Below are 526,992 nucleotides of genomic sequence, written 5' to 3'. Positions count from 1 at the left end.
CTATATACAGATCATTATTTCTGACAGTGGCAAACCCACAGCTGTGTGACAAGACACCTGAAACTTCCCACTAAGATTGAGAATGTCACCACCAGAAGATTGTAGTAGCTAGAGAAGAACCACCACCATCTAGGGGCCAAAAAAGGTTGCAGGACAAGCAAATATTAAGTGAAAACTAGCACAGCAATGACCCCATTCTGTTCCAAAACCAGAAGGATTTTTTCAAACTCAGCTTTGGCTATTCCAACAAATTCTTACATATTTTCTTTTGTATCTTGGCTGTCTCTTGGTTTAATATTTTCTCTAATGTCTTATTTTGAGAATGTCAAACACAGAAAAGTTAAAAAAAATTATGTGATACCTATACCCACTACCTTGATTCAACAATTATCATTTGCTATACTTTCTTTATCACATGCCTATCTATGTATGCCTCTATTTATCCATCAATCAATCTTATTTTTTTGGTGCATTCCAAAGTAGCTGAAGACATCAGGACATTCCATTCTTAAACAATTAAGCATGCACATCATTAAATAGAACTTAATATTTGTTGACGGTTCTTTTCTTTTTCCTTTTAAGGTAATACACAGAACAAAAGCCCAGATCTTGAGTGTACAGTCTGATCATCCCAGAAAGTCCCCTCATGCCTCTTCCCAGTCAACCCCTGATCTTACCCCCTAGAGACAACCAATGTTCTGACTTTTTCTCACACTGACTAGGTTTTTCCTGTTCTAGAACTTCAATCACACAATATGGTCTCTTTTGTGCCAGACTTCTTTCACTCAGCTTGTTTTAAAGAATCATCCCAGTTGTTGCATGTATCAGTAGTTTGTGCCTTTTTATTACTACGTAGTACTCTATTTTATGAATGTTTAATTTTTAAAAGCCTTTTGTTTCTTTATATAGGTAGAAATTCTCTAGAGTCTGATTTTCTTTTTTACCAAATTATTGGAATGGCAAATGCTATTGGGCTAAGTGGCTTCCTCTCTCATAAAATGCAGACAAATAACTATCATTTTGAAGTATCTGAATCTCTCTTGTATGTACAAATGTGCTCTTTGAAATAAAAAGCATCATGACTATAGTGAGGAAAAGGACTTTTTGGGGGCACGTTCTAGATTAATAACAAGGAGCGATTTCTCATGTAGTGCTGGGAGAAATCAGATGTATATTTGGGAAATCAAAAGGAATTAGCCAAATAACATTTGATTTTTATTAATAGTAAGATGGGCAAATATAGGAGCACCATACAAAAGTCGGTATATTTTCTTCTGATTCTAATAGTTAAAAAATATAATGGGTCACCCAGCACCACTGTAGTCAAAAAACTTAGAATACCTTTGAACAAATGTGGGGAGAGAGAGTCAAAATCTCTACAAATCATTGAAAGATACAAAAAGATTTACACCAATGAAAAAAAGATACAAAGATTCTAGATGAGATGAGTAAACATTTTAGCATCCATTCTCATTCAAGGTAAATTACAGATTCAACTCAATTCCAGCCAAAAATCATGTAAGATTTTTGGTGGGGATTAAATAGCTCCAAAATTCAATTACAAAAATAAAAGGAGTAAAATGCCCCAAAGGCACTTTTAGAGAATATCAGGAGAGATGTTTCTGGCCCCTTCAGCCAAATAATAGAAAGCTTAACAGCTCTTAAAGCACAATTTCTTAAGCAATTCTCGAGCTCTTAAAATAATTTATTATTTGACATCTATCATGAAAAATACCAGCCCCAAAGTTAGAAAACCCAAATCCTCAAAGGAGAAGACACATTGAAAGCACACTACTATTCACACCAAACACACAGCTATCTGCATTTAGGCATTTAGCCAAAAAGAGAGCAACAGAGAAATAACTGAGGGAGTGGGAGACCCTGCTTGCTGTTTTCTGACATAGCAAATGGCCTAGCAGGGAGAGGGGATGCTGCCATGCCCTGTCATACACAAGGAAGACTCCCACCCTCGTCCCTCTCCTAGCGTGAGCATCCTGCTGGGCTGACGCTGACCTGGGTCATCTGGACCCTGCTTTCCATGCCAGCTGTAAGGGCAGACCTCACACAAGTCCCAATCAGCATATCTACTCTTCCTCAAACACTTTTCTCTAAAGGCTAAAAATGCACATTGTCCAAAGAGGGCTCAGCCAGCCTCCTGGCTCACTGACCTTCTCAGCCATGGCATCCATGTAGTCCTGGCGCTGGTATTCTCTCCGGCGCAGATGCCTGTACACATGGAACTCTCCACTGCCAGCCCCAGCACTTGAACCTACAGCCAGAACAGTCCAGAGTTCTAGATGAAATCCAGTCACCAACACAGGCTACCCTTAAATGAAAGGAAGAAACTGGAAGTAATGGAAGAGACCAGGCCTTTCTCCCCACCGCACCTTAGGGCCCAGCTTATTGCAGGCATCATTATTTGTTGCAGCAATGCTGAATGTGAAGTCACTAAAAATCCCACTTTAATGTAGTATAAGAGGAGGAGCAGACCATGGTTCAGTGACCTCCTCCCTTTCCATGATTTCACATTTGACATGCTGGATTTCTAGTAAGTCGAAACCATACTCATGTTATATTAAATGAAGTGAGCTACAAAATAGTATAATTAGAAAATCACATTTTTGTAAAAGTGTTGCTTTAGTGGGGATGTTTGGCCCCCCAACTTCATGTTAAATTTGATCCCCAGTGTTGGAGGTGGGGACAAATGGGAGGTGTTTGGGTCATGGGGGTGGATCCCTCATGAATGGCTTAGAACTGTCCTCCAAATGAGTGAGTTCTTGCTTTGTTAGTTCCCATGAGAGCTGGTTGTTAAAAAAAAAAAAAAGCCTGGTACCTCCCTTCCCTCTCTCTTGCTTTCTTTCTCACCATGTGATCTCTACACATGCCAGTTTCCCTTCCCCTTCTGCAACAAATGGAAGCAGTTTAAGGCCCTCACAGATGCAGGCACATGCTTCTGGTATAGCTTGTAGAACTGTAAGCCAAATAAGCCTCTTTTCTTCATAAATTACCCAGCCTCAGGTACTCCTTTATAGCAACACTAAAAGAACCAAGACAAGCATTTTCTTTTTTTTGAGACAGGGTTTCACTCTGTCACCCAGGCTGGAGTGCAGGGGTGCAATCACAGCTCACTGTAACCTAGAACTCCTGGGCTTAAGCAATCCTCCTGCCTCAGCCTTCAGAGTAGCTAGGACTACACGTGCGTGCCCCCATGCCTGGCTAATTTTTAAAATTTTTTGTAGAGGCAGGGTCTCACTATGTTGCTCACAATGTTGCTAGCTACAAACTTCTCTCCTATGGCTTTCTCACCTCTCTCAGCCTTTATAGAACTGAAAAGAGGGCCTTGCTTTGGATTAAGATTTGGCTTAAAGAAATATTGTGGCTGGTTTGATCTTCTATCCAGATCGCTAAAACTTTCTCCACATCAGCAATAAGGGTGTTTCATTTTCTTATCATTTGTATGTTTACTGGAGTATCACTTTTGATCTCCTTCAAGAACTCTTCCTTTGCATTCACAACTTGGGTAACTGTTAGTTCAAGAGGCCTAGGTTTTGGCCTGTTGCTTTTCATATGCCTTCCTCATTAAGCTTAATCATTTCTAGCTTTCAATTTAAAGTGAGAGACTTGTGATTATTCCTTTCACTTGAATTCTTAGAGGCCTTTGTAGGGTTGTTAATTGGCCTAATTTCAATATTGTTGTGTCTCAGGGAATACAGAGGCCTAAGAGGAAAGAGACAGATAAGAGAACAGTGGTTGGTGGTGCAGTCAGAACATGTATAACATTTATTGATTCAGTCTTATATGTATGCAGTTCACGGCACCCCTAAACAGTTACAATAGTAACATCAAAGATCACTGATCACAGATCACCATAACAGATATAATAATGAAAAAGTTAAAAATATTGTGAGAGAATTACCAAAATGTGACACAGAGACATGAAGTGAACACATGCTGTTGGAAAAATGGCACCAATAGACTTCCTCAATTCAGGGTTGCCACTGACCTTCAGTTTGTAAAACACAATGCAATAAAATGAGGTATGCCTGTAACTGTAAATAAAAAATAATAAATAGAGGTATAAAAAGTTATAACCACCTGTCACTCCATCGTTCCACTTGTAACATTCTGATATAGCCTTCCAAACCTCTTTATAGTCAAAGCTGCTCATTTAAGAAAAAGTGGGTCAGATATGGTGGCTTGAGTTTGTAACTCCAGCATTTTGGTAGGCTGAGGCAGGAGGATTGCTTGAGGCCAGGAGGAGTTCGAGACTAGCCTGGGAAACATCAAGACCCTATCTCTATAAAAAACAAACAAAAAAACTAGCCGGGTATGTGGCGCACACCTGTAGCCCTAGCTACTCAGGAAGCTGAGCTGCAAGGATCACTTGAGCGTAAGAGTTTAAGGTTGACCTATGATTGCAACACTGCGCTCCAGCCTGGGCAACAGAGTGAGGTCCTGCCTCAAAAAAAAAAAAAAAAGCAAAGTGAAGCAGTAAGTGTGAAATAGAAGCTGCAGCAAGTTATCCAGAAGATCTACTTAAGATCATTAATGAAGGTGGGTAAACTAAACAACAGATTTTCAATGTAAAATGAAATAGCCTTATATTGGAAGATGCCATCTAAGACTTTCATAGCTAGAGAGAGATCAATGCCTGGCTTCAAAGGACAGACTGACTCCTTTGTTAAGGGCTAATGCAGCTGAAGACTTTAATTTGAAGGCAATGGTCATTTACCATTCAGAAAATCCTAGAGTCCTTAAGAATTATGCTAAATTTACTCTGCCTGTGCTCTATAAATAGAACAAAGCCTGGACGACAGCACATCTGTTTGGTTTACTGAATATTTTAAGCCCACCATTGAGACCTACTGCTCAGAAAAATATTCCTTTCAAAATATTACTGCTCATTGACAATGCCACTTGGTCACTCCAGAGCACTGATGGAGATGTACAAGGAGATAAATGCACAGGCATGTTGTTTTCATGCCTGTGAACATAACATCTATTCTGCAGCCCGTGGATCAAGAAGTAGTTTTGACTTTTAAGTCTTACACTTTAAGAAATAGATTTTGGGTCTATTTCTTTTTTTTTTTTTTGAGAGAGTCTCACTTTGTTGCCCAGGCTAGAGTGAGTGCCGTGGCGTCAGCCTAGCTCACAGCAACCTCAAACTTCTGGGCTCAAGCGATCCTGTTGCCTCAGCCTCCTTGAGTAGCTGGGACTACAGGCATGCACTACCATGCCCAGCTAATTTTTCTATATATATTAGTTGGCCAATTAATTTCTTTCTATTTATAGTAGAGACGGGGTCTCACTCTTGCTCAGGCTGGTTCAAACTCCTGACCTGGAGCAATCCGCCCGCTTTGGCCTCCCAGAGTGCTAGGATTACGGGTGTGAGCCGCCGCGCCCGGTCTCGGGTCTATTTCTTATGGTGGCTTAACCCTATAATCCCAGTGCTTTGGGAAGTGAGGCAGGAGGATCACTTGAGTACAAGACCAACCTGGGCAACATAGGGGGACCCCATATCTACAAAATAAGTTTTTTTAAATAAATAGATTTTGTAATAGCTGCCATAGACAATAATTCCTCTAATGGAATGGAAATGGAAAACCATCTAAAAAGGACCCACCATTCTAGATGCCATTAACAACATTTGTGATTCATGGGAGGAGGTCAAAATATCTGTATTAACAGGAGTTTGTAAGAAGTTGATTCCAACCTCATGGATGACTGTGAGAGATTCAAGACTTCAGTGGAGAAAAGAATCACAGATGTGGTGGAAATAGCGAGAGAACTAGAATTAGAAGCAGAATCTGAAGATGTGACTGAATTACCACAATCTCATGACCACACTTGAACACATGAAGACCTGCTTCTTATAGATGAGCAAAGAAATTGGTTTCTTGAGAGGAAATCTACTCCTGGTAAAGATGCCATGAACATTATTGAAACAACAACAAAGGATTTAGAATATCCCATAAACTTAGTTGATAAAGCAGTGGCAAAGTGTGAGAGGACTGACTCCAGATCTGAAATTTCTTCTGTGGGTAAAATGCTATCAAACAGCATCACATACTACAGGGAAATTTTTTGTGAAAGGAAGAGTCAATTGATACATCAAACTTCACTGTTGTCTTATTGTAAGAAATTGCCACAGCCACCCTAACCTTCAGTAATCACCACCCTGATCAGTCAGCAGCCATCAAAACTCAGGCAAGGCCCTCTACCAGCAAAAACATCACGACTTGCTTAAGGTTTAGGTGATCATTAGCATTTTTTAGCAATAAAGTATTTTTAAATTACGGTACACATACTGTTTTTCAAGCATAATGCTACTGCATACTTAACAGACTTCAGTATAGTGTAAACATAACTTTTATATGCACTGGAAAACCAAAAAATTTGTGTGACTCACTTTATTGGGGTGGTTGGGAACCCAACACATACATCTCTGAGGTATGCCTGTAGTATATGCTAATTTGTAATTCAAAAAAATAATAGAACTATTTCCATTTAGAAAAAAATATAGTGCATTAAGAATAATGCAGAAGAAAATTCTCTAGTGCCAAACCATAAGCAACTATACCCCTTCAGTGTAAAAGCAAACTATTGGAGCAGTGAACATTTTTTTTCCTATCAGAGATCTAATTAACAAATACTAACTTCAGGGTTTTTATATCCACCTTTAAAAATTATATTCACACACACACACAAATGACATTACCCATTACATCTCGGACAAATTCTGGGGGCGGTCGAGGTGCCCATTCACTCATTTTTTCTGGAATTGGAACTGCTTTGTCCTGAAACATTTAAACATGAAAGCATTTGTAAGTATAAACTTGTTGACAAAGTTACACCTCTTACGACCAAAGATTTTTATTCGATTAGTTAAGGAGGGCTGCTCTGCTCCTTGGACCCAGAGCTGATTTTATCTTCTTTCCTCTGTCTTGCCTTTACTTCATCCTGTACGCTCTGGGATATAACAGCCCACACCTTCCCACAGCAGAACTCAGAAACCTAAGCCACCGTTCATGGCTAGAAATCTCCAACTTTAACACTAAAGGAGAAAAGTCAAGCTTTCCTTTCCAGTGAAAGGTATAAGAGACCCTCTCACCAAACTGTTTTTATGATTGAGGGGACAGAGGCCCGGAAGGGAGGGGGAAGGAGTGACTTGCTCCAAGTGTCTCGGCCAGTCTCTCCCATAGTCAGTGCTGTTTGGAAGAAATAAACTCTTTTGTTAACTCACACATTCTATCTTTTTAGCCTAACGCTTTAGTTTACAGAAAGTTAAACTAGAAAGGGTCACAGAGCACAGGAAGCCACTCCATAGCGCCTTCATCCAGGCTGGGCTCTAACACAAGACAGACAGGAAGCTCACTATCTCCAGAGCAACCTACTCCTTCCCAAGAACTGCTTTGGGGAGCCGAATACTGAGTTTCTGAGTTTGGAGGCAGGAAGGTGGTGGGCCTTGGATGGGCTGTGGATCCCAGGCCTTGTCTCACCGGGCTCTTCATGAGCCGCTCCAGCTTGAGCCTCTGCTCCTCTGCCGCATTCTTGGGGATGACAAGCGCCTGAGGCTCTTTCTTCGGCCTCGGAGGTCGCACCGAGGAGGCTGCTGAGCTCGCCATTACAGCTTTCCTACTTTCCCCTGCGAGCCACAGTGGCGGCGCGCATGTGTGACGACAGAGCCGCGCGCCGGTGACGCACGCGCAGTCATCGAGCAGGGAGGAGGGGCTAGGGCAGACTTACACGCCGGAAGCAGCCTGCTGAATATTCATGAGTCCCCGGCAGGCTTGGGTTGTTTTGATAAAAGCTGTTTGGCTTCATTTCCTGTTTCTGAACAAATCAGTGCACCTCAAAGCTCTCTTCCCCTGTAGAGTGGTGGCCCTCGGTGCCTGAGATGGCCGGCCGCTGCCGACCTCTCCAGTCCCTGTGGGCGACATCGCGCCACTGCATGAGGCTGTCAGCACCTCCTCCTGCTCGGCTCTCCTAGCCTCTGGGCTTTGTCTTGGCGATTCCTTGGGTCTGGTGCCCTACTCCGTTTCAGACAATCTCCTGTTTATATTAACCCAAACATGTCAATGAGCTCCCCGCAGACTGGGGCCTATCTCCTTTTTCCGCCCTCCCTGGATACGTACCTGGCCCCCAGCAAACACACCTCTGCCGAGAGAATGAGCCTTTCTTAGGAGAAAGAGAAAAGCCGCTCTTTCACAGCTAGGCCTTGGTATTCTGCTGAACGTAAATAATTTATCAGGACACCAACATCACTTAAGGCCATTCTGTGACCATGGTGGAGCAAGACATAGATCTCTGCGATCATGTTTAAACTCATAATTCATATGAAAACAAATTGTTCGTACTAGAAAAAAAATCATCTCGCTATTCTGGCTAATATGAATGCTGCTTCTTTATAGCGTTAGACTCCACTCATTTCTCTCACGTTAAATATTGTGGAGGTTAATTTTATGTGTCAATTTGCTGGGCCATGGAGTGCGCAAATACTTGGTCAAACACTATTCGGGGTGTATCTGGGAGGGTGTTTCCGGATGAGATTAACATTTAAATTGGTCAACTAAGTAGATTCCTGGCCACATCAATGGTCCGCCACATCAATGGTCCTTGTGCAATCAGTTGAAGGCCTGAATAATTCAGAACAAAAAAGCTGACCCTCCTCCAAGAGAGAATTCTTACTGTCTTATGGCTTCAGAACTATCCTAGTGGTGGAACTGAAACATCTGCTCTTCATAGGTCTCGACCCTGCAAGCCTTCAGATTGCGGCACTGGCTCTCCTGGTTCCCAGAACTTCCGACTTGAACTGGAGTTACACCATTGGCTCTCCACTTTCCCAAATTACCCTGCAGATCTTGGGACTTGTCAGCTTCTATAATTGCACAAGCCAAGTCCTTTTTAAATACATCCTGTTGGTTCTGTTTTTCTGGAGAACCCTAATACAAATATTTGTTAAGATGTCTAATTATAGAATTGTCCTCACTTCCTGACAGCGTCTAATCCAGAGCAAAAGAGCACTTACTTGAATCCTCCCTCAAATCGCCTAACAAAAGCCCAAATCCTATAATGAGCCCTTTCCAGCACCCTCTAACTGAGGTAAGTGTACTCTTCCTTTTAGCAACAAGCAATAAACCCAATTTGCTCAAATAAGGGTGTGTTCCTGGAAGTCTGGTTTTCTTGTTTGTCATTTGCCATCCCCTAGATGTCTTGTTCACTGCTGTATCCCAGTGCCTGGGGCAAGGCCTGGCCCACAGCAAGGGATTCAGTAGACATTTGCTGGGTGAACATGGGATCTTGGGGGGTAGGCACCTCAGATGCCGCTGCTGCTTGCTCAGCCCTGGACAGCACTCCCACTGAGTCCCCAGGGGGATGAACAGGTAGACAAGTGGATGGTACCCAAGGGCACTGTTAGTTCTCTAAAGGCTACTCCTGGCTGCCTAATAGTAGGTGGTTTTCTAGGGCCCAAGGGTGAGTAATTAGGAGAAGTTCTTGAGTGGCCCAGGTCTGCCATCGAAACCTGGGGAGGGCTTGGCCTGGGTGGGAGCATGCACACAAACGCACCCTATATCACACAACCTAGCAGGCTGGTACTTCACCTTTATCCAAGCACTCTACAAAACAAAGAATGTACCTGGAGTGTCTTTTCCTCCCTAGAGAACTCCCACACAACTTTTTTTTTTTTTTAGTTTTTTTCCCGGATTCTCAGCATCTAAGCACACAGCTTTCTTAACTTGGCTTAAATGCTGCCTCCTCCATGAAGCCTTCTCTGATTTACCATCACCACCTCCCACCTCTAGACAATAAGTTGCTCCCTTCTTGGTGCTGCCCCTGCTCTGGGTCCCAGCGGCTGGTGTGGTGGTTACCAGAGCACCCTCACCATCTGCCTCCTCACAGGCCTTGGGGGAGGGTTGGACCAGAATCCCAGCACATAACCCTGGCCTGACATACATTGGGTGCTTCCAGAATGCTTACAAACAGAGAAATAAAAGAATAAATGAAGAGTGAATGAATATGTCAATGAGATGACCAAGTGATGGATGAATAAATGAATAAGGAAGTTAACTGAGTGTAAGAAAGAATGAATGAACACTGAGTAAATAAATGGACACTCAATGAGTGAACGAACACACAAGTCAGTGGAACAGCAGAGAGTTACAGAGCCAGGAATGCAGGGCAGAGTCTGTCCGGTTGGCAGGGGTCTCCCTGGCACCCCCAGCTCAGGGTCTGGCACAGAGCTGGTGTATGGCAGATAGCTCTGGATGGAGATTAAGTAATGAATGAAGTGAATGGATGCACAAAGGTGGGGAAGAGTTAAGGCATCTGAGTGTGAAGGAGCTGGTATGTTTAAGTCTGGTCTAAGTTGTTGACATGTTTATCATCCCGATTTTAAGAAAAGGAACTGAGGCCTAGAGGAGAAAGTGACTGGCTCAGGGACACACAGGCTGAAACCCAGTGGTCTGGCCAAGAGTTCATGAGGGCCTGACTGATTGTGTGACTCATGAGCGAATGGGACAAGGCCCCCAGTGGACCCTAGTGGAGGCTGTTCCTGTGGTACCTCCCAGGGCTAAGGCCAGACTTGAGGTCCTCCTCCCTGAGATGAAGCGTGCCTCTCCCAACCACTGGATGCCCCATGAAAGGGGATTCTGACCCAGAGTGCCACCCTATCTGCCACCAGAGGGCAGCAAAGCCCCACCAGCCACTGGGTGCCTTAAATCCACCTTCCCTGAGACCCAGAACTAGGCACCCAGGGAGCAAGGTCTACCCTCCAGAAGACACCAGAGCTTTGGAGACTGGCAGGCCTGGTGCCAAAGTTTGGCTTCACCCACCCTGGGCTTGGCCAAGCAACTTAACCTCTCTAAGGCTGTTTGCTTATGCACAAAATGAGCACAAGCAAACCTACCTTTGACACTGTCCTGTGGATAAAATGACGTGTGGATGTACACAGCACAGCATCTGACACTCAAGAGTAAGGTCACCACCTATTCCAGTTTGGTCTCAGGACTGAGGGGTTTCCCAGGACATGAGACTTTCAGTGCTAAAACTAGGAGAGTCTCAGGCAAGCCAGGACAGTTGGTCACCCTAGAGGAGCGGACACTTCTACCTCAATCCTTTGAGTGGCAGTTGATAAGGTACTGAAATAGCTTTTCACAAATATCCCATAATCTGAGTTTCTCACTAAATAGTGATGACAAGAGAATAGATCCACCAAAGGGATAAAAACAAAGATGAAATACACCCACTTTGGAAGAGTTTGTCACTTTCTTATAAAGAAGAGCATACATTTACCATGCAATCCAGCAATCTCACTCCTAGGCATGTACCCGAGAGAAGTGAAAATACCTGTCCACTGAAAGACCTGTGCATGAATACATAAAGCAGCTTTATTCATAATTGCCAAACACTGGAAAAAACTCATATGGCCATCAACTAGTGTTCTGTCCATGCAGTGAAAGGAAGAAACTGTTGATATTTGTGACAACATGGATGAATCTCAAAAGCTTTTGAGTGAAGTTAGATCTAAAAGGCTACATACAACCTAGCCAGGCGCAGTGGTTTACATCTGTAATCCCAGCACCTTGGGAGGCTGAGGCAGCAGGATCACTTGAGGCCAGTAGTTTGGGGCCAGCCTGGGCAAAAAAGCAAGACCCCCATCTCTACAAAAAAAATTTTTTCTTTTTTTGAGACAGAGTCTCGCTTTGTTGTCCAGGCTAGAGTGAGTGCCGTGGTGTCAGCCTAGCTCACAGCAACCTTGAACTCCTGGGCTCCAGCGATCCTTCTGCCTCAGCCTCCTGAGTAGCTGGGACTACAGGCATGTGCCACCATGCCCGGCTAATTTTTTCTATATATATTAGTTGGCCAATTAATTTCTTTGTATTTATAGTAGAGACGGGGTCTCGCTCTTGCTCAGGCTGGTTTCGAACTCCTGACCTCGAGCAATCCGCCCACCTCGGCCTCCCAGAGTGCTAGGATTACAGGCGTGAGCCACCGCGCCCGGCCTCTACAAAAATGTTTTAAAAAATTTGCCAGGTGTAGTGATGTGCACCTATAATTCCAGCTACTTGGGAGGCTGAGCCAGAAGGATCACTTGAGCCCAGGAGGTGATGAGGTTTCAGTGAGCTATGATGATGCCAATGTGCTCTAGCCTGGGCAACAGAGCAAGGCCTTGTCTCAAAATAAAAATAAAAAATAAAAGGCTACAACCTGAATGATGCCACTTACTTGACATTCTGGAAAAGCCAAAATGATAGGGACAGAAAACAGTTCAGCAGTTGCCAGGGGCCAAGGGTAGGAGGTGGGGATTGACTTCGAAGGGCCCAAGGGAACTTACTTAGGTGACAGGAATGTTCTAGATCTGAATGGTGGTGGTGGTTATGTGACCATATATGTTTGTCAAACTCATTAAACCATATAATTTGAAAGGGTGAATTTAATTGTATGAAAATTGTACCTCAATAAACTTGACCTAATAAAGAACGGTTAACTTGCCAGGTTGCCAGGAAGCCAAACTTCCATTGTCTGGGTGGCTTTGGGGAGCAGCCAAGCCTTTAGCCCACTGTGTCCACCCAGGACAGCTCAGGCCCTGAATCTGCCCTGCCCAGCGTGGGGCCAAGGGGTGGGGCAATAAGCTTTCCAAAGCCCAGAGGCCAATGTGGATGAAGGCGCCACACTTCAACCTCTGGGCCCCACACACCCATGGAGCAGAGTCCCAGTTGCTCTTGCTGAGGCTGCTGACACCCATTAGGAAGGCCCCCTTTGAGTCAGGCCACTCCAAGTGATGGCAGGAGGTGCTTGGAGCTGCAGTTGGCATGATCGCCACCATGTAGAGCTCCCAGTCTGAATCTTGGAAACACCTCCCTATCTCTGAACTTGGACCCTCAAGTGTGGGGTACCCTGTGGTCTGCCGCTTGAAGGGTCTGACAGGAGAGATGCATCACCCTGCCGGGGCTGACTCATGCCTGTGCTGGTTCCTTCACCTCTTTCAGCCCCTGACGCTGCCCGTCCCACCTGTGCCCCCAGGTGACCCATGAATATGTGGATCACACACAAATCCTCTGCTGAACTCCACACACCTGAGCAGACCACGCTTAAAATGCCCCAATCCAATGAGAATCAGAACTGCTAACCTTGTGGTGTGTGGCTTTTCGTAAACTGGGTCCTCATGATCTCACTGAATTTTCACTAGAACCTTTTGAGATAGATACTATATTTAACTTTTATATTGTGAAATAAAACATACACACAGAAAAATATACAAAAAGAAAACATATAGCTCAGTGAATGATCACAAAGCAAATACCCACATGATACCAAGTAGCACGTGGCCCGTACCCAGTGCCCCACCCAAACCTTCTGAATCACACCTGTGTTCTCTTCTCCCAAAGGAAACTGTTCTCCTGACTTTAATAGAAATTGCTCTCTTGCTTTTTCTTGTATTTTTATGTTTACCACCTAAGCATCATCTTTAAAACCCTAGTTTAATTTTTCCTGTTTTTGGAATTCTTCATACTTGGAATCAATCAATGTATTTTAAATATCTTCTGTGCCTCACCTGTTTTATTAATATTTTGTCAAAAAGAAGCTTTTCATTCTACCTAGTCAAATTTATAATTATTTCCTTTGTTGAAGGATTTTCGTGTCCTGTTTTTTAATTTTTATTTTAATTTTTTTCTTCCCGTAAGATTGTAAAGAAACTCTCCTATATTATCTTTCAGATGCTTCATTGCCTTGCCTTTCATGTATTGATCTACAATTCACTTAAAATTGCTTATTGGATTTGGTGTATAGGCCTAATTTCATTTTTTCCATATCGATGTTGAATTTTCCCAGAACCATTTATTGAAGAAACTGCCTTTTTTCAGGGCTCTAGTTGCTTCACCCCAAATCTTCTCAGCACAAATTTTACTGTGGCCATTGCGGTTGACGAGCAGCTTAGCTCAGGTGTGCCCTGATGGTGCCTGGCCTCAGGTGCTTTGTGTAACCCTTGTTTTACACCCCCGGGGACCCCCTTGGTCACTCACATGTGTGAAGATCTGAAATTGCGAGGGAGTTAACATTACACGGGCAGTGCCTAACCAACGCCGTGCAGCAGTTGGTGGATAATTGTGTCTCTTTTCCTTCTCCTCTGTTTTAATCTTCCTGGTGTCCTACTCTCCAGCCCTTTAGGGTCATTGCCCCAAAATAAACTACTCACACTTGCAGAGGGAACCTGGGCACAGGACGTTGGTACTGGAAGTAGCTGGAGCAAGCAGCCCCTCAGGATGGTACTGTGGAATTGGATGGTGCACTGGTCAGGCTGCGGTAAGGACGCTGGGCTGGTGGTGAGTGGAAAGTTGCTATCCCTGGCGTGGGCTAGCAACGTGATTCATAGTACTCGCGCTTGTGATAGATTGAATTGAGATGTGGCTAGAAGGTGAAGCATCCTTGGCTTATGTGCCAACTGGTGACACTTACAAGGCATGGGAGCAAAGGAAAGTGTAGAGACCGTTCTGCTGGTTGCGTTCTGTTAACTGCTTTAGAAGCCTTGAAAGGAGAAAGAAAATGCAGGCCCAGGTTCACCCACTACCAACTCAAGGCAGGCTGTGAAAGTCTGAAGGCCTCCAAGGTGGTGGTCGCTGCAGAGGAAGCATTGAACACCAGGGAGACAAGACCACTTCTGTGTGGAGGTCGTCCAGTTTCTGTCCTAAGCCACACAGTGACTGTGTGATTGGTCCCTGAACGGAGTAACCACGTGCAGGGCCGAAGGCTGTGCCCGGGCACTACCGCAGGGGCTCCCGCTCACCAAGGCTGATATATTGATATTTACTGTTGCTGTGAATGTCCACACTGAATGACCCTTGATTGTAGCACTACCCTTTGAGGAGCCCAGCCAACCTCTTGGTGACTAGAGTGTTACATTGGCCACCTTTCATCCTGGAGGTGGCATTGATTTGTTTTCCTGTAACTGATATTGTACCGGATATGGGTTTGCCTTTCCTACCTGCAGTATCTCTGCCAGCACCATCACTCAAGAGCTTGCAAAATGCATCCGATTTGCTGGCAAGGGATTCTGCACATCATCTCTATAGACCAAGGGATCATTTTAGGGCAGAGAAGATGCAACGTCATGAGAGGAATATATACCATGATACCTGAAAGTAGCTGACCCAATTGAGCATGGAGTGGACTATTAAGGACAGCACCCTGAGAGTTTGGAGTAATGTTCTCCAGGATGCAAGGTGTGCATGGAACCTGCGACTGATGTATGGCGCTGCATTTCCTGTAGTTGGAATTTACAGGTTAGGGAACCAAAGGGTAGAAGTAGGAGTGGCCCCTGTTGCTACCAGTCCAACGACTCCCTTGGGGAACTTACACTTCTCTTTAGACTCAGGCTCAGTGGGATGAGAAATTCTGATTTCTGGGTGTGGAAGAAACACTGGGGAACAAGTGAGGGTCCCAGGGATTTAAAGTTGTGATTGTCACCTGCTCCTTTGGGGTTTCTCATCCCAGTGAAGCAGCAGCCAAAGGAAGGGGTGGGAATATTGACGTTGTTTTGCAGGAGGCGCTAGCTTGCTGCTACACCATGAGGTTACAGAGGAGGACGTCTAGTACGTGAGGGAGTGGTTGGGGACCATTTCTTGAGGCTTCCACACCCAGGGATAACTGGAAATGGATAAATGACAAGGGCAAAGCAGCTTAGGGACCTGACTTCTCAGGAACGGGAGTCTGGGTGACTCCAGCCCGTCAAGGTTCTGGCCGTGGGTGAGGGAAATCTAGAATGGAGGGTGGAGCGGGGAGGTGATGCATCTCAGCTGTGGCTCCACGGCCAGATAGAGCAGTGAGGACAACAGGCTGTCTCATCACCCCTCCTCGAGAAGGTCTTCTGTAGGGATTGTGGCCAGGCATCATCTGAAGGCTCTGTGACAGAGAGGAATAAAGGGGGGAGACATGATTGGGTTTGAGAGCTGGAAGGGTTGGATGATACCGGAAGCACCTGTGCCCACTGCATATCTTCAGACCCCAATCAGCTTCATAGAGGCTTAACCCGGGACATCTTGTCTTAGCCTAATTGCATATCTCTTGCTTTCTGCCTTGGGGCTTGCTTGGCACTCAAGCATTTACAAACCTGGAAGTGCAAGGGAACAGCCCATGAGGCAATTCTTGAGTAGTTGGGGACAAGAAATGATGGAAAACTACTCCCTTCTTCTATTTCTGGGCAGACAATTCTTTATTTTATTTTATTTTTGAGACAGAATCTCACTGTGTTGCCCGCGCTAGAGTACCATGGCATCAGCCTAGCTCACAGCAACCTCAAACTCCTGGGCTCAAGCAATCCTTCTGCCTCAGCCTCCCGAGTAGCTGGGACTACAGGCATGTGCCACCGTGCCCGGGTAATGTTTTATATATATATATTTTTTTTAGTTGTCCAGCGAATTTTTTTCTATTTTTTTGTTAGAGACGGGGTGGGGGGGGTCTCACTCTTGTTCAGGCTGGTCTCGAACTCCTGAGCTCAAATGATCCGTCCGCCTCAACCTCCCTAAGTGCTAGGATTACAGGTGTGAGCCATCATGCCCACCTGGGCAGACAATTCTGAGGCACATTCTACACAGCTCCTCAGAGCTCCATCCCAGTGGGATCAAACCCAGTGACTCACAATGATGTCTAGCTTTATATATTAGCTTTCCCTCCTTCCTTCTTTCAATCTTCTCAGTCATGTACTCCTGTTTCCTGGGACCACCCTCAGGATGAAATACCTGAATGCAAGTCCTTGTCTCAGCTCTGCTTCCTGTGGAACACAGGCTTAGGTAATTTAGAGGTGCATTTTTACACTTCCTCATGTATGGGGATTTCCTAGTTGTCTTTTTTGTGATTGACTTCTAGCTTATTTGAATTGTGGTCAGAGAACATGCTCTGATGACTTCAATCCTTTGAAATGTGTTAAGACTACTTTATGGCCCAGTATGTAATTTGTGAATGTTTCGTGTATACTGGAAAAGAACTTGCAATGTGCAATTAGTTTTCCATGTGCAGGGATCTGCCCATAAATATTTAACAACTGGCTTCCTGGGGGAAGGGAATAAAACTCTGATTTGTAGCACTTGTCTACCATTCTATAAATACTCCCATTATGGTCAACTTCAAGCTACCAATGCGATAGCAACTGAATTGCAAAGGTCTTGAAAATTTAAAAATTGGTTCTCACAAGAGGCTACAAGCCAGTTCCAGGACATCCCTGTGACTATATATTTCCATACGTTTAAGTTATTCAAATTTTCTATATCCTTCCTTTCTTTTCTTTTTTTTTTTGATGTGCAAAGGTTTAATTAAATATGCTTTGTTTAGTCATTCATTTAATTCTTTTTCTTTCTTTTTTCTTTTTCTCCTTTTATTTTATCATATTATGGGGGTACAAATATTATTGGGGTTACATATATTGCCCCTGACACCGCTCCCCCACTCTGTGCCAGAGCTTCAAGTGTGCCCAACCCCCAGTTGGTGCACACCACTGCCATTATGTAAGTATACCCCCTTCCCCTCTTCCCCCCTCCCCCCTGCCCACCACTCGATAAAAGTTTTTTTTTTACATTTGGTTACTTTATCTTTGCCTCTCCCTAAGAAGGGTTAGAGGTATTCCCTTCACCTCCACAAGCTCGCCACATCCTAAGATGTGCCCCCCTACCCCGAATCCCTGGTGAACACTACCACCATTTGAGCACCATAGTTTTAGCCAGTCAGTAACAGTTTGATGGCGAGTAGATGTGGAGCCCATTTTCCAGATCTTGTGTCACCTCACTTTGGATAACGGGCTTAAGCTTAATCCAGGATAGCATAAATGGTGCAAGCTCACTGTCGTTCCTTAGAATTGAGTAATATTCCATTGTAAGCATATACCAAATTTTAATTATCCATTGGTGAATTGATGGGCACTTGGGTTGTTTCCATGACTGTGCAATCATGAACTGTGCTGCCATAAACATTCAGGTGCAGTTGTCTTTGTAATAGAATGTCTTATGCTCTTTTGGGTAGATGCCCAGTAATGCTATTGCTGGGTTGAATGGTATTTCTATTTCTAGCTGTTTGAGATATCTCCAAATTCTTTTCCACAGAGGTTGCACTAATTTGCAGTCCCATCAGCAGTGTAAGAGTGTGCCTGTCTCTCCACATCCTCACCAGCATTTATTGTTTTGGGTTTTCTTGATACAGGCCATTCTCACTGGAGTTAGGTGGTATCTCATTGTGGTTTTGATTTGCATTTCTCTGATGATTAGAGATGTTGAGCATTTGTTAATATGTTTGCTGGCCATTATTCTGTCTTCTTTTATATCCTTTCTAATTATTCTATCAGTTTCTGTTGAAAAGTATGTTAAAATCTACTTCTGGGGATTTTGCTATTTATCCTGGCAGATCTGTTAATTTTTGCTTTATTCATTTTAAGACAATATTAGTAGGGCCGGGCAGAGTGGCTCATGCCTATAATCCTAGCACTCTGGGAGGCCAAGGCGGGCGGATTGCTCGAGGTCAGGAGTTCGAAACCAGCCTGAGCAAGAGCAAGACCCCTTCTCTACTATAAATAGAAAGAAATTAATTGGCCAACTACTATATATAGAAAAAATTAGCCGGGCATGGTGGCGCATGCCTGTAGTCCCAGCTACTCAGGAGCCTGGGGCAGAAGGATTGCTTGAGCCCAGGAGTTTGAGGTTGCCATGAGCTAGGCTGACTCCACGGCACTCACTCTAGCCTGGGCAACAAAGCGAGACTCTGTCTCAAAAAAAAAAAAAAAGAAAAGACAATATTAGTAGATATAGACAAATGTAGAATTATTATATTTTCCTGGTGAATTTAACTTTTTATTATAGAGAAGAATTACTCTTTATCATGAGGAATGATTTCACCTTAAAGTTCTCTTTTTCTGATACTATCTCTGTATCTTACTTTTCGTTGTTTGTGTCCTTTTGCCAACTTTTTACTTTTAACCTTTCTGTATTATAATGCTTTATATTTGTCTCATACAAACACCAGATTGTTAGATTTAAAATATATATATAAATAATAGCAATCTTTGTCTTCTAATTAGAAATTTTAGTCAATGTATATTTAATACAAATTTATAGATTTAAATATATATGTTACTATGTGATTTTATTTGTCCTTATAGTTCTTCATCTGTATATAAATTTGTTATGAAACCTGTCCATTAAACTCTTAGGTTATTGTATTTTTTTAGTTCTAAAATTTCTGTTCCTTTTAAAATCTGCTGTGTCCTTTTTATATTTTCTAGTTCTCTGCTAAAGTTCTCAATCTTGTCTTTTATTTTCTTGAGCATAGTAAGCATATTAATTTTTTTTTTTGCTGATAACTCCAATATTTGAAGGCCTTGTATATCTGTTTCTATTATCTGTTGTTTCTGCTGGATTTCCTCCATGATATCCAGTCTCTTAGTGTGCTTGTTTATTTTAATTTTTAATGGGTAGTGTTAACTACCTCCAGAGAGGATTTAAATTTGCTTCTGCCAGGATATACATTGCTAGTGTTTGAGGGTTCTAGCAATCTGTGATTGGCTTCATTCAATTTCAGGAATTGAGATGATTAGAAGCTGGCCTTCATTCCATGTGAGGGCTGGTCTATTTCTGGTTCACGCTGACTCCTAGGATGCAGCCTTTTGTGGTTTTCACTCCAAAGCACAGAGACTTTAATAGGGCCCCCCAGCCTTGGCAGGTCTTGTGTTCAAATAATTGTTCACTAGCCCAACAAGGCTGTCAAAAGGCTGCTCAGTCTTTTAGACATTCAGCACCTCTTCCAAATTGGCAGGCAACTCCAGAAAAAGTCGTTTGAAATGCTGGGCTCACCTCTCTGGATTTCTGTCTGTTCCCAGACCTTAGCCTTATAATTCTTCGCTGCCTTAACATTCCAATGCCTTTTAGCAGATTTAAAAAAAATATTCTGACCAGCTTTCTAACTTACTCAGGGAGTGAGTGAGTTGGAGATACTTTAATGTGCCATTACTGGGAATGAAAGTCTTAGAAGAAACTATTTTTTTAATCTCCATTTTTTTTTTTTTTTTTTTTTACATAAGGAAACTTGACTCAGAGAGGTTAAGTAATCTGCCTAAAGTCACATAGCAGTAAATGATGGGACTGGTTCAAATATAATGTCTTACTCCAAAGCCTCTGTGGTTAATTATTATGCTATTAATATAATGCCACTAGGCTACCCATCTGCTTGGCTTAAAGTTCCTTATGCATTGGGCTCTGCTTTCTCCCTGCAGCTGGCCTCACCTCCCCCTTCTCTGTTCCTCAGGGACCCCATAGAACCCATCCACACCTCTGTGGCCTCTCATTTAGCCTCATTCAGCATCATGCAGGTCTCTCCCTAGGGACAGGGCAGAGCTGTGCAGAAAACAGAAGTTCAGGTGCGATGGGGGCACAGTGAGGTAGGGGCAGGATTAGACATTGCCTCCTTTTACTGGGGCTTTGGGTAGCAGTTGAGTTTGCATGTTCTTTATTTGGAAACCCTTCACCCCTTGCTGACTCATATGCAGCTTGAGTCAACTCACACTCTCAGGATTTGCACCTTTATCTCCTGAGGCTGCTACAGAATAGGAGGGGCCACATGAAGCACCTGACAATTCTCTCTGCTGAATTTCCTTCTGTGAGGACATCTCTGTCTCACCAGCCGGCCAGATGATCTTGGACTGGGAATGTGACCAGCTCCTCAGAGCCCCCTGTGTGAGCAGACCCAGTGTGAGCAGCAGGGTCTGCACCCTTGGCCTTAAGGGCTTCCTACACTTTCCCTCTTTTTACAGGGAAAATAGGCCATCAGTCATAAAGGCTTCGCCTGAAAAATAAAAAAAAGAGATGGAAATAACCTAAATGTCCCTTGATGGATGAATTGATAAATAAAATCTGATATATATTAATATATGTTAAATATATTGCATTATATATACCATGGAATATTATTCAGCCTTAAAAAATGAAATGCTGCCAAGTGTTAACATGGGTGAACCTAGAGGGCATCATGCTAAGTGGAATAAACCAGACAGAAAAAGATAATTGCTGCAGGATCTCACTCATACATGGGATCTAGAATAGTCAACCTCAGGAAGCAGACAATAGGATGGAGGTTGCCAGGGGATGGTAAGAGGCGGATATGGGGCAAGGTTGTTCAAAGAGTACAAAGTTTCAGTTATGCAAGATGAAATAATTCTAGAGATCTAATGGTGACTATCATTAATAACACTTTATTGTACACTTAAAATTTTCTAAGAGGATGGATCTTAAATTTTCTCACCACACACACAAACACACACACATAAATGGTAACTGTATGAGGTGTTGGATATGTTAATTAGCTGCATTGTGATCATTTCAAAACATCAAGTTGTACACCTTAGATATACACAATTTTTTTTTTGAGACAGGGTCTCACTCTGTTGCTCAGTGAGGAGTGCCGTGATGCAATCATAGCTCACTGTAACCTCAAACTGCTGGGTTCAAGAGATCCTCCTGCCTCAGCCTCCTGAGTAGTTGTGACTATAGGTGTATGCCCCATTCCCAGCTAATTTTTTAAATTTTTTGTAGAGATAAGGTCTTGCTATGTTGCCCAGGCTATTCCTAAACTCCTGGCCTCAAGTGATCTTCCCACCTTGGCCTCCCAAAGCCCTGGGATTACAGGTGTGAGCCAACTGTGGTCAGCCTAGATGTATACAATTTTTATATGTCAGTGATACCGCAAAGCTGTTAAATAACAGCCAAGCACAGTAGCATGCACCTGTAGTCCCAGCCACTCCGGAGGCTGAGGCAGGAGCATCACTTGAGCCCAGGAGTTCAAAGCCAGCCTCAGCAACATAGTAAGATCCCATTTCTTGAAACCAAATAACAGTATATACTGGGATATCTAACATATGTAGAAATAAACTATATTACAACAAAAATGGCAGAGGGAAGGAGATGTAAATGAAATTATACTGTTGTAAAGTTCTTACATTTTTCTCAAAGTGGTAAAAACACTAATTCAAGATACATTTATTGTAATAAAGTAAAATATGTATTTTAATCCCCAGATTAAGGATTAGAAAAAAAATAAAAAGGTATAAAGGATATAAAACAGAATAAAAATTACATTCAATTCATCCAAAAGATTAAAGGAAAGGAAAACCAGATGGGCTGAATAGAAATCAGATAGCAAGATGATAGACAATCATTAAATGTAGCATCTTAAACTCTCCAATGGAAAGGCAGAGACTGTCAGAATGGATTAATAAAAAAACAACAACAAAGCAATCATACACTTTTTTTACAAGCAATACACTTTAAGTATAAACACAGACACATTGAAAATAAAAGCTTGCAGAAAGATGTACCCTGCACACACCAACTATGAGAAAGCTGGTGTGGCTACATTATTAACCAAGCAGGCTATAATACCAAGATCACTACCAGAGATAAAGAGGGACATTTCTCAATAATAAAAAGGTCAATTCATCAAAAAGACGTAACAATCCTAAGTGTGTATGGGTCTAACTAATAACAGAACTGAACATACAAGGAGAACAAAAACCTGACAGAGAACTAAAAGGAGAAGTAAGCAAACCCACAGTCATGTTTGGAAATTTTAACACTGCTCCCTCAGCAATTGATCTTCTAAAAAGAAGACAAAGGATATAGAAAGGATATAGAAGAATTGAGCAATACTCTCAACCATCTTGACCTAATTGAAATATATAGAACATTTCACCCTACGGCAGCGGAATACACATTTTCTTCAAGAGTGCATGGAGCAGTCACCAAGGTAGATCATGTTCTTGGGCCATAAAACAAATCTCAATTTATTTCAAAAGGTTGAAATCATACAGAGTGTATTTTCTGACCACAATGGGCAGGTCCTCCTATTAGCCTGTTGTTCAGAGCCCTCTCTGCACGAGATGCATTCTGTTGGGGACATTCTGTTCTGATGTGACCATCCAGGACACCACATTACATTTCATTGTCATGTCTCCTTAGGCTCCTCTTGGCTGTGTGAGTTTCTCAGACTTTCCTTGTTTTTGATGACTCTGGCAGTTCTGAGAAATACTGGTCAGGTATTTTGTGAGACGTTCCTCTGTTGGGATCTGTCTGATATTTTTTCTTGATTAGACCGGGATTACATTTGTGCTTCAATTCATTGCTGTCATCATTCTTTTTTGAGGCTCAGATTGTTGCATTTTGGGCTGGTAGGAGCCTCTTCAATTTGACTGCTGTGTCTTTTTAGAAAGACCTTGGTCATCTTTAATTTCTTCGATTTCTGGCATGACTAGATTTTGTAGGCTCTTTCTCTGCATTTCTTGCCGCAAACCTGGGATCAGCCATTTCTCCAGGGAGCCCTAATTCCTTTTAGAGAGAAAGATTTAAAGACCATAGTCAGGCACGAGGGATGGTCTTGCTGCTGGGTTGTTGCTATTGTTTCTGAACCTTTTTGGTGGACACATCTGGAAAAGAAATATTATAGAAAATAAAAAAAAAATTATGTGTACATGCCAATATTTCCCCCTTAAATTAAAAATTGTAAGGTTTTAACGTCTTTGATTTAACATTTGTGTCTCTTTTTCTTCATCTTGGGTGCTAATAATGTGAACACTGTTAGGTATTTGCTTTCCATTCCATATATAAAATAAATTGAAAATAGTAATCCCAGTGCTCTTGCTAACAATACAAGTACTGAGTGCTGTTTAAGATTTCTTTGTAGTTCTTTTTGTCCTGAGGGTATATTCCCCTAGGAATGCGCTGTCAAACTGCTGTGTTTAATTGCGCCTCCGACTTGGCACACACTTGGGGTATTTGTTTCATGTTGGCACCCATTGTTAGGAATTGCTTTGTGGTGTTTTCTTTCTCATGGCTTGCCAAGAGAAGGGAAAACAGACTCCGACTGGTAGCCCTGGGTGCTTGCTCAAAGGAAGCCTTTTTAGTCTCAGTTCACAAAGGAAAAATTCTCGAATCAATGTTGATCAAACTTCCACTGTGCCCTCACCCAAGACCCGAACTTCTGGACACAGGGTTCCCTCTGAGGTGGGAAGTCAGGGCAGTTGATGGCGTTCCAGGGAAGAGGCTGGTGTCAGCCAACAGTTCAGCACAGTTTTGAACAAAATCACTGTGTAAAACAAAACAGAATTACTGCACTTCGTAGTAGATACACTTTCTGAAACATTTACTATCATTTTCTTCTTTCAAGGAAAAAATGTAGTAGATTTGCTAGCAAGGAGTTGAAAGATAAAAATTTATTCAGTAGATAATCTCCTCCCACCACAGGATAAAATCTTAGGCAGGTGCCACTGTCCTTAGTCCTAAAGGGACATAAGGTCACTTTATGTCACAAAACACAGTCCCAACTCAGAGCCAGTTATGAGTCCATCTTAAATTCACCCAGGAGTGTCAACAAGGCCAACAGATTTGGCTGTTAAAGAAACAACGAACTCTTTTTAGAGTCAGGCCGTTTATTATGCCCCAGTCCAGAGCTTTCTCCTCTTCTCTCGGGGCACTTTCTCCTAGCCTTCAGAGGATCTGACACTGCGTCTCTTTGATCCACAGCAAGTACTCACATCTGCCCTTCCCAGATAAACTCTAGGGGTGCAGCCTCCTCCCAAGGCCACAGGCTGCTTTAGCTTTTCCAGACAAGAGATGGAGAACAGTTCATTCTTTTTAAGAAATTTCAATAGATTTAGGGGGTACAAATAGTTTTTTGTTACATGGATAAATTGTACAGTGATGAAGTCAGGGCTTTTAGTGTACCCATCACCTGAATAGTGTTACTTTGTACCCAATAGGTAATTTTTCATCCCCCCCCTTACCTGTAGTCTCCGATGTCCGTTATGTCACTGTCCATGGCCACACATACCCATCACTTAGCTCTCGTGTATAAGTGAGAACACGTGGTATTTGTTTTCTGTGCCTGACATACTTCACTTAGGATAATAGTCTCCAGTTCCATCCAGGTTGCTGTAAAAGACATTATTTCATTCTTTTTGATGGCTGAGTAGTACTCCATGGTGTGTTTGTCTGTGCCTTTGTGTACTTATCAGCTGATGGGCACTTAGGTTGACTTCCTACCTTTGCAATTGTGAATTGTGCTGCAATAAACCTGTGAGTATAGCTGTCTTTTGGATATAATGACTTCTTTTCCTTGGGGTAGCTACCCAGTAGTGGGATTGCCGGATTGAATAGTAGGTCTACTTCTAGTTCTTCGAGGAATCTCCTCCGTTCTGTTTTTCATAGAGGTTGTACTAATTTACATTCCTACCAACAGTGCATAAGTGTTCCCTTTTCACTGCATCTGAGCCAACATCTATTGTTTTTTGACTTTTCATAATGGCCCTTCTGACAGGGGTAAGGTGGTGTCTCATTGTGGTTTTAATTTGCATTTCCCTGATGATTAATGATGTTGAGCATTTTTTCATATGTTTATTGGCCATTTGCATATCTTCTTTTGAAAACTGGCTGTTCATATCTTTTGCCCATAGAATAGTTCACTGTTGCTTGACTGCAGGGAGTGTGCCTGGCTCTCCAGAGGGTCTGAGAGCTCTTGCCCACCATCCTGCCTCCCTGGGAGAGACTCGGTTTCCCCTCCCTTTTCTCCCAAAACTTTTATACTTGAAGTAGGTGAGTGGATTCAGGAGACACAGAATCAGCCGTGACTATCTCCTTTGTAAATTTTGCATTTGATGATCTAGCTCTGGCAGTTCACATCTTTTGCAATTTTGAGTTTCAGTGGAAAATCTTAACACCACGTTATTCACATTCTAAAATATTTGTCCCTTTCAAGTATCATAGACTTATGGTCTTTCACAAACTTAGCTACTCCATTGGTCATAACTTTATTCTTGTTTTTATTTTCAAATTTTATCATATTTTAGTAGAGACGGGGTCTCGCTCTTGCTCAGGCTGGTCTCAAACTCCTGAGTGCAAGCAATCCTCCCACCTCGGCCTCCCAGAGTGCTAGGATTACAGGTGTGAGCCACCAAGCCCGAGTGGTAATTTGTTTTTGTTCTGTCCTCCCACAATGCCCTCAGTACTCTTGTGAAACCATAAAAATCTGTATTCCTATGGCCAAGATTTTGGTCTGTAAAGGATGTTTGAATAGTACAGGGCTGAGGCTCCTTGGAAAGAGTAGCAGATTCCATGTTTGAGGCAGAGAACCTTAAAATGGGCCTAGCACATCTTGTTGTCAAAAAGCAAGGGTGAGCCGGGCGCGGTGGCTCACGCCTGTAATCCTAGCACTCTGGGAGGCTGAGGCGGGCGGATTGCTCGAGGTCAGGAGTTCGAAACCAGCCTGAGCAAGAGCGAGACCCCGTCTCTACTATAAATAGAAATAAATTAATTGGCCAACTAATATATATATAAAATTAGCTGGGCATGGTGGCGCATGCCTGTAGTCCCAGCTACTTGGGAGGCTGAGGCAGCAGGATTGCTTGAGCCAGGAGTTTGAGGTTGCTGTGAGCTAGGCTGACGCCATGGCACTCACTCTAGCCTGGGCAACAAGCGAGACTCTGTCTCAAAAAAAAAAAAAAAAAAAAAAAAAAAAAAAAGCAAGGGTGCTTTTAAATGCTAATTGGAGATATATCACTACAAAAAACAAAGAGGCAGCTTAACAGGACATCCACTGGCCAAAGAGTGGCAATTTGAACATCAAAAATAAGAATATGCTGGGCACAGTGGCTTGCACCTCTAATACCAGCACTTTGGGAGGCCAAAGCAGGAGGATTGCTTGAGGCCAGTTCAAAGTTGCAGTGAGCTATGATGGTGCCACTGAACTCCAGCCTGGGCAACACAGTAAGACTCTGTCTCTTAAAAATTAGCCAGGCTTTGTGGCCCATGCCTGTAGTCCCAGCTACTCAGGAGGCTGAGGCAGGAGGATCGGTTAAGCCCAGGAGTTTGAGGTTGCTGTGAGCTAGGCTGACACCACAGCACTCTTCCAGGGTGACAGAGGGAGGCTCTGTCTCAAAAACAAACAAAAAAATTACCTTTTATTTTAAAACAAAGCTCATGAATTTTGCAGATATTTTAAACTTAATTATAATTTACTAAGTCTTTTCTTATAATAATATAAAAGTCTTTTATTTTCTCTTCTGAGGTAGAAAAAAGTTGGATCTTATCCAAGAATATTATAAAAGAATACCCATACTTCCTTAGTTATTTTACTATTTCATTGTCTTTTTTTTCTTTTTCTTTGAGACAGAGCCTCACTCTGTCGCCCTGGGTAGAGTGTAGTTGTGTCGTCATAGCTCACTGCAACCTCCAACTCCTGGCCCAATGTCAGATCATGTTAAATCCCTTCCTCTTGCCTATTTCTGCCACACCCTCCCACCCCTGTCCCCAGGGAACCACTGATCTGCTTTCTGCTGGTATAGATTGCATTTTCCAGAAGTTTGTATAAATGGCATCATACGGAATGTACTCTTTTTGTCTTGTTACTTCCACTCAATAATAATTTTGAGAATCATCCAAGTTGTTATGTATATCAATAGTCCATTCCTTTTTATTGATGGGTAGTAGCAAGGACATAGCACAATTTATTTATCTGCTTACCTGTTGATATGTATTGTTTCCAAGTTTCAGTTATTACAAATAAGACCACTGAGAACATTCATGTGCAAGTCATTGTGTGGACATATGATTTCATTTATCTTAGTTAAATACCTAGGAGTGGAATGGCTGAATTTTATGGTATTTATATTTTTCACTTTTTAAGAAGCCACTGCACTGTTTTCCAAATTGTTTTAAACATTTTACATTGTCACCAGGGGAAGGTGAGAATTATTCTAGTTGTTCTACATCCTAACAATTGGGATGGTCAGTCTTCCCAGTCTTAGAAGTTATAATAATAGGTATGTGTTGGTATCTCATGATTCAATTTGCATTTCTCTAATGACTAATGAGCATGTCCTTATTGCCATCCATACATCTTTTTTTGGGGTAAGTGTCATTATATGTTTGGTAGAATTCACCAGTGAAACCATCTGGGCCTGGAGTTTTCTTTGCGGGAAGAGTTTTAAACTTTTTAAGTTCTTTAATAAATATAGGAGTATTGAAATTATGTATTTTTTTGCTAGAATGAGCTTTGGTAATTAACGCTCTCCAAAGAATTTGTCTGTTTTTTCTAAGTTGTTAAGTTTATTGTCATAAGTTGTTCATAACATCCCCTTATTTATACATCTGTGGCGTCTACAGTGACATTGTCTCTTTCATTTCTGATATTCATTATTTGTGTCATTTCTCTCTTGTTCTGATTAGTCTGACTAAAGGTTTATCGAGTTTGTTGACCTCCAAGAACCCACGTTTTTAGGCTGGGTATGGTGGCTCACACCTGTAATCCTAGCACTCAGGGAGGCCGAGGCAGCAGGATCGCTTGAAGTCAGAAGTTTGAGACCAGCCTTAGCAAGAATGAGACCCCATCTCTACTAAAACTAGAAAGAAATTAGCTGGGCAACTAACACAGAAAAATTAGTTAGGTGTGGTGGTACCTGCCTGTAGCCCCAGCTACTAGGGAGGCTGAGGTAGGAGGATCACTTGAGCCCAGGAGTTTGAGGTTGCTGTGAGCTAGGCTGATGCCATCACACTCTACCCCAGGCAACAGAGTGAGACTCTATCTCCAAAAAAAAAAAAAAAAAAAACCCCAAAAAACTGAAAAACAAAAAAAAACTTGAGGTCAAGAGTTCGAGACCAAGAACCTACTTTTGGTTTCATTGATTTTTATCTGTTGATTTACCCACTGATCTTTAGTATTTACATTCTTCTACTTGCTTGGGGGTTTATTAGCTCTTCTTTTCCTAATTTCTTAAACCTGAAGCTAAGATAATCGATTTGAGAGCTTTGTTGTTTTCTAGTATAGCATTTTGTGCTATAAATTTCTTCCTAAATACTGTTTTAGCAGCATCCCACACCTTCTGATACACTGTGCTTTATTTTATTTTATTTTATTTTATTTTATTTTATTTTATAGACAAAGTCTTGCTCTGTCACCCAGGCTAGAGTGCAGTGATGTCATCATAGCTCATTTCAACCTCAAATTTCTGAACTCCAGCGATGATCCTCCTGCCTTAGCCTCCTGAGTAGGTGGGGCTACAGGCGAGAACCACCACACCTGGGTAATTTTTCTATTTTTTGTAGAGATGGGGTCTCACTCTTGCTCAGGCTGGTCTTGAACTCCCAGCCTCAAGCAATCCTAACACCTTGTACTCCCAAAATGCTAGGATTATAGGTGTGAGCCACCTCACCTGGCCTCTAATTTCCTTTTTAGTTTATTCTGTGATCCATTGAGAAGTTCATTATTTAATTTTCAAATATTTAGGGGCATTTTCTAAGGTTCTTTCTGTTATTGGTTTCTAATTTAATTCCATGTGGTCATTTTGTATGAGTTGAATTCTTTTGAATTTATTTAGACTTGTTTCATGGCCCAGAATATGGTCTGTCTTAATAATGTTCAGTGTGCACTCAGTAAAATTATTTATTGCAATCACCTCTTAATGGTCCCACCTCTTTTTTTTTTTTTTTTTTTTGAGACAGAGTCTCACTTTGTTGCCCAGGCTAGAGTGAGTGCCATGGCATCAGCCTGGCTCACAACAACCTCAAACTCCTGGGCTCAAGCAATCCTGCTGCCTCAGCCTCCCGAGTAGCTGGGAGACTACAGGCATGTGCCACCATACCCAGCTAATTTTTTCTATGTATATTAGTTGACCAATTAATTTCTTTCTATTTATAGTAGAGACGGGGTCTCGCACTTGCTCAGGCTGGTTTCGAACTCCTGACCTCGAGCAATCCACCGACCTCTGCCTTCCAGAGTGTTAGGATTACAGGCGTGAGCCACCGCGCCTGGCCAGGTCCCACCTCGTAATACCATGCCAATGGCAATTAAATTTCATCATGAGTTTTGGAGGGCACATTCAAACCATAGCAATTGGCGAACAAATATCTGTTCAAATTTCTGCTTTCAATTCTTTTGGATACATATTAACAGGAGTGACATTGTTGGCTTATGTGGTAGTTCTATGTTTGTGTTTTTGAAAAACTGACAAAATGTTTTTTGCACAGTGGCTGCACCATTTTACATTTCCACCAGCAAATACAAAAGAGTTCCAATTTCTCCACATTCTCATCAACATTTGTCATTTTCCTTTTTTACAAAAATTATAGCCATCCTAATAGATGTGAAGTAGTATCTCATTGTGGTTTTGATTTGGATTTCCCTGATTATTAATAATATTGAGCATCTTTTCACATTCTTATTTGCTATTTGTTTATCTTCTTTGGAGAAATGTCTGTTCAAGTCCTTTGCCCATTTGCAAATTGGATCATTTGTTTTTTACAGTTGAGTTGTGAGTGTTCTTTTTTTTTTTTTGAGATAGAGTCTCACTCTATTGCCCAGGCTAGAGTGCTGTGGCATCAGCCTAGCTCACAGCAACCTCAAATTCCTGGGCTGAAACAATCCTCCTGCCTCAGCCTCCTGAGTAGCTGGGACTATAGGCATGTGCCACAATGCCCAACTAATTTTTTCTATATTTAGTAGTGATTGGATCTTACTCTGGCTCAGGCTGGTCTCAAACTCCTGACCTCGAGCGATCCACCCTCCTCGGCCTCCCAGAGTGCTAGGATTACAGGCATGAGCCACTGCACCTGGCCTGTGAGTGTTCTTTATATATTCTGGATATTAAGCCCTTGTTAGAAATATAATTTGCAAACATTTTATCCCATCCTATAGATTGTCCTTTTGCTTTTTGATAGTGTCCTTTGATGAACAAAAGTTCTTAATTTTGATGAACTCTAATTTATTTATTTATTTATTGCCTGTGCTTTTAGTGTCATAACCATTAAATTGTTGCCAAATTCAATGTCATGATGATTTTTCACAATGTTTTCTTCAAAAGTTTTATTATTTTAGCTCTTAAGTTTAGGTCTTTGATCCATTTGGAGTTAATTTTTATATGTGGTATAAGGTAAGGATGCAACCTTATTTTAATTTTAGTTATTTATGTGTTCTTTTTTCTTTGCCATCTAGCTAAAAGTTTGTCAATTTTGTTGATATTTTCAAAGACCACAATTTTTGTGTATTTAATTTTTTATATATTTTGATCCATTTTTTTTCAAAATATTGCTGGATATAGAATTTCAGGTTTACAATTTTAAAGATATTGCTCTACCATCTTCAATATTTCTGATGAGAAAACTATTGTCATCCTTATTTTTGTTCCCATATACTTAATGTGTCTTTTTTCTTTGGCCAATTTGAAGATTTTTCTCTTTATCACTGATTTTAAGCAATTCGATTATGATGTGTCTTGATGTACTTTTTTTCATGCTGTGTGTACTTAGGACTTGTTGAGTTTCTTGGAACTGTAGGTTTACAGTTTGCATCCAATTTGCAAAAGTTTTAGCTGTTATTTCTTCCATGTTTTGGTCTCTTTTTCTCTCTCCTCTCCCCACCTTTGGGGACTCCAGGTGCACATATACTGGTTGCTTAGGGTTGTTCCACAGTTCACTGATGCTCTGTTCATTTTTTAATTTTATTTATTTTCCCATATTTTAAAAATTATTTCAGCATATTATGGAGGTTCTGTTCCTTTTTTTAAACAGCTTATCTTATGTAATTAATATTGTGGTAAAATATATATAAGATAAAATTTGACATTATAACCATTTTTAAGTATATAGCTTGATGGCATTAATTACATTTACAATGGTATGCAATCATCACTGCTCTCCATTTCCAAAACATTTCATCACCCCAAATAGGAACTCAGTAGCCATGAAGCAACAATTCTCGATTCCTTCCTCCATGCAGTCCCTGATAACCTCCAATCTACTTTCTGTCTTTGTGCATTTGCCTGTTCTAGATAGTTTATATAAGTGGAATCACACAATGTTTGCTCTTTTGTGTCTGGTCTGTTCACTTTTATTCAGTCTTTTTCCTCTGTGTTTCATTTTGGATAGTTTCTATTGCTATGCCTTCAAGTTCACTAATCTTTTCTTCTGCAGTGGCTAATCTGCCATTAGTCCCATCTTGTGTATTTTTCTTCTCAGTCACTGTGGTTTTCATCTCTAGAAGTTTGATTTGGGCCTTTGTTATATCATCCACATTTCTACTTAACAAATTCAATCCTTTATCTAGGTTCCTGAACATATGGAATATAGTTATAACAGGTATTTTAATATCCTTGCCTACCAAGTCTATCATCAGTGTCATTTCTGGGTCAGTTTAAGTTGATTAATTTTTCTTCTCATTATGAGTTGTGTTTTCCTCTTTCTTCTCATACCTGGTAATTTTAAATTGGATGCCAGACCTTGTGACTTGTACCTTGTTGGATGCTGGATATTTTTGTACTCGTATGAATATTTTTGAGTTCTGTTTTGGGATTCAGTTAAGTTATTGAAAACAGTTTGTTCTTTTTAGGTCTTGCTTTCAAACTTTGTTAAGTGGAACCAGAGCTGTTTTGTCTAAGGTTAATTCTCCCTCCTACTAAGGAATGACCTCCTTCATACTTTAACCAATGTGCTTTGAATTTGGAGGTTTTCCACTCTGGCTATTGAATGCATGCACTTTTTTTTTTTTTTTTTTTTGAGACAGAGTCTCACTTTGTTGCCCAGGCTAGAGTGAGTGCCATGGTGTAAGCCTAGCTCACAGCAACCTCAAACTCCTGGGCTCAAGTAATCCTGCTGCCTCAGCCTCCCGAGTAGCTGGGACTACAGGCATGAGCCACCATGCCCCGCTAATTTTTTCTATATATATTAGTTGGCCAATTAATTTCTTTGTATTTATAGTAGAGACAGGGTCTCGCTCTTGCTCAGGCTGGTTTCGAACTCCTGACCTCAAGCAATCCGCCCGCCTCGGCTTCCCAGAGTGCTAGGATTACAGGTGTGAGCCACCGCGCCCGGCTGAATGCATGCACTTTTGTTGGCCAGTGTGGCAATGGGCACCATACTCTCAAATCCTTCTAGGTGGTTCTCTCCCTGGCCTCGGGGAGTTTCTTCATATGCATGTGCTGATTAATACATTACTCAACTGAATGCTCAGGGAGGGTTCTCTACAAGTCTCCAGAATTCCCTCAAGGTGCAGCTCTCTCCTTTTTGGTACTTGCCTTGTGAACTCTAGCTTTTTTTTTTTTTTTTTTTTTTTTTGAGACAGAGTCTCGCTTTGTTGCCCAGGCTAGAGTGAGTGCCGTGGCGTCAGCCTAGCTCACAGCAACCTCAAACTCCTGGCTCAAGCAATCCTGCTGCCTCAGCCTCCCGAGTAGCTGGGAGTACAGGCATGCGCCACCATGACCGCTAATTTTTTCTGTATATATTAGCTGACCAATTAATTTCTTTCTATTTATAGTAGAGACAGGGTCTCGCTCTTGCTCAGGCTGGTTTTGAACTCCTGACCTCGAGCAATCCACCCACCTCTGCCTCCCAGAGTGCTAGGATTACAGGCGTGAGCCACCGCGCCTGGCCTCTAGCCATTTTTGACTTTCTGGACTTCTGGTCCTGACTATTCAACCTGGAGAGGTTGCTGGGCTCTTTATTGGTCTCCATTCTCTATGTTACAGCCTGAAAACTTCCTCCAGTCAGTGAGCTGGGGCAATTGCAGGGCTCACATCATTCATTTCCTGTCTTTCTGTGGTCACTGTTCTTGAGTGTCTTGAGTGCTGATGTTTCAGGACAGAGGGTAATTGTGTCCTGTGATACCAGTTTTTTTTTTTGTTTTTTTTTTTTTTTTTTTGAGACAGACTCTCACCTCTGTTGGCTATGCTAGAGTGCCATGGCATCAGCCTAGCTCACAGCAACCTCAAACTTCTTTGAGGGCTCAAAGAAGGGACTCAAGTGATCCTCCTGCTTCAGCCTCCCAAGTAGCTGGGACTATAGCTATATGCCACCGTGCCCGGCTAACTTTTCTATTTTTAGTAGAGAAGAGGTCTCACTCTTGCTCAGGCTGGAAAATGGTCACTTTTATATTATGTATATCTTACTACATGCACAAAAAACTATATCAAGAAAGTTTAAGTGGGCCGGGTGTGGTGGCTCACGCCTGTAATCCTAGCACTCTGGGAGGCCAAGGCGGGAGGATTGCTCGAAGTCAGGAGTTCGAAACCAGCCTGAGCAAGAGCGAGACCCCTGTCTCTACTATAAATACAAGGAAATGAATTGGCCAACTAAAAATATATAGAACAAATTAGCCGGTCATGGTGGCATATGCCTGTAGTCCCAGCTACTCGGGAGGCTGAGGCAGGAGGATTGCTTGAGCCCAGGAGTTCGAGGTTGCTGTGAGCTAGGCTGATAACATGGCACTCTAGCCCAGGCAATAGAGTGAGACTCTGTCTCAAAAGTGAAACAATTTATGTAGGTACATAGAATGTTTTTACTCTTAGTTCCTCAGGAGTCAATTCATAATGATACCACCAGCATACTTGGATTATAATACATTTTAGTTGCCAACCCATGTTTGTATTTTACTTATATACTCTCTAATGTCAATTTGGTTTGTGGTATACTTTAGAGATTAAAAAAATAGCATTCATATTTCAGCCCAGGCAACATAGTGACATGGTCTCTAGGAAAAAAAAAGGCAGAGAAAAGTGAGATGGTTACAGCCATGGGCACTGTGGCAGATGCTATCTTCCAAAGATGAATATCTATGAGAATAGCTACAAGAATCTCTTCCATCCATCGCATGCTCTTTTAGAACCTTACCACTTCCTCATAAAGAGATGGAGTCTGGTTCCCTTCCCCCTGAGTTCTGGGGAGGCTGCAACCAACTGTGCAGAAGTCACACCATGTGATTTTCAATATTAGATCATAACATACAATCTGGTTTCTTTCTGGCTGGAATACTTAAATCTTACCCTTTTATTTTTTGTTTTGTTTGGGACAGGGTCTTGCTCTGTCTCCCAGGCTGGAGTGCAGTGGCGTCATCATAGCTCACTGCAGCCTCAAATTCCTGGCCTCAAGTGATCCTCCTCCTTTGGCCTCCTGAGTAGCTGGGACTATAGTACAGGCAGGTGCCACCATGCCTGGCTAATTTTTTAAAATTTTTTTAGCTTTATTTTTATTTATTTATTTATTTGAGATAGCGTCTCACTCTGTTGCCCAGGCTAGAGTGCTGTGGCATCAGCCTAGCTCACAGCAACCTCAAACTCCCAGGCTCAGGTGATCCTTCTGTCTCAGCCTCCCGAGTAGCTGGGACTACAGGTGTGTACCACCATGCCTGGCTAATTTTTTGTTATTTTTTAAACTTTATTTTTATTTATTTATTTGAGATAGTGTCTCACTCTGTTGCCCAAGCTAGAGTGCTGTGGCATCAGCCTAGCTCACAGCAACCTCAAATGTCAATTTGGTTTGTGGTATACTTTAGAACTTAAAAAAATAGCATTCACCTCAGGCTCAGGTGATCCTCCTGCCTCAGCCTCCAGAGTAGCTAGGACTACAGGTGTGTGCCACCATGCCTGGCTAATTTTTTCTATTTTTGGTTGTCCAGCTAATTTCTTTCTATTGTTAGTAGAGATGGGGTCTCACTCTTGCTGAGGCTGGTCTTAAACTCCTGAGCTCAAGTGATCCTCTTGCCTCGGCCTCCCAGAGTGCTAGGATTACTGGCTAATTTTTTATTTTTTGTAGAGACAAGGTCTTGTAATGTTGCCCAGGCTTGTCTCCAACTCCTGGGCTCAAGCAGTCCTCCCAAAGTGCTGGGAGTATGGGTGTGAGCCACAGCACCCAGTGGAAACTTTTTCTTGAGGAATTCTGCCACAGCGTAAACAGATCAATAGCTGTGAGGTCACCATGTTGTAAGGAAGCGCAAACTAGTCCAGATTGAAAGACCCCGAGGCTATTTGGAGAGTGAAGCTCTACTCCAGCTGTCATGTGTTGGAATAAGATCCTTGAGCCAGAACTACCCAGCAGACCCTTTCCTGAATTCTGACCCACATAACTAAGAGAGAGAACAAAATGATTGTTTTTGCTGTACGTTAATAAATTTTGAGCTGATTTATTTAGCAGTAATAACCAGAACAGATATATAACTAGAACAGATACTGTACACTATCTTAACTTTGGTGCAAACGTCAAAATCTTTTCATGAATGAAATATGTCATGCTGCACTCCTCATGTTGCATACGTAGTAACTGTACCATCACAGGCTGGGCACAGTGGCTCACTTCTGTAGTCCTAGCACTCTGGGAGGCCGAGGCAGGAGGATCGCTTGAGGTCAGGAGTTCGAGACTAGCCTCAGCAAGAGTGATACCTTATCTCTACTAAAAATAGAAAAAATTAGCCAAGTGTGGTGGTGCTTGCCTGTAGTCCCAGCTACTTGGGAAGCTGAGGCAGGAGAATTGCTTGAGCTCAGGAGTTTGAGGTTGCCGTGAGCTAGGGTGAGGCCACGGCACTCTAGCCTGGGCAACAGAGTGAGACTGTGTCTCAAAAATAAATAAATAAATAAAAATAAAAATAGTAACAAAAAGTAACTGCACCATTACCTCAGAGAGGAAATAAAAATTACATTTACTACAGATAAGTGAGTCATTAATAAATACATAAAAATATTCAGCTCACATAAGGAGGTCTTTAGCCTGTTCTATTATAGCATATATTTATTAATTATCTTTTATAACCAAACAACACTCTTAAAAGTCATGTTTTCTTATAAAATTTTGGGCCTTGATCTTGCTACCTTGGAGGCTCATGGCTACAGCCATGACTTCCAGGTAAGATTTTAAAGCAACCCAAAAAGATGCCCTCCTCCCAATCTGATCTCAGCCTTAGAGGAGAACTTGCTGATAAACCACTGTTTTGGGGATCTTGCCCCCTTCTATTTTATCTCAATTTAGCTCAACTCCAGTAAGATTATGTTTTTCCATAAATATCATTATTAAAACATTAAAATTAGCAATTTATAAATCAGCCTAATGTATAATTATACTTTATTGGGGTCTTGCAAAGCCATTTCAATTTTAAATATTGGGATCCATGGATTATCCTAGAAATGGTAAAAGTTTTTTAGCCCGGAGTGGTGGTACGTGCCTGTTGTGTTAGCTACTCATGAGGCTGAGGTGGGAGAATCACTTGAGCCCAGGAGTTTGAGGTTACAGTGAGGTATGATTGTGTCACTGCACTCCAGCCTGGGTGACAGAGTCAGAACCTATCTCTAAAATAAATTAAAAACCCCAAAACACCCGAACTCCCCTAGCCCCGATAGAATCAGGAGGTTAGCTTATGCTGTAAGCTGTCAGGTTGGGGACCAGCTGAGCACTTTTTTGATGGTGGGCGGTGAATTCCTCATCACACTGTTGTCCCTCTGCCATTTCTGAATGCTTGATTTCAAATATTGCATGTGTCTCCACTCTTTAGAGCAGGGCTGTTGACCTGAGGCCCTGGGATGATTCACAGATAAAATTCAAGACGTTCATAAACTTGAATGAGAATAAGATTACGCCTGTATTTTAATTAACCTCTAACTGAAAAATTACATTTCTTTCATGTAAGGAGAAACCGCGGCAGTGTTAGTGGCAGCTGTCACGTTGCCACCAGTAGAAATCAGGGATCTTTTCACAGCACATCTAGGTTGCTGCAGAAACTCTGAAGTATCATTTATACTCATCATACTTCGAAATTATAGTAGTTATGAGAGTGGCTGTTAGGGCGTGCTATTTAAAGTGTTAATAAAGCATGCATGTACATTACCGTATCACAAATGTAAAAAAAATATTTTGATTGCTTTTGGATTGTATTTAATATTTGGGCTGAATTTCAGTATAATTGGTTTCCTTTGCAAGTCTACGCATTTTATTTCATGCATTTTAAACATTATTCTGAGCAGGGCATTAGAGACTTCCCCAGAGTGCTGGGGAGCCTGAGGCACAAAAGAGATTAGAAACCCCCAACCTAGAGCTTTCTGGGGAGAGTGGGCAGTGCAGAAAGCCTCCTACCCGCAGGACGGCAGATGCATCTTTTAAAATTTATTCTTTTTATTTATTCATTCATTTTTGAGACAGAGTCTTGCTCTGTCTCCCTGGGCTAGAGTGCCATCATCATAGCTCACAGCAACCTCCAACTCCTGTCAAGTGATCTTCCTGCCTCAGCCTCCTGAGTAGCTGGGACTACAGGCGTGCCAGTATGACTGGCTAATTTTTTCTATATATTTTTAGTTGTCCAGCTAATTTATTTCTATTTTTAGTACAGAGGGTGTCTCGCTTTTGCTCAGGCTGGTCTTGAACTCTTAAGCTCAAGAGATCCTCCCGCCTTGGCCTCCCAGAGTGCTAGGAGTACAGGCGTGAGCTACCTTGCCCAGCCTTTTTTCCTTTTTAAAGGATTTTGGGAGAATGATTGAAATTAATTACTCAAAATTTGCATTGATGCATCGCTTTCTGTCACTTGGTAGTAGGCATAGAAGAGCCCCACTAGGTCTGAGAAAATTTATTTCTTCTATCCCAGAGGGGCTCGAACTTGCCTCAGTTAGAAGTGCCCACCAGAGGCTAAGGTCAGCTCAGGGAGGACAGAAACCTCCCGTGGAGCAGACAGGCAAAACCTTTCTTGAACTTGGTTTTCAGTAAGAATACAGGCTGTGAAAGTGGAGCCTCATAATACTAAAAAAACAAAAAAGAAAAAGAAGTATAAAAGTGCCCACAGTGGGAACTGTTTATTTCAATCATCCCTGATATGCCAATTCCATTTCTGAAGGAAATTGCTAACTTCGGGCCAGAAAATGGCCGATTCCGTTTTGATGGGGCAGGGACAGGTATGGCCCTCTCCCCTCCTCCAGCAGGTGTACCTTGATCCTTGGGAATGAACTACTTGGAGCAAGCTTAGCCTCACGTCGGAAGGCAGGGCATACACATTTTTCCCACTTATTGCTTTGGCTGGAGGACCACCAAGGCAGGACCCATGCCGTTAGGCCTGGGCGCCTTCCCAGAGAGACCCTGCACCCTTGGTTCAACTTGGAGCCCTCTGAGTCTAGTGCACCCTCAGTCAAACTCAGTGGGCCCACCACAACCTCAGAGTGGACCTGCCTGTGGGCCCAGCACCCAGCTTCCCGCCCAGGAAAGTATAGCAATGGTAGTGCCTGAGCTCTTCACCTTGGAGACTTAAGTAGCCAAAATTACCCTTCTGTGGCTCATGTAGGGAGATGCCTAACCCCATCTCTTACCTGGGGGAGAAGCTGGGACCTCTGACAGCCAGGTGTTGCACAGCTGTGATGCTGGGCTAGAAAGAGGATGCCAGACCCTGGGAGTCCCTTGTTGGAGACAGCAGGATCTCTCCCCCTCTTCTAGGCACAGTGATTAGATTCCATGTTCTCTGCAGCCCCTCTTGGTGGAGCTATCCAAGTGGGTCCCACAGGGACAGCCTCTCCACCAAGCGACATCCCCTGAGCCATCCTTCCCCACCCCACCCCCAGCCTTTCTACCCATGAGCTTTCCTCAATCACTGTTCTCCTCTTCTTCCTCCTCCTCTTCTGCCTCCTCCTCTTCCTCTGCCACCCCAGCCCAGCCCTCGCCCCTTGCCCAGACTTACTGCAGCCCCTGGCCCTCTGGCACCCCTCCAATCCATCCTCGTCCCCACCCTCTGGCCCCAGGGTGATCCTAGGTCCCGCTTCTGTCACTGGCTTCTTGGCGCCTTCCATTTCAAACCAAACCACCTGGCCTGGCACTCAAGGCTATTACCATCCTGCTGCCCCTTGTACCTGCATATCTCCCCCCACCCCCAGCGCCATCGCAGTTAGCAAGGACACCTGTAGTCCCAGCCCTCGGCCCATCCCTCTGTCACTGGGTGTGCTTGGCTGCCCATCCAGTTACCCCATGGGCCTGGCCTGGCACAGAGTGGGCATCTGAAATGCTTATTGAGGAGCAAATGAAACCGCCCTGAAAATGCCACTGCCATTTGTGCTATTGCTGTGGTTTCACCAGTGCCCCACTACGTCTGGGCTTTTTGGAAGTGCCATGTTGAGTGACAGGCCTAAGACTCTGACCCTGGTGGCCACACTGTGGGGAGAGCTCCCTTTTCACTGACCTGCTGCTGTGGGGCCTTCCTGCCATTTCCCTAGGGAGAACCCAGGGAGTCACCTTGTCATCATCTCCCACCATTCTCCCCTGAATTCACTGTAACCTGGGAACATTGCAGGTACAGTGCCTGACCGCTGCCCCTAGGGTGGGCACAGACTCACTCCCAACGTCTCGTACTCTTGGCCCCCCACTCAGTGAGGGCAACAGCCATCTGTCCCTTTTGTCTACTTCTATGCCCAGATTCCGTTTTGACACTCAGCATGTAGTGTCCTCCAAAGCGGCCGACTGTATCAGAAGGGACGGACAAAAGGGCCTGAAGGTTAGCACACTGTGTTCAAATCATAAGTCCACCCTGGAGGCCACCTCTGAGCCCTTCCACAGGGCACATCCCCTTAGGGGCAAGGATGAAGTGTCAGGCTTGGAGGTGGTGCCATCTGAACCCACGCAGCAAAACAAAGCTCCGGTCCTCTGCCCAGCCCACACTTCACCCCAGAGGCCCCTCTGTTCCTGCTGGAGTGGGATGGGGGCTTGCAGTTGGCCTGGCATAGACCCCAAACCACAGGGCAAGGGGCAGAGGGGCTCCTGCGACAACTGAATGGAGATGCTGGAAGCCAAGGAAGCAGGATGTTCTCTTGAGCAGCAGGAGGCGCTGCTCCATCACTTCCTGGTAAGTTTGTATGTGGGGACAGTAGCTGGAGCAGCAAAGCCCTGGGAGGCACCTCAGGGTGCTAGTGTCCCTTTTATGGGGAAGGGGTTATGGGTGCCTCCATTGTAGCCCCAGGGGTTTAGCTGTCTGGGAGTCTGAAACATACATCATTGGACCAAGCCCTAAGGGGGCCAATCCTGGGCAGGGGGAGGGTGGGTCTGTGGCCCCAGGTTGGGGGGTGGAGTTGGACTGGGGGAGGGGAGGTGGGCTTTGGCTCAGCAGGAACAAGATCTTTCTCAGAGGGAGTACCGCCTGAAGTCTGGAGAGCTGGGAAGGTGAGCAGGACGTGTTGCCAGGGCCTGGGGACATGGGAGCCACAGCTGGACTCTTGTCTGTAGGCAGCGAGTGCGGGTGGGGGGGTGTCTATGTCAGAGCTGGGAACTGCAGCCTTTCCCATTACCCAATCCCCCCAGGGGCTCATGTGGAGACATCCTGCCCGCCTCCCTGTCTGCACTGCCAGACTTCACTGACTTAACCAAGGACACCCTAACTCTCCCAGCCAGGGCCCAACTACTCATCCTGGCATTAAAGGTCCTGTGACTTGGGCTCTCTTCCCAGTCTGACCCCTGGGCAGACAGCCCGTGCTGCTGGGTCCTCATTCAGGTGTTGCCCGACGCCCAGCAGGCAGCCTCCCCCCAAGTAGGAGCTGGGTAGGGGCCGGGCAGACGCCAGGCCACGCTGGGCTCGAGGGGGCCAAGCGCGTGGCTCCCCTGCAGGCCCTGAACGGGAGGACCTGCCTTCCCCGGGGTGCCCGAGGCCAGAGTGGGAGGAAGGACGACAGGAGGGCCAGGTGCAGTCCCTAAAACAGGCTCTTTAATAACATTATGTCTTCACTGAAGAGCTTGGCGTCTCCCCCCCAGCGCGGCGGGCGCTAGTAGAAGGAGTACTGGTTCTCGACGGCGCGCGTGCGGCCCCCGGCCGCCTCCGGGGGCTCATCCGCACCACCGGCCGTGGCCTCCAGCAGGCGCTCGGCGCTGTCGCTGCGGCTGCGTGCCATGAGCGGGCCGTCTGCGGGGCGCGGGGGTGCGGAGCCCGACGCGGCGGAGGACGACGAGGCGGACGATGAGGAGGCTGCGGCGGCGTCGGAGGGTGAGGCTGGCGGGCAGGGGGCGGCGAGGCTGGCGAAGTAGTGCTGGCTGGCTGGCTCGCTCCAGCAGGCGGCGGGTGCGGTGCTGGGTGCAGGGCCTGGCTCTGCAACGGAGGCGATGGGACACTGACACGGGGCGCAGGAAGGCCCGAGGGGGCGCAGAGCCCAGGGTCCCACCAGGGCCGGAGGCTAGGGTTCCCCATTGTAGCCCACCACCTTGGGTGACTAATGAGGCGGCCACCTGCACTTACTTGCATAGCTGTCCCCTTGCTGGACAGCCTCACGCACCTGCCCATGCGGCCTTTCCCCACAGCTCTGCACTGAGCCCCGCTATTCAACAGCGCCCCCCTCCCCGAGCCAGGAACCACTGGCTGTGGGCCCTACTTCGGCCCCCATTCCTGATGCCCTGACTACAGGGCTGGGGAAGGGGAGGGCACGCCTGACCATGGGCCAGGTGATCTGGTGCCCACCCCACTCGGCTAGCCCTGCTGGATGGCACCCGCCTGTCTTCTTGGGCAGTCACACCTGCCAGAGGGGGGCGTCTTACCAGGTGGGGGGCCCTGGGCCCGCACATAGCTGCGTAGGGTGATGTCAGCAGAGCCCCCTGACTCCAGCGGGATGGGGTGCGTGTGGAAGTGGCGGAGCATGTCAAGCACGGACTGGAACCACAGGTGCTGTACGTGGCACTGGCCGTGGCCGTTCAGGGACAGGCGCAGGTGCTGTGGACACAGGTGGGCATGGTCAGTGGTGGGGTCCTTTGGGATGACTGAATCTCATAGAGGCCACAGGGGGCTGAGTCAGATCTGGGCCCCTTACGTGTGAAACCCCATCTTGGGGGGGAACAGAGCCATGACAGAAGGGAGCAGACATTTGCCCCGACACTGGGAACACTCACACTATGGGCCTATGGGCCTATTTGCACCTGTCTTTAGCCCCCCGACACCCCGGAAGGTAGGAATTACTGTCCCCATATTCGAGATGGGGAAACCAAGGCTCAGGGAGGGAGAGTGACTTTCTTATCAGCACAGAGCTGGGAAGAGAACTCCTATTGTGTGATTCCCCCAGCAGGGGAGACCAGGGGGTCTGCCCTCTGGCCCTGCAGAGCCAAAGCCCAGAGGGGTGGGAAGCACCCAGAGACAGGTGGGGGGGAGGAATGACTGCACGTGCTCCTTACCTGTGCGGCTATGGAGCATGCGCCTCCCTAGGGCTCCAGGGCCCGCATGAGGCACCTGCCGTAGGGCAAGAGGCCACAGGCCTGTGGTCTCTAGTGGCAAGCCACTGGCTCAGCCATGTTTTGCTCAACAGGCATCCCACAAGAAGAAAGCTGACTATCTCAGGTGTGTGTGGCAATAGGGAAGGTAGTGGGAGGGGTTTGAGGATATGCACATGGCCTAAAGCATAGGGGGAGCTGGCCTCGCTGCCTACCACATAAAGGACAGAGGATCCCTGGGGCAGGGGCGGTGGTCCCAGCGTGAGTTCTGCCACCCAGCAGGGCGAGAAGCCACCAGGAACACTGAGAGCAGTGCTGTGGGCATCACATGTGGCCCAGAACGGGGACTTAGCCTGAGAAGAGCAGCCTAGTGGGGTCCTACCACAGCCTCATATGTATCTGGGCCCAGGGGTGTGTGGAAACAAGGCCAGTACATCCCAGTCTTCTGGAAAACCTCCCAGTCTGAAAGTGAAAAGAGTTGCTTCTGGGAAGGTAGTGATCTTCCTTCCCAGGTGTGTAAGGAGGCGGCTGAGGTTCCTGCTCTACCCTACCACTAACTTATTGGGCCTTGGGCAGTCACCTCCATGCTGGGAGAATAGGGGCCAGGCTGAGAGGTGAAGTTCAAGGCTGGGTCTTGTCCCAGGAAGGAGGGGGGCCTCCCCCTGCACACTATGGTGGGCTGGCTGGGCACGAGTCGGATCCAGGCCCTCCGGAGAGGCTGCCTGGGGCGGTGCTGGCCAAGGAGTAAAGTGTGAGCCACCAGGGATGGCGTTAAGTGCCTGGTTGTTGGAAGAACTGGTAAGGGTGGCTGCTTGCCAAGGAGGTGTCCCAGGGGAGGTGCTACCCGCTCCACAGTGGGGCAGTGCTGCCAAGGAGAGACGCCCAGAGAGCCACTGGAGGGCCTGTGCTGCACCAGCTGGGGGTTAGGGGAGCCCACAGACACTGCCCACCAGCTGCGGGTCCGGAGCGGGAATCCTGGGGTGCCCCCCCCCTAAGCCTAGGCTGACGGGAAAGCGCATCCTGGAAGGAGCCTGGGCTGGGTCTGTTTCCTTATGGGAAACATGGCATGGGGGGGGGCACTGAGGTTCCTGCCCTCTCTGGCCACACTGTCCCCATGTAATTGTTTGACTTTTCTGTCATATTTTCCTTTGCACTTTAGGTCGTTACAGCACGCAATTCCCTTCCTTGAGAGTTGGCGGTCTGGGCAAACCGTCATACCTCTGCTCAGGCTGGGTCCTGTCTGGATGACAGGACCTTCCCTCCTGTCTTCAACAGGTCCTCCCCTGCACATCAGATTAGTGTCCCTCTCCATCACTGACCCCCCAGGCCTGTCCACCTGTGTGTGCTTCCCATCCGTGTCCCTGTCTGAGCACAGAGGGTTTGGTGGCCTGGCCTTAGCAGGGAAGAAGAGGGGTTCCTGGGGGTTGGTAGGGCTCTGAGGGCCTCAGCTGAGCTCAGCCTGGCACTGACGTGGTTCTGGGTGGAAACCCTCAGAAGGCCCAGAGCTATGGGACCCCTGAGGCCTAAGGGCCAAAGGGACTTGCAAAGTCAGGTCAGTAGAAGGGCACAGTCTCCTGTGGGCTTAACTGCCAGCAGGTGGCTTCCTGCAGCCCCTCAGAGGTGGGGGAGGGACGCAGGTCATTCAAGGAGTATGGCCTGGGTGGGCCAGGCCTAGGGGGAAGTTGTGTCAAACCTGTGCATGTACAACCTGCCCGGGCACAGCCTCAGGCCAGGGCCACCTCAGCCCCTGTCCCCAGGGCTAGCTGCTCCAACCCCGTGGCCCCCCATGCATCCTTGCCTTGGCCTTGCCCTGGAAGTTGAAGGTCAGCACGTACTCCCCAGGCCGAGTCTCGCTTTGGCGGATCACGAAGAGGCCATGGCTCCGGGGCCCGCCCGCCAGCACCAGCTGCGCTGCCTTGACCCGTGACAGCGTCCCGTGGAACCAGGGGTAGTCGGAGAGCTCCGGCTCGGCCTCGACCTCAGGATCTGGCTCTGTTCCCTCCTCCCCTGGGAGGATGACAATGTGAGAGGGACAAATAAGCAAACGAGAGAAGAGAAGCAACATCTTGTTGGTATTTTATGTGGCAAACGCTGTTTGAATACTTGCATAACTAGGCAGGGTGCTGACCCAACCCACTAGTTAAGCATATGAGGTAAAGTGAGGCACAGACAGGGGATGGACTATCCTGGGGTCACTCTGTAAGTCAGCTATAACTCCAGTCACCTGGTCCTGACCCTGGCTTCACCCCCTTCTGGGAGCATTTTCTACTGAAACCAGGTCCAGTGGGAAGGGCCGGGTTCCCAGCTGGCCTACGAAATCCAGAACTGTGGAGTCCAGTGAAGGACCTGGTTGGTTGGATGCGACGTCACAGCTTCTAAGGCTCAGCAAGGACTTTGTAGGGAGGCCAGGAGAGGACAGGGGGAACAGGCTGCCCCCACCGGCACCTGTGTTATTGCTGTCACTGCCGCTGCCACCCGGGGATTCCAGGGTCTGTAGGAAGGTCTCTAGCGGGATGTGGATCAGGGACTCTCCGACCGTATCTCGAGCTCGGCTGTGCGGGGCTGTCACCACGGCACCCATGGCTGCTGTTGTCTCTGGGGGCCGGGGCACATCTGCTGCTGGGGAAGTGACAGGTAAGAAGCACGTTCCCGTATCTGTCCGCCACCTCCAGCCCTGTCCCCCACTGCTCTGGCCAGCTCTGCCGCCACCTACCATCTGTCAGCAGCTCACAGCTGCAGGAGGCCACACGGCTGGCTAGACAGCCTCCCCGGGCACAGGAGAGTTCGGCGTCTTCCTCACTGTCACTGTGGAGGTGAGAAGGCACAACCATGTTCTGACATGGGGACTTGGACCTGGACCACAGGCAGCTTATGGAGCCAGGCGGTGGCTGGTGGTCTCACAACCAGCATCAGCCCTATCCTGCCCTCTGCTCACCTGGGGTCTCTTTGGCTCCATGCTGCTGTGGGTACAGTTCCCCTGGAAGCCATATGACCCCTGCTCACTAACCCCGAGGGGCTGGCCTCCTCCTGGGATCCCATGGAGACCTTCAAATGGAGGGAAGGTGTGGTCGGGGGCCAGGCCTGGGCAGCTTCCTTCCCTGCCTGGGGCCTTTGTCTCCCCATCTGTGACACAAGGTGTCTGGGACCTTGCCAGCTCTAAAATTCTGCAAAGTGAGGTTCACCTTCACAGGGGCCGGGGAAAGCATTTGCAGAGCAGATGGTTGGGAGGGTGGCAGAGGAGGGATTACAGCCACTTTGGGGATCAGGGCCTGGGAGGCGCTTGGGATCTTAATTGTGCTTCCTTAAATGAAGCTGTTAATTAGGAAGCAGTGGCCCCTCCCCCCGGGCTTGGCTCACCCCATTAGCCAGAAGAGCTGCTGCCAAATGCTCAGCCTGCTGGCCATCCTGTTCCTGCAACTCCCAGCCTGGGATCGCTCCTGGACCATGGCGCCAGCCTCCCTGCTGCTCTTCCTGTACACTGCTGACCGTAACTGCCCTCTGCTTATTACCAGCCATGGCTCCCATGGCCCGACCTACCAGCTTCCTGGGCTCTCATTAAAATCCCTCCTTACCAGCCACCCCGAAGGCCTTCATGTTCCCTGCAAGTCCAGGCCCTTGTACACTTCCACACCATTTGCTAAGCTGTTCTCTCTGCCCTCCCCACCCCCTCTGCCTGGCTCAGCTCCACTCTTTATATTTAAGTCTCGGGTTAGGTGAGCACTGCTACCAGCAGGCCTTCCCTGAGCCCAGCCTTGGGTTAGGGGCCTGTCCCCAGCCCCTTGGATTCATGCCCATCTCCTAGTGGTCTGAGGTTCCCCTGGGGTGAGGACAACACTTGGGTCAACTTCTTTCCAGGTGCCCTGGCCCTGGGCCTGGAGAGCAGACCTTAGAGAGCCTGCTGGGGATAAGGGTGTAGGTGACCCTGGCTGGCACCAACCTGGCTTGGACTGCAATGAGAAAAGCCCGTTTCTCAAGGTCAGCACCTGCCCTGCTAGTGAGGCTGGACCAAGGGTACAGCCAGCCTGTCCACCCATCCTAAGGCCACCTGGGTACTCACCCAGGGTCCACGCAGCCCTGGATGTCAGCTACCCACGAGTGCTTCTGCAGTGAGTCAATGGTCTCCAGGATGTACTCGGCCCCGTTCTCCACCTGGGGAGGAGGGTGGCAGGGTGTTCAGATCACAGTTGGCCCTCCAACCTCCCCCTCCACGCTAGGCAGGGGGGCTCCAGCCCCCAGAGCAAATAGCCAGAATGGCTCATCCTAGCCCTCTCCCACCAGGGCTTGCAGGCATGAGCAATGGGAAGACAGGTGGGTCATCGTTAGGCATCATTCCAAACTCAGGCCAGGGGCATAGCCTGCAGCTCAGCTCACATCCTCAGCAGCCCCTCCCTCCTGGACCCCCCCAGGGGTGACGTCCAGCCCACTGACCTCAGGTCCTCAGGCCCTGGAGAACACCCTTAACCACTCTGAATGGATGGGAAAACTGAGGGTGGGGTTGGCAGCTGGGCCCCTCTGCCTCAAGGCTCCCAAGCATAATGCACAGCTCAGTGGCCACCCAGGAGGTGAAGGCCAGGTGGCTGGGGACTGTGTCCTCAGCCCCCAGTCTGGGCTGACTCAGGGTATGGAGCTGGCAAATGTTTGCTAAATGAATAAGTGAGCTCGTGACTAAACAAATAGGATAAAAACGCAAACCCAGCTGGGAGCCTGGAAAAGAGGGTGGGGGCCTCACACAGCTTCGAGTGGGGACTGCCACACACACTCTCTCTGATCCTTTGAGGAAGCACGAGCACCACAGCCCTAGCAGCCTGGAGCCCTGTCCTCAGTAAGCCCAGCAGGCCACCCCAGTGAGTGGGGCCTGGGAAAAGGACAGGCTGCCCCCAGACCCACCAGGGTGCCTCCCTGCCCACCCTCCGTGCCTTTGTGCCCTCCATGGGACTGGGCTGGTTCCCACACTCCAGTGCCCTGCAATGACGGGAACATTTGCATAACTGCTGCAGGCTGGCCACCAGTGGGATGGGCGTGTGCTGGCTCCAGAAGGGGAGGGTGGAAGTGAAACTCCGATGAGCTTCACCCAGGCCCAGGAGGAGGGAACAAGGGGTCCAGATGTTGGGCAACAGCCAGGGCACCGGGGTCTGGAGCCCAGACCTAGCTGCGTGCTAGACATCTGTCTAGGGGCCCAGGACATCATCAGGGCACCCTCTCCTTGGCCTGCTCCTGGCCAGGCTCTGGGGCCTGACATTAGCCCCCTTACCCTCACTGCCCCTGTGGTGACCTCAAGTTGTACCACCTACGAGGGAGGTGGCCTGGGGTAGCCAGAGGCTCCTCAGGGCTGGGTGGGGCCTCACCTTGAGCACGAATGTGTTGTCTTTCTCTGGCATCTCCAGGGGCATGGTGGTACGGACCTCGATGATGGCTGAGAGGGGGATGCTGACCTTGGGCCTGGAAGCCTGGAAGGACAGTGAGACAGTGGCCCCACAGCCTTCCGACACCCCTGCTAATCCCCTTCTCACTCCCAGGGGTCAGAGCGGCCCTCAGCTTGACTGCTGTGGCCGCCCTGGCACAGAGGTTTCCAATCCCATTTCACAGACTGAAGTTGACTGAGGAGTTCCTGGAAAACAGAGGGATCTCCTCCTACAGTCACACAGCAAGTCAGGGACAGAACTGGGATTGACATGAATCTCCTTCCAAGCCCAAGGGGTGACGCCCTCCTCCCCCCAGCCTGGGCTGCCCTCTGCCCAGTACGCCAACCGGATCTGTGGTTTTCACACTTTTGTCCTTGACCCGTAGTAAGAAATATATTTGACATTGTGGCCCAGGACACACATGTATAGGTAAAAATAACCTTTGAAACAAATGTCTCACCAGACAATATTTACCCTTCCTGTGTGTGATGGAGTGTGATATTTTCTATTCTATTCTAGTTCATTAAAAAAAAAAAAAAATGCTGGTCTCTTACTTCAGACTAGACTTTCCAGAGCAGGGCTCTGAGCCCCTGTCTCAGAACAGGGCTTATTGTTCCCAGGTGCGGGTAAAAGGGACAAGGCTGTGGGGTTAGGCTAAGGCGAGCTGGCAGGGCTCCACAGCCACTCTGTGCCTGGCCCTACTTGTTCTGCCCCAAAGCTCCTGGCCATGGCCTGGAGGCCCCTGGGGCTAGCCTGAGACTCGGATTCCCGGCAGGGCTCGGGCTCTGGGACAGGGACTTTCTTAGGAGGAAAGGGAAATGGCCACACATTTGGTGGGCAGGAGGAAGGGAATTCCTGGCAGCACTGGCCAGCGGGTGCACGGCTGAGCTCAGAGCAGTGACTGAGGGGTCTGACCCCTTGTGAGGCCACCACACCAGCCAGGGAGCTTGGGGGCAGGGCAGACAGAGGTCTGCAGGGAAGGCCTGCACTGGGGGTGCTGTGGCTCCTCAGCCTGGTGTCCGAGGCCTGTCTGTGCTGGTCCAGCTGCCTCCCTGCTGCTCCGGCTACAAGTCACTCACTGTACCCCCTTCCCTGAGTGCTCAGCAAATTTCACAACTCTAGGCTTTGCTCACTCAGCTTGCGCCTCCAGAGGGACCTGCCCTGGGGCCCCTGCCACCTGGAGAGCACTTAGGCAGCCCAAGCTTTGCCTGCTTGGAGCCCCAGAACACCCAGTGCCCCCCCCCATTAAGTGGTCCTGCAAATACTGGTCTCCTGGTGGCTCCTCAAAGGTAGGGGCCAGCGTCTTCACTCCTGGGGTCCCCCAGGGTTGGTATGGCATAGGGATATGAGGGGAGCTGGGGTTCAGAGACTCTTCCTAAAGAGGTGAGGGGGCAGGGACCCAGGGACCTGACTCATGGCTGCGACATCAGGGACTGTGTGATAAGGAAGTCTAAGGGTCTGGAAAATGGCCCCTGAGCCAGTAGATCCCAAGCTCCTGGCTGCTCCAAAGGTGTAGCTGGGCCTCCCAGGGTGAGAGGAGATCTGGACTGTGGGTGGGTAACAGCAGGGGATGCCAGCAAGGCTGCCCTGTGGGGCTCACCCGAGATGGGCTTCCCAGGACCAGATACATTTGGGAAACAATTGCAGCTCTTACCGTGGAATGATCCACCCTCCCACCGGGAGATCTCCTGAATACCCCAAAATACCCCCAATTTGCATGAACAAAAGGAGAAGGGCCCAGTGACCCCTCAAGAACCCTGCCCTCTGCCAGTGGTGATGGTGACAGGCTCTGTAGGGAGGAAGGGAGAGGGCACCAGCTGCTGCCTCCCCTCCCCCTCGGGCAGCAGGGTGGCTATTTACAGACAGGCAGCTGTGACTGCCACTCGGGCTGTGGCAGTGAAGCCCTGGGCCTGGGCCTCTGCCTCTGCCTCTGCCCCTGCCCTTTGGGTGACCCCAAGCAAGCCCCACCCCCTGCTGGGCCTCGGTCTCCCTGACAAGGAGCGGGGTTGGGCTTGCTGGTCTGTGATCTCCTGCAGGGACCTAAACGGGGGCCCTGGGCAGGCAAAAATACCTTGGAGAGTCTAGGGGTCCTGGCAATTGGGGAGAAAGCTCTTCAGAGAGTAAATGTGTTCCTGGGAAGTCCCCTCTCCAGGGCCCAGGTGGCTCATGGGCACCCCACCTTGGGGAGCCCACACTCCTGCACCTGCAGGAAAGGAGGCAGGGAAGGGCACCCAGAGTCATCCACAGACAGAGATGAGAGCGAGCCAAGGGCTTAAGAGTGACTAAGAGGTCACCTGGGGACAGAGTGGGCTCTGAAGAGGGCAGGTGCCTGGGTGGTCCCAGGGGTGCTGCCAGTGGCTGCACTAGCACAACCCCCAGTGCCCAAGGAGCCCCCACCTCCATGCTCCTTCCATTCGCAGGACCCCAGGGTGGTGGGTGTAATTAGCCCAGCTCTGCCACCCACTAGCTGTGTGACTTTGGACAGGCCATATCCCCCGTTTGTACTCTGTGACCTGGGGACCATGTGCTCACCTTGCCAGGGTAGCGGGAGGGTGAGGGCTGGATACAGGTGGGCTCTCAGAAAGCAGGCCCAATTGTTAACAGTCATTCCCACCTTCCAAACGGGGCAGCTGTGCCAACCCAGACAGACCCTCTGGGGCTGCCCTCAAGAGGGGGAGGGGCTGGTGCACCCAGGTGAGCAGCAACTCTGGTGACAGCCAGAAAGAAGGCAACCTTTCCCCTGGCCAGAACAGGGTGTCCCTCCCACGTAGGGGCTGGGCTGGAGCCTGACAGCGGAGCTGGGGATGTGCAGATCCCCTCGGAGTCACGGACACGGACATCCCCAGGAGTCCTCTCTGGGTGTGCCGTCATTCCCTGCCCTGGTCCCTGCAGGCCTCAAACTCTGGGAGGTGCTAGCTGTCCTGGGGCTGCAAGTGAGGAGCAAAGGCAGGCAGGCGCCCGGCTTTTCAACACCACTGGCAACAGTGCCCCAGGACCCCTCCGTGTAGCCAGAGGGCCTTTCTTCCACTCACAGAGGAAGAATCAGGCCTGAAGGGGCGACTTGTCCAAGAGGCAGCACTGGGCCCACGTCCCAGGCTCCTGCACCAAATACTGCATTCTGTCAACTGGACGGGGCCATGGGGTCCCTGGTGCTCTCAGCTGCTGCCCACGCGTCTCCTCGGTCCCCCTGGGGGTGGGGTACTCACCTTGGGTGGCACGAAGAACTCGAGACGGAAGCGTTCCCCGGCGACGGCCCTACGCAGGAGCAGGCGGCACTTCTGCCACTGGGCGGCGCCCCCCGGGCCCGCGGCTGCGTCGTCGGCCACCATGAAACGCAGCGCGCCCTCGCGCTGGATGTCTACGAGCTCCACCTTGGCCGCCAGCGTCCGCGACAGTCGCAAGCGCCGCGTCCACTTGTCACGCGGCTCGGCTGGGGGCTCGGCGGCCCGCGGGGCAGCGCCAGCGTCGGGCTCGGGCGAGGCGCGCCGGTGCCACATGTCGCGCACGCCGTCCACCACGCACAGGCTCATGTTGCGCAGAGAGAAGCCCTTGCGGACGCGGGCCTTGGTCGCTGCGTGCGTCGACACGTCCTCCGAGCTCCGCGAGTGGCCGTAGGCCGCCGCCTTGAGGGCCGGCGTCTCCGCCGGCTCGGGCTCCATGGCGTCGGCGCGCCCGGCCACCAGCACGCGGCGCACCTCCTCGCCGAACACGTCCAGGAAGTTGGTGGCAAAGTGGCGGGAGAAGGAGGCCCCGGCGTCGGGCGTGTCGTAGGCCGGGTTGTCCCGCAGGAAGCGGCAGAACTTGTGCGCGAAGTCCACGGCGGCCGCCTGCGCGTGCAGCTCGCAGAACTGCCGCCAGTCCGGGACCGGCACCGGCACCGGGGCAGCTGCGGCGGGGCCGGGGGCGGCACCATTCATGGCTCCCGTCCCATCGCAGCCACCTGCGGCTGCGGGCGAGAAAAGCGCCCAGTGACTTTCAGGTCTCTGACCAGCGCGCCCACCTGTCCTCTCCTTCTGGCTCCCCTGCCCGCAAGGACGCCCTGGGGCTGCGTGCGCGCATGTGTTGAGGGCAACAGCACGCAGCCTCCAAGCCACGTGGATGCGTGGAGAGACAAGATACACCTGGGGAGGCCGGAGGTAGTGTTTGCAGGTGCAGAGCCCCTGCACTCACTCGCTCCCCCTACAGCAGTCTCAGGGAACTTCAGGGTCATTTCTGGGGCTGGCAGAGGAGGCTGGGATGACAGATGCCTTCAAGTCGGGTCCCCATGAGCCTCCAGTGAACTCACTTCCCTCAATAACCTCTTCTGGGAGTCCCCAAAGCTGAGTGGACAGGAAAAAGTCACATGCAATCCTGTTGCATCTACCTCTGAAATATGCCAAGAGCCCAGTTCCTCCTCCTCCTTCCCCATCCAGGCTGCTGTCCTGGCCTCCCCATAACCCTTCTCTTGCCTGCAGTACTTCACCTATTTCTTTACTGGCCCCCCGGATCTTGACCTCATCCCCCTAAAGTCTGTTCTCCACCCAGGAGTTCAGTCATTATTTCTAAAACACAAGACAGGTCAAGCCCCTCCTCTGCTCAAAATCCATTATGCTCAGAGTAAAAGCCAAAGCCCTACCCATGGCCCCCAAGGCCTGACATAATCTGCCTCCATTTGCCTCTCCAGGCGAATCTCCTACCACTCTCTCCTGGCTGCACTGCCTCCTTGCCATTCCAGGCACATGCTAGCTACCACCTCAGGGCCTTTGCACATGCCCGGAATGTTCTTTCTCCCATGCTTCTTCCCCTCCTTCAGGTTTCTGTTCAAGTGTCTTATCCACTAGCCTTCCCTGACCACTCTTTTGAGAATAGTGGATGCCCCTGCTCCTTCTGGCACTCTCCGTGCCCTCTGCCTGCTTGTTTCTCCATTGTGCTTATTGCCATCTGACATATCGTATATTTATTAATAGTTTTGCTTGGTCGAGTGTCCTCCTCTGCCCCCACCTTCCCCTGAGAATGCCACTTTCACAAGGCAGGGCTTTTGATAGTCCTATAAACGGCTGTGTCTCCAGTGCTGGACATATGGCAGACACTCAGGAAACACTGACTGCATGAATGAACAAGTGAATGTGTTCAGTACACCAGGCATGTCACAACTGTCATTGCCTAAGCCCCCATACCAGGCCTGAGGACACTCAGCTTGTTAGTGACAGGACAGGTTCAGGATTCTTACCCAGGTCTGCATCACTGTGGGACTCAGGGGTCACCTCCCAGTGTGGATCAAATATAGTAGTCCCCCCTTATCCAAGGGGGATACTTGAAACTGTAGATGGTATGGAACCCTACATACACTAGAATGTGGGGTTTTTTGACACAGGGTCTTGCTCTGCTGCCCAGGGTGGAGTGCAGGCACAATCGTGGCTCACTGCAGCCTTGAACTCCTGGATTCAAGCAGTCCTGCTTCAGCCTTTCTAAAAGTAGTTAGGACTACAAGCATGTGACACCATGCCGGTTAATTTCTTTGTTTTGCTATGTATTGTAGAAACTACAACTTGTTATGTTGCCCAGGCTGGTCTTGAACTCCTGGCCTCAAGCGATCCTCCTGCCTTGCCCTCCCAAAGTGCTAGGATTACAGGCACAGCACGAGCCACCACACCCGTCCCACTATGAATTTTTGATCTAATAACCGAGACAGCTCCTAAGTGACTAATGGGCAGGTGGCACACACAGCGTGGATACACTGGACAAAGGGATGATTCATATCCCAGGCACGAAGGAGTGGGATGGTGTAAGATTTCATCTCACTACTCAGAACGGTGTGCAATTTAAAACTTATGAATGTTTACTTCTGGAATTTTCTATTTAATATTTTGAGGCCTCAGTTTTCCACAGGTAACTGAAACCTCAGAAAGCAAAGCCTCAGATAAGGAGGGGTTACTGTGTGGCCATGTTTTTTCTTGCCTTTAGGGACCTGGTGTCTACAACAAGCATGGCCAATTTTTTTGTGCCAGCTTTGTTTGAAGGCCCTGCCACCTCAAGACTTCTTACTTCTTTCCACCATAGTGGCCTGCACGCTTCTACTGGCATTCTCGAATTCCGGAATCCTGTTCCCTTCAGAGTTCCTGTCCAAGTCCAACCTTGAAGAGGCCGTGATCCAGGAACCCCAGCTGTCTACTCACCCCAGCTTCCTCCTCCTTGTTCCAGGCCTTTCTATCCTTCACCACCCTGGAGCACTAAACTATGGGGTGTGGGTCCAGTCAATTGCCTGGGGGCCTTGCTTGCTTGTTCACCAATGTGGCCATCAGCCCTAGGGGCACAGGCCCAGCCCACAGTGCACATTCACCCCTCTGTCCAGGCCATAGTGAACATTACCAAGGCAAATAAGTGGGGTGATGTGGCCCTGCCCTGGGGAGTCCCTGTCTGAGGGGGCCAGCCTAGTGTTAGGGATAAGGGACTGCCCTTTCGAGGAACTGCGATGGAGGGTCATGCCCTCACCTGCCCTCCCAGGATCCTCAGTTCCCGGCATGCCCCTCCCTGGCAGCTGCCGGGAGCACCATCTCGTCTCTCCTCTGGGATCGAAACCCTGTAATTAAATGCCAGGTAAAAATAGCTGCCCTACTTCTATGAGATCATTTTCAGGGCCTCTGGGCCATAGGGCACTGTGGGAATTCCCTCTCTCCTTGGGGCAGCCTTGGCCATCGACCTGCAGTCGATAACCACAGGACAGCCCCAGGGAGGAAGCAGGGCCTCCTGACGGAGCCACTTAGCACCTGGACAGGTTTCCAAACTAGTGGTCTCCTGGGAGCCTCCTGCCTTGGTACTGGGGGGAGGGGAGCAGGGAGTTAGGAAGGTTTCCTTCAAGAGGTGGGGCCTGCATTGGGCTTCATGCCTGCAAAGAGGGCGAGGAGGGCACTGCAGGCCTTTTGAGCAGAGACTTGGAGGCAGGACTTATCAGAACATTGGGAGTGGGGTGGTGGTGGTGTTCAGAGTCCATGATGGTTGGGGTAGACTGGGGGCTGAGGCTCATACCTGGTCTTTTTCCTGCCCTGTTTTTCCTTTTTCATCTGGCTAACTCCTAATCATCCTTCAATAACTAATCCAGAAGTCACCTCCTCCAGGAAGCCTTCCCTGACACTACCACCCCTGTCCCCCCAACCCAGGCTGGCACAAGTGTCTCCTCTGAGCTCCTACAGTCCCCTCCAGTATGTCCTTTTAGCACTGTGCCAGCTGTAGGGTGCTCCAAGTGTCTGTTTCCATGTCTCTCTCCCCATCTGGCATAGGCAGTCCTCAGGGACAGAAGGCAGGCCTGAGTCATATCCCAGGCTCCTGGTACTTGCTCCATCCCCTGGGAAGGCAGGAATGCACCTGCCACCACTACCACGGCCTCCAGGGATGGTAGTGAGCCCAGGCTGAGGCCTTGGTCTGACCCTTGGGGGTGGCATTTCCTGTGGTGGGGGTGGGGCTGCAGCTGAGCCCAGGAGGCCCTGTTCCTGCGCCCATCCATTTATCCAGCAGGCCAGTGCTCCCCAGGGCCATCTCTTTCCTGTACTACTGGGACCAACGGGGGTGGGGGTGGCAGAGCAGGTGACATGGTAGCCTGGGAAGGCTAGATGTGCCTATTTGAGATAATTATGGCCCATGTGGGGTGGGCAGGAAGTCAGCCCCAGTTCAGGGTTCTCAGGCATCAATCTCTGTCTCTCCCAGCTCTTCCCACCGGCTGGCAAAACCCTTGGCAGGGGGAAGCCACAGAGTTGGGGGACAAGGCCCTGGGGCAGGCTTGTGAGGTGGGTTCCAACTAGCCCTCACTGGAAGTGGGGGTAGAACTCAGAGAGGAATCTGCCAAGGGTATGGGAGATGTATGTGGCCACGTGCTAGGCAGGGACTGGCTTGGGAGGCAGTAGGAGGTTAGGCTGCCCTGCTCTGCCCTGCCCTGAAGGCTGGCTAGGAGCCTGTGGGCCGATGCCTGGCACAGCAGCCCTGTGTCCCCTGGGACCAATCCAGGCTACACAGAAGCAGGAGGGGTTGACTAGCCAGAGGCCAAAGTCACCAAGCAGCAGGGCCAGCAGGGAGAGGAAGCCCAGACATGGCTCTCTGCAGAGGGGAGGCTGCAAGCCACAAGGAAGAGTGCCTCACTATGGCAGGGGCAGGGATGTGCCATCACTAACTGCCCTTGAGACCGTAACTGGGGAGGAGACCAGGTACAGGGACCTCAGCTGACTTGGGCTCAAGGCTTGACCCCACTGTTCCCTGAGTGACACTGACCACACCCCTAGCCTCACTTTGCTCACTTTAATGGAAAAGAGAGGCTGCCCTTCCCTGTAAGGATGGCACAGGCAGTGGTCCCTGCAATGCTATAATCCATGTGCAGTCATGGGCAGGGCTGGGGCTTCCCTAACCTCTGGGTGGGGCCAGGAGGTGTTTCCAGCCCTCTCTAGGGACCAGGCAGTGTGACATTCAATCAATCAGACAGAGCCCTCTGTCATTGTGCAAGTGACCTCAGATCCAGATGGAAGAAAAGTAGGGCCTGAGGGGGAGGGGAACCCAGAGGCCTGAAGCTGGGTGGCCCACCTCGCCCCTCCCCCCACTGCCCAGGCAGCCCTGGGCTCTCCCGTCTCCTTGGGAGTTCCCACATCCCAACCTCTCCGGACCACTCTTCTGCCTGCACTGCCTTACTCCGTCCTCCTCGGCCTTTAGACTGTGTAAAACTCTCTCTTCTTCCAGGAGCCTTCCCCTGCACCGCCCCCCATCTTCCTAAGCTCCTATTGTCTCTGCACCCCTTGACTCCCTTGTTTCTGTGGTCAGGGTCCCATTTCTGTCCCTATGGTCCCAGGGTGCCAGCAAAGACCAACTGAGTCAGTGTGGGGTAGTGCTGGACTGGGCACTGGGAGATCTATCTTGGCCCCTGTGTCTCCTGGGGCCTCAGCTTCCCCATCAGGGAAAGGGGGTGCTGGAGCAGTGGCCCCCTATTTTGATGCTGTAGTGATGGCCCATGGACACTGAAGCTGGGGACTCTGCTGTCACCCCACTGGGATCAGGGCCAGGTAAGGGGTTGTTTCACACCTCCCTAGACTTTTCTTGAGGACTGGGGTTGGAGACAAAGGGAGCCCAGCTGGGTCCCCTATGCTGCTGGCCCCCCATGGGGCACTGGGTGGGCAGACCACCGTCCCCCAATTCATCAGCCCCTGGTTTTTCTAGGCTCAGCTGGGCAACTGGCTTCTCCTGAAAAATGTTTTTGTTCTCATCTCAGATTGGATGGGGCTTCAGATGGTCGGTGCAGGGGATGGAGGGAGGGCAGGGCAAGCCTAGTCAAGTCCCTGCTCATCTCCTTTCCAAGCTATGGCCTCCCTTTACCCCATGGCCAGGAACCCAGGCGGGAGACCCCCGCCCCCAACCCAGCTAGACGTGGTCCAGCTGATGCAGGCTCGGCAGGGGGAGGGGGCAGCCGGCTTTCCGGTGGTAAAAATAGCACTGACAATTGGAGATGGCAAAAAACCGGCAGGTCTCCAGCCCTCACCAGCGCACAGTTCCGGACCCCATAGCCAGGTCATTCCTTAAAATATTGATGAGTTCGTCTCGCCGCCTCTGGCTAATGGGCCAACGACCAATCGATGCGCCCCGCAGTGGGCAGCGGCCCTGGGGGCGGAGCGACGATCGAGCCCCGCCCACAGCCAGCCGGGCACCCCCTGCACCCTCCTCACCACAGGAGGCTGCGGAGCCCCTGGGAGAGAAAGGACTGTCTGTGGGTCTCGCAGCGCAGACAAGCGACCCAGCACCCTGAAAGGCTGCCCAGGCAGAGCGCAGGCAGCAGCCATCCCCCGAGCCAAGATGCCCCCTTCCTCCTGCACCCTCCCTCAGCTCCATCCTCAGAGCAGCACCCAGACAGCCAAGCGAGAGCAGGGGCGATGATCACAACTAAGGGTCCTCTGTTCTGGGCTGGGGTGGCCAGCATGGCCCACCGCTAGTGAACCATTCACAATGGAGAAACTGAGGCACTTGCATTAGGGCCCCAGAACAAAAGATGCGGAGACAAAGCCTCCCTCCGGTCTCCTCCACCCTCTGGCAAGCAGGCCCAACCATGGCTGCTCATGTCCTCTACCCTCCTGGCTCCTCAGGCCCCTAGCAGCACTGGCCTGGCGTGGCCCACCAGCCTCACACTTTACAACAAAGTCTCCTCCCATCCTACACTCCCTCCAGCTGCCCCCCTGGTCTTTGTGGGGAAGTCCTTTCCACCCCTCCCTATACAGGACAAAGACAACCTTTGGGCAGGCCATCCCTCCAGCCTGGAGTGACTTCCTCTGGCTGACTGGGTACTACTCTTCCTCTCCCCTGAGGATGAAGGGACAGAACACACAGGGCACATTCTGTTTCACTGCTGGGTATGTGGGCGTTGTTCTCAGGTCCGCCCTGCTCCCCACCTCCCTGGAGACCAAGTCCCCACAAGGCAGGCTCTGAACCAGGGCCTCCTGCCAGAGCGAGGATGTGGCTGGAATTTCCCAGCCCTTCCCACCCAGAATATCTGTCCTCACCCCACGACCCTGACAGAAGGCAGAAGTGCGCATGATTTCTGGTCTTAACACCTTTGCATCTACTGGGACTTTGCTGCAGAGTGGCGGTGGGGGGACTCTGACTGGTGACAGGGACAGTGTGGATTAAGAGCCTTTGGGACCTATGCCCCTGTATGGGTGGGAGGGTGGGACACTCAGTTTTCTTGGCTTTTCTGAGCATCAGTTTCCATGGCTGTTGTTCCATACAGGACATCCTTGTGCCTCTCACATAACTCTCAGCCATTGCCACCACGGGAGGGTGGGAGCCCTGCTGCTTAGCCCCTCGCTTTTACTGACACCCCAACCTTGACAAGAAGCCCTTCTGGCTCTGGGGCCTGCAGAACCTCAGTCCCAGGGGCCCCCCAAGCTGCAGCTGACAGTTGCTCCCCATCACAGGGGACTCCACTGCCTTGGCATCTTCCTACGTCCACATCTGGTCATTTCACACGATGGGACAGTGGAGTGGTTAAAAACCTGAGATCTGGAGCCAGAATGTCTGGGTTTGAATCCCAGCTCCCCTGCTTCCTAGCTGTGTGACCTCTTGGCCTCCTGAAGCCTCAGTTTCCCTATCTGGTTAGAGCAGCATCAACCTCACAGAGCTGTCATGAAGACTAAATAAGTAGTTTGCTGAAAAATTAAAGCTCCTCTGCTTCTATTTCCTAAGTATCTTGTGTCCATTCCCTCTTTTCCTCTGACTGCTCTGGGCAGACGGCTGCAGAACCCCTCCTTCCCCCCAGCACACGAACCCAGGCTCCACAGTATGGCCAAGGTCAGCTTTCTGGAACCCACATCTAACTGGGTCATGCCCCTGTTTAAAACCTCTCTCCCTTCACATCTTTCCCGTAAGGAAGAGAGGATTCTCTGCCATACAGATGAAGAAGTGGGGTTCTGGCAAGGGAGGCAACTAGCCCATCATCCACTGGATTTGCACTGGCGCCCACACTGCATCAGGCCCCTTGTGACCCCTTGTGACCATCAGGTCCAGGGCAGCAGAACCTGGACCCACCTGCAGCCATGTTCCAGATCTGTCCCTTTCTGAAGCATATGCCACTCCCAGCGGGGACCTGTTCTTGGGGAGCTTCCCCTCCAAGGGTACAGTGGGGGGACCCAGTCCCTGCTTCAGGAAAGGAGGTGCCCACCTTTAGAGGGGGGGCACTCTGAGGGACTGGGGGGGGCAGGGGAACCCAGAGCTGGGCTCTGCAGGAAGTAGGGGTCAGATGAGCAGGGAGTGGGGGTCAGGGCAACCAGCTAAGCCAGGGCCTGGGGGCTCAGGAGGTAGGCCCATCCTCCTTCAGGAGCAGCCAGTGCTGGACAGTTCCTGGATGGGCTCTGTAGGTGGAGAGCAGGCTGGGCTGGCTCCAGCGACATTGGTTCTGCTTTCTCCCACCCTACCCTGCCCTCCTGGGGTTGCAGAATAGAGGGGCCCCCTCACCAGCCTTGGTCTGAGCCTCTTTGCCTCTTCTATCCCAATGTCATGGACCTCACTTGGGTCTGGCCCAGGCCCCCAAAACTGCAGGATGTGCCCCCCTTGATCCCTACCACTTAGCTTACCAGTCTGCCTTCCAGCTTCTTCATGACACACATAGCAGTGACTTCTTACTGAGAACTCCGATGGCTGCCTTCATCTCTGAGCATCCCAGAACTCTGGGGACTGCAGGCACATAAGGGTCCCTGGGCCTTTCTTTGAGCTCCTCAACTCCCAGCCTGGCTGATCTCCAGCTACCTCACTTACCACATCCAAGTTCTAATACATCCTCTTCCTCCAACCCCTGCTTGTCCTCTGCTCAGAGTCCCAGCATCTAGCCCAGCATTGCCCCACCCATTGCCACTCCTCTGCTTCAATAGCTGGCAGGCCCCAAGCCTGTGGAGGCCTTGGAAATGCCCCTTCTTTATCCTGTCCCCACCTCCGCCCTTGCCCCCTGCCCCTCCACTATACCACATGGCTATGGCCTGTCACCAGACTGTGAGCCTCTGGCTGGCTCCCCTGTCCTCAGAGGGTTGGAAATGTCTGGAGAATGGAACACAAACCCCGCTTCACCTAGAGGAACCAAAAGATGCTGTGCTCCCACACAGCGATGCCTAGCCTGCTCTGCCCAAACAGTGTGGGCTGTGGCCGACTGTTGAGGAGTCACACCTGCTATCCCCTGGGACACCACAAAAACAGACCCAACCAGGTGAGCGAGGAAGAGAAACCACCCCAGGCCCCTCTGGCCCCACATGGACGGTGTGAATCAACAGGCTGCAAGACTGAACCATAACCCCATGGGGACAGCAGCCAGGAGGCCAGAGGCACCTAACCCCCTAATTCCCTACAACCCAGGCTGGGCAGACAGTACAAGGAGTAAGACCCAGGCTCTTGCCAGAGAGAAATGGTTTAGAGCCCTGGCTCGTTGGCTGAGGGACACTGGGCAAGTCATTTCACATGCCTATATTTGTTTCCTCCTCTATAAAATGGGGTAATAATAGTGCCAAATCCACAGGGTTGTTGTGAAGATCACATGGCAAACGACACTGATGGCTGTTGCCTGGCACGAGTCAAGTTGAAACTGAATGCTCACCCCTGGGAGGCCTAGGCTCCACCAGGGTGGTGGCCCCACTTCCAACACCCTGAAGGGAAGCCCATGGGTGGTGGTGGTGGTGGTGGTGGTGTTCAGGAGTTCTCCCTAGGAGACCCACGTTATGTAGGGAGGAGGAGTTTAGAAAGTGTAGGCAGGTTTTCCACAACAAGGATAAGAATTAAAGCATGTGCATTAACCTTCCATGACCTAGAAACTTTCAACTAAGCAGCATAAGAAGCACCTGCATTCACACCCTCCAGGTGGTGGCGGTACTCCTGGACATTGGTGGGACAGAATTCTAGGGAGAAGAGTAGAAGGAAGCAGCTGGTGGGAAATTCTGCCTCAGAGATCTCCATAAATGTGATTGAAGGTAGCCTAAAAGTATTGCCACAGTGGCTGCCAGACCTCTTCCAAACAAAGTTCCTGGAGTTTTGAAAAGTTCTGGGTCACTCCCCAAATTAGTGGCTTCCTGCATGAAGCAGGGGGGCAGGAGGGAAGAGATTTGTTCAAGGTGGGGCAGAGGAGGGGGGCTTCATTCAGATCAAGAAACAGCCGAAGTCTCTAGGGGAAACCACGCCCCTCCGCCCTCCCTGCCCCGCCCGCCCAGAGGAGTTCACGCACTCCGGCTCCGGGACCCGAGTTGGAGGGAGGCAACTCTTGCCAGTCCCCCAGCTAAGAGGCAGGCAGCACCAGCCCGACTTTACAGGGTAGATAATGTCTCAAAGAGCATTGGTAGGAATCAACCCAGGTCTGACAGCCACCCTGAGGCTCTGCCCAGCACCGACTCGATGTGAACGTAGATCAGGGGTTATTCATGTTCACGGTCTCGCCTGAGGCTGCCGGGTCTGCCTTGCTTGGCTCCTGAGAGCCCCAGACACTGCAGACTTCTCTTCCTGAAGGCCCCACTTCGGGGATGTGGGGCGCCGGTGGGTCCCCTGACTCTGCCTAGTTTCAGCCCCCTGGGCTGGCGCGGTTCCGGCCTCGCTACGTTCATCAATGCCCGCAGGTTCATCAATGGCGAGGCCGAAGGGCCTGAATGGAGGGCACGAACCGCCTCTTCTTAAAGGCGCCGGCCTCTCGGGCACCCACAGCGATCCTCCCCACTATCTGAGGCTGCAGGGGAGCTCCCCGGGTGGGCGGGTCGAGAAAGGGGGCCTGGGCCAAACGGAGGGCGTGCCAGCCCAGGGTCTGTGGCCCGAATGGGGTCCTTCCCGCCCCGCCCCCCGCGGTGGCCCTCACTCTCATTCTACGTTGACCAACCCAGCCTAGGGAAGAGACGTGGGCGACCCCTCCCCAAGCCAGAGACCCCTTCTCCAGGGGGCCCGCGGCGCTCGCCCCACGGTGCGGGAGTGCAGCTGCTACGGAGGCAGCTTGGCCCCTCCAGCCACTCCCCGCCCCTCCAGAGAGGGGGCCCGGGAGCCGATCCCAGCCAGGGAAGCATCCCGTCTCTCGCTCACTCTCCTCCCTCCCACCCGCGCACACAAAGACGACACGCGCGGACCGGGGCGCGTGCGGCCGCTCTCCCCGGGGCAGCGGTGCGCGCACACACGCATGTCCTCTGGGACGGACCGGGTCTGGCGTGAGGGACCGGGGGACGGAGAACTGAGGACGAGCAGGCCATACCTACAGGCGCGCAGCTGCGGCCGCGCGGGCCGGGGCGCCGGAGGAGCGCTGCCCCGACCGCGGCCGGGTTCCCGGGGCCCGGCGGCTCATGGCCCGCGGCTGGCTGAGCTTCCTCCAGTCGGGAGCCGGCGGCGGCGGCGACTGCTCCCTCGCGCGTCCACAACCCCCGAGGCTCGTGCCCTCCTCGCGGTCCTGGCGCGGCCCCCGCGCGGCTCTCCTGCCGCGGAGCCCCGCGCGCTCCGAGCCCAGCCCCGCACGGCGCGCGCCCCGCCTCTCCCCCTCCCGACCCCCGCCCGCGCCGCGCGCGCCTCCGGCCCCGCCCCCGCCGCGAGCCCCGCCCCCGCTCGCCTCGCGCCGCGCCGGCCCCGCCCCCGCCGCGCCCCCAGCCCTCCGCGGAGCCCGAGCAGCGTCTGCGGCCGAAGCTCGCCTTCTCTCGGCGACTGTGGGGCCGAGACTGGCCCTGGGGTCCAGAGGCGTTAGGAACGGGCCCTGAGCCGCCCATCTGGGGTGGGGGTCCGCGTGTCGCGGAGCCAGCTCCAGGCCAGGCGCTGGAATCCCCTCGGCGCGGGGGCGACCCCCGGAACCCGGGGTAGTGGCTGCGGGGATGTGGCGGGTGGGGCCAGGTGGGTGTACTGCGTGGTGGGGTGTACAGGACTTGGACGCCCTCGGGACGCCCCTCGGTGACGGGCACTCTGCGGGGGCCATCGCCAGACCCTCCGTTGCGGGACAATGGGAGCCTCGAGGAGGCCTAGATGTCGCAACGGGAAAGTCGGCTCTTATTCTCATAAATCCCGAGGACAAGCACCACGCCCCCTCCCTCCGGCCCTCCTGATGCGGGAAATCGCGGGGGACACTGGGCGGGGCAGACCTCAGGAACACGGCGCACCCACCACCCAACTTTCACAATGTTGGGGATACTGGTGCCACCCGGAGAGGTGTCAGAGGTCACAGTGGGGTGGGATGAAGGGGGACCACAGCCCTGGCCGCCTCACCCCTGCTTGGATCCAGAACCCCGCCTAAGTTAAGGCAGAGATGAATCGGGCTAAGAGTCCTGTTGGGCTCTGCAGGCACTTGTGGTCTGACCCCTGTGCTGGGTTGGGGGCGGAGTTCCAGGAGGCTTCCCCAAAGAAAAGGAGGGGCTGTAGAAGGCCTGGAAGGGGTCCAAGATGGGGGAGGGAGGGCATCAGTGTGGACAGGGCCACTTAGGGAAAGGGCCACTTAGGGAAAGACCAATTCCTGGGGAGAGCTGGGGAAGGCCCCTGAGTGCCTTCTCCCATCCTCTCCTTGCCCTCTGCCCCCACAGGGGGTTCAGCCAGCTTCTCCTTGCCCCCACCTCCAGCAGTTCTGTGGTCTGCCACGGTCTCCCTGCTAGCTGGGACTTCCTCCATCTGTTGTCCTCCCTGATCCATACTGACCTTTGACCTTTGTAGAGAGCCCTTTAGCCTTTCCTCCATTTCACATCTCTCATTTCCCAGGAAGCAGGGCCGCCAGGGTTTTTATCCCCTTCTTATGGATGGAAAAGGTGGGGTCTCGGGGGTTGAAGGTGGAGACTGGCCCAGAGCCCTCACCTGCTGCCCCAAGCGCTGCCTGCTGCCTCCCACCGGGCACTGAAACACGGCCAGCCCTGTCCCTGCCACACACATCCCCACTGAGGACCTGGCAAGCAAACTTAATGAAAGCTTAGGCAGTGGTCCAGCCTTCGATCTGAGCTGCACACAGGCCTGGATGCCTGGCTGGGAACCAGGACACCTATGAATGAAGCTGGGAAGGGCTGGGGGGGGGGTGAGGGATTGACTGCTCACAGTGGGAGAGAGGAAGGCTCCACTCCCTGGGCCACCTGGCTGTGGCCCCCCAACCTCCCTGGAGAGGGGAGAGCCTAGGGCACAGTGGACTAACCTGGTTCCCAGTGGTGGGCTGAGCTCCACGGGTGGACTGTCAGTGGCCAGAGAAGGTCCTCAGATGGGAAGCCTTGGGCAGGACAGTAGCTCTGATCCATACTCAGGGAGGAGGAAGTGAGGAGGGGATGGCTTCAGAGTGACTTGGACCCACAATGAGGAACTGATGGGAGATGTGGAAGTGGCAGTGGGGGTAGAAGGGGCGTGGTTGGCCAAGAACAGCTGTCATAGGGGACAGGAATAAGGGTCAGGGAAGAAAGATTCATCCTGGGTCCCTGAAGGCAGGAGGCTTTAGGGTCTTGGAGGAAGTTCTGACCAGATGATGATGGGTGCTGGGGGTGGGATCCCAAAGAGGGACCCCTGGGTGTACAAGCTCTAGATTGTTCAGGACAAAAACTGAGATAAAGCTAGCACAGGGGCCCCTGGCCTGGTGGGCTGCAGGGTAGGAACTGGGTTTGAAGCCAGCCTTGTGGGCCACGCGGAGGGTGGGCTAATGCCAACCAATACAGACCAAGAGGAAGCGCTCCTCCATCTGGGGCTGAGGGGACCTACACGAGTGGGGCTGGGCTGGGCGTGAGGCTGCCTGTGCAAGGCTGGTGCTCAGGGGGCTTGGTGGGCATGGGCTCCGCAGCGCCTAGCAAGCAGGGGCCCAAGGGAAAGGGGCACACTTCAGACACAGCTCCAGGGCACCCAGTAGGGAAGTAGGGATTCCCTAGGAACTGACGTGGGTCCCCCAAGACACGTCATACGCCCAACCACAGCATGACGGGTGGCTTTTGAGAAAAGCAATGGATTTCCCTTTTTGACGGGGCTGCTTGCTTGTTCAGGAAAACTCAGACACTGTGGGTTTGGGTTTCAGCAAAGCTCTGGACCCACTCATGGAATTCCTGGGAACAGGAAGCAGGGGAGAGACGTCCTGTGTGCCAGGGCCATGCCCCACACCAGCAGACCAGCTGCGAGGTCAGCTCCTGCTCCAACGCTGGGGGGCGCTGCAGGTGCCTACCAGCCGCCCCCTCCGTACCCCCAGCATTACAGAGCTCCAGGGCCACAGAGCACAGGGCACCAATGTGGCTGCAACAAGGGTTTATTCCGAATGTGCCAAGCTGAGCATGCAAGCGCAAATCTAACTTAGGAAGACCTGCCAGTGGCCCTGAGAGGTGGCCATGCTAGGGTGGCCCACAGCCAGTTCTGACTGGCCCAGAAGTGCTCTGGCAACCTCAGTCCAGTCCTTGGGGCTGAAGAGCCTGGGGCATAGGGGGCGCTCACTGGAGACTCTCCCTCACCTAGAAACCAGCATATCTTGCTAAAGAAAAAAACAGAAATCATGGGCTGGGGGCAGGGAGGGGTAACAGAAACTGTGCTACCTGCTGGGGCTCCTCCTCTTGGGGTAGGGGCAGTGAGCAGACTAGGTCTTGTCAAACCTTATGTCCTCTGGGGGGTATGGCCGATGACAAAGGCAGGCCAGGGGACTCAAAGCCTGCTGGCCTAGAAGGCAGGGCGTTCCACCTCTTGGGGGAGGTGGCCAGGATCCTAGCCCCAGGGGACTTGAGAGTCCTGCTGCAGACAGGCCCAGGGAATTCAAACTGGATTAACCACTGCCAGAGTCAGTGGTAACTTGATCAGCGTCACAGCTGGGGGGTCTCTGCCACCAGGGCTAGAGGTCAGGCTGTGGGCAGAGCCCAGGCTGGTTACCAGCCTGAGGTGGGGCCTGAGGGGGCCCCTTTGGCTTGGCTTGGGGGCTGCCTGGAACTAGGGGCCCTGATGTGGTTGACACATTCTTTCAGGGGGCCCAAGGGGACCTGGGACTTCTGGCAGCTGTTGGGAGAGGACAAGAGCAGTTTCTGTGGGGGGTCTTCAGGGGAGTCTAAGTCATTAGAAGCAGCTGAGCAAGCAGGGGAGGGGCATGCAGCCGTCACTGTCGTGGGGGAGGCCAGGGGGTCACTGCCACAAGTCACCAGCTGCCGCCCCGTTGTCATTCTCATGGAACTTGTGCAGGTGGTCGGCGAACCTGGGGGGCACAGAAACCTTTGCTGACGGCGAGTGTAAAAAGGAAAGAAATGTGTATGGGGGACAGACGTGCACTGTGTGACGGGGTGGGGTTGGGGAGGGGGCGTGGTAAGGGGAGGGGGAGGACCAGAATGGGAGGTGTGGTGGGGGGCTGAGGAGCAGGGGACATGATGAAGGGGCTCAGGGGTGCTATAGGGTGGCGCTGAGGGGCTTGGTGTAGGTGGGCCCAGGTGGTGTCCTCACTTCTTGGCACAGAAGGTGGCGCAGTCCCTCTCCATGCTCTCGCTCCACGCCAGCTTGTAGAGCACCTGGGTAGGCAGAGACACTGTGAGCTGTCCATCCTGCCTCTCGGCCACTCCTGCGGCCCACCTATCAGCCCTGGGCCTGGCCTCTGGGGACGTAAATGTTCTCGTGGCCCAGTCCCCAGGGCTAGTGGGCCTTACAGATGTTTCACAGATGGTCAGCCAGGCCCAGACAATGACATAACATCCCTAACACTGTGGGCGGACCCTTGGCAGGGTGAGGACCCACTGGGCCTTGGGGTCAGAGCTGGAGCCCAGGCTAGCCCTGCTTGGCTGGGGATGGGGTCCCTGAGGCTGGAGGCTTCCACAGACACAGCCCTCCCCTCCCCTCCCCTCCCCACACTTGGCAGACATGGAGGCATCACCAGGCCTCTGCGTGTTCTCTGCCCCCTAAACTTAACATGTCCCCCTGCAGTGAAGGTGCCCCTCTTCTGTGCAGCCAACCTGGCTGTGCCTTGGTGGAGTTCGTTACCCTGCTCCCACCTGCCTCATGGGCTCCCACAAGTGACTCTTCTTTCCACCAAGCCCTCCAGGACCAGGTCCTGGGTGTGGCCAGCCAGGCCTCTTGCACACAGCGCAGGGCCAGTGCCCTCATCCCCAGGGTGGGCAGAGGCTCTTGAAGGGGAGAGAGTGGCCCAGGGCTGGGGGTTTTGGCTTGGGGCAGGCCCAGGGGTCAGGCCACAGCAACAGGGTTCCTGCTGCCCTGGAGGTCAGGGGTCGGTGGCTGCAGTCCTGGCCCACCACCTGGACACTCACCAGGAAGACCAAGCAGTGCAGGAACAGCGTGTAGAAGAAGCCGATGGTGCGGGCCATCTTGTTGGAGAGAACCAGGCGCCCCTGGGGAGCAGCAAGGGGTGGGTGGGAAGGGCTGGCCTCACCTACTTCCAAAGGGCTGCCATGGCCTCACCCACCCCAAAGGGCTCCCTGAGAGAGCCCCAGGGCGGCCAGGGGCAGGCAGCCCACTTCCCCCTTACAGGCCGGGAACTCTGGCTACAAGAATGGCGCTATTCTGAGGAATGGCACCCCCTACAGCACAATTCCAGAACCTACTGTGAGTCCTGCTGCCGGAGTTGCTGTCCGGGAGTGGGAGAGACTCTGTCCTGGGTCACATAGCCACCCTTGGCAGGGCCTGTGAAGGGACTGGAGTCCCTGAAGCTTCTCCAGCCTGGGCTAGAGGGCAGGTGACAAGGTGCCCAGAGACAGAGGCTCAGGCCTGTCCCAGGTGGCACAGGGAGGGACTCACCATGCTGAGTGTGGCCTTGTCCCAGGGGCTCAGGCTCAGGTACTTCCTCTGGCGCTCCTGAAGGGGGAGGGACAATGAGGAAAGGACCCCAAAGGATCCCTGGGGCTCCGGCTGGGTGCAGAGAGGGGTGCTGCCCACCCACGGGCTGCCCTGCTTCGCTGTTCCCGCAGAACCCTGGGGCTGCCGGGCCTCGCTGGGTGCCCAGTCCCACATAGCATGACATTCTTGGCTCCCCTGACACCTGTGTGAGCCCCTCCTCCCCTCTGCCAAGGCCCATTCTGCCTTTGGGAAAGTTCTTCTGCAGGGGAGGGGTGGTGGGGATCCCACCACCCATCCCTTGACACTGGGAGCTGAAACCAGGTCTTTGCCTGCCTGCTCCCCCAAATGCGCCCCAGGTTAACCCGTTCACTGCTGTACACCCTTGGGTAGCTGTGAGCAGGTGCTCCTGGATGGAAGCCATGAGTGAACAGGTGAGGGCAGGTGGAGCGGAGAACAGGGGAGGCCAGATGCCAAGTGTCAGAGGCCAGGTGAGAGCAGGGGTCTCACGGGCTTCCCTGGGCCGGCCCACCCCTCGCCAGGCCGGGCTCACAGACCCGCTTGCTGAAGGAGGAGAAGGGGTCCAGGCGCTCCTCGTACTGGGACGAGTACCGCAGCTCGGTGTCATCGCTGCCACCACCCTGCACAGAGAGGGAAGGAGAGAGACCCAGTCGGTCACCTGGGGCCCAGCAGAAGGCCCAGCACGTGGGGGAAGGCAGGCTGATGGAATCACGGCACAGCCTCACTTTCCTCATCTGCAAAAGGGAGCTGGGGGGAGGTGGGATCCCGGAGCTGGGAGAGGGTGCCAGGGTGACGGTGTGAATGCGGCTGGTGCCTAGTGTCACAGGGGCATCAAGTTCTCCCACCAGGGTTGGGGCCACAGTGCCCCTGGGCACATACAGGAAACTAAGGCCCTAGGGGCTGGAAGGTACAAGAAAGACAGGGCTGGGCACGAGTGCCAGCGGCTATGAGGGGGGACAGGCACTGGGGACAGGAGCGACAACCCCCAGCCAGCTACAGGGAGCAGCACCAGTTGCAGAGTCTGGGCGCCCTCTGGTGGCCCAGGCACAGCACTGAAGGGTGGGGAAAGGGCTCGTGGCCAGGTGGCTCTGCCCTGGAGGCCCTGCCAGGAGAGTGGGCTCCCTGCCCTCCTGCTGCCCACCCTGTCTCCCTTCAGTCCCAGAAAGGGTATCCCTGGGGGCTGAGAGAAGCTGAAGGCAGGCCTTCCTGGCCCAGAACACAGTGAGTAAATTTCTGCTCCATTCTCTTGACTGGTTTTGGGGGCATTAGACAAAATTGTTTTTTTATAATTTTTTGGCTACCGATTCCCCAGAGTCTGTGCTGCACGTTCAACACTCAGATCCTAGGATCAGCTAGTGGGTCACCCCCATTTCATAGAGGGGTTGCTCCCGCTCGTGGGCCTGGAGGTCTATGTCTCGTGCTGTACCTTGCACCTCCTGGCTGGTTCTGGCTTCACTCTGGCGGCTTCTCCCAGCTCAGGGAGGACAACTGGGGGTGGGGGTCAGAGACCCCCAGGTGACGACTGGGGAACTGGATGGGCCTGTGGGGGTCCGGTGCTACTCAGCAGGTCATGGCCCCCAACGCTCCTGCCTTGAGTGCCCTGACCAGCCTCTCCTCTCCTCTCCTGGTGCACCCGGGGCTGACGCTCACCCGGCCGGGGTAGCTCTGCAGGAACTTGATCTTCTCAAAGAGCTTGATGTTGTCAGCTCGCAGGCTATCCAGCTCGCTCTGCAGGGCCTGGAGGGTGTGCTGGGCCAGGCGGTTCTCCTGTGGGGGGCCGGCAGAGGGCAGGGGTTGGGGAGAGGCCTCCACGCTGGCACCGGTGCCGCTCCGTCTGCCTGGAGCCCCTCTTGTGCCCATGGCCTCCTCCTTGCCCAGCCAGACTCTGCTCACAGCTGCCCCCTCTGGGAAGTCCCCCTTTCCCTCCTGTGGCCCCACCCCAGGCAGAAGTCACAGTTCTTGGTTCAGGCTTCTTCATATTTTGTTTGTTTTGGTATTGTCAACCTTTTAAAAAATTATTATTGAGACATAACCCTTATAACATAAACATCACCATTTTAAAGTGTACAATTCAGTCATTTTTAGTATTGTCACAATGTTATGCAACCATCCCCACAACCTAATTCCAGAACATTTTTATCACCCCAATATGAAACCCCAAACCCGCCAGCAGTCACTCCCCATTCCCCGGCAACAATGAGTCTACCTTCTGTCTCCATGGATTTGCCTATTCTGGACATTTCACATACATGGAATCACGCACTATGTGGTTTTAATGTTTACCAATCTTGGGGCAAGGTGAAAAGCGATCTCATTTTGCAATTGATTCAAATGCTTGAATAGGAGTTTCCTTCACGCTATTCAAAATTCAAGCAGTACAGAAAAAGTGCATGGGAGTATGGCAGTTTACGCCCCAGTTTGGGGGGGGGAGTTTGAGACAGAGTCTCACTCTGTTGCCCAGGCCGGAGTGTCATGGCGTCAGCCTAGCTCACAGCAACCTCAAACTCCTGCACTCAAGCGATCCTCCTGCCTCAGCCTCCCGAGTAGCTGGAACCACAGGCGCGCACCACCACACCTGGCTAATTTTTTCTATATATTTTTAGTTGTCTAGCTAATTTCTTTCTACTTTTAGTAGAGACAGGGTCTTGTTCTTGCTCAGGCTGGTCTCAAACTCCTGAGCTCAGAGGATCCTCCTGCCTTGGCCTCCCAGAGTGCTAGTACTGGTATTACAGGTGTGAGCCACCATGCCTGGCCCTATTTTACCACAATTTTAAAACAAGTACTTGGTAAAAAAATCTAGATTTTTTTTTTTTTTTTGAGACAGAGTCTCACTCTGTTGCCCAGGCTAGAGTGAGTGCCGTGGTGTCAGCCTAGCTCACAGCAACCTCAATCTCCTGGGCTCAGCGATCCCACTGCCTCAGCCTCCCGAGTAGCTGAGACTACAGGCATGCACCACCATGCCCGGCTAATTTTTTGTATATATATTTTTAGTTGGTCAATTAATTTATTTCTATTTTTGGTAGAGACGGGGTCTCGCTCAGGCTGGTTTCGAACTCCTGACCTTGAGCGATCCGCCCGCCTCGGCCTCCCAAAGTGCTAGGATTACAGGCGTGAGCCACCGCGCCCGGCCAAAAATCTAGATTTTTAAAGAAGAAAAGAAAACTTTCCTCCCCTACTTAATCTATCTTGAAGGGTTTCTTTTAAGGGATGCATAGTATTCCACAATGTGGCTATCCCCAAGGGGGTGTTCCCTGTCCACTGCCCACACAGGCAGCCCTGAGGGGAACAGTCCTATTGGTCCCTCTTGCTCCAGAGCCCAGATCACAGAGGGTCCCACTGGATCTGACCCACCCTTGTCACTGCACCAGTCCTGGGCCTGGCCTGTGACTCTTTGAAAAGTGAAACCTCCCTGGCTCTGTTCCCATTGGGACAGCAGCAGATGGCAGGGGCCTGGGCTGGCTCTGAATGATTGTGGCAGGGGTGGTCTGCAGAGTCCCCAAGGGCAGAATGGAGCCACCTCCAGGTGCTCCCGTGGTCTGTTACCCAGGTGCTCTATACTTCAGGATCCAGCATCCACGCCCTTTGAGGACGGCCTGGCTTTGGCCTTGGCGTCCCCGACACCCCTTACTGCTGCTCCTTTTGCTCTCTGCCCCTGACCCTCTAGCTTCCGTCACCTGTTGCATCCTCTTCTGGGGACCACATCCGTCATGCTGGCGCTGCAGCTGCCATCCATGTGTCAACAGCGCCCACATGGCGGCACCCCCTCTGCGGTCTACGGGTGCCTCACTAGTATCGAACGTCAAGGGAACCGGTCATCTGCAAAGATCGGCCCCTTCTTCATGGTGCCCCTCTAGCGAGGCCACCAGCAGGCGCCCAGCAGCCAGCAGGCTCTATGTGCTCCTCCCTTTTCCTGACCGCGTGGAGCTCTCCTGATATCCTTGCGCTGTACATCTTTCTAGGGCTTCACAGACTGTCCTTTCTCCGGTACCCCCCAACCCTGCTTTTTCAATCTGCCACCTGATTTAGGTGTTCCTGCCTGGACGATGGTAACCACACCCTAGTCCTCTTCCTGGGCTAGCCTTCTCTCTTGAGCTGGCTGCCCAAGTGACCCTTCCTACCCTGCATTCTTGCAGTGTCACTGCCCTGCTTAAATCCTTTGTTTTTAAGGATTTAAAAACAAACCCCTGCCTGCAGAGGGAAGGCCACACACTCCAGCCTGGCGGGATGGCACAGGATGGCACTCGCCTGGAGACTCTGAGTCTTATTTTCTACGAGTCCTTCTTGCAGCCCTGGAATGAACTGTGCTCCCTTCTGGCTCATCGGCCTCTGTCTCCTCTACCTTGAGTGTCTGGTTCTTCTTTCAAAGCCCAGCATGGCACAATCTCCTCCAGGAAGCCCTCCATGACTGCACAGAACAAATCTCATCCCACGGCGGCGTATGGTTTACACATATCTTTGTCCATCAAGCCTGTGTCTTTCCCCATTGTGTCCTCAGGTCCAAGAGGCTTCAGGGAGACAAGTGCATGACTTACAGCCTCCAGCTCCTGGTTCCGGGCACGGAAGCGCTCCCTCTGGCTGGAGATGATGGAAAGCAGCGAATCCACCTGGCCCTCTGGGAGGGCGCCACTGGCTGGGGCCGCGGGTCCTAGCAGGTAGAGGAAAGTGGTTTGAAGTGGCAGGAGGTGCAGCCCAGTAGGGGCCCTTGGGTTGGGTGGCCCTAGCCAAATGCCATGGGGTAGAGGCCATGTGGTATCTGACCACCTGGTGCTGAGCAGCTAAGGGAAGAGGAGGGGACAGTCGGGGTGACCTGGGAGGAGTGAGGATGGGATGGATGGGCTGACCTGACCCAACAACTGGGGCCTAGGGAGGGCCCAGCTCACCCATCTGCACTATCATAGGGCCAGGCCCAGAGCTCACCTCCCCATCCCTCTGTCCTCAGATCTGTGGCCTTGCAGCTGTCAGCCTGGGCCCCTGGCCCCTGGGGAAGCAGAGGGACACAGAGGGAACTGGGAGCCATGGGCACACCCCCCACTCCATATCCTGGCCTTAATCCCTGAGGAGGCAACCTCCCCTGCAGCCCTGTATAACAGTCTGGTTGCACTTCCATACTAGGCCTCAGCTCTCCACCTCCCAGTAGCCTTTTTAAAAACTTTATTTTATTTTAATTAATTCAATTAATTTTTAAATTAAATTTATTTACAGGCAAGACCTCTATCACCCAGGCTGGAGTGCAGTGACTATTCACAGGCATGATCATGGCATACTGCAGCCTTGAACTCATGGGCTCAAGTGAGCCTCCCCTCTTAGCCTCCTGAGTAGCTGGGACTACAGGTATGCTCCATCATGCTCAGCTAATTTTTAAAAATTCTTCTTAGAGATGACAGGGTCTCACTTTGTTGCCCAGGCTGTTCTTGAACTCCTGACCTCAAGTGATCTTCCTGTCTCAGCTTCCCAAGTTGCTGGGTAGCCTGGCTACCACTTGCTAGTCACTGGCAGGACCCAGGGTTCAGAGACCCAAGGTGGGGGGGTGTCAGGCTACTCACCCACCTTTTGAAGGCTGCTACTACATTGCTGTGGTGGGGGGCCTGGCCTTCTCTGAGGGAGGGGGTGCTCTTTGGGGATCTGGGCTCTTGGGCTGCACCACCTGTTTCCTCTTCCCCTCCCGACCCTGCCCCTCACCATAGAACAGGGCGGTGGCCTCTTTGATGGGCTCCGGGATCTTCTCCAGGCCATGCTCGGCAGCACCCTGCAGATGAGAGGAAGCAAAGGGGGCTGATGGCTCCACTCAGTGGGCATGGAATACACCCTTTCAGGGAGGCCATGCAGAATGGCAGGGCGAGGTGGGTGGTAGGAGCAGGTGGGGCTGTCTGGCCGTGGGGCCTGGATCTGATGCCTGAGTGGTCTACCAGGAGGGAAGGTTGGGTCTCAGTCACTCCTGAGGCCAGAGCTCAGCAGCAGGGCTGTCCTTTGCCACTGCACCCTGACAGGCATCAGATGCCTGAGAGACCCAGACCTGCAGCCAGCCTGCTGAGTGATCTGGGGACCCCGCTTCTGTCTCTGAGCCCAGTTCCTCATCTACAGAATGAGAAGTGGGTGAGGTGATGCTCCTCAGGGCCCATTAGCCATGGCCTGGGTGTGGAATCCTGGCCTTGCACTTGTCCAGAGCTCTCCGGGCAGAGGTCCCAGTCTGGACCTGGACACAGGCTGCTTTGTGCCAGTTTGAGGAAGCTCTGTGGCCTATGCCCTGTGGCCCTGGCACCGGCCTGCATAGAGTGAGCAGGCAAAACCCAGTGGTTGTAGGTGACAGCCCTTCTGGGTCTTGGCGAGGGGCAAGCTGACCCCAGCTGCCTGAGATGTGCCGGCTTACCTGGTAAGTCCGGGTTTGCTGAGGCTGAAAGGGCACTGGGCAGGTGGCGGGGCCCAAGGGGGTGGGGTGGGCTCACCTCGGCGTCGGGTCGCTGGATGGACTGGATGGTGCTGAGGTCCTGCTCTAAGCGGGCGATTAGCTCCCTCTGCTCAGCCGCTGTGGCCACAGCCTCGGTGACATGGACCTGCAGCTCCGCACAGCGCCCTGTGGCCAGAGGAAGATGTGGTTGTCAGAGGGAGCCTGGTGGGAACTTTGGTGCCTTCCCCCTTTGCCTCTTGGACCCACGGTCTGGAAGCAGGACTGCCGGGGTGCCGTGGGAGTATTGGCTGTTCCCTCCCCACGTGCCACTGTCTGGAAGACCCTATTAGACCCCGTCGTCATGGTCTCAGAGGCACTCCTGGCCCAGGCACTCTCTGCATTCGGGAAATCTCCTGGGTTGGGGAAGGAGCTCAGGGTGGGGATTGGGAGAGACATGTGCTCTGTCCGTCACCAGCCCCTTGCCCTCTCCAGGTCTCCCTTTGCCTCCGTCATGCAAGGCAAGGAGCCCCACGCTTCTGCCAGGGCTGATGCCCTGGGACAGTGTCCGGAGGGAGGCCGGGGACAGGAAAGGCAGAGAAAGGCATGGGAGGTGCAGTGGGCCACCTCCGGGCTGGCAGCAGAACTGCTTGGTCCAGTCACAAAAGTGGAGACTGTGGCAGGGTTGGGGTGGGGTGGCTCCCAGGAGTCCCCTGACCCACAGCTCTGTCCCCCATCCAAGTGCCCAGGTCGTCTTTACAACAAGGCAAATACAAATGGATTCTGTCTGGAGACTTCTCTGCCCTGTAGGGGGGTGGGAGGTGTGGGGGGTGTTCTCCAGGCCCAGGCCTTTGGGTGCCTTCCGCAGCCATCGCCAGGGAGAATAGCAGCAGCCTGGGAGCTGGGCAGCACCAAGGGTGAGGTCTGGCTCGACTTCTGGTGGGCTGTGTGGCTCTGGGTAGGTTGAGCACCCTGCTAGCCAGCATTTGTAAAATGGTGACAAAAAGCCTTGCTCAGGGTGAGCTGTTGGGGCTGCAGAAAAGACAACCAAGGCCCCGGCAAGGCAGACTACACAGCCACCAGGGGGCACTGTGGCCTCAGAAATGCCCAGAGGCTCTAGTCTGTGGGCAGCACCAGGGACATGGCTGTTGCATCCTCCTTAGTGGACTTGCCCCTCATCCCATAGCCTGCTGGCCAGTGCCCACCTGGCCCTAGGTGGGCTTGGCACGCTGAGCCAGGGTCAGGCAGCCCAGCTCACCCTCACCTGCTCCATCTCCTGGGTGCCTGCTGCACACCAAGCCCTTAGCTCACAGAGGATGATCCCATTTTATAGACCCAATTTATAGGATGATCGGAGAACTGAGGCTTCCCGACCCAGGACCAAACCCAAGGGTGTCCAGCCCCAGCTACATCTAAGCCCATCCCCACACAAGAGTCTTTCCTTCTCCCCGAATGGATTTCTTCCTTTGGATGTTCACTGAGCCATGCTACACCCTGGCAGGTCGGTGGCGTTGTGGGAGTGAGGTGGTTAGTGGGGGAGGCGCTGGCCCTCAGGGCAGGGCCCGAACATGGAGGAAGGATTGCAGAGCCAGGGCTGAGGTCTGGCCCCGGGTCACCTACTGGGAAGACTTTGCTGGGGAGAGGCCCAGAGAGACCACAATGCCACGACTCACTGGTCTGGGCGTGGGGTCCCTGGGCCGAAGCTTGCAGGACAGGACGGCAGAGCTGGCCACACATGCTTTGGAGGGGAGCTGGACAGAAGCTGCGGTGAGATGTAGGGAGAGGAAACCACCAGAAAGCTAACGGGACCTTGGGTGACATTAGTGGAGGCAAAGGAGGGATTTGCCTGGACTGAAGGAGGGCACAGGTGTCCACAGGAACAGCCACAAACAGGAGCACATCCAAGAACAGTGCCAGGACTGATCCCACGGGGTGGGGATGGACCTCTGGGACAAGTAGAGGTGCTGGGCCCAGAGAAGGCTCAGGTAAGCAGAACCCACATCAGGGATGAGGACCCAGGGGACAGAGGGACAGGGCTGAGGCGGGAACCTGTGGAGAGGTGGCTGCTGCCCAGCCAGAGTGAGCCTTGGCGCTGAGGTGTGCACGTGGCATGAGGGTCAGATAAAATGCCGGTGAGGTGATCCCTTGGACTGTTTCCTCTGCCATGAGCCTGTGGCCTCCCAGCATGGTCTTGGCCAGAGCCGCCCATGGGCATAGGGAAGATGACAGTGTGCCTGGGCCTGCTGCTGTGGGGGTGGGCACACGGTCTCATGTGCACACATGTGACACTCCATGCAGGTGCCAGGGCCCTGGGAACAGACCGTCCATCCCTAGGCTGCCCCAGCCTGGCTGGTGCCCAGCCACTCTGGCCAGGGCCAGTGTGCGAAGCTTGCCTGGGGGGCCAGCCACTGCCACTGCTGCAAATGTTCCTGGCCACTGGGTCAGCTACTGAGGAAGTCTCAGGGTGCAGGGCTGCATGGCTGGGGGAAGCCATCCCTGAAGAGGTAGCTTGGGATGACACTAAGGGCTGGCAGGTTGTGTGGGCAGAAGTGGGGGACAGCTGCCTGTGTGACACAGAGCAGAGGCTGGGCAAGGCGAGCAGTGGAGGCCCCAGAATGAGGCTGAAGTGAAGGCCCTGGGTGGGGAGGATGGAGAACCTGAGTCTGCAGTGGCAGGGCCTGGACACTGTCCTGGAGCCCAGGAGACTGGCTGTGTGGGCTTCTGGGAGGGAGGGGCCTCAGTTACAGATCCTACTGAGAAGACATGGACCACACCTGCATGGGAGGGTCCCCTGGCCACCACCCCTGCCTCCCTCTGCCTCATCTGCTGGAATTCAAAACACGCAGACCAAGAAGTTGGGGTCACATCTCTGGGTGGCCATTTGGTGTCAAAGTCTGGAATCTTCTAGAACTGGGCTTAAATTCTGGCCTTGCCTTAGGAATTTCATGACCTTGGGCAAGGTCTTCAACTTGTGTAGCACAGGGCCCTGGGGCAAGGCGGTAGAAGGTACTGGTGAGAGTCACGGACCCCATGACCACACAGAACCCAGAGGGAGGCCTGGGCTGGATCTGGCCTCTGAATGGGCAAGGGGCGGGCGGCAGCGTGGAGTGGCTCTGCTGAGTGTGAGGTAGGACAGCTAAGGGGACTTCGGGTGTGCTGGGGCTGGACCTGTGGGCCTGGGCCTTGAGGTGCAGGCCAGGGAGACCCGGGCCCAGGGGTGGTGGCAACGGATAGGGAAGTCCAGGGAGACTGCCGCTGTGAGTGGCCAGAACCGCCTGTGAGGACACCCAAGGGAGTCTGCAAGGGGTCTTGCAAGGGAGTCTGAGAAGAGGTGGCAGGAAGCAGAGGAGAAACCAGGAGGACACGTGTTAACGGTGCCAGGGCCCCTGAGCAGGCCTGGAGCACGTGCTCAAGGGCGGGGACCATGAGAACTGGAGCACGTGGACTGGAGCACGTGGACTGGAGCACGTGGACTGGAGCAGTGCCTCTGGGAAAAAGTTAGTAAAGGGGAAATGGTGGCATCTAGAGGGTGATGGGGGCATGCACAGAAAGGTGGCCAAGCGAGGAGGGCCCAAGACTGGCCTGGCCCCTTAGGGAAGTCTGTGGGAGCTTCTGGGAGAATCTGGAGAGGCTCCCCAGAGCACACACTGCTGGAGGGGGGGAGGCGAAATCAAGGTGCTAACATGTCAGGACTTCCAGGCTGGGCTGCACCACTCCAAGTCCAGGCATGATTTCTGACTGCGGGTGGATTAAATTGCAACTGGAACCGGACGGCAAGGCCTGGGGGCGTTGCACCTGCAGTTTTCCCAGAGGCAGGGCCTGTCTTATTAACTCAGTTACCTATAGGCCAGGTGGGAGCAGGGGGCCGTCAGCACCACCATTTCTCTGCTTGGAGGGTGCTGACGGGAGCCAGGCTGCTTCCACACCTACCCCTCCCTGCCTCTGCACCTGTGTGTCCCCACAGATCGCCAGAGGTGACCCTGAGCCCTCCCCCTGCCTGGCGGGGCCAGCCCCTCACTCCTACACAAGGGTGTCCCAGACAATCGCCACACTCCGTGGCAGCACCAGCTCTTGTTCCTCCTTTGCACAGCATGCAGGCGTGTTGTTCCCCCAGCAGAAACACGTGCACATGTGCGTATGCGCGTGCGCACACACACACACACACACACACCCCTTCTCCTGACTACACCGCCCCCTCCAGCAAAACTCCTTGGAGTTGCCTGTTGTCAATTGTCCAATTCCTCTCCTCCAACTCCTTCAGCCCTTCCCATCAGACCCTGACACCCCCCATACCAACTGTCCTTGCCCAGGTCCCCCGACGGCCTCCACACATTATCACGTCCTCATTTCTTAGCTCTCATCTCGGCTGCCGCGTCCGCAGCTGGTTTCCAGGTCACTGACCCTCTGGGCCTCCTCCCCGCCGGCCACTCCTTCTGCGATTCCTCCTCTGGTTCCTCCCCCTCTTTGCCCCGCCAGCCCTGCCAAGCTCTGGCCACTGCTGCATGGGCTGTCCTGCAATGCCTTCATCTTTCCTCTCACCCACTCTGGCCACCTTGAACGCCACTGATAACTCTCCAGTGTGGATCTCCGGTCCACACCGCTCCTGGGACCCTTCCTCTGCTTGATGTCTAACTAGCATTTCAACCGTAGCAGGTCCAAATTAAAGCCTGGCTGCCTCCTCCCCAAGTCTGCCTCCCCCAGGCATGATCCCCTGCTGCCCAGCCCCAGGAGGGGCGTCCTTGGGGCTGTGATGAGTGCAGTTTGTGGCCTGACCTGCCTTTCTGGGGAAGCCCAGCTAACCTTCGGGGGCTTAGACCAAACCCTGGGGGGCAGCCTCACTCTTCTCTCTCACGCCTTGCACCAAATCTGTCTTAAGTCCCATTTTGGCTCTCCCTTCAAAGCACACCCAGAATCCAATCCCTTTTCACCACTGCCAGCTGCCTCTCACCTCCATGATGGCAGCAGCCTCCTCGCTGGCCTCCCTCCTTCACCTGTAGTCTAGTCACCAAGCAGCAGCCAGAGAGAGCCTTTTAAAGAGCGACCTTGTGGGGCCTCGTGTGCAGTGGCTGTAAACAGCAGCCTCCTCGGTAGTGCACACGGTCTGGTTTTTGTCCGGGTTGCCCTAAGGGACCTTAGAGACAACCTTTTCCAATGGACATTCATGTCTCTGACCTCGTGCTGTCCTCAGTCTAGGCTCCAGGGCACCACGGCCAGGGTTTACGCTGGGCAAATTGTCATGTCTACCTGCACCAAGCTGCAAAATGAGAAGCATGTGATTGAGGCCCTATGCAAGGCCAAGTTCAAGATCTCTGGCACCAGAAGGTCCACATCTCAAAGCAGGGGGGCTTTACCACGTTTCATATGGATGAATATGAAGACATGGCGGCTGAGAGGTGGCACATCCCAGATGGTTGTAGGGTCAAATGCATCCCCACTTATGGCCCCCTGGACAAGTAGCAGGCCTCATAGGGGGCTCATGAGGGCTTCCACTGTGCAGCCCCCCCTTACTCATGCCCCCCCAATAAATCCTACTTCTTGTCTAAAAAAAAAAGTGGGACCAGACCACCCTCTGTTCACATCCTCCAATGACTCACACATTGCTCAGAGTGGAAGCCAAAGCCCCATGGTGGCCCAAGAGGCACACATGCTCCACTTCCCCCTCCCCCTCGTCTCCTTGACCTCATTGCTTCCCACTCCTTCCTGTGGTCACGGTGCTGCAGCCATGCTGGCTTCCAGGCACATTTGCACCACAAGACCTTTGCACCTGCTGTCCCGGCTGCCCAGAATGTTCTTCCCGCAGACATCTGCATGCCTCATTCCCTCACCTCTATCAGGACTGTTCAGGTGTTAGCTTCTTAGGGACGCCTACCCTGACCACTCAATTTAAAACTCAGACCCCTCCATTTGCTCTTCCAATCCTGCTTACCTTATTTTTCTTCCATAACATTTATCACCTTCTAAACGACTATCTGAGTCACTTATTTATTATGTCTCCTGTCTGGTTCGTCCCACTAGCAGGTAAGCTCCTAGTCTGTCCTGTTTATAACCCGAGTACTAAGGCAGCAGCAGGTGGGCAGCCCTCAGGATGTATTAGCTGACGGCTCAGTGGATTCTACCTAGCAGGGAAGCATCTGTCTCCTGCAGGTGGAAGGTTGTGCAGGGATCCCCATGGCTGCAGGGTCTCCCAGGTTGGGGCACAGCTGGCTGGGCACAGGCAGCAAGAGCCTGGCAGGCCCCACTGGTCCTCTATGGGTCCTGCCATCTATAACTGCTTAGGCCTCACTGGGACCCCTTCAGGCTCTGCCCTGGCATTGGGGCTGCAGCCCAAGGGTGGCCCTACACCTGCACGCACGACTATGTATTTGTTGGAGGGGCGTGCGGGGCACTTTTCCCCTGGCTGGGACCCCCCTTACCCCAAGTATGGTTGCAGACATTCTCAAGGATACTGGAGTCCCAGATGTCCAGATATCAAGCCTCACCTGGAGCAGCTGCCCTCCACTCTCCAGACCTGGCTTTGTTCTTATCAACAACGTGGTGGAGTTGGCATGAGAGGGCACTGCCTGCTCCCACCTGCACTGTCCTTCCCCAGCACAGCTGAAGTGGCTCCACACTGCTTCCTTGCCCCTACGCACACTGCCCTGATGTGACTTGTGTCACCTGCCTGGCAAATGCCTCTCCCTCTTTCAAGGCCACTGCCCCACGGGGTTCTCCAGGCCTTCTCCAAGTCGGTGCTCAGTGACTCCTCCACCAATACAAATGGCAGGACCTGGGCCTGGGTGTTCTGCTTGTGAGCAACTCAAGGTCACTGGACAATCAGCCTGGAGCAGGTCCCCAGCACAGAGTAGTGAAGAAGCTCCAAGAGGGAGGTGGCCTTAGTGAGCTGGGCATCACTGCTGAGTGTGCCCTGTCCCCACCCTAGACCTCAACTCTGCTGACACTTGGGGCCAGGTCATTCTTTGCTTTAGGCCCTGTCCCATGCTGATAGGAAATTTAGCAGCAAACCTGGCCTCTACTCTCTAGGTGCCAGTAGCACCTTCTAGTTGTGACAACCAAAAAATGTCTCCAGACATTGCCAAGGGTCCTGAGAGGCAAAGTCACCCCCAGCTGCCCCAGAGACTCTCTTGGGCTCTAGTCTCCTTGTAATAGGGGAGGGATGAGCCCCAACACATGCTAAATCAGTTGGATCTCAAAGAGGAAACCGGCTACAATGGCAGGCACAACTTCCTGCCCACCAAAGTGAGGAGCAGAGAGGGTCCTCTCCTCAGCTGGTGGCTGAGTCCAGGGGCGGCAGCCACAGCCATGAAGGAACCAGAAACATGAGTTTCCTGATCTGAGCCAGGGTCCAGGGTCGTGACCCAGAGCCTGCAGGGGCCTGAAGAGAGAGCTGTAGGTGAGGACTCTGCTGCCCCATCTGAGTGCGCATCAGTCCCCTGTGCGTCTGGCAGCTGCCCGTCCTCTAGGTGACCCGAGGAGCAGGCTGAGTCAGAGACTGGCCAGGAGCTGGGGACTCCTCCTGCTCTAGCACAAGGTACAAACGACTTTGACAGAAGGCAGCAGACAATGGAAATCACGCTCTCGCAGACAACCTCAACTCACATGTACTTAGGCGCTGTGGGAACACTCAGTCCTCCCAGCAGCCCTGTGAGGCTGACATTTTATACCCCCTTCACAGAGATGGAAACAGAAGCATAAGGAAGTTAAATCCGTTCACTCTTTCAGAGCGATTTCCTGAGTGTCAACTAGGACTTGACCAAGGTCACTAGCCGGTGAGACAGTGCTGGGTCCCTGGTGCTGCACCATCTGACCACAGAGACGCCCAGTGCCTCCAGGAGCAATGAGGGGTGTCATCAAACAAGACTCCCTGGAGGTCCCACCACTGCCCCAAACAAGGCAGCTCTGCTACTACTTGTCCACAAACGATTTTGCTTGGGGTAAAAAAAAGGCTTTTCCTACTGACATTCTGAGAGTCTGAGCTTGGAAAAGGCAGGAACTTTGGAAATTACTGCCTAAGCCTGGGCCCAGTTTGCATCTCCCACTTCTATTGAGGTAGGTCACCCCATTCTGAGTGAGTCAGAAGCGGATTGATAGCCTGCCCGCTGGCCAGGGGCCCTGCCAACATTACAACAGTTTTCAGGAGCCCTCCGAGTCCCCAGTTTGGCTCCCCACATGTAGGCCCAGGCCTCTGCCGCCTTCTGGGGACTAGTGATGAGCTGGAGCAGAGACCAGCAAGCTGCGTCCCCCCGAAAGCTGGCATGCCAGAGCCGTGGGGGACGTGCAACACCCCCAGGGCAGCCGCTCAGAGGGCCTTTGAAACAGACAGGATATATTTTAAAGTCACCTAGCATCGCCCCGTACACGTGCAACTGTATTTCCTAAGGCCATCGACTAGGGCACACAATTTTGTTCAGACCCACTGACCCTCGGGGAAGGGAGAAAAGCCAGGCAAGGGGAGGCTGGCAGGTTGCCTGGTGTGGGGGCATCACCCAGCTGCAGGCAGAGCATAAGATCTTGCTCCCTTTTTCTGCTCCAGAGCTGGCTCTGCAAAACCATGTGCAACTGCACTTTTGCGTAATTAAATCTCACTTTAAAGGCACCTGAGGAGACTTTTGGGGTCAAAAGACTTTGTGCTAAGTGAGTTTTTTTTTTCTTTTACATTTTATATTTTAATTTGGTTAATTGATCTTTAAAAAGTGGGGGCATACCTAAACTCGCCAACAGAAAAGTTAGCTGAGTTAGAGTAAGTTTGTCACACGCCCAACTGGCAGAGCTCTTACGATTTTATGTGAATTTCTCCCATCTGAGGGGGCTGGCGTTTGGGGGCAACTGTCGCAACACCATGTCCCCGAGGGACTCAGTGAGACTCAGGCTTGCTGGGAGGCTGCAGGAGCACTTGGCACCAGTGGGCATCTCCACAACAGGCTCTGGGGTGTCCGCTGGAGGGAGGATCAAAGGTGGATTAACTCAGAGAGGGGCTCACACTTCTGTAGTACATGCGGGAGCTTCCCATTCAGAAATCTCCAGATCAATGCGCAACCAATACTGCCCCCCCCCCCAACTAGTCACACATCGGAGGACGACATTTCTTTTCCAACCTGGTAGATCTCACGAGAAACACCCTGAGTCACAAGCACGCGCAGCAGCCAGCCCCGCAGAGCGCTCCCCCTCCAGCGAACGCTGTCTAGAGAGGCCCCTTTTCAGCAGCCCTGTCATTCCAGAGACCCACAAGCCACTGTCCCCTCTGGTGGTTCACTGGTGCCCCCACTCATCCTTCACCTCAGGAGTTGGGGTCAGAGTGAGATTCCCACAAAGAAGGCAGAGGCCAGACCCTGGCCACATGCAGGCCACTCGCAGAGGTACCTGGCCGTGGTCCTGGTTGCCCAAGTGCCACTTACTAGGCTGCTACCACCAGCCTGGTGCAGCACCCAGCACCATCGGCCACCACTCCTGGCCCTCACGACAAGCCTGTGACACAGGTGACGGTGTCTCCATTTTACAAACAAGGAAGCAGATGCCAGGGCGGGTAAGTGCTTGGCTCAAGGGTACATGAACAGTGAGGGTGACAACGGCAGGTGGGAACGCAGGCCCCGATGGAGCATTTACTGTGCTCACCAAGTGGAGAACAGAGAGTGGCACCTGTGCCTCCTACCCCAGGCTTCTGCCCGGAAGCCACGTGCTGGAGAAAACTCAGGAAGGTGGAGGGACAGGTACCTCGGGGAGTGACAATTCTCGAGGTGCCCTTTGGACCCCACATGACAGTGTTTGCTGCTTTTCCTCAGGCCAGAGCCCTTTAAATAAACACAACCCACACATTCTTGTGTTTGTATAAAAGATATTTACTTCAATTATCACACCTAGGGTGCTAGTGAATAATAATAATACATGGTGTGAGTTTCATACAGTGATATTGCTTCTCCATATCATATAGGGACCGTTGTACAGTGCTGAGAACAAACATCGTATGGCTAACCAAAGACAGAAGGGACAGCGCCGAGCGGCCGACGGGTGCCTCCCCCACCCCCACGCCAGCCAGATCAACTTTGACTCTTAATGTTGAAAACAAATAGCAAGAAATAAAATGTTATTAGAGATGAGTCACAGCAACACAACAGAGGCTTCTCAAAAGCTATTTGTACAAAAATGACGCCTTTTTTCTTTTTTTTTCTTTTTGGTCAATTGGGGGGTCTCTGTGAGGATTTTAAAAAAAATCTGTGATTGTGAGTATTAACAAACGAGCTCTAAAAACATCTAAGACTTAGTGCGTTACAGAAAATATAAAATACTGCTAAAATGTAAGACACCACAATCCACTGGGGGGAGCTGAGCTTATTAAGAGCTGTCCGGAAGATTCGGCCACCCTGTGCGCGCGTCTTGTGCTGTTAGTAGTCTGGACAGGAGCGCGGCGCTACCCGCCCTCACGGCAAGTAGTTATTGCACAAACGCAAAGAGCTAGGTCTCTTACTCAATGGAAAGGGACGTGGGGAAAACCGCCTTTTTTTCCCTCCATTTTCATTTTATAATAAGCTATTCTCAAATGCTTTAAGAATTTTGAATGAATTCTCACGTCTCCAAAATGCACAGCATTTTCTGAGGGGTCTCAGATGGGGGGGACATGAGACGCCCATTTTCTCAAGGAAAGAGGTGGAAAATGGTTTGAGAGAGAGAGAGAGAGAAATGCATAGACTAATTAGAGAAAAATGAAAACCCTTTGGCGGGTTAGGGGCAGGTGTTTTGTTGGAGGGCTTTCTTTCAAAGAAGAGAACAAAATCAGGACCCCCCCAACAACGTCAGGGAAGGGGAGAAGTCATGGCCTGGAAGGAGGTGCTCTGCCGAGTGATTCAGGGGTCCGGTGGGTCCTTGGCCAGTGGAGCCAGCTGTCGGGCCCCACCTTGGGGTGTGCAGGGCCCCTGCCTTGGCCTGGGGGAGCTTCCTTCTGCTGGGCCCGTGGGCTCAAGGCAGCCCCACCTCATCCTTACACTTGGTTAGCAAGCAACTGGATGTCTCACTGGCCATGCCACTAGACACAGAAAGCTTTCTCCACATCCAACCTTCTTCCACATTTAACCACATTAAAAGGAAAAGGGGCTCCCCGCCCATGACCTCCCAGGTGAGTCCTCAAGCCACAGCCGGTACTAAGAAACACTGTTGCTTCAAAGATGGTTTTGACCAACTTGGTATGCAAGGAAAACAACAACAACAACAACAACAACAAAAACCAACCAAAACATATCAACCCATGTGAACCTTGCAAGAAACATTCTCTCACTTGGACGTGACTGTCTGCACCAGGCCGCTGTGCCCTCTCTGACCAGGGCTCGCCACAACTTCATGAACCCAGAAGTCTTACCGGAGGCTCTAGGAGGCTTTGGGGAACTGAACTTGGCTTTTCTAAGTTTCCTCTGCAGCTCCTCACGAGAGTGGCCTTGAACCCGGCACTCCCTTCCATTGGCAGATTTTTGTTCATAAACTCTCTCGTGTAAAAAGTTAGACACATAGAGACCACCAGTTTTTGAGTGGCTACTCTGGAGACAGGTGTTTGACTCTGCTGGAGAAACCCCCTCTGCCCGCCAGACAAGTCCCCAGACGCTTCGGGTCTCTCGGGGAGGCGGGAGGGGAGGAGGCAGAGGACAGTAACCACTGGAGTGATAGCAAAAAGCATTTATAATAACAACAACACAAAACAATAATACACTCCTGATAAGTACTTAAATGATTAACCTAATAATAAATAGAAGAGGATAGAAATAATTTTTTTTTTTTCTCAAGGAAACATCCTTTTATAATTATCCTCATGCACGCTGGCAGGTCAGTAGCAGTTAGTCCATCTCAACAAGACAAGGTTAAGTGCTGGAAGGGATGGCTGTGGTCTCAGACACTCAGGAAGGGTCTCAGCTGTGGAATCACAAACACCCGCCACCCTGCCTCACTGGGCCAGCGCTTCCGGCCACAGCCCGGGGACGCCGCACGCCCAGCTCCGTGGTCAGTGACAGGCAGGCTGGGAGGCTGAGGGGGTTGGGCGTGGCCTGTTTTCCCTTCGGTTCATGAACAAACGGAACTACAGTGAACATACTCATCCACAACCTGAATCGTCCTGGTCTAAAGCTTACTTTGAGTTCATTTGGTGTGCAATACGTTATCTTTTAAAAATGAAGAAAAATGATTTCTATTGCACAGAGCTTTTACACATAAGTCATCCATTTAAGTGCTTTCTGTTTAAAGCAAACTACACACACACACACATAAAAAAAAAAAAAGACGAAAAAGGGGGAAAAAGGAATTATAAAACAAAAGCAGCTCCGCGCCACTTCAATGCGTCTTGCTGAATGGTGTCTTGTTTCACCGACGGAAGTCCCGAGGCTTCCGTACATACACACTGTGCTTCTGATTATTTCCATAGGGATGTAGCTGTGACATTGGGGTATAAGGCACCTTTCCTTTCTGATCACAGAAAGCTTGATACATAGCATACAGCATATTTTGTGGTAGAAATTAAAGCCTAAACACTACAGAAATTACAGTAACGCAGACTACACTTCTTAACAATTATTGAATAAACTAAAATGATCCATGAAAAATAACTCAAAGGCATTTTAAAAGTTTAATAACAGGGGAATGGGGAAGTGCACATTTATGCATAGCCTCATGTCTTTCTCTCACCAGCCTCTTTTTTTCAGGATTTTTTCGCCTACAATGCCCAACTTTTAAAGTTAGCATTTTGGAGTAGACTAGGCGCTTTGGAAATGTCTTGTTAAAGCTAAATGTCACTTCATCCAAAAATGAAAACTCGAAATGATGCCACTGATGGCATGGACATGGTCGGTATCTTTGGAGGGGAGGTAGCGGTGGGTGAGGCCAGGGCAGGAGGGGCAGTTCCTGGGAGTGGGGTGCACAGGACAAAGTCGCATTTTCTTCTACCCCCCTGGCCAGGAATGAGGTGCACAGGCCATCAGGGCTTCTGGGGTCAGGAAGACTCCGGGCTGGGGCTCAGTTAACATTTGGCTTCCTGCACCCGTCATCCCCTTTCTCTTCTGTCCTGACGGACCCCGAGGGTCCTGGCCTTAGCTTCTAGCCCATCTCTAAGGATTTCACAGCCTGGATCTTTTATTAACTTTATTGGGAACTCGTGTTCCCTTTCCCAGTAGTTTTCATCTACAAAAAAAGCAAAACTTGAAGGGAATGGAAATAGTATTGTCAAACTGGACCTCACATGCTCTCTTAGCACGCAAGTGTGCCGGCCAAATCGGCACTGAATGCACTGCGAGATGAAACCATGTCACTTTAGAGTCCCAGGCCACTACCTTACCACTTAGGGCACGAGCTCTGCTCTGGTGGTCACAAAGGCTTCCTTAATGTTGTCAAGACCCAAATGAAACTGCAGAAGAGCTGGCAGGGATTTCTAAATGCGAGCTTTTCCTGGTAGATGCCCAAGTACATGATGACAGCACAAATCCTCAGGATGCCACTTCCAAATTCTCTCCCTCAGGCGAACACTTTGGCCACCAGAGTGGGTGGAGTTATCAAACCAGCAGCCTGGGAGCGAGTTTTCTGCAGAACTGGATGGAAACTGGCAATATTCTTCGGGGGAGAAAGGGTCATGTGACTGCAGGCTGCAGAGAGCCAGCTACCCTTTTCTGTCCTTGCGATATTTGATGTCTGCAAAGGTGAACTTCCAGCAAAGCTGAACCAATGATCCCCAGTGCCAAATACAATTGACACTGGATAGCTACAGCGTACCCCAGTGCCAGGTAGGATCATGGGGAGGCATCCTCATGTGGCCATGCAGGGACAGCCCAGGGCAAGCAAAAGGGCTGTGGATGGATCTTAACAGCTGAGCAGGAAAGCAAAGGCAGACCAAAGACAAGGCCCTCTGAGGCCTGAGATGGCCCCTCCCTGTTTGCAAAGGAAACAGCTGCTGGAGCTTTAGGAACAGGTGGAAGTCAAGAGAAAAATCCATGTGCCTCGCAGAGCACAGCTGTCTGTCCATGTTGTGCTCACAGAAGAGACAAAAAGCCTGCTCACCAGGCCAAGAGACGCTAACATGCGGTAGCTCTCCCACCCAGCCCCGAGCCCACATGCCTCACAGCGCTGTGGGGTGTGGTTCTGACTGACGTCACATGGCGAGCAGGCTAGTGAGGTAGAAGGGGATGATGAGGAGTGTGAAGATGAGGGAGGGCAACCAAGGAGGGATGGGGCCCCCCGAGGCGTGGTGGGAGCCAAGCCTCCAGCCTCAAGTACCGTAGCTAACAGCTCTCCCTGCACAACTGGCCTGGAGGCCCCAGAAAGCTGGGCCTTGGAAGGACTGAGGGCATACTTCAGATTTTACTGGCCTGCCGAGAAACACACGTCATAGTGCATTTAAGGCAAAGGCCATTGTCCCTCAGCCCAACAAGATCCAGTAAGTCACTATCACCACTTTGCTTTGTGCTAATCCCAGAGGGATGTGGGTATATTTCCCCAGGCTCTGCTGCTATTCTTCAGTGAGACCTGTTTTTCTAAAATCAGAGGAATGAGAAACATTGCATAGAATGTCAACAGAGTTCATCAATCACCCCTGTATAAAAGGACATGAGTTCAGGAGAAACAAAGAAATCCAGTCCAACTTTAGTCAGCAAGGCACCTGCCTGTGACTGAGCTCATCTGGTGACTCCTGTTCCCATCTCTCTTTAGGCACAACCATGGCACATGGTCTTAGGATCGTTAGCCACTTCTCTGGATTACAGCACGACCTGCTTCCTGCTCAGTTTTCTCCTGAGCTGCATGCCTGACCTTAGCATTAGCCAAGAAGGCAGACGGGGTGTGTGAGAGCTTGCCATCTGGTCCTGGGGGGTGTCCACAGAGGAACACTCAGCCCAGAGTTCTGTTGCACCAACCAGCAGATCTGCCCGGCCATGTCAGACAGGATGGTTTCTAAGTGCAAAGGAAACAAAGACGCCGACAGGAAGGAAACTGGGCAGGGAAGCACTTGTGCTTTGGAAGGACAAGGGAACTGTTATCTTTCTCTCAATTACTTTCATAGACAGACAGCAGCGTGGTTTGATAGCCATCCTATGAGTCATGATCCTGGCATTTCTCAGAGATTTCTCCCAAGCCTGCATCCTGCTCTGATCCTGCCCCTGCAGACTCTTCCCTGGAGATGACCAAAGCCATCTCATGAGGTCATGCACCTCAGGCAGGGTGGCAAGGAGAACAGGGTTGAGCTACGCGGCCTTGATGAGCCTTTCTAAAGAAGAGAGATCTGGTGAACAGAAACCACAGATATCTTGACGGATCCAGAAATTCAAGAGGGGAGGTTGGAGGTTACCTGGGAGCTAGGTGGGGACAGAAGACTCTCTTTTTTGGGGTGAAGTAAGCCACAGGTCTAGGACAGAACCCACACACCTGCCACCTTGGATACCACAAAGGAACGTAGGCAGGAACCAAGGGCCAAGAGGCTAAAAGTGAACACTGATTTTATGCTGAGCTTCCACTTAGCCCGCTAAGTAATGGCAAAAACCTTATGTTATGAACACTGCCTCCAATTAACAAAAAGAAGCCATTTCAAATGGTATAATGGAGCTTGTAATTAAGTGTTAGTGTTTTATATGGAACCGTTTCCCCCAGGGGAGAGGTACAAATCAGCTTTTTAAACTGATAGAGCGTAAAGAGGAGGAGGGTCGGCTGCCTGCTACTGCTTGGAACGCCAGCCAGCGGAAGGGAGACCACACCAAGAGGACACTGTTCAAGGCACTTGAATATTGCTTATCAAGATGAAAGATTAACCCTTAGACTCAGACTGAGGGGCCCAAAGAGGAGGGGGTGCGTCCCACTCCACAGGTTGCTGTGTTATTTAGTGGCAGCTCTTAGAAGTATTACAGACAGTGCTAGCTTAACACAAAAGATCGTAAGGTTTGAACTCAATTAAAAGAAAAATAAATAATAGGGGAAAAAATACAATCACAGAACTGCAAGCAAAATTTAACCAACTGATTGTGTCGAGCACCCAGATGTAAGTCTGGCAAAAAAAGACAGAATGGAAATCAACAATAACCTAGTTAAAAATTAAAATTAAAAAAAAATAACAAAAAATAACAAAAATGATTAAATTGCTTGGAAGGGCCAAAGTGGCTGTTTTAGACTGTTATTATTTGGCCACTAGAATGGAGAAATTTATATTTTTTCAATTTCCTCAGATTTAACACCTTTGTAAATAACAGTCATGCCTTTAAAACTAAAACACTAGCCTACTATTTCCCGTTAACTCCCTGCTTTTCATTCTAACGAATATTAGATGATACTTAGAGATTCATCACACATGATGACAAAAGTCCCTCGAGGTTTTCGTGGAGAGGACACCACAGTTCTGTCGGCGGCTCTGCTTCTCACTGTCCTAAGGGTCACTGATGCAAACTCACTCTTCTGAATGCACCTGAATCGAGCCAGATGTGGATCCATTTCCCCTTAAGCTCCTCCATTTTGAATTCTCTCCTCACTGAACCAGATTTCAAGTTCAGAAATGATGCAACCATCAAAAGACAAACAAACGGCCTGCCTCCCAGCCTCCTAGAGCCTTCTGAAAACTTCTCATTCATGAAAAGGCATTGTCTTTAGTGTAGTGACTCTTAAATTTGTGAAAACTTGAACTAAGTGCTGCAGTTGCAGGTTAAAAGACTGTAAATGAAATACATAATCTCTAAAACATCATGCAAGAAATGTGGTTGCACATCTTACAGTCAAAGTCCTACAAGTTAATTAATAACAAGCACACTGAGGTGTAATAGCGGGAGCATACCTTTAAAATTATAACTCCCTCCCACCCCCCCAAATCAAAAAAAGTAATATTAATTAAACTTAAGAAATAATGAATGCACCATTAAAATGTCATCCAAAGATGTTGACCTAAGACAAAGGTTTCAATGATACACAATACGGTCAAAAAGTTTTCAATCAGTAATATACAGTATGACAACTACATCTTGTAAATTATACCCAATACTGCCGGCAGTCTATCCCTCTAAAGAATATTTGCCCCTTTCATCCCTTCCTAACAATCAGATAATAAAATACAGCACCTATAAATAAGCAAAAAAAAAATATATATATATATATACCGAAATCATCTATTGTTAGTTTAAAGATATGGCAATAAAGGAGTCTAAATTAGCAAACTTGTAGAAGCCATAACTGATAAAACAGCTTATTGAAAAAAGGTGGCAGTAATGCACTCTATGTGTGCACAGGTACTTAAGAAAATACACAGACGTATAAAATTGCACACACACACGCACGCATACACTCATCCACCTCTATTTTCACGCATATACACATAGACAACAGGAGGAATCAGAGACAAGTTAGACTTCTGATTTGTACTTAGACTGCCTTAAACTGTGCATAAAAGAACTTTCTAAGAGGTGAACTGAATGCAGGGCAAATGGTCTGGCATGGAAGCGAAGAGCATCAACGATTTGGTGTGAGTTTGGGCCATCTCTATAGGGGTGGGAGGGGAGCTCAGACTGTCAACTTCTCTCTTCTGCAGGGAAGGAAGCTTCCCACAAATTCAACAGAGTCATCAGTGCTTGTGGTGGGAAGAAAGGGGAAGAGAGAGTGCGCAAGAGCCCTGCCCAGGCCCAGGGAGCATCTTCCCCTGGGAGGGCTTAGTCCATCAGGTGCCCAGAAGAGTGGTGTGAGGTGGGGTGCCTTCTGTGCCAAGGAAAGACTTGTGGACTGCTGTCTACACAGAACTGCCCGCTGTGACCTTGCTGGCCTACTCTTTCCTCCTTGCTTTCAATGCTCACACCTGTGCAGACGCATGGACACAGATAGACACCATAAATTAAACAAAATGAACAGATACGTGCTACAGTTCTAACTTGTCTCCTAAACCTCCGAGATATGAGGTCTGATCAGCGTGCTCTGCGGTTAGAGGTTAAAAAGCAGATTATAAAATACCTAGATTCGGATCTTTTCTTTTTGTCCTGATTTGGCCTAGAATGGAGTGTATTAAACAAACTCTGGTCAGCAAAAGCCCAGAGTCAGTTAAAGCTATGGATCAATGTGCACTACATGTCAGGATTCTATTCACGTACAAGAAAACACTACATCAGCTACCACAAAATCAGATATTTTCCTGATGTGACTTTTCTTTTTGTTAAAAAATATGTGGAGTAAATGTGTTTTATTTTAATTCAAAGTTTCAAACGAGAAGATTCTTTTCTTGAAAATATTTAGGAATCCAAACTAGTGTGTTTAGAGTCGGTTTGACTGTGCAATCTCTTAGTGGCAACTGAACAGCTACAAAAACTTTCTTTTTTAATTTTTCTGAAAAATCCCCCCCCCTTTTTTTCCTGGTTTAAGAAGATAATAGTGTATTATCGCTCTGAAGCCATTAGATGGCAGATAAAAAGCCCCCTTTTAATATGTGGGTTTGACTTTTTTTTTTAAAGCCCACACGAAAGAGGAGGGCGCAAGGCAAAGCTGTAAGAGTTATTCCAGAACCTGTGGAAATCACTTAGGGCAATAAAAAAAACACTTCAGGGTACAAAAAAGCTCGACTACACATTTCCGTTTTCTTCCTTGAAAACACGACATAGATTGGGCTTAATGCTCCTTTGTTTTCTATATGCACCTTGGCCTATGGCGATTTTGCCCTGTGGCCCGCAGGGCGTAAGTGCGCAACACGGTCCCGGCCGTGGAGTCGGCGCCCGCCCCGGCCCGGCTCGGCCTGACTCGGCCCGGCTCGGCCCAACTCGGCCAGGCTCGGCCCGGCTCGGCCAGATTCGGCTCGGCTCGGCCCGGCTGGCGGGGCTGGCGGCGCCTCTCAGAACTCCCATTCGATGGGTTCCTCCCGGCTGGCGGCCTTCTCCAGGCGGTGGATTATGCTGTTCAAGTTCGCGGCCTTCTTCTTCCTCAGGGGGTTGTCTCGCGAGTCCCTGGCGCCCGCCGCCTCGGGCAGGCCGAAGAGGCTCTGCAGCGAGCTGGGCCTGCGGGCGGCCGCGGGCGCGCTGGTGCTTGGCAAGGTGGAACTCCTCGGGGCGCCGTCCCGGGCCACGCCGGGGCCCTCCCCAGACGGGGCGGCTGAGGTAGCGGCGTCCTCTCCGGCCGCGAGTGCGGCGGGGTTTGGCAGGGGCCCCGGGCCGTCGGCGGGGCCCTCGGGCGGCGGCCGGGGCCGGCCCTCTTCGTCCGCGTCGTCGGGACCCGCGGTCCCCGAGGACGGCGGCTCGGCCTTCTCCGCGGGCCGCGGCGCCTCCTCCCGCTGCGCCTCGGCCGGTCCTCCCTGAGACTTGGTGGCGGCTGCGGGGCCGCCCGGCTCCTCAGCGTCTGGGGCACCCGGGCCGTCGGCGGCTTCCACGCCGGCCTCCACGCCGTCGCAGCTGTCGCCCTCTGAGCTGGGCGCTGCCCGGCCGCTCCGGGCCGACGGTGAGTCGCTGGCGCCGGCCTGGCCCTGGCTCCCGGCCTGAATTTCTTCAATGAACAGTTCTCTGCGGATCCGAGACCTACGAGACAGAAGCGGCGAAAGCCCGTGAGGTGGCCGCTGCGCAAGGGCCGGCAAGAGGCCCCTTCCCTCCGTCGCGCTGCAAGCTCGTGCTCTCACTCCCGCCCCAGCCTGGCTGCCCCTCTGCAGGCCCCTAGACCGACCCTGCAGCTGCAGGGGGCTCCCGCTGTGGCCAGACCCTGTGCACTTGTGTAAGCTGTTCCTTGCTTGGAAGGCCATTCCCCTCTTCTCCACTAGGACAAAGCGCCAGCCGCACTCATTGAATGGCACGCTTTCTCCATCCCATCCCATTTCGCCTCCAGCTAGACTGTGAAAGGCCAGCTCCCATTTAGTTTTTGTACACCGGGCCTAGCATGGTGCCTGGTATACAGCAATAAATGCTAGCTGAATTCATAAATAGCTGCTTGATAACCACTGTGTCCTCCTCAGGACTTCGGAGAGAGAACTGATTATTGAACAGTGGCCAAAGTGAAAATCTTCAGCTTCCAGCTCTGAGCCACAGAAGTCAGGGGCTTGTGGTTCAGGCTGGGGTGGGATTCCACCAGATTGTGTATTTCCAAGCAGTTCCCTCCTCTGAAGGGAGAAGACCAGGGAAAGGTCACTTGATCAAGCAGGTAGGAGACCAAGTATGTGCTTTGACACATCAAGTGAGTTTTAATGCAGCTGAGTTCGGCCTACAGTGGAAAATGTGCTTCTAGTACTTTGCTGGGACACTGTACTCAGTATGGCATCCCCCATTGTGAAGCCATTAGTGTCACCATGAAAGGGCTCTTGTTAAATCTGTTCCCAAGTTTCTCCTCCCATCATGCGAAGAGTACTAAGGCTCAATCCCACCTCTCTCTGTTTCTTCCTAAGGGCTGAAAAAGCCCCTGAGAATGTGCAGACCATTAGTGGAAAAGCATCTTCAGGTGAATTAGCACCAGCGCCAGGCCCAGTGTCTTGCAGAAACTGGGCCTGCAGAAAGCCTGGGGTAAGCAAACCATTTTCTGTAGTATATATAACTCAAAAGTTTTCTGAGCGCCTACTCTATGCCAGGTCCTGTGCTGGCTGTGGGGACTCCGTGGGGAGAATTCTGCTGCAGTTTAGTCTATGACCTACAGTAGGTTATCAGAACCCTGGGGGTGGTGGTTAATCTGTTGCATAGTTATTTGCTTCCTGCATAGAGTGAGTTCTGGACCTTGTCCTGAAGATTTTTGAGCTCTAGTTCAGAAAGGTGAGGTGCTGAGAAGGCCCCCAGAAATTCCCAGGGGAACACAAGACTTTCCTTCTTCTCTGGGGCTTTGGGAGACTGGGAAATGGCAGCTCTCATGAACAGCTTCCTGGGCACTATGGCTTTCATGCCCTTTGGCAGTGAGAACGCCAGTTGGGGTGAACCCATTACTGCCCATCCCGGTTGGGGAGGTGGGAGACTAAACAGGTAGTTAAGGTTTGGTCCTAGTCAGGCCCAGAACAGAGTACAGGCTTTTTGGAACCAGCCAAACCTGGGTTGGAAACCTGGCTTTGTCACTTATTAGCTGTGCAACTTGGACAAGTTAACCTTTTTGAGCTTCAGTTTTCTTATCTGAAGAATGTAGAGAACAGGATCTTCCTTGCTGAGACGTTATTACGATTAAACAAAATGTTAAATGTATAATATAGGGTACAAAGTGACATGCCCTAAAAGGGTCACTATCCTTCCTATCTTGCTGCCTTGTGTGTGGTGTGGTAAGCCCTAAGGCTGAGGAAAAGGGCTAGGTTGGGAAGGGACGCCTTTAGGCCTGGGACATGGGTTTCCATACTTGCCAGTGTGGTTGATGTGAGCAGCAATTGTCTGTAAAATGGGGCCATCAGTGCTGCACTCAGGTGCAGATTGGAGGATTTTATAAGATGATACATTTATAAAATTCTTGGCTCAGTGCCTGGCAATACTATGTGCTCAATAGATATGAGACATCATCCCTCTTAGCCTACATTTGCCTCCATGTTCAAAAGGAATGCTATCTTCTGGTTTAGAAAGATGAGATAAAGTCTACGGCCACACCACCCTGAACGCGCCCGATCTCGTCTGAGATATTAGGAGCAGTTCTGGCTTTTAGGCAAGTCACCCAAGGCTCACAGAATGCCATGGCTTTTAGGGCTCAGAAGTTTCTGCTGGGTGAACCAGTTTTTCCAGGAGACCAGTGTCCTATGGCGTGATGTTCTGGCACTCCTGGCTGCATTCCTGAGCAAATGGTCAGCTTGAGATACTTCTCATTCCCTTAAGGTGAAAGCATAAGAGGAAGAAAAGCTTTATTTTTTTGATGGGAGCAAAAATTGACCCCAGGTGTTATTCCCTGAGGGTTCCAGTGGGGCAAGAGAAAATAAAATCAACTTTTCCTGTTTAACCTCAGAGGAAAGAATGTAAAAAACTGCCTTCTTTGATAGGAATTTAACAAATCCAGTGCATGGGTGCTGAATGGTGAGTGTTAGTCCATGTAGGAAGCTCTGTCTGGTATCAAGGAGAGTTGGTTTGTTCTAAGCATTTAATGGAAGAACTAAAACCAAGGAGAGAGTGCTCAGTTTGAATCTCCACTCAGCACTTGACTTGCTGGGTGACCTTGTGCAAGTGACTTAAATTCTCTGAGCTTTATGCCAATTCTAAGTGGCTCGATGCTGACTTCTCCTTTAACTTGTTTTGTGCCTTATAAGATTCTTCTCTAGTTCAATCTTTCCTTTAAGTGCCTGCTCATTTCCTACCTCTTCCATATTTTTCTAGATGTCTGCAGCTGACATTAATCTCTGTCCTTGGTTTTCCTGTTAGCCTAGCCTGCTTTGTTGTGGAGTTATATTTGAAAGAAAGCCTTTATTGAGCATCTACTCTGGACCCAGACTTGTGCTCATTTAGTAAGTTTTGAGGTCCTATTGCTATTCTTCCTTTCTTCCCCTGCCCTGCTATCTTTGCCAGGGGTGAATTTTGCTTGGGCTACATGCACCAAAGTCATCTCTATAGTGATCAGTGCACTACCATGTGATAAGCATTACCATGGCTGTCAGGAAACCAGCAAGATAAGTAACAGTAGCTAAGAAGCCCCAGGGAGTGTGTTCCAGCCAGGAGACAGTGATTGCCACTCAACTGAGGCGGGGTGGGGGTGCCTGGGGAAAAAGGTGGACCCAGGAGGACCAGGGGAAATGGTTTTGGAGACGTTTTGTGTAACTGGTAGCACCGATGCTCAGATACCCAATAATCTAGAGCTACACATGCTTCTGTGTTATAGTAAGTTATACTCACATTAAAATGGACATAACTTTCAGGAGACTTGAAAGTGCACATTTTAATGCACTTTTGTGTCTAGAAAGTGAAAATGGGTTTGCATAACTCCTGGCAAGGAGAAACTCCAGTAAACCTCTGCCCACGTTTCCACCATTCATTCTCCTTCATTTCACTTATTACTCTTGAAGTTTCCTTCCATGTACAGGGAGCTCCATTATTCTAACTGCTGGCCTCCCTCTGCCTCTGATTTTATCAGATTGGTAGATCTGGGATGAATAAGCCAGTTGTGCTCAGATCCTGGACTTTCTCTGTCCCTGTGGGAGTCAACAAATGGGGAGGCCTGCCTGGGGCCAGTCTGCCATCATGAGAAGTGCCTGGGTCTGGGGTTTAAGTAGCAGGTACACTCAAGCTCTCTCACACTAAACTGCATCTCCTAACTTTGCCTTCACTGGCAATAAAGGTATGATTTTAGCTCCCTTCTAATATTTTAAAATTTTCTAATTTATTCAGAACCTGGGTGATTTATTGGGTCCCTTCAGAAACTCCAGTAAAACTTATGGATGAGGGAGGGCCCAGTCAGAGATACAGCTCCCCTCTCCATGGGCTACACAAGTGTACTGTCACCTTGGTTTAACCAGAAGGACCTACCTCAGTTTCACTAAGCCCTAAAGAAAATGATGTTCTGATGAGAAGCAGCAACTGAGCCATTAATTTGGGAATTTCCATTAGGCTACTGGGATTCTTGGTTTCTGACAGTTGGGGGTATGGTTATAGCTATGACCAACAATTCATTATCCTTCAGAGGATTTCCATTATCTACTCCAGATGTTTCTTCCCAGTCAACTTTGTTCTACCAGAATGGCACCGGGCCTTTACCTGCTTAGGCAAGTTATTCCCTCTGAGTTTTATATTTTCCATGTGTAGAATGAATATAATAGTGTATCCCTTCTACAGTTGTGAGGAGCAAGTGATGTAACATTGTTTAAAACACTTGAGATCTAAGTGATACTCAAGAAATCTTCATTAACTCATGAACTTTCCCAAAATAAAGGGTCTTAAATGATTTATCAATTACAAAACTAATCATTACTAATTTGGAAGGTGATACTGTAAAAGACCCCAAGAAACAAAAAAATCACTAGGAAATCAGTGTTCATTACTGGGAACCACAGATGCCTATACTCTCCCTTATTAAATGGTACAACCAAAAGGTGACTTTTTTTCCTGGTCCTGGTGGATGTGGATTGTCTCTAATTATGTGATGGTGACTGGAAGGCATTTGGCTATACATCTTTGGAGGTAAAAATTCCAATAAAACAACATGAAGAACCAATGAAACGACCAAACCCCTGATTCTTAGTCCCCAGAGCCTCATTCCCATGCGACATGGATGGCTCCTCTCCTCAGTACAGACCAGCCCCTTCCTGAGGGCTGCAGGCAAGGCTGTACCTGTAGTTGTGGAACCAGTTGATGACGGTGCTGGTTTTCAGGTTGAGCTGGGTGGCGAGGTCTTCGATGGTTTTTGGTGATGGGTATGGCTTTTGCTGATACGCTCGTTTCAGGGCTTCTTTTTCTTCTGGAGCCAGCACCACTCGGGGTTTCTTTAGCTGGTGCTGGGGCTGGGGGCTGGCGCCCTGGCTGTAGTCAGTGCCGACGGACGGGGGCTCGCAGGGCTGGCTGTCACTGACTGAGCTGTGCCGCCGCTTCATGTAGGCTGGGGAGGGAGGGAGAGACGTCAGACTGAAGTCAAGGCCCAGCTGTGAGATCAGCCCAAATCCCTGATCTCCACTAGCATGACACCACAGTGTCGCCTGTAGTGACCTTTGTGTAGAGAATCTCAGAACACTTGGACCAGGACCATTCCGTCACCTAGCAGAAGCTCACTGAGGACCTGCTCTGATGGAATGTGAGGTCCCCACGTGTCCCTGTACAACTTAACAGTTCAGTGGGGGATGCAGAGAAGTGTTCAGATGGATGCCCACGGTAGAAAACAATAGGGGAGAGGCCAGCAGGGGGGCTATAGAGGAGGCTTTGAGGGAGGGGGATTGAGGGAGGGTCTCTGAGGGAGGGAGGATGCTCAATTTGGCCTGGGGAGTCTTCCCAGAAGAGATGATGTTTAAACTGAACCTTGAAGGACAAGGACCAATTAACCAGAAAAAACAGGCAACAAGGTAGAAGATGGCAAGAGGCTGTTTAGAAAGTGGGAACAGTATGTGGAAAGCCAGAGACACAGAACAGCATGGTTAAAGCGTGCATGTGTGTGCATGCATGCGTGTGTATGTGTGCACATGTGCACAGAGTGGGGTCACAGTGGTAGGAGCTGTTGTTAGACACGAAGCTGGAGAGACAGGCAGAGCCAGGGCAGGACAAAAAGCAATGGAATAAATGAAAATATTTTATTAAAAGAGCTCAGGAGGAGGGTCTGGGCTAGAGAGAAGAATGTGGGAATCACTAGGATAGAAACTGGCTGAAGTCAGTGACAGACGGGAAGCCTGGAAAACCAGCACACAAGGGACGATCCCAGGGAGAAGCAGCCACAAAAGCTTCAGAGAGATGGGAAGAACACAGGGAACAATGTCATAGAAGGCATAAGTGAGTCTCAGGGAGCGGGTGGCCAAGAGAAAGAGTGACGAGGACCCAGGAAGTCCTTTGGATTCTAGTCGGAGACTGGGAGACCTAAGTGAATAGACCCAGGCTGCCGGCAGGCTGGAAGTGAATGGGAGGTGAAGAAGTGATGGTGAGTGTGATGCCTAACTGTAGAAGAAAAGCAAGAGACAGGATGGTTTCTAGAAGGGAAATCCTGGATGGTTTTAAAGATAAGAGCACTAGGTAGGTTGGTGGGTTTTCTGAGTGAGCATGAAAATCCCGCTGGATGGGGCAGGACGTGGGGTATGGAGGAAGGCAGTGACCCCAGGGCCTAAGTCTCAAGACAGAAAGTGACCAGGGGGCTGGTTGAAGATGAGGAGGGGTGGGGAAATGGCTGGAGCAGGGCACAGGGCTTGGGAAACATGTGGCTGGCCTGAGGGCTGGCCTAGAGGGACAGCAGAGTGCCTGAGGCTAGGGCAGAGGGCCCTAGAGGGACAGAAGGGCGCCTGAGGCCTGGGCTGGCAATCTGTCTTTGTGCTGGGGAGTGAGGTGTTCAGGGAGGCAGAGACAGGCTCGGAGTCTCAGCGTGTGGGGCCTACCACTCTAGCTGTGCTTGGGTGGACTGGTGAGCCAGGGCAGGAGAATGCTGGGTCTCAGGTTCTGGGGTGTTCTTAGTGCTGCACCTGCTCCTCTCTGCTGTGTGCCAGCAACTGCCAGTTGTGCTTCCAGTTAAACACCACTGACTTCTTTAGTAAATGAATCATTTATATGGATCTTTCTAGTGAGCTAGTTTGGAATATGGCCTGAAAATTCTTTAAAAGTTCTTTTAACTGATAGAAGATGAGAACGATTATTTCCTTCAAATGGCATGTCACTGAGCAGCAGTGTCATCAGCAATAGCTGCAGCTGACAGTTATCATTTAGTCCTGAAGAAACTGAAGCTCAGAGAGGTTAAATGATTCACTTGAGGTCACACAGCCAGTAAGTGACCGCACTGAGGTCTGATGTCAGTCTGCTGAGGGCAGTGCAGTCTGCCCTGCCAGATGGTGGCTAGTCCCCCTACGCCCGCCTACCCTTCGGGGCTGCAGCTGTGAACATGCACTGAGACAGTGTCTGTGGGAGCCACAGCAAGCTAAGGAGCGACAGCAGCAGCACTGACATTTGGGTCTCAAATGTCAAGGGAGAAGACTACTGATTGCCAGTATGCACCTAGCCACTAGGGCCAAGGCACTGGTGTGTGTGTGTATGTGTTTGTCCATCACGTGTATGTCCATGTGTTTGTGAAGAGGTTGGTTCAAGGGCTATCTCATGAAAGGAACAGAAAAATGCAGGGCAGACTATGGTAGAGAAGAAGGTTTATAAGAAATAAAGAAATAAAGACAGAAATAACAGATAAAGGATGAGAACTAACAGGAGAAGAAATAAAAGCTCTATGGGAGAGCAGGAAGCATAGTGTACACATGGACATACAGTCTGGATGACCTGTTGCTGCATTTTTAATCTAGGCTAGACTGGGAGGGGGAGGGACATAATTTATGTTATAGGAATACAGATTATTTTGAAAACTCTCATTTACTTAGCACTTATGTGTACAGTTGTTATACTAAGTATCTTCTTTCTACTCCTCCCAACCTGAAGAAGTTAGTATTACTATCCTCATTTTATAGATGAAATAACTTAGGTGAGGGAGTTATGTAACTGTCTGGCCATTTTATCATTAGAAGTAGACAACGATTGGGAAGGTAAGTCTTCACAGAAAACTAGCACAGCATCCTGAGAGGCCAGCAAGGAATGACTGTGCAGCACTTGCCATCGCCCTCCCGCTGGTGTGCAGGGTCACTGCAGAGATACTGGGCTGTGGGCACTGGTGACAACCTCTCTAGGGAGCAGCTCCCGGGAACACCCCCACTATAGGAGAGAAAGCAGTGCCTTCCCTTTGGGGACCTCGGCGGGAACAGTAACTCTTTTGTAACACAAGATGGCGCCCAGAGCCCATGTGGGGGGCAGAGTGGAGGCCTGGGAGATCCCTGAAGATGGATTTGGGGGACTGAGGTCCATTCTTCTGGCCAGGGATGAGAAATGCACCAGGGAGTGGTAAAGTCAGGACTGCATCTCTCCTGACCCCCAGGTGCTGGGGGCAGCAGTGCCACCAGGCTTAAAGGGGCAGGGCTGCCTCTTGACAGAGTGTAAGAAACGTTTAAAGTGCTTGGGTGAGTACTGATAATGGTGGACACTCAGCAGCGGATACACTGGGTTTATGACACTTTTGTTTATGTTTAAAATTTCCCATAACAAGAATGTGAAAAATCTTTTAGGGGATGATGTGGCACTAGGCCTCTGAAGCTTGCAGCACTGCCTGGAGTTGCCCAAGAGGCGTGGCCTGTGTCAGACTCACTGTCTACACACCCAAGGGCAGGCCAGGGCCCTTTGGAGCAGCTCTCAAGGGGTGGAAGGCCACCGCCTGGGTCCATGGCCAGTGGGCAGCAGCAGTGCCCTTGGATCCCTATGTGGCAGGCTCTCAGAACAAAGGCAGCGAATGTATACTTAAGAATGCCAGCTCTCTAGCTTGAGCAAGAGTGAGACCCCCGTCTCTACTATAAATAGAAAAGAAATTAATTGGCCAACTAATATATATAGAAAAAATTAGCCGGGCATGGTGGCGCATGCCTGTAGTCCCAGCTACTCGGGAGGCTGAGGCAGGAGGATCACTTGAGCCCAGGAGTTTGAGGTTGCTGTGAGCTAGGCTGACACCATGGCACTCACTCTAGTCTGGGCAACAAAGTGAGACTCTGTCTCAAAAAAAAAAAAAAAAAAAAAAAAAAGAATGCCAGCTCTGAAGCCAGATAGCCCTGAGTTCTGCTCCCTACTTATACCAGCTGTTGGAATCAGGGAGGTTCCATGAGTGCCTGAACCTCACCGTTACCAGATAAGGACACTGACATGGGGATACAGTTGGGTGCACTGAGTGGTCTCAGTACAGTGCCCAGAAAATGGAAGTCTCCATTACTGCATAAGGGCCCAGGCCCACAGGTTCCTGGAGGATATGTCAGAGACTCTTGCTCCTTCTCCACTTCTTTTCCAGCTGGGTGAGAACAGTGATGGTCAGTTGGAACCTCCTGGTGACCGGAGAGGACTGGCTCAGCTGCTCTGTGGGTGGAGCCAGGCTGAGCCGCCCAAGTGCTTATGGGACGCCTTAGTTAAGGGCCTCTGCTTTCACTGATCAAAGGAGGTGGTCACAGCTTCTTAGGGTTGGGCTAGCAGCTGTGTCCAGTCTCCAAACCTAAGGGATTCAGTTCAGCTGCCCAGTGAGCTCATAGCACTGCAGGTGACCCAAGGTCTGTGGGCCCCCGAGGGGCAGACTCCCTGAGGAGGACCAACACTGGGAACTGCAAACATGAGGCAAAGCGAACTCGACTTTCCACCACCTAGGTACTGCCCCTTTGGGTTTTTTCCTGTGTTGCATCTTACAGGCTGCAAGATAGATGCTAATCAAGATTCAAGATGGCATTTGGATGCATTTGGAGTTATTCCTCTGGTGAGGCTATAACCCTAGAGGCTAGCAAACAACAGCAAGAGAGAGATCTGTTCTGGCAGGTATTTGCTCTGCCACTTTCCATGCTGGGTGACCTTGGTGGAGGCACCTAACCTCTCTGAACCTAAGTTTCCTGATCTACAAAATGCATTTCTTAATTCTCTAATTAAGAGAGATATATCTAATTCTCTAATTAAGAGAGCTATATCTCTAGTAAGATAACACATGAGAGCCTCTAGCACATAGTGCATATGCAGTAAATGTCATAATACCCCACCCAGTCACCCACAAGGCAAAAGATAGTAACCAAATGAACCAATACCCAGTGCTGTGCTGTATTCTCTTTGGTTAAAAACACTCCCAATGCTAAAAGAAAATCTTTAGATTCAGGCTGCAGGAAGGAAAAAGTCACAGATCTTCCCAGTCCTCTTAGGTACTCATTAGCTGATGATTGTCAAAACCTCTTTTGTCCTGTCTTACTGTCCTTGGTCATGGGTCAGTCCCTCCTCAGCTGTGTGTGAAGGATTGAAAAGAAACAGCCCGTTTGTAAATGAGAAAGCAGTTTGTGGGGCAGAGTGGGGAGAAGGTACCTTTCTTCTCCATCCGTTTCATGTCCATCAGCTTCTCCACATTGTTGGGGTCATTCAGCCATAGCTGCATCCGGACAAAGGGCTCCCGTCCCTTCAGACTGAGCTTATGCCAGGGCTTCGGGCGGGCAAGGAGGTCAGAGACAGAGCCTTGAGTGAGCCCTAAGATGGTCTCCCCAAATAAGCGCTGACCTAGAGAGAAAACAGAATGGGGATAGGGTGTCACCAAGAGCCAGGGATCTGAGACAAGACTGTCAAGATTAACACCTGTAATCCTAGCACTCTGGGAGGCCGAGGTGGGAGGATGGCTCGAGCTCAGGAGTTTGAGACCAGCCTGAGCAAGAGTGAGACCCCGTCTCTTCTATAAATAGAAAGAAATTAGTCACACAACTAAAAATAGAAAAAATTAGCTGGGCACAGTGCTGCGTGCCTGTAACCCCAGCTACCTGGGAGGCTGAGGCAGGAGGATCGCTTGAGCCCAGGAGTTTGAGGTTGCTGTGAGCTAGGCTGACGCCATGGCATTCTAGCCCAGGCAAAAGAGTGAGACTCTCTCTCAAAGGAAAAAAAAAAAAAAAAAAAGTCAAAGTTAAAATCAGACACAGGAGTTTAAAGGCCCAGAGTCAGGCTAGCTGGGTCCTGGCTTAGAGCAAGCACTTTGCAGAAACAGTCCCTCAACCAGACTTCTACCAAACTCCACTGGCAAGGGAGTTGGTACTGCTCTTTCATGCTGCTTATACACAACAAATGATGTGAGACCTGGATATACTTGTAGCATATCTCAGAGGCAGTAAAATCCCTAAACCCAAGCTCAGGAGGCCAAGTAGCAACAGGAGACCTTTCTTGTACAACCTCAAACCAGGGGGCTGTCTGCATCTCCTTTCACAATTAGCAAGGTCATCAGGTCTTGCTGAGAAAACAGGGCACTTGACCCAGGGGCACAGCAGGGAAGAGGAGGAGAGGGCTCCTCCGCTCTGTGTGTTTGAAAGGCAGGCCGCTGCCAATTCGAGTGCTGCAAGCTTCAGAGGCCTGGTGCCACATCACCCCCCAAAAGATTTTTCATCTGCTCCTGCAGTCTAAGCTGCCTTTGCTAAATGTGGCTCAAAGTGGATCAAAACCCCTTCCCTGATAAGCTTTTCTTCTCCTAGGCAGGGGTGGGCAGCCGGCTTCACAGGCTGACCAGAGGGCATTTCGCTCTGGAGAGCACAGCGGCATTAAGTTGGCCATGTTTGTCAGGGGCTTAAAAAGAAAGGTTTACTTCCCTGAGAGCCATTCAGCTGCCAGTTAAGAGGGCCACTACTTTTAAAGATACAAATTAGAATCAGTCATAACCTGACTGACCTGACGGGAGAACTAGCAAGAATAAGCAGGACTTAACTAGGTGGAAATAGAGGTTGGGATCAGAGAAGCCAGTGTTTGGTCCCATAAAGCGCACAGAACAGGAAAACCCAGGGCAGGGAGCAGCTCTCCCCCTCAGAGGCAGGGGGACCGGTGGACTGGCCTGTTTCTTGGCGCATGTGCTCCATTGGTGACAAGGAAACACCCCACCTGTGTTCCCAGGGAAGCTGTAGAAGGCCATGACATAACTGGCTTGTAAAAAGCAGCCATCCATGTAAAAGTTTACTGTTTATAAAGCTTCAGATTGGAGAAATTAATTTTTTTGGTATCAGTCGTTTTAACTTAAAGATACATTTACCGATTTTGTAAACCTGTGGTTTCCCTGCTTTCCAAACTCTTAGGTTAGCCTATAAATGACCCAAGTCCTTACTAGTTTTCTGTTGTGGTTGTTTTGAATAAATTTTACTTAATTCCAACCTGGCAAACTTATCTTTTTTTACTTCAAGGAGCTCCTTATGCTCAGGAAAGCAACATATATGAACAGCTAGTTACTATCACTTGCCACAATCCCAGCTGTATGGGGGGAAAAATCAAGTGATTATTATTGGAAATTTATGTATATTACTAGCTGTGGCTCTCAATTGTTTTTCGGTTACAGACCTATTTGAGAACCTGAAGAAAGCTACAGACCCTCAACCAGCAAAACCATCAACTAAACAACAGTGGAGACATGCACGGTAAAGCCAAGGATGCGATTTCATTGTTCATAATCTCTTAAACTGCAATCTTGCAACTTATCAGTGTTTAAAATGAGAATTTTCTTTGGCTGATTTTCAACATTTACATGAAATGGCACTTGCTATAATGGAGTGGGCAGCAATAATGTATCCGGCCTGCTTCCTTGGACTTGTGACAAGACTGTAAAGTAGGGATGCCTCAAGTCTAGGAATCCCTGCACATGTCAATAATTGATGAACATATGGTACTTAGCCGTTTTTAAAAATCAACAGCCACATTTTTATGAATTAACTTTGTTACAAATGTTCTCAGTTGGTATTACTTTTTCTCTTATTCTGTTTTGCACAATGCATTGTCCACAGAGTGAGTTAGAAGGCCTCAACTGGACAAGTTGGTCTAACCCGAAGGGTGTCAGGTCACTGGCAAACTTTACTGGAACTCAGCTGCTCCCTTCTCTTCTCATCTCTGGGAGAAACAAGACACACAAGGCCCCCCTGAAGGTGATGGACAAATCCCAGCCACTCTCTGGGGTTGTCTTAGCATGCACTGCAGAGAAGCCTGCTGCTTCTTTCCCTGACTTTCATACCTGGGAGATAAGAAGGACACAGGGGTTTGGGGAGTGGCTGCTTCCATTCTCTATGTGCTTAAACCAGGAGAACCCTGCCTGGTCAATTCCACAGCACAGGAGCACAGTGGTTTAAAATGCTAAAATGCCCCTAATATTCTTACAGCCACAGCTACTGACCAGCAGTGACACAGCCCTCAGAGAGCCACCTTAGGTCTGACGCACAGGGGCAGGGGTGATGAACTTGGTTTTCGAGGGCTGCCCAACCCATTGGAGGGGAAGCAGAATGGAAGTGGCTTTTTGGGGCAGTGGGACAGCAACAATAATAGACTATATTTAGCTGCCAGGCACAGTGCTGGGAATTGCTGCTACCCACGACCCTAAGGCAGCATTTCTGATCTAGTTTGGCTGAGGGGATCAGAGTAGAAAGTGGCTTGCTTGGCATCATAGACAAAGGCTCTCACACTGAGCCATCCAGATGCTGTTGGGCTGATGTTGATTTTGCCCAGCTCTGGTGCCTACCAAGGATCTGGGACTCTCTTGGGCATGTCTCAATAAAGACAGTGTGAGGGGCTTGCCCGAGTCTGCCCTGACCTGCATGCACATCTTCCAAGGGGACTCAGTGGGGGCCAAGAGGGGGAGGAGCAGGGGGTGACCTCAGAATCACAGCACCCTTATGGGCACCTCAGTGTTCGCAGCTATGGAACATCTCGTGTTCTTAGCAGCAACTTATGAAAGTTTAAACCCTTGGGCTGCCTCAGCCTAAGGCCTTTGCCTGCTGTTCCTGAGAACTCAAACAGGGAGCACCTTGCTGCCTTCTGACTTGGCATTTGAGACAAGCACCTACCGAGGTTGTTGTCTGTCAGCACCTCCTTGACCCTCTTGGTTATGCCGTAGGTGTCCAGCTCTGGAGACATGGCTACCAGTTCTTGAATGCTGAGGGCTGAGTGTCCCGAGAGAGGCAGTGGGGTTGCGGGCTGGGAGTCCGGTGCTGGCGGGTCGCTGGGTTCTGGAGGCTTCCCATCCTTACTGGTGTCGATGGGCGGACAGGGCTGCTGGACCAGCTCAGTCAGACTCTTCACTGACTCGCTGGAACTCATCGGGGACTCGGGGGCAGGGCTGCAGCTGGCGGAGGTCTTTGGAGTGCTTTCTGTAATTAAAGCACACGAAAAACCGTGCCTGAAAATAGTTGTCTTGCACCATATACATCGACTCTCCTTATCTAGGAAATACTAATTAAATGCTCTGTACGAGGAGTGTACAGTATGGCATTCTATGGATCTTAATGAATTGTTCCATAGTTTTTGACTGAGAGTAACCTCTAATTTTCTGTATTAAAACACAAAAATAACATCAATAGAAGAAAAACTAGGGGTTTAAATGAGAGGTTTATGAAGGCTTAATATAAGGGCATTCTGCTAAAAAATATCTGTCATATTAATCATGTGTTATCACTGTCATGATTTCTAATGAAACGCTGTAATTCTCTAATTCAGGAGTACCTTGGCTAGATTATAACTTACAAGGTTATTTTGTCCATATTTTCCAGAACAAAAAGAATAGACAGGTTATTTTAAACAAAGAGCTGCCCATGATGTGTGGTCACTACAGTTAGGAAGATTCTTAATTAAAGGGAAACCTAAGGCCTCAGCTGCTGGCCCCGTGGTGGCTCAGGGCTGGGTCTCAGGATCCCAGGTTGGTTTTTACTGTGACTCCCAGGGGGCTTCACAGTACCCAACTCTAGAGGAAGATGAAGGGAGCCAAACAGAGGCAGAGCACCTGCTCTACTCTTCGGCTCATCCATTTAGAGTTCTGCACTGAACTGCTTGCTTCTGAAAACCAAGCTTTTTGTTTGTCTATACCATAACCAACACCAGAAGCAATTGGGTCAATGTGGACAAACGGGTCCACATTTTTTTTCTTAAGAAGGGCCTCTGCCTGGCTGGTGTCACTGCAGGTCCCCAGTGGGAAATGCCACCCTGTGCTCCCTTCCTGAGTCCCTTCTGGCCTCTCTGCTAGCAGCACCCATACAACCTGACAAGATAGGCTTGATTCCAGTTTGGGGACATCTATAATAAAAACTTTGGCCATTTTCAAATGTCTAAATACAGAGAAAGACTGTCCAGGAGGAAAATGTGAAGTGACTTAGCACCAAGGTCCTACCCACAAGGCAAAATCTGCCTTTGGTCCAGCTCAGTGTCTTGGCACAATCTCTCCCCCCAATCCCACCGAGGCCGACATATGGTAAGACCCCGCAGTGCCATGTCATGCATGTCACAGAGGGCAGGGTAGGGTCTTCCTCTTGCTGCTTCTCCATAGAAGGGGTCACTCAGTCAATGTCAGCACATGTAGCAGGTACCCTAAAATACTTGGTACCTGACTATAAAGGAAATGTAACACCCAGTAGGAACTTAATTTCAATTTACCATGTTAACATTTTATATCTAGGATAACAATCTATTGACAACATATTCCAAATACAAGGAGTATCTTGTATTAATACCCAGAAAGAACAAAATCCCAAATAAAATAACGGCACTTTAAGTGATAAACCTGTTTATTGTCCTGAACTGGTACAAAGTTCCACCATCACATAAAGCTGTGTCCTCAACCTAGGAAATCAGGTTAAAAAAAAACAACAAAAAAACTCAAACTGGTTTGTGAAAGATGTAAAAGACATAGACATAAAAGGCAGAAGTGGTCTATATAAATCTTTAAGGCAATACAAATCCTACAAATCGGATTTCTTCTCTCTGCTCACCCCCAGGTCACCATACAACTGGATATAAAACCCAGCAAATGTTATTTTTGTATCTGAAGCAGCAAAAGGATTGTACTGTAAATTCGCCCTGATTCACCCATGCGAGGGACCAATTTGGCAGATCATCCATCTTGCTCACTGTATACTGTCAAGGATGGCATGAATTCCCCACATGATAAACAGATTCCTTCTCAGGTTTGTGTCCTTTAACCCACAGCAAGGTCAAAATCATGGCTGCCTGGCTAATAAACCACACGGCACCGGCTGCTGTAACGCCTCCCTGTTTTGTTCTGGGTGTCAGTGGAGGCAGATCTCGCCCAGGATCTGAGTGGCTGTGTAGTTCTTTCCTGCAGGCATTCTCCATGAGCCACTCACATGTATTTTCGCCATGATGAACCCCTGTGAGAACTAAACAGGCGCTCACCACCCATCGCCAGTGTCCCTCTGTGTTCCCGACCCTGACTACAGACAAAAGCAGAACCCCTGAGAGCAAAACCCTTGTCTGGGCCCTGAAACATACAGGCGTGTGGAAGTGACACACTGCAGCTAGTTGCTGGAGCTGCCTCGTTTCTGCTTCTCCACTCTCAGCTCCACTCTCCATTTCTGAGTCTGAAATGCAGAGAGCGTCTGGAAGCTGAGCACTCTTCCTGGAGACGGTTTCCTTACCAGCAGACACACATGCACAGATAGATGTGCCTGTGGTCTCAGGTCTCAGAAAGCAGGATCAGGCCCATGTTTTTGGACAGGCACAGACAGACGCAACAGTAAATGGGACCTGGTGGAGACACCATGAATCCTCACGCTCAGAACACCATGTTGGAAAGAAAGTCATTCTTTAGACAGCTATTTCCCGGAAGCACCACAGCCCCAGTGGCAGGGCCAGCATGACAAAACCAAACCTGTTAGCACAACAGCCCTGTTGGGGTGGCCAGGGTGGAGGGACCATCAGTGCAGGGGGAACAGTTGGTTGCAGATATGGCTCATCATCTTGACAGAACAAGAAAGTGGTCAACAGAGATGAAACATTGCTTTTTCTTTTCCAAAAATTAGCAAATGGAGCTCTCTGATTAAAATAATAGTTCAAAGAATAAGGCTTTGCTCCCTTCTATGTAATTAAAAATAATTTAAAAAAAGAAGTCCTGAGCATGGCATGAAGGTACTGAACTTGGGGACAGGGGCTCGCTCTACTAGCCAGCTGTGTTAACTTGAATATGACTCCTGACTTCTTCAAACACCCTGGTGACCTCATCTGAAAACTGCAGACAGGGTTGTTGTAAGGAAGCAAGCTGCCACATAGTTGGTGCTAAGTAAACACAATCTGAATTTTATGTTTTTTTTTTTCCTTTTAAAGAGTAGTTACTAAATTGTATTGAAATGTGTGTTTCTCTGAAGGCCTACATGCAACGTACACCTTGGGACTGACGGCTCGCTCTTCTACAGTGCTCAGCACGTGATGGAGACACCAGTGTGACTCAAAGGGCTGCATCCTGTGTGATGCGTTTGGATGACATTCCAGAAAAGGTAAAACTATAGGGACAGAAAACAGACCAGGGGATTCCAAGGGGGAAGGGCAGACGTGACTAAGAAGGGAAATGAGGGAACATTTGGGAGATGATGGAATTATTCTATATCTGGACTGGGAAGACTCATAGAACAGTTCTGAGTGAAGAGTGAATTTTACTACATATAAATTATACCTTTTATAGTAAAAACTTAGGAAAAAAGTGCTAGTGGAAAGAATGAATGAAGGCCATGTCATTAGGCCACTGGGAACATGGCACAGAACAGATCAGAGGTGGCCCTGCCCGCTGGAGCTTGCAGCTAGCAGGGAAGACAGCTATGAAACAGCAAATACCTACAGGCTGATGGATATTCTGGTGGGAGACAGACAGGGGTACACAGCAGGGGTGCAGGGACATTTCAGGCATGAACAGGAATTAGCCAGGTAAGTTAGGAGTGGGAATGGTGAGAGGGAGGTAGATTGTTCCAGATGTTTTTGAGGTTATCAAACCTGGGGTAGCTGGTGGGTTTGATGCATGAATGGAACTCAGTGTAGTGAGAGAGACCCCAGTGGCTGGGTGGTGCAGGGCCTTGGAATTGGCCATGTCTGGTGTCTGTTTTAATCCCAATGCAGTGGGATCCAGGGAAAGGTCTGCTCCACGACGGGGCTCCCCTGCACCTAGCATTGCTTCTCTTTTGCAGACTCCAAGTGGGCACTGAGGGTTTACTGAGGCCTTGTCTGAAATAGCAAAAAACTGGAAATAGTGTCCATCACTAGGAGACTAGGTATCTAAACTGTGGCATGCTCATATGGTACGCTGTTATGCTACAAACAGCAGTGAGAATGTAAGAACTGGAGCCACATGTGTCCACATCAGAGGCCTAATGAAGAGTCCCCAAAGCAAGATGCAGACCAGAAACAGAGCATGACATTTGCATAACGCGTGAAAGCTTGCACATACTACACACGGCGCGTGGGTACTCAGGTAAGTAGTGAGGATATGTCACTATGCACAGGAATGATAAAAAGCAAATCCAAGGTAGGCAGTCTACTCCTAGGAGGAATAAAAATTAAGGAGAGGGCTTCAACTCTATCTTTAATGTCTTACTTCTTTTAAAGATATAGGTTTAAATTATGACCAAAAGTTAAGGCTAAAGTTGGGTGATGGGTAGGTGGGTGTTTACTACATTATTCGAGAGTTTCTTTATGTTTGGAATATTGTTGACCTAATATTAAAAAGTAAGAAAGTAAGTAAGTTCACTATTGATTATGCACAGAGAAGGAACTTGAGAACACACAGTAAGGCGGTGAGAGCTGGAGGGCTGGAAGAGTGGGAGGCAAGTGTGGAGAGAGATGCAGGTTTGAGAGCAGTTTAGGAGATGGAGGGGCAGGTGACAGCAGGGCATCGTGGGGGGAGAAAGAAGACCATGGGAAGAAAGCCCACCACATCACCATTCATAAGAACAGCCACTCCTAGGCTGACATTCATCGTCCGCTTACTATGTGCAGGCACCGTGTGAAGGTATATAGGAGGAACAGATTCAACCCTCACAGCCACCTCCCAATATGAAGTAGACAATAGTCACTTCCCTCATTTGACAGAAGATACGGTGCGACTAGCTGGATGGTCCATTTCTAGATAGGCCCCCGTACAGTCAGTGGTGCCCGCACCCTGCAGCCTGCGTGTCTGCTGGAGGTGGGAGTGACTGGGCCTGCCTTCCAGGGCATGGCTTCTCTACTATCCACCTGTCAGCACATAAATCTCAAAAACATAACCACAAGGCACAAAAGAGCCAATCCCCTCGTGGGATTAGGGAAGGGAACCAGAACACATTTCATACCAAGTATGAATGGGGCAGTGTGCTGAGGGCGTTTACACATGGTTTCATTCACTCCTAATAGCCCTGCAGTGGAAACATACCCCCACATTCTCCAGCAAGGAAACTGAGGCTCAGACAGACAACTTGGCTTGGCCGAAATCACATGGATGGAACACAGATCGAAAGCAGGTCAGGAGTGAAAGCCTCGATGCTTCTATCTGTCCTGCCACCTGCCCACACCCACAGGGGTTCTGGATCACAGCCTGCCTTCATTCATTCACTCATACATTTTTAAAGCACCAACTCTGTCATGTACTCTGGTAGGCCTTGGGGATAAGGGAGAAATTAGATAAAACCTTGCTTTCAAGGAGTCTGTGGCTTACAGGACTGAGACAATTGAAAACGGGTAATTTGCATATTTGAAAAGCCCCTACCCAGTCCCATCCATCCAGTTTTGACAGCAATAGTAAGGTGTTACATTTAAAAAGTGATCTATGTGAATTAATTTTTTGCAAGGCGTTGAATCTTGCAGAAGTGAGCTTGGTTAGTAAGCTACAGAAAGCAGAGACAGTGACTTAAGGCCCTCTGAGATACAGAAGGCATTCAGGAACTATAAAAGGATTATGAAAAATATTATATTCCAAAAACAGCAGGCAAACAACAGCTGCCTTAAGTTTTCAATAGAAGCCAATTGGAAACACGCACCCGCCATAATTTTCAGAGACAAATCTCTCTGCAGTTTATCTGATCCACTGTTTAAATTTCCATACCCAGCTCTCTATCTGCAGTAATAATAACCCAAATTCCATTTAGTGTTCATTTGAGCAGTCAGGATAAAGTCATTTCTTATTATCTCCCCACTGTGTAAAAAACAGCTTGAAGGTAGGAAGTCAGCAAGCATTTTCACCAAAAAGTAATTATTGTAAGTGACATTTTTACTGCTGGCATGCCATAAGGCGAACTGTACGTTCAGAAGGACAAGTTGCTGAAACAAAATGACAGGGTACTCCGTGACATTCTGACAAGAACCCAAACATTATTTAACTGGCGGCTGGTCTGATGCACCACTTTTCATTATGTCCATAGTTTAGGCTTTGAGCCCATGCCAAGCCAGGAAATTCCAAGTGCCTATAAAGACAGACGGGTATGGAAAGGCGGGAGAAAGGAAGAAGGTTAGCAGGGAGAAGGGGGTGGTTGTGGCCTGGCACATTTAAGTGTGAATGAGTGAGGACGCCTGGGGGAGGGATGTGGTCTTGGCGCAGTGGTGAGCGGCGCAGGGTGCGAGGACGGGTGGCAAGCTCTGGGGCGCATGGGGCAGGCATCCTAGGTCCAGCAGGAGCCCTAGTGGCCCACCCAGAAGGACCCTGCCTAACCTGAGGGCCTTTCCAGCCTAAGCCACTGACAGCTTCAGAAACTACAACACAGTGACCCCAACAGTCCAGAATGTTTCTCAGCCGAGTTCAGATGGACAGATCCTGATGTGGACACCAAACCTGCCCTAAACATGGGGACTCACTCGAGTGCTCACCTTGTGCTCTGAAGAGACCTGCCACCTAGCGGTTATGGCCAGAGAGTCTGTTTAGATAGAATGAGCTTCTGTGCATCAAAGGTGAACAGCAATGCTAATCTGACCTCATGTATCTTAATCACACGTTGGCGAGGCCTGTGCCACACAGTAACACGAGGCCCGCTTGCATGACCAGCTCTGAAATTTCTGACCAAGTCCTTCCTCAGTGGTGGTGGTGCCGATGGGCTTGTCGGTTCCCAAGCCTTGGCTCTGACCTGAGCAGCAGGTACTCACAGCCCTTGTCGGAGCTCTACCATATTCCACTAGTCACCTGTCACCCGTAGACACGGCCAATATAATGTGGAGTTTTCTTGAGTACGTATGAGTGGTATTTAATATTTTGACCAATTAGCAGGAGCATGACAGAAAGCATGTAGCTACTTTATTTATTTAATAAGATGTCACAGAGACACTCAGGAGCTTCCCATACCCCCTTACAGTACTGTTTTCCTACTGAGAAGGAAATGAGCGCAAGCCAGCAACATAGTGAGGAATGTCAGAGACGCACCCAAAGGAGCCACACTGCAAAATGGCCTTCTCTCCAAGGTGAGTGCCTGCGTCTACACTGGTGGGAGAACGCGAGGGTCCAACTTGAGGTCCACTCCCACACGGCATCCAGCAGCAGCGAGGCCCTCTCCTGCCCCAGGTTGCTTTAAATCACTGAAAATCTTAGCAGCAAACCTAACAAGTCACTTTTTTCCCCCAATAGCATAAAGGAGTAAACTGAGAAAGACCTGGGGTGGGAAGGTCAGGCTAGGAGCCGGGAGCAGGGGGCAGACTGGGTGGCACCTCTGTCTCCCTGTCGGCACTAGTTTCTTCTATAAAATGGAAGAGCGATGGTTTCTTTCTCACCCCCTCTGCCAGGACTGAAGTTAGAACAAGACAAGGGGAGCTAAAACTCTCTAGCACCTAGTAGGTGCTTGGGGGTGGGGGTGTGTGTGAACAATTTATTTTCTTAACTCCGCCTAAGTAACTGTTACAATGACATAAGAGCCAAAATTATTTATTAACAAAGAAAACTTGTTTAATAAAATCAAGGTTATTTAACTTGTGCCATTTATATCTTACCTGCCCAAATGTGATTCCTCAGCCACTTGCAGATGGGGCCTGTGCCTTTCAGGGAATAGGGAAGCTTTCTATGCACTGCGAGGTGACAGGGGGCAGGGGTCCAGATGTGAGTAAGGCAGACCCTGTGCTCCCAGGACTTGCAGCTGAAGGGGAAGACCAGCCTCAGTAAGTAGGTCACCGTAACAAAGAGGCTGGGGCAGTGGGTGCTTACAGCCCCTGTCACCCCAGAGCTGGGGATGAGGATGGACGAGGGTAGGCCTGGGGGGCACCTGCACGAGAGGAGGCGGGGAAAAGAGTCTGAAGACAGGCCAGGTCACGGATTACCCAAGTGAGACTTGAACCTGAGGGAGGCTGGGCAGCAGAGTGACCAGTCAGATGTGCACTGTGGAAAGATGGAGCTGGCCTGAGTGAGGGGACACCTGTCTGAAGACAAGGTGCTCAGCAGGTACAGAGCTGTGCACACGTGGGAGTGGGGAGCCAAAGGTGGTCTGCCAGGCTGGCTCAGGGAGCCCTGGGGTAGGTAGGCCACTCACCTCAAGAAGGGGCACTGGGGGGGGAGCAGCTCTAGGGGGATGAGACCCAGGGTCAGGTGGTCTCTGGCCATACAGGCAGGTTGGTCCATGGCCTGGCCACAGCCCAGGGCAGTGAGAGATGCTCACTGCCGTTGCCAGGGAGTCAACGCGCTCAGCTCTTCTAATGAGACACCACCTCCGTGTGTGACCCAGAACCTCCCTCCCACCTGGGATGGTTCTTCACACTCTTTCCTTCTCCCCAAGCTGGGAAACCACACTGGGGAAAGAAACCTTAGAAATCCTGTGTTGACTAGAGACATACAAGGAGAAGCTGCAGAGGTGACAGGGTCCTGTGGTGGGCTAGAGCCCACCCATGGGCTGGGAGGGGACGCTGCCAGGGACTTGGAATGTAAGTCTGCTCTCCCTCAGGGCTCACTTTTCTTGTGTATCTTTTATAAGCTCTTAAGGAAATATGCACATCAAAAGCAGAGCTTGGAGATATTAAAAATTAAAAACCCTGCTTAAATTACAATTCAATTTTTGTAGTGAACTCGCAGTCTGGCAAGACTGCTGAAGTGACACTGGGTGACACAGTTGGCCCCGCTTCAGGGGCACAGTGCTTGCCCTGCTCCAGCTTTTCTCCAGATCCACACTGATTTAGAAATAATGCTTTCAAATTACCTTCAATAACCTTATTACAGAGCCAGCTGTGCGTATGAACACTTATCAATGCGTCCCTGTGCATTAAGAGAAAATGTATGTCATACAAACAGTCTAAATATATAATACTGAGATGGGAAAAAACAAACCCTCTAGTTAAATTGCTTTGCTGTAATCAAAGATTAATCACTGTGTGAGAGTGCATGTGTGAGTGTGTGCGCGCCCTCTCTTTTTCTCCAGGGTTCATTTCTGGCTTTGGGCAAACCTGCCCATCCCTTACCAAGCCACACTCTCCACCAGGCAGCTCACACCGCTCTTCTGATGGTGGAATTAATTTTCCCAGATTCCTGAGAGTTGGAGGAGCTAAGTGGTGGTCTTAAATGTTGTTTTCTTTCTGAGTCTTGTAGGCCTGTAGCTCAGAAACACTCCTTTCCCCCAGGTGCGTGATGGGCAGCAGGCTTGGAAGTGTCCATCTGTGCCTGTCCCTTCTCGACAATGCTGCCAGTCAGCCTGGTGTGCGGGTGGTGACGTTTGGGCTGTGATGGAATGTTCCTTTGAGAATCCATGGCTGCCCGCAGCCAGTGGCGTGGAGGGCTGCTCTCTGCCTTGCACCCGATGCGCAGGTGACTAAACTCATCTGGCCCCACAAGGGCCTGGGGCCACGCCGAGTGGGACCAAGTGACATTTTCGTTATATGAGATGGTATTAGAAAAGCCATTAAGGTACATTATTTTACACATCCTCCTAATCTCTCCACACTGCTTTACTTAATTTGTGATGAAATTGTTGAGAAAGGGTACTTAATGTAGGACAGTCAGTAAAAGTAATTTATCATCTTCCCGCTTCAGTGCTCACGTTATCAGAGAACTCATTTTCTGCATTCATCATGCAATCAGCCTATTATTTGCATATTAATCAGGCAGTGGACCATGAAAGAACTGCATCCCAGCCAAATGCTGCACTATCTCAGGAGAAACACTCGGTAATTATCATACATCAGTGTTATGATGTGGTAATTGATTAGAACATCTCTCTGCTGCCCCCGGGGAGTCCCTCTGCTAACCCAGCTCCAGGCACTCTGGACAGATTTTTCTTTTACTGCAAAAAATCAGAGTAACCACTGCTGTTCTCTCAGAGTGCTATTTCTGTGGAGTATTGATCCTCTTTTCCAAATTCATAAGGTATTTTAAGCCATGCGAAACAAAACCGACTGTAACTCAGGAATGAGAAGGTCTGATAGTGACTTGGGAATGTCCCTCTGGGCCCCTGTCCCCTCTCTCCTCAGCATTTTGGGTTCAGAGGTGCTGCTTCGGCTTCCATAAACATTTCCTTATCAAATAAAATGTTGCAACTTCAGTCCCTCCTAATTGCAAAGCTGGTACAAAGGCAGTTGGGCTGATTTAGGTGCCAAATGACAAGACTAATTTTGGCCTTCCTGTAAAGGACAAACCCGACCTCTGCCAATTCAGACTCTGGCTATATTTAGGAGCCCAGTTCCAAAGGGAAGAGCAAAATATGAAATCAAGATGAAGCCAGTGATGGAGGCTTCCTGGCTGGCTCCTGTGCTATGCAGGGCAGTGCCAGCAGGGACTCCCCTCCTTCCTCCAGCTGACCATGGCCCACAAGTCAGTCTGTGTGGGGCTGGGGTTGGGGCACTGGCCGGGGAGGCCGTGATAGCTGTAGGTGGGGCTGCCTTGCAGCGAGGAAAGGACCTCAGGCCCACTGTGTATATGTTTGTTGAATTTGGACTGGAAGGGATTTCGAGAAAGCATAGACCCTCCATCCTACGCAAGATGGAGTATCACTTGTCCACGGCCAAACTTCATAAACTCAAGTCCAACTCCACCACTGACTTGTCGATCATCCCTCCCCTTCCCCTGCCTAGGTCACTGGTGAAACATACAGGACAGATCCCAAGGTAACCAAGGTGTCTGTTTTTCTGCCAATTGTTTGTTTTGTCATGGATTTTTTGTTTTTATATTTGTCTATTTATAATCTGAAGCCAATTTTGTCCCTTGTTTTGAAGTGTGGGCTTGCTTTTTCTCTGAGTGTGGTTCTAGGGACCTAGGGACCAGGTCCTTAGAGTCCTGGCACTTGCTCCTGCAGACACCTCTGCCAACACACATCAGTTCTGTCATTTTATTCCCATACCTTTCTAAAATCACCTGAGGATTTCTAGGCATTTAAGCTTCATTCCTTCTCTGGAACTGAACCACTGAAAACTGAAGTCCTCACTTGCCCCTATGACCTACTTTAGCCTCTTGTACTGAATGCCCAGTGTGCTGTAAATTCTGTTTTCAAAGGAAAGCCTCATGGGGAGAAAAAGGAGTCGTGTCTGTCCACAGGCCTGGCTGTGCCTGCCGGGCCTTCTCCAAAAAGGGAGGTAGGGAGTGCCAGGATGGAGGGTGCAGGCAGAGCCACCAAAAGAATGACAACAGTTGTGTTATCACTCACCCTTGCCAACAGCCATCCCAGATGGCCTGGTTCCATGCTAGTTTGCCCCAAAGCCCTGAGTGATGACCTGTAGTCTTACTCTTGAAGCTCAAGATTTTCTGTCCACTTTAAGAAATGGTTGATGGACAGGTAACTTCCAAAAATGGAATGGCATTTCATAGAAACCAAGAGTCTGGAATGCCACACACAGGTCGTCCCTCAGCAGACCAATGGTGTCACCAATGCCTGGCAATATCTGCACTTGACGATCTCCACCAAAGAGGTCAGCAAGTGACTGGACTTCTGTTTTAAAGCCAGATGTCTAATGTTTCGTGTGTGCGTGTCTATTATTCTACAGTGTTCTGTGCACACACAAAACAATGTGTAATAGTAGTGGCGACAGAAAAGCAAGCATTTAAATAGCACTAACACTGTGCCAGCCTTGCTGTTCTGGAAGCTCTTATACATGAACATATTTAAACTTCTCTACAGCCTAGGAGGTAGGTACTTTATTTTTCCCATTTTATAGAAGAAACTGAGGCATAGAGAGGTTAAGTGACTTGCACAAAGTCACACAGTCACTAAGTGGCAGAGACAGGACAGGCCCTTGGCAGCTGGGTCTGAGCCCACTGCGCTGCATACGGGCTCATGGGTGGTCACTACAGGATAGTTTCTTATGTTTTGCTGTTAAAAATCAATCTCAAATCTCTTAATAGTGGTTGGTTAAATAAAATTAGTACAGCCAGGTATAGGAATTCCCTATAGCTGCGAAAAGAGGGGAAAATTCTTCACATACTGATGGAGGAATGTTCCAGGATGCATTCTAAGTGAGAAAAGCAAGGTACATGTGGGGGGAGGAGAGGATAGGTATATACATACATAATGGGTGTGGTGTGCACTGTCTGGGGGATGGACACACTTGAAACTCTGACTCAGGTGGGGCAAAGACAATATATGTAACCTAAACATTTGTACCCCTGTAATATGCTGAAAAAAAAAAAAGCACAGGGCCTTGGAGTCCCGCATAGCCTCGATCTGTGGAATAAACATCTAGCTGCATTGACTGTCCTAAAGGACATGTGAAAAGCTGGGACAGGAGCCCCCTGGGGGGGGAGGTGACTGATTTCTTAAAAGGAGTGTAACCCTTTTAAAGACTGCATTTTGTAACCATGGTGCATTTACTTACTCAAAAAACCCTACAAATCATATATATTTTTAAAAAACCAGTCAACTAAATCTGTGACCCTGGGCTACTACTTCTGCACTCTCTGGTGAGGGACAGTGACAAATCCTGCTCTAGGAACAGAGACTCTCAGGGCTGAGTTTGCCGGAGTGGTCTTTCCCAGGGCATGGCGAGTGACAGTGCCAGGAGCTGGGGCTCCAGGATGCTTGGGGGGCGAGGGAAGCCTGTGTAGGGCACTTTCCTCACTTGATGATGACGTTTGTTGCTTTGGAACAAAACATCAAGTGGGCTGTGGCGCTTGGTGGCTGGCTGCCCCAGGATGCCTGTTTGGGACCTGCAGATGCAATGTCCTCTGAGCTGGGACAGGCCTTGCTGCGCCAGGAGTAAAAGGCCCTCCATGCACCCTCTGTTCTCCTGCATTAACATGGCAGGGATGTGTTTTCAGGATCACAATCCACAAATGTTTGGAGGGGCTTGGAGAGCTGAAAGAACAGGGCCCACGTGGTGATGACAGGATGTTCCATTGAGGTCATGGCAGTCATCCTGACAAGTCACATGTTGAGGGAACTTCTAAACAGCGTGTCCTCATTCCCTGTGGCTTTCAGGGGCCAACCACAGACCCACCTGGCCTTCCCTCTGCACAGCCTGCCTCAGGTCTCTCTGGAAGGGTTAGGGGTGGCACGAACACATCCCTTTCTGCCTTAGCTCAGCTGAAGTAAGGCTGAAATATTTGAATAGATGTTGATTAGAGGTAACTTCACAGAGCACGGTTTCCGTACCTGAGTCCATCTTGGTGGGCCTTGGGGAGCTTCCTAACCCATGGGGGCTCCACCCAGGTCCCTGGCTGGCTCTGGGATGGACATTCCTTGGGTCCGAAGCCTCCTCACCCCTGCCCTGTGGGCTCTGGGCTGTCTGTAGCCCTCCAACTAATGCCTGTAGGTTCTCTGAGTCCCACAGGCCCCACCCTGTGGCCCCAGACAACTCCTGCTCTGTCTGGCTTGCCTGGGGTACACTCAGCAGCAGCTGAGGCTATGTCTGGGTATTCCTGGTGGTCCCTGCTCTCCGTGCACTGGGACTATGTAGCCCCCACCCCACCTGCTCTATGGTCATGAGAGAGCTCTTTCCCCTGCTCATGAACTTGTGGCCCCTCTTGTCCTTGCTTCTTAGATGATGGTGTCTTCCCTGAACTCCAGACACCCTCCCTGGCCTTCATCCTGTGAGCTCCTCAGATGTGAGAACCGCAGCCCATGGGGGAGGGGTGCTTGGAGCTGATGGGGCAGGTGGAATACCCGAGGCCAACACAGCTGGGGGTGGGGCTCCTGCAAGAGCTGGGAGCCCCTGTTCTGTCTTGCCAGTCTACCAGCTTCTTCTTACTTGAGCCTTAAGGCAGTGACATCAACAGTATTCTACACAGAGAGGTTCTTCCATCACCTACTTTCCTAAAAAGAAAGAGGCCTCCGAATCAGGGGCTTCTAATGTTTCCTCCTCCTTCGAAGGCTCCATACAGGCCACCATCTTCCCTGTCTCTGAACCTGTGCACCTGCAGCGTTCTGCTCCCCACCCGTTGCCCTCCTCAGCTCCCTCAGTGACAGGGGTCTCCCGCAGCCCAAGCCCACACACGCCAGACGACAGCTGCCAGGAAGGCAGGCTGCGTCTGAATCCAGACACCTGCCTTTTCTGACATCCTAGTGGAGAATTCCTTTACTGTGCCACTCTTGATAAAATTAAAATGTCCTAATGCAGTCTACAACCAAGAGAGAAGGAAACCACACTGACAGTCAGGGGTGGCACAGAGGGCTGAAATCCTGGGCCAGGTGACTCACAGCGGCCACCTGCTCAGGAAAGGGGGCTTTCTAGTCCATGTTTCTCTTTGTTTTTGATCTGTTGTCTATGGCTACTTGTAAATCAGTTACATACAAATCTTTTCAGTTACTCTAACAAATGTTGAAATGATTCTGTTTGAAGAGAACCAATAGGTACTTTCACTGATTTATTGCAGTGAAAAAGAAAAAAAAGAAAATGAAATTGAGGCTAAGGCACTGAATGAAGAGTTCTGCCTGCTTTTTAGACTTTAGTGCTATGAAAATTTTGGGGGCGGTCCCATTGGCCCCTCCTTTCCCTGTTAACATGTTATCCAAATGCGCCACACCCTGACCGTTGTCACTGACGTAGGGGAGCTTATTCAAAGACACTGAATCCTATCGCAGAGTTCAAAGCACTAGAACCTGGACATAGTTTCCTGGCTGTCTGGTGGGCACTAAGTGAATTGCCGTGATGCACATTAATTAAAAAGGAGGGCGCTGTGGCTCACGCCTGTAATCCTAGCTCTTGGGAGGCCGAGGCGGGCGGATTGCTCAAGGTCAGGAGTTCAAAACCAGCCTGAGCAAGAGCGAGACCCCGTCTCTACTATAAATAGAAAGAAATTAATTGGCCAACTGATATATATAAAAAATTAGCCGGGCATGGTGGCGCATGCCTGTAGTCCCAGCTGCCCGGGAGGCTGAGGCAGAAGGATCACTCGAGCCCAGGAGTTTGAGGTTGCTGTGAGCTAGGCTGACGCCATGGCACTCACTCTAGCCTGGGCAACAAAGCGAGACTCTGTCTCAAAAAAAAAAAAAAAAAAAAAAAAAGGAATCAGGCCCCGTCCACGATGGGGGGGCTGTGGCCACGGGGACCTCCCAGTTGTGTGAGGCCATGGACGGCCCGCAGCCCCGTCGGACCACCCACGCTAGAGACAGACCATAGCAGCTGTCCTCTCACAGAGGCAGCTGGTACTGTGCTGACGGAGAACAGCGGCCTGCACCGTGGAATTCTCCATGGGCCGAGAAGGCTTGGAACCCACAATTCCTGACTCATACCACACTGGGGAAAAGCTGGATATTTTATGGTTAATCTGAGGGGATTGGGCCACCCTTCTGCTTGTACAGCTCGCCACAACACACCAGAAGCCAGCGTGAAAGCGGAATAGTGGGAGCTTGTTAGCTCCAGCAAAAAATGCTCCCATATTAAATAGGCACCAGGCTGCGGGTGCTGGGCGGCTCTTCTGTTCGTTCTCTGTATTGTACGATCATGTCATTTCCAGGATAACCTCTTTCATTTCCCTTTTCCTCTCCCCTGGGACAAAGAGCTTAATCACTCCAAGGAAGTATGAAGATAAAATGAAAAGGAATGAAAAAGGAATGAAAAAGAAAAAATAGATGATCCAGTGGTTTACTAGGTCACGTCTATCCACCTGTGTACTGCCACCTACACATACATACCTTCGTTGTCCCTCAAGGTTAAAAAAACCTGCCAGCCGATAAGCAGACCACACTCTGAGAAAACACGTCTTAACGGGCTCCCCCTGCTCTCTAGGGGCTCTGCTACTGCAAAGCAGCAGTGTGGGGCCGGGAGTGATGGATGATGCCGGGAATGACAGACAGACAACAAGGAGACGCAGAATCGATCCCCAGGGACCACCTGCAACGGCATCTTCAAATGCAGTTTTCCCAGATAGATCACAGATGACCCTGGTTAGAACCATTCACCCCCACCCCTCACCAAGGCACTGAGAGTTTTTAAAGAAGTCAACACAAAAATGTTCCTAGAAAATTAAGACTTATCAGGAAATATATTAAAAGGTATCTGATTTAAAGATTAGTCCTTTAAAAACCTCTTTTCTTAAAAAAATAGTTACTTATATGACTGGTGTGGAAACTAGTGCTTACCTTACTCTTTACTGAAGCCTCAACAGCTTCCAAGAAAAAGCCACAGGTCACTAGTGACACTGGTGGTTAAAAGTGGCATCAAGTTTCCTTCATGCCCAAGGCTGTCACCTCAGTGTTCCCAAAGGAACATTTAGGGGTGGTTATATACACCAAAAGGAAAAAGGAGAGATTGCAACTGAGTTTCTCTAGTTTCTCTCTCCTCATTGTAAAACTATCAGCAAGTCTGACATATAAACCACTAAAGCAAATGGCGGCACCAAGGGACGACGGAGCTGGGCAGGAGGAGGCAGCCAGGGATCTGCAGCGAGGAAAAAGGATCCTGGGTCAGCGTCTTGCTGCTCAGGTTGAGGAGGCCACCCTAGCACATTGGCACCTGATCGCCATGGTAACCACACACACAGCCGCCTCATTCGGCCCCCACCACCTCTGGTGTGAGATAGCAGCCCTCACTTAAGGGCTGCAACTGGCCGAGGGGACAGAAAGCCTTCCGAAGTCCCTGTCCAGCTGAGAGGGAGACCAGGCCAGCTCAGAGGCCAGATTCTCAGATACTGAGCATTTCTCACAGTATTCAGGAACGAACCAAGCCAGGTGTACAGTTACCTGCCTGCAGCCATCTGGATCTACCATGCTGAGCTGCTTTAGGCAGAGAGTAGATGGGGCCACCACCGAGGACATAGCATCTTTCTCCATCTAGGGGCCACTTGGGAAGGATTCTGTGGTAGCCATGGTGACAGCAGGAATCAGAATCCTGTGGCAATCTTAGGAACAGAGGGCTCATCCCTCTGCCAGCAGGGTGAACACTGCTGAAAAGCTCCCCCAGAGACACTGTCAGGGAGATTCCAGAATCTCCTATAGTCATTCATCCCAAGGATTTATCCCACAAATCTTTTCAGCTGCTCAAACAAGGGTTAGAATAATTGTCTGGAGAGCACCTACAGTTACTTTTACTGACTTATTCTTATAAAAGAGAAAAAAATAAAATCAAATCTAGGCTAAGGCGCTGAATGAAGAGTTTTACCTGATGGTGGGGGGCCTTTCTTACTTTTAGAAAATAATTCTAATTTTCCAATCTAAATTCCATATACTGAAAGCATAGCTACTTTAATTTTTAGAAACCCTTTTGAAAAGATAACTGATGATAAAGACATTTCAAACAAGGAAAACTACCACCATAATCTTGCCATCATATGATAATCTTGCTTTTAATCTTGACAAGTACCTTCCAGTCTTTCTGGCCCAGAGAAACATTTCTGCTCAGCTGTTACCATGATGTACAAAATTTTTTAATTTTATTACAATATAAGAAATATTTTTCCATTATTCTCCAAGGTCACCATAATTATTGCTTCTACCAGGGGCTTCCCTGTGGCTGACAGACCACAGGAGTTTGGGGTAAGTGACCTGTGCTCAACCTCCTCCTGTACTGGGGTGAGCAGGGAGAGGCCCACCTGCCACCTTTCTTAAATACCACTGGCAAGTTCTACCATGTTCGGTCTTCTCCCGGGGCTCACTGCCTGTTTCTCTCTCCCTTCTCCAATCTGCAGACTACCCAAGAGTTTTAAGTGACTTTATTCTATAAAGTAATTTGATATTTTACAAATATCATTGACATTCCTCTTAGAAGCCCAGTGTGTTTTTCCTACGTTGGAAATGTGACTATCTTACGAATGTTCCAGCACAGTGGCGACAATCTACTGTAATAAAAAGTGAAAAGCCGTCCTTTAAGGATTTGTTCTGACAAGTAGGTGGTTCTGGCGTTGATCATAACAGACCTGGCCTCCAGCGAGACTTCCTGTTTTATTTAGGAAAAAGGGGTTTTGATCTAGAAAATGTTAGTCTCATTCTGCCAAGTCTAGTCTTGCCTCAGAGGGGGCAGCAAATACTCTCAGGGGTTTAAGGGAGGCCAACTTTCCATAAGGGCAGGAGGCAAGGCTAATTTTCATGCAAATGTCCGCAAAACTCTAGCACAGCTACGCCCATTGTTTGCCCTGGAGTATTTTGAACGCAAGCCAGTGCAGGGTAAGTTCTCTGGTGCTTGCTCACTAAATTGGCCAACCCAGGAATGAAGTGATCCTTCTTCAGATGGACGCTCTGCTCCATCTAGATGTCTAGCCAAGAAGACCTGCGGTGCAGGTGAGACACACCTTTCTGCCCTCTGCTTTGGTCAAAATCAAATCAGAACACTGAAAACATGCAAAGATCTCCACCAGGAACTTTGATGCCACTGCCGCGCTCTGGCTGCATCTGCGCGTGGGCTGGGCTCCTGCAGCAGCAGCCACCGCCGCTGCCAGCCAGCTGTTCCCCGAGTTACACATGTTTCCCCTCGTAAAGCTTCCAGCAAGCTGGCGGGCTTTGTGCTCCTCACTTAGCTTTGTTTGTGTTTTCAATGAATCAATGGGATATGGAGACTAAGCAACATGTTTAGAAAAATAGAGAAAGGAAGAAAGAGGAACGGCTCATCATGCTGGCGGCTCCTAAAAGCTGGGTGAGAAAAACTGTGCTACAATTATGGGCGTAGGGCATGGGGAGCCCAGGAGCCACAGCCAAGGTCAGCCTCAGTGGGCTCAGGCTGTGTTCAGGCAGCATGGCCCGGAGGCCTGGCAGCAGAGAGGACAGGTCCAGTCAGAGGCCTCCGGGACCTCCAAGATCTCCAGGCTCTCAAATGCTGACGGGGGTACCTGAACTTCTCAGCCTGCACCACACCCCCGGCCCAGCCTGCACCCAGGGTCCATTTCCAGCCTCGGCCACTGTCCTGGGCGTCCTCAGCTCACCATCCACTTATACCTGAGCTGTTCCTGGGGCCTTCCTGGCCACATCCTTCATGCTGCCCCACCCAGCACCTGCCTCAGGCTCCGACCTCCCCCATCCTCCTGCCTGGAGGCCTCCTGGATGGACCAGAGTCCCCCTGACATGACCGCACTGGGAGAGCAACATGTGCCCGTACCTGTCGCTTCCTATTAGACCATGAGCCCCTGAGCACCGTATTTGTCACTGACTTAGACCCCAGCCTCGCCCCAGGCTGCCTGGAAACTAACAGGCCGCAGCAGGACTAGAATGAGTGCAGAAACATTATAAGAGCCTCTTACGTGGCTGTCCACGCACTCTCCAGTAGAAAACGGGACCTCGAGGGACCCACTTTGCCAAGAGGACACTGTATTTTCAGCTCATCAAACCCAGAATGAGGGGTCCCCCTTTGAGTCTCCCCGGGATGGACCAGAGGACAGGAAAACATAAAATATATTTATATTTCATATAAAGCCAAGAGAAATCAGCTGGTTACCTGAGCTCACACAGCCCTGCGGCAGGGGGTCCTGTAGCGATGTCACAGAGTGCAGGACTAAAGAAAAAGAAGGGGAACGATTAGAGGAGGAAACAAAGCCCCAGATTTAAATCTTCCTAACTGAGCAGCATCGGCCGAGGGAGGCCCCGACTCCTCACGGGGAGGGGCTGGCACGGGGGCCGCAGGCCTGCACTGCGCGCTGTGACCGAGCCAGGCCCCAGGCTGGGAGCAGGTGGAAGCCAGCGCCCGATCCTTTTCACGTCTGTGCCTCTGGCTGATTTTCCTTCCTGACTCCCTGATTTAGCTACTTGACTTTTACCTATATTTATGTATAAATAGCATTTTCTTAATTGGTAACTCATTTTCTGCTGCTTATAAAATTAGTCAGGCATAATCTTCTCTCTCCTAAAAACTAAAGTCAGTCCCATGGCAACAGGTTGTGGAGGAAGGGGGCAGCTGTCTTCCTCCCTGCACCAGCCAATAGGGGAGGGTGGCTGGGCACCTCCCTGAGCAGAGTCCCCTCCTCCCTCCCTGTGGTGGCCCAGGCGGGGCTGCCATGGTCAGGACCTTCTAAGGTGGTGGCCAGCTCCTCCACAGATCCTTCTTTCCCCAGCCCTGCTCCCGGGCCGGGCTGCCGTTACCTGGCCCTTGCTGCTGCCCTTGAACGGGCAGGACACCCTGGCCCAGCTCGCCGTTCAGCCAGAGCTGCATCCGGATGAAGGGTTCTCGGCCTTTCTGGGTCAACTTGCTCCATGGCTTCGGCCGGGATAGCATGTCGCTGACACTGCCCTGGGACAAGCCCAGCACCTGCAGTGGCAACCAAAGACACATGGCTGTCAGTGCCCAGGTATCAGTGTATGCCACAGAATGCTTCAGTGATGCACACAGGCCGTGTGGAGGCCTGGCAGAGGTGACGACACCCAGGAGAGCTTCTAGGGCTGACATCTGAGCACAGACCCACAGCCTGGGGCTGGTGACAGCTTGGGGTGGAGAAATAAGCTTTCCAAGATTACTGGTGGGCTGAGTCCTTGGCACAGGAGGAGTGTTGGGTGAGCCATGGCTATGGCTGCAGCTTTCAGCTCCCAAGGAGGGGAGGGGTTTGCATCCTTGGGTCTCAGTCCTGTCAAGGCTGCAGGGCTGTCATCCTGATGGCCTGAGGAGGAAGGCTGTGGAACACCTTGCTCTTTGCCTGGTGGCACCAGTAAAGGCTGAGGTGCTGGGCCAAGAACCCCTCCAGAGGCAGGGGCAGTAGGTGCCAGGGGGACGTGGGAAGCCAGTCTCCTTTGCTGACACTGAGCCAGGATGGCATTTAGAAAGATTTGCTCCCTGTGATCACATCCTGCTCACAGGTGAGGGCCCAGAGGTGAGCTGGTGGGACGGGGCAGGTGGTCTGGGAGTGACATTCAGCTGCAGACGATCGACAAGTTGCGCGTACACACCCGAGTTTTCTTACGCTCACATATGGCCATACATATGTATAGGCACAAACACCCCCCACGAGACACAGATGCAGCCCAGAGATATTTAGGGGCTGCATCCGATCACTCTTTTGAAAAGTTCTCAAGTTCCAGAATAAACTGCACTCATGGGCCAAACAAGTTCAACGCTATTAAGTCTCTGCTAAATTTAAGGCATGAGCACAAATGTCTATTTAAATGTTCTCAAATGATATTTTTACAACACTGAACTAGAAATTTCAAGGGACTTTAAATGCTCATCCTCAGTTCTATTCACCCCCATCACCTTTTGCAAAATCAGGACAACGAGTTCACAATCAAGTATTGTGAGGATTCAGAGCGCGGTGTAGCGCAAACACCGAAGGCAGGACAGCGCCAGGCGGGAGGGACGGTCTGTGTGGGCCCCCGCTGACCCAGCCACATACTCCTCAGGAAGGTGCCTTTTAGGGCAAGAGGGTGCTTCCAATTATGCTTAGCAACCGATTACTTAATCTAAAAGGATGCATACGGGGCACTGTGTTTATTTTAGATTTTATAGGGATGGCTAATCCCCACCATGCAGAGTCTCAGTTACCAGGAAAGTGCACCAAGAACAGAAAGCGTCAAAAGCTCATGCAAGAAAGATTACACTTTCCTGAGCCATGGAAGGCCAACATGGAAACAAGGGCAGACGTGCCTGGGCTGCCATGAGCTGCATGTTCCCCAGGCAGGTCGCGTCACCTCTCTGGCCAGATGACACCCAAGGCAGTCTGAGTTATAGAGAAAGGCACAGTTACGCTTCACAGAGCTTTTCCTAGCAAGTCCCTTTTGAGTTTCTGCATGGTGGCCCCTCTACGTGATCAGATCAGATGGTTTTTGGCTAAAACAGTCTGCCTGAGAGGTGCCTCTTAGCTCCACTTGGCAGTGGAGGCTGGACTTGATTCAGTCACCTGCCAGTTTAGGGCAAGTAGTGAATGTCCCTGAGCCTTAGCATCCTTCTCTGTGTCAAATGGCAATTTTACCATCCACCCCGCAGCGTGGCTGAGAGCTCGAAAGGGCAGCATAGGGGTGAGCTTGGCCACAGTGGGTTAGCAAATCGATCAGGGAGCGGGAACACTCACTGGCTGGCCTCCCCGGAAGCTGGGGAGTAGATGACACCTTATGCTCTTGGGTAATTAATGTGGGTGATAACCACATGCTCCAGGATAGATACTCTGTCCTAAGCAATGAGGAGGGACAGGAGCACCCAAATCAAACCCCTACCTTTTCCCCGAAGATCCTTTGGCAGATGCCGTTCTTGGCCAGCTTCTCTTTGACCTGCCGGGTGAGCTCGATGGTGTCCACCTCCTGGTACATGTAGACCTCATACTGCTCAGGGGTCAGTGGGGGCACCGAGGGCTTGGTGGGCTTCGACATGGGGACGATCGGGGAGGAAGGCAGAGGGCTGTTCTGGGGCGTCTCGCTGCGGCTGGCTCCGGTCAGACTCAGCTCCGAGCTTTGGGAGTACGGGGACTCGGCGTTGGGCCACTCCTTCCAGTACTCTGCCGACGAGGGTCCCTGGAGCTGGCTGCGCTCGGGCCGTGGCTGGCTGCTGCTGACCTTGTCTTTCGTGCTGCTGGCTTCTTCGACCTTGGCTTCTTCAGGAGCAGCTGTGTTTCTCCTCTCTGGCTGCACCGTGCTCCACCAGTGGTCCTTCCACGCCCCGCTGCGGCCCACCTCGTTCTTCACGTGTCTCAGAACTCCTTGTGCAGACTCGGCAGCTCCCTGGGGGTCCAGCCCGGGTGCGTCCTGGGCCTCCTTTTTGAGGGCCGGGGGGTTCGGCAGAGCAGAGGCGCTGGCCTCGGGAGCTGCGGGGGCCTTCTTCAGGGAGAGGGCGAGGGGAGAGTAGCTGGGAACGGTGGACATGGGCGAGGAGGACAGCAGCTTGGGGGTCAGGATGGCGATGTCAGTCTGGGACAGCGGTGCTTGTTTTAAGGCGGGGTCGAGGGCGGCCTGCTGGGCCTCCATCTCGCGGCGGGCTTGCTGCAGGATGGAGCGGATGGCGTCGTCGGAGTTCCCGCTGCTGGACGCGGAGGAAGGCTGGGCCGGCTCCGCTGCAGGAGGCAAACACGGGTGAGACTGTGCTGGAACCACCCTCGTCGGCTGGGGACGTGCTTCTCCCAGTCCAGCTTCCTTCCCCCTGGCCTCCCACAAAATGTGGGTTATTTGGGAGAACCACACTGCAGCATTTTCCCAACATTTCCTCCAGTCAAAGAAACATTCATCTTGTCTGGGCGAGAGGACAGAGGACTACTGCTACCGCCCAAGGGTCTGATGTCCCCTGGCACATGCCAGCCAAGAGGGTGACAAAGGGGAAGCGTGAAGATGCTCCCTGACACACCCTCCTGGCTCCCTTCTGAGAACTTTAAACTTCATGTCAATTCTCCTGTGCTATAGTCCAGAATCCTAGTGGTTCTGTCAAAGTTTAGAAGCTAATTGCAACATGAGACTGGAGTCTCCTGATGATAACTGGCCATGTGTGGGCTGGCTCCGAGTCTCTGCTGTGGCATGACCAGCAGCAGGAGCCTCCCCGACGGGAAGAGGGAAGAGCCACAGTGAGGTTCAAGGGAGTCCCTGGCCCTGGACTCCAGGATCTGTTGGCTTAGGAAGTCACAAGAATCGCTGGGCCTCGGTATTCCTGTCTGTACAGTGGGAGGGTAATGGACCACATCGCTGGCCCTTAGCTATTAAAATGCACATGGCTAGGCCAGGCCCCTCACTGTATCTGACTGAGGAGAAGGGGGGCTGGCCCAGCATTTGCATCTGTCACCAGTTCCTGGGTGACTATGGAGAGTGGCCCTGGCTGAATGCCCCTTTGGATGCCCCAGCTCTGATCTGACATTTTAGGAGTCGATGGCCTTCCTGGCTCTGTCCCTTGTTGCCCAAATCATACGTCTTCACAGCCAGGAGAGGAAAGCATATAAACTGGCTCTTCATGTGCTTTAAATGATGCCCCCAAATGCCTAAAATAACAGCAACAATCTATAATCTTCTCAGTGCCTTCCTACTTGACAGAGGGCCCTCTTTCCTCTAGCTCATACGCCCTGTGGCGTCCTTGGGTGCAGGCAGTGCCACCACTACTTTGCAGATGAAGGAACCAAGGCTCAGGGAGGCGATAGGCAACGAAGGGAGTCAGACCTCGGAGCAGGTCTTTCCATTCTCAATTCCTGCTGGGCCGCCTGCTAAGGCCTCTGTTTGTTTAGACACCTGGGGGCAGTGCTGGCTTAAACCTCAATTCTGCCTAACAAGGGCAAGAACTGCGCCAGACTGAAAACTCCATCCACCGCCAGTCTTGAGGTCCCACAAGGACTAGTGCTGACTACCCTGGGGCCTTCAGAAGGAGGCATATGGCGGCAGAAGGGAAAGTACAGGGACCAGAGTTGGGAGGCTGGGCCTTCTACCCAGTGACTAACATTTAATGAGTTTGGGCAAATTATTTTAACTCTGAGGCTGAGTTGGATAATCAGGAATAACAGGATAATAAAACCCATCTTCCAGGTTATGAGGACTCCATTGCAGCAGAGTGAGACAGGTGAAAATGACCAGCCCAGGCGTGGGAACCAGAAAGGAGCACTGAGCTCCCCAGCCCCTCACTGAACAAGGCACATAGGAGGTGGAAGAAGAATGAGTGACCAGGGCGGTGACCAGCTGGTGGCTTATGCTTGGCTGTCATGGCTGCCAGGCCAGGCAGATGCCCGTGGCCAGGTCTGTGGTGTGGGGCTCTGTGGAACAGGGGCATCATGGGTACAGGGCAGGCATGTATCTGCCGAACCCCAGGAAGAGAACCCAGACAACTGGCTTCTCCTGCAGAGAGTCCGAGTCTGCGGCGCAGTGCTCCTCTCAGGCAATCAGAGCTCAGACAGAGAGAGGCAGAAACGTGGGAGTTCTTTCCTCTTAAAAAATGCAGCTGGCAGGGAGCGTGGAGCCCCGACTCCAGAGGCGGGCTGCAGAGGTGGGAGCCTAACCACTAACGCTGCCCGTTCCTCGCTAGCAACATTTGAGTTCGCACAGCAGCTGTTAAGAATTTATTTTCTGCCTGTTCTTTTTCAGTTGCGTTTGGTCAAGTATGATAACAGCCAAATAATGGAAGCCTGTATTTCATTTAAGAAAGGATATTTGATACAAACTACTCGGTAGTTTAAGTTCAGTTAAGGAGATTCCAAGGGAGAGGTACGATCTTCAGTCAGTGCTAGGGAATGACATTGTAAGAATGGTAACTGTTAGCAAAACTACAAATCACACAGACCTGCTCCTCTCTGTGTGCGACTTTTTGCTTGAAAACAAAACCTTCACTATGGCTTTAAAAAGAAGAAAGTTAATTACTGCTGACCTGAACACTCATGACAATTCTTTTAATTAAGTTTGGACGACAGAGGTTGAGGAAACAGAAGCCATACCAGTTTTCTGCACTTGGAGCTCCCTCTTGGCTTGTTCTAGGATGGACTTGATTGCTTCGTCAGAGCCGGTGTCTGAGGCTCGGATGCGGGTGGTGATGTTACCTGCAGGGAGAAGTCACGGCAATGACATCGAACCCAAACCTTGAATGAAAATCAGTGCTGCACAAAGATGTCATTCTGATAAAGAGCCCTGAGCCAAGGCTGGTGATGGTGAGGAGGCAGGTGTGGCCTCCCCATGGCCTGTACTGGCTGTGCCGACACTGGGCAGGAGGGGCTTCCTGCTGCATCTGCCTTATAGTAACTGTTACTGTGCCAGTGAGAGAAGCTCTCACATTTACCCGACCTGGACACTGCCCGTAGGTTAGTACCAGGGAGAACAAATCATTTCACCCAGGATAAAAAAAGATGAAAGATCAAAAGGCATTGTTTTTCATGAGCTACTTAAAAGCAACTCTGACAAAGAGTCTGGCCTGGGACTCTGTTCAGCTCTGCCCAGTTACTGGAGGCTGGCAGCCCACACAGGGCAATCGGGAAAGGAGGGCCAAGGGTGAGGATGATCGCCTGTCAATACTTTGCATGTACAAGGTGAAGAGGCACAGGCTTAAAAGTTCTGAATCTACTATCACATAATGTCTTTTTAAAATTTATGCATGAGGAAAGAGGCTTGTAGAAATTCCTAAAGGATAGGAATTCACTCTTACGGTCACACGGTGATGCTTTGCAGAGCAGCCCCATGTGTGGATGCAAGGAAGCTACCACGGCCTGGGGCTGGCCCCAGCTCTTCCTGGAAGCCGTCCAGGTATTTTAATTTTTCACTACCTTACTAAATATGAACCACCACAGCAAACCATTTAAAAACAAGTATACCACCGGGAGAAAGCCCCATTAAAGATGCAACTCCAAGGAGTGCAGTGGGAGTTGGCTTGCCAAGCCCCCCAGGAGAACTGACTGGATTTGGAATTTGTCCACTCCGAAGGACCCTGAACATACTTGAGAGTTAAAAGTACGAGGAAGCAGCAGTATCTGATTTGACTCGGTCACCTGATTTTTCTCAGAGCAACAACTCTTCTTTCACCTGCTTCTGAGAAAATGGGAAGAGTGTAATTGGAATCTGAAGGGGGTTGGATTTGGACTTTAGGGATGTATCTTAGTGATACCTGTTCGTGCCTTGTCTGCACTCGGGAGAGTGCGGGCAGCTCAGTGGGGAGGGGCTGGGTGAACTTGAACCCGTGCCTTGTTTTATACTTACTAGCTCTGTTTTTCCATCAGGTTCCAGGCCAGAATCACACTGTACAGTTTTAACCCAAATACACAGCTAAGGACATGCTGCTTCCTAGGTTACTGACTGCAAAGAAAAACACCTGCCTGCAACATACCTTCAGACCCACTTCTTCGTTTCGGTACTTCCTGAAATAGTCTGTTCAGGCTCTGGCCTGGATTCTCTGTTGAAAAACAAGTGTGGTAAGAACAAAACAATCAGGGGAATGGTGGTGTTGACGATATGGGCTGTGTGACATGAAATCTGAGCTGCCTGTTGCTAAAGAAAGGGCTCAGGGCTTCCTATGCAACTTGGCAGTTACTAGAAACTTTAGAGAGGCCCTTCCCTGGCTGACCAGCCCGCGCGGGCCATGGCTCTACTGCAGGAGGAGATCGGATAGACCTAAGGAGCGGCCCAGGGCAGCAACGCTGAGAGGGTGCGAGGGAGGGAGAACTGCCTCGAAGCAAATCACCCGCCAGCCCCCAGCTCCCATTAATCATCTGGAGACATTCAATCTCGGTTAACATCACCGTGAAACGCCCCGTGTTCTTGGTGCAAATTGATGCTGTTCAAAACATCTCCTTTCTCCATTTGAGTCTAAATTTCAGGGTGTTTCAAATGTGTCTGCTAAAATGACCTCTCTATATCCCTGTTGATTTAGCAGACTGATCCCTTGTTCTTAAAGAGGGAAGGAAATCTTTAAATTATGAACGTGACTGATGTTTTATCTTTTTATGGAGGGTGGAGTAGGAAAGGTGTTTGAATAAAACTTGCATGTAGTTTGCTCAAGCCAGGCCCATTTTGCTCATAATGCTAAACGAATCACTGATGGAACATAAATGTTGTAGGTAAGGTGACCACAGGACGCACCCTCTTCTGTGGGTGGAGGGAAGGGGGGAAAACGTGTCTGGGATATGCTCCCCACAGAGCACCAGCTCTGCGTGAGGATGGAGCCCAGTCGATGCTGCTGCCATGGGCTGTGTGGGATCTCTTCCCAGCTGGAGGCCAGCACCCAAGGCCACCTGGCCCCACAGACACTAAACATGCCAGGATGTTGTGCATCATGTAATTCCCTCCAATTTGATACATGGTATTATTATTAAAACACTGAGTTGCCTAAGTGCTGAGTGTTTCAAAAGCCAGATCTCCTGTATCTAACAGCCTTAGCTCATGCCGGTCCACCCTTGAGCTCTGGACAAGATAGGACTAGAGAGAATTTTACCTGATGTGATGTACAAATGTTTTAATCACACGCACACACACAGACATAGATACACACAACTCTGTGACGGGCTCACGTGCTGGCACCGGCCCACGCCAGTCTCTCACCTCTTTGTCTGCCTTGGATGCTGCGGAGAGCCAGGATGTTCTGCTCGTCGGAGAGGAACTGCTTCATCTTGTGAAATGGCTCCTTGCCGCGAACAGTCAGTTTATTCCATGGCTTGGGCCGGGCCAGAATCTCGCTCACGGACCCTTGAGACAGTCCCAAGACGTAATGTCCAAAAATGCGCTGTCCGATATTGTGCTTGATCAGCTGCTCTTTGACCTGCCGGGCGATTTCTGCAGTGTCCATCTCCTCGCCCTCGGAGACGCTCCCAGCACTTTCTGACTGGCTGGGGGACGGGGCCATGCCATTTACATCTGGGCTTTGTTGTAATGGACTTTGGGAAGATATGGAGTTTGTGCTGTATGGACCTGTTGAAAAAATCATGCTTGTGCTTCCTGCTTCCTGCATGGCCTTGGAGTAGAAGGACTGCATTAGCTGTCGCTGGAGGAGAGAGTTTAGTGCAAATTTTCCTGTAGAAGCCAGGGGTAGGCTGGGGCTTGCCAGGGATGAGCTGAAAAAGTCTTGACTTAACCCCGCTGGTGAGAACTGGTGTGTACCGTTAGTATTGGAAGCCTGCTCCCCCGTGTTGCGGGGCAACTGAGGAGGAGGGGAGGCCGGCAAAGGTCCAGGGCGCCGACTCTCAGGCTGGTCTTTCCCTTTTCTCCTGGCTGACCCTACAAGGAAGGGCAAACAGAATGCATTATGGGGGATTCCAAAGGGAAAAAAAACCAAGACCAAAATGCAAAGTTTGCTCCACAAAAGGGAAAAAAAAAGTGCAGATTTTACAAGGGCCAATGAGGTGTGTTGGTTTGTTTTTCGATTGAATTTGTAAGTCAGCCAAACAAGGCCCCCCAACACAAGCAACATGCATTCATGTTTGCGCCTTTCTTGTACGTTGCAGCCTGGAGAATCCCCTAGACATAGATTCAAACTCCTAATGTGGCAAGGAGCCGGTAACACACACAGGGAAGAGTCGACAGGTCGCATCGGGCCTGGCATGGGGCCTCTGGCCTTCGCGCTATTACCAGAAGGGCCCGCCTGAGGAGCAGCAAACACTGACATGTTAGGACCAATGGGTTCGCTCACACCTCTTGCTCTGAGTCCACTCGATCGGAGGCGCGCACATTTTAAGAATGCAATATCATCGAAGCCCGAGACACCTTTAAACGGTTTACCAGCTGCCAAAACCAGAAGCACAGTCAGTGACGCCACCATTTTGGGATGAGCAAAGAAAGGCTAAGGATGGGGGACGCATCCCCAAGGAAAACCTGACAAAGGAAGAAAAGCTCCACTGAGCCCAGAGGGGCAGGGGCTAGCCCCCTAAGCAGCCCCTGGAAACACCACCAGACAGAGGCCCAGCACGCATGTGCCCCAGGCCTACGTGCAGCACAACCAGACACAGATCAGAACAGCCAACGTCCTCTGCTGGTCCCTCCTAGGGTCTCCAGCCACACTGCCCCTAACTGACCTCCGCAGACGTTCTGCGGCTCACGAATCTCGGAGTCCGGCTTTAAGCAGGGGTGGGGAGGGGAGGGAGAGTGGTGAGGAGGAGGAGACCCAACACTCGTTAGTCAAGGTTCTCGTCAACCGGCGATGCTCCCGCCATGCGTCAGCCCAGACTCACGGTTCACCTTCCTCTTCCTCGAGCCCTGGAAGCGAACCAAGCACCGCGCGAGGCCTGGCCAACCTACCGCTCAGGTCGCTGTTGGAGATGCGCAGTGCGGCGTTCTCGGACTGCAGCGAGCGGTTCTTCTCCAGCAGCAGCACCTCCAGGGGCTTGGCCGCGTCCTAGACGGGGCAGAGTGGGGCTCACCGCGGGGCCCACCGTGGAGCGGCCACCCACCGCCCCTGTACTCTGTGCTTGCCCACCTTCCCTCGCAGCTCTGCATCTGACTCCGACAGGGACAGATTTCCCCCACGTATGTTTAACACATACGTGGACAACATTCACGTGCCTTTTAAAAAGTATTAATTTCAGCTGAAGTCTTTTCTCTCTTCTGCTTAGACCTGCATTGCTTCTCTAGACAGTTAATCACTCTCTAATCTATCCTCAAACTCAAGCAGTCGAAACCTGTGTCTCATCTGGCAGCAGGACCAGCTGCTGGCCACAGCTCTGTGTCAGGAAGTGACTGTAGCAGTAACCCTTCTCTTTCTGCTAGCCACGGAGGTGTGTGCTGCCTTCTGGTTGCCAGGAGTGAGATGCCACATGTGACATAAATTCTAGCTGGCCACCAGATGACCCTGCACCTGTGTCATCCTGCCCCTGGGGCTTCTCCTCTGAAGTGGCACGTGAAGTTCCTAAGCCAGTCCTTTTCTGGCTATTCCTCAACACGGTCTGAAATTGTATTTTTATCCACGTTCTTAGTATCTGCCCAAGTGAGATCACAGTTTCACTTGAATGGAGTTACCAATTTGGAAAATGCTAACTTTTCTCTTTTTGCCTCTTTTTAGTTAAAGATAATTTGCTTTAACTTGGTTAAATGTTCTTGATGAGTAACTCGTCAGCTGTAAACAAGAGGCCTCAAATGAATATCGAGACAGAGAAGCACGCCTGCCCACGGGACCAACGGTGACCAGCACTGCTGACGCCGAAAGTAAAGTGAGACCGTGTACCTGTGTCCCAGCTCCCTCAGACGGTGCAAACTCCATGGACTTCAGAATACTGAAAGAGCAAGACAGAGTGGTTACCTTCTGCTTATACCTTTGCTAACAGCCACTTTAATAAACATTAACATCACAATTTCCTGCTCTCCAGGAACTGAGGAACTGACAACTTTAACAACTTCCCTGGCAATAATATAATTTGATAACGTCTCTAGAATAACTATTCAACTAGCAGTTGGCTGGCAAAAGTTTCTTGCCCAGCATGTAAATCATTCCATATGGAATCACACCAGGTCTGTTCAGAGTATAATTTTAAAGTTTAATACAGACATAACATTGTTGCAAAAGGAATGTATTTGTAAAGCTTAAAGGGAACGAAAAAGTTGTAAGAAGGAAGCTAGAGAGAGAGGAACTCATCGGCCCTGTGCTTGCTTGGTAACTTGCACCCACCAGGGACCAGGGGAACTGGGCAGAGAGTGACGTCCCACATGTAGATGGCTCAAAAGTGCAGTGGGCAGACCCTCTCTGCAGCCCCAGGCTGGGGAAGGAGCACAAAGACCAGGGAGTGGCAAGACAAGATGATTTCTCAGTCCTTCTTGTTATTAAAAGGGGCTGTGCCCTGATCACTAGAGTCTCTGGACTATCTCAACAAGTCCAAGATCTGAGCAAGTCCACATCCCCAGAACTGTTTTTCAAGTTCCTTTTGCTGTGGATGCTCCTTCCTTTCTGTGAGTCTATGTGGCCCTCAGGAGCTGCAAGTGTTCCTTTTAAATACAGAGTGGAGCATAGCAAGACTCAGAAGGGTTGGCTGCACGGTGCCAGCTGCACCTTCCCTGCCTTCCTGCAGCCACGACTTCAGCATCTGTCCTGTGAGCTCCATGGAGTGTCATCAAGACACCATGATGCGTAAAGATGCCATTACAGGCAAAGGGCCCAGAGCCCCAGGAGGTCGCTGTGCTGGGTAAACTCAGGAACTGACCTCCCATTGTTTATCTGTGGTTGCATCTTTGCAGGGGTCCTCACAACATAAACTAACAAATATAGCAACAAAGAGGAGCTACTGTGGGTAAAACATAACTTTACGGTTGCTGTTGAAAGTAAAGACATGTCTGTACCCCTTCACATCAGACAGGAGAGATGTGATGAGCCATCTGGACAAACTTGTCTTCTTAGTGGGCTTCACTGATGTTTGCTACTATACTCTTGCCCCTTGTTTGATATGTATTATACTAAAAACATAAGTGTCTCCTCAATTATTCAACAAATCTTCACCAAAGGCCTGGGACGTGCCTGGCCCCAGGAGGAGCAGAACCACTCCTGACCCTCATCCCATGAAACCCACAGGCCACCACAGGTCACAGATGAACATCCAGATGGTCTGCAGAAAGAAAACCTGCTGGGGACCCTTGGCAGGGGGATCTCCTTGTGCTGGAGGACCCTACTACAGCACAGCCTGTCAGGGGCAGAGGGGGAGGATGTGGAGATGGGATAGGGAGGGGACATGGCTATGTGTCCCAGAGGACACTTGGTTCACTGGGAAGTGGGAAGCCAGGAACACATTCTTCTTTAAGAAATTGTCTCGCTACATTGCCCAGGCTAGAGACAAACTTGTGGGCTCAAGTGATCCTCCTGCCTTGGCCTCCCAAGCGGCTGGGGCTGCACGTGCGTATCACCACACCTGGCTTTCAGGAACACATTTTGGCAGGAAAGCCACCTGAGTGGAGCTTTGAGATGTCTGTGTGGGGGCCTAGCGCTGTGTACAGATGCAACAGAGGGGCCGGCAGGAATGTGGGCAGCAGGGGGCTGAGTGCCAGCCTGCAGCACAGCAGATGACAGATAGGAGGTAACAGACAGGTGCAGGTTGTAGGCTAGAGCTCAGAAGCCCTGGCTCCTGTGGAAAGAGGTGAGCCTGGTGGAGGAGGAAGAGAAGGACAGAGGATGATGACCAAGCCCTAGGACAGGAGGGAGGGGCTGGGCGAAGGCCTTCACAGTGCAGTTTCTCTGGCTCAAGACTAGAAGGCCTTGTTTCTTTTGCTTTCTTTCTTTTTTTTTGAAGGGGGTAGAAGAGGGAAAGACTGGGAGAGGGGAGGCAGGAATAGAAGGTCAACCAGATAAAAATAAGTCGCAGAGGCTGGAACTACCAGTCAGGGTTGGGGTCCATCCGTGGAGGTGCTGGCAGAGGCTGCAGCCAGAGGAGGGTGGGGAGAGAGCGCCCTGGCAAGGGAGGTCATGGCCAAGAGGAGGCTGAGAAGTTCAAAGAAGCCATCCAGGGAGCTTTGTCAGCAGGCAGCAGACCCGAGAGAACAGAATTAAGAATACAAAAGAACACCAAGGCCAGTGGGTATCGGCTTGTCTTAAAAGGAGAAACTGAAAATATCAGCAAGTGAGAAAGTGACTGATGGAACAGCAGGAGCAGCAGGAAGGAGGGGAGCTGGGGTCTTGGTGTAAGGGTCACCTAGAGAGACGGGGGTAGAGCTTAAGACCAGAGGAGGGAGTCCAGGCAAAGGGGGAGCCATGTGCCCATTCTGGGGCTGACTGTGGGCTCCAGGTTGGGGAGGGGCTGTCGAGTATGGAGCACGATGGACTTGGGGACAGGTAGGAACCAGGATGGAGGAGAAGGCAGAGGTAGGAGGGCCAGGCTGGAGGCTAGGGCCCAAGAAGGGAACCTCCAAGCCGGAGAACTTCAGGTCAGCCCCACAGCTGGGACAGGCTTTCAGCTGTGGCCCCCAACAAGGGGAACGGAGGGTAGGAGGCGGCAGCGGTGCACGCTTTCAATCACAAAATGTCTCCCTCCTCTGCTCTGCTTCTGTTTGGGGAATTTATGGCTGAAAACAAGCTATTTTATCATTTTTGTAAAGGCAATGGTTCTGTGCATATTGGAATATTTTAAATGCACAAAGTTTTATAAAAATGTCCAAAGAATTCAGGGACAGTGTCGGATAGCCTGGGACTCCGTGTAGTGGCAGAGCGCAGGCTGAATTTACATGCCTCTGCCAAGACTGAGTGCAAGGGGCCGAGGCTGCCCTGTCGCCAGTTGGCATTTGGTAGCAGATGGCCCTGATGAACCCCAGCTTGTGAGGGCCACAGGCGTCTCCGTACTTACTTCAGCTCTTTCTTCACCTCTTCATAGTCAGCCTGGCCTTTGAGTTTTTCTTCCAGTTGCTGAAAACAGAGAGGAATTTTATTAGTGGCCATGTCTGACAACAGGACTTCACTGACTACATTCGCTGCAGAACACACAGCCAGCCCTGAGAGGGGATGGCAGCTCGGGCAAGTGGAAGTCGGCGATGTCGGGCCACCTCTCCTTCTGCCTGCTCCGGCCTGGCCAGTGTGAGTGCGTGCACGTGCGTGCGTGCACACACAGCAACACAAGGTTATGACACAGAACTTAATAAAAGAGAAGGAAAAAGCTTTACGGAGGTGGAAAACAGATGAGGAAAAGCCCACTTGGTATGGTATGCCGTGGAACAGCAGACAGAGGAAGAGCAGCTCTCCTGGAGTTTAAAAGCAGCGTATAGTTTTTCACAAGTATGTTAGGCTAACTGACTCATACAGCTGGTTGTCAACACCTTCAGTGAGGCCCCTAATGGGAGATGCGCAAGCCCACTGTTGAGCAAGGGCTTTGCACAGGCCTCAGGAAATGCACATTTGCATTCCTAAACCCCGGATTGTTGGAATTTTTGGGATGGAGGCCTGTTAAGATGGGTGCTGGGTGGTTTCCCCAACTGGCTGATAGCCCGCGAGCCCTGCAGGGACAGCCTGCTGCTCCTCCTGGGGGTGCTGACCAACGAGGTCGCAACAAGCACAGGGCTCCTGAGCACACACATACACTGCTCCTCGGGGAGCAGTGGCCATTTCCGAAGTATGATGATGCTCTGACGTGCTCCAGAAAAGTCTGGATGTTTGTGTGGCCATTTCTGCCCACACCTCTGCAGGGCATTCATGCTGGGAAGTGCTGTGGGTGTGGGGTAGTCGGTGGGGGGTGCTGCTTCCTTTTGCAAAGGGATTTTGGACCAGTTTGCTTTGACCTTTTCCAAAGGGAGCTCCATATAGAACATGGAGACCCAGGGGAGGGCATTGGCGATTCAGCGTGTCTCTAAGCTCGAGGTGAACAAATGCCACTTCCTGAATTGCTAGCACCTTCCCCTCCACAGGGCTTCCAGGCACCTTTTTATAGTAGCTGCTGCTTGACCAGCCACAAGCAGGACCAGAGCTTAAAGCCAACTGAGAACACCCTAGAGTTTGGGGAAGAGATGGCCATCTGAATCCCCATCTGCCCACGGTTTCAAGAATTCAGGTATTCTGTAAACTAAATTCATTTAGCACGTCCTTTTCTGTTGCCTTTGCTGGCAATTTCTTGTGTGTGCATTTTCCATTGCGTAAAATTGCTCTGCCCTAGTTCCTTTTTAAAACCTCTTGCCAACTTTAGATGCTATAACGGTTTTCTCAGTCATAATCAAACAGGGGGTAGTAGGTACTCATTTTCCTACAAAAGATTCTCAGAAGGTGCTCGTAAGGAAGTGATTATTTCATTCTCTTCCCTATAGTCAAATAGCAGGAGGCACTGATGTGCCAGCCTTCCCTCGCAGAAGATTACCCAGTGTTTCTGGCATGGAACACGCATGCCAGGCTGTGGAACTCACTGGCCCTGGATACAGAACATTCATGAACTTGGTTGTATCCACAGAACGGGAGAAAGTTGGCAAGAAGTGTGGGGAGAGGAACACATGGAAGAGTCTAGAACCCGGTGTGGCAAAGGCCAAGAAGGCTGATGGTCTGAATCTGGAGTCTAAGCCTGTCACCTATGAGCTGGGTGCCTTTGAATGAGTAAATAAACTTCTCATCTGTAAAATGGGAATAACAGCAATCACCTCAAAGGGTCACACAAAGCAAAGAACCGGTGCAGACTCCCATCCTCTCTGAAAACACGCGCTTCCTCCTGTGCTCAGTCCTACTATCTCATACACTGATCTAATGATCACAACAGTTGTACAGATGTATCTGCCCAAGGAAAGGGAAAAAATCTCCAAGTTTCTACAACACAGCCCCTGACAGACCTCAGGGTGCCCTCCCCGCCCACAGCAGTTCAGAGAGGATAGGACACCCGTGAGCCTGGGGCCTGGGGTCCAGTGGATCCTGGCTCTGCCACATCTTTGTAGGGTAACCTCAGACAAGACTTAACTTCTACAAGCCTCAGTTTCTTCATCTATAAAATGGGGATAATGGCACATATGCCAGTGCTTTCAAGAGGATTAAATGAGATGCTGCACATTAAGTGCTTAGCACAGAGCTGGGCGCTAGGGCAGCACCCCATAAACGGTGCTTGTTATTGCTGTCCCTATTTTTTTTTTTTCTTTTTGGAGACAGGGTCTTACTCTTACAGGGGCAGAGTGGCACCCACGACATAGAGGAACAGGGCCAGGCTCTCTGTGGTGATGGCTGAAGACCCATTGGCTCAGGTTAGGGGCATTGGTGTGGGAATGTTTGGCCTTACCAGGACCCCCCCCCACTGTTTCAGAACAGTGGTCTAAGACAGACCCCTGGCTGACACCACACCCCTGGGGTCCAGGCCTGGGTAGCATGTACAGGTAGTACGAGGACACTCCCGACACAAATGCCCGACCTCCACAGTTCTTGGGGAGAGGCAGCCGCTATGTAAATTTAAGACCTACTGAGGCAGGGCCTAGGGGAGGAGCCCAGAGAGACCCCTGGTGCCGGGAGCTTCCCGGAACCCATCAAAGCACCGGGCTGCTGCTGCGCGCGGCCTGTTGGGATGCTGAGAATGCACGACCAAGAGAGACTCCCCAAGGCCAGAGGGTGGGGGACAGTGAGGGTCACACCTCGGGCTTGCTCTTTGCCCCAAAATGCAGGGTCCTGGCACCTCACAGACTGGAAGTTAGAGCAGGAAGAGCCGCAGAGCTGACACAGTGTGGCTCTGCATAGAAAAGGAGGGATGTCTGCATGGCACATGTGCCACCAGTCACCTCCCAATTCCAGGAACTGGGATCAGGTGTGACCCAGACATAGGGCAGACAGGAGCCAATCCCTCCTGGAACAGGGCCACCACAGGCTGTGAGGGACTTGGCTCCTATTTAGGCCACTGGGATAATGCATGTCAGTGAAGTGTGCTGGAAGCTGGGGGTTGTCTACACCTGAAATATCTGGATTTGTTTACCAAGTGATGAGTGCAAGTGTGTCTTTCCAAGAGGATTCACCATAGATTTCCCCAAATAACTAGAGATTACATAGAGACACATTTATAACCTCCTACTGCCAGCCAGATGACACCTCAGCCCTAACAAGGCACCCGAGGCCTCTAGCAAAGGGCCCCTCAGTTTTGGTTTTGGCAGGATGGCCCCAGGGTGTCGCCACTGCTGCCAGGTGGATCTACCTGTTTCCTGCACCCAGACTGCACTCCCCCTCCCCTCCTCAAATCTGTGCTCACAGAGCCTTCAAGACTCTGCCAGGACAACACTATGCCAGGGGAGTCTCAACCCCTGGGCGCTGCTCGGACAGCAGAACTTGCTCAGCCTTCCTGGAGGTGCGTCTCTCCCCCTGCTGGCTCCCAGTGGCTGTAGGCTGCCCTGGAGGGACATGCAGGGGCCTTGGTGTCAGATGGGGCTGAGCCTCCTCTGCAGCCCCAGGCAGGACAGCTCCGGATCTGACCTGGTCCATAAGATAATGACCACTGTCCTGCCCACTCATGTGGGGGATGGACATCAGAGCTTTAGAAACTCTTTATAGATACTTATAATGTCCTTAAAGGCCAAGTGAAGCAGCGTGAGGGCAGGCCCAGCACAGGTGACAGGCTAGGACACAGCAGGACAAGGGAACTTCACCACCACACAGGCAGAGTCTAGAGGTGTGTTTACCTTGTCCAGAATCACAGGCACAGAGTGAGTGCAAAGAAATGCTCATCAGTCCTGCAGGGCCCCAGCACCCCTGAGGGACACAGCATCCTCCCACAGTGGCTCTAGGGGACCCATCAGAACTTCAGGAGTTGGGGGAGGTGTGGGAAAACGTGCAGTTTGGAAGAAGACCCCTGGGTGATTCTGATACATGAGCCCACCCACCCAGTGGGAAGTACTGATCTTTAAAGCATCTGTAGAAAACATAATTTCTCCCTGCGGGACTGGCATTCTTTTAGCTAGCCTTTCTTATAAATACCGTTTTAAACTGAAGCTATTGGTAGCATTATTTTCCGTGCTACGGCAAGTATAATGCAGGTGACTGCCTAATTACACTGCCTCTATATTAAAGTGTTCCAACAGAGGACCACAGAATAGTTAGTTCTCAAAAATAGCAGCCTTGTCATGGTGGTTGGGTTATTTCATTAATTACGAATATAGAATTATCCTTTACAAGTGGCACTGCGCTTGAGCACTTGTCAGATTAGGCAGGAAGCAACATCTCCCACGTCTGAGTCTGTTTCCATGTCTATTTAAAGGTTAGTGGATGTACGGCTGTAAGTGGACAGTGATGCGTTTACTGTGAACTCTGCTTAAAAAAGAACAAGCCAGGCAAGGAGAGACTGGTCAGCACGCAGGTGTCAGGATCCTCACTCAGTGCAGGAAAGAAACCTTAGTGGCAGAGGGATGGAGAGGTTCATGGGCTGGGGAAAGCAAACCAATTAATTAGTCCCCAAGTACATTCAGTTATAGAGAGTACCAATAATCTCAAGGCTAAAGACTGCTCATTAAGCCTTCTGCCTGTGGGAGACGCCCTCTCCCCAAGTGGCTGTCATCAAACACATTGGCATTTGTCTTAAAGATCAAGGACACATTGTCAAATGCTCATGGCAAAACCACCCACCACTCTAAAAAGCTGAGAGCCGAGCTGGAAGCTGCAGCCTCCTCTCCCAAACAGCAGCCCTATTCAAGGCCCCACCGTGTGTCCCAGAGTCCCCTAGAACTGAAAAACATGGCCCAAGAAGGAAAAACAGAAGGGAAGGGAGCGGAGGAGGACAGGAAGAAGGAAGAAAGCAGCAGCCCATGGTAAGACAAGTCTGAACTTGCCCCTTGTTGCGTCTGAGTAGCCACCACTTTGGGGCCTGGGTTCCCTGTCACAAAAGCATCCAGGTCTCATTCATAAAGTATTTTCCTAATCGTTATTCCTGCTTAGTTTAGATTTGAGGCTATAAATTATACACATTAGGAAACATAAAAAGCCCTAAGAAGGTATATCATTCAATTAGCTTTATTCCTTTGGGGCGAGAGAGGACACACACATTTGGGGGCGTCTGATGCCTTTTGCATGCGGGCTCGATATCAGAGCCATCTCGCTACTCCTGGTGACAAGGGGTTAAGATAATTAAAATCAGAGAAGTCTTGTTACTAGAGGATATGTTTTGATTATTAGATCAGATGAAGATAGGGGAGCAATAATTTTGGAAGAAGTATTGCCGAATTGTTTCATTAACTGCACAGTATTAAAGAATTCCCCCAAGATACGGATAAAGAACATTAATTTGTGAAACTGCGTCTCATTTTTTTGTGAAGGCAAACATTAAAACCTTAACTGATTTAGAAGAAATTGCTCTATAATAAAAAATGTGAGGTCTCTAGCCTTCTTCTCTTGTAGCCACATGCAGGCTGTATCTGAGCCGTGCCCTTTAACGGAAGCAGAGGAGAGGAAGGCAAATTATCTAATCATAATGCCACCACTAGGGTCACAAATGGCTGTAACATGAGAAAATTAGATTTAATCTAGAAATAAAAAATGAGTACTGGTACTCATCGGGCAGTAGGACACGCTGGAGAAATAAACGGCCCGGCTGTGACAGATGTGACCAGGCTTCAACCATCTCCCCAACGTCGGCAGGGCCGTCTCCTCACAGGGACCCGGAACCGGGCAGTTTCTCAGACAGTGGATGAAATGCACCCCAAAGACGCAGAGAAGAAACGAGCAGGGGAGGGCTGTGGGGGTCGCCAGGGTCAGCAACAGACTTGCTGGAAGTTTAGTTCTGGGTTAAATTTGGTCGTGTCGAGAAGAAAATCTCGATTAAATAAAAAATCAAAATGAGCTTAACCACATTCTAGAATTACTTTATATCAGAAAAAGTTTTCTTTCAATGTTTACAACTCACCCTAATCCATTTCGTTTTGTCAGCTACATGTTCGTTCACGCACTCAGCCCGGGACAGGGGGCGGACGTGAGTAGGCGGCCCACGGCAGAGTGGGGGGTGGCGAGACCCCTGCTGGTCCTGCCTAAGACATCTCCCAGAGTCCCTCTTAGCTCTGACACCTATGAATCTAGGGTTCCAGAACCCGCTTCAAATTATACTTGCTTCAACAGATTGCAAATGCTTTAAAGTATAATAATCATTTTTTAATATATGAAAAAGTTCTGAGTTCTGCATTTGAGATACAGATTTATTAGAAAGCCCAGACCTAGCTTCTGCCTAATGAGACCGTGTGGGAGGGAGACCGAGTGTGTGGCTTCCTGTGCTGAAGAGACACTGAGCTTTGGGGCCACAGAGAGAAAAGCACTTGAACGAGGGAACATCCCCTAGCTCAGGAGCTCAGATGTGACCTCAGCGGACCTCTGGGCTTTCATTTAATTCAGGCACAGGAAGAGCCAGAGTTTTAGTGGGCTGGGTCCTCCCGCTGGGGCATCCTCTGAAAGCCAGGGATGTCCAGCAGAACTGGACTAAAGGGCTGTCTATATAAATGGCCACTCACCTTGACTCCTCCTGCCCCCAAACCCAACATGAGAAAGCACAGACTCTCCGTGAGCACCAGACATGGGCAGACGCCAGGGATGGGACTTCCACCCAGTCTGGGGACACTTGTGCTGCATGTAAGGACTGGCCTGGCAAGAGAGGATGGCAGGGTTCAAAAACAGTCTCCTTGGCGTGGGCTTTGGGACTCTGCTTTGAGCTACCTCAAAGGGAGGTTAGGGTTGCCACAACTGCTGTTAATTCAAGGAAGGCGGAGGGTGTACGTGTGGTGTGTACACGCGTGTCCAGCTGCCCACCATCCCTCCCTGGGGTGGCTTGCCGGCCCCCGTGATGCCCTTACTTTGAGCGTGCTGTTCTTGGCGCTCAGCTGCTGCTCGAGCTGGGAGATCTGGCTGGCCGAGTTCTCCCGCAGCTTGGTGAGGCTGGCCTGGAGTCTCTGCACGTCTTCCACCAGCTGGGCGATCTCCCGCTCTTTGGCGGCCAACTCAACTTCCAGGCTGGAGCGGGTCAGTACCTCTATGGCCTGCTCCTGGGGAGGAGAAAAGAAATGACAAAACTGCACTGGCTTTGGGGCAGGTGCTCGGGGTTACCTGTGCTGGCAACCGAAGCAGAAACCTCCGATTTCAGGGTGTGGATGGTGAGCTCATGGCGGGACGCTGCTTTGTGCCTTTGCCTGGACATGACCTGCCCTTTGCCTCACCCCCCATGCCACCTTCTATCCACATGGTAGCTGCCACCTGGATTTGTTTTCTGGACAAATATGGGTACCCACCATGTATCAGGCACACAGCAGTGAGTAAAAGCAGTGAGTCTTCACAGGGCTTGCAGTGTAGTGGGGCTGGGGCGGGGTGGGTGACACGCAGTGTATGCATTTATCAGTAATGAAAAGTGTGCAAGGAGGTGACAAGTGCTAAGAAAACCTAAAGCAGGGGGAGGCCATGGGAGTCAGAGTTGACAGAGGCAGAGTTTTAACAAGATGGTCAGGAAAAGTCACCCAGGCAGTGCCATGTGAGTGAGGATCTCAGGGGAGGGCACCTGCTGAGAGTTGGGGACAGGGAACAGCAGGCCGGGTGGCTCAGAGGAGGGCCCCTGGAGTGCTGCTGAGGCGCCTAGATTTTTTCCCACAAGATGAGATTCAAGCCTTTGGATTCATTGTTAAATTGTCCAAAAACTGAGATATTATTTGACAAATCGATTCTCAGAGTCAGTATTAGAGAGAAAAAAGTTAAAAGACATGGAAGTTGTATATTTGGTGTTCCTTTGTTTAGGAACTTTGATGGCAACTGATTTTTTTAAAAACTGATTTTTATGTTCTCCTTATGCTCACTGGGGAAAATATGCAAAACAAAAAGGTATTAAAACAAAAGAAAAAGTCAAATCTATAATTCTACTTCCCAATGACTCAAGCAGTATTCTTTTCAAGCTTTAAAAGTAATCATAGCTCCTGATGATTCTGGAAGCTTTTCTGCAGGGCAGATCACTTCAGGGTGTGACAGACAGGAAGGCGGGTAGAGGGGGAGGGCTGCACAGCATCTGTGACAGCAGAACCTGGGGGCAGCATGGAAAGCCACCGTCCTTGCCATGGCCCCCCCCTTGCAGCCCTGGCTAGCAGGTGTAGCCAGGCTACTCCACGAATGGTGTGCTTGTCACCGGTTTGCATACCTGGGGACAGTCACCCAGGGAAGTGATTTTTCACATCTCCTTCCTGGGAAGTTAAGGTCTGTGTCATTTAAGTCTGCAAAGTTTTGTGTACAAAGAAGTGACTTCTGTCTGTTTCTTTGATTTCTACGATCCCCTAAACTAGGTGGCTCATGTCTCCTGACTCCTGGAAGATGTGCACGAGGCCCTGGGGCCCCAGGGAGTGTCTCCACTGGCTTATTTACAAGGCGCATGCTGTCCAGACCAGTTCTGCTTAGCGTGTGCTCCACGGACTGATGCCAAGTCACAAACTGGTGCCGGTGCACAGTGAGGCAAGCACAGAAACCGAGAGTAAGTGTTTAGAAGCTTTTATAGCGACTCGACATTTCAGTGACATTTCAATTGTCTTTTATAAAACTATCAGTCTGCAACAGACTGGAAATTTAAAAAACAAAACAAAATTGTCCTTCATCATAGAGAGTTTGGAAAGCGCCATCCTGGGCAACACCAGCTGGGCCCAGCGTCGGGAGCCCTGGGACGGGTCATACAAGCAGTGCCAGGAAGTGAGAGCCTCGCGGAGGACCAGGTGGAGGTGAGCCCCGAGGGCTGGCAGGGCCTGGTAAGAGCACAGGGGCCCCATGTCAGGGTGGGCACAGGGGAAGGGCAGGAGACACCACAGGCAGGCACAAGGGTGGCAGGGAGCAGGGCCTGAGCGGTAGCCGACGCGCGGGGCAGCTTGCAAGGGCGTGAGCACGGGGGCACCTGATGGGGGACGCTCCAAAGGGCGGCCAGCCATGGGGAGCCTGGAGGGGACACGATGGAGGTGACATCCAGGGAGATGAATCTGATAGTGGCACACACTGAACCACAGACCTTAGGTCACTCATCTTATCAATGTCCCACCCTGATGGGTGTGGCCATAAATGCTGCCTAAAGGGCTCTTACGAAAAGAGTCTGTGACATTAGTGGGAAGTCACCTGGGCTTTACAACAACCAAGTACAACTCAATGTATTGGGGACAAGAGGTTCAAATAAGCATGTGCCAAAACTGCAGCTCCCAGTGCTGGCCCTGAACCCAGCTGGGGGACCTGGGCGAGGGCAGGCCTCTTAGGGCTGTTTGCTCAACTCCTGGGGCCCCGTTGGGCATGGCCACAAGCCCAAGGCCCCGTCATCTAACTCGCAGGAAACTGAGCAACAAGCTCCTCATTCATAATGGAGCAAAAATCATTGCTGTCTTGAATGAACAAAACGAGATGAGAAAATTGCCCCAAAGCACTAAGACCTTGGAAAAAGACACAGCCCAAACCATGGCTCACTCCCACATGGGGGGCACTCCTGGGTGTCCTGTTGTAAGGTCACAATAGAGAACTAAGACAGAAACGGAGAAAGGCTGGGGGAATGGTCCAGGGGCTGGGGGCCGAGGGGGAGGGACCGACATGGCAGGGTGGACGACGAGGGGATGGCAGCGTGCCGAGGGGATGGCAGCGTGCAGGCTCCGGGGCGGAGGGTGTCAGGCAGCGAAGAAGCCAGCAAGCTCGTGAGCCGGGGCGCAGGGGACATGCTGGAGCACGTGTGGGTTCAGAGAGGCTGGGACCACTGGCCCCGCACATCTGTCCAAGGTGCAACTCAGCTGCACCCCCTGGGAGCTTTAGAAAACATACGGGTCCTGGCCCTCACCATGGAGCCTGGGATTTGTGGGCCTGAGGTAGGGCCCAGCGTCACACTCTGGCTCAGACAGTGAACGTGACAATAGGTCACCATGGGCACCACTACTGGGATGCTGACCTAGGTGTCCTGCCCAGCACAGACGTTCCCATGGCTCCAGGCCTCTAGGACCGAGAAGGCATCCTACATTCCTTCTGATCTAGTGGTGCAGGAGCCAGGAGAGGATACGTCGGGAACACTCGGCAGAACTAAGAACAGTGTAAAGGATGGAAGCGTTCGAGGCCATGGCAGTGGTGGAGTGTGTTTCCCAAGGGAAAGATGAATGCAGAAGTTACTGACGTGGTATTGCCAACTTTTATCCCTTTGAACGCACTCATCTCCCCTTACTCCCAACCTGTTGGTGTGACATACCCCAAACTGCAGAGCTGACCCCTAAGCCCTCCTGCTGGGACCAGAGCATTGAGGCTGCACCTAGCAAGAGGAGGATTTGTCCTGTACCCCACCCGGGGGGACTAACGTTTGGAGTGTAGGCTGCTCTACTCTTTCTTCATTTTTTTAAAGACGAGTTCTCACTCTTGTCATCTAGGTTGGAGTGCAGTGGCGAGATCACAGCTCGCTGCAGCCTCAAACTCCTGGGCTCAAGCGATCCTCCTGCCTCGGCCTCCCAAGGGCTGGGATCATAGGCGTGAGCCAGCACACTGGCCTGCTCTTAGTTTATTTGCTGCCCTGGGGAGAGATGAGGGGATGGGACTCAGCCTTCTCTTTCTTATTGCCACCGGTCTCTGCCACCACCACAAGCAAAGTCGGATGGATGCTACCAAGGTGTGTTCATTTGCTAGATTCACCTGATAGACAGGCGTATTTTCCAATGTTACAGTTTGTTTGGGTTCAAAAAGGAGGCCTGGTGTGCTGCACTAGGGCCCCGAACTAATATTTGTCTGCGAACACTTTACAAAGGGCCGTCATGTGTCCCATCTCATTCAGTGCCCATAAAGGAGGAATTGGTCGATGTAGGGGAAAAAGAAGGGACTTTGTAGTAGGATAAACTTAGGTCCACATTCCAGCGTGACCACTTTCTAGCCACACGGTCATGGGCGAATTGCTTAGACTTGTCTGAGCCTCAGTTTCCCTACCTGTAAAACAACAGTAACAGCAAGACTTTCCTCTGACGACAGTGGTGTCAGGAGGAGGAAATGAATTAACTATGTAAAGCCCACTGTGGCTGCTGAGTCAGAGTGGCCTGCTGAGCGCTCACCTTCTAGAACTGGTGATTCCGCTGAGACACCCCTCGGACTGGCTTTGGCCTTTGCTAGATCTATAGACTCTACTGTTTCTCCGCCGCCTTCTGCCAGCCAAGCTCAACAGACCATTTTTCCGCTGGCGCGTTTCCTATGTTTGCTCCCCAACTGGCTGGAGCTGCAACTCGCGGGCTGCTTGGGAACACACACCCGAGGAGAGCCCCGCAGGGCCGCTCTTGGCAGACGGAGCCAGTACCATGTAAACACTGCACTTAACCGATGATGAAGTGTTTAAGCACCCCTAGGATCCACAACTGAGTCTACCTGCAAAAACATTCATTTCCTTCTGAAATGCTCTGGTGGCTGCAGTCCAGGATGGTGCCAGAATTCGCTTCAACCAAAACATTGAGCTCAGGAGTCCTGTGTGGACATGTCTGAACGGATGGCTTCCTTTATAGGACCCAGTGGGACCCCAGAGGCCGGGAGAAGCTGTGACCTGATCCCGAAGGCTTCCTCCCACCTGGTCTTGGCGAGGTATCCACTACATCTAACCGCGGAGGAGGGAGCAGGAGGAGCTATGGGGTCACCTCGGTTAAAACTGAGTACCAGAGCCCATGAAGTACGAAGGGCGTGATTGGCCCCTTAAATGGAAATCTTTTCTCTATCTCCTGAAATGCTTAAATCATGTTTTATTTAATGTTAATTAAAAGAAAACTAAAACTCATTTTTCAAAGAGAGTCCTAACACTAACACTGCTATAGGCTTATACCCAGGGAGGAACTGACAAGCCCTGGGCTTGCGGGTGAGAAGGCCCCACCCGGCCCTGGCCGGCCCGTTGACCGACCTGCTTGGGGCGAAGTGTTCATATCCAAGGAGCTTCCGTGTCCTCATCCACGTAAGGAAGTAACTACACCCTGTGTTATGGACTGGGTGGAACGATGGCTGTCGAACTGACAGCTGAATGTTTTATAGCATCGAGTCTTCCCTCGTCACTGTTCTCCCAGTGTCCACACAGGCCCTGGCCACAGCAAGGACTCAGCGAGTCTTTGTTCAATTAAAGGACCCCTCCAAGTGCCAGGTACCCATCGTAGCCTGACAGAGCTAACTGGACCTCAGGATCACTGAATCCTTGTTTACTACGTGGGGAAAGGAAGGTTTGGAAGTGAACGAGTGAGGAGCCACGTGCCTAGAAATTGGGGGATCAGAGACGATGGCGCTGACCACAGTAGGAATAAGTGCCAGGGTTGGCTGAGGTCTTCCCGTGTGTGCCGAGTATTACTCTAAGTCAGGCGTCCTCAAACTGCGGCCCGCGGGTCATACTCGGGCCGCTTAGCACATTTATCCGGCCCTCCGGGTGTTTTTGCTACCGCTGCCTGTTCTGCTTAGCAGCCGACTCGTCCCGGGCCAACAGTGCGCATTCTCCAACAGTCTGAGGGACAGTGAACTGGCCCCCTGTTTAAAAAGTTTGAGGACCCCTGCTCTAAGTGCTCATGATAACCTGCCGAGCCCCCATGGGACCCCTTTTTATTGATGGTGGCGCAGAGACGCAGGGAGGGTCCGCCCCTGGCCCAGGTCTACAGCTAACACATCGGACGGCTGGGGTCCAACCCCAGGGCTGCGGCCCCAACCTCTGGGGTCTCTACTCTCATGCTGCTCCATGTCACCACATGGCACGGAAGGAAAGAGTTGGACCGTAGTTCAAAGCCACCTTGAGCAGGCTGGGAGAGCTCTGGCTAAGAGCTATTTGCGTTAATTTGAGACAAATCAAGCTGCCTCCCTCCTCCTGAATGCTTGTATTTTGGGTGAGATTCTGGCTCTTACGTAAACTCAGAGCAGGTGATTTTATTACCTCTTCGCCCTCCCAGCTCTTCTTGGACTGGGTCTTCCCCCCGGAAAGACACACCCAGGAGGATAAGCGCTCAGCTTCCCCGTGCCATTCTGACTCGGCTCCAGTTTCAGGTCTCCACTCACACGCAGCAACCCCCCACCCAGGCCCGGCTGGGAAGACGTCCTGGGCGCGATGGCGTCTCACCAGCCTCCGCGCCAGCTCTGGGTGACGCCTCGCTGGCCTCCGAGCGCCCATGCATGACCAGCAAAGCTCTCCCTTCCACCGCGCAAGTTCCAGCCCCGAGTTGCTGAAAGCATTCCCCGCCAAGAAAGCAGTGCCGGTTCAAGTTATTACTCCAAAAAGAGACGTTCAAAACAAAAAGCAAGCGGCAAGCAGCGGCGACGTGAAGGAGGAGATGCCAGGCGGGCAGAGTCCCGCAGGGCCGGGCTACCCACCACGTCCGGCGCCTTCTGGATCTGCGAGGCCAGCTGCAGGGAGTGATTGGCCGACGAGAGCTGCTCCCTTAAGGTCTCCGCCTCTCTCTGCGCCACCTCTGCCCTCTGAAGGAAATGAAAAGGGGTGGAAAGAGAAAGTACATTCAGTTTAACAACTGACAATTATTACAAGAACATTCATCAATTCATGCCTGACTGACTATAATTGATTTTCCTAAACACTCAACCTAATAAATGCTAGAAAAAAACACAGAATGTGATGGATTCTTATTTTAAACAGTACAAGGAAGAAATAATTGAGCGATTATGACAGTAATTTAACGCTAGGAGCAAGGAATCCCCTGCTGGTACTAATGCTCCGGCCCACTGCATTTCCCAGACTGAATAAATACGAGTGGAAATAGAGTCTTTTGATTCAATTTCTTTCTATTCTCACAGACCAAGAAGATTTTATTGCGGGATTACTCCTGGGAGTAATTCTCACGGGTAAACAGTGAATTAAAGACACTTTGGCCATTCTCTTCCCAAAAACATGCACAATGTTGTGGTTGTTTTCCTTTAACAAGTATTTCCACAAACGTGCAGGGTGTAAATGCTGCTTCTCTGGGAAGTGCCCGCCTTATTGCAACATATTTAACCCTTCACCCAACAAAGTTTTCAAATGCCGATGCTGTCATTTTCAGCCAATCAGGCTGGTCTGGGGCCATGGAAAGGAGGGGACCCTTCCGTCACTTGCTTGTAATTCCTGCACAAGGAAACCACTGTCCCTGGGGGCCAGCCAAGGATTCCCCACGGGACGGTGGGGACAGGCTGCTCCAGAGCCCACCCCCTGAGAGGGCATCTGGAAACAGAGGAATCAGAGCAAGTCACCTAAGGTCACTGAGCCTCCACCTACCCATCTGTCAAATGGGAGCACTACCCCTTCTCAGAGACCTTGCGAGGATTTGTGCCCGCAGACTCCGTTTATGAATGGCCTTATCTTGGTTTTATTCTCATGGCTGAGACAAAACCCTGAGAACAAGTGGGCATGTAGGCTGCGAGTCATGTTTTAATTCTTTCTACCAGCTCACGTTCCACTAATAGAAAAGATTGACGAGGAAAGCCTGGCAGGGCAGGGGCCCCATCGTGTGTTTCCTTATTCCGTGGTGTGACAGCATGTGTCTACTAATTGCTAAGAAAGAACTCACAAAGAGACACAACGAGTTGGCCCGCCCGGGGGAACTCGCTGATGAGTCTAGCTATGAGGAATGGGCTTGGCAACCTCCAGCCACTCTGTTGCAGCAACACTGATCTATCTGCTCTGCGTGCGGATGAATTAGGATATTTCTAACAGCAGTTCCCACTGCCCAGGAGGGTGCTGGTGGCAGCCTGCCCTGCCTCTTGGGGAGCTCTTGGAATCAACAAGCGATATAATTCAAGCTGTGCCTGGCCGGGCCTGTCTACGCCCGAGCAGTCATCTCCCACTCTCTCGGCTCCACTCGGGATCTAGAACCAGCTTCACGAGAGACAGCAATGTGGCTGGCGTGGCTAGGCCGGCGGGGGTGACTTCTGGTTCATGCCAACTGCTCAACTATTAAGGCTGCAGAAAACTTTCCTCTTCTGTGAAAAAGGTTTCCCCAGTTTATTTCTAGATGTGCCACTCAACGTTTTTCTGATAATCATACCATATTACTTCAAAGTGTACTCCTTCCCTTGCTAGTCAGCTAAAGCCTTGAGCGTAAAATCCTCCTGACTCTGCCAGGTACAAGGTATATTTTGACATATTTTCCCTAGTCTCTTTGATGAGGAAAACTCTCTGTTAGCCTAGTGGAGAAGCTGTTCTGCTAGCGGCATCGCCACCCCAGCTTGTGATGCTGGCTCTGAAGTTTTCTGGAATAACCAGAATTGGGGAAGGCCCGAGCAGCTGGCTCACGAGGGGTCCCCAGGGGCCCTTGAGGACCTCAGGCTGGCATTGAGCTGTTCAGAGCAGACATTGTCCCACCAAAGGGCCACAGCTCACAGGATAAGGGATCTAGCTGTTGCGGATTTCATCTCCAATTTGCATAATCTCTCCAGAGCACTTGCACTTGGTTTCCAAGTTCATGTGCAGACTCATCTCTGGCCTGGCCCTTTTACCACATTTGGCTTGACTTGGTTACTCTACTGAGCCTTTCTGATTACATATTTGTTTAGGATTTATATCCTGAACACATCCAAAAACTACAAAACAAAGAGCTGAGGTGGTTTGTACAGATGAACATGCACAACACAGAAGGATTAAAACTAAAAACAGGCCTCGGAGCAATTAAAGGAGAGAGCCGAGCAGGGGAGCAGACGCTGCTGTGCAGCTGCGACCATCGCTTCTGTGGCTGGTGACTAAATTTAGCCATCGCCAGCAGTCGAGGCAGAGAGGAAGGGGCTCTCTGCAGGGTCAGTGTGGGGTGTCATTTGTTTCGGGGCTCTCCTGAAGACCACCTCCACCTGTTGCTGTGTTCCTAGATGCGGACCCCAGACACCAGGGCTGCAGCTGCCCTTAGACACGCCCCCCAGCTCCTGTGGTCGCCGCAGAAGCAGAGCCATGGGGACTCTCGGCCACGCCCACCCTGAGACGGCAGGCTGGAGGCTTTCTCGTAGCCATGTCGTGGCTGCCCCACCACGAGCAGGGCACCTTGCCAAGCCCGAGCGGCTCTCCTGAGAAATGAGTAACCACTGGAAACACAGGGGAAGGTGAGGACAGAGGGGACAAGAGGGAAGGAGGGCACTGGTCCTACTGGGGAGGTGACTCTGACCACAGTGATAGAAAATAGCCTCCTGGCTGGGTGACTGAGGACCACCGGGACCACACAAGCCAAGGCCTCACAGGGGCTGCATGTGGTGACCGTGTCCAGTAAATATTATTATTATAAAGGCACGGTATGTGCTACCTTTGGTAGTCAGTACCTTTCCTTATCACAAACGGGAAGCTTTTAAAGGGGAAGAAAGTTATTAGAGGCTGTAAGCTGGTCTTCAGATTAAACTCTGTCTCCCCTCAACAGTCACCTGGAAGGTGGCAAGCAGCTAGTGACACCTCAGTTCAAGCATCCTTCCTGCTAGAGCCAAGCCAGCAAATAGTAGAGATAATTCCCACACGAGACATAGGCCAGCCCAAGAGTCACAGGTGAGTGTCGCTTCCCTAGGGCAGGTGAGGGAGGCTGTTCTGCTCTCTGGCCTGGTGTCACACTGGTCACTAGGTGATTCAGGGACAGAAGCCTCAACCATGGGCCCATAATGTCACTCATTTCTGCCCCACCCCTCAAGGGCTCCCGGGAGCCCCCAGGAAGGGAAGGGGAGGACTGCTCTCCCAAACTCGGCCCCTGAAGGAGCACACGTTAGGAAACAAACACGGGATATGGACAGCTACTTTTAGGCCTTAAAATCTGGACAATTTGACTCAGAAAACATGGAGGAGTATGGTGGGCAGGACACACAGGGGAGTGAAGGGAGGGCCTCAAGGCAGTAGTAGCCCGGCAGGGCGCAGGTTTGGGAAAAGGGCTGGGAGAACAGTCTCAGCCTGGTGCAAGACACGGCAGACCCGTGGAGAGGTGGCAGTGGCTGGAAACATTCTTGGGAGACATATTTTCTTCTCTTCCTGGAACCGAGGCTGGGACCTGAGAACTCTCAGCCCCGCCAATTTCCCGTTTCAGTTGTGGCCCGTGAGGTCTCTGGTTTTATATGGCTGGGGGTGGGGTGTCTGATCCAATCTTCTATCATTCTTGGCCTAGGATTTGTCTCTTGTCCTCATATGCAAGCATAGCCATTAAAACCTAGGACAAGGAAGTGTCCCTGGGGACACAGCAGCCCCAGGAACTGGCAATGGGCTGACCCCACCCCCACCCCACGACTACAGAGAATGCCCAGACTCCCAGAGGGAGCCCCAGTCAGGGATTCTGCAGGAAGGATGCCAGAAAGGTCTACACTGGCTGGAGACGGGAAATTTACCGCCACGCTGCGCTGGCAGCCCAAGCCTTCCTGTAGACCCGTCTGTGTTTCCGGGGGATGCGGTAGATATTGACTTGGATTTCTTTCATCAGGTCAGCCAGGCTGCTAGCTGGAACCGTGACAACACACCCATGTAAACACTGCTTGTCACAGACTGAGTCATGATCTCAGAAAAGCCAGAGAGCAAATTTCCCTGCCTTCTCCTGCTGTAAAGTCCTTGCTAACGTGCAGACCTGAGAGACGGAGGTCCCCAGGAGACTTGGGAGTAACCCGTCGCTGGCCTGGCAGAAAAGGCCCAGACTCAGCCTCGTGACAACAGTGTTTCCTGGGCAGCCCCAGCAGGGCCTGCAGGAACGGGTGCCCCCGCAGAGGTGGGAATCACGAGCCCCAGGCTACAGATGGAGACACGGAGGCGCTGGGAGACTGGGGATTTGCTACGGCCACGTGGGTAGGAAACGGTAGATCTGAGATTCCAACTCAGGTTTCCTGACTCCAAACACAAAACCTTTGGCCAAGGAACACGCCACACCTTGCTCTGGGTTACTTTCGCTCCTTGCATTTCTCTCTACACTTGGCTCCTTCTCCTCGGTGAGGTTCAATTGCGGTTTCCAACCCTAACCTCAACCTGAAGGATCTTGCATTAGGGCAGTCTCTCGCCGTAACAACCAGGCAAGTTAACGGGAGGAGGACAGCGCAACTTGAATGACTTCCTCCCGGCCCCGCTGCCATGGTTTTGTGCCACCAGCAGCTCCAATCAGCACTGCTCTAAAAGGAGGGGACGAAGGGTCAGGTGAGGGCACAGTTGGCAGACAAACCGCTGCAGGGAAGCTGGCATGTCACTGAAGCTCCCATGTCACTGCAGCCCCCAGACAGGGTTTCACATGCAATTCAAAGTGCAAGATTGTGGCTACTCATGTACCATGAAGTCTCAGCGGTCTGAACCTTTATTTTCGCCAATTAAGGGTGGCGAGTTTTCATGCCAGTGCCTTGAAATTTAAGAAACAGCTGCACGTGAGAGTCAGACTTAATTGACAGATGCTGAAGTACTTTAAAGAGAGCTTCAGGTCTCAGTAGAACGTTCTGACTATAAACCTCGTGCAAAAATCATGTCGTATGCCAATGAACTAGTAAATTGCTCCTCCTGGGGGTTTCCCAGCGGGGAAGGCAGTTGGTTCAGATGTCTCTGTGCCTGCACCGGTGCCTGACTCCCTGCACACCCTCCTTCTGCCCTGCCACCTCCAGCTCATCTCTGCGGGGACTGCCTCACCCCAGGCCTGTGTCATCTCATCCTGTCCTTGCACCATGGCTGTCCCTGCTCTGCTGGCTTCTCACCTTTCCACTCCCCTTGTTTTCCAATGTTCAGCCTTCTAGAACTCAGTCTCAATCCTGCCAGGACTCCCCACTGCTCTCAGGATGAATCCATCACGCCTGGGACCCGCCATTCTGGTTCCTCCCTCCATGACCCGGTCGACTATCGAGACCTCGTGTGGGGGAGTCATATCCTATTTGTCTTTTTTGAACCTGGCCATTTCCCCCTGGCACAACGCCCTCATGTTCACCCGTCTTTTGTTTTAAGTTGAAGAAATTTAAAAGGTTAAGAGACCTATCAAGGCCACACAGTCGGGAAGTTGGGACCTAAACCAAGTGTAACCTTGGCATTGGCACCTTTCCCTGCAGGCCTCTCCTAAGATGGGATCCACTGACGGACTTCAGCACCTCGAGAAGGGCATCAACTCTGCCAAACTTCCTTGGTCCCTGGGGGCTGCCCAACGACACAGAGAATTGGCTCTGATGGTGCGTTTTGACGTTCACAGAACGCGCCCAACAAACGTGAGCCCCCTGCAAAGTGCCACCGAAGTAGGCGAGCCCAGGTCTGGCCTGGGGGGCAGGGTAGGTGGAAATGTGAGAAATGCAAATGGCAATCATGTGACAAGGAAGGCCGATGCCTTCCAGTAACCACTTCTGACCAAGAGTCTGCAGAGCTGGGCAGCACAGACCCAGCTGGACAAAGGGCCGAGCAAACCAGGTGGGCAAACCAGGCAGACGGAGCGCACGGCCACCAGCTGTGCTTTACGGCCACCAGCTGTGTGGGCTGATGCGCGTGGGACTCAGTTTGAAAGAAAGGTCGAGCTGGCGGGTGTGCTGCGTCCCTGTTTCCAGGTGTGGTGATTGAGTGTCCAGGCTCCAAAGCCAAACTTCGGGGGTTCTGGTGCTCACTCTGCAACTGACCAGCCACTGACCTCAGTTTCCCCATCTGTGACATGGGAACCATCACAGCACTGAGCTCAGTGGCCGCTGTGAGGGCTGAGTGAGTCCATCCAGGTAAAGGGCTCAGAACAGAGCTGGGCACAGTCAGTCCCCAAGCAGTATCTGCTACTCTATCCCTATGACAACAGTGCTACAAAGCAGGCCTCAGGGGATGTACTCCATGTGTCCTGACGTGGTGTCCTTCATACGCCAGGCCCCCCCGTGGTGAGCAGAGTATCTGGCAGGGGGACCTCCAAAAGAAACCCACTCATTCCATGATCATTCCCATGCATCTTTCACAGTGTAGACTTGCGGCTGTTTTGTTGACCAAGGAGCCAACAAGGACGGATGCTCTTCCCTGAGCGTTTGGTGCGGGGAAGGCCCCTGTGGAACTCTCAGAGGTGGCGGTGGAGATCCCAGAAGGACGTTCGTCCCACAGTGCTGGGCTTGCCTGGGCCACTGGAGGCCTGTGCCTGAGGCACCCAGCTGCAAAGCTGAGCTGGGACAGGCCACGGCCCACGGCCTTCTGGGCTGAGCAACCTGTCAAAGCTTTGGCTGCTTCTCCCCCAAAATAAAGACAATAAATGGGGCTGGGGAACCTTCCTTCCTTTCAGAGCAACAGCATCATTCGAGAAAGCAAAGTGTTCTGGTGTTTTGTGGAGTCCCTGGGAAGGAAGGGGTTCCGCAGGGTGGCTCCGTTTCCAGGCAGCTGAGTGTCTACAGCCACCAACCCTAAGCGCCTGTTCTGTGCCAGACACTGCGCTGGGCACTTCCCGCTGGGACTCTGACAGCCGAGTATCAGCCAAGAGGGGACCGAGCCCTCTCAGAGCCAGTGTCTGCGACCTGTGAAGGTGGCGGTGACCGAGTTCTCACTAGTGTAACTCGTGGCATGAACCTGCAGCGTGACGGATGCCAGGGTGACAGAGACACACAGTTACAAGATGGATTAAGAAAAAGAAACAGTCGCCACGCCATCATGGACATTCACCACCGATGTGTCAGACGCTGGGACCGCATAAGAGGCTTTGCCAAGCAAATAATGCTTTGGACTTTTCATGAATTTTCCTACTTCTCACAGCATCAGAAAAAGTGGCGATGTGGACAATTTTAAGTAAAAAGCACAAGAAGGATCGGCCTTCTAACTTAGAGTGACGCATCTCCTGAGATGGCAGCCATGGCTGCCGGTGTGGTCTCAGGCCTCGGACCCGCGGCATCCTACCTGGTTCGCTCTCTCCAGGTCCGTCATGATCATTTCAATCTCGTCGGCCCTGGGAGGAGGAGAGGGAGAGAGTGCGTTAGTCACAGGAGGTGGCTCAGAGTGAGGCAAAGGGACCGCTCACATGGGCGAGGCTGTCCCAGTGCAAGGGAGAGAAGGGCCGTGCAGACCTCTGGGGGGGTCTCCGCTGCCCACTGATGAGGAGAGGCACTACGGTAACCACATGTCTGGGGTCCACGGGCTGCCTGCCTTTCGGGGGCTCCTAATCCCAATGGGGAGACAGAGCCATAATAAAGATAAAATACAGTGTATCCCGCCAAGATTCAGACAGAACTCAGAACAGAGTGCTCTAGGAGAGGGGAGAGGTGAATTCTCCTGGGGGGGTCAGGGAAGGCTTCACAGGAGGTGATGAGTGAGCAGGGTTTTGAAGGATGAGTAGAAGTTTGCCAGGCAGGAGTTGGGAGAAGGAGCTCGGACAAGAAACTAGGCAGTGAAGGCCTCGCCGGGACTGAGGGGCCCGAGAGAAGGTGGCTGGCTGGGGGTCGGCAGGCAGGTGAGATTGGGGGTGCAGGTTGGGCAACCCTGCAGTCTGCAGCACACACCCCTGTGTTCACCATTGTCACCTGGCCTGCCCAGAAAAGCGGCTTTCCCAGTTCCATCCTGTTTTGCTTTTTTCTGTTTTAAAAGTACTTCCTTGAGCAATCTGAGGGCAAATACATGGTTCTGATACAACACCATGTGAGAGGAACCCTCAGAGTCCTCCTGGGAAGGGCACGGCCAATTCCAAAAGTACCTGGAAGGTCAGGTTAGGACCTGGGACAAATCACTGTCCCAACGTCTGTGAGCCCGGTCCTGAGGACGGCTCCTGCTAGCAGGCCACAGGCTGGGACTGTCTGTGACCCAAGGGAGGTTTTAGCCCATGGGCCGTAGAGCGGGATGTTACAGCCACAGAGACCCTGCCTGGCGCTCTGGGCCCTCCTGCTGTGGCCTCCTGCCACCTTGCTCCAAGTCCACGGCACCTGCTCTCTGTGGCCCGCAGGCTTCACCCCACCCTCGCTGTGGGCACGGCCCTCCTACACCAGGCTGCTGTTCTCAGGGCTGCACCCGCCGCTCAGCCCACGTGCTCCAGCAGCCCCCTCCACGTGCAGGACCCGGAAGGGCCAGGCTCCACCTGCGCCGCCTGCCTGGGCGGCACCTCCTTTGTCCCCACTCTGCCGGCTCTTCCCAGCCCCTCCCAGTGGCTCCATTTCTGGGAGTGGCATGATCTCTTCTTCCTAGTTTGCACGTTTGAGTTTTCATTTGATGCCCCCATACTCAGTGAGCTCTCTGAAGCCCAGGCTGGGTGTTGCCTTTGCCCTATACCCACAGGACTTCCAGCCAGACTAGAGGCCTGAGTCCCCAGTGTGGCCTGTCCTGCCAGCAACAGCCCAGGGCACCTGGACAGGCCTATGGGAGTTCTTCCTTCCTCCTGAAACCTGTGTCACTTGTTCTAAGGGGGCACAGGCTGAACAAATGTGCCACCCTCAACCCACCCCTCCGCTGGGGTTTGTTTGTCCCCGTCAAGGCTCATATTGGTATTTGATCCTTAATGTGGCTTAGTAGAAGGCATTTGGGTCCCTCATGAATGGCTTGGTCCTGTCCCCTTGGTAGTGAGTGAGTTCTCACTCTGATGAGACTGGATTATCTCTGGAGGGAATGGGTTAGTGCCCCGCACACAGGATGCAATAAAGCCAGGGCACCCCTTGGGTTTCCCTCTTGGCACTTGTCTGCTTCCCCTCTGCCCTTCTCTGCTGCATTGTGACGCAGTAGGAACTCCTCACCAGAAGCCAGGGCCGTGCCCTTGAACTTCTCAGCCTGTACAACCGTGAGCCACATAAACCTCTTTTCTTTATAAATTACCCAGCCTCAGATATTCTGTTACAGCAACACAAAATGGACCCAGGCACATCCTTGATCCTGAGAGGTAGAAAAACTGTCTTCAGGCCCCAGGGCTGGTCTATTTTTGTGGCCTGAGGCTTCTCCAGCCTTTAACTGCACGCTGTGATTTGAGGCAATCTTATCAACTCCCGGCAGCATGAACAGGGTAACAGACGCCTTGTGATCAGGTTCAATGCTCATTGTATCTGTTTGAAATAATATCCGGCTTTCAGACTGGTCTGAGAAAAAAGTCTGGAACAGCTCATCAAATGGCCTAGTTAAATGAAGCTATTTTTAGGATGATTTCATGAAGAAGGCAGTGTCTCTGTAAGACAAATACCCACGCTGGGCCTCGGCAGTGAAGTGCTGGGTGCAAGGGGGCGGAGGGAGGTCAGGGGTGGCTTAAACTGCAAAACATCTCTCTGCGTCATCTCAAACTGAAACCCCCAAGATCTTACAGAAAAACTGCTGTGCAAAGATAGTCTAAAAACGACAAAGGGTTAAAAAAATCATTACAGTGTTAAGGGTCTTAACCACGCAGAAAAGACTAATCAACAGTCAATACAGACAGCGGCTGCCTTGACAACCTGTTATTGAAGGACTCAAAGGGTGGAACCCTCTCAGATACAAAATGAAACTAAAAGCTTCTAAACTTTCCTTAAGGCAAATCACAAGTTTTAAACACAGGTTTGAACTTTAATCAGCCAGTTATTCACCGAGTATTTACAAAGTCCAGGTGCACATGGAGAACTTTGCTGGCTCCCGGCGCCATCACTCATTCGCTGGTTTATCCGTGAATGTTTCTGAATGCTTCAGACACTTGCAGGTCTTCTGGTGCTGGGACAGGCGCATGGAGACACAGACATGGCTCCTGTGTATCTTGGCAGCGCCGCAGTTTTAGAAGAAAAAGATGGAAATACATAGCTACTGAGTACCCAAAACGAGATTTGCAGGAGGTGACAATGTCCAGCTCCTCTCACGAGCTCAAGAGCAGAGCTGGCAGCAGAACAAGGGAGGTGGATGGGTCTAGGTAAGGACTTTGACTAACTAGCCCCTCCTGCTTGCTCCCCCCAAAGCCCTACTATCCCTCTTTAATTCTGGCTAATTTATTTTCATTCAAACATTTCTTCTGTTCTGTTAGGGGCTCCTATTATTTGGATATTGTTGGCACACCTGCTTCTGTCTTCCACATCATTCAATCTTTCTTTTATGTTTTGCTATTTCTTTATCCTTTCTTGCCGCCTTCTCAAAGTTTCTTGAACTTGATTTAACTTGTCTCTAGCAGTACCCACAGTGCAATTTATCCTTTCTTTTTTGCTCCTTAGCTTAGTTATTTGATTTTTCATACCTGTTATTTCCATTTGGTTCATTGGAAAGTTACTCCTGGTTTTTACTTTACATTGCTAACATATTCCTTTATTTCCCTGAGTGCATTTCTCATGCTTATTTCGTTTCTGAGGCCTATCTGTACAGCTTCAGATCACATACACTGTTGGGCTGGGGTCTTTCAGAGGGGCTGTTTTCCTCTGGGGCCACAATAGAAATGACTAATCAACAGTCAATACACAAAGCTGTTTCTGCTGTGTTCTCAGGGCCCCTTAGGGGTAACCAGCTATTCTTTCTGGCAACATATCTGGGGAGAGGACAGAGAAGCCAGCCCTGCTCTGTGTGTCTTAAGACAGAATGAAGAAGAAAAACACATAGTAGGTGCTCGATATATTTTTGCTGAATCAAGGAAGGAGGAAGGGGATGACCCCAGACCCCCAGACTCCTCACTGGTGACCCCCTCTGCTGCTCCTCCACCAGGAAAACCCTTGGAACTTAATCCTCTGGGAGAAGTAGTACCAGGATGAGGCAGTTCCCCTGAGTGTTGGCCTACCCCGCTGTTTTCATCCATTCCTCACTCCTGGCCTGGCTGTTGCCAGTGTCCAAGGGATCAGGACTCAGTTCCACCCCAGGCATGGAGAAGAGAGGGGTTCTGCAGAGGCCAGATCTTCGGAGTGGGGATCCCTGGTAGCTGGGAAGTGGCGTCTGGATCCTGCCAGGTTTGTGAAGCCTGGGAGCCTCCTGGCAAATCCCAGCATAGACTCTGGATTTCTTCTCAGACGGTGAGTGGCTTTGGATATTCACTAGGAAACCTAATATCCAGAAAACCATGCCTCATCTCCAAAAGATTTCAAGTCACTTATAAAAACTTAGTCACATTTAAACAGGAAGGTGCAGCCTTGGCAGTTTGAGGCAATCCCTGGAAATGAATTGCAAGTTTTCCATCTACTGGTCAGTTTCACTTTGGTTACTAAGCAACTGATAAACTGACCAAAATATTTAATGCGATAACAACGGCTGTACTTACCTTTCATTATGAGAGCAACTCTTGTCTTTCCCAACCTTTCTAATGACAACGACAACACTGAGTTCTGCGGCTGCAGGGCAGGCCTATTCGGCACCAGGTCTCCTGGTGATAGCTGGGCCCGGCAGTTCCCACTCACAGAAGGGACCAGAAACCACAGGAGGAGGCAACGGGAGGAACTAGGGAAGCAGTTGGCGAGGAAAAGCTCGGATTACTATTTTCACTGTTCTTAGGGGGCATCATGCTTTTTAAAGGCACCCCCCCAAAGAAAAAACCAAAACAAAGTAGCTGGGTGTTTAAATACGATTGGGGTTTTGAAGATGGGAAGCGTGGCCATCAGCACCTGCGGACCAGGACCAGGACGGCGGGTCTGGCCTCGGAGCACCCTGTGCTCAGCTTTCATAATCCCCCCCCAACAAAACTCATCCTGCCAAACTGTCCTGAAGAAGTAATATGAAAACGCCCAGGGGTTAACACCACAACTATAAATGTTATCTCAGAAGTACAGTCATGAATTAAATTGCGTGGGCTCCCACAGTGTGAGCGACAACAATATTCCAGGGACTTTCATTCTTTCCGTTCTGAAGGCTCAACTACCCCATCAGTACCTGGAGCCTGACATTAGCCTAAAATCATTTATTTTCGAAAGTCCGTAATAACCGCACATATTGTTTGCTCAGCAAAGCGATTTATTATAAAAATTTAGTTCTCTCACCTTTTTACGAGCTGACAAAACAGCTTCCACTGATCTATTAACCTGCACACGGCATTATGCGCCGCTCTGACTTCGCATAGCAGATAATTTCAGTTTGGCCTAGAATATGTAGTTCATTCAATCAGTTCCCTACAGATCATTTCAGGGTATTCTCTGGGCTAACACACAATTTTTATGAGGAACTGAAAAGGACACGGTCAAGGTCGATGGAAGGGAAATTGTATCCATGCTGGAAACTCGGTATTTACTTCCCCAAGAGCCTCCGGAGCGCTAACGCGTGGCACCAGGCAAGGCCGGTGCATATTTCAATACCCAACGATCACGCTGACATCAGGAGCTGTTAAAACAGAGTATATCCATGAGGCAGTCAAAAAACCCACACAGGACGGCCCTCAAAGATCAGTGTATCTTCTTGGACTCAAGTAAAAAGTCAACAGTCTCAATACCAGATTGTAAAATTCTTTGGCATCAAAAGAAGAAATATTTAAAGATTAATTCTTCCTGCTTTAAATAAAAAGCCAGAATGCTTGATAAAGTGAATGTTTCCCCTTCACCCCAGGTGCTGCAGGTCACGGCCTAGCTGTCCTTAGGGTGTGTCCTTTTCATGACAGCCTACACCCCAGGCGAAGCTTGCTCAGCCCCAGAGGAGGCGCGTCCCGTGTGCTGCTCCAGCGTGGGCACCGTCCCTCCCTGACAGGTGTAAGCCCAGCCCAGGCTGCAGGAGGGCAGACTGTGATCACAGTGCCTGCTGAGCACTTGCTGGGCACCACACCTGAGAGGAACAAGTGTCCCAGGGCCTGAGCGGGCCATGGCATACAGGTCCACCCTGCACGACCTAGGAGCACAGCAGAGGCACCGACAGCGGGAAAGCGGGCAGGGCCCTCTTCCGCCAACTCAGAGGGAGACGCAGGTGATTCAGTACAGGGACACCCCAGAAAGGGGTACACAGGGCTCTGCAGACACGAGCAGGAACGGTCTGGGGGAGGAGAGGACACCCAGTCTGGATCCTGGAAGACGAGGATGAGCTTACTGAGCAGAGGAAGGTACAACCTTCCAGAAAGACAAGAGAAGAACCACAACGTGGTTGGCTCAAGTCTGTGCCAACTTTCCCATTGCCGTCTTGCGTTTTCATGGTATCCTACGACTTGTCAGCCCATAAAGATAGCATGGTCTCTCCCGCTCCCTCCTCACACCTCCCATTTCCTTCTTCCGGATGACGGTGCTGACCTGTGCTTCTGGAACTAAGTTAAACACAAGGACGACAAGAGAGACCCTTGTCCAGGGTCTGACTCGCAGGGTAACGTGTCTAACCATATTGCTGAATTTTGGCTTCAAACATATTATTTTTTTAATGAAATATCCAACTGTTCCTATTTTATTAAGACTTTTTAATAAAAGACGGATATTGATTTCATTAAGAATCTTTTATGTGTTTATGGAGCTAATGAAATGGATTTTCTCCTGTGACCTGCTAACACTGTAAATTATCCTGACAGTTACCTGCCCCCTTTGGTTGTGGCGTAGCACCCGTTTCATATGCTTGTGAATGCTATTTGCTAATATTTTATTTAGTATTTTTTCCATAAATATTTATATATGAGATTGACCTTTAGTTTCTGTTGTCTTATCTTAGTCGGATGAGATCCTTCCCTTTGTAGACAAGGTGAGCTGTCGCACGTTGGGGATATTACTCTGGGCAACCTAAGCCCGAACCCCACTAGGACGGGCTGGACGGTCCTGGCTCCCCTCAGCGGCCCCCGCTACTGCCCACACGAGGGCCCTTCCCTCCAGCCTTGCCCTGGAAGCCTGTTCCACACCGTCTCTTCCCGCATGGAATCCCCTCAGGCGCTGGGTTCAAATCCAGCCTGTTGCCACCAGTTTGCCCTGGACGGCGCAGCTGATCCCTTGAGTTTCTCTGTGGCTCCTTCTCTCCCGGGTAGACGTGGTTCACGGGCAGGGTGCCCTCGGCCCCCTGTGGGCCCAGACTCTGCAGGGAGCAGGGCCTCAGCCGACGATTACAGAACTATCTCCTATCAACACCTCGACTCCCTTTCTGGCTTTATTTTCCACTTTTCAAACGATATCTAGTCTTCCCAACAAAGGAGCCTAAGCACAGAACTGCTTCCTCACCAGGGCCCTCGTCCTGGAGTTTATTCCCTGTTTCTTGCAGCCTTATTTTCTGCCATCTATAGGGACACCCAGTCCATGTAAATTTCCCTCTACAGCTCAATCAACACTTGCCCGGTTATTTTAGTCCTATTCTGTTCCTAGAAACTGCCATGCTTGTCCCACCTTCAGGCCTCTGCAGCCATCCAGTCTCAGGGTCCCGCTCTGAGAGCCCCCCCCCCTCGCCACAACTCCACTCTCCTCTGTCCACTTGCTGTTTTCACGGTGCTTATTCCTGTCTGGAAGTATCTTGCTCACATATTGTTACTTGCTTATTCACCACCATGATTTCAGAGAACACAGCAGGTGCTCACTAAATACTTGTTGACTAAATATGCAAATGAGCAACATCTGTGCTACCTGAAGTCCACTCTGCTTCTGACAGGCAACAGTTCAGTGTCTAGTATTCTAAAGAGCAGAGGATACAGAACTATTTTGCCAAATTGTAAGTATGACTTTTAAAGAAAGTGTACAAGCTGTATTTGCAGAAGGAAAAATAGTTCACTTTTTACAGCTTTTGACAAACAAGGATTAATAGCCTTGGGAAAAAAGTACATAAAGGCCCAGAGTTGGGCTTCCCTTTGACCCCTGGAGGCCTGGCTCCCTACTCAAGCTTGTGCCCAGAATGGTTGGCCCAGAATGGTTGGCCCAGTGGTTGGCCCAGAATGAAGACGCAGGGTGGAGGGGGCAGGGGTGGGAAGAGAGAGTGTTTTGGGGAAAGGTTTTCTTGAAGGACCCTATCTTTCATTTTCCACCTGAGTTTAAGCCACCTCTGCTTTGGCAGGAGGGCAGGGAGGGTGAAGCCATCTGGTGTTACCAATCAAATGTGTCACTCCAGAGTGGTCTCACCCCTCCCCATCAGGGGCGGGGAACAAGACCCTCTGGTCCATAGAACTGGATCCCTAGGGATAACTTTCTAGAAATAGTGGTTTTAATTTTTATTGAAAATGAAACTTTGTGGAGAGACAGTTAAATGGCCAGAATGTCACCCCTGCCTGCTCAGAAATCAACCACAATTTGTTGTTTTATGACCATTATATTAAATTGAAATGATACAATAACAATTAAAAATAATTTTAGCTAAGCCTCATCTTTTCAATTCCAAACGGGAAGAAAATCTCCATTCTTGCCCCACTATGTAGTTAACTTGTTTGCAGGGAACGATTTAAATGGAATCTTCCTTTCATTCTTTAGTTCGATCCAAGTCTAGCTGACGAAGGAGGCAACCTTCTACAGCCCACACGGGGTTCATCTTCCACCTGTGCCAAACCTACAGGATGGCTCCGGCAGGCTGGTCACCCACCACAGTATGACCCTCAGTGTGACCAGGAGCAGCCTGTGACTGTCACTCAGTCTTCAAGCACCTCCAGGCAGGGAACACAGGACAGCTGCAGCCCAGGGAATTGGGTTATGATATTGCATAATTCATCCTGCTTCTGCTCCTGAGACCATCCAAAGCCTCCAGGGACAGCATCTGGATTAATCTTTGGACGCTTCCTGTCATTGCTCTGGAGTTTCAGCAGCTCTGCTCCACCAAAAGGAATGGGGAGCAGGTTGGATATGAAAACCCTTTCTTTCCTTAAATCAAGTACCCTGAGGGAACCACCAGAGGTGAAATTAGGAAAATCTGGTCTACAGAACAGAAAGAATGTGGCTGGCGGTGCAAAGGGATTCGAATTCTTCCCCACTGCCTTTCAGTTGCTCAACCTTGGCAGACCTCTGAGCCAGACAGTCCAGTATGCACAGAGGGGGCCAGGCCGCCTTCCCCAAGAAACTAGCCTGAGGGTGAAATGAGAACACCTGGGGCGTGTGGGTGGAATGGGCTTTGTAAACCACCAAGGAGCCTGTGCATGAAAATCAGGATCTTTGACTTCTGGTTAGAACTAATTTCTAATACCTGAGACCCTTAGGAGACAATCACAACCACCCGTGAAATAGTTTTGATTCCAGCCTGAATCTCATCAAGCCTCCAGATCCAACTACGAAGTCACACAGAAGAGAGGACAGAGGGACTTGATGAACCATACCTGGGGGTGCCATTGGCAACACCCCCGACTGGGGTGAGGGGAAAATTTTCCCAAGAAAGGAACCCGTTTCTTGCACAAATAAGTTGCAAAGAAAAGAAAAAGAGATGGGGTTGGGAGAATCTATAAAATGGCCAAGACTGAAAGGTACAACAACCAATTGCAGCATGTGGACCTTACTTTAATCCTGATTCAAACAACTTTTGGAAAATAAAGCCATTTATGACGTTTAGGGGTAACTAGAAACTGAAATATTGACTAGATCCATCTGGTGATATGAAGAATTATTTTTTCGTGTGATAATAGTATTGTGGCTGTATTAAAAAGAAGACTGTGAGGACATACGTGTTAAAGTGCTTAGGGATGAAGGGAAAGGATTCTCGAAGTAGCTTCACAACAAAACAGGAGCAGGTGAGACAAGATCAGTCCCAGGTACAAAGGGATCCCTTTTACAAGTCTCCCCTCTTTTGTAAGTTGGAAAATCAACATATAAAAAGTAAACAAACCCCCCACCCCATTTTTAAGATGATAAATAGCAAAGATCATGATAGTAGCTTTATACCCATCGCCATCTGTTAACCATAAAGTCTGCAATGATGCTGACCACTCTGATTCCATCTGCATGGAAATGAGGTGGTGAGTGCGACATGAAAACCCAGAGGAGGACTGTCTGGGAGGACGCTGTGGCGCGGCTGTGGGAAAGAACACGGATCAGAGATGGCCGTCCATCTGTCCCTGCAGGAAGCCCAGGTCCACCCGATGCCAGACTTTGCCTTATTTAGTCAAGACAGTTACCCTCTCAGAATGTCAATTTCCTCACTTACCAATGGGAGAAAACATATGTGAAAAGCACATCTCTGTAAGAAGAACGGGATTTAAAAAATCATATGCTGTATGTATATTTGCTTTGACATAAAAAAAGGCTGTTAGCTGAGAACAGAGAACGGGAAGAAAATGAATTCAGGAAGGGATGCCCCAGTCCCATGCCTCATGGACCCGGGCAGGGGGCTCCCATAGTGAGCTGCCCCTACTCAGATAATGGGGGAAACTGAGGCACAAGGTACTACTGTCCATCACCTTAAATTGAGCCCCTGGTCATGGAGCAGTTAAAAAGATGCAGGTGATACGGCTTCTGCCCTCCAGGGCTTGCGGAGTGGCTGGGACCACCCAGAAACCACAGGCAGAGAGCAACATCGGCGGGAATGGAGACCAGGTTGCTGCTTCGTCAGTTTCAAGTTTTTAAAAGATGTTTTGGAAGGGCTGCCGTTCTGTCATCTACGCACATGATCTAATTTTTTTCTTTTTTAGCAATAATCTCACCTCGGATAAACCTCACTGGCTATGATACTGGCAGTGTGCAGATTTTTTTAACAAAGTTTCCTTCACACATTTAGGGTAAAACTTTGTCAGCAAACCTCTCTAGTGGCTGAAACACTGCTTGCCCAACGCGAGCGCGCTCTTTCAGAACTGTTCTCGGGTCGTTTCCTTTTCCCTGTCCCCATAACCCATGAGCATCCTGCCTATGGTCGCCCCCAGGGACTGGCCCGGCTGCTTGGCAACCCAAGAGAAAACCCTGATTTTGGGCACAGTCACCACCAGCTCTCACGGGCCTCCTGCACTGCACAGAGAACTGCATGGATGTCACAGGTGGGGAAACTGAGGCTGGGGGACAGCACTGTGACACATGGGCTCTGGGGCCTGGTGAGCAATCTGTTTAAGGTGAAACCCTGCCTTTATGCCCAAATATATGGGCTTCCAATTACCTCCTTTCTCCCCCTAAGTACTAATTGGTAAGGACTGTTAAGAAAAGGTTTGGTGGCAGAGAAGCTAAAACTGAGAATAAAAAAAGATTTCCAGTTGCATACTAGCTATTACTCTCGGCTTCCTCCCCTTCCTCACCCGCAAGGCCAAGGCCAGGGTGGTCTCCAGGGCCCACCTCCCAGGCTCAGGCTGTCTCCTCAGACCACACCCACTCTCTCTGGGGCCTTCTGACTACACAGCTCATCCTACACCTTCCTCCACCTGGTCTTTCCCTACAAATCAAATGCTCAGCTTGCCTGCGGTTCCAATCACTCGAGGATCTGTCCACATTCCCCTCCCCACTTAACTGCCCTTGCACTTCAGCCGGCTGGTAAGTCAACTGAAACTATAGAGCCGGCTGTGAGGCAGCAGAACACTTGTAGGAAAGACAGCATCCTTCCTCTTCCTCTCACACTGGCACCAAAAGTCTGCATTTTAGAGGCATAAGTGCCTTTTTTAGGGCAACTTGAAAATGAATAATTCAGCGGTTCCTATTCTACTTGGGAAGTGTTAGACAAACAATTCAAATGGGGCCAGACTTGCTGGCCCCACGAAGACCGTCCCTTCCCTTCATTCTGACATCATCGGATTTGGCCATGAATCTTTAAGAACACCCTCCATCCTGTCTAATCACTAAAATACCACAAAGGAAGTCCACAATACTCAGACATGGGGAAAAAATAGAAAGGTTAATTGCAACATAAAGTTTTCCCTTGTAGCCAAGCAAACAGTATATCAGGGTGTCATAGCAATAATGAACTCTTAAAAAAATATCTGGTGGTGGGAATTTCTTAGTCATATCAGGTGATTGAATAGTTGAGCTTTTTAAATTCAAAGCCAGGCCTTAAAAGTGATCTTTCCCACTGAGCTCTACCCCTTTAATTTCCAAACTATATTCTAAGAGCCTTACTGATTCTGTGTCTTGTATTAAAACCAGCCCAAATACTTTGTGGAGGTAGGTGTGATGATCATTTTAAGTTAAAAAGCATAATGTTACAGAATTCATTTTGGAATGGATTCTTACTGGACAAGCCAAGCATTCTTTCATATGTCCCTGGCTGGATAACTTCAGTTGACATAATATCCCCATCAGGAAGACACAGACATCAAATAACTGGTCTTACAGCTTAGCTATGCTTTTGATCATTGATGGACAATGTCATCATATTTCTGGACAGGAAATTGAATTCAGTCACTTTTCAAATGATAGGTGTAACTTCCAGAAGGATACTGGATACCCAGTTGATACATTTCTGAGTTTAGTGAAACTTAGCTACTTGCTAGATTCTTGAAAACAATGCAGTGAAAAGAACATCTCTGCCTACATATGTCACCATGTCACCTCTTGGGATCTGCGTGGCATACGTCAAGTTTGTGAAAAATATTTACCATACACCAGGAAATAAACGATTCTTATCCCTGATACTCCTGCCAAACTGCCGCTGCTCTGTGAAGGCAGCAGAGAATTGCTGGAAAATCCAAATACCTTTAAGGAATTCAGAAAGAATTTATCCAGTGTATTTTATAAAAGACTGGGACTCACTGCAGAGGGAGGTGGCGAGGTTAATGTCAGGAAGGCTAATTGTTGCTGTGCTAGACGTGCTGTGTAATAACAGTACAGCAAGAAAATTTAACATATAGTTTTTTAAAGGTTTCATAAGGGATCACTGGCTTTGTATCTACAAGTGAATTTTAGGGACAGGAGACCAAGAGTGGGGCTGACTGGCAGACTCACAGGACACTGACAGTCAATTAGGCCCTTCAGCCGATCTGCCTTAAATACATCAGAAAGTGTATGACATACACACAGTGAGTTAGTAAAACAGAAAAGAATCAACAATAAAGAAAAACTTAAAGAGTTCTATCAGTACATGTGATTAGGACACATTCACCCATAACAACAAAATTTTTGAAGAAAATCCAAAATCTAACAAAATGTAGGAAAAACACACTTTGAGGAAAAAAGAGAGCAAAGACTGAGTAGATTTTTTAAAAAAGCTAATTAAGGTAAGGTTTTAAGCGGCACTAACCAACATCATGTGTGGCATAATGATGCTAAGGAGAAATAAGAAATGCTAAAGCATAAAGTAAACAAAAATATAAGCTTGAACTTGTCTTAAATAATAAGAAAATCTATAAAATACATAAAATAAAAATGGAATGAAATGCAATATAAAGAAGTGCAATCCTACTAGAAAACTAGCTATCCTCCTAGGAGAATAGAAGACAGTTGAGGGGGTCTCATCGCATGGAATCTAAAAACCAGGTCGCAGCTGAATTTATGGAGAGGAAATTGTTGGAGCATTTGGTTAACACAAAACCATTATTCTTCGCAGAGATATAACAGAGATGCTGCTTTTGAAGACAGGAACGAGAGAAGAGGAGCAGATGTTCTGGCTGTCACAAAAGGGTACAGATTTAGGTGAATGGTCACGTGCACACAAAATCCAAGGAATTCACTTGAGCAAATGGGCAGAGTCTCATAATTTTTGGTAAAGAAAAAACTCCCATATATGAGTAACAAACATCAAGAAAATGAAATAAAAGATCTCATCTATAATAGGGATATAAATATTAAACATGTGGGAATTAAAATAACATAGGATAAATTCCATTTATAGAACATCAAATTATAAAATGTTAGTGCCAAAGGAAGCTATGATGACATTTCTTATTTGCAGCTGCATTAAATAGGAATAAGTATAAATTTTATTCCCCAATTTATAAAACTTGGTAAAATGAAAAGATACACACAGAAAAATTAGGTGACCAAAATACTAAAAGTTTTCTTTAAAATAAACAAAAACGACAACAACAGTAAACTGGTTGTGTAAGATATTGAAATACAAAACAAGGAGATATCATCAAAATGGTATGGTACTTACTAAAGTGAAAATTTAGACCAAGGGAATAAAATTATAGACAGAAACCCAGAGCTATGTGTAATTACGTCTGATTTGTCAAATGTTAAATATTGGAGAAAGGACTTGTCAATACTATTGGGCGAACTGGGTATTAATATAAAGAATAATGACCGACACATATATTACCCCCTGTGCTATGATAAATTCCAGACAGGTTAAAGATGTAATAAATCATAAAAAGATAAGAAAATGGATTGGGGAGAAAAGACGATTCTCTATTACCGAAACCATATTAGGAATGATGGATGGGACCTATCTTACTTACATACAATCTTATTTATGTGCACACAAACACACACAGTTGACCCTTGAACAACACCGGCTTGAACCATGCGGGTGCACTTACACGAGAATTTTCTCTGCCTCCGCCATCGTTGAGACGGACGGCAAGACCAACCCCTCCTCGTCCTGCTCAGCCTACTCAGCGTGAAGGCGACAAGGATGAAAATCTTTATTATGATCCACTTCCATTTAATGAACAGTAAATACAGTTTCTCTTAATGATCTTCTTAAGAACATTTTCTTTTTTCTAGCATACGTCACTGTAAGAATACAGTATATAATACATATAACATACAACATATGTGTTAATCAACTATGTAATTGACAAGGGTTCTGGTCAACAGTAGGCTTTTAGTAGTTACATTTTGGGGGAGTCAACAGTTATACATGGATTTTTGGCTGCAGGGGAGGGTTGGCACCCCAACACCTGTGCTGTTAAAGGGCCAACTGTATTCGATTCTTCTGGACAATGGAAATCATTAAAATTCAAGTGAAAATAAAAGCAATTAACTGATAGTTAAAAGTGAGCAGAAATATGAGTTGCTAAAATCCAGAATACATGTAGAATGACTACCCAGTTCATGGAATAAAAAGAAATATAAGGAAATAGAGAATACATAAGCAGGAGGGAAAATGCCGAGCTTTGTGCTAACAGACACAAAGTCAAGCCATGTTCAACAGGCCCCAGTGCTTTCTGGGAAAAGCCACACTGGAGGTGGCTCTGGGTTTACCCGCCTGTAATGGGGTGGGGGAGAGGAGGGCACAGGGCGGGACCCCAGCAGTCACTGCTGCGACTGTAGACAAGGTCGCCCCTCTGCAGAGCAACATGTGAAGGTGCTTGAGACAGATCTCTCCCGCCCTCATAATCCCTTGCACAAAAATCCCTTTTTATGCCCACATAAAATACGTACATAAAATACGTGTTCTCGATAACAGGACTAAATTATGTAGTGACTGACAAAATCCACATCTCAGACTTTATTTTATTTTTTTACTACAAAGATGGCTCATAATTTAAGGGCAAACAACAGAGACAGCTCCAGTAGACGTCCACTTAGCACCGTTGGTGGCTGCTGGCTCAGGAGCCAGACCAGAGGGTGTCGGAACGTGCATGAGGAGGACAGTGGCTCACACACACTGGCTGACTGCACCCTGGCACAGGGACCACAGCGCAGCCGAGCCAGAAGGTGAAGGCCACAGCACAGACTGCACAGGTTCCAATTGAATTTGATAGTTAAAATTCTGCAAGTTACAGTGACAGGGTGCCTCTCTCCTCATCCCGCTAAGCTCCTTCCAGAGATGTTCTATGTATCTACTAGTAAACGTGGATGTGTCTTCCCCTTTGAGCAGTGTACTGAACACATCCTTGCCTTTCTCACTTAATTACACATATTGAAGATCTTTCCATGCCATAACATAAGGAGTGTCCTCATTCATTTTTAAAAAGTTATTAAAGAAGACTAGCTTAGCAATCAAAGCTAAGGTGAATTCTCAAAGAGCAAGGCAGGACTTCAGCTGGTCTTTACCCAGCCCTGCCCCTCGCAATGTTCTGGAGACACTCAAGACATTGAAACTCTTGGTGGTCACTCTGCCAGGGTTCAGCCAGCAACCTGGCTGCGTATGTCCTAAGAATCTTGAATCTTAGGAAATGATGAATGTTATGAAAACCCTTCATTTGGTACTTTTACGCCTGGCATTGGGACTCCCATGGGTGAGGTTCAAGGAATGCCAGCTTTACCTATTACCTGACGCCCTGAGCATGTACCCTCCTCTCCCCTTTGCTGGCTCTTTGAGAATATAATATATACTGATGTTCTAAGAAACTAGCTCTTTGGACCTTTGGGTAAGGGGCAGGATATAGTAGCTGTGAGAGTCCAAAAGGTAATAACATCAGATGACGTAGGGGAGGTATCGCAGGTGACTGGTACATCAACTCACAGGTCGTTCAACACCTAGTCCCGCTGGGTGCCGGGTGTGGCTGCAGACCCACGGAACCCAGAGATGAGCCCTGGAGGAGCTCAGGGCCTGGTGTGGTGGGTGGATGGGACACATGGGGTGGCCCCGACAGAGGTAAGCGCCTTCATACTGCAGCAGAGCTGAGGGCTCCCGAAGTGCCATCCCCACGTCCTTATATGCACAACTCTTTCCTTAAGCCAAGAATCAAGGATCAAATGGGAACAAGTGGATCAGAGTTCTCCAAAGTGTGGTCACCAGACCTCACAAGTGTGTAGGGCTGCAGAGTCCTGGGGCCCAGCTCAGAGTGACTCAGACTCTAGAGTGTAGCCCAGGGATCTACATTTTAACCGACGCTCTGAAGAATTCTACTCGAGTTCAGGAGGCAATGCCTGTGTGACCAACCTGATCCCAGTGCGGCTGGAGCTGGGCTGGGGCTTGGCAAACGGAGCACCGTCTGCAGTGCCAGGAGTCACAGACGTGTGCAGCCGTACTTCCTCGCCCTGCTAGAGGGCACCTAAAACTATATTTTACGATCTGGGCTAGAAACATAAATTGTGCAGACAGTCACGGCACATAGATGGAGCTAAAGTCACAGCAGGTGAGTCCCCCTCCTGGGGAGTGAGACCAGCAAGAAAAGTTCAGAGACTTAGCCCCAAGGCACTGTGGTGCCACCCGTGTTGGCATGCAGTTGACATGCAGTTATATAATGTCTAGTGCATAGTAGGCACTCCAACCTTACTGAATAAAGGAATTAATGAATTTGCAAATTATCCCCAGACAGAAGTGGTATTGGCTTCATTTTTATAAAAGAAGAAACGTCCCTTAGCTTAGCCTGAAAATACACCTGGGCCCTCTGTTCATTACCAGAATCTGCCACGGGTTGCTACTCATGTTAGTTCCTTTACTGTGGCATGTCCCATGCTACGCCAACGGCACTTGCTGCTGAACAAAACAGGCCTCTCCAGTGCTTCCTGCTGCAACCTCAACGTCCCTTGCTGCATGGCAGGTGGCTGGGCGTGTGGGGTGCAGGCCCGGAGGTGCACGCAGGCTGTTTCTGCCCCTGGAAGAGGGTCCATCCAGCCCTGGGCTGAGGCGCAATCAGCAATGACCAGTGCTTCAGTGCTTGCACTCATCTTGACAACACCTGCCCCCACCCTCGCTACTTTACACCTGGAAGAGGTGGGTCTTATGCAAATCGCATGAACAAACTATAATAATAGAAGCTGGTGTCACGTGGTGCAAAGTGCTAGGACAAAGATCAAGGAGGGTCCCGTCACAGCTTTCAAGACTCCATCAATCTGATGTACGTGCCTAACCCTTCTTGTGCCACGGTGTCTGCCAGAAGTCTAGAGAGGAATGTGGACCTCCTCTCAGAATGAAGTTTTAAATACACTAGCTTACCAAAGAAAACAAGCATGCTGACATGCAGTTATTACAATATTAAAAAAACCCCAAATTTGTGATATAGTAACATCTGTTCTTTATCGGCATACTAAATAACAAATCTAGCAGCAGGTCTAAGAACTACTGACATTTTGAAGTAGCAATGGCTACAAACAGTTTGCAATATCTGTGACAACTGGAATTTAACATGAAAATATTTGTGTTTTCCACTTGCAACAAGGTTACAGGTCTACAATCGCCTGGGTTTGTTGACTTAATTTGCAATGGAAGGAAATGCTACATCGCAATTAGACATTATGGAAAATAAAGATGTGTTTTTTCTGGGCCTGGGTCATGAAGCCCCTGGACTCTCTCCGTGGATCCTGCGTTAAGAGCCCCTAGAATGGGGGGAACTAGAGCTGCTTTCACACACATGCAGAGGGTTTGTGTAGGTCCAGGTGGGAGTGGGGGCAGGGCAGGGATCTGCTTGGGAAGAAAGGGAACCAGGGTGTGAGTAAGAACACGTGAGCTTGGGCAAGGCCTGGAATCCGTGAGCGAGTCAGACTTGGTACGAGAGGCGGCTGCAAAGGCAGAGCTGCACCACAAAGCTCCTCGTGCGGCATCATGATTCTGGACTCTTCCTTAGGGGCAAGAGATAGCACGGGCAACTTGGAAAGATTTTAGGTGGGACAGGTTTTAACAGGATCAGATTTACATTTTCGAAAGACACTTTCAGCAGATACTCAGAAGATGGATTAGTCTGGGGAGAAACCGGCAACAGAGTGACAAGTTGGGGAGATACTGAAGAAGTGAGGCCAAGAGATGAAAAAGCCAGAATGATGGTGGTGAGTGGAGAGGAAGCAGTGAGAAGCGCATTGCGCTGCAGGAGGCAGAAGTGACACAGATCGGATGGGGTGTGTGTGGGGAATAACAGCGTCAGGAAGGACCCTCAGTTTCCAGAATGAAGGGGGACCATGCATGCCTTGGCAGGGGAGGAGAAAACACAGAAGGGAAGCTGTCTGCAGGGTAGAAAGAAGTCACAGGATAATGTGTTAACCTGAGTCTGAGATGCCTACAGTAGAATCGCCTAGGCAGGAGTTGAAAACAGAGCTTTCTCGATTGGGGAATTACTTTTCCCTTTGTGATTTCTACTTTTGGCCTCGTGCTTCAAAAGACCCATTCCACCCCTTATATAAATATCCACCTAAAATTTTTCGCCTAGTGTTTGCATGGGCTTTTTTCACATTTAAATATTTAATACATCCAGACTTGACTTTGCACGGGGCTCAGATCTGGCTCCTTTATCTTCTCCAAGCCCATCATCCCAGCCCTTCCTGCAGGCTCCATCCTCTCATGTACAGAAACCCAAGCGACTTCTATGTATGACTTTTTCTTCTTAATTTTGAAATCTTCAAAAATACAGAGAGCTCACAGAAGAAAGCAACAACAAATTATATGCCTACAAACAGAATTAGCCACTTAGCACAACCGGCCCCTTTTCCATCAGAATAATCCATTAGCAATTGGATTTCTAATTAAATTTGTGCTTTCCATGGGAACTGGAAATATCCGGTAGTCTACATAGTCGTTAAACTCTTCAAATTGCAAAGCTCTTTTAGGGGTGGAAAGATCACACAAATGCATCAAAGTAAAAATAACCGAACTTTAAAAAAATGAGTGAAAAAGTATAAATGTGTGCTAGCCAGTAAGATTTCAGGAATAGGCTTCTGCTTTTGCACTCTGGGCTATTTTGATAACATTCCAAATACTGCGTAGCTTTTTTTTTTTTTTCTCCCAGCTTCTTAGGTTTACCTTTAGGGACATGAGAGGGTACAGATGCGGTCATTTGGGGGTTAATTCGTGATGATGCTGACGGCCCCAGTCTTCGCTCTGTTCATCGGAGCATTAAACCTGGAGGCTCGGGGGAGCGATGCAGCCCGGCTGCGAGAGCGATGCCATAAAGTTCTGCATTAAAAATTCATATTGCAGGCTCGCCTCAGAACTCGGCTCTGACTGAAAGGAAGGCTGGCGGGGGAAATATGAGACACCCCACTGTCTTTCTGGCAATTGGAGACATTCCTCAACAAACAGCACCTCAGGAAGAGAATGAAAGGGCAAACAAGCCGTGAAGGAAATCAATGAGTTCAATTATCCAGCTCGTTCTCGGTTTCCTGTAGGAAACTTTTCGTTCTCTAAACTCTGGTTCCAAAAAGTTTTTTTTTAACAAAATCCCAGAACAAGAGCCCTAGACGTCCTCGTTGGGTGCCCAGCTGTTTGGCACCTCTCTTAATTTGTTTTACACCGTACCAGAGTGGCCCAGATTCCCCGAGCCAGATGGAACCAGACCTCTTCTACGCTCTACAGAGTCTTTCCGATGTGTGGCTGCCACCTTGGTGTCACAGTTGGCTGGGAGGGGACCACACACTGGACAGCTTGTTCTCACTTTAAAACATGGGTCTTGCAAAAAGGTGGCATTTATATCTTAGAAGACAGTTACTATATGGTTATTAACCTCCAGGGTTGATTTTTTAGGGACACGTCTATTAAAGCATTAACAGCTATGCAAAAGTTCAAACTTAGAACTTTCCCTTCCATATTAGCAGCACCGAAATGGTAACTAATTAAGATTTTAAAATTCAGAGTCCCTCAGGAAGATGATGTGACACAAAACAGTGTGCTTCACTGGCCCAGCTGTGGCTAATATAGGCAATGAGCAGGTCTTGCAGTGCAGACACTGACTGTCACAAATTTAACACGGAAAGTGACAGTATTCTTTAGAGTGGCAAGAGACCTTGAGCAGGGGGAGATTAAACTGATATATTTTAAATGCGCCAGACTGTGCTGGGTGCCTTGCAGACAACACTGGCAATGGGGCCACCATACTGACGGTGCGTGCACTGATGCTGCGCCTGGCATTTGGCGTGGCACTATGTCATTTTACTTAGGAGGAAACTATACTCTGAGTAAAGAAAACAACTGCCTTGCTCAAGGTTACTCGATTCATGGAGTCAGGAATGAAACCCAGGTCTTTCTGGCGCTGAGACCCAGGCTCTTCCCACCATGGCTGCGCCATACCCTGGACAGAGCCTTCCCTGAAGACCACGCCACAGACAGGCCCTGCCGGGGGACAGTATCCAAGGTCCAGGCCTCTGGGAAGAAACTGCACAACAAAGAGCAAGACGCTGAAACATAATCGGGCTCCTCAAACCCTGCACTTCACCCTGTCTAAGCCTAAGCACGAACGAGGTTGGTGATGCAGCCCAGGGAGAGAACTGTGTTAGGTGACCCCCTGTGACAGAGCTGGGACCAGAGCGGGGGTCTCTCAACTCCGAGCCTTGTGTACCGTCCACTGACTTTTCACCAGACCAGTCTACAGGTGTTACAGAGCAGGAGTCTAGCAGCAGCAGCCTCGGACCAGCGCTGCTGCGAGCCCTTGCAGAATTCTGGGGCTCCAAATGCTCTTATCTGATGATGGCATAGGGAAGCCACCTAAATTGGTGGCAGCCACTGGCAGAATATAAAGACATAAAAAGAGCAAGAGCAAAGCCTCCTCGTTTCAAACCTGTAGGGCAGCGAAAGTGGAAAATGAACCAGGCTCCCAACAACAGGGAAATAAATGGGTAAGTATCCCAGGACACTCCTATTTGATGGGATGTTACACAGCACACATTGTGTCTCTGAAGAACATTTAGGAATCAAAACTATGTATCAATCTGATGCCACTGGTAAAAATAAATAAATAAATAAAGCACTATATAATCCCCAATTTAGGAGTTTTCAACTTTACAATGGTATGAAAGTGATATGTATTCAGTGGAAACCACACTTCTGTACAGTATTCAATAAATTACACAAGATATTCAACACTTTATGTAAAGTAGGCTTTCTGTTAGATGATTTTGCCCAAGCATAGGTTAATGCTAAGTATTCTGAGCATGGTTAAGGTAGGCTAGGCTAAGCTATTATGTTTGGTAGGTAAGGTGTTTTCAGGGCATTTTTCAACTTATAATATTTTCCATTTACGAGGGGGACGTAACCCCACCGGAAGTCAAGTCTCTTTTTTTAGAGAAAAAAGGCTGTTAGGAAATATGCCAAAATGTTAACCACCACCATCTCTGCACTGTGGAATTATGATGATCCGCTTTCTTTTAAAAGATCTTTTAGAAATTTCCAAATTTTTAATAATAAACGTATATGACTTTTGTACTTAAAATAATACATGTCATATAAGAGGAATTAATCTCTTTACTGGTCGGGAGTGCTCCACGGGAAGGATGGGTGCTCACCTCTGCCCGCCTCCCCACCTCCCTTCACCAGGGCCCTTGGTGGGACTTGGACAGCATGAGCTGGGTTGCTTTCTCCTCTGCCACTTCTGAAGCAAAGATGACGTGCCGTGTCACCATGACCTGTGTGGCCAGGATCCTCTTGGTGCAGTGAGGGACTCCCTGTGGTGAGTCAGAATGTCAAGGCCTTGAGGAATTTCACTGGTGGCAGAAGGTGGCATGAACGTTCCAGGCTGGGTCTTCGCCCTCAGTCTTCATTCTTGAAGCACGAAGACTCCTGCTTCCTTACTAGAAGCCAAGAGCTTCCTTAGTTTGCCTTTCTAGAGAGCAAACGTCCTTGCTGGCCAAGCTGAGGCTGTTCAGCTCTGTGGTCCCTCAACCTGCCCATCGGCACAGCTTGGCACAGGAAGCCAACCTACTGATTCAACAGGAGTCTCTGCGCCTCGGTGAAGTACCAGCCCTGTGCTGGGTGCGTGTATCCAGAGAATAGCATGAAGGCCCTCCTCGGAGGCAGCTTTCAGTGGGTTCCTTTTTATTTTTTTAATTTTTCTAACCACTGTCCATTCATTGATTCACTATAGTGTATAGTCATTACCCAGTCACCGCGCCGTACGACAGATCTCTTGAGCTCAATTCCTCCTAATGATAAATATACATCCTTTGACCGACCTCTCCCCATCTCTCCTCTCCCACTCCCTTCCCCAGCCTCTGGTAACCAAGGTCCTACGCTCTGCTTCTCTGTGATCAACTTTGTTAGAAGCCACATGCGACGAAGATCACACAGTGTTTGTCTTTCTGTGTCTGGCTGATTTTACTTAACATAACGTCCTCTAGATTAATCCACATTGTTGCAAATGTCAGGATTTCCTTCTTTTGTAAAGCTGAATGGTATTCCGTTCCGACACTGACGGGCCCTGCGTTTGGCTCCGTATCTTGGTGTTGTGAGCAGTGCCGTGCTGAGCACGGCGGTGGAGACGTTCCTGTGACATAGTGGTTTCCTTTCCTGGGGATGCAAACCCAGCAGTGGGGCTGTGGATTTCAGTCTGGTGACGTTGTGTGGGTTGCACGGCGGTGGAGACGTTCCTGTGACATAGTGGTTTCCTTTCCTGGGGATGCAAACCCAGCAGTGGGGCTGTGGATTTCAGTCTGGTGACGTTGTGTGGGTTGCAGGGACACACCTGTCCTCTCACTGGACCCCCATGATTCTGCAGTGCAGGAGGGCCCATGCCATGATGCTCATTCCACAGATTACTAGAAGGGCTACGAACGCCCACAAATTGATGTGTTCACTCGGCAGTCCCTTACTCACGTCCTGTAGCTTTTAACTGTGAGTTCCCCAAGATTCACCTCAATAGTGAATCAGAAAAACTTCAAGGATCTCTAAAAAAGATAAGATTTTTATGGAAGCATGCCAAACCCAGGTGACTGCCTATGAATAATGGTTTTTCCTGCAGCACCCCCCCCCCAGTGATGCTAGGTGAATATGATTACTTTATGTATATTCATAAACATGTTTCCATACATGTGCACATGCATAGCGCATCCCTGTGTATATGCAGGTGTATGTGTTTCTGTGTACAGAGGATGTGAGCCTCTATGTTTGTGTGCACATCACATCCACAACTGCCCTAATTCTGCAGTTCTAGCGTCTGACCCCCCACCTGCTGTCTGAAAGCCCGGCCTTGAGTACAGACGAGTGGGGAGGGAGGTTGTGAATTCTCATTCATTGGTGCTTCGTAATTTCCACATCTGGAGCCCGTGGAACAGGAAGAATCTTTGGCATTCAGAGCAATTTCTACCTGGATTTGGAAATGTGAAGCCACCCTCTTCTTTCCACCCAGTCCCAGGGCCTGGGGAGCTGCCAGGTCACAGCTGTCCTGTTTTGAGGAGACTAAGGTGGCCACTGCAGTGCAAAAGCCAAGGAAAGCCCTTAAGGGCTCACTCTGGCATTGAATTTTAGGTGTGATGCAAAATGCTTACACAAGGATGGAAAAATCTCAGGAATTCTACAAAATCCACAAACTCTTTTAGAGATAAAACATAGAAAAAAGAAAAAAGCCATCAGTTTTTCCCTCCAAGTCTGATTCAGCACTCTCTAAGGTTCAGGCGACAGTAGGTTCTTTATTCAAGTCTATATCCTCAAAACCATAAAAGAAGCTGCTTCTCTATTTTTAGGGAAATTAATCCAACCAGGATAATTACAGCAACCAGTACTAGAAATTGATGACTCATCAAAAAGACAGGAAACAGAAAATGTTACATTCTTAAAGGTACAGCAGAGAGACTCCATTTCGGGGCACATAATTCAGTCTTTTCAAATTCCATCAGGGGACAAAAATACCATCTAATATGATTATCAAAATAGTTGTGTGAGTCTCAAGGCTTAGCCAACTGGGCTCTACCTGGCACAATTTCTTGAGCCTTTCATGTGGAACTATATTATAAAAAAAAAAAAAAAGCAAAATCAATCCACTAGGGTAAGTACAACAGAGGATGGTGGGGGATGGGAAAGAAGGGCTAGAACCCTTCAGGAGCACCTGCCTCACCTGGAGAGCCCTTGCACAGGTAACGCTGCTCTGTTACAAAGGCAGCACCAGGAAAGGTCTTGAAAGGCCCCCACGGCATTGTGCAAAGAGCACTGGATTTTGAGCCCAAAGGACTAGCTCAGGGGCCTGACTCTGTTTCTGGAAGGGCAAACGAGATAACACGTGCAAAACCACCATGAAACAGTCCTGAACGATCCACGTGGAAGGTCTTTGTCCCATCCACATCTGCCATGCAGGGTCGTGTCTTAAGCACACTCATTGGTTTCCTTGCTGGTTTTCTCTCCTTTTCAAAACCCTCTGTCCCCTGCTGGGCCGTGGCGTTCCCTACACTCCCAATGCAGGCTATGGGCCCCCCCTAAACAACTTTAGCAAAGCCTTAAGCTGAAGCAGCGAAGGGAAAGTTTTCTGCTTTTCTTGGCGCATGTTGCACGTTGTGATGAGATGCTGGTCAAATGCACAATATAAAGAAAATACTCTAAAATCAACCCAAGTGACGTTCCTCATAAATGTCTCTTTTATAATGTGACTGTGTAAGCATGTGTATATATGATGTTGTTCTTTGAAAAAAGCATATAGGCAGGGGATACAATGTGAATAACCTTAAGAACTATGAATTTTATTGGCAGGAAAGGTTTGGGAGGTGCAAATTCTCCTAAGACTAACATGAGTTATAAAATATGTAGTATTTCAGTGCAATTCAATATTTTCTTTCATGAAGGCTCAGAGCCTCAGCCCACGTGTTAGGAGGAATGCAAGAGGCTGACCACATGTGTTACAAATGGAACTCCTTTTCCACCCCGGATTTGGGGGACAGAGCAAAGGGTGGCCGCAGACTTCAGCAAAAGTGGGAATTTCTGCACTTTTGCCCAGAACACCAGTCATTGGCTGGGAGGACGACATTCCTGCCGAAGTGCACAGCAGCAACCAAAACCCAAGCACAAGTGAAGACAGGCACAGGAACGAGGGACAGTGTGAGCTCAAGGGGGTCCCTCTGGCCACCTCCAAGGCCATTGCAGGGAACCATTTTATAAGTTAAAATCCATACCACGCTGCTTTGCTAGACTCTCCAATATAAACTCAATTAGGGTACTCAATCTCTACTCGCTAAGAGAGGTGGGAAGATCTGTTACACACGGTGACATTAGAGAAGGAGATACAGTTTTAACTGTTAAAAAAAAAGAGCAGAAATAATTCATTTATTTAACCCAGAAACGGCTATAATCTGAAACCTTGCAATCCTATTACACAACAACTGTTTTGGCAAAACCCCCATGTTCCAACAAATATTAAACTGTGCTTGCCATTTGTCTAAGGAATCCTGCATTAATAAACATGAAGAAGAACACTTTTACCTCCCACTCCCAAGGACAGGACAAAACAAAGACCAGCTGTATTCATCAATGGGCCCTTGTTCTGCACATAAAGGCTAATTACATTTTGCTTCAAGCCTACACATGGAAACTTTACTGCTGCCATCCCCGTCACAGTGAGCCCGCGCTGTCCCAGCTGACGCACAGCAACGAGTGCACACAATGAACCGGAGCCTCAGAGCGGCCCTGGTGCCTGCAACCTGCAGGCTGCTTCCCAACACAGGGGTGAGGGATGTCACCCAGTGCCATCTCCCCGAAATGGACAGGCAACGTACACCCTCAAATCCCATGGGGAGGTGATGCCACTGAGGTCAATCTTTTCCAAGGCTGTGAATTTCAACACTGAGCCTTGCTGTGGCCTGCTGGGAACGGCTTCTGTCTGTTGACAGCGTCTTGGACTGTCACCGTGCTAGGTGCTGTACACGTGCATCTCACTGTTCTTCACGTCCACGCAGGGACTCGATGATTATCATGCCCATTTTATCATGCCCATTGCACAGGTGAGAAAAGGAAAGTGTAGAGGTTATAGCTTGGCTGAGGTCACACAATGAGCGAGCAGTGTAGACTAGTCAGTTTCCAAAGTGCACTACGCCTCCTAGTCCCCTGTCTATGCTGCCCATCGACAAAGTGTAAGAATCCCTCCTTTCAAAGAGAGAAAAGAGGCCGGGCGCGGAGGCTCACGCCTGTAATCCTAGCACTCTGGGAGGCCGAGGTGGGCGGATTGCTCGAGGTCAGGAGTTCGAAACCAGCCTGAGCAAGAGTGAGACCCTGTCTCTACTAAGAAGATAGAAAGAAGTTAATTGGCCAACTAATATATATATAAAAAATTAGCCGGCCATGGTGGCACATGCCTGTAGTCCCAGCTAGGGAGGCTGAGGCAGTAGGATTGCTTGAGTCAGGAGTTTGAGGTTGCTGTGAGCTAGGCTGATGCCATGCACTCACTCTAGCCTGGGCAACAAAGCGAGACTCTGTCTCAAAAAAAAGAGAGAGAGAGAGAGAAAAGAAACTGTTTTTGAAATATTATAAGACCATTTGTGAAAAGATTTGTCCCCAAGGGAGTAATAGTCATATGTATTAGTGAAAACATGTCTGGTCTAATAAAACATATGTAGGTTGGACCTGCAGCAGAAGGTAAAGTGACAAACCTTTCCTGGAAAATAAAAGGGGACAGGAATATGGAGGGGGAGCTCTGAATGGGAGCTCTAGGCCCGAGGCAACTGCCACCAACGTTGAAAGAAAGTAGTCAAGGTCTAAGCATCTTAGGCTCTTACTCCGAGTTTTTCGTGGATTCCTCATTCTGGGAACCACTGACAGCATTCTGCCCTTGGCCGCCCTCTGGCAGCATCTGGGCCGTTTCCGACAACGTGGGAAACGCCCACCCCACACGCCATCCTGCCCCTATAGGTATTCTGTTTGGAACTTCTGGCAGGCCCCCAAAATACCCACCTCACCTGACCTGGCATTTTCCCAAACTTCCTGCAAACCTTGACTTAACTCAAATTCAATCTCAAATTCTATGTCATCCTCTTTAAGGAGGCTTCCTTGTCGCTTATGTCCCTTCGCTCCCGCTGTGCTGGGGACCTTCCACCCCCCCGCTGCCCCCACCCCTTCAAGGCTGGTGGGAGCAGGAAGCAGGTCAGGTGGGGGGGTTCCTGGTGCTTCCCTGGACCCCTCTCCCCTCCCAAAGGTCACAGCTGCCCTTGAGGGGGCCCCCACCTTCTGGAGTCCAGCTATCCCTCCTTCCTGTTGCCTGTCCAAACCCGGGCATGGGAGTAACCCTGAGAGTACAGACTCTGGACAGTGCTACCCTTGGTGGCTTCGCTGCTCCCTGCCTGCACCCCAGCAAACAGGCCCAATGTTGAACTCTCTTCCAATCCTCCCAGCGGGAGTGTGTTACCTGCCTCCTGCGGAGACCCTGCCCGACTAGCGGATGGCGCAGGGCTGTGTCCTTGATCATGGCAATGGGCACTCAGGATTGCAACGGCCAGTCTCTGCACAGAGCCACGAAAGGCTCTGGGTTTGCAGAGCCCAGCACGGGGCAGGGCACAGAGGCAGCCTTTACGAACACGTGTTGAATCAATGAGTGGGCTGTGCCCGTCATTCGCGGGAGTGAGGCTTCTCTCCAGGAGCACCACGCCCTGGCGGTGCTCCCACTACAGCGACGAGACTGTTGCTCACTACAAGCATGGGACGGTGTGCGCCAGAGAGAGCCCAGGCCTGTCAGCAGTGAGGGGACAACAGTCCCGGGGGAAGGCATTTTTACACGATAGAACAATTGATCTCTCAAACGTTTTGATTCTATTTTCCACTTATTGTAGTTTGATGAAACTGAGCAAGTAATATGACAATTTCATGTATTTGGATTTTAAAGGGAAAACCATTTTGGCCTTTAAATACGCTGATATGGTGGGAACTACTAGCCTAGAAATGTTTCTCACTGAGCCACACCAACCAACACTTGTGTGACGCCAGGGGTGAGCGTCACGTGAGTGGTCCAGAGCTCAAGAGGACCAGCCTCTGGTATTTCCTGGGTGACTTTGCTCAATCAGGTGACCATCCCAAGATCTAACATTCTTACCTGTAAAGGGACAGAGGTGACTGCTAAGGAGTAATACCCAGGAGTCAGTGGGTCTCTAAACAGCAACAGGAAGAATCCTGGAGACCAAAGCCCCTCCCCCATCTCCAGAGGCAGCAGTGACGCCCTCCCACGGAGCAGGGGCCCAACAACAGGTGGCTGAGCTGTCAGCTGCCGGCTCCGGTTGAGAAAAGTGAATCATTCACCAGCACTAGCCAGGCCAGGAGAGGGTGTGTCCCCATTGCTAACCAAGTCGCTACATTCCCTCCCTAGAGAAGACAAAACCTCGGTGAGTGGAGGAAAACTTCAGTCCCTCCACAACCCTGTCCCCCCCTCTACCCCTAAGAACTGTTCTCTGATGCCTCCTCGACCTCAACCCCTACAGCAAACCGAGAGAACAGATACACATTTTCCTTATAGAGGCCCAGTAAGGAAACAAGAAGTTATGAATCTAAACAATGGACCAGTGACCAGCCATCGTGTGACAAGTGGCAAACTTGGCTGCCATTGCTAAACAGTCTGTTATCTGGAAGTTTCTTTTCCCTAAGCAGGTAGACGTCTATGGCTAATGGAACCTCTCTAGTGTGGTTATTTGAGAGAGTGACAGCAGACACTGGCTCCTGGAAGTTGAGCTTTTATGACACTCTCTGAGCAGCGGTTTTCAAAACGAAATGCAGAACTGGAGGAACACTACTTTTCACACTGCAACCCAGTCACTGTGCTTCTATTTTTTAGATTTTATCCATAATTTAAAAAGTATCACAAAAAAGTAATTAGCTTTGGTGTGAGCCGCATGCCATGGCATTTTCTGTTCTATCAGCTTGTATTCTATTCTATTTTATTACCAACTCACTAAATTGATTTCGTAACTGTGACTCACAATTTGAAAAACACTAGTTTAGTGGGGCTTTGGAGGCTGGATGCAAAAGTTTTTTGATTTTGAAAAAATATTAAATCAATAAATTATAATTGTATACATTTATAGGATATGTGATATTTATACACACACACACACACACACATAGACACACAATATGGAATGATTAAATCAATCCAGTTAACATATATGTAACTTCACTTACCTATCATTGTTTTAAGGTGAGACATTTGAAATTTACTCTTGGTTATTTTGAAATATACATTGTATTGATTATAGTCACCCTGCTGTACAACAGACCTCAAAACTTATTCCTCCTATTTGAAACTCTGTACCCTTTGACCAACATCTCCCCATTCCCTCTCCCTGACCCCAGCCTCTGGGAACCACTGCTCTACTCTCTGCTTCGGGAAGTCTGATTTTTTTAGATTTTATATGAGTGAGATCACACAGTTGCTTGTCTTTCTGTGCCTGGCTTATTTCACTTCACATAACACCCTCTAGGTTTATCCACGGTGTCGCAAATGACAGGATTTCCTTATTTTCGAAAGCTGACTAGTATCTATTGTGTGTACCATGTTTCCTTTATCTGTTCGGCCACTGCAGCAGTTGGTTCCCCGACCTGGCTGCGATGAACATGGAAGTGCAGATACACCTTCAACGTACCGATTTCGATTCCTTCAGATATACAGCCAGCAGTGGGACTACTGGATCCTATGGTAGTTCAATTTGTAGGTTTTTGAGGAACCTCCATACCATTTTCCCTGATGGATGTATTAATTTACATTCCCATCAACAACAGACAAGAGCTCCCTTTCCTCTGCATTGCCAACACTCGTTACCACAAAACTTTTAAAAAAAATGCACAATAAAACAAACTTTGCTTAATTATAGATACGCATTATGGACTCATAAGATATATCTACGCCTTACGAAAGAGATGAAGTTTAATAGAAATAAAGTAAATTAATGAAAACCAGTGAAGTGATCAAATATACCACACCACCAAAGTCACTAGGAATTATGTCAGCCAGGAAAACGATGTGGACGGTAGCAAATGGACCACGGCATTAGCATATCGTCTACCGATCAAACTAGTCTAGAAAAGAAATGCTACAGAATGGAGAATAAAGTGATTTACAACAAATATTGCACGTTACGTACCAGATTGAAATATTAATTTTTTTTTTTTAAGAGATGGCGTCTGGCTTGTGGCCCAGGCTGGAGTGCAGTGATGTGATCGTAGCTCACTGCCTCAAACTCCTGGGCTCAAATGATCCTCCTGCCTCAGCCTCCTGAGTAGCTGGGACTATAGGCATATGCCCCCATGCCCAGGGAAATAGAATAATTTTTAAATATCAGATTTGCTGATAAAAACAATCTACCTAATAGAATTAAGTCCAAGCAGAAATATTCGAAAGACAAAGATGACATGCTGGCAGCAAAGGGGACATAGACACGAATGCTGAGGTGTGGCAAGGGGACCGAGGCTGCATCCTGGCAGCTGGTGTGGCTGCTGTGGGCACATCTCGGAGGGACTCTTAGGCTGTGGGGCTGCACATCTGCCATCCCATTTTCAGACCACGGCATTGTTCTCAGACAGCAACGCCCCCAGAATGGAAGGAGTTAATACCAGAGCCACTGCTTTTCAAAGTGAAATGTTCCTGATGACCACACCTTAGAGCTAGCTCATTCTACACTCATAAAGTCACAGTTCAGCACCCGAGAGAAGAGGGTGAACCATCTGGCAGTGATATTTCAGTCTTTGTGCCTAAGTTTCATGCTCATGTCAGTGTTGGTTCTGACCACCAGGCAGCACAGATCTCTAGGTCTTGGGCCACAACCACCCAGAGCAAAGGGCCAAGAGCCCACCCCCACAAGTGTCCTGAAAGAGGGGACCCATTAGCCTCAAAGCCCAAGGGCAAGTGTGACAGGGAAGAGGGACACTGAGCACCAGCACCCCACAGGACAGAGCCTGGGCAGAGGCACCCTCTTCTCACCGGGGCCCTCCGAGGCATCCCACCAGCACAGCGGGGGGCCTTTAGTACTGGGATAGGACAACCTGCGAGATACAGCTGCTGGGTGCACACGGGTTTCTGTGCAACATGGGAAGAACCTTCCAGAACAGGAAAAAGTGGCTCAAGCTCTAGCCTGGTATTGCCTGCCTGGACTTTAGCAGAGCAGGCCATGACTAAGGTCACTCTCTGTTGCTGCTTTGTCTTTTCATGATTTCCATCAACCTTACTTCTTCCTTCCTGGTGTTCTGCATAGCGGGTGGGCTGGTAAGGAGGATACTTGTAGGGGTCCCTCTGATTTCCTTCTGACAAGGGCCAGGTATGAAGTAAGTCTCCAGTGACTCTGATTGCCCAAACGTGTGTGTGTCTGCACAGGTATGCCCAGTAGGTGGGATGTGAACCAATACACCTGCGTGGGAACATGCTTATTTTGATGCAGGCCTTCCTGGGAGAAGTAAAGAACTTAGCCCTTACCTCTGGCTCAGGTAAAAGGTGATGTGATTTGCCCAGACCAAGCTCCACAAAAAAATAGCCCCATGTGTCACATCTTTTATAAGCTGACTGTACCCTGAACTTTCTTAGAAAAAGGCACAGAGTTGACTGGGCTGCAAGATAACGAACGAAAGAAGTTTCACCTGGAAGGACTATGCACAGCCAGAACTTGCAGTGAACTGATGCAAGTAACCCATGGGAATGACACCATGTCCCTGTGGCTGAACAGAGCTCGAGCGCCTTCTAAACCCTGCCCTGCTTTGCACAGCCAATCTCTGGACTGGCAGAATCAGGGGAGACCTGAGCAAACGCATGCAGGTGGCGGGAGCCCCCCGGCAAAGACTTACTTTGCAGTAGTTTCTTCATCGTATTTGGTTTTCAGGTCAAATAATTCTGTTCGAGTTTTTTCCAGGGCTGAAAGGCAGAGGAAATAAAACCACGATGTAAGACACTAATGATTTAAATTAAATTAAAAAGGGGAACATATACAAGTAACATATTCTAATTTCAATAGAGGCAGAGATGACAAAAGTACAATGAATGGAACAGGAAACCCCCTTCCACATCTGCCTCATCCAATCCCAAGCATCTCTTTAGACAATCACAGTTAATAGTTTAGTGTGTAGATTTCAGGTTGTAAAATATATTATTTAAAAATATTTACATACATAATTGTATACACACACACACACATTTTTTTCTCCCCTTGGTTCTTGGGATGATGCGACTCTTTGAGGAGACTGGCCCTTCACCCTTGGCAGCGTGGCCTGGCCACAGGACACGGGCAGTAGTAATGACCCTTGGCGCTCCCATCAGGGGACAGAGGAAGGATGTTGCTGGGTGAAGAGCTCAGACATTCAAACTTGACATCTGGACACCCATTCCCATCCCTACCACGGGTGTGACTATTCCCTACACCCTCCCCAACACTGGACATTGTGAAGTTAAAAAATTGGGCCGATTAAGTCTGATCAGGCAAAACACTGCATTGATTTAATCTGCATCTCCCTTATGTGAAGAATTGTTAGCATTTTTTCATCCGTGTGTTTGCCATTTGCCTTTTCTCTGCAAATTCCCTGTTCATATCTTTTGCTCACTGTTCTACTGGTGTTTCTCTATTTTTATGGATTCGTAGGCGGTCTTTATGTTTGTTGGATATTATTCATTTGCCTGTTAAATCTGTTGTGTTTTCTCCCACTGTATCCTTTGTGTTTGACCTTGGATTATGACGTCTTCTGATGCTCTTTCCACATTTAAATGAAATACACAGTGCTGCCTCGCTTTCAGAAAACCAGAAGAGACAAAAAGAAAAAAGAAAAGACGTTTAAAGAAACTATAAAAACTTGAGCATAACCTTTTTTGGTATCTTTTAAATTTAAAGGTCTGCAATTACTGTTCTCCTTAACTTCACTTAGGGTAGAAATAAGGTTTTTTCTTTTTTTTTTCTATTATTGTTCCAAAATGAAATGTCAGTCCTTGACAGTTTGGTGATTTAGACGTGTTTGTTGGAGAAAGAGCAGGAAGAGAGGATGGCGTGTGGAAGGGATGAAAATGGAATTCAGATCCTCCCACTGGTGCATTAGCAACTCGGTGTCGGTGAGTAATGAGGCGCGGCAGCGCGGGCTCCCTGTGGAATTCGTGAGCGTGGGCTCGCTTGAGCTCCCACGGGCCCCTCCGGGGTGACAGGCATCAGAGGGGACCGGGCGGGACAAGGGATTGACCAAACTGTCCCCCCTTCCAGCCTTCCCTGCATCAAACAGACTAGGAAGAAGAATGTCAAACCTGTTTGCAGAGTTTGAACTTTATGTTCCGCTTCCTCCAGCTTTGACGTGGTGGACATCTGTGTCTCTTGCAGCTTTCTGAAAAGGAAGAGGATGAAGCCAAATCGGTCACCCTATTTACCAGCTTAAATGTCCTGTGTGCCTTTGTGCCACGCTCACCCTTAATCCCCTCGAGGCTGAGCGGGCAGCAGGCGCCCCGAGGGTCGTCCCCCCAAGGCCACGTGTGCCGAGGGCCCTGAAGCCTCTGCACCCTAAGTCTGTAACCGTGTGTCACACCCTGGGAAGTGCACATCCTGCAGGACTTGTCGTGTGGTAATTGGCATAGACGGTTATCCTAAATGTAACTTGTTCTTGAAATGCCAGATATTAAAAAAAAAAAAAAAAACAACATCATCACGCCCTCATTGTCTTCTGAAGTTAGCCCAAGAAGAATGATCCATTTACATTCTGCTGACACGACTAAGGAATCTGCTCGAATAAAGGCTGCGCTAACTAGATGGGGCAGCTGTTCCATCTCTGCTATAATGGAATGCAAATGCCATCGCCGTACCTAATGGGGACATTCTGAACGCCCTAAACTGCATTCCACGTATTTATACTCCCATGGTCTCTACATGAATTCCCTGGTCAATAAATAGCATTCCTTCCTTCTAATCTGCAGAAACTCTCTAAAAATAAGTTTATTATTTTTACATCATATGAATATAACACATGTTCTCATAATAATAAACCTGGGAATACATAAAAGTAGAAAGGACACAGCTGAAAAAAAAAATCACCCAAATTCCCATCACCTATTGTAAAACATTGCTAATATTTTCATGTACTTCAATTATAAAACTAATATATGCTAGGAGTTAAAAAAATAAAAACAATGAATATTATAAGTTTATGGAAAGTATAATGTTCTTTCTCTTCTTTTGCTCCATTTCTGCTCCTCACTGTTCTTTTGTATCTTTCTAAAATGTTTCCGTATGTACGAAAATACAATGTGATATGTAACATACTCTACTGTAACGTGAACTAGCATGTAGCATACTATAGGGAAATATAACCTAATATGTAACACACTACAGTGTGATATAAACTAATACGCAATGCTCTGCAGTGAAATAGAAACTCCCTGCCCCTCCTTTTTTTTTAATACAAGAGATCAGAACACACACTGCATTCTGCAGCTTGCGTTTTCAATTATCTCCATATTTTGGAAATGTCCTACTTCAGCAAACATAGTTCTCCCTTATTCTTATTAAATAATTAACTTAATCAAGCCTCTATGGACACTTAGATTGTTTATGGTTTCTTTCTATTAAACATTTCCTTAGTGATCATTATGTAGATATTGTTGCATAATTTTGAGAGTGAATCTATTGGATAAAATTCTAACGGAGGAGTTACAATGGTCAAAGGATACATGCAGTTTTTTTTTCTTTTGATAGATATTGAGAAATTTCCCAGCAAAAAAAACTGAACAATTTAAATTCCTGCCAATAACACATGAGAGTGTTTTCATATGCTCTGCCAACACAGGATAAAATAAAATGTAATTTTTTATTGCTGAGTAAAGCTAAGCATTTCTCTTTGTATGAAATATCTGTTTATCTCCTTTGCCCATTTTTGTAGAGTTGCTTTTTTTCTTATTAATTTGTAAGAGTTCTTTGTATATAAAGAGAATTAGCTCTCTGCCTTACGTGGGGCAAATATTTCTTCCCAGTTTGCTGATGCTTTAAAAACTTTATTTGTTATTTGTTTTTAAAAATCTGTTTTAAATTTTAGGCAGTCATATTTACATAACTTTTCTTGTATACTTAGAAAGATTTCTGTACTCCAAAATTATTAAAAACAAAACATGTGCCCAAGTTTTCTTCCAGTATGTTGTGATTTAATTATTAATATTTAAATTCAAGATCCATCTCAATTTTTTGGTATAAAGAATGAGGTGAAGTTCTAGCTTCATCCCCCTAATAATTACTCCTATCTTTGACTATAATTAATCCTTTTACTTAATTTGAAAAATCAACTTAATAATATTCAATTCCCATATGAGTTTATTTCCACACTTTTGTAATGCATGAGCTTGCTGTAGGAAGACGTAATCACACTGTGTATAATTTTGTATCATGCTAGATACATTTCTCATGTTACTGTGAATTCTACATAACTATTATTTTAATGGCTGCATGACGTCCTGGTTAGGAATGGCTCGTCTTTTACTAACCCATTTCTCACTGGTAGGACATTTAGATTGTTTGCATTTTTCTCCCATTATTAATAATGTGGTGAGAAACTGCTTTGGTCATAAAGTGCTTCCCCAAGAGGCACTTACGTAGGGCTGGTTTCCCATCAGCTGGGGCCAGGCCCTGTCCATCCTGCAGAGCCCTGACTCTGCGCTGCACATTCCTTTCCTGGAGGCTGTGCCCTGCCATGTCCTCCTAGCAGGGTGGGATGCAGAGTCGGGACTGGCCTCAAGGGATGGCTTTGCTCCAACAGTGAGGATGTCAGGAGGCCTCGTCTGAGCAGAGAAGGAGGCAAGGGCTGTAGAGGTGGGGTGGCCCTGGTCTGGAGTCGCACAGTCCTGCCTCTGGCCCTGGTTAGCCACAAAAGCTGGAGCAGGCACCTCCTCGGTGGCCTAGTTTCTCCCTCTGTGAAACCAGGTGTCCTACGATGCTCATCACTGGGGACACTCCGTGAGAGGGGGCACTGAGAGTGCCTGGCACAGTTCTGATGCACAGGGGGCACTGGGTGGGTGGCAGGTGGCAGTTTCCTTCTTTTTAAATGAAGCCAGCTTAACAGTACTCCCCAGAGGCAAGATCTTTACGGAGCTGCCTTAGAGAAGTCCAAGTGGCAGCACGTGAAGTCAACAGGAAACAATGCAACAAAACCCCACGTCACCCAGGATCCAACCTGGCCCCTTCCTTGTAACATGCATTTTGTGACTCTTGTTAATGGATACGCACATTTCTTCATGCTAGGGTTAAAATTTAATTTCTTAATTTAACCCAAGAGTTTTTAAAAGTCCGATGTAGACAGTTGGGATTGCTAAACTCAATAGTACTTACTGGTGGTTTTTTTTTTAAATAAGAAATCTAACTTTCATGAACACATCACACTAGGGGAAAAATCGACTCATTATTTGTGGGAAAAGTTTTAGATGGAGTAAGCCATTAGAATGGTTTTTTTTAAGAGACAGGGTCTCGCTCTGTTGCTCAGACTGGAATGCAGTGGCCTGATCATAGCTCACAGCAACCTCAAACTCCTGGGCTCAAGTGATCCTCCCACCTCAACCTCCTGAGTAGCTGAGACTATAGGTGTGAGCCACCATACCCAGCGAATTTTTAAATTTTTTGTAGAGATAAGGTCTCAGTATGTTGCCCAGGCTGGTTTTGAACTCTTGGCCTCCCAAAGTTCTGGGATTATACGCATGAGCCACAGTGCCCAGCCCCCACCTTGCTCACCTCGGGACTCACAGGGCTCTAACAGACATCTGCAGGCCTGCTGGCTACTTGCCACCGTCTACTGATAGGTAAAGACTTACACATATTCAAGGAAACCTCACAAATGTAGAATAAAGGGGACGCCTTCGTTTTTCAGACAACATTTTGCCCAGGGCCCTCGGAAATGTTAGTTACAACTTGGGCTTATTTCATAGGTCTGTTTTTTTTTCAAAACGTCTTGTAACGTGAAGCTCAGAGGTAAAACGCCAGGTCGGCCCATGCTGACCTGGGCACGTGCTCACCTCTCCTTTTCTGCAAAGTCATTCTGTAACTTTTGTTCTTTCTCCAGAGCGATAGTTTCAGCTTGGTTCTTCAGAGTCTGTTCATATTCTCGGATTTTTTCTTTAAGTGCTTTTATCGTAACCTCTGCAGAAAGGAAAAAAAAAAAAAAGAAACCTATAATCAGAAAAGCACAATGCCATGCAGCTATATATACAAGGCTCTTGTAACCTGGTAGGATCGGTGTGTTTTAAACTTTAGCTCTTCAACTCTGACGCAAAATCAATGGTTACGAGTCCCTTCGGAGACCTTTTACTCCCTAAATGTTAAATTGAACTTTAAACGTTTATGTTGAAGAGGATCAATGGATTTTGCTGGGAAGAAGAGCTATGGTTTTTCTAGCACAACTTAAAAAAAAAAAAAGGAGGAAGGAAATCAATAGCAAAATATAATATCATCTTATTGATGAGTCTTAAATTAGTCCTCTACTGAGGGAAGATTAATAAAGTTTTAGTGTAGGTTTAAGTACTTTCTTATAAAGAAAATAGTTCATAATGGTGTGCACGCTTTGTAAGAAGCTGTCTTGGTGGAGTCCGGTCAGTCTACAGAGTCCCTGGCCCAGGGCCACAGCTCTGCTGGTTCACAAGCGACAAGAAAAACAGGGTGCTAAGTGGATAAAGCTCACATGTCCTCAGCTGGAGGGGATCCCCACCCTGGAGCGCCCTCCAGCCAGGTGGTCACGGGCAGTGATCGAGCCCTGCCCAGGGCTGCACAGCAAAGGGTGACTCAAGAGGCAGGGCCATGCCTGGAAAGCCCAGGCCAGACGGCTCTCGAGAGTGGCTCCCTGTATCAACTGCACGTTTATGGCCTTCACCTTGATTACCCAAACTGGGAACATCAAAGTGGACATGACGAATAGAGCAGGGTCCTCACTCAAGTCTGCAGGTGGCTCTAGGGCAGGTCTGCTCCATCTGCACCCTCCTATAGACACCCCTACATTGCTCTGTGAGCCAGTTCAGCCCTGGAGGAGCACTGTGGCTCCAGCCCCAAGGGGAGTGCTGCTCCTGGGGAGTGTCACCTGCTGCTTACAGATCCACCTCTAAAAAGGCGAGGCTGAGTGTCTTTTCCCGGTACCTGGCACAGGTGGGTGCTCAGGAAAGGGTTATAGCATGAATGAATGAAGGAGCCAAGGCCCAGACAGGGTGGAGGAGGCCCAGACAGGGCTTGTAGCAATGGGGCTCCAGCTCATGGGACAAGGCTGCCTGCCAGGTGTGTCACTCATGGCCACTCCTGCTCCCTGGGCTACAGAGACACATGCTGGCCAGGGCAGGAGCACACAGCAAAGAGGCAATTAACAGCCACATGACCCAGTGGATACAAGCTAAAGGCTCTTTTGTTAAGACAAGAAAATTGGCCCTTTTCATTGGGGGAACCCAGTAAGCTCTCCTTAGAGAGAGAGATGGAACTCAAAAACGGACCCTGTCTGAGGATTTGAAAGAAGAATGATGCTTCTTCATGCCTTTTGGTATGCCTGTTTTGGGCACGGAAGGAACGCTTTGTGAGCACAGTGGTTGGTGACACATTACTGTCAGGCCACACTAACAGGGCCAGAGTTAGGCAAGAGTAGGACACTTTCAAGATCGACACCACATGGGTCAACTCTGAAAAAGAGGCATCGCTCTTCTAAGTCAATGGTCTATGCGACTGTGTAAACATACGGCATTTTTGCCTTTGATGACGGTTTGGAAACATCTGTCCAGCACCTGGACCCCAGGGCTCCTTCCAATGGGGCTCTGCAGGAGGACACATCTATTGGGGCACTGCCATGTGCTTCTGCTCTGTGCCTGGGGTGGGGGGCTCTCTGCCACCCCCACCCTGGGTGGGCTGCTCACTGACTGGCCCAGCCTAAGCCAGAGGCCAGCTCGTCCTGGAGCCGCTGGCCCTCAGCTGTGTCCAGGCTACGCCTGGCTGGCATGCCAGGAGGGGCACCAACGCGCTCGGCACTAATTAGCTGTGCCCGGGGCCTTGGTTCACACATCTTGAATGGGGGTGGGGGAATTATAGTATGTGATGCAGAGGTTCCCTTTCTGTGCTGATGTTTTAACCGTGTGATGATTAAAACAAGTGATGTGCACCCCTCACCCTTCCACACTATGATCATTCTACGCTGGAAGAGGGGAGGAAAATGGCATTTTTCTGGAGGTTGGGAAAATTTGTTATCAATAAATAAAGGGGGAGGAATTTCTCACAAAACCAACAATGCTCAATAAATAGCTGATACTCAATGAGTGCTAAATGCTTTGAACACGTACTCTCTACAACAGCCATATGTGGCAAGAATGAGAACTGACCCAAGAAAAAGAGGCTTTTAACAAAGTGAGATGAGTGGTTCAATGTCACACAGCTAGGTAGTGGCAATGAAGGGACCCAAACCAGGTCTGTCTGTCTGCCTCCATAGCCTTTCTTAAGTCTTGGATTATATATCTTATTTTTAAAAGCCCATTAGGCCAGGCATGGTGGCTCATGACTACAATCCTAGCACTTTGGGAGACTGAGGCAGGAGGATAGCTTGAGGTCAGGAGTTCAAGACCAGACCTAGCAAGAGCGAGACCCCATCTCTACAAACAATAGGAAAATAAGCCGGGCGTGGCGGCATGTCTGTAGTCCCAGCTACTTGGGAGGCTGAGGTGGGAAGATGGCTTGAGCCCAGGAGTTGGAAGCTGTGGTAAGCTATGATCTTGCCACTGCACTCCAGCCTGGGTGACAGAGAGAGGGCCTATCTAAAAAAAAAAAGAAAAGAAAAAAGAAAAGAAAAAGCGCATCAGATGAGGTCTCAGGAGGGAGAATGTCCTGAGCTCAGTCTGGCTCCTGGTCACCCACGTGCGAACCCCTGGCCCCAGCAGAGCAACTGGCAACAGGGGACAAAGGGAGCAGAAATCAGCACAGCCCTCTGGGCTCCCACTTGCACGTCCTCCAATAAAACAGAAGCAAACTAAAAAACCAGAGTGGATCTGCCAAATTAGATGCCAGAGGTCACTGAAGGAAAAACAGCCAGACACTGGTTTTGGGCAGCACTCCTGCGAAAACCCAGTATGCACATGAAAGGTGACCTGTCCCCCGAGTGCTGGGGGATTCTCGGAGGGATCCCAGCTCAGCGGTTTACTTTCTAGCGGTACCTAGCTGTCCCTTCTGGTCCCAAAGCTCACCACTCCTCTGTAGAGCCAGATCCAGGTGGGGTCTGGACTGGTTCTGGCTCCCCCAATTCCTGCAAGGAGGCCCTGCTGGCCCAGGGGCTTGAGCACCCCAATGCCTGTGGGGAGATGTGCTCAGAAACCCCGAGGGAGGGCCCTGGAGACCGCTGCCCTCGTAGTCCCAGCTGTTACCTCCCAGCTCTTCCCACACCATCTCAGTCTCTGGATCCTTTCCACCAACGATCCCTCCTCCTGAGTCTGTCTCCAATGTTCTTAAAGTCAAAGGATCCTTTTAAAAACCTCCATCCATTAACTCTTCACAGAGCACTCCAAGTACATTCATTAGAAGGCCACTGAGAGCAAGTGAGCCGCCTCTCCTTCCTCTGTCCTTCCTCGCCCACGTCCCATCCCAAAACAAAACCAGACAGGCCAAACCATTACTCGGGGTTGGCTGAAAAACGTGTGGCTGTTATCTGATGGGGCTGTGATTTTTCTTCAAGACCAGGAAGCCACAAGGCTCCGAATACCTCTGGATTTTAGGTACAAGGAGGGATTTCTTTGTTCTTCCCCAACAGGAAAAGCCAAGCAACCTTTGCCCTTTCTGTCTTGTTGAAGGCGGGGCAGCCACACCAAGAGGTTGTTTTCGTTCATTAAATTTGTAATGAGTAGGCCACGATGACAAGGAAACAGCAGTGCTTAAGTATGCAGCCTTCAAGGATGGGTCTGAAGCCTTAATGTATTGGCAGCGACTATTAAATGACTTACTGTGTGTGCCTCTTTGATCATGAGCTCGCTCTCTGACAGGTGTCGCCTGCAGGCAACCCATCAGTCTTTTGAAAGGCAGATCCTATCACATGATGACACAGGAAGCATTTTCAAAAAATCCCGATCAGTCCCGTCAGAAGGCAATAAAATCATACGCAGTTATTGTGCAGAGGAAAAGTTTTTCTTGTAAATAGCTAAGCTTTGTCATTATCCCTCTTTAATGATTCAGACGCCTGCCCCACCCTGACCGTATGACACGCAGTGTACAATTAGAGCTAGTCCCAACAGTCCGGGGAAGGCAATTTAAACAAAAAAAGCAAGAAAGAAAAGGGAAAGAAGGCATTTTCCACCAACCTTGATTTTTCACTTCGGCAAATTCCTTGTTGTATTCTTCGAGAGTTTCCCTAAGTTTCTGGTTCTCTGTTTCAATATCGTGCAGGCGCTGCACTTTGAGCTGGAGCTGCTGCCCGAGATCCAAAGCCGGCACCGGATCTGCACGACAGGAGAAGACATGTCACCCCACTCTGCACCCAAAAGCGCCCTCTCCGTGGGGGCACACGGGTGCAACTCAGGTCTCCGGGAAAGTCAGCTCTGCAGGCTCCCTGGGGCAGACTCAAGTCCCCTGTGGCCTTGCCCGGAGCCCCCTTGCTGGAGGGGGTTTCTCTGCTGCTTTGCAAAAGGAAGGACTCACTCTAGAGTCCTTTATGGGTGAAAAATGGGGTGGCAATAGCCATGGGGCTCACTAGTATTTGCCAAGCACTCTGGCCTCATGCACCATTTTCTGGATTTTTATTCTTTTATCTGGTAAAAAGAAAAATACACGAGGCAGCAGCAGGAGCTCCAGAAGATCAACCACACGCCCAGAGCTGAGCCTGGAGGACAGACAGGCCATGGAAGTGCCTGTGAGTTTAAAGTTTCCAATGACTGTATGAAGTTGGAAATAACAGCTGGTACCCTGAGAGTGTCACAGACTTCACAGGACACGTTTATGGACACTTTCTCCTTTGAGCCCTACAACGATCTCTCCTACAAGAGACATGGGAAACTGAAGCTCGGGGAAGCTGAGTGACTTGCCTGCGGTCACCAGGCTAGTTAGTGGGCACGAGTCTTGGAGTCTGTCAACTCCAAGTGACAGTTCTTTACAACTAGAAAGTTCACTCGGAGGAGCGGAGGAAGCAGAAGCCACCCTATTCCAGGAGATGATCGCTTTTCATCACTATCCCCCTTCACCTACGAAGGATGTTCAGAAGAGTCAGGGGTTAGTGGCTAAAGATCCGAAGGCTGCAGAACCCGATAGAAGCACAGCTGGTGACCCAGAGTGACCCCTGCTGTGGGCAGCCAGCCAGGAGGCCACCGTGCTCCTGATCACAGTACTAAGAACTGAACAGCATCCAGCCCAGTCACATGAAGTCTTGTGGCCACGTCGATGTGCTATCTGCCATCAGATAGCACATTACTTACAAAAATCCAGATTTTAACCCCAAGCTAGAGATTGCAGATGTGAAATTTACAGTACTGACTCTTAGGGTTTGGTTTTTGCCATTAACTCAGCACAAGATGGAGAGACATTACATGTTCTTCCACATTGGTTCCATCTCCTGTTTCCCTCTGCTGCCCCTGAGGCGATTATAATCCACCTGCTGGTGCCCATGGAGTGACTTTCTTTGGAATTCTCAGGCTCTGTCAGAGTCGAAGAATACCCGAGCCCACTGGGCTTAGGAAGATTACTGAATATATTTCTGGTATGGGCGCCAGCGTCACTTGTGAGACGGCTGCAGAGATTTAGTCTCCTGTTGCGGAATGCTAAACACCAGGCACGGCGGATCAACAAGGGTATATATTCAAGAGCTCACTTAGTTTTCAAATGCCAGGGCCATTAATTTTTCAGACCACCCTTGGTTCCTGGAATTGAGGGCCGGGTCTACCATGCCTCAGTCAACGCATCCGCCAGGAGCCAGGAACTCCTTGGGATGCCAACGTCTGCTCAGAGTTTACAGAAGGCAGGCGCTGGGCTCTGCTGAGCGCGGAGTCGGCAGCCCAGGCTCCGTGCGCTGGGGTTTAACACCAACACTGTCCATCATCACGCAGAGCCCTGGCTGCCAGGCATTTACCCTGAGTGCGTGTACGGTTTATGGCCGCATCGCTTTCTCATTTATAGCTTTTCACTATTATTTTAATCAGCACTAAAATATTTACATTAAATTAGATTTCAAAAGCTATTTTGTGGAGATGGTTCTTTACAAGCGGGAGTAGTGATAACACGAAAAACGGAATCCTCGGAACATTCCAGGTTTTTTTGTCAACTATTTTCCCAGGGTACCTTCTCAACCTGCACCCTTCCTGACTTCCATGGCCTCATGCTGGGCGAATGGCCTGCAGGAAATGAACAAATGAACAGTCTGTCCATGGGCCCTGCACACAGAACTACTACCTGAACCTGAACAGAGGTCACGGAAAGAGTGGGGGGTGGGGAGGGGGCATTGCGCTTGTATAAAAGTCTATTACCAGTCACTCATGTAGGCTTCCCAGCACAACTGCCAGTACAAAGTATATTTTTCAAGAACTAAGCTAGCATACTGCCCTCTATTCCTAACATTTCTGTTGATAACGTTTCCAGTTCATTCTTTTTAAAAGGCCAGGACCCCACTGTATCTGCTTCGAATAAAAACTAGCTTCTTTCAAGCGATTCAGCAAGGAAGCCAGTGACATATAAAAATAACAAGCACATTATCAAGTGAATAGTAACTAGACCTTTACGCACATTTTCAGAGTGTTATATTGTAAATGAAAATTCAGGCAATCTCATAATTATTCATTATGGCATGTATATTTAATTTAACACTATTAAAGGTTAATGCCTAAGTAGCAAAACTGGTCACAGAATAAAGGATGAACTGAATGTTCAAACATCTCTCTGCATTAAACTCCAAACTTTACTACAGCACAGTGGATGACTAAATGCCTGTAGCATCTGAATACTGTTTTGGGATATGTAAAAGGCATTGCTAAAGTACCTCTTAGGCTTAATTTTTATTACTTGTATTAAAGGAACAGCTAATTACCACATGACAATATAATGACTCTAGCATGTTTGGGCTAGAGACCAAAACAATGAATTTTGGCAGGCCAAACCCCAACCTGCATGTTAATCTGGGGAAATCATAGCTTTTTGTCTCGTTAATGATTTCCAATGCCATTTAAACCCCACACAAGTATTGTTAGGTCTTATTCTGAATGTCAGAAGCCTCCGATCTCAGCAGCTCAATTAGAGAACTGTCTGGGGGAGGCGAGAGAACACACCCATAGGTAAAACAGGAACTCACAGAATCCGGTAACCGGTCTTCCCAGCATCTTCCAATTCAACGTGCCTGCCAGGTCCACCCACCCGGCATGACACACTCGCAAAGTGCTTTACAATCATCTAATGGTTAATTCCTAAAACACTCTTTGAGGTATTATATAGCTCATTATGCAACATGGGACTCCAAGAACATGCTAATAATTATAAAAAACAATAACAATACTGCCATTTGTATTTATCCAGCTCCTTTTCCTGTGCATGTAGCATCATCTCGTTAATTCTGGCCATCACATGGTCAGTGGCCAGAGGGAGCTCTGCCATGTTCTGGGTGCTGGTGGCATCTCACCCAGGGACGGGGGTGGGGGGAGGGGGGTGGGGGAAGGAGCCGGCCAGGCAACCGGGTATGCAGAATTCTAATTAAGATTTCTGCTTCCTGAACCAGCAGCCAACTAAATTATACTGTCTTCTTCAAGTACTCATTTAACAAGTATTTCCAAAGCAACTACCTGCTCTGGGAAAGGCCTGGGCCAGGCACCAGCAAGGGCACTTGGCCAAGTCTGCAGGGATCTGTCTCACAGAGCAGATAAGCCACGTAAGTCAGTGACCCAAGATCACATACGTGGAAGACACTCCTGGGTGGAGAGACTGGGAAGAACAGCAAATTTTTTTTTTTTTTTTTTGTAGAAGAGGTGACACTTGTGTAGTCCCTTTAAAGGACACACAGAATTCAGACCTGTGGGGACCAGGAGGCGGTGTCAGTCCATGAGAGTGAGAGAGCAAGGAGTGGGGAGAACGAGGCACAGGCCAAAAGGACACTTCACTGTGATGCCAGCAGCTGAGGTGCACATTCTGTGACGTCCGACTGTTCTAGGTACGGAAGGGACACACGGTGAACAAGACACAATCTTTGCTCCCAAAGGCCTGACCTTTTAGTGATGTGAGAGAGACGGACAAGAAGAAAAGCCAAACAAAACCAAACATTTTCAGGTATAGACAGTCCCCGACTTAACAAGGTTCAACTTAAGATTTTTTTGACTTTAAAATGGTGCGAAAGCGATACACATTCGGTAGAAACTATACTTCGAGTACACATGGACCATTCTGTTTTTCACTTTCAGTACAGTATCCAATAAATTATGGTGGATATCAAACACTTATTACAAAATAGGCTTGGTGTTAGATGAATGTGCCCAACAATAGCCTAACGTAATTGTTATGAGCACATTTAGGGTAGGCTGGGCTAAGCTATGATGCTCAGCAAGTTATATATTAAATGCATTTTGGATTTATGATATTTTCAATGTATGATGGGTTCACTGGGACACAGCCCCATCGTAAGTCCAGGAGCATCTGTACTGGCCAGCACGGAGAAGGGACAGTCACAGGGAGGTGGTGGAAAGGGTCCTGGAGACAGGTGGACAGGAAGGGCCTCTCTTAGGAGGTGAGCTGGGAGGGAGATCCAGACAGTGATGGGGGGATGCTGTGAGGATTCACTCTTGGCAAAGGCAGCAGCCAGTGCAAAGATCCTGGGGTGGGCGTGAACGTGGCACATCCAAGGCAGGTGCAGCTACAGTGAGAGGACGGGAAGAGTGGGCAGGGGGAGGAGCCGGGAGCAGGGAGATGATTTAAAGAAAAATAGTAATGAAATGAGGAGAGAAATATAAGAATCAAACTGAATTCTAGAGCTGAAAATAGAATGCCTGAAAGGAGCCGAGCGCAGAGCTGAGATTCGATTCTATTCCTTCCAGGAAACCATTGGAAGAACAGGACCCTTCCAAGTGGAGCCCCTGTGGCACAAGAAGAAAACCACAGTACTTAAAGCCACCGAAGGGTTTGTTGGTTTTCTCTCTTGGCAAAAATATGTAAGAGTTTTAAGCTTAAAGATGAGCTGCACAATTTTCTTTTAAAAAGCTAAGTGATCCAAATTAGCTGGTCCATACCGCGATGGCAAGTGGCTGTCGTATCAGAAACACGCTGCCTGCTGGACGTTATCGAAAAAATAAACGCGTACTCCTTGTCTCTGAAGTAAATGTGGTACTTCAATACTTATCGAGGAGTAAAACTACTTCTTGAAAGGAAGTCATGCTATAGAGACAGCGTTCTGAAAATCGAAATGCTCCCGTCATCATATATACTTATGGGAAAAGACAGAAAAAGCCTCTACAAAAATGCCTCAATGTCTCATATTCTCAATGTCTCATATCACACAAGAGGGCGTGTAGCGTACGGTTTAGGGTGTGGGCCAGACTACATGCATTCAAATCCCAGCCTGGCCACTCGCTGGCTGTGCAAACTGGACAAGTCGCTGAACTCCTTTGAACCCTTAGTTTCTTCATTTATAAACTGGGCATAATAATTGTGCCTATAACAAGATGTTGTTATGAGGATTAACTTCTAAAATTAGCTAGCCACAGAGTCAATAAATGTTACCTCTTATTATTTACTAACTCAAACCTACTTAAGTATTTGCCAAAAGATGTTTCAAACCATTGGTTAATAATATAAAAAAAAAAAAGCAACATCTTCTGACAAGTTAGCAAAAAAATAAAGGAAAAAAGAAAATTTACCAGCCAAATTTCCACAAACACCATCTTATAATTAGTACAGGTCGAGTATATCTAATCCGAAAATTCAAAATCCAAAATCTAAAACACTTCTGGTCCAAAGCATTTTGGATAAGGGATATTCAACCTGTATACAGGTTTCAAAAATATGAATCATATTTTTGTAAGTATGGCTAATAACGCACTTCTTCAGTTTGAATCTATGTATCTTTGTGAGTTATCTTTTCCAGCCACTTATAACAGCCATTAAAACCAAGAATCAAAAGTAACAAAACTTGGAAACTTTGCTTCTGGCCATGACCGGTTTACTGGTATTGGGCTTGCCCTTTGGCCACATACAACTAGAAAACTAGGCAAAAAATATGGAACAATTATTTACAGACATTGGACAACGGGAAGAGCAGTACTGTGATCTCTGAAAGAAGGGAAGCAAATGAGATGAATCCTATGATCACGCTGACTTTCTAGCAGGAAGAACTCTCTGGACTGCCTCCCACGGAAGGGGAAACCCAAGCAGAGTGTGATGGTCTTCTTGGGTTGAGAAGACAGGGAGGCTGCAGCAACTGGAGTTTGCAGGGCAGAGCACTGGAAAGGAAGGACACAGAGAAAGAGAAACAGAAATCTGCAGAGGGGTGATCTAGAGTCTGTTGCCAAAAGTTAAGGTGCACATGCTAGGGTGAAATGCCACAAGGATGGGTAAGAACTACAAGGAAAGTCTAAGCTGAACAACTCCCAGAGTCTAATATTTGGGAGACTTTCGATTTAAAAACCAGCCAGAGAGGAGAGACTTGTTGAAGAGCAAGGACATTCATTCAGTAAAGACACGAGGAGGATCACTCTAGAGTGGAGGGTGCTCTTAATTTTAGAATAAAGTCCACACCCACCCCACCCCCAAAGCTAAAAACAGCCTCAGAAGGATCAAGCTGATCTACAAGTAATTTAAACTCCAGCTCAAATAAATTTCAACACTCATAAGACAACAAAATCTAGTTAATATTCATGATGTCCAACATCTGACCAAAAATTACCAGACATGAAAAACAGTATAACCAGGGGAATAATAAAAACAGAACCAGAAATGACAAGACACAGTGGAACTTAGTAGACTAAAACAGCTATTATGAGCAGGCAAAAGGGTGTGAAGAAAACTATGACTACCTATATTAAGGAGAGAAATAGATGATATAAGAATCAAATGGAATTTTGAAGCTTAAATACGCCATCTAAAATGAAAAAAATTCACTCGATTGGCTTAACAATAGCTTAGACATTGCAGAAGAAAAATGTTCAGTGAATTCAAAGATATAATATTAGAAATTGTCCAAATAGAAGTACAGAGCAAAGAGAATGGGAAAAAGTTACTAACACCTCAGTAAGCTATGAAACAAAATTAATCAACCTAACAAAATGAATCAATCAATCAAATTAATCAACCCAATCATCCCAGAAAGGGGTAAGAGGTGCATCTGAAGAAATAGTGGCAAGATTTTCTAAATTTGGTGAAAGTTATATAACAAAAATTTAGGAAACACAAACTCCATGCAGGATAAACACAAGGAACACCAAATAAGCATAATCAAATTTCTGAAAGCGATAACAAAAACTTAAAGTCATAAAAGGTAGATTAAAAAAAGATTCATTATGTGAGGAGAAGAAAGGTACAAATGACTGGAGATTTGCCAGAAACAGTCAGTCCTGAGAGAAGAAAATCAAAACCAAAACCACCAACAATTTTATACTCAACAAAAAGTTTTCTTTAAAAATGAGGGCAAGGCAGAGGATTCTTCTTCCCAGATGAACAAAAGCTTACAGAATTCACTGCCATTAACCTACACTATAAAAATGTTAAAGGAAATTCTACGGACTGAAAGAAAATTATGTCAGGTAGAAACCTGGATCTATACAAAGGAATAAACAACACTGGAGATGGAATTAATAAATAGATGGGTAAAAATAAAATGCTAATATTTCATTTTTAATTTCTTTAAAACATAATTGACTATTTAAAACAAAATAGTAACAATGTATCACAGAGTTATAACATCGGTAGAAGTAAAATGAGTAACAATACACAAGGAACAAGAGGGAGAAAATAAAAGTATGTTGTAAGATTCTTGTATCGTATGTGAAATGGTACATTATTTGAAAATATAGTGTGGTAAGTCAAAGATACTTACACCATAAACTAACTACTAATAGAGAGTTAGAGCTAATAAGGTAGTTGGGAAGGTTAAACAAAATAAAATATACACAATGAATCCAAAGAAAGTAGTAAAACTACAACAACAACAACAAAAAACAGGTGAGACACATAGAAACAATAAGATGGCAGACCGACAAATAGTAAGATGATAGACTTAAACCCAACTCCATCCATAATCCCATCAAATGTAAATGATTTAACATTCCACTTAAGAGGCAAGTTGTCAGATTGTATAAAACAAGCAAGACATAGCTATTCTACGCAACTTAAGTATAAAGATACAGATATGTTAACAGTAAAAAAATAGAAAAAGATGTAATATGAAAACACTAATCAAAAGAAAGCTTAAGTGCCTATATTAAAGTCAGACAAAGAAACCTTCAAGGAATATTGCCAGGAATAAAGATCATTGTATAAACTTAAAAGAATCAAATCACTGACAGGATGTAACAATGCTAAAGGTACATAAACTCTCAAACAAGGCTTCAAAATATATACATCAAAAAGTGATAAAAGGAGAAAAAGAAAAATCCACAAGAACAGTTAAAGATTTCAAAATTTCTTTCACATTAATAGTACAATTAAATACAAAATCATTATGGATACAAAAGACTCGAACACTATGAACCAATTTGACCTGATTTTTATAGAACACTCCACTCATCAGCTACAGAGTATGATTCTCTTCCAGTGTACATGGGACATTCATGAACATAGAACATATACAGGACCATAAACCAAGTCTCAATATGTTTAAAAGAACAGAAATCAAACAAAGCATGTTGTCTGACCACAATGAAATAAGATAGTGCCCTAAGACTCCACTTTAAAAAACTCCAAAAAGAACAAATTAAACCCAAAGTAATAAGTATTATTAGCAAATAATAACAGAAAGCAACAAAATTGAAAACAAGGAAAATGATGAAATCAATGCAAAAAAACCTGTTTTTTTGAAAAAGCATTAAAATTGATAAGCCTCTAGCTAGATTGATCAAAAAACAAAAAACAAAGTTGAATTCACAAGTGCCAAGATCAGCAAATGAAAGACAGGATATCACTACATGTTCTACAGATATTTAAAAGATAACAAAATATTTTGAACTATAATACGCCAATAAATTTGATAATTTAGATGAAATGGATCATTCCTTTAAAAAAATTCCAAATTAACAAAATTGACTCAAGAAGAAATTTAAAAATCTTAATAGTTTGTATCTGTCAAAGAAGTTAGATTTGTAATTAAAAACCTTAGAAACAAAGAAAATCCCAAGCCCAGATGGCATCGCGGTGAACTAGAGAAGTTTTGGGAAGCAATAACTGCAATCTCACACAAACTCTTTCAGCAAAGAGAGAAAAAGGGAGGGCTTCCCATCCATTTATGAGACCAGCACTACCTTATGATCAAAACCCAGTAAAGACATTAAAAGGAGAAAACCCAAAACCTACAATTCTATATTCCTCATGAATTTAAAGGCAAAATTCCTCAGTAAAACATTGGCAAAGTGAATCCAACAAATTTTAGAAACTATAACACATCATAACTAAGGACGGTTTATTCTAGCAACGCAAGATTGGCTTCGCATTTGGAAATCAAACTATTTAAGCATCTTAAGAGAATAAAGGAGAAAAATCATATGATCATCTCCATAGAGGCAGAGAGAAAAGCAGACAAAATTCAATACCCATTCATGACAAAAACTCTTAGCAAGCTAGGAACAGAAGGGAACTTCTACCTTACAAAGGGTGTCTACAAAAGAATCTACAGCTAACATTATCCTTAATCGTGTTGTGAAAGCTTGAAAGCTCTCCCTGATGTTGGAGCTGATGCAAGGACGTCTGCTTTCTCCACTTCTATTCAACACCGTACTACAGGTACAATGTTGGCTAATGAAAACTAAACAAAAACAACAAGGAAAAGAAATATACAGCATTATAGATTGGAAATCAATATGAATATAGGTAACTTGAACAGCAATATCAACCAACTTGACATAAATGACATTTATAGAACATTCCATCCAACAACTATAAAGTACATATCCTCTTCAAGGGCACATTATAGAGAAACTACAAAAAAAAGTTATAGAAAATATAAGTGAGTATTAAAAGGTCACAGATATGATATTGTTATATAAAAATTAGTTATATTTCTATATAAAGCAACAAAAAAATTGGAAAATAAAATTAAATACTCTTTAATACAGCATTCAAAAACATGACCTACTTAGGGATAAATTGAACATAACACATGCCAGACTTACATATTAAAACTGTAAAATATCGCTCAGAGATATTAAAGATGACCTAAATAAATATACCATGTTTAGACTGGACGAATAAATTGACAATTCAATTTTCCTAAAATTGATCTACAGATAGATACAGTGGAATCCCGAACAAAGTCATGAAAGGCTTGTTTGTAAAAACAGACACGCTGAATCTAAAATGTATATAGAAGATCAACGAGCCAAAATGGAAAGATGACCAAAGATAAAGAACCGATTTCAAGACTGACTACAAAGCTATAGTAATCAAGACAGTGCGATACTGCACAAGGGTAGATATTTTAATACATGGATCAAGGAAATACAACAGTGGGTCCAGGGAAAGACTGCCACATACACGCCATCCACTGATTTTCAACAAAACTCCACCTTTACTTCATATGATATGTAAAAATTAACTCAAAATGCATGAGGCCTAAAGGTAAAAAAATAAAACTATACATCTTAAAAAAAAAACCCAAAACAAAACCAAAAACCAGGAGAAAATACCACCTTGGGAGCAGGCAATGATTTCTTTACACATAAAAAGCAAGAACCACCCCAAAAGGGGGAGGGGGTAGACTTTATTAAAAGAAAAAACTTCTGCTCTTCAAATGACAAAAAACTGGGAGAGAATATATGCAATGAATGTATTTGACAACAGACTTGTATGCAGAACATATAAAAAATTTACAGCTCCCACATGGCAGCATGTGTCTATAGCCTCAGCCACTCAGGAGGCTGAGTACAGAGGTTCTCTTGAGCCTGGGAGTTCAAGGTTACAGTGAACTATGGTTGTGACACTATACTCCATCCTGGGATAAAGAGCAAGATCTTGTCTTAAAAAAATACATGAAATAAAATTAAAAAATAAAAATAAAGCTGCTATAAACTTACAACTCAATAATAAGACAAACAACCCATTTAATAAATGGAAAGAAGATTGAAACATTTTATAAATGAAGATCTATGGAAGAAAAAAATGCACAGGAAAAATATGCAGCATTAGTAGTCACCAGGAAAAGCAAACAAAAATCACAAGGAAATATGTTATACACTCACAAGAATGTCTAAAATTAGACAATACCAAATGATGGTGAGGACATGGAGCAACCGGAACTCTCCCATGTTTCTTTTTGGGGGATAAAATGATATATCTACGTTGAAAAACATCTTGGCATTTCTTACCAACTTAAATGTGGAGCTACCCTATGACCTAGCAATTCTAGTCCTAGGTATTGGCCTAAGAGAAATGAAAACAATGTCCACATAGTAACTGTCCATGAATGTTTATAGCAGGTTTATTCATAATAGCTACAAACTGGGAACAATCCAAATGGGCATCAACAGGTGGGTGACAGGCAAATCGGCAGACAGCCCTACAATGGAATATCACTCATAAATGAAAACAGAAGGATTACTGATCCCAGCAACAAGATGAATCCCAAAAATACTATACTAAGTGAAAGAAGCCACACAAGAGAATACATAGGAATGATTCCATTATATGAAACTCCAGGAATGACCTGACTGACAGTAACAGAGAGCAGACCAGTGATTGCTGGGGTTTAGAGTCAAAAGAGAACTTGTGAGGTGACAGAGACGTTCTACTAGATCTTGATTGTGAAGGTGGTCACACTGTCAAACTGCACGCTTGAAATGGGTGAATTTTATTGCATATATTTATACCTAAAATAAAGTCGACTTAAAAACATATTTTTTTATGGAGAGAAAGAAGTTTCTTGTATTGCTACTAAAATTAAAATTTTAAGTCCTTATACTCTTCATCACATCTTTTTATTCTATTTTTAGTATATGATTTACAGTGTGATTATACATGTACATGATACTGATAACTAAGACTGTCTTGTGGGTACAAATTCAAACTTTCATGCTCTTGGGGCACATGAGCAGAAGTAGTTTGGAGACCACCAACTCAGACAGACCCACCTCCTGCTGTGCAGAAATCCAGTGAAGGTGTGAGCCCAGGGGGGCGAGAGGGGAGGGCATGGTGGCTGAAGTGATGAGAAGGGGTTGAATCCAGGATACTTTTGGAGGCGGATCACTAAGACTCACTGGCAGATGGCTGTCGGGGTGAGGGAAGGAACAGAATCCAGGCTGACCCTGTGCATTGTGGCCAAAGCAACTGCAGGGACGGCGACACTACTTACTGTCCTGGGAGGGCACGGGGCAGGGGGAGGAGGCATCGACTGCTCTCTGGTGGTCACATGGAGCTCTAGGGGTCACCCAGGGAGAGAACATGAGTGAAGAGGAAGAGGCTAAGAATAGGGGCCTGGAGGAGAAGGAGGCGGCTGCACAAGTCTGAGGAAGAGGAGTGGAAACACGGGAAGTAGAGGCAGCGGGCACTCACCTCTCACGGAGTTTGGCTGTGATGGGGAACAGAGAACTGGCCAGAAAGGGATGATGCCGTGTGTGCGCTCTTGGTGAAAGAGGAGGTGCGTTAGAGATCAGGGCAGAAAGGAGGCATGAAATGTACATGGGGCACAGTGGGCAATAAGGTGGGGGCCCATCGATGGCTGTTTGTGTGTTATTATAAACTCACGCTGGGCCTCCGGAGACTTGAATACAAACACTTTGTTTTGGATTCCCTGATCACCACAAAGGAGTGCTGGCATGCCCTGGCAGAGCCCACCAGTCTTGGTGCGAGGGGTGGGGGGCCCGGGAAGAGGGACGAGCACACTGCTGGGCCTCACGCAGGGCTGCAGAGGCTGGCGGGCTGGGTCAGGCCGGCCGTGGCGTGGAGAGGGCTCAGGGTGGCAGGGGAGGCTGCTGGTGAGCTGCTTCTCCGCATATTGTGAGGACAGAAAAGACCGATCTTAATAAACCCGAGGCCCGTGTTTGCACAGAGCACTCTGTGGGTGACAGGCCGGCCCCTGCCATCAGCCCGAGGATGAATGTACCCCTTGTGAACACCATCCCCACGATGACATCACAGCGCGGCAGACGCTACTTTTCGCCAGGGCACTCTAGGCTAATGTAATCATACGATTACATAATTAACCCAGCTGTCTCATTAAGAAAATCAACTGGAATTCAGGGCATAATTAGTCATACAGCAATTAGCATGCTGATGAGCGCCTGATGAAAAGCTGTCTAGATACCCAGCGTGCCAGGACCACCCCAGTCATGGCAGAGGGGAAACCAGGCAACACACCTCTCCACTCAGGCTCACCAGGAGGATTCCCCGAGTCACATCCAGGGAGTTCCCACACTCCAGCGCTGTGTCAGGGGACCGGGGGAGGACGGATGGAGAGAGAAAGCCCTGGGAATGAGAGCAGCACGCAGAAGCTGGCGGCGACGGGCTCGGGCACCCATCTTGTCACGCCTGCTTTTCTTTAATGTTTGCAGCTAATTCCTCAGCCTGCAAACATGCTGCATGCCAAACGGAGGGGCGGATCAGGCCCCCAGCATTGCTCGAGGAGGATGGAGAAGCTGCCACCTCGTCTGGTTTCCAATCCCTGAGCGCTGACACAGTGCACCACTGGCCCTTGTCCCCCGAGGTGCTTCGGGACCAGCTCTGGGCTTGGGGACCTGCAGCCCAGGCAGGAGGGCACATGATGTTGGCAACAGACAGGGCTTCACTCCTCTGGCCTCACTTCCGCTTTCTGTCCTGCTTTGGTGCCTGCGGTTGATTCTTAATAATATGAATGAAGATGTTTTAAGACAGCAAAGTGAAGATGTGTACAGGGGCTCCTGCACGTCTCAGGCTACTGAAGTTCCAGAGAGCTCTCTGGAGGGGCCATGGGCACTGGGTCTCGGTTGCCAACACCAGGAGACCTGGAATACACGGACTGGAGTCTCTTTCCAGAATCGGGCTGGAACAGCCGTTAAGAATGCCACCAAGTAGCACACCAATTAAAATCTTGGCATGAAAAACAAGGGCTATTTCTAACTAAATCTCAAGATTTCGTCACTGTTTTTTCCAGAAGTCCTACTCTGGGATCCTTGAGTGAGGGGCAAGCAGGGAGGAGAAAAGAATGGAAGCAACAGTGTTTTCTAATTTTAACCTATAATGTGTCCTCACTTGACAAGTAACAGGCACAAAAACCAGATTGCTATTTTATTCTCATGGAGAATTAAAAAGCAATTCTCAGGAACGATGACATGCCACTTCATTTCTAGAGCCTCCCAGGCTGGGCCGACGGGATGTTCACCAGGAGGGAAGGTTTTCCTAAACCCAGATGGAAGCCTCCCCTAGGAGCTCCCGGGAGCATGGGCACGTTGGAGCAGGCTCTGAAAATGGAACGGCTTACTTACAGATAGGCTCTTTTCAGCCAGTTCTCGTTTAGGACTTCCAAAAACCTACGACATCTACTTTGCACAATTACAGGCCAGTTATCCTATGGAAATAAAGTGAGAAGCGTCGGTCATGAAACGCCGAGTTCTAGCAGTGTTTCATGAGTCAATGAATATTTTATATCACTGGTAATGTGCTTCCTAAGACTTAAATCTTAAAATAAACCCTTCTAGGCATTGCCTTTATGTGTGAAGGGTTTGTATCTGTAGGAGCTAAACCACATCTCAGCAAGGAGTAAAATATGATTCTTATACGTGGCGGGGGGTTGCAGATGGAGGCAAGGACAACTTGCAAAGAGATTCTTCCCTTGAACTTTGCAGCGAAAGCAGAGAAGTTCTGCAGTATCAGGGCACAGGTGGTGGCTGCACCGACTTTGAATCTTCTTCTTCTACCTAGGAACTCTTTTAAAAAGACCATCACTAAGATGTCTGGGACAGAAAAGTCATAGTTGGGCCTTATAAAATTTATAAGTATCCTACAAATACTTGACTAAGTTCTTATCTGTAATACATTAATAAGGGGTATTCAGAAACGAAGATTGCAAGTTGATTATTTTACTGAATTATGCTTCCCTGCATTGTGGAAATAAATACATGCTCATTGTAAAAAAGTATGAAAAGTACCAAAAGCAAGAGCAAGTCGCCCACGCAAGGTTAATTACTGGCAGACTATGCATACCACCATAATTTTGCTCAGCACACAGTAAAATTCTCGCTATATACAAGCCTTTAAGAGGAAGTCATTCCAGAATAGTCTCAGCTATCTGAGAGCTGAGACATTTATTTCTCCTTTCCTAATAGCAAGGGATAGAGGCTGCCTATTTTACCCATTTAATTATAAAATATTTTTTCAAAAGTACCATGAATGGGATGGGGGCCATGGGCCGAGCTCTGCTTGCATTCGTATCTGTTTAGGCACGCGGTCTGGGGCCTGCATGCCGTGGGCTGCCAGGAGACGCTGACTGAGGGTAAGCGTCTATGTGACTTTCTCAACAGCACGTTCGAACCCTTCCTTGCACGCTGTGACTCACTGTTCTTGACAGATAGTCACCGAACTCTGCTCTCATCCACAGACACAGACGCTGATGCACGAGGATGCTGGCCTCTCGGAGGAGGGAGCCTGCTACAGAGGAACCTCCCGTCCTGGGGGGCTCGCCTTGCCCAGGTGTCCTTACCAAGGTGTGATACTGGCAGACAGTTATGATGCTTTTCCTCATGTAGCTAATTACTAGCAAATTCATAAATATGAATCTCAATTACAGGTGCATTAGAATTTTAAAAATTAAGCATTTAAGTTTGCGATAATCCCTATGTATTGATCGTACATGTTATGACAAAAAATCTGTCCATGAGAAAACTGACAGATGAAAGCCAATTAAATTAACGACGTAAAATTGCAACTTGCTCCTGACTCTAAATGTAAAACCCTCTATCCTTCTGCTATGATGTTGACGATAACGGCAAAGGCCATTTTCAACTGGAACCACAAAGAGGGATAATAATAGAATCAGGGACAGGAGACTCATTCACTAAACGTTTTCTTGGTCTTTCTTTTAATTTTGTAAAGTAGATGGATCCACACACACAGTACTGTTTTCCAGATAGAAGTCCCGAGACAGAGCTATCCTACTTGCCTTCCTTAACCTCCCGTCCCACCAACAGTCAAATCCATTCTACCTCCTCAAAACAGTGGGTTATCTATCCATTTCTCTCCAAATTTCGCCCCCACCATCAGACGCCAAGAGACCTGTCTCTCCCTGCCCCTGAATCGCTTTAGACTTCTTTCCAATCTGTTGTCCCCACTGCAGCCAGGATGACCTTTCCGATACACAAATCTGATCATACCATTTCACTGGGTAAAGCCCATTAATGGCTTCTCTGTTAGGTGAAGTCCAGAAGCCTTCACATAACCACCCAGGCCCTGCATCCCTTTGCAGCCAGGTGACCCACACCTGGGGAGCAGGGGGTCCTCTACCCAGCGTGACTCCTAGAAGCGGCCCTGTGACCACTGCAAGCATCTTGGTCTTGGTGGGTTTTACTGTGGAAGCACTCATCATGCCTAAAACTCAGTCATTATTTGTGTAATTACTTTTTAATGCCTGTATTCCCACCAGATCTAAAGTCCACGAGGGCAGGCACCTCGCTGGCTGCTGTGTCTCTGAGGCTCAGGCACTGACCAAGTAACAACCAGGAAGATGAGGGTCATAGCAGCCTGCAGAAGAGCATGGTTTGGCTAAAGGAAGATACTTCCAATGAAAAGCGCCTGAAAATACTCTCAGAATTGACTAAGGAATGAGGAGCAAGCCGGTGGCAAATGAAAAGAATGGAAATATCAGGTCTTAACTGTTTTAACTGCTCAGAGGACCCCTCAGGACCATGGTGGTTCAATTCTACTATGTACCTAAATGTTTATCCAGTGTCTTGGACAGGAAGGAGATTTTGGAAGGAGAAATAACATTAGCTGGGACTTCTGATGTGGAAGATGAAGAGGGGGAGCCCCGGATGACTCAGCTTTCTTTCTCCCTCCCAGCTGGGCCAGACCATTGAAGCGGAAGTGGGCGGAAGCGGGGACTGGCATGGAGGGAGATCCCAGCTTGGTGCCAGGTCGGCAGGACAGCTGACGCATCACACAAATCCTGGACATAACACACTAGCCACAAAACCGAAGCCCCCAGAAGCGCGTGCACTGGTTTGATGAACCCTGAATGCTAAGTGCGGTATAAATGTCTATGCAGGCATGTAAATCTTTATAGAGTGACACCAAAGCAAAATGAGAGTTCAGAGAGCTATTAAACTGCTACAACTCCATAAAAGATACGTTCTGTTCTCTTGCAACTGACGTGTCTAATGCTTCGGAGTGCTCGCCCTCAGTGGGAAGCGTCAATCTCACGAGGATGGTTCAGTGTGAACAATTAAAGCCTGAGACCAAAAAACCCAGAGAGCATTTTGAAGAAATAATTTGATCCACTAATTTATGCATTCATTTGACAAACACTTATGAAGTTTCTGCTACATGACAGGCACTGGGGCAGACGCTAGGGAAATAATTAGGGACAAGATCACACTGTCCCGATATCTCTGCCTTGCCAGAAAGGACACAGACTTAGCAAGTAGTTGTGACAGGGATGGGCGGGGGTGTGTGTGTATGAGAAGGGCACACCCCAGCCAGACTTGGGGGGCCAGCAGAGAAGGGGTCTGGCCACGCTGCAAGTGCAAAGACTCTTGTGTTGACCTGAATTGCACAAAGTGGGGTGGAGAGAAGCGGATGGAATCAAGACACATCCTGGAGATGGGATGGCCAGGACTTGGGGACCACATGCTCTGGCATGGGCAGCCGGGTGGGAAATCATGCCTTCGCTAAGAGCAGGAATGCAGGAAGAACAGCTTTTGGAGACATACCCAATGGTTGCAAGGTGCCCATCAGTCATTCCTGGGGGAAGTCCAGGAGGCAGCTGGACATGCAGGTTGGCACTCAGGAGTGAGAACAGAGCTTTAGGAGTCGCCAATGTGACCCTTCACGAACTCTGCTGCTGAGGACTTGGAGGTGGGGCTTTGGGTCAACTGACTCCTTCAGTCACTCACCATGTCATCCCTGTTGTGTGCCAGAGGCTGGGCAGAAAGCAACAAAGCAAAGCCTCAAGGAGCTTTCATTGCAGTGAGACCAATAGGTAAGTAACAAGAAAACACACAAATAAATAAAGTTTCAGGAAGGGACAGTGGGTGGGAGCTGGTTTGGTCAGGTGCCCCTGACAGTTTCAGGCTGGTGGGACTCTGGCTCTGCCTCTTCCCGGGGCTGGCTCAGCAGCCCTTCCTGGAGTTGGGCCACATGGCACGTAGCTGAAATACCTGCCGAGCTATTCCCAAGAGCTTCCTCCATTTTTTTGAGATAGCATGAGTTGTTGTCTCTTGCAACTAGGGGAACTTAACGCACCCCCAAGTGTTTCTGGATTCTGCTGGATTAAAGCCCAAAGCATGCAGACAGTGAAGGCCCTGCCTCCCCCCAACAGTGTGACTGTCAGTAAATGCACCATCGCTATTGACCAGGCCCTTCCTGTAAGCCTCAGCCACAGGATTACTTCACCCAGGCAATAACCAGACTTCAAAACACAGGTAGAGTGCTCCGGGCCCCGTTCCTGTTTTTTAAGTAACTTGTTAGATCTGTCAGACCACAGCATTTGTAAGAAATAGCTGGGAGGTGGTACATGAAAATGATCTACCTGGAATGTAGATGTATTTTCATTGACTTTCATTATTAGAGAAAACATCAGACATTATGTTGCTCCCACCATTTTGAATCTAAACTGCAAACATTTATCCTCCAGCCAGAGATGACAATTATAAAGAATATCATCAATGTAGGAAAAACGCTTATGGTAGTAGTAATAATAATGATAGTAAGTGAAAAAAGCAGAATATAACTATATACCCATGTTGTGACCAAAATTCTATAAAATTTGTATGAATAAAGGCCTGCTCAGGCAAAGAGGAACACTGATGAGGAAAATGGCCTCTTCTTTTCTATAATTGTAGAAAAAGGAACCTAACAGCTTGTTAAAGTGGCTGCCCAGTTGGGAAACTTCACTAGGGGAAAATCCAGGTACAAATTTGACCTCTAAAAATGAGATTCTAGGTTATGCAGAAAACAGGAGCAAAGGCTCTCTGGGTCTTTGGCAAAGACAGAATAAGCCGGCCCTTTCTCAAATGAGTCACCAACATGACGGACGCAGAGGTTTTGGCTGGAAAGCACTCCCCTCGGGGACCCTGCTCCTCAGAAGCAAGAGCTTCTGGGAACAGGATGGGGCAGGACCCTCCTGAGCATGAAGAACAGAAAACTTAAAAGAAGGAACTCTTTGGAAATCAAAAGTTCTGTTTATCAAAGTCCAGGTTGCACTGTTTCTGTAAATTCTTTATCCCTGAATCAGTATGGACGTGACACAGTTCAGAGAGAATTCGCAGCCACCAACCACCTCACGCCTGCCAAGCTGCTGATACCTGGGGAAGAGCAGGACATCAGATGATCTATTTACTACGAAGGAACCACCTGCGGGGCTTGGTCAGTCTTTGGGGAACCCCTAGTCACATACAAACTCTTGCAGAAAATCAAAGAGCTCGACTTGGGAACTAAGTGTTAGATAAGCTCCCACAACAGCAAAAGGTTAGAACAAAGCAAGTCATTCTCTGCTGCCAGGCTATTCCCAGAGAGGAAAAGGAATGTGATCAAGACTTCACAACAAGCCTGTGGCAAGAGAATCCAGATCTTCCCACTCCCTGGCCAAAGTGCTTTCTGATGCCCTTTAGCAATCCCAACTCCAAGAGGGAAGAGAAAAGCTATAGTGGATCTGAACTAGAACATAAGTACAGGTACGAAGGAGACCTGTTTCTGCCTTGCTTGGCTGAAGTAGCTCTAGTAACGTCAGTGATATTCAGAGCTTACTAATATAGGTAAGCAGGTGACTCTGGGTGGGGAGGGGTGGTGGTGGTAATTAGGTTTCTTTGGTTGGCAGAGGAAGACATCTAAGTGGTTTTCCTAATTTTCTCATCAGTCTCTCAGTCCTCAACCCAGGACTGGGTTGGGACCCACGTGGTCATGTCATCATGTCATCTCCCTACAGATTCTAAGTCACCAGGGAGCAGAGGACCAACAACAGGACCAGTGGGTCTAGGTGCTGTAAATTCCGTCTCACTTTTCTAAAATAAGAAATCAGAAGCCATTAACTCTCAGAATACCTAACAAACATCATTTAAATTTTAACTCTTTAGTTCCTTTAAAAGAAGAAACAACTCGCATATTTAGTGTGGCTAAAAATCATGAGTTACCCTCTCTGCCTGTAACCCTTAAGTGAAGGACTAGTCCGGAGGTCACTAATCCTGATGACCTGGCAGGGGAGTGAGGCATTCGAGATATCCTGTCAGGGCCATTCCTGAAGTCCTGAAGGTGGTGCCCAGCAGTTCAGGAGACTTGTGCGCAGCACACAGACACATCCTACGTCTTCTCTGTGGTGCACACATGTATTATACCGTCGGTAGCCCCAGAGATCTGGGTTTCTGTGTTTACTAGCAATTACATGGGTACTTTAATAAGTGCATCGAATTTCTATCCCTATCTGAAGACTGGGTGATGGAGAATTCACGTTTCTGGGAACTCCCTGGTTTCTAAGGGCGTATGTTCCTTGGAAAGCTGAGAAGGAGCCCAACACCCACCACTCAGTCGCAGAGCCCCACAGGGGGCTATCGGTGCCGGGGCTTACCTGGGACATCAATCAATCTCTTGTAGACGTTCAAGAAGGCTGCCTCAGCCTCTTTGCTTCTCTTGCTCAGTGCGTCAATCTGAGAGGGGAGGAAGGAAAGAAAAGAAAAACAAAGATCTCAAAATTTGTCAAGAGGTAATTTAAAAATCATTATATATCTAGTGAGTTCCCAGAGCAAACGAAAGTCTCCGTGTAGATGCTTGACAACTGGGCCTTCAGCCCCTCAGGGGAAAGCCCGCAGCCACGTAAGAGGGAGACAGTCTCTGTGGCCCAGACCATCAGGGTGAAGGAGGCCACTCACCGCACTAAGCAGGGACCCCTGGGTGAGCTTTCCACAGAGAAAATGGTCTGGCGTGCCCTTCCTGGCCTCTTTCCCTCTGCAAGTGCTGCTAAGGGCTGACCGCGCACTAGACATCGTGCTTGGGAAGGTGGGGCGGGGGTTGGCAGGGAGCGATGATAGCTCCTAATCCCAGGAGCTGGGGTCTAGTGGGGGAAACAGGTATGTCAACAAGTAATTAAATTCCAGCCAGAAAAGTGCTCGGGGGACACAGAGAAAGGGACCTCAGGCAGGAAAGCTGTCACACTGGAACACAGTCTTCAAGAGCAGCTCCCGGGGTGGACAGGAGAGGCAATGCATGTAAGAACACATGCAAACACCCAGAGCAAAGTTCTGAAATCTGGAGGGTCATAGATCCTCTTTAAGAATTTTATGAAGCTAAGAGCTGTCCCACCCCCAGCCTGCTCCCCCACGCAAACACACTCACGCGCGCGCGCGGAGTTACGCATTCTATTTTAGGACACTCACACATCAGTTTGTGCTCTGTCCATGAAACGCAGATTAAGACCATGGTTGGGGCTGGGAGATGAGCAAGCCTGCTGGGGTAGGAACATGGACACAGGTGACAACACTGGACAGGCAAGCGGGGTGGTATCCCGACCTATGTTACCTGAGCATCAGCCAAAGCGGAAGAAGCACAGGAAGGGCAGGAAGGAGACCCCCTGGGAGGTGCTTCCCGGTCCCGGTGAGAAATGTGTGGGGCAGGGCCGTGGGCGCTGAGGGGGAGAGGCAGGTGAGAGATCGGGGGCCCAGAAGAACAGGGCACCGGCTTTCTAGCTTAGGCAGTGGGTGAGGTTCTGCGACACTGGCCAGGACTGGTTTGTCTTGTGAATTGACCCAGCTGAGTTTGTTCTCCCAGTGTAGACATCCATTACTCAAAAAAAGGTGAAGTTCGAAACCCCCAAGTACGCCAGACACACATCCAAAGAGCTTCCAAATGCCGATCGACTTGTGATAGTACTTAGCTCACACGCACAATTGCTGAGACAACAGATGACTTTGTACCCTGAAGCATGCAAGACTGTACATGCACGAAGTTCATACTGGCTCAGGAAAAGGACACCAAATTATATATTCCTTCTGTCCCCTCATAGAATTATGTTCTCTGTCTCCAATGTTATTAAAGAGGCAAAGGATGTGGTTTAATTACAGGGCCTCTCGCCTGAGCCAACCGACAATTTGTTAAGGGCTGAGAGGTCACCTGATTAAGGACGGTTAGACACTAAGGGATGAGGGGACAGGGTGAGCAGGATGGTCTGGGAAATCTGACGTAGACCAAACCAACACAACGAGAGCATTCCAACTTCTGACAACTTGTGCTCCAAAATTCCAATCTGAAGTCAGTCATTTGGAACACAGACATACCCCGCCATCACAAAATAAGGCTGTGATCTAGGTGTTGGGGGGGGGTCAGAATAACCCAAAAGGACTATTAATATTACAAGATAGCTCTCTCTCTTTTTTTAAAAAAGCCCCCCCCATTTTTAGCAATACATGCTCATTGTATAATTAGAAAAATATAAAAAATATAGAGAAGAAAATTAAAATCATAATTCTGCTATTCACTGGTGGGAGTCACACTGTCTGGTCTGTAATTCTCTTCCATTTTTTTCTAATTAAACAATACAGTTGAATGAAATGCAGGCACATTGGGAAATGAGAGACAGACGTAGATTAGGGTTGTCTAGAGCCAGGGGTGGGGAACAGGGAGGGTTGGTGGATACCGGCTAAGGGGTGTGTGGTTTCTTTTTGGGGATGATGAAAATTTCTACAATTGTGGTGACGGTTGCACAACTTTGCAAATATACTAAAAGTCAATAAACTGCAGGCCTTAAATGTGTAAATTATATGGTATGTGAATTATATCTCAATAAAGCTGTTTAAAATGTGCGTGTATCTGAAGTCAAAACATATGCAAAATTTTGTATTGTGTTTTCTTCCACTAACATACATCTTTTTAAATGTCTATTACAAATTTTGGGAAATGTCTTAATGGCACTATTTCAACCATATATAACTACTATGTAGAGATGTTTGGAGTAAACGTGGATCTGCAGCTGCCTCTCCAGCTGCCTGGGAGGCTTCCTGGCTCCTCCTACGAGCCGTGTGGTCGTGGGGAGCAGCCAGGCCCGAGAACTGGGCTGACACTTGTCAGGTGTTCCTGACGCGGGGGCACGAAGGGCGGCTGCCTCTCTGGAGGCAGAGGACAGGCCCTGGAAGGATCCTGAACATTGTCCTTCTCTCTCCTGTCTGGGTTGTTCATGGGGACATGGAGGTGGGGGCTGGCGATCTGTATGTCACACTTGGGGGCTGTGATGGGTTGAACTGTGTCTCCCAAAAGATGCTGAAGTCCTGACCCCAATACGGTGAAGGCAACCTCATTTAGAGACAGGAGCTTTGCAGGTGATCATGTTAAGACAAGGTCCTAATCCAGTCGGACCAGACAAAAAGGAGACGTCTGGACATGGTCACAGACACATACCCAGGGAGAACGACACATGGAGATGTAGGCAAAGACCAGGGTGATATGTCTGTCAGCCAAGGAATGCACAAGATCACCAGCAACACCCCCTCCTCGGCTGGAGACAGGCACAGAGCAGACGCCCCTGGCTGTGCCCAGAAGGAACCAACCCTGCTGACACCTGGGCCTTGGCTTCCCAGCCTCCCGACCATGCATGAGAAGATAAAATTCTGCTGTTGAAGCCGCTCAGTTTGTGGTATTTGCTAGGCAGCCCTGGGAACCACGATTCCGAGTGCTCTCCCCTTCTTTCTTGCACCAAGGCCAGGGGATCCAAGCCCAGTGCTGGGAACAAGGCCAGGCCAATGAGTTTAATCGATTCATTAAGCAACTGGACCATGAGGCTCCTGAAGGAGATGAAGAGTACTCTGTGCCTGGCTGCGCTACGTGATGAGGTCCCCTGACCACCTTATGAGATTTTTAGAACTCAACTGTCGGGAAGAATTTGCTGATTCTGGAAATTCGCATACTTCGTATGTTCTTCCACTCTTTGGGCTCCTCCTATGGCCACTGGCCTAGACTGAGGGTGGCCCCAGAGTCTGAGCTTGGGTCTATCCTCTCTCTTTCCCAGCCCAGCTTGCCCGGGGTGGACCACCCTCTAGCCACCGACACTTGCGATTTCCGTGACTTGCTAGTCCTGTGGTTTTGATATGTGGAATGCCCTTTGCTGGCATCTCTGTCCACCCCAGACTATCTATGCTGCAAGACTCAGTGCAAGCGCCACTGTCTTCACACCGTGTGCTGGGGTCCCTTGGCCAGCAGTGTGCTGAGTTTGGAAGGGGCCAGCGAGCTGCCTTTGTTGCCAGCTCCATCGTATCTAGACGGGGTGAGTCAGCGTGAGCTGCTTATGGGGAAGGGACATACCACAGTGACTCTGCTACCAGGAGGAGCTTCCCTTCAGGTGTCCGTGCGGCTACTGTCGGGGAAGGGGCCCTCCTGTGAGGGAGGGAGGGAGGGTGGGAGGGAAGGGACAGTGTCCTGCTCATCCTCATGCCCTCCACCTGCCATACCCGCCTGACACCAGGTACATGGCTGTCCGCTACATGCCTTGGAGGGGGTGAGTCACAGCTTGGTCCCCTACAAGAGGGAACAGATTTGTGACGAGACGAGGTTTGGGGTAAAGTCTTGAGACAAGGATTGCTGAAGCTAGGATCCTGGGTATTTCATGCACCCACGTCAGCCCAAGGTAGAGATTCCCACGCCCTTAAAACCATTTGCAAAAGTAGCACCACTGTATAGGCAGGACTGGGGCAGATCTAGAGGCTGTCAGGCCCTGGGGAGAACCTGCCCCACTCCAAGGGATCAGCCTACTTTTCAAGCTCACCTCCTGCCACGCCTCCCACTCCAGCCACACCCGGTCACTCCCTGTTCCCTGAATACATGAGCAATTTCCCTTCAGCCTGGAAGGCGCCTCCCTGGAATGCTCCCCTGATCCCTGGCTCAGCGCTGATCCTCCCTGCGGCCACTCCCACTGCTGCCCAGGACTGCCCTGGAGTCCCAGGACTACAGATAAGGCTCCTCCCTGGGGGTTTCTGAATTCCTGGAAAGCCCAAACCAGGCTGTAGTGTCAACTGCCTTTCCTCCCAGCCACTGGCACACAGGTGTTCAATACAGTTTTACCGTGTGAATGAAAGTCTACCTCAATTGGCCAACTGTTTCAGCTGCAGAAGTGAGCAAACAGTTAAGAAATCCAGTTTCAAATCTTTATAAAAATGCTTAACATGCAGAGTTCTCTGTTCAGTAAGCGTGCCTCCTGCACTGCAACGTGATGGCAGCCACTTGGCTGGTGGCAGCCCACTGGCTTGTCTTTCCCACTGTACACACCCACGAGCGCTCTCGAGCCACACATCCTGGCTGTGGCAACGTGCTCGATGGCTGCTACTGGATTCGACCGTTACCCTTTCAGCAACATCACTTTCATAATGTTGGGTTCGGTTTTTTACATAACGAGTATTACATTCATAAACAGACGTCTACACGAAGGATTTTTATTCTAACTCTCAATCCACCAGTATCTACTTATAGTGGTAGAGAAACTCAGAGTCCAGGTTGGAGAGCAAGTTCACAGAATCCATCAGGAGACCCCTGAGATTCAGAAGGGATGAGAAGTGCCCAGGTGTTTGGTGCCAGCAGAGTGGTGCTGCGGGGTTCCGAGAGTCGAGGCATACGGCGCTGCTGCTCCCAATCGCCACCCACTGTCCCTGCAGGAGGCAGCACACAGCCCCGCCCACTGCACCTGACGTGTGGTATGATAGCACCTGCCACGTGGGTGCTTCTCCACTCAAGACCTCAGGTGTGGCCATGTGAATGGCTTTGACCAATGGCATGTACGTGAGAGTGCCACGTGTCACGTCTGATCATAACATTTAAGAGTCATGACATGGCTCAGCCATTGCATTGCGTCCTCTGCCGTGAGAATGGTATGACTTGACAGGAGCTGCTTCTTCCACTGAGATCTCAAATGAAGACCACCCAGGGTGCCAGGGCAGAATCACAGCCGACATATGATATGAACAAGGAACAGTCTTTTGTTATAGGCCACTGCGATTGGGAGTTGTTTGTTACTGTGGCACCATCTAGTAAAAGCTATCACAGGTCTTAACAGATGGCCACATCTCTAAGAAGGTACACAAAGTAAAAATAAGGACTAAACAACCAAAATCTTGAGAGCTAAAGGATTTTGGTTTATTTGTTTTGAAGCTTGATTGTTTATTTTTGTCTAGAGGTTGAGGGTAAATCATGGTATGATATATCAATAGTAAAAAGGGCACTAAATTTGACATCAGAAGACTAGATTTAAGACATGGCTCCAGGATGGGTTCTGGAACACCGAGCCGGCTACGGAGCCTCTGCCTCTCTGAACCTCATGTTCCATGGCTAGGAAAGGGGAATGACGGAAATGCCCGTCTTGCAGGAACTCTAGCAGGATGGCACGAGGCAGATACGACAACAGCATGGAGCGATCCACGAGCTAGTTTCCAGGGTGGGAGAGCATCTCCGAGCTATGAGGTGTTTTAGAAGGAGAACTGCTCGCCATGCAAATAGCAACTCATTGTGTCCAAATCTTAGAGGTCAGCGAGAGGCGAATTCTCATGCTCAGAGCATTAGTTACTGTACAGGAGAAGAAACGTCCACTTTAAAAAGAATTCACCTGTTTTGATAGTCTCTCGTTTTCTTTTTTTCCCCTAGATGAAAGATGTTCTCTTAAACAGCATCTACAATGGGTTTCTGCAACTCCTCAGGGGTTATCTTATGTCTTAAAATAACATTCCCTGCAGGAAACCCTAACCCATCTGCAAGTGAAATCAATTTCAGAGCCATAATCTCATTTCTGCCTTTGACATTTCAGCCTTAACTGAAGCCCCCTCATGACTTCTAGTGGGGACACTGCAGACCAGCAGCCGGTGACCACACTACCTACAGCCTCTCCTCTCCACCGAACATGACACGTCCTCCATGGTGGCCCTGGGTCCGGGAGGAACTAGGTGGCCACTTTACCTTAATCACTTCTCTTTAGCCCCAAGAGGGGCTTAAAACTCACTCCTGAGTCCAGCAACGTGGATTACTTGGGAAGACCAGCATGGGGGAAGTGGCTTCCCATAATTGAAAGCGTCAAGAAAGCTTTTACTATCCACCACGGTTTATCTCGCCTGGACAGTGGGAAGTGCCGGGATAGAACAACAGGAACCAAGCTGTTCTCTACTTTGGGGAAGAGCAAACTGCCCTTGTGGGAACAAGAAGCCCCTGGTGAGGCGGTGTACACAGAACAGAAAAAGATGGAGATGCTTTGGGGCTGAGATCGACTGGCTGCGTGATATCTCTAAGATGGAGAAAACAAGACCTCTTTGCAGCCTCTCCTAAGTATTAAGAAGGAATGGGTGCAACGCGCCTACACTGGGCTTGGCACTTGGTGGGCCCAGAATATTCTACAGCTGTAACTATTATACGATGCTCTGTTTGCACGGGGTGAGTCAAAAACCCCGCCCGAGGGCAGGCTGCACACCATAAGCGTTGCACACCCAGTCACGGTGAAAAGGGCGATACTCTTTTGCACGCTGGACTGTGGCAGACTTAGCAAATGTATAGGGGCCCCCAGAAGCCTGGTGCTGCCCCACTGGGCCCTCCATGTGCCACACAGTAGGGTGTCTTGGCACACGAGTTGAGAGGCACAGACAGAGACAATGGCGTGGACTTTTACGAGGGCCCAGGGATCACCAAAGTAGCACGAAACAGAAAGATGGGTCTTTAGATTATCTGTGGGGATGGAAACTGGGGCTTAAGAAGTGCTGTGTATGCTGGAACGAGAAAGGTTCCGCACTGGGAGGCAGGCAGGACAGCGCCCCCAGGTTCGAGGGCTGGAATATGTTGCCGGCACACCAGGGCTGGGGGCCCAGCTCCAACACTAAGACAGCAGCACTACCTGAGCCACTGAATTAACCTGTCTGGGCCTCGGTTTCTTTATCTGGAAAGTGGGGAGGCTACCTTTTAGATGCGGTGAAGGTCAAAGCCATGGCGGCAACTTGGTAAACAGTGAAGGAGCCGCCATGTTGCCACCTCCACTTCTCAGAGGCAGGAAACAACGATGTCACTCAGAACCTGGCCCCTACCCCCACCCCCCCTGCCCCCAGGAAATGACAACATCCCAGCACTGCGCACAGGGGCTGGATTTGGGGCCTGGGCCCACGTGGCCGGTGGAAGGAGTGTGTGCTTTGAAGAAAAGACATACTTGGGGTTTGAGTCCCAGGTCTGGTACACACTGGCTGGGAGATTTATTTAAGCCTTGATTTCTTCATCTGTTAAGTAAGGGGAACAAACTTATCCTTACTGAGTTGCTGTGGCAAAATAAGAGAACCTTCTACATCAAGCATCTGGCAATGTCTGTACAGAAACCAAGTCAACATCAGCAACTTTCCCTAATAAATCCAAACTTAACACTTTCTTTCCACTATACCATGGTTGTCCCCCTTCACTACCAAACCAAGCAGAAAGCCAAAATGCTCCAAGTCCTGGGGGACCAGACACTTAAACAGCATTTAAGACCCCACAGTGGCAATGGCATCCCCAGGAACAATCCACTAGCCGGCACACCCTTGGGGTTTACAAGCTCATGATTCAGAAATAAACACAGACCATTAAAAGAATTTTCGAATCGATGGGCTCTGCTGGACTATAAGATAATACGATTCAGCAAGAACGGCAGCGACATGACAGAACAATTTTGTCTTGCTCTAAGTTTGGCTGCAGAATTTTTTTCAAAACATGTTTTGAAGAGCCACATGCAATACTAGATAGCAACTGCAAATGACAAGGTCCTGTCCCAAACAGGCATGTACACAAGCCAAAGCATCAGGTCTGATTTTATCTCAACATGGCCATGTAAAAGGAACATACATGTTTTATGAAAAAAGATGAAAGTAGCGGACAGCCCCCTGGTAATTTCCCTCTAAGTATATGTTCACTTCATGTTTGGCAAAGGACTAGTCCTGCCATTGCCACGAGAACTCCACAGGGAGACGAGAGACCCTGGAGTGTGGGGAGGCCCTCTCCCAGCACGCTGGCCGACCCTGGGGACACGTGGAGAGAAGAGAAATTGGAGACAGGTGTGGGAGCCCAGCTGCCACCACCCACTTTGTTTCTCAAGGTCACTCACGTTCCTTCATGACTTCCAGCACCCAGCACGGGAGTTCAGTGAGGCTGCATCACGCCTACACCCCTTCTCATCCCAGGGCACCCAACAGGGTTTCCTGGACGTCCCTGCACTGCTCAGAGCAGGGAGCACAGATTCCACAGGGCAGTGCTGGCTATGAAGATGACGCACTGCAGACCTGGGTAATGTCACAAAACTGCTTCTTACAGAAACTGATGGAAGTATTCCTTAATTACTCCCCACGCTCTGCAAAGTTTCTAACACAGGAAAGCTGGAGGAGCCACGGAGAACAAGCGTGGGAACGAGGGTGTGAGGCCACGGAGAGGAGATGCGTGGCAGAGGACAGTGCAAGAATAATAGCAAAGATGATAAAAATGGCAGCAGGCACTTCCACCCTCCTTTACAGTTTACAAAGCCCTTCCATGTACATCTGACATTCCGCCTGTCAACATATATCTGAAAGGCTGTCTTGGGGAAGAAGGATTAGCTGTCTTCTCTCTCCCCAGAGTGCAAAACCAGAACCAACAGGTAAAAGCTCCAGGCAGGCAGATCACAGCCTGAATAGGACACTTCAGAGAAGGAAGGTGCTGGCTGCCTTTGTCACCCACTGCTTCATTCATTCCTTCGCTCTGTCCATAACATTGTTTAAGGAGCCTATGGTGTGCTTGGCGGTGTTCTGTCCCATGCTGTGGGGGACAGAGATTCCTACTTCTACCCACCGAGGGCTCGGGATGGGACATGTGTTCCCCTACTCTGGCCCTCCAGGGGTAAATCACAGCAGCCTGGAGACAAAATCACAGCAGCCTGGGGACAATTTCCCAGAGGAGGAATGTCTACCTGAGGTTTTTAAAACTCTGTCTTTGTGAGCAGATAACATATATATAGAGTAAAAAAAATTAAAAGTATATATATTATTTAGCAAGATAGCACGATACAAGATTAATACATGGGCATACCTTGAAGGTAATATGGGTTTGGCCCCAGAACACCACGATAAAGTGAATAAGACAAAAACAAGTATCACAATAAAGTGAGTCACATGAATTTGTTTTCCCAGTGCATATAAAAGTTAGTTATGTTTACTATTGCCTACTAAGTGTGCTTTATGTCTAAAAAAATTAATGTGCATACCTTAATTTAAAAATAGCTTATTGCTAAGAAATGCTAATGACCACCTGAACCTTCAGGAAGTCATAATCATTTTGCTGAGGGAGGGTCTTGGCTGCTGACTGGGGGTGGCTGCCGAAGGCTGGGGTGGCTATGGCAATTCCTTACAATCAGACAGCAATGAAGTTTGCTGCATCAATCGACTCTTTCACATAAGATTTCTCGGTACACGTGATGCTGTTTGATTGCATTTTACCCACAGCAGAACTTTGTTCAAAGTTAGAATCAGTCCTCGAAAACCCTGCTGCTGCTTTATCGACTAAGTTTATGTAATGTTCTCATCCTTTGCTGTCATTTCGACAGTGTACCCAGCGTCTTCACCAGGAGTAGATTCCAGCCCAAGAAACCACTTTCTTTGCTCATGCACAAGAAGCAAGTATTCATCCATTCAAGTTTTACCATGAGATTGCAGCAATTCAGTGACATTTTCCAAGTTCCACCCCTAATTATAGTTTTCTTGGTATTTTACCACATCTGCAGTTACTTCCTCCACTGGAGTCTCGAACCCCTCAAAGTCTACCATGAGGGTTGGAATCAACTTCTTCCAAACTTCTGTTAATGTTGCTATTTTGCCCCCCTCCCATGAATTACAAATGTTCTTAATGGTATCTAGAATGGTGAATCCTTTCCAGAAGGTTTTCAATCTACTTCGCCCAGATCCATCAGAGAAATCACTATCTATGGCAGTTAAGCCTTTTGAGATATATTTCTTAAATAATAAAACTTGAAAGTTGAAATGATTCTTTGATCCACGGGCTGCAGAATGGATGTTGTATTATTAGATATGAGGACAACACCCATCTCTTTGTACATCTCCATCACAGTTCCTGAGCGACCAGGAATATGGTCAGTGAGCAGGGATATTTTGAAGGGAATCTGTTTTCCTGAGCAGTGGCCCTCAGGAGTAGACCTGATTCAGGTCTACTCCTGAGACAGTCAGCCTGTCTTCTGAAGCTGTGAAGCCAGGGGCTGATTCTCCTCTCTAGCTATGAAAGTCCTAGATGGCTTCTTTCAATAGAAGGCTGTCTGACCTACACTGAAAATCCACTGTTTGGTGTAGCCACCTTCATCAATGACCTTAGCTAGATCCTCTGGATAACTTACTGCAGCTTCTCCATCAGCACTTGCTGCTTCACCTTGCACTTTTATGTTATGGAGATGGCTTCTTTCTTAAACCTCATGATCCAACCTCTGCTAGCTTCCAACTTTTCTCCTGCAGCTTCCTCACCTCACCTCTTTCAACCTTCGTAGAATTGAAGAGAGTTAGGGCTTTGCTTTGGATTAGGATTTGGCTTAAGGGAATGTTGTGGCTGGTCTGATCTTCTATGCAGACCATGAAAACTTTCTCCCTATCTGCTGATAAGACAGTTTTGCTTTCGTATCATCCATGTATTCACTGGAGTAGCACTTTTGATTTCCTTCAAGAACTTTTGTTTTGAATTCACAACCTGATTAACTGTCACAAGATGCCTAGCTTTTGACATGTCTTCCTCACTAAGCTTAATCATTTCTAGCTTTTAAAGTGAGAGACATGTGATTCTTCCTTCCACTAGAACACCTAGAAGCCATTATAGGGTTTATTAATTAGCCTAACTTCAATACTGTTGTGTCTCAGGGAATAGGGAAGCCCAAGGAGAGGGAGAGAGATGGGGAAATGGCTAGTCAGAAATGCAGTCAGAACACATAACACATGAATTCAGTTCACCATCTTATATAGGCACAGTTTGTGGTGCCCTCAAATAATTATAATAGCAACATCAAAGGTCACTGACAACAGGTCACCATAACATAAATAATAGTGTAAAAATTTGAAATATTGTGAGAATGACCAAAATATGGCACAGAGATATGAAATGAGCACATGCTACTGGAAAAATGGCATTGGCACAGGGTTGCCACAAACCTTCAATTTGTGAAAAAGCACAATATCTGCAAAGCACAATACAGCGAAGCACAATGAAACACAGTATCTTCAGAGCCAGTAGTAGCTATAAAGAAAAAATGAAAAAAAAAGAATAAAAAAAAACTGAAAAAAAAATCAACTGTCTTTCTATACTTCAGTGATGAACGACAGAAAGTGAAAATTTTTAAAAATTCCCTTTATAACATATTCCCAAAAAAGAATAAAATACTTAGAAGTAAATTTAGCAAAAGCAGCACAAAACTTGTACTCTGAAAATTATAAAACACTGTTGAAAAAAAGTAAACTAAATGGAAAGATACCCAATGTTCATGGATTGAAAGACTTAATATTATCAAAATGGCAACAGTCACCAAGTTGATTTGCAGATTCAGTACAATGCCTATCAAAATTCCAGCTGGCTTCTTTGCAGAAATTGACAGGTTGATTCTAAGATTCATATGGAAATGCAAGGGACCCCAAATGAACAAAATAATTTTGAAAAAGAAAAACATTGTTGGAGGATTCACACTTCCCAACATAAACTTGGCACAAAGTTACATTAAGCAAGACTGGTAGCAGCATAGGAATAAGCACATAGAAAAATGGAATAGAACTGAGGGCCAAGAAATGCACTCTCACATTTTGGTCAACTGATTTTTGACATGAGTGACAAGGCAATTCAATGGCCAAAGAACAGTCTTTCAACAATGGTGCTGGGACAACTGGATAGCCATGTGCAAACGAACAAAGCTGGATGTCTGCTTTACACCATACACAGAAATTAACTCAAATAAATCAAAGGCCAAAATGGAAGAGCTAAAACCATAAAACTTCTTAAAAGAAAACACAGGTGTAAATCTTCATGACCTTGGATTAGGCAATGGTTTCTTAGATATGACCCAAAGCAGAAATAACAAAAGAAAAACAGATAAATAGGATTTCATCAAATTTATTACTTTTGTGCTTCAAAGGACATTATCAAGAAAGTGAAAAAACAACCCAAAGAATGGAAGAAAATTTCTGTAAATCATGTATCTGATAAAGTACTCCAGAATATATAAAGTCTTCTTACCACTCAATAATAGAAAGATAATTAACTGAATTGGAAAGTGGGCAAAGGATCTGAACAGACCTTTCTCCAAAGGTATATAAACAGCCAAGGAGCATGTGAAAAGAGTCAACATCCATAGTCTTTAGGGAAATGCAAATTAAAACCATGGTGTGATACCATTTCACACCCACTCTGATGACCATAATAAAAATGATAATAGTAAGAGTTGGAAAGGATGTGGAGAAATTGGAACTCTCCCACATTACTGATGGAAATCTAAAATGGTGTGGCCATTTGGGAAACATTTTGGCAGATCCTCAAGACGTTAATCATAGTCATCTTATTATTATCCCAGCAATCCAACTCCTAGGTACATAACCAAGAGAAATGAAAATGTATACCTACACAAAAACTTGTGTATGAGTGCTCATGGCAGCATTATTCATAAATGGCTAAAAAGTGGAAAAGGCCCAAATGGCCATCAGCTGATGAATGGATAAATAAAACATGGCACATCCAATGGAATATTATTAAGTCACAAAAAGTAATGAAGTACTAACACATGCTACAACATAGATCTATCTCGAAAACATGCTAAGTGAAAGAAGCCAAGAACCAAAAGCTTATATGTTATTTAATTTATATGAAATGTTAAGAATGGCCAAATCTATAGAGGCAGAAAGTGGTTGCCAAGGCTTGGGGTGGGTAAATGGGGAGTGACTGCTAATGGGTGTGAGGTTTCTTTCTGAGCTGATGAAAATGTTCTGAAATTAGACAGGGTGATGGTTGCACAATGTTACAGATATACTATGAATCATTTAATCATAAAAAGAAAAGGAAAGCAAAACCAAGTTTATATTATAGTAAAAAGCAGGCCGCCCTCCCATCCATGCCCAGCTGCCTGGCCTGGAGATAAGGGCTCTCTCGTGCATCTTTCCAGAGATATTTTATGTATTTACAAGCACCTACACACATTGTCTTCCTTCCCACCCCCAAACACAAATGGTAGGATATGACAGATACTGTTGTGCATCTTGTGTTTTGCCCACTTAAGGTGAGTTTTAAAGACGACAAAGATCAGCTCCCTGTGTGGTGGGAGGGCTGTGCAGAGACGCAGAGACACGGAAACAGAGGGCCTGTTCAGAGAAGGGCAGGGATCTGTTGTGCCCTGGAGCAGAGGTGAGTGGGGGGACAGGAGGGGAAGAGGCAGGCAGAGGCCAGGCTGCGCGGAGAGCTATAGAGCTCACTGTGCTGGGGTGGCAGCTTCGGGCTGAAAGGCATGGAGAGCTCGTGAGGATGTCAACCAGGGCATGCCATGGAGTGGTCATTCGGGATGCAATGGCAACACCACGGGAGGGAGAGAGACTGGTCCAGGACAGAGATGGAGGAAACTGTGTTAGGAAGGGGAGCCAATCCCTGTGAGGTTGGGGAACAGAGTCCACTGGGTCTGACGGTGGGCGTGACTCCTGCCCGAGTTCTGGCCAGGGCGACTGGGACGGGTTACCCAGAGCTGGGCAACACGGAGGTGACTGTGTCTGCTGATCACAGTGTGTGTGGGGGAGGTAAAGAGGGTGCTCCAGGGAGGCCTAATCCGGGAAGAGAGGCCCAGACCAGAGACAAGGATCTGGAACCATCGGCCCCCAGATGGCCCAGATTAGGTTGTTCAGGGAGCACAGGTGGGACAGGAATGCAGTGAGAGCCCCAGAGGCCGGGGCTAGATCCTGGGGGCACTGGTATTTAAGAGGTCAGAGGACCCAGGGGATTTTGTAATCATCATTCTGCGATCACGATGGCCATCGTGTACCCAGCGCTGCTGCTATGCCACGATCTGTAAGTATACACAAATAAGGCTCTACCCTGTAAGGTAGATTTTCTGGCACACGAATGAAACAGAGAAGCTGAAACAACATATTCAAGGTTGTGTTAGTGAATGATGATGTTGGGACTCAAATCCAGATCTGTTTTGACTCCAAAATCCACAATTTGTCTATTTGGTTTTCTCTGCTCCTCTAAGCAGGAACCCAGGAAGAAGCCAGGACACAGTGTGGAAGGGGAAGCTATGTCCATACCCAGGATTCTGCTCCTGCGCCTGCAGACGGGTCCTGTTCTATAGTGGCAGCTCCTTAACAGGGACGGTAGGAACGCTCCCAGCCAGACCTCTGAGTCCCTATGTGCTCGTGGCAGGACACAACAGCTCCCAGGGTGATGGCACTTGCCTGCCCGTGCTTGCCCCGTGAGGATGCCCAGCCCCTCGTCTCTGGGTCAGACTTGCTGTCTCGAGTCCCCCACACCAGTAGACTCAGGAGATGAATGGGGTTTGAGAGCTGGGGTGAGGAGGGGTGCTGCACCAGGGGAGGGGAGCACGGTTGTGTCCCTTCCCCCCATAACCCTGGGAACTGGTCTCTCTCTTACTATGTCCCTTTGGATAACTGGGTACATGTCTCTCTTCTTATGCTGGAGAACAAAGTAGAATTTCACAGGTTTTTCCCTCTTCTCCTACTTCTGAAGCAATTTTGAGACACCTCTCAAGCTTTATGGAATAAGCGTGGGCTTTGGAGTCAGAGGTTGGAGTCCATGTTTCAGCTCTAAGGCCGACAAGCTCTGTGGCTTTGAGCAAGTTACTTGACCTCTCTGGGCTCATTTGCTCTCTCTACAACTCAGGGCTGAGCTGCTATGCAAATGAAAGGAGCTAACACATGTGAGGCTTTGGCATACAGCTGGCACTGCAGAGATGCTCTATTCCCTCCCCTCCAGCTACCCAATTCGCTGTTAATCGCCTGCTCTGTTTCAGAGGAACCTGCCCTCTAGGTGAGTCTCCACTTCCTACCAGTGGTGGGCCAACGTGGGCCCTGTCCTAGATCCTAGTTTATGGCCTGGGAGAGAGGCCAGGACGTGATGTCAAGGAGCAGCCAGCCCTGAGCAGTGCAGTTAAGGAATGCGAGAAGAGGCCTCTTCAATCCCTAGTGAGGAGAGTGCTTGGTGACTGCCAGCCCACCCGGCTGGAACTTAGAAGGCTCAGGAAGCTCATACTTAGAGGGACGCAGATGAAACAAACAGAGGCTTGTCTGTGCAGGTGGCTAGATGAGTGTGTGGCTCTGAGTCCGGGAGCACTTGCTGGAGGTGGAGAGAGTGCAGTGACAAGAGGGTGGTGCTGGGCTGGGCACAACAAAGCTCTAGGAGCCACAGAGTCCACGAGAGGTCTGAAGCTGGGGGCCACAGACCACACCTCCAGGCCCCTGCTCTGCCCCTCAAATTCCCTTCCACCCTCCTGCCCGGTCACTTGGGTTGGTGATGACGTCCCCAGCATGGGGTAGCAGGGAGGGCTGCAAGAGAGCACAGAAACATTGCTTTGCCGACGTACAATTCTGTGCAAATAATTATGAGCAGAGGGAGCCATGGCACAGCTGGAAGGAGACTGGTGGATAGGCAGGATGTGGGATGTGCCTGAACTCCAAGTTCAAGCAACCAAATTTCTCGGGGCTCTCAGCTGTCATCAAACGGCACCTTGTGCTCCTGCCTCGGAATCGCACGCAAATGAACATGACCCTCTGTCTGGCCGTCTGGTCCTTGGTGTCAGTTTCATTTAAGGAATTACTGCATTAAATTGATGGAACATTAGTAAAACCTAATTAACATCCAGACTGAGTTTTTCCAAGGGAAGAGAGATGTGCAGAAAATAAAATACCCTAATAATTGAAATTCCACAATATTCAAATAAATACTATATGACTGAGTATTACAAGCTGGATTATTCTAGACCAGTAAAAAAAAAACTATTAAGAGTCAGTCTATTCTTATAGATAAATATGACATCAAATCCTCACTCAAATCTAACCACATTCATCATGAATGTGACGGAGGCCCCAAGTGGTCAGTCAGCTGACTTGGTAAAAGTCAGGGCAGGTCAGGCCTCAAACCCAGGCCTTAATGCTCTAGGGCAGGGGTCCTGAAACTTTTTAAACAGGGGGCCAGTTCACTGTCCCTCAGACCGTTGGAGAGTACGCACTGTGGGCCCAGGACGAGTCGGCTGGTAAACAGGACAGGCAGCAGTGGCAAAAATACTCAGAGGGCCAGATAAATTTGCTAGGTGGCCCTCGGGCCGTAGTTTGAGGACGCCTGCTCTAGGGCTAGCACTCATACCATCATGTCCTGAATCGGGTTAGGAATGGAAAGAGACAGAACACATAGTCCCCCGCCCCTTTTTTTTACCAGCAGGGAATGCTTTTGATTTATATACCAGGGGTGTTAACTCAACTCTCGTGTGTCCATCTATCTATCTCTTCCTCACTCCTTCCCTCCATCCACCCATTCATCCCTCTATTCAATCATCTATCCATCTCTCCAATCATCCATCCACCCAGCCATCCCCTCTATCCAATTATTCACCCATCCATCCATTCATCTTCATCCCCACCCATCCATCCAACTCTCTATGTACCCATTCATCCATCCATCACTCCATCCCATCATCTATCCATCTATCCATCCGTCCGTCTATCCCATTATCCACCCATCACTCCATCCCATCCTCTATCTGTCCATCACTTACTGAGGGCCTACTACATGCTGAGCACGGTGCCATGTGGGGATACAGATCCTACTGAGATGTTTTAAGCAGCGTCTGCATTAATTTACCCAGGGTTTAGTTCAGGTCTAGCTTGGCAGACGGATGTTCAGTTAATACTTACTGAATGAAAGAAAGAACAAGCAGGCCCTGTCCTCAAGAAGCTCATGGTCTGGAAGAGGACACTGGCATAAAGAGTTACAATCCCACAACTATAGGAACTGAGGGTTACAGCCCCCTGTGAGCAACCTGGACAGAGCCCACTCAGCTGGCAATAAGATCATTCTGGTGGCTCCTCCAGTGTGGATTCCCTGACAAAGACATCTGTTTCCTGAGCTGTCAGGAACAGAAGGGAAATGGGCAGGTCCCAGGGAGTCTCCTGGGGCACCAGGTGTGCCCCAGCCCGCCCAGCTGCTGACATCAGTCTCTTTATTACACGGGACCTCGATTTCCTTACCTGTGGCCCACTATTCTCAGTCAACTTTGCCTGAGTTATTCTAGAGCCCTTTGAGCTTCCTTTTCTCTGTATTAACTCAGTCCAGGTCAATTCGATAAACATTTCCCAAGCACCTACTATGTGCTGGGCACTAAAAGACTCCAGAAGTCCTACACACCCTTCCTTAGGAGCCTGCCACCCTTGAGCCCCAGGTCTGTCCTGAGCCCCGCACTTGGGGACCCATCGTGGCAACTGGGTGCCTGGCGCAGGTCCCTTGGCTGGGAGGGCCGGCCCCGCTCGCATTTGAGCTGTAAACATCCAAGAAATCTACCGGCGGTTACTGAGAGGATGTTAAAAATAATTATCCGCTGAAAATATTAGATTTGCTCTGGATTGTTCATTACATACAATGGTTTAATAGGACTTTTATTGAATAGCTGCAGAGCTCTGGGCCGAAATCAATTTGCCCTGCATGCGGAATTTTGATGTCTGCTGTTGACTTCCCCAACACAGAGCAATTTGTAATAGCTTTGGCTCGCTGTTGTTTTCAAAGCTCCTGCTACATCGCAAGCATTTATTTCTGACCACAAAATTACATTTATTCAACAGAAAGCAGCTCCGGGTCTTTAAGAGGTTAACTTCTGGAGTGCTTGGCTGCGCTCCAGCCCGCGGCCAGGGGCGCGCTGGCGCGGTGGCACCCGGGGCGGCGGCAGCGCCGGGCGGGCGGCCGGCCGTGATTAATAGACTGCTGAGTGCGCGCCTTTCCACATGCGCACGGCTCCTGCCCCTGCGCCCATAGATCACGGCTTAGCCTCAACATATCTGACTGAAATTGAATTTGGCTTCTCTCTCAACCGTTCATTTCCTATGTTATGCAAGGTTATATCCTTTTCTGCATGAGCAGAACCAAACCAGCTGCAGCTTTGGGGGAGAAAATATGCTTTCAATTATGCAGCTGGCCTGAGTGCCGCGCCGCAGTCCTACTGCCCCTAATTGAGCCATCATGGAGCGGAGCTACGGGAAGATACTCACTGTATTCGTCGGGCCAGGATTTTATCCTAGGATAATTATAACACACCATCTCGATCGCTACTGCCATGGCCACTGTCACCTCCACCACCAAGCAAGGCCCAACAGCTTGAGGGTGGCTGCGCTGGGTGAGAAGGAAGTCCCTCTTAAGGAGCCAGGACACTGGGCTATACTGGGGTCCTTGCCAAGCCTTCCAGTGTCCTCCAGCCAGAACTCAACAGCCTGTGCTCAGGGTACCGGCCCCCTCCAGTCACCTGCAGGGATGCTGGGCCCCAAACTTGAAGATGGCTCTGGCACCCACCCACCCCCACCCCCAGGCAGGGAACCAACCTATTTTTTCTTGTGGGTCTGCAGGAACCTAGGCAGAGTATTTCATGTAGCACTTGGTAAGTACTAACAGGGGGAAGGCAACAGGGAGGGAGAAATCCAACTAACAATAAACACCTTACCAAATCAGCTCTGCAAGGCAAAGGAGGTGATAGGAAATCTAAGACAAGATATAGGCCTTCAAAGCATGTAAAATCTTATATAAGAGTGGGCTGGAAAGATAGGTAAAGTTAGCAATAAGAAAACAACCTGACTAAAAAATAGGCTAAAGACTGAACAGACATTTCTCAAAAGAAGACACAGAATTGGCCAACAGGTACAATCATCAGGGAAACACAAATCAAAACCGCAGTGAGCTCATACTCACACATGTGAGAATGGCGATTACCAAAAAGACAGATAACAAGTGCAGGTGAGGGTGTGGAGGGAGGGCACCCTCGTGCACTGGTGGTGGGAATGCAGATTGGTACAGCCATCACAGAAACAGCGTGGGGCTCCTTACGAAGTCAGAAATAGAACTACCATGTGATCCGGCAACCCCACTTCTGGGTATGTACCCAGAGGAATTGAAATCAGTATCTTGAAGAGATATCTGCACTGCCATGTTCTCTGCAGCACCATTCACAAGAGCCAAGATATGTAAACAGCCTAAATGCGCGACGGACGAATGAAGAAGACGTGAGATGTGTATACACATGCGTGCGCGCACACACACATACACACACACACACCAAGAGTCATCCCTTGGTATACTTAGGGGATTGTCCTAGGACCTCCAACCCAAAAGTATACCAAAATCTGCACATACTCAAGTCCCCTAGTCAAAAGGTATAAAGTCTTAGCTACTTGAGATGAATAGTTTTGGGGACATAAGGTATAGCATAGTGACTATAGTTAATAATATTGCCTTGTATACATGAAATTTTCTAAGGCAGTAGACCTTAAGTGTCCGTATCTCTCTCTCTCTCTCTCTCTCTCACACAGTAACTATATGACATAATGGATCCATTAATTAGCTTGTAGGAATCATTTCATAATGTATACATATATCAAATTATCACATTATATACCTTAAATACATACAACTTTTGTCAATTATACCTTAATATAGCTCGGGGAGGGGGGAGGTCAGGGGCAGGCTGAGATGGTCAGGAAGATGAGCGAAGGAGGTGGACCTCCTGTTAATTCTTACAGGATGGAAACACATTTTACAGGTGGGGAAGAGTAAAAGGTATTAAAAACAGAGACAGTGGCTTCAGGGAACCAAAAGGTACGTTCAGATGACACACAAAGACCAGTCTGGCCGGAGCAGAAGCCCAGGACTTTGAGGACTGGAAACATGTTTTAAAAAACCAAATCCTGGAGCTCCTCGCACACCAATCTAAGGCCCTCGAGGAGGTAAGGAATCATGGAACTTCACGTATGGAAAGAGCCCTTTGAGGGAAGCTATCCAGTGATTCCTGCAACTAGTGATGCAAGAGAATCAGATGTGGACTTTGAAATATTAGAGATTCTGCGGTCCTGCCCATGCCTGCTAAATCAGCATCTCGGGGAAAGAAGCCAGGGGAGCTGCATTTCTGGAAACACACGGGCAATTCTCATCTGAGGACCGGCTTTAGGAACCGCTGATCTGGCCCCACCTTCTCTAATACTGTCTTACACACGATACCTGATTCAGAACTGGCTAAGTACAAGCGTGACATAAATAGGTACACACACAGTACCTACCCTCTAGATTTTAGAGGCATGAGGCTTAGTACAAGACAAATTAAACTTTATCCCAATAAGTAAAATATAAGAGCAGAATGTTTTCAGGCTCAAAATCAAAAGGGAGATGCAAATGAAGCCCTTCCAGAGATGAGATGGGGAAGAGCTTATTTCTGGCAGGGGCATTTGGGCTGGGAGGATCTGCTATTTGGGCTGGGCCTTGAAGGATGGGTGAGAACTGACAACATCCCTGGCGGATGGTCATCAGCCCTGGTGTGGAGACTCCCAGTGATGGGAAGCTCACTGCCTCGGGCGGCAGCTGATTCAATTTTTGAGGAGATCTGAATGGCTGGGAAATGTCGTCCTCTGTCCTTCTGATGAGAGTCAACCCCAGCAGTGGTTTACTGAACCCCACTGGACTTCAGGGTGGTGGTCGATCTCCCTCACCTGCTCACTTTACAGATGAGCAAAGTGGGACAGAAAGAGGCCCAGGGAGTTGCCCAAGGTCACAAAGAGGCGGCTGGATTGGCCCCAGGTCTTCTAGTGCCCTGTGAGAGGTTCTTTGGAGTAAGCCACACGGACACCCCAGGAACACTTAAATATGTTACAGCTCAACAGAAAAGGGCTGCAGGACGTGCTGGAAACTCTTAGTCACTTTTCATTAATTCATAGAATACCCAACTTTCTCCATTTCATCTATTTTGATTAAAATCTGTCAAATCGCCCTGCCAGTGCACACAGGGCCTTTGCTGTCCCCTGCACTGAGACTTCCCCTCTGGACTACACCCTTTGCCTGCACCTGCCATGGCAGCCTCAGGCCCCAGCACCACCAGGCCCGCTGGCGTCCCTGGTCTGCACCCCCGGAGCCCGGGTGCTCGCTCTCCTCCTCCCAATGCTCTGCTGCATCCCTCAGATGCTCCGTCCTCAGAGAGGGCTTCCAGGTCAACTGTCTGAAGAGGTCACCCTCTTCTCCTGCTCTGCCCCATGCCCCAGCATATCTCCCTCGTAGTGCCCATCACCATCTAACTTTGCTCTGTATGTTTATCATCTGCTCCCCTTCATTAGAACAGCAGAGACTTGTCAACTGTATTCACCGCTACATCCTTAGCTCTTATTTGGCCCATAGCTGCAAGTAGTGGTTCACAAAAAGGTTTTGTTAAATGAATAAATGAGTGACTACCAGATGGGAAAACCGCCCACTGCTCTGAACGGTGTTGGTGTAAAGCAGTGTGTGCAGAGCAGACCTTCAGTACGAAGGGAAGTTTCAGGTTGTTCCTTGGGTCCCTTTGGTGGACCATGTCCGCAGGCGATTCTGTGATGCAGCCGCAGCCTGCAATTCACCTGGGCCCCGCTCCTCCCAGCGGTGCAGATCAGGGTTGCAGCGAAGCGGATGGACACAGCTGTGGATGTTTATGTACGTATGGGACAACGCCCTGAGCTCCAGGATGCACATGGGAGGGGCTGGCTAGAAGGGGAGTGGAGTTGAGGCAGGGTCTGCAGAGCACTTCACACAAGATGAACATCAAGCTCCTTACTAAAGACTGGGGGCGCCGGCAGAGACCAGGGAGGGGCTGAAGGCACGGCCTGGTAGAGCGCGCCAACATCAGAGAACACCGCGGCGCGCCAGACGGCCCCAGGCCAGACCCGGTCCTGCCAGCACTAGCTGTGTGAGTCGGGGTCACTCACTCACCCTCTCTCGGGCTTAGTTTCCTCATCTGCTTCCGTCTGCCCGTCTAATGGACACACTCAGCGTTCACTAGGGCCAGGCCCTGGCGCACAGAGGCGGCCGATACAGACACAGAAAATCTCGAGAGAGTGGAGACGTCAACCAAACACACACACACACTGAGAAAAGTTGTTCTGAAACAGAAGAACAAGGTACTACACGAGAATGAATAAGAGGGCCTTAATTTAGATGGATGGTCGGAGAAGACCTTTCTGAGGACGTGACGTTGAGATGGGTCCTAATGGCCGAGGAGAGGGCCAGCCAGGAAGCTGGGGGAAGCGGGCTGGGCAGAGGGGACAGATGCAGGAAGCTCACTGAGAGCCAGCACCAGGCGGGGTGGCTGGGGCGCAGGCAGCGGCCGGGCTGGGGCAGCCTGCAGGCCTCGCTCAGGTCTCAGCGCTCTGTGCTTACCTTCAGGGCACTGCAGAGGCACTGGAAGTTTCTAAGCGAGGAACTGACCTGGCCCTGCCAAAAGGAGAAAAAGTGTATGGGGGGGGACCCATTGGGAAACCATCACAGGGGTTGCAGTGACACACAGTGGTGTGGGCGGTAGGTGATGGGGACAGAAAGAACTGGGCAGATCCGAGACACGCTGGCAGCAGGATGGAGCAGGAGGGTGTCCTCGATTTCCAGATTAGGCACGTAGGTGGGCTGGGGCTATACCTCCCAAGGAGGGCAAGAAAGGACAAGGAAATGTAAGCAGGTGTGGAAGTTGGAGCCAGGGGATGTGGCTGTCGGTTGAGGGTCTTTCCTCTGGAGTGTCTAAGCGGTAACATCCGGCAGGCAGTCTTGTATGAGCCCGGCACTCAAAAAGACGGAAGTTTGCGAATTCCGCATGTAGATACCGAGAGATTACACAACAGAGTGCCGCAGCCACAAGTCTGACGGAGTAGAAGAAATTGTCCCAGGAGACATGACAGCAACAGCCAGAGCAATGAAAAGAACCCAGAGGGCATACTGTCACAGGATGTCAAGAGGGTAGAGCACGTCAGCGAAGGACATTGGGTGGGCTGAGTGTCACTGCGGTAAGAAAGCTGAGGACGAGGGTCAGGGGAGCGTGGGGCAGCTGCAGGCTGGGGAGGTTTTCTGTCTCTCAAGAGGGAACATTCTAAAGCTTGCAGGAATGCTGATGGGACGATCGGTAACTAGCGGACTGAAGACAGGGGAGGAGATGAGAGATGCGAGCAAGGTCACTCCTCAGAAAACAGGAGTGGGTGCGCTCCGGGCACCTGCAGTGGGATGTGGGTTTGAGGAAGGGGCACTTCCTCCTCCAGAGAAAGAAGGAAGCTGAAGTCGGGAGGGACAAGGCTTTGGAGATCTGGTGACAGGACAAGAAAGGCAGAAGCTACTTTCAGAACTGTGAGGACTGGGCGAGTATATGCTTGAAAGACACCTACCCCGGCACCACGCCTGGATTTGCTAAGTGTTTGTCGGGGTTCAAGACATGACACCCCAAAATATGGCCCCTTGGCATCTCAAAAAATAGAAGCAGGAAGGTCTCTCTGACCTTCTCCTTCCCTTCTCCCCTAGAGACCCTCATGGGACAGGTGGCCTAGAGGAAAGGAATGTCACCCAGGGAGGCAGGAAAAAATCTGAACAAGCAGGCCCTGCTCGGTCCCCTGAGGTTATTCCATGAGACCATTCCCCTTTGTCCTCCAATCCTACTTCTGCATAACTGCCCATAAGAATATCATGTTTCCCCTATTACTGTGAATCTTCATTTCTGAAGGCTCTTGTGTCGCACAAAAGTTTATTAAATAAATGTGTATGCTTTTCTCCTGTTAATCTGTCTTCTGTTATTGGGGTCTCAGCCATAAACCCTGCTGTGGGTGAGGGGAAGATATTATTTCGCCCCTACATGCCCCACAAATAGTGTTGCAGCAGGGTCCCCTTTGAACATTACTGCATGTGCGCCTGCCCTACCTATCTGGTCTCGCCTGAAGCATCCATTTACCTGGGAGATTAAAATTGATCATAGATGAAATGCAAAGAGATGGAAAAGTTAATATTTAGTTTCTAACATGCAAACAAGAATTATGTAGCTACTGCCTTGTAAGCATTTTTTAAAAGAAATATTTCATATATACTAAGTGTAAAGTGTAAGTAACAAATTCAACAGCTGTGAGACTATTCCCAAGAATTTTGAAACCTTTTTTGTGCCCCTCTATGAAAACCTGTTTCCTATTTATCCTTTTCTTACTTTTCTTTACAGTTTTCTTATGTATGCATCCCTAAATAGTATAAGTTAAATTTTGCACATTCTCGAATTTCACTTACTTTTCCCTGCGATGTTGCATTCTACCACAAGTATCTTTACTTGGGTCTTTATTTCTAAAAGCTCCTGCATCATGTAAAACTTTTATTAATAATTTATTAACAAATTTGTGTCCTTTTCTCTTGCTAATCTTTTGTTACAGGGGTCATAACAAAATGTTATAGCACTCTCTACTGTTGATGGACATCTGGGTTGTATACACTTAACTATTTTCAAAATTTCTGAACTTGTTTTCTGGGGCAAACAAGCTGTGTCAAGGTACATATGCCTCTTTATCACCTGATGCCAAATTGGTTTTTAAAAGAGGTTAAACCAATTTACACTGCAACCTTGACTTTTTAATTTTGGCCAACCTGGTAGGTATAAATAATTTTGCACATGAATTTATGTATGTACGTATATATTTATTTAGAGATAGAGTCTCACTCTGTCACCCTTGCTAGAGTGCAGTGGTGTCATCGTAGCACACAATAACCTCAAACTCCTGGGCTCAAGTGATCCTCCTGCCTCGGCTTCCAGAGTTGCTGGGACTACAGGGGCGGGCCACAACAACCGGATAATTTTTCTATTTTTAGTAGAGATGGGATCTCACTCTTGCTCAGGCTGGTCTCAAAGTCCTTAGCCCACGCAATCTTCTCACCTCGGCCTCCCAGAGTGACAGAATTACAGGCTTGAGCCACCGTACCCTACCCACGTGAAATTATTTTAATTTGCATTTCCTTGATTATTGTTGAGCTTGAACATCTTTTCATATATGTATTGAACATTCTGATTTTCTCTTCTGAGAATTATGTTCATGACTTTTACTCATTTTCTTGTTGGGATTTTTTTTCCTATTGGTATGTAAGAGCTATATTAATATTTTGTGAACATCAATCTTATCAATTATGGGTGTGACAGCTACCTCCTCTGGGTTTGTAGCTTGTGGCCAAGGCTACCCCACATGTGACTATGCACGGCACAACTCTAGGAGGTGTCCTTCACATCACAGGCATTTGAGTCTTTATCATGATAAATGATCAGGTAAGTCTGAATCTTCATCATGACATGTTTGCAACACATGATATGAAATGTCTTGGAAAAGGCAGAACCTTTTTCTAGTTCACAGAAAGGTCCAATAGAGCTAGCAGTTGGGGCTTATCTTTTCACTTTTTTAAAGGGTATCTTTGCATGAAAAAAAAAAGCTCTCACTTCAAAAATTTAATATAGTTGATCGCAATAATGTCTTCCTTTATGGTTTTCCATTTAAGAAATCTTAACTCAAAGTCATCACATTCTATATTTTCTTCTAAAAGGTTTAAAGCTTTGCCATAAGTCTTGCCCTATAATTTGTATTTGCATATGGCGTGAGGTAGGGCTCCAATATCATTTAATTCTACAAGGATTAACCAATTATCAGAGGACTATGCAAAGCCACCCTTTTTCTCACTGATCTGTAATGCCACCTTTGTGACATATTTGGCCTCTATTTATACATGCATGGGTCAGTTTCTGGTTTATTATGCTCCATTGGTGTATTTATCTCTGTCTTTGTCTATTACTGTAGCTTTGACAATTGGGTAGGGCAAATCCTCCAGTTTGTTCTTATTAAATGTTGTCTTCACTGTTACCACTTGCTCTTGCATATATATAAATTCTAGAATCACCTTTTAAAGTTTTATAAAAAATCCTGTTGGGATTTTTAATCAATTACAATGACTGATTCTATAATCAATTTGGAGAAAACTGACCTCTTTAATAATAATGGAAATTTCTATCCTTGAATTCCTTCTCTCTTTCCATTTAAATCTTCTTTAACTCCCTTCAATTTAAATGTTATTTTTTCTCCAGAACGAGTTCTTATGTGTTGTTGTATTTATTTCTAGGTATCCTTTTTTTGCTATTGCTATTTCCAGTGGTATCCTTTTTTAAAATTATATTTTTGGTTTGCTGCCGATGTAGAGTGTGTAATTACTTTTGTATATTGATTTTGTTTCTAGCAATCTTGTTAAATAATTGAGGCTCACTTGAAAAACGACAGTTTTATTTCTTCTGTTACAATACTTATACAGATGCTCCTAGACCTAACGATGGGGATATGTCCCAATAAACTCATGTTAAGTTGAAAATATCCTAAGTTGAAAATGCATTTAATAAAAACTAAACTACCAAACATCATAGCTTAGCCTAGCCTACCTTACATGTGTTCAAAATACTTACATTAGCCTACAGTCGGGCAAAATCATTCTCACACAAAGCCTACACTATAACATAGTGTTTAATATCTCATGTAATTTATTGAATACTGTATGGTTTCTACTGAATATGTATCACTTTCACACAATCATAAAGTTGAAAAATCCTATGTTGAACCATCGTAAGTTGGGGACTGTCTGTACTTTATTTTTTTCTTGTTTTCTCTGCTAGCTAAAACTTCCAGTAGTACGATGTTAAATAAAAGTAGTTAAGAGTAGGTATTCTTGTCTGGTTCTTGGTTATAAAGGAAATGTTGTTAACACCACTGGATCTGATGATTGATGTAGGTTTTTGATAAATATCTTTTACCAGGTTCAAGAAGTTTCTCTCTATTCCTAGTTTGCTGGTAATTTTTATCATGAAAGGATTTGAATTTTAGAAAATTCTTTCCTTATAACTATTGAAATGATTTCTTTTCTTCTTTAATCTGTTAATGACATGGATTTACATTAATACATTTTTCTAATTTTAAACCAACCAGCATTCTTGGGATACACCAAGCTTGACAGATTCAATTTACTAACACCTTTTTAACAACTTCTGCGTATCGATTCATAAATAAGACTGACTTTTAATTTTCGTGTCTTGTACTGTTCTGGTCTGGTTTGGGTATCAAGGTATACCAGACTTAGAAAATAAATTCAGAAGTGTTCCTTCTATTTTCTGAAGAAGTGTGTTATATATTAGAGCTATCTGTTTTATGACTGATTGATAGAACTCTCCCAGAAAACTGTCTAGACCTTGAGGAAATATTTCTGTAGTAGTTACAAGATTATTCAAGTTTTCTACTTCTTCTTTAATCAGCTTCGGTAGTTACAGTATTCTAGAAATTTGTCCATTTAAAAATGTATTGGCATAAAATTGCTTATCGTATTCACTTATTATCTTTTAAATCTCTGCCACAGCTTCAGTGCTGTCCCTGTTTTTATTCCTACTAGGTTTTTTTTCCTGATTAGTAAGGTTGTTTGTCCACTGTGGTAATCTTTTCAAAGAACCAACTTTTGGGATGTTTCTTTCTCAGGTCTTTGTTTTCTTTTTCATTCATTTTTGTTCTTACATTTATTACTATTATTAAGTATATTTATTATGTTTTTCTTCCTATGTGAACTTATTCTGTTGTATTTTATTTTTTAAAACTATTTCTTTGACATATTTTGAGATGTTGTTCTTTTTAAAAGTTGATGCTTAGCACATAGATTTTTCAGTCTTTTATTTCCTCTTTAAAACTTTTGTTATTTCTTAAGAGGATTTTCCTCCCTGAGAATACTTGGTCCCCAACTACGAAGAGGCTGTCTGAGCCAGCCCCTCACCCCTTCCACCTTGTATACCAGGACCCTTCTTAGGGAGAGAAGCGGGAGATGGGGGGAAGAGAGAATTTGAAGGACTTAGCATTTTCCTAGAGGGTGTGAGTATTACTTTACTGAAGGGATTTTTCAAATTATTGGACTAGAATAAGTTTTAAGTTGGATTGAACATTTAGGGTACCTCTTCCCCCTGTATCAGCTGGTTGGCTTGTGAAACACAAAATTAGAGAGCAATCAATCAATCAATCAGTGATAAATAATTTCAGTGTGAGTTAAATTTCATGACTTTGCTGCAATAACTATAAATAACTGTTATGATGACAATATTTCAAACTTCTTAATCAAAGACAACTAATACAGTGATTTCCTAGCTTCTTCTAAAGGTATTCCCAAGTATTCCCAAGCATATCTTATGGGATGTCTTCAACCTTATTAACAGCAACACATCATAATGAAAAGACAGAGATAAAATATTTTTAAAACCACCTCGAGAGGAACTTCGCTGTTCAATCACTTATTTAATAACCATTTTTGAGTGCCCAAATATTTTTCAGTTCCAGGAGCTGCACCAGAAGCTGGGAGGGCAGTGCTGAACAAGACACAGTGGCTGGCTTCACACATCTTATGGCCGACAGGGAATGCAGACAGAGTAACGGAGTGGCTCTCAGACACTGTGACAAACACTGCCACAAGTAGTGCAGGGTGCAATGGGAGCACACTAGAGGGAACCTAGCCTATCACTTAGGGGAGACCTTTCTTGAGAAAGATACCTAAGTTGCCGGGAGCCTGGGGAAGTGGAGGGGGGAAGGAGTGTTTCAGGGAGCAGGCCAGCTGGCGCAGAGGCCTGCAGGCAGGAAGGAGGCTCAGAACGTTCTGAGGCCTGGCAGAAATTCCAAAGGGCTGGTGTATCGAGTGATTGGAGATGGGTGAGAGGAGTCTAGAAAGGTCAGCAGTTACAGGATCACACTGGGTCTTGCAGATCCCAGGAGGGAGGAGGTCTGGACTTTGTACTGAGAACCATGTGAGATCACTGAAGGCATTAAGAGATATCCGGCCCAGGTTAATGTTTTTCTATAACATTATAACACGCTACAAGTATATGTTCTTGCAGGAACCCTAAAGTCCTATGTGAATTTCTTGCTGTCTGAAAAACATCTTTTGTTGTTTTTTTCTTTTAGGGGGACTCAAAGAAGGAAGTAATCTATATAAATTCTGGTGCAAAGATTTTTTCACTAACACTATACGTTTCTGTGGAAGGAGCTGATGTACCTTGGCATAAGCTAAAAGAATATATATATATCCAATAAATTAAATCACATTTGGCAGATACTGATGAGGGATAAGGTGCCTCCGATTAGAGGTGCAGCTCTAAAAACAAGAGAGCAGAACAGACCCTGCCCCGAGTGAGCCTGGACACGCTGCCCTCGGGCCTTGCTTGTAGGAAAACCAATCCTGCACGCGTGGTGCCCTCACAGTCATGCTCTGCCACGTAAGCTCATCCTTCAGAAGCACGTGGCATCTCACCCCTCATACTGAAGTCAGGTTACCAGACTGCACAAATTATTTGACATAAATACAGCATTTGGGGAGGGAGGAGGAAATGGAGATGTATGTCAGAGGATCTGAAGTTGTGGACATGTAGATGAACACGTCTAGACATCTAATGTGCAGCAAGAAGACTACAGTAAATAAAATTGCACTGTATTAGGGATTTCTGCAGCTCTTGCCACACACATATGATAAGGGTGACTACGTGAGATGATGGATATGTTAATTTGCTTCACTCTAATAACCACTTTACTACCTGTATGTATCCCATAACATTATGTTGTATACCTTAAATATACACAATACAATTTATTTAAAAAATATAGCAATTAGCAGAGGCTTGATAAATATTAATTAACGGTGCTAAAAAAATATTCACCTTTCAAATAGCCTTTAAAAATAGGCAAATGGAAGCCTAGATGCCTCTTAGGTGTAACACACCCAGAAGCAAAGTCGTTACCTTGCTGAGAACGTGAGCTAATCTATAAGATAACTGGCTTAGGTCCTTCCAAAAAAAATCAATGTAATGGAAAACAAAAACAGAGATGAGGGAGATGAAGAAGATGTCCTACATTAAAATAGATGTAAGTTAACATTTCCAAATGCAATGTGGAAACCAGATTGGACCCTACTTGGGGAGAGGGCAGTTAAAAAAACACATTTTGAGGATAACTGGGAAAATCTGATTTTGGACCGAATATTAGATAACCTAGAATTACTGTTAATTTTCCTAGGTGTGACATTTGTGGTTACTGAGGTAATGCCAGAGAATATAAATGCCTCCTTAATTTTAAGAGCCACACATGTGTTTAAGGGTACAGGGTCTGCTGTCTGTGACTTGCTTTTAAATATTTAGCCAAAGGGGTGGGGGATTTGGGGCAAAGTGTGAATCTGGGTAAAGAGTGTATAGGTGCTCATTGTACTAGTCTTTCTACTTTTATGTTGCTTTGAAATTTTCCAAAAAGAAAAAAAAAAAAACACAAGCCAACACACAAGAAGAGCATTGAACCCTTTCAGCTAGAGAAATACTAAGCCCGTGGGTTTCTCAAAAGTTGCTAACAGGTGACAGAACAGGTAAGATCAAACGCAGGCAGGTGTAAGGTAACAGTTTCACTGGTAATGTGAGGGTGTGGAGACGCAGGGCGGAGGGCAGCCTTCTGGGCCTTTCCACGATAGGTACACGGGGGCCTGGTGAGCAGGACATTATAAAGAGAAAGAAAAGCACTGTTCTACATCCTAAAATACTCAGCAGTCACCCGCAGCCACTGCTGTGTCCTTCTTAACACATGGGTCCCTTGGTTGTCCTGGAATCTCCTCTCTGGCCTTTGCTACAGTCTTCCCAACTTACCTCCTTCTCTCCCTCACCCTCTGCTAACACGTGCCCACGGAAGAATTTGCTGACGGCAGCCACACTGCTTCCTCTGCAGCTCTGGGCCCGGGAATCCAGTCCTCCTAGACCTGTGTCCACCTAAGGCACCACCTTACATCACCTGTGTCCCAGGCGGAACCCACCGTGTCTCACTTCCCCTAATTCTGCCCCTTCCCCATGTGACTTGAGTAGTTGCAAGAAAATAAAATTCCTGAGACCGTACCAACATGCACACTTTCAGGGGCTTTGGAAACCTCTTGTTCCCTCTCATCAGCCTGGTATTATTCCTACTTCCATTTTTCCAACCGGAGAAGCTAAAGCGGTGACAGTGAATAATTCCACAACAATGACACAATTTGTGGCTTTCTAAACTTCACTGAATCTCTACACAAACAGTTGGCAAGGAGTGTCATCCACCTCGATCCCCAGTACCCACTGTGGGTGCTGTTCCCACTAACAGATAGCACGGATGGACATCTCGGGCGACTTGTCGCCCACGTGCCGACTGCCAGATGGCTCCATCCTTCTCTGGAAGGATCCGTTAGAAACCACTTCCTTATACTGAGCCCAAACGAGCTCTTTGTAGCTTCTGCCTGACACTCTGTGTTTCAAGCCTTGAATCAAGTGGCATTCCTCCCCCACAGCAGCCTCTGTCAAAGCAGCTGCTGGCTCAGTCCTTCCCTCACCAGACGCCTCAGAGTAGTGGCAGCCCCAGGCCAGCCCAGGGAACAAGGTGGCTCCCTTGAGGGTGTTCTTGGGCCCCCCTGGGCTGTGGCCTGAACAACCTCAGTTCACCGTGGGAAGTGCAATCACACGGGGGGGGGGGGGCCTTCTCTCCTGAATCTACCACACTTTCTATACTGCAAACATGGCCTCCCTTTCCAGGAAGGCTTTAACTGGGGACCCAGGGGGATATTCACATCGCAGAGAACAAAGTCTGCGCGGCGCTGGGTCGGAGCAGCCGTGAAGCCCCCACCCAGGTGAGTGCCTTCTGCCCACGGCATTTACTGGATGTGAATAAAAAGAACGACTGATTAACTACCAAGGGTGGCTTGGGATATAAAGTAAGTATAAATGCTTACCTCCCCTTGGAAGCTCTTCAGCAGCGGCGCTACCTGCTTGCGCAAATCCTGGAGCAAGAGGGTGGGTCAGGAAACAGCCGTTTGAGAAGGAAAGAGAAGGGAAACATCAGTTAAGGCTTCCTAAAGGCAGCTTCGCTGATGATCATTACACACAGCAACCCCGGTACCTCTCCTGTCCCGCCATCCCTAAAAACATCAACAACGCCAACCAGCGTGCCAGGATTCAAACCAACTTGCCTCAGAACACAACTAGGCTTTATTTCTAGTAAGTCCTGGTTATATAGACCTCACTTTGAATGTGCTATGGACTGAGCTTTTGCTGATGCCAGTTAAGTGAGATGATATGCTTAGAATAAAATATGTTACAATGTAGGTTTTGTTGTTGTTTTTATACGAAATGGATTTGGGTCACTGTGCTGTTTTAGCTGCTATTTTTGTGAACTATTAATGGAGATATGGTCTGTTTTGAATCCGTATCTGATAAAGTCACTGGAAATTCCATCCCAAGCCATCAGTACCCATTTCATAACGCTCTGACGTCCTGTAGGTATGTGTATGTGATCCCCTTGAAAGTATTTGATTTAAAATGAAGAAATGGAGAAAGTGCTTCAAATACTTCAAAAAGATACAAATACAGCAACTTTGCCTTTACCGAGAGTTTAGGCTATTAGCTATTTTTCTAAGCATTGTCCATGTGCCAGGTCAGATTTAATAGGTCTGGGACAAGGCCTGGCCACGTATAAAAATTGCTTAAGTCCCCAGGCCAACCCTGATGCACACATCCAAATGAAACTGACTCGTATCGGTATAGACGGACGTGTATCCGTCAAACCATAACACGGGAGTAAAGCAAAGGCGTTATTCCAAAGAAATAAACTCAACACTATAGGAGAACGTAAGAGGAAGGAGACGAGGAGCAGTTGCACAGAGGATGTGGCACAAGAGCTCGGTAGATAGGCAGGACTCGCGCAGGTTCAAACAGGATAGGGCCGTAGTGCTCTGTCCTCAGCACGCCTGTCTGAGTGTCCCCCCTGGAATCCCCAAGAACAGCTGCCATCAAATGCCCGACCGAATGCTACCAGGCAAATGACCACCTGAATTTCTCTCCAGAGCTCCTCAGTCGGAATACAGAGGAGTAGGGGCCCAGTGAAAGTTCAGTATACAGGAGGCAGCCAGCACAGCAGGACGGCCCTGATTCCAAATTCTGGCTCAGCCACTCCCTAACTGTGGGGACACAGGAAGTCACCTCCCTCCTGAGACTCTGACCTTATCTCTACTGTGCTTAAGGATAATCATGTCTTCCTGGTAGGAGAAGAAATAAAAGTGTGGTTAACACATTAACTGCCATGTGAGTTGTATTTAACTCATGCTAGTTTTGAGCCTGGGGCCTTGTGAAGCACACGTAACTCGTATATCTCTTTGCCTTGGGAGCCACTTGAACTATTATTCAAGTTGCATATAACTCACACACGGAAAACAATAACAAATAACCAATTTTCCATTAAATTAGAAAGGATCATTTTGTTTTCAAAACTTTTATTCTGCTTTCATAATAAACCACAGCTGCCCCAAGGAAAAAAAACTTTTTTCCTAATGTGGCAGTGAATGTGTTAAGGTGGGTTCCACAGTCCCTGGCACATAGTGAGTGCTCAACAATACTAATGACTTTTACTCCTGGGGACCACAAAAGGCAGGGTTCTCTGGCACCTGGACTGTCGCGCATCACATGAAAGTGGGTGGAGAGAGAACTGTAGGACCACAGAAGGGGTGGGGGAAGGACCCCTCGGCCTCTCCCTTCCCTGGGACGCTGCAGGTCTACAAGTAGCCTGGCCTAGCCTGCTCAGCCCCGTGGCCAGCCGCCTGTGCACATGGCTCTCTTGGCAACAGACTGACAGGTAGCGTTTTGTGTTTCTTTAGTCAAACACCTAAATCAAAGGCCCCTCCACCACCCTAAGCTCCCCCAAACCAGCCCACTCAACTCACTCAAGGCCCCTGCAGAGCCTTAGGGAGAACAGCTCTGGGCACTGTGTACGAGCCAGTGCTCTTTGTGGTTTGAACCTGAACCTCAACTTTTTGGGGTCACAAAACACCTAGGAATCTGAGGAAAGCTATCCCTTCTTCCCCGCAGGGAAAAAACTCTGCTAACTGTTTCTTCGGGGCTTCCCTGCGGCCTTCTCCAGAGACCTGAGGTGAGGAAATTTTGTTCTAGCCTATGCTATCCAATACCATGGCCACTAGTGCATGTGGCTGTTTATATTGAAATGTAACTTAATTGAATTTAACTACAGTTGAAACATCTGGTTACACTAGCGACATTTCAAATACTCAGTAGCTACATGAGGCTGGTGGCTATTACTTGGGACAGCACAGTAACAAATGTTTCCTGCGTCACAGACTGACCCGCTGGTCAGGCCTGTACCATAAAAGCCCTTTGCCAAAACATAACCAGCCCAAGTTGTTTCATATCGTAACCCCGAAAGACGGATGGTCAAGAAGCGTCCCAACCTCCCTTTTAATTATACGTTTTTCTAAGGGATCCTAAACGCGATGATAACTATTTCTTTGTGAGAAGTCAATAGTTTTTGTTCCTCCACTGGATGATTTGCTATATTTTTACACCAAGTTCAGGGACAAAAACCAATCAAACTCTTTCCCAATCTCTTCTTAAGTAAATGAGGCTATCTGTGGTGGGCACAATAACGGTCCCCACCCTGCCCCCCACCAAAGATGTCCACGTCCTAATCCCTGGAACCTGTGACCACATTAGGTTACACAGTGAAAGGGCCTTTGCAGATGGGATTATGTTAGGGATCGGGAGTTGGGGGATCATCCCGGATTATCCAGGTGGGCCGCGGTGATGCAGCAGTCCTTAGAGGGAGGCACCGGGGTCAGAGTGAGAGGAGGAGATTCGAGAACAGAAGCAGAGGCTGGGATGACGCTGGGAACCACAAGGAACGTTCTCCCCTGGAGCTTCTCCAGCTGATACCTTGACTTCAGCCCAGCAAACCCCACTGTGGACTCCTGATGCGAGGCACTGTCAGGGGATACATTTCCATTGTTTTAAGCCTCCAAATCCGTGGTCATTTGTTACGGTAGCAGTAGGGAACCAGCACACTACCTTGTTTCACCCACTGCACTTTTCGGAGAGACAGAGGACAAAATACAACACTGGAAGGGAAATTAGGGGAAAAAGAGGATGAAAAGGGGAAAGAACAATGGCAGAAGGGTGCCTGCGCGAGCAGGGGCCAGCTGTGAAGTCTACATTTTAATCCTAAAGAATGAGCCACCTGTGGGTGGCACAGGAAGGGTGTGGGAGGTGTGAGTGCCCTGTGTGTGCCTGGGCGGCACAGGCGCGTGGAGCAGGGGAGGGGGGGACAGAGCCTCCCAGACACTCTTGGACAGTGGCTCGTTCCCTCTCCCCAAGGCAAGGACGAACGGGCAGGACGATCATGCCAAGGTACTTCTGCCACAAACTGCAAACAGGATGATGGCTGGCATTTGTTTATTGTTTGTTTTCCAAAAAGGCTGACTTTGTATGAAGGCAATTTGTTAATGAGGTGTCGCTGTGTTATCCAGCGCTCTCCCCAACCAGCAGGTGCCAAGGCGGGCGCCAGTGGCTGAAGGAGAGATAAACCAACTCACACCAAGCTGGTGCTGGCAGAGCGCACGGCGTGCAGGCCCAGCGTACACAGGACTGTCTCTGTTCTAAAAAACAGACACGCGCAGTGAATCTTCCTTTCAAACTGGAAAAGGCTACAAACTCATATTATTTTTAAAAATAAGATGTGAAAAATTCAAGGAAAATATTTGTCTTTCAATTGTCAGTGAAAACCATGGCTCCTTCCGATCCTGGCCTTTGGGTCATGCCCCTTGCTGTGCAGGGAACTGTGCCTGAGCCCCCATGCCACCTCGGAGGCTGGGTGCCCGCTCCTGCCCCACACCGGACTGGAGCATGCCCTGGGGGGGAGCCTTGGGCCAGTAACAACTGACAGCCCCTGGGCTCTTGAAAAGGGACGCCTAGGCCTTCCAATGCGCCCCAGACTGGGGATTGCAGAACTGGAAGCAGCCAGCCCTGCACGTCCCCCTCAGAGCTCCATAAACATAGTGTGGACACGGCCAGGAGTGCATCCTCTTCCCTGACCCTCCGGGGGCTGCTGGTCCATTGCACACCAGGCCCCCTGCTTCTCTTCCCAGAGGGGCCACCTCTGGCCCTTCCTGCCAACTGCACCCCACGGTAGCCCAACCTCCACCCTGCGCAGCAGGGAGGGCTGCAGGTGCGGCCTGTGGCCTAGTGCCAAAAGACCGACTGGAGCCATCCACGGGGACCTGCTGCCAAGAGAGCGGGCGTGACCTGGGGCTGCATCTATGAGTGTTTGCCTTTGTCACCTCCCTGCCTACGAGGGGGCCTGGCACACAGGGGACTCAAAAGACACGGGATGGGTGCATGAGGGAATACACAAAAGAACAGTGGATGAACAAACAGTCTCTCAAAGTGTGTCAAGAACTGGCAAGTGGGAGATGGCCCTCGGAGCTGGACGCCATGTTCCAGGACAGCTCTGCCCAACAGAGGCACGGTGCCAGCCACACGTGTAACTTAAATTGTTCTAGCAGCTATATTACAAAAGCTGAAAAGAAATCAACATCTTCCAAGTCTTACCCTTTCACATGCAATCAATATAAATATTATTAACAAGGGATTTGACATTCCTTTTTTTGGTATCAGGTCTTTGAAGTCTGGGTTGTAGGTATACACCTCAGCACATCTCTTTGGACTGGCCATGAGTCGAGTGTCCCTCGGCCACCATACCAGGCAGCTCAGGGCTGAAGACACATTCACAAACCAGGAACCTTGTGGGAGAGGGAGGAGGATGGAGAGCCCCTGCTCAGAGGAGGCAAAGCCCAAAGACTCGGGGCTCACAGAGGAGGGAGCGTCAGGAGGCTGTGCTCACTCATGGCAGAGGTGAGGGCTGAGGAGACACCATTGGATTCAGCCTCTGGTGAGTCCCTCTGAACTCTGAGAGCAGCTTGAGCAGAGCTGTGAGATGGAAACCAACGGTGAGTGGGGACCTTGTGAGAACTCAGCAGTCCTGGGGAAGGAGAGGGCAGCCGGCAGCCAAGGCTGCGGGGCACCGTGGGGAGAGAATCCCAGGCTGTGTCTGCTGTGTGCAGAGCATAGGACTCAGGCACTTGTCACAATGACCCCACCCACCGAAGGGACTGAGACTGGCGTGTTGCGAGGACACGTGTTGTGAGGCTCAGAAAGGGAAGGAAATCTGCCCAACGTCACACAGCCGGAAGACTTAGGATTTGAACCCAGTGCTCTCTCCAAGACCCATGCCACAGTGAGATTTTGTAAACGACTCATTCACCGTGGCGACACATGGGAGCCACCCAGACAGCAACGTGGTGGGGACCAGGGGGATGTGTGTATCATTCAAATGGCTTATGAAGGGCCTAAACTCAGAGGACAAACGCAGTGTTGGATAGAGTCAGGGAACGAGGAAGCTGGCAGGGCTGAGGGATTTGCAGGCACAGCAGGGAGGAAGAGCAGAGAGCTTGATGGAGAAATTCAGTGGCCTCAGACACAGGTGCCAGGCCGGGTGCCCGAGCCTCAGTGCCTCTTGCCAGGCATGCCCTGGGCCACCCCCAACCCCACCAAGCACCTCATGAGTGCATGAACACCAGCTCTGAGAAGTACAGGAGATGGTGAAATTATTTCTATATTCTATTACAGAATTTCAGGAAGGCAGTGAGCTATGTTCTCATAATGTCCTTAAATAAAGCCAACTCCTCTTAACCAACCTGCTGTATTTTAACAATCATTCCTTTGAGCTTATTTGTCTTATAACAGATCTACTAAAATAACCTTTTTGATATTAAAGCTGGATGTGTTTGTATACACATGCATATTTAAAGACAGCTGAAGATGGAAAAAAGCACTATATATTCACACGCGTCACACACAAACTGATACATATGTGCTTCGAGTCACCAGCCAAAAACCACTCATCCTAATTTCATTTTTGGCAGTTTGAGAAATTCCTTATCCAATTCTGCTGCCTGCAAATATGATCCGGTTTTGTACTAAACCAAGGAGACCAATACAAAAATGCTTGATTCTGACCTAAGGGACTCTCCATCGTTGGCTGGCGAGGACATGATATGATTTATTATCTTTTTAGAACAGAGTGCCCTTTGCTGTCCAGGCAGCACCAGGAACCGCAGACTCTGCCACTCCCAGTCCTCATGCACCCCCCTGTACCCTTTCCTGCAATCGCCAACTGAAGAATGCGGGGTTCAGGCCGATCAAAACCACATTGAAATGAATGATAATTAGGTACTGAACACATGTTTTAAAATGTGGCAATAACTTAAGGTTATTACACACTTAATTCAGCTGTAGGCTTTTCAGTGGTGGTTTCAGTTTTCTTCGATTCTGTATCCTCTCTATTGAGCAAAAAAATAATAAACACCTTAATGCACAGAAAGTGATGTCCTTGAGATTATTAATATCAGATATCTGTTACCAAAAGCCAAAATAGCCCATTTTGACCATCTCTCCTTTGAGCACACAGCAAATAATAAGCAATGTTTACACAGAGATGCTTCTATGTGAAAACAATTTCCATCAGCCTCCAAAACCTCTGTTTCCCAACACACTTTTTAGGTCAAAAAACTGAACAGCAGAATGCTATTAAGGAATTTGGGGGAAGGGAAGAAATGACAATTGCTAGAGAAAACCATTCAGATTTAAAAGCAAAATGGAGACAGAAACACAAACTTGCCATGCAGTGTTCAGTGGCACCTGTAAGGTACAAGAGGGAGTTGCAAAACACACGTTCCCTGGACCCTCTCTGGAAGGCCTCGAGCTGCTAATCCCGTGACATCTCTCTGGTCCTCCACTCGCATGTCAAGCCAGGGTAGGGCGGGGGACCCCACAGCCCAGAGTCACGTGCCAGGGACTGAGAGCTGGTGACACACCAAGCTGCCGTGCCGAGGTCCGTCTCTGTGTGCAGGAGACAGTGGCTCCTGGGTGCCGTCTATGCTGGAAGGAGAAGCAGCCCAAGGAGAAGAGCTCAGACACATGCGCCAACCAAAGGAGGCTATGAATGACAGGTGCATCTTCAAAGTCATGAAACGATCTTTATTTTTTAAAAGATTTGATAGTCCAGATTTTCCCAGATGTTCTACTAAGTTTTACTGTCTTTGCACTTTTATTCCACAGTATCTTAGATGAGTTTCTGGGGAACAACTCTGACTACATAGAAGACTCGCCACATCTCTTGGTGGCACCTTGTCCTTTATGGTGACAGACCGGGAGTGGGGGCCTTTCTTCTTTGGTGACAACACGGTCTTTCCAAGAGCACTGGGGGCAGCTGGGCTGGGGGCAGAACTGGGTCACATCTCAAAGGCTGGATTCTGACTCTCGAAGGGTCACCAACAACACCCCGGGTGCTGGAAGCAAGAACGGTTAGGGACCTGGCTCTGTGGCATCAGCAGCAGTGACTTGGCCTGTTCAGTTGTCACCTGTTTCAGACCTGATCCACCCCAGGGTAACGCTCAGCTCCCCTCTTTCCCCTGGTCTCAGGGCCCATTTTTTCTTCATTGTGTTTGGGTGATGAAGGGTTGGGACAGGGTCTAACCCTTGACAGGGGCTGGGCAAAACCGTAAGACTGACAAGCACTTAAAACTCCAGGAAATGCTCTGGCCTGAGGAGGGGACATGTCACACACCCACCCAGACAAAAAAAACATGATCTCCCAGTGAGTTTACTGACCCTCACTTTCCCTCATTACTCAGACCTAAAAGCAAGAAAATTCACACTTGAAAATGTGTTAGGCATATGTTAGAAGAAAATTGTTAATGTAGCATATTTCATTAAATCTGATACCAAAGGTAAGATGTACCACACTATCTTATACTACACTGAGAAAAAAATGCTGCTTTTTAAATTCTGATGGCACTAATTCTAATACTCACCCTGATTTTGAAGGTGGTAAAACATATAAAAGTGTATGTGCTATAATTGATCAAATAGGGTACAACACAAAATGAAATAAGGTTGAAATAGTAAGCCCAAAGTTTCATTTTGCTTTTTAAAAAAACTATGGTAGCTTATATTTTAAGTAGGTATTACAGCTATGTTTTTTAAAAGGGTCCTTGTCTTTTAGAGATACATACTAAAATATTTATGGATAAAATACGATTTTTGCTTCAAACAGATTTATGGGGGAAGGGTAATGGGTGAGACAAGAGTGTTGATGGCCGTTACAGATGGAGGATGAGATGCAGGGGCTCGTGGCCCTATCCACCTATCTGTGTATGTTTGAAATATAAAATGCTTTTAAAAAACATTATTTCTCTGTGAGACACACTGAGCTCTCAGCTGACTGATCAGACAGAACATGCAAAGAGAAGCATCCCTGAAATTATAAGCTAGAAATTAGGGAACTGAAACTGCCATCTTCATAAGTTCACCTTGAAACCTCACGGTCCTCTCGTCCCATTTCCTACCTGGGGCAGAGGCCTCGGCAGCGTCCTGGCTGCCCTGCCCCTCCTGGGACAGTCCTGGCCATCAGAGAAGTGCTTCCTGGCAGGACTGGGAGTTCTCAAGGGCTGTCTGGGGCACTGAGGAGGGAGCAATGACGTTGTTGCTGGTAACAGTTCACCTCCCTTCATTCACCATCCCGGCCACCCGTCTCCTCCCTGGACTGTTCTGGGCGCCTGCTCGGCAAAGCCCTCCTGCCGGGGCCTCGCTCCTGGGGCTGCTCCAGGTTCTCATGTCCCCCTCCTATTCTGGATAGTAGCTGTCTGCTAGCTGTGCCAAGTCCTGGTCAGTGTCTCTAATGCCACCGACTCTCGTGATGCACGCTGTTCAGGGAGCCACCTAACAGCCCTCGCTGGTGCTGAACGAAGTCCCAGAGAAGAAAGGGCTGGGATTCCAACCACAGTCACTGAAAATACCCAACATGTCTACAGGGCTATCTGGGCTACCCCCAAAGAAAGAACTCTGAAGATCTCTACAAATACAAAACACAAATACTCAGATTCCAGATGACACAGATACTAGAAAGGGGCAATTTTGAGTGTTTTTTAAAGAAAAATGCAAAAAGTTTCAAATTTGGAAATTGAGTTCACTATTTATAAACATAAGAAAACGCAGTAAATACAACATTAGACATAAATGCAGCAATTTACAAAACGACTTCTCTAAAAACTAACAGCAAATTGGTGAGTTTTTTCAACCAGGATATTTCATCAAATGGAAATGAGAAGATGACCCCTTTTCTATAATTAAAGACATAATACTGAAGACATACTGTTCGAAAGCATCTGAGTACTGATTCGTCATTCTGATGCCTTTAGTATTCTAAAATATTCTGATAGCTGAATTATCCTTATTAATAATGAAAAACGTACACAGTGCACAATATCTGGGGCTAGTCTCATTGACTACAATCAACAATCTGCTTCCTTATTGATAAGCCATCTCTTCTAATAGTTACTTTTTTTTTTTTTTTTTTTTTTTGAGACAGAGTCTCACTTTTTTGTCCAGGCTAGAGTGAGTGCCATGGCATCAGCCTAGCTCACACCAACCTCAAACTCCTGGGCTCGAGCGATCCTTCTGCCTCAGCCTCCCGAGTAGCTGGGACTACAGGCATGCGCCACCATGCCCGGCTAATTTTATATATATATATATCAGTTGGCCAATTAATTTCTTTCTATTTATAGTAGAGACGGGGTCTCGCTCTTGCTCAGGCTGGTTTCGAACTCCTGACCTTGAGCAATCCGCCCGCCTCGGCCTCCCAAGAGCTAGGATTACAGGCGTGAGCCACCGCGCCCGGCCTAATAGTTACTTTTATACATGTTTGTCCAATGTAATTTTATAAGGTTCTGGTAGCACCAATGAGAGAATCGTCATTGTCTATGAAAGAAAAATTGCTCTTAGTATTATTTCCCTAGATGTTATTTAATATTGCTGCAATGCCTTCTTACCAATGTACACAAGAGCTCAGACCAGGTATGGAATTTTTTTAAACAAGACAATGTATATTATGTGATATACCAATCGTAAAGCTCAACTTAAAATACAGCTCGGGAGAAAATGAAGTTTCTCTTTGTTCCGGTTCTGAAACCTTCACTTCCCATCTTATCACCGGAACATGAATCGTGCAGCCATCAATGGGACATCACACTTTTGGTCACTTTTATAGACGAACACATCCTCCTTCCCATCTCGGTGACAGAAAAGGGTAATTTTAAATGGCATTTAAACTGAAGTATTAAATAAAAAATATCTTTCTATACAACAGCAGACAGTATGTCCTGGCAATTTCTCAAAGATTTTAGTTCACAGGTTTGAGAAAATTCCATTAGCTTTAATTATTTATCAGCAGTCAATTTAGATTACTGTTCTTGACCTATTTTCACAGTGTATGGGCCACCCGGCAATGAAATAAATGAATAGTCTTTTTCTACAATGGTTGATTTTCTGAAATAATAGAAATCTAGTTTAAAGAAGGAATGAAACCCCAAACATGTAATTACCACAATATATAACCCGCCACGCTGCTTTTGTAGCTGGATGAAATGCATATCTTTTTGAGTTTTTTGGTTATTAAATAAGATTATCTTGAAAGGGATAAACTCACTCATGCTGTAATTTCTTCCCATTTAAATTTCTTTGCGCCATTTAAAACATGTTCCGTGTCTTGGCAGAAAAAGTCTCTAACGCTGACGATGTGCCTCTCGCATTGTGCCCAACAAAACTGCGTGGTGGGAGGGATGGGTTTTGTGGGGCTGGATGGGACCAGGAGCAAAGAGGACGGGCGTGCAAGGCTGGAGCAGAGGGTGCCTGGGCTGAGCTGCTAGGGCCAGAGAGGGGCACACCCAAGTTCCTGAGCAAGAGGGAGCGTGCAAAACCGGTTTCATGGTGAAAAGCTGCAGGTTTATCAAATCAGTAATGCTCTCATTTAGACCTAAGGTGACAAAGGCTGAGGATGGTGCCGAGGACACAGAAGAAAAGCAGATTCGAGAAGCACAGAGGCCACGATCGGATGGAGGACCTGGCGGCACGTGGCAGCAGCTCAGTGGCATGGTATAAGGAGGAGTGTTCCAGAAGCCTGTGACATGATGACAACCTCGCTCAGCACGTGTGCTTGTGTATTATTGTGCTCTGCAGACCCCTCGGTTTCACCTCTAACATAGTCAACACTGGCAGACACAATACATGTATACACAAGCTCGCCGGAGCCCTCAGCTGTAAGAGACCACAACTGAGATACGGGCGCTCTAAGGTTTCTGGTCTTGGAGCTGAGAGCTGTGAGCTGTGGCTGTCAGGATGGCAATGTCGTGTGTCCACTCTGAGGACCTGTGTGCAGCCCAGGAGGTGACTTGGACAGTACAGCCAGCTGCCCCTATCCAGGGGGCGCGCATGCACCAGCTGTCATAGCCTGGCTGGCATCCACCCTGCTTGGCCTCCACAGCCGTATGTCCTGGGCCAGCCTATCTGGCACAGGGACTTCCTGCAGTGCTCTTGGTGGCCAGGGGACAAGCGGTGGCAAAGGGGAGGAGGAAACCTTGGGAAATCACCCTTTGAGGGATTCTCTTAAATAAGTCTGATTTGCCTTTAGGTCCGATTTCAAAATATTCTCCCATGTTACTTTCTGAATAACTAACTGCTCGTATCTAAACCTCTAGTTTTATTTCAGAGCTTTGAAAATACTGCTGTGATTTGCTGACATATCTATACATCAATAGATTTGGAGTTTGTCAGAGAGAAACCACATTACCCATATATTTTAATTTATTAAAAAACCATTTGAGCACTTACTACGTGCAGCGAATGAAACAGTCGTGGTCCCTTCCCTTGTGGAGCTTCTGTCCTAGCAAGAGTGGTGACCTGGGTCTAGATTTCTGATAGACTACTGAGGGGGTGCACATACCTCAACTCTACTCCTGGGGCCTCTGATGGTGCCAGGTCCAGGCAGACGCTCAGCGAATATTTGTGGATTGAACAAACGTACAAAGAGATGCTCTTCTCAGACTCATCCCCAAGCTGACCCTTAATGGGCACTGCTGCAGAGCGGATTCGAGTGCCAGACAAGGTGGGCCCCAAAGGCACCTTTTTACCTTGGGACTCTCTGAAACCAACCAGGAAGTGTGACTCCTACTTTCGACAGACATATCCACCGTGTAATTTATTCCAGATCTTAGGCCCTGCTAACATTTAGACAAATGGGCTTACAATTAGGATGCAGGTTTAATTCCTCAACAATCTATCCACAAGAATAATCAGAGATGTAGGCAGAGATTTATGCACAATGTTTAGCATGTGCTTAGAACAGTGAAAACCTACAAACAATATGTATTCCAACAACAGGGGATTACTTATTAAAGAAATTTTCATAAAGCAACACAATGGCATATTAGATAGTCAGTAAAGTTATTTTTCAAAGAATCGCTAATACTTGGAATAATGCACTTGATTTCCATTTATTCAACAAACATTTAATGCAGCTATTGTGAGCCTTCAGGCACAGGTGCAAACCAATGGGTTCTGTGCCTCCTGGGCTTGTCTGGTGGGAGACCAGTCAAACCACTACCTACATGGAGAACGCTCCCCTGTGGCTGGTGCTCCAGGGTGGTGGTGGGGTGTGTGGGGGATCGTGGTGTCGCGAAGGCATTTAAGAGACAGACCTGGCCCGGGACAGCAGGAGGGCTCTGCAGAGGAAGGGGCACCTGGGCCCAGACATGGGGGAGTAGTGCGAGCTAAATGGGGATAAGAGGAGCCACAAACTATAAAATGTGTTTACAGTCTGACCCCAACATTACCAAAATGAATAAACATACACATAATATGCGTTTGGAAAAGAATGCCAAGAACGACACCAGTGTGAAACGGCAGATATCTCTAATGGAGTGCAATTATGGCTTATTTTTCATTTGTTGTTAAACAAATTGTATCTTTTTAACATCAAAAGCACTCTTTTGAAAACTCAGTATGGGAAGCAACTGATATATTTTAAAAAGTAAAAGGAATTGTTAAGGCTTATAGAGTGCAGAGTTATGTGTCCTGTTGCTCCTCAGTGACAGAATCTGCAGGCACAGGCGGCACGGGGGGGTCAGGCGTCCCCGTGGGCTGGGCACAGCCCTCAAAGGAAGCACATGCTGCACCCACTCACGCACAGCCAGGCTGCGCGTGTATTTCTCCAAAGCAGAATTATTTATAAGGACAATGGGTGTTAATAGGAAGCCTACTGGTCCATGATGTGTTTTACATTTTTTTCATTTATATAAAACACTACGGTTGTTGGGGAAAACCATGCTATGAAATGATATGTACTGCATAATCCTAATTGTTTTAAAATATGTAATATTTATGAGCAAAAAAAAAAAAAAAGATGAGAAAGACCTACTGCAACATGCTGACACACTCACGTCTAGAATTACAGGTGATTTATTACTATTAATACCTTCTTCTAAATGCTTTATGCCACATACAAATTTCTATAACGAACATGGATACCTTTCATAGGCAAAGACCTCAGAGAACATTGAGGAGACTTAAAACGTCTTCTCACACTAACATGCAAGGGGCAGGGACAGCCACACAGCCCCAGTGTGATCCGGGCTTTCCCCAGACCGCAGACAGGAGACGCTGGTACTCAGAGACAAAACACGAACAAGCGGAAAAAGCGCAGACCTTGACAGGGAGATACACGGGACTTAAAATAAGACCTCAGATGTACCCCTTTCCCAGTTCTCGTCTCAGTTTTCTTTGTTTCCTCGCCTGAATACCTTACTTCAAGTGTATTCGGCATTTTTGTGCAGCTAGCTTACCTAAAATTAAGCAGCATGAGAAGATATCCTTTCGTCTTAGCTTAATAATCAGAACATATTGTTTATTAATATTTACTAGCTTCGCCGAGCTGCTCAGAGGAATAATTAATAATGAATGCTGGGCAAATCTACTTGTAGACACAAAACATGCTATACATGCTTTCCCAGACATGCAGATGGAAACAGAGGCAGGATCCTATCAAGGTGCTTAGTGACCCACATGCAACCAGAAAGTCACACAGACATGGGACCTAAACGAAGGACCTTATAATCTTTACATATCTTTTTTTTCTTTGGTCGGGGGGTGTCTACTACAGAGCCACTGTAGTAGATAGGAAATGTAGACCAAAATTACTTAATTTCTAAATGGAATTATTTATACCATACAGATGGAAACCAAGTCTAAGAAACATATGTAACTCAGTGGGCAAATGGGGAATTTAAAGCTTTGAAATCAGATTTTACGTCTAAAGATGCTCAGAGGCTTCCCAGTGGATTACTTCGACCTAGCAGCAAGTCGGGAAAAAAGCTTCCCAGGCAAAGAAAGCCTTCCAGGCCCTCTCCACTGCAGCACCCTGCTAGGAAAGAGAGCCCACTTCACTCCGGCAAAGAAAGTCCATTTGAGGACACCAAAGAAGCACCTCCTTAGTTTCATCTGGTTTTATCCAGCAGGTCCCAGCCCTCAGAGACTCCGGGGTCTCTGCACAGCTTGAGGAGTGTGCCCAAAAGAAGTCTTCCAGGTATTAACCTGCCTGCCCAGCTCTGCAGTTCCTAAGGACACATGCCATTCGGCATGAGTATACTTCCTGGGAAATTCTGGGCAGGAATGGTGGCTGTGTCGTGGGAGTGAGTGGTGTACTGAGCATCCCTGACCCCTGTCCTTTGAGATGCCATAAATGTGGCTTCCAAGGGCAAGTCTAAGAGCCACCCAGTGCAAAAGCGGTGTCTTCTGTGCCTGCCACCTGGGGCAGTACCAGGGCGCTGGACAGCAAGAACCAGACACAGCTCGGAAGCTGCTGGACTTGAAGGGAACACACGGCTTGGTGCTCACCTTGCACCCTGTCCCTGGACGTAAGCCATGGATCACACCTAGCTCAGCAACAGATTAAAATGAGAAGAGTTTGCATATGAGTCAATTAGTCAAAAAAGCACAGACCCCCTTTCTGGAGTAGGAGGGAAAGTGACCAGCCTCAGAAAACACATTGTACATGTAAACCTGGGTCTATGGAAAATAGCTAATGCCTTGAGAACTATTAAGTGTTTTGGTAAACAAACGGCTTTAAAATACTTTCTCCGGATTCCTCCGGCCATCTTTCTCAGCCCTATTACTAAAGTAGTAACTTTCACTCAGTCCTGGAATTTTCTTTTGAATACACAGCATAGCTTCTTTGTAGTGAAACAACTTAGGAAAGAAATACAGTTTCAGACATTCTATATCTCTTGGCTAGAGCCACTGGCCCTGCTAGATGAATCACGGAGAAGTCCATAAATGTCGAGAGCATTAGCACAGACTTTTCTTTTATTACCATATATGGCAAATATAGATCTATTTATCTCTAACCATCTCGACTTTAGCTGTAGCAATTTTCCTACCTTACTCTCTTTCTCAAAATTTTTTCTTGAGCTATGACTTAGCCACACAAGACACCGCACCCAACGACAGTAATGACATTCATAACCCCGGGCCGGTTTTGTTTTTTTTTCCGGTAGCCTGGCAGAAATGTTTACATTGGTAAGTATCTGAGGTAGGTCAAAGTGCCCAGCTATTTACATTCTTGCTACATCTTAGGTGAACAACACAGGGCTACAAGGATTTCTGCAGGAATTTCACCTGAATAAGCTTCTCCTCCCAAGGAATCCTGTGTTTCTTATCATACATTCAGAAATTGGGTGAAAAATAGTAGTTGGTATGGACTGTTTTTGATATATTGCTTCAAGAGATAAATACCAAAAATATTTTCAGGCTTCTAAAAGCTGACGGCTGGGAAATTCCACGAATGGCTAAAACAATTTCAGAATTCTCTGTGGGAATGCTTATTGCTTACATGCATGCATGCATTCATTCATTCATCTGTACTGAGCGATGAAGATGCAAAGGTGCCCTGCCCCCAGGACACAGAGGGGACACAGAACACACGGGTCCACACCTGCTGGGGGCAGCCAGAGCCATTTCCATGTGAGTCCCTTGTGGCACCTTAAGGGAGTCCAGCCAGAGAGGATGTAGGGGAAAGTACGATTATCGGTCTATCTTTTGCTTTTATTTTTATATTCCCCCATGACAACTGCAAAATCTTCAGCCACTACCTTCAAGAGCTACTGAAGGCCTACAAAAGACAAGTGAAGAAACGGGCTGTACAGTGTACGGCCCAACATTCAGCAGTCCAACCTTCAACGTACACTGCTCCACTCAGGTAAGTGTCACAACCTGGCATGGTCCACAGGGGGCTGGAGACTCTATGGGAAAAGGGTATCTGTTGGGAAGGTTTATATATCTGGAAGACACTGGAGGGTCTATTTGTAAGAGCAAATCATGTAAAATCAGCAATATGGCAATCAGTTCTTAAAAACTTAACTGGGTGAAATTATTTTAGAATATCCTTTATAGGAGTCCTTTCTGTAGTCCAAAATTATCTGGAAAAAAACATTTTTAGAAAATTCAAATGTCTAGGTAAAATAATAAAAATCCCCACCGATCTAGCCCCCAAATGAGGAGGTATACCTCAGCGTCCTGACCAGCTAGATGCCAAGCCATGTGGTAGTTCTCTTACACAGAGGGAATTGACAAAAAAAGGCAGGAGAGGCTGTGTTTGTCTCCAAAATCTCACTGCCAGCCTAAGAGAACAGCAAACCTGACCATAAAGTCATTTCTTGGTGGTCTTAGGGAAAAAAGGGCTTTAGGGGCTGAGTAGCTTCTGCCAGGCAGAGGATCAAAAAAATCAGCAAGTGTCCTTCTCCAAATGTCGCCTGCACTCCAAGTGTTGGGCTTGGCTGAGATTGGATGCATCACCCTGTCGTGATTCTTTCTTCGTCACGTGAGGCTCTTATCTGGTTCTACTGATTTGGTGGGAGTACTAGGAGACTCAGGGCAGCATGGATACACTCTACAATGACACATCCAGAAGGGGCTTCTTCCAAACACAAACACCTTCTGAGGGATTGTAGAAAGAAAGTCTGATTATGAAAATGTAATTTCTTTTATACAATTAATCCATGCTTTGGGCTGAGCAACAGAGCAAGACCAGCATCCTTCAGAGCAGTTCCAGATCAGCAAACCACCAGTGCTCACACACATGGCCCTCGGAGCTCCATCAGTAATTTACCTGAATCTCTTTTAGACTCTCTTCATCATATAAATACTAAATATAGCTAATATGCATACTCACATAAATATGCATATATACATGTTAAATATGCACATATGCAAACAAATGGACAGTTACATCTCTACTTATTTCCTTCCCCATGCAGACTACAAGCTACAGGTGTGTACGTCACCTGTGTGTGGCCTGATATAAAACAGAGGCCTAATAACTGCAGTACAGGATAAAGATGTGAGAAATGCCATGCGGGATTCAGTTATTCAGTGACTCTCCCTTTCTTATGTAAGCGCACAGGCAAGTCTTTCCTATAGAAAAATCCCAGTTTACTTGAATTTGAATCCTAGCTCTGGCACTTAACAGCTGTATAAACTAGGCTGCTTATTAAATTTCACCTTTCCAAACCTCCCTTTTCTCTCCCATTAGGATTGATGTTATTTGCCTTCTAAGGCCCTTCTCTGATGATCAGAGAGGGTTTGGCACATAAGAAGCACCCAGCAAATATTTCTGAATGAATGAACGAATGAACACAATAGGTACTCAATGTGGCTGTTAGGCCGATGACAGTGATGACAACCACCATGACCTTATCCCATTCCCACATCTGCACCACTCAGGAGTCCCCTGAGCCTCTGTGTCTTTTACCCATCTGGGCTGCAAAGTGCTTCTTTGTCACAGGTGGGTATGCAGGCAGTCTGACCCTCAGTGACCACAAGTTTCTTTCAGCCTGGACGCAGTGGTCACTTCTTTCCAAGCACCTAGACATGGGCCTGGTATTTACTGGGCACTCACTAGAACGTGCTGACTTCCGGTAGCCAAAGGGCTTTCCCCATACAAAAGCTTCCAGAGGTGATCTCTGCCTGCTAGCTTGTGACCAGGGAAGGTGCGTTAAAATGTCACCAGTTTCCTTCTTCTCCCAGCTGGATCTGGGACTGACTTCACACGCCCGTCCCACGGGCACATAGCATTTTTATCTCAGGGAACCCAGCACAGGCTGCAAGGGAAGCCACTCGCTCCTCTTTTTCTAAGAAGTCCGCAGTTGTGAGAGGTCACAGCGACCTTCCGTCTCCAAGCTCCCCATGTGAGTTGGAGAGGCTCTCTCTATATGTTTTAACATGTACCAAAGAGAGATTAAGCTAAGTGAGGCATGCCGTTCACGAAGGCTCACTGAAATTATGCTGCTAATCTTTTAAACGGCAAGAACATTATGCAACACAAAAGGAATTTTAGTAATTCTAAAGCTTTTACCCAACTGAGAAAGTTTAAATTTACAGAAACACGCACCAGAGATAAAGAAACTCAAGGCGGCTGGCCCACCTGTCTGCCACCCCTGGCGGAGAAGTACTGAGATGCTGTGGCAACAGAGAACGGGTGGAGGTCGGAGGGTGGGCCGAGGGCACAGGGCCAGGGTTTGAGCCCTGGCTTGGGTCTGAACTCACTTGAATCACTGCACTTGTAGAAGAGGCTCGGCTCCCTGGGTCTACACTAAGCAATTCCTTTGGTCCTCTCAGATCTGAGCTGCTCTGCAGCCCCCACAGCCCTTCTGTTGCGTGCACATTAGGGACCTACCCCGGCCAGGTCAGGGGTGTGATCTGGCCACATCCCGGGAGGGGTCCTGAGAGCATCATTCATTTGGCCAGGACCATAACAGGCCCTGCACGCAGCTAGCTCGGGGATGCTTCCGAAAAACCCTCCAGGCGTGTGGAATTACCCTCCTTGTGCAAATAGGGAACGTGGGGCTCTGAGAGGTTGCGCATCTCACCCGAGGCCATCTGGCTGCAGTGCAAACTCAGGGGTCGGCTGGCGCCACAGCTACTGTGCCACGCTGCCTTCTGAGCTGTATTTCATCTGGAACTGCCACAGCTGGCAGGCCAAGCCTCGGAACGCCACAATTGAGGTTAATCACTTGTACCTGCCGGAGCACGCGTGTCCGAGGGTTCCCTCCTTTCTTTCCCCGCCGTCTAGATCTCTGACCTCACTCCTGGCGAGCCTGAGCTGCGGTGAGTGATCGAGAACCCAAGGTGCCTCTGATCTGCAACACACAAACCTGTGCCTGCCTGGAACAACCGAAACTGTGATAAAAGGGCCTGCGGTGCAAGTCGTGATTTACCGTGACCGTACCCAGTCTCTCCTGTGGAAAACACAGTTTGTTCACCTAAAATATGTAACTTGGTAGCTGCTAAATGTTAAGTGCCTACATAGGTCTGGTGCTACTCGAGGTTAGAGAAGGAAAGAGGCCTTATCCCGTGTGAGTCCACAGTAGAGCAGGATGGGGTGGGGACTGTCACTCACAGGTTCATTCAATGGGGGCTGAGCTCCAACCCCCAGAGGGAGCAGAGCTGGATGGGCACATACTCTGCACCTCAAAGGTAACGCAAGGAGAACAAACAGGGTAGGGTGTGAAATGTGCCAAAAGAAAGGTGCAGCTAGAACACAATGGGGGCCCCAGGGGAGAAAACCCTTCTTGCCAGGTCAGGGAAGGATGCGAGGGAGTGGGAGGAATGTCATATCTGAGCTGGGCAAAGTCTGGACACAAACTTTGGGGCGATCAGGGAGGGATGAGACATGATGCAAACAGGAGGAAGAAAGAGAGCTGAAGGTACGCACAAAGAAGAGTGCACAGGGAGCGAGCCGTGTGGCAGAGGCTGAGCCAGGCCCTGAGGGGCCGGCAGGGATGGTGGAGGGACCCAGACACAGTCTAAGAGGCCATGGGTGGCCACCAACCTCACAAGAGGGATGCTGGGACCAGGCCAGGGTCTGCTTGAGGACAATGAATCCGAGAGTAGTTTAGTAAACAGGCAAGAGGGGAAAGCCCAGAGATGAAGACACGAGCCGGGAAATAAAAGTATGGGCAAAGGTAATAAAACCAGCAACGGGTGGAGGCCACAGAGGGGGAAGGAAGACAGTTTCCCAGGACAAAAATGCATAGGCCTTGGCACCAGGGCTGACGGGAAGAGGAAAGGGAGACTCAGGAGATGAAGTCAGGTGCAGGAAGGGCACAGGCTGGGAGGGACTGGTGGGGTCAGGAGGGGCTGTGGCCAGGGCCCTGGGACCCACTGAACAGGAAAAGGAAAGAGGACAGGCAAGTTGCAAATACTACAGGGGCAAAGAGCCTATGAAACCTCAGCAGGTGTCTGACCGAGAGCGAGCAGAGGGGAGGTCACAGTAGCTGCAGTGCGGACTGCAGGGCAGGGTCCACTTCTGGAAAAGGTCGGCAGCAATGATCAAGGGTGATCCTGCCCAAGGCCACACACAGAGAGCTACAGCGGCAGGAGGAAGAGGACCACAATGGCAAAGTCTAAAGGAAATACATTTCTGAGCAGAAAGTCTGGAAAATGGAAGGCTGTGCACGGCACCTCGCTCCTCTCGGGCCCAGAACCCAGCAGCTCCTGGCCCTGACACATGATGTGTCCACTTGCCAGTCACAAGTTGTTCTAGATTAAATCAGTTTCTGAAGATGAAGGAACAAACCCATTTACTGAGAACCCCATTTTCCTTGGGAAAAAAAAATCCATTCTATCTGGATTCTAAGAGCGACAGGGATCCGGAGCTCGCCTTCAAGGGAACAGCCACGGTGCAGTCTGCGCTTGGCCATTCGAACAAGGCTTCTCTGTTTAAACAGCAACTAGATGATCAGCCTGGTCGTCTAATCCCAGGTTACCAGCTGGAGGCTCCAGACCGAAGGAGAGACTGGTGTCCATGCCCGTCAACCCTGCGGCCCTTTCCTCTCCCTGCCCAGGTTAAAAGGAGGGCGACCCTGCAGTGAAACTCCAGGGGGCTTTCTTTCCGAAAGGCCACAGCCCCTCCTAGGGCCATACTTCTTCGCTGTAACTGAGAACAACAAACTCTGGTGGCCTTAACAATCCATGCGAATCTTCCATCCCCTCCAAAAACAAGCCGCCTGCTCTGGCCAACCTCAGCCACGTGCCTACTTGCTCCTTTTCTTTTCAGATCCTCCAGTTTGCTCAGAGCAAAGGGTTTTAGGCAACACCTCTGGACGCTGGGGAGCTGCTCTTCCTCCAAGGAAAGGATCTAACAGAAGCAGCAGCACTTACGCCTCCAGAAGCAAGTTCCAGAAAGGGTGTGACCCTTCCAGATTTTTCTGCACTGTTGCCTGTCTCCTCAAGAGCCCCAGCCTCAGCCAGGGGTCTGCAGAGGAGAGAAGAGAGAGGAGACAAGCCCAGAACCAGTGAGCTTTGGGAACAGAGCTTTGGGAACTGCATGGGCAGGAAAACCAGCCTCATGAAGAAAGAGACCAGCAGGCCAGACTCAGGCCTTACTTGAGCACCTGCTGTATGCAAAGGTGGCTCCACAGGTGAGGGCCCGGATCAGCTTCTGCTCCTCTGAGCCTCAGGAGAGGGCAACACTGAGCTTACAAGAGAACTACGAACTGGGAAGGTGAGCACAGGCAGGTACCCGCAAATGGTCCAAAATAACTTTTCTAGAAGGAAGGCGCACACTGGACACAGGGTGGTGGACCTGGGGCCCTGGGGCCCAGCACATGTGGCAGAGCAGTCAGGCTTGGTGACGAGAGAACAGTGGCATCAGCGTGTGCTGGAAAAGGATCAGAGGAAGATTTTTTCCATGCATCTGTGGGAGTTTTCCTGGAATTCCTTTCTGACTCTACGGAAAGCCACGTTGTCTGTGACACAGCGAGAGCCCGGACTCCCAGGTACTTCTGGAAGACACCTCCTGCAGGAGATGAGCTGGGGCACGAGGGCACAGGCTGAGGATGCAGCTTGAGGACCTGCCTGCACAGGGGCAGGGGAGCCCACCCAGGGGCCAGCAGCCACACCCAGCCAGCTGCCGCAATTTTCACGGCCCACGAGCTAAGAGTGGTTTTCACACTTTTAAATGATTACATTTAAAACGATTGTGTAAGTGCCTACGTAATCTTCTGATTTTGCCTCTTGCCCAGCCAGGCCTAAAACGTTTAGTGCCAGGCCCTGTAGGACACGGTGTGTGCACCCTGAGCTGTCACCGGGTTTCTCCTCCTGGTTGCTTGCCTCCCCCTCAGTCAGAGGCGCGTGTGCCCCTAAGAAGGCTGCGTCCCTTCCCAGAAACCAGGCCACGTGGAAACGGCTGGAGCCAGAACACCAGAGCCCCAGTGTCTTGGCCCTGTCACTGTCCACCTGTGTAACTCAGGCAGGCATAACCCTCAAGCCTCAGTTTCCCCACCTGGAAACACCTCTAGCTAAATGGCTGCTGTGAACATCCACTGAGACGAGGGACATGAACACACTTTTTAAAAGCTCAGAACACTTTTGGAATTAAAGTTTATTGTTAATTGTGGTTATTTATGAGTTGATTTGGCACCAAGATGTATTTTCTTTTCTCTTAAACGTTGAAACCTGACACACTGTCCTAGTCCACGTAAATGTAGTATGTGGCGAGAGGGAGACTGGATCGACCACCAAAGGGGTGGTCTGAGTAGTGTGACCTGTGCTCCCAGGGTCCAATTCCAATAGGCAGAGGTAACCTTCTCGTTCCAGGTCAGGCCCTCACTACACACATCTGAGCCGAGGGGGAGGCTGCCCGATCTCATGCTGAAAGCCAGCGGTGCATGCACCTGTGAGGAAGGCCGCTGCACAGCCCCAGAATCAGGCCACATGGACGGAGCCCGAGCCTCAGCCCCATCAGGTGAAGATGGCCCACCTGTCTACCCTGTGCTGTTGGAAAAATCTTTCTGACTCTGTGTCCAGATGTGGGTGAAGGGAGACAAGTGGTTAAATCACACTTTTTAGGAAAGCCAGAATAACTAAACACCTTATAACACGAAGCAAACTGAGGATCTAAGTAATTCCAGGAGAAGGGTGATATTTAATATCCCATGTCATTCTAAAACTTGCTGCAGTCTAAGTTTCATGTAAGTGACATCTTGGTTACCTGACTACCTCGTGAGTCCATCTCACTGATGTCTGTAAGCCTACAAATAAACAGACCATTCTGAGGATGAGATAGCTGAGGTGGAGAGCCCGGAGTGACCTGATGAATGGTGGGGCTGGCATAAACCCCAGACCCCTGACCTCAGCAGGGGCCAAGGCTCTGTCCACTGTGCCAGAGCCCCTTCCTTCCACCGGCTAAGACCTGGTTCTGGGAGCCCCTCCAATTCTAAGGAGTCTTTTAATAAAGCAAATGGAGGAGTGAGAAGGAGTAATGGCAGGGTCCCTCAGGGTCACCTCCTGGGCAGCAGAGAAGTAACCCCCCTTTGTTATAAGAAAACAATTAGAACATTCAGGCAACAAAACAGCCTGCTGGCATGGGCTGGCCAGGACAGAGACTGTCCCCCACACTCCTGTGCAGGATCAAGGACCCTCTCCAGAGTCCCTCAGTGCACAGCAGCTAAGATCCCCTTCCAAGGAGCGGAAGCTTTTACCCAAGACGCAGGCCATAGCTTTTCATCACACAGACTCCGGACGGACGATGCTAGAGGTGGCGGGATGGCCCTGCTGCTCTCAGATCTGTAGAGAGCACGCACTCTGAGGGCGGCCTAGAAATACACTGTGATGCTTCGACAACAAACAGTCCGATCCAAAACACCCAAGCAGAGCTCGGGGCCTTGCTTCAGGCTTGAGCAAACAGGGGAGCTGAGCTCTCACGGGACTGCGGTCCACAGCAAGGTGTCCTTGGACCAATCCAGTTCCTTCTGCCTGGGCAGGGGACACACACACTACCTGGCACTCTGCTCCACACTCCTAAGTGCCAGATGAGACCTGAAAGCCCCAGTCTCTATGAACAGCCCCAGTGGGGCAAAACCTTTGAGAAAACATGGGGTGAAACATACTATGGAGCAAAAGAACCAACCCAAATCCCACTGCCATCCACAAGAGAGGAGAGGGGCCAAGCTCAATTCCCCCCACCCCCGCCCAGAACTCAAGGCTGTGGGCAAAAGTTGTGAGCACACATTGTCTTGTTTTATAGAACAAGTCTCTAAACACCCTTTCAGTCGAATTATTGTAAATCAATCACATTTTCCCAATGACATAACTAAAGAATGAACACTGATGTCTCAAACTTCAGTGCCTTTGGCAAAAACAGCTAATTAGTAATTAAGCACTTCTGAGCAGGGGTAAGTTCTTGCTACTTCAAGTAAACCTGTGATGAATCTCTCCAGAAGGAAGGAGTGGTTTTTGCTCAGCATACACTTATTGAGCACCTGCTGTGTGCCCTGCATGTACGTATATGGCCGGGAAGATAGTCCTGGCCTCTTGGAGGTAAAGTTCAGTAAAAAGGATAAACATGCAAATAATGGCAATGCAGCATTTTTAAAAAGTGGAAAAACAGGAGCATGTCCAAGACACAGAGAGAAGAACAGGCCTTAGAACATACCTGTGCTGCTCTAGACCTTCACCGGCTGGGTCACCTCCTGCATAGGCCCACCCAACCCCTCCAGGGAGACCTGGCTGTTCTGCCTGGTACAAAGTTTGCACCTAGAGTAAACTCCACCCATCACTCCCCCACCACACACACACACCCAGAACCCCCTAAAGGCAGGATCATGCCTACTGATGTTTATTTTCCCAGCACAGCATCTGGGAAGTGGGGCGCATTTAACTTAAAGGTAGAGAAAGAGCACTGCCACTCCTACCATATCCCTCCCACTCACAGCTAAATAAACAAGAGCTTTTCAGCTAAAAGACAAGGTACACAAAAATTAAACACAATTTTGTTCAAGATGAGGGGTCAGGGGACCGGTAAGTTAGCCCAGGAGGAATGGGAGGCCTCCAGCGTGAGTCTGAAGGTAGATGGGCTTGGTCATTTTTAGAAGACCCTGAGCTATCCAGGGAATTCTCCAAGTGAAGGGATACAGGACATTGGTCCAAAGTAAATCATGTTTAAAAATATCTTCCCCTAAATCCTAACACTCACCCAACCCATCCCCACGACAGGGAATGGCACCCAACCAGTTTGCTAAAGTACAACAAATGTGTGATGGAGAAATCAGGTGTGTGCAAAGCACGGTAGCCCAACATGCCCAGAGCCAGGCTAGTTCTGAAGGAGTCTAACGCAAGGACAAGGTGACTGATTATACAAGATGTTTTCAAATTGCCGTGGTTGTGAAATATTAATACGTGCTGCTTTCCAAGTATGACATTATTTAAAAATCTTTAGAACTAAAAGAACTGTCTTCCACACAAGGTTCGGTAACAAAGCAGCCTGGGTCAGACGAATGTGCCTGGGAGAACATTTGGAAGCGGTTTCCTTGACAAGTTGCCTGCGAGAGACATGCAGAGTCCGATTTCTATTTTAGTGCTAACATCGGGAAACAAGCTTAAGACACATGTGTCTCAATTCAGGGCAGCTGCTTTCCCAACGGCTCAAAATAGGTACTCTTTAGATCACACACACACACACACACACACACACACACACACACACACACACACACTCACTCTCTCTCTCTCTCTCAAGACATTGACAAAACCAACAGGCGCTGGTTTGGGACAAAAGATTTCATTTTCTTACTGAACCTGGAAACTTCAAAACCTATATATTTTTAAACTAGATCCAATTCAATGCGTTTGTCAGTAATCTCAAACCAGGCAGCCTGACCATGCACAAACTGCCTTGGGAAAGTTTAATCTTGGACGCGATCGGGCCACAAGTGGCCCTGCTGCAGATGAACCCGTCATACTCTGTCAGGGGGTCTTCTCAGGCAATTTGTCATCGGCCTGGGCAGAGCAGAAACCGTGCTCACACTCTAATTGTGGGGTGCTCCGCAGGAGTGGCAGAAGCTGGCTTTCGAGAGGGAGCCAATGTAAATCAAAGGAAAGGCAGCTGAACCGAGCTGGTGTACCTGCCGGGGAATTGAGATTACAAAGGAATCTTCCAATGCTTACCGTCAATAAAGGTCACAGGGCCACGCTCCGGTGAGGCCAGCAAGAAAGTGGAAAATCCTTATAGAGAAGGGGCAAGGGCTGCTGCCTCTGGAAGCATAGCCAGGCCACAGATGAAGACTGCAGAGCTAGCGACACCCACCTCCCAGTGATCAGACCGCCTCTCCTTGTGCTGGCCTGGGGACAGGATGAGGGGGGTCCCCTGCTCCTGTGTGCCCAGGAGCCAAAAGGAAACCCATTTCAAAGGTCAGCCACAAACCTGAGTGGTCAGGGGCTAGTTTTGATCGTGCCCTTGACACAGGACTCCCTCAACTTAAGCAAGCAAGGGAGAGAGCTGGACGCTGCCACACAGACATAGGAAGCAGCTCCCCGCACGGTGCCCTGGCAAAAGGCCCTCCACCCCCGCCAGAGCCTGCTCAGGCACCAGAGGCTGAGGCTGCTTCCGTGGTTCCAAAACGCCAATTTGTTCCACAGGTGATGGATTCACCTTCAGGAAGACTGAAGTGGGGAAAGCCAAAAGCCTCCCTTTCTCTCGTTCCTGAAAACCTAGCAGCCTAAGCAGGGTGGGGAAATACTACTTTTCCCAAAACAGGCAGTGCTGTCAGCAGATTAAGGTGACAGATGCCTTTCAGGCAGTCCTGCTGACCCAAATAGCTGGGGGTACATCCCACACTGGGAAAGATCCCCAGGGCTTTAGATGGGCACCCCTACCCAATGCCCAGGGCAGGGCAGGAACTGGTTGCCTCACCTCTGTCCCGGGTACAGCTCTGCAACCTGCACTGTGGACATCCAAAGTAGCCTTTCCTGGGGCTTTTTATGACATACATCTGGCTCTGGGTTGGGGACAGGCGGGTACACAACCCTAAGTTGGACTCCTGCTAAAGGTGCCCAGTTTATGACACAGTAACTTAGCCGAGTGACTGAACACTTGGGGAACTCATTCTCTTGTGGCCCAGGAATCCCTGACCTGAGGAACAGAAGTCCGCCTGGCAAAAACTGCTGTTGGTGCCTGCAGGGCCCAGCAGTGCTGGGGTGGGCTTGGAGCTAGGAGTCGGGGGTGGCTTTAGCACTGGGTGTTGTGATCCAACAGTGAACACTCCCTGAGATCCTGGTCACGGGAAGGGAGAATCCCAAGGCTGTTGGCAAAGGCCCTGTCCCACAGCACTGGGCTCTGAGCGGCACAGGGCCAGCCTCACCCACTCACGGCTGGGCCGAGTGGAGCAGCTTCCTAAGCCTGTGTCTGTTCTCTCATCTGTACAATGGGCATGTCAGCCACACAGAGCTGAGATGAGGCCAGGGGACACAGCAGGTATTAGTGTTTGCAAATTGAAAACTTATGGAAATGTCTACAGAGATTTCCGAGGAACCAAAGGCTCTGCTCCTACCTGCAGGTAATGCGCCGGGCATGTTCCATGTACTCATTTAACCTTCACGGGGACCCGACGGAGGCCCACACTGCTGTTGACCCACTTCAGGAGCAGGGAAACTGAGGGGCTGAGATGAAAGGAATTGGTCTTCGGTCCTAAGCTCATAAGCGGAAGGGCCCATTTCAGGTCCAGACCTGGGTGCTGCCCAGGTGTGTGCTCGGGGATGTGGCCCCAGGTAAAGGGCATGACGCAAGCCCAGATAAGGAACACTCAGGGCAGGGCTGGGGTGTGCAAGAGTGCCAAGGAGCAGTTCCTCAAGAGGGCCACCCTGCAAGGTGACTGTGCTAGAAGTTTCCTAAAAGAGGCAGGAAGCTTGGAAGAGGTGTGAGATTTTTACAGGTGGACACAGGATGGAAATGTAAGGCCGTAGCAGAGAAGAAAGAAAAGATAGCAAGGGGGCTGTTTTTGACAAGTCACAAAAAGAAGAAAGGAAGGAAGGATGGCAGGGAGGGAAGGAGGGAGACATAATTAAATTTTGCATTTTTGGATCATCATTGCATTTTCTCCCTTGGAAACCATTGAGCGCCTACGTTTGCCTTGGTACCCGCCACCTCCAGATCTGCTTGGGCCCCTTCCAGGCATGGTCACGCCAGGCTGGGCAGAGACAAACCAGAAAAACATGACTTGCTGCAATGTGCCCAAGCGGTGGGGCCTGGCCACCTGGAGGCACAGGCTACCTCCACTCCAAAGGCCAGGGACTGGGGATTCTGAGAGGGAGAGCAATGGACTTGACTCTGGGCAGCCCTCTGCCCTGGAGCAGAGGACAACCACAGAGGAGGCGAGTCACCTTCCTGCCATCCACACGTGTGTGGCCTCCCAGGATCCACGGGGTGGGGGTGGGAAGTTCTCTTCCACCAGCAGGTCAAAGATCTCTACCAAAATGTAAAGCAGGCAGATGGCCTTGCATCTCTTGGGTAAATTAAACAAGTGTTGCCACGCTTCCTGCAAACCACCCACCCATCTGCTGCATCCTCGTAAACACAAATCTCTGCTCACAGGGTGTCCGTGTCATTGTGTCTACGGGAACTGGCCCAGGCCAGCGAATGCTCTCAAACATCAACAAGTTTTGTACGAGTAAATCCAATCCTGCAACCACCATCTAAAGACATTTTATGATGGTCTGCGGGGTTATTTCTTGTGCTTGTTTTTCTATTTTGTGGCCAAAATTACTTCTTAGTAAACTGCTAACTAAAGTTCTGACAATGTTTATGATAAATGGTTCCTACTTCAGAGATATTTGACGAAGGTCATTTAATAGAAAGGTTTAAGACCAGAATGTGAGGCAAGCAGGTTCAGACGGTATTGCTTTGTAAGAAGAGACGGAGACACATTAATTTTTAAAAGAATGACAGAAAGAGCAGGATGCACCTGTGTGCCGTGTGACTGCACGGTTTCTGTGGGTTTATATGAAGAACGCTTTCAGGAGCCCATGTGGCATGGTAAGAAAGCCAGGGTGGCTTGGAGGGGCCCTCTCAGGACAAGGTGAGGAGGGGTCCCAAGCAATCCAGGCAAAATGGCTGGAGCCAGGGAGGAGAAATAACGGGACCATGGGGAGAGAAAAGGAGGGGCTCACACGTGGCCACACCCCAGCTTCGGGCTGGGAGGCTTGGTGGGCAACATGGCCACCCCCAGAAAGACAGCAGATCGGCTGTGCAGCGGGGCGGGGGATCCAGTGCTGGGCGCGTTTGGGGCTGGGGCACAGAGGGCGTAACCAGATTGAGGGAATGACCTGACCTGGACGGAGTGCAGGTGTAAGGGGCCAGTGCAATGCTCCCAGGAGCACCGTGTGAGGGGGAGAGGACAACCCAGGGAGCTGGGGAGGAAAGCAGCAGGGGAAGGGGTGGCTCAAACAAGGCCTGGGAATGTCCCCGTCTACCCCAGGAGACGCAGCACAGGGACGGTGGCCAGTGCTGGATGGAAGGCAGCCCTGCCCAGCCTGCTCAGAGAGGCTGAGACACCCGTGTGGCCCACACAGCTAGGCAGCGCCGGGGGTGTGCAGAAGGATGCATAAATTAATTAGAGCACACAGGACAGCGCGCTGGCGGGCAGTTTGCCTCTTTTTTGCATCAGCATTTCTCTGACGCACTATGAAGTGGAAAGGTAAATGGCTCCCTGGGGGGCCTCAGCCACCCCCAGAGTGTCCTGACACCCCCTTCCCTCCACCTCCCCTACAGGAGCGGCTACAGCCATCTCAGCGTCCTCGATATCTGTGCTGGATCAGCCAACTGCACTCCTGGGTCGCAACCGCTTTCCTCCAACCCATGGCCAAAGACAGAAATCAGAGGGTGTCGGGAAAGGCAAGGACTGTGGACCAAGCCTTTCATTTTATAAAGGCAAAGGCTGAAGCCCAGGGAGGCTGGACCCTGGCCTGCCGCCCAGGCCTGGCAAGGACCAGCCGTGAGCCCCGGCCCTTGCTGGGGTGGTCAGAGGGTCCCAGCTCTGAAGACAGCAGGTATTAATATTATAGATATATTTATTATTCTCTATTACAAACGAAATTATTTCATTTTCTAGTAGCATATAATTACCATGAACAACAAAAATAATAATAATTAAAAGAATCAAAGCTCTCGTAGCTTTTAATCCATGTTAACAGTTTGGTGTACTATCTTCCAGAAACGGTCAGACTTCTGCTCGTTAGTATCTGAGTGTATCTATCTAACCAAGCTGAAATAAGATATAAGTCAACGCCACCTTCTAGGCGACACAGTCGATTGGAAAACATCTATTTCTTTCTCTTACAAACACGTACTGGGCCCCCCTTGCTGGGCACATAGATGGCACTGCCCAAGCCCCGGAAACTCGACAGGCCACGGGTGGCACCTGCGCTCGTGCTGATGGTGAGGGGGTGGTCTCATTAGCTGGTCACCTCCCTTCTGAGGACCTGAGTTTCCCAAATCAAAAAACAAAGAGGATGGAGTTTAAGTTAGTGATTTTCAAACTTTTTAAGACTGTTTTCAAATGAAACTTTACACAGATGCACAATATTGTAGAACAGATTAAAAACAGGGCGGCTCTGCTAGGACACAGGTGGGGGTGGGTTTTAGGCCGGCCCCCTCCCATTTCCCCTTGAACTTTGGGAGCTCAGGGTGAAAGCTCTGGCTACAGGAACCGGCATCCTTCCGCGCAGACCCACCGTGCCTGCAGCTGCGCTTGCCTGCCACTCAGGCCACAGCACTAACGAGTGACTCTGGCCACTTGGCCTACGTAACGAAGTGTGGATTAACCAACCAGTAGTTTAAAAAGAAGCAGAAATAACCGAAATAAAAATCTAACAGCAGACTGTACGGCTATGAATTCTAGCAAACACCTGATCAACAAAACAGAGACGTGCGCTTCAGTCCTACAAAGACACACGCGTCTGCTCTGCAGGGTGGGCACACATTTTAGCCGCTACCCTGGAACTCTTCAGCTATTCTGTCCACAGTGCTGGTGTGGGGGGAAGGGGTCTATAAGTTTTATTTCAAACACTGCTTGTATTTTGACAGCCTTTTTCTTTTATATAGCGATTTTTACGAAGTGAAACTAGAAGCATTCGGTCTTGTGAGCCACCCAGGGGACGTGCTTCCTTTCTGAACCTGGGAGTGAGGGGCCAGGGACGGCAGCTGCCTCAGTAGGCCCAGTGTGGCCCCAGAAGCCTCCGTGTCTGTGGGCACTGGGTCACATGGGAGCTTTAATGAGCATTGACTAGGCTCAGTAAGATGAAGAATACATACAGTGGAAAAGGAAAGAGAATTTCAAAACCCTCCTGTGGCCTTTATCCAGACTGCAACCAGCCTCGCCCTCCCTCGGCACATCACTATCAGGGAGCTCGGCCACAGGGACATCAGCGGCAGAGAGCTCAGAGCCGGAGTGAGCACAGAGGAACACAGCCAGGGCTCCTCCCCGCCACACAAAGACACACAGGGAAATCCTGGGTTCAAGTCACTTTATGCTCAGCAGCTACTGTGCTTTCGTGGCCTTGTCTCAATGTCATTTTCTCCGTTTACCCCACTGTGACTCTTATTCACATGCAGACGCTATTCTAACACGAAACCTTTGATTCAAATATTTATCTACAATCGAAACATTTAAGAAAGTTCCTCTCCGACTATATGGCCCTGGGCCATGCTGAGCCTTAGGGTTCCTCCTCTGTCACTGGTGGGCAAAGCTGAGGGAAGATCAGTGGGAACCTGTGCATAATGGAATCACACGATTGTTCCTTATGCCGGCTCTTCTTGGTGGGGCTGGGACTGTTAAGAATCTTCCACTGGGACGGCTGCCTCCACCTCCCAGCCTCTCCCCAGCCAAGCTGTGTCTCCCCCGAGGCGATGCCATCATTTCCCTTAAAGTCACTCCCTGGAGCGTAAGCCACACACAAGTGGTGGCCAGAGCGAGTGTGAGCCACACACAAGTGGTGGCCAGAGTGAGTGTGTGCAGACAGACGCCACACTTCGAGCGCCTTCCACCTGGCAGGTTCCCGCTCCAGCTCCGCCCTCGTCCGTACAGCTACCCAGGGCTGGTGTCAGCCTGTGCCCTCCCCGTCCACAGCCTGGGATTTGAGGCTTGGGAAGGATAGGGGTTGGGACGGGAGCCTGAGAACGTGGGCCAGCTGGGGGTCAGCACAGCACACCCTCGCCCACCTCCAGCTTCACCCCAACTCCCTTAGAGAGCCGAGATGGTCACCTTGTAAGTCTCATCTTACAAGGGCTGATCGAGTCACCTCCAAAGTGCCTTTGAGGCCTTAAATGTCAGGACCATCAGTTAAAATTAACACAGAGCCCAGCGCAGTGGTGGGAGCTCAGGTTTGGGTTTGAGTTTGGGCTCGGTGACCTTCTGTGGGAGCTTTGAAACTTTCCTAACGTTTCTGAGCCTGTGTCTTCCTGTGCGTGAAATCAAGAGATCATGACCTACCCCCTGCCCCAGATGCTGGACAGTGAGATGAAGCTATGGCCGGGCAGTGCCATGCACCTGGCCTCTGTATACGCTCAACCACTCCAGCTACTCTTGTGATCATGACCACTGCTTGGTGCAGACAACGTCCCAGGTGAGGTGCCAGCGGGGACAGCGTGTGGAATCAGACACTACCTAGGGTCTCCAGTCCTGTGGGTTCCAAAGTCAAGTGGAGAGTGAGGCCAGCAAGCCACAGGTGAGGCGGGATGGAGGTGACAGCATGGGGTGATGGCTGTGCTGCTCGAAGGGGCCAGGAGGAGCAAGGGCTAGGAAGGGTGGCCAAGGGGCGGGTGCCTGAGCTGGGCCTTGGAGGGTGAGCAGGACCTGACCGGCAGAAAGACAAGGGGCGCCAGCAGGGCCTGCAGGGGCTCTGAGGCCACGGCAGTGTGCAGAGGCCTCATTCCAAATGCCTGGGAAGCCCTGAGACCCCTGAACAGGACAGCGACAGGGAGGACTGGCCAGGCCGAGTCCTAGAGAAGACAGAAAGCCTGCCCAGGACCGGGGGGGACCTGGGCATGAAGAGAAAGAGCAGCAAAGAGACGCAGGAGCTTGGGGAGCAGATCCGCAGAGCCTTCATTCTCAGGACAGTGAGGACCCACTGTGGCGCGGATACCACAAACGGAGCTGGGAGCTTCTGCAGCCAGGGAGAGGTGACGCCTTCTTCACAGCTCGAGGAGAGCTTGAGGGTTCAGTCTGGGTTTCCCCCCTCTCACCGCGGCCCCGAAGTGGGCTGACTCGAGCTGTGGGCAATGCACTGGGGACACACGTTAGACATCGGGTTGACCCACAGAGAGCAGCTTCTGACACCAATGCCGTCACCTCCTCTGACCTTGGCGCTTCCCGTCAATAGTTAATTTAGACTTATTTCCAGGGTGAAAAATAGCGTGTATTTGTTTTTAGTCTGTGTAAGGAATAACACGGAGCCAGACTAATTCCATTAATTTGCTGTCTCCAGTCAGACCAGTGTCCCAGCGTCCCCGATGCAGCCGCAGGCACGTCCTCTGCGCCAGGACACCACGGTGACCGACAAAGACACCGTCTCTGCCCTGTTCTGGTGAGGGACCTCCACCGCCACCTGAAGTAACCTGGACGCAGGCCCCCAACGGTCAACTCACCAAACAAATTTCTTTTTAATAAAAAAAAATTCAAAAACTTTGAAACATGACTCTAATCTACAACAGATCTCAAAACGAGTAGTGCGGCTGGCCTCGTCATCTCTTCCAGAGAAGTGAAAACCCATTAGTCACCACTGCCAATAAATGACGGCGCTTGTGAAGTGTCCATGTGGCCGCCGAGCAGTGGCTCATACACACCCCTCCCTGCAATGCCAGGCTTCCCGGTCAGGACGAGAGAAGCACTGTCAGTTTCCCACCGCGGCGCACCCCCGTCCCCCCATCGATGCCTGCTGCATGCCACGCACTGAGCTAGCCAAGTAGACAGATGATCATAACCCACGCAGGGGCCTGCCGGGTGGGCGTCTCACCCAGACGGAGGGAGTCAGAGCTCTGGGGTGGCGATGTCTGAGCTGATCTACGATGAAGGAAGCACAGTGGGGGTGAGCGGGGACAGACAGTCCTGGGATGTCACAGATTGTCAACAAGGTGGGAGCACAGACTAGGGCCATGTCACCGTGGCTTCCCAGGAAGGAGCTGGATTGTCCTTCAGGCCACAGGGAGACACTGCAGAGCCCTAAGAGGATCAGCTCAGAGTTGGAGAAGACGCACTCCTTCCCCAACATTACAGCTGAGAAAGGTCCAGAAAACCTCTCTCCAGCAGGATCCAGAGTCTGGTCTCTTTACGCCAACCCAGTGACCCCCAGTCCACTTCCCCTTGTCTCCAAACCACCACTAATTAACGCTTGGTTCTTGCGAGAGCTGGAAGGCGAGCTGAGACAGCTTTCAGGACATGGAGCCCACAGGGAACCAGCTCCGGAGCTCAGCCTGGTTTCCCATACAGAGGCCAGTGAGGCACAGCACACAGCTCCGTCACCCACCAACACAGTGAGGGTCCCGGGGTCGGCCCTCGCCCCTCATCCCCAGTTGGGCAGAGCAAGCGAAAGGACAAAGTTCCGCACATAATAGGCATTCGGGAATTGCTGCCAGCTCACTCTCAGGTGAGTCATGAGATGAACAGGTTTCTCGTTCAATTAGCCCAGAGCTCATTTCTCTAACACTCTCTTTCCTGATGGAAAAGAGCCTGTATTCTAAATAAATAGATGTCTTGAAAATAAGCTCTTGGGACATAACCTAAAGAAGCAAAAACACTAAATTCAACACTCTGCTTAGAGAAGACAGAACCACTGATCTCGCTGATGAAATTTTACAAAAAACGTTAACCTCTAACCCCAGTGCATCGCCGTACTGTCTCTGCTGTTATCACTTGTGCTCGATTATACCTTGAAACCATTGTCTATCTGCAAGTGTTCCTGAATTGTCTAGCAGGGCCCTTCACACTGGTGTTGAATTTCACCAGTTTAACAACTTCCAGCTTCTGGCAGTCAGACCTGCGGCCCAGGTCCCTCCAGGCAGGGGGGTCTCAAAGGCCAACACAACAGAGACGCTCTGGAAGGGTTACGGTTTCAGATGCTCCGCCGCCAGGGAAGCCGTGCTCCTTTAAAACGTTCTGGAAAGTAAATTTCTGCAACCCTAATGCGCTGCTGTTTAAAGAACCCCTGTGGGAACTCCCTCTGAAAAACAAGGCAGCTTTTGTAATGTCAGGAATCACGCCACATCAGTCTGCTTTGTAATTTCCACCACCATTATTTGCTGGGCAGTGACTGTACCCGGCACTGTGCTAAGCGATAGTTTTACAGGGATCATCTCATTTAATCCTCATAACGAGGCGGTGGCTTTGGCTATTATTCATTCACCTTTTACAGATGAGGAAACTGAGAGGGGGAATTTGGAAATTTCCCCACGGTCCCCTGGCCACCTGGGCCCAGAGTCTAAGCTTTTAACCACTCCGATGCAGGGCACCTGCAGAACACAACAACGTGTACGTCTCCAGTGCATCTCTCTGCTTATTCTAGAAGGATGTGAAATCTGCAGGGGGGTGTAGTATCAGATGGCCACATGCAGCAATGCCAGGGGCAGCGCCTCACAGCTGCCACCACGACCTTGGACAGAACACTCCTGTCGGCCCTGGATCCTGACGCTGAGGCCCAGTGCAGGTTCTGGCTACATCCTGAGCAGGCCACACCTCCCCACGTTCCCTGGGGCCTAGCTGTGTCTCCCTCAGGGCAGGAGGCCCCTTCCTGGAGAGGCTGGTGTCCCTCCCCCCGTTGGCCAGCGGCAGGGCAGCCCAGAACCGAAGGTGAAAGTATCTGAAAGCCAAGACTATAGACTGTATACACATAGCAATTTGTTACTGTGAAAAACCATCTGTTTCTCGGTATTACAATCCTCAGAGGGCAAATTATAGCTAGCGTTCAACATAAAACATCAATTTAAACCATCAACTATTCATAATTTCAATTCTTTATTGGAAACCAAGGACATAAATGTCAGGGAATAAAGCAATATTTCTTTTATTAACTGTTCCATTCATCTGGCTATTAAATAAAACCAGGGCCCCAATAAATGGCAGGAGTCCTTGCCTGACAGCCACACTAAATAGCTCTATAATTCTCAGATGTTTTAAAACAACGAAAACTGCATTATTTGAAAAGTTAAAAACTTTAATATATAATAAAATTAAGATTAATGCGATCTTAATACCTTGCAAAACTGTTTGCAGTGCCCTCATATTCAAATATATTTCTTCTTGCACATTTTATTTTTAACAGTGCTCATTTTGTACTGAGAACGTGCTGGTTTTATGACCAGGTTTTGTGGATGCCAACCACCTCCAGCATTTTTCACTGACATCTAGTCTTCCCAGGCCGTGCCACCTCCCCACGGCGCATCTGGGCCTGTGCCAGGAGAGACACCATTGGAAAGGGCAGCCCGGGGAGCGTGTGGCCTTCGGAGCTCAGTCCTGTGGGACACTCATGAAACAGTTATGTAAAAATAGCCTGATAAAGTGCAGGGCAGGTTCTTGTTACAAGCAATTTCTTTTTTTCAGAAAACAATCTGAGCATTCGAAAAAGAAATCCAAAGGATGGAAGAGAATATTCACAGCATCCTTTGTGTACTATGCCTGGAACTGAGATTTCGAGACAAATTGTCTCACGACAGTCCTGCAGGTGGGTACACTCTGCAGATCAGGAAACAGGTTTGGAAAGGTGAATGACCCACTCGTCCCATGTGTAAGAGGTACACCTCTGTGCCGACCAACCGGGAAATAAAGGCAAGTTAAGACTCAGGGCCGAGTTAAAACGGCCGTGATGGACACATAAATAATTACTCACTGCCATCCGCAGCAGTGGGACCCAGGGCATCATGGGGGGTGGGGGCAGAGGAAAAGAGATGAACCCCTAATGCCACCAAGGGTGGAATGACTAGGATATGGGGGATGGGGGTGAGGATGGTTCCTGGGTCAGGAGACCACACCTGGGCTGAGTTTTATGCAAATACTTGTTTTCCCCCTTTCTTTTTCAAGGTTTAATTTCTAAGACAGAAGCTGTCACCCTAAGAATAATTATTTTAAGGAGATCAAATACAGTAGCATTGAAGAAAAACTTTATATTCAAAACGCCTATAACCCATCCCACTTATGCAGCGGAGCCAGACAGTCCTCGGACCTCCCACCAACAGCACGACATCTCCACGCTTCTGAACAGCACTCATGACTTCGGCCTTTAGTGGCTGCATAATATTCCATCGATAGGTGAGCTGTCAGTGACTGCTGGCTGAACGAACGAATGCACTAATGGACAAGTGCTTTCCTTGGACACAGCACACTGCCACACCACCTCTGTGGGTGCCTTGTCACCACCCAGGGAAGGGATTAAGATTGTCTCTGATTGGTAGGTGTAGAAACTCAAGAGGCCCTGTGATGTGTCCTCCTGTCTCCTGACACTAACTCTAGGGCTGCTGCCCCCAGCACTGCCTCCCCCACCAGCCCACAACACCCCAATGAGAACAAGCAGGCAGAGCACCCCCGGCTTTCCCCAGATACGGTGGGGCTGCCGGCACTCACAGCTGTGGGGGGAGAGAGAGCTCTAAGGATAAAGTACTTTTTATTGGTGTATTATTGGCTGCAGCTGAGTCATACCTTTTAGCCTGAAACGCAGGTAGACAGAAACCCTAGCAATCAACAGGCAAGAAAATACCTGCCGAGATAGACTGGTACAACCTCACAGGCCTGGTTTTCTTTCTTTCCTTTGCTACTTTCTTATTTCAGGTCATCGTGGCGAACACAGAAAACAATAGCTAATTTTCCCTCCTGCTTACGTGACCAAGCGAAACCTCCCTGGTTTTACTAGAGTCAAGACGAAACTTCACAGTCTCTGTCATTTGCATTCATAAGTTAAATATCACTCGGAACCCTTCGGACGTCATTTCAACAAGCACAGATCTGTAAGAGTCACTAGAGTCCCTTCTGGGAAGGGCCTGCCACTCTCATTCGGCTACTAATCGGCTATTCCACGGAGCCCATGCCACAGAACTGATATGCATCACTCATCGTGCATATATTTCAGCTCCTACTATATGTCAGTCACTATTTCATTCACAAAAAAATGGAACAAACTATTGAATTCATGTAACTTACATCCTACTGGGGCAAGATAAGTGACAAACCTATATGCTGTGACATAAACTGTGCCAGGAGAGAGTAAGTGCAGGGGAGAAAGTCTAGCAAACAGGGATGGGGCCAGTACTGGGTCAGGGCTCATGAAAAGAGGGGGGCGTTCATGTCAGTACCTACCCCTGCTCAGCTGCTGCCTCAGGTGAGGCTGTGTGTCAGCTCCCTGGGCTGGGCCTGAATTGCACACATTAATTTTCCATTTATTTTCAAAATTCCACAAGGCATAGTGTGTTATGGTAGCTAAAGGAAAACAAAAAAATCTCTGGAGTTAAGTACCCAGGGCATCGACCGTGAAGGCTGGATTCAGAGACAGGCGAGAAGGGCACAGGCACGGTCACTGGGAGAAAGTCCTTCAGGGCACAAGGCGCTGTGCCTGCCAGGCGGATCTGTGGGGTCCTGGGACCTCGAGGAGTCCCCCACCTCGGCATGGGCCACAGGGTCAGGAGAGGCCTAGCTGACTCGGGGACTGCACAGTCCAGAGGTGACTGCCAGAGGAGGGGGCTGTTCACATTGCAGTGCTCTTGCTTGAGTCAGGTTGGGGGGCGGGGAGCCCAGTCTCCAGGGACCACATCTGAGAAGGGATCTGCCACCTACTTTGATTCATGCCACTTTCCACACAAGTGCCAGGTAGAGAAACTGGTTCTTTAATACAGAGCATTCTGTAGGACCCTGGTGTTGAGTGGCTACCCGGGCAGCCCTCTGCTGATCACAGCATTAATCACAGCTCCCTGGTTGGAACCATGCTGCGGGTTCCTGCTCTCCGAGCCCAGCATTAGCTGTGAGCCCTTCCAGAAATGGCTGGCTGGTTGGGCTGGCTTCCTGCACTCCAGCACCCACCACTGGGCCTACAACCACAGTGCCAGAAACACAGTCCCTAAACGAACAGACGAAAGAAGAAATATTACAGAAATCCCGAGCCCAGTGATGGGGCCTCCTGCCCAACTCAAGGACTTCCTAAGAGCGGCTGTGAGCTAATCCCACAGGCTCTGGCTCTGGGCTGATTTTTGAGTTACTGTTAGGAATAAGCCCCTAGAAGCAATCCTTTAACCCAACGTTTGATTTATAATGTTATATTGATAATTAATTACGTGGTTTATCTAATTACAATTCGAAATCTAATAACATCAATTTTCCATGCTATTTCATTAACTTTGGCTTTTGCCAAAAATTCGAACATTTAAGCATGGCCAAGTTCAAACTCGGCTCCACTGGTGTATGTGATGACTTGCTCCAGGGCGAGGGTCCCGGCAGCCTTCCTGCAGCCCACAGACTGGCTCTACGGAGCCACTCTGCCAGCCCAGCGCCCATCTCCCAGCCTCACAGGCTGGGGCACGTGTGTCTCCTTCTAGTCACCTCCTGGAATATTATCTGACTAGTGAAAACGTTCCGGAGAGCTTACACATGTACGGCTTGTCCAGGAGTCCTGCTCCGTGCCCATTAAATGGGCGCTCTTGGCTTTGTGGGAAGGGCAAGCAGTGGGTGGCAATGCTGGGTGCCCCCCGGCAACTTGTGACCACTGGGTATATTGTGTCCACACACGTATCCAGCTGGCCGGTCAACCGATGTTTACTGAGCAGCTATCACACCCCAGGATCTGTGAAGTGGCCAAAAAGGATCCCTGCTCTCGTGGGGCTAGCATTCTAGTAGGAAAAGACAGAGAAGGGGAAACTAGACCGGACACAGGAGCAGCGTGACAGGCTCAGATGGGAACACGAGCCGCTGGGATTCCTGGGTATGCCAGGTGGAAGGAACCAAAGGGCACAGACTATGCAGGAAGGTGGCCAGGCAAGTTCCAGGAACAACGGCCTGGCTGGAGCAGCCTTGGCACAGAGAGTGAGGGTGGCGAGGGGCCCCAGAGACCGCGGAAGGTCGGCCGGGATGGCATCAGGGGGCCTAAGCAGGGAGGCCATATGAGCTGAATTGCATTAGTTAAAAATAAAACTAGGGCCGCTGGGTAAAGAGAACGGACAGAAGGTGGCTAAGAATGGAAGCAGTGGTGGAGCTGGCCATGATGGTGGCTTGGGCCAAGGTGGCAGCACTGGAGCGGGGAGAAGCTACTGGAGCCAGGTGTAGCAGGAGAAAGGACAGGCTTCCTCCACTGGCGGACGGGCATGAGGAGGGGGCACGAAAGCAGGCCAGAGCTCACCTGGGCTGCAGCCTGAGCAGCTCGTGGGTGGCGCCATCACTTGGGTTTGGAGGGGAGGCGATTGGGGGGGGGGGGATCAACAATTCTCTTTTTAAGCCATGTTAAGTAGAGATGCTGAGTAGGGCAGGCCGTTGAATATTCAGTTGAACATTTGGGTTAATATAAATTTAGATGCCATCCTTCTATGGGTGGTATTTAAAGCCAAGAAAGTGGATGGGATCCCCTAGGGACAGGGACAGGAGAGACTGAAGGGCAGGGCCCCAGCACTTGCGGACACCCTAACCTAGAATCGAGGCGGGGGTGGGGCCTCAGCAGAGTGACTGGCAGGTGGCATAAGCCAGGAGAGTCCCCAACAGTCAGGGGAAGAATAGTGTTTTAAAAAGGAGAGAATAAGTGGTCAGCTACAGAGAGCTAAGAAAGATCTCACCCTTTACACACACACACACACACACACACACACACACACACCGCCAACCCCACGCATGATCACGCCAAAAAGGCAAAATTTCAGCTTGATATTCTTAGTTCTTGGTTCCTGGAGGAGGAATTTTTAAATTTTTAAATAATAGTACTTCTTCAAAGAATAGCCTCAGCTTGGACCCAGCCGCTCTCATAGGCTGCCCAGGGACGAGAAGGTACCGTGGCAGGCATGGGGCAGGCCAGGGCTGGGGGAAGTAGGGACTGGGAAGAAGCTCCTTGTGGGTCAGTATCTTCAGGAGAGGAGAGATGAAAGGGGAAATAAAAATCAGAAAAGGGAAAGAATATTCAAATTCTAGTTTCAGTATCAACTAAATGGAATAAAGTCCGATTTAAACAATTCTCTGTAAATTATAGTTACTTTTGTTTCCCCTAAACTGCTATAGCAGGACAATCGTACAAAGAGGCACATGGAATTTTTACACCTCCAGGATAATGAGACACTGTAGATCAACCGATGTAAATTTAGAGTTTTTCAATATGTGCAATTATGCCACCATCCTAAATGCCAAAATGCTGCCACGTTCACACTAGTCATCAGATCTTTAATGGCTGCTCAAAAAAGTACAGGAAAGAAGAGGCAGGCTGGTGGTAGAAATGTTCCCTTACAGCTCTCTGGAAAGCCCTCGGGCTACCACTTCTACAAGTTTTGGCTTTTAGGGGAAATTCATTTCAAACTCCTGCTCCCCAATTGGGTTTTTAAATAAAAATTGCCTTTGCATATTTTTGGTTCACAATCCCCATCTCTCAAAACCAGGTTTTGTATTCTCTTTTATTCAGAGTATTTAAAAGAATACTGTATTGGGAAAATTAGCTATACGCCTGTGGTTGGCGGGGGAAGAGATCCCTATACCTCACACCATACACACAAAACTGCCGTCAGATAAAAAAACCAAGTGAAAAACCAGAACTATAAAGTTATTATAAGAGAATATAGAAAGGCACATTTATATTATATTTATAAGACAAATGGTAGATTTAGGGAAAATATATGCAATGTGTAAGAGAGAAAGAATACCATACTCATGGACATCTGAAGGTAATTTATGTAAGTGATACTACTGGCTAATAAACACACTAAAAGATGGCCGGCCTCACTGTTGACTTGAAGAAATATGAGTTTAAAGCAAGACATTTTTTGACCAGTAGAAGATTTATAACAATTGATATTATCCAGGGCTGGTGAAGTTGTGAGGAAAAAGACAGTCCCATGCCCTGCTGGTGAGGAGTGATAGCTGAGGCAGCCGTTTTCTGATTCCAAATTGGCAGGACCAGTGAAAGGGGAACATGTGCATCCCTCTGGCCCAGCCAACACCACTCCCAGGCCCCCCTCTGTGTGCATGCCGTGACAGCCTTCTCCACCAAAAACACTCCTTGGAGATGCCGTCCCTCTTGTCTTTTCCATTTGTTGCTTGTGTATTACATGTTTATTTCATAAGTTAAAAATAATACGTGCATATTAACACACAAGAAATTCTTCTTATAAGATTTATGAAAATCAAGGCAACTAAGGAATAAAATGGGAAAGCCCCTCATGCCAAGCTCCCTTCCTTCCTCAGCTGTTATCACAGCTAGCCGCTCCCTTCTCTGTAACACAAAAGGTACTTTTAGAGTGAATGATACTCTCTCCAGCTGAAGGCCAACCTGTAATATATCTACATCTATATTTAGATTATAGAATTAGACCTCAATTTAGCTGACTTTCATCTCATAGCGTGTGATGTTTCCCAGTGCTGCCTGAATTAGATTTCCTACTAGTCAGAATTTCCTGTAAGCTACAATTAAAAGCTCTCATTTCTCCTTTCTATCTTAATCATTATACAACACTTCAAATTTCCTAAGAAGTTTTGAAAATATTGATATGTTATTTCGCTTCCTATAATCTATAAAAGACAGGGAGAGAATGAAACTCAACAGTGTGGTTTAGATGAGACAGCACTGCACTGAGACTTTGGGATCAAGACTTTCAGGCTCTGTGGGTGGCCCTGGCTTTGGTCAAGTAACTTATTCTTTTTGCATCTGATTCTTAATTTTTAAAATGAGAATTTGGGGTGAGGTGAACAGCATGTGAAGTGCCTGTCCTAATCTAATCAGTAAATGTCACTGTCTTTCTTTCCTCCTTCCTTTAAAATTCCCTCTAATTCAGGGGGCCAGGAGGGGGCTGTTGAGGGCGCTGTGGGGTTCTCAACCTGGGTGTTAGGGGCATGGATGTGTACAGTTTATGCAAATTAAATTAAAAATGCACACTTAGTGACGTGCACATTTTTCTGTATGTGTAACTTTTTCTGTATGCAAGACTGCAACTTAAATGGTCAAAGAAAAAGTAAAACTTGTTCCCTCCAGTCCCCAGTGTCCCTGTTAGCAGACTGATAAAATAGATGCCTACGCCCTAGCGGCTGAGACGAGCCTCTCATCAAAAACATGTACTTCTGCCGGCTGTGAGGGCTGTGAGTATGAAATGTATCCCTCTGAGGTCACAGAGCCATGGGATCAGGGTCACTGTGACCCAGTGGGCTGCAGGCGCTGAGCGGGCCAGGGCTGGGAGGTGCGTTCAGGCTACAGGGAGAATCCAGAGGAGTCCAGCCTCTGCCTGGCTTTGCTGGAACCCCAAAAGCACCCTGATGGAGTCGAGGGCCTGGGTAGCAGTGAAGCAGGCGACTTGACTCTGTTCTCCCAAAATGTACCAGGACGTGCAAGCAGTGCTTTCAGCTGCCCAAAAAGCAACCCTCTCAAACTCAAGGATCATTTTTATAATCAAAAAGGAAGGCAGTGGTTGGCTGTACTGGTCAGGAATAAGATCTGGAGCTTTCTACCTTAAGGTCACCGGTTAAAAACCTGTCCCGGTCAGTGGTGACAGAAAGACACGGCCCCTTGGCAGGCATCAGGACACATCCTGGATGTGCGAAGGGCTGTGTCTCCGTGCAACAGGCCCCAGGAACTCCCAACACCGCCACAGAGAGTGCCTGGGAGGCTCCGGCCCACCACAGCAGGCTGACTATGGCAGGCTGGCCTATGGGAGGCACAAGACTACACCGGGACAGCGTCCTTCCCTGACATCTGGACCCAGAGCCAACAGCTGTACGGGAGAGGAGCCTCTCTCTCTCTCGGTGGAATAACCCAGGTAACAAATACACAAGAGATGGTGAGGCCATGTGCCACCACGTGAATGCAGCAGCAAAGGCCCCTGGCAGAGCATGGTCAAAGGGGAATCAGACAGCAGATACGCCCAGCAGTCAGGGCCTCCCTGGGCCCCCCTCAAGGCTGTCCAAGGCAGGGGCTCCAGGAGACAACCCTCTCTCTCCACAGAGCCCCGCAACCAAGTCAGGTCACATGCTGTACCTGAAGCCAAGAAAATTCTTACAGATCTCTTTGTCTCCAAACAGTATGTACCTAAAAAGAGGGAACCAGGCAGATTTGAGAGTGAGACAAGAGTTCGTTCTTCTCTACTTCTAATGAAAAGCGCTTTGCGCACACATTTGCTCTGTACCTGGAATCAAAGCATGGCACCCATACCTCATGTTCTTCTACCTTTAGAAATAGGTGTATACTCCCAAAAGTGGGCCTGTAATTCGATTTTCTTCCTTTGGATAAATGTGATGTTGCGTCTATTAACCTATTAGATACATGCCAGTGGCACTTGGTTGCCAAAGACTTGTAACCAGTAATGAAACTGAGTGACTCCTCTTTAAGAGGATCCTGGGGAGAGATTTCACCAACACCACAGAAGCTGTGCTCTTCCTTAAAGAAGGGCTTAGTTTTTAGCTCATGGATAGTGGGAGTCACATGACTCATCCAGTTGTTTTCTTTGCATTAGTTGCTGGGAAGTTCACAGTCAAGTCTGTGTCTCATCTTTATTAAGTATGTAGAGTCTAGGGAATATACTTTGGGCAGTAGCCTAATTCTGAGTTTAGCTGCCTTTCTCCCCTCGCTTTATTTCCTCTTCCTTCCCACGAGCTTCCAGTCTCACTGCCTTGCTTGCATTACTGTGCTAACTGTGCCTTTGTAAGCCACTGGAAACCTTTTTTTGGGAGTGGGCAGAACACAGCTAGCCAACAAACAGGAATAGCATAGTGACAAGACCATGGCTTCAGGGTCAGACGAACCTAGACACCGTATCAGCTCTACCACTTGCTGGCAGCAAAACACCCTGGGCAGGCCAGTGACCTCTCTGAGCCTCGGTCTCCTAAGATACAAAAGGGGAAAAGTATCTTTTCAGGGTTGTTGTGCGGATTAAATTAACTAATATATGTGAACATGCTCAGCTCTACGCCTTGCACAAAGGAGGTGCTTAAGATAAGTCACGTCGCTGTTCCTCCACTGCAGGCAAAAGCAGCAGAGAACCCACTAGAATCCCCAGACCACCCAAGGCACCTCCACGGCCCACAGAGGTCAGCTGTCCCCAGGGTCCATCCTGGCCGGGAATGTGAAGGTCATAGATGCTCAGCAGAGGCGTGGGGAGGTGGTGGCTCCCTCTTGTAGTCTTGGCTCCGTATTCCTGGGGATGGCCCACAGGCCACGGCCCTGAACCCCACCTGGGTGGGGTCTGGCTGGTCCACATGAAGCCAGTACCTGACATAGCCTGTCCCTCAGCAACTGCAGGGGACAGCAGCCTCCTCCATGCTCCCCATGGCCAAGCAAGTATGGCAAGAAGCTCTGTCTCTAAAGCACCTAGAATGGAAATACTCAAAGTCAAGTGCAACCACTTCGCTGTGATCGCTCTGTCGCAAGTTTTCTACCCCAGGCTGCCTGGCCCCCATCACTCAGCGTGATTCTGGGCTACTTTCTGCAAACTGTCAGTCAACATTTGCTAAGAGAGTAAAGCCTAATTTGAATTTTAACAAGCACAGCAATTAGAAAGGCCGATCTGCCACAAAGAGCATCTTATAACACATTTGAAACCCAAATACAAATATTTCAGATTAGGCCCCAAGTAGGAACATCCATTTCCATCCACGACATGTAAACTGAAAGTTCTATCCCCTGCCTCTTTATCTTGGTTTTCAAAAGTGTAATTTCTTTTGTACCATGACTAACTGCAGCGAGAAGACAAAGATGAATTCAGAAGAAAAGGGAAGGTGACTGCATCCATACTGTGGAATCCTGGCATGGGTTTGGAGGGGGTGAAGGCCAGAGAAAGTTACTTAATTATTACCGCGGCCAGAAGCCTCATTTTTCAAGGTAAATGCTCATTTCAATGGATACATTTAAGTAGGTTCCAGGAGCACACACTGCACACATTTTCAACTAAAGATAGAAACTATGCTTAAAAAGCTAATTTGGTATTTTTAGAAGTTTGGGTTTCTTTGATCTGGCCAAAAGAGGCTTAAAATTCAGCTTCAAACTATTTTAGTCTATGCTTCACAACTTTGAAATAACTGGTACATCTTAAGTTGCTTTCAACCACCGAAAGTACGTGATTCTATAAACCCACAGGCTGGAAAAGCTGCAGCTGGGGGCTGACGAGACATCAGAGCTTTCTTTATCACGAGGATTCCGGTTTTGTAAAAAGGAGGCGAATTTCAAAAAGTGTGGTTTGGGTCACTTTTGTTTGTAACAGGGTTGGACATGGGGAAATCGGGGTGCCTGTCTGTTTGACTCTCAGTCCGGGGAGGCTGGGGACAGCCAGCGCCTGCTGGGCACTCACCGTGACAGACCAGACTCTGTCCCCAAAAATCCCTCCACCAGCCCCCCTACAGAGGAAGATGGAGGGGCGAGGGGCGCCCAGTGCCCAGCCCAAGGCCACAAGGCTGAGCCAAGGCCACCCTCCAGAGCTGCACCCCCACAGCGCACAGTCTCTTCCCCCCACTCTCCCCTGCCTCCCACGCAGGCAGCAGGGACACCCGGGAAAGGGCTGGGGAGTTCTAGACTCTCCCTGTGCCCTCACCTGACATGTGCTCAGGATCCACTAAGCAAAGGCAAGTCTGGGGAGCACTGACGGGGGACCCACCTGGGCCTGAGCCTTGATCTCCTGATTCCTGTATTTGAATATGCACTTAATATGGGAGCCCCCACCCCCCACCCCACTACCATTTGTATGTGAAGAAAGAAAAAGGCAGTGGATAAAACCCTAGAGTGTAACGATTACTCCAAGTGATAGCCCCTGTGAACGGCATCACTCCAAGAATCTTGGGGATGTCCTGGCCCCACTGTCTCATTTTACAGATGACGGAACAGATCTGGGCAGAGGAAATGATTTCTCTAGGATAAATTCTGAGTATCTGTTTCTGGGGACCCTTTACATATCTTTTCAGAAAGTGTGGTACACGTATCGTCCCTTCCTATTGCGCAGACCATTTCAAGGATGTGGTTTAATTAAACGATTCAGCTAATAGAATGTGTGTTTGTGGTTTTCTACCATTGACAGATACATGCCCAGGCTGAGCAAGTCGAGTTTATTTCTTTAAGGCAGTTGCAGACCATTATTTGCAAAAGAATTTGCTTTCAATGAACATTACACAAACAAGAAGCCTTTAAAAGCTTCTAAAACCTGCAGTTCTGAATCTTTCCCACTGGAGCCAGAATCCAAATTGTCAGCTACTATCAGGTCTAGTGTGGTGTTTCAGAAGCTGTAAAGGCTTTATTAGTCTTTGCAAAAGACACTTGGCTAAGACACAAATGTGTTAAACGGGAAAAGATTCCAAATAATCCCTTTCCAAAGGCAGCTAGGACCCAAGTTATGGAACTGGAATGGATTTTCAAATCCCTTTGGGGTGGGGACATGGAAGTAGACCAGCATGTTGTAGAAGCCGCACAACTCGGTCCATCCAGCTGGTTCTAGAGCATTATCCTGGAAGTCCCACTCAGCCCAGAGGAACACCTGCCCCCAATGGGGGGCTGCGTCACCTGCTCAGAGGGACTAACACACTAGAGAGCTATGGCTGGTGGGTCATGAGCCCTTGGAGAACTTCCTATAGGCCACCCCACCTGTTAGGGGGCTGCTGCACACTCTCCATACTTCCCGCCACGTGGCCCTGGGACATCCCCTCCCAGCTAAAGCCCCAGCAGCCAGGAGGGACCTGCAACCACCAGACCATCCAAGTTTTCCCCAAAAATCAAAAAGCTGAGTTTTTGTGTGAAATACAATCTTACTGTGAAAATTTCAACAACAAACCTAAGAACCAACCCCCACGTGCCCACCATCCACTTTAAACGATGATCAATTCTCAGCCAGTCTGGTTTCATTTACAATCCTTCCTCCCCCTCACTGTGTTATTTGTAGCAAATCTCAGATATGACATCATTTTATCCATAAATATTTCAGTGTGAATCTCTAAAAGATAAGGACCCTTAAAAAAAAGATAATCAGAGGCTGGACGCCATGGCTTACGCCTGTAATCCTAGAACTCTGGGAGGCTGAGGTGGGAGGATTGTTTGAGCTCAGGAGTTCGAGACCAGCCTGAGCAAGAGCGAGACCCTGTCTCTACTAAAAAAAAAAAGAAAAGAAAAGAAAAGAAAAGAAAAGAAAAGAAAAGAAAAGAAAAGAAAAGAAAAGAAAAGAAAAGAAAAGAAAAGAAAAGAAAAGAAAAGAAATTATATGGAAAACTAAAAATACATATATAGAAAAAATTAGCCGGGCATGGTGGCACATGCCTGTAGTTCCAGCTACTCAGGAGGATTGAGGCAGGAGGACTGCTTGAGCCCAGGAGTTTAAAGTTGCTGTGAGCTAGGCTGATGCCACGGCACTCTAGCCTGGGCGGCAGAGTGAGACTCTGTCTCAAAAAAAAAGATAATCACATACCATTGTCACTTCTGAAAATAATAACAGTAACTCCTCAATATCATCAAATAGTGATCCAGTGTTCAAATTTCCCCAGTTGTATCAGAAATACATGTTTACTGTTGCTTTGTTTCAAATCAAGACCCAAACAAGGTCCACACATTGCACTTGGCTCCTATCTCCTTGGATTCTTTCCATCTACAAATCCTCATTTTTAAATGCTGTCAACAATTTCCATTTTTCTGGAACAGCGTGGCAGTCAACCCGACTGCAGAAGGTGGCCACCAGGCCACACCTTCTGCTGGCCCCGCGCTTCCCCCGCCTCCCCAGCCACTTCCTAGAGCTCTTCCGGCTCGGCTCCCTTTAGGATCACGGAAGAAGAACTGGTCTGGGGAGGAGACACCAAGGGTGCCAATGCCAGCTGGACCCGGGCACCTGAGGCTCGTGAGTTTCGTCCGCATGGCCTGCAGCTCGGCACCAGGGAGGAACACAGGAAGGAAGCCCCCGGCTCAGCACCTCATCCACATCAAGGACCCGATCAACGTCAGCCAAAGCCACAAAACTGCAGTCGGTGCCTATGAACACACCTACAACTGAGTGGGCTCCTAAGAGGTCCCAGAACTTCGCTGCCTCTGTCAGGGTAACAGTGTCCATTTCTACAGTGTGAATCTCAGTACAGAGTGTGAGGACATTTCCATCACGTTGGTGAAATCAGACACAGGGCCTACGCCAAAAAGACAGCAAGCACTAAACCAGACCTATTTCTAAGACTGCCCTTCAGAAAATCACTGCAGAAGAAACGACCCTTCCCAAAGATAGGTTCCTGAGGCTGACGACTCGCCAGGCAGGCACCGCCGTCCCTGCAGCGAGGACAGATAAGAGGCTGGAGGAGAGGCTGCCGCCCGGGAATGGGCCAGGTGCTACAGAGCTAGTCCGGCTTATGCTCATGTCACGGGGCAGCCACAGAGCAGAACCCAGGCCTCCTCCTCAACCTCGCCTAAGGGGGACTTGATAACCCCAGGACTACACAGGGACACACAGCAGCCAGAGGGGCCTTTCTAGAAGACAGATCTGACCGTGCCACCAGCATTCCTGAAGGAGAGATACCAGGACCAAATGTGGAGGCCCTCATCACCCTGCACAGCCTCTGGTGGCTGAAGACACTCAGCACAAAGGGTGCACGTGCAGGTGCGGCAGGATGCCTCGCAGATGCAGGACTGTGACAATGACTGGGTGATAGCTCTCAGGGCAAAGGCGTCTGTGAGCCTCCTTCTCATGGCTTCTCCCTTTCACTCCAACTTCTTCAATGGATGCAAACTCTGCCTGACGCCCATGCCATCGGGGCAGGGGCCCTGCCATCCAGGGCCAGTGGGGGCCTCGTCCATCCACACAGCCAGCTCATAAAAGGCCTTCCCTCCTCTCTAGCCCCACACACGTTCTCACGCCCAAGCACCTCCCCTCCCCCTCTTCCCTTGCCTCTTTATTACTGGAAGTGATAAAGGCTTTAACATGCACGACTTCACGTCTTCCCCATGTCCCAGCAATCTGGCAAAACAGGAGGGTGGACCCCTCCCTGAAGACCATTCCCCTTTCGCTAGACTGCTTCCCACTGTCAATGCCACAAGCAAATGACACAAAGGAACAGGGCAAGGCAGCCCAAAAACATGGCAGGTAAGTCTACCTTTTGAGAATAAAACTATGGGGAAAATATGAGTGAGACTAGCCACCCTAAACCATAATCTAGGAGTGGGTGGCTGAGAAATTTGAGAAGTCCTGCAGGCCAGCTGTGGTGAAGCAGATAGGGCTTGCAAGGCATGGCGGGAAGGCAGGCACGGCCCTCAGACCCCAGCCCCCGCCCTGTCTCCGGCTCACCAGGCGCCAGCTGGCCTGCGCCAACTTCCCCCAAGGTCTGCCTGCATGGAGGGAAAGCCAGCCGGAGGCCATCAAGGGAAGACAGGGTCGCAGGCAAAAGCCCTGAGGGAGGCTCTCTTCTGGGTCTAGACGGCCCGAATTCACTCCCTGGTCAGTATCTCTGGCGACACCCCCACCCCAATGGGCCCCCCATACCTGGAGCACCATCCACTGGGGTAGCCCACCTTGTAAGACGTCATAACTCAAACATCCCATTCTTGGGAACATTTTCTCAGATCTTCCAGTTGAAATCAACCTCTCACTTTGGAGTGTGAATCCTGTTACGCCACTCATTATGTTATAATGGCATTCATTTGTGCCATGATAACAAAAACACTTGTTTTAACAGCACCTATTTTGAGGCCTTCCCTCTGTCCAGCACTGCAGGCACCAATTCTAGACCCAGACCTCCCAGTGTCCAGCATGGAACACAATCACCATCCACAAGAGTGAGCCTGTGTGGCTGCTGAAAACACAGAACATCCGCCAGGCTCCTAGCTGGCTCCTGAAGCTCAACGGCAAGTGGTGCGTCTTCCACGCACATCCTTCCAGCCTCCTCTCGGTGACCAGGAAGCTACTGCGTATGTCAAGCCTGTGTCACATGAGTGAACAATGTCAACTTGCCCTTACTCTGTGCCAGGCTGGTCTAAATGCTCACAACAAGGTACCAGTCACCCCATTTTTCAGATGAAAATACTAGGCGCAATGACTTGCCCCAAGTCAGTGTGGGGAGAAGTCCTGGGGCTGGTAGGTAGACCCAGGCACTGGCTCGTCATTGCTATAGCACAGTGGTCACCAGGTGCCCTGGGGGTGTCAGACCCATGTCCCTCTGTAGCACCCAGAACATGCCACCACCACTACCATGGCCTCAGAAAGACACTTCTGAAAAGAAGGATCCCAGTTTTGTGAGCCTGTTAGAAACTAGAAGAATTATCTTGTATTTTGACTGCTGGGGAATATAGAAGGCAATCTCTTTCCAGAGCTTTGAGACCACTAAGACTTCAAAGCACCAGGAGAGCCTGTGAGACTCTGAGGGTGTTTTCATTATGACTCCATTTATAATGGACGGCTCTTCAGGGCCCCCGCACGGTCACTGGGACAGAGCACGGATGCTCACTGTCGTGAACCTGGAACACGAGTTGATGATCTCAGGCCACCGCAGAGGTTTGGTGCCTGTCGCAGCTCGGCTCCTTGCGGTACTTTTTGGCAAGACCCGAAAAGCTGAGTTAGGAAAAGCAACACAACCCACATGTTGCTGCCTGAGGAAGACACAATGCCTCACGAACAGATCTGCTGTTTCTGAGGACACACGGGGCCAAAAGCACGGGGATGACTTTTCCATCAGGCTAGGATGGGTCTGTCATGGTCAGGTGCTCTGATACAGAGCAAAAGGCATAAAGGCAAAGGTGGGAGGTCTCTGCTGAACTCCACCATTGCCATTAAACCCTACACACACACATACACACACGCACGCACGCATGCCATTAAACCCTACACACACACACACATACACACACGCACGCATGCCATTAAACCCTACACACACACGCACGCACGCACGCACGCACGCACACAGTCTTTCTCTCTCTCTTTCTCTCACTGGTAAGGGAAAAGGCCTCCTCTGCTCCTTGGAAAGGAAATCAGGCTCCTGAGATCTGGTGTAGATTAGATAAGACGCCTGTTGCACAAGCCCTTCTGTTTCATCTCTAGGCTCGCAAGAATGAGATATCTTCCTCTGCCCTGGTCCAAATGAAACTGTCCTCCAAGTGAGGCCTGCACCGGGCAGGGTGGGCAGACTGACAGCTGCAATCCCTTCCAACTCTGAAGTGACAACAACAGTCCAGCTGATGGAGACAGTTTGGAGGCATTGACATTTGCCTGCTGGGTTCCAAATCTGTACAAAATCATCCAAATAAGGGAACCGGTATTCCCCAGTGTGACCAATGAGGCCAGCTGTGGCTTCTAGGGCGGGGGGGGGGGGGGGTGTATATGATCAAAGAGCATGATGGCAAAAGAAAATAGGAAACTCCAAATAAAACAAAGCTAGCTTGCTTTCTTCTTGGCTTCCTTCTTAGAACCTAGAAGTGTTTTGTGCACCATTGTGTCCCCTGAGCCAACAACAGCAATAACAATGGCAATAATAATAACAGCTAACACAGAGATAGCACTTACCTTGTGCTAGGTACTGTTCTGAGTACTTTATTTTCATTAGCTCATCTAATTCTCAGTAACAACCTGATAAGGTAGGGTCTTCACACCTGAGAAGGCTCATACACAGAGAGGTCAAGTGGCTTGCTCGAGGTCACACAGTAACTGGTGGAGCCAGAATCCACACCGTGGGTGGTCTGCCTCCCAATTTGTGCCCTTTAAACCACCACTATGCATGGCCTCCCAGGTTTTCAGGAAATACGTGATAAATGGGTGAACACGTTCCGGACACTCAGGGCACGCTGTTTCCTAACGTCAACTGGTCACTAAAGCTTTCTCCTGAGGAAAACTTCCTGCATGGTGTACTCTTTGCAGTTCACTTTGCAAAAGGATCAATTAAGGCAATTTAGTATAATTATTTTTTTTAAAAGGGCAGGTTTGGTGACCAAACTTGGGGTCCAAATTCCTTCTCTGTCATTTCTGGATACGTCTTTGAGCTTCAGTGTCTTTGTATAAGAAACAGAGACAGGAGCACCCAACCTGCTCCACAGGGTTCTAAGGAAGGGGAAGTGAAACTACACAAGTAAAGGACCTATTAAAATACCGGCTGGTGGTGACAGGTAATAAATAACTGGTTATTATTCCAGCTTCAGATGGGGAAACTGACCAGTGGGTGACCAGACCAGGAACAGGACCCAGGTCTGCCCTCTGTCCACTGCCCCTCTGCCTCTTTCTTCCATGACATGCCCTCCTGCCTCTGCTTGCACCCCACTCACCAGCAGCAATCACCTCTCTGAGAGTGAGAAGGGGTGAGTGTGAGCAAAGGCCGATTCTGGATCCCACAGATGAACTGCTAGGCCCAGCACGGGGGCAGGAGCCATGTCTACCTTATTCAATGTTATATTCTGGCATCCAACACGGGGGCCACCATAGGTAGGCACTGAATAACCGAATGAATGAATGAGTGGATGAGCAACTAACCCACACGATCCTTGCCCTGCCCAATCAACAGTGAAGTGTCAGTGAGAAGGAAGACAGGCTAGACAAGTACAGGAAGGACACCACGTTTTCTAGCCCTAAAACTGGTCGTGGGGGAGGTAAAGGCTATCTGGATATTTTTCCTATGAGGTGAGAGAAGGGGATGCTTTTGGAGAAAGGCGGCAGGTGGCACCAGGGGAGGCACTGGCAGGGAGAAGCAGAAGATGTCGGTGCCGGAAGCCGAGGCAGGGGCGAGAGTCCCGGGAGGGCAGAGTGAGGGGACAGTGAAGGCAGAAAAGCACAAATATCACTACACCTCAAGAGTGAATCTCTCAGGCCAAACCAGGAATCCGAGACTGATGAAACACAGTGAGATGGCCATTTCTCAGAGTGCAGGGCAGGAGCTGAGCATTTGAAAAGCACTGGAGAATGTCTTCTCTCCCAGGCAAGAGTATTCGGCACGCTTCTATCATCCCCCAGATGTGACCGGAGCGCACAGAAGCGCATCCATTTATGTATGCCTACTACCAAAGTCCACGGCATTGGAGGGCAAGATAGACGATAAACACACCTCGCTATTTCTGGTCTCCGTGGACTGCTTAAAACATTCACTAAATAGAAGTGTGAGCTTAATACACAATAACTTTATTAAAAATCAAGATCAAATTTTCATTATCAAGAAATTTAAACAGGGGATCCCAAAAGGGCAGAGCAATTTGAGGCTCTGCGGAGGGACATCTTGGTTTCGTTCATACAATTTCCATGTTATCAGATTCATGTTTCCACTGATGGACAGAAAATGAGGTTAAGGCAAGAGGAACTGCAGGAAAATATTTAAAAGATGAAATCAACACACTTGTCTTTTCAGTTCTTCAGATATCTAACCCCCACCTATATTTGGGGACAGGGGTAGTCTGCTATTGTTAATTAATTTATTTTATCTGATTATAGAAGTAACCTATGCCGTGGCAGAGCATGGTTAAAGCATAGAAGAGCATAAAGTAGAAGAAAGATAGTATACTCCAGATCCTAGCCCCTAAGGTACTCAATATTTTGGCATAGTTCCTTGTAGTGATAACTTTTCTGTGTGGTTCTTTTGTTTTGTTAATCTCTACATACTTCTTAAATCATCTTTTTTTTTTTTTGCTTAAACTTGCCCCATGCACGACACACTCTCTGTAAACATAATTTTTAGTGGCTGTAAAACACTTCAAAGAATGGCTGTTCCTCATTGCTTTTTAAAATATATTGCTTTAGTTGTTCTATGCCAGTCAATATTGTGACTAAATGAACAAACAGATAATAACATGCACTGCAAATCCCCATGCGGGCCGCAGTATGCAATGCTTCCCAAATGATTTCGGCAAATTATATTTTAACATAAGAATGATAACAATAATAACCAATATTTATAGCTACTTTAGAGTTTACAGAGCATTTTCATGTGCATTAAGCTCATTCAATCCTCACAGCAACCTTATATAGATCTTATTATGTCTACTTTACAGACCAAGAAAGGCAAGGATTAGAGGTGAAACAGTATTCCCGAGATCACACTGCCCAGAGACACAAGGGACTCATAGATAGGACCTGTCTGCGGGTCACTGGCTCCCAAATCTGTACTCTGGTCAACACTGCTCTCTGGAGGGCCAGCCTGCCTCCTGGGTAGCTCTGCTTGGAGGTCCCACTAGTATCTCAAACTTTCCAAATACCAATCTCATTCTTTTGGATTCTCATTAATAACATTACTCACCATAACCCAAGCCCAAAGGCTAAGCTGTATCTCCCCTGACCCCTCATCCAGCTCTTCCCAAGGCTGCATCCCAGTTACACCAGGAGGCCTTGGTCAACCTCCCTTTGTGACCCCAGGGCAGGGCACCTGGCAAAGAAGACACCTTTAACGACACCTGCTGAGAGGGAGGGAGGGTCTTCTGACTGCATACACTCTGCTCTGCTAGGACAGCACGCTGCCTGACCACGGAATCAAGTGGTGACAAATGCACAGAAACAAAACAAAAAACAAAACCTTCCATCTCACAGAATTCTCTTTACATGGCCAAGCTCTTAAAGTTTACAACTAAAAACGTGTATTAAGGGCTCGTTGTGAATTTTATTCAAAGCCACAACTTCTACACCATTCCTTGTAAGAGTAAGATTCTCACAATTAATCATCCAATTAATTTCCAATTCTCCTCTACACGAGAATCTCATTAGCAAAACCTGGAATGGGGCGAGACAAACACAATGAACCTTGCTATAAGCTAAAAGATAGATTGCAAAGAAATGTTAGACTGATGAAATGGAAAACATCAGGACAATCACAGTGGGAAGAGAGCAAAGAAGTGCCTCACCGAGGCAGTCCTGAATGGCCAGGCAGCAACAAAATGCTCTCTAAATGTTATTTTAAGGGACCATGCTATTACAAAGCAACTGTGCCAATGTAAAGCGTCTTGATGGCATTAAAGTCTTATTAAAACAGCAAACCAGCCTTTTAAAAAGAACAATGGTATTCTGAAAAGCATTGCAAAATTAATCTAGTTATTGCCCTATAAAGAGTCAAGCATGTAACTACATTTAAAAGGGTCCACAGGTTGTACCATGTTCAAACAGAGGACACGGACACAATGAAACCCTGAACAGAACATCTTCCCATTAATTAGGCAGTGAAATCAGCAGCCTCCCCGAATAAAGCAGGAACAAACAGGAAAGAAAAGAATATACTTCTTGTGAAAGAAAATAAAATGCACGCACACAAAGAAATTAAAGGCAATGCACTCCACCCTCGATATAATCAGTTTCAACAGAAATAATTAGAGATCTCGTTCGGGCTGCCTTCGTCACACTGCTCTGAGAGCGGAAGGAGCCTCCCGGTCTGCACCTGAGGAGGTAGGAAATGGGGGCCTCGGAGCCCAAACCAAACCTCCGCCCGTCATGGGAGGGGAGTGCTCTCTGGTCTGCCGCAGAGTGACCAGCAAAGCAAATCGCCCAGGAGACAAGAATACAAACCTTCTCATCCCAGATAGGGGTGAAGAGAAATATCAAATCGTTCTGGGTGGTGAGTTAAGAAAAAAAGAGAAAGAGGACTACTGGCAACTCCGAAACACATACATACGCACACACGTGCACACACGCACACAAACAGCTTAGGCGAGGTGAATACTCCAGGAAAAAGGGCTGTTTTTCCTTAAAATAAAGGCATCATCACCTTATGATGTACAAACAACTTTCTCTTGGTTAGATGCTCCAGGGAAAGCCTCAGTGCCACCTTAGCGTGCCCCCTCTTTGGTCACTGCTCCTATTGAACCAAGCTGTCTCTAAATCATCTCAAGTCTTGCTGCTGCTGCAGCCTCAGCCCAGGCCCCTGGCCCTGCTCCCAGGGGAGGCCCCATGCACATGCCACCCCCACCATCATCCTTCCTGAACATCCCCAGGGCTCAGCACACGAGCCTTCACTTACACAGTACCCACCAGACCTCCAGGCTGTCGTTTTTTCACCTGTGCACCCCCTTCTCACCTCCAGGTTGGAAGCTCCTGGGGCAGGGGAGATATTTTTACCCACTTAACACTCCTCACAATTCACACGGAGTCTGGCACATGGCACAATGACAACAGCCCCACTAATAATAGCAAGTGCTCCAGAAACGTGTGCCACCGAAGGGCTCGAGTATTTTGTCCCATTTTAATCGCTTCGACGACTCCATGAGATGGGAGCTATAGCTCCCCCATTTCACAGGTGGGGACACTGAGACTTAGAGGGATTGAATGACTCGCCCGGGGAATGCCAGACTTCAGAGCTCTGGTGCTTAACCACTGTTTCCACTTAAAAGTGCCTGGTGAATGAATTAATAAACACCAGAGTCCTACAAAAAGACTCTTTTCTATTTTGCAAAGTTGACCATTTTCTTAGTTATTGTTTACAAATTAAAAAGCAACATCCTCCCCTAGAGAAAATTTGCAAAACACAGAAAAGCATAACAAAGAAATTTTTTTAAAAAAATCAGTCTCACACCATCCAGAAATAATCCCTGCTAAGACTCTGAATTCTTTCCTTCCAGTCTTTTTTCGATGTCCTAATGTTCACCAGTCCTTGTATGAGATACCAGTGTTTGTACATAATACACTTTATTCATATTATCTTTGTTTTTGTACATTTTTCTGTCATAAAACTAGAATGACATAGCATCTGTAATTCCTAATTTAGATTATACCATGATCATTTTCCATGTTATTAAGTACTCTTGAAAACCAGCATCAATTACATAATAATTGGAATGAATGACTTTAATATAATTTAACCACTCCCCTATATTGGATGTCAGGCTATTCCCTCCCCCTGCCCGCCACTTTTTTAAGTATTATAAACACTACTATGATGAACGTTCTTGTTCATAAAGCTCTGACCACGTTTGTAATTTTTTGCCTTAGGACAGATTCTCCAAAATGGGATTGTTGGGTCAATGGAATATAACATTCTTCAGGCAACTGTTTTCAGAACGGTCTAAGCCGATGTTACTATTACACCAGCTCAACCTTGACAAAGTTTTTTGAAGGAAAAGTTGATTTCATAATCCATTTGATTTTTTAAAAACTGACCTGCTTTACCATCAAGTCATGAACTATATATCCTTTCCTGAGTCAGGTTACAATTTTGCATATCTGGTGTCATATGCTAATAAACTAGCTGCTGGTAAATATAACCTGTCTATCTCTGCAAAAGGCCGGTCCCAACACAGAAATGGAAATGACCTCAGCCTGGCATCAGGGAGGCCACAGTCTCACCGCGACAACTACAATTCCCATTTCAAATGGTGGCGCGGGCGCTTCAGCCCTCATGCCCCCAGTCGTAGGGAGATGACAGTGTTGATTTTCTCTCTTCCGAAGCTACCCAAAGAAGCTTTCTTTCTGAACTCAGAAGCAGAGCTTTCCAAGTATTCCACTGCTTTAGGGTAGAGGACAAAAGCCGTGACTCTTAGCTGTCACCCACCTCCCTGTGAGAGGCTGCTACAAATCCCCAGGTCCATGCCTTTGGGCACAGCATTCTCTGATCAATTCCCTCATAGGATTTCTCTGTAGTGGGGAAGGTCTCTGGCAAAGATCTTCACCCCACAGCACCATCCACATGCCCATCTGCCAGAGGGGCCAGTGACAGGCCAGCCGGTGGGACACAGTCTGGACTTCTGAACTGGCCCAGGAAGGGCCCAAGCTAGGAGAGGGGCCCCAACCACGCACTCCCTGGGACACGCCAGCCATGGAGTGGGATGGTGCAAGGCTCAGAACAGACAGACCCAGGAGAATCCCAGCTCTGCCATTCACCAGCTGAGTGGCTTGGGCCTCAGTTTCCTCAAGTCTAGAAAATGTGCATGATACAATGCCTCCCCTATGCCTCCCTCATAGGGGAGGCGTACAGACTGAGAATGAACACAAAGTGCTCAGCACAGGGAGTACAGGCAGCAGGTGTCCGCTGGTATCATCGCTGAAAAGCAAGAGGTTCCCCTTCCCTGGGACTCATCTCACAGCAACAGTCTGACCGGGAGAGGGAGACGGATCAGGGAAGAGGCAGGTGGGACCACAAGTCATCCTCTCCTTCCTTGACCCTGCACTTCAATAGCTTCCAAGTTCAAGTATGTCTATGTCATACATCCAGTCCTCAGCACCAGGGAAAGCGGAATGGCATGGAGTCTGCCACTGCTGAGCAGCAAGCACAGAGACGTCACCTGTGAGCAGAAGCAAGTGATTCTGGAAGTCGGTCTAAGCCACAGCTTCCTCGTCTCTGCTGTGGGCCAGTATGGCACCTGCGTCATAAGCTGCTAGCAGATTAAAAGGTAATACATACAAGTACATAAGACGATAGGCACTGTGCCCAGCAAATACAAGGCAGCAATAATAAAATAATTGCAATGACTAACATTTATCGAGCCCTTACTCTGGGTTACAATTTGAAAAGACATTGATTTTACTGGCAAATTTTCCAGAACCAAGAGCCTAAAAACATTTAGGATGCGCTGCACATGAAAAGAATTAAAATGCAAATGTAAAACTCCAAACTATAATTTCAGTATTACAATGACAAGTGAACTGATGTCTTCCCCCCCCCAGAACACGACCCTTAAAAGCAAAGGCCACGCATCCACCTACATGCTCAATGTCGTGAGACAAAACAGACATCGCCAGACTCCACTGTGTTTTGGCACCAGCGGGAGCCCCAGGCCTGGAGTCCAGCTGATCCAGGACTTATCTATATTTGGTACGTGATGTAAACCTAGAACATCTTATTCTTTCACATTTAATAAACCAGCTTAAGACATCATTACTCACCACCCTAGCGAACTCATCTTGAAACTCTGAAGGTGGAGAGGCTACTCCTAGCATTTCTTACTAAAAGAGAAGTGGCTTTAACTCTCCACTAGGACGATGGGAGCTGCCACGAATACCTTTCAAAAGAGGGAGGACAAGTTCATAGCCAACTCACTTTATAATTTTACAAATGAGAAGGCCGAAAACAAATACACAGGGACGGTTTTCTTTTCTAATAAGTACCCTTCTACAAGAAGCTACCAATTATGAAAACCAGAAATGTATTTAAATGCTTCTTATTGCACCGAGTGGAACACCAGCCACTTGTATTTATTACTTATTTGAAACGCAGGGAAAATGAGGAGAATAAAATTTCCTTTTCCTTCTCTAACAAGATGAGTCACAATTTCCAAACATTAATCAATCAGTGAGTCAGAGTGGGGGAGAAGAGGAAGTGGCTGGGAGGCCTCTACCGAGAGCTCTTCCCAGAAGCACAGAGAATCAGGAACCCCGGGGACTGACTCTATATCCCCAGTCCCGCTCACACCCGAAGACCCGGCCTGCCAGCCAGAAATCAGGGTGGTGCTCCTCTGCTCACACACTTAACCACTCCAGAGACGTTTTGGGGGTGCTCAATTTGTGCTGCAAACACAGGGATGAGTAGAATGCCCCCAAGAGCCCACATCCAACTGGAAAGGCAGGCAGCCGGCAGCTGATGTAGGACACATGGGCAGCTGCCGAGGAGGAAAACCCAGCAGGCTGGGGTGGGCGGTGGAGGGTTCCAGACATACCCAGGCAAGGTAACATCCAAGCTGAGACCAGCAACAGTCAGGGCGGGGGAGGTGGTGGCAGAAAAGGGAATCATTCCACACAGGAACACATCTGTGCAAACAGACGGGTAGGGGAAAGGATGGCATGTTCCAGAACCTCCAGGTAGTTCGGCCTCAGTACTGTACCCACTGAATGAGGAAGGGACAGCAGTCAGAGACCAGATGGCAAAGGCCCTGTGATCCCAGCTAAAGCTGGCATTTATTCTTGAGGTCTACATTCTCTAAAATGCATGCTGGGTTCTGTAGCCGGGTCCTCACACCTGAAACTGGTAAGGCTGGTTAAGGCACAGACTGCTGGGCCTGTCCCCAGAGTTTCTGTTTCAGCTAACAAGTTCCCAGGTGATGTGATGCCCCTGGTCTAGGACCACACCTTGGGGAACTACTGTTCTATAGGACAGGAGTCAGTGAACTATAACTCATGGGCCAAGTCTGGCCCCTGGCCTCTTTGGGTATTTTTAATAAAGTTTTATTGGACTATAGCCACACCCACCATTTATGTATTGTCTATGGCTACTTTATAGCAGAGCTGAGTAGCTGCAACACAGACATATGGCTCACAAAGCCTACAGTACTCTACCACCTGGCCCTGTACAGTGAAAGTTTGCCAAAGCTGTAGGCTATGAGAATAGATGACAAGAAAGGAAAAAAACAAAAGACTTCTACAGTCAGTGAGTTTCAGAAGGTGCTGGATTAACCAATGTTCAGCAGGCTTCTTTTTTGCAAGACTTTCCAGAGCCTTTAATGACTGGTGTAATTATTCTAGAACCGGTGTTTCCAGGAACGCAGTAGAGAACACGACACGCTAGTCTGCGGGATGCTACCAAGAAGTTAACCCATCAGAACTGTATCTTAGAAAAACCACTCTGGAGCTAGACAGAATGAGAGGGAACGAAGCTGGAGGCAGGGAAACTAGATAGACGGTTGCTATGGTAACTCCCCAAGAAGAGAAGAGAGTGCACTAGGGTAGGGGTCGGCACTCTTCTCCTGGAAAGGGCCAGATTGTAAATATTTTAGGCTTTGTGGGCCATACGGTCTCTGTTGCAAAGACTCAACTCTGCCGTTGTAGTCCCCAAAAGCAGCCACAGACAACAGGTACACAAATGAGCATGGCTGTGTTCCAACCAAACTTTATTCGTGGAGTTGCAGTTTGGGGTGATGAAAAAGTTCCGGGCACAGATGGGGGTGATGGTTACACAACATTGAGAATGTGCTTTATGCTGCTCAACTGTGCATTTGAGAATGGCTAAAGTTGTTAATTTTATGTTAGGTGTACTTTACCACAATTAAAAATATATATATATATATATATTATGGGCATTGACATTTGAATTTCGTGTAATTTTCGTGTATCATAAAATAGTATTCTTCTTTTGTTTGCTTTTATCCACTTAAGAAGTAAATGCCACTCTTCGATCAAGGGCCACACAAACGCAGGCAGTGGGCCAGTGGGGCCTGACGTGGCTGCAGGCAGTGGGAACACAGAGGGCACAGGCGAGACCTTCGGGCTGCTGCTCCCCGTCAGGGCCTGCCCGGGATCGAGGAAGGGACACAGGACAGCAGGCAGGTGGGTGGGTGCTCCAGGGAGAAGCCTGTGCTGGAACTCTCAGGAGATACCAGCCCCCCCAGAGAGGCCCCAGCTCCCTGCGTGGCCAACCACTGAGAGTCCAGGGCAAGGCGCCTGCCTGCCTCGGGGGCACTCCTGCCTCCTTCTCCTTTCAGAAGCCCCTCCTTCAGGGACTTCGCCTGCTGACCACTGCCTGGCAGCAGAAGAAAGCACCCTGCCTTATCCTAAGTAAACAATTCCTAGGAAATCCAAGCAGAGATTAGAAGATTAAATAATGACCACTGCTTTTCAATCTGTGGGGAAGGACACACTATAGATTTTTAGATTTCCAATCTGGTCTGGACTTTTTAAAAAAAACATAGTAAAAATGGAACTTGGATGTCACTGAAATATAAACTATTATCAAAGTTTCTGGACACCTACTCTGAATTTCTGCACTGATGTGGTTGCAGACCAGTAATGGCCAGTTTGCTGGGCCACGGACCACAGGCTGACACACTTTTGAGTGGACCCTCTGGAGTTCCTCGGCTGAAGACAGAATGAAATGTACAACCCAACCAGGCCAGCCAGTCCCACACTAAGGGACTCGGGCAGGTGATTCCTCAGGGACAGGACTCTGGAAAACTGGGAACTTCGCTGTGCTGCCAGGGCACCAGGGCAGGCTGGGGCCACAGCTCAGAAGCCCCTGGCGGTTTGGCTGTTTGTTACAGGGCAGAGGGGACGAGGGGCCCAGCCACCCAACCAGTGGCCCAGCCTAAGGGAACTGAGAAAGACAGAAGGGCAGGAACACTGCTCCACTTGTGTAAAGAAATTAGACAACAATGAAAATCTACAAAGCAAGCAACATTGCAAGGTACCCCTTATTTTAAAGTCTCCCCTTTATTATACAATCCCAAAGCACGCGCTCCCCTGCGAAAGGCTGGTTCCTATCTAGGGCACAGAGGAATCGTGCCGCTCACTCCATCAGAGCAGACAGGAGTTTCCCATCTAAGAGATGTAATTGCAAATCATTTTAGAAAATGCTCAACATCTAATTGTCGTTATAATACCAAGTTTACATAGCCCAAATAATGGACAAATATCACCATGTAATAGAATAGTACAAAAATGGTAATTTTACTATGGAAAGTTGGAACTTGCCATTTCAAATTAGCAGAAGCTGTGAAGTGGGCATTACTGACAATGTGAATATAGTAATTGGGGCTGATTTCTTGGCGCCTGGCCGAATCTGGCTGCCTGGCGTCCTGTGAGTTAATTATAGCTCTGTTAACAGAGCGGGGACAGGGAACACTCAGCAGTGACGCAGAGATAAAAACTCAGCTCAGGTCTGCAGATGAGGCAGAGCGCGAGTGTTCTGGCTCCGGGCCAGGTGCGACAGAAATTATTCCCAATTACTTTCTTAAGCACGGGCCCTATGAAAATACAGACATGTACAGCCGGGGTCAGCCACCCTTGGAAGCCAAACTTTCTGAAGGTGTCCTTGCTAACTCAAAACTGGTCTCCGTCCTTCCCACGTTGCCAGTGGAATGGCTAAGTAAGTCATTTTCGTCTACATCCCAAAATATTTCATTTACTGCTTTAAAAGTTTCCTTTTAAAAAAATCCCAGAAATCAAAATATGTCATTCTAGCTAAATTAGCTCCCTCCACAGACTGAGATAATTATCTCACTGTGGGCTTTTTGAAAATAAATCTTTCTTTTCTTTAATTTTAGAGATGTTACTGTGCACGTTGAGGTTGAAGACCGCATTCTCTTCTTCCCTGTGTCTAAGTCACTGCCCGTGTCACTGCCTGTGTGCCCCGACCTGCCCCGCGCCGACCAGGCCCCTTTCTTTAGGAAACCAGCGAGGACATTCACGGCGTTAGCTGACAGTCGGGCAAGGAAAAACATTCAAGCTCTGGCTCCTGCCTGGGATAGTGGGGTTATTTTGGAGTGAAGTTAGTCAAGTTTTAAATCCGTCACCAAAACGTTTGAAAGAAAGCTTGGTCATTGCTCTCTCGCTCTGCGAACCTGCTTCCACTCTCCTTCCTTCCCGCTGGGACCCTGGATAACACAGCCCAGCTTCCTGGGGTTCCCCTCGCCCTGCACCTGCCCCCGCCAAGCTGGGGGACTGGGTCGGGAGTGCCTCCTCTTTACTCTCGCTGAACACCGGCCCCTCGAACCTCCCCAGCAATGGTGCGGAGTTACTCTGGATTCCCTGGGCAAATCTTAACCCCTTGTGGTTTTCCCCATCTGTAAAATTAGCAGGGCAAGGCCCCACCTCGATGACCATGGGAATCGCATGGAACAGGCTTGGCACAGCCCTTGCCTTTGGCACTCGATTAGCAAATGATCTTTTTTTCCCTGCTCTCTTCTGTAACCTCCTGGCCTCACGCCACACCCATCTCTCAAAGCCCTCCAAATCCAACCCAAGGTTCCTGCCTTCAAGCTAAGCCTCTACTGACTGTCCCTCTGCCTGGAAACCTCTTTCTAAGCAGCCCTGACCCTGAGTCCTGAGAGCTGCTGCCTGACTTGCCTGTCACTTCGAGACTGGCTTTGGTTCTCGTGCTCTCCTGGTTCTACGGAGCATGCTAAAGAAGGCTGATAACCTCCTCAGTCCCTGATCGTGGGCTTCCTGTAGGACCTTCCTCCAAGCCCCACCCTCCTGGCCACAGACCCATTGGGAAATATCTAGAACTCATTCTTTAAATAAGCAGATGCCTCATGTTGACTCCTGAACCAAGCCCTTTGCCTCTGGTGTTCCCAGCCTGTGTTCATAGAGCCAGGGTCTTCCTGCCAACCCAGACCCACAGCTGGACAGAAGGAAAGGAGACGCAGGCCCCCAAGTCAGAAGTGGGCTCCTGTGCACAGGAGGTCCAGGACCCCAGACCTGGGGCCTTCAGACATACTCAGCTCCCTTAGCCTGGCCCCAACTTCTCGTGCACAATCCTGTGGGTTCTGTCCCTACACCATCCACCATCCAGGCCCTCAGTGCTCACAGCCCTGGCCAGGACCTGAGTCCGGCAGAGGATGCCCCGCCAGGGACTCCACTCCGGTTCAGAACACCAGCTCCACAAAGGCAGGACCGGACCTGCAGCCCCGGCCCCCAGCACAGTGCCCAGCACAGAGAGGAGCCGTGATAGACACAGGGATTCCGTGAGTCCTTGTGCAAGTTTAAATAACAGTAAATTAACTACCAGCTATAAAGGACAAAATGTAACAAACAGAGAGGGAATTTACTCTCAATTTAAATAAAAGTATTAGTGGCTGTTTTAATTTATTTTCCTGGCAATAGACTCTAATTCCAGTGCATGGTTTCAGTGGTGGTGTGCTTTATATCTAAATGAGTGGATACACCGAAAGCAAATGTATCCTGTAGCTAAACGCCCAGAACCAGAGCCCAGGCTAGGTGGGAGCCCACTGTTATCCAAGGACATCAGTGGCTCTGCCCTGCATTTATAGCTCACCCCACATACCCCCAACTCCCAACACGCACCTCGCACCTGCCCTGCAGGATTGTTAGTCGCTGAGTGACTGTGTGATGAAGAAGGGGTCTCAAAGTAGGCTTGGGGGGTGCACCCCCAGGTTATAATGTTTTGGAAAGGTGCAATACTGACTGGTTTTCTCACTCTTGTGGCATCTGGTCTTAACTCTGGGTATCAGAAGCAGGTTGCCCCAACCCACATTCTCTGCCCCAGGCTGAGCCACAACACCTCGCTTCAGAAAAGAGGGCCTCTGACCCCACACCACACAGGACCAAGCTGGCAGGCAGGGGTGCGGAACACAGCCTGCACCAGCACGGCAATGGGGGGCACTGGCTCTTCCAGGGACAACTTGACGTGCTCACCTGCTCTCTGGATAGCACAAGGTGACTACTGCAGGTCAACAGGACCCGCAAGGGGTAGAAGACCAAGAGGTACTGAGTTTAAAAACAAAAACAGAATCACCAACAGACAGACATGCTGTGGCAGAGGACACGGACAACCCAGAGGAGACAAACTGGGTTTCTCGACAGCAGCTGAGTAGCAAGATTCAGGGCGCTGGCTCCTAGGCTCAATGTGGCAACTAGCTGAAGGTAACCCTGAGCAGGTGCCTTCTTCCCTCATCTGTGAGTGAGAGGGGCAGAGGGCTGGATTGCTGGTCTCAACTGGTGGCTCACGGGTGCCAGTGGGAAGCAGAGGCAGGCTTAAGTGCCTCGAGGTCACTCTCCTCTCTCACGATCCACCTGCCAGGGAGCCCATCTGCAGGCTAGGCAATACCTTACACCCAGTGCTTCCCCCAGGCCTTGGTGGGTTTATGTGATACTGTAGACCGTGGGAGCCGTCACTGACACTGAATGCTGTCCTACGAACTCACCAACATCCCCCTTGGGGAAAGCAGCAGTTTTGTCTCCACAGTGTGTGGCGGATGAAAAGCTGGCGGGGCAGAGCAGTGCGGCTGGAGGGCCCGATTCCACGCCATCTCTGCAAGACTCCTGAACACGTCTGCCCTTGCTGACTCAGGCCCCTCTTCCGGAAGGAGCCATTGGGAGTGGCTGGGACAGTCCATTTCAGCAGGGACAGGACTCCCAAAGGATCAATTACCTGTTCCCAAGGTCACTCACACCTGGGATGGCTGAGCCCAGTCAACTGAAGAAAAAACAAGTTTTCCTTCCTGAGTCACAGCACTTAATGGAGGGTTTGGCAGGAACCTGTGCATGGCTCAAGTTGTCATGTTGTTTGATTAGAAATGGTTTACTTAAAATAACAAGCAACCCGAACTCCCATTGATAGAGGATTGGCTAAACACATCAGAATGAGCCAAACGCTGGCAAACTGCAGCCACTAATAGGCCACTTCAATGCAGACTGACTGTGGGAAGATGTCACAACACACCAGCTTGCAAAAGAACATGGCCCCAAAGTCCCTGGCACATAGTAGGTGCTTTTCAAAACTACTGAGCAGAAGTGAGCCTGTATATGCATTTAAGCATATAGAGGTATCTGAAATGTTTGCAAAACGTTAACAGTGATCTCAGGATGGCAGAATTTGGGGTGATTCTATGTCTCTTCATTAACTAAACTAGCCTGTATCATCCTAACAATGAGGGGAAAAACAAACTTTCCCCCTCCTTATTTTTGAAAAAATCTGCTCTATATAGATTTTACACAGCATTGCAGGATAACACAAGAATATCTAAATACAATAAAGATATAATCAACAAAAAGTTCCCATGAAGTCCCAAAAAGTTCCCAAAAGTCCCATGAATGCAAAAGCATCAACAATATTTTCATAAGTTATTAATTCATTTAATGCATTTAATTAGTTCATTTATTTAGCGATATTTATTGAATATCTATGTGGCACGTATATTGTGCTGTGTATATAGCAATGACCAAAATTATATCGCGAACCTCCAAAAGTCAAAACGTCCCAAAAACCTAATCGATGCCCTCTTTTTTCTTTTTTCTTTTTTACCAAAAATTCATCCTATGATGCCCACTTGAGAGCAAACATTAAGACTGGGCAAAAAGATGCCCAAAGAAGGGCTGACATCGGCCACATTGGAGCTCCTAGGAAAGCATCTGCCTGCTAGCTCAGAGTTTTAGATGAGTTGTTCATTTTTCTATGATTCAACATGAGTACTTATCGGGACAGGAAAGAAAGCTACCATCCACTGGGTAGCTGGTTACAGGGCACTAAGCCACAACGAACACGGGTGTAGCATTAGTTGTTAATCACAGCCATTCTAGGAGGCACAGACTTCTACCCAAGCTGCATGGAGGTACGGAGAAGGGAAGTGATGTACCAGCAGCTGATGGAGCCAAGATCTGAGCCCAGGTCTGTGTCGCTCGGAAGCCCACACTGCTGCCTCCGCTCGGCACTGAGAGCCGGAGCACAGGCTTGGGGGCCGTGATAGGAGGAGCACGAGTTGCCCTTGCCACATGAAAAGCCTGCAGTGGCTCTCAGAGGGCTGGGGATGCCTCGCTGGCCACTAAAGGACCAAGGAGAAAGTGCATAAAAAGGAAGGAAAACCTGGGCAGGCGGGTCCTAGAGGGAAAATCTCTGCTCATGCTCTGCCCTAAGATGAGCACTGGGCAGAGGGATTGGGCAACAGCACGTCTCCCTTTCTCAGCCAGCTTTCTAGATTGGAGGAGACATTGCCTAAAACGAAAACCATCCGAAACAATACTGAACACAAGGTGAGATGTAAGGACACACCTGCAGAAAGTGGGCCTCTTGGAAGGAGCATTCAAAGAAACCTTTTGTTCCATTTCACTTATTCTGTGAAAGCAAGCCTATGACCCAATGTGTCTGCGTTACAGACAGGCCGTTTCCCTGCTGGGAATTTGCCTGTCCTGGCCGTGATACTCCACCCTGTTAACTTTGGGAGTAGTCTTTTTCTCCCTTAGTCATACTTTTCGGGAAGTCCTCCAACCCTTGAGCTGAACCTGCAATACCCTAAAAAGGTAGGTGAGTGGTGCTTCTAGGATTTAAGCATCTTTCTCCACCTACTGGAACAGAAGTTGGGTAGGTTTCTACCCAAATTAATGCAAAAACAGACCTGGGAAACAATGTGTACTGGCATGTTTGATAATACTGCAGTTACACCTCCAACCAAAAAGACTTAAAAACAGGGAGAGACAGAGAGGGAGGGAGGGAGGAGAGGGAGAAACCTCTCCTTGTCTGTAGTTTAACAAACTGTTCTTAGCAATTTCTGCTCTTTTAAGGTTTGCAATCAACTCTGGAATTTAGCAACATAAAAAGCCCCTCAGAACCCATGTGTCCAAAGGCTTAAGTAAGGTAGTTAAAAACTCAGAATTCTTCAAAGAATGACTACTTAATATAATAAAGGCTTCATTACTGAGCTGTTATCCCAGCCTGAAATGAAGCAGACCGAGCTCAGTAATGCCAAGACGTGAACACTGCTGGACAAGAGAGGAGACAAATCCACTCTCACGATTGGGTTATCATACTGCAACTGCAGAATTGTAATCGCAGCAGTACAGAAAATCCAGTAGCTTGACGAAATTAATTTCAAGAAGTAGATTCCATTGATGTATTTTGTTTTTCAAAGAGCTTGCTTGCAGCACAAAACAAAGATGCAAGCTACTTCTCCTATTTTCATCTTCAAGATTCTCCAGGAACAATGAGGACAGCCACGCACTCTACAGAGACAGCTCACTCAACACTAAGCAGGGCCCCCAAAGGAGGTATCCCCAGTGCAGTGACAAAGGCCACCCTTGTGCAAGTTTGGGGGAAAGTGCAGGCCAGGATTAGGGATTCACTTTCTCTTTAAACTAATCTCTTATAGCAAAAAGTAAGCAGGAGAGACTCAGGCAAGACTCCTGAGGCCCCTACCCTCCCCCACCCCAGTGGGTTGTCGAACTCCCTGAGCAGCCTGTCAGGGCTGAGGCTCCACCAGGGCTCAGGTTGATAGGAACAAGCTGCCCCACATGTCCATGGAAACAAGGTCAGATTGGCAACAAAAAGCCCCGGCTTTAAAAGAGCCACCTGCCCCAAGGAAGCCCAGCTCCTGGCCCTTTTCCCTCTGGCTTCTCAGATTTACAGTAGGAAAATGAAATGTGCACAGCTGTGGATTACAGGGGGAAATCAGACCCTTCCGATGGGTCCTGGCCCCGCTAATGGATTGCTGTGTGACTCTGGGCAAGTCACTGTCCCTCTCTGGGCCGGAGTTTTCTCCTGAAGAACTTGACAGGCTGGGCTACTGGTTGCTAAGACAGCTGTGACAGCATTCCCATCCTGAGGCATCCCCCTGGCCAGGGTCACTCAGTTCACTCCCTGAACACCAGCATTACAGCATTGAATCAACCAACCAAGCAACAAATGCTCACTGAGCAACGATGTACCCCCAACCAAGGACTTAGGAGGATCCGAGGTATTTACAATCTAAGGAGGATCCTTAGGAGGATCCCAGAACTTACAATCTAAGTAGAAAACACAGTCACACAGAGAGTTAAAGGATGAAGGATTTAAATAGCAATATAAGGAAATACTAGAAGAGTATCTACAAAAGGAGCAAGGTGTCTGGCTTCCCTGCAGAGCATCTTCTCTGGGTAACCAACAACTGTACCCTCATCTCACCTGTGTGCTCACACTCGCGTTGCAGCACAGGACTGTTCTTGGTGAAGACTGTGATCAGGCAGTGAGACTGCCGATCAGGGCATGAGGCCAGGTCAGGTGTGGGGCTCTGGGTGACCTTAAATGGCCCTATAGATGCATTATGCTAAATGAAAGCAGCGAGACTCAGAGGCTGCATACTGTATGATCCACTTATATGACCCTCTGGAAAATGCAAAACTACATGAACAGAAAACAGATGGGTGGTCACCATAGACTGAGGATGGGGGAAGGGAGTGACTACCCAGGCGCACAGAACTGGGGAGGTGGGTGGGCTGTCCTGCATCTTAATTGTGGAAGTGGCGTGTGACTGTACACGGCTGTCAAAATTCATCAAAGGGGACACTTGAAAGGGGTGGATTTTACTAAGTTTAAACCTCACTTTTAAAAGACTCTCTCCCCCAGTGAAGAACTGATTTATAACAATATCTCCATGCCAGCAGACAAGGAATTAGAGTGCAACCGAAAAGAGGGTCAGAACACGAAACTCTACCTTTCTTACCAATATCATTAAGGCCCCGTGAGCAGCCAGACCAGGATATTCGCTGCTGTAATTCAGGTATTTACCCTTCTCTTGGCTTGTTCTGGGGGTGGGGGTGCGGAAGTGCTAAGAGCACAGGTGGAAGAGATGAGTTAACAGAATCTTCTCAACTTAAGATCGTCTCCCATTACTTACAAAAATCTCTGGTGTCTGCTGAACTCAAATTTGCTAGCAAGTGCTGGGATGGTGTAGTGAATAAATAAGAAACTACTAACATCGATAATGGAGAAACAGGAGCCTGGCTCGGCTACGGGCTCAGTGATGCTATGTGCCAACCTACAGGAGCCACTCGGACCCTGACTCAGCCACTGCCCAGCCAGGTGGCTTCAAGCAAGTCAAACCTCCATCTCCTGCCCTGCAAGAGGAGGCAGTGACAGCCCAGCTCCGGTTTGTCTCGAGAGGCTCCCAGAACACACAGCCGAGCTGCACCTGGTGCGCTGTAGCTGTGAGCATCTAGTGAGCATCTAGCATCTAGGAGTGTGAGCATCTAGGATTATTATTAGTCACATGTTCTGCCTGTAACACTGCTTTAATTCGCACAAAGCACACACACACACGCACACCTCAAGGCACTGTACTAAGAACATTACGGAAACCGCTGCCACTCTGAAGGCAGCTGTCTGTCATCTCTATGCACAACCTGCCACGGGCCCTCAGACAATAGGGGCCGAGGCTGCAGGGCTTCCGGCTGCTCCAGGACACCCCCATGCCCCACTCTCCAGAGCTCAAACGTCTGAATAACCCTGTCCTAAGCCAAAGCTTGATTCATCTTTGCTCAAAAATAATCCTACAGCCACCTCGTTTTGTCTCTGTCCGTGCTGTGGCCTCAGGCAAGACATATCTCAGTTTCCTCGTGTACGAAATAAGGAGATTGGACTAGGTAACCTGGAGAACACTGTTAAGGTCCACACATCACGGCCACATTCATCTCCACACCTGAACCCGGGATGGCTCCCAGCCGCCCTGCAGGATGTAACAATGCCCCCCCAGGAATAACATCTGTTCACAGGGGGCTCCTCTCCGGGGGCTGCCCTGACACCCCAGGGCCAGGTGGCAGGAGGCCACTGAGCACACTCTCCAGGCATCTATTTTGTAGGGGAGACAGAGAAATGTAAACCACAGCCCCAGTGGGGGACACTTCCTAAATCCACACCCGGAGGAAGAAGTCATCACCTCCTGGTCACTGGAGCAGGCAGGGAGAAGGCTGGGCAGGGTGAGCCCCGGAGGGAGGCCAGAGAAGGGAACCCGGCAGATACCTCGGGTCCAGAGGGAGCCCGGCACCCCAAACTAGCCTCTGAGTAAGAATTCCAGGCGCTGGTTCTAAATGCAGGTCCCCAGGCCCTTCCTCGGGGGATTATGTTTCACTAAGTCCAGGGTGGGGCCCAGAGACAGTATTTTTAACCAGCACACACCCGGGAGAGATTGTTCTGATTAGCTAAATTAGGAAAACGCTGACATGGGGTAGCTCCTGCATGGCTGGGAATGAAGCTGCTTTCTTAACCGTGACAGTTCTGAGTGCCCTGAAGCCTGACCTGGTGACCTCTAGGTGGCTGGTCTTACGTGGTTTCAAAAGCGCCCAGGCCAGAGCAAGTACGGAAAGTGACAGGGAGCCCTGATGGGGTGAAGGAAGCAAAACCCCAAAGCAAAGTGGCCAGTGGGGACTACAGGGCTGGTGTCTGAGCCGTGTCCTCTCCTGGCCTCCCAGCACCTTCTACACACCCAGGGCGGCAGGACATGGCCATCACCCAAGACCCTGTGCTTTCCTCTCCTTGTCCCCTCTCCCTCGCACCTGGTCCATGCTCACCCTGAAGGACAGCCCTTTCCCCTACTTCCCCAGGGAAACCCACGCCACACTTGGAACCCACCTGACCTTCTGGAATCTCACCCCATTACTGTCTCCCTAAGCTCACTCCCGTCTGCCAGCCAGATGGCCGGAGACCGTCTCCTCCCACACCCTGAGACCTTGATCTTGCTCTGGAAGGATGAGGCTGCCTCTCTTCGGATGCTCCATTTCTCCCCACCAACCCCCACCTGGAAACAAGCTCAGGGCTGCTCCCCCCAGGGTGGGGAAACCCACCCTCTCAAACCTGTTCCTTCCCCAGCTGTACCCTGCCGCTTCCCCGTCCTTCTCAGCCAGGCATTTCCTAAATTCGCCATTTGTACGTCCCCAGGTCCGCAGGCAGCACCCCACCCTGCAGCCTGGGAACAGCACTTCCCTGCCTGCTGCGTTACTGTCTGTCTCCCCCACTAGAATGTCAGCACCACCAGGGCAGGGGCCTGGGCAGCCTCAGGGACTGGCACTGCCTGGCACACAGTTGGTCCAGTGAAAATATTTGTTGAACAGGTAAGACATAACCTCAATTACTTATTTTAAGAGCGTGTGTCTTGCTAAGTCCACTATGACAGTGTCCAAACTGTTCTGGCTCTACACCTGATTCCCTGAACATCCATGCTGCAGCATGTGACATTAACCTAAAATGTAAGCCTGGCCATGTCACTCCTACGTGTACCCTCTGACCCTTGGCAAGGCCTTAGACAGAGGAAGTCCAAGCTCCTCACCCTTGCTGTCCAACATCACCACTGTGTGCCCTCCCCCTCCCCCACCAGACGCTGTTCATACCTGGCGACAGCCCCGATCAGGCGCCACACCAGGTCCAGACCCCTACGCATCCCCCAGCGCCCTGTCTCTTGCTCCAAACATACACTGGGCGCTGCTCTCTCAGTATTCCTGTGTTTTCATTTACTACTTCATATGGAAGCAGTCCATCACCATGCCAACCTCCCCGGCCGGGCCAGGAGTGAGTGCCCCAGGAGTGCCGGGGACCCACAGCTGACGTGCCAGCGTGTCGACTGCAGGACACGAGCTGTGCAAGGGTGGATGGGGCCATGCCTAGTCCATTCATGTGCTGCAGTACCCACGGCCGACCCGCCCCGGCAGCTGTCGTGCAGGTCCCCACTGCCTGCTTCCCCGACTGCACCATTATTCCTCCTCCTCCTCCTCTCCCTCCTCCTCGCCCAGGGTGATGCTGTTTTCGCCTCTACTCCTGGAGAACACGACAAACCCAACTGTACTTTGGCCAGAACTGACTTGAAACAAACCTGAAAGTTTACTTTGGAAAGGAGTTAATAATAAAAGTTGGAAGGCGTCTTCAGGGCGATAAACACCTCCTTTTTCCTTTCTCCCAGCTCCTGGCGCAGCACCATCCCCTGGTGGAAGCGCTTTCTGGGACATAACCACAAGACCCATGACAACGAGGGGGGGGCGGGGGACAGAGAAGGGGGAAGAAGATGAGGAGGTGGATGGAGTGGGGGAAGAAAACCTCACAAAGAGCCATAAAATGTGTTTCTCATCTACCAAAAGCTGCAAGGCCGTTTCTTTAAGTCAGGAGAGGCTCTCGGCTGAGAGCTGAGTTTTTTAAAATAGGATAGATTCTTGAAACCCTGCACCTTGCCAAGAAGAATGGATAACAACTGCCCCGCAAAGGTTCTAGAAACAAATACAGAAATAGAAGAGGCACTTTCTGAATCCAAACAAAATTATTCTGTAAGTGTAGAAGATCATCAGAGCAATACAACCAGAATAAACATCTCTAATAACAAAATAACATTAAAAATAAGGCACTTTAAAAAACGTCAAATAAACTATCTTTAAAATTAACGATCATAAAATTGTCATTGCTCTTCATCCCTAACTCAGGTGGGAGGAAGTCAGAGGGGGATTTTCAAACGTATCTTATGCAACTTGACTTTTAGATCATAGTTAGAACACATTCAATTCCGAATTTTTAACATACTACTATCCTTTTGCACAATAACAGGCATCCTATCTTACAAAGAGACTGAAGACACGACAGACTTCCTTGCAACTGGATTAAGACTCCTTGGGATAGAAACAATTCCTCTCCTTACCGACCACAGTGATTTCAATGGTCGGAGATCCATATTTTATATTGAGAACATCATCGACTGGCTGATGAGGGTGAGAGGAGAGACAGGAGGAATGATCAAATAAAGCGAACTTCACCAGCACACCATAAATGGCCCCCTTCTGGCTTTTTAATGACTAAACATCACTTTTTAAAACTTTTATGATAGAAAACAGAAATAGCTTTTGCTCATCATTTCGAAGTAATGCTCTAAAAGCTTTTCTAACTTAGGGCTAAAAGACATAATAGTTATTTTTAAATGTCTGGTTAAAAATTAGAAAGTCTCAAAGGTAAGCCACAAGTATGCGAACAAACCCTGAACATTTCTATTTCTGCTCAAATACCAAAGAGTACAGTAAATGAATGAATATATTCATCTTCACTCTACAACCAAAACAGGCAAGCGTAGTTAAGAGATTTAAAAATGACTAAAACAGAAGAAATTTTTATTTTCTATGTAACACAGAACCTGCTGAAAGTTATGTAGAAATTTGTACAATCTTAATATCAAAATCATTTTCTTCTTCCCAGTTTTATTTTTAAAAAGGAAAGAAAGGAAAGCCATAAAAATCCATTAAGAAATTCACAACAATTGACAGTGTGGCAATACAGATTTAATATTGTTTGCCTAACAAAAATGTAAATAACTAGCTCCAAATTATTTTTTAAAAATCTTATCATTTTTTTAAAGGAAAGTGTCCACTTAAATATAAATACTAACAAAAGGTCTGTATTTTTTTTTAAACTCCTCAGAATCCTTGGAATAATGCCTGCCAACTAAAACACCTACTATGAATTTAGTAATGGGTTATGCAAACATAAATTACAAGGCCAGACATTTTAAAAGGAAAAAAAAGTGATTTATTGACGCACTGGAGACACGGCAGGATAGCAGCACTATTTCAATTTTCCATATATTCCTCAACACTACAGATGTGTTAATGCAAAAAGAATTTAAAAATAAAAATGACTCTCAGCTCTTCTGGTTCTAATACATATCAGCTCATTTACTTTAAAATAGTTATCAACAAATTCATTTCCTGTACTTGTAATCAAGAAAACTAAAATACAGTCCAATATTTTATCTTGTTTCAAGTATGAATGAAAAGTGCATCTCAAAATCTGATTTTAGTAAAAATAAAAATATCACATCCCATTATCTTATAACAGCAAAAAGAGTTAAACCACATGTTTTATTCTTCACTTATTAAGCCCAATCTATCCTGATCATATTTTTTTAATTGTAATTTGTTCATTCTAGCTCCATAATCACAGATCACTTCCTTGTCTCATTTCACTGTTAGAACCAGTTTTTTTCTTTATTGTGGCAAAACAATCATTTACACAGACGTGAGATATTTTTCATAGGTTGTTTATGTCTAAACAAAATAAATAAAAATATACTTGTCTTCAACGTTTAATTCAAAGAAACAGAAGCTGCCAACCCTTCCCTGACTAGGTCACGGGAATGGTACCGGGCCCGTGAAAATCCCTGAGCACACATCAACAGAGAAGGAATCTTCATTTTTCTTCACTTTCCCCACAGTTGACAGCTTCGCAAATGGTCATCTTCAAAAGCACATGTAACTGTGGCTGAACGAGCCTATCTCAAGAATAAGCTTGAAAACACTCCACTAATAACACATGTTTTAAGATGCAGAGCTGCAAAAGAACATCTCTGTGCGTGTTGCTGGCACCGTGAACTCCTCCCCGGAGAAGGCTAATTTGAACGCGCACCCGCGTACAGAACGGGTTCCTGGCACTTTGATTATGTGAACACATCTGACCCCAGGGAAATAGGCTGAGACCAGCCCCATATTTCAGACAAACCAAACAGCCAATAGACAGTAATGGCTTTAAGCTACTGATGACCTGGGCCAAAAATGAAGACGCACTTAATCTTCTGAAGGAAACTGTCAATGTGGGGAGGCCCCGAGCCGACCTTTCCCTCGATCTTAATCACAGCCACCTATGATAACAGAGTGGGGTTTATTTTTATGCCTCGCTCCAGACGACAATGATCAATCCTTCAATTTTGACTATTTTGTGTCCACACAATGAACCAGAGTAAGTTAAGTCCGTGTAGTTTTCATGGATCCCTCGAGCCACGCAGGGAATGAAATTCGCCTAAGAATGAGACCTAAAATAATCCCGTCAAAACTCTAAAACACCTCATAAAGCCCCTGCAAATCTGCATAGTCAATGAAATTCCAATAAAAGTCCATTTAAAATTTCTATTTGAAAAATACGAATTTTTTTTTAATGGATTCTAAGAACCATATGTTAGGATAAAGCACTGAGCACGGTCTAGACAATGTCGCAGAGCAGTGAGGACAGCGCCTTTCCTCCCAGACACCAAGACTTGCTAACGGCACAGTAACGACACAGTAAGAATTATCGACACAGGGTGGGGCCGGGACAGACAACGGGGACAGGCCAGAGAGCATGTACCTGGCGGGGCTGCTGAGGGCAGCTGGCTAGGGAAAGGTGTTCTGACACGGAGGAGGGGCTCCCAAGGGAAAAAATAAAATGAGTCCCCAGCCACAAGAAAGCACTCCAGGCCTGCAGGGAAAAGCAAAACCAAAAACCTGCTGCAAGGAAACACAGGAGAGTCTTTACAACATCAGCGTGGGAAAGAGTTCCAAGTAAGATACAAAAACCCCATAAACCTTAGAGGGAGAAATGGGGAGAAACTCACCTGCATGAAAATGAACACCTTCTACATGACAAATGGCACCATAAACACAGAGAAAAGAGAAGCTATGGCCTGGGAGGAGGTATCAGCAACATAAACACTCAACAAAGGATTCAGATTCAGAATAGTAAAATTTCCTACTAATTGGCAAGAAAACAGCAAATAGCCCAGTAGGAAATGGGAGAATGATACCATCTGGGAAGACACAAAAGAGGACATGGTATACAGGCCGGTCATGGTACAAAAAGACGTTTACCTACATTAAAAATAAGGAAATACAAAGTAAACAAAGTACCACTGCACATTCGTCGAATGAGCAAAAATCGGCTAACACCGCGTGTCAGTACAGGTGCTGGGAGCTGGCCAGAGGGATAACAGCATTCGACTGCCTGGCGAGCAACTACCTGGCCACACTTGGCCAAGGTGACGAGGGCACACCCTGTAACCAGTGATCGTACTTCCGAGAGTGGCTCAAGGGGAGGCTGCGGTGGCTGTACCTTCTGGGTCCACCTGCGTGACCACCCCTCGGACAAGCAATTCTGGGAAGAAATGTGTGCAGAGTCAGTTTGATGTGAAACTTTCTTAGAGCAGAAGTGTAACCCGTACCTTACGAACGCGGTGTTCTCATCCCACAGCGTGGCAGCTGCTGTGGGAAATGTCAGGAGCTGAGCGTGCCCCAACCCCTGCCCCCACCAGGCGTCCCCAGCAAGAGTTGAGCTGTCACAGAGCTGTCAAATCTGGGACACTTTGTCACAGGCCGCTTTGTAGCAGGCCCTCTTTGAAAGCATCCCAAGTGCAGAGTCAGTGAAAGGGTCACACCAGGGCTCCAACAGGCCTTCTGAGCTAAAAATGGTGACCTCTCGAATGTGAAGTAGGGAACCACCACGAGGGGGGTCCTGAAGCTAGAAACTGCCTCCAGATGCAAATGACCCACTTGAGAAGCAGTTCAATCTCTCTCCCCTAAACACACGGGAAACACTGTCTGCCGGCAAGCCAGGCACGGAAGGTAGCTGCGGGGGCTCTGGGGACACTCCCCAGGGACCTGGTCTGGCACAGACCTGCCATCAGTCTGCCTGGATTCAGAACCTCCAGCCAGCTATGCCAGGTGACTTACTCCTCCTCTCTGGGCCTCAGTTTTTCCCTCTTTGAAACAGATAAGCATCCTGTGAAAGCTAAATCAGTCAATGCATTTAAAGTGTTTAGAATGGTGCTTGGTACATAGTAAGTGTTCAATAAATGCCAGCTGTTGTTAAAAGCTACTATTACTGTACCCCTCAAGTTACCAGAGCTCTTAAAACGAAGGCTGCCCGGTGCACCCCACTTGGCATGCGGTGGGATTGCCATGCATACCTGCTACACACAGGAATGAATTCTGGGTAGGAAAACCTCACTCTCAGGTAGGCAATGCCTACCAAGAAGAAAGGGCTGTGTCCGAGTCTGGGCCCACAGGGAGCAAACAGAAACAAAGGAACCTTCGGAAGCAGGAGGAGGCCTTGCTCCAGAGGCCTGTGCGGTTCTCTGCCACAACGAACGTTGCCTACACTTCCTTTCTTGGGGCAAACAGCAGAGGTGGCGTGGCCTGCTCAGATCTCCAGCTGGTGACAGAGTCAGAATGAGCACCTAAGTGTCCTGAGTCCCAAGTAAATGCTCCTTCAGCTACACCGACTAGACTGCAGTGTCTTCCTGTTAAAATACTGAGCCGCAAACAAAATTACTACACTCTGCACAACAGGCTAGAAATGCTCCCTGTAAACTTACTTTTTATGCAACTCACACTTGCAAGTTAAAACCGAGAGCCGACATTAGTCAGCAATCAATGGTCAGGGATTAGCCCACCCAACGCCACCCCTGGCCAAAGCACGAAAACCCCAGACAGCAGCTCTCAGAGTCGGTGGGACTCGGCATCCCACTGCCTTTCTCCACTGACACAATCTCAAACGGAAGGGAAGATCTTCCTGTGCTTTGGTTTATAGTCAATTCCTTAAGTTAAGAAGCATTCTCAGGCAAGTGTCAAATTTTAGCCTGCAGCTGACTGCTCCTCCCTGGGTGTGCCCCCACAAAATGCACCCCCAAGCACCCTATTAAATGAGTATACCACTTAGAAGCAATCCTCCAAGCACTTTTTTTTAAAAAAAACAGAAGAAGAGTCGCTTACAATTAAGTGACTAGAAATTTGACTTCTGGATCCTTACAGTTTGCTCTGTGGTTATGGTCCCATTCTTGGGGCCTGTCCGCCTGGGTAAATCCTGGCAGGCAGGGGGGCTTACGGCAGTGGTGATACCCACCTCCCTCAGGTGACTCCAAGGAGCAGAGAAAGGGCAGTGATGCACTTAGCATAATGCTTGGCTACTACTAAGGACTCAAAAAATAATAATAGTTCACCATGATTTTAACCACATCTCACAGCTTTCACGTTTAGCCATTATACCTTAAAAATTGTGCTCAACAAGGATATTTATTGAAAAAAGGCAGGGAGCTCTTTTCTCTACCCACATTATTACTGAATCCTAGACAGAAAGATGTTCTCCATTCCAAATGCATTTCAGGTGAGATTATTGACCAAAACGGCAAGTTATGAGCTACTCTCAAAGAACAGCTTCCTAGAAGAGCGCCCAGCGGCGAATATCTCCACTCTATGAAGGTAAAACTAGTGCAAGGGGAGAGGAAAACATCTGGCAACATATGCAAAAGAAAATATTATATTTTACCAAATCTATTCAAATCTGCAGTAGAAACTAGGGTACACCCTATGCTTAAGTGTTTTTTTTATTATTATTATTTTAGTGTTCATTTACAGCTTTAAAACCCACTCCTAAACACAATTTCTCCTTTTAAAAGAGTATTATTTTAATGATGCACACACGCCACCTCATCTATTGAACTTCTACCACTTGCCAGGGCTGCTCCAGATATTCTACTGCAGCTCGTCTGAGCAGTAACAACTGCAAGGTCACTGTCACCACTCCCATATTTTGGCTGAGAGAATGGAGGCTCAGAGGTGATATAACTCAGCCTGGTTTCAACTAAAACTCCACACATGAATCCAATGACAGACTTTTCCTTTTGACAGTTATTAAACTCTCAGTTAATTTGTCTGCTATCCTTAAAATAGCCCTTTACAAACGGCTGGGCACACGGAGGCGGCCACGCAAGGCTCAGGAAGGAAAAGGAATGCTGGCCCTGCTGGCATTTCCGGGAGCGAGGCTGCACTGTCCGTCTGTCCTGAGATGCTCCCGGGACGAGCGTGCGTCTGGTGTGGCCTTCTGATGCCACGCAGCTGCCCCTGGGCCGAGCCCCACTCACAGCTCGGACTGCTGCCAGTGACACAGAACAGAGAACCTGAGAGGTTAACTCCTCACTGCCTACCTGAGAACTCACTTTACAAAATGAGGTCTCCCTCAAACTCTGGCATTCACTGACAGAACTTTCTAACGCCCAAATTAAATGGCATCCCTGGTCTTAGCGGGTAGAGACACAGAATCTGATGTCTAAAAGTAACTGAGTGCTAAGAGCCAACGAAGACGCTCAGGGCTTAGATGAAAGAAATTTGGGGGGCCCCAATGCTAAACTACCCGCCCAAATTCACCAACAGTTGTTTCAAAATCTCCACGAACGGCCCCGTGTGTGTGACAAAGAGAGTGCGGGAACCTGCTCTTGACTCCCTGAAGTGCCTTCCCCCATCCACGCTCTCAAGCTCACAGCCACCTGTCCTCTTTCGTCCTTATCACCACCTGAAGTCCTCTGCTGTCATCTGTTTGCCTGCCCCTGCTAGGACGGAGACTCTGTGAGAGCTGGAACCTTCTCTCTCTGTCCCTGACGTATCTCAGACTGTCCTGGTCCCCGTAAGGGGCTCCACGATACTTTGTAAGAAAGGAGGGGAACAGAAAAAGAGAGGAAGAAAAGTACATATTGAGCCACTACTAAAGTGCATTGGACATTTTAATTCATGTCACCCTCCTAGCAGCTGGGATATTACCAGTTTTTCTGCTGCCAAATAAGGGTCTAAGTCTCAGAACTGTTAGTGACCTTGCTCAAGGTCACTGCCTCTCACCACTAACTAGTTATGCAGCCCACTCCTGGCCTGAGACTAGACATTTGCCTTCTAGGACCCCTTGAAGCAGGCAGAATATTAGTTTTCCAGTTAAAGGCACTGAGGTGAAGTTTCTGTCCCAAGGCTGCTGAGGTCACTATATTGAGCAATGAAGCCACTTCTCCACTACCACACAATGCACCAAATGCGCCAGAGCCCAGGCTAATTCCTCTGCTCCACAGGCCTCCCCTGGTGTGCTATAGGGTCTTTCTGGAATGCAGCGGAAGAACGTGGCCACCAGCCATTCCTGACCTGGGGCCAAATTAGGCTGACGTGCATTCATTACTCAAGGCAGCTTTTCTTCCCTAGGGACCCAAAAGACATGAGAAGATAACTTCTTGGGTTGATAAACTGGCTTCAAGAGTTCTTTAATTGGTAACAGTTAAAAAGTTCACTTTTAATTTTTAAACTTTTTCTGGTTAAAGTCTTATTATAACTTAACAGTGGGTGACTCTAGAATGATTAAACACCCAAGTTGATTATTTGGGATTTATAATTTTGCCAAATACTGGAGTGGCCTTTTATAAACTAAGTCGCCACTGCAAAGATGAAAATTCACAAGATACTTTCATGTGGGGAGTTTCTTCAGAGGACTAAGAGAGGACAGCTGAATAAAAACCTGTTTTGGGACTTCCCACACCACCATGAAGAGAGGAATTTTTCAAAAAAAAAATAACAGCTTTATTGAAATATAATTTACATGCCATAAAACCCTTTTAAAGCATACAATTCAGTGGTATTTAGCACATTCACAAAGTTGTGCAACTATCACCACTGTTTGATTCCAGAACAATTTTTTTTTTTTCTGAGACAGGGTCTCACTTCTGTCAACCAGGCTGGAGTGTAGCGGCCTCATCCTAGCTTGCTGCGACCTCAAAATCTTGGGCTCAAGCGATCCTCCTGCTTCAGCCTCCCAAGTAGCTGGGCCTACAAGAACACAATACCACATCCGGCTAATTTTTCTACTTTTTGTAGAGACGGGGTCTTGCTATGCTGCCCAGGCTGGTTTCAAACTTCTGGCCTCAAGCTGTCTTCCCATCTCAGCCTCCCAAAGTGCTAGGATTACAGGCATGAGCCACCATGCCCGACCGCCTTTTATATCCCAAAAGGAAACCCCACACCCATCATCAGTCACTCCCCATTTCCCCTTCCCCAGCCACTGGCAACCACTAATTTACTTTCTGTCCCTATGGATTTGCTTGTTCCAGTCACTTCATATAAATGGAATCATGTGGCATTTGTGTCAGGTTTCTTCCACTCAGCACAATGTGCCCAAGGTCCACCCATGTTATACCATGTACCAAGTACTTTATTCCTGTTTCTGGCTGAATAGTATTCTATTGTATACTACTTTTTACAATCAGCTCATCCATTGATGGACATCAGGATTCCTTTTACTTTTGAGCTATTTTGAATAATTTCACAATGAACATTCATGTACAAGGTTTTGGGAGTTCATGTTTTCAGTTCTTGGGGTACACACCTAGGAGTGGAAGTGCTAGCCATATGGTAGCTCACAGCAACCTCAAACTCCTGGGCTCAAGCAATCCTCCTGCCTCGGCCTCCTGAGTAGCTGGGACTACAGGCATGTGCCACCACGCTCAGCTAATTTTTTCTATTTTTGGGTAGAGACCAGGTCTCCCTCTTGCTCACACTGGTCTCGGAACTCCTGACTTCAAGCCATCCTCCCACCTCAGTCTCCCAGAGTGTTAGGATTACAGGCGTGAGCCACCACACCTGGCCCACATTTAACTTTTTGAGGAACTGCCAAAGAAAGGCAATTCTTGAAATTTTTTTTTCAATTTTGCACAAAAAATTAAAATGAAACTGAATCATCAAATAACGTTTTATTTATCTGCCTGTTTGAGAAATAAATCTTATAGAGCGATGTAATTAATTTTTTAAAAAATTATTACGGAAAGAAAACTTTCTATGTGAAGGCTATAAATGCCATAGAACCTTTCAACTGCAGTCATCAGTTGCCATGGCGTTCAAGGCTCAGGGCTGAATATAAACAGGCAGAGACACAGCTCCTGCCCCGCAGGCCCTCAGGCTTTAGAAGTGGGACAAAGTACCTGTGCTGTGGATTCAGAGCTGCTGCAGCGAGATCCCCAAGTCCCCAAGATCTGCTGCCTGCTGTGCGGTGGGAGGTGTTCGCATCCCCAGTGTGTGACCACCCTGGGTCCCAAGTCTTTCCTCCCAGTTCAGAGACCTCCTTCTCCGTCACTGTCCTTCCTGCCAGGACGAGCCTGGTGTGTCCCCTTCTCTAAAGGCCGTGGTTTGTCAAATCAGTGCTGCATGCCTTTGATTACTCCAACTCAATGGGCCCAACATGACACAAGGAAAATGAAGCTGGGCGAAGTGGTTTTAGACTCTAAGGAAGACTTGAAACAAAATCTGTTGAAAACAAGGAGGTGAGAGTCCAGTGGCTACCGTGAACCTGTTGAGGAGTAGCTGACAAAGTCTGGACACTGTTTCAGGTTTAAAGGACACTGTTTCAGGGATCACACGTGACCTCACTGAATCCTCATACCAATTCCACAATGGGGTCATCCCGACTGCCCTCACCCTAGTTACCTGGGGATGCCCACCAGGCTCCCGCCAGGCCCCGGCGACGCCATCCGGGGGCAGCCTGCACACACGTGTCCGCTGGAGTCGCAACTTTATTTTTAAGTGACTCTCTCTTTCCAGGCTGAGTCACTCCTGCAGTGTCTATATAAAGGCTGCTGAGGCAGTGACTAAATGCATCTGGGCCCAGGCCACAACTATATATTACTACCCTCCGCCACCCCCACCCTTCTGACTCCCTTTCTCACAGGGAGTGAAAGTGAGGTGTCATGTTCGCGTCTTCCATTCTTTTGTCATCCTCACCTCCTCACCTCGGCAAGAAGGGAGCAGCTGAGGTGTCAGGGAGACGGTGTCAGGGAGATGGTGATTCGAGGACAGAAGAGACCCCGCCCCTCGTCCCACCGGTGGGAGCCCGGAGGGAGTTGACAAATCTCTCCAGGTCACATCAAAGACAGCTCCCGAGCCTGGTCTTTCACCAGCTACCCAGGAATGTAAAGATGGGAAGACACTCTAGGCCTGAGGTAGAAAAGGCAAATTAAGATGCCGGGAGACTCAGAACATGAAAGCCAGTTGTCGGCAGTTACGTGAGCAGCAGAGAGGGTGTCCCTTGTCACAAACAGGGCATGCTGAGTCAGCTGTCTCGGCCTAGGTGGCTGCTCCTGGCATCACGCCCAAGACCCCTCCCTGGGGCAAACAGCGAGTGAGGAAGAGGCGGCTGATCCCCAGTCCTGACCACAGGGAACTGGGCCCCCAACGGTCGGGGCCAGAGACAGGGGAGAGATGTCACAGCACTGAGCAGGACAGACGCAGAAAGCAGACACAGACTGCTAGCACGGTGGACCAGGCGTCATTAGGATTAATGCTCCCGAGATCCAGAAATGTTTAGGCAAAAATATGTCAGGGGGAACAGTGACCAACGAGAGCCCTTTAGCTGCAGTTCAGCTTGCCATATAGAGCGAAGGGCCCAATTAACCTAACAAAATCCTCCACGCCAACCCAGAAACATTCTGGGGTAGGACTGGGCCCGCTGAAGTGACACGGATGAGCCCTGAGCCTGGTTTATGATAAAATCACTGCATCTCAGGAATGCAGTTCTCCTCCTTTCTTGCCCGCATAAAGGATGGCTCTTCCCCAACTGAAAAGCAGCAGAACAAAACATAACTTCCCCTGTGCTCTTCCTAGAAGCAAGTCCGACACTGCAGACCACCTTCCTAACAGTCAAGCGTCACATTAAGTGGCACAGTCCTGAAGCAAGGCCTCTGCTGCCAGTTCCTCCAGGGAGGACCCCACACGGGCTTACTCACTCCATCCCGGGCCCCTGAACACCCCAGGGCAGGGCCAGTGAGCTGGGACTGCAAGTGACAGGCAGTGCATTCCTGCAACCTCCCGTGACCTCACCTGGGGCCCTGGCTTTACAAAGTGCATCTGGGTTAGCTCTGGCCGCCCGCTGTCAGGGAGCCCATTAAGGCACAGGCTCAGGAGCCAGACTGCACGGGTTCATGTCCCGGCTTGGCCAAGAAGTAGCTGTGGGATCCTCAGACAAATGTTTGCACCAGGAGCAAACTTAAAATTTAACTGAGCAGAAGAGCAATTTCCAGGCAGAATCACGAAGCCCTGAAGTGATCCTTCTCACAGCGCCCCATCAGAAATAACTCAGTTTCCAGGCGCTTGTGGCCTCGCCCATCCCCAGGCACCTGGGGCCAGAAAAGACCTCTGGGATCGCACATAGGAGATCAAGAGTTCAACCTATGATCAAAGCAACAGAAAAGGAAAGGGTGAATGAGAAGGCTAAGAGACATCTCTGGGGGTTGTGGGAGACAGGCTTTTGGCCTCCACCATACACACAGCTCTACCACCACCAGGCTTCCAGAAAGCTGCCACCAGCCTGTGGAGCCCCATGTGACCCTCCATGCATCTGCTAGTCTCCGGCACCCAGCCCAGGGCCAGGGCACAGCTGGTCCCTGCTCAGCACCAGCCACCTCCCTCTTTGATCCCCTCCTGTCCTGGGGCACAAGGAGGAGGAGGAGGAGAAGGGAGGAGACCCACGTGGTGCTCCTGGAGTGGCAAACTGAAATCACACTGTGGGCCCAGGGAAATGTGTCCCAAACCAGGGGCACATGATGCATGCTGAAAGGTCTGCCAGTAAGTGTGTGCAAACATGTGCATTTCTCAGGGGAGTGGGTTTTTAACATTCACCGATATTTTAAAGGTTAATAACCAAAGCTCAGAAAACAGGACTGTTTATCTACAATAAGGGTCACGGAGCCATATCTGGCTTATCCAGACAACTTTTATCACCATCACCATAAGAGGGCTTTTGTGGGGAAAGTCTATGGCAAGAAGATTCCAGGCATATTATCCCAGCACTTGACATGCTATATGATTGCATTCTTTTTGCTTGGTAAGAAAGATAAGAAACTTTTTAAGAACAGTGATAGAGTTTTGCCCCCAGAATCAAACCGTCTACAACATAGAAGGTGTTCAATAAATATTTGTAAAATGATTAAGTCTTATTACAAACCAACTTTTGAAACACTTTAAGCCAAAAACTACCTATAGCTGTTCCTGTTTTTTAAAAAGTTCCCCAAGCTAGCTTTGAGGCGCAGGAATCAACTGCATCTAATATGTTACCTAATGAGTGCTCCAAGCTAACACGAACTACAACACAGACTGGATTGGACACTAGGTGCCAGGCCTCTGTGGAGCCCTTCACATGCGTGCGCATACATGCACACACGCATGCACACACAGCAGCCCTGTGAGCTGGGCCCTGTCATTGCTTTTTTTAAAGATGATGAAACTAAGACTTTGGGAGGTAAGTAATTTGCCCAAATACACATGGCCGGAAAGTCACCTGCAGTAATAACCATGGAAAGAAGACGCCCTAGAAATATCCACTGCCTACTAAGTTCAACCGCTGATTCTTAGTTCAATAGGGAGTGGATGTTCAGTTAGAATATTTAAAAACACTTTTCTGGCCGGGCGCTGTGGCTCACGCCTGTAATCCTAGCTCTTGGGAGGCCGAGGCGGGCGGATTGCTCAAGGTCAGGAGTTCAAAACCAGCCTGAGCAAGAGCGAGACCCCGTCTCTACTATAAATAGAAAGAAATTAATTGGCCAACTGATATATATATAAAAAAAAAAATTAGCCGGGCATGGTGGCACATGCCTGTAGTCCCAGCTACTCGGGAGGCTGAGGCAGGAGGATTGCTTGAGCCCAGGAGTTTGAGGTTGCTGTGAGCTAGGCTGACGCCACGGCACTCACTCTAGCCTGGACAACAAAGTGAGACTCTGTCTCAAAAAAATAAAAAAAATAAAAAATAAAAAAAAATAAAAACACTTTTCTTTCTCAAAGGACTCTTGATTGACTCAAACAAAATGTATAGAATTTTATTCATAGGATAACTGCAATCTCCTTCAAATTAACTACAACTTTGGATCAAAAAGACATAAGCAGCTGGGCACAGGGGCTCACACCTGTAATCTCAGCATTTTAGAAGACTGAGGTGGGATGATCGCTTGAGCCCAGGAGTTCGAGGCTGCAGAAAGCTATGATCAGGCCACTGCACTCCAGCATGGGCAACAGAGCAAGCCCCTGTCTCTCAAAATAATAATACCAAGGGACTACACCTGCATTCATCTAACGACACTGACATTGAAACTTTAAAAAATTCATTCTAAACAAAAAGCATTCAAGGCTTCTAGCCACCTTGGTGCCCACCTGCCCACCAGCACCCCTGCCCGGCCGTCCCAGACACCTCCTGTCACAGCCCAACTTTCTTTCCCAGTCGCTGCTGGGAAGGGCTAGTCCAGCAGAATATGAACTCCCTGATGGGAGACTAAACCTTACTCACCTCTGAATTCTCTCGGGTGGTGTCTAATCCTACATGTTAGACATGTCAGACACTCAAGAGACACTAGGAGGAAATTTTCTCCCTTCTCAGAACAAACAGGGACTTGGGTATTTTCATCAGGAACCGACACACTTGGTGTGATGCCAGCAAGAACACCGCCGGCCCTGGCTCCACCACACGTGAGGCCTCGAGGATCCTGGGCCTTGTCCCTAAGGAACAGGAGGTCTTCCCTGCCGACAAGCCAGGTTTTTTTACCCTGCAGAACGAAGCTCTGGGCGACTTTCATTTTCACATGTGCAATTTCTAGAAGTGTTACCTCCACAGTGAGTGTTAATCTGCTTCTTGGTTATGTAATAACCTGTGCAGTGGCACAGCCAGAGGAAGTGACCAAGGCTCCTCGAGACTGACACCCCAAACAAATGATGATTCAATACCCCCTCTTGGCCCAGGCCAGGCACTCACTTTGAGGCTCCACATGTGCTGTCAGAGCCCCCCACCTGCACGCATGTACTGTCAGAGACCTGCCCCACACATTCATGTACTGGCAGCTATATACGTGCACACACACACATACTGTCAGAGCCCTGCCCCCAACGTGCTGTCAGGAGACACACACACATACACAAACACACACACACACGTACTGTCAGAGCCCCGCCCCCAATGTGCTGTCAGGAGACACACACACACACACACACGCACGTACTGTCAGAGCCCTGCCCCCAATGTGCTGTCAGGAGACACACACACACATGCACACGCACGTACGTGCTGTCAGAGCCCCACACGCACCCCTGTGCATCCCAGAGGACTCTGCCTACAGCTACCAGCTCTCACCACCACTCTGACTTTAAGTGGCTTAAAAATATCTGGCAGGAGATTCTGGCCCGTAGAACAAGTGAACTGGGTCACTTTGGGGTCAGGCTTCCCACGGGGCCCCACAGAGATTTCCAGGATGATCCTCAGACAGGCGAGTGCAAGGGAAGCCCCACCCCCGGCCTCCCCAGACACTAGTGCCACAGGAAGACCCTCCTTACTGCCGCAAAAGAAGAGGAAGCAGGCACCAGCTGTGACCACCTGGCAGAAGTCAGGCCGGGAACAACCACGACGGCCCCCTCCCACCCCCTCCATCCCTTCAAGGTGGGGTTCTGGCCCCCACGGAAGACAATGTCTATTCAGGTACCCTGAAAAGAAATGCCCCAAATGCCATTTATCAACTAGGCTAACCTTCCATGAGCCTCTTCCGCTTACTGGGGTTAGAAGAAGATAAAAAGGCAAAGTTTGAGGCAAGGTTTTTTTGAGTAACTGATGTGGGATTCAACACGAGCTACATTAGCTGCCTGCTAGCTCCTGCAGGACAAGCCTGTTGGGTGCCGACAGAGGGACAGGCTCAATGCAGCTGGATCAACACCCACCAGCCCCGCTAGGGTCCAGGCAGCCGGAGGGGAGGACGATCCTCCTCCACAGGCACCACCATTCGCCGCTGAGGAGTCTGGGATTTCTGAGGCCTACTCGGGATGCCGTTCTCTGCTCCATCCCCGCCGACTTATGACAGATTGTATTTATTTGCTGCCTGTCGCCTCAAAAGGATGGCCTTGTTCTTCTTTAGGATTTTCTAGGGAAACCCCAGGACATCTGGTCACCAAGGAAAGGGCAGTGAGAACACAGGACAACGGCCACAGCTAGATATAGGAATAGCGCCAAGAGCGGATCGAGAGATGGGCAGGAAGCGGGTCAGCCTAGAGAAACAGAGGCAAGGCCGAGAGCTCAGGAAACCCCACAACTGGGCCCTCTGGGAAGGTCTGCTCTGCAGCAGCTGAGAGACAGGAGCAGAGGCTGCCGCTGGCTGCTGCCTCTACCCACCAGTCTGAACAGAGAGAACAGGGACTCACCCCCCCACCCCGACAGCGGCACAGGGAGCGGCAATGCCCGAGTGGCTGTGACTTCGAGCGGAGTTTCTGCTCTGAGCAGACGTGAAGACCCACACCCGGGGGCGGGCGGAGACGGAGGGTAAGCAGTGGTCTAAGACCTGAACCTCTTGGGTGTGTCTACTACTGGAACCTTCTTTCTTCCTACCCTGCTCTCTTCCAAAACACTTATTCTAAAAATAAGGGTTCATAACTTGTTTTCCAAAATGATTTAAGATAGTACTTCCTTCAACAACAAAGTTCCTTCAAAACATTTTAAATGGGTCTACTTTTAAAATTTTAATTCACACCTAATTTTTTTAAAAATATCATATTATACAAGTTAGGGGCATCTCTCCTAGAAAGTGGCTTTGCTTCCAGGCCTGTTCCTTTGTCCTACATGGAAGAACTGAGAGCTGTGGGAGGATAACCAAGGCCTGGGAGCCCTCCCATCGGAGGGGAAGTGCAGAGGCTGGGGTCCGAGCCAACGGCAAGGGAACCATCATGGCCCAACCGGCAGAAGATACCCCCCAGCCTACCCCCACCAAAGCAATGCCCAAGTCTGCTCATCCCTCTGTGACACTCTTACTTCTTTTTTATTTCTTACTATACACCTTGATAGAGACAGAAGGGGAAAAGGGACCTAGAAACAGATTAGGAAAATGTGGTCCCAGTGACTCTCAACATGGGCCCTCCTAATGCATACATGCAAGAAAAAAAAAGGAGCAGATGACAAGGACATTCCCAGTGCCCTTTACAGATTATCTGAAGAAACACAGAGGCATTTAAAAGGCCCTTGTAGACTCACTATCTGTCTTTAAGAAGTATTAGCAAGTGTCTACTCTCAGATATGTGCGGCCTCCAGACACACTCTGCCTGCCCCAGCACCAGGGAGGCGGGGAGGCAGGCCCCGAGGCCCCTCTGCCCCGCAGAGTCTTTGGTGGCATGCTACCCAACATGGGGACAGAGGCTGGGCTGGGCTCGAGGGTCTGAGACATCCACACACCTACCCACAAACTCTCACGTACCCAGCTTGTTCAGTATCTGCATTTGGAATTAGCTCGGCTTTATTTCCAGACAACCTATCAAGTGCCATGTCCCCACAGCCTGCGTGGTGGCATGAGCCTGCTGGGATGCGGCTGAGGACATCGGAGAAAAGAGCAGGCTGTTTGCCACATGTTTGATGAAATGAAATGCCTAGGACACGTTGTCTGAGTGTGCACCAGAATAATAAGACCCCTTCAAAGAGAGCTCGAGGGCAACCCCACCTCACCTCTGGAGTGTTCTTCTTGAACTCTCGGCTCTGCTCGATAAGCCGCTTTCTGGACTGCTCGCTTTCATCTTGCCGGTTCGCCAATACCGTTGCGGTGGCATCGAGTTCTCTCTGTGAGAAAAACAAAAAAGGAAAAGCAAGATTGTAATTGCGCCTCGTACCAGAGGAGATCATATTTGCATTTGACCAGAACGCTGGGGAGAGACCCCGGTGGCTCCAGGGATTTCTAACTCACTGGCAGAGGAGGGGCTGGGGGCAGCAGGAAGGGGGTGGACACAGTCCATCCAGCCCACGCGCACTGGTCTGAGACAGCCAGACTTGCCCCGCTTGGTGCGTCACGCACCTGCATGCACCCCCCACCCCCTGCATGACTCTACTCCTATAACAGAACACGCAGAAACATCTTCCTGCTAAACCCAGTCAGGCCAATGCACACCCCTCCCTGGAGCTGCTCCTATGTGTTCTTCACAAGCACCTCTTCCAGCTATCCGGGAGGGCGCTGGTCCCTATGCTAAGTTCTGCCCGCTTATCGGGGCACTCTGCCTGGCTGTCCTTCAACGTGTGAGCCTGGGACCGTGTGTGCTGATCTAAGGTGGCTGCTCTAAGTGGTTTCTCAATGGCAGGGAAAACCACCCTATGACTGAGTTGGTTTGTTTTCTTTCTTTCTTTCTTTTTTTTTTTTTATTGAGACAGTCTCACTCTGTCACCTCAGCTAGTGTGCAGTGAGGTTATCCTAGCTCACTGCAACCTTAAAATCTTGGGCTCAAGTGGTCCTCCTGCCTCAGCCTCCTGAGTAGCTGGGACAACAGGCATGCACCACCATGCCTGGCTAACTTTTCTTTCTTTCTTTTTTTGTAGAGACAGGGTCTTGCTTGTGCCCAGGCTGGTCTCAAACTCAGGGCCTCCAGTGATCCTCCCACTTCAGTCTCCCAGAGTGCTAGGTTTACAGGTATGAGCCACCACACCCAGCCTTGATTTGTTCTCATTCAACAAATACTTATTGTGAGCTTCCTCTAAGCCAAGCATGTTTGGGACCATTAACCTATTACTAGTTTTCAAGAGGGACCTTTAAGAGGTTAATTCCAAGAATAATTATTTCCAGTATCTTGTAAACTTTTCGGAAATTAGGCACCTGGAAGCAGCAGTTTTTTTCAAATCGTGTTACTCGCCCAGGAACTCCAAGGACCACTAGGAGCGGGTGCCGTACTAGAGGACCTGCCAGGGCCCGAGGGCTTTGGCCTCTGCCACGCACAACCAACTGACACTCGGCACATCCAAGAACCCGTGCCCTGGCCTCTGAAATTCTGGGAGGAGCTGCCAAGAGAATCTGTTTCAAACAAGCCTGCAGCAGATGGGCCCAGAATGGTGCTCCAGGCTGACAGCAGGAGGACAGGGACACGTTGCCGTAGCCACCAAAAGGCCTGTTTTCTTGCTGAGTCGCTTCAGTGACTAAAGACACACGGCAGCACATTCTGCTTAGATTCAAGGTGGCTGCTCCGAGTGGTTTCTCAATGGCAGGGAACACCACCCTACGACCGAGCAGAGCAGAAACCCAATGAGGCACCGGCAGAAAGGCTCGGACGGTCAAAGCCGGGGATCATCACCAGACCAGACCTCCAGGAAGCGAGCAGAGTCTCTCTCCACCCCTCTCCGCCCACCTCACCGAGTCCCACCTGCCTGCCTTCTCGGTGGAAACAACCCAGCAAGTCTGTAAGCCCTGCTGTAAACGCTTCGTCAGTGCCACTACGGGGTGGGCCACTGCCAGACAGGATGACAGAGTGCTGGAACACACATCCAGCGTGCTGTCAGCTCAGAAATCGGAGAGAGTTTAGAAAGGAGGGGAGGGGGGAGAAAACCCTAACAATCCAGCGATGGGGGGAGAAACCACCACACCACACTCTCCCCTTAGTATTTCTGGCATTAAAGTAAACCTTGGGCAAACAAGTCCTAAAGAATAACGTGGGCTAGGATTCAAGAACAGATGTCAAAGCTATTGCAGAAAAGAGGGAAACACTGAACATTTTGATAGACCACATTTGAAACGCATCCCAGTTAAGGGAAGGCAGGGAAAAAAGAGCAACGGAGACCAATGTGGTAGAGTGGGGAGGAGAGAAGAGCAGTCCCAGACGAGCAGAAGGCTCCGCAGAAATATAAACAATCTGGGAAGGAGGAGGACTTCGACATCTATATTTAAGCAGCAGCAGAAGAAGTTATAAAAGGAGACTTCGAGAAGGGGGAGAAAAAGCCAATATTGAAATATGACAAAAAAGAAAAAAAGTCGATGTTTCATTCCAATCGCACACAGACACAGAAAACTTAGAGAAAAACAAAAGAACACGGACTGCTTTCCACAGGGTCCCTGCTTCCTCCACTGAATGGAAGCCTTGGGCGGTGGTCACCCAGTCAGTGGGCATCTGCTGATTTCTTCCAGCCGGCCAGGTGCAGGATGCTGCATGCACCAAGGTGACTGCGGGGTCCCAGCCCCGGCCCCAGCCTTCCCCCATCAGGTGGGGAGAGTGGAGGACACTTTGTGGAGGATGCCAGAAGGGCACGGGGTCTGTAGGCCCCTCTGTCCCCCTTGGCTGCCCATCCGCCCCTCCCTAGGCAGACCGGTCAGGAAGCCAGAGCGAGGCGGGCTAAGCTGAAACAGGTGGCCCGACTGAGGCAGACCCACCTTGATCACGGGGCTGCAGAACCAGCTCACCGGAGGCAACTTGCTGCTGGCAGTCGGGGACTCGGCAGGGGTCCACCGCACTCCCTGCCCCACGCTCGAAGACATATGCAGGTCGGCATGGGAAACCAATGGGGGTCTCCAAATTTAACACTGTGCTGCCACCCGCCACCACGGAAACAGATTGGCACAGCGAGGAGGAGAGGCTGAGCTGCCACCAATTCGTGGAGCTGCCACCGCCCCAGACCGGGCTGGTCAGATTTAAGGCTCACAATTTTGACTGAGTCCCTTGGAGGGGGGGGTGGCATCACCAAATACCTCTGAAGGACGCTAAGGCGTTCTCAGGCACAGGGAGGAGACAGCTATTAAACATAAGCCAAATACTGTTTTATTATCTACCAAGCCTGTCTATACTCAAAGTGTCAAATATAATGACACATTAACAGGGGAATGTAATGCATTCAGGGAGGTGGGGGTGGGGACTCAAATACAGACCCTTTGGCCCATGAGTCACAAGACACATTTAAGAAGGGAAAAACAGGGTGCCCACATTTGAAAGGCATTAAAAAGCCATAAAGAGCAAACACCCTGGAACCAACAACCTACATGTCCAGCAACTCCCTGTTGGCATAGCCGCTCACGGATTATTCTGCAATGCTTAAAAAATCTACAGTCTTACGTGTATTGTATGATCGTCAAGATATAGTCAACCCAAAAAGCAAAGTGCAAACAATGTTTATCTACACATATGCTTGCATAGGCTGAGATTATCTCTAAAAGGACACAGAAAAAAATCTGTACCCGTGCTTGGTTCTCAGGAGGGGCCCACGAGGAGGGATTTGATTATTTTGCCATATGCATGTATTATCTAATTGGAAAAACTGCAATATAGATTAACTTTTAAAATCCTTCTAATGGGAAAAAACACATATGCACCCAGTTATGGAAATACACGTTATGTAATGTGTCCATCACACAACCTTGCGACACGGGAGCCTCTGCATTCGAGGTCAGTGTGTCCACCTGCAGGGGCCAGGGCCTGGAAGCGACGGCCTCTCTGTCTGGGGGTTCAGAGGGCGAGGTGAGCACGTCCCCCGTCAAGCAGCAGCTGCTTTCTTGCACAACGTGCTGCCCACTGGCCAGTCTCAGGCGTGCTAACGAGGCGGCGGCCGCCACCGAAAACACCCCCAGCCCAGCCAGAACTCCCCCAGGGAAAGGCAAAGGAGGGTGACCCCTCAGAACCATCTAGAACAGGGGTCCTCAAACTTTTTAAACAGGGGGCCAGTTCACTGTCCCTCAGACTGTTGGAGGGCCGGACTATAGTTAAAAAAACCAACGCACGCTGAACAAATTCCTAAGCACACTGCACATATCTTATTTTGAAGTAAAAAAACAAAGGGGCAAAAACACCGGCATGTGGCCCTTGGGCCGTAGTTTGAGGACACCTGGTCTAGAAGTTCTCTCCTGCTGGAAACACCCAAGGGCTGCTCCAGATCTCAGGTCATGGGAGGTCGGACAGCTGACAACAGGCTCAGAACCTGGCACTTCCAACAAGGCTGAAAGAACCAGAAATTTTACTGAGAAAATATTTTGTCTGGCAAGGACCTGAACACAGAAAGTGCGCTTCTATCTTCCTGAGTGATGATGGTGACTAACATCAGGATAGGAGGGGTCCAGGGGAAAACCTTGCTCTGCACCTGCACGGCACGGGTTCCAGCCCCGACCTGGCCCCTGGCACTCGCTGGGCCTCAGCCAGCCCCGACCTGAGTCGTCAGGCTGCAGCAGCCCAGGTGTAGACTCTGTAAGTGGTGCCCCTCTCCCCTTTCCGTAAGGCCGCTACACAACGGGGGCCACAGAGGGCAGTGCCCTCCTCAGAAGAGCTTCCAGGGCCAAGGCCAAGGCCAGGATCATCCACCACGGGAGCAGCCGGGCTGAGCTGCTGGCATCTCCTCTCATCTCCGAAAGCGAGGGCTGTGTGCAGAGGCAGCCTCATTCCGAGACGCTGGTGTCCTGCCCGAGAACGGTGGATGGTTGGAATCCTGTTTTCCCCACTGATTATAACTTCTGCGATATTTTCTCTCCATTTCTGACAGATTCTCAAAGGGCAAAGCTCTTAACATATTAAGTTTCTCTCTGCCTGAACTCCAGCCTTTCAGCCAAGTATTAAAGACGTATTAAAAATTAAAAAAAAAACAACTACCCTATAACAAGCTGCCTATTTAAAGGAAATTGTGAGAATTTTCCCCCCAACATAATAAGTCTTACAACAACGTCAGTGATCAGTTTGGAACTGCTGCTCTTTAAAGTATGCCTGCCAGCTGTCTGTTGGTTTTGAACTGGGGGGTCCTACAGTGCCCCTACGACGTTCTCTGAGATTCTGTCTTTCTGAGATTCAGAATCTTTCTCTGAGATTCTGTCCCTGCAGATACAAAGGCTCCACAGCCGTCCTCCCTGCAGCACCCCTGGGGTGGTGGGGACAACATGCCTGGGCCGGCCACATAGGCGACGCTAATATCCTCATTTTATTATCTCAAACTTTAACCCAAAGAGTTAATTCATCTGGTGTTTCTTTAGGGATTATCTGTCAAACTAATCAAGCAACACATCCTATATGAAAATTGTGAATGGTTTTTGTTTGTGAAAAAAAATAGATCGCTGGTGCAAAAGGGGAAAGGCCAGTGTGGTTCCTGCGCTGGGTAGTCCTGAGAGCATTTTTCGTTTTGTTTCCAACAACTGAATCATTTGACGAATGGCAGGTGCTCTGGCTAGAAAGGGGTGGTGGGCCCAAACCCACCCACCATCCTCCTTCCATCACCGTCCCAGCCCCCTACCGAAAACATCTGAAGACCCTTCGTTCAGTGACGTCACATAACCCTGGATTGGGATGCAGGCTCCATCCCTACTGTGACCTGTGTGGTTGTGGGCAGGTGACCTCCCCTCTCTGGAGATAATTAAGATGATGCATCTCAAGCTCCTGGCACAGTAAACACCTCATCCAGGTGAATTTTCTGTACCATCAAAGCCACACACTTGACCTCAGACTCCAATTCATTCTGCCACCAGCAACCCACACCAGGCTGGGGGCTCCAACAACGCACAAAGGAATTGGAAGCCGACCCTGACCTCCAGGTGCCCAGAGTCCAGTAGAGGGAATGAGGCAGGCATGAAAGAACAACAGGACACAGGGACCAGGCCGTGGAACACAACAGAAGAAGAGATTAGAAAAGCGATAAAACACTATCTAGCAAGAGACGACTCTGAGTTTTCACGAGAGATGCCCGTCTTAGCTGGGGCCTGTGGGGAGAGGGGCTTAATCTCCATCACCCTCTTCCCCATCAGGGCTCGCCCAGCACCCAGCACTACACTGCACATGACACAGCAAGGACAAGCCTCATCACGGCCACCCAGGCAGAACAAGGGAACGGGAAAGTGCTGTCGGTGAGCAGAAGCCAGCCTGGCTTTGGCATGTAAGTGGTTAAAGGGGCTGGGTGGGGGTGCTGCGCGAAAATAACTGTGCTCAATTAGAAATGTAAACTACCTCCCCAAAATATGTCCACAAGCACTCCACTGCAGATACCCAGATACACATATACGTATGTAATTTGCTTCTATATACAGAGAAGTCTCTGGAAGGCTATACAAGCACAAGATGCCGGTAATTTCACATAGGGGCACCCGGCAAGGGGTGGGGGTCCTTTAAGGTTTCCACTTGGGTACCTTTCACATTTTGTGCATGTAAATGTAATGTCTACTCCTAAAAAGTAAACATTTCTCTCTTAAAATCTCATTTTCCTCCTACAATGAGACCTAGCCTTTGAAGGACTGACAGGTACCTAGGATCCCTCGTTCCCAGAAGGGTGCCCCAGAAGTTCACTCTGTCCTCTTCAAGGGTGTGTGGACAGACAGTGGGCTCCATTTAAAAGAGCGCCTTGTAGGATTCCCAAACTGACCGTCAATGATTCCATTTATTTTCTAAGTTTAGGTTGATAGCCAGGTCGGAACTCCTGCTTCCCAAATGTTTTTCAGACACTTAATCCTTCCCCGTCACAACCTTTGACTCACACCACATGATACAAAAGTCTGAATTACAGCTTCGTCATTCTGTGATGTGATGTCGGACGTGTGGGCCACAGTAGGCATCCTGACCCAGGACACCTGCCTCTAGGAAAGGGGACACGCTATTCCCTGCTCAGGAGACATCTGTGACTCACGAGGGGGCTGGAATAAGCCCAAGAAGGCCCCCCAAGACCCGAACCAGCAAGCTGGCCTTCTCCTCACGCCCCCGAGGACTGGGTCCCCTTATTTTCCCCTAGGACGCCAGCACAGGCTACTCCCTAGGCTTGGAGGCTTTACCTTTCTCTCTTCCATGAAATGCTCAAACACCACTTCCCCACCCCTCCCGCCTCACTGCAGGAGGCAGTAACGTGTGTGCCCGCTCCTGGCCCTTCCCGCAACACCTGTCCTCGTCCCCATGCACTCTGCCTGCGCCTGGGGCTAACGCTGGCCCCCGTGGGCTACAGCAAGGCCTGCGCTCTGCTCACCCTGGGCCCCCCAGCACTTTGCAGAGTGCCGGGGCATGTCACAGGCAGGTGGTCAGTGTTGGCTGAGAGAAAAAGCTTGGAAAAAAAAGGGAAAATGCACTAACTCTATAACAGAAGTTCAGAAAAATGGTAGAAAGGGTTTGGAGGGAAAAAATCAGAAAACAACATCATAAAGACGACAGCATCAGCATGGGACCCAGAGGAAGAAAGGAAGAGAGCCAGCCTCCCATAGGAGGGAAGAGGGGACAAACTTGGGGACTCTGCAGACTGGCAAGGCTTCCAGGAAGTTGTGGGGGCTGAGGAGGGCAGTTGGGGGTCTGGGGGACCCACACCCTCCTTCTAGCTCAGTCTCAGAGAATTGCAGCTGGTGCTCCAGAGGGCCCCTCCCCCACTGAAGCCAGGCTGGCCAAGCCCTCCCTGCAGCCTGGAAAGTCACCTTCATCACAGCTCCACAGTAAGAATGGGGACAGGAAACGGGGAGAGGAAAAGTGCAAAAGTCCATTCCAGCAATGGGACTACTAACTGTCCTCCCCAGGGCAGGCCAAGCCCACAGCTGGCAGCACCCAGCACAGAGCCCGGCAGGGAGAAAGTGTTCTGCGAACACTGGCTGCATCCTCTGGACAAACGATGAGCTTTCTGGGTTGGTCTCTCTGCCGTTGTCCAACTCAGGGAACAAGAAATCAAGCAACAACAGGCGTGTGAAGGAGCAAGCGCTTGCCTATAGATCCAGTTTCTAGTTATCTGGGGGCTTAATAAGAAACACTGAGTTTCAGCCCTTGTTGGGAATCTCTGCACAGCTGGCCCTCCTCTCCCATCCTGGAGGTCAGGGCTGAATGAACAGAACAAAACCTCCTGGCCAGATCCCAAGGCGTGCGGGGGCTGTGTTTATGGGGTGGTTTTCCCACCACAAGAGTGGGTCCTGTTCCCAGTACCCTAGAGAAAGAAGGGAGAATGTCCTGGCTCCAGGAGTGAGGAGGAGGCACCTGCAGGCTGGTGCGGAAGGAAGGGCACTGATTTCTGATCCTAGGAACCAGTGTGAATACGGACTCCCACTGCCATTTAGGTGAATGTCGTCAACAAGCCACCTGATCTGCAAAATGGGTGCAATGCCACCTACCCTGCTACTTCCCATAGGACTAGCAAGAAGAAATATAGGAACCTAGAGCATGTCCGTTGTGGTTGACACCTGTGGTCCCTTGGCCCCACAGACATCAGCAGGGTAGCAACAGTTCCCAAACTGGGAGGAGAGTGAGCATGCTTAGAAAATAGCTTCACAAAGATAAACTCCTAATGCCATGTTGCTTTCCTAGGTGTGCTGAGTCTTTCTCTCAAAATCACAGAGCGGGAAAAGACCATGTTCATTTCGGTTCATTACTACCGATTTTACTATACCACATTCGGCATTTGCTCTCTATTGGGGAAAGACACGGAGAGAGGTTCTGAGCCCCGGGCCCAGGGACAGAGCCATGGGCAGGGCTACTGGCTCTCCTCCTTCCCAGCTCTGCGACCCAGGCAAGCTATATACCCTAAAATGGGGACACAATGACACACCTCATAGAACTGTGATGAGGATTAAGATAAAATGCCCAAGATCACCAGCAAAGACTTTCTCGAAGACAGTTTCTGTTTTCCTTTTGCTATTCAACCTGACCTCGCCTCATATACAGATTATTTTCCCACACTCCTTAAACTCTTAAAATGGTATTACACATCTAACAGGTACTCAGTATTTCGAGATTATGAGAGATGACTCCTAATTTCAGAAATTCAAGTGAAACAATTTAATCCAGTACATACTTACTACCTGTGGCCTGCATTGGAAAGGTTCACTGCCAAATCCGTTCATCACACCCCCAGGAAACTAGCAAGCACAGTGCTTACTTGCTGCCCCTTTCAGGACAGAGGTGGGACAGGATTTCTCAATGTGTGTGTGTATAATTTTCATTCTGGACCAAGTGAATACATTACCTACTCATTAAATTGAATAAAAACAAATAAATTAGTCTAACAAAAGCTGAGTACAAAGTTTTCCTACAAGCCTTTTTGTGAATTCCTCAGGCTTGAGAGATTTCAATAGAGAACCAAGATTTGGGTTTTTCTATTTCACTCCATCAAAAACCCACTCCGCCAAGACAAAAAAATGCCAGATGTATCCAACAAGCATTGCACTGCATGTGATACTCGCTAGACTCTCATTTAAATGGTGAGACGTGAGAGACGGTGTCTCGGGGACGAATAATGAAATATGGGGCGGCGCAGGCCACGTGGCTGGAGCACCGTGGCAGGGAGACTCGGGGTGCCTCTCAACCCGAAAGAGAAGGACTCCGCTGTACAGATTAGTTGAACTGTATGAAATTACTATTTGACCATTTTTGAGCTACAAAAACATTCATTTTATAAGCAGTATTCTTTACTGCTCTCTTTAGGCTGTATCTCAAAACGACAGAATTCTGCCTGCCAGCCTCAGCCCTGCAGACACACTCGGCTCCAAATGGCAGGATTCACCCCTCTCCAAGTTTCACCTTCTCCACGGAGCCCTGAGCAGAGCCATGTGGGGCGTGGTTCTCGGGGCGGGATGATCTAGGTCTGCCTGGGTTCTCCACTGCACTCTCCCCTGGTTGTCTCGTTCCTGGGTTAAAGTGGGACCCCTTGAGTGGGCCCCGTGTCTTCTGCCTCCTGTGTTTCCCCAGGCCACAGTACCCCTTTCCCCTGCAAGAGCCACACTGGCAAGCTGGGGGGCCTGCTGAGGCCTGGCCCATTGTTGACACTGCCCCTCCTGTGGGCCTCAGGGTCAGCTGCGGAGAGAAGCGGCCACAGGAGCTTTGCTGATCTGGTCTCACAGCTGAAGAAACCGAGGTGCCACATGTATGCAACTCGCCTTTGCTAACAGATGCAGAGGGGACAGACCCCTTGACTTCATGGATTCTTTTTTTTTCTTTAGACTTAGTATGTATTATGAGACAAATGGGAACTTGTTAAAACTAAGCAATATCAGCTTGGAGCAGTGGTGTGAGCCTGTTGTCCCAGCTACCTGGGAGGCTGAGGCGGGAGGATCTCCTGAGCCCAGGATTTGAGTATGGCCTGAGTAACATAGTGAGACCCCATTTTAGGAAGGAAGGACGGAAGGACGGAAGGACGGAAGGAAGGAAGGAAGGAAGGAAGGAAGGAAGGAAGGAAGGAAGGAAGGAAGGAAGGAGGGAGGGAGGGAGGGAGGGAGGGAGGGAGGGAGGGAGGGAGGGAGGGAGGGAGGGAGGGAGGGAGGAAAAAAAAGAAAAGAAAGAACTGTTCGTAAAGGGTTCTTCATTCCTCTGCCAAGCTTGACGGAAGTGCCCCACTACTCTGGCTGCAGGACAGAGGTTGAACATCAGTGAGAACAGATGGGCCCAAACTCTGCAGCTGTATCCAGAACCTTGAAAGAGACAGAGCTGAGCAATATTTAGTAGGCTGACCCAACAACCAGCTGGAACCCAGGGACCAACTAATCCGATGAGGTGGATGAAGAGGAACTGCACTATCCAAAGTGGTAGCCAGCCACTGGCCGCAAACTCAGTTTCTCAGTTGCAGATGCTACGCTCCGAGGGCTCAACAGTCACGTGTGGCTAGTGGCAACTGTATTTGGTGGCACAGGTACAGACCATCCCACCAACACAAAAAGTTCTCGCTGACAGTGCTGGCCTCGAGAGATCCCTAGGACCTGAGGGCATCTCTCGAGGCCAGCACTGACCTGAGGGCAACGTTATTCACCCCTACAAAGCAGACACTGCCACCCCACTGGCTGAGGAAACTGACAATTAGATGATCAACTGGCTTTGCCCAGGAGGGGACCGGGCCAAGATCTGAATCCAGATCTTGGCGACCCCACAGCTGAGGCTGTCTGCAATAAACCACACCACCGCCCCCTCCCCACACTCCAGCTGAACACACTTTTCCTTTCTCCGGCAAATACGGTGCAAGTTCATCAGTGAAAAATGAGGCAGGGATGGGGAAACCATTGTGTTTTAATCTCAAAATAATTACGCTGCTGCCAAAAGGAATGACTCTGATCTCATCTACACTGGTAAAAATGTTTTCCTCCTAAAGTATTTGTTTCAGAAATAAGCCTTTAATTTGAATCCTTTAGGAGCCAAAATTTCTGTCTGTTGAAAATATTTATTTCTATTGTTTGGCAGGAATCAATTTGTTAGGGCACCAGCCACCCTGGCAAAGGCTCCCTCTTCCACCGCTCGGCGGAGGCGCTGGCGGCGGAGCCCGCCTGTGGCTCACGCGGCCTGTTTGGGCTGCTCAGCCACGAACATCTGCCAGGGCAGACACAGGCATCAAAACGAACCAGCCAGTGCATCTGTGCGGGGACAGCTACGCTTTTGGGGGTGGGGGGTCACCACATAACTGGGCTTGGTGGGCAGCTCGCTGCTTATGACTTTCAGAATTAAAGCAGATTTTACTTAATTATTTTACACGTGGAGAAAGGCACATAACCCAGTACTGGGCGCGTTTTCACGCAGCCCCTTTTCTCATGGAGCTGGGGCCGCCCCGGCCAGGTGCATCGCTGACTTCCAGGAAGCAGAAGGGACGTTTCGCGCAGCCCAGGCTCCCTCCTGGACGCAGCTGTCCTCACGAAGGGAACGTGGGCAAGTCACCAAGGCTTCCTCAGCCTCAGTTTCCTCATCTGTAAAACATACCACCTACCTTACTTCCCAGGGTCACTGGAAACAACATGACATAGAGAACAAGAAAAACTCTTTTACAAGTTAAAAAAGTTCCATAGAAATGATAGTTCTTACTATTATCTTCCTCAAGGATTAACTACTTCAACTTCCACACTTAACTCCCTTTTTTTGTAAACGCCAGGGGGTGGGTGCTTAAGAGACAGATCATGAAAGTTAAAAGCTATCACAGTTACAGGTGAAGTGCTAATAACTTCATTTTGAAACTGTCGGGCTTGGTTGTTTCTTTTTTTTTTTTTTAAATCACAGCTGTGGCTTGCACTAGAACTCTACCTGTGGCTGTGTTCCCTTCTCACATTTTAATTAGCAAATAAAAACTCCAGAAAGCTCTCAAAATGTTTTTGCCTGGATTTTATAAGTAAAAAGTTAAAAGATGCCAACTGGCTCCTGGGAAAAACCAAACCAGTCAGTAACAGGCATGCATCTATCAACAAGGCAGAGCAAGTTCATCCGCACAGCTTACGCCAGGCCAAGAAATACCACCTCTGCGCCAGCTTTGATTTTATTTTTGCAGTTAATTTTCAAGATTTTCGGTGCCATGTTCAGCAAGCAAGGTTTACAACATCCTGCCATTGGCTGAGAGCTGCTGCCAGCCAGATGGCCCCGCAGAATGACACTCGTGCGGCAGGGAAAGGAAGCACCACACGTGACTCCTCCACTCCCTCCTGGCACCGCTACCGCTGGCTGCCGTGCGAACCTGGGCTCTGGGCACCAACAGGTTACTCCACACGACAGCTCCCAGTGCCAAGAGCAGAGATGGGATTTTAAAGGGGACATTTAAATCCTCAAGGAGTCTCCCCTTCGGCTATGCTAGGTGTGAGGGACACCCAGGGAGGCAAAGGGCTGCTCCATGAGCTGTCCCGGAAGTGCTGCTGCCAGTCTGCCCACTCTGGGCGCCAGAACAGTGACTCCAGTTGTCAGTGGCATGCCATCCTGTCCAGGGGCCATTTCTAAAAGACAGCTGGAAGGGCTCTTTGATTCAGACCCTATAAAGCCAGCTAAATAGCTATTGCTAAACTATCGGAACCCGCACTGAAGGACGAGGATGCACAATTACACAGCACCGTCACAACGAACTACGACCCCCACCTAACACCCACCACCCGCAGTCGGCGCAGCTGCCAGCATGCTCCGAGCTCTGACCAGCGCTGACGGCCCCCTCTTCATCCAGGCTCTCTCCGCCAGGCCACTTGTGGCAGGAAATTAATGCCAGTTACAAAGTGTTCCCAATCTCTCTGTGACTGCTCCAAGACCAAGTTCTCATCACCAGTTTGTCTCTAACTCTGTATGTCAGCTCTTAATTACACAGACATCAAGGAGATTTTCTCTATCAAACATGGCAAAATGGCACCACTTGTTTTGGCCCAGGAATGACATCTCTCTATACACCACCTCCTCTGTGTGCTGTGCATCTTGTGATTTCCTGAGGGTCAGTGGAGAGCACAGGGATTCTGATCTGGTTTGGGGGGCAAAAGGCAGCTCCTGGGAAAGTGTGAGCTACACAAAGGAGCCCTCCCACCCCAACCCGTCACCATCTCATCAGAGCCTGGACACCAGGACACCGCCCACACAGCACCAGGGACCAACTCAGTCACACTCTCGGGCCACTTCCCTGCCTATGTCATTCCATCACAGCCTGGAAGCCACAGGGACTCTGGGACACTGGGCCTTGGGCACCACTGCCTCCTATGCCAGGGAGCACGGCATCTGACCAAGCCCATGTGAAAATGACATATGCTACAGACCCAAAATGAAGATCAAGATCTTCAATCATCAAAAGACAAAAACAATTATCTTTGGTATACTCTACTTAATAATTCTGGAACGCACACCAGTCGAATTTTTTTACCAAGATTTTTACCAAGAACTGAAACAAAAGAACATATTCCAGTTTACTCCTGGCTATACCCCCATCCCTAAGGGGTCTGCCTGATGGGTTTCCCTGGATTTCTACACATCGGTATGACACTTAAAACTCCACACACAGCTGCCAAGAGCAAAGCCTCAGTCTGTGCGGGAGGAATACCGTAGGATCACGAAGAATCTGTCTCAGAAGAAAGAACGAGTCCGGTTTCAGAGACAGGTGTGCAAGGGCACACGGCTGTGAAACAAGAGCCAACGAAGCCCAGAGCATCGCTTCCATGGGACAGCCCTATGGCCCAAAGACCCCTTCTGCTACCCTACCCTCCTGCTACCCTGCCCCTCTGCCAACCTACTGTCCACTGATCCAAATTGCTCCTGAGCACCTGCTGGGCCCTCGGTGGGGGGCAGAGCAAGACAAGGAATAAAATGGCCCACAAGCTGCGCTGGTGCTCAGAGAGTCCACAACTTAGTAAAACTGGACAATTGGAAGGTGGACTCCTCCAGAAGAGAGACCAAGACTGCTTGGGAGTTGAGAAGACCAGGGAAGGTTTTGTGGGAAAGGTAGCAAGAGGTGGCCTTAAGGAAGGGCAAGATTTCATGTGGAGGAAGGAGGCAAGGAGGGACAATTCCAGAAGGCACAGAACGGGCAGAAGTTATAAAAATAGCTGCAGCTACAGTTTACGGACTCACGCTGTGCAGCCCCCGTAGTTTTTAATCTGCACGACAATCCGACAAGACGTTATTGTGCCCACTCCACTGATGGGGACTCTGGTGTTCAGAGGTAAAAGTAACCTGCCCAGGACCACACACAGCTGTCATGCAGCGGGGTGAGATTTTGAAAGCAGTTATTTTCTGCGCCTAAATCTGCTCCTTCCGCTGCAGCAGAACACGCTCAGCAGTGCGACCCGCCTACAGCTGATAGATGGCCAGCGGGCAACAGGGGCACGACAGGGAATGAACTCAGCAGCTGCCTCAGGTTGCTGGTGCCACGGCTGCTTCTTAAAAAGGCAAGATACTGGGGTCTCTGGCGCCATCATGACTCATTACCTATTGGGTCGATAAGGAAGGTGGGCGGTGGATACAGGAAGACAGGCTGGTGGCACCTAGCGGGAGGCCTTGAGCATGGACTTCACTCTCTTGCTGAACAGGCTACTGCTGTCTCTGGGGTGATCCTTTTGGCAAAGGTGGGCTGGATCGGCAGGAGGAGTGGCTAAAAGCCACTGCAGCTCAGCAGAGAGGCCATGGGATGGGGTTGCAAGGGTGCAGGACACCCAGCCTTAACTCCTGGTGAAAAGGCAGCCACCAAGTAAAACTTGCAATGACCTCAAGACACAAGAAAGGAAAGGAATAAGAATTGTCTCTAAAAGAATCCTGAACTAGCTTCAGCGAATAAAGTGAATACAGGAAGCAGCCCCAAGAAGAGAAAATAGGATATGCTAAAACGGAATTATGAGCCTGGCACCAAAACGCAGTCGAGACTTCCCCAGCCCGGCGGCTGCCAGCTCTCCTCCTCATCCCTCCCGCTTTAACCGCGCATGGGGATCCCAGAGCCAGCCAGCCGCTGACCTGTCAAATCTGACTTCTGGAATAAAAATGGAAAGGCCGAGTGGCAGCCGTAACATGGAATTTCCTTGTTTTTATTAGTTTAAGGCTCTTAAAGACTAACTTTTACATTGGGGAAAACTTCTCAAATATGTACTACTTGAAACTTAGATCCAGTTACCTCTCACATGTTTTCAATCATTCCGCTTGCCAATTTTACTAGTTATCAAAAGACATTTGTGGTTTAAAGCAGGGGAATGGGCTCCCCCTCCAAGTGCATCTGCCCTTCCTGAAGTGACCTCATCCCACGCTGGATCCGCTGGATCCCCGACCCCTCGGGGTTGCCAGAAAGCCAGGTGGGAGGGCTGGGGTGCTACTGCATCAGCACCAGCTGGGTGGGGGCCCAAGGGGGTGTACCTCAAACACTGGTACTATAGTGACACCAGGGTTATTTTTTTTTCTTTACAGAATCAATTGATAACATCCAGTGTTTTGCATTACTGTTGCCACTTGACATCAAGTCCTGGAACACAGGTTCCTCTTGAAACACACACACACAAACAAGCAAAACCCTAAGACCACCACCACACTGGAAATAAATCTGGCTACTCAATTTTCCAGCCCTACAGCTAAACCTACGAAGATTTGGGCAGGATAACATCAGACTAGTCAAACTACATTCTGGGGTTATTCAACATTGAAACTCGGCGTGAAAATCGTAAACTGTTTACCGTGACCCGAGCTGTGATACTTACACCAGCAGAAATAAGAAAGCTTGACTTATTCTTCATTGTTAGAAATCTTCTATCTAACTAAGCAGAGAATCTCTAAGTTCTTAATAGAGCACCCCTTCTCTTTTCCTGTATTAACCTCGCACACCCAGGGCTGGCTGAGACTTCGAGGATGTCAAGCTACACGATGTCTAATAACAAATGGCATAAGACTCCACGCTGTCATCCAGAGGACCAAGACAGGCAGAGATAGTTTGGAACCTCATTAAAAACAAAATGAAACACACTTTCTGCTTCACATATGTGTCCTAAATAGTTTGCCCGATATAAATTCAGAGGAAGGTGTAATAAGGCGATGGATGCTGGCTGAAAGAAGGGTGCCCTTTAAGGCAGTGTGTGTGTGTGTGTGTGTGTGTGTGTGTGTGTGTGTGTGTGTGTGTGTGTGTGTGTGAAAGAGAGAGAGACAGAGAGAGACAGAGACAGAGACTTTCCTGCATACCAAATAGGTTTAGGGGGCCACCACTGAGACAGGTTTGCACTTATTCTTCATAAGGACTGACAGCCAGCCTTATGCGAAAAGGATAATACCGGCTAGCGTAAGGGATCAGGGATTGCCAGGAGTGGGTAGCAGCTAATGGCCTGTCAATTTCTGGTACGAATATATACGCTTCCCATAAATACAAAAAGGCAAACAAAGCCACTAAGACAAAAAAACTTTGTATTTAGTTTGTTAGGGACAGACAGTCTCCAAATTTCCAGCATAAGCATTTATTTTTAATCAAGCTAATGTTTTTCATTTGAAACCTGTTAATTCCATGACTGAGAATTCATCAAGTTTCAGACTGGAATTAATTTTAGCAACTGATTTATACCAAAAATATTAGTAGATGTAGCTGCATACTGGCCTCACTTCACACACTGTCACTGGGAAGTCGGAATGTTCGCGTTCCTTCCAGAGAGTCTAGTTGGAACTGACAAAGGAGAGTTCTGAAGTGAGTTCACCACTTCTCCCCGAGGAGCAGAGCTGTCGGAAGCAATACCAGCAATCTGTTCACTGGGCCTGTTTACACAAGGCTGACTGTAGTGCTCCTGCATTCCCTTGCACGCCCGTTTACCTTTGCACAAATGCACACTGATTATACACCTACTGTGTGCGGCCACTGTCCCCACAGTGCCCGGTGTTTCTCTTTCTTACCCTTGCTCCCTTACCTGCCTGTTTCTCAGACTTCACCTGAGACAAAAAGTCTGCCTGCCTGCCAGCTGGCTGCAGTCTGCTCTTCTGAAACCTGGACTCTGCTTCACTTTACTGGTGACGTAAGAAAATGTGGCCCCCCAGAGCATCACTAATCTACCTCCTTATACACTGGCTCAACTTCACCTTAGGCAAACATCACCTTTTCACTGACTAGCTGCAAACTTAACTCAGCGACATCTTTTGGAGCGCAGGGTATGACTCACGGACTATGCGGGCACCAATGAATTCCACGCTGCGGTGTTCAGGATTTGAGCCGCTCTCTTAGTCTTTCTTCTCCAAGATTTCTTAAGAATGCAGGTCCTTTTGCTGCTGAGACACTGAGCAGAGCCCTTTCTACAGGACAGCCACCAGCAAAGCTTACTGATACCCCACCTTCATGGACAAGTAAGAAACCCCTGTCACAGCAATTTCAAATTTCCTTTATTCCCAATATTGTCCAAACCACACAGCCCAGCCAAAGTCTTCACACCTGCGGCCTCTTCTCCTGGCCAGGGTCTCAGGCCAGACTACCCCAGTCTTAATAGATCACAGCTTCCCAATGGCCCTTGCCAACAGGATTCTCACGGTGGCTGTAATGGGGCGGCCTGGTTGATTAGTTCCACCTTTGGGAGGATGAGCAAATCTCCAGGAAAAGCATTTCCCATGTGGTTTCTAAAAGGTCCAGTGTCTGAAGAATCGGGAAGCTGACTACCACTCAGCCTGGGATGGGTGCTCAAGGAACAAGGTTTGGCAAGGCTACCCTTCCAGCACTCGGTGGCCAACCACTCCCGGAGTATGAATAGCATCCAGATGGGACAGCCCAGTGAAGCCCTCTCCAGGGCTACAGAAACTACGCTTTAGTTCAACAATCAAACCAGGTACTCATCTCCAGGGCTGTCATGTCAGTTCAAGGGACATCTTTCGGGAGGCCTTCAAATGCTTAAATGGCCCCCCCTTCCCCAGCAGTGCCACCCCTGCCGTATAATTTATTTACTTCATGAGAGTTTTATTTAAGATCAGCATTAAAGGATCCCATTAGGAATCTGAAGGGCTGCAAAAGTCTACAAACTGCTTTGCACTAGATATTGATTGCAATGCCAGAGTACTTCCATTCCTTCAAACCTGGGCCATAATTCACGTAGTTCTGCAGATTGAATGAAATTCTGGTCACACCTTGCATAACTTTCTGAGGAATTACAATAGTTCTATACTGGTTAGCTAATTAAAATTTTTTTGGAAAACCAACACGATCCGCCACATAAAATATTTTCCTCTCTGGCAACCTCGCCCTGCTGATGACACCCCAGGCCTGTGCAACATGCCAAGTGCACACAGCGGAGACGTGGGCCCAGACGACAGCGCAGACTTTGGGGCAAAGGACTGTCACTTATTTACAACATCTCCAAAGCATTCCTAACTTGAATATATATTTCACACAGTACCAAAACTTTTAAATATCCACAAGAAGATTTCATTTTTATAGGCAATAAACATTAAATCTAAAGGACTGGAACATAAAAAGTGTTTTAATACCATATAAATCACCTTTCCCTAGACAGACTAAATCTCCGAAGGTTTTAAGGACTGCAATATAAATTTTTATGGCAAATTATCTACATAGAAATTATCTGCATGAGATGCACTTTCACTTCTCCTTCTCATTTACATAGTGCTGACAATCTTTTCAATCACGACAGCCAATCCAATTTGGGAAATCAAACGTAGGAGAGGAACACAAGAGCTCAAGCCAGACAGAGAGCTCCCCTTCTCTTTCTGCCCATTAATATCAACATAGGCACACAGCCGGGTCTGTCCATTTTTCTACGTGAGAATCTTTGGCCCAAAGGGATGCCTGGCTGCTCAAATGATGAAAAGAACGTCACAAGAGGCAGGGTGACAGGCCATGCCCAAAACACACTTCTTACCAGGCTTCTTTTGGGCCACGAGCCAGCCAGCTTGATTCCACAGCCCTGGAATAGGGGTGTTTGAAGAACTTTCCATTTACAAGGCAAATATTTCATACATGGTTTTGTTTTCTAGATTAGAATTTTTAAAGGAATTCCAATGAAAGTAGAAATTAGGATTGCTCTATCAAAAATCAAAACATGATGTTATCAACAAGCATTTTTATTATATGGGTGAGTTATAAAATTTACAGCTTGCTGGAAAAATACAAGGAGATTAAGCATTTCTAGTCCCCCTTAAAGAGTTATTTTCTAGTAACAGAACAAGAAAAACTAGCAAACATGCCTGCTTTCAGTCCTGCAATTAATTTTAGCCAGCTGTCTGAAGAAGGAGAAAGAGAAAGGGTCTCTGGAAATGTCCTCCCTATCGGTTTTATTCATACAATAAATATTAAAGCTAATTTTTTTGAGCCTTTCATCTAAGATAGTCTTAGGCCCTTTAATGGTCTAAAAATTTAAATACAACTCTCCCTCATTTTCTTGCAGGGCCTAATTAAACAAAAATAGATGTAGCATCACAAAATTCTGCACAAAAATGAAAAGTATTTTGGCAAAGGGGCACCAATTGTAACTGACTCTAGCTTGGATGTATAAGCATTAACAACACACTGATGGGAAGGGAAAACACATTTTAACAACATTTTTCAATTAAACAGTCACATTCTTGCAAAATAAAAATCCACATAGATTTTTAGGCTGCATATAACATAGTAATGATGAGCCCATTTCCTCCGGCTCATTACAAAATTTTCTTGTTGAAGTGGCAATTTCTGTCCTGGACGTCTAAATGAGGGTAATTAGAAGCCCACAATAAGTTTTGAAAAACAGAACAACCAGAAGACACTCTGGGATATGGTGCCAGAAACACTCTGTTTTGCAAATGAAGGAGGTAACATTTTCTCTCCAGATTAAAAGACACTTGATGCCAACTAACAGCAGCTTGTGTAATCTTATTTAAAATGTGCTAAAGCATTACACCACTTCACCAAATGGGAGAAAAAGGAGCAACACTAAACCTAAAATTGGAAGAATCTGACCAGCATATTGCTTCTAGATGCAGTTTTCTGAAGTCCAACTGTCTCCAGCTTGCCATTGGTCAGCGCGTAGCAAGGAGCGGTACCAGACACAGACGAACGCTCTGTTCTTAACACTAAAGAGATGCTCCCGGGACCTAATTCATTCAACAAGCATTTAGGGAGTCAATTCGTGGGGACAAAAAGCTAGAACAGGCAGCAGCCATACCCACGCAGGGCTTCCAGTCTGCATTCTACGTAAAACAAAGTAAAATTAACAACAAAGCCTTACAAATAATTCCACTTAACATTTATTGACATTATGCAATGGAGGAAACGATGAAAAAATGAGCATTCTCTCCATACGGAGACCTAATACCCACACCAACTGATTTTAACAAGTCACCCTTTCTTTGACTTTAGAGGGTAAAATAAAGACTACTGTCCCCAAATGATAATAATATTTGAAACCTACACCCCCAAATTTGGAATTCAAATGCCACTGTCTCCATGAACCATCACCCCCTGTTTTCCCTAGCCTGTGGTCTCTGGAGCACATTCTGGGTGGTTTCTAGTCACTAAGTGTGACTTCTTGATCTTCCAGAACATAGCTCCGAGGAAGCAGGGGCTGTCTTACCCTCTGTGGATTCCCACAGCACCTGGCGCAGGCTAGCAGTGCACCCCAATAGTTAAGTGAGCCAGGAGACCCAGTCCCAGACCACAAACAGCCAACTCCCTGGACTGGAGTTCCAAATGAAACAATTAACACACTAATTGCCATGCAAATTGTATTTAACCTAGTTTTGAGCCCAGAGCCTTGTGAAGCATATGTAACTCACACGTCTCTTTACCTTGGGAGCCGCGTGCTGTGCAGGCAACTCATGCTGCCATGCAGTAGCACACGTGTTGCATGACGGGTGGCCCCCGGGCAAAATTCTGCAGTTGGTTCATGAAAATCTTACTTGATGTTTCTACTGTTACAATATTGACAATTTAATTCTAAAAATGTGGATTAAATGAATAGAAGTCAATAAATTTTGTCTTTCTATTTATGTTTACCTTTAAGTTACACTTAAGCCTGACAAGTCAAGAAAAACACTTTACCCTTATTATTTTTCAAGTTTTCACATAACTTTTTACATTACTAATTTTCAAGTTTTTATATTTTTTTTATTGATGTATGTTTTAGGAAAAAGCATTCTACACAAAAGTACACATTACATTTGTTGCATTTGTTTTCAAAGTTTTTATTCTATTCTTATAATAAAACACAGTGGCCCCAAAGAAATTTTTTTTCTAGGGTGGCAGTCAACATGTTAAACAGAGTGTTTTTCGTCTACATCTAATAGTTAAATGGCTTTGAGAACAAAAATACAGAATCCATAATAATTCTAAAAGATACCACCCTAGGAAAGTGTTCAAAACTCAACACGAAATCATATTAAAAAAAAATTCTGCTAACACTAAATAAGAATTAAGACATCCTACTTAAGTGACAAAAGAAGAGTTAAAAATAAGAAGCAAGCAACAGCCTAAACAATGTCAAACCACACTTCAGAAATAAAAAAGATCTCATGTTAGCATGGAAAGTGAGAAGCGGTAGATGCGGCAACAGCTCAGCCACGAAAGTTCAAGGTTAACCTGTCCCATGCATTAAGTAAATAATGATTAAATGATAGTTAGAATAAATACAATTCAGAAAACAGGAAGGCAGATCTGTGTTCTAGCAGGGAGTGAAAATAGACAAAGTAGAACTGAGAGATTTTTTTTTATCTTGTTTTGTTTTCCCCCCCATACTTCCCACTTCACAGAATATTTACAAAAGAGACTCAGAGTTTTCCCCCACACTGACCCCAAAACCAAAAGCTTAAAAATGCAAGGCTCGTGTTTCACTCTGACTCCAAGAACACTCCCGCCCAGGACAGACTACCGGCTGGGCTCTCCAGCCAGCTCTGACCTACGGTGGGGGCGACAAGGGGTGATGGCCTTTCTTCCAGTGGGCTCTGACCCCCCAGCTCTCGTGTCCCCATTTTGATCACCATCTGGGACTTCAGCATCTCTGGGCCTGGCGCCCTGCCCTTCTCTGACCTGTACCCTCTGATCCCAGGTGCCAGGCTGGGACTGCTGCTGTGAGCCGCCAGGCAGGCTTCCCCAGGGTCCCTGAACACTGCCAGCTTCAGGGCTCCCTGTCAAGCCCGTCTGCCAAGACACCGGTGATTCCACACCAGCCCTTCACATCAGGAAGAAGATGCCTCAATTACGTGAATGAATGAGTGACTGAGTGAATGAGTGAATGAGTACTAAACCTGTTCATCTGTGAGCAGTGTTTTCCTAGCACCCTCTTCCTCCAGTCAGTCCCCACCATTGGCCTTCTCTCCCCCCAAATCCTTGGGGACGTCCTCCGCATGCCAGCAGAGATGGTTCCGCTTTCAGGGCAGCCATGTCTCCAGTACCCCGTCTACACTGAGTGAAGGTGGAAAGGCTCAGATTTCCAGAAAACGGAGCATGTATCGCTGGGATCGAAGGGGAGTTCCAGCACGTGCGCACCGCTGCAGAATTCCTTCTTTTGAGACATTACTTCCGGAACATTTCACATGCACGGGATGTGTTCAAAAGGGAAAACGTGGGTTTGCTCTTTAAGGCCATTTCATAAACCCTTTAAAGCTTAATGTAAAAAAAAAAAAACAAAAACAAAAAAAAAACTAGAGGGGAATTAAAAAAAAAAAACCAAAGGCCAAAGTATACCTGGAATAGGAAAAGGGGACACTGGGTTTTAGAAGGAAGCAGATGGTTCTTGCACAAGCCGTCTGAAGACCCTCAGGGAAAACACTTTCTCTCTTAGCATCAGTTTTCTGACCTGCAAAATACGGGTGATGCCAACTTTGTAGGGTTTTTGTGAGGACTGACTGCACTTGGCAAACCTTAACCACCATCTCCTACATACCGGATCCTGGAGAGAAAGGAACAAATGAGCCATATTCGTTCATTCATTCACTCATGTAACTGAGGCATCTAAATGACCACAGTGAACAAGGTATCAAGCTGACAGTGTAGACACAGAGAAACACACTAAACCAACAGTGTTAAGTGAATTTACTTAGAAGTAAATGTGAATACACAGATATATATATAAACCTAGGAACAAATCTGATTCAATTTATTACATAGTAGAATCAAATGAGATAAAGCACAGGGCCAGGCACAAGGAAGACACTCAAGAATGGCACTCACTGACTCTCAGTGCACTTTATCCTGGAAATCCCTAAATTCAAACTCACGCACTACGGGGTTCCCTGACGATGAGTGTGTTCTCCCAGAGTGAGGGAACCCACAGGTGCTGAGCTGCACATAAATCAAGAAGGACCTGAGAAACGGTACAATGCTTCTAAACAAAATAAAGGTCACCATCATCACCCCATACAGTTGTAGGCTTTGGTTTTTCAATCCAATGGCACTAAGAGCAAGAAATGTCATATGAGAACAAGTCCCAGAGGATGATGCCATTTACTGACGTGTACCAAACAGTTGAGGGTTCTGTCCTGGCCACCAGCTCCTCCCGGATGTCCCCATCAGGGCCAGGGCATCAGCAGTTTGGGGGTCCTCCAGATGCCCCCAATGCTGACACCAGTGTCGTGGGGAGCCCTCACCCTCTATGAACTCCCACTTCAGAACAAGAGAGGACAGGGGAGTGGTTAACAAGGGTAGTAAGCTTCTGCCCCTGCCAGGAAGAGGGCAGGATACGCCACCCTGGTCAGGGGCTGCCACTCCCAGAAACCCCCACTAGCGGAGCCCCTTCCAAAGCTTCACTGCAAAAGGGTCCTTGCCAGCCTGAAACCCAGTGACACCAACAGCACCCATCACTGATCTCATTTGTAAGCAAATCTGTTCTTGGGTCCAACTGCTTTGCCTGATCTGTCCTCGGGACAATGGCATGTGTCACTTGTGCTGAGGGGAGACAGCAGGGAGGGGGCTGCCCTGCGGCTGAGACCTGAGGACTCCTTTTGTGGCCTGTGGAGCAGCACGTCCCCCTCAGCAGACCCAGGTGGGCCAGAAAACAACCATGAGCTCTCACATGCCTCCAAATCACAACATGCCCCGAGCCCGTGGGAGGGAAGAGGACCAGGTGGCCGTGGGGGCCATCTCCAAAGTCCAGAGCCCACCCAACCACCATGGGACCTGCAGCCCCTGCTCTGTACACTTTCCTGCAGAATAACCTGACATCAGCCGGGCTGGTGGGGAGACTTAAAAGAACAGGTTTCTCCAAATGTGCACTGCACATGCGCAAGGGCCCTGGCACGGGACCCTAAGGTTTCAGTGGGCAGGGGAGCCTGTCTGGCTTCTCCCCAGCGAGCACCATGTGTGACGGCAAAAGCCTGCACCTTGTCAGGTGCCAAGTCAACAGAAAAGTCCACAAAAAGCTGGGCACTGCATCGAGGGCAATCCCTGCAGGGTCACCGGGACACCTAGGAAGGTGCTGACTGCACCCCAAGAGGGTTTCACCCACATTCAGGTCTATCAGGACATCTAGAGAGGCCTGAGAAACTCCTCACCTGTCACTCTCAGAATGGCCTCCCACAGAGGCACAGAACTCCAAACCTGCCACCTGCTCATGGGGCCAGTCCAGGAATGGCCCTGTGCCTCAGTTTCCTCCCCTGTAAATGGTGGTGACCGCAGCATCTGCCCTATCAGCTTGTGAGGAGTGACTGAGTCAACACCTGTGAAGAGCTCAAAAGAGTCCTGGGCAAAGAGTTAATATTCCATAAATGTAAGCTAGTGTTGTTATTCCTTTAAGCCAACAGCTTCAGCAGGAAAAGCTGGGCAAGACATCTTTGGAAAACATTCATATTTATTAACTAGTCCAGGAGACACAAAGAGGAAGTCGTTCTGAGGCCATGCCTGCCCTGTGCTTGGGGAGGTGGGGCAAGGGGGGCTGCAGTCCTGAGCTGGACCTTATTGGACACGGGGACTCTGAGCCCTGGGGCTTCCTGGGGAGAATCCCCCCATCTGTGGTTCCTCTCTCTTCCCTCTTCCTCCTCTGAGCCTGCGGAAGAACTTGCTTTTCCAACAGCTTCAATCCAAAGGCCTTCCCTGTTGGACTGTCACCACTTACCAGTGACACCTCCACGTAAACACTGCAGAGGGGTATCTGGGCACTCACCTCCTTCCCCTCCTGGCTGGAGACCCTCCCAGCAAGAGACAGGGCCACATCCAGCCCTGGTCAGGGCTTCCTTGCCCTGAGGCTATCGCAAGCTCTTTATAATGAACTGGAAGATTCCTCCCAGCCTCCAGCCAAAGGAAACAGACCTCAAAATGTTGGCCACATGAAAGGCTCGTGTGTAAAAATAATTCGGTTCAACAAATATTTCCGCTACATGCAAATCACAGAATAGGCGCTGCAGAGGACGCAGCAAGAGAGGGGAGGATGCAACGGCTTCAAAGCGCCTGCAACACAGTGAGGAAATGAGAGGGAGACCAAGTGCAGGCTCACTATCGAGAGGCCTGCAGCCCCTCTGCTGCTGCAGCTCCCAAACCAGCAGAACCGGAGCCCCGGATTCCAGAAGGCAAGGAGGAAAACGGCTTCAAATCACTGAAGATCTCATTAAAACAAATCCCCTGTTTATCCAACATTTGTGGTGTCACTGTGTAAATATCCATTAAAGCGCCAAATCAAGTATTAAGCACTTTCCATGCTAAAGTCAATGTTCTATAATGCATAGGAATTTGCAAAAAGGAAAAAAAAGGACATTAAACGGAATTATCTGTAATCCATGAAATTGACGATCACATGTATTTTTGTCTAGCACACCGCCTATTAGCTAGTCCACGTTCTTGGAGGAAAGGCCTGTTTCCCAGGCACTCTGGGACAGTGTTGAGAGAGTGAGTTGAACACTCGCCCACTCCGCAGCAGGGTTTGAACAATCACCTGGTCCAAAACAGCACAGCGTCTTTGGGATAAGACCCCCATGGGCACATGGCCTTACCCGCCCCATCTAAAAAGCAAACACTGCAACAATTACCAGAGAGAAAAGCAGGTATCTAATAGTGAGAGAAGAGCAAGGAGTTCTTTCTGGGAATGTATCAGGGAGATTCTAAACTAACTACAGATATATATCCCAGTTACCCTGATAGGATCATTACGCATTGCATGTTTGTACATGGGCCGGGCGAGGTGGTCATGCCTGTAATCCCAGCCCTTTGGGAGGCCGACGAAATGGGAGGATCGCTTGAGCTCAGGAGTTAAAAGCTGCAGTGAGCTATGACACCCCGGCACTCTAGTCGGGGCGACACAGTGTGATCCTGTCTCCAAAAAAAGAAAAAAATCATATATACCCCATGAATAGGCACAACTTTTACGTACCCACAATTAAAAATTGAAAATTTAAAAAAAAAGAAAAAGGAAAAAACTTAACTACAGATGACAGATTGCAAGATCCATGACCGGGGACTCTATTCCCCCTACCCTCTCCCCGCTCTGGCACACCGTGGGGGCTCTATGACACCAGCTAATAGAAGCACAACAAAAAATAGAAATGGCTTTACAAACCAAAGCCAAGTTTTCTCTATATGTACATATTACAAAAATCTCAGGGAAGTCAACAATTTTTCTGTCTTATGCTAATTTCATCCCAATGTATAATAATTTCAATACTTCCGTTGTAAACAGAAATCACTGGCAGGCTCTTGAGTAAAAGGAGGGCAACACTCCATATTCAGACTGTGTGACAGACTCACCCCATAATATAAATAACTGGATTTTTTTTAAAAAAGTAATAATCAGAGTAAATGAGCACCACTGCTATATAGGAAAAAAAAAATCGCTAAGATATGAAGACAACAAAATGAGCAACCATCCCTTTCACAGCCTAAAATTTCAAAACCGAACCAACAATGTTAGACTCTGAAATTAGTCATCGATCTGGACTCCCCAGATCCGCTCCCAGTGACTCAGGGCTACGCATAAATTAAACAAAGGTGACACACCACCACACAGAGGTGCGGATACTCTGAACACGCACCGGCAGGGCCTCAGGAGCCTGCAGAGGATTTATCCCTGATTTTCAAATCGCAGGACAGCCAAAGCTCGGCGAGACAGGGAACAAGGCGACTGGGTCACTGTACCCAGCAGGGACATCCAGGCCTCCAATGGCCCCAGAGGTCACCAGGCACCACAAAAGGATGATGCCATCCCACACCTGCTGAGAAAGGCCAGGGACCCACATGCAGATTCCTGTGTTGGTTCCTCCTGGAACACATTCTGAGCACCTGCTGTGTGCAGAACACCTACTGTGTGCCGGGCACCTACTGTGTGGGCTGCTCCCCTGCTGAGTGAGCGAGGCCCTGCGTGCCAAAGTAAAAAGGTGATGAGAGATGCCACCAAACACAGTGGCACCTGAATGGAAACCAAAAAGAGTCCTCAGGCTTTATTTCCGTGGGTGTTTTAATGCACAACTGCCTTTAGGGTAGTCTTTTAAAAAGTAATAATAATTTTATTTCAATTCCAGGAGAACAGGTCTCTGACTCTGAAAAGAGACACTTGCCAACTAGGCTAAACCAGCCACTCTGTGGCGGGTGGCTCCAAGGCACTCCTGTGGGATGGCCACCACCCTTGCAGCGGGAAACACTCAGCAACTGTAACCACAATTAATTCAACAAATTAGTGGATTACTTACCTACGCATTGTGCTTATTTATTTACCAGCCTTATCTGCCTCTTTCTACTAGGAGCCAAGTGCCTTTGCTTAAAGCAATTGTGCAAAATTCACTGCAGCAGGCCATACGAACCCTCTCACCCACCTCCTCCAGCTGAGGCAACACAGGCTGAGCCTCCCCGTCCGAAATGCTCTAAAGTCCAAAGCTTTCTGAGCACCAGAATGATGCCACAAGCGGCAAATTCCACATATAAATATTTAACACAAACTTTGTTTTGTGCACAAAATGACTTTAAATATTGTATAAAAGTTACCTTCAAGTTATATATATAAGATATATATGAAACATAAATGAATTTCAAGTTTAGACTTGGGTCCCATCCCCAAGATATCTCATGATGTATATGCAAACATTCAAAAATCCAAAATCCGAAACACTTGTGGCCCCAAGCACTCCTTGGATGAGGGATGTTTACCCTGTAACAATTAGGCTACCGCAGACTGGCCCCTGCCCCTCGCCAAGCGTTGTACTAAACACCAATGCAATGAGCCCTCCCTCGTGCAAACCTTAAATGGCCCCGTGAGGTCACTGCCCTTTCCCAGATAACAGGGTCAGAGATGCTGAGAGCTGTGTGCCCTTGGCCCCACAGCCAGCAGGTGCTACAGCCATGGCCACAGCCCAGCTCTGCCAGGCTTCAGAGCCACCCACTCCACTCCCAATTACCAGCCTCTCCAGAGGGCAGGGACAGGGCTGTCACAGAAGATACTGGTCTGGACTTGGTGACCTAAGCCACTGTGCCTCTCTCACCCCTTGTCCAGGTACCATGCCCAGCTCTCCCCATTGCAGGTGGCCTCACCCTCTAGCACAGGGCATGGTGCCAAGGGGACCCATGCACACAGGCGCAGTCAGGGGCACCAAGGCCACACTAATTATAGACCTGACCCCTTCTCTGACAAGTGCACTGCTCAGGTACAGAGGCACTGCGCCCCCCTTTTTTAGAAACCAAATTTCAATATGAGATTCAGACTCCTGAAGACTGGGATTTGGTTTTATTATGACAAAATGGCTCGGCTGTTCTGTAAAAGTGCAGGAAAAAGCCAGTATCATTTGTCTACCCCCTCCTTCCTCAAAAATCTCCACCTTCAAGGAGGTTTCTGGATATGCAAGTGACAAAGAGGTGTCAGTTCCCTTTTCTTTGCAGGTGAGACACCCAACCACGGGATCCTGCAGCCCAACGGGTTCTGTCAAATCACTGAAAAGGCAGAAGAAATTCTCGACAAATCTGCGGCGTCAGGAAATCAATTCCCAAATACCAGGTAATTCACTGACAAGCCCACCAGGGCATTAGTATTGAAGGGAAGTGGATTTCTTTTCTTATAAAGGACCGAGATAAGAGCGAGAAACGTATTTACACTTTGTCTGCAGCCCAATCCCTAGCCGGGGAGGAACAGCGGCCACAAACAACCCAGCCTGCGAGCGCCCAGAATTAATGGGAAGGTGGAGAGCTGCTTTTGACGCTGGAAAGACTCCAGTAAAAACTGGTCTGTACACGGGAACACGGTGTCAGACTCACAGAGAATCAGCTTGTCTGACTTGTGGTTTTCTTGACAACATTCATCTTCTCTTGGCCTGATACAGGGCAATTAGTGCTTGTCAGCTGAATCATGTGTTATTAAGATCATTCAGGCATTTTTTAATTACGGTAAGCGAGACAGACAGTAATGAGAGCTCCAGCAACTTTAACTTTCCACTTCCTTTTCAGATAAATCTTAAGCTGCCTTTTTTTCCCCCCTACTGATGTTTCAAAAGAATTGTTTATTCCTGCAGGTAGATACTTGCAACTCTGCCCCAGTTTCCCCCACCTCCACGCCAAACATCAGACTGCTGGGGGGCTCCTCTGAAATCAATCAGACAAAGACACCTTTCTTAAATATCTGTGCACTCTCGTCGGACAGGGGATGGGCAACTTCTGCTTTAAAAACTTCTCTTAACAGAGAATTCCCTTCTGGAGGCCTGGCTGGGTCCTGGAGCCTGCCTGCTTCTCTGCAATTCCTAAAGGGTCACAGCCTATGATTCGTGAGCTGTGAGCCCCATGTCCTTCCAAAAATCTGCTCTTCTTCCTATCACGTGACACTAAAGAACCCAGGAAGCATAAAAATGATTTAATCTGCCTTTATAGTCTTTATTTCATTCTATTTGCTTTTAAATTAACAATTCTCAAAAAGGTTAAAGTACAGTATCAGGTTCGACCTGACTGTGGGTTCATAATTTTTGTCTTTTTAAATGCTCCCCTTACATCGATATTTCACTGAGGGAATAATTTCCCTTTCCTGGGAGATTTCAAATTTTTATGGTCCCAATCCTTCCTCTTTGTATAGCCAGGAGCCAACGTGATTTCTGAGCTATTCCTGGTGCACCATCTGTTTCTTTATGAGGCCTGCGAGAGGGGTCTGGGGGGCAGTGATAAGGAGGGGAGCCCCCCAGCCCGTCCTTGCCAGGAATGCACATCCTCCTCCCCTCCTAACTAGATGCGAACCGTCACTCTTAAGACACCGTTTCTAAAGCATAGGAACGTCTCTGCAACAAGCTTCAATCAACAGTAGGCACACTGGAACAGAACTTTCTGAAGGCAAGTTCTCCAAACCCAACGACCCATGCCTGGGAGTATTTTTATGACAGCAATTTTTAAAAATCTTTTTCCTAAGGTTCTTCAAAATGTTCCTGTCAATGGGGCACATTACATAATGCGTTCCGGATTCTTGCACTTGGAGTTTTGTGTGCATTGAGTTGGTTTTTAAAACCAGCCTTTGCCTGTCAGCTTTTATACAATTCTGGACAAGGTATACACTGCAGTCCAAAAGCATGTCCTCCCCTAACCCCAGCAAAGTCACCTTTCCCTTCCACAGACCCAGCTGACTCCTGTTTGTCACCACCCACCGCCAAAGTCCACAAGCTGAGAGGTGACAGAAAAATCAGAGCATGACTCTACAGTCCCTCGTACGCCCTATCACAGAAGCAGGCCACCCTGCACTGAGCGATCAGGGCTCACCCAGCTGGGTACCTTCTGAGGGGCTGCCCTGCGGCCTCTGGGCAGGAGCCAAACCCACAGGCAAATCGGCAAATTGATGCCCACATCTGGAACTCCACCAAGGACCCAGCAGGCAGCCCACACAGCACCCAGAGAACCCGCTTTTATCTCCCAGGAAGGCTAGACCAGACCACCCGGGATTTCAGGACAAAGCAAACAACCCCTTGGGCCAGCCAGGAGAGCCCACAGTGGGTGGTCACACGGCCAGGCCGGCTGGGCCCCAGGCCTCCGTGGGCGCAGCAAGCCCCAGAACCCCGAAGATACTGCAATGATCCTAAGACCAGCCTCATCCAAAGAAAGGGACTCACAGCCCAGGAAAGAAACTTTGAAACACCAATGGTTAGAATGCACTGATTTAGAAAAATAAAGCAAAAGTTACATTATTTTAAAGAGCTAGAAACCAGACAAAATAGAAGAGAAGGCAGGATCTACCCTAATTTCAAAATGATTTTTGGAGTAGAACACTCTTGCTCTGGGTAGATCTGACTGACAGAGACTTTTATGTGACAGCTATCTGAAGGGGACAGGGCAAGGAGGCAAGGCCACCCACCAGGTGGGTGCTCAGCACCCCAAAGGGGCAGCCCCAGGGGCTCTTCCTAGGCTCAGCTCAACCCCTGGTGACCCTGTCCCCAAGACAAGCTTGACAAGGCTTTGAAATGTAGTAACTCCACCTACTTAGGCACACTGGTTTACGTTCCTGCAAAGAATGCATAGGGCCAGGATGGTTCCAGCACAACACAGGCTTCTCATCCTAATGGAACACTTGAAAAAAATACTGTAGTTCCTTCTACTTAAAGAACTTGCAAGCCACATCTTTTTTTCTCTACATTAATACAATTTTTTAATCATACTGTATTGAAAAGGATCAGTTTGTTTTTGTGGCTTGGAAACCACACAGTTTTGGACAAAACTGCATCAAGACAGGTTTCCCTAGTCCACCCAAACCCTGGCCAACTCTCCCGGCCATGCCAGACCCCGGTGGGCGGTAACTGTGGGTTTCTACAGTGAAGGCCACTGGCCTCTGCTGCGACTTTTCCTCATCTGGCACCGCCTACATTTTGCCAGCCTTAGCAGCCACGATTTCAGTTCCCCAAACTTTTCATTTAGCTAAGCTGAGGCCTGTTGCTGGCTAACTGTGAGGTCAGTCTCTAAAAGGACTCACTACTTTTCTGGGCACATACACTGAGAGTCACTGCCTGTTTGTACAAGGAAGTGGCATTATTTCAGTGAGGAGGGGAGGGATGGAGATGGGGAGAGTGCCCAGGGGGGTGCCCAGGGTGAAGGTTCGTATCCCACAGTAACCAGTTTTATTTTATCCTCTCTTCTGTTCCTGGCTTCATTATGCACTTACACACCTACAACACATGGTGGTTTGGTTTGTTTGTTGCATTCTTTATGTGCATACTGTTTGCACATATATCTACAGAAGAGTAAGAACTGTAGGGCCTCAGAAAAGGGGGTTATCCCCAACTACACTGGGGGAGGGAGAGGAGTCTATAATGCTTTTCGTGTAAGATGACAGTACCTACCACATTCACCAATGCATATGTCTGTGGACCCCACCACTCTCCCTGCAGGAATGAATCCTGCAAATCTGCTTGCACCTGTGTTAAAGGGTGTATGTACAAATTTCCTCAAGGTGTGAAGCAACCCAAATATAGGGTGACGGGGAACTGAGTACATAAAATACATATCATCGAACACCGTGCAGCCTTTACACACACACACACACACACACACACACACACACACACACACGCATTTCAGGCGGGAGGGTCTTTAAACTTTCATATACTGATTTTGAAAGTCTAAGAAACACTGTTAATTTTAAAAAATAAAAAAGCAACGTGTATGCACAGCATGCTAGACTATATGTACATAAGGAGAAAAATAACATTCATATTCATTTCTGGGTGCATAATGAAATGCTAGAAGGATATACACAAAAAATCAGTAACAGCAGGAGCGGACACCGGCAAACAGAGCCCTCTCTTTGTGCTTTTTTGAACCATGAGATTATGTTACTTGCTTAAAAATAAGTAAGTAATACAAGGAATTTAGTGCAGTTGCTGCTATGCATTGGTCCAACTTTTCTGGAAAGTAACGTAATAATATGTACCCAAAGTCTTAAAAATGTGAACATGCTGTTCACACAGCACTTCTACTTTTAGAAATTCAACTGGAGGAAATAATCAGACATTTAAAAAATAATCATAGAAAAGATACATGGATGTACAAGGATATTCGTCCCACTGTGGTGCAGAACAGTAAGAAGGTGGGAAATAAAATAGGAAAAAGTTGAAAAAGAGAAGCTCTATTTAATGAAATATGGGAAATCATACAGTGCTATACTATGTAACACACCACTTCAACACATAGTATATGTAAAGATATTCTTAATAAACTAGTCTAGGGGATAAAATTGTTACAAAACAGTATCTGTGATAAAGTGTTACTCTGCTTACCTAGCTTTATGTTTATGTAAGCCCCCAGAGAAGAAATATCTGGAAGAACATATACCAAAGCACCAAAAGTAATAATAGGATTAGTGGTGATTTCTATTTCCCTCACTATATTTTTTTGTAGTTTCTTAATGTTTTCTAGCATTTTTTACTTTTTAAAATCAGAGATAGGCTGGGCACAGTGGCTCATGCCTATAATCCCAGCTCTTTGGGTGGCTAAGGTAAGAGGATCACTTGAGGCCAAGAGTTCCAGACCAGCCTGGGTAACACAGCGAAACCCCATCTCTACAAAACCAAATATCGAAAAATTATCAGGGTGTGGTTTGGGGTGCCTACAGTCCTAGCTATTCGGAAGACTGAGACAGGAGGAATACTAAGCCCCAGAGTTGGAGGTTACAATGAACTACAATTGCACCACTGCACTCCAGCATGGGTGACAGAGCGAGACCCTGTATCTAAAAATAAACAAATAATAAAATGAAATGAGAGATGAAGTCACTTTTATTATGAAAAAAATGCCAATTAAAGGGTTGTTTTTCCTCTATTACGCAAAACGTAAGGCCTACACAAGAGAGAATGAAAGAAATCTCTAAGGCCAGAAAAAGCACACTCCCTGCTAAGGCACAGAGATCAGTGCACCTGCTCGGCGCACCTACCCCTGGGCATAATGGGGAGGTCTCGCCCCTCTCAGGTCCTGACCAGCATTCAGACCAGGTGTTCTCTCTGTGAAAGGTAGAAGTGGTAAACAGAAACTAGAACCAAAATAGCGAACAAAACACCGCAGGCTCAAACGGGGAGCTGGAGGAGCAGAATGGTTTTCATCCTCCCTTTTCTTCCCTTCTATGTTTGGCACAAACAGTTCTTTGGCTTATTATAGGGCAGTGTGACAAAAATACATTCTAACAGCAATTAAACACCATGTCTAACAGCCAAGTGTTTTCAGTTAATAAAGAGTTCTGCTTATAATAAGAGAAATCATTGTCTAATTCAAAGCAGCTGAAGGCTAAGCCCTTGTCCCTGTTTCTCATGAGTGATTAGCAATATTTTTTAAAAACAACAAAAAACATCACCCCTCCAAAGGCATGGCACATGGTTTATTGCACCTGAAGGACCATGAACTTTGTAATCCAAGAGGTCTGGTTTGGATCCTAGATCTGCACTTAATGAAAAGTGATCTTAGAAAAAAGGTAGTCGCCCTAAACCTCACTTTCCTTACCTGTAAAACAGTATGTGCATCATATAGGAGGCCCCGGCAAGACACTGAGAAACAGCAGCAAGAAGAGCCCCAATTAGCTTTGTTTCCCCTTTTTGGCTTTTCCCTGTCATCAACCAGAATTGTTAGAAATTAGAACAGTCTAGCCGCTGGCACGCGGCGGGGCTCCAGTACAGTGGCGGAATGAAGTCTAACAATAGATGTTACGAGGCAGCGTCTGTTCCTGTCGCTCTGGGGCAGGCGGCCCTGCCCGGTGTCAAAAGGTGTGAGTTCAAGCGCTCTGGACCTCTACGCAATGACATCAAATTATCTCATTTAGGTAGAAGTGTTTCTAATGGTATCAACCATGTGACACCCACCACAATTCAGTTTGTCAATTTTGCTTCGAATTCTTTCAATCTTTATCTGCTACAACGGCAGACCCCATTCTGTTTCCTGTCACTTCATACCAGGCGGGAGGTACAGCCTGGAGGAAAAGGCAGGAACCCCAGAGTCAGAGCCTGGCCAAGAGTTCCAGACCAGCCTGGGTAACATAGCGATCCTCTTACCTTAGCCACCCAAAGTGCTGGGATTATAGGCATGAGCCACTGTGCCCAGCCTATCTCTGATTTTTTAAATGCTAGAAAACATTAAGAAACTACAAAAAAATATAGTGAGGGAAATAGAAATCACCACTAATCCTATTAGTGATGACCAGCTTGGGGTCTTGGGCCAGTGACTCTACATCTCCATGAAAACCTAGCATGGCACCACCAGCCACCTGGAAGAACTGTTCCAAGAATTAGAAGAGATCACGATCCTAAGAGCTCCCAACGGTGCCTGGCACCGAGGTGACGCACCACAAACATTTCCTTCCTCCTTGCAGGGGTCTCGTGCTCTCAGCTACCGGTGGAGTTTAGAGGAAAGTCCAAGGGCTCCGGGAGCTCAGAGTCAGTGTGTTTCAGCTGCTCTTTAAGTAAAATGGAGCTAATACTATCTGCCTTCTAGTCACCTTTAAGGATGTTGTGAGGATTAATTGAATGGGACATATTAAGCCCTTATTTCCTCAGAGGGAGACACCGAGTAAGTACAGGATATTGCTCTATCAACAGCCTGCTTTAAGATCATCCCCCACGACTGGCACGAGAGGAATGCACCGCGCTTCACTCCCATCCTGATCCTGACGGCAATAATCCTAATTCAATTAAGCCCAAAATCTCATTCTGAGAAGCATCTCTTGTTTCAGGGGCAACATGAAACCATTCCAGACCCACAGCCTGGGTAATATGAAATATAATTTACAGTTTAGTCTTTTCAGGGCCTCCTAAGTCGTCGACGGGCTGCGTAAGACGAGGAAACGTGGACATGAGCGGTCTCTTCCCTCCGGCAGCTCCCCGGTCCTCGTGTTTCTCTGACAATTCACTGACGCCGAAACAAAGGCAAGGACCTATTTTTTTCTATCAAAAGGAAGAATCTACAGGAAAATATACACCTGAAAGCCGTCTTCCTAAAATGTAGAGAAGACCTAAAATGTTTCACCTATCTCCTAATATTTAAAACAAAGAAAGACAACATACAAGTTCTTCAGTGAATACAATTAAGCCAAAAGAACTTTAGTATTCTACAAGAGAGCAGAAAAACAAAGAGATGAACACCCCCATCCTAAAAACTTTAAGCTAGAAGTGCAAAAATGGCCTAAATCCTGTTCACATGTACACACACACACACACACACACACACACAGATAGTATATATTGCTTTATTTTTTTCCTAATGTTACATTTCAAGCATACAGAAAAGTATAAGTTCCTGTGTACCTTCTATCTGGCTTTATCAAATTTTAACGTTTTGCCACATTTGCTATTTTTAAAGGAATAAAACATTACAGTTGAAGCCCCCATTATACCCTCTCCAGTCCTATTTTCTCCCCTCCTTCTCCAAAATAATCACTTTCCAGAATCTGGCATTTATCTCCCTCTGCCCTCCCCAAAAAATCCTTCTATATTTACTAGATCTCTATGGTTCCATAGCACATACATTATGATTCTGCATATTTAACGCCCTATCCATAGGATCACACTGCACACAACCTTCAACAGCCCTTATCTGCTCAAGGCCGTGGTGGCGAGGTGATGGCATGTGTAGCATGTGTCACCACGACCTTTTCTTCTACTAGAATCTACCTGATGGTGGCCAGTCTCCCCCACGGACATCTGGGTTCTTTCCAGTCTTGTACTCCCACGGCATACACGACAGTAACATTCTCACGCCTGTCTCTACATACACACGCATGTGCCCAAGAACATCTCTAAGATGCGGGTTTCATCTAGGAAGGAGACTAGCACCTTCAGCAAACGGCTCTCAGGGGGCTTTTCAGCCTGCTCTGCCACCAACACGACACAGGGCCCACATGGCTCCACTGCCCTTGCCAACTCTCCCTACATGCTGACTTAAAATCCTGCCGCTCTGATGGGTGTAAAAAAATAAAAGCTTTTTATTTTTTTAAAGCTATCGTGTAACTGAGAACATCACCTCGCAGTCGCAAATTCAGTGGAGCAGGGGCCTGCGTTCTGCTGCTGAGCCGGGTACCCCGCGGCAGTGCGGGCGAGCCAGGAAAATGCAGGCGCATTGACTGCACGGTCTCCTGAACCACGGATGTGAGGATCACACGATAAAATGCATCAGAGAAAGGGCCACAGAGAGCAGGTTTTAGAGAAGAAAATATCAGAGAGAGAAGAGGGGTGTCCACGCTGCTCTGAGCAACACTGGCTCGCACACCACACGGTGGCCCCCGGCTGCTGAGCCCCTTCCAAAGCACAGACAGGTGAGCTCAGCTTCGGGAAATAGCCGTGGGACTGACAAGTGCACTGTATTATTTATACAGACTTCATAAGTATCTATTCTAAAATTACCCCTTACCAATTTAAAAAAGCAAAATTCTATACTGTCCTCACAGCTTTATCTGAACAACTTCAAAAGGAGAAAAATGTACCACAAAGGGGTGGAAAAATCTTGCGGAACCAGCTCTGCCACTTAAGGTTAAGGTATTTTCCAACCTGCAGTCCACATCCAGATAGCCGTGATATTTCCCTTTAAATTCATACTCCTGAGGTTTTCTCAAGAAATAACCTGACAAGAGTCCCTAGCTTTCCCTGTGTATTAATTTTGAGACAAGAGTTTTATGACAGGCAGGAAAGAAACAGCCCTGAGGGGACTGCGGCAGATCCCAAGGAGAGCACGCTTCGGGCTGGGATGGCATGACCCCTCTATCAACTAAGCGCCAGAGCCCGGGTGACCTCGGGATCCACAGAGGGTGAGACGCCTGCAAGGAGCAAAGGGGACGAGGACACCAGATCGAGGCACTGCAGGGTGCTCAAGTGGGCCACAGGGCCTAGGTGGCAGGAGTTGCGGTCCCCATCACAGTGTCTCGGGAGGGTGGGCCCAAACGGAGGGGGATGAGGACCCAGCACCCAGCTGGGGGGGGAGGGGCAGCAGTGGATTTTGAGAGCACACGTGGTGGGGGCAGGGCAGACCAGGGACTAGGCACACAGAACCAGCCCTAAAGAGAAGTGGGAAATGAGGCTGTGCTGGGAGAAGAACTGGGGGCGGGGGGGGGAGGGGGGGGCTGTCTTAGCAAGACCACGCAGATTTGAGACTTGACAGAAGGAAGCCTTGAGAAAGTTGCAAGTAGGTTCACACTCCTGGGAAAAGCCAAAGCCCGCGCTCCCTCCAGCCCACTCTGGCTCTCAGGTGCCCATTGCCTCCAAGACACATGCTAACCGCATCCCCCCGACCTTGTCCCACACTGCTTTCCATCTCACCCCCTGCCACTGCCTGCAACCCCCACTGCAGCCTCAACCCTGGGCCTTCTGCTTCTGCCTTTAAGTTTTATCCCTCAGGGACACTTTCGCATTTGTGCCAGGCATCAGGAAGACCTGTGGTCAATTTTGACTTTCCCCCAGCCTCTCACGTCTACTGTGCATCAGGCATGTCCCAGGCATGGGGAACTTGGTCCAGACAGGAAAGACCCACCCTGTCTCTTATTCAAAAGGTCTGAAAGGCACTATGTCCTCCCCACACACGATGTCCTCCTACCACCTGGGGGCTGACCAAGCCCCTAAAGTCTCCCAGTCACGCGTACATGGGGCCCACCCTGGTCTGCCCCCACCAGCTGTGTCCCATGTCCCATGTGGAGCATCTACAGCACTTTGCCTGCACCCAAGGCCCTCCCCTCCCACCCCAGCCCAGGCCAGGCCACCACTGGTCCCTCCCGGACTCCCTTCAGATATAGCCCTCAAAGGCATCGAGTGCACAGGGTCCTGCTCACATGCTGTCCCCCCATGACAAGTGGCCCCGTCCTTTAACTCCCGCTTCAGAGGGTACCTCCCCCAGGGCTTCTCTCATCCTTCCTATACAATGGCCTCTGCCCTGTCGATCCCAAATCACTTCGCCGTCCACTCAGTTCTGTGCTACTGGTGGCATTTCCTACATGCTTAACTAAGACCAACTCCTATATGGATAACTCTCCCTTAAACATCCCATCGCCAAGTTAGGTGCTCCCCAAGAGCAGGGGCAGCTTTGCAGTCACCACAGAGCATAGAGCTGGGTGCCCAGTGAACGCTTCACCCCAGAGCACTATGTGCTCACAAATCCACCTTGGGCATGCCAGACGGACCCAGGGGGGGCGTCTCCCACACACAGACACTGCCTGGCCCTCGGCTGAGCTGCACGGCCTGGGAGGCAAGAGATGAGAGAAAGGAACAAATGCAAGCCTATGCCCAGGAAACGCCAACGGACATGGCAGCCCACTGGACGTGGCACCACCCAAGACAAGGCCAAGGTTCCTCGGGGCAAGCAGAGGACAAGAGCCAGCTCCATCATAGGCGTGGGCCAGCACCGCAGAGGGGCTGCGGGTGGGTGAGACATTTAACTCAGCTGCAGGAAACTCTGGCCAGCAAGCAACCCACCGAGTCTGGCAGGGCTGGCCTTTGGACTCCTTGACATGGAGGCGTCAGAACCACGAGTGAGTGATTCTGCAAACAAGTTGGCTTAAAGGAGAAAAGCCAATTATCTGAAGTCTGAGCTTTAAGGAAAGGTCCAGAAGGGAAAGGAGCAGCTGGGAAAAGTGTTGATTACCGATGCACTCACCCGGCTTTGGTAATGTGCTCACCCTGCCCTGCCCCAGGGATCCTGCCAGGGTCCCACCTGCTGTCCTCACCCCAGTCCTCCCCTGAGACCGATCACAGCAGCCACGAGCTGCACGCAGGCATTAGGTCTGCCCCGGCTGTGGTGCCTCAGCACATTGTGTGTGGCTTCAGCCAGGAGGGCAGGACTTCGTGTAGCTTTTGGTTGTGGGACTCACAGCTTGGTGGCCAGACCCACTGAACTGTCTGCCATTAAAACTGGGCATTGAAAGAGCCTCTGAACAGCCAGGGCCTGCCACCTGGGCTGGCTCCACCATACTTGTTCTAGAAAGTACCTCCAGGTAAGGAGCCTGACGTATCAACTATTGCTGTTAACACTTTTCCACTTTGTAAAATTAAGCATACAGAAGAACAAAGAAGTTAAATGATGTGGAAATATAGAGCATATTAATTACCACCATGGAAAATCCAATCAAATGAAAATCCAAATGTAACTTGTATGAAACTTTTTCAACCTTCTTATTCTTATATGTCAATTTCTCCAAAGACCTCAGTGGTGCCTTCTTTGTAAGGTTTGAAGTCATCCAAAATGCTTAGAGGGCCACCTTTAGCTCAAAGTTGCATGGCTTGTGTTGTTTAGACTGGCCCAGGACTGAAACTCTCCTGATTTCATTTGACCCTCAATTTAATGAATTGTTCGTTGTATCAACTATGAACGATCAGCAAACTATGCCTGCTCATTTATCTACTCTAGTTTATTTTGAGTTCTCGAAATAAATGTTCACGTCTACAATAAAGGGTCCCCTATGATTCTTGTGTCTGGAGACTGTAAAACAAGCATGCCAAATATCTCTTCCTTTGGTAGACGTCAGGGTCACCTGCTTTGACAAGGTCTCTCAAAGGCAAGTTAGTCCTGCTTTCCCTTGAATCCACTAAAATGTAAGTCCCACGAGGGCAGGTGCTCTTGTTTTTCCAGCACTAATCCCCCAGTATGCACTCTTGTGCCTTAGCTCCTACTACACAAACAATAAAATGTTGGCTTAATGAACGAGCAAATGAACCTCCCACCGTGGACGTCACAAACGGCATGCAACACATCTCTGTACTTGCAAGGTATATTCACACACTTCCGCATTCATAAGCATCCCGTAACTGACTACCTGCAAATGTGCAAACAAACGAACGATGGTTGCCCCCAGACATACACGCTGCATGACAGCTCTCTGCCAAGGAGCTCTTCTGTCATTCGACAACAATATACTAAATTATACAGGATCACTAATAGACATTTAACAGCATGAGAAACACCATAACTCCACAAAGTGAAATTCTTAAAGGAACAGCTAGGCAATTTCAGCTGAAAGAAATAAAGATTTAACTTAGCTAATCTGCATGAACATCAATGCCTCCACAGCATCCAGAAATATGTTCTCAAAAGGTCATGTGCATAAACATCCACTGTAAAGAATAAAAACAGTTGTTCTGGGTTTCTTGGCAAATAAGAATAACCACTCTATAATAAGAGCAACTGCTGGTGGGCATCTGTAGCCAAACAAACAGGGCTCTGTGCACCTGGCCTCCCCACCGGAGGACCACAAGGGGGCCTCGAAACGGGCGGGGGAAGGACTAGGCAGGACAGGGCAGGGGAACCCGGGCCCCAGCCTCCTCTTCTGTCTCACAGGGCCCAGGCCTCGGGCAAAGCCTCATACTCTCTGGGTTTCAGTGTCTTTGTGATAAACTAGGAAGACTGGTCCAATTTTGGTGACTCTACAAAACATTTTTAAAAGCTACATAAATGACATACATCATAAATACTGTTCGAAAGATGGTATTTCCCCCCCACACTGTTTTTTAGAAGATGGATCACTAAATATGTTCCCCATTTTGAAGCACCCCAAGTTGAAACATGAAGTTTAAATAATTATTAAAAATAACTGTCACCTATTAGGGAAATGCAAGTCAAAACCACAATGAGATATCATTTTATTTCTATTAAGATGTCTACTACCAAAAAGAAAAACAGAAAATAAGAAATGTTGGTGAGACTGCGGAGAGATGCAACCCTGTTACACTGCTGGTGGGGATCTAAAATGGTATAGCTCCTCAAAAATTAAAAATAGAATTACCATACAGCTAGCAATCCTATTTCTGGGTATATATATTCAAAGAATTGACAGCAGGGTTTGGAAGAGCTGTGTGCACACCCATGTTCATGGCAGCATTATGCACAAAAACCAAAAGGTAGAAGCAACCCAAGTGCCCACAGTGGGTGAACAGAAACACAAAATGTAGTACACACATACAATGGAGTATTACTCAGCCTTAAAAAGGAAGGAAACTCTGACATGCTATAACACATATGAACCTCTGCGGATATTATCTAAGTGAAATAAGTCAGTCACGGAAAGACAAATGCTGCATTATTCCACTTCTATGAGGCACCTAGAGGTGTCAAAATCACAGGGACAGAAAGTAGAATGGTGGTTGCCAGGAGATAGGGGAAGGAGGAGAGGAGTGTTATTGTTTAACGGGTATAGAGTTTCAGTTTTGCAAGATAAAGAGAGTTCTGTGGATGGACGGTGTTGATGGGTACACAACAGTGTACTATTGCCACTCAACTGTACACTTACAAAAGGTTTAGATAATATATTTTATGTGATGTGAACCTTACCACAATAAAAAATTGGAAACAAAACAACACGCCATCACACATACAGTAAGTGTCTCCTGAGCTCTCGTGATGGAAACACATGCCATCACCCAGGAAGTGATCTAGTCTAAAAACAAAACAAAGACCAATTATCATCATCTTCAGATTGAGAAAGAAATTATAAAGGGGCAGGGGGCAACAAAGGGGGAAGTGGTTATTGAAGATCTTAAAAGACATGAACCAATTACAACAGGAGGGTCTCACTTCAATTCTTGGCTCTCACTTGGATTTGCTTGTTTTGATTCAAACCAATGTTTTAAAAATTATGACACTTGTGGGAAAATGGCAGTTTGAACACTAACTGAATGGCTGATACTAATGAATTTTTGTCATTTTGGAGGGGGTAATGATGTCATTGTGGTTGCACTTTTTTAAGTCCTCTTACAGAGATAGACACTGAAATATTCATGGATGAAATAAGATACGATGTCTGGGATTTGTTTCAAAATCAAGTCAGGGTGAGGGATAAGAAAGTACAGATATGACAAGACTGAAGCCGGTAATGGGCACAGAAGCATTCGTGACAATCCTCTGTTTTAGTAACTATTTGAAATTTTCTATAATAAGCAGCAAAAAACAAATAAAATGAAATTGCTGCTGTGAATAAAAAAAAAATCTGGAGCCAAATTTTCCAGATAAAATTAATAATACGGGTCTTTATCTTTTCCGAGTTCTAAACTTCAGGTGTGACATTTCCACACACACCCCCAATCTTAAGGAAAGGGACAGGACTAGCCCACAACAAGCCTGATAAACCATTTCAGTGCATACTTGGGTTGCAAATTACACCAGGATTAAACATGCTCATCAATGTACGGGAGATCGGTGTAACTACTCAAAAAGAGTAAACCCACCCTTTTATAGTTAAGTCAAAGGCAGGGGTGCAGTTCTGAGCCGGCAGCCCCGGGCCTGCCCTGACACTGGAGCGGGGAGGACGCCTTCCCCTGGCAGCTGTTCTCTGTCAAGCTGAAGGGCGGCTCAGGCTGCAAGGGCAGGCGAGGAGTCCGCAGATGGCCTGGCGGGGGCTGTGACGCTAGCTGAGTAGGATACAGACTTCACTACTGCACGACGCAACTTGTTATGTAATCCCACCACAGTGTGAGCCCCCTAAAGGCAAGAACTACCCCGACCTCCCCTGCCACGCAGCCCATCCCGCTCAGAGCCAAGAGTCTCTGGCATGTGGCCAGATGTTCAGTAAATATTTCTGGACTGACTACGTGAATAGACATCATAAATCCATTTATTCGGAGAAAATAGTCCAAAGGCAATGAATCACGACGTCAGTGGTGATTATTATAACTCTGGTAGTGGGATTACAGGTGGCTGATAAATGCCTGCCCGGGCATGTGGAAATCTCGTTAGGCTTCAAGGCCCAGCATCATTATCACCAAGTCAGGGCCGGTCAGGACCTGTTCGCCACCCCGGCCCAGCCCTGCCCCTGGCCCTTCCCTGTGAAGACAGGGGTTCCCGGGGGTGCCACCAGCACCAGCACAGCTCTGCAGCCCCGCATCTGGGGCATCCCGGCAGGCAGTTTGTTACATTTAAATGACTGAACCATTTCAACTCCAAGAGATGGGGGCAAAAGATTTGGGGTTGCAAATTTGACACCTGTTACTGGGCTCTTAACAGCTAACTGCTAAATGTGGAAACAGATCTTCCAGCCAGCAGACTCTGTTCTTTAGACAATCAACTATTGCACTGAGGTTCAGAGGACCAACAAAAGCAACAAATGATCCTCCACTGCACACGAGACCAGCTGCCAGGACAAAAAGATGACCAGGAGCTCATGTCCAACTATGGGCGGATGCAGCTCAAGGAAGACACCTCAAAAACGCCCACAACCAGCAGCGCCAGGAGAGATCACAGCTTCACCAGAGCTGGGGGGCTGGGAACAGGGCTAAAGCAGATGCAAGATCTCCAGAGTCAGAAACTAAGGCTCAAAAATGAGCAGGAGCCAGCTGAGCCCTGGGGCCGGTGACAGTAGGTGCAGCACTGAACCCAGCTCACCCTCCCCGGGATACCTGGGACAGTCTCCCTGCGGTGCCCCACCACAGACACTCAGCCTTCACTGTCCCTTTACATTTTAGGTGTGACCATGGCATTAGGGTATTATTTTTAAAGAGACATTATCTCTCAGAGATACATATTGAAACATTTAGGGAGAAAATACACGAAGTCCTTTTCAAATCCCCAAGAGTGGGTGGGAGTGCAGATGAAGCCAGACTTGCCCTAAGCTGGGGACTGGAAAAGCCGGGAGCGGCACAGTACTCTCTCCTCGTGCGTGTCTCAAATTATCCATTAGGAGAAATTTTCTTAAGTATCGTTCAAAATACCAAACAGCGGCAATGCCATCCTCTTCAAAGACAATATCTGTTACCAACTTAGGTCTTCAAGAAAAGGAAGAAGAGAGGGGGAAAGAGAGAGGGAGAGGGAGAAAGAAAAATCAAAGGGGAAAAAAACACAACCTTCCGTAAAGACACTGCCCGTAAAGCCTTGTGGCTGGGAAAAACTTTAAAAGAGCACCATTCATTGCTCAATAAGACGAGGGAGCTTATTCAACAAGTTATCAAGTTAGCAGAGAAAACAAGCCATGTCAGTATTAGATCATTAAATCAGCATTCTGGCAAAAAACAGTATTTCCAAATGGTCTGATGACAGCTGGATCAAACCCGCCAATACCTGACAGTAATAAATACAGTTATTTGGGAAGAAAAATAGGGAGTGACCTTACAGTTCCACTGAAATATGCCAAATAAGGAGAGCTTGAAGCTGTAGGACATGGAAAAGAACAGCTAATATTTGGCAAGCTTCCTTCACGATCAACAAATTAAAATGTTAAGGAAGCAATTTGTTGAGAAAAGATATTTTTAAAAGGAGCTGAATCATGCAGGTTCAGCCCCGGATATGGTCAATTGGTAATTTTAAATCATTTTTTTAAAAGTTAATGTTTTCAGCCTCTAGAAATGGCATTTAAGACATCACTGAGTTAATCATAAGCTGCCTCTCCTCCGGCTCAGGTGGAGGGAGGGGCGCCTTAATTTAGTTTCCACAGCCCTCCTCTTACACCCCCACCCCCCCACCCCACCCCCACCCCCCCACCCCACCCCCACCCCAGCTCGGCAGGGACGGCAGGGACAGCAGAGACAGCAGACTGGGCTCTCGGGGCCAGTCACTTTAATGACAAGGGTACAAACGGAAATACAGCCTCAAGTCCAGCTTAAGTTTCCAAAGACCCTCTCGTTGCCAATCCACTGTCAATCATTAGCCATGTGACCTACTTCAGATCTAGAAAGCCGAAGGCTACTGGATTTCTTCAATTAAAACAAGTACTAAGGCCGGGCACGGTGGCTCACGCCTGTAATCCTAGCACTCTGGGAGGCCAAGGCGGGCAGATTGCTCAAGGTCAGGAGTTCAAAACCAGCCTGAGCAAGAGCAAGACCCTGCCTCTACTATAAATAGAAAGAAATTAATTGGTCAACTAATATATATATAGAAAAAATTAGCCGGGCATGGTGGCACATGCCTGTAGTCCCAGCTACTCGGGAGGCTGAGGCAGCAGGATCGCTTGAGCCCAGGAGTTTGAGGTTGCTGTGAGCTAGGCTGACGCCATGGCACTCACTCTAGCCCGGGCAACAAAGTGAGACTCTGTCTCAAAATAAAAAAAAAAACAAGTACTAGTGTCCCATTGGCTTTCACGATCCATGATGAAGAGGGAGATGTTCTTGGGATTAGAAAAGTCATCCCCATTCTAAAGGCTACTAACCTGCTGCGGTTCACAACTAGCCAGTCAACACAGTGCTCACCGAGCACCTGGGGCTGTGGACGCTGAGGACAGAGTCCCTATTTCCAGGTTCATGCACTGGGAGTGGGGAGGGGAGGAGACAGGTTTTATAAATAGTGGGTCACATGAGGGGGCAGAGGTGCTGTTTTATGCGGGGTCCTCTGAGAAGGGGACATCTGAGCTGAGACCTGAGGATGTAAAACCAACACAAACCAAAGTTGGCCTCTAAAATGGGATCCCCCCCACCGCCCCCAAAACCAGAATCTGAAATGCTCTTGGACGTTTTTGTCCATTCGCTTGGTTTCCAGCTGCCTTAGCTTTGTCATGACCTTGAGGAATCTAGATAATGTGTGGATTTTTTTTAATCGAGCTGCCTGGTAATGAGCCCTGCTCCTCAGTAACAACCGAAATACAGTGTTCTGTTTTCAAAATACTCTTTGTTCTTGCATTGAAACTGTACTGGGCAGAGCACCTGGGTTTCCCGTGTTCTCAGCATGAATATGTCAGACTGGGGTCTAATTAGATGCGTGATGTCACCCTGCACAGGACCCCACTATCTGGGATGGCCATCCAGACAGCACCCAGGGAGTGGGTGCCCTGATGGGCACACAAAGTGCCCACGGAGGACAGACGGGTGTGAGTGGGGTTTCTTTACAAGCCCAGACAGATTCGGCTACATGCTGTCCGCACGATTTGCTACAAGTCAGCCGACCTGGAGGCCCCAGAACTTCCCGGGGTCGGTTCCATCAGCTGGCCACAGGCAAGGCCTGGTCCTCTCCCTCACCAGCTGGCAAAGTTTCCTACTCAGCACGGGAGAATCACTACTGCTGCCTTCACAGTCATCAGACTTAGGGGGTCCCACTACCCCAGTGAGACAGACGACAGTTCAGCGAGTCTAAGGACTCGGTGGATTTGTTTCATATTCAGTTTCATTAGCCGGCTTCCATATGGCTAGTGGGACACACTGCCTCTGTGCAAAGCTGGCCACTGCACAGCAGCCGGGGGCTGCCGGGCGGGACATCCAAACCACCGCACGCGCCGGGGATGTTCCTCCATGAACCAGGCCAGTGGCACAGGCCGCAGAGCAGGCGCCCGGCCTCGCCATCAAAGCACGTGCTCCCTGGCCACGGTGTACTCACTATGAAGTCAGCACGGGGCAACTGATCTCCACAAATCGCCAGGAGGAAGAACTAAGGGGGGAAAAAAACTTGCAATTATGCAAAGCCATAGGAGGGCTAAGTCATTGTGGCTGGCTAAGTCCACCCAGGGGGGGTGACAGCCCTGTGAGGGAGGTCACATGTCCAACCTGGGCCAGACCAGCTCTATCCTTCCCTTCCTGCCTCACTGACTTACTGAAGGATGGTCCCTTGGCGTTTAAGGGAGCCCAGTATATTAATCCTCAACTGGGTCAATCCCAAACTCTCACGTCACCTGATTCAAACCTCACTCTGCTTTAATTCGAAACAGCTGATTTCAGAGGGCTCGCGCCCTCGGTTTTCATTCTAGCCCCCATCGCCCAGAGAGCTGGCTGCTAAGAGCGTGAAAGGCTTCTCTGTGTTGAAAACATCTTTTATGTGTTGAGAAGTGGATGACAGCCATGCATTTTAACTCCTGAAGAAAAAAAAGTTATTTCTTTTTTATTTCTACAGATATTTCAAAACTATGACATCTGCTGAATGCCATGCCTGTGACGTGCAAGGCACAGCAGGAGCTGCTGGGGTCTCAGAGTCAAGCACGGCCCCTGCCCGGACCAGCCGTGGCCTGGAAGGGAACCAAGGACCCAGGTAACCCCAATATGGGGGGAGGGTGACGGCAGAAACATAGGGCCGGCCCAAAGCAGCCCAGAAGCCACCTGCTGGAGGGACCTTCCTCACACAGAAACAGGAACTCCAGCTGGGCCGGCCTTCAGCGGAGCTAAAGCAGGGAGAGGGATGGTGCTCCAGGGAGGAGCAGAGCTGGGGGTAGCACGGGGGCCTGACCCTGACCCAGGAGGTGAGTTCAGCCCCCCAGGGGTTTTGGAGCAGCCCGCAGGCGTGGGAGCGCCAAGGACTCCGAGAAGGATGAGAGGGCCAGGCAGAGAAGGGGCCGCAGAATTAACGTGGCTTCCAGAAGGTAGTTTCGGTTTACCGACCACAAGGGAAGCAGGGTGAAGAGGAACCTGTCAACTCCTCCTGGGAGCCGGCAGGAGGGTTTCCACAGAGAAAGCAAGGGCCAGGCAGCAGCACAATCGGCTGCCACGACACGTTGTCAGAATTGGAGGAACAGCGGAACTCCGTCTCATGGGGGCAGCTTTTGAAGTCACTAACCACAAGGAGGAAGCATTCCCTTCTGGGCCTGCAGGAAACAGATTGTGCTGCTGTGTCTGTCCTGGCTGGGAAATGCACACAGGACACTCCAAATGGGTTTCCCAGCTTCAGGGAATAAAATTCATCTGCCCTTGTCACCTTGTCAGCCCACTTCATCTTTCAACTCTACCAGACTTCTTGAGGGACCGTTTTCAGAGCCTTCAGTTAACACCAACTCGGGTAAACAATTAAGGTTAGGGAGAAGAATGGGTGAAGACATTGCTCTAACGAAGCAAACAAACTGCAACTGTGGAGTCACATTCTGGTCACTGTGGGTGGTGATCAAGGGCTCCCCACGGCGATGACTTAAAACATGTGCTTCACTTGCACACTTCCAGCGATCTAAGCTGCTTCTTGAACACACAGGAAGAACACAGAGAAAGTACCAGACTGAACATTGTAACTTAAATTATAAAATACCTATAGAACCACCAATGGCTCTCTATAAATTCATGTTAAATCATACCTATCCCAGCCGGGCACAGTGGCTCACGCCTATAATCCTAGCTCTTTGGGATGGGAGGTCAAGACCGGGGGGGGGGGGGGGGGGGGGGGGGGGGGATATTGTTTGAAGCCAGGAGTTCAAGACTAGCCTGAGCAACAAGATGACCCTGTTTCTATAAAAAAAAAAAAAAAAAAAAAAAAAAGGAAAAATTGGCTGGATGTGGTGACACATGCCTATAGTCCCAGCTACTGGGGAGGCTGAGGCAAGAGGATCACTAGAGCCCAGGAGTTTGAGGTTATGGTAAGCTATGATGATGTCTTTGCACCCTAGCCTGGGTGACAAAGCAAGACACTGTCTGAAAAAAAAAAAAAAAAAAAAAAAAAAGGAGGAGGAGGAGGAAAACCCTACCTAAGCCTCATTTTCCTTCTCAACCTAAGAGAAATGACCAGACCTTTCCTGGGCCGCCAGCACCATGGAGAAAGAGACCACACGTGAGGCGTGGTCCCTGGCCTCCCGATCCTCCCTGGCAGGCAAGGCCACCAGGCCAATTAATGGGATGCAGGGTCCTGGAGGAGCTGGAGCCCAGGAAGCTGGGAAAGCAGAAAGGGAAGGGGTCTGCCTGGCACAGCACCAGCACTCACCGCAGCAGGAAGGAAGATGCCAGGGTGGCGGGGAGGAGTTAACAGGGAGGGAGGCAGACTCCAAGCTGAGCTCCGTTTTAGTCCTTATGAGTATGCGCGTGTGAATTAAAAACAGGTGTAAGCTCGATTATTGCCACTGTTGAGAGGGGGTGTGACTTTTCAGTCCCGCAGGCAAAGGGGCAACAGTCAACACCAGCTCCCCTTTAGCAGTGACCAAGAGGCCCCTCCCTCATGGAGGGAGGGGCTCCCCTGCAAGACACCTGGATTAACAGCTCCATGAGGAAGGTCTCCCCTACCACACTCCCATACAAGGGGATGGAGACACCCAACCACTAAATGATGGGGGCAGAATCTGAAACCAGGCCTCTAACTCCAAAGCCCACACTGCTTCCCTCTGAGCCATGGGAAGCTAATGAGCCAGTTTTCTTAGCATTTCATAAAGTTGCTCTGAAGACAATCCCCAAACCTGAGTTTATCATGTGTTACTCACTGGCAGCCTGGCTGGAAGGTGTTTCCAAAAGACTATTTCCAAAGCCAAATGTGTTTCTTATAAAATCAGTGTTATCATATATTGCCTGGTCCCATACACAAATTTAGGTATTGTGACTTCCAGTTCAATATGGCAGAGTAGCTCTGTTCCCTTTGGAACATAAGATAGAAACTCACTGGACAAAGAGAATGGGATGGGGGAGAGCAAATGAAAAGCCCCCAAATCTCAGAAGCTGGAAAGCTTTGGACAAGCTGGGGTTCACTGGAGCTGCTCAGGAAAGGGGGGGGTGTAAAATGCCACTGACAGGAGCAGCCAGGCCCACTGTTGGCAGAAAGCCAGGGTTTCTGACAGCCATGTGCAGAGGACTGAGTGAATGTCCCAGCCCCTTTCCCAGATCAGGCCGAGAGCTCCCAACCACCCTACCAGGAAAACCAAGGGCTCCTCACTGGAGAAACTGATCAGCCCAAGAGAAATGAGCCACCGATACTGATGCTTGGGGGACTCCCCCCAGCAAGACACCTGAGTTGATCACTTACAGTGAAGGCCACCAAACTGCCCCCTACTCTGATACAGACATACACACAGCTTGCAGAGCCTGCTGTTATATATGAACAGAAAACAAAATGTCACCAGACATTTGAGGACACTTCTAACTGGGACCAAAACAACGAGAAACAAAGAGCACAGATATCAACAGGAGAAAGGATAATTTTGGGTCTCGTCACACCACAGAAAATGCATAGACCACACTATGACAACCTCACAGAAGAATCTCAGCACAATAACTCAAGTCAATAAAGCAAGTTGTGCAAGTTCACGTGCAGAATACCATGTTATAGAGCTCACACCCAGGCAAGAGTCATGATGTACCACATAAGCACAAACATTTGTGACAAAAATACACTATTTTAAGGCTACAGCATAATAAATAGAAAAACTCAGGACAGTGGTCACCTGTCTCAGGTAGAGAGGCGGGGAGACAGGCAGAGAGTACACAGGTGGATGCCAGCGACTGGTCAGATTCTGGTTCTGGGGTTGGGTGGGGAGTTCATTATGTTACACGTTGTAACCAAAACATATGACATACGACATGTACTGTTTGCATGTACTAAACATGTTTTTAAAAGGTTTTCCAAATTAAAAACAGAAACAAATAGAAATCAACGCACAGAAGAAAAAATTTTTTAAAACCTGATGAACGTACACAGTGAGATAAAAGACAATGCTGCTTCCATGAAAAATAGCTGACTGTAAGAATGAAGCATTCAGAGAACAAGGAAGAAAACTAAGAAATTTAAAATTGGATGAGTGAAAGTTCAGAAAGAACGGAAGGTTGAAAACGTCTCACAGGAGCACATAAGAGACAGAGATGTGAAAACGAGAGAGAATGAGCAGATCAGGCCATGAGGTACGACATCAGAGTAACACGGCCCCAGAGGAAGAGAGCAGGATGTGAGGGCCCCACCACGCTGTGCTCTCCTAAAACCTGACGATGACAAGAAAAAGACCACTCTACAAGGTGTTAGAGAGAAACAGCAAAGGACGGGAATTCAGAACGCCCTCGACATGCTAGAAAACGTGGGTCCACATCTGTCCCGCTCTTTCCAGCACTGGATGAAGACCCTGCTGGATTGCAGAAATGGATGCCCTCTGGAGAAGGTCCCCCCAAATGAGAGATTAACCAACAAGGACAAAGCCACAGAGCTCAGGAGACAGGGGATCCAAAGCAGGAGGGAGGGAGGGGAGGCCCCAAGATGATGAGGGGAGACCCAGGAGGGCAGCTGGCCCTGGGCCCTGCAGCAGCCGGTCCAGGCTAGAGCAGAATAGGGGAGTCCGAGAGGGTGTCACCAAGAAAAAAGACACTCTACCTATGTGACAGGCTTCCATGCTTTAACAGATTTATATTACTGGGGGAAAGTTTAGGGATACATTAGGCAGTGTACACAGAAACTAGTGTTTACGTAGTCACAACTATCTAAACATCAAATAGCTGAAAATCGATTGAGCCAAAAAGAGAAATACAACTATTCTGAGCAGCAGAGAAAGAAGGAGGGGACCTTTCTTGAGGCCTAAATCCTCATCTGTGTCTCATAAAGCATGTCAGTAAGTAAATACCTAACACTGAAATGCCAAGGACAAGTGCCTGCTACTTGGAAAACCAGAGACTACCCTGGGGTGCAAGAAATTAGGGTGGGGAGAAGTGGGACAGGGGGCTGGTTCCTTTTTAATACTAAGCCTTATAAAATTTTGATTTAGGCTGGGTGCAGTGGCTCACACCTATAATCCCCGCACTTGGGGAGGCTTAGGCCAGGAGTCCAAGACCAGCCTTCACAACATAGCAAGACTCTGTCTCCATAAAAAACAGGAAAAAATTAGCCAAGCACTGTGACACGCATCTACAGCTACTCAGGAGGCTGAGGCAGGAGGATTCCTTGCACCCAGGAGCTTGAGGTTGCAGTGAGGTATGATTGCACCACTGCACTCTAGCCCAGGCGAGACTTTGGCTCAAAAAAAAAAAAGCGATTTAAAAAATGTTTTGAAAAAAGAAAACATGCAATGTCTACCTTTAGAAAAATTTTATTTTAAAATGAAATACATTCAAGAGGTAGGCTATAAAGCTTCCTTTTTTTTTTTTTTTTTTTTTTTTTTTTTTGGTTCCTTAAACAATTCCAAACTGTGATAACGATAATGACTCACTTGGGAAAGTGTTAATTCTGCCTTATAGCTGTTTTTACTCCCAAGCTTCTTTCAACCATGGCCTGCTGTCTAATGGCAATACCCGGGAGCTTTGCCCTGACTGGGGTTCTAGGGTTCCAAATGTCAGGTGGAGGAGGCTCCCTGGCCTCAGGCCTCCAGAGAGGCTGCCTGGAGCAGCTGGACTGAAAGTGCAGCCTGGTAGGGCCAGGCACACCTGGGCCAACTGTTCCCTCTGCCTCCCAAAGTCCCCGAGGTCCTGTGCCTGCCAGACAACTTGGGTACAACTGTGTTGCAGGGGACCACTGACCCATTCCTGGGAGTTGAGTTCTTTTTTCTTGTTATCAAGATTTTTTAACAATGCAACTATCTTACCATTTTCTCCAAATTTCATATATATCTACTAAAAGTCAGATCAACATGTCTTTTTGTTTGCCATTTGTTTTGGGGTGGGTTTTTTGAGACAGGGTCTCACTCCATTGCCCAAGCTAGAGAGCAAGGGCTTCATCTGAGTTCACTGGGCTCAGGCAATCCTCCTGCCTCAGCCTCCTGAGGCTGCCTCAGCCTCCTCCAGACACACACCACCATGCCTGGCTAATTTTTTTTATTTTTTGTAGAGACTCGCTATGTTGGGCTCGCTATGTTGCTTGGGCTGGTATCCAATCTTGGCCTCAAACAATCCTCCCGCCTCAGCCTCCAAAAGTGCTAGGATTACAAGCATGAGCCATCGTGTCCAGCCTCAACATGTGTCTTATATAAATTTCCTATGTTTGTAATTCAGGTAACAGTGCCACTCCATTCAAACTTACACAATTTAGGAGGAGGTGCCAATATTAGCCACTCTGCAGCCTTTCCCACACCCCCAACTCCTCTCCTCCAGGGAAGTTCAAGGCTGAGTACTCAACAGCCCAAACCTGCCACCACGTAAGAAACACCTACTTGAAAACAGTCTTCAGGATCTTGGCCATGAAAACAAAACTCAGAGCAACATGTAAGCCACATGGCACAATGGCTGTCTCCTGCTCCCTGCTGTCAGGAATCGCTAGACAGAGTGAACCCAAGCTCTCCACGTGGTCAGAAAAATGCCTTGCAAGTGTTCCATTGGTCTACACACTGTTTTGTCTTCTATTTGCTATACATTTAAGAAGCTACTAGAAACTGTCCTTATCATTATGGTTAGGCACATTCTGTAAATGGAGCCTCCCTGCCCAAAAGTGGTAAATTCTGAACTAAATGTGGCCCCATGGAGGCCTAGAAGGCTGAGAAAATAGGAGGCGGAGAAAATTCCAACATTACTAGTCCCCATCAACATGAAGCATCAAGTTCCTTCATCTAAAGAATTCTTTTGCCATCTGGATCTGAAAGGACTTCCGCTTCGAAGATTTCTCCTCTCTGTAGGAAGTTTGCCACCAAATATTAAAAGCCACAAAGGTGCCAAGTGTTACACGACTCACATTTTTCATTGGCCCACTGAGCATTTGATGTGGAAGCTGCTCACACCCAGGAAGCAAGCTTATGCCTTAAAAATACAACACACAAACCGAGCTGGGTTTAACATGTAAGCAGATTTTTTTAATAATATCAAGGAGAAAAAATAATCTCCGGGAAAATGTATAAAAGAAATAAAAATTGTAAACAACACAACATCAATGCGTGCCCAGTGACCCAGACGATCTAGGCCTGGGTACTGACACTGACATCTCAGGCTGAGTTACGACCATTATTACTCCTTCAATATAAGGCAGTCTCTATTGGCGAGCTGCCAACACCACAACACTCTGACTTTTTCATTTGGAGGCCAAAAAAAAATTTAGGATAGTACACCAGGCACTGCCCTGAGTTGAGTCTTATTGAATCCTCTACAAGTAGATAGTTTTATCATCACCATTTTACAAAGCAAGCAGGTTAAGTGCCCAAATGTAGGAGCAAAGATTTCAAATCAGATGGGCCATCTGCTGCCCAAGCCAGAGTGCCTTTAGCCACTGCCTAGACCTCCCCAGCAAGGACGGTGGGGGCACATCCAAAGGCAGGCCATCCGGAAAACTGCAGGTTCTCATGCACAGCTGCCGTTCCCAGGGGATGGAGTATCACAGACCCAGCACAACTGGGGAAGAAAAGGTTCTCCAAAAGTTAATTTTCCAAACAAGTGTTTGTCTTTAGCCATGGCCTTGATGTTTGCTACAGGGTTGGTAAAAACACTACCTTCTCAACATTGAGAAGCTGGTCATCTCTTAGGGGCCCCGGCTCATCACGATAAAGGCTGATACTGAAGGCTGCATAATCCACACGGCAGAGAGCCGACCTCTCTAGCCTTCCTGGTCTCCTGCTACCCAGAGGACGGGGGTCCTAACTGCTACTGCCCATGGGCCTGCCACTAGCCCCTCCCTGGCCTGCTTCCGATTTGCCGTTTTAATGTGTTATAGCACCCTGAAAAGCAGATCATCAATACTGTTAGAACTGTGTGTAAAGAAGTGGCTAGGTTTAAAAGAGGCTTGGGGAAGGGCTCGGGAACCTCCCCTGTTTATGCACAGACTGTGTGCGTCATCCCGGCAGCTCAGCCACTTATGTTTGGAGAGCTCAACTTAGAAGATAAGGGAGGAGTCACTCTGTTAAAATAGGAATTAAATAAAACCAACCATCCCTTTTAAGAGGATCTAAGACCAGTGCCATCAAATTTTAATGTGTGTATGAATCACCGGGCCATCTCATAAAAATACAGATTCTGACTCAGTAGGTCTAGGGTGGGGGCCTGAGATTCTGCATTTCTAACAAGTTCCCAGGTGATGCAACGTTACTGGTTCATGGATCACTTTGAGTAGCAAGGGTCTAGATCAGCACAGCACTGTCCCATAGAAATGTAATATGTGCCACATGAGTCACTTCAAATGTTCTGGCAGCCCACCCCAGGCCTATCTAGCCAGCTTCTTTCATTCTCTCCCCACCTCAGTCCCCACCCCACAGGCTAAGGCCAGTGGGTCTCAGCCAGGAGGTAAGTCAGAATTCTAGCTGTGCACAGATAACATTTCAGATATACACAAACAGCATAATGAACCCCTAACCACCCATCTCCCATTTCCAACAATTATCAATTCATGGCCAGTCTACACTATAGCCACTTCCATCGTGTTCAAGAATGAGGCTAAAATTGAGAGATAGGGAGAAAAGAAGTAGGAGGGCCAGTATCTGTATGGTAGGAGTCCCAGAAAGAAGGAAAGGTAAAGAGAAGGACAAACATTTGGAGAGATAAATGTATGACAATTACCTAAAATTAAAGAAAAAAATAAGACATCAGAATAAAAGTGTCTGGCCAGGCCCAATGGCTTCATACCTGTAATCCTAGCACTCTGGGAGCCAGAGATGGGAGGATTGCTTGAGCTCAGGAGTTCGAGACCAGCCTGAGCAAGAATGAGATCCCCTCTCTACCGAAAATAGAAAAAAAATTAGCTGGGCACAGTGGCACACACCTGTAGTCCAGGTTACTCAGGAGAATGAGGCAGGAGGATCGTGTGAGCTCAGGAGTCTGAGTTGCAGTGAGCTATGACGACCAGGCCAGGGCAACAGAGTAATACTCTGTCTCAAAAAAGAGAAAGAATATAAGGGTCCATAAAGCACCAGATAAGATAGGTGAGGAGGAAAAATATCTACATTTAGATGCATTAGGGTGACATTTAAGAACAAAAATAAAGATAAAAAGAAAAATCAGACAAAGAACAATCAAACACAGCAATAACAGCAATCAAAAAAATTACACTATCCAAATATTTCTCAACTGTGACTCTCTAAGCAAAAAGAAAACAGGAATAATCTCAGTATTGAAGAAAAAGAATGCTGACCTAGAATTTTATATCCAGCTACATTAACATTTAAACGTCAGGGTGGAATAAGTATATTCTCGTGCTTTAAAAATCTCCGGAAGTTTATCACAGAAAGACTTCTTCAAATGCAGACACTGTATCATTACAGACACTCTACCAAGGAGAAAAAATAACACTCTAAGTCCAAAATGACATATGGGAAGAATGAGGGGAAAGTTTATTATTCTTTAAAAAAAAGTCACAAGAAAAAAACAAAAACTAAAAGCAAATGTACACATAATACAGAGAAACCACACAATCAAAAACTCAAATTCTAGCCCATGGGTTCTCAAGCACGAGTGTACACCATCACCTCCTGGGAGGCATGTACTGTGCCCACCCCAACCTGGAGTTCTGATCCAGGACCAGGTGATGCTGACTCCATGCCTGCCCATGGACCACAGCTCTAGATGGTGCCAACAATGCAGGAGGGACAGGGAGGGGAACAGGCACTTATCACTTAACTTGTTTGATAGAAACACAAAGATATTGATAAGCTTTAAACTGTCAGCAGAAACTGACAGGAATCTTTTACTCCAGACAACTGAAATAAATATGTGAATTTAAAAAATCAATTCTATTCTAAAAAAGAAGAAACTGATAGGTAAAAATAAACATATGACTGAGTCTTAAAAATTTCAAGAATAATCCAGATTCTGAATTCCAAAAGAAAAAATAGAGTGCACAATTTTAAAATCCGGCAGAGGAAAATTCAACCCAATAAAGCATCACAAGAAAAGATTTTTTTTTTAAGTAATGATAAATGTCAAACACAAAATAAAATAGCAGAAGTCCTACTATAGTCACAATGGCCAGAAATGTCTACCAGTTTAATTCACTAATCAAAGACTCTCAACTCGCGTTTAACAAACAAGACCTTGCATCATGTATTTGCAACAGCCACATATAAAGCGAAATGAACTGGACTGTAAATAATAGAGAAAAAGCTCTATCAAACAAATAGAAACCAAAAACAAAAGGCAAAAACAGGAGAATAATTTTAACATCAAAACAAATAGCATTTAAGGTGAAAAACATCATAAAAGATGAAGGAGTCTATCTATACCCCAGAAAAAGAAACAAATCAGGAAGATCTAAAGATCATGATCATATACACATCTCATGATATAGCCTTAACAAAATATCACATAACTGTTGAAACTATAGGAAGAAAATTATCAATGATACAGAATAGCATGAATATATTGCAAATACTGAGCAAACTGTATGAATATATATGCCTATTGCATAAAGTTTTCTCTACTCAAACAAAAAACACATTCTTTTTGAGCACATATAAAACATTCACAAAAATCTACCACGTACAATGCAGCAAAAAGGTCTAGTATTATTCCAAAGAACCAGGACCATGCAGACTGTGTTCTCTGACTATATGATATAAAAACAGATATCGATAACATAACAAAAGCCATTAAAAAATATATCAAAAATCTAAAAAACAAATACTATTGAATAACTCTTGGGATAAAGAGGAAATTACAAGAGAAATTATAAAATGAATACAAAATTACAAAATGAATAAAAATGAAAGCACTTCATGTCAAAATTTGTGGAACATAGATAAAGTAGTACTTAGATGAAATGTTCTGGCTTTGAAAACATTTATCAGGAAACAAGAAAGAATTCAAATTAAAAAGCTGAGCATTCAAAAAAAGAAGTTAGGAAAAGAGAGTGAACTCAGAGAGACAAGAGTGAAATAATTGTAAGAAATCAGCCACATAAACAAAAAACAAAGACAGAAGATTAACAAGACCAAAAGCTGTTTTTGTAAAGATTAATAACATAAACAAAACTCTATGCACAACTGAAAAGAAAAAGAAAAAAATGTTGTCAATACAAAATGTAGAAAGAAAATGGGAAATATTAAGAGCTAAAATCAGATTTACAAAAATAATGAAAAATCATACAAGTTTTAAAACCTAGATGAAATAGAAACATTTCTAGAAAATTATAAAAATGCCAAAATTGGTATAAGAAAACTTGAATATATCACTAAGAAAAAGAGTGAAATGTTAAAGGTCTCCCAGCCAACCCTCTAAACTTTCAAGCCATGATGATTTTGTGACCCCAATCAAATTTAAGATGCAGATAATCTTCATCTTATATAAATTGTTCCAAAACAGTTTTAACCCATTTTATGAGACAAGTATAACCTCAATTCCAACAGGATAAGGATAAGAAAATTGTAGTTCAATTTTATTTAACAGATTGAAATACCGTAAAGCAAATGCAACAATATTTTAGAAATATAAGAGGAAGAAGAGTTTATCCCAGAAACAACGAATGACTCAACATCATATGGTCAAAGTAATTCACCACATTCATGGACAAAGGGATATAAATTGCATAGACATGAACAGACTTTTAAGGAAAAGTATTTGTTAAAAATCAACACTTACTTATGACAAAAATTCTCCAAAAACAGAGAAAAGGAAAAGGTAGTTTCTTTACCTGGTTATAGCTACCAAAAATCTCCATCAGGCACATTCCTCTTAAGACCAGGAAAGAAAAGGACAGCCACAATAACCACTGCTATGCAACTGAGTCCTTGAGAGTCTAGACAACAAGTTACTCCAGTATAAGAATTGGAGAATTGGAAGGAAAGGAATAAATAAATCTGTCATTTTCTTTTGCATATGATATTATCTCCAGACAAAAATATTAGGCCATTAAATATGAAATGTCTGATTTCAAATCAAAAGTGTAGTTTATAATATCTCAAACGAGAAGCAGTACAATTAATCAAAGCATGCACCTAAACTATCGACACAAGTTTTGCCATCTTAATGGTGGCTTGTTTATGCCAGCAGCGAAGAAGCCTGGACAGTGAGTGGCAATGAAACCACAAAAGGTGTTTTCCACAGCTTGTTGAGAATTGAATATTTTTCCTTGCAAGAAGTGGTCCAAAGCCTGGAAGAAGTGGTAGTCAGTTGGTGCAAGGTCTGGTGGATGCTGGAGAGTTTCCGAGTCCAGCCGCTGGTCTGGTTTAAGCAGTGTTGCTTGTGCGACACGGGGTCGAGCAATGTCTTACGAGAGGATTGGCCTATCTCTATCGCAAGCATCCTCATTTCATCCAATTGGCTGCAGGAGATATCCGCTGTAATCAAGTGACCAGATTTCATGAAGCAGTAGTGGATAATAACAGCACTGCACCACCAAACAGACACAATTAGCTTTTTTTGATGAATATTCAGTTTTGGACTGTGTATTGGCACTTCATCTTTATCCAACCATTGTGCTGAACACTTGTGATTGTCAAAAAGAATACACTTTTCATCACATATAACAATACAGTGTAGAAATGATTCTCCTTTATGTCATGACAGCAAAGAAAGGCAAGCTTCCAGACAATTTTTTTGCTAACACTGGTTTGATTCATGTGGAATCCATCTATCCAGCTTCTTTACCTTGCCCATTTGCATCAAATGGTCCGATATTGTTGGAACAGTAACATCAAACCTTGCTGCTAATTCACGTGTAAGTTGAGATGGATTCACTTCCACTACAGCTTTCAGCTCATCATTATCCACACCTTGGTCTCAGGTCGCCCACGTGGCTCATTTTCAAGATTAAAGTCACCAGAACGGAACTTCTCAAACCATCGATATACTATATTGTGCATTCATCAGCCACATCCTTCCCAAACACTCTGTTGATATTTCAAGCTGTCTGCACTGTGTTGGTTCTACAACAGAACTCATATTCAAAAATAACACAAATGTTTTACTTATCCATAGTTTCACAAAAATTGCTCTAAAAATAATTTGAAAGATAATAAGCCAAAACATGCAAGATTTGAAAGATTGAGGATGTACCTTTACAATAAAAACAAAACAAGAGGTACCAAAGTGAAATGTCAGAGATATCAACTGTCAAACTTAGTACTTAAGGAAATTGGACATTTTATACTTAATAACCTAAATGCAACAGAAGCATGTTAACTAGTAAAAGAAAAAAATATACATGTGTTTCTTTCTTGTCACCCAGGCTGGAGTGCAGTGGCTCATTCAGAGCTCACTGCAACATCAAACTCCTGGGCTCAGGCTATCCTCCTGCCTCAGCCTTCTCAGTACCTGGGACTATAGGCATGTGCCACCATGCCTGGCTAATTTTTTTTTTTTTTTGGTATGGGCAGGGTCTTGCTATGTTGTCCAGGCTGGTTTTGAACTCCTGGCCTCAAGCAATCCTCCCACCTTGACCTTCTGAAGTGTGGGGATCACAGTCGTGAGCCAACTAGTAAAAATATTAACAGCAAGCTTACCAGTCTCAAAATCAATAAACAAAAGCCAATTGTTTTCCTCTATACCACAGTAATCAATATAAAATTTATTTTAATAAAGAACACACATGACCTTTATGGAGAAAGAAAACCTAAATAGAGAAATATCTTTGTTTAAGGATGGGACAACTTAGATATTAATTCGTCCCAAATTAATCTACATATTTAATACAAATCCAATAAAAATTCCAGCAGAACTAGAAAGAAATGTGCATGAAAGAGTAACAGACCTTGAATAGCTAAGTTTTGAAAAAGAAAAGAGGACAAATTCACCCCATGAGAAATTAAGACATGGTTTAAAGCCACAGCAATTAAAATGGTATGGTATCAGTGCAAAAAAAAAAAAAACACCCAATAGGATAGTGGAACAGAAGAATGATCCTAGAAACATACTCATGTATATATGGACTTGGAGTATAACAGGCAACTGCCCAAATCAGGGGGAGAAGCAGCAGCCTAGTGTTGGAAAAACAGACTCTCTCTGGAAGCTGGATAACTACTTCACACTCTATACAAAAATCAATGCTGACCTAAATTAAAGATCTGAATGTGAAAGACAAATCTATGGGGCTAGAGAAATATGAACATCTTTGTGATCTTGAGTGGGGAAAGATTTCTCAAGACTGAAGTAAGACAAAACATGTTGGTCAAAAATTGACAGATATGGCTTCAACAAAATGAAGTTTTCCTACATTATTTTCTGCATGATTTCCTATAGAACTCCACAGACAAATCAAACAATGGAAATCAACAAAACACTAGCAGGTGAAACATACAAGGAACTCTTGCAAATCAACAAAAAGATGGTAAACCATTAAAAGGAAAAAGAAAACACATGGCCAGGCAATTTACAAAAGGGGAACTCTAAAAAACTAACAAGCATAAAATGACTTATAATAAGTATAAACTTTCCTAGTAAACAGAGAAAAATGACACAACACTGAAGTACCACTTTAAAACTATCAGAATGGCAAAAAAGTATATATATCTCTACAAAGTGATGATGGGATTGTGGGGAAAAGAAATCCTCGACGGCGAGTAGGAGAGTAGAGTGGGGCATCCAGTCTAGGGAGCAAGCTGGCAGTACTTAGTGAACTTAAGAACATTTTCACCCTGGACCCAGCAATGTGGCTCCCAGACAGCAGTCAAGGGACGTTGTGTACAGATGTTCACAGCTGTGCTGTGTGTGGAGCTGGGGCATCAGACACCACCGAAGTGGACCAACCCCATGGAAATGGACACATGAGCGAAGACAGTGCTATGGACCGAATTGTGTTCCCCTCCCCCTAATTCATACTGAAGCCACAGCCTCCACTGTGATGGTACTTGGAGGTGGGCCCTTTGGGAGGTGATCAGGGTTAGATGAAGTCACGAGGATGAAGCCCCATGATGGGATTGTGCCCTAGTAAGACAGGACACCAGAGAGCTAGCTGGCTTATGCACGTGTGCTCTCTCGCTCGCTCTCGCGCTCTCTCTCTCTCTCTCTCTCTGCAATGTGGACACAAAGAAAAGGTGGCCAACTGCAACTCAGGAAAAGGACCGTCACCAGGAACCAAATCAGCTGGTACCTTGACCTTGGGCTTCCCAGCCTCCAGAATTGTGGGAAATAAATGTCTGCTGTTTAAGCCACCCAGTCTATAGTATCCCGTTATGGCAGCCTCAGCGGCCTAAGACAGGTAGACTCTGAAATGGAACCCGATGCAGCCATCGTTCATAAAGAACAAAATTCACAGGGAACAACATGGACAGATCTCAAAAAGTACGAATTAAAACTACCTATACACACAAAACAGTCCACATAGTTTACAAGGATGCATCCATATAAAGCTATATTTAACACATAAGAATGTGAGTGGAGCATAAAGGAGAAAAAAATTAATGAATCATGATGTGTGATGAATGGAGGTGTGATGAACACAACTCATGTATGGTGCCACATACATGTATGTGCATACACCCACATGTACACGTGCACTCACGTGCACATACACACACACGCCCTGAAGGCAGGCAGAAAGCAGGGATTTGATTTTTCTCACACATGGTGTAGAAATGGGAGTGTTAAACGCTTGCAATTTGACTTTGGTATCTTTAACACAATACAACCAGTAAGATGTTCTTAAACACTCAAAATCATGGTGAGCCGAGCTGATAATGGCCCTTCACTACTACTCCAGGAAGAAGGTAAGATAATACAGCCATTTGAACTGACAGACCCACAGAGAGACACGTACGCAACTAAAAAAGATTTGGAATTTTGCTGTAACTTATGGAACCTGCCAATTTCATTCTCAATTTACACCAGCTTCTAATTATACTCTACTGAATATTAACCATTCTAATTGCTTAATGTTTTATTGGCTGTATCTAACGTATTGAGGGACATCTGGCTTTGCAAATGGAATTCTGCTGCCATTGAGAAAAGAGCGCTGAGAGGACATATGTCCTCCTCACACTCTCAAATCCACCTTCACCCAGGACCAGTGCCCCTCAAAGGCATCACTCTTAAGTCCACACCAAGCCCGAGCCATCAAGAGCAACTTTCTAGGATCTGGATTTTAATTGCACTGTCTTGTTTCAGAATGCCTTTCCAGCTGCAAGTAACAGAAGGGCTACAAGTAACAAGAAACGAGGAGGAAATTTTACTTTCTCACTTCACAGAAAGCTAGAGGCAGGGTGACAGCAGGGCTGGCTTACCAGGCCACTCAGAACCATTAAGGGCCCAGGTTCCTTCCATATCCTGCTCCGCGTTCTTTGCGATTTTCACTGTCTTGCTCCTGCCCCACTGCCTCATGCTGAGATGGCAGTGGCAGGTCCGGGTAGCCCTTTCTTGAACAGGCCTGGGCACAGGCAGAAAATGGCAGTCTACCCTGGCTCATCTCCTGAGATCAGAGAAGAATTGCTTTCTCAGAGCAACGCTACTGGATGTTCCCCATTCCTCCGGCCAGGGCAAAGTGAAATGCCCACCACAACTGAACCAGCTCTCCTGGCCAGAGGGATGGCACATCGAGGACTAATTTAGATAAGCTTTAAGTGTCATCCCCAGGGGGGTGCAGTGGGGCGTGTAGTCTGGGTGAGCAACCAACAGTACCTGCTCTCATCTCGAACCACTCCACAGCTATGTCCACAAAACCCTCTTGTCCACAGCAGTGGTTCCGAGGGGAGCAACTGCACCACATGAGGACTCTGCGGAGAAGTCAGCAGCACCACCAGGGCAGAAGAGAACAAAATGGAATGGCCCGGGCCTTAAAGGAAGCATTCTTGAGAACAAACAGGAGTTAGTTATACACAGGAGGTCAAAAAGTAACAGATGCAAAAAATTAAACACAGAGTTATCATACGTGACCCAGTAATTCCACTCTTAAGTCTATATATCTAAGAAAATGGAAAACTACATTAAAAAAAAAAACTTGGACATGAATGTTCACAGTGGCTTTACTCACAATAGCCAAAAAAGTGGAAACGACCCAAGTGATTATCAATTGGTGGAGGAGAAACAAAACGTGGTAAGCCCATGCAGTGGGTACCACTCAGCCATAAAAAGGAATGAAGCTCCAACATGCGATGATTCAACACGGATGAACCCTGAAAACATTACATCAGTGAAAGAAGCCAGACACAAAAGGTCACATATTGTATCACTCCATTTAAATGTGAATTACCCAGAACAGGCAAATCTAATCCACGGAGACAGAGAGTAGATTACGCAGAGGGTGGGGGGTAATATCTCACAAGTATGGGGGGTTTCTTATTGGGGTGTTGGAAATGTCTGGAACTAGACAATCGTGATAGTTGTATAACATTGTGAATATACTCAAAACCAATGAATTTTAAACTTTAAAAAGGTGAATGTTATGTTATGTGAATCTTAAAAGGAAAAAAAAGGTAACAGGACGGAGACATTGTGTCAAAGGAACCCACTCTCTACACCAGAACAGCAAGCAGCATGTTCAGAATGGAAAAAAAATTTTTTTCAAATTTTCACCATCTTGACTCTCCCCACTAAAAAAGAACTTTTTAAAACTAGTTGTGCACTTGAATGTTTTCAAGTCCCACTCTCTCTTAAGAAAATAGAAAATAATCAGTAAGACATTTGGGCATCCTAATGGACCTAACCCAAATATCCGCCTTGACTAGGGCTTTGAAATGAGGGCCCCGCCGCCAGCACGGCACTCTGCGCGTTAAACAGGGCAGCACGCTGGAAAACCCAGCTGGCGGCATTAAGAACATCTCTGCAGTTTAAGACATAAAAGAATCAGCTTTTTGAAAAGATGCCCTAAGTAAGCCTCTCAACACATAAGAGGCACCTCTCAGAAACAGGACACTGGACACTCAGTGCCACACCTGGCATCACCCATCAGAGTCGATTTTGAGACTCTTCCCTGGAGGAAATGCGACAGCAGGTAGGGCCGGGGAATGAGGAAATGCAGGCCTGTACGCAGGGACAGGACAGGATCAGAGAGGCGCCCTGAACTCTCGATGCTTGCACAAACACTGTGCCTCCCATCCTAGGGAGATGCCAAGTGACCAGCTTTAGGGCAGACAGTCAGTCGAGGTGACAGTTTCTTAGCAACATGCCCTTCCTCCTAACACAAAATAAAACTACCTTGATTTGCAAAAAGGATCCAGACATTCTGGGAAATCTGCAAACAGAGAACACAGAGCTCGGTTTTAGGGTCTGCTGGCTCAGTCTACAGGTCCCAGAGCCCTGGACGTTGGCCTCCTGGAAATACTATGGCACAGCAACATTTTTTCACCTGACTTCCATCTTCCCCTTTACCACGCCGCATGGTGGTTCTCACACTTTATCCCTTCTCCATAAATTGCCTTTCCAATTTCTGAATCCTTCACGTTCACCTGAATGCACCCACCCTCAAATAAGAGACTCACTGAACACCCTCAGCTTCCTCCAGCCGGTCCCAAACTTACCTTGCTAGCAGACAGGCTCAAGGCACCCCATCCTAAAGCAGCCCTTCCCTGCACACCATCGCCCTCCCCGCTTGCCCCCCTGCATGCCTGTGGAGCTGCTTCTGGCGAGGCAGGGACCAGAGGCACCTGAGCAGCCACCAGCAGCCAACAGAAAGCAGCCATCCTAACACGGAGCAGGCACGAACCCCCGCCAGTATGTACCTGACTTGCCACCAGGTATCACTATAATCAGTCATCGTAATTGAAGCCGAACGCAATTAATTACATAATTTTGAAGTGTTCAAGTTTAATTCCATTAGAATTACATCATGAAACTGGGGAATTACAAAGGATTACTGACAAAAGCAAAGAATGATGAATAAAGAAACTCCAGGCTGACTCCCGCGCGTCGGAGTCACATCCAATGCTGCAGCTCAGGTCCCGTCACCCCACCTGTGTGTGACAAACTTGTGGGCCCCGGCTGGGCAGACATCTGCATGGGGTCCGCCTCTGCAAGTGCCAGCAACCTGCACCCGGGCACCAGGGACACTGGCCTGCAGGATGCTCAAGGTCGACGGGACACTGAAGACCACTCCCTTCATGGGCTGTTCCCTGCCCTTCCACGGCTGCCTCAGTTTCTCAGCCCCACTGGAGGCCGTGGAAATGCCACTCACCTGGCACCACCTCAGCCATCATTATTCCACCAGCAGCCCTCACCCAAAATGCCAAGGCCCGGCACACTCAGTCTGGCACAGCCACCACCCAGCATCGTCTCTTGGGACCCTGATGGCCACACCCTCCTGGTTCCACTCTTCATCACCCATCCCTCCTTCCTCAGTCTGGTCTGCCTTTCATTTGAGGCTTCCAGAAGGGTCCTCCTAAACACAGGTCTGAACACTGAGCAATCCCTCCTCAATTTTACACTCAGTTAATTCTCAGGGCCTTTGGGAGACAGAAAGGACCCCGTGGGGCTCAGAGTACTTGGGCACTCAGGCTGTACAATTCACTTATTCCTTGCGTTTGTTTTCTGTCTCCCCTGCGAGAATATAAGTTCCTTGAGGGTAAGGATTCCCTACTGTTCTGGTCACTGGATCCCCGGGCTGTAATGTGGCCTGGCAAACAGAAGACACTCAATAAATTCTGAACAACTGACTATACAAGTCAGTGGAACAAGATGGCCTGAGCCCATCTCTCCAAACCCCTGCCCCGCCCACACGTCACACACCCAGTGCCTTACAGTCTGTGCCGCAGGTCCCTCACAAGCAGGCTGGGGGCTTGTCCCTCTTGGTACTCCAGGGATTGAACAGGATTGGGTGCTGTAATCAGGTACCCCACAGAGATGCTGAATAAATGAACAGATGAACGGTACCAAGAGTTTATGAAAAATATGAGCCGCTCCAAAAATGTACAAAACAGCAAGCAATGTCATTCAAATGTGCGGCATTATTTCCAAGACCAGTACACATTTTTGCATATTTTCTCTTTAAATTTATAATTTCTTAACAAAACAAATCGCATCATCACAAAAAAATCAGGCATGCAAAAAAATCATCTGAGGCCGGGCGCGGTGGCTCACGCCTGTAATCCTAGCACTCTGGGAGGCCGAGGCAGGCGGATTGCTCAAGGTCAGGAGTTCAAAACCAGCCTGAGCGAGACCCAGTCTCTACCATAAAAATAGAAAGAAATTAATTGGCCAACTAATATATATAATATAAAAAAAATCAGCCGGGCATGGTGGCTCGTGCCTGTAGTTCCAGCTACTCGGGAGGCTGAGGCAGGAGGATCGCTTGAGCCCAGGAGTTTGAGGTTGCTGTGAGCTAGGCTGATGCCACGGCACTCACTCTAGCCTAGGCAAGAAAGCGAGACTCTGTCTCAAAAAAAAAAAAAAAAAAAAAAAAATCATCTGAATCCAGAGTGTCCTAAAAGCTCAGTTTTCCAGCTCAGTTTTCCTATTCCCTAAGGAAAATAAGCTAAGATCTAAGGGGTGTCACTGTGACCAGACTGCTTCTCTGAGGACAGATGGCCACCACATATGAAGTCAATCTCTTTCTGCACACACGCTCAGCATCACGTGTAGCTGGGAACAGAATCCTGTGCAGTGGTGTATCCTCACAACGTTGGGGGTCTGCACCGATTTGAGTCCGACATCACTGCAGGGACCGAATCAGCCAGTCTCCCAGGGGCTTGGAGAGTGGGGACTTGGCCTTAGCCATCACAGCGCTAAATACAAATATCAGTATCGAAGGGCAACCCACATCAGGCCCAGCAGCTCAGAGAAACGTCCTGCTTAGGAGACTCGCTGGTGCTGTGCTCACAGAACTGCCCAATGCACAGGGCAGGCGTCTCCTCCAGTCCCCTCAGGCCCCGAGATTAGGCCGCTCTCCTGCCTAACACTTCCCTAAAACTCAACAACACATTTGCTTAATCACAGACAGGGCATCTGAGGCTGTCGGGTGACGTGACAAGGAGGGCTCCTTGTAGCCCGACACTGTGACTGCCCCCAGCTGTCAGATGAGGTTTGCTAAGGGGCCGTGGCAGCTGTGGTTCTAGTGGTTCTGTCCATCAGACAGCCCTGTCTGGGCTCCAGCCAGGGAGGCTCCCCCAGAAGGAGCTGCCCACCAGACCCCCCACCTGGCCCCATCTCCACCCCTAGCTGCTGGCAGCTAAGTGACCCAGACCCACCTAGACAGGGTTCTCCTCCTGAATCCCGATATGACCCCATTGCTTCAACTGAGAGTCATCTAGGACTGTGGTCCCCAACCTTTGTGGCACCAGGGACCCATTTCATGGAAGACAATTTTTCCACAGACCGGAGAGGGTGATAGTTTCATTCACATTACATTCATTGTGAAGTCAAACCTCTCTGCTAATGATAATCTGTATTTGAAGCTGCTCCCCAGCGCTAGCATCACCACCTCAGATCACCAGGCATTAGATTCTTATAAGGACAGTGCAACCTAGATGCCGCGCATGCACAGTTTACAGTAGGGTTCACCTGCTATGAGAATCTAATGCCCCCCCCATCTGACAAGAGGAGGAGCTCGTGCAGTGATGCCAGCAATAGGGATCAGCTGTAAATATGGATCCATCTTCCTTCGATTGCTTGCCTGCTACTCACCTCCTACTGTGCAGCCTGGTTCCTAATAGGCCACAGACTGGTACCAGTCCTTGGCCCAGGGGTTTGGGGACCACAGGTCTAGGGAACAGCAGGAGTTGGCAAAAAAGCAGGAGTTGGCTGAAAAGCAGGCCCTGGCCCTCAGCAGACACAGGTGTGTGTCTGCCACTGGCTGACTTCTCCCCTACAGCGGTCACAGCATCTCCCCCATAAGGCCATCATGTGCGTGACATGAGATAAACCAAGGGCCTAAACCAGTGCCTGCCCGCTGTCCATCCTCAGGAGATGAGCTGCCAGTGTACAAACAAATAAAAACTAAAAAATAAAAGCTCCTATCTCGTCATCAGTGGATGTAAAAACGGCTGCAATGAACAGAACCCAGTCCTATGAGCACTGCTTTTCTTCTCTTCTGCACTCCTTTTACTGAAACTCACAGCAGTCCTTGCTCCAGAGCTGTGAAAGGTAAGACGAGAAGGGGAGGTTGCCCGGTTAAAATTAATTCCTCACCCAACTCCCCCTCAAACCATGTAAAACCCTCATGCTCCAACCAAAACAACAAAATCCTCCCCGGGCTTCAAACTCCAGGTTTCAACCCATCTTCCGGACTTCAGCGCCAACCTCTCCACTGAGCTTAAACACTCCTTTCCCCGACAGGCTCAACCCTGGGAATTCCTACCAGTCCCCCCAAATCCCCCATATCCCAAAAGGAGCACACCCTCTCCCCCTGCCGGGGGTGGCCAGATGCCAGGCCCAGCCCCCATCGGCCACCCACACTGGACCCGGCACCCTGACTCTCTCAGCACCCCCCCCAGCCCTCACTTCCCTAAATCCATGCAAACACCATGCAGCCAGACAGTGACGTCACCTCTACAAAAATATCCTAGGTACTTTCTTTGACTAAACGAAGAGGCAGCAAAAGCACGCAGGCTATGGGGGCCACTGCTCTAAAACCGGCTGGCCCAGAGCAGGCCGTGCCTTTGCCCAGCCGTAGGCCAGACGACCCATGGGACAGCACTTGGGGGGGGGGGACAAGCAGACATGAGTGAGACATTCCTCCAGCGCTGACACCAACCCTCTGTGTTTCTTGCTACCGGCTTTCTCGCACGTTTGTTGGGTTCTGACAACCACAATACGCGCTTTCCCCGTTCATAAGAGTTTCCTCCCATTCAGGCTGTGAGCAAAGTCAAAGAATAAATCCCTGTCAGAGAATTGTTCTGCCCCATTCATTTTTTTTAAATGTGGGGTTTTATTTTTTTGTTTTATGTGCCACAAGTACAATTATGTATACAGTTGACCCTTGAATAACACACATTTGAACTGCACAGGTCCAATTATACACGGATTTTTTTTCAATAAGTTACACCAAGTGTGCCTGCCTCTCCTGCCTCCCCTTCCTCCTCTGCCACCCCAAGACAGCAAGACCAACCCCTCCTCTTCCTCCTCTGCCTACTCAACATGAACATGACGAAGATGAAGACCTTTATGGTGATCTACTTCCACTTAATGAATAGTAAACAGTTTCTTTTCCTTATGATTTTCCTAATAACTTTTTTCTAATGTACTATACTATAAAAATACAGTACATAATACATATAACAAACAAAATATGTGTTAATCAACTATCTGCTACTGGTAAGGCCTCCATTCAGCAGCAGACTATTAGTAGTTAAGTTTTGGAGGAGTCAAAACTCACACATTGATTTTCAGCCGTGTCGGGGAGTCAGTACCCCTAACCTCCACACTGTTCAAGGGTTAACTGCATATTAACCAATATACATGTTACTTTGCAGAGAAAGAATTTAATAAATGAGAATAAAAAAGAAAGATATTCTGTAGATGCACCTATCAGATTTCAAAACAGCCATTTAAAATTAATCTACCTACCTTTCACAATATTAAAAACAATTAAGTTTGTAGTCTTAACTAGCTAATGAATCCTAAATCAGAATGCACAGGACCTGCCCCCTTAAAAGAGGCCCGCAGTTGTCACACAGCAGTTACTTCTAGGTGCCAACAACTGTGGCGGGCCAAGACAGCAGGCACACAATGGCACAAGGGGGACAGCAGGGGAGCCGGGGAGCAGGGGGTGCAGATGGGGAGGAGGGCCGGGTGCTGTGATGGGTGCCGAGTGGGAAGTCAAGGGCAATGGAGGGGGGAACTCCCGGCCACCCTACACTGTCCTGCTGGGAAGCGCTGCTTCTCTCTCACGCCTCCCCAGGCCAGAAGAACTCAGATCAAGCAGAACTCAGATCAAGCGTCACCTCTCCTCCAGGGGCTTTCCTGCCCACACCCACCACCTGGCTTCGATGTCCTTCCTGCAGCCTCCCCAGGCTCACAGCTCCATCACGGTCTTGGCCTGGCTGTCCCATCCACTCCCCCAGGCAGAAAGCCACTGCCAGCGCCTGGCGCAGGGGGCGAAGTTAAGAAGGAAGGCATGAAATAGGCATGGGGATTGAACAAGCAGAGGGAGGGGGAAGGAACCTCCCCAAATGGGCAAGATTGCGGGGTCGTTCTCCCTGGGACAAAAAGGTTTAGGTAAGGTGGAGACAACACTCAGGAACTCTGTCTGCCAGCCTGAGGAATGTGGTCTCCCTCTTGTGCCAAAGTGAGTCACTGTGAATGTTTCAGGAGAGGGATGACATGATGAAATGCACAGGGTTTGGGAAGATTAATCTGGCAGCCATATCTATAATGGATTGCAACCTGTTTCGAGTGGACAATTTTGAAACACAAAAAGACTACACACTTAGCCTGTGTGTTAGAAAGACTTAACTCTAACATACAGTAAGCAGTTCCCAAAACGAACTGCATACACACACAAAAAAAAGATTTCATGAAAGTATCAGCACGTTTTAAGATGACAGCATAATTACATACCAACGCAGAGCCACGTAAAACAATCTCAAACCACTTCTTACTCCCTCGACAATGACATTCAACCATAACTGGCAATATCCTTCCTCTCCCAATCCCACATCAATACTGACAAACTGTGGTACCAGGGCTGACGACCTGCTGGAGGAGATGACTGAGTGTTCCTCTGGGACAGCCAGCTCCAGATGATGGCTTTATGATTGCATAGCACAGCTCTTCAAGGCCCCCAGACACCTCACGGTCCCCTGGGCTGACCAGTGACTGCTAAGTCTGTGGTACACCCAGTCACCTGGTGCCTTGCAGCAGCCTTGGTCTCCTGCCTGGCTCCTGGACCCCACACATGCCCACACCGCAGAAACATGACTCCAAACTTGAACTTGTCTCCCACTTGGCTGAATGATATGACCGCACGTCACTGTGTAAGCGAGGAGTAGAGGTACAGCAGAAGTGAAGCAACTACAGTAAATTAATATTTCTGCACTGGTTTAAATGATTGTTCCTGTGCTCACAATTTTCTGTCTCAAAACTGTACGACTTATAAAATCTCTGCCGTGTGAATAGGAAAGGAAGATGGAATTTGATTTATAGCTCTAGTCGTAATTTTACTTGTAATTTCTGTATATTGAGGACTCAAATCCTTTTCCTTTTGAAAGGTTTGTGTTCCACAGGCCGTTGCTATCTAAACAGAACAGTATGAAACAGAAATAACTCACCGTACACAGAACTGCATGGGTTCAAGTTCTGGGTTAACTACCATAAGAGAAAAAAATCAGAAAATAAAGAACGTGTTTCCCATTATCTGCCACACCTTTCAGAATGATGCAAAAACAGTGATAGGAGCCACAAAATGTTCCTGTTTGCAGGGGAAAAACAAAAGTCTTTTCCAAATCACATCAAAAATGTTAAACGTACAATTCCCTCCAGCAAGAATTTTATTTTTAATTTTCATTTACATAGTATCTTTCTCCCAAGAATCTCAAAATAATGAAGCTCCGCAAATACTTATTTTAAAAAAAACAAAACAAAAAACAGTTGTCACGACACGGGAGAGGACAAGCTTGGCAGGGCGGAAACGCAGGAGAAGGGCAAGAAGTGACAGGCAGTATTGATAGCAGGGGCCCAGCACGGGCACCGCGCAGGCTGAGGCGGCTCCACGGCGGCCCTCCCTTCTCCAGCTGCCCACGGCCTGGATGATGTTTGCAGCTGCAGGTTCTTTAAGACAAAGATTTGCCTTTGGTGTCACTTACTAGCTTTTATCGAGTTACTTTTATCTAAATAACAATTTCTTCCCTAAAAACAGAAGTGAAGGTGGCAATAAACCAAAGAACCTCACAGGTCCAAACTAACAACGGAACAAAGCTGCCTAGGATGAGTTTATGTTCCTCCTGGTCTTAAAAAACATAAAACTACATTTGAAAACAAAACAGTAGCAAATTATTAAGGAGAAAGATCCAATCTAAGAAAGACTATCTTGCTTTGGGGGGCAAATGGAAATAAATTTTTGGGTTGTATTTTGTTTTGGGGGTTTTTACTTTCATATGGTGGATGGATAGGATCTGAATGTCTTAGATTTAGCAAAAAGCTGTCAACACCCAAATAAATTTTTAATGATAGTAAGCCTGGCATTCTATTTCTCACAATTTCACAATATTCACTTAAGAAAGAGCAAATTTGTCAATTTGTTTCTTCTTTAAGCAAACTTGGAACACCTCACAACCATAGATAACTTTTTAAAAAAATGTTAACTACATTTACTTATTGATTAAACACACCCGAATAGAAAGACGTCTGTAAGAAAACAGTCCCTTTGCAGCTTTACTAAGAAAGAACAAGCTATTTCCCTGGCGTTTCAGAGTAAGCTCTGGTAATTTCCTCCTACGTTGACTACATAAATCACAAACAGTCAGGAGCATCCAAGATCTCAAGTGTCAGCTGATGAAGTCGGCCTTGCAGGAGACCCGGTAGGCCCAGTCCACTCCCATGGGCTCTATTTCAGAAAGGTATGGGCCCCTTTGTTGACATTCTCAACTCGTTTTCATACTTTAATGAAAGGAAGCAGAACCTGGTCAGTTTCGCTTACTGTGAATTTCCTACCTGGCTATTTTTTCAGTTGCTCTGCAGTGTCGGTAAATCCCTGGGATGGATAGTCCCATCCCTGCTCCCATCCTGTCCCCTGTGACTGTGTTTCTCCCTGTAGGAAGACCCCCCTGTGTGTGGGATCTGTACCAATCTCACTTGGGGGGCAGCAGCAGGGTGTGGAGGGGTGTTGGGTTCCCTGTGGCCACAGAACTGCCCGGGCTTCCCATGGCCCAGTCTCTAACAAACACAAAAATTCTGCCAACTGCCCTGGATCTCCTGCAGTAAGGAAAAATCTTCAGATTGAAATAAAGAAACTGACAGCCTTTTTTTCGCGTGCTATCATCTTCCTATTGGAATCTAATTACAGAAAGAATTAAAATTATTTTTGTTAAAGAGTTCTTTGCTTTTTAAAGGAAAGGTTCTTGATGGGTTTTGCAACAATTCTGATGTCTTTCAAAGAGAGCTGTTCACCCTCATTATGTTTTTTAACTGTGTCATATGTGAACAGGGTAGCACAAGCACTTTTTTAAAATCTTTAAGTCACAACCCAGGTGCTTTGAAGCTGCTTCCGGAGCAGCACAGATGAGGGCAACACCATAGGGCCCCCCCCAATCCCAGTTAACCTCCTGCAGGGACACCTCTTCCCCTCCAAAGACTATGCTCCTCCACCAACTTTCTCAGAACACAGCTGAAAAGCAGGACTGTTTACAGTTCAGCAAATCCACAACCCAGGCAGGAGTAGCTCAGTACAAACTTTTACTGTCCTCTTCAGTAAAATCCAACACCTTCACACAAACCAAAACTTGATTCTGAAACACATTCCAAAACCAGGACTGTCAACTGGTTTTCAGGAACACAACTTGAAAACTAGAATGGATAAAATGACTCAGATAATTCAGAGCACCCCATTAATATTTTATTGAAATATCCCCCTAACCTAGTTCCCTTTTTTTTGGTTGCTAGTGAACCTCTTATCTATAAATGCAGAATTTCTCGGGAAAATTGTAATTTCTCCCTGAATTCTAAATCATTGTATCAGGGTATAATAAAATGTACCCTAAATGCTCAAATCAATAAATCTTTATCAAATTAAAAATCACAAATGAATTCACAACTTCTTTGCTATAAAAGTTACATAATACAGATACTAAATCACTTGTCTAATTATGCCAGTAGATTCCTTTTTCACTCCATTATCGGCACATAAATTCTCTCCACATTTAAGCATACATAGGCATTCAGTTCCTAAAACGCCCAGGTAAACAGTAGTGGGCACAACAAGCAGCTGTAGGGCCCCTCTTCAAATAGCTTATGACAGAGTGAATGGCCACAAGTAAAAAGTGTCCCTACGTTTTGCTATAATAAGACTCAAACACAGGATTCCAAGAATTCCACCTGTTTCCAATTAGATACCAGAATTGCTTGAGTGTTTAAACTACGTTCACTAGCTACTTACACAAAACAATTCTTCTGGGTTCTATGGACATTTTAAATATGTTAAAATAAGATTAAGGGTCTGGTTTAAACAATCAGAGGCAGAGAAATTTCAGTTGAAACCAAAACTGTCTATCTCTCTCAGCAGCGATAATACAGAGCTTCAGACAAAACAACAGGAACCAGATAAACGAATTTTTGTCTTTGACAACTACTAATAAAATTCAGACTTTTCATAGGGAGAGCAATTACATTTTAAAAAGTTATATAATAAGTAATTTTAAATACGTTTTAAATAATTTCTACAATACCTTATGATCCTTGTATATTAGAATAACTGTTACAGTAACTTTTACATAGCATTTATGTTGCAATCCATCAGATACGCTTGTCTTTTAAATATGTGAAATTTACATGAGCCAAGCACAGGTAGGAATTTAACCTAGTTCCACAGGACTTTTCATACCAGATGAAATTTCTCTTTTTAAAAAATTGTACAAGTTTTTCCCTAACAAATGTGTCCTTCATTTCACTACAGATGTTCCTGGGGCTTTATAAATGAGCTGAAGCACATATGGATTTTCTACTTCTAGCTTTGTTTTCTCTACTAAGACACAGAATGTGAGCACAGCCTCAGGAATGATTTTGATTGCTAACTGCTACAGGTACACCCAGAGGGGGATCACAGAGCACAAACTATGGTTTCTGCACAGCTCCCACATAAACCCTGCTGGGTTTGTCTTAATTGTGCAGTAACAGGAGAAAAGACTTTTTAAATGACCATTAAAGGTCTTGGGCTCAATGGGTTCATCAGACAGCATTTTTAAGGTGAGCTTAGTAGATCAGGAAAGAATAATTCCAGAGGGGACTGGGCTATTTGTCCCAACTTTCTCATGCAACCTAACTAGTGACAGAAGACACATGAAATTGGGGATGCAAGCATGGGGGCTCTGTGGACCCAACCGTACCAGGAGGTGTTGCATTAACACTATCCCTCCACTGACTCAAAAAAAAATAATAATAATTTCACACAGGAAAACTATAATTGACTGAAAATAACCTCTTTCTATACCAAATCTCAAAGTCACTGACATTAAAAGAATCATGAAAACAGAAAAAGGAGCAGCACCAGTGTAATTTGTTTATGTATTATTTTATAAAGGGTACTAGATAGAGTATTTTAATTAAAATAATATACTTATTACAGGTAACAGTACTGGACAGGCAGTAACATACACACTTCTAAAACAGGAGAAAACAAAAGCAACCAGAAAATGGACTTTCGGCAAAATCGAAATTATTTTCTAATTTTGAAAAAAAATGACAACTTCTAAAGTTTACTTTTGCAGAGAGGTTCCTTAAAGGAGAACACTGGTCACCACGTGGGAATAATGCTCCAAAGGGAAGCTGTTCCCTGGCAGGCCCCATCCCAAAAAGTTCAAAGCTCCACTAACACGCAGCGCTACATGAGTTTGTTTTAGAAAGTGTCCTCTCTTCAAACGTGTATTTAAAAGATAAATTGATACAATGGTGTTTTTCTTATTAAAAAAAAAAAAAAACCCTGGTTTTTACAAGTCTAGGATAGCATAAAAACTTGTCCAACTAGTCTTAGCAAGGCCGAAGCACTAAAGCTTCCACACCGCAAGCCTTTGGGACTAAAAAGGAAGAGAAATAAAGAAGAAACATCAGAAACTCTCCCTGGGCGCTCACCCCATCCCAAGGCAGCAGCTTCCAGACCCAAAAAGCAGGACAAGGACCCAGCCCGGCTCACTTGGTCACGGAAGAGGTGCAGAACTGCTCCACCTAACCCCAGACCCTCAGAACTCTCCAACCTGGATCTACCTCGCTGAGACCCAGCCTCTTTACCTGCAGGTGGCAATGCCACAGCCTACCCTGGGCTCTGCAGGCAACCCGATCGCAGTATAAAGAGGACTGGAAAGATGAGAAGAGTCTGAAACTAATGAATTCCCTCTCAAAGTGCAGTCTCATTGGCTCGCTTACTGTCTGTGGGAATACACAGGACACTCCACCAGATACCAACTCAAAAGGCCTCCTCAGGGCCCACAGAAAGAACCAGTATGGCCTTATACTTGAACTCTGGCATTCTGCATTCAACTGAAGTTTTCAAACATGGGATGAAGCGGCCACAGGAAATCATCTAAGGCGAAATCGTGAGCTACCACCAAAAGGGAATAGATGCTCAGTAAAGAGAATGATGCTCGGATGAGGGACTTTGGTTTGGGTTTTTTTTTCCCCCCTTCTCGAGATCTACATAAAGTTCAAGTAAACTAAGAGGGAAACTTTCAATCAAATCCCAGAGCCACGATCCCCTGAAGAAGTAGCTATAATCACTTGGGGAGAGGGGGTAGGGTTACAGACTTCATGAAACCTAATAATGCTCTACAAACCAAATCCATTTTGCAGTTTTGCCAGGATGCTTAAGAAAGAGACTTCATTGATAATTAAGCTAGCATGTCACATTTAGGAAGACAAGAAAAAAAAAAATAATAAGGTTTGTCTCTTAAAACTCCACAACGGGTTTTACAGTAAGCACAGGAATTAAATTATGGTAAAAGGGAGCTATTTTTACTAAAACAGGGTAGACCAATTTATCAAAAATGCCATTCGGCTGTGTTCATTACATTCGGGAATCTAATTTACACAATAGACACTTTGGAGTAATCTATTTTAGTCAATAAATACTCAAACTCCTTTAAGTTTTAATCTTATCGGAAATACATATTTCACATAGTCTTCTTTCTAGTTAAGCGAGAAATTTGAGGAAATTTCATAACGACTTGAGTCTGCTTTATCGTTCTTACGTAGGCAAGAGCAGAAAACAAGCATATACAATTAAAGTTGTCAGACTCCATTTATGTAAGTTTTAATCCAATTCGCTTCATTTCATACAAGCCTGCATCTGGAGTTCATTTGCTTTACTCCTGCAGGTAGTGCAGGTCACTATCACCAGTCCTCCCAACTAGGAAAGTTCAGCCAAGTTCACCTTCACGCACACCTCAGAGCTGGGAGCAGTAGCCGGTCCCCAGGGGCTCTAGGGGACACCCCCCTCGCGCAGCGCCAGGCAGCCCAGGGGAGCCGCAGGGCACTTCCACTTCCCCCTGCGCCAGCACTCACGCAGACAGTGCTTCTTGCTCACACGCCGCTCACCTTCAGCTTGGCTCCGGCTACGCACAACATCCACCTGGCAGAGTCCCGGGGCTGTCCAGGCGCCGCGGGCGCGGAGCTGGCGCGTGCGGGGCGGACCCTCAGGGCGCGCCGCTCCTCCGGGTGGAGGGTGACAGGCAGGAACTCACCCCCGGGGCACGGCGGCAGGTCCCGCGCCGGATGGGGAGCCCCGGCACTTTCCCCCTGCGGCGCCCGGGGCTCTGCGCTCCGACCACCGCCCGGCACGCCACTGTCCAACCCGGCCCTCCGGGCTTGGCTTTCGAGAACCGGGCCGGGGAGAGCATCTCGCAGCGGACCCGCCGCGCGCTCCATTGCGCCTGCGGACCCTGCACAGAGGGCCGGCTCCCAGGGGAGAGGGCCGGAGTGGAGCGGGCGGTGGGTGCCCGGGGCGGCCGGAGCCCCGGGGCGCGCGGCTGGAGCCGGCCGGCCGGCCGCAGGGAGGAAGCGTCCCCCGCCCGGCAGCCGGCGCGCCGGGGCGCAGCGCGGGGCCTGCGCTCGGGGAAAGTTGCAGCCCTCCTCCCGCGCCCGCCGGGCGGTCCCGGGCGCCGCGATCCGCCGGCACCGCGTGCGGGGCAGCCCTGCCGCCCCTCGCCAAGTTTCCCCGAAGCGCCCCGCGGGGTTCCCGGCCGCGGAGGGCCAGGTCGGCGCCGCCGGCGCAGGAACACAAAAGAGCGGGGCGGCTGCGGGGCTGCGGGTGGTCCCGGGCGCTCCCGGACGTAAACAAACCCGGGGCTAGCCCGGGAGCCGCGCCGGGCGCCGGGCGGCAGCGCGACCCGGCCCGCTGACAGCCGGGACGGCGGCCGGGGCCGGGCCGGCCGGGGCAGGGAGCGCGGGCGCCCGCCCGGCCACCCGCCCGCCTGGCCGGAGCCGGGCCGCGCCGCCGCCGGTGGCCGCTCTGACCCTCCCCCGAGCCGGCGGCACCACAGCGCCACCAGCCCAGCTCCGCCGCGCCGGCGGCTGTGGCGGCGGCTCCTCCTGGAGAGGCAGGCGCTTCACCCCCACAGCAACTCCCCACAAACTTTCCCCGGGAATACGGCGGGCCGGGGGCGCGGGGCGCGCGGGCGGGCGCCGCCGCCGGGCCGCAGCCCCCTCGCGGCGCCGCCGCCGCCCGCCGCCCGCTCCCCGCTCGCGCGCCCCGCGCCGCCCGGCCGCCCCCTCCCCGGTCCCGCGGCGGCGGCGCTGGCGGCGGCGGCGCAGGGCCGGGGGGGCGCCCGGGGTGGGGGCAGACACCGGGGGCAGCGGTGGCGGCGGCGGCTCCCGGCGCCATCTTGGGCTGATCGATGAATTGAACAAAGAGGATCAATTTCTGATCAAGCGAGTTATCAATGGGGGCCGGGGAGCGAGAGGGACTTGTCCCCGACTCGGCCCCGCTTTCCCCGGCACCCCCTCCTCCCCGCCGCCGCGGCCCCCCGGCGGCCGGGCAGCCCGGGGCCCCGGGGGAGGCCGCGACCGCCCGCAGCCCCCACCCCCGGGCGAGAGGCCGAGCGAGGAGAAGCCTGACCTGCAGCTGCTGTAAATCAAAGCGCTTCCAATATTGAAACATCGATCCCACATTGGCCGCCATCTTGAGACATATTGAGACGGAGTGAGAGGCTGATAGAGAGGGGGCTGGAGTTCAGGAGCCGCCAGGAGGCAGCAGGCGGGCGGCGCCAAAACCCGGCCTGGAGCCGGCCGCCGCCGCCGCCACGGAGGACGCGGACTCCTCCTCACGGCGCCGCCGCAGCCATGGCGAGCCCGAGCCGGAGCCGGAGTCGGAGCCCGAGGGCGCGGCGGCCGACGGCCGGCCTGGCGCGCGCGGCCCGGCCCCCTCCCCCCGGCGAGCGGGCTGGCGGGCGCCCGGCCCGCGACCCCCGCCAGCCCTCCCGGGCCCCCAGCCCCAGCTGCGGCGGCGGCGGGCCCGGCCCCGAGGGGGCGCTGGAGGGCAGCGGGAGGGGCGCCGGGCCCCGCGCGAGGCCCCGGGCCCGGCTCACCTGGAGCGGGCTTCGGGCCCCGGGGGTCGCGGGCGGCGGCCCCTCAGGGCCTCGGCCGGGGTGCTGTCGGCCGCCTCAGGGCGGGCGCCCGCGCAGCGCTCCTTTCTCTCTCCGAGCCGCCGCGACCACCTGCCCGAGCCCCGACCCCGCGCGGCCCAGACCGCGACAGGCGCGCGTGTGGGAGGCGCAATGGCCGTGGGCGGTGGCACACCGACCCCTCAGCGCCCAGCGGGGACTCGGAGAGCGAGGCGGCCAGAAACAGCGTTCTGTGTTTGGGGGAGTGGAGTGGGGGGATCCAGCCCTGACCCTCAGGTCGCTGCACCCGTTGAAGCCCCACGCCCGGGCCGCGCGGCCCCGGGTCGCCCCGAACGCACCGCAACGGCAGGGGCACAGGGGTCCCGGCGGCGCCCGTCCGCCCGAGCCACTCCGGTTCAGGCCACGACAGGGAAAGTCTTGAAGCACAGTTCTGTGTCCCCTCGCTGTGCTTCAGCGGAACAGCCCGAGAAACTTCCTGTGGCTCAGACACCTCGGGTTTATTCCTTTGGGTGCAGAAACTTGGAAAGTGTGGGCACATTCACTCAACACAGAAAGCATGGTTCCAAGTTTACAGAAATGCTAAAATTTAAACCAAAAAATAAATTCTCTTTTGATTTCTTTCCTCGCAGGAACCTGGCAAAAAGCACGTTTTATGAGCGTCATCTTTAATTGATTATACACACGTGTGAGTTTGAGTCTCCAGCAGGGATACTGTACTTTGACTCTCCCGCACTTCATTTAACGTGTAATTAGTTAAAACAAATCCCCAAATTCCTTAATCTTGAAAATTATACGTAAATAAAATCTGTATGGAATACAAAATAAAACATTTACGTGGAAAATAATTGTTTCTCAACTGAGTTCGAGGGTTTAGCGCTGATCAGCGGAATGAATTCAGCATTTTCGAAGGAAGGGACTAGAAATGAAAGTCCCAAGAGCTGGGGACCGCACGTGTCCCCAGGTCTCGCACTGCTGGCCAGGGTCCGCAGCTGCACAGCGAGGAGGCTCCCGAGGTGGGAGCGGGGTTCACGCGTCCCGGGCTGGACTCGCCCAGGGGCAGGAAGCAGGTGGGTGGAAGCGCGCGGGCGTTGGGGGGCGCGTCGCGAGCCTCGGCCCAGGTGCTGTGACGCCGCGCTGGGCAGGGCACTGCGGACCTGGGGTGGCCGCGGGTTGCCTCGGTGTGGGGCGCCCGAGCCCGCGCGCGCAGTCGGCCGGCGGCCGCGCTGCAGCTCCGACCGCGCCGCCCGGTAGAGGGCAGCGGCGCCCCGACACTCGGGTCCTCGGGTCCCGGCGCACGTGCCCACCGGCGCGCCCCGGCCCCTGCGCCTGGCCACGCCCTGTCCCGGAGTCTGGCTTCTGGCGGGAAGCGGCAATGCCACCTCAGGCCATTCCTGTCTGAACGAAATACTTCTAAGGATCCGTACACCCTCAGGGGTCTTCTACCCTCCGCTTCGAATTTGCATTTGTGCGGTGGCCCGCAGGCGAGACCTAGGAATTGCTCTAAAAGTGGCTAGACAAATAAAATGAGCAGGGGCTTTAAAAAAAATAAAAAATAAAAATCCCTCCCGTGGGGAAGGCTCAAGGAAGGATCAGGGAAATGGTTTGGATTTAGTGCAGATGTTCTCAATCTAATTACGGTGTAGGTCCCCTGGGTTTGAACCAAAAAAGTAAAATATATATGACCTGTGTAATGCTCCAGAAGTACATCTGGTTGGAATTCAGGGTTCTGAACCCACGGCAATATTTTAGAAATAAATTTGATGAGTATTAAATACCCTTGTTTCTTGTCATATTTATATCATGCAAATGCTAACCTGACTTAGAAGAAAAACACTACATTGTATGATCCAGAGGTTAAGCTCTATTTAAATAAAATTTAGATTTCTTCTACCAAAGTTTTGGGTTATTCAAGCCTTATTGCTCCCTGGGGGGTGGGGGTGGGTTATATAACTTTGCCAGCACCACAACCTGTCGCCTTTTAAAAAGAAAATCATTCAAAATAAACCATTCATCAAAAATGATCTTAGCTAAATGAAGTAGACCTAAAAAGCTTTCGAAAATCATTTTTTTCTTGAGCAAGTGTAGACATAAAATAAGAGCAAATTATATCTATTTCTAAAGACTTTTTTTCAGATTGACTTTCTCACCATTGTAAAAGCTACTAGGACTCGTTGGCATTCAAATACAGTGGATCTACAAAGCTGTACCCTGTATAAAATATTTAGAAAATAGAAAGGTTTTAGGACCTGGATCTCCACTGGCACCTACAAAGATAACACAATGATGACTATGCCCCCCCCTCCAAAACACACTGTGAGGAAGGAGTGGATTAGCAAGATAACTGGCCCAGGACCAAGAAGCACCCGGAACACCTTGACTCATAATTGGTATTACTTAAAATGAAGCACAAGAAAAAACAATCCACAGGCATTTGGTCACTGTTGGACATTCAGGCTCTCCCTTTGGGGGAAGAAAGCTCACAGTTCCCAAGTATATGACTAATTTGCTACCCCAAGCTTTCAAAATCAAACCCCCAGTAATCAGATGGGGGGACTGACCACAATGATGTTTGTTCTTGACACTTTTACATGAAATACAGCTTAGCACCAAATAAGGCAACTAAATAACTAATACATGAGCTCCGAATTCCTAAATATCTTTTCTGATCCATTTTATTTTGCCTAAAAAAAAACTTAGTGGCCACCTTGGGGATGTGATTACATGAACCAATGTAACTTACAGAAAATCAGAAAGCACTTTTAGGAGTTCATTCTTCCCTATCCTCCTAGCATTGGTGGATTCTCCTCTCCCCAACATCTACAAATAGTATAGGGTTAAATCCATGAGGGTAAAAATTGGCAAATTTTCCAAAATACCATATGGTGGCCCAAGAAATGAAAATGCATTGTGATGTTTTGTAAAGATTCAAATTTAGTGATTGTTCTGATATACTTAACCTAATTCTTTGAAGGAATTAACTGTCAAGAATTTCTTCCAAACTGAAAAAATGTCTTATACTACAGACCATTATAAAAAAGCCATACTCTCTATCCTCAGAAGAGTCTTTCTCTTCTGCTATCTTATTTATTATGGACTCATAAAATTAAGTTTCACCTAAAGTTGAAAAATTTTATCCCCCCCCCCCAGAAAAAGTTAGGGAATAATCTAGAGTTTTTACCAAACTACAAGAAAAATGAATAAATTCAGAAATCTTCTATGTGATATGCTTCAAAAGAAAATTCAAGAGATTCACTCTAAACCTTAATTATTAATTTTCTTAATTTTTTTACATCCAAATTAGAACTAATTTTTAATAATTTTCAACAAGAAATATTTCAAATAATCAGAAACAAAACCTAATGCTAAATGCTTACATCATAATTTATTCACCAATAAAGATATGGCTTTTATGATATACAGTAAAATTGAATCATACTCTTAAGAAGTCATGTGGGGAAATCTCAATTTTACAAATAAAGAAGTTCACAATTATATATATCAAGGTATTCATTCTAGGTGACTGAATTTGTAAGTATTTTAAATCTAGGAATATCTAAGGCCAGACAGAAGTTTTGAGACACTTTAAATTTGAAAAGGCCTTTTCCTTAAATCAAAAGATTATGAATAATGGAGGGAAATTATTCTTCCTTTTGGCTTTGGGGACTGCCTTACAGAAAAATTTGGCATAGACTACTGGAATAAATAAAAAGAAGATTCCAGATTTTTTTGAGCTTTAGGAAATCAAACTACTTTTAATTGTTTTGTTTTTTTAAATAATACTTTATATTAATTATTTCTAAGTACACTATTCACTTTACTATGTAAATACCCACCAAATAAAAGTGCACATTTTGCTACATGTAATTACATGCATAGTACATAATTCATCTCTATACGCTGAATGCATGTATAGTTATATAATTGTACCAAGAACCTGCCAAACTTGTAAGAACAAACTGTAATGATTTCTGAATAGTAGACTCTCCTGTCCACCACCCTCCCAGCCTGACTCTGGCGACAGTATTTCTCAGTTTCCAAGACCCTTTTTGGAATCTTTAAAGACTTAATTTCTAGCTTACCATTTGCCCCTGCCTTCCACTTCTGGACAGCATATGTTGATGACACTTGGCTGTAGGTATCTTTCTACACCTCTAATGATTATGTTCTGTTTCCTTTTGCTTGTCTTAAACAAGAAAGCTCACAGCTTGGTCTTTCAGATGGAAGTGGCTTTCATTTTGAAAATACATCTAGCTTAATGGACTCAACTGCTCCTTGCTTTGAGACTTCCAAATTCCTAAGAGGTGACCTGGAGCTTCTCTTTTATCCCACAACCTTGCAAACCCCACCTCCCTGGCCACGAATCCCTGGCTCCAGTCACTTTTTTACCAAACTTATATTCTAAGATAAATTTTCTTGATATTTAGAGTTTTTAAAAATATAGCTTCTCAACTTTTCCTTTTTTACCTCTTCCTCATCATGAGACACCCACGTAAATGTCATAGTACATATTTCTTGTACACTATTGAAATAAACGCCACCCTATATGACTCTCAGTGATGTCATTGCTGAATCGCTAGAAATTAATAGTGTATATAGTAGCTTGAAAGGGCTTGAAATATGTAAAGTGCTATATAAATATTATTATCTTGCTTAATGTAAAGTTCAAGTTCTGAGCTAAGACCTTATATTAATTCCTTTTCTTCCCTCCTGGGAGATGTGAGCCATGTGTATTCTATTTATATTGAGCTTTCGTTATTAATATTGCTCTTACAATAACAGTTTGCCATCCAATATTTTAAGCAACAAATATGTCCCTGGTGCCAGGACATATAGGGCATAGACATGGATTGGCTTTTCTTTTTTTAGTTGTTTTCACGATACAAAGTATTGTTTTGTTTCTACACGTACTTCTTCATGCACATCTCTGCAGTTATACAGTTGGCATTGAATGAAGATTTGTTTTCATGAACTGTAATTAGATTTTCTTTTGTCATAAGCCCTGTCAGACTGTATAATATTTTTTTCCTGGGTAAGTGTGGTTTGTAAGACTTTGAAAGCTTGTTCCAGTGGAATCCAGAGAAGCTGATATTTCTAGCAGGAGTAGAAAACTTCTTTCATTCCCTCAAGCTCCGTTCACATTAAATATTTGATCTAGTGTCAGTTTTTGAGACTCTATATTATAATATCTTTAGAGGTTTAGGTTGCTAGCTTTAACCAGGGGAGAATCTCAGAGGATGTCAACATTTTGTTTTTGGGTAAGAGAGGTAGGTGGTAGAAGGAAGAAGTCAGGAAAGTGGGCCTTGAATCTAGCCCACTTAAATTTTTTCTTATTAAAATAGCTACACACACACTCTTGTATAATCTGAAAGGCATAAATGTTAAAGAAAAAAATTAAATGCAAATATTTTCATCACAGATGTATTTCTGGTAACAAAACAAACCAAAAAAACAACAAAATGGAACAGCCTAAATGTGCAACAATATGGGAATTATCAAATGAATGATGACATATTATGTAGCCATTTAACATTATGTTTAGTAAAATATGTAGTAACGTGAGGAAATGCTTATTACATGATAAGAAGAAAGCAGGATGTAGTTTGACCTCAACTATAAAGAATAGCACATTCTATGTACATCTAGGATGCGGGGGGGGGGGGGGGGGGGGAACCAAACAGGATAAACCCTAACAGTGGGTGTCTCTGAATGATGAATATGTGACTTCTTTTTCTTTAATATTTCTGTATGTTATACATTTTCTACATGAGCATATACTAACTTTATAATGCAGGGAAATAGCAAATATTATTTAAAACAAGGATACAACAGAGACTTTGTCATTTTTTTAAACAGTAATTTAACTCTGACCTAGAAAGCGTAGCTGTGATCTAGCCATTATGGTAGACAATTGAAAACAGAGAGGGAAAATCATGTCCTAATTTTGCCATTGAGTCACTGTTTGACTTTGCCTCAGGTTTCCTGCCTGTAAAATGGGAATAATTAACACTTTCTTGTAAAATGCTTTTGAGCTCTCCAAGGAAAGATCCTATAAAGGTGCAAAGTGTTCTTCTATTAGTGCTAATTGAAGTGAATATAAAATACAAAGGCATTTGAGTGAAATTGAAGCCATTATGGTCTAAGTGGAGGAAGGCACAGAGGACACAATGCCAAACAGTGGCTGTGTGGGATCCTTGTGCTCTTTAAAAAGTTTTTTTTTTTTTGGTGGGGGGCAGATAAAGATGTCACCAGTAATGCTGGAAGGCCCATTGTCCAATCACCAAACACTATGTGTTGAGCGAAGCACTGTGTCAGACACTGTAAAGAAACACAGAAACAGTGGACAAGGTCCCTGCCCTCAGAAGCTTACAATATACTTGGGAGAAGCAATAGGAAAACAACAGGGGAAAAAGAAAATAATGATGCTACCTTAAGCACAAGACACACAATATCCAGGAAAGGAACTGGCTAAATGCTAATGTGTCGTTGATCCGAGCAGGGAACTGAGAACTCATTAGGTGAGCAAAAGATTCCAGAAATGATGGAATCTTGGACAGGGTGGGATTTAAGGGAGGGACAAAAAGGTGAGGATGTTTGGGGCCAGGAAAAGCGTGCTCAATGCGGCACAGACTGGAGCCACAGGAGGAGGCGGAAGTGTGGCATGTTAAGCTGGGAGCCCCGGAGGTGGATGGAGCCCAGGCTGGCCTCTTAAAGGCCAGCTACAGGGGAAGATGCTGGTGGCATCTCTGAAAGGGTAAGCGGGGAAACTGTCGTTTCAGACAATGTGCGACAGTATTGCAAGCCATGTGCACTTCCTGTGAGTGGCCCATTCCCACAGGAGAGCCCCGTTGCCAGTTCACTGTGTCCAGAAGCACCCTCTCCTTAGCAGCCCAGGAAGCATTTAAACAGCAGAGCTAAGGAGAGGTGGTTTGCTGCTAAGGCACACCAATCACTGAGTCAAACGCTGGCAAAGGACTATTTGACTTTAAACGTGTTATCTAACCTCCCTGAGTCTCAGTTTCCGCAACAGAAGGGCACACCTCATATATGCAGCGAGGATTAAATGAGAAAATCCATATAAAATACTTAGAACCCTACCTGCAAACAGTTAAGTGCCCAAAGTCAATTGTTACTGTTTAGTCTCATTCAACTTCATTACACCCACATACCCTAACTTTGCTTCTCTGTCCCCCACTGGTATTTTAGTATCATTTTATAGACAAGCAGACTGAGATCTAGAGCACCCAAAAAGCTCTCCTTTGATAAAGAGATTGAGTTTCTCAGGCAGGCTCCCAGGGACCTGCTCAATATTCTGGCCACCTTTCAATGACACAAACTCGGCTACCTTCTCCCAAAGCCTTTATTTATTCTTCCAACCAATATTTTTTGAGGGCCTACTGAGTGCCAGCTTCGAAGCCTGAGCTAGGGTCATAAGTGCCAGTTCTCTGTCCTTTTTCCACCCATCAGAGGGCGAAGCACTGTGGGAAGAAACCCCAGAGTGAGAGAGCCCCCCCCACCTCATTCTGCAGCCTATCATTCCTGATTATTAAATGCCTTCACTTCCCCGCCATGCAGTCTTCATGCCACGGAGCATTGTAATCCTGCAGCCTTCTTTGTTTTGGCCATGTAACCACTCATTACGAGAATGAAATGTGAGTTTGGTAAGTCTGACCGTGGCATAGGATATTCTAATATTTAGCTTCAAGGCCTGTGTACCCAGGACCTTTCAGTTCAGAAATCAGGGCTGAGACCACAACCATATACAGAGAAGCCAAATTTCCTGCTTTCTCAAATGTGATGTGAAATAAAATCAGCTCAATTGTACAACCACTCACGAAGCCTATAATGGGGGTGGTGGTGGTGGTGGTGGTGTGTGTGTGCTGGGGCAGGTGGGAAGGCAAGGTGGCAGGGTGGATATAAAGCCACATGAAACACAGTAGCTCCTGCCCTGGAGAGAGCTTAAAACCTAGCTGGAAAGGTCTCAGAAATGTGTAATTGGTTTATTCCTATAGGTTATTTGATGTGCACAAGAAAACAATATTTGATGCAGTAAAGACTCCACAAAGCCCAGTCCCACACAGGTTCGTTGCTGTAGCAGCCAGATCAGGCTTTTAGACTTCTTTCCCTTTGGGGGACTTCTGAGGTCAAGCCTCCCCCAAATAAAATGTTTATGGGAACTCTTGGCAGGGGACTGGGAATAGAGCCATGTAGGACATCACTATTACCTACTGACCTCCAGAGGTTGGAAAGGCCACATGAGAAGTCACAACCCTGGAAGAGTCATCTTTGCCTGTAAAACCACCTAATAACAACAATTACTATCCACTGAGCTTTACACGAGCTTATCTCTAATCCTCAAAGCAGGTTTGCAAGGTAGGAAGCATTAGCCCCCTTTTACATGTAAGAAAACTGAGGCTCAGGGAGATGGTCCTTCCCCAGACCTACCTGCAGCTGCCCTGCCACCTGGGCCACAACCTGGTCAGAACCTACCCAGGGTGTCCAAAAGGGAGCCTCCCTCTCATCCCTTCAGGAAGTCCTGGGTGTCGCCCGCCCAGGAGGGATCCCTTCCTCTTACCTTGCAGCAGCCGGCTTGCCAGCAGTCCTGCCCGATGGGAGTTTTGTCTCCAGACATCTCGCCGTGGCAGTGGAGGCTCCAGACACCCTGGTCCAGGGCATCTATAACAAAGATTGATAACTTGACCTTGGTCTTGAACGAGACATCAATTGCAGATGAGAGACAATGGGGAGAGTCAAAAGTCCCCCTCGAGTACAGGAAGACTGGATGTTTGGCAATCTAAGCTGCTGGAAGAGGGTGTGTTTTCCTAGTCATCATTGGGAATCTACTTGCTAATTGCCTATGCTTCTTACTTCTTCACTTTAGGGGAGTCTGGTTTAATGGACTGTCTGGGGAAGTATCTGATTAACAATCCCATTCTGGCTTCAACTATGGCTAGGAGGGTGGGGTCATGGATATGCTATTAGAGTCCAAGGCGTGCAGTTTAGTAAAGCAATTGCAAGTCATTCCAAGTTGGTATCTTAGCCTCTCTCATTCCTAAATTTAATACTGACTTGTGAGTGGGAGGTGGGATTAGTTTACACAAGCTCCGTTTATCCCATAGCATTTTATTACCAACCAAGTCAGACCAGGTGGTGGGGTTTTGTTTTGTTTTCTTTTGGAACTGCTCTATGGTTTACTGTTGAGCTGGTTGCACCCCACCCCCACCTTTGATTGCTATGTTTTCCTTCAAAAAACAGGCTCCCTTAGGGGGGAAAAAAGAGAGAGACAGAGAATGAGAAATGACCCTCCCCCTCCCCCTCCCCCCACCCCTTGATGTCCTCCGTAGCCTGATCTATTTAAGACCCGTTCTCTTCAAACAAACCCTGCCCCAGTTTCAGCCAGGGCCGCCTCTTCCCCTGTGCCCTCTGCCTCGCACATTTGACACCAGCTCAAGAATCCTGTAGCTTCTCGCCTTTCCACTCCCGGTGGAATTTGTTATTCAGCACTTCAAAGCGGGGACTTGTTTGCACCTCTTGTTTCAAACAATAGACCAAATTTCCTGTTGCTGCTTCCCTTAAAAACTGCCTCGCTCCTGCTGCTGGAACAATTGCAGTGGCTACAACCGATGGAGGAAAGAGCTAAATCCTCACCCACTCTGCATCTCGGCGGACACAGAGCCAGGGGGAGGGACAGTCACAGGTGTGGACATCAGATGGACAGACCTGCGTGCAAAGCCTCTCTGCATTGCAGCTTTTTAGCTGGACAGCTTTGAGCTGGTCACTTAACCTCTCTGAGCCACTGTGTCCTCACCTGTAATATCTGAACCATAACTAACCCATCCCATAGGGCTGCGGTGGAGAGGAGAGCCAACCAATGACTGGAGGTTGAGATAATTATCGAAATGAGTTAATACACAGAAAGCATTACGCCTGGGCACACAGTTATCATTCAGTGACAGTTTTATTTTTCTTCCTCCATATTCCTCACTCCACAAGGGATCTTTGGCCCCACTCTGTTTCACACTCTTCTGTCTTTTTTCATAGCTTCACGGCATTTTGTTCACCAGCCCAGATCCATGTCCTATTATGTTTGCAGCCCATCGGGGGTGTAATATTTGTTCTTTCTGTCTTGGTCAGGAGTGGTGTTTTTGCTTAACTTCAGGATGATGAAAATGCCTGAGGAATGAACCCATAGCACTGCAGTTTTAGGGCAGGGAAAGGAAACTATTTTGTACTATGCTGTAACGGTATGTGACATTCTGCATTTGTTACAACCCATAGAACTGTACAACACAGAGTGAACCCTAATGTAAACTTCAGACTTTAGTTAGTAACAAGGTAATGACAATGTATCCATATGGTTCATTAATTGTAGCAATGTACCAAGATGTTAGTGGAAGGGGAAACTGCAGAGAAGGAAGTACATGGGACCTGTTTGTACTATCTGTTCAATTTTTCTGTAAACTCAAAACTGTTCTAAAATATAAAGTTTATTAATTTAAAAAAAGGCAAAATAGAAAGATTAGCCTCCAAAGTAAACAGGTGCTCTTGCATGTCCCTGCCCCTCCTAACCATTCCCAAATAAAGACCAGCAGCCAGGAAGGGACCCATGCCTTCATAGATCAACCTGAAATTGATGCCATCTTGTTCCCAGGTAATATGCTAATGACCCACAATGAGCCAGCTTTGTCCTTAGAGGTAGCAAACCAAGAATGAGACAGGAGACAATCTCAGGTCACACTTTATTTTGGTCTGACCAGGGATCTCTGGATCAAGGGCCCTCCAATGTCTCATAAGTTATCCCTCACACCTGTATCTCCTTGTTTTAGAGTTCAAAGAGCAGAAGGGACCGTCTGTCATTCCCCACGCCCCATTCACACACATACAACCTTTAGAGTCCCGGGCCCTGCTGTAACCATGGTAATGGACTTGCCTTTCTCAGGCTCTGGCCTCTAGCCCTGAGCCACTGGCTTCATCATCCTGCCTTACTAGAAAGCGTGGTGGAGTGAGTCACCAAAGCTTCTCCCGAAATCCAAAGGCTCCGAAGGCCAAATTAAATGAAAGAAGCCATGGGTGGCATGGAATGAAAACAGCCTTTCCACCCCCCTCAAATCCACTGAGCAACTGAGGTCTCCTTGTTTGGTGTCCTGAGGCCAAGATTGCAAGAACCATTGAGTAGAAGGCAACCACAACAGGCCAACAGAAACTTCAAAACATATTTTAAACATAGACAGAAATTTCCCCAGCACATCCTGTCTGGTCGTCTAGTCTCCAAACTCTTACTCTGGGAGATTGAATTTCCATGGTATGTCACTGATTAATGAAACCATCAATTTAGATACAACTTCCAAAGTGTGTCATGGATGAGACTAGCCCTATTGCTGTACTAGGCATTAAGGTTGCTCACCATCCGGCAAAAACCAAATCATAAGGCCATGGAATTTCTTGTGAACAGCAATATTGGGAATTAAATTAGCAGGTCATTATTACAAGTTGCCTTAGTAGTGTCATTTAGTAGAAAAAAGCCCAAAATGGTGAAGCAAAACATGTGGTTTCAAATTGGGCACTGCCATGAACTAGCTATATGACCTCCTTAAGCTTCTGTTTTCCCATCTGTACAATGGGAGCAATCAAACTTGTTATAAGGAGTAATGAAGACAGCATATGTCTGGTGTCTGTGAGATACCCACACATATAAAGACTAGTTTCCCATCTTCCAACATCATTGTGAATCTTTATGAATTACGTTTCTTTAAAATTTGCTGGAGCCTAAGAAGATAGAGTAGGTGAAAATTAAACATGAAGTGATATATCAGTGACATCGTCTCTGTTTTGTTTTGTGTTTCCAAGCATCTGATATAAATAATTTACAGTGTTAAAAATGAGTTAACAGCAGGTCTTTGAGGGACAGAAGAAAATTCATTCTAAAATGAGGGATAGTCTTCATATGGAGGGACTACTGAGTGTAGGAAAATTTAGAATTTAGACAAGCATCTTTTACATAGTTATTAATCTGGTTGGATAGGATTTTTAATAATTAAATGGTATTACTGCAATATAAGTGATATTTTATTAAGCTTAAATGAAATGTACATTTAGGAACTTCATTTGAAACATTGCCTACTTTGTTATTCTATTTTTCATAATTGCATATGTTTGGAAATTATGTTTTCCTTTCTGCATTGCATTATCTGCCTACATACTTAGCCTTTTGCTTTATTTATAGGAATGTTTGTTTCTTATGTTTTAAGGAAATTGATATGAAAGCTCTAAATGACAAACTCCGAAGCTAGCTTCAAAAGTTTCTGGGTAATCGCTAATGAAATATCCATAATAGATGAGGAAGAAGGCATAAACTGCAATGAAATATAACTTCATTTCATAAGTGTCTCGTGTTTGTTTGACAGCTTTTGAAATTTTCTTTGTCATTTGGAAAATCAATACAAACTACAGCTAAACACCAGACTTAGCTGCTCAGCCTGAGACAAAATAAAAGATTGGAAGCTCCTGTATCACCAGCTGTCGATTGCTGAAGATCATATTGCTCAATGCAATCATTTTTTTTTCTCTGCCCAAACATTACTCAGCCTCCATGATCTCTTGTTAAGACCCAGATGCACACACATTATGTCTGTGAATTCACAGCACGAAGGGGAGGGACTGCTAGCAGTTATCAGTTTAGTCGATCAATATATAGAGATAGTGACAAACCACCACCATTGCCACTCCCCGCTCTCTCCCGTTTTTGAGAGTAAACTGTGCATTCTAGCTAGCTAAAAAAAGAAAAAAGAAAAAGAGTAACCAGCTAACTTAACTGTCCTTTTTCTTCCGTGTTAAGTAAGACTCTTTCATCTTTAATACTTCTGCCTTCTCAGCACATTCAACTTTGAGGAATGATTTTACCCTGGACAGAAGACTCCCTGAGGGCAGGCACCTTAGTTTATTTTCCTTAGAAGTCCCTCCTGCATTCTCTTTGCCCAGTGCAGTGCATGGTTATTCTCAATTACCTCCTCTCGCCCCTAAGTCCATTCTGCACCATTTAAAAAAAAAAAAAATTTTTTTTTGAGGCAGAGTCTTGCTCTGTCATCCCAGCTAGAGTGCAGTGGTATCATCATAGCTCACTACAACCTCAAACTCCAGCACTCAAGAGATCCTCCTGCCTCAGCCCTAAGTAGCTGGGACTACAAGCTCATGCCACCATGCCTGGCTAATTTTTCTATTTTTTGTAGAGATGGGGTCTTGCTCTTGCTCAGGCTGGTCTCGAACTCCTGGCCTCAAGCGATCCTCCTGCTTTGGCCTCCCACAGTGCTGGGATTACATGCATGAGCCACTGCACCCGGCCCATTCTGCAGCCTGTAATACACCCTGTCCAGTGCCCCGAGCAGGCCATGTTGCCAGGTTCCCTTGCACTCTGGTTTCCCATTGAGTTTGGCTAACAGAAGGTCCCTACTGGAGATCGCAGAGTGGGAAGAATGGCAGCTAGGACTTTGCTTCTTTCCCTCCTCCCTACTTTGCCCCTGGAGTTTGGACAGCAGCCCACAACCATGGCCCCCACCTGGCTGTGCTCTCATCATACATCCAGGAATACCTCCCCCTGTCCCTTCAGGCTTGGGAGTGGTAAGAGCTTCCTACTCTTGCTAATCTCAGGGGTCTCAACACCCCTTGTGGGCTCCCTTCATTTTGCAGCCACCTTGTTACTAGTCCCTTTGTAACTTCTCTTGAATCATCTTCATTTGAGACTGTTTCCTGCTAGTCTCCTGATACAGCAGGAATTTTTAAATATATATTTAATTTATACATAAGTGGATGGAAATGAATAAAGAAAACCTGTATGCAACTCAGCAAAGTGGAATGCAGTTAGGAGTTGGTTCATTTTTCCCTGTTGTCATTATGCATAATGCCAAGCTTCTAAAGCTTCCCGGGCTGGCTTCTCCTTCCTGCCTCCCTCTAAACCCAAGGAGGCAGGACTGGGTCTGCCTTCCTCCTTCTCACTGTTTTGTCACAGGCCCTGGCTCTGTCAATACGATGTGCTGAGGAATGAAGAAGACATTCGTAGCTGATCTTAACAACAGCATCTCTCACTGGGACAGGGGCCAGAGTCCTTTGCTGTTCTGATCCAAGAGTCCTTAGCTCTAGGATTAAGTGAGGAGCCACTGAGGCCATGTGCTCAAAGGGTGGGACAGTTTGACCCTTGTTTCTTACAGCACAGAGCAGTGAGTTAAAGATAACATACTCTCTTGCTGGAGAGGTACCCTGGGAAGTCTCGTGGGAAGACTTGTGGTTTCTGGCCTGGGTGAAGATGGGGAAAGATAGTTTTGCAAAGTGCTGCTGTCGCTGAGGGCCAACAGAGATCCAGGGCTGGAGAGCACGGCCGTCCCCCATTGCCAGGGAACTGTGACAGGAAGAAGCAAGCCCAGTCACTGGCTGGGTGACCTCTAGCTTTTCCATTACTTTTAGTAATAACACTTACCCTTGAAGCTTGAATCTGAAGTTAGGCCTGTGAGAGTGCCCAGATTGTGGAAAAAAATTGGTCAAGTCTAACTTTAACAGTCTCTCTTGGAAGAAAAGGAAAAGTAGCCATTCTGAGCTCAGGTGGGACTTTATGCACCTTAAATCACAGACATCAAGATCACTTGGGTAGGGTCAGCCCCAAGAGGACAGGACAGGGAAGTGAAATCAGCACAGCGTTAGAGTGGAGCAGGATGGGTTTGAATCCTGGCTCCACTGCTGTCTAGCTGGGCAACCTCAGGCAGGTCGCCGACTCACTGGGTGTCAGTTTCCTCATCTCTAAAGTGTCCATAATTCCATAGACTCTCAGCACCGGTGAACTTAACATCTTCAGATTCCAGGATCACAACCCCTAGGATCTGTGATCTGTGTTGATTTGTAGTTTTACTGGGTGGCAGCAGGCAAGTGCACGGGGGCTGGTTATTTTGCCAAGGAGTTGTCTAGCTCATGGTCCAACCACCTCTGTGGGTCCACTTATCACTTATACTCATTTTAAGGGGTAGACCTATGCTACAGAATATGTTGTGACTTTGTGATTTGCAGGAGAAACTTCTTAAAACTTTGCGGTGGAGAATAACTTAGGTAAAGCATGTAAAGTGTCTGGTACGGAGCCTGGCACACAGCTGCTGCTCAAATTCTTGGGAGCTAGCGCTTCTCATTGTGGATCCACTTTGATGTCATTAGTCTGCCCACAGTGCGCTGAGGCCACCTCAAGTCCTCTGGCTAAAAACTCTTCAAAGAGGCCAGCCTCCACGGGTACACACCTTGGCGAAGGCGACACCCCCCCACGGGGCAAGGAAAGTGTGCACTTCTCCTCCAGGCTGGGCTGGGCCGCCCTGCGCCAGGCATCCCCGACTTGCATGGTGTTAAGTGGAGCTGGGAAAAAGGGAGGAGTCGAAGGTGATGCAGAAGCAAGTCTGCACGGCCCAATTCCTGCTTTTGGCGGCTTCTAGGTCATGCACAGTGGAGATGTGATGGAAGTAGACACCGAGCCACTGGACCTTGGCTGTGCACTGGAAAGAGAGGAAGACTGGCAACGACGGCCCAGACTCTTCTATTTCTCCCACTCCTACATTCCCTCCATCTCAGCTTCTGTATTCCCAAGATTGCAGGCTCTAGGGAACAAATCATCTGCCAGCCACTCCACGGGGCCACCTGGGGGAGCCTCCTGAAACGCTCTCATCTGGCCACTCTGCCCTGTGTTCTGGGGCGTCAAGCTCTGAACTCCCACTTACCATCTCAGCCTCTGTCCTTCAGTCCATGCTCCAGTCCACCAGACTCCTCCCTGCTCCCGGACACAATGCACACACCAATAGGCACCCCCGTCCTTTAATGGCCAGCATCTACCCTGACTGCTCTCTTACAATCGGATAGTTGTTAGAGAGTTTTCTAACAGCATACCTGTCTGAGCATACCAGGCACCAGACTTGTCACTGATGTCTTCCTTTGCTCAGAGTTTAAACACCCCCCATGCAAGGGGCAGGCATGTCTTCCATCCCCCTTCTTAAGGCCGTCTGGACTCTCTAGGCCAAGGCCGTGCTCTGGCCCTCAGCACACATTACCTGGATTCCATCCCAGAAATGAACATTGCCTGCAATCTGTTGGTCTCACCATATCTCAGTAATTTCCCAGTTTGTTGCACTGGACTGAGCAATGTGAGGGTGGGGAACTTGTCTTATAGTGCTACATGCCTGGCACATAGTAGGTGTCTAATAAATGTCTGATAAAGGCAGGCAGGAAGGAAAAAGGCAGGCTCATCCCTCAGGGAAGAGTCCAAGGTCAGGGGCCGTCCCTTGACATTGTTCATTTTCAGGGTCTCTCTTTGTATTTAAGAATGGGAGAGCGATACCAGCCTGATCTCGGGTTGTCTACGAGCCCTGAACGTTTCCCAAACATCTGGCGCCAGTGTGAAAAGAACCGGGTGAGGCCTGGAGCCAGCACGAAGCCATCAGTAAGCTCTGAACCTGATAAAATCCTAACCGTCCCAGAAGCCAAGCCGGACTGGGGTGTGAGATCATCAGATGCCTAAGATACTTGAATCAACTTGTTCACAGCTTTCCCGGGTCATGTTTTTCATAATTCATGATTCACATGAGATTTTTAACAACAAAAACATTCAGATTAAATTTTTATATGAGATGTTTTTCACTCCTTATACAAGCGTTATCACCAATTTTGATCACAAAAAAAACCTCTGCCCACCTCCATAATTATTTAAGGATTTTTTTTTTTACTTGTTTTTCTACTTAATTTGATTCAGAGATAGGAACTCTGAGTATTGGAAGGTGGCATTAAATTGTGGTTTCTCAGGTGACTCAGGCAATTTGATGATCCAATTTGTTTTCATTTGTGGGACAGAACATTATGTATTATTTAAAAAAGAAAAAAAGCTGTAGCAACACTTTTAATGTCAGTTCCCCCTCTTGTCTGTGGAAGGAATACTGAAAGGAATGGCCCGTCTCTTTTTATTTCACATCAGTGTTTTTCAGTGACCTAAGCATGTAACCAATAAGGGTTACATGTGGGAACTTTGCTGGAAATTCCATCTCTTTAAATAAAGACTGACTTCACCAATTCCCTAGTAAGTAGCAAGACAGCTCGTTACTGTCATTATTTTTGCCATTTTAAAACTCTCCACTGAGAGTTATTTATTTTTCTGCTATCAGGGTTGCTGCTGCTTCAGGGGTGAGACTGGGGCCTTCGAACAGCAGAAGGGGAGGGGGGAAAAGATGAACAAACAAGAGGGAATGAGTTATGCGGATTTTATCTCCATTTTTAAACATGTTTAAAAGGGAGACAATCCAAGGATTGGGTTCTTCCTCTTTGTGCCAGAAATGTCCTATCGCGCAGCTATTTTAAAGAATATCTGACCACGATCCTTTTGAAACAAGTTTGGCTGTTCTTGTTTGCTCTGTGCTGAGGCTCAGAGCATGGGGTAAACTCCTCAGAGGTGAGGCTCCTCTCTCTGGCACCCTCCATGCCCCGCTGCTGGGAATGCGGGTGGCTGGCCGCATTCAGGTTCAGCTGAGTCCTTTTCCAAGGATGGCCCTTCCCAAAGACAGCCACCTTGCTCAAGGTCATGTCCCTCCCTGGGGGGCAGCCAACATGCCACGGCTGGTCAGTGCAGGGGAATAAAGGCCCGGTCCCCATGCCTCAAGGTGGAACAGCTTGATGGGTGATCCCAGTGCCAGAGGGCCCTGTAAGATTGGCCAAGGCCTTGGGTTATGACTTCATGGCAGCTCAACCCTCCTCCTGCTCAAGCTCCCACACATCCCCAAAAGTATTGGGGATCTGGAAGTATTGGTCCATTCCCAAATAAGCTTCCCACACTCAAAGCCGTGCTCAGAGTCTGCTTCCTAAGACAAGGAAGGACACCTAATATGAGGAGGGAGGCAGGAGGGGACCTGCCTGGGCAGAGGCTGCTGAGGGGACAGGGTGCTGGTCAGGGTTAAGCTTTAAGGACATGACTGAGGACTCTAGGGCCAAGACCTACCCTCATGCTTCTCTTTTTCTTGCTGAGCAGCTTTATGGAGACACAGTTTCCAGGCTAGACAACCTCACCCATGTAAATTGCACCATTCAGTAGTTTTTGGTATACTCACCAAGTTGTGCAACCCCTCCATAAGTTTTAGAGCATTTTTCATCACCCCCAGAAAGAAGCCCTTTACCTGTCACTCCTCAACCCTCCCCTCCCCCAGGGCCTGGCATTTGCAAATCTTCTTTCTGCCTCTACAGGTTTGCCTGTTCTGGACATTTCATATAAACAGAACCATCCAATACATGGTCCTTTGTGACTGCTTTCTTTCATTCAGCACAATATTTTCCAGTTTCACCAATGGGTAGCATGCATCAGTGCTCAATTCCTTTTGATGGCTGAATAATATTCCCATTGTATGGATATACCACAATTTGTTTATTCTTCAGTTGATGAACAGTTGGGTTGTTTCCACTGCTTGGCTGTTATAAATAAAGCTGCTATAAGCATATGTGTACAAGTTTCTGGAGGACCATATGTTTTCACTTGTCATAGGTATGTACCTAGGAGTGGGATTGCTGGGTCATAGGGTGACTCTGTGTTCAACCTTTTTTTTAATTTTATTTCTTTTTGGAGACAGATTCTGGCTCTGTTGCTCGGGCTAGAGTGCCATGGCATCAGCCTAGCTCACAGCAACCTCAGACTCCTGGGTTCAAGCAATCCTTCTGCCTTAGCCTCTTGAGTAGCTGGGACTACAGGCATGTGCCACCATGCCCGGCTAATTTTTTCTATATATTTTTAGTTGTCCAATTAATTTCTTTCTATTTTAGTAGAGACGGGGTCTCGCTCTTGCTCAGGCTGGTTTTGAACTCCTGACCTTGAGCAAACCACCCACCTCAGCCTCCCAGAGTGCTAGGATTACAGGCGTGAGCCACGGTGCACAACCTGTGTTCAACCTTTTGAGGAACTACAGTCTGTTTTCTGAAGTGGCTACCAAATTTGACATTCCCACCAGCAGTGTGACCCTCATGCTTGCTGTATGGGCTTTTCCTGTGGGGTCTTCCTGTGCAGTCATCACCCCCTCCCCATCCTCATCTCTGACCTGTTTTCAATGATCTTTCATAATTTAATGCCCATCTGAAATCTCACCTCCCCTAGGAAGCCCTCCCTGACTGTCCCAGGCCACAGGGGTCTTTCCCCCACCTTCGTGTACTGACTGCTTTGCTTTCGTGGTACAATATGAGGAGAGGCCTCGTGCCTGGCCCACCTCTGTGTCTCCAGCACCAGATCTGGTGCCTGGCAAAGGAACGGAAACCTATGGAATATGCCTGCTTGACTCAGTGTGACCTTTACACAGGGGCAGATTGGGTTGAGGGATGCAAGAGAGCTGCAGGCAGCAAAGGACAAGTGGCCAGAGACAGTCTTGTGCACAGAGAAAAGGCTGAGTTTTCCAATGTGGTCTGACTCCAAGATTTCCCAAAGGGCCTCAGGGAGGAGGGGCAGAAGCAGCCCGGCTGGCTTTCCCTTCATCACAAAACAGAAAAACATTTGTCCATGAGGATAAAAGCAGAAGGAAGGTCCTGTGGAGGGAGGTTCTCTAACTCCTGTTGCTGCTTCCCCTTGCCCAAGCCAACAGGACCCCACCACCACCACCCCGTGGAAATAACTCAGTGGTCGCCTGATCATAGAGTCACAGAAGGTTAGGAACTTGGGGCTGGGAGAGATGTTGAAGACCAGCCAGTCCTAAGTATGACCTGGGACCGGCAGCAGCAGCTGGGAGCTGGCTGGAGATGCCCCATCCTGGGCCCGCCGAGTCAGTCTGCATTTGAACAAGGTCCCCAGGTGGTTCCTGAGAGCTGCTCCCTGCAACACCCTAACCAACCTGCCACCGTGCCTCTGCCCTCCTCTTTCCTGAGTAGCCTGGTCTGTCCTTCAGGTGCTACCAGAAAACTCCTTCCTCTAAGGAGAATTGGATTCACTAAGAATCGGATTGGATTCACTAAGAATTGGATTCACTAAGCATCCACTCATGGGTCCTGGCTCCACACCTTGGATTCCTTCCCAATAGGTTTAATATCCCTCCCAGATACCTCCTGCCTTTTTTTTTTTTAAGATAGAGTCTTGCTCTGTCACCCTGGGTAGAGTACAGTGGCATCAATTGCAGCTCACTGCAACCTCTAACTCCTGGACTTAAGCAATCCTCCTGCCTCAGCCTCCAGAGTAGCTGGGACTACAGGCACACACCACCATGCCTGGCTAATTTTTCTATTTTTAGTACAGATGGGGGTCTCACTCTTGCTCAGGCTGGTCTTGAACTCCTGAGCTCAAGCGATCCTCCCGCCTCGGCCTCCCAGAGTGCTGGGGTTACATGCTTGAACCACCATACCCAGCCCCTCCTGCCATTTTTGAGATGAACTAGAAAAGACGGTTAGCAAAGAATGCAATACACCTCCCAGGAATGTGATGTCAATACAGTGTCCAGAGGCTGCCTGGAAGCCCCACAATTAGAAGATATGGGGAAAGAGACAGCTCCAGAGCTGCACGTACCTGTGCAGACCCGGTCAAAGTGCCAGTGGCTGCACAAACACGGCCGGAATCCTTTGCATGCAAGTTTGGCCTCATCCAGGGATTTGGAAGAAACTGTAAACATACTTGGCCTCCATAATTATTATGCAAATGAAAAAACATCATTATACCCATTTTACAGATCAGAAAAGGAAACACATAGAGACCTGTGTGTCGCACTCAGGGGCAACGGACCTTGAATTGCAACCTGGGAGCATGGCCTCGGAGTCTGCTGCTCTGGTCAGCAGGGATAGGTACAGCAGGGATAGGTAGCGAAGCTGTTTGTCGTCAATCAGCCGAGACTGAGTCTGAAACTGAGCAGTGCCCAGAGAATGCAGTTTAGATAAACTCCAACATGCGCACGAGATGGAAATAGAGACGGAGCGGGAGCGTACACCACACTTTGCCCACAAGAGACGCAACACATTTTCATAGTTGAAATTTACATAGTTCTTTATTCATGAAATTATGAACAGCTGCTATTTTGCTGCATTCCCAAGAAGAGTTGAAAAGGCAGCAAAGAAGAGAACAGACACGTTAGGCAAACTCCATCTGCCCTCGTGTCTAACACTTTCTTCCCTGCACACAGCAGACAATGGGGTTACCAGATGTCATTGCCTACTCGGGAAGGGCCCAGAAATGTGTGTGACCGTGAGCCAGCCAGCGTGGACGGCCGCCTCTTTTTTCCCTCGGAACATTATAAATGCGCTCACTCTTGTCCACGTCCCAGTGGCTGACCTGAGACAGAGGCTCTTCCCAGCAGAATACGGATGGTGGTGGATTCTCAGAGGAACTTCAGAAATGTCACTTGGATCTAGACCAATGTCCACTCCCTCAGCTTCCTCCTGACTTTTGAAGGGGGCTTTATAGCGTGTGAGGCTCCTGCACGCCCACCGGCACACGTGGGCCTTGCAGCGAATCGGAGAGGTCAGTTGTTATCTCTTATGATGGAACACGAGTCTGAGGCCAGACATCTGAAGCCACCGCCAGAGGTCACCCAGGCAGTGGTGCCCAGGCCCTCGATGTGGCCTTTTCCCATCATGCTATGTCCATGGAGTGGTGCCCTGCTGGCTACCTGTTCTGAGAAGGTCCTCCTGCCCTCCCAGCCACTTTGAAGCACTCCTTTCCCCACTGAGCCCCCCAGGAAGTACTCCTGCACCCCGAATCCTGCCAATGCCCCTGCCACTCTCCTGGCAAACATCCATTGCACTCCTGTGTGCCTGTGTCCCCAGCGTCAGTCAAAGTTCCCTCTGGAAGTCAGGAGGGGCTTCGTTCTCCCATCGCAGGGGACACTGAATGTCAGGGACACAGAGACCCTGCCTGGCCCATCTCAGAACCGGCTTTCCCTGTCCACGCAGTTGTCTCTGGACCTGTCTCAGCACGACTTCCCATGGCCACTCAGAACCCTCTGGAAGGCCATTCGAACCCATCTCTTCCAGCAGGCGGTAGCTGGGACCGATCCAGTTACAAAGGCTCCTAGACAACCCAGGGACCCTCGGGGATCCTTTCGGGTTGTAGCTGTCTCGAACCCTGGTTAACGGAAGGATGAGTTTTTCTCGTTTTTCAGAAAGCAGCCTGCTTCTCCACACCTTGAGGCGGAAATTAAAGCAGGGAGGAGCACATTCTGAAAGGTGTCGCAAGGTAGATCAATTACCCCACCTTCTTTGCCAGTGCAAGCACTGGGCTGCCATGTCTGGACCTTAAAATACCAGGATGGTGATGAGAGAGTCTCATCTTATCTTCCTGCAGTTTGTTTGTGCTCTGGTACCAGCCAATTATTTTTTTAAAGAGGAGCAGGAAATCAAAAGTGACCTGGGAAGACTTGTCTGCCTTTCCCCTGGCCAGAGACCCCATAGGGTTGGGGGTCAACCCCAAACCCAGGATGCTGGCTTGGGGGAGCGGTTGGTATCTTGCACTTTTACCTGTGGGGCTCTGATTTTTATCAAAGCAAAAAAGGAAAGTTAGACATTATTTTGTCTCAGTGTCAGGTTCTGATGGATAAAGAGATGGAACAGACAGGCAATTCGGTTAAGTAGGAGAGTCCACCCTCAGATTGGGAGCTGGCAGGTACCCAGATAGCACCCACTGTGCAAGGAAGGAGGTGGGACCCACTCTCTGGCTTTTCAATACGAAAGTCAAGATTTCCCCATTGGGTGTCTTCTGGGGACAGCGGGACCCACGCATGGGCCAGGAGTCAGGGTGCTATGTTTGCAGTTCTGGGTCCTGTCCCTACTACCCACCAACCATGAGGGCCCAGACCAGTCACTTCAATTCCCTGACTCTCAGTTTCCTGCCACGTAAGAAGGTGACAGTCTGGAAGCCTCCCTCCCAGGGCGGTTGCACATCTCAACCGCGACTGTCGTGTGAAGGCACTTTGCACACTGCGCGTCCAGGTGCAGCCGGGAGCAGCCTCAGGAGCCCGAGGTCAGTGGATTAGTTTCCTCCTTCCCCTGTAAGGCTGGGACCCAGTGTCATTCTTCAGTAGGCACTGTGGGGACCTGGCCAGGGGTCCACAGTCTACTCCACGCCACCAATTAACACATAGGACACCATGGCAGAGCATGTCAATCAGATACACCTGGAAAGCTGCCAACAGGAAGAATGGATGGAAGCTCCCAGTTCCAGAGTGGCCTGGTTACCCCATGCCGCCTGCCTCAGGCTGTGATCGTGTCACCTGAGAGCAAGACTGACTTGCTCAGCCCTGGACAAGAGAACCCAAAGGCCCACAGACACTCACACGGGAAAAGCCCTTCTTGGCAGCTAGCCTGTTTGTGCAATGGTGACAGTGCTCCAACCTGCTACCAGAAATATGGCTTTTTACTCACGTTCCCTACCCCCCCAGTTAGGAGAGACCTCAATCGGGCGACAGAGGGCCAGCCCCAGGCCTGACCCTGCAATGCGTGGAGGGTCCAGTACTTTCACGATTGGCGTTTGTGCAATGATATGATCGGAGCTGCTGCAAAGCGCTCAGCCCATAGGCACCATGGCCTCGTGGCAAGTTCTTTGTATTACCTTTTGGGATGGTCTCTCGCTTAGAGGGAAGTTGAAAGGCCACCTGGCCTCTTTACAAAGACACGGAGGATCAGAGTAACTCGAAGCACGTTTTTTAATTGTTTCATCTCAACCATAACTCACCCTGGGCCGGTGGCTATTTCCAAGCCTGATTTATTCTTTCAAAGGAATTCAGAATGACCTGCACGTCCCTGAGCAGGGATCCATGACACGTGCTGGCTTGAGGAATCAATTCAGGGCCCATTTGCAGGCCCAGAACTGCCCTAGTTGCCAAGCCGAGGCCAAGCTAGTGTGGAAGGTATGTTCCGTGACCTACTGAGTCGTCAGAACGTCCAGTGGGTAAGCGTAAGGTCCTTGGCATTCTTGCCTGGGTGCCGCCCCTGGCAATGCCACCCAGCACCAGCATGCCCTGTGAGCGGGACCCCGTGTGCCCTGGAACCATAAACACTCCTTTAAGGGAAAAGAGAACTGTTCCCGACTTTAGATGGGGTCATGGGGAAGATGCAGCCACAGGGACACTTGGCTGCTGGTTCCAGGTAGAAGCTGATGACAGCCCTACCCTGAGACCCCATCAAAGCTTGGTCCATGGGCTGCAGGGCACAGAATGACTCCATTCTGTCCTGCAGGGGCCGGACAGAGATTGGGGAATGGAACCGGGAGAGCCTCCTTCTCCTGTTTCCAACTGCTGACACCCATCTGCTCCTCGGAGGTGGAGGAAGAGGAAAATGAGGGAAGAAAGAAGGAGGGTGTCGGGGCAGGGGGCTGCCTCGGAGGGTCTGGGGTGAATGACTATGCCGCATGTGCACGCCGTCCTGCCCCTTGGCGGCCTTCTGCAGAAGCCACCAGGCCTGGCCAGGGACAGACCCTCGGGCTTCCCTGCAGCCCTGCCAGCCAGCCCCTGCGACAGCCTTTTTCTCGGTCTGCTCTTTTCTGAAGCTTCTATTCCAACGCTTTTCGCACAGATGCCTTGTGCATCAGTCCAATGCTAAAAAGATGCAGTAAGTGAAATTTTTGCCATATGTTAATACACATGTTTGAATTTCCATAAATGCTCAATGTGGTTTTTATGGTACTCAGGATGGTGGTGTTTATACTGTTTTGAGGGGCTTTGAATTCAAATGTGCAAATGATTTTTTACAAGATGTGATTCAAGGACGAGCCACAGTTGGGGTCGCCTGCCACCCAGATGGAGGAGGCTTTCGTCTGCCTTGAGTCTGCCACTTGTGACTCTGGGCAAAGCCCTTCTGTCTCCGGCACGCTCTCCCTCTCCCTCTTCCTGCTCCTGGCGCTGCGTGGACGGGCCGGGCTGGTTGGAGGAGCTGAGCAGGACCAGGCTATGGGGGATCTGAGTGTGCAAACCCCGACGGGAACCTTCTGGGCACTCACGTGCCAAGTGTGACCAGGCAAGCAGGTGGGCCCAGGAGGACGGGATGTCACAGAGGAGGGCCCAGGGCTGAGTTGGTGGGAAGAGGAAGGAGGAAAGGCTGGGGGACCCAAGGGAGCAATGGAGACACCAAGGCTGAGCGCAGGTTTGGATGAGGAAGAGCAGACGGGCCAGGTGGGGCCTGGCGGGACACAGCCTCCCTCCCACCCATGCCCGGCTTGCCTGTGAGTACCACGGGCATGCGCACTGCAGCCTAGACATCCCGTCCCACTGCATCCCCCCATCCCTCAACGGGGGGCCTTCTCTGCGTACAGAATCTCCGACTCCCATCTGCCCACCTCGAGAATCCCCACTGATCTCTCAAATCCCAGCTCCTGCCTTCCCTGCCCAGAGCCACCCCTCCCTCTGTCCTGCCCCGAGTCTTGCCTGGGTGCTCTGCTGTCCCATCCATGGCAGGGGAGGTGCTCCTCTGGCCATGGGCCCCTCTCTCTGACCCCCTAATGACTGGGCTGGCCTTTTTCCTGACGGCTCCCCAGAGCCTGGCTCAGAGCTGCAAGGCGCCCGAAGAAGGAGAGAAGGAAGGAGTGGGTGTCTGGCCGGCTCCAGCACCCAGTGGGGGCTGGGGTCGTCCTGTCTTCTTCCTGCACCTGGCCACTATCTCCCTCCAGCCCAGGGGTCCCATGAAGAACTGAGCTGAGCTCAGTGGCTGATAGCTCCCTGGCATCAGCTGATGGGCTGGGAGGACCCACAGCCCATGTCAGCCAGGTCCAGCCCTCTGGGCCACCCTGCGGAATGGCGCAAGGTGTGGGTGTTGCTAAACCACTGCCCGGCACAGAGAAGTGTCCCCATGGAGTGAGGACATGTCTGAGGGCATCAGTGCTCAGCCAGGCCTGGGAGGCACAGGTGTCCTTGAGAGTGTCCTCTGAGGCCCAAGGTGGGCAACAGGGCTTCCAGCCGCACCCAGCCCCGTATCCTAGGGCCTCCTCCTGCGGCCCGGACTCGGCCCCTTCCCCCGGCGCTCCTGGAGCCGGGGTGCCCTGCCTTGGGTCTCCCCCGAGAGTTTGCCCTCACATGTCCAGATTCGCTCCTGCCAAAGTCTCAGGCTTTGTAAGCGCTGGGGGGTGAGCTGATCCGTTCTGGGGGAGCCCGGGGGTGTGTGTGCACGAAGGTGGGAGGGGGCGTCTCTGTTGTTTTAACACGGCGTCTGTGATATTTGGAAATCGGTAACCTCCCCTCTCGCAACGGGCTTTTTCCCAAGGGACCGAGGGGTGAAAGTACGTAATCTCGGAGCCTCAATCTCCTTCAGGGGGATTCATATACGTGTTGCCTGTAATTATAGGTCGATAATGATATAATTTATAGTATGTATATCATCGTTCATGAGTGACTGGACAAGCTGGCAGGCGAGAAGGGTGCAACCATGTCATAAGCTCGTAAAAAGGTAATTATATTTCTTTCTGATCTAGCTTTCGCCTACCCGGTCAGATTGGGATATTGTGAAACGAGTTGAGGATGGGTAAACGCCAGAATCGTTGGAGGTTCAATCAACACGGGAGAGCTCTGAGGCCCAGCAGGCTTCTTCTTCTTGCTCTGAAAGCAGGGTCTGACTTGGGGCCAGGGAAATGATGGGAAGGGCCCCCTGTGGGTTTAACATAAAGAGGACCCCCCAAAAAGAGAGAGCCTGGCCAGATGACTTGCCTGTCGGGGGCGGCCTCTGGATGAAGTCAGGGTCCCCCTTGATCCCCTGGGACCCCAGGACTGTTGCTCCCAGGAGGAAATTCAGTAGACAGTCTGATGTATGGCTGCCCCTGGGGAGTTCTGGGGCCAGAGACGCTTGTCATGTCTTCCCAGCATGATGGAATCTCACGGGGTTTAGATCTGGACGGAGATGGGCCCCCGTTTGGAGCGATGGTTGGGGGAGATTGGGTTTTATCTACACGCCATCACCCTTCTCAGTAATAAGCGAAGCTGCAGAAAGCCCTTGGCCCGAGATATAATAGTGTAATGTAATTGCAGTAATGATACTTTGTAGTTCCACAGAGCCTTTCATCTGTGGATCTCCAAGTCCTTTATAAACATTAATTAATTCTCATAACTCAGCGATGAGGTAGGTAAGTATCATCACCCCCATTTTACAGATGAGAAAGCCAAGACACGAAGAACGTAAGTGATTCGCTCCAAGTCACAGGCGCTCCAGGGATCCGGGCATTTTCCTTCCCCATCTCGCTGTGTGGCCACACCCGGGCCCTGTGTGCACCCTGGGGTGGGGGTTCCTCAGCACCTCCATCCGGGAGGAGACCCTCTTGTGCGGCACCTCTGGGAATGAGCTCACCTGTCGCAGGCAACCCTGCCGCCACCTCCTCTCGCTCCCGTCCCTCTGTTATGGGGGCCCAGGACCTCAAACCCGTCCCCCACTGCCCCGAACCTCCATCTGGCCCCAAGCCCTGTCATTCACATTTGTGATGCCTCCTTATGCCACCCGCCTAAGCCAGGCAGCACCTCAAACCAAGCCGACTTTTATTTTTTGAACACCTGCTGAGTACCGTGGGCTGGGTTGCCCCCTGGGAGGGTCTTGTGCGACAGAAAGACATGGGGGCTAGAAATTAGGAAAAAAAAAAATCCAGCACTGGACCAGGAACAGAGGCTCCTTGGAAGCTGTTTGACCTTGGGCAAGTCACTTTCCCTCTCTAGAGCCCAATTTTCTGCCTTGTGGATGAGCAGGCTGATGTCCCAGGAGAATGTTCTACAATTCCTCCTCTTCCACTAGGATACTGGTGTGGACTCCCTACTCCTCTGGCCACCCCCACAATCCACCCGTAACGTTCTGAATCACGGGCCCTCCTGCCACTCTGCTAAGGAACGTTCAGTTGTGTCCCCCGGCCAGTGAGGAGTCCAAATCCCTGAACCTTTCATTCACGGCTTCGCATGATCTGTCTCAACTCCCCTGTTCAATCCAGGACTCGCATAGTGAACCCTCGGCTCCGCCAGACCTACTTTTCCTCTAAATAGGCCACGATCATTCCTGACTTCACTGCTTTGGCCATGCCATCCTCCCTCCTTAAACACTCTCCTCTGCCTATTTTCGGCATAAGGCCGCATGCTCACCACTGTGCTGGATGCTGGATTAATATCCCCTCATTCTGCAAAGCTCAGCGCATACCTTTCCTGTTCTGGGAGATGGCTGTGGATTTAGGCTGCATTACTAGAGGCCTAATGCTCATAAAAAGGGAGGTGACATTTCTTCTGTTTTCTAGAATATTTAAATGTTTTCAAAGAAGGAGCAGGCTGGCAAGGGAGCTGCCAAGTGTGGAACCAGTAGAGAGAAAATGAGGCAGGAGACTCCCCCTGGAAGGGCCTGTGAGGACAGAGTCCACGAAGCAGGATTTCAGCTCAATGTAAGGAAGAATATTCTTTCCCATCAGAGCTGTTGGGAAATGTGGCTGGGTCATTAGTTTTCTGTAACTGCTGACCCCCGCTGAGGCTGAGGCCAGGTTTGTCCTGCTGGTCTGGTGGGACCTCGTCTTTAAAGCATGGGGACCCACGGCTTGGCTGGGTCCTCAAGCCCTGCGTCTGGCTAAGGCAGAGCGTGCGACAGGGGCTGCTCAGGATGGCGAGGCCCTTTGCTTCTCCCCTGCCCCTGCCTGGGTTGCGGGGGACCCGCCCGGCTCTTCTGTTCCCAGCCCTGGAATCATCTGCAGAAACCAGAGGGGGCAGGGGCAGTGCCAGTGCGGGTGTGACCTCACAGCGTCCCACCAGAGCCCCTGTGGGTCCAACGTGCTCCTGGTGGGTGTTCTCTAAAAGAGGCCAAAGAGGGAGGGCTGCTGGACCTGTTGGACAGCATTCCAAGAGAACAGACTCCAGGAGTAGAGCCCTGTCTGGGATCTCAGGCCCTCACTGAGGGCCAACCACTTACTAGACACCTCATGTGTATTACCGCAGTGGTGACCCCAGGTTGGCATTGTTCCCTCCGTGTGGGACCACAGAGTTGGCACAGACACAGGCAGATGACAGAATTCCAAATTGGGGGACTGGGGATTGAGTCCCCCCCCCTGCTTCTTCATTAGCTGTGTGGCCTCCGAGAAGTTACTTAACCTCTCTGAGCCTGAGATTGAGGATTCTAAGTGTGACTGTGTCCGCCTCCCTGGGTGCTTGTGAGGATCATATAGGTAAGGAGGCAGAATTACAAACTATCTGTTATTGGGCCTGAAGGGTGGAAGAGGCCATTCTAAGATGGGTAATTAGAAGGACGCAGGGCAGGATGGTGGCTGGTGGTCGGGGCTGACCATCCAAGGGTAAGATAAAGATGAGCCCTGCTGGGGTGCGGTGGCTCACACCTGTAATCCTAGCACTCTGGGAGGCCAAGGTGGGTGGATCGCTCAAGGTCAGGAGTTTGAAACCAGCCTGAGCAAGAGTGAGACCCCGTCTCTACTAAAAATAGAAAGAAATTAATTGGCCAACTAAAAATATATAGAAAAAATTAGCTGGGCATGGTGGCGCATGCCTGTAGTCCCAGCTACTTGGAGGATCACCTGAGCCCAGGAGGACAGGGAGGGAGGAAACAGGGATGTGTTCACAGATCTCCATACACGATAGTAAGGGAATGCCCCGCTACCCTCAGACCCTAAAAGCATGGGTTGAATGCATTCATTCATTCACTCAACAAATATTTAGTGAGCACATCTTAAATGTTCCGGACACTGGGGATACAGCAATGAATAAAGTCGGTGCCACTCTGGTTTTTATATTCAGGCCAGGGAAAGACAGAAAGTAAACAAAATAAAACAATTAATACAGAACATAGTATCAGGGAACTTCCCGAGCTGAGCCATGAAGAGTGACACAGCAGGATGAGGGGCTGTTTACAGAGGAGGGTCCCGGAGGACCTCTCCAAGGGGCTGCTTTGTGAGCGGAGACCTGCCTGCATGTCCTGAGAACCTAAGCTGTGGGCGTGTTGAGGGGATGGGTCTCCCAGATAGAGCAGACGGCATGTGCAAGGGCCCTGTGGTGGGCGTTTGGGGCAAGGCTCTGGCTATGCCCAGGTAGAGGCACATAGTGCACACGTGGGCTGAAGCCCCAAATAAGGAAAGCTTGGATGCCAGGCTGGCTCTGCCTCTGGCTTGCTATGTGACAGAGGCAGCTCCTTTCCCCTCTCTGGGCCCTCTCTCTCTCTCTCTGCACAGGGGAGACTTGGTCTGAGCTCCAAAGGTGCGCTCTGACCTGTGTGAGCTTGGAAGTGGAGGCAGCAGATGGGCCTGTGGGGCAGGGGTTGGAGTAGCATGGAGGCAGGAAGCAGCCCTCCCTGGGGCTGGAAACGAACTCTTGCAGGACAGCAGCAGCCTACCGGTCCCCACAGCCCCTGCAGACTCCAGCCCCTCACTCTCCCTGGTTTCAGCTGCTGCAGGGACAGGCCCTGGAGTGGGCACCAGTGGCTGAAGTAAAGCCCTCCCTGGTCCCCTGCACATCCAGGTGACAAGCACAGCCGTCTATGCAGTCCTCTTGGATCAGATGCCTGGAAGGCTCCTCAGTCTGGGTGGGCGTGGCAGGAAGCTGTCCTGGCGTTCCTGGAGCTGGAGCCAGTCGGGAGCAGGACACTCCAAGCCTGGGTGGCCCCTCCTCCCAGGACACGCCTTCAGAGACTGATGGAGACCACCTAGCCCACCCTCTGGGGTCTACCAATAAGGCCTTTGGGAGTAGAGCTCCAGGCCGCCCGGTGCTGTCTGTCTTGGGGAAGTCTCCAACTCTGAGCTGAAGCTTATTGTCTGTGCAATGCGGACAAGGCTCGTTCTGATCCTGCAGGACTAAGACTCGAATGGGACCACATGCAGGGAAAGCCCCTGGGGAATCACACGATGCTATGACCAGATTGGTTTGAACTGGGGAGGTGACCAGGACCCAAATCGGGGCCCTGGACTCCTGGTGTTGCCTTTCCATGTGACTTGGCTGCTGCCCAAGACTGGCCAGTCCACCTCCTAGGGTGTCCCGGGTAGGTCTCTCCCATCTCCCACCCTGGACATCCCTTTTGCTTTGCTTGTAGCCTTAAACTTTCACAGCTGTGTGCATTTCACTTCCCGGAGCCATTTCCAGCCCCTTAAATCAGTGCTTCTCGAACTCTAGCGTGTGCATGAGCCCACTTGTGGGGCTTATGAATGTGCACATTCTGCTTCTGCAGGTCTGAGATGGCACCGAAGGTCCTGCCCTTCTAACAAGCTCTGGTGTTAAAGAAAAAATTAACACCTTGAATAAAGTGAGAACTATTGCAATCGGCATGTCGACCACTGCAATGAGGGTTTGCGGTGGGGGAGAAAGCGTGGGCTCAGCTAGGATACAACAAGGAGAGTGGGAATTTACAGCCAAGGAGCAGGGGGTCAGTGGATGGAAAATTACTAAGAGTGGACATCAGGGGTAAGGGGGATTCTAGCTGAAGGCAGCCAGGGTGACCACACATCACTCAGAGGATAGAGGAGGATGGGGAGCCTGATCAGACCTCCAGGGTAGTCATGTCTCAAAGGCAGGGGATTCTGATTAAACTGACTTAGCAGGATTTTTGCCAAGGACAATGCCAGAGACAGAAGTCCAAAAGTCAGGGCCTCGTTGAAAAAGAGTTCGGGAGAGCCTGGGTAGAGTTCGGTCAAGGGGAGAATCTTTTATTACCAGGTGACGCTGATGCTGCAGGCCCAGGGACCACACTTTTTGTAGAACACCATAAACACCTGAGACTTGACACGTTTGCAGCTGAGTTCAGTATCTTTCCCTCCACACCATGCCCTGCCCTTGTTCTGTGCTGCCCACAGCCCTGGTCAGCACCACCATCATCCTCTTCCTCTGAAGTACTTTGAAAAAAATCAACTTTATTGAGGTACAATTTACATACGATAAAATGTACCCATTTTAACTGCATTTTGACAATTGTTAAGGCTCATGTAGCCATCACATGGATGGAGTTCTAGAACTTTCTGTGGAGTTCTAGAACTTTCTATGACCCCCCAAAAGTTCCCTTGTGCCCTTTTGCTGTTGCTCTCTCCCACTCCCAGCCAACCTTCATGAGGACTTTGCTCCTGTATTTCTCTCCCATCTGTCCCACCTCATCCCCCTTGCTGCCAGGCCTTTTCCACTGGTGTGCAAACATGTTCCTGCACCCCTCCCTTGACACACTTTCCTGTTGGAAGAAGGGGTGCCGGGGTTGCCTGTTGCCCCGAGGTGTCTTGGAAGGCAGGGATTGAGTTTTTTGTTTTCTCCTCACATCCTTGGCAGTCAAGAGGCACTTGTTGAAGGAATGAACGTTGAGTTTCACAGCTCTGGCTTTTGTGTTGATTGCGCATTGTTAAACGGATACATGATTACCTATTTTGAGCGTGATCATACAGTTGTTTCCATAGATACCTGATCATAATGACTAATTAAACAAAAAAGGGTTTCTATCTTATTATCTCTCTGGCATATAAAAAAAAAAGTCCAACCTTTTATTCCATTCAAATTTTCTTCTTTTTGGAAACTTTAATAGTCTTTTATGGCTTTAAGAAAGATTGCATAAATAGAAATCAAGTTTCTTCTTTATAATGCAGTTTTAAGTGTTTATTCCCAAAGATGATGCTAGGTAAAAATGCCCTGCTATCACCGTTTCTGAAAGTTCATTCAGTCATTCATCAAACTGATCTGTGGGCACTGGGCAAGGATAAGTGGGACACAGTCTGGTGGCAGAGGCAGAGAAATAAAGAGACTCAGAGCTCAGTGTGACCTGTGCTGGGATGGAATTCACCCAGGAGGTGGAGGGGACACGAGGAGGAGGAGACACCCCAGAGGAGTCAGTGGGCTCCACAGCTAGACTTTGGTTTTGTTTTGAAGGATGAATAGGAGTTCAGAGGTGAGAAGAGTGGAGGGGCATGCAGGTAGAAGGAACAGTTTGACCAAAGACACAATAATAATAGCAAATATTTTTAAACTACTTACTGCATGCTAGGTATATTTTCAAGGGCTTTGCACCTGTGAAATATTTTGGCCCTCACATAAGCCTGTGAAGTCTATGTTTTTATTCCCATTTTATAGACATAGAGACTGAGGCACAGTAAATTTAAACAACTCACTTAAATTCATGTGCCCCAAAACTTGCCCTTGGCATTGCCAGGATCTTTACCTGGGCAGTCTGGCTGCAGAGCCCGAGTTCCTAACCACTGTACTCCACTGCTCCAGCAGTGCCCGCGTGTGCTGTGGCGAGGGCACAGGTAGGTAGGGGGGTGGGTGCAGAAATGGGGCTATTCAGAGGCAAGGAAGGAAAGTCTTTTGGAATTCTGAAAGGTCTCAAATGCCCAGCTGATGAGTTTGGACGTTTCGTTGTAGACAATGGGGAGTCATTTAAGGATTTACATGGTGGGGGAATTAGATCAATTTGCATTTGTGGACGATTGCCCAGGCTTCAGGATGGCATATGGATAGCAGGGGCAGAACAGGAGGAAGAGGGACCATGGAGGAAGCTGTCCTAGCAGGAGCTGATGAGGCCTGACCGAGACAGTGTCCTGGGGCACAGGGAGGAGGGGCGGCTGCGAGCACAGGGAATGGACGAGCAGGGAAGGGTCTCTGAGTGCCCAGCTGCTGGCAGCACCCAGGCGCTGTGTTTGGTTTGCTTCCTCCCTGTGGCTTGGCTTTCATGGGGGTCAGGTTGGCTTGATGGAGCACAGAACCAAGGTCCCAACCAGGCAGGCTTTTCCATTCTAGGGGATGCCTTCATACGCCATCACTGACCCTGGCGGGCCCTGGGCTGTGGCATCCCGGGAATGAATCCCTCCTCCCTTTCCGAAACCAAAGGTGAGTGAAGTGGTTCTCAAGCTCCGGTCTGTATAACAGGTGATCGGGCAACTGTTTAAAGCACAGACACCCAGGTCCCGTGCCCAGAGATTCTGCTCAGTGTGTCTGACTCAGGGCCCAGGCACCCGCGTGTTACATCTATCTGCCCCATTGCGGGTCAAACAAGGCCTCCTGTGGGGCTGGGGCCAGCAGAGTCCTCTCTGGATGTGAACAGTGGCATCAGCTAACACCTGCATCCTCCTAGCGCTGGTGGAGGAGCCTGTCTCTCCCCAAAGGTGGGCAAAGTTCCCTAGAAAACTCACCCCTGCCCCCCCCGTTTCTTCCCCCCCAAATATTTTATTTAAATATTAAATTAAAAAACATACATTAACTGATCATTTGGCATACATACGTTTCTCATGTTAACATAAGAAATAAAATAATTCAGTTAAGGTAAAAATAAAACACAACCCTATATACATATCAATCAGATCAAGGTTTGAGGGTCAAGATCAGCTTGGGTGGAGAGAGGAGGAACTTGTCTTAAAGCTGAATTTGCACGTTCTTTTTACTTAGGTCGTATGTTTTCCGGTGGTTGGCTTGGGATGTTGGCAGGGTTTCGGGGTGAACACAAGTCACTCTCTGTCCCTGCCACTGCCAAAGGTTCCTTCTGGGAAACCTTTGCTCATTCTTCCTTCTTCACTCCAGCCAGGGAATAAATGACCCACTGATCTCCTACAGTTATCACATTGTGACTTTGTGATACAGTAAAGATTACGTATCTATTTGGTCTTTGTCCCTGGCTCCAGGCACAGAGCTCCTGGGAACTTCCGGAATGACAAGGAGTGTCTTTTGTTGTTCATAATAAACTTCTTTCAAACATACCTGAGTTTATGCTAATGAGATGACTCTTGCTGGGTTCCTGGTGACTTGCTGGATCCCTGGACAGCTTCAAGATGGGGGCTGGTGGCCAGAGGAACCAACCACGTGACTAAATGGTTAGAACTTTCAGCCCCACCCCTGGCCTCCGGAGAGGGGAGAGAGATTGGAGATTGCATTAATCACCAATGGCCAATAATGTAATCAATCATGCCCATTTACTGGAACCTCTATAAAAATCCCTAAATGACTGGATTCTGAAAGCTTCCAGGTTGGGAAACACATCAAGGTTCTAAGGTGGGTGGCATGTCCCAGGAGCATGTCCCAGAGGGCATGGAAGCTCCACCCACACCCACACCTTGTCCCCTGTGCCACTCCTGTGCATGTGCATCTGTACCCTTTATAATATCCTTTATACTAAACGGTAATAGTAAGTAAAGTGTGTCCTTGAGTTCTATGTGCCATTTTAGGAAATTATCGAATCTGAGAAGGGGGTTTGGGAACCCCCATCTTTGTAGCCAAGTCCGTCAGAAATGTGGGTACCCAGGGCCCCCAGTACTTGCGACTGGCATCTGAAGTGGGAGGGAATCTTGTGGGACTGAGTCCTTAACCATGGGATCTGCCCTAACTTCATGCAGTGAATGTCAAAATGGAATTAAATCGCATGACACCCAGTTAGTGCCTGGAAAGTTGGAGAATTGGTTGGTGAGGGGAAGAAAACCACACCCATTTGGTGTTGGAAGTGTTATAATCACAAACAGTTTAGAATCATCACCATCTGTCTTGCCCTCTGCCAAATGAATTTTCCAGGACATGGGATGGATGGTGTGCCTGGGTGCCCCAGGCTCAGCCGTGCACCTGGCACCAAACTGTCCCTTGAAAGTCCCAGGAGTCGGAGAATGAATGGAGTGTCCCAGGAGATCCCTCGATTTCCCAAAGAGACAGAGAAGAAAAAACTGCGTTAATTGTCAAAAAGGTGACAGAAAAGAGTCAAAAGACATGGAATTAGCTACATTCATGGGAAACACAATCCATCCTTCTCTTTACATTGCAGTAATATAAAAAATAGCCATCTCCTCATCAAGCTAGAGAATGGACGCTAACACCACGTGCACGGTAGTGGGATCCATCAATTTTGCACCCTCGGTTGACAAATACTCTGTCTGCTCACCCAAGTAAACCTCCTGTTCACGTTGACAAGTGCATACCTTTGTGTTGCTGGGAAGACAAATGTCTTACTCTCCTTCAGTTATTGGATATATTGGTCACAGTCAGCTATGGTTTCTTCCTTGGTAAGTGCCGTTATTGGAAAAAGATGTGAAAATAAAAGTCTGTGTTCGTATTTCTAAGAGTTTGGCTCAGCCAATCTAAAAATCATGTGTACAGTCGAAATGTGGGGTTACTTTGAGTACAGGACAATCTGACCTGGAAGGTATTGACCCATGCTTGGGAACACCAACAACGTGTCATTTATTTGTTTCTTATTCTTTAATCATGTTGTCAAAATCGTGAGATCTAGTGCTTCAAGTATTTACTTATCCCCTATAATTAATCTGTATAGAAATGATGCTAATGCAGATACAGAAAATAATATGGTTTCCAGCCAAGATACGCATAGTTTGAAATTTGTGATGGATGAGCTAAAATTTATTATTTTTAACGTGCAAGGAGTTTAAGGCAAATTGGGAAATGTTGAGGACCCTTAGAGCAAGATTTGCAAGTTATGAGATGGGGTAAAAAAGCATGCTCCTTCATTATCTGTGCCAACATTTTGCAGAGGAGAATCATTCACACAGCACAAACAGGAGTTTTTTCTTTGGAAAAAAAAATCTCTGTAAAAATTCCGAAAACACAGAAGTAAAACGCATCTGAAATCATTGCAATTGCGGGGAGTTGGAGGGGGGAGAAGATATTGATTTCTTAGTAAAACTGTCACTAACAAATTATTATCTGCTCACTTATAACAGCTTGAGGAAACGAGAACATACCTGAACTTCAGAGTTAAACATATTTTATTTCTTGAAAAACAGTGTTTATCGTTAAGGAGTCATGACAAGTATATTTCATCTGTGAATAAAGGCAATTTGGAGGGAGTTGCTGGAGCCATATTCTAGCTTATGAATCTGTTGGTGTCTATAGAAGTCAACAAATTCAAAATAAAATCAGCAGAAAAATAAAACCCGAAACATTGCAGAGCATGGCAGATGAAATCAATGTTTTCTGATCCAATGAATGTGACGCAGGCATCGCTGGGCAGCGAGAGAACCACTGAAATTTATGTAGAAAAATCTCAATCACTATCTCAGTCACAGAGACTCTTGGATGCTGCTGGTATTGGAAAGATGACCGAGACCAGCTTATATATGGTCGTAAAGGCAACTGCAGCAAACCAAGGTGGAATTCATCACACGGTGGCCAAATACACAAGGGAAGGGTTGACAAATGTGCGGTGTGCTTTAAGGAGGAAGAACCAACCCTATGTAGGCAGACTGTGTCGCATCCTTTGCACTTGGCGATGCTGAGGCTTTTGGAGAAAATAAAAAAAAAAACTGCGACGCGCTTTCGTTGCGTTCAAATCTTTGTTCAATGCTGTCCATTCATCTGTGAAAAGATTGGCGATCGCCCAAAACACACGTAACAGGAGTGACGGGGCAGCACGCAGGATGGTGGGTAGTTTGCCAAAAACACACTGGGCTGTAGGTGCATCACCAGGCTCGATCTGCCCTGAGTGAGCGGCTTCCTGTGATTGTCGAAACTCGGGAAGCGGCATTAAACGACACCAGACACACAGGTGGCCCATGAATGGAGCATTCCTTTACACGTGCTAAATGTTACAGGAGGTCCCCCCCCCATGTGCTTCAATGTGAAAGCATAGACATGTTTTCATTGCCTTCAAAAGTAAAAGCGATCTTTCACTGTTTATCATCTCAGAGAAATGATGACGATTTCAAAACCATTTGGTGGAGAGCAAAGGAAACTTGCCAAAAACGAATCTCAGGGGCTCAAAGGAAAAACAAAACAACAACAAAAAAAACAACCTTCCCTTCAGAGTAGAAAAATTCTGGTGTGGGGCAGAGTGTGTGGGTCTGTGTGTGGAGGGAGGTGACGGAAATTCAGATAGTGAATTTTTCCAGCAATATCCCACTTAGAAAGATTTGGTTACAGTATTACTAAATTTAAATGCACAGTTTACAGTGAACGATGACAGCAAAAGAAAGCACATCTTACAGCCACTGTTTAAATGCAATGAACCAATAGTTGAAGGAATGGCCGGATGTATGGGGTAAATTTGCAGACTTGTAAGAAAGATCCTAGAACCTCAGTTTCACCTTAACTCCACGAAGCTCAGCCTCTGCCAGGATCGCCGGTCCTGGCTGGTGGCTCCACACCGTCACCCAGCAAGTGCCAGCCTCTCAGCTCTGCACATGGCCCTGACTTGGCCACACCCTGTGGCAGGTGAGTAGGTTCATTTTCCACCCTGTGTCAGGTCTGGTGACTGACGTTGAAAATAGCTTGGTAGGTGCTCATTCCAAAGCAAAGGGAAAGGACCCGGCTCAGTGGTATCGCAGAGAACTTTCAGGCACCGTCTGAGAGGTGAGTGGGCTCTATGGATCCCGTCTCACCTCCGAGGAGCGGGCCCTGGGGTGAGCCCCGTTTCCCCCCACTTCACATTCAAACCTTCACTCACAAGTCCCCAAATTGGCTGCCCCAGTTTCAGCTGAATCAGGTGGTCGTGGGAATGACATAATAGAAATAACCATGTTATTTTGTGAAAATGTTCACAGGTTATTAAAAAAATAAATAGGTGTTTTGGCAAAACAGTCAACTGGAAACATCTTGTCGACCTCTCTCTTAGATCCGCTGGTGGAGAGGGCAGTCGTCCTGTGTGCAAATATACAGTCGCCCTCCGATGGCAAACACGGATCAAATTCTGCTGAGTGAATGAACGAGTGAAAGGCAAGGAGTTGTCCAGGATGGCTGCAGGCAGGAAGGACGGGTGAGCTGGGGACCAAAGGGGAGTCTGGGTGGCATTGCAAGACTCACCCAATCTCCTTTCCACAGACTCCACATTTTGGGTCCAGCTCCTTCGAGGATGCTGCCTTAGGCTCCAGGTGGTGGCTGCCACTAGAGGCACACAGCAGAGTCAGTGGGAGGACGTGGCAGGTTCTACTGCCTCTGACATCCTACTTTTCCATTTGCGGTGCCCGCCATGTGCCTTGGCACATAGCTCGTCACTCCATTGCCACCACCTGCAGCTGCCTCCTACCCCAGAAACCATGTGGGGCCTGAGGGAGCCCTGAAAAGAGCATTCGGAGGTGGGAAGCCTGGATCCTGTGTCTGTCCTTGTCCCATGACCCCTGCAGGCCTCAGCTCCACCAGGTGGCATGTGGCCTGCCAAGGTCTCCACCTCTTGCCATTTCATTTGTGGTCTGCTGAGGAGTCAAACTATGGTGGGGGAGAACTTGAATGGAAGTGCTGAGCTTGCACCTTGTCAGCTGGGTGGGGACACTGGATTCGTCTGAGCCTCAGTGTCTCCAACTCTAAAATGGGAATAAAATAATACTGCCCTGGAGGGTGGCAGTGAGCCTCAAGTGAGATGACAGACTGAAAACACTTTGTGGGCTACAATGGGCAACAAATGTGATGTTTTATTGTCCCAACACACTTCCCCTCCCCGGGCTTTTGTTTCCCCATCTTGCATAGGGTGGCGGATAAAATGCAGACTAAATAAGCCCGGAGTGTAAGTATGTCCCAAATATTGCATAGGATATACCTCCACTACAAAATTTATTGTAAATAAATTTATTGTAAATTACAAAATTTATTTGTAAATAATACAAATTTTGTACCTCCATTACAAAATTTGTTGATCTAAAATTCACATTTAAGTAAGTGTTCAGTATTTTTATTTGCTAAATCTGACTACTCTACCTATACAGGTGAGTTCAGGCTTCTCTCAGGTGACCCTCACCATACCCTCAGGTGATTGGGAGAAGAGAGGTTTATTTATACCTCATTGTCCCTGCCTCTGGGCTTCAGGGCTGATTGGGTCACCCAGAGAGGAAGGCCCAGGGCTTTCTAGACTGCTGCAAGGAGGGTGGAGGTGGAGGACTGCTTTTCTCAGGGCTAAGGACAGCCTCTGTCCTCTAGGTCCCTGGTCCATGGTCTGTTAGGAACAGGGCCCCACAGCAGGAGGGGAGCGGGAGCTAGCAAGCAGAGCTTCATCTGTATTTACAGCCGCTCCCTATTTCTTGCCATCCCCGTGCCACCTGCTTCCGAGGAAAAACTGTCTTCCATGAAAACAGTCCCTGGTGCCAAAAAGGTTGGGGACCACTGCTCTAGATAATTACTAAAAACTATTTTTCCTGACATGCATGTTGAAGTATTTAGGGGAAGGTATTTTGTTGTCTGCAATTTACTTTGAAATGCATTATAAAAATAAGATGGATTTATGGCTGGATAAAGGGAGGGCTGGATGGATGGTTACGTGATAAAGTATAATAAAATGTTCACAGTGGGGAAGGTCAGGAAGAGGTATATATTCCTTCATTTCAACTCTGACATGTGTTTGGAAATTTTCGTAATAAAATGTTGGGAAAAAATTTCCACTAATTAAAAAAAAGTCCACTCATAGAAAAATTGGAAAATACAGAAAAGTGAACCCTCCAGTCTCCAATAATCCCATAACTCAGCAATATGCTTGCTGTATTTCCTTCCTGTCTTTTTTTATGTACTTGTTGCTGCTTATAAATTTGGGATCGTTCCATATACATATTTCTTCATTCTTGCTTTTATCACACACCAACCGCAGTTACCAGTTTTTGAGAGTTTATAATGTGCCAGGCACTGTGATAAATCCCTTACATAAATGATCTCATTTAATCTTTGCGTCGCACTGACAGCATTTCTCCCATGCCAATAAACAAAGTCTACAAGCTTCGTTTATAATAGTTACGGGATATTCTGTCACATGGAATTATTTAACTATTATTGGAAATTTAAGTTGTTTCCCCATTTTTCACGATTATAAACAAACCCTCTGAAACCCCCCTGGCAGCTCTGTCCCCTGTTCCTTGGGACAGCTTCCTAGCCTGAGTAGTCTCTGGCTCTATCATGCACTAAATAAAGAATCCCCACTCCTAGTCCCAGCTACCTGGGAGGCTGAGGCAGAAGGATCACTCGAGCCCAGGAGTTTGAGGTTGCTGTGAGCTAGGCTGACGCCACGGCACTCACTCTAGCCTGGGCAACAAAGTGAGACTCTGTCTCAAAAAAAAAAAAAAAAAATAAATAAAAAAAAAAAAAAAAAAAAAAAAAAAAAAAAAAGAATCCCCACTCCCCCAGTGTCCTTCCCAGGCTACCTCTTGGGGCCTCTGAGAGGCTCCCTGGGCCCATTTGGGGCTGGAGGCCACACTCACTTAGAGCCACACCGGGTGGCCCACAGCAGGTTAGCACCAGTGAACACAGTGGCTTCAGCCCCTCTGCCCGCTGGAGAGAGGGGCTTGTTGGGAGGGTGGGCGTGTCCTGTGTCCCGAGGCTTGTGGGCGGGGAACAGGGGTTAGAGGACTTCCTCTGGTGCTGGTGGGGTCTAGACAGAAGTGATCATCATCAAAGAGCAGTAGGGTTTCTAAATTCCTACTTTTAAATTTGTTTTTATAGTTGAATGTGCCCTTTCAATCCCATTCTGTCTGCTGGTATGGCCACTTCCCAATACTTAGAAGAAATTTCTGTTTCTTTATCTCCGTTGTAAACCTGAAGTTTCAAATTGAACCACTGTCTCGGTGCCAGGCGCTAACGGGGCAGAGACAACCTGACACTACACGCTTGTTGATTCCCTGCTCTGCCCCAGCCAGGGTAGGGGTGAAGCCCTGGAGCCACAAGCACCTGGGCTGGAACCTCAACTCTGCCGGGTGCTCCGGGTGACCTAGGGCACATCAGTTCTCCCCTCTGAGCCTCAGTTTCCCCATCTGTAAGGCAAAGGCAATGCTTTCTGTTTCCCAGGGATTGCTGGGGGTGGTGACACGGGACCGAGAAGGTGGAGGGCCCAGGGCACGGTGAGTGCTGAGTGGGACTTGCCGTCCTCTCTCCCAGCCTCCGTGGGGAGGTTGCCTGGACTCGAGGACTTGGCTCCACTCCATCTCTGCACGTCTCTCTTCCCTGGAGCCCAAGTGGAATGTTTTCTCTTCCCTCTTCTCCTTCCTGTGACTGTCTGTGGCACTCCTCCAGTGTCCCGGGCTCCCCGGGGGCGGCTGCCCATGGCTCACAAAGCTGTTTCCAATTTGAAGGCCGTGCATCGCGCCCCTGAGAGCACAGCCGCCTCTTTGATGGAACTAATGATGATCTAGGGCTCGGGGGCCCTGGACCTTCCCCATCTGAGATAAATCCTGCCTCTGCGCAGACAAGGGGCCTCCAGCCCACATCTGATTCCCTCATCCAGACTGGACGGGGAGGGGAGGCGCCGGTGGGAGCCCCCTCCTGGTTGGGCCCAGGGAGACAGGAAGAGAGGGATTTCTCCAAGCCTCTGAAGAGGGTTCCACCACCCGGTGGGGGAGGGTAGCAGGCTTGTGAAAGGGCCTCTTATAAGGGCGCCTTGTCCCATCAAGACCCAGGGCACGGCTGGAGCAGCAGGGAGCTCATGCAGGCCAGCCCGTTTGTCAGATTTAGTTCTGTGAACTGTCCCTGGCACCTTCCTTGCACCACTGGGGACTCAGTGAGGAGTGAGATCTAGTTTCTGCTCCCAGGAGCTCATGGTGAGACAGGGATGGGTAAACCAATGACCCCAATACTGCGTGTGTATGTGTGTGTGTGTGGGGGGGTAGCAATGGTGGGGGGCACAGGGGATGTGGGAGTGTGGCAGACAGGACCTGACAGCCTGCAGAGCCCGGGAGGCTTCCTGGAGGAGGCAGCCCTGATCTGGGCCTTGTGCAGGTCCCACCTGGAGCAGATGATGTGTCCTACCCATGGAGAATTAAAAATAAGAAAGGATACCAAGCCCTAAACCATGAAACTTACCCATAGGCCTATGTTAAAACAGCTTGTTTCTAGACTTTCTGATTGGAAAATTTTAGATAAGCTCATCGATGAAACTTATTTATTTATTCATCGGTTCTGCTGTTGCCACGTGCATACACTCGGGCAAGCTTTCCAGCACTGGCTGCGAGGAGACCTGGGCAGAAAATGTGAGTGTGGGCATTTCATGGGAGGGGCTGAGAGCAGGCAGCAGGTGTCAGGGCTGGCGATGGCTGGAGTTCTGGGGGTGGGGGTGGGGTGGGGGATGGTGGGGAGGTGTTCCCGAGGCAGGAGGCGACACTCAGGTGGTAAGGGACCCCGGTAACTCTATGGCTTTCTCTGATCCATGAGTGACTCTGGGGCAGGGAACGTATCGTTTCTACTGCCTGGACTAGGCCGAAGGAGGCAGGAGCTCGGACAGAGTTGGCATTATCAAAGGTCTGTCTAAGGGCAGATGCAAGAGGGGCCCCAAAGAGGCCACACTCGGGTCTGGGTTTATCTGGTGAAGATGAAGAGCCTGGGCTCCTCCAGGAAACCTTCCCTGACCATGACTCTGACCGTGGGATTCCCGAAGTGATAGGTATCTCTGGGGCTCACTGTGCCTCTGAGCTAGCCAGTGGCCGTGGAAGTGGTGGGGCACGGCTTTGAGAGGCTGGGGGGGCCGTGGTGAGGGGCAGAACGAGCTGATTTTCCCAGAGGACACCACTCTCTGGACAGGGCAAGCCCACTGCCAGCACCCCCTTTCCCAGCACCCCCTTTCCCAGCACCCCCTCACTGCCTAATCTTTCGCTTCCTCCTCCTTCCCCCTGCTCCTGGCTGCCTGTATTCCACTTCGCATTGCTTTAAAAACATAAAAGGAATTCATTAAAAACAAGTTTTAAAATACTTAGTATTTAAAATAAATAATTAAAATGGCATTCATTTAAAAACTGAAAATTAATCCAGACTTAAAAGGAAGAAAGAACTTAGCATTGGTTTAAAAACTTTAACAAAAATTTAGTATTAATTTACAAACTTAAAATGAACTCCAGCTTCAACAAAGAACTTTCTGGGCTTTCTGGAGATCTACCCTAGCTGAGGTTGGGCTCACTTGCCCCCCCCCAGCAAAGGGCTGTGCATGTCATGCACAGATGTGACCCCCAGGGTTGGGGCGGGGAGGCAGGAGCCCACCTGTGCCGCTCCCAACCCCCTCCCTGTGCGCGTGCGGAGGGGGAGGGGACTCCATAAGGGATTCAGCGTTTCTGGCTGGGGTCCGCCCCTCAGCCACCTGCTTCCACCCCCACCTGCATGACCCAGTTTTCTGAGCCCTGTAGCTTTTTAGAAGAGGCTCTAAGAGGCCTTCATCCAGGCGGGTGACGACTCTTTGCAGAAGCCGAGGAGGGGCTGAAGCTTGTGGGGGTGGGGCAGAGCTCTGCCTCCGGCCTTGCTGCAGGCCTGGCCCTCCCTCCTTGTCGGGCGCTGGCACTTTGCGCAGGTTCTGTCAGGAGAATCCCTACCCTGGAAGCCCCTCTCGCCTCGCCAGGTAAGGGGTGGTGGCCCTGGCCTCCTCTGAACTGGGAGTCCTGAGAGCAGGGGCCGTCCTCCCTTGTTTTTGAGGCCAGCTCTTTGCGCAGGGCCTGGGAATACAGTAGGTGCCCAATAAATATTTGCAGTGTTGCACTCTATGTCCAGCAGCCACTCAGTTCATCAGCCTTGGCCCCAGATCGTGGGCTTTAGGGGAGGCGCCTGGGCCGGGGGAGGGAGTGGGGGTGGGGAAGGGGTGTGCAAGGTCCCGTGGGGGTCGTCGGGGGCGTCCCAGGCCAGGCCCCGCGCCCCGCCACCCTGGCCCCGCAGAAGGCGACACCGCTGCGGCCTCACCCCAGGGCGCGAGCCGCGCACCCGGAGCAGGCGCCGCCTGCGGTCTGTGCCCAGCACCTGAGCTGCACGGAGCCGGGAGGATAACAATTATTGGGAGAGGTTAAAAAAAAAAATCATTATCAAATAACTACAGCTTGAAAAAGTTGGCAGGCGGGACGGAAAACGCGGGCTGGATCGCGCCGGGGACGCCGCCGCCGCTGCCGGCCGCGCCGCGGTAGCCAAAACTGGAAGGAAGCACATCTGCAATGCATTTGTGCGAGGTTCACCTTTGAGACCGCGCCGCTGGAAGGCGGCGGCGAGTTCACGCGAAAGGAAGAACTCTTTAAGAGAGGGCTTTCCTGCGGGACCCGCCTGGCGCGGCGGCGCGGCCCGGCCCGGCGGCGGGGAAGGGCGCCCCCTGCCTGGCGCGCGCGGACCCGGACGCCGGGGCTGCGCGAGGGGTGGGGGCGCCTGTCTGAGCCTCAGTTTCCCAATCTGTTCAACGAGGTGGTGGGACTTGAAGGGCCCTTCCAGGGGAAACATTCTAACAATCTCTTTTTGTCACTTGTGATTCTATACCTGGCCCTGATGGAGGGAGAAGCGCCAGCCCTTAAGTGGAGACCGGGGCCTTCCTGGTGTCCCATGCGTTTCCCGGCTGCTGTCATGGCAACCCCAGCCCTCTCTACCTCCCAGGGGCGGCAGGTGAGTGGTGGTCTCCTGAGCAAGGCCAAACCCACCTTCCTGGACAGTTGCTTCTCAGGGTGGTGCAGACAAGTGCAAGGGGCTGTCCTTTCTCCAGGGAAGAGGTGACCCCTGCCCTGTTCTTAGGGGCAGTTCCGTCCATTCTCACCTCTTGTGTCTTCAACACTCCCCTCCCTCAGGTCACACACACCGTTGTCACCCCTAAAACCCCTTTGCCATGATACCCACCACGCGTCCACCCTCTCCCTGGAGGTCTCCTTCACAGAGTGGTCAGCATGTGGTCTAACCTCCCCACCCACTCCCCCAGTCACTTTGAAGGTGGCTCAAGCTTCAGCCCCCTCCTCCCCAGCCCCTTGCCCAAGAAAGGCACAGCTAGAGCTATCCTAAGGCCTGGGATTTCTCTGCAGGATAGTATGTCCTTCACAGTCTTTGCCTACCAGGTTCTTTGCACAGGCTGTGGGTAAGTTCACACCTACTGAGCCATCGCTATATACCAAGCACTGCTCTAGTGTTTTAATATGCACTGACCCACTTTATCTTCAAAATAGCCCAGCCTAGGAGGTCGGTATTCCATTTTATGGATGGGGAAGTTGAGGCACAGAGACTTAAGTAACAAGGTCACAGAGTGATCAGGAGCAGAGCAAGGGTTTGAACTCAGGCCATCAGGCTTTAGGGTCTTTGCTCTTACTAATCTCTGCGCTGTTCTAACACCACTCGAGCTCACCCTCGGCCCTGGGCACATGGGGCCCCCATGACACCTTGCCATGCTCCAAGGCTCCATGACCCTCTGCAGTGCTCACTTTCCCCCAGATCTCAAAGTTCTGGGTCTGGGGTGGGGTTTAGTGAGGTCATTCCCATCTTTTGGTCACACCTTACTAAAGTCAGGGATCCACAGGCCCTGAGCCCTACCTGGCTCTAGGAATCCTGTTTCTGGGTAACAGGGTGAGAGAATTTCCTCTTTTCCTCTCTGCTCAGAGTTTGGCCAACCCGGCCCTAGGCCATGCCTCCATCCGTGGGTGTAGTGAGACAGTGTCTCCTGAGTGAACTGAGTCAGCTGTACCTCTCTGCTCATTCACACACCTGTTCCTTACACGGCCCAGATGCTGCACATGGTGGGGATTTGGACAGAGGTGCAGGGTTGGTCAGATCTGGGTTGGCCTTGAACCTGAACCCTGGACAGGCCCAGGGGGTGGGCAGGAGAGCTGCTGGCCTATAGGTGATGGATGATCAGGAGTCCAGCCCCGGATCCTCCTAGGCTGAGATGCATAGTAATGCTTGGGCAGGAGGTAGGTGTCCCAGGAGCAGACAGGAGGAGGGTCGAGTAGCCCGGCAGTACCGAGTAGAGCTGAGGTCGGGGCTCTGGTGTTTGGGGAGGAGCAAGGATGGCCAGGTACGGACAGGGCCCCAGGCTGCCAAGTGTTCCGGGGAGGCCCAGGATGACATGGTGCCAGGACCTGGGGCTGGGCTATGACCCGGGGACTCCAGGAGGGTGTAGGACACTTGTTAGAAGTGGGCTGGCCGGGTGCAGTGACTCACACCTGTAATCCTAGCACTCTGGGAGGCCGAGGCAGGCGGATTGCTTGAGGTCAGGAGTTCGAAACCAGCCTGAGCAAGAGCAAGACCCTGTCTCCACTATAAATAGAAAGAAATTAATTAGACAACTAATATATATAGAAAAAATTATCCGGGCATGGTGGCACATGCCTGTAGTCCCAGCTACTCGGAGGCTGAGGCAGGAGGATTGCTTGAGCCCAGGAGTTTGAGGTTGCTGTGAGTTAGGCTGACGCCACAGCACTCACTCTAACCTGGACAACAAAGCGAGACTCTGTCTCAAAATAAATAAATAATTAAAGAAGAAGAAGTGGGCCAAGTGGCCAGCCAGAGCTCGTACTTTGGGCATCAGGTCTTTCCTGAGGAAGGGTAGGAGGAGGGAAGATGGGGAAGGGCCAGTTTCTGCAGCAGATGCTCTCACTTTGCATTCGTCTCGAGTAACCCAGAGACCCTAATTCAAGGGCCAAGCGAGCCCTGTAGCCCAGCAAACCCAGCCGCATCTCCCTCATCTGTTTGGTGGGTTGTTAGCAGCTACTGATCTCTTCCCAAAGCTGGAAGGGGTCAGGGCAGGCCGACTCGCTTTCTCTTGCCTAAATTGTCCCCGTTTGGAAGATGGAGTCTGACATTGGCAGGACATCTGGGCCAGGCTGTGGTCACTGACTGCTTGTCCTGTCCAGTCTGGGTCCCCATGGCTGTGGAGGTGGCCAAGGGCCCACCTGGCCTAGCTTTTCTCCTTTTTACTCTTCCCAAGCAGCTGGTTCTGGCACCAACTGTCACCAAATGGTGACCAGCCCAGCACCAAAGCCCCCAAGAACCTTGAGATAAGAGACACCCCTGGGGGGAAGGAAGAAAAAAACCTAACAGGAAGCCAAGTGGGTAAACCGTTATTTGCACTGGTGGGGGGCGGGGGGGGGCTGCATCTGCCTTTCCCAGGCACGAGGGACTGAGGCTTTGGCCAGCCGGGGCCTCTGAGGGGAGGGTTCTGTGCACCTCGGGCTGGGGGTGGGGCCAAGGAGAGGAGTGACTGAGTCATGGCTCCAGGGTCTTCTGGTTCCTGCCTAGGGGTCTCCCAGCAACTGAGAGGGGAGGGTGACACAGCACCTGCCGCAGCGTGAGCATGTAGTATGTGGCCCCTGTCAGCAGTGTCGGCCTCGGCCAGGCCAGGCTTTGGGGCAGGGAACAGGCTGGTCAGTGCCCTTCGCAGACCTGGGTCCTGGTGAGAAAAACTTTCTCAGCCATCCAGAGCTGGGGCAGGTCTCCCAGAGACACCACCCTGTCCCCAGTCTGATGCCATCAGATCACAGGGGCCTGGGTGGGAGAGAGACAGAGAGACAGAGACAGACAGAGACAGAGAGGGACAGATCCTTGTTCTTGCTCATGGTTTGAGAAATGTGAATAAAGCACCTTTTAATTCAATTCACTGAACACTGATGAAGCCCCTAGTGTGTCCAACACGAAACACGGAAGCGATGGCAGAGCTGGCCCAGACGCCACCTGTGCTCCTGCTCACAGGCTGGTGGGGGCGCTGGAAATGGGGGCTCCAGTACTGCCGTGATGGGGAGTGAGGAACAGAGGAGGGCTGCTCATTCAGGTGTGAGACAGCCAGAGAAAGGCGAGGACATGGATCTAGGCCCGGGGAGGTGGCTGGGAGGGAGGGGACAATGTCTCAGCAGCACCAGGGGCTCCTAGGAGCCAGAGCCTGGGTGCTCACAGAGGCGTGGCCCGAGGGCAGGGAGGGGGAAGAGGAGGAGTGACCCCAGGGTACAACTTCATCACCAAGCTCCTACCTCAAGGCAGAATGTCCTCCCCTGGAGGTGGGGGTGTGACCGGAAGCCTGACTCACTCTCCTGCCCGGACAGGCCAGGACAGCTGAGCAAACAGATGAGGAAGGGGCTTCCAGGCCACACCTCCATGCCCTCTCTCCTCCTTTCCTCCTCCTCCTCCTCCCTGGCGTCTGCCCAGGCCACCTCTACCCCCTTCCTTCCCACCAGGCTTCTTCTCTCTCTGAAAACTGCAGGAATGCGCAGCACTTGGGTAGAACCAAGTCCTTGGAAGGCTCTGGATTTCTCCTATGCCTGGGAGGAGTGGGATGTGGGGAGGGGCTGGGGCCATCCAGGTCTCCCTAGCCAGAGAGTCTCACCTCCCAGGTCCTCTGAAGTACAGTTTCCAAGGACAGCAGACCCACTCTGAGCCCTTGTGGGTGCACCCACTCACCTGCCCGTCCCTCCATTCGGTCCCTTAGGTCATGCATCCGCCCTCTTACTGACCACCGGACGCAGGTACCCTGCTGCCCCTGGCCTCTGCGCTTGGCTGTCTTAGGGACATGCCCAACTCTCAGTGTCCCAAACTCACCTGGGACGCTTTCTCATCTCAGGAAATGTCCCCACCCTCTACCCAATTGCTCAGGACAGGAACCTGAGTCGTTTTTGACACCTTCCCCTCCTTCCCCTTCCACACCCAATGTGACAGCAAACTGCAGACTCCAGCTCCAAAATATGCTCCCAATCCAACTACTCACCATTTCCGTGGCCACCACCCCGGTCTTGGCTACCACCGGCCGTTGCCTGGGCACCTGCAGGGGCCTCTGCCCCCACTCCACCTGCCAGCCATTCTCCACACTGCAGCCAGAGTCATTTTTAGAAAAGTCAATCAGATCATGTTTTCCCCTGCTTTGAACTTTTTAATGGCTTCCCCTTGGACTGAAGCTAAAATTGAAATTCCCTGCCACAGCCGGATATGTCTATTCTTATTGTTTAATATCCCCTACACTGACCTGTAAGGTCCATGAATGTAGGGTCACTGTCCACTTTCATGCACTTCTCAAGTCATGGTACCTGGCACTTATAGACGCTCAGTAAGTATGTGTGGATCTAATTCGTTTACTGACGGTTTCACTCATACACTCAGCTTGTCTCGCAGACATTCACCCAGCCCCTCCTTTGTGCCGGGCCATGCACTGGTTTGGGGAAACTCAGGTGAATCAGGGCCTGTGCTTGGCCTACTGGGGTTCCTGGGCTGGGGAGGAGAGTACCCAGCCCACAGTGCTAATGCTCTGCCCACCTGAATCGCCCCATCCCCCATGGTCACCTGGCCCTGTGTGAGGCAGATGGGCACTGGTTTAGGGTCAAGGATCCAGGAGAGCTCACCAAGGTTCCTGTAGGGTGTAGTGAGGAATCGCACCCCCTTGCCTTTGCTGTGAGCTGGACACATTGCAAAGAACTTTATGGAAAAGTTATGGAAAAGCTGGGAACATAACCCATCCCACTGGGTGCTACCATTTCACCAGTTATGCAGATGAAGAAGCCAAGGTTCAGAGAGGGCAGGTGACTTGTCCAAGGTCACACAGATAATAACTGCAGTAGCCAGAATGAATTGGTGTTTACTGTGTGCCATACTCCTTTTGAATCATTCTATGCAGATTTTCACACTGAATGCTCACATAGTCACTCTGCAAGGTAGTGTTATTTCTAAGTGGGTAGTAAGGAGCCCGTGTTTCTATAAGATTGAACACAGCATCTCATCCAGGATTTTCTGATGATGAACTCTGTTGGTCTGTCTGTTTCCCATTGCCAGCTTCTAGAAGGCAGTGGTGACATCTGATGGCCTTCTCTGAGGTCTGTTCCCTGAGGGGAGTTGACCAGATGCTACCGAGAGAATTGGACCAGGAGTCCTCAAGCCTGAGTTCTAGAGAGGCCCAGAGCTCAGGCTTGGGGTGAGCATAGCACCTCTAGTTCTGAGTCCGCCTGCATCCCTGACTAGCTGGATCATCTTAGGTCATTAAGCCTCAATATCCTTGTCTTTAAAATGGGGATAATAATGCTCACCTCACAGTATTGCTGGATAATTATAATAGTACATGTCAGGGATTCAGGGAGGCCAGCAAATAAAAACTCCCTTCCCAAGTTCAGAACTCTATCGAGAGAGAGACTTTCAGGAAAGGGGTCAACTGAGGTTGGAAGGCACCTCTCTGTGGGCAGGTGATTGGAATGGACCATGCCAAAAAGGGACTAAGATGGGCATGGTCACTTCCTTCTGCCAAATCCACCTGTCAGATAAGTCTGTCTTCCTCCCTGGGGAGAAGGAAGAGGAATAGGGAAGCAGGAAGTGGGGAGGGCACTCCCTATTCTCAATGGAAACTTCAGGGTGGGGAAGAAGCAATCCCCAATATATAGAGAGTATCTGGCACTCAATAAACCATGGCCATCATCCTATTCTCAGTTTTGCATGAACTTGGGTGACCACCCACTTGGGTGGATGCCATTCTTGCTAAAACCTCTTCCAATACTACCATGCATGAGATTTTCATCCGAACAAGGCTTCCTGCTCTCTGCATGGATTTGTGCTGAGATATGTGCTAGAAAATGCCATTTCAATGTTGATGAAATTTCTCAAAACTTATTTGACATCCATTTTCCCTTCTCTCACTTTAATCCTAGAAGGAATTAAGTCCCAATTGAGTTTCCCTTTGGTGTGCGGGCAGCCGTGGCCTGGCCACTGGGGGGCTGGGTTTGGGCAGGCGCAGGCTCCACTTAACAGTATTAGATCATGGGAGAAATCTCTCAAGGCCTCAATTTCTTAGCCACAAAGTGGGGGCCACAGTACATACCCCTTCTTATTGCCCCTCTTTCCAGAGCTAATATGAGGAACAAACTAAAAAATGTCCCATGTAGTGGACATCTGTTACTCTGTCTGCCCACACCACTTCTGTGCTGCTTTTGACAAACTCAACTCTTTAGCCATAGTGATTGGTCCAAGAGGTGGTCACATGACTCTGCCTGGGCCTATCACAATCCTTCTCTGGGACTTTACAATCTGGAGCAGGAAGAACAAATTTCCTTTTCTGTTCTGATCATGGAGCTCTGAGGAGGTGAATCAGAAGCTTCCAGAAGTCATGTCCTTTTCATCATGGAGACAGAGGTCTGCAGCAGGAGTGAACATGGCTGGCACACTGAGAGAGGCAGAGCTCAGAGGCACACAGGGCCCTGGCTGCAGTGGCCCTAACGGCCAGCATCTCTCCTGCCTGACCTACATGTGGACCACTCAAGTCAGTAAAATCCCCACTTTTACTTAGCTTATTCCAGTTGGGTTTCTGTCACTTGCATCCAAAGAGTCCTTATAGCTGCCCCCTTGGGAAGTTGTACTAGAATGTGAGGGCCATGAGAACAGGAACTTTGCTTCATCTCTTGCTGTTGTTTCAATGTCTGTGATGGTGCTGAGCTTAAGGTAGTGCTCAGTAAATATTTGCTGCATGATTGGTTTCTGCTGTTACTGTGGCCCTTGGAATAAAATCCCAGTTCCTGGACAAGGCCACCTTTCTCATTTCACCTTCCACTTCTCTCCCTTCCCTCCTTTCTTCTCTCCTTCTACAGCTGGGCCAGCAATAGCATGCTAGTCTGCAGAACTTAGGCCAGACCCACGCCTTGCCTTTGCAGAGCATGGATTCTGGGTGGGCCAGTAGGATGACATTCATATGTCTGCCAGAAGTTAGGTTGTAAATGTATCCTTGGGGTGCAGATCCAATATGCTGGGGCTCAGAGGATGTGAACTCAAAGTAAGCTTCTGGATAGTTCTTCTGCTCTGTGAGCCAAGCAGAAATCCCTGTCTGGTTGACTCAGAGAGGCTTACGGTCAGAAGGGGCGGAGCAGGGCTTGCTAGTTGGGAATATGGTTTAGGGGGTGCTCCATGAGTGGGAGGTACACCTTCTTGGAGACCCTGTCTGTCCAGAGGCTCCGAGGAGCCCCTCATGACCAGGGGACCCAGCCCTGGCTGTGGGGCCTGCCTTCCTGCAGCTATTTCTGATTCTAGGTGTACCAGGAGAGCTCAGAAAGCTCAGGAAGCTGGAGCTACAGGGGAGAGGTAGGTGGCCAGTGCAGTCCCTTCCCAGCCCCTCAGCGGCTCCGTGTGGCTCCAGCTCCAGCTCTGTTTTGGTCATTCCAGTCCTGGCCGCTTTGATTTATTAGCTGAGGGACTGTCAGAGGGGAAAGGAAGGTTCCTAGAGTGCCCAGGAGGTTGCAGGAATTCATTTCACACTTGACTATTTTTTCTAACACCTACTAATGTCCTTTGTGTTTGGCCCAAAGTTCCCAGCCTCTCCTTTCTTACAAAATGTTGAGGGACAGGCTGTGAGGAGGGCCTGGAATGCCTCCTGCAGTAGCCACAGGCCACAGGCCTGCAGGCAGGTGGGTGCGGAGGGTCTGGAAAACCCAGGGCCTGCGTAGGGATGCAGGGTGGGGAACGGGGGTGGGTTGGGAGGTCAGGCGTCAGCGTTCCCTGAGAACAGCCCTGAGCTGGACGGCAGAGAGCCTGGCTTCCTTCCACAGTCACTGCCTTCCTCTGAGACTCAGTTCCACCACCTGTAAAATGGGCATGCTTAGTCCTCCCCCAACGGTTGTCATGAGGACAAAACAAATGGCGATGTGGGTGTTAATGCCTGGGACAGTGGCGGGCCCCTGGCAAGGGCTGGATGTGAGCGGCCGAATCTGTCTTTGATCCCCCTGCGGAATCTGGAACAGGAGGCCGTTTTCCTGGCCAAGGTTTCTCTGCCCACTTGGCCAGTGTTTCCTTTCCCTGGTGTTTCTGTTGAAATTTTACAGATCACAGGATTTCCACTGCCTGGCTCGTCATTAAGGAGAACCCTGTTTGATCCTTTCCCAATCCTGCCTCTCTTCCTGCTGCCATTTGCTCCTCCCTGTTGTTGGGGGACGGGGGTCCAGGGAACAGGAGGGTTCCCAGAGAGGCACATTGAAAAGACCCCTGCTGGTGTCGGACCTGCCAGCTACTGTTGGCTTTGCTCCAATTACTCATCAAAAAAAAAAAAAAAAAAAAAAAAAAAAGAAGAAGAAGAAGAAAAGAAGAAAGAGAAGAAATGCACAGAATGGGACCTTCCTGACAGAGGGGGGTAGGCGTAGATCGGGGGCAAGGACAATGTCCTGCAGAGGGAACAGCCAGGAGGGGAATGCTCAGAGCCCCTTCCTGCTTTGCTTGTCCTAAGCAACATCTCCCATGGCCCCCAGCAGCCCAGCTCCCCTTGCAGGGGCTCTAGGAGGGTCTCAGAGGCTGCTGCCCCTGCTCATCACAGAGGAAGCCAACAGCCAACAGTGTGGATGCCTCAGCCCTTCCCATGCCCCAATTCAGAAAACCTGTCATGTGAAGACTCCCTAGATTCTGCCCTGTGACGGAGTGACTGTGCTCCTACTCCCCCCTAGCCCTGTGGGGTGACATGAAATTCCTACCCGTGCCCGCCTCGTCCTATAGCAGGTAACCCTATGGGGTGAGCATGAGGGCATGTCCTCCTCCCTCCTCCTGCACCTGCTCCTCAGCGGGGTGGATGGCTGACGCCTTCTGTCACCCGGCCATACTGGTGCGAGTGGTCCTCCCGGGTGCAGGTGGCGAGGGGCTGCGCTGTCTGTAGCCAATTTAATAACAATAATAAAATCACTCTCAGCCGCCTGCTCTTTATTATCACCTTGTGCTGGAATGCGGAGTGACGTCAGCGAAAACAGCCCCCTCCTCTCGCAGTGTGTGCCCCGTGCTGGAGGCCCGTGCACGGCTGGCGTGGCTTCTTCAGCGTGTGGTCAGTTCCTGATAGATTCGGCCCTGCCCAGGGGGAGATGGAAACGGACCGGGGGGGGGGGGTTCAAGGGGCACCAAGTGGCTGAAGTGTCAGTCCAGGAGGGACGATGCTTCTCTGCTTACATCCCTTCAGGGGCCCCCTGTTATGATGTGGGACAGGGGGTGGGGAAAAGGCCCTGAGTGGCCTTGTGGACGGCGACAAGGATTTTGGACTTTGTTATAATCACAGCGGGGAGCTCTTGATGGCTTATAGGCAGAGGAGGGCTGTGATCTGATTTACCTTTGGGAAAAATGGGATCGCTCAAGAAGCTGACAACAGAGGCGGGCTCAAGTGAGACTCCAGGACAACACTCTCTCCTTCTGTCCACAAGGGCTTTTTGAGTGTCCCCTGAGTGCCAGGCTCTGTGCCAGCTACAGGGGTGTCATTGTGCAGTGCGCAGCCCGGAGGGAGAGACAGACATTAATTCAGCGATCGCAGCAACATGGACACACTGACCAGTGCCAGCGGGGGAGACACGAGAGAGTCCAGGGTGGTCAGGCCCAGTCGGGATGACAGTTCCTTGAAGGATGATCCCAGTAGGCTAATTAGCTAATTAGCCGGGTGCCAGGAGAGCAGGGTGAGAAGCTTGTCCAGAGGCCTGGAGGCGAGAGGGGACGGGGGACTCCCAGGAGCTGAAAGAAGACCGTGTGTTCACAGTGAGGGGTCTCTCAGGGCCAAGAGCTGCTGGGGCCCCTGCAAGGAGCAGGGCTCCAGGGGTCACACCAAGCCATGTGCAGGGGCTCCGTCTTTATCCCTGGAAAGCATGCAAGGGCCTTAAATGGAAGGAAGGGGCCCTGATTGAAGTTGTGTCTTATAACGTATTGTAAATGCCAGCAAGAAAGTCAAAGCCGGAGCCAGCCTGGGCCCGCTGGGCCTGGCTACCCCTGTAGCAGTCACAGAGCAGGCCCGTGGGGACTCAGACTCCCAGGCTCCGAGTGGCAGAGCCGAGACAGCTGTGGGAAAGGTATGACCCAGGGCGGTGCATGGCTAGTCTAGCAGGATCCATGGGCACGGCCCCCCGTGGGCACCAGGGTGCGGCCCAGCCCTCTGGCATGAAGGCGCCAAGAGCTGTGAGTTGTTCCTTCTGCATGCACAGTGACCGCAGCCTTTGGTCTTGATAAGTAGATTATGTTGATTCATGGCCTTGGACTTCAAGTCGCAAAACCACAGTCTGGCTCAGGCTATTTCACTGGGGATAAAGAGATAGCTGGTCAAAACACAGCGATGAATCTTCCCCGCCTTGATCACGGGAAACTCTGTGAAGTCAGTGCTGGTACTGTGTTTGCCTGGCCTGAGAGAGGGCTGCTTTTCTGCTTGGCTCCAGCTGTATGCAAAAAGCAGCTGGAGGCAGGAACTCAGGTGGGCTGGGTGGAAAGTGCGATGCCGCCTACTGCCAAGCAGTTCAGCTGAGGATTGTTGCTGGTTTTTGTTTTTTCATTTTAAATAACAGCTTTATTGAGCTATAATTCACATACCATGTAATTCATCCATTTAAAATATATTAATACAATTCAGTGGATTTTAGGATATTCACAGGGTTGTGTAGCCATCGCTACAATCAAATTTAGAATATTTTAATCACCCTCCAAAGAAGCTCATTAGCAGTCTCTCCTCCTTCTCTCCCCCACCTCAGCCCCTGGCAAGCATTTATCTATTAATACTTTCTGTCTCTGTAGATTTGCCTGTTCTGGACATTTCATATAAATGGAATTGTCCATAAGTGAGTAGTCCTTTGTGACTGGCTTCTTTCACTTAGCATAATGGTTTTCAAGGTGCACCCTTCTTGTAGCATGTAGCAGTAGTTCATTTCTTTTTACTGCCAAATAATATTCCATTGTATGGATATACCATGTCTTATTTATCCATTTATCACTCACTCAATGGGCACTGGATTATTTCTACTTTTTGGCTATTTTGAATAATGTTGGTATGAATATTCGCGTCCAAGTTTTTGTTTGAACATATGTTTTCATTTCTTTTGGGTATGTGCCTAAGAGTGAAATTGCTGGGTCATATAGCAACTGTATGTTTAACTTTTTGAGGAACAACTAAACTGTTTTCCAAAGTGGTTGCACCATTTTACATTACTACCAGCAGTATTTGAGGGTTCCAATTCTTCTATGTCCTCACTCACACTTGTTATTATCTGTCCTTTTTATTACAGCCATCCACTAGGATGTGGTTTTGATTTTCACTCACCTGTTGACTAATAACGGTGAGCACCTTTTCATGTGCTCATTGGTCATTTATAAATCTTTTTTGGAGAAATGTTAAATCAGATCCTTTGCCCATTTTTTAAAATTGGGTTGTCTTTTTATTATTGAGTTGTAAGAGTTCTCTCTATATATTTTTTTCTTTTTTGGAGACAGTCTCTCCCTGTCACCCAAGCCAGAGTGTAGTGGTGTCATCATAGCTCACTGCAACCTCAAACTCCTGGGCTCAAGTGATCTTGCTTCAGCCTGGAGTAGCTGGAAGTATAGGACTGGGCATGGTGCTTGCTTAATTTTTCTATTTTTAGTAGAGATGGGGTCTTGTTCTTGCTCAGGCCGGTCTCAAACTCCTGAGCTCAAGTGATCTTTCTGCCTTGGACTCCCAGAGTCCTGGGAGTCCCAGAGTGCTGGGATTACAGGCATGAGCCACTGTGCCTGGCCCTGTATATATTATTGATACAAATCCCTTATCAGGTATGTGATTTGTAATGTGTCTGGTGGGCTGTTTTGAACCCTGCAGCTCATCTCCTGGTTGGATGTATTTCTTGCTTTTCTTTTCCTTGTAGTCGAATTCCAAGTACTAAATGGAGAAGGAATGATGGACTTTCGAATCACCATTTGGCAAATGCCACAATAATCACTGTTTCAGGCAAGAATCACTAATGGATGTTAAAATGGGTGGACAAAAAGTATGTGAGAAACAGGACGGTCACACAGTCTCAAAGTATTCCCCCACAGGATACTTATTAATAACAAAGGGGAAAATAGTAACTTCATACTGCAGAAACTTGGCAGGCAACATCTTAATCCAATAGTCAAAATTAATAGGATACTGGGGCACACTGACTTCATGGTGCCTCTTACTATGACGCACTGAGAAAGATACAATTTGACTTTTGTGATTTTCTTACCCAAAATGCATACCTGAATTTAATCGTGAGTACACATCAGACAAAACCAAATGGAGGGTTATTCTAGAAAGCAACTGGCCAGTGCTGTTCAAAAGTGTCAAGGTCAAAGACTGAGGAAGTATTCCAGATGAAAGGAGACTAAGAGCTGGGTGATCCTAGATTGAATCCTGGACCAGGAGAAGGACAGAGTGGGACAAGTGGGGACAATCAAATTTGAATCTAAATTTGAAATTCAAATATATAGATTAGGTCATGTTATCTCCTGATTTTGATAATTGTGCTGTGTAAGATGGTGGCATTGGAGAGCCTGCATAAAGGGTATATAGGAATTATTTGTAGTATTTTTGCAACTTCTTGGAAAGTTGAAAGTATTGCAAAAGGAAAAGTTAACAACAACAACAACAACAACAACATCATAATTATGCCTTCAATGGTTTCCCATTGCCTAAGGGAGGAGTCCCAAATTCCTTAGCCAGATAGTCACCAACCTTGCTGACCTTGCTACGACCCACCTGGAGCAGGTCGGTAGCTCTGGAGCACGCAGGGGGCGGCTGCTGTTGTTCAGCGTGCAGTGGGGGCCCTGGGAGGGTCTCCGCTGGGAAGGGCCACAGTCAGGTCAACTGAGTCTTGGGAGGTGGATTTGCTCGGACATAGAGAAGCCAATCCCTGCAGTCGTCCAAAGCCAGCGACCTTGAAGGCTTGAACCGAGGGAAAGTGGAGAGACAGAGGACAGGACATACTCTAGAAGCATCTGGGAGGTGAAATCAGTGGGACTTGGTGATAAAATGCAGAGAAAGAACACATGGTGGCTACAAGGGTGACTTTATTGCTGCCAGTGGATAAGCCAAGAGAGCCAAGAGAGCAGGTGCTATTTGAGTGGCTGCCCAACAGGTAGGATGCTTTGCATTTGTCCCTCCAGCTGTATTCCTCATGCCTCTCTACCTGCTCTGTGCAGGGAAGGCTCACCTCCATGGAGTGCCGTACTCGGGCTCTCTCTGGTTGCCAGTGACATTTAGCCAAGGAGCTTAGATGATAGGCAGAGACAGAGGCTGGGGCTCTCTTGCCCCAATACCTGCTCTTCCATGTTGGGCAGTGGCTGTAGCAGCCTTTAGTTGCACGTCCCACTCCTATGCTGCTGTTCTTGCTGGGTTCTGGTGACAGCTTCCCATTCATGCATGGACAATAGGGGTGTAACGGCCCATCCTTGGGTGTTTCACTGTCCCTCATCCAACATTGCAAATGGTGAGTCTTTTGGGGAAGAGAGGTGGCTGAGATGTGGCTTTTCTTTCATCCTAAATGGAAGTCCCTCTGCCTCTGTGCTAGATGTGGCCCTAGCAGCCCTGTGTGTGCTCCATGACCCCATGTGTGTCCTCAGTGGACTGGTGGAGGGTGGGCACTCCACCAGGACAATCAGAGCCATTCACTGGGATAGTTCAGCATGAAGAGAGGAGGTAGTGTGAGTGAGCCTTAGAGACAAATGCCCCTTGGGCTGGCTTGTACCCTGAACCTCCTTAGCTGCAGAAGATACCCCAGACCCTTTCATTGCCTGGGCTAAGTCACGTTGACTTTCCAACACCAACAGCTTACGACAAACACAGGGTGGCAGTGCCATTGGCCAAGGTCCTATGTGTAGGTGGAGGCAGACACCTGCTTGGGAAGATAATCAGCCCCTTACTGTATGGTGCCTGTGGGCCTGCAGGTAGAGCTGCCCCTGCCCTGGTTGTATTTTGGAGCCTAAAATATGTCAAGGCTGGACATCGGGATTGAGGAGTCAGCAGATACAGTGGGGACGTGGAGCCACTGAGTGGGTCACATCTGATACGAAATGAAACGTACTCCCAGGAGCCAGCCTTCCAGGTACTCGCTTCATAGGGGCCCTGGCTGCATGCACTGCAGGAAATACTATAGCTGCGGTTCTCAACCCTTGCTCTACCTAGGATCATCTGAGGAGTTTGATAAAATACTGATGCCTGGGTCCTCCACCCCCTCACCCCCCCCCCCGCCATTAAATCAACATCCTTGGATGTGGAGCCTGGGCATTAGCATTTTATTAACACCTCTCTGCGCCCCCATGATCTTAGTGCATAGCCCTTATATGCAGCAGCCAGCTGGTCACTGCTCCTTTTGCAGGTGTGTATAGACCCGGCATGGGGCGAGGCACTGCAGGGAGTGGGTGGGCACAGACAAAATACAGAAGGTTCCGTCTGTCTGCACTGCGCTCCAGGATCCAGCACAGGACACTCAAACAGCCATCAGAGAGCAAAGCAAGACAGCACTCAGTTAATTCTACATTCTGCCCTGCCCACGCTCACTGCTTTGTAAGTCCCAGGAACGGGGAGATTGGGGGGACAGAGAACCCACTCACTAGTGATAATCCCACACTGTGCCCAGTGCCTGGAGCCTGCAACTGTTTGACCCTCACCCCCTCAATCCTGTGGGGTCCAGGGTGGAGTGTAGGGTCTGCACCTTAGCTCTGAGCTTGCAGGCATTAAAACATCGTCCTAACTGCAGAGTCCTGGAGAGATGTGAGATCACAGCGCTTGTCAGAGCACAGGGCTTGTGACGGGCTTTTTGGTGGATCACAAATGCTTGATGTAAAAAGCCTTTTGTAGGTGGGGGCCAAGGACCCACAGTCCAGCCATGCCCACTTGCAGCTGGAAGCCACCACTTCCGCTGACACATGCAGGGTGGACTTTCAGCCAGTCTCGCCTCTTGTCTCTGCTGCAGCCTCAGGGATCCTGTGGCTTCCAGGGGCCGTGGGACTCAGTTGCCGCTGCTGCAGCTCCTGCCCTACTCCACTTCCCCTCTTTCTTCCTCCTGGGGCTTGGGGCTGATTGAACTTGGCACAGCCTCACCTTCCAGGAGCTCTCAGTCTGGTGGAGGAGGCAGATGCCAAACCAATGACTACGGTGCCGCATGAGCCATGCGTCTTAGGTATTGACAGCTGACTGTTCCTGCTGCCTTCCCCTCCTGGAACCCCTTCGAGGCTGGCTTTCCCATCACTTCCTTGGCAAAGCCCTTTCTGGCTCTTCTAGGTACAGGTGGCTGCCCCTCCTCAGTCCCCCCAGGGCTGGGTGGTGCATCTCCCCACTTGTGCGCTCTGGTCTACTCAGGGTCTCCTCCCCTGGTCGCCCCACTTGGTTCCCAGCTCTTGGAATAGGAACTGTGCTGTGAAGGTGACTCTGATGCCAGTGTCCTGGAGTAAAAATCCATTGTTTTAAGAACTGGCACCAGATTCTGCTTAGAAGGAAATCCTCCTTGTTTAGGAAAATGAATCAGATGCCCCTGGGTAGAAGGCAGGCCCGAGGGGGCTGGGCTGTTCCGCTTTGACAGTGGGCAGGGTTTCGGGGGCAGGAGGAGGGAGGGGGGAATGCCAGGGCAGAGGCGGCAGAGAGACATCTAGGGAGAGGGATTTAATAGGTTCCTGTGATTGCAAAGCTGATCCCCGCGTCTGTCCAACCATCAGTAGACCTTCTACCCACGCAGGTGCCTGGTGTGAGCGGGTTTGGGTGGAAACTGGGAAGAGGAGTTTTACATCAGGTGGCTGTGTTGGAGGACTGAGGCGTCTCTTGTAAGAAGCTGAGACTGTCCCCAAACTGAAATTCAGAGGAGGCTGGACTCCAGGTCACGGGTCTGTGAGATGTGACCAGTGCTGCCTCCACAGCAAGACATCGCAGCCATCTGGGACGAGAGTTCAGTCTGCCACCATCCTCGGCCTGGGGTGGGCGTGAATCTTTCTGCCCTAGCCCTGTGAGGTGGATGATGGTGCCACCCACGCCAGCTGCAGCACCAGCCTGTGGGTCTCGGGCAGCCGTGGCTTGGAGGAGTGGGGACACTTTGCGCTTGGCCTCTTGCGCTGGCCGTGCAGCCAGGTAGGTGGGGCGGAGCTGCTAGATTCCCTCCACGGGGCCCCTCAGAGCTCCCTGCCACCTGCCACGTGAGGGGCAGAAGAGTGGTTCCAAAGGAACACGCTTGACGTCTACTCAAAGCCACTCAGGAAGTGGCGATTGCAGCCTCATTCCTTGACATGTGCTGGACCAGTGTCCCTGGTGAACAAACGGGGAGGGTTAAGTCTGCGAGACACAAATCAATAGTAGGATGAGGGGGGCATTGGAGCAAGTTGGCCACTCCAGATTTATTTCCTGGGAAACACTTTTCCATTGAGTTTGCTAACAAACCCACGGTGGCTGGAGCGGCGGGTGTCAGCCAGCCCCACACCTGTGGGGGGGCGGGGAGGGTGCTCAGGTAGGGGTAGGTGCTGCCCACCAAGCCACAGGGCCATCCTGAAATGGCCTTCTCCTGCTCTCACAGAGGTGAGGCCTCTGGCTTCTTCCGTGAGGGAGCACGTTCATGCACTCACTCACATAGTCACTCAGCAAACATTCACTGTTGCGCCTACCACGTCACGACTATGCCTGGCACTGGATTCTTAGAGTGAACCAGCTATGACCCCTGCCCTCGGGGGGTCACCATTCAGTAGGGAGTTACAAAACGGTGTGGATGTGTGTTGGCAGATGTGGCCCCGGAGGTTCTGGGTCCTCCAAGGAGGCACCTGACCAAGAAGGGGTGGGGCTGGAAGCTTCCTGAAAGAGATGTTGAGATGCCCAGTCTTAAAGGATGATGAGAAGGAGTTGGCAGAGGTTGGAGGCCATGGATCGAGGTAAGAGCCAGCTTCACAGTGGTGGGGCAGACCTCAGGAGTCCTCTGCTCAGGGCCACCTGGGTGTGCTGGCCCACTGAGGTCCAAAGGCAGCATTGCTTAGACCTCTGTCCTGGCCCAGTTGGTGGCTGGGCCTCTCACAGGCCAGGGAGGATCTGGCCTGATGAACCTCCATTCCCTCCCACCCCAGCCCACCACCCAGCAAGGCCTGGCCTGGAGGGGGCAGGGCTGCCTTCCTGATCATGCACAAACGCCTCTGACCCTGCAGCTGGGCTGAGCCGGGCCCCTGGGGCACTTCCATTATCCTGAACACATCAGGGTCTGTAATTTCAGATATAGAAACCAACTCTCTGGCTGGTGTAGGCAGGTGAGGAATTTATTCAAGGCTCCTACATGGCTTATGGAATCTCCGGGAAAGCCAGAGTGCCAAGCTTGAAGGCTGCACAACCAGCAGTGGGGCCCCAAACCCCGCCACAGAACGCTAGGGTGGGCACGCTGAGCTGGCCCCCCACGAAGCTCTGACACCAGACTCGGTGCTGCCTCCAGCAACTGGGCATGAGAGCCGAGCCCTCAACAGCCAGAATGGATTCCACGTGACATCTACCTCCCGGGTCACCTGGCAGGTGCATTGATGGGTGGAGCCCAGGACACACGATGAAGCCTTAGCTGCAAGGAAGTCTGGAAAGGTGGATGTCGTTTGTAAGGTGGGGAATTGCCCAGGCCTAGGAGGAGCTTTCAGAGATGTGTGGGAGGGCAGCAGAAGGAATGTGCCCACCCCCCGCCAGCTCACCGTCTGGTGGGAAGAGTGAGAGGTAGGCCCATGATTCTGATGCCAGGCGAGAGTGACCTGTGTCAGCTGTGATACGGAGGTGATTTTGTGTTGGCCTCAAATTCAGGCGGAGGAATCGGAGTTGGTCATCTGGGCGGCAGGATCCTTCCAGGTGGACCAGGAACGGGGTTGAATCTGGGTTTTATTGGGATCCCCTGCTGCATTTGGGGCCGGGGTGGGGGGGAGGGCTGGATGTAGGTGTCTGCCATGGGCATGGCGTGGAGGGGCAGGTGTGAGCAGAGTCAAGGAGGCAGACCAGATGGAAGATGTGTGGGGGTAAGGGTGAGGGTGGAATTGGGAGCCCACCAGGGCAGTGGGGCACGGAAGGACCGCCTCTCCCAACGCACACTCCAGACAGCCCCTCGCAGATTCTGGTCTCCATGTTTGTGTCTCCCCCCACCAGGGTGGTCCTCATAGACAGGGGCCCTTCCCCAGCCCACCCCAGGCCTCTGCCACTGCTGGGCACAGAGTGGGCACTTGAGAGACACTGTGAGCCAACGGGGAGAAAGGAGGGCACTGTACTGGCTAGGGGTTTGCCATCAGCGAAGTCCCAGCCCCTCGCTGTTTCCTTGCACACCTTGGAGGGAGGGGGAAGCCCTTCGTAGCCTGTAGAGGGCTGTGCCCAAGTGAGGGGTCCCTGGACTCCAGGTAGGGCTGTGGGCCCGAGGGGTGAGGCTGGGTGAAATGAGCCTTGGCACTCTGGCCATGGAGTCTCTCCTGTGTGGTGACAGAAGGGAGGCAGGGGACGGCCAAGACTGTATTTTACAAATTGCCACCAGCATCCATTCCCGGCACTGCCCTCGGGGCCTGGGTCAAGTTGGCTGTTTCCATGCTTAGAGGTAAAGAGATCACTGTTGGGAAGAACACCAGGGACCACTGGGCCACTGGGCCACTGGGCCACGTGGCCACATTTCCCCCTGGGGATGGCTTTTCGGGAGATGCTTCACGAAGACCCTGGCACTGACTCGATGACAGTGATTGTCATCTAGCCCTAAGAGCCCTGCCCCGCCCTCCTCAGCCCAGCACGGAGTGAATGAATGAAGAGCTTCTCTTCCTCGTTCTGCCAGGTCATCCGTTTGCTTTTCTCTTTCTCCAGGGACGACCCCGAGGGGATGGAGAAAAGGCAGCCGCTTTGGTGCCAGGCTGGCTTCTGGCTCCTTTGTGAGGCAGCCGCCTGTCTGCCCAGGGAGCCGGCGCACCTGCTGTGTGTCCTTCCATCGAGGGTCCACAGTTCCCTTGTGGCTTTGCGCGTGGTGTGGCAGGAGCCCGTGACGACAGGTCCCCTGGGAAGCAGTGTCTCCCTAGGCTTAGCGCTGATGGCTTCATGCCAGGGCAGGTGGCCTCAGGCCCAGGACACTGCTCTGCCATGCGGGAGCCCCAGGGGCACCAGGGGCCTCCGGCTGTGAGCCCCCTACAAGGGCATCGGGGAAGCACATTACAGGGCCGGAGCTGTCCAGCCTCTCGTCTGAGAACCTTGAAGCTCTTCTCTGATCACACCCTCACCACTGTCCCTGGCATGGGGGGCCCAGAGTGACCCCACCCCCATCAGTGGTCCCCATCTTGGGGCCTGAGAATTAGGGCAGGGGAAGGTGTCCTGTGGTCTCTCTAGGGAGCGTCAGGCTTTTTCTTTTTCTTTGTCGTCATGGTGACAGCTGCTGACCTGCCCTGGCGGCTCAGGTAATGCGAACGAACGCACCAGAAATGGCCAGTCCTGCCGAGGAGGCTAGAGGAGCCTGAGGGATGGGGGCAGGGGGCAGGCGTCCCACCCGCAGCCACAGGTGGGCCTCAGTGGAGCCATCTGCGCCCCCACTGCACACCTTCCCCTGCTGGGCACGCGGATGGGGGTGCTGCTGTTTGCTCTCAGGGGTGTTGTGACTGCCCTCCTACCCTTCAGAGCCCCACCCTTGGGGTTCCCACCTGGAAAACGGCAGCCTCCTGCCGGAGAGGCGCCGGCGCTGGAGAACGTGACTATTCCTGCTCACCGTTTGTTCTTGGTGTCCTGGGGCTGCAGTTAACGTTCACCGTGGCTTTACAAACAAGTGGCTGTGACCCTGGACTCCCCCAACCCCCCCTCCATGAGATATGAGTGTCTCCTTCCGTCACGGAGTGGCATCAGGGGGAAGAGTCGTGAGATTTGGGGTAAGACCCCTGGGTCCTGGGAAGGGCCTCTGATACTGCAGGTGCCACTTCCTCTCTGCAGCCTCAGTCCCCCTCTGTGCAGTGGGGATAAGGACGCTGCTCCCCTGGCAGGGCCGTGGGAGGGAGGAGGGCCTGTCCCCAAGCGAGGAGAGCCTGGTCCCCATGGGGTGGGCAGTGTCTGAGTCACTGGCGCAGGAAGACCCCGTACTCCAGCTTCTGGGCGAGGCCGCACTGAGCTATGTGGACGCCGGCCCACACGGTGGTCCTTTCTTCAGAGCCTACATGGGGGCGATGACGCTGTCCCCTTCCCTGCAGCACCTCCCCCGAGGGGCGGAGACGGGCTCCCAGGCTCCCCAAGAGAGCAGCCGCCATTCCGCCTGCGAGTTGGAGGAGTTGAGAGAAAACGTGGAACCAAAATAGCTCTTTTCCATAAACAAAGCTGCTTTTCGTTGGGGGAATGTAAACAGGCAGATGCATTAGGAGACGGTGCCATCCGGCACGGCAGTGGGGGAGGCGACGGCAGGAGGCCCTCGGCCTGAGCCGTGGCGTCTGGGCTGCCCCTTGCCAAGCGGGAGGCCGGGGCGGGAGGCCACTCCAGAGCCCGGGTCAGGGCCAGTCGGGGCGCCCTCCTGGGGGTCCCCCAGCACCACGGCCGGCCTGGGGACCTCGTCCTAAGGGGCTGGGGGCCTCTCTGTGTGCCGTGCCCAGCCCCCGTGGGCTCAGGGAGTCTGCTGGGGTCGGCGGAGCGGGGACCTCCTGTCCCTGTCCCTGGTGCCCGCCCGACGTGTGCCTGGCGTGTGCCTAGCGTGGCGCGGGTACGAGGACATGTTGCTCCATCCTGAGTTCCCAGCACGTTCTCCAAGGCCCTGGATGTGCCTCCCCGTGGGAGGGGCAGTTTGGCATTTGTGGGGGGGGGGAGGGGGAGGGGAGCAGGAGAGACAGTGAGCAAGGTTGAGCCCACCTGCCCTCCGGGCTTAGTGGCTTGTGGTGTCTCCTGAGGGGTCTCCCAGCCTCAGGGGTGTTGACCCCTCAGAGACCCGTGGCTTGGCTCCAGCAGCTCTCCGGGGGCCTCTGGGGACGGGCTAGTTCCTGAGTTCACAGCTTTGCTTTGCTGAACCCACAGATCTGTTTTTGGCAAGTGGTTGGTGATCCAGCCTCACAGCTGGGGACGGTCTATCAAGGAACCATAGAAGGTTCTAGGACAAGATGGGATGCTGCCTGTCACACTGAGAACATCATGCAGTGCTCATGTGGCACCTGCTCTGGGCTGTGTCTGAGACGGTGGTTATTATACCCCATTTACAGACGAGAAGACAGGAAACAGCTAAAACCCTGGCCCAAGGGCCAGCTGTGCTCAGGGACCTTTCTCTGCCATACCACAATGTCATCTCTTGACCAGAGGAACCGAGGCCACTGCCTCCTTTTGCAGGGCGGGAATCGGAAGCCTAGTGATGGTGAGTAGCTTCGTCACGGTGGCAGAGCATGTCGGGGTGCACTGGGACTGCCACCGCGTCTGCCGACTCCCCAGGCCCTGTCCACTCCATGGCTGTTCATCGTGGGCCCCTGAAAAACACGGGCAAGCGGGGTCCTCGGCATTGGCAGGGAGGCAGGTGCCCGAGAGGAAGCCACACTGCAGTGTCGGTGAGGGGCGGGCGCCGATGCCTGCCGCCTTGCCCAGGGGACCTCAGCAACTGCCTGCCCAGGAAACAGAGGGGGCCCCTCCGGACATGGTAGCCGCCCCCCACGGGAGCCGGGCAGCAGGATGGCTGGCCCTGGCCCTGCGAATGTGAGCAACACGTCTCCTCATCTGTAAAACGGGATGATAACAGTGCCTACCGCACAGGCCAGGTGTGAGTGACAGGTGAGCCCCTCGCCCCACGCAGAGGAAACCATCCCCCACTCAGCCCACGTACCTGTGAAGATGGGGGACCGGCACCTTCTCCTCTCCCTGGAGGTGCTGACGCACTCCTGTGAGACAGCACTTGGCAAATGGCCCCTGGTGGGAGTGGGGGGGACAGCCCTGCTGACAGGTCCCTGCCCCGGAGAGGATGACGGTGGGGCTGCTGCACCTCCTGCAGGTGAGCTGGGGGGGGGGACGTGGGCCTGGGCTGGGGGCCACACGGGGGAGGAACAGGGGAGGACGGGGCTGGGTGGCTGGGAGGGCTGCCGTGGTGACCCTGCTGGGGACATCGGTGCAGCCCAGGAGAGGTCAAGGGAGGTGGCTCTGGAGGAGGAGGAGGTGGCCAGGAGGGGTGCAAGGAGGGGGCCTGTTAGGGGGAAAGCTTGGTTCCTGGAGGAGGTGAGAACTGTAGAAAACCGTGTTCTTAGGCGGCGTGTCCGCTGGGAGAGCGTCCGAGTGGCTCCGAAGGGTCAGATGGAAGCAGAGGGCCGCCGTCCCTGCCGCAGGGCGTGAAGTCTGTGGGTATCTTGTGGGGCTGATCGCCATGGAGACCCCGAAGTGCCCTGTGAGCCTGTCCCCAGCTGCCCTCCCCACTACCTCTGCAGCCTGTTTCTGAGAGGGGCCCTCCTCGGCCCACTCCTCCCAGAGTGGGCCCCAGTCCTGGGGGGGTCTACCCCCGAGTATCTTTAGGCCATTTCCCCTCCACCTTCTCATTCTGGCCACTGTCCCCATTACGCTATTGCCCGGCTTTCTAGTCCTCTCTGCACCTCCCTCCTCCTACCCACCTCCAGAACTCTCCACTTGCTGCTATCAGAACAAACTTAAGAAGGGGCTGAGAGTACCATGGAGTACTGGGAACTCCTGTGGTCAGAGACCTTCTGTGGCTCCCCAGTGCCTGCACAAGGACTCTGTGCTCCTGGGCCACCCTGGCCCAGGACTGCCCTGGCCATGTCTGTGTGTCCCCATGGGGCCTGGAGCCTGTCCTCCCGGCTCACGCTCCCACTGGTCCACCCCACGCCTTCTCCATGCTCGTCCCTCTCCCTGAGTGTCCTGTCCAGGATGGGACTCGGTGCTCCCTGCCCAGTGCACTCTCGTGACCTCCCACCACCTGTACCAGGACACTCTGGAGGTAAGTGTGTGTTGTGGGTGAAAGGAGGGAGGTCAGGAGGAGGGGGCTGCACCCCAGCCTGGACGTGCTCAGCACGGGCTCCAGTTGACTGTGGGGGTCGCTAATCTCTCATCCCTTGGGGCTCCCCCAGGACCCTCCCTGGGTCCCTGAGCCCAGGAGGCCTCTGTGGCTGTGCAGGCCCCGGCCTCCCTGCCCTGCCCAGTGCTGTCCACTTCCAGTGTGAAAGTGAGTGGCAGGAGCCAGGCATTGTCCCCAGCTGAAGCTGTCCCAGTGTGGCCGTGACCTCTGGGCCTTGCCACGCCACCCTCCACGATTCACGTTGCCTCCTAACGGTGTGGTTGGGGTTCAGACAAAATCCTGGATCAGGCTGAGCTGGACCAAGGATTCTGAGGCCAGCGCTGGGCTGTGGCCTGCCGTGGAGAGGCCGGCGAGCCCCTGGAGCTCCCCCTCCGTCCCCCAGCTCTTTGGAGAAGCTGCCACTATGGTGGAGGGTGGCGGCTGTAGGCACGGAGGCTGCCCCCCTGAGTGCCGCACCCCTGCCCACCCCAGGGAAGCGGGACGCGGTCTGGGCCATGATTCACGGCCGCTGCCTCTATGAGGTCATCTTCGGCCTCCTCCCCCACGGGGCTGGCGCGGAGGCCGCGCTGGTCCTCCCCTCGCCTGTCTCTGGCCCGCAGGAGGGAAGGCAGGAGGCGGCTATCCGTGCCACCATCTGTGCCAGCATCTAATTACCCCGAGAGGTAATTGCTCTGGGTTCTCTCTGACACCTTGAGATCTCTCTCCGGGCCTCCCGCAGCAGAGCCAAAATAACCCGGAGGAGGCTGCAGGCCCGAGACAGCGCCTATTGCTAAACCCACCAACTCCCCACCAGCCCCGCCACGACGTGCCCGAGCTTTGAGACAGTGCGAGTTTATGACAGGTCCCATTAAGTCTCTTGCACAAGCACTGAGTGTTGAAATACCCAACGGATGATGACAGTGTTGAAATAACCTGTCGTCTCAGCACTTTCCCTGTCATTAGCCAGATGTTCCAGCCCTCAGAAGCGTTTGCAGCCTTTGCAGGGAGGGCTTGGATCGAGGCAGCCGAGGCCGGGGTGGGAGGATGGGGCTGGGGGCCTGGGGCTGGGGTCTGCTGGGGTCCCCAGAGAACAGGGCAGGCGTGGCCGAGCATTGGAGGACCGGCAGAAGGGGAGGGCCAGGCCTTTGCAGCCTGGGTGCCCCTTCATCCCAGAGGCCACCGTCACCACGGGAGGGGTGAGAGGGCAGAGAAGCCCCTGCATGCTCTGGATTGGGGGGGCTGTCACCAGGCCCACAGGCTCCACGTGGCTCAGGAGGTGCAGTGAAAGGACGAGGCCTCACCTTGAACCTGGCTGTGACCAGGAGGCCTGTGCCCCTCCCACTGCCCCCCTCTGTGGGCTAGAAGGGGAAGACGGCCTCCTCCTGCTCCTCTTTGTGATCCAAGACTGAGGTCCCACGGCGGGTGTGAATGGGTAGGGAAGAGTGGGAGAGGAGGCATGGGTCAGGGAGGTCACGGCCAAGTGCGTTTGGGGGCCACTGAATCACCCACGCTGCCCTCACTTCTGGTTTCCAGGCTGCCTTGACCAGGGGCTCCAAGTGCGTGGTCAAAGCGGTGAATTGGGTCGGGAAGACCCTGCCTCCTCCTGGGGCACAGGCCCGGGGCTTGGCAGTAGCCTTGGGAGACCACACTTCACCCAGAGGAGCAGTTGACAGCGGGGCCCACAGGTCACTTACTGGAGAGGTTTCAGCAATCAGGTTCCCAGCCTGGGTTTGCATCTCAGCTCCATTCTTTCCTGTGCGACCCTGGGCAATGCTGTCACCTCCCTGTGCCTCAGTTTCCTCGTCTGTAAAAGGGAAACTAAGAGATGCACTTGTGTGTGTTTCATACATGCCTCCATATTGGTGCGTATCTATTCAAAGGGACCTCCTAGCGGCTGTTGTCAAGAGACATGCGGTCCCTTGAGGAACATAAGGCCTTGTCACTGGAGGCGCCCAAGCCAGGGGAGGACAACACCAGCCGTGGACAGGACTCCCGCCTTAGGTGGGGCTGGACTGCGGGCCGATTCCTACATCTGTTGCTGATTTGGGGAATTAAGCGGAGGAGTCTGCAGCTAATAACTAACCAAGCCCCAAGGGGCACCCACTGCCAAGAGGGAGTAACTGGGAGGGGGCGAAGATTTTATTTTTAGTACCTTCCCCTTCCTCTTGCTTCTGGAGCCCAATGTCCCCTCGCTCTGTCTCCCCTTCAGGAAAGGACTGGCTAGCAGTCATTTATACCTTAGTGAGAATAGCTTTCCTGGGAACCTGGCCTCCCTGGGCTGGGACGTCAAGGAATCTGGGATCAGGCTGGGTGAATGTGAACGGAGCACATCTCCGGGCGGTGGCTCCAGGCACCCTGGCGATGACATTGCTGCCATCTTCAGGCTATGCGGGCCCAGCTTGGCTCTGGTGGTCAGCTCTGCCTTGTTTGCCCAGAAACTAGGGTGGCTTTCTGCCAACACCTCCCCTCATGCCCCTGGCTCAGAGAAAGGGGTGGCCCCGAATCAGGGCCCCAGCCTGGGGCAGGGGACAGTCTTCCCTGGGTTCCGGTTCCTGTGTGATGTTGAGTGGGTGCCTTCTCTCTGAGCGCCAGTTTTGCCATCAGTGTGGGACCTCCAAGGGCGTGTGGCTTACCGGGTGACTGCGGGATGTGACACGTTAAGGCATGTGGCGGCCTCTGCAGGAGGGGATCTTGTATCTCGTGGCCTTGACAATGCTGGGCTGGGGGACCTGCCCACCATGGAGTGCTAATAAGTGGGCGCTGGCTGAGTCCTCAAGGACAGTTTGGCTCTGCTGCCCAGCAAAGGGGCCGGCCAGGGAGCTGGGCAGCAGGCGCCACTCGCCCCGAACCTCAGCTCAACACAGACCAGTTCCACTGGTGGCATCTCACCTCTTCTGCTGTGGTCCCCCCAGTGTGAGGCACCATCATGTCTCTCCTGGACAGGCTGAGAGCCCCCTACCTGGTCCTCCACGGATCAGTCTCCACCTGGCCGCCAGAGTGATTTTTAAAATCCTAAATCAGATCACAGAATGTTCCCCATGCCCACCTGCTTAGCGGATTACTGTAGTCTTTCCCTTGCTTGGAAAGTCAAATCCAGACTCCTCTCCGTGCCCCTGCTCCCATGCGCCCTCCCTCCCCTGTTCCCTTCTCATGGCTCCATCCTTCTCACCATTCCAGCTTAAATGTCTGCCAAAATGTCACCTCCCCAGGGATGTTCCCCTGAGTGACCCCATCCAATGGAGCTCTCCACCCACCCCAAGTTACTCTCTATCATATCCATTTATTTCCTTTAAAGTCTCTGTCACATGTGCAATAATCTTACTTAGTATTTGTTGCCCTGCTAGAATATAAAGACCTTGTCTTTCTTGCCTGCCACTGCATCCCTGCTGTGTCTCCTAGCATGTGGCACACAGTAGGTGCTCAATAATATTGTTGAATGCATGAAGGTGTCAGTTGATGAACCAATGCACTTATTGAAGACCTACTGTGGGCCAGGTAATTTGCATATAAATCGAGACTCACCTGTTAGCGGGGGCTGCCATTGGCATCACCTGGGGATGTTTAACAACTACTGTTCCCCGGGCCCCGCCCCTAGAGATGCTGGTGTGGTTGGTCCGAGGAGGGGTGACATTAGCAAAAGAAAACTCTCTTGGTGATCAAATGTATCTCCAAGGTTAAGAACTACTGATATGGTACTTTAAAAAAAAATCATCTTTTTATTTTAAACTAATTTTAGACTTACTGAAAAATTGCAAAAATAGTTGGAGAGTTCCTGTATATTCCACACCCAGCTTCCCCTAAAGTTAACATGTTATACAATGATCACAGGACAATGATCAAAAACAGGAAATTAACATTGGTACAATACTATTAAGCAAACTGCAGATCCTGTTAAAAGTTCAACTGTTTTTCCACTGCTGCCCCTTTTCTGTCCCCAAATCAGATCCAGGATCCCAGGTGGCATGTATCTGTCATTTCTCCTTCATCTCCTGCAGTTGCTAACTAACCTTGACACTTTGGAAGAATCACACTGATCAGTGATTTTGTTGAATTTCCCTCAATTTGAGTTTGTCCTATGTTTTCTCGGGATCCGAGTGAGGTTATGCATTTTGGTGGAGACATCACACAAATGGTGTCATGCCCTTCTCAGTCGATGCGTCTTAAGACACGTGCCTCGCTCGCCTGCTTATCGTGCTACCTGCCAGGTTTCTCCCCAGAAAGTTGCTGTCTTCCTTCCTGTACCAGTTCATACATCTCTTGGGGGTGATGCTCTGGAGCTAGGCACATCCTGTTTCTCCTCCAACTTTTATCCATTAATTTTAGCACCCATCTGTGGGTGTCATAATTGCAACAATGATCACCAGGGTGTTTGCCTACTAGTGATTCTTTTATTTCCTTCTTTCCTTCAACATGTATTAATGGGCACTCCATGGAACAGCTGTCCTTACATCCCCATTATTTATTTATCCAATTTGTTTTGTATCACTGTGGTATAGCCCCTAGTTTAATCCCTACTAAATCATGCTACCTGGAGAACCAGGCATCGCTATGGGGATTCAGGAGTGAGGGATGTGTCACACGTGAGCCCGAGGTCTCCCAGCGGGCTAGAGGCTGAGGACGGAAGCAAAGGCCGGGGTTCAGGGCCTGCCCCTTGTTTGGGACTGGACTGCTGCCGCAGCCTCATGCTGTCTCTCTGCCTCGTCATTCATGTTTGCCCCAGAGCACCTGAGCACCAGAGCACCCTGGTGGGCTCTGGACCGAGCTTAGAGTCGAGGTAGCCTGAATCCAAAGGCCCTTTAGGGTCCGGCCTTGGGCCTCGCCTCTCCCGGTCCTACCCTTCCTGCAGGGCATGGAGTCAGGGAGGCATCGCTCCAGGGATGTTTTTTGGCACCCGCAGTGCCAGCTTGGCCTGCTGAGGAGGGGGCGTGACCTGGACTTCCCCCTGTGCCGGTACTTGTCACCTGTCTCCTCTTGGCCTGTTACTGAGCCAGGGCTGTGAGCTCCTCCAGGGCAGGGCATGGGTCTCCGGGTCCCCAGCACACTGCGCACAGTGGGTTAATATTCATGGAGTGGATGGAAAATCGCCTCCACAGTCCACGCACTGGTGGTGGCTGCCCTGTGTGCCTACTGTGTGCACAGCAGCGTGCCAGGGCCTGCAGGAATAACAGGAAGTTGGAGGGAGGGAGGAACACACAGCCACGGGAGGTCTGTGGAAGGCTTAGCAGTGAGGAAGGTCTACTAAGTAGCAGGCTCTTCCCACAGTGATCTCAGTCCTTAGTCCTCAAATAAGGAAAGGGAGGCTCAGAGAGGGGAGGCCACTTGCCTGGGGTCACACGGCTGGTTAGCTCCAGAGCCAAGATTTGAACCCAGGCCTGTGGGATGCCAGAGTCACACGCTAGCCACTGCCCTACACAGCCCCCTCACCCTCACCTGCAGGGAGTGCCCTGTCCAGACACAGAACTTCCTCTGGGCCCCAAATCCGGTGTCTTTGCGTGGCTTTTCTGTGTGTCATTAATTGTCCTCAGACCGTGCCTCTTTGGGTGTTTCTGTTATCGTTAAAAGAGCAATAAAAGACAGCATAATTGGAAGACAAAGGCGACAGCCTGGCCAGCCCGCCCTGGGGAGCGGAGCGGAGTGCCAGGAACTTGGGTGTGATCCCACCTGTGATTCACGCAGCAAAATTACAGCCTTCCGCGTACAGGTGTGTACAAGCCGCCGGGCGGGGTGCGCGCAGACACGGCATTTTGTGCGGGCTGTAAACCCAGGCCTATGGTGGAGGAGCCATGGTCAGAGGCCTCCTCCTCCCCTTCCCTCTCCTCCCACCCAGGAGACATTGGCGGTGCACAGCCCTTTACAGTTTGCATAGTGCCTGCATGGGCAGAACCCCAGGCTCTCACACTGGGACGAGGAGGGGGAGCGGCTGGGTGGTCCATGTGAGGGGGGTCACTGTGCCAGAGCTAGTGAGGTCATGCGGTGGTGTGCAGTCAGGACCAAGGGTCCTCACCCTGGATGAAGGGCTTGGAGAAGGCATCAGGGCAGCTTGTGGCCCAGGAGAGGGGGGGCGAAGAGGTGTCCCAGCATCCTGGGGACCCCAGGAAGGCTTCCTGAAGGAGGTGGGCTGTGGAGGGTGGTCCCAGGAATCCCTTGCTCTGCTGCTGGGAGGGCGTCTTCATTTTGAAAGGGAGCAAAGGGACACCCACTAGGTCCTCGCTGGGCGTCAGAGCTGCCTACTTGCCGCAGTAGAGGTGGAGGGGCCCGGGGCCAGCCAGCCCAGGCCTGGACCGTGTGGGTTCCTGTGGGCCGGGCACATGCTGCTCTCTCCATAGCAGAGAATCTCGTCCTCATGCAGAGAGCAGAAGCCACGAGCCGGGCTGAGCTGCTTCCAGGGCAGCGTGGACATTGGACATGGGGTGCATGGGGGCTTGGGTGCTCCCCCGGCTGTGGCCATAGGTCCCCTCTCCCTGCAGATGAATGTTGGCCCTGAGCACTGATCACCGGACTGTGGCCTTCCTTGGGTTTGCATGTGTCTGCCCTGCTCAGAACCCTCCAATGGGTCCTTGTCGCCCATGCCCCCAAACTGGGGGGACAAGTTCCCATGGATCTAGGACTTGGTGTTCAGGCATATACAAACCACCACACAAATACGTGATAGACGTCGATGTTTACTTACATGGCCAGTTATTTATTTTAATATCATTATGAAAATTTGGACGTGTAATATGTTTACATGGTTTGAAATCCAAACTGCTATAAGAAGGTGTTTGTCAGAAGTCCCTTTTCTACCCATGTCCCAGCCATCCCAGCCCCTGCTCCCTAGAGAAGCACTTCATTAGTCTCTCGTGTCTCTGTCCGGTATTTCTTCATGTACATGCATCAAGTAGTCTGGATTTGCATATATACAGGCTGTTCTGCTACTTGTATTTTCACTGAGTGATATATCTGGGAGATCTTTCCACATCAGTTTATAGAGTTTCCTCCTCCTCCTTTTTCAACAGCTGTGTAGTATTCCACAGTGTGGATGTACCATGGTTTATTTCACTAGTCCTTTTACATAGATACTCGTAAAACAACTGGAATGTTGCCAGCTTTCTGCTATGACATGCAGCTGCAATGAACAAGCTTGTACGTACATCATTTCTCACATGGTTCAAGGTGTATCTGTTGAGAAAATTCCCAGAAGTGGGGTTGCCAGGTCACAGGGTAAATGCACGTGTCATTTCGAGGAAAGAATTACTAAATCATCTCCCACTGGGGCTTTTTGTGTCATTTTGCATTCCCACCATCAATGTGCGAGAGTGCCCGTGTCACTCCATGATAGCCTTACTGACAGGCTGTGTTGCCATATTTTGGATTTTTGCCTATCAGATAGGCAAGAAATGATATTCTGGTGTAGTTTGAATTCATATTTCTCTTAATATGAACGAGGTCAAACATTTTCATATGTTTAAGGCCCACTTATATTTCTTTTCCTTTGAATGCTCTGTTCAAGTCTTATGCCCATTTTTCTATGGGATTCTTGGTCTTTTTCTTGTTGGTTCCTAGGAACTCTTTACATATGAGAGAGATGAGCTCCTTGGCTATGATATGAGTTTCAAATATTTTCTCCCTGTTTGTCTTTGGCGTTTGCCTATGGTGTTCTTTGTCACGTAGAAGTTTATTATTATTGTTAACTTATATTAACTTAATTGCTCATCTTTTTTCCCCTCTGGCTTTTGGATTTTGTCCCCAACCTTTTTCCCCTCCCCTACTGTCCCACCCTCCTCTCTCCTGCACACTGAGGACCCACCCTCCTCTCTCCCCTGCTGTCTCTCCTCTCTGTCCACCCTACTCTCTCCTCTACTGTCCCACCCTCCTCTCTCCTCACACCCTGAGGACCCACCTCAGGGTGTGAATCACTCTCTGCCATTAGGAGAAGTGTAGCCAGTGCCCTTAATGGTTATTAGCTGAGCTGTCCCCTCCTCTGGGAAGCCTTCCCAGACAGCTCCTTGCCCCCAGGCAGAGTTAGCAACTTGCTCAGCAAGCCGGTTCCTAACCCTGAGCTTAGGAAGCTAACCCTGCGCTTACTTCTCTCAAAGCACCTATTAGCGCTATTGGGCCGCACCATAATCGCCTGTTTACTTGTCTCGGGCCTGATCGTGAATCAGTCAACATGCTTCTCACTCATTTATAGGGCAATAATCTGGCTACAGCTCGGAGTGCCACGTGCAAAATGTTTGAGTCTTGTAAAGTGTCAATCAATCCACAGACATTTCATGAGTTCCCTCTTGGGGTTTGGCGCTGAGTTTGTCTTCCCTTCCCCGTTGCCCCCTCCCCCAGGCAACCCCTGCCCCTCCCCCAGCTGGTCCCCTTGCCCCTGGGGAGAGGACTTTGATTTCTCAGTCAGTGCCCTGGGTCCTAGGTCCCGGGAGACCGTGTCCAGAGGTCTCAGGGCCAGACCCACAGCTGGGGCAGAGGCCAGCTAGAGCTGGTTCTGAGTGTCGCTGGAGAGAGAAGAGAGTGACAGGAACTGGGCATGGCCACCCAGTGCGGAAGACAGCGCCCTGACTTCTCTAGCCCCTCCCCCACCATCTCTACACGGGGCTCAGATGTCCTCATCTGAAAAATAGGGATAAGAACCCAGGCCTGCCCGTCCTACCTGAGCTGACTAAGTGTTGAGCAGGCAGTGGCCGTGAGGATGCCCCAGGAGCAGCAAAACCAGCTCTGTGCTCTGCTATTATATTTGTACAGCCTGATGGCCACTCTCTGCACGTCTCTGCAGGGCCTCGAGAGACCTCGAGGGAATGGATGGTTGAGGCCAGAGTTACAGGGGAGCTGATTCCATTTAATCTGCAGTCAGAGTTGTATTAATAAGAAGATGAACTGAGTGGCTTTGTGAGGTGGTGAGCTCCCCGTCACTGCAGGGTGAAAGCAAAGGCTTTCACCTTGAAAGTGAAAAGGTTGAAAGTCAAGGTTCCCTTGACTGGGAGGCTATGAGAAGTTGCAGTGGTGCCCACCTCCAGGTGTGCAGGGCCCCCTCCTTTCCCCCTTGAATGGGGGGGGGTGTTTGTGGGGAAGCTGAGGCAGGAACAAGGAACCTCATGCTTAACTTCCAGTTCTTAACACCTGAGGCATCCTCTTGGCCACAGCCAGTCTGAGGGTCCCTCTGGCTCCAGATGTCCAGTAACGGCAATGATTCTACCTAGTCACCTGGGGTGGGGGCATTTCTTTAGTCCCTTCTCTGCTGGATCCTCCCCCCTCAGATGATCAGGAAGCAGCACCCCTGTCCCAAGTGTCAATTGCTTGCTGCTGGTCCCCATGGGCCAGGCAGACACTGGTCTGGGATGGAGATACTGCTGCTATATAACTGTCAGGGCTCGGAGTGGGAGGACCAGGGGACCTGCCTGACCCACTGCTTCCTCCGCACTGTCCCAGGCGAGCAGGTCCTGCCAGCCTGGACCTTTGTGGGGGCTGTACCTCAAGGACACTCCCCCCCCACGCGGCTCTCTTCCTTCTGCTTTCCAGATTCCCCTCCTTCCATCCTGCTACCCATCCCCGTGTGGCCAGGTGCTAGCGAGCCCTCCTGGCATGAGCTTCACCCTCCCTGGGCTGGGATGCTGGCTGGGCTTCCACAAGGAGAGGAACAGTGGGTATTTGAAGTCCCAATTCTGTCCCCTTTCCCACAGTGGCTATGGATGCTTCCCTAACTAGTTACCCAGGAAAAAAAATCATACCTTGCCAAAGCCAGCATCTCAATTTCCCAGCGCGTGGCCTTGCGGGACTGTGACGCCAGTCCCTGCAGAAGAGCCACTCCCTCCGTGGAGGCGGGAATGCAGGCGCATGGCTGCCCTCCCCGCCCAGCTCTTTCATGTCATCTTATTTGCTTATCAAGAGCTTGAGCAGAGAAGGTGGACGCCATGTTCAAGGTCACCCGGGGTCTCTGGCCGAGGCAGCGTAACCCAGTGATGAACGGTGCAGGCTCTGGGGCTCTTTGGCGCTGGGCTGGCCTCCTGGTTCTGCTGCTCTAATAAGCTCTGTGACCTTGGGCAAGTTACTCAGCCTCTCTGAGTCCCAGCCCATCGGTAGCCTCTCTCAGCAGGCTGTTGTGGAGATTAAACGAGATAGTGAGTGTAACGTGCTGGGCTCTGTGTCACACACGTGCTGGGCTCTGTGTCACACACGTGCTGGGCTCTGTGTCACGCACGTGCTGGGCTCTGTGTCACGCACGGTAACTGCTCAATCAACAGGGCTGTCCTTGACGCCCAGAACTGACACCCCAGCCTCTGCCCCCCCCACCCCTGAGTTCTTTCTGTAGCTCCAGGACACGGCCAGGCCCTTCTCCTCGGCCCCCGCCCCCAACCCATTAGCGCCAGATCATAAAACCTCCAGGGGAGGGAGGCCGGTGACATCTTTAGTGGCGACATTTGGGTGAAAAATTCATGACCATCAGTTACTCTCGGAAGAGGGGAAAAAATGAGCCGTTTCCGCGGCTCAAGAACGTGGCTCTTCCTGGCTGCAAGTCCACAAATCTATTTTATGTGACGAGATCTATAGTCTAATAGAAGGAGCTTATCACAGACTTAAGAAAAAGTGCACAATAACGCGCCACTCTTCCCCCACCCTCGGCCCCGCGGGGCGGCCTCCTGTAAAATGAGGGCGATGGCGCCTCTGGGTGCCACGAAGAGTTCATGGGCCAGAGGGGGCCGTGGGGGTGAGGACCGGGCGGCCCCTCGCTTTGTCTTTGCTCTCCACCTTCGGGGGGCAGGTCAGCCGCCATCCCTCACACCGCAGCTTGGGGACCCGGGGAAGCTGCCACCTGCTCTGGCAAAACGCCTCCTCCTCGCCTGGGAGTCTGGGAGATGCTGGGCCCGTCTGTCTGTCCGTCTGGCCCAAAGGAGAAGTGGAGGTTTCACTGCTACCACGGCCTCTTGTCCTGGGGAAGGAGGTCCAGGCTGGGATGGGAGGAGCAGATGAAGGACAGCGGTGTCTCCAATCCTCCCGAAGAGCCAGGAGCCTTGGTTGCAGGTCCCTGGAGGGCAGAGGCCCCCTGGGGTGGCGCTGTCCTTTAGGGAGCCGGGCATGATGCTTGGGGAGGTGGGTGCTCTGTCTGCAGCGGAGGCCTTGGGCTGCCTGAGCAGGTGACAAAGGGCTCAGACAATGGGCAGCGCTAGGGTTCTGAGGCCCCCATGTGTCCGCTCCAGGGAGCAGTCTTGGGGACAGATCCAGGCCCTGGAGGCACACGGTGACTCTTCTCATCTCCGACTGCAGCAAGCCTTGCTCCAGGGTGAGAAGAACACGTGGCCACTGGTCCTGTCACTCAGCTGCTGGGCACGGGGTGGCCAGTGGGTGAGCCTCGCCGGAGCCTCAGATCAATCCTTTGCTGAACAAATGACCGACTGCCTGAATGAATGGGTGGTTTGGGCAGGAAGGGACCTTGCCCCGCTAAGATGTCCAGGCACATGGAGGATGGGTGGGCAGGCCTGCCTGGATTTGACGCATGAGAAGCTCAGGGCCTCCTGGGCATGAAGTCACCCGGCCTCAGGACACACACCTTTGGGTGGAGGAGGATGGCTCAGTGCTCTGACTAATGAAGTTGTCATTTTAAATACGTTTGTTTGGCTACTTGTATCTACCTTGTTCAGAAAAGGATTTCAGGAGGTATATAGAGTTACATACAGATGATAGGATAAAAAATAAATGAGGATTTTGTGGGGCCATGGCAGGAGGATTGCCTGAGGCCAGGAGTTTGAGACTGGCCTGGGTCACATAGTGAGACCCCGTCTCTACAAAAAATAGGAAAAATTAGCCCGGCATGATGGTGGCAGGCACCTGTAGTCCCAGCTACTCAAGAGGCTGAGGGGGAGGATCACTTGAGCCCAAGAGTTTGAGGTCACAGTGAGCTATGGTGACACCACTGCCCTCCAGGCTGGGCGACAGAGTGAGCCCCTGTCTCTAAAACAAATAAATAAGTAAATAAATTAGGAAATGGGAATAAAGGGGAATGAGGGGCTCCTAGAGACAAGGAAATGAGAGAAAGATGATTGCAGCTCTGGTTCAAGTCCCAGCTGTACAAAGTTCTGTGACCTCAGGAATCTACCTGTCTCTTTGCCTCCATGTCTTTGGCTCTAAAATGGGGTCATCTAGAACCTGGGGCTGGTGTGGGGATTAAATGAGATAAAAACCTACAGAGGAGCCAACAGAGTGATTGATATGGACTACTCAATAAATAATAGCAATCATCAGTCAATTAATCATCAATCAATAATGCTATGATTTATTGCATGGCCTGAAGGCCACTTGCTGGGACTGATCATTGGATTTCTGAGGTCCTAGTAGGCAAAGCAAAGAGGGAAAGTTGATCCCTCATCACATCCATGGGTGCACTGGGGAACCAGGCAGCTGCTGGGGACATGGACACTGTTTCCAGGGACCGAGGCCAGGGAGAGAGGCAAGGGTAATCTTCCGGCCACCGTCAGTAACAGCTGGAGTCCTGGAGCAGCAGAGGGCCTGACTCGTTCATGCACGGGCTAGTGGGCCCAGCTGGGGAGGGCTGCCACACAGAGCACTGCAGGCTCTGACACCTGCTTTCTGGGGACGTGGGGACACCGGAGCGCAGAGGGTAATAGCAGGCCCAGTCCAGATCCTCTGTGGCTTTTCCTCGTCCTCCCTCGAGGCACACCCAGTACCAGCATGGCCATTGGCTTCTTGCAGCCACCCTGGCCCAAGCCCTGCAGCGGGGCATCCTTGACTGACAGGCCGGTTCCTGCTGGAGCCGCTGCCACCCTCCCCTAGACCCTCTGCCGTGCAGCCTGCAGGTACCTCTCTGGCCTTACTTAGCCTGGCCCCTCACTTTGGCCTCTCTCTCCAAGCGACACCAAACTCCAGCTCCCATGCTCCTACCACAGGACCTCCATCCCCCATGCTCTCGCTTGCCCTGGTCCTTTGCACATGCTGTTTCCTTGGGAAGAACCCCCATTTCTTCTGGCTAGCTCTCCGGGTATCGGCTCAGAGGCCACTCCCTCCAGGAAGCCTTTTCTGACCCCCAGATTGAGTCAGACTCTTCCCATGTGCCCCAAAGCTCCCTGCCTGCCCTCAGGGGTGGCTCCAGGCTAGAACTGCCTGTATCGTTGCCAGCACCTACCTCGCACTCCAGGAGGGCAGCCACTCTGACCTGGGTCCCCCCCACCTTGGTGCCCAGGGCCTGGCACACAGGTGTTGAATGAATGAACATGTGAGTGATTTATCATCAGTTGGGCCGTCATGGGAGATGCCTCCATGGCCCAGTCTGGTGTCCCAGGTGCTGGCAGGGGCAGCAGGGTCTCCTGCAGTCCTCGGGATCTCTGTCCTTGGTGCGGCAGCTGCTGTAACCAGAAACATCACTGCCGGAGTGACCGGAGCAGTGGAGGGCAGAGGGCCACCGTCAGGGGCAACAAGAGGCTTCTTCTCCCCGGGGACTCCAGGGAGCCGGAGCACCCACAGAGCCAATCCCCATCTGTGCAGCACATGAGGCCAGAGCCTGGGAAGTAGTGTTTTTGGGGTTGTTATTGCAATGTCTAGTTTTTGTTTCTAGTATTTTCCTTTACATCCCTAGGTCGGAGCTCTAACCTGGGTTCCCGGATGAAAGGAGGATCAGACCTGGGTGGAAAACAAAGACTTTGGAGTCAGAAGACCCAGGGAAGGTCCAGAGACTCCCTGGGACAGGGGCAGCCGGGCAGAGCCCATTTCAGCCAGAGCCCTCTGTTCACACCTGCTTGACTTCACGGGTTCTGCCTACAAGTTCACTTGTAAAGAAAGTTCTGCTGAAAAACAATTAAAAGCCACTGAGCCCATCCAGATCTGGCAGTTACTCCCCCCCCCCTGCCTTCCCACCAGCCTGGCTCGGGCGTGAGCGGGACCAGTCAACACGCATTGAGCAAACACTGATCGAGCAGCAGCTATGTGGAGCCAAGTTAGACTTGGGAGGGACGGCAGGCGCTAATTTCCAGTCCAGCAATGGCCCGTCCCCAGAGCCTCTTCAGTCTGACCCTACGCAGGGGACGGCGGGGCCAGTGTGCTGCAGGAAATGTCTGAGCGTGTGGACTCAGCAGGGCCTTGGCCACAGCTGTCCGGTGATAAATGATGCTGAATGGAGGAGGGAAAGGCTGGCCGGCCCAATGGGTGGCTGGATGTTCTTAAAAGGGAAGTTTATTAATTGCTCGTGGCAGCCAGCAATTCTGACTGCTGGGTGGCGCTAAGGAGGGTGTTGACCTCCAGGAACAAAGGGCGGGCCACAATCAGGACATCAGTTCTCGGTGTGCCCCAATGCATGCATTAGAAGTGTTTGGACATGATCACTTCCCTTAAGTAGGTTAAGCATCTCCATTGCGATCCTGCTTAGAGCTTAGCAAAGCCTTTTTTTTCTTTCCTTAGAGGGTTCGAGGCCAGCTTTAGCTGAGCCCATGTCCAAATTAGGCCAAGTCCATGCTGGTGCTGCCGGAATTAGTGATGGCCCTGCTGCCCCTGGTCACGATCAATCAGCTCTGCTCTTGCTCAGAGTGGGGTGAACAGATTTCCTGGGCAGCTCGGGGCTTGCTGCTGTGTCCCCCAGCGTTGAGCCTCAGAAACTGTCACCCCTTTGTCCTGATGGTCCCTAAAAGGGCCCAGCGGCGACTCTGTGAAATATCGTCCCCTCTAGGGACACCCTGGGACCAGACATCCTTAGGACAGATGTCAAGTGAGGGCCGGGGGCGGGGGTGGAGGGTAGCACGGTTTCCCATGCTCACACAAGGAAACGGAGAAATACGGCAAGTGGAAGAACAGATGTGGCGGCCTTCCTCTGGGTGGCCTGGTGGGCGGCAGGGCACGCGAGGGGCCAGGCCCGCTGCTGGAGGTGCTGCCGCCTCGCTTCCTGGGCTGGAGGATGCCGCGCTGCCCCCTCAGCCCTGCAGGTAAATGAGGAACATCTGGCTCTCAAAAAAAGAAAAAGAAACGAAAAAGAAAAATAGAGAAAAGAAAGGAAAAGGAAAGAAAGAGAGAGAGAGAGAGAGAGAGAGAGAGAGACAGACAGACAGACAGACAGACAGACAGACAGACAAAGGGGAAGGAGTAGTGTTTGCTGCTTTCCGTGGTGTAAATTCTCCTGCCATGGCCAAGACACTTGGTTTCTCTCGAGGGCTGTAGCCCTCTAGCATGTGCTACTCAGAGCCAGCCGACCCAGCCCATCCATCACTGTACTTTTTTTGGAGACAGGGCCTTTCTCTGTCTCCTGGGCTAGAATGCAGTGGCATCATCATAGCTCGCTGCAACCTCAAACTCCTGGGCTCAAGCGATCCTTCTGCCTCAGCCTCCCCAGTAGCTGGCACTACAGGCACACGCCATCACTCTGGGTTAATTCTTCTATTTTTTGTAGAAACGGGGTCTTGCTCAGGCTGGTCTTGAACTCCTGGCCCCAAGCAATCCTCCCTCCTCGGTCTCCCAGAGTGCTAGGATTACAGGTGTGAGCCACCGCACCTGGCCTCCACCGCTGTATTGGTGAAGCCCACAGAAGGGCCTGGGCTGCACAGGGGCAGGGCAGACCCCAACCCCACTCTGGGGTTTGTTCTACGGTGGCTTCCTGGAGGCACTTTCCAGGATGTCCAGGGTACTTTAAAGCTGTCAGCCTGAGACCCTGAAGGAGTGGGTGCTGGTGGGTTCTGGGGTCCCGGGAGCTGCCTGGGCTGGCCTGGCCTGACCCTGCCCCACTTACCCCAGGCGCTCAGGGGCATTAGTGACTGGCGACTTTGAGCTGGTGATTAGAGGGCTGAGCTTTCTCGGTTACACCAGCCAGGTGATGATGGACAGTGTGGTGGGTGACAGACGGGCACACCCTCACAGATGTGCGTGCAGAGGGGGTGGCTTTAGCTGCATGCGGGGACAGCTTCTGGACTGTTCTCAGCAGTGCAGGGCCCAGGGCAGGACATCTCCGGCATGGAGTCGCCCCTTCTCCCTGCTGCACCCCACAACTTCACTTTGCCCTGCCCCTCGAGTGTGTGTGAATGTGTGTTGTGTGTGTATGGTTAAATTCATCCTTTGTGGTTTTCCTTTTTTTCTTTTTTTCTCTTTTCTTTCACTAAATGTAGTGACAGACTTTGGTTTGTGTGTAGTCTCTGCTCTGGTTTGCTGTGTGACTCCGCACCTGTCACTTGGCCCCTCTGGGCCCTACTTTTATCATCTACCCTAAATATCCTTGTACAAGCTTCCTAGTAAATGAGGTGTTTGGGAGATGGTGCAGGCTCCTCTGTGGACACATCACAGGGGTGGTGTGTTCTTAGCTGCTCCCCCAGCTGGTCCTCAGACATATGTCTGAGCCAGGGACCGTGAGAGGCTCTGAGGCCTGGGTTTCCTGAGACTGGGGGACCCCCTGCCTTGGAAGGTCCAGCTGAAACCTCCACTTAGGGATCAGTCATGGAAGGCTTCCTATAGGCGGTGGTGCTGGGGTGGGCCTTGGGGATGAGGCTGGGAGGCATCTTTCCTCGCAGGGACACAGGTGGAGGAGAACTGAGAGCCACCTAGTCTCTGTGCCCCTGCTTAGTCTCAGGCAGGGACGGAGCTGGGGTGGAGGGCTCATTGCAGTCAGAGTCGGGGCACCCCAGAACATGGCAGGAGCAGCACCAGACCTGGGCTCCAACCCTGGCTCTGCCACCCACCCCCATGTGGCCTGGGCCCCAGCTTCCTCATGGGCAAAACATAGAATTATTGTGAGGGATAAATTAAAGCAGCCCCTTCCCTAGGGTCTGGCACAGGTGGGTTCTGCCCCTTTGTTCCTTGATTTGCGGATGGTGGTGCCCTTGGGCCTTCTCAGCCCTGTATAGACCTTGAAGTCACCACCTCAACACTGAGGAGGCAAAGGCAGAGGTGAAGTACTATCCTGGGGATGTAAAGGGGAAACTGAGGCACTGTCATTAAGCACCGAGTCTGGGCCATGCCTTGTGCCAGGAGTCATGCATGCTGACCTCACTCCTTGGACTGGGATCAGTCCCATTTCACAGGGAGAGAGACTAAGGCCCAGAGAGTAAAGGACCCACCTGGTGGGGCCAGCCCCACCCATCATCTCAGGCCTTCCCCTCCCCCATGGTTCCTATTTGTCCACCTATTTGTCCTGTGCCCCAGGGGCAGGGCCACCTCTTTGGGCCCAGCCAAAGAAGGGCCAGGCGCTCCAGGCCTGGCGTTGAGGCAGCTGTCCAGACCCCTGGGACCAAGGGGGCTGCCCAGGGGCCAAGTGCTGCCAGGGTTGGGGGCAGGATGGTGGTGGAGGGGCCCCGGGGTGTGTGTCCTGAGCCCCTTGGTGAGCCCGGAGCCTGGAGGGGAGCTGGGGTCAGGGGCCAGGGCAGTGGGGACCCAGGATGGAGCAGCCGTGTGGGAAGGTGGCCGGGCATCCCCGCCGCGGGCCCTCTCGTCCACCTGATCCTCGTTAGCGCGGCGCCACCTAGCGGCGTCCGGGGGAAGTGGCGGCGCGACCTCGTCCCCAGGTGGTCGAGGTTCTGGAGTTCTGCTCCCCAGGGAGGGGCAGAGCAGGGGAGGAGACAGAGGGACAGACGTGGGAGAGAGGGCCGCACTGGCCTAGGCCTTGGCTAGAGGAGCAGGAGGTTATGGGCGAGACTGTGTTCCTGACACCAAATGGGCCGTAGAGAGGAAGGCGGGACTGTCTTAGCCTTGGCCCTGATCTTGACCCTGCAGCCCTGTAGTTGGAGTCCTCAGGAGTCTGAGCCCCCCCGCCATGGCCCCGTCTCTCTATCCTGACATCCCTGTCCTGCAAAGCACCAAGGAGGAAGACCAAGTTTAGGCCAAACAAAACCGACACATTGTTACTGAGCCTGATATCACGGTGACATAGTCCGAGTGGTGCTGTGTATGTAGGGGCTTCATGCCCAGCTCCGAGCCTGGGGGAGGTAGTTCTGGCTGTGCCACCCAGTCCAGGTGACCTTGGGCAGGCCGGTTACCACCCCCCCCAGCAAAAGGCCCTGTGACGCTAGGGAATTCCTGCTGGGGGTCTGGAGGTGGCTGTGGTCCTTGGGCGAGTGGGAACCTGTCACTACTGGGGCACCTGAGTGGGATGCAAGGCTGTGCACACCTGCTTTAGGACATGGGGCATCAGTGTGGTGGGGTGTGCGTCTTCGTGAATGCACGTCTGTGTGTTAGTGTGTTTGTGCGTATCTGACGATGTATGTGAACATGTTTGTGTGCATCTGTGTGTGCGATATCTGTGTGACTGTGAGTGTGTCTCTGTGTTAGTGTGTATGTGAATGCACATCCATGTGTCTGTGTGACTGTGTGTGACAGAGTGTGTGCATGAGTGTGTGTCTGTGTGACGTGTGTGTGTATGCAAGTGTGTGTGTGTGAGTGTGTGTGTGCAGCACCGGGCAGAAGAAGAGGCTGTGCATTTGGGGAGACCTGCCCTCCACGCCCTCCACCCCTCCCTGGGGTGGCAGGTGGCCTCCTGTCTTCCTGGAGGGGCCTGCAAACTCCTCCTGGGGTCCCCTCCTCTCCTCCACCCCACCTCAGGCCACAGCCCCAACCCCCAGCCCCTCTGCCCAGGTGTTCTGCTCGGGGAGGACTCGGGGCCACCCAGCTTCACAGTGTCAGCCTGAGAGTCCCACATAAGGACATTCAGGTGGAAAATATGAGGACATTCAGCAGCCATGTGGAGCGTGCTTTAAAAAGCCAGGTGCACGAGGACTCTTGTGAATTTCTTCTGTTGTGTCTGGGGCCTGGAAAAGTCTAGAGCATGCGGCTCCAGAACTGAGTGAGAAGGAAGGGAGGCCTGGGTGCCCAGTGGGCCTCTCTGACTCCGATGTGCATGGTCACCTCTCCTGTCAGCACGCTTGGACCCTGTTTCCTGCAGAGGAGGCGTGGCAGCGAGCTTTCTGTCCTGACATGACAGGGGGTGGGGATCGGAGGGCGCTGCCCACAGACTTGACTGGCATTGGCTGCCATTTTGTAACGCCCATCCCCAGAGCTGGCAGGCCACAGATGGCCACGGCGGAGGGGGAGGGGCTCCCACCAGCCTGGCCTGCTGTGTGCAGTGCTGTTAACACCGGCACCTCGTGTAGCCTCCTGGCAGCCCCCAGTGTGGGGCAGGGGCTGAACCTCAGTGATGTTGTGAACCTGCTTGCTCAAGGTCCCTCCACGTGTATGTGGCAGAGAGGACATTAGAACCCGGGCCCAACACACCCAAGGCTGTGCAGATGCCAAAGGCAGGAGCACCGACCCACATCAAGGGCACGGTGGCCCTGGGTTTAGACAGGTGGCCGGGAGGGGATCTGGCCTCTCTGAGCACTGGCCCTGGGTGGCATCCCACAGGGAGAGATTGTCTCAGGGCTTATCCTGGGACCGGAATCGCAGTCCATCCTTGCTAACAACTCTCGAGTTTCCCAAGGAAGCAAGAGGCCCTCCTGGAAGACCAGCAAGTATTTTCCCACCTCGCGCCTGCCGGGAATTCACTGTCCAGCTCCCTCCCGCCCTCCGCCCAATGCCAGGGCTGCTGTCTAGGCTCGGGCTTGTCTTCCTCCAAGGGACTAGCCGGGCCTCTCTCAGGGAGCTCTGCTGGAGGGACCCAGGGTGTGGCGGGGACCCTGAGGATGCCCAGAGCCCTGGACCGTGCCCCCACTCGGGGGAGGGAGCTTTGCCTCCATTCACTCTCCTGGGACTGAAGGTGCAGGGCCCAGAAACCTCTGCCCACCTGTAGCTGTGCGGTGAGGCTTGGGTGGTGGGACTCCGGCTCTCCCGCCGGTCATTTGCTCTCCTGGCTGTCTCTGGGGCTCTGGCCAGCCCCTCGGACCTCTCCATGCTTTCTCAGCTTCTCCTGTGAGCTGGGTTTAGCAACAGGACCAGGTGAGCACGAAGCCAGCCAGCTGCCGAGGCACCCCCAGACATACCTGGATCCTGGTCCCTGTTCCTCCCTGCTCTTTGCAAAGTGACCTCCTGCCTGTTCTCTGCTTGGGCCCTTCATTGGTGTTATTGTTAAGAGATAGGTAGGGAAACTGAGGCTTGAGGAGGAAAATAATTTGTCTGAGGATGGTTGGGGCAAAACTCAGAATCCTGGGCTGTGTTCTTTTTCCAGGGATTGCTGGCTGAGGAGTCCTGGGAATATCTCACCCTCTCTGAATGGTTTTAGCTTTCTCCACGTATGAGCACAGTGATGATGATGATCATGTATAGAGAGAGAAGTTTATTTCTCTTGCAAATAATTGTTCAAGCACAAGCAACCCAGGGTTTCCCTGATAGTTTCAAAATGTCAAAGAACCATTTTCTTTTTGTTTTGCTCAAAAGGTGACTTCTGCCTTTGAGTCCAATGTGGCTACTACAGCTCCTGCCATCGTTTCTACAACCCAACCAATGGCAAGAAGGAAAGAGGAAGGGAAGAGCTTTTACTTTTCCTTATTTTCCTCCCAGTTTTTTAAAAGCGGTATGAAAATACACGTAACATTTTCAGTGTATAGTTCGGTGATGTTAAGTACATTCCTATTGTTGTGCAACTAGATGATGAAGATATCTTATAGAAGAAATTGAGGGTCAGAGAGGTTAAGTGTCTTGCCCAAGGTCGCACAGCGTGGGAATGACAAGACTGACTCTCGTGTGACTCTAGGGACTGCTTTGAGGGTTTCTGCCTGAGCGCTGTGTGTTGCTTTCATGAGAAGTTGTGGCCACGTAAGGAGTATGGGGGTGTCCCCAGTGTTCCCCTCACCCCAAGCAGACAGCGAAGTCCATCTGGGGCCTCCACCCATGGGAGCCGGGCCGGGAATTTCCCGCCCCACCATGGAGTTCACGTTCTCACTCTGCCCGGCCTTCCCTCCTCTTCCCAGGAGCTTTAAGACGCTGGGAAAATAGGAAGGGCTCAGTAATGAGTTACTTTAATTGGATTTCCCCCCAGTATTGGTATGCAGAGGTTATCGTTGAATGATTTACTGAGTGGCCCATGCCAGAGTTCAGCTGCGGTGCATGCTCGTGTGTGCGTGTGTGCACATGCTTCTGCACAGACACGCGTGTGCGTGTGCGTGTGTGCCCGCACCTTCAGAAGGGCCTCGCCGGCTCTCTATCCAGTGGGCACTTCTGCCCTCCCACCCCGTCCCGCCTCTCGCAGGAGGGAACCGGGCCGCAGCGGCAGGGAGGGGGCTGGCAGCTGGGCGCCGCGAGGGGCTGTGTCTGGGCTGGTGTGTGTTGTAACTGGCAGCCGGGCACATGAGTCACTGGCCAAATTAACTCAAGTTTCCTTTGGGGAAAAATGTAATCAGTTATTGCATTCTGGTCCATTTTAGCAAATTAACTCGTCCAGTTTTTTATTTTTATTTTTTTTAATTTGGGGGGTGGGAGCTGCAGATGGCGAGGAGTCCGACGGAGCCCTAGGCAGCTGGCGGGCGCGGAAGGCCCGAGGGTGCTGGAGGGCAGACTGCCCGAGAGGGTGGGCCAGGGCTGTGTCGGGCAGGGGATGCTGGTCCTGGGGGCTGACGTGGCCCGCATCCTGCTGGGACCTGGGGGTGGAAACAGCCATTTGAGGGGGGACTTCGGTGCCCACAGAGCACGTTTCCTTGACGCTTCTGTGCCCACCACCCCGGACAGCGTGGGAGCCGGGCTGTGAGTGAGTGAGGAGACTTCCTGGGCCTGAGCAGGTCTCCAGGGACATCCTGTGTCCTCGCCAGAAGGCACCAGCCTGGAAGATCCCACCAGGCCTGTGTGTGCGAATGATCCCACTGCGGTGGCTCCCACGGCACCCTGGGGCTTTGACATTCGCGCTCGCACTTCGTCCCACATCGACCCGAGTGGGTGCTGCAAACCCCAGCTCACCCCTGAGCAGGGCCGTCCCTGCCAAGCTCACACGGCGACCCCAGACCCTGCCCCCCCTCGTCTCTAGCAGGGCCATGTACATACCCCCCCTCCACCAAATGGTGGGGGGTACAAAGGCATTTGATCTTAAAGAGCCAAACCAGGCCAATGAGCCGATGGGTCAGACCCTGGGGTCTCCTGGCGGGGGTGGCCTAGCCAACCTGGTGACGTCTGCCTCTGGTTGGGGCCTTGCTGCACACCCGTCCTCCCCTGGGAGGTCCAGCGCTCCGTCTGCGTCAGGCCCCATCCAGGCCTTAGCAGCTCCAGTTCTGCTCTCCCTGAGAGCCTTCCCGACTGTCCCCAGCCCGTGTGCCCTCCCCTCCCTTCTCCTCCCCTCCCCTTCTGCCGCCTCCCCTTGCCCCACTGCTCTCTGCCACGGAACTGCTGGCAACGGGCGCTGGATTTGTGTCCACCGTGGGGATAGAGAAATGTCCCAGCCTGCGTGGGGGGAGGGGAGGAGGGGCCGCCCACCTGGAGCACGAGGGACGGGGGCAGGGAGGGATGGGGCTGTGTCCACTTTGGACAAGACGCCGCCAGGCCCCATCCTTCCTCAGTCTGGCCCCAGATCCTGCACAGCCCCCAAGCAGCTGGGCGGAGCCTTGGTTCTAGGAGCTTCTGCTGGGCCTCTGGAGTCCCCTTCCTTCTGCCCAGAGGCCCTCGTTTCTGCTGGTGACTCACCGATCTCTGTGCTGTGACAGGGCTGCCCTGGGACAGGCTCTCTCCAGCCGGAGCTGAGAGTCTCGCTCCTTAGATGGGAACAGAAGGAGGGAATAGCTTAAATAAATTAACATGCATTCACAGCGTCCCATGGGCGTGTATGTATGTATATGCGTATGACCTACCTATGTCTCCATATATCCATTTACACATAGATATCCACACACGCGCACACATAGACACCAAATGTTTACCAGGCTACCTTTGGGCCATGGAATTACCACTGAGTTTTATTTCTATCTTTGTGCTTTTCTGTGTTTTCTCCATTTTCCACAAGAAGCACACAATAGAAAAATTAAAAAGGAAGACAGCTCACCGGCCACTTGAGGCTGTGCTAGCAGGAAGGAAGCCTTTCTTGGGCCTGAAAAACACCCCCATGGGACTCGGGTGCCTTGTCCTGTCTGGAGGAGGGGTGGGCCGCCGGGGACTGTGGGTGGGTCGTGGGCTCATGGGCTTTGGGGGACGTGGCAGAGGAGTTTATTCTTAGGAAGGACCCAGAAGCCTCCTCCACCTCTGAGACGCAGGGGGTGGGGAGGGCGTGGCCCAGAATAGCCCGTGGGGGGTTGGGAGACCCTAGGAGAGTCTTTCCCTCTGTGCCCTGGCAGCAAGGGGCTGGCAGCTTTGGTGGCAATGAGATGGTGGCCTCGTGGAAGGTTCTGATGTCCTGGATGCTGGACACCCACACTTTGGAGCACACTTTGCCTGCATCGGCAGTGGTGGCATCTTCTGTGACCTGGGCGACTTGGCCATCCCTTGAGGGTCTTAGGAGCCCAGGGGGCCGCAGCACCGGGCGATGGACAGGGAGGACAGGCTCAGGTACCCGCTGTGGCTGACGGCAAGGGTTTTTAGGGCTCCTGAGGGGCCAGAGGGTCCTCCTGCAAAACCGTGGCCTTTCAGGGCCACAAGCACAGTTGGAGAGTAGCATGTGCACACGAGTGACGGCAAGCCAGGACCTCACAGACCCCTCCCCTCCCCGAGCGCACGCCTGGGTGGCTGGTGTGGCAGACGCAGCTGGCTGGTGCTCTGTCCCCTTCCCCTTGAGCCCTGCCCCTCCCAGGGGGCTGTCACGCCCAAGTGCCAGCACCCGCTCCTCTTTGTTGAGGGACTGCCCTTGGATACTGGATCCCGCTTGGCTGGACAAGGGGGAGAGCTGGAGGGGCCTAGAAGTTTATGTCCCCTGGAGGTGGCCCTTGACCAATGGCTGACGGGTTTGGATATGGAGATGAAATTACTCCCCTCCCCCAGCCTCCCAGCGAGACAGCCCAGGGCCCTGCTGGACGGGTCCTCAGGGCTTCCACGGGCCTCTCCCTCCAGACACTCTTCCCCGCCCCCTGTCAGTTTCTCCTGGGAGGATCTCCCCATAAATCGCCTTCCCAGGAGCCCTCATCGCAGGCGTGCGTGTGGACAGCCACCCTTGATGGCAGCTGGGAAGTCCCCAGTCCAGCCGTAGCCTGAACTGTGCCCTTCCGTCTTGCAGGGCTGTGTGCAGCAGTTCCCTGCAGCCCTACTGGACCGTTCAAAGGGCCATCCTCCACTCGTCCTATGCGTGGCACCTTGCCTTCCCCAAACCTCACTTCTATTTCTGTCGCTGAGACATCTTGAGTCTTTATGGTTAACCGCAGTCCATCTTACTCCCGGGGGACTGGAAGGAAGAGCTCAGACTCGTGTGTTCCATGGAGCTGCAGCCCTCACCACTGCCCGAGCTCGGGAGGGCATGGCCCTCTGTCCTGCGCCCTCTACGGGGGGGCTGTCCCCGGTAGCTCCTTCCCCACTGAGGGTGAGTGACTCTGAAGGGGGCGTGTTGAGGGTGGGCAGGGTGGGGGTTCCTAGCCCCGGGACACTGGCTCGTGGGCTGTGCTGTTTGGACAGCTTGGGGTTCCGGCTTCTGGAGTACCGATGCCTGCTCTTCCCACCAGATGTCCCAACCAGAGGGACAGAGGGGAAGTGTTGGGCAGCGCTGACGAGCACCCTTGCTCTAGGCTTCCTACAAGCAGTGTTCGGTGGGTCGAGAAAGTCCAGCTACCGCAGCCACCACCGTGTGACAACAGGATGGGAGCTGAAGAGGACACAGTGGGGCCAGTCTGGGCTTCAGGCTAGTGTGTGTGACGGAGCCTTGGTGGGAGTCGGGTGGTCAGAGCGATGTAGGAGTGCCTTGGGGACGGCTTGTCCCTGGTTCTCTGTGGGGTCATTCCACCCCGGGGGTGTTTTGGACAAGTGAGGGGGGCCTTCATCAGCCATGGCATTGTTGGGAGGGGGGCCCCTGGCCCTGGGTGGGTGGCGGTGGAGAGGCAGGTGCTTTGTAAGGTGCCCGGTGGCCCTGCCCAGTGAAGAACAGTATTGCATCTCACACGAATCACAAAGGACCAGACATCCCTGTGGGTGAAAAACCCATTCAAAATAATCTGAGCCTAGAACCATTTTTTTTGTACAGCTTTAACATTTACTGAATATCCCAGGAATGCAGTGACAGTGAAAACGCAAGCAGGACTGTCCTCTGTTTTGTGGCAGGATTTCCTCCAGTGTGTTCACCATTTCACCGTCTCCTCCCTGCATGGAGACAGCTCGTGGTATGTGCGTTGCTGATGTCACAGAACGGTGTCAGCCTGCATGCAGGAGTGCCATGTTGGTGGTGCCTCTATGTACAGGTGCCCAGAATGATGGCTTCATTGTGTTCTCTAATGTAGACACACCTGAGCATTTTAAAATTAAAATATTGTTTGTGTTTGTAAATCACTTTCAATTCTCCTTTATATCACAGGTTAAAGGCATTACTATGATGCTTTTTAAAATTCCACGTGTGGATAAGTTATACTATCAACAAACTTTATTTCTGGAGGGAAAAGGAGATGTATAAAGTGTTTGCCATAGGTTGGTGATGACGGGCCTGATAGCATGGGGACCACTAATCCCTCCATTTCACAGATGGAAACATTGAGTCTGGAGGCCCAGTGAGCTGTGGGAGGTCGCAGCACGAATGGGCAGGATGGGACTAGACTCAGGGCTCTTTCTGCTCACTCAGGAGCTCTGGGCAGCCCTTCTCTGCTTCCTCTCCCATGACAAGCCCCACCCCCTATTATAAAAGAAGATAAAAGATTTTTTTTTTTGATTCCTAGGTTGTGTCCTTTTGTTTGCAATTTAATGGAAATTTCCTGAGCAGCAGGGAAGCCCCGGGGTTTGCCGGTGTCCAGGGTGGGCCCCGCTCAGCTGTGTTGCCCTGTCCCTCTGGCCAGGCTGGAGCCTGGGGGTGGGGCCAGGTGACCTCCTGGGACCTCATCTAGCCCAGACACTATTTTCTCTCCTTCTAGATTGTTTTCTCAATCACCGAGTGAATCTGAGTGAGACTGTCTATTCTTCCGACGACTACCTTTCAACTCAAGTTATGGTTTTATAAATAATATATATGGCAAGTCAGTGCCGGGGAAAGGACGTTCATTCCGCTCTGAAATATTTATGGCCTGGAGTGTCTGCTTACTTTTCTTTGGAGTCATTTTTTAGCACGTTGTGCTGGAGACTGCGACAGCCCAGGGCATCTTCGGCGGCTGCCGCGTGGAGCGCCTTCCCAGCCGGGCCGCGGGCTTATCCATCCTGCGGATGTCGCGAGAGGTGGCAGCTGTGCCCAGGACCGCTCCCCCAGCACAGCCCTCCTAAATTATCTCAGGGAAGGCTCTGAGCGCTGGAGACAAGGATCAGCGCCACTGCCTTCGAAACAGGCGCGGTCTTGGATGTGATCTTTAATCCTTGGGCCTTTCCTGGGAGGTGGCATTCCCCCCTCTCCCCCCCACCCCCCTGCATGTTACAGGTGGGAAACTGAGGTTCAGAGAGGTTAAGGAATTTCTCAAGGTCATGCTATAACCAAGTAGGAGACCCCTACTTGGGTCTGCCGGACCCCCTTCTCTGAATTTTTCTCCTGTTGCAAGCTGCTGCCCGCCCTGGCCCGTCCCTGGGCGGTAGCTGGGGTCCGGTGATGGGTTCCAGGTCAGCTTCCATGGCAGTGTCTGCCCGTTTGCAATGGCTTGAGTTGCTGGGGACTTGGATCTGACGAGTAACAATCTGCACTGCACCTCCGGGCTTGAATCTCAATCCTTTTTTTTTTTTTTTTTGAGACAGAGTCTCTGTTGCCTGGGTTAGAGTGCCGTGGCATCAGCCTAGCTCACAGCAACCTCAAACTCCTGGGCTCAAGTGATCCTCCTGCCTCAGCCTCCCGAGTATCGAGTAGCTAGAACTACAGGTACAACCACACCTGGCTAATTTTTTCTATTTTTTTTTTGTTTGTTTAAGTTGCTCGGCTAATTTTTTTTCCTATTTTTAGTAGATAGGGTCTCACTTTTGCTCAGGCTAGTCTAGAACTCCTGAGCTCAAAGCCATCCTCCCACCTCAGCCTCCCAGAGTGCTAGGATTATAGACGTGGGCCACCATGCCTGGCCTTTGAATCCCAATGCTAAGGTCATGGATGTGTTTCCGGATGTGCAGAAGTGGTCGGATGGGGTCTGAAGAGTGACAGTGCTGGAAGGACCCATGGAGTCTTCTTGTCCAACTTCTTGTGCTACAGATGGGAGACGAAGACTCTCAGTGGCAGGGAGCTGCCTGAGACCAAGGAGGTTGTTGGAGCCCACTGGACTTGGAGTCCAGTCCCCTGCAACCCCCTCTCCCTCTCCATAGCCACCTTTCTTCTATTAATAGAAGAAAACCAAGACTTGGGGGGGGGAGCTTGTTCTGAGCCCCTGGGTGGGTGGTTACAGAGCTGTGCGTGTCCTTGGTCTGGCTGTAAGTCGGCTAATGGGTTAAAGCATTTGGAGGCTGTGCTTGAGGAAAAAAATCGTGGCTATTTCTGAACTAGCTGGACCATGGAGTGGGATGACTTTAATACAACATAGACATTTAATGAGTGGCTGGATTGAGTCGTGAGGACAGGAATGTCTCATGCTGTTTCTCCACCTGAAAGGACATTCCTGTAGGAAAGAGGACTTGCATTCCAGACTTGGTGTCTCTGGGCATGGGCTGAGTCCTCACTGTGGCACATGACAGAGCACAACTGTGAAATAAATGGATGAGAATGCTTCTGGGAAAGCCCAGCTCAGTCCTGAGCCAGGGGGAACAGGTGGGCTGTCCAGCCCTGGCTGTCTCGTGCCGTGTTCTCCCACCCTGGACCTCCCCTCTCCTTGTGGCAGTTGCTCACCAAAGATGGCCCCACCAAGAGCCATGGCCCCAGTATCCATGCCCTTGTACAGCCCCCTCCCCTTGAAAAGAGGCCAGCCCTGTATGTACTCATAGAACACAGTGGATGTGACTATGTGCCTTCCAAGGCTAAGTCACTAGTAGCCTTGCCACTCCCACTTGGCACCCTGGTAACACCTGCTCTGGGGGAAGCCAGCTGCCATGTAGGAAGTCTGACTACTCTGGGGCGGCCATGTTGTGAGGAAGCCCAAGCTAGCCACATGGAGACCTCTGTAGGGGACAGAGAGATCTGCCCAGGCCCCGGCTCTTCTGGGTGTCCCAGCTAAGGTCCCAGACATGTGAGTGAGGATATCATCCTGGGCTTTTAGCTTGGCTCAGCCCCTGCTGCCATCTACCTGTAACTACCTGGCAACCCCAGGCTAGAACCACCTACTCCACTGAACCTCTATAGAACCATGAGGGTGAGAATAATGAAATTGGTAAAGCCACTATGTTTTGGGGTGGCTTGTCATGCAGTGATAGATAATCCACTGGAGCACCTGGCACTGCTGATGCCACCTGGGCCTGGACCAGGACTCCAGGGTGATGGGGAGGTTTCAGCACGAGCCTTCTCACAAGCAGGTCTGAGAGCCCAGAGAGTCTGTGTTTCCGCTGCGGTGGCCTCTCCATGCCAGCTAAGAAGCTGCTGAGAGCTTGTCCAGGTGCGGGGAGAGCTGGGGCCGGTGGACAGAGGCCCTCACTGCTCCTCCTTCTGGATAGACTTCTTTCACCCCAAATCACTCTCAGAACTCATCCCTGCCCAGAAAGTGTGGTCAGAAGGCCCCAGAGTGTCCACAGGGGACCCAAAGCGGGTGGGAGCAGGGCTGTCTCCAGGCCCAGCAACATGCAAACAGTCACTGGTTGAGACAAAATGAGCACAGGCATTGAGAGAAAGTGTCTAGACACTCAGCTAGGAATTTGACATTACTGTGACGTCTGAGCTTGTGATCCATGCACTTGTCTCCTCGAACAGGGGATGGATCAGTTTGGGTTTTGTCAACTTGTGAGGTATGTCACATTCGATCTGACCAGCACCCTGATTATGTGCGATAGGGCCATGTCGTGTCCATGACGGACAGCTAGTTTGAGAAGCAGAGCTTGAACCTGTATTGTGTTTTGTGCATGCTTCTCTGGGAGGAGCCAGCCAGGGTCACACATGCCATTGGTGAGTGCAGTGTGGCTGCATCTCAACTCCCACGCTCACTCTCCCTTTCACCCCAGCTGGAGGCATTTGTGCAGTGTACAGGCTGCACAACTGTCTATGGCAGCCATGAGCGCTTGCCCCTGCACCAAGGACCTGAGCAGCCTAAACCTCCTCTTTTCTCCCAAAGCTAGACCTTTGGGGGTTCAGGGCTTGCCTCATAAAAGAATTTTGACTTCTCATCTCTTAAGGCAAACAGCTAGAGAAATCTAGGAGTTTGTATGTCTTTTTGTAAAACCACCAGGTAACATCAGACTCTGGGAATCAGTGGCTTGAATTTCACTTAAATGCACGAGACTACAAGTAGCAAATTCACTTAGGCCTGGACTTTTGAAATATCTGAGGAAGAGTCAGAAAGCTCAGCGGACCCCAAGTGTTAGCCCTTCCGGAGGCCAAGAGCCAGCTGGCCTTGGCTATCTGGGAGGCAGCCCCCTGGCCGGTTGCACCTGGGGTTGTTTGGGGACATGCCAGGTCTGGGGTGGGTCATTCTTGCCAGCTCCAGAGTTTGGCCTTGGAGGTCTAACTGCTCCAGGGTTCATTAAGTCCTGGCACACACTGGAGCCAGCCCACCCCCCAGGGCACGAGGCTCCAGCTGGAGGGGGCTCTTCTTCCAGGGACCGCCTTATCGCAGGGCCTGCGGTGGCCCAGCCTGCCTGCAGCAGACCGGGGGTGGGCTTGGGGGCTGCAGGGAGGACCTGCCCTGGCTTCTTTAAGGCTTTTGAGATCTTTGGTAGGAGAATCACTTTCTAAGCTGTTTTTTTTTTTTACTTAAATAATTTAGTATAAAAACATACACTCCTTGGGACCATTTATTGTCTACTGTGACAGTTACTGTGTTTGGGGCTATTATTGAACAAACTTATCTTTTTTTTTTTTTTTTTTTTTTTTGAGACAGAGTCTCACTCTGTTGCCCTGCTGTGGCATCAGCCTAGCTCACAGCAACCTCAAACTCCTGGGCTCAAGCAATCCTCCTGCCTCAGTCTCCCGAGTAGCTGGGACTACAGGCATGCGCCAGCATCCCCAGCTAATGTTTTCTCTATATATTTTAGTTGGCCAATTAATTTCTTTCTATTTTTAGTGGAGATGGGGTCTTGCTCTTGCTCAGGCTGGTTTCGAACTCCTGACCTCGAGCAATCCGCCCGCCTCGGCCTCCCAGAGTGCCAGGATTACAGGCGTGAGCCACCGTTCCCGGCCGCATAAACTCGTCTTACTTTCATAACTGCGCAGGAAGGAAAATGGGTGCGGTGGGCAGAATAATGCCAGCCCCCATCCCAAGCTGCCAGCTCACGAATCCCCAGCACCTACAAATCTGTCACCTTGCGCGGCGAGGGAGAATTCTGGTGGTGTCGGGATTGAGGTTGCTCATAGCTGACCTTGAGATCAGAGCTCAGTCTGCGTTATCTGGGTGGATCCGTTGTCATCATTGGGTCCCTTAAAGCAGGAGTGGA

At 49.3% G+C, this 526,992-nt stretch overlaps 3 protein-coding genes, 1 long non-coding RNA gene and 1 pseudogene across 16 annotated transcripts in view; 2 read left to right on the top strand and 3 right to left on the bottom strand.

Moving 5' to 3' along the window:
* PRKRIP1 (PRKR interacting protein 1) overlaps window positions 1-7,673 on the bottom strand; it is a 28,935-nt gene extending 21,262 nt beyond the window's left edge. The window contains exons 1-3 of the mRNA XM_012759090.3: window positions 7,500-7,673; window positions 6,719-6,797; window positions 2,169-2,269 (exon numbers count right to left, since the gene is read on the bottom strand). Coding sequence (XP_012614544.1) covers window positions 2,169-2,269; window positions 6,719-6,797; window positions 7,500-7,625 — 306 coding nt within the window. The 5' untranslated portion in view covers window positions 7,626-7,673. The remainder of the gene's footprint in view (window positions 1-2,168; window positions 2,270-6,718; window positions 6,798-7,499) is intronic.
* A 33,793-nt stretch (window positions 7,674-41,466) lies between these two features.
* SH2B2 (SH2B adaptor protein 2) lies at window positions 41,467-65,283 on the bottom strand. 3 transcript variants are annotated; one of them, XM_012758898.2, is made up of 9 exons: window positions 64,971-65,283; window positions 51,580-52,319; window positions 48,317-48,418; window positions 47,029-47,120; window positions 45,685-45,776; window positions 45,417-45,590; window positions 44,770-44,978; window positions 42,309-42,480; window positions 41,467-41,865 (listed from the first exon to the last, which is right to left on the bottom strand). In XM_012758898.2, the coding sequence occupies exons 1-9, from the start codon at window positions 65,068-65,070 to the stop codon at window positions 41,546-41,548; spliced, it is 2,001 nt and encodes a 666-aa protein (XP_012614352.2). In that variant the 5' UTR covers window positions 65,071-65,283; the 3' UTR covers window positions 41,467-41,545. The 3 variants fall into 3 exon arrangements, with proteins under 3 accessions (XP_012614352.2, XP_012614353.2, XP_012614355.2); XM_012758899.3 differs by having other exon boundaries at window positions 45,417-45,587; window positions 64,971-65,281; XM_012758901.3 differs by lacking the exon at window positions 64,971-65,283 and adding an exon at window positions 63,075-63,328.
* A 754-nt stretch (window positions 65,284-66,037) lies between these two features.
* On the bottom strand, window positions 66,038-428,265 carry CUX1 (cut like homeobox 1). 11 transcript variants are annotated; one of them, XM_012758886.3, is made up of 24 exons: window positions 426,439-427,273; window positions 347,783-347,893; window positions 256,724-256,771; window positions 224,499-224,577; window positions 203,956-204,093; window positions 199,669-199,792; window positions 195,934-196,010; window positions 194,499-194,565; window positions 162,480-162,528; window positions 155,057-155,161; window positions 148,573-148,755; window positions 141,657-141,715; window positions 138,563-138,611; window positions 137,641-137,737; window positions 135,952-136,623; window positions 134,741-134,806; window positions 133,365-133,466; window positions 130,192-131,021; window positions 128,134-128,299; window positions 127,493-127,549; window positions 107,848-108,150; window positions 104,366-104,554; window positions 99,107-99,371; window positions 81,894-94,429 (listed from the first exon to the last, which is right to left on the bottom strand). In XM_012758886.3, exons 1-24 carry the CDS (start codon window positions 426,766-426,768, stop codon window positions 93,754-93,756), a joined length of 4,842 nt encoding a protein of 1,613 aa, XP_012614340.1. In that variant the 5' UTR covers window positions 426,769-427,273; the 3' UTR covers window positions 81,894-93,753. The 11 variants fall into 11 exon arrangements, with proteins under 11 accessions (XP_012614351.1, XP_012614350.1, XP_012614348.1 ...); XM_012758885.3 differs by having other exon boundaries at window positions 148,573-148,761; window positions 426,439-427,178; XM_075995364.1 differs by having other exon boundaries at window positions 81,895-94,429; window positions 135,952-136,317; window positions 148,573-148,761; window positions 426,439-427,268.
* Window positions 79,952-80,104, top strand: LOC142862490 (uncharacterized; annotated as a pseudogene).
* On the top strand, window positions 328,593-331,364 carry LOC142862438 (uncharacterized). The gene is made up of 3 exons (XR_012913521.1): window positions 328,593-328,683; window positions 329,722-329,814; window positions 331,289-331,364. It is a non-coding gene; the product is annotated as an uncharacterized LOC142862438 (long non-coding RNA).
* Window positions 428,266-526,992: the final 98,727 nt, after the last annotated feature.

The sequence above is a fragment of the Microcebus murinus genome, chromosome 19, assembly GCF_040939455.1.
Source record: "Microcebus murinus isolate Inina chromosome 19, M.murinus_Inina_mat1.0, whole genome shotgun sequence".
Lineage (NCBI taxonomy): Eukaryota > Metazoa > Chordata > Mammalia > Primates > Cheirogaleidae > Microcebus > Microcebus murinus.
This window is presented reverse-complemented; position numbering and strand designations above follow the sequence as displayed.

Excerpts from the sequence above, each read along its gene's own strand:
- CUX1 (XM_012758885.3), bottom strand. The coding sequence starts at position 426,768 with ATGGAGCGCGCGGCGGGTCCGCTGCGAGATGCTCTCCCCGGCCCGGTT. Across the intron at positions 347,894-426,438 it reads TAGCCGGAGCCAAGCTGAAG|AGAGAACTCGATGCCACCGC; the intron begins GTGAGCGGCGTG and ends TTTTTCTCACAG. Across the intron at positions 204,094-224,498 it reads GAGATTGATTGATGTCCCAG|ATCCGGTGCCGGCTTTGGAT; the intron begins GTAAGCCCCGGC and ends CCTGTCGTGCAG.
- SH2B2 (XM_012758898.2), bottom strand. The coding sequence starts at position 65,070 with ATGGATCAGAGCTACTGTCCTGCCCAAGGCTTCCCATCTGAGGACCTT. Across the intron at positions 45,777-47,028 it reads CAGGGCTGCGTGGACCCTGG|TGACAGTGAGGAAGACGCCG; the intron begins GTGAGTACCCAG and ends TCACCTCCACAG. Across the intron at positions 45,591-45,684 it reads CTGTGAGCTGCTGACAGATG|CAGCAGATGTGCCCCGGCCC; the intron begins GTAGGTGGCGGC and ends TCACTTCCCCAG.